We start from the raw sequence: 538,484 nt of genomic DNA, 5'->3' as shown, positions 1-538,484 counted from the left end.
TTCTTGGCAGTTCCGTATTGCTCTGTTCTCTGTCTTGTACAGGTAATCCCTGAAGAATGCTTTATTCCTCAGGTGGTAAAATCAAAATCTGACTTGGTCGACACAGAGATCACCAGGGCTGACAAAAGTTTGCATCTAAAACTTCAGTGCTAGGATGATGGGTGTGATCCAGGGATTGGAAGAAAGCAGGAGGCTGTTTGCTTTTACATCTCAGGTCGTTCAAAGTTTTGCCTATGGAGCCCTTCCCTTCTAGAAGCACATAAGACATTGTTGATGGAGGCAACATCCTTTTTTCACTGGCAGACTTACAACTTCTGTCATCCTGCTTCCTAAGGTGTATGTTTTCAGAAACATTTAAAAAATGTGACATGGGTTCCCAATTACCAAACTTGGCTGTAGAACTGCTGCTTCTCACAGAGGAAATTAGGAAGTCTTCCAGCACTGAGCTATCAGCTGCTGAATATAGCTAAAAGTTTTGGGTTTGATCTTGTTTTTTTTTTCTGTTGAACCCTAATGCTTCATGAAGCTTTCACCTTCTTAGACTTTCTTATTTATTGCAAAGTGAAAATTTGTGAAAAATATAGCAAAAAAACCCAACAGTTCTCCATTTAAATAAAGAAGTGATTGAACCAAATAAAGGTGGGGTTTTTTCCTCTTTTAAAATATCCCCTTCCCTCCAGAAAGAAGGAGGATGGTAGTCACATCCAGAATTTTGTGTTTGAATGTTGGCTTAGTGATTATACAGACAACTCTCCCTTTATAGAGAATCATATACTGCTTTTCCCACATAAACTACATGGACAAGACTTGAAGACTGCTATGAGGACATCTTTCCTGGTTTCACATTTTTAGGTCTTTCAAATCTTTATGGCTACTGCTACGCTGAGCAATAGTCCTGCTTGAGGATGTAGCCTAGGTTTGCCATATCTACAGGCTGAGGAAACTGGCCAGACTCGTGAAAGTAGGGAACAGTGTGTATGTAGGTCCGTGGGAAGATGGGTCTTCTTCCCAGCATAGGGGTAGGCTGAGCTTAGGGTGGGCAAATGAAGTAACAAATTAGGGCACATTTCCAGGTTAACAGTGTATAAAACCGAGTGCATTCTATAAAAATGAACTTGATCTTAATTTTGTGTAAAGCACCAGTAGACTGTTTTAGACGTAACCTCAGAATTTCTAGAATGCTCTGTAATTATTATTATTTTTAAACTCTTAGCAATCTGGGAGTTCAAACAGAGTTGGAATTTCCAGAAGGCTTCTTTGGGTCACTGCCTGAAACTAGAGGATTCAGCGATTTACCCAGCCACCCCCAACAGTGCTCATCTACGGGACTTTTCTGTCCCTCAAGAGTCACTGACCTGTGGCACATCCTTCGCTCAGAGCATCCACACGGGCAGTGACGTCCTGAAGTAGGCACCAGCTGTAATTCACATCACCAAGAGAGTTATTTTACTAGCTTTTCTGATAATCCCCATAGTCACCCTGTTTCCTCCCACACCAGAGTGGCAAGAGGTTCACTGAGGACATGGAGAACTGGTGCAGAGGGAGGGCATGGCTCCAAATGGGAACCCTCCTCCCAGGCCTTGGGGGTCTGCACATCCCTGGACTATGAGCATGCTTGACACCCCACAGCTACTTCCCATTTCTTCTCCCTGCCGCAGTGAGCACCAACACCAGGCTCAATGGGCTGCAAGAAAGACCTCTCATAGGCCCCTGTTAGTTGTACTCTAGGTGCTGTGCTCCTGCCCCATGAAGACCACATACTTTGGTCTGAAACCATGTACCCATCTAATGCCTACACTCAAATTCAGTGTAACGCATAAACTCTCTCGTCCGACTTATAGACCTCTATTGTGACATGTAACTGTCCCACTGTCTAACATTACTCCTCAGGGATAGGACTTGGCATTTCCCTTTGTTGAAGTTCATGAAGTTCCAGCCCGTCCATGTCCCTCTGGATGCCAGCACAACCCTCTGTATCAGCCACTCCTCCCTGTTTTGTATCATCTGCAAAGTTATGGAGGGTGTACTCTGCCTAATCTTCCAGACCATTAATCATAGAATCATAGTGTCACAGAGCAGTTTAGGTTGGAAGGAACCTTTGAAAATCATCTAGTTCCAACCCAGCACCCCACCATGGGTAGGGACATCTTTCACTATATCAGGTTGCTCAAAGCCCCGTCCAACCTGAGTTTGAACACTTCCAATGATGAGGCATCCACAACTCCTCTGGGCAAGCTGTTCCAGTGTCTCACCACCCTTAGCGTAAAACAATTTTTCTTATGTCCAGTCTGTATCTACCCTCTTTCAGTTTAAAACAGTTGCCTCTTGTCCTGTCACTACAGGCCCTGGTAAAAAGTCTCTCTCCATGTTTCTTACAAGCCCCCTTTATATATTGAAAGGCTGCAAAGAGGTGTCCCCTCTTCTCAGTAAGTTTCCCTCAGTAAGTTTGCAGACGACACCAAGCTGGGCGGGAGTGTTGATCTGCTGGAGGGTAGGAAGGCTCTGCAGAGGGACCTGGACAGGCTGGATCGATGCGCTGAGGCCAACTGTATGAGGTTCAACAAGGCCAAGTGCCGGGTCCTGCACTTCGGCCACAACAACCCCAGGCAACGCTACAGGCTTGGGGAAGAGTGGCTGGAAAGCTGCCCAGAGGAAAAGGACCTGGGGGTGCTGGTTGACAGCCGGCTGAACATGAGCCGGCAGTGTGCCCCGGTGGCCAAGAAGGCCAACGGCATCCTGGCCTGTATCAGAAATAGTGTGGCCAGCAGGAGCAGGGAGGTGATCGTGCCCCTGTACTCGGCACTGGTGAGGCCGCACCTCGAATCCTGTGTTCAGTTTTGGGCCCCTCACTACAAGAAGGACATGGAGGTGCTGGAGCGCGTCCAGAGGAGGGCAACGAAGCTGGTGAAGGGCCTGGAGCTCAAGTCTTATGAGGAGCGGCTGAGGGAACTGGGGTTGTTTAGCCTGGAGAAGAGGAGGCTGAGGGGAGACCTCATCACGCTCTACAACTACCTGAAGGGAGGTTGTAGCGAGGTGGGTGTTGGTCTCTTCTCCCAAGTAACTAGCGATAGGACAAGAGGAAATGGCCTCAAGTTGCGCCAAGGGAGGTTTAGATTGAACATTAAGAAAAATTTCTTTACTGAAAGAGTGGTCAGGCCTTGGAACAGGCTGCCCAGGGAAGTGGTGGAGTCACCATCCCTGGAGGTATTTAAAAGACGTGTAGATGAGGCCCTTAGGGACATGGTGTAGTGGGCACTGTGGTGTTGGGTTGACGGTTGGACACGATGATCTTAGAGGTCTTTTCCAACCTGTATGATTCTATGATTCTATGATTCTATGATTCTCCAAGCTGAAGAACCCCAACTCTCTCGGCTGCTCTTCATAGGAGAGGTGTTCCAGCCCTCTGACCATTTTTGTGGCCTTCCTCTGGACCCACTTTTGTCGAACAAAATTGGACCCACTACTGACCGCTGGTGTACACCATTCATGGCTGGCCTTCAGTTGGTCATTACGCCGCTGAACACAACCCTCTGAGCCCAGTCATTCAGTCAGTTTTCAGTATACCTCACTGTCCACTGATCTAACTCATACTTTATCAGTTTGTCTAGGACATTAAACCACAAAGAATGTTATACCACAGGACTCTCAAAATAATAAATTGTGTTTTTTTCTGTAGCACTTGCCTGTATATAGAGCTGACCACAGCCTCCTAAAACATGTGGATTCTTAAATAATGGGCAGATTCTTAAATATCAAACACTTTAAGTCTGGCATCTTTTTTCATGTTAGTTGCTGAAATAAATTTTTGTAGAACCGAGGAAAAATTTGGATTTGGAGAGTCATCTATTGAGTCTATTCCAACCTCCTGCTCAGAGGAGGCATGATTAGATCATGCTGCTCAGGGCCACGTCCAGCTAAGTCTTGAACATATCCAAGCTGGAGCTGCAGATTCCCCAAACGTTTTTTTGCAGAGAGGTAGAACATCCTTAGGTTCTACTGAAAATAGTGAAGACACAGCACTGTAAAAGTTAGCTGGTACATGCTATGCATCAGAATACTTGGATATCCACAGGCCTTTAGTGCTTGCTGCAGCAGCTGCCTCCAAAGCTTGTATGGTATGTGTAGTGAGAAGGAGACTAGTTATGACTCTGTGTAACAGTTATGGCTATAATCGTTGATGATATCAAGTACTTGAGGGGTACTGAGGCATCTAATGGTGGAAGTGACAATACACAGCTTGCATAATTACACTGAGTTAACTGCATAAGGAGAATTCCACAAACACCTTGGCTAGGTTTCAAAGATTTAAATGCATTCTGAGTGCCTATGTCTAAGGTTTGGTTTCTCAGAGTGCCCATTGAGTTGCCACTTAGCCCAGTGGTCATTACAGGCTTTGTAAAGTTCCTCAAGTGTCTGCATTTCTTACCCAGAAGCACTGAATCCTTGGCAAAACTCGTCTGTGACCCTTTGCAACAGATGATCTAGATAATCCTCCGCCAGTACTGCAAGCAGAACTCAGTCCAGTATGCAGTCATATTTTCTTAATTTATGTCAAGATCTGCTGGGTGGTTTGATCTTTAAAACCTGTCAGCAAAAACTGTAGCACTAACTCTAGCTGGGCAGTCCCAGACAAACGTTTTATATTCCCCATCCGCCTGGACCTTCCAGAGATCACGAGAACAGGAAGAAAACCAGAAGCTCCTGTAGCAATGTGGAAAGTATCATATGTCTAAAGCTTCAGCCCATGGATGGGCTTACATGATGAACAAGGCAACCTTAGAAAAGGCAGAAAGGATGTTCAATCTGCTAGTAGGAAGCTTCAGAGCCAGAACTATCCTCTCTCATTGCTGACTTTTCAGGTGGTGCTGGGAAATGAATACTTACTAAATCATGAGGGAACAGCAGAGTACTTAATAAGAAAAAAAGGAAGGAATTTTATTTATCTTCTTCTATTCTTCTAGAGATGGGACTTGTTTTTTTGGAATTTCTCTGATTTTAGCCTTTAAGTGAAATGTGAGCAGAGCTGTTTCTAAAACAAATACTGACATGAAGAGAAAAACAGAGTCATAAATAGAAAACCTTGCAAGCATACTTTACTCCTTCAGCGTGAGAGAAAGAGGTGGCTTCTAACAGTCCTTTTGCAGTAGCTTGTTAGCAAGTCACAGTTACTGTAATGCAAACTTGAACCATCAGGACACCATCAGTGGTGATGTCCAAAGGAAACTGCAGATGCATCACCTTCATCAATCCTACAGCTATCTTCTGATCTAATGTACCCAGTTCCCGTGTGATGAGTGAGGTAGAGGGAAGAGTAATGCTAAGGCAGCTGATCAGCTCCTGCAAGACCTGTACGCAGGTGCTTTAAAGCTTGCTCTTCAAAGAAGAGAATGAATTACAGATATAGAATAAATAGAAGGCAGCTGGACTGTTTATGCCATCATTTTAACACTTCTGAGAAGGAGGATAAAAAGCCTGGTACACCACATGAAAATAACTTAGATTCACGATATCCACTACAAAAGAGCAGCAGCTACTATGCTTAGCTGTGTGTAAAGCTGAGATAGCTGTTTCAAATGAGGAAGCTTCCAGAGGCATGGGACATTATAGATCATTTCACCATGTCCTCAACGTTCCTTCTCCCAGAAACTACTCCTTGCTTTTACTTTGGAGCATCATGAAGTTACTATTTACTTTGGCCTGGAAGTCTATCAGGGTCTCATGGGGTTCCCAAAGTCACTGAGGTCACATCATACCTGTTTCCAGATCTGTTTAAGGTCCTAGGATGAGACTGAGCATAGATTTGATTTCCAGTGCAGAGAATTGTTGCCAGAAACTGGGCAATGAATTTAGTTTTAATTCTCCAACTGTACAATAGGGCTGATAATAATTCCATGTTTCACAGAACTGTTGAGAATATATATTTATGTGCATAAAGCTCTCAGACTTTACACTGTAGACTTGACGAAAAATCTGTTTGCTTGTAAAAATATGTAAAATTATGATATTAATCCAGTGTCCTGGTTTCGGCTGGGATAGAGTTAAATTTTTCCCCAGTGCTGTGTTTTGGATTTAGTATGAGAAGAATGTTGATAACACGCTGACGTTTTTAGTCATTGCTCAGTACCCTACAGTCAAGGACTTTTCAGCTTCCCATGCTCTGCCAGGTGCACGAGAAGCTGGGAGGAAGCATAGCCAGGACAGCTGGCCCAACTGGCCAATGGGGTATTCCATACCATATGTTGTCATGGTCAGTACGTAAATAGGGGGCGTGGTCCAGTAAGTAGCAATCGTTTTTTGGGTATTGGTCATCAGGTGGTAAGAAATTGCATTGTGCATCACTCATTTTGTATATTCTACCATTATTATCATTATTATTATTTTCCCTTCCTTTTCTGTTCTATTGAACTGTCTTTATCTCAATCCACAAATTTTACTTTTTTTTCCTAATTCGCTCCCCCATCCCCCTGGGGGGGCGGGGAGGCGTGAGCGAGCGGGTGTTTGGCTGCCTACCGGGTTAAACCACAACATCCAGCCAAATCAAAATTTCTGCTTTTACCCAATGCCAAACTTTTGCTGGTTTAAGGATATTTACTAAGCATTAATACTTTAACCTTCAGTTGAGAGTCTGAAAATGGAATTAAGCTGGAGGTATCTTCCACTGAATACTGGGATCATGTTTGGCAACTAGAGGTATTAATATTAATGTGCTGCAATTTCATAGGTAGATATTTGGTGTCACAACTTCAGCACTTCACTAGGCTGTGAAGTTAACTGTAGATGTGCTCCTCCACACCCTCATGTCAGAGGGCCTATCAAGTACTACTGTAACCAGCATCAGTGGTTCTTTTTCTATTCTTCTTCTCAGCCTGCAAAAGTAATAAATAACCCCATTATCTTATATATTTTTCATTTCTTTACGTCTAAAAGAAGTTCATGGAATTCCAAAATTCCCTATAGCCCAAAAAAAGCTCTCACTTCCTGCTGCTCTCTGCAATATTGCAGTATGAAGAGGTATGAAGAAACAAGTCTGCTGATCTAGCTTGTAGCACTCTATGCACACTTCCAGAGATTACCAGGAGGCAAAACTGGCAGCACAGACAGGTGTTAAAATGTTCCTCCTTGTTGTAAAATACTGATTTAGGATCCTGCCGATTACGCCGATTTGTCATGAATGAATGGTTTTGAGGCCGCTTAAAAAATCACTGGCAAAGGTATCAGCAAAAAGTGATTTTAATAGAAATTGGTAAAAGCGCGACTTAACAGAATTCGATGGCAGGGTTCACTCTATTACTCATTACGTGGATTAAGTGTACACAGGGAAAATCATGTCAGAATTATGTTGGAATGATTTATAGAAAGACCAAGAACAAAAAGGGTAAGGAAGACCCTCCCGTTGAGTCACGAGGTTCAGAGTAGACGCCCTTGCTTTCTAAACTCCTTCTCAGAGAGGAGTCTGCGTGCAACTGGATCTACCCTTAGTCTCAGACCTGCTCACGGTTTATGTCTAAGGGGTTATATACGTTTAGCAGCAACCTAAAGTTCATGCACAGTTTTAAGGCAGACAATAAGATTTTGACAGCACTTAATCATTGACTAATTTGACAGTTACAAAGCAAGTTCACCGAGGCGAAGGGCTCCGGAGCGGAGGATCGCGCCGGGGGACCCTTCCTGAAGCGGCAAAACCGCGGCAAAAACCGCGAAGGCAAAAGCGCAGGGAGCGAGAGGGTGCCCCAGCCCCCCTCCCCCGAGCCGGAGGAGCGAGCTCCTGACGGGCGGCAGCTCTGACTCAGCGCGGGCGGGGACAGGAGGGACACCGGCCAAACCCCCTCAGGTACAAGAGCAGCCCCCAGGGAGCGCGAGCGACCCGGAGCGCGGCGACCCGGGCGGGCAAACAGGGCGTGGCGCGGCAGAAGGGCGCGGCAGTTCGCGCCGGCAGGGCGTGCGAGCAGGGCGCAGCCCCCTCCAGGCTCCAGAGGCTCGCTCAACTCGTGGTCGTCGCCTTCCCAGGACCTGGCCATGGTTTCCACTGGGCCGAAAGCCATCGCCAGGAGAAACGTGACGACCCAGACGGAGCCCCTACGCAAACACACATCTGTCCAGGCCTCCGGCTGGAGTGCCTGAGCCTCTCCCTTGTACGGGAGGGCAGCAGAGATGACGCCTGTGCGCGCTGTGACCAGGTGGATGATCTGCTCAGCCTGGTGGCAGAGCTGAAGGAGGAAGTGGAGAGGCTAAGGAGTATCAGGGAGTGTGAGAGGGAGATAGATTGGTGGAGCCGCACCCTACCATCCCTGAAGCAAGGGCAGCACATGGAGGCTCCACAAGAAGCGGAGGAACCCCTGCCCTCTTGCCACCAGGCAGAAGGAGGAGACCCAGGCGATGGAGGGGAATGGACACAGGTCCCTGCTCGGGGTGCCAGGCGAACCCCCGCCTGGCCTCCCTCACCTCAACCTTCCCAGTTGCCCCTTCACAACAGATACGGGGCTCTGGAACTTGAGTGCCAGACGAACGAGGATGCAGATGAAGGCCCATCCAGGGGGGTGCCCGAGGCGAGGCAGCCAGCCCCACAAATTATGACTGCCTCCGCTAAGAAAAAAAGGAGGGTAATTGTCACTGGTGATTCCCTTCTGAGGGAGACGGAGGGCCCAATTTGTCGGCCAGACCCATCCCACAGGGAAGTCTGCTGCCTCCCTGGGGCCCGGGTGAAGGACATTACTAGGAAGCTCCCTGGTCTCGTGCAGGCCTCCGATTACTGCCCGCTGCTGGTTATACAGGCTGGCAGTGAGGAGGTTGCAGAGAGAAGTCCCAAAGGGATCAAAAGGGACTTCAGGGCGCTGGGGCGACTGGTGGGAGGATCGGGAGAACAGGTAGTGTTTTCCTCGATCCCTTTAGTAGCAGGGCAGAACACCGATAGGAACAGGAAAACTCATCGGATCAACACGCAGCTCAGGGGCTGGTGCCATTGGCAGAATTTTGTCTTCTTTGACCACGAGGAGGTTTACACGGCACCGGGCCTGCTGGCGACGGACGGAGTTCAGCTGTCTCACAGGGGGAAAAGGATTCTCGCGTATGAGTTGGCAGGGCTCATCGAGAGGTTCGAAGGGGGAAGGGGATAAAACCAGGCTCACCAGAGAAGAGCCTAGGGACCGCACGTCAATGTCAGGGGAGAAATCGGCAGCCCAGCTCAAGTGCATCTATACCAATGCATGCAGCATGGGCGGCAAACAGGAGGAGCTGGAAGCTATTGTGCAGCGGGGTATCTATGACTTAGTCGCCATCACGGAAACATGGTGGGATGAGTCTCACGACTGGAGTGCTGCAATGGATGGCTATAAGCTCTTCAGAAGGGACAGGCGAGGAAGGAGAGGCAGTGGGGTAGCCCTGTATGTTAGGGAGTCCTTCGACTGTCTAGAGCTCAATGGTAGTGATGACGAGGTCGAGTGCTTGTGGGTAAGGATGAGGGGGAAGGCCAACAAGGCAGATATCCTACTGGGAGTCTGTTATAGACCACCTAGCCAGGATGAGGAGGCAGACAAAATATTCTACCAGAGGCTGGCAGAAGTCTCCCAGTAGTTAGCCCTTGTTCTCGTGGGGGACCAACTTTCCGGACGTCTGCTGGAAATACCACACGGCAGAGAGGAAACAGTCGAGGAGGTTCCTGGAGTGTGTGGAGGATAACTTCCTGACGCAGCTGGTAAGTGAGCTCACTAGGGGAGGTGCCTCGCTTGACCTGCTGTTCACGAACAGAGAAGGACTGGTGGGAGATGTGGTGGTTGGAGGCCAGCTTGGGCTTAGCGACCATGAAATGGTAGAATTCTCGATACTTGGTGAAGTAAGGAGGGGGGCCAGCAAAACCGCTACCATGGACTTTCGGGGGGCAGGCTTTGGCCTGCTCAGGACACTGGTCGAGAGGGTCCCTTGGGAGACAGTCCTGAAGGGCAAAGGGGTCCAGGAAGGCTGGACGTTCTTCAAGAAGGAAGTCTTAAAGGTGCAGGAGCGGGCTGTCCCCATGTGCCGCAAGAAGAACGGGCGGGGAAGGCGACCGGCCTGGCTCAACGGGGAGCTCTGGCTGGGACTCAGGAAAAAAAGGAGAGTTTATCACTTGTGGAAGAAGAGGCAGGCAACTCAGGAAGAGTACAGGGATCTCGTTAGGTCGTGCAGAGAGGAAATTAGAAAGGCAAAAGCCCGGCTAGAACTCAACCTGGCCACTGTCGTGAGAGACAACAAAAAATGCTTTTACAAGTATGTTAATGACAAAAGGAGAGCCAAGGAGAATCTCCATCCTCTATTGGATGCGGGGGGGTACGTTGCCACCAAGGATGAGGAAAAGGCTGAGGTACTCAACGCCTTCTTTGCCTCAGTCTTTAGTAGTCAGAGTGGTTATTCTCAGGGTACTCATCCCCCTGAGCTGGAAAACAGGGACGGCGAGCACGATAAACCCCCCATAATCCAAGAGGAAGCAGTTAACGACCTGCTACGCCACCTGGACGCTCACAAGTCTATGGGGCTGGATGGGATCCACCCGAGGTTACTGAGGGAGCTGGCGGAGGAGCTTGCTGAGCCGCCCTCCATCATTTACCATGGTTAACTGGGGAAGTCCCGGACGACTGGAGGCTCGCCAGTGTGACGCCAATCTATAAGAAGGGCCGGAAGGAGGATCCGGGGAACTACAGGCCAGTCAGCCTGACCTCGGTGCCGGGGAAGATCATGGAGCGGTTGGTTTTGAGGGTGCTCACGAGCCATGTCCGGGACAACCAGGGGATCAGGCCCAGCCAGCACGGGTTTATGGAAGGCAGGTCGTGCCTGACCAACCTGATCTCCTTCTATGACCTGGTGACCCACCTCGTGGATGAGGGAAAGGCAGTGGATGTGGTCTACCTGGACTGCAGTAAAGCCTTTGACACTGTCTCCCACAGCATTCTCCTAGAGAAGCTGGCGGCTTACGGCTTAGACAGGTGCACTCTTCGCTGGGTAAAAAACTGGCTGGACGGCCGAGTCCAGAGAGTTGTGGTGAATGGAGTTAAATCCAGTTGGCGGCCGGTCATGAACGGTGTTCCCCAGGGCTCAGTACTGGGGCCAGTCTTGTTCAATATCTCTATCAATGATCTGGACGAGGGGATCGAGTGCTCCCTCAGTAAGTTTGCAGATGACACCAAGCTGGGTGGGAGTGTTGATCTGCTGGAGGGTAGGAAGGCTCTGCAGAGAGACCTGGACAGGCTGGATCGATGGGCTGAGGCCAACTGTATGAGGTTCAACAAGGCCAAGTGCTGGGTCCTGCACGGTCCTCAACAACCCCATGTGACACTACAGGCTTGGGGAAGAGTGGCTGGAAAGCTGCCCGGAAGAAAAGGACCTGGGGGTGCTGATTGACAGCCGGCTGAACATGAGCCGGCAGTGTGCCCCGGTGGCCAAGAAGGCCAACAGCATCCTGGCCTGTATCAGAAATAGTGTGGCCAGCAGGAGCAGGGAGGTGATCGTGCCCCTGTACTCTGTGCACTGTTGAGGCCGCACCTCGGATCCTGTGTTCAGTTTTGGGCCCCTCACTACAAGAAGGACATGGAGGTGCTGGAGCGTGTCCAGAGGAGGGCAACGAAGCTGGTGAAGGGCCTGGAGCACAAGTCTTATGACGAGCGGCTGAGGGAACTGGGGTTGTTTAGTCTGGAGAAGAGAAGGCTGAGGGGAGACCTCATCGCGCTCTACAACTACCTGAAAGGGGGTTGTAGTGAGGTGGGTGTTGGTCTCTTCTGCCAAGTAACTAGCGATAGGATGAGAGGAAATGGCCTCAAGTTGTGCCAAGGGAGGTTTAGATTGGACATTAGGAGAAATTTCTTCACTGAAAGAGTGATCAGGCCTTGGAACAGGCTGCCCAGGGAAGTGGTTGAGTCACCATCCCTGGAAGTATTTAAAAGACGTGTAGATGAGGCACTGAGGGACATGGTTTAGTGGACATGGTGTGTTGGGTTGACGGTTGGACACGATGATCTTAGAGGTCTTTTCCAACCTGTATGATTCTATGATTCTATGATTCTAAGTTAATCAAGTTTACTACAATTACTAAATTACAGATTGTGCCTATTGTTAGTTATCTAAATCAATACACACACACACACACAATATAGATTTATTCACACACAAGGGCCCATAGCTAGATAAATTCATGAAGGACAAAGGCCTGTAGCTAGATAAAGATACCGGTTAAAAATTCCCCTCAAGTCTGTGAAATACTCAGGTTAGGCGTCTTGGCATTTCTCAACGGGCGAAGGGTTGAGCCCCGAGGACTGTCTCGTCTGTGGAGTGTTTCAGCCCAGATTCCGATGGTCCTCCGAATATCACAAACTTGAGAGTTCGTGAACTCTGAGAGGCGTCCCAGTCAGAGGGAGACTCTAAGCGCAGCCAGCTGCGGTCCAGGAGAACTCAAAGGGTCTTGCTTGGGATCGCCGTTTATAGGTTTGCAAGATGATCGGCTTTAGTCATCAGTAAATTTCCCTCTTGGCCACTCCGAGGGGATCCAGGGTAGTAATTATGGTACTGTTCCATGGTAACCATGGTATCGTTCCACTTGAGCTATGATCCAGGTAGGGAATGCTTCAGGGCTGTCAGAGATGACGGATTATCCCCTGCTGTTGTTCCCTACTTTGATAAGGTAGCCGGTGTTCCTCGTACGATCAGCGTAGCTCCCCACCTTAGCCATGCAAGAGTGCCTGGTAGAGTCAAGGGGTGCTCAACCGCCCAACTCGTTACACAATGGCTAAGGCCTAACAGGAGTTCCTGAGATTGTAGAGTGGCCCAGGGGAAGGGGGAAAATGCACCACTACACTCCTGTGTGGGAGACCTGTTGCTGAAGGTCAGCAATCACCTGCTGCCACCTCTGAGCAAGTATTTCCAGCTTTTGCAAGAAGCTTCTTACTTAATGTCTGAGGTGAAAAACTCCATCTTGATGGTGTGTGAATATCAGTCTTGTTTCTAAACTTAACACAGGCCAGCAGCCCACTTTTGTCATAGCTCCTGCGGGAAACTAGAGCAGGAAAGGACTGTGCAACAGCAGGAATTTCACAATCCCTGTTGAACATGTAGGCTCTGATGAGCTGTAGAAAATGTAACAGGGCATGCTTTGTTTCTATTTTCATACCCTGGAAAGCATTTTTTCAATTGATGGTGCATAACATTGCAGCCTCGTTGCTGCAATATGAATGTGGTTTGCTCTACGGTGCCGTCAGCAGCCACTGGAGGAGCCAGTCAATTTCTTCAAGCCACATACAGCGTATGTTGCCACCACCTTTTCAAGATGTGGGAGGGACCCAAATCTGTTTTTAACAAGTCCAGCATGTTTCAAATTAAATGCAGCTGGGAATCATCTCTTAGATTTTGGACCATGGTTCCTGCCGGGTTACAAATATTTGATTTTTGTTACTGTTTGGTATTAATACTGTGAGCCAGTAGAGGGCACCCTGGCATTTAATTTTAATATTATTAACTTTCAAAAAGATACGCTTTCTTTCTGAAATTTGAAGTTTTAAAGGATACTGTTAACAAACATAGAGATTCCTATAGATAATGGCTATCGTGCAAAGCTAATTGTGAAAACCTGCTTTTTCAATATCACCCAAACCTGAACATTAAAATTTTAAAAACCCCAAACCACCCAAAAGCCCACGTTGTGGAAATTGCTAAAGCTCACCCCACCTACTTTCATCTATCATATTTTCATAATGTAGGAAATTTTTTTTTTCATATGGATCTTCAGAATACATTAATAAAACACACCTAAATGTTGAAAAGTCCAGTAAAACAGTTGAATAGCACCCACATACTCGCATCACCCATCTGTCCTGAATAAAGTTATTTTTAGCTGTCTCCTAGCTACAGATCCTTCCAGCACAAAGCTTTATAATTTCAGTCAGACACACACATGCTTATATGCAGCTTTTTCTCCCCTCTCCTTGGTATAATAATAGAATTGCAGATGCTCACCTTCAGAAAACATAAAATAATAAAAAAAAAGTCAGAATAGCTTCTGAAATCATTCAAGCACAAACTATTCATCATGAAATACATCTGTCAGCCTTTAGCTGGAAGGAGAGTTATACTTACTTTGGGCCAAACTGTCTCAAGGAATATGAACATTTTGACAGTTCATAGCACCTTTCATCTGAAGTTACCCAAATACTTCTTGTATATTAATTGAGGTTCCTTCTTGTAGCAAAATCTTTTTCTTATACCCAGTTTACACATGGGCCCTGAGGCGTAAGTGATTAAGACCCAATTTTTCCAACCAGTGTCTGGTTGCTCTTTACTGTAAGATTAGGGTAATTTCAAATGTGTTTTGTTTTGTTTCTCTAAAAATGTATCAGGAGTAAGAGGAGGTGCGGGAACTAATGTCTAAGAATTTAACTAATCTGTAACTTGACTGTAAGAGATAAGTATGAGAATAAGGATCAAAAAATGTTTTCAGGAGTAAAGATGGGTTCTCCAGAGACATTCCAAAAGTTATTCGTATCGCTAAACAGCTAAGTGAAAGTGCCTGTACAAAGTGCTGAAAGAAGTACTCTTCATGTGAAATCTTAAAACCAACCTCAAAAACAGATTGTAAGAATATCAACCTACGCACATGGGCGAAAGGAGACAGTGTGTGGGGCAAGAGGATAATAACCTGAGGCTTATGGGCTTGGTATAGACAAGGCAGAGATGACTCAGGATGTCAAAGGTACAGGAGCAATGATAGCAAATCATTGCCATGTGTGCCCTGCGTGACACCACCAGAGAACTGGGCTGATGTCATCAGCAATGCCAGCGCTTTGTAAAATGTGTTTTTGCCCAGCAGCACAGAGACACCTTTTCCTGAGACTTTCACCATCCCTGCTATCATTTTGACCTTTTGGAATGAGTTAAAAAGAAAACAAAATAGTCTGACAAAAAAAACCCTAGGTCTTTTTTGGCCTCATTGGTATAGAAAAATAAGTAAAGCATGGGGATAGAGCTCCATGGATACAGACTTCTGCTTCCACCTCTACACCACTGTTGCAGGAAAGGCTTACAAGCTGTGCTGCAGGCACAACAACGTCAGCACATTCTTAGCAAGTTTCTTGAATGTGCAAAGAAGAAATGTTTTGTTGATGAGCTCTGGAAAATCCCTTCTAGCAACCAATCTTTGCTGTCTTTATTCCTGGGTCCTTTCAAAGCATCATTAGTGACAGCACTTGCTTCAGTACTTTGTTCTTAAAGACCTAAGGGAATTCCTTACAGTGAAACCCATTAGGATTACAAAACACAGGGTTTCCAAGGACTAGGGAGTCCCAACTCCAAATTATTTGGATATTCTGTGTTGTGATAGATTTCCAAAATTTCTGGACAGTACAGACGGCAAGATACCTTGTGACGGCTGAAAGCAAGTCCTTTTCATAGGATGTTTAAACTTTCATTCCTTTCCAAATATTTAATTTGGTATATTTGTCTCCAAAATCTTTTTATTTGCTGCAGGAGTATCACAACCTTTGCCCTGATCATATGTAAGCATAATTAGCCATGGCTGACAGGCAAGCAAGCAAGCAAGAACTGAGTGGGATGAGCCATGGTATGGACCATGGATCAACAAGTGCCAGGGGAAGAATACCTGAAACTGCTGGAAAAGCCTAGTGTGATATCATCGTGTATTGATTTGAGACAGCATCTGGCTATAAGCCCCCCCAGCAATAGAGTTTGGGAAATCTGGTGTGTGCACATCTGGCACCATGTAGGAGCAGAGGACCCGAGATGCAACAGTTAAAATATTGCCTGCCAAGCCCTCAGGTAGAGCCCACCTTGGCGCGGTTGGCTTTTTCTGCAGCCTCAATTTTCTGGCATGGGAACGGTGGGGGAATCAGGCACATAACTATATATTAACCCTCTGTTGTGTGTGTGCGCGCGCGTGCGCGCACACACGCGAGTGCGTGTGTGTGTGCAGGCATGCGTGTGTGTGCACAATCCTTTACCTGACACAGCCTATCCCACTTTTTTGGTCCACTTAATAGAGTCAACTCATCTAGGTCATGTTATCTGGTGTTCCTTTTTCCCCGTGACATTATATTATTATCAAAGAATAGAAGTTACCTTGCTTCAAAATATTTTCTCAGTTTTTGTGAGGGACTACAACTTCCTCTTACTTTCAAAATGTTTTCTGTAAATGTCTCAGCACTGGATAATTTTTTTTTGGTAAGTTCTTGCTTTTGACTCAATATTGAGAGTGAAAATGTTTAATGTTCTGCTCTCTGTTTTTAAGTGATACACTCTGAAGTAAAATGACTGCTATTTTCTCTCTCTTATACATTTTATATGTGACGTTTTACCCAGGTTTCAGTAGAAAAGAAAGCATTTAAAACAAAAAAAAAGAAAAAATATGGGAATATTTCTAGCTTTGAAAAAAGTATTTAAAACTTTTACTTTTACACTCTTCAGGTATTCTACTCTGAATTGGTATTCTAAGAAAAATGCCACTGGAAACAATTTGTAATTAAAAGTCATAACATTTTTTTCTGACAAAAATAAGCTTTGGCAAAGAATTTTCGATCAGCTCTTGAGTATCTCCATAATTCAGATATGTCACCTAGCTACAAGAAGACTTCTTAGGCCAAGATTAAGATATACTGGGTGTTATGTAAGATGGTATCTATATCTGCTTTAATATGCAAAATTACTGGACAACTTGCACCATGTCTTTGCCCCTATACTAGTTTTCCAGTCTACAGCCTCTTTTTTTTTTTCCTCCATGTTTATATGGAGGATAACTTTTGTTTATGTAGAGGATGCACACCTACTTGTTGAGAAATTTGTCCTGAAGGAGATAATTTTGATAAAGATAATACCAACTTCTGAATTTCTGTTTTCAAGATTATCCTCCTTACTTTCATTTTTTCCTGTTGTCGTGGTTTAAACCTGGCAGGCAGCCAAATACCACGCAGCCGCTCACTCACTCCCCCTCTCCCCCGCCTCGCAGTGGGACAGGGAGAGAATCGGAAGGGTAAGAGTGAGAAAACCTTGTGGGTTGAGATAAAGACAGTTTAATAGAATAGAAAAGGGAAAATAATAATGATAATGATAGAATATACAAAATGAGTGATGCACAATGCAATTGCTCACCACCCGCGCTGACCGATAACCAAGTAGCGATTGCTACTTCCTGGATCATGCCTACCATTCATATACTGAGCATCACGTCACATGGTATGGAATACCCCATTGGCCAGCTGGGCTGGTTGTCCTGGCTGTGTTCCCTCCTCCCAGTCTAGCTTGGTAGCAGAGGGTAGTTGTCCTTGACAAGATACTTAGCAACAACTGAAAACATCAGTGTGTTATCAACATTCTTCTCATACTGAATCCAAAACACAGCACTAGGAAGAAATTTAACTCTATCCCAGCTGAAACCAGGACACCTGTCATCACACCTTTCCTGTGTATTCACTGTAAACCCTGAGAATCTGCTCATGTTCCAGCAGAGACTGAAAATAGTTATTCCTTTTCACCTCTTCTGGCTACATATCAGAGTAGCCTCTGCAACTCTTTTGTATTTGGCCTTTGTCCTCATCTACTTAACATCCTGTAAAACTTCATGGAGTTTTTCTTATTTTTCTGTTGGATGCTTAGACAAAAGCACTTTTTAGAATCCCCTAAATTTGTAACTCCTGGCTGCACTTAGCAGTGCACTGCCACAGGCTGTGTGCATCTCCCTTATCTCTCAACTATTTTGGTCCTATGCCTTGGCAATTAGTTACTTGACTTTATTTCTACAGCACTTAGAATAGAAAGAGGGAAAAATTCTCCATGTTGTTTTTTTAATACTATACCTGCCATGGTGCAAGTTCTACAGTAATTTTGCATATCAATCCTTAGCAGCTATAGACACAATCCTACATAATACTCAGTATATCTTCATCTTGGCCTAATTAGGTTTTCTGTGTATTTTCTATAATAGTATATTATTCAGACTTGCTTTTAAAGATCTCCAGTACTAAGCTCAGTAATGACAATCTAGACAGTAAGGACAACCTTCAGATGCTGCTGCTTAAGTGCGCTTATAGAGACAGCAAGTAACAGGCGAAGCGTCTTGCATTAGCAACATTTAGGAACAGCTAACCCTGTGCAGTTGGTATCCGTGGGATTAGCACTCCTGGAAACTGGAAGCAGCTGGGGGCGTGTCTGCACACAGAGGGAGGTAGAAAGAGATGCTAAAGGTTAGGAGTCTGGTGAATAACTCTGGTGATAGGAAAGGGTAGTTAGAAATTCCTGGCTGGTTGGTATCAAGCAGGACGCCATCCAAGGTCCCTGATCAGCTTGACACAAAGGAATTACAAGAAGGAAGGAACTTCTGACTGAATGATCTTCTCTCAGAGTAGTAAGAGTAAAAGCATTGGGATACATTCTTCTCTTCCTATTAGGTCTGAAGACATTTTCTTGTGTGAACATCTCATAGTTTCTGCTTTTATTATTTCCAGTTAAGAGCAAGAAAGCTAAACCTTCCCACAAAACATCTTTCCAAAGTGTTGATTTACCAGTCAAAATATTTTGTGTAAGCTTCTATGTGACTATGCTTAACATAGTTTCTGACATCTTGAAAATGACTAAAGCATAGATAACCACATTGATGAGACATCACGGGTGGTTTTACTTTGTAAAACTTTATCTAAAGTTTTATCTAAACTTTATCTAAAAAAGAATGGCTACATTTTCTGACGAGTTTTTGTTATGTTATAGCTGCATAAATCCAGAAATCTTTCTTAATAATTCTGTGCAGGTGATCTGACATTTACAGGAATTAATACTGACAACCTATGATTGTTCTTTAAGAAGTTTCATTCCTCATACCTGCTTAGGCTATCAGAGAGGTCTGAAGATTTGTGAGGTTTTTCTTCCCCCATCTTTTGATGTCTATGCTCTTTCTTCACCTCTACGATCTGGTTGGAGCATGAACAGAGCCGAGGAGTTTGCCCCATTCAAAACTGGTTTTCGTTCTAGGCTGCTGTTAGAGGCTGATAAACAGAGATCGTAAAAATCAGTGTCAGGTGACAACATGGGTATCAGTACTGAGATATGGGCATAAAAACAAAGGTCACAAACCTTTACATAAGACAACATGGTGAGAAGCAGAATTGCTGTCAGCTGCAAAATCGTCATTAAGTATCATTGGGGAGAAGTGTTCAAAATAAAGCCTGGGCTGTAAATGCTAGTTTCTAATAGACGACATATTGACTTGTTGACATATTTGCTATGAATTTGCTACCTTTACAGCTGCTTCCAGCAATTCCATCCTAACAATGCCACTAACTTTCTGAAATAGGTAAATAGGGTAGTAATCAGTACATGTAGAGAGGCGATTTTTATGAAACTGATGCCAGAACTCTACATACAGCTCTAACATCAACACTTATAAAGAATTGAAAAATGGAAATGTGGGAAAATGCTTGCTGATCATTTGAAGGCTAGGGAAACGCCCTGCCAAGACCCAATCCTTGTTTAGCTTAGTAAGAAACAGAGATAACTTAATTTTCATAGAAAAATATGTTTATTGGTATGTAGGATAAAATAGAGAACATACATACTAGGTCTACTAAAGGTCATAAATATAGTAAAGAAAGGCTCTTGCCAAAATATGAAGGGAAGAGATGCATCCGCAGTCTGTTAGTGACTGGGTCCCTTCCAAAATGCAGAGTATAATAAGGTATAGTTTATAGGTGTAATTGCTAAGTGGCAATTGAATGAAATTCTTTGCTTGCATAAATTTGTCTATGTGTTTAATAGCCCCTACCAGTCTGAAAGACAAAAAGTTGATAGTGAAGAAACCAAGGGAATTGTAGAGTAGGGGAAGAAATGAACATGCCATCAAACAAGAAGGGGTAGATAACAGGAAGGTAGAGCAACATCACAGTAATGACTTTCCCTGGATTAAATGAACAGCACTGATGGTTTATTAATAAGAAATTTTGTTTGGAATATGTGAAGAATGTTTGAAGTGATCATTATTCAAGGCTTCCTCTCTAAATTCCTTTCTCTTTTCTTAGAAGGATGCTGAATGGGTCACTATCCCTGACTGCCAACAACTCAGACCAACAGTGTAGCCTCAGTTGAATGGGTTAATAAGATCTAAAACCCTCATATTTTATCCTTCTGGTAGGCTGTCAAAAAGCAGCTACATATCATAATCTTTCATTACGTTAGCTAACCTTTAATGGCGATGAAGTCCAGAGAAAATATGGTATATGGAAAGAACACACTATAGAACTTACAAAAATGTGACAATATTTAATGTATTACTGTAAATTGCAATTCCGTGTCAAAAAAGTGTCAGAAAAAACAGGCATGTAGTCAGTTTTTTAACTACATAGTTTCTCAGTATGATTTAGTATGACACAATTGCCTATGACCAGCAGTTTTTATTCAAGTGCTTCAAACAAGGGAAGAGCTTTGGAGAATGACTGAGATATTGTTAATGTTCAAGCTACATTTTCTTATGTCTGTGGTTCACAATAATTATGCAACATTCATGATCTGAAGGAACTTTGTTATGATTGAAATAAATAAAAAATTGAAAAAGAAAACCTTTTACACAAGATAAAATACTTGTAATTAGGCACTATTTTTCTTTGGAAATTTACAACCAGTTCCTCCTCACTCATACTTGGTCTTTTCAGTGTTCTTCAAAGCTAAGATTCACAATTGCATATTTTAAAAACAGAATATAACACAAGGATCTTTCTAACATGGACAGTAAATAATTTCATTTGGCATTATAGAGTCAAAACCTTCAGCACTTCTCCTCCATAATCCCTGTACTAAAAATTTACCTGGCTGCATCCATTTTAGTGTAATGGCATATGTATATTTCTATAGGACATGAAGAGCAAGGCAATTTATATTAATGATAGATGATTTTAAAGTTTTTAATGGATGCTTTAGCCCAAGCTAGAGCTGAAGAATGTTCTTCTACTGTATTTGGGTACTTGTAATTAACTGCATGCTAGAACTGCACAGTGCAGTAGAGGTGTTACCACATCTAAAATCTCTGCCTAGCTGTCATACTAGCTTTTTCTTTTCTATTTTCTGTTATGGAAAACATTCCTAATGTCAAGCATTATTAGCACACCTCTGGATTCCCTGCATATTTCCATTTTACAAAAGAAGCTGCATTGTCCTAGTTCTTTTTTGATGTAACTAGGGAAAGAAATGAATTCCTTGTACAGTAAAAAATACAATAATAATTGAGTAAACTTTGAAATATGTCAAACAACTTCTTCAGATAGCGTAAGTGGGTAAAGTATATCACGTAAGGCTCATCTTTTAGCTAGAGATACACAAGACAAGCTGATAGATGACAAGAACAAATCTTTTAACAAATTATCTGTGGGCTCTTTTTCATGCAAAACTAGGAAGGCTTTGTCTTACTTCCAGCTCTTCAACAACTTTAAGCAATTGGCACCAGACTAAGACAGAAAAAAATGGATGCCTGGAAGTACCTTTAATGCAGTGAGAAAGGGTTGCATACCATCCAGGCAAACTGAGAAGAATCTTGGTGATGAAGAGGGAAATGCTGTTTGCGTTTGGAAGTGTTAAATAGGTTGCTTCATTCTTTTGTTTGTTCTCAGAAATCACCTATTATGGAGTTTTGTTTACTTGATCGTTAACACATTGAACTCAGTGCTTCTCTTCCAAGCATCTCAAAAGTGGCTCATGAAAAGGTAAATTCATAAATGTTGGAGGTAGAGAGCCACTGATAGAGATGAGGAGGAAAATAATGTCCAGAATCTTGTCTGATTTAATGGCTGCACCAAACTCTCTCCTAGAACCTACATTACAGTATCTGGTATCTAATTATTCAAACTTACTTTATTGTCTATCTTTTTGAAAGACTTTTAAGTTTTCCCATGTATTTTATGCATCTTAAAATCAGAATTATTATTCAACTGCATGGATAGTAAACAGCAAATATCCAAATTTGATGGTATTTTTATGCTTTAAATTTTTTTTAAAGTAAAATCAATGTCTTCTTTACCTTAATCATTCTAGCACAGTTCACGGCTGCAAAGTACTGAACTTTGCCTTTCTCTTTGGCCCAATTATTTGATAACTTATGAGGTAGAAGATTTGCGATTTGTACTCAGATTTGGTATGATTCATGCTGTGCACCTGAGCAAAATGTGTACTCTCTGCATACCTCAATAGCGCTTGTCAATCAAATATCATTAATATTACCCAAACTGGTAAAAAGCTGCTGCCTATGTAGTAGTTACCACAGCATTTATTGACATCGCTTTAAGTACCAGTTTGCTGTGCTGTGAATGATTTTCGGTGGCTGCAAAACCACAGAATCTGTTACAGTGTGCACCAATTTATTCATTTGAATAATAAACAGTGAATTTGCACTATTTAAGGCAAATATGTATATATTTATACTGGCATCACCTAAACCGAAACCTAATGTAGCGTTCCAGTTGTTTCAATGGGCTTTGCATCAGGACCGAAATCCTGTAGTGACCGAATTGATGACCTCTTCCATCTCCAGAAGCTTTAACAGGAAGAATTGTGTACTGATAGTGAAGTCTTGAAACACACTTAAAAACACCTGAAAAATAATCTCCCAGAATTTGCCAGTCAAAATCCTCTGCAATCTGCTTATAGTCTTTCATCCTGATTAGGCACAAGCACAAATAAATGAAGTAAAATGCCACATGCTTCAGCCAACATAATGAGGAAAAAACTTTTTACTTTCTGTGTTTCTGTTCTGACCTGATAGAAAAATTCTTCCCGGTTGTTGTGTTTCAGTGATGATAGGTTATGAAGTTCTTTTAATATTTATTTCTGCTGCTTATCTTCAACCTAAGATTTTGCAACCCTCTGCAAGTAGTTTAGCTTGCAGATATTCTTCACTTCATTTTTGGTAAATTTGTCCTATCGTGTGTTGGATTAAGGAGTTTGCAGGAGCACACATGCCAAACAGAAAGGCAGGGGCAAAACTAGGCAATTTTAGCTGATGTCAGAATTACAGACTAGAAATGTATCTGATTATGTTAACAGTCATTTGCTATGTGAAAATGCCTTGAAATAATGCAGAATGAAATCCTGGGTTCTTGTAGTCCTCGTCTTACCAAGGTACTAGTATTTTTCTCCTATTTTTTCCCCTTCTCATCATTTCAAACTGCCTTTCAGCAAGGTTGTATAATAGCAGATAAATACATGGGTTGAGAGTCTTTTTTTTTTTCCTACCTTTTCCTTTGGCCTGGGAGGTACCTATGCAGAGATCACTGCTTTTCAGCTTTAGCTGAAAATGTTTTGAGACCTGAGGATGGAAAGTGCCACTTTACTAGCCTCAGCAAATGTGCTTGTTCCTACAGTGTGTACTATACCTAGTGTGTACCTACAGTGTGTACTACACCTAGTGGATGGGGTCACTTACTAATAATCTGGTTTTTTTGTTTCCCATGTCTCCACCGATATACATGAAAAATCCTTATTTTTGGAGGGTTGTGGGGTGTATAGGACAGTTTGAAAAAAACTAGGCAGGAACTGTACTTCAGATATTGCCCTGAGAAAGAAACTTAATTTGCAAGACTTTCCTGGAGTGAGACGCAGAAAGGTAAATGCGGGGAAGATAAGACAAACCAGACCGATACTAACAGTCTCAGTGCTCTAGTATGCTACTTCCTCTGGAAAAAAAAAAGGTCAGTTCATTCCAAAGACTTGCAGAAAAGCTCCTGAAATCAGTGGGGAGTGTTTCAATGAGGAGTATTGCATTTAGTGATGCAAAGGCTTGCAAAATATTTAAGGCAAATCTCACGCTTGTGTAGGTACTTCCCATGCTTTGTGCATGTGTGTATGTGTAAATATGTCTGGTGAATTTGTTTTTCACAAGTTATTAGGATACAACTGATTATTTTTTTGTATGACTTTACACACTTAGCTAATGTTAATGCGATGTTTCAAATCTTTTTAACCCACATCTAATATCAGGTCATCACCAAGTAAGAATTAGTGCATTTCAAATTAACACAGATTTTGGCAAACAGGAAATGTTCTTGATATGAATTCCTAGAGGCAAACACCTTTCACTAACCCTGGCTAGTAACAGTTAGAAAAATATCTCAACATGCTATAATTATTTCAGAAGTGATTATGAACTGCAGAGCACACGATAGGGTACAACTTTCTTTGGGGAATTCAGCAGCATGTTTACCAGACAGTTTTTAAACAATGGAATATAGATCTTAATACATGGTTCAATGAAAGGATCTCCTCAATTTGTTCCATAGTATAGTACTACAAGCAAAAGACAAACAGCTTTTATTTTATTCATAGAAAACTCTGTGTTGCTTACAGTCATGCTGAAAATGCCCTACCTTGTGAATTTTCTTGCGGATTTGAATAGAATTATTCAGAAAATAATATGCCACTCATTCACTTTAAAGACAGCAAAGTTCAGTCCCTAATAAGTTCTATTTCTATTTTACCTTCATATCCTCTGCAAATGAAGTGTTTTATTCTGCTCCTCTATTTTTTGGTTCCTATGTTCTTCCCTCAAATCTATCAAAATGTAAATGTTTTCAATGCTAGCACTCTTTCAGTCTGGATATTTTACATTTTTCACTTAGGATTTCTTTCACTCATCTAACAGCTGCCCAGTCGTGCTATCTCCCCAGGAGTCCCATATTCATTCAGGTGCATACCCGCACCCCACCAGACCATACGTGCCTAAATGTGGTAGGATTTCTGGTTCCCTGGTCTCCAAGAACCCACTGTTGGAGTCCAACTGCTCAAAAAACTTCGGAGTTCATAATATGTCCATTTCTCTTTCTCAGAGCACATTTGATTTTAACTCCTGGAAGGGCAGGAACAGAAAATCTACTGCAAAGAAATATTCCTTAGGATTCATTATCATCACTTCAGTCTGGAAATGACTTAGAAAGCCTACAAGGCTTCTTGCCAAGCTTCTGCCCCTTAGGCATTAGCTTCTGGGTTGATTCACTAAGGATGCATGAGAGATATCTGGGTCATTTTCGATACAGATACACTGTCAAGCTGTTTCCGAAATAAACAGATCAATTTCTAAGAAAGGTCTTGTTTAAAGATCTGCCAGTGGATATCCTACTGTTTGCCTCCTTTCCAACTCCTTTTCCATTTCAGGTTTTGAATTTTTTTTCTGCTTGCTCTGGAGTCTGCCTTTTTAAAATCATTAGGAGTTTGTGCCATGGGATGACATCTGTAAAACAGGAGGAACAGGACCTAACTTACTTACAAATTTGTAAAGTTCAAGGACAAACATATGTACAATCTTGCCAACCATTTCTTGAAAGAGTTCTTGCCCTATTCATCTATTACTGCACTTAAAAAGCTTTGTTCTTTTCCAGTTTATAGCATCCTCCAATTTGATCCAGCACTGTAAGTCAAAATAATGCTAGATTTGTGACACTGTGTTTGTTTCTATGGCAACGAAATGCTAAGTCACAAATACAGGATTATGGCTGTCACCAAAATTATTCTTATCCAAACACAAATACGTCAGATAATAAATAGCAAAGGAAATGTAGAAAATGGTGGGCCAACTAAGTTGTTCTGCACAGAAAGAAGCCTGAAGCGGCAAAACCGCGGCAAAAACCGCGAAGGCAAAAGCGCAGGGAGCAAGAGGGTGCCCCAGTCCACCCACCCCCCCCGCCCCCCGAGCCGGAGGAGCGAGCTCCTGACGAGCGGCAGCTCCGACTCAGCGCGGGCGGGGACAGGAGGGACGCCGGCCAAACTCCCTCGGGTACAAGGGCAGCCCACAGGGATTGCGAGCGACCCGGAGCGCGGCGAACAGGACGGGCAAACAGGGCGCGGCGCGGCAGTTTGCGCGGCGCTTTGCGCAGGCAGGGCCTGCGGGGAAGGCGAGAGGGCAGAGCGCAGCCCCCCCACCCCCCAGGCTCTAGAGGCTAGCTCAACTGGTCATCATCGCCCTCCCAGAAGAGGACCTAGCCATGGTTTCCACTCGGCCGAAAGCCCTCACCAGAAGGAATGTGGCGACCCAGACGGAGCCCCCGTGCAAACACACATCTGTCCAGGCCTCCGGCTGCAGGAGTGCCTGAGCCTCTTCCTTGTACGGGAGGGCAACAGAGGCAACGCCTGTGCGCGCTGTGACCAGGTGGATGATCTGCTCAGCCTGGTGGCAGAGCTGAAGGAGAAAGTGGAGAGGTTAAGGAGTATCAGGGAGTGTGAGAGGGAGATAGATTGGTGGAGCCGCACCCTACCATCCCTGAAGCAAGGGCAGCACATGGAGGCTCCACAAGAAGCGGAGGAACCCCTGCCCTCTTGCCACCAGGCAGAAGGAGGGGACCCAGGAGACGGGAGGGAGTGGACACAGGTCCCTGCTCGGGGCGCCAGGCGAACCCCCACCTGGCCTCCCTCACCTCAACCATCCCAGTTGCCCCTTCACAACAGATACGGGGCTCTGGATCTTGAGGGCCAGACAAATGAGGACGCAGATGAAGGCCCATCCAGGGGCTTGCCTAAGGCGAGGCAGTCAGCCCCACGCATTACAACTGCCTCCGCTAAGAAAAAAAGAAGGGTAATTGTCATAGGTGATTCCCTTCTGAGGGGGACAGAGGGCCCAATTTGCCGGCCAGACCCATCCCACAGGGAAGTCTGCTGCCTCCCTGGCGCCCAGGTTAAGGACATTACGAGGAAACTCCCTAGTCTGATACAGCCCCCCGATTACTGCCCGCTATCGGTTATACAGGCTGGCAGTGATCCCGAAGCGATCAAAAGGGACTTCGGGGCACTGGGGCGACTGGTGGAAGGATCGGGAGCACAGGTAGTGTTTTCCTCGATCCCTTCACTGTCAGGGAAGAATACTGAAGGGAGTAGGAAAACTCACCAGATCAACGCATGGCTCAGGGGCTGGTGCCATCGGCAGAATTTTGGCTTCTTTGACCACGGGGAGGTTTACATGGCACCGGGCCTGCTGGCGACGGACGGAGTTCAGCTGTCTCACAGGGGGAAAAAGATTCTCGCGTATGAGTTGGTGGGGCTCATCGAGAGGGCTTTAAACTAGGTTTGAAGGGGGAAGGGGATAAAACCAGGCTCACTAGAGAAGAGCCTAGGGACCGCACGCCAATGTCGGGGGAGAAATCGGCAGCCCAGCTCAAGTGCATCTACAGCAATGCACGCAGCATGGGCGGCAAACAGGAGGAGCTGGAAGCCATTGTGCAGCGGGGTAGCTATGACTTAGTCGCCATCACGGAAACGTGGTGGGATGAGTCTCACGATTGGAGTGCTGCAATGGATGGCTATAAGCTCTTCAGAAGGGACAGGCGAGGAAGGAGAGGCGGTGGGGTAGCCCTGTATGTTAGGGAGTCCTTCGACTGTCTAGAGCTCAAAGGTAGTGATGATGAGGTCGAGTGCTTGTGGGTAAGGATGAGGGGGAAGGCCAACAAGGCAGATATCCTACTGGGAGTCTGTTATAGACCACCCAACCAAAATGAGGAGGCAGACAAAATATTCTACCAGAGGCTGTCAGAAGTCTCGCAGTCGCTAGCCCTTGTTCTGGTGGGGGACTTCAACTTTCCGGACGTCTGTTGGAAATACCACACGGCAGAGAGGAAACAGTCAAGGAGGTTCCTGGAATGTGTGGAAAATAACTTCCTGATGTAAGCGAGCTCACTAGGGGAGGTGCCTTGCTTGGCCTGCTGCTCACAAACAGAGAAGGACTGGTGGGAGATGTGGTGGTCGGAGGCCGACGTGGGCTTAGCGACCATGAAATGATAGAATTCTCAATACTTGGTGAAGTAAAGAGGGGGGCCAGCAAAACAGCTACCATGGCCTTCCGGAGGGCGGACTTTGGCCTGCTCAGGACACTGGTCGAGAGGGTCCCTTGGGAGACAGTCCTGAAGGGCAAAGGGGTCCAGGAAGGCTGGACGTTCTTCAAGAAGGAAGTCTTAAAGGTGCAGGAGCGGGCTGTCCCCATGTGCCGTAAGAAGAACGGGTGGGGAAGACGTCCGGCCTGGCTGAACAGGATGCTCCGGCTGGGACTCAGGAAAAAAAGGAGAATTTAGCACCTTTGGAAGAAGAGGCAGGCAACTCAAGAAGAGTACAGGGATCTCGTTAGGTCGTGCAGAGAGGAAATTAGAAGGGCAAAAGCCCAGCTAGAACTCAACCTGGCCACTGTCATGAGAGACAACAAAAAATGTTTTTACAAGTATATTAATGACAAAAGGAGAGCCAAGGAGAATCTCCATCCTTCATTGGATGCGGGGGGGAATGTTGGCATCAAGGAGGAGGATAAGGCTGAGGTACTTAACGCCTTCTTTGCCTCAGTCTTTAATAGTCAGAGCAGTTATCCTCAGGGTACTCAGCCCCCTGAGCTGGAAGACAGGGATATACCCCCCATAATCCAAGAGGAAGCAGTTAACGACCTGCTACGCCACCTGGACGCTCACAAGTCTATGGGGCTGGACAGGATCCACCCGAGGGTATACAGAGGGAGCTGGCAGAGGAGCTTGCCAAGCCGCTCTCCATCATTTACCAGCAGTCCTGGTTAACAGGGGAGGTCCCAGACGACTGGAGGCTTGCCAATGGGATGCCCTTCTATAAGAAGGGCCAGAAGGAGGATCCGGGGAACTACAGGCCGGTCAGCCTGACCTCGGTGCTGGGGAAGATTATGGAGCGGTTCGTTTTGAGGGTGCTCACAAGCCATGTCCGGGACAACTAGGGGATCAGGCCCAGCCAGCACGGGTTCATGGAAGGCAGGTCCTGCTTGACCAACCTGATCTCCTTCTATGACCAGGTGACCCGCCTCGTGGATGAGGGAAAGGCTGTGGATGTGGTCTGCCTGGACTTCAGTAAAGCCTTTAACACTGTCTCCCACACCATTCTCCAAGAGAAGCTGGCAGCTCACGGCTTAGACAGGTGGACTCTTCGCTGGGTAAAAAACTGGCTGGACGGCCGAGTCCAGAGAGTTGTGGTCAATGGAGTTAAATCCAGTTGGCAGCCGGTCACGAGTGGTGTTCCCCAGGGCTCAGTACTGGGGCCAGTCCTGTTCAATATCTTTATCAATGATCTGGACGAGGGGATCGAGTGCTCCCTCAGTAAGTTTGCAGACGACACCAAGTTGGGTGGGAGTGTTGATCTGCTCGAGGGTAGGAAGGCTCTGCAGAGGGACCTGGACAGGCTGGATCGATGGGCCGAGGCCAACTGTATGAGGTTCAACAAGGCCAAGTGCCGGGTCCTGCACTTCGGCCACAACAACCCCAGGCAACGCTACAGGCCTGGGGAAGAGTGGCTGGAAAGCTGCCCAGAGGAAAAGGACCTGGGAATGCTGATTGACAGCTGGCTGAACATGAGCCGGCAGTGTGCCCAGGTGGCCAAGAAGGCCAACAGGATCCTGGCCTGTATCAGAAATAGTGTGGCCAGCAGGGAGGTGATCGTGCCCCTGTACACGGCACTGGTGAGGCCGCACCTCGAATCCTGTGTTCAGTTTTGGGCCCCTCACTACAAGAAGGACATGGAGGTGCTGGAGCGTGTCCAGAGGAGGGCAGCGAAGCTGGTGAAGGGCCTGGAGCACAAGTCTTACAAGGGCGGCTGAGGGAACTGGGGTTGTTTAGCCTGGAGAAGAGAAGGCTGAGGGGAGACCTCATCATGCTCTACAACTACCTGAAAGGAGGTTGTAGCGAGGTGGGGGTTAGTCTCTTCTGCCAAGTAACTAGCGATAGGATGAGAGGAAATGGCCTCAAGTTGTGCCAAGGGAGGTTTAGATTGGACATTAGGAGAAATTTCTTTACTGAAAGAGTGGTCAGGCCTTGGAACAGGCTGCCCAGGGAAGTGGTGGAGTCACCATCCCTGGAAGTGTTTAAAAGACGTGTAGATGGGGCGCTTAGGGAGATGGTTTAGTGGGCACGGTCGTGTTGGGTTGACGGTTGGACTCGATGATCTTAGAGGTCTTTTCCAACCTGTATGATTCTATGATTCTATGAAATATAAAAGAATCAGTCTTAAGAGGCTACTCGAGAGACCAGCAAATATTGGTTGCCTAGCGTTGGTTGTTTTAATTAGAGGTCAGATAAAATTGCATTACAAAATTTAGGGATGTTTTCAAGTGTCAGTAAAGGCAGGAAGTTTACTGCTGGAAATGGGATCCTTAGTACAAACGTTATTATTTTCTATTAAGGTGTCCTGGTGTGAAAAAGGCTTTAAAAGGAAAATTCCAGTGGGAATTTTCTGACTCTTCTTGACAAACAATTTGTCTCTTGATAGAATCATAGAATCATAGAATGCTTTGGGTTTGAAGGGATCTTTGAGGTCATCTAGTCCAACCCCCCTGCAATGAGCAGGGACATCTTGAACTAGATCAGGTTGCTCAAAGCCCCATCCAGCCAGATCTTGAACGTTTCCAGGGATGGGGCATCTACCACCTCCCTGGGCAACCTGTTCCAGTGTTTCACCACCCTCATTGAAAAAAATTTCTTCCTTGTATCTAGTCTGAATCTACCTTCTGTTATTTTAAAACCATTACCCCTTGTCCTATTGCAGCAGGCCCTGTCTGTCCTCATCTTTCTTATAAGCCCTCTTTAAGTATGGAAAGACCAGAGCCTTCTCTTGTCCAGGCTAAACAACCCCAACTGTCTCAGCCTTTCCTCATAGAATAGGTGTTCCGTCCCTCTGATCATTTTCGTGGCCCTCCTCTGGACCCGCTCCAACAGGTCCATGTCTTTCCTGTGCTGAGGACTCCAGAGCTGGGTGCAGCTGGACCCCAGGTGGGGTCTCACCAGAGGGGAGTAGAGGGGCAGAATTAATTCCCTCAACCTGCTGGCCGCACTTCTTTTGATACAGCCCAGGACACAGCTGGCTTTCTGGGCTGCGGGCACACATTGCTGGATCACGTCGAGCTTTTCATCCATCAGTACCTCCAAGTCCTTCTCGGCAAGGCTGCTCTCAATCCCTTCATCCCCCAGCCTGCATTGGTACTGGGGATTGCCCTGACCCAGGTGCAGGACCTTGCACTTAGCCTTGTTGACCCTCATGAGGTTCACATGGGCTTACGTCTCAAGCTTGTCCAGGTCCCTCTGAATGGCATCCTGTCCCTCAGGCATGTCAACTGCACCACTCAGCTTGGTGTCATCTGCACAACTTGCTGAGGGTGCACTCGATCCCACTGTCTATGTCATTGTTGAAGATATTAAACAGTACTGGTCCCAATATGGACCCCTGAGGGACACCACCCTTCACTGATCTCCATCTAGATATTGAGCCATTGAGTACTACTCTCTGGATGCCACCACCCAGCCAAGTCCTTATCCACCAAACAGTCCATCCATCAAATCCATATCTCTCCAATTTAGAGAGAAGGATGTTGTGGGGGATCATGTCAAAGACCTTACAGAAGTCAAGATAGATGACATCTGTAGCTCTTCCCATGTCCACTGATGTAGTCACTCCATCATAGAAGGCCATTAGTTGGTCAGGCAAGACTTGCCCTTGGTGAAGCCATGCTGGCTGTCTTGAATCACCTCCCTGTCCTCTATGTGCAAAGTCCATTTGGATGCCAGTAGCTAGCAGTGTACTCCAGGGGTCAATACTGGGTCCAGTCCTGTTTAACATCTTCATTAATGATCTGGATGATGGGGCAGAGTGTACCCAAAGGGTACACAAAACTGGGAAGAGTGGCAGATACAGCAGAAGGTCATGCTGCCATCCAGATAGATCTCAACAGGCTGGAGAAATGGGCTAACAGGAACCTTATGAAGTTCAACAATGAGAAGTGCACAGTGCACCAGGGCAGGAAAAGCCCCAGGCACCAACATATCCTGGGGGCCACCCAGTTGGAAAGCAGCTTGGCAGAAAAGGACTTAGGGGTCCTGCTGGACACCAACTTGACCATGAGCCAGCAATGTGACCTTGTGGTAAAGAAAACAAATGGCATCCTGGGCTGCATTAAACAAAGGATTGCCAGCAGGTGGAAGAAAGTGATCCTTCTCCTCTATTCAGCACCGGTGAAGCCACACCTGGAGTCCTATGTCCAGTTCTGGGGTCCTCAGCACAAGAGAGACATGGATGTACTGGAGAGAGTCCCACGAAGGGCCACAAAGATGATGAGGGGACTGGATCATCTCTCTTATGAGGAAAGGCTGAGAGGGACCGTTCAGGCTGGAGAAAAGCAGGCTCAGGGGGATCTTATTAATGTATATAAATATCCGAAGGGAGGGTGTAAAGAAGACAAAGCCAGGGTCTTCTCAGTGGTGCCCAGTGACAGGACCAGAGGCAATGGGTGCAAACTGAAACACAGAAGGTTCTCTCTGAACACCAGGAAACACTTTTTTACTGTGAGAGTGACTGAGCCCTAGCACAGGTTGCCCAGAGAGGTTGTAGAGTCTCCCACCTTGGAGATATTCAGAAGCTGTCCTGTAGCAGTCCTGAGCCACCAGCTCTGGGCAGCACTGCTTGAGCGTGGGTGTTGGACCAGATGACTTGCAGAGGTCCCTTCCGACCTCAGTCAATCTGATACTAAGCTTACTGCCATCCTCTTGCAGACACTTGAGCAGATGCTTTTCTTCCAAGCATTTCTGACAGTCTTCCATGGAAAATGAAGCTTGTACCAATGTGGTCTCATTTCCCCGCAATAGAGGACAGTAGCAGTGGAACTCTTGGGCAGTACCCCACCAACCTCTCCCACGCTGACCTGTGAATTGCTTGATGACAATGTAATTGTCCACCTGAACTTGCCTATTCCCACATTAAATTCAAAAGCACATGAGGAAAGCAACGTGGAAGGAGAGCAGAAGTCCCTAAGCTTTCCCCACAAAGCCGCACCCAGTGGAATGAGAAGGAGATTACACTGGTTTTCAGGCGTCCTTTACTTAGAAGAGTAGCAGGATCACAGTGACACCATTGGCTCTAGGCTTCGGAGTTTACATCAGTCTGAGATGAATAGGTGTTGGTCCATATTTGCGTACGTGCTGCTGAAGATGTAGAACGGACTGGGCAAATCTTCTGGTGACCAAGACAGATGTTTGTGTGTACAGCATTACGAGCTGACTGTTTTGGCATTTCAGGGCGGGGTAATGGTGGCTCCAGACTAACCAGACTAATGGTGGCTCCGCATCCCTCTGGTCTGTTTCTCCATTTTCCTCTCTAATTCTTATCGATGGAAGGTCTCCACATGTGTCTGGCTGATGGCATTCGTTCCCATGATCTTCCCATACACCTGCACTCGATAAATGCAGGTGTATTCTGTTTTTCCCCAGTTGCTCTGTATGATAATCTTTAAAAACCGAAAGGCTCTAGGGATCTTGTTCTGCAAAGAAACCATAGCAAAAAGCAGTGACACTCCTGGTGTGTAAAGAGTGACAGCAGGCTCCACTCGTCTTCCTCTGCCAGCCCGGCCCCTGCTCCAGGACCAGTTCCTGCCCTGGCTGAGGTGGCAGCTTCTCCCTCCTTCCCTTCTCCCACCCAGATGGCAAAGGACCCCTGTGCCCCTGCAGAGCAAACACCTGGCTTCAGAGAGCGTGATGGGCAAATGTGGAAACCTGAGGCTCACTGGTCCCTGGGAACTGGGGTCTGGGGAAAGTCTTGCTGCCAGGGCAAGGTGCTGGGCATCCTCCCTGCCACTGCCTGCCTGGCGGGTGCAGCCAGGCAGTTCTGGGGACCCAGATGGCTGTGGGGCCAACGTGGCCCTTGTTCTGCTTTTGCCACCCTGCCGGATGCCATTTTTCCTCATGATCCTGCCAATGTTTCTCTCAGCCATGGTTGGGCCCCTACCCTGGGAGGGACCGTCCACACTCCTTCTGCAAGCAACTTGCTGGCAAACTGGCATTTCTGCCCTGGTCTCTTGCCCGCATGCACTCACTGTACCTGCAGAGGGAAGGTCTGGGTTGGCTCTTTCTGCATGGCATAGGTGAATGTCCCGAGCAGAGTTTCGTCCTTGCCTTCCTCATCCAGTCCCTTGGAGATAAAGCACAGGGAGCAGGTCAGGCTCGATCTGACCACAAGGAAATGCTCATGCCAGATCTGGGCCTGTAATCCCCACCCAGCTCCCTCAGCTCCAGCACAGCCTGGTGCAGGATGAGGTGGGGCTGAGTCTCCTCCTTATGTGTTGCTCAGGGGCCCAGAGGTGCTGGGCCAAAACATGCTAAGCAAGTCTTAGGAGGGGTTACAGCATCCCACATGTCCCTTGAAATGTCCTCTCAGGGAAAAGCAGTGCTTGGGAGCACACAAATCTCGGCAGATGCGCAGAGAGCAGCAAGTCCCCATTACAGCTTTTCCCCGCAGCCAGGTCCCAACCCCCAGTGCGCCGCAGAGACTTACAGAGATGGTGAAATCTCGGGGGGCACGGCTGACAGTCCCCAGCGGAAAGGCTATCTTTGAGGTGTGCTGTACAGTGATGGACATTGGTTGTACTTGTGTGGGTAACCGGATTAACACCTCGCTCTGAGACCCTTGGAAAGGCCAGCAGTATCCTGGGGAAGCATCCGGCTGAAAGCAGAAGGCAAAAGCAATGAACACGAGGGTGTGATGGGGCCCGCTGCACTCCCGTGCAGCCAGAAGCACAGGTGGCACTGCGCCTGTGGGCTGGGCTTGTGCTCTAAATGAATGGTGTGTTGGGAAGCAGGCAGAAGCGCCCAGCCATCTTCCTGGCCCGGGAAAGAGGAAAATAGCCAGCCAGTGGGAAACATCTGATACTCTGCACCGGAGTCAGTCACCTCTCTTTTTGCCCAGCAGCTCTGCAGCCTCCTCCCACCCTCTACTGCCCCATTGGGAAAGGGACAATCAGAGCAGTGGCAGGGAAATGGCGTCCCGAAGGAGAAGCTCCTTCACCCAGCACTGACTGGGGATGGTGGGCAGGAAGCTCAGCTCAGCCCCCTTCTGAGGCAACTCAGGGAGTTTTGTAGGGAACCAAGCCCTGTGTGAGATCGCAGGTGTCAGCCACCAGACTGGTGCCATGGCCTTCAGCAATACCACTGGCTTGAGGGGATACGCCCCAGGGCTTGCCCCCAACTTTATAAGAGGCAAGAGAAGACAGTTTCTGCTACTCTACCTGCACAAAGGTATCCAGAAGCTGTGGAGCGCACAGGACCCAAAACACCCTGCAGAGCCATGCAGAGCTGCTGGACAATCTCTGCAGGTCGATGGCAGCTCCTGAAAGGAGAATAGGGCAGCTGACTGCAAGAGGCCCCAGGCTCAGAGGACCTGGTGTCTGCAGGCTATTTCTAAGGCTGCCTGCCAGCCCTGCATGCAGCACTGCACCCTCAGAGGTGCCCCAGGAAAAGGAGGGGATCCCTGTGCCCAGTGACAGTGTTTCTCTCCCAGCGACACAGAGAAGGTCTGCGGGTGCTGGGAGGCAGCAAGTCCCTATGGGAAGGGCAGCAGACCAAAGGCAACGTCCTGCTGCCTGGACAGCAAAAGATGACCTGGCCACTTGTTTTTGTTCCCCAGGAAAGCTCTGTGGAGTGGGAGAGGGCAGAAATGCTGTCAGGGGCATGCCAGGGACACCAGCATGGGGTCTGATGGCAGGTCCAGGGTGAGCCCAAGGGACCCGCTCAGCCACAGTCATGCTCTCAGGCCCCGTGGTTTCGTCCGATGTCCCTGTGCCTTGGAGAGCAGAGTCTGCTGCGCAGCCTCCTTTTGGGAGCGCTAAGCAGGAGCCCAGTGCGATGACAGCCCTGCCTGCCTGTGTCCATCCGTACCTGTGCTTTTCAGAGCCCACTCAGACATCTGTGTGGTTGCAGACATTGCCTCTCTCATTTGCTGAACTTCCTGGCAAAGACACAAATGAACAGGGGAAACAACCATGTCAGACCTGGCCAGGAGAAGGGGCTTTCCAGCGGAGAAGCTCAACCAGCAGCCCCTGGCAAGGGATGGGTATGAGCAAGAAAAGGGACCAGGGAGGGCCTTGTGTGGGGCTGAGCAGGAAAAGGGACCAGGACGGGTCCCTTGTGTGGGGCCCTGCTCATCCCAGTCCTCTTTCCCAAGTGCAGGATCACCTTCTTCATAGTGCCAATCTCTGCAGCCAGGCTTGATACCTCATGTCTCAACTGTTGCATCTCTTGTGATTGTTTCACCCACAGAGTGAGCGTGTTCCTGCAGTCATCAGGAAAGCAGATGTTGTCAGAGAGCTGCCCAGCCTCTCCTGGAGCCTCCAAGCTTGGGAGGAGCAGAGACAGAGGTGCTCGAGCCCCCTTTTCTTTCCCCGGTTTGCAAATGCTTCCCGTCCCCTCCAGGTTTAGCAAAAGGAGGAGGCAGGAGCGAAAGGCACAAGCCCTGGGTACTGTGCAAGTGAGTGCAAATAGCACAGGCTCATCTGCCACTACTCCACCAAATGTGCTGCAGGTCAGGAGAGAGGAGAGGGCTCTTACCGCAGGAACCTCAGGTCAGCTGCAGGCTGCCCCAGCAGCAGCTGAAAGGGAAAGGCTCTCCGTTTGAGTCCCAGAGCTGCCCGGGCTTTCCAGAGCCGGTGGCTCTAGGAAGGCAGGGCAGAAGCTGCTGCTGATTCTCTGGGTCACTTCCTAAAACTGGAGGGACTGGGCGACTTACCCATCCACCTCCAGCAGTGCTCCTTTGTGGGACTTTTCTGTCCCACAACAGCAGTCACTGACCTGTGGCTTGTCCTTTGTCCACAGCATCCACATCAGCATCAAGGTCCCGCAGCAGGCACCAGCTGTAATTCACATCACCGAGACAGACTTATTTTATTAGGGTTTCTAACGATCCCTATACTCACCCTGTCTCCTCCCACATCAGGGTGGCAAGAGGTTGGCTGAGGACATGGGGAAGGGGTGCAGAGAGAGGTTGCAGCTCCAAGCGGGGACCCTCTCTCCAGACCTCGGGGCTCTGCACAGCCCTGGTTCCCGGGCATGCTTGGCGCCCCACAGCTATGCCTCATTTCCCCTTCCTGCTGCGGTAAGCATCAACACCAGGCTCCTCGGGCTGCGCACTCATTTGCTCTGTTGGCTCTGGGGCTGGGTGGATTCTGTGTATAGTGAGCATCTTGGGAGCTCCCTGAGTTGCAGATGTGGGAGGTTGGAAGGGCCCCACCAGCACCTCTTCCTCAAGCTGAAGCTCGCACTCCATGCCTCCGTGCTGCCGCTGGCAGCCGGCAAATACTCACCGAAAGCACCTAGGCTCATCAAGAAGAGAATCGTAAAGAGCCTTTTCTTTTTCAAGGTCATGATGTCTTTCCTGAAAAAGAGGGAGTCCTGGTGTTAGCATGGGGAATTTTCTCTTACAAGCTGAGGAGCAGCAATTTTGGAGGAGCCAGGGTCTCCTGGTGGGGAGCAGCACCAGCCTTCCCCTACTTGCCCTGATCCACTGGCACCCCTCGTTTCTGTGTCCATACTGGACATGTGTTGTACTCACAAGATGGAGATACCCAGGCATCTCTGGAGCGAGACTGTGACCATCGGCACATTGAAGACCAACTCTGGGCAAAGAAACAGGAGAAAAGCCTGAGGACCCTTCTTGAGGACACCGGTCCAGTGCTTGCCAGATCCCTACGGGGAGGTGGGCGCAGGGGCAGGGCCGTGGTTCTGCTCTACAGAGGGGGGCAGCTAGGAGCGGGAGGTGGAGGGCTGGGCAGGATCCCCGGGCACTGACAGCGTGCTTGGGGAAGGAGGGTGGCATGAGTCCTGGGGCACCCAATAGTTACTAGAGTATCCCACAAAGACGTGGACATGGTAGCCAGCTCCATCATTGTCACGTAGGCGAGGTGGCCCCAGGCATCCCTTGGGGTGGGATGATGCTGGTTCTGCAGGGCTGTCGGGCCCGGACAAGCCAGGCAGGCTTGATGCAAGCACGGGGTGAAAGGCAGCGGTGAACTTACCTTCATTTTCTGCAGCAGTGCAGTGTGCAGGCCCTTGCAGTCTGGTGCCCTGGGCCTCCCGAGATCTGGCCGAGCTGCTCCTGGCTCCTCTCCTTGGCAGGGCAGCCCCTTCTGCTCTTGGAGGAGCCTTTCTCCTCCTCATCCTGGTGAGAAATGAACCTCTTCTGCAAGCTTATGTGCCCTCCTTCAGCCACAGGAGTGGGCTGCCTGTCCGGGCAGATCTCCTCCTGGAGATACCCAGGCGGAGAACACCTGCCACAGGCACACAGCCACCAGCACTCTGCGAGCTCCTTCCAGGCCCACAGCTTGTGGCCCAGAGTGCCTGACCTCACAGAGGCCTGGCCCCGCACAGGCTGTGACATCACAGACAGAGCTACAGGGGGGCAGGGGACCGGGTGGAGAGAGACCCCGCGGCCCTCTTGGAGCTGTGTTTTGCCTTTGTGATGAGTGTTGAAAACACAGCAGCGTTTTAGCTACTGCTGAAGAGTGCCTGCAGAGCGCCAAGGCTTCCTCTGTTTCCTTCTGTGTGTCCCCGAGCGAGTAGGCTGAGGCTGGGCAAGAGGCTGGGAGGGGACATAGCAGGGACAGACGACCCAAATTGACCAAAGGGGTACTCCGTGCCATGTAATGTCATGCTGCGCAATAAAGTCTGGGCCTTTGGTCTTTCGAAAGTAGCCATTGCCTGGAGACTGGCTGGGCATTGGTCTGCTTGGGTCAACCTACCACAGCCTGTTTAGAGAAAGGAGGGTGTTCGCTGCATGCTTTATAGTTTCCCAGTGGACCAGGAAGGTTCCTGTGTGAGGGTACAGGGTGCCCTGAGGGCACTGGGCATCTGGCGTGGCAGCATGGGGATATGGGGGGTACCAAGCATGGCCCCCTGCCTTTCCCCTGCCTGGGCAGGGCCAGCCCTGCCAAACACGGGCATCCTGTGGGGCAAGGAGGGGGCACTGGCTCTTGGTGACACAGGTTGGGGCTGCATGGGCTTTGGTCCACTCGGACCCTCTTGCTCCACATTGTCATAGGGAGCTTCAGCCACCAAAGTGGCCCCAGGCATGTGCCAAGGGGCTGCTGTGCGCCTCCATCCTCAAAAAGATGCACCAGCACCCAGGACACCGCAATGGCTCCTTCTGGGACAAGCCAGCTTGCAGGGCCTTGCCGGGTTGTGACGAGAGTGAGCACCTATAAAAGGATAAAGACGGAGCCCTGCTGTGCACTGTCTCCATGCCATGTGAGCGAAGAGAGGAGGAAGCAGCCGATGTAGAAGCCCTTGGAATGATGTCCCTGCCACAGCTCCTCCACCCGCCACAGTCCCTCCGCCTGTCCTTGCCCAGGCACCTGTGCTCTCCAGACACCCTTGCCTAGTGTATTGGAGTATTGGGTGTCCATGTCCAGGTGTTGGCAGCAGGGGGACTGCTGAGGGAGCCTCTGTGAGGAGAGGCTGTGGCTGCCCCGTGCCAGACATGGCCAGTCCCAGCCGCTTCCAGCGGACCCACCACAGAACACAGCTAAGCACATCCTGCGCCTTCCTGGAGCGAGATGTACCCCAGAGGTGAGCAGTGGGTCCAGTCTTGTTTAGCAGGACTCGTGCCACACGTGGAGTACTGTGTCCGGTTCTGGGCTCCCCAGTACAAGAGCAATGTGGAGCTACTGGAAAGAGTCCAGTGATGGGCCAGTAAGATGGTGAAGGGACTGGAGCATCTCTCATATGAGGAAAGGCTGAAAAAGCTGGACTGTTCAGCCTGGAGAAGAGAAGGTGCAGGGGGGATCTTACTAGTGTTTGTAAATGCCTGAAGGGAGGATGTAAGGAGGACAGAGCCAGGCTCTTTTCAGTAATGCTCAGTGACTGGACCAGACACCATGGGCACAAACTGCAACACCGGAGGCTCCGTCTGAACATCAGGAAACACTTTTTCACTGTGAGGGTGACTGAGCATGGGCACAGGTTGCCCAGAGACATTGTGGAGTTTCCATCCCTGGAAATATTCAAAAGCCTGGACATGGTCCTGGGCAACCAGCTCTAGGTGACTCTGCTTGACCAGGGTGTTGGACCAGATGACCTCCTAGAGGTCCTTTCCAACCTCAACCAGTCTGTGATTCCATGGTTTATTTGAAAGGCAGTTTTCTATTAGGAACTGTGTTTTAATATCTTTCTTCGTTTTCAACTTACAGCGTATGAACTAAGGTCACTATTTTAAAACACTGCAAAGTTTTATACCCAATCTTTAGGTCACCCAAGTTTCCACCCTTCTGAGCTGGTGTGGTAAAGAAGAGATCTTAATTAGCATACATGGGAATTTCTGTATCATGTGTTCCTCCTAGGTCAGTAACAAATGTCTACTAATTTCTCTACATCTAATGCCCCTTTTCACAGCAGCTAGCATAGGCATATGGCATAGGTTTTTATACTCTTGACTATGACCAATTGCTGAAGCTATCCGTTGAAGTGATAAACAACCTCAGACAAAGCCTAAAATTGTCTTTATTAACTCAGCAGGTTGAAAAAGCACTTTGGGGCACCTAGCTCTGGAATGCACACAGGCTGCATAAAGCCACCTTTTAGATTTTCGTGTACAATTTGGGTAGTGCTGCACAAGTGCGTTAAATAAATAAATAATAAATATTAAATATGATAATAAATATTTTGTACCAGCTTTGAACAATGCAACACTTGTATATCACATCTACCATGCTCCTCAGGTGCTACTGGGTGAACATGAAAGTCTAAGAGACTTTTACATGTTGTTTATACAGGTGCTTCTCCATTAGTCAAACTCCAATGGATTCCCAGAGAGAGAGCAGAGGTTCAGGTGGGGAGCTGGAAGTTCATTTTGGGGTTTGACTTACCAAAACTGTCAGCACTCTGGCGGAAGGGCAGAGACCAGAGCCTGATCTCCAAGCCCTACTCAGTCGAGCTCTATCATCAAGCTGACTGAAATACCTGAATGAGAGATGACCTTGGGTTTCTGTCTGGAATTGCGTTTTGATTTTTTTTTCATTCTTTTATGTTTGCTAGGGCGAATGTCTAACAACTGAGGGAGCGCTTGTGGTATTTGTCCTCCAGCATAGATTAGAAGATGTTACTTGCTTCTGTTGACAGCGATGAGAGTGGCATAGAATAGGATTTATTAGTGCAAGTGTATAACCATGGAATCAGATGCTAGAAATAATGGTATGATGTAAGTGGGAAACCCAATAACTGGAGACAGTTCAAGAAGAAAGTGATCACAGTGCTCTGGTCAACATGAACTTGCTGTTGAGAGGCCAATGTATCGTAGCTGCAAAAAACCTCACAATTCTATCAATAGATATTTTTATAAAGTCAGGTAAGCACCAGTAATATTTTATATCATACAGTTGTCATCACGTATGTTGAAGAAAGATGAACTGAAATTGGAACAGGTGCACAAAAGGACTACTATAAAGATTTGCAGAATAGAGTATCTAAGGAAGATAAAACTTTTTAAGTTAAAGGATAACAAGAGTGCATATTCAAATGGTTATACATTAGTTATGGAGAAACTAAATGTAACTGAACACTAAAATACTAACCCAAATACTATTACGATAGTATTTCCAACCATCTAAGGATAAGTCCTGTAATATTCTTTGAAATAAGATAAATGGTCAATAAATTCAAATTGTTTTAATATGAAGCTTGAAAAACTTAGGAGTAGGGTTTTATGTTTAAAATAATACAATTCCTAGGAGATCAGGAGTGAAGTTTTGGATATGTGAGTGTATCATACTCCAAAAGGAGTTTGAATAGAGCCTGGATTACTGTTTGTTTGCAGTCTGGCTTTGCTGTATTAATATGTGCTTTGAGTCTTCTGCTAGTTGCTATGGAGGCTTATTTTCTTGCCAAGGAAAGAAGACTCTCTTCACCTCCCTCCCACTCTTCCTCCCTCCCTTGCCCCCCTCAGTGAGCACTTAAAAGATCAGCTGCTGGACATTGTCATCATTCTCTGAAGTACTGGACTGAAAGTAAAGAAAATACAGATAAAGTCTGATTACTGATAGTAATTTTTATCACAGGTCTGACTGATGTGACCAATCAATATGCTCAGGATTTAACCAACTATTGAGTTTGGGATAAAGAAGTAATTTTCCTTTAGATCAAACTGGAAGAAAATTTAGAATTTTTTTCTTTCTCTTCAGTAATATAAGGCATGGTTTCCTGTTGAGGATCAGCTGGGAAGTTCATCAAAGGGCGTCCCCGCTAGATCAGGGAGCTATGAGATTTATGAGACCTTCTGTCCTTTCTGCTCACTTCCTATGTTTTTTTAGAGTTGTGGACTTTCTTCACTTGGCTTTAACTTTCCTGTAGGCTGTTGAGAAGTGCTGTGGGTTCTATGAAGCTGCTGAAGGGCCTGGAGCACAAGTCTTATGAGGAGCGGCTGAGGGAACTGGGGTTGTTTAGTCTGGAGAAGAGGAGGCTGAGGGGAGACCTCATCGCGCTCTACAACTACCTGAAAGGAGGTTGTGGCGAGGTGGGTATTGGTCTCTTCTGCCAAGTAACTAGCGATAGGACAAGAGGAAATGGCCTCAAGTTGTGCCAGGGGAGGTTTAGATTGGACATTAGGAGAAATTTCTTTACTGAAAGAGTGGTCAGGCCTTGGAACAGGCTGCCCAGGGAAGTGGTTGAGTCACCATCCCTGGAAATGTTTAAAAGACGTGTAGATGAGGTGCTTAGGGACATGGTGTAGTGGGTATGGTGGTGTTGCGTTGACGGTTGGACTCGATGATCTTAGAGGTCTTTTCCAACCTTAATGATTCTATGATTCTATGATGACACACAGAACAGAAATCCTGTAGACAGTTATCTAAGCTGAGCCTTTTTTACAGTACTTTTTTCATTGCAGAAACTGGACTTGGCTATCCCTCTGAACCTCTCCAATCTGATTTTTCTAAAACAGACATTACTGTCTTACTGACTTGCTGCCATCATGGACTCTAGAGTTATACTTAAGAGTATCATTAAATCCTCAGTAACTCATCTTAAATTTCCAGTAAGAGTGTTGATTAATTTTGATTGTTATAATAGCTTCGGAACAGCACTTTTGTTTAGCTATAGAAAGCACTGTATCTTATTACCCGGCCTGTGAGATTTGAGTCTTTCATTTGACATGAATTGAAGAATTTATTCCTGCTGCTTTCTTAAAGGTTTCCTGTGATTCATTTTAATAGCATTTATTCCTCTTGTAAATTAAATGGCTGCAGAAATGAGAGACGTTCACTCCCTCACCATCCTTCCCATGTCTCCCATGAAGCAAAGCTAGGTAGAACTGTAGGGCAATTTAATGGCTAGTTATAGCATGGTAACTATCTGTTTTACCTACTGCTTCAGTGGGCAAATGAGATGTGATCCCTGCCAGTGTAGATGCCTGCTGTCCTCTTACTTTGATCATGATTATTGATTATCTGGATTTCACTTATCTAACTAAAGCTTCAGAACAATAAGTGCAAGTGATGTCCCATTTCCATTTCAGTGTGGATATCACCCAGTCTCTTTGTGCTGACTGACTGAAAATCCTTGGAAGCTAAATAGCTAGTTCATTGCTCTTTCTTAAGTCCCAGGACTGCAATTCCATTTACTCACCTTGGCTCACACCAAAACTTCAGTCTGTATAAGAAGAAATCTGTATTCATACAGAATTCCTTAGTTCTGTTTTTAAATATAATTCACAAATGGGTGAGGAAGAATGTATAAAGATGGAGAAAGCAGTAGTGTGTTTTAGCATCTGATTTTGAATCACCGGTCAAGACTTGATCTCTGTGTAATTACTCTGATAGCAAACACAGAGGAGTGAAAACAAGAATTAAATTATATTCATGGCTCATTACATGGCATTGTTTTAGCTCTCTTGACCAGTGCAGTCAAAAAGTATTTACAACAACTTGAATCTAATGATTTTTAAGAACCTTCTATTTTTGAATGGCGTTGTGACTGTAATTTTCATGGTGTTAAAAGTACAGTTTGATACATGTCTCTCTGAAAAGTCATGAAAGACAAAAATATATCCTGAAAGAAATGGAAATTCTACTTCCCCAAATTCTCCAGAGAGAAAAAATTTGTGTTTCAAAAGTGATTTTGTTATCCTGCTGCTGTTTTAGCCTTCTGGGTGAAGAACTCTTAAACACAGGAGCTCTGGACTTTTAACTGCAGCTGACTAGTCTTTGCAATCGATCTTGTCAGTGAAGGTGCAATTCAGTCCCCTGCAGAGCAGTAGATAAAGGCGCAGTTTGATTTCTGTTTCTGCTAGGCTTTCAGGCATACTACTTCTGAAACCCAACTTCTGGCTGAGGTGAGGCGCTTGTACAGTGTGGGCGATACCTAAGGAAAGAGGACAAGGCCCCTGCCGCCCGGGGGAATACCAAGCATCTTCCACATACCAGAAGTACTTGGTAGATCTCCGGGTTTTGACAGATTTTTTTTCTCTACAGAGAGACTGAAGCAGGGAATGAATCAGGCAGATTTCTCTGGGGGGAGACAGGGAAGGAAAGAGGGAGAGAAACAGCAACTACTAGTATCAGCAGATGCTGAGCCCCTGTTTTGTGGCAAAAGCTTAACCTTTTCTCGTAACTGTGTGCATCTACAGGTACCACATTTATTATAGTGGGGCTTAGACTTTGTATATCTCTGGCTCGCAATAGTTATTCTCTGAAAAACTGCTGTCAGGTTCTTTTTGTCTAACTATTTCTATCTCACGTGATATATATGAAATAATTAAAATAACTATCTTTAAAAGCAATAGCGTTTGAAGAAGATAATTCATCTCTCTGTAGTACAAAATGAATTAATCTGTGTGATGGCAAACACGGAAATAAGGAAGTGTTATTTACTCATATTTCTATTCAAACAAAAAAAGCTTCTTATCTTGCAAGAGAAAATATTCTGGTGAATACCAAAGATCTTCAAGATTTCTAAATGACCTATGAAAAATGTTAAGAATTCTGACTGATATGTGAGAAACCATGCTATAAAGAAGTGAGCAGTTCAATAGATGGTGCTTTGTGCTTACCAAGCAAAGTAATACTGTATGCAACCAAACCCGATAAAAAGCTTTTAGTTGCCTCTTAAATGTCCAGTACTTCTGTGTAGCGTAAAAGGTGGAACTTATGGACACATAATGCATGTACATTCCATGGGACTAGTAGAGTGTGCACAGTTAAAATTTTACCTAAGTGAGTATGTGAATAAGTCCTAAAGAAGAAAATTTAAAAACAATTAATCCAGTTTCTTAATATGGTAAAGCATTTCAACATATATTTGAAAATGTTTTGGTTTTTTACAAAGCTCAATAATTTTAGTAGTTCAGAAACATCTAAAATGCATGTATTGTAACTGGGCCAGAGCTACAAACTAAGGTCCAAATCCAAACATCTTTAAAACTCAGATATGATCAGATCCAAGGTTTTGGTTCAGCTTGTTACAACACAGCTGCAAAATCTGGATTCTGATGCAACAGCTTCCTCAGGGTTTGCAGTGTCCAGATGTTTGGTGGGGAGTGTTGCTTTCTTGGGCCATTCTATCTGTTTGGTTTTTGTCTTACTTTTTAAAAATATTCTTACATTTTTATTTTCATCTTATATCTGATATATATCTTTTGAGACAGTAAGCTTTATGCTGACTGTATTTGGAACACTGAAATTCCTTTAATCCTGTTTTTTCTTAATGTGATAGAAACAGAGGATAAGCATGATACTGTATAGAGACTATTCTGCATTAATTCATTGTGGGATTCTACTACTGGCCACTATCTTGAATTCAGTTTTGCAGTGATCCAATGTATCACTTCAGGGGCTGGAAATCTTCAAGACATTGCTACTGCCTTGTGAGACCAGTTAAGCTAACCATTGCAAATTTAGCAAATGGAGCAAAAATATTTTTCAAATGTGAGTATTCAGTTGAAAGGTTTATCTCACTAACACAATTGTGTCATGTTCATACTCAGTTAAAAAGATGTCATTTGGATTAAAAAAACCAAGATAAGTTGCTTTCAAAACCAGAACCGTATAGATAATGAAGACCACACAGTTTGTAATACACTGGCAGATCTAGCATTTTCATTTATTGTTATGAAGTTTTTGTTCCTCCTTTTGGAATTGCTTAACTCCAACATGTCAGCTCCACTCCCCATTTGTTACTGATTTGTTGCTTCCTTTACACATGATAATCATTCCAATGAGTTGAAAAGTGCCATTGTTCTTGAATGACTGTACCTTCTCTGAACTGTTCATGGAAGTGAACCTGAAAGGGTAATTCTTTATGATTTAAGCTAATGATATCACCGAAGTAAGTACCTTAACCGTAGCAGACTACCCTTCAAGAAACTTTGTTTTGCTTTTTGATGAAATTAAGCCCAGATGCCAAAACCAGGGATGGACTTCTACGTCAGCTTACCTAATTTAGAAAACAAGTACACTGTGATGGTAAGTAGCTTTCACTAAAAGTAGTGAATATTCTACAGCCTACTGCGTACGAACAAAACCTTCATCTAGGAGGGGCTGTATTTGAAAATAATTTGTTCTGTAGCATATAGACAAAAAGAGAAAATGAATTCCCTGCCTCATAAACATACTCCTATTCTGCAGAAGTGTATTGCAGGTGGTGACCATCGGGAGGCAAAGCTGGGAGCACCTCTCAGCAGAGAGCTGGAAGATGTGACACTTCTGCATTCTCTCCCTGCTAGAAAGCCATGGGCTATAAAATGGTGTGTGTTGGGGCGGGGAGGGCAGGGCCATTCTTTGTGTGTCTCCCGTGCCCTACGATCAGTGTTCACTTGGAGCATGCTACGTTCAGTCAGTATGACTTCATTAACAGGGGACAGTTTCCACATGTGAGGCAAGGAGGAGCAGTGCCTTCTAAGTCACAGGGATGTTGACAAAGCTGAGCCTGAGCTGCACAGGAACAGCGTGCAGACAAATGTTTGGCATTAGAATTACACTTGGGCTCCAGCAGTTTAGCTGCTCAAGTCCGGTGAGGCTCCGCAGCCAAAATCACAATGCTCTGACTTCTTACTTTATAGAGACCAGTTTTGTATTAGGCATCAATCTCTGCTCAGTTTAACCTACTTCACGGTGTATTACGAGGAACTACTTGCAGCACCCTGCAAAGGTGTAAATATATACTTACAAAGACAGCATGAGATGTGTATTTTTGTTTGAAAAGGAATGACAAAATTACTGTATCAGGAGCTGAGCAGGACTTCCAGCTTCTGCAACTCAGGGTAGTCTGAAAGTATGTATACTGGCTAAACTCCTACTGAGCTGTCTAATAACAAGAATTTTAAAAAGAGGGCTCAGGGGCTATTTTGTGTGCCATCTTTACTGGCAATGGAGTACTCTTTTATTTCCTAAGTAACCTTATTGATCTCTGAGGGAATACTTGGGTGGTAAATTTCTGTTTAAAATATAGAAGAAAAGCAAAATTAGATCATGAAGCAGAGCTACCTTTACAGTCTTGGGGAATCCAAAGCAAGTGGCCTTACAGCGGGCCAAGGAATTGCTGGCCTTTTTTTAGAGCTCTGCTCATCTAATCCATCTCAACAAGCAGGGCTCAGTCTCTGGCATTTAACAACAGTGTCAGGGAGTGTACAGAGTGTACTTCCAGCACCAGAGGAGAAGTAGGAGGTTCCTCATTTGCTTTCTTTATGGTTCCCCGTTAAATAGTGCCTCTAGTGCATCTGGCAATCTCCATTCACCTACATGTAGGGGCAGAAGCATGTTGTACTTCTTCATGTACTTTTTCCTGGCAACCTGCTCAATAAGAATTTTTGTACTCCTTTTAGCACATGAGCAAGATCAAAGGTGACATTTTGCTCATTTCTTAAATTAACTTTTAATTCTTGTAGTAATAAATGTTTAACATTTTGCAGAACAATCAGATATGCATACGTTAGTGTTATGAAAAGAGGATCCTTCCTTTTCCTGAAACATGGTAGTTACGCACAAAAAATTGCTTTGGGTGGTACCATGGAGTAGAGCTGGGAGTACTGGAGTCAGATGGTAATAAAGAGAAATCAGCATAGGCTGAGCAATCAGAAAAAGTTCTTAATGAGTTAGCATCCCAAGAGGCATAGGGAAAACCCTGTCATATGGAATGCTTAACATTTCATGTTTAACGTTAGACTGCAAAATGCATTGAATGAGGGAATAATCCTGCTCTGGCAGAGGAAGGTACTTATAATGCAACTAATAATTTCAGGGCCAAATTCTCTGCTAGCATAAATAAGCCAAACTCTGCTGACGTCAAAGGAGACCCACCCTTTCATGCCAACAAAGGATATAGTCTTCCCTGCTACTTTGAATGTAGCACAGTTTTGAATGGGGATCGTTAATCCCCATGAAGCAGAGGCCTGTGTGAGTACTTGGCTTTCCAGGAGGGGTTTTTTTGTTGGGTTTTTTTTTTTTTTCTTCACTATGATGAAAGCCTGAATGAGAAAAAGCAAACTGTGGCATGCTTTCTTTAACCCCCAATGTGTGGTGTTTGTTGATGCTCATAGCAATCTTTGTCCTAGCTGTGTCTCATGAGGCTGTGTGATTTTTTTCAAATCAGGTACTGCCAAAGAGAATTGCATTGAACTAAATCTTTAATTTTTTAATAAATATGCTTGACGCAGCTAAGGGCATAAAAACAAGGAACCAGCATTCTAACTGCATGCACATTACTAAACTCCCTTTGGTTTTTTTTGTGTTTCTTCTCCCTTACTACTTATTACTTTGTTTAAACAGCTAAATCTCTCTTCCCTCTCTCTTTCTTCCCTCTGCTTCCACCAGCTTCATTCCAATAAATAATAGGCTCAAATGCGGGCTTAAGATGTATCCTGGGAGATCATCTAACCTCGCACTTTCAGACCTCCAAGTTTCACATGCCTAGCAGCAATTCACAATTTATTTGTTCTTCTTGCTAGCTCCTTTGCAAGGCTTGAGGGAATTATCAAGACTTACTAGCAATTGCAGTGGAGGACTTTTCAGCCAGGAATGAAAGTTGCTGTCATCAGGTAAACAAAATCTGATGCGATTTAGTCAGAAATAAAAAATTAAGCCAGCATAAACCTGCTGGACTGTGACCCCCATCTATTCACAATGCCCATAGGAATTTGGTTGAGTAGGCCCAGGCAGAACATTGCTTGAAACCCCAAAGGGAAAGAGCTACGTGTGATTTGGTGCATTATGCAGGCACAGGCAGCACACAATTTTTACAAGCGTATTAGAATATCTTTAACTCCAGGTTTGGGGTCTGAATGGGCTTGACTCTTCTGTCTGTTTCCTTTCAGTCTGGGCGGCATCACTGCATTTAAGAAATTAAGAGAAATCTTGCCACTGACACCAGTAGAAATAGGTGGAAGTGCCCTGCAGAGATAGTATCCTAGTTGATCTGGTCTGATCCTTATCCTGACTAGATGTATGCCTATGCCACTTCGCCATGACTAGCATTTATTTATTTATTATAGGAAAAAGTGTTTTGCTGGCTCTTCAGCAGGTTTAAGAAAATGTGTTTGCTTTTAGGGAGTGTGGGAAAGAAAGACAAATTGTAAGTCCATACCGCTTTCTATCTACCTTATATGCCAAAATTATGCAATGAATGCCAAAATGGTAATATATTGAAAGGACGCTTTGCTACAAAGCACTTTGCATCCATTCAACCTATCCAGAACCCACCCAGCCTACTAAACTAAAGCTTCCTTTCTGATTTCAGCGTGAGATGTGATAGACTGTAGGTTTTCCTCCAATTTGGATGAGGATGGAAATGCTTTATCCAGTGCTCTCTTTTCAGTAGGCACTGTTGTGATGTGTAGACTTAAATGGAGACATGCCTATTGTAGTCTCACAGGGAACAGGATTTTGAAGGACACGCTTTTACTACTCAGGCTTTTAATGAATCTGAAAACCTTTTTCAGCATGTGTAACTCCCCTTTAATGTATTCTGGGCAATTTCAGAAATGGCCTTTATCAGATCATCAGAGGCAGTGTGGAATATTGCTTTCCTCTGCCAGGGGGAGGACTCATCAACAGCTCCAGGAGCGACAGACACTGGGACATTGTGTTCCTAAGTCTGCACTGATAGCAATGCAAGATGTCAGTCCAGGTCCTCTCTATTCACTGTTGAACACCAGTCTTTTTTATTTTCAATGTGTAAAGAGCCAGCCACCTTGGCTGGAAAAGACCAGTTCTTAGCCTAAAAGCCTCTGGAGTAGAAGCATTTAAATCGGCAACTAGATACCCATATGATACCTATGTAACTTCTTCAAACATTTCTAAAAAGAACAGCGCCTTGCAGGATACATCTGCCTGGCTAGGGATGCAACCTGGAGGTTGTCTTTGGGATTCTCAAATAACACCATATTGTTTGTGTCCAGAGTGACTGTGCAGCTCTTTTTACTCTGGCAAAGACTTTCTGGACACTGAGATTCCTGTGATGCACATATTTAGTAAAAGCTTTCTCAGTTTCATTGCTCTTACAAGCAGAGTTCATCAAATCATTGATCACAACCGTATTTACTTTATTAGAGGGAAATAAATGGTTATCACTAAGACTATCACTAGGTCCTCCACAAATTTGATAAAAGAATACTTACAGAGCAGTTCCTGCCAACAACATTCAGACCACACATTATTCTAAGGTGTAACAGAGGTAGTGGTTGGCATTCTCCAAAAGACTTTTTACAAAATAGAATTTCCCACAGTTGCTACGCCGTGCCAGAATAGCAGAAGAGAGGTGCTTCCAGCACATGCGCATGATCAAAAACTGTAGGGGAGGCTTTTAAAATTTTGGTCAGTACTCTTTGTCATAGACTACCTTCTGCACCTTCTGAAGGATCCTGGTTTCTATTGCCCACTTCTCCTCATTCCTGATGATACAGCAGTGCTCTATCACGCTCTTTTTAAGGTCATCACTGGCTGGATTTATGATACAGTCCAACACAAGACCCCTCAGTGCCTCAAAATTGATATTGTCTCTGTTTCTTGCATTTAGAGTGGATAGCTTTAACCTTTAAACAACACTTGCCTCCAGACTGTCAGTAGCCATAGGATTTGGGGCCTGAGGACACAAATTCCATAATGTGCTCGTCTGGCGGCAGATTGCTTGTCAACTCACTTAAATAGCCCCTAAGCAGTGGCATCCAGTCTCCCAGATGACTCACAAATGTCACGGAGTCTGTGTCATGATAAAGGCAATGGTCTTGCAGGGCCATTGTAGGAGATCATAAAACTTGAGTCCTGGGTATGCCGTGGTGAAGGGCACTATGAAAATGTTAGCGTTACACTCCAGGGTCACACATCGTTTGGCATGCTTTCATGAGACAGTGGCTGCATCCTTATCAATACAATCACAGGAGGACACGTCGTAAACCAGAGAGAAGAGGTAATCCTATGTCGTGGTTTAAGCCCAGCTGGCAACTAAGCCCCATACAGCCGCTTGCTCACTCCCTCCCGGTGGGATGGCGGAGAGAATCGGAAGAGTAAAAGTGGGAAAACTCATGGGTTGAGATACAGACAGTCTAATAAGTAAAGCAAAAGCCGTGCACGCAAGCAAAGCAAAGCAAGGAATCCATTCACTACTTCCCATTGGCAGGCGGGTGTTCAGCCATCTCCAGGAAAGCAGGGCTCCATCACGCGTAACGGTTACTTGGGAGGACAAATGCCATGACTCCAAACTTTGCCCCTTTCCTTCTTCTTCCCCCAGATTTGTATGCTGACCATGACGTCATATGGTACGGGATGTCCCTTTGGTCAGTTGGGGTCAGCTGTCCCAGCCGTGTCCCCTCCCATCTTCTTGTGCACCCCCAGCCTCCTCACTGGTGGGGTGGGGTGAGAAGCAGAAAAGGCCTCGACTCTGTGTAAGCACTGCTCAGCAATAATGAAAACATCCCTGTGTTATCAACACTGTTTCAGCACAAATCCAAAACATAGCCTCACACTAGCTTCTATGAAGAAAATTAACTCTATCCCAGCCAAAACCATCACACCCTACAACTCATCTGGCGGGTGTTGGGTAGGTTGGATCTCTCTCTCAATTTTCCTCATAGGGAATTTAAAAATGGTTTTGCAATTTGGCATTTGGCAGGCAGGGTTTTTCTTAATATCTTCAGGCCACAAAATGACATCTCCTTTCTGCCCGTAATCTTCCACATATTAGTTTTTTTGACATCATCTCTGTATTACACTGGGTAGCCTGAAGCTTCCTGCTTCTGGCAGAGGTGGAGTTTTATATAATCCGGGGAAAGACTCCTACCCCCTGTTCAAAATGTCAAACCTCATAAATTTTGCAGACCCTGTAGCCCTTCTCCAGAGCTTTGTTCAGTTCCAGGGAATACCAGGTACCCACAAGGGCTCCTTCTTTGTTACTGTTGCTGCAGAGGGCCTGGCAGCTTTTTGCACAAGCGCAGCCCAAGGGAAACAGTAGCTTGCCATCTACCCTCATGAGAAGGACAGGGAGAAAGAGCCCATGAGGTGGGTAGACTTTTACTTTGAACATCCCAAAGTAGGCTGCCAGGGTGTCAAAACTCACAGAAATAACTCCAGGGTGTCCGAGAAGGTAATGTTTTGTTTTATTGATGAAGGGATAGAGGCTAGCAAAATCATACTAATGTATTTTTCTGTCAGTGGCTGGTTCGTAATACTCACAAATGGCATTTGTCCTGCCACCAAAAAGCACATCTCTGGGGACCAGCAGTGTGAGCAGTTTGCCTGCAAGCTCCATGTCTGATTTTGTCATAGTGACTCACTCATGCACCCATTTAGATCTGATGTTAAAACCCGCTCTCTTCAGGTGTCCATCTTTTGTTGTGTTGTGTAATACACATGTGCAAAGCTGGCCCCTGACAGAGGGCTCCAGTCATTTTCATGGTAGCATTCAATACAGCCATGGAAAAAGCACCCATTAAATTAAAAAGCCGTTGGCACCCTATCAATGACTGCATGGCCATCTAAGAAGTAGGATGCTACTTGATATTCACCATCTTTTAACACATGACAGATTTGACTATTTTCATTTTTGGCCACATACATAAGCCATTGAACAGAAGGAGTGAATATCTCTTTTTCCTCTGTTGATAGCTGTCTGGAGGGAGAAGTGTAACCATGCTAGGTTTAAGGAACATAAACTGGTACATGGACATGCAAGTAGAGACCAGCATAATGTACTGCAAGGGATCTCTACAGCAAAAAACCTTCACCTTTTCACTGTCCTTTTTGTCAGAATGTGTGATGGGTGATTGCTATAATCTCATTCTTGTATGATCTCAGGCCTCCCTCAACATTTTTAAATCTTGTTAGCAATAATAACTCTCTTTGTTTTGCAAGTCAAAAATCTCCTGATTAGCTTTGTGCCATGCCAAGAACTGTTTTTTTTTAGTTCAAGCATCATGCCGTCCACCCCATAATATTCCAATGGTGGAAGAGGGCCCACATAACTTTGATTTTCAGCAGTGTTGGAAAAAATGGGGGAAATAACTTTTGCAGATCTTGATACTGAAAGCTTGGGGAAGGCTGCTTCATGGGTAAAAAATTTAAAGAGTCTATGAAATGCATACTCAGGCTGAGTGCTTCTATGCATATGAGTTCACCACCTTGGCTGATTAATTGCATACACATTTTTTCGTTTAGAAGCTGACTAACAGCAAAGTAGCCATCATAACCTTTGGCATTATCTGCTAAGAAAGTGTGGCCCCAAAACTTTATGTCCATAAACAACTGAATGAAGTCCATGAGACATGTGTCTCCTTTAAACTCCCATTCTCCTTCCATTTTCCTTTCTGCCCCTTCTTCTTCATCCCAAGGGGCATCTGGTGATAACTCCATGGCAAAACTGTAGTTTGGGATATGTGTTGCAGTCTGCTGCATGCATTCCGTGTCATAGATAATACAACCTCAACATTCTGGATTTTTGATCTTGGGCATGAAACATTGGTGCTGGTTTACATTACAGGTAGCTGTAAGATCCCTCACAACACAGGTAAAGGGAGTTTCCCACCACTACTCATCCTCTCTCTGCGACACTGACCTTGAAATCCAGGTTGCGGTTCATGGGCCCATTGGCCAGTTCTTCTGGTTCACCTGGTCTTTCTTGGGATCCCCTTTGGATCTTTTCCGTATTGCCCCCACGTGCATTTTCTTCTGAAGTTGGCATTTTGCTCTGTTTTCCACTTTTGCAGCCAGCATTCCCTGTGTCTTGCAGCACCAAGCAATGCCCCGAGTTGCCCTGTGTGGCCATCCTGCTGGGCTGAGTGCAGGCGCAGGGGCCTCTTGGTCCGGCTCACAGGATCAGTCTCTACTTTGCACACAACAGGGTCTGCACCATGGGCCCCTTAGTGGGCCTCCTCGGAAGGGTCCATAGCCCTTGGGCATGTTCCCCTACCCTTGTGGCACCCCTCAGCCCTCTTGAAGTCATCCTCCCTCAACGTGTTGGGCTTGTTCTGCAGCCTGGTGAAGTGGGGGAGCCCAACCCAGCTCCAACTTCTGTTTAATTGCTTTCTATTCACATTTAAACTTTAATTAGTCATCTAATTAGCTCTTACTAAATAATGCTTTATCAATTTTATACCTATGCTTTCATGAATTATATATAATTCATTTCTATATTTTTAGAAATGCTTTTATGTATGTAATTTTTAATATATAGAATACTGTATCTATGCCTATATATATGTGTGTATATATATTTTTACACTCCTTTATACATATATATTTCTATATATGTGTATATTGGATATATATGTATATATTTTTATATCTGAGCTCTTCCTGGCCCAAAGGACACAGGCAGCCAATCACAGGGCTGCCTGAGAACATATGGCTATGACGGTGTCAAGAAATGGCCATCAGCCAATCCTAGTACAGTATGAAAATATGTGGGTTACTGTGTTTAACTAAAGGTGCCATAAAATGTATGAAAACACATTATTTTCCTGTAACTGTTCCGGTACTGTCAGGTCCCTTTACATTACGTGGTGTCCGTATCCCAGCTCCCTGAATTAGGTGTTGATTTTGTGGAACTTGCCAGATGCACAGATGTCCTCACCTTTTTTTTTTTTTTTTTTTTTTAATAATTTCTCTTTTCATTTGTTTTTTTAAGTTTGGAACAAGCAGAAAAAAAGGAGAGGAGTTGACCCGAACAAGCAAGTAACATCTCCCTCAAAGGGGGTGTAGAGGTTGAAACTGCCTCCAGGCAGCTTCAAGTTTTAGGATTGGCACTTACCTAACTGATCATACTAGGCCTTACTGAATTTGGCAGCCATGTAGGGGTTATGTTTTTCACATGGATGAACTGTTCTTGAACAATTTCTCCAATGTATTAAGCACAAACAGGCTTTTCTTCAACATCAAGCATGCAGGTCTCCTCTCTCTCTTTCTCACCCTTTCTTCCCCCCTCCTGTCCTCCTAACAACAAATGAAGTTATTGTGGCCACGGCGGCGGTGGAATGGATTCTGTCTAACAAAAAAAATATTTCTGATAGCATGGTGCCATTAAGAATGGGGAAATGGAGAGAAGTAAAATCACTTTGGGCTGGGTTGCACCCGCCCAATTGTGCCAGAGAGAGAATGTACAAGGATATTGCCCGTGCGCTCACACACGCTGCAGATCAGCAATAACCACAGTCCCTAAGGATTAGCAATGCTCCAGTACAAACCGCTGAAATCCCTGACAGGGCGGAGGGAATACCGCGGGGCCCCCGCCTGCTGTGCACCGCACCCGCCAGCAGAGAGCATGGAAACTGCCCGGGAGCGGGGGGACGCGCCGCCCTGCCCTGCCCCGCCCGGGAGCGGGGGGACGCGCCGCCCTGCCCTGCCCCGCCCGGGAGCGGGGGGACGCGCCGCCCTGCCCTGCCCTGCCCCGCCCGGGAGCGGGGGGACGTGTCGCCCTGCCCTCCCTGCGCAGCGGTGCGGTTCAAACCTTCAGAGAGGAAGGATAGAAAATCTTTCTTTTCCTTACATCCCAGGATCCGACAGGCACAGGAGAGGGGTGGTAAAATACCCCCGATGTGTTGTGAGTGGCTGTGTGTACTCGACCCACCTTTTGCCCACCTTTCGGGTTGTTTTCTAAGTAGTTTCTGTAGTTCTCACTATATGAGCAGCTCAGGGATAAACAAGAGCTTTCTGAAATTCTGAGAAGACAGAAACCATAATTATTGTTACAGTTTGAGAGAGGAATCTTTTGCTAAAAAATACGCTATATGGTTGTTGTAGGAGGAATAGGGAAACTGATACTTTCATTATCCAAAACAATGGCATCCAAATAAATATTCGTAGATGGAAATACATTTTTTTCATTTGAGATACTATCAGGAATACAGATCGGGAGAGCAATGATTTATAAGTTAGTCACTCTTTCTGAATTAGTTTGTGAGCTAATAAAAGCTAACAAACCCCATACATTATGTGAGAGTTAACACAAACAGTGAAAACCCGATAGCCGCACCTGGAATTTCCTCTCAGATTTTTTGATTCTATTGTTTCACTAACCAGGCATGCATGAATGAAATTTTGGACCTATGGATGTTTCATTTTGGTTATAGTCGATCTGATTTTTCTCATTTATTAAATTTTTATATTCCCTGCTAGATTTCTTATGACTGCTTTTGTTAACCTTATAGTTTAATATAACATCTATTTAAATGTGATGATTTTACTTCCTGCATTCGTGCTAACAGCAGTATTTAGTTTGAAGGCACATGTTGCCCATGCTTTCTGATTCTGGGAGATTAAGGCACCAAACTACTTCTTAACATATGGAGAATCTATTTTACTAAATATTGCAACTGTTTTACATGACTGACTCGTTTCTCGACCTCCCTAAAATGCTGGAGAATGGGGACTGCAACTGTTTATTAATTACAGATGACCTAGGAACTATCTGTGAGGGGGGACATAAATATTGCTGCAAGTCTTACAGCTTGCCATCTGCTATTCTAAAATTAGTCTCCAAACAGACCTTAAAGTGCTATAGGACCTGGCACATTCAAACCCCAGCCTGACTTGCCTTTAAACCTGCAGCTTAGCTTGTGTGCTACCACAAAGGTAGCCCAGTAGTAAACTGTATCTTCCAAGAAATCAATATTGTGCTTTAAATCTATGTACCAAATAATGGGACGCATTCAAAAAGTAACAGCATTGAAACAGTGGTGAATTAATTAGTTGATTATCAGAGATATAGGGCTATCCAAGCTACTTAAGCAAGAGCAGCAGGTGTTTCTGTACATTTGAAAATCAGACTATAAATGGGGAAGAAATGAAGCACAGCAGCTTTAAAGAACATCTGAATGCAAAATGAATGCAGGGAGACACTTCCTAAAAAAGCCCCGTGCAGTTGTGCTTAAATAAAACTGTTCCGTGTTGAATAGTGGATATTCCCCATAGGACATTCTAGCGGGATGATGTAAAGTAGTTCGGGTGTGGGAGGCCATACCATGAAGCACAGGAAATAGTTGAAATCTTTTGATATGTTTATAATGCTAAGTAAATGGGAAATGGCTACAGCTGAGGTTGTCAACCACTTCACAGTCATTTTTTCTGGCAGATGGTCACTTTTCACTGTCAACATTTCTCTCATGAAATTGCATACACAAGCAAGGTGTGTGGGCACGTTCTGCAGCTAGTGCAGCTATGCTCTTAAAGCAAGTTGCTTTCAATTTAAAAGTTTTCCTTTGTTATTCTTCATCTCCTCTGTAAGGCTCCTGAATACTCCACACCCACTTCAAATGTTTAAATACGGTGGCTTTTTCTTTTCACTGGTGGGCTTTGAAGGCTCTTTACCATACAGCACAAGCTTTTAAAACAGCCTGCAACACCAGCCATGACAATCTTGAAAGGCACTTCCCTTCCCTTTTTCTGCTATTGTAAAGCTGATTTCCAAACCACTGAAAACACAGCAGAAGATTTTTTTCTTTTCAGCCCTTTCTCCTTCCCTCTCTTCCTCACTCCCTCCCTCCTCATCTCCCTATTCCTTCCTTCCTTCCTTCCTCCCTTCCTCCCTTCCTTCAAATCATAGAATCATTTAGGTTGGAAAAGACCTTTAAGATCATTGAGTCCAACTGTTAACCTAACACTGCCAAGTCCACCACTACACCATGTCCCTAAGCGCCATGTCTACATGTCTTTTAAATACCTATAGGGATGGTCACTCAACCACTTCCCGGGGCAGTCTGTTCCAATTGACAACCCTTTCAGTGAAGAAATTTTTCCTAATATCCAATCTAAACCTCCCTTGGCACAACTTGAGGCCATTTCATCATATTGTTAGTTACTTGGGAGAAGAGACTAACCCCCACCTCGCTACAACCTCCTCTCAGGTAGTTGTAGAGCGCGATGAGGTCTCCCCTCAGCCTCCTCTTCTCCAGACTAAACAACCCCAGTTCCCTCAGCCGCTCCTCATAAGACTTGTGCTCCAGGCCCTTCACCAGCTTCGTTGCCCTTCTCTGGACACGCTCCAACACCTCCATGTCCTTCTTGTAGTGAGGGGCCCAAAACTGAACACAGTATTCGAGGTGCGGCCTCACCAGTGCCGAGTACAGGGGCACAATCACCTCCCTGCTCCTGCTGGCCACGCTATTTCTGATACAGGCCAGGATGCCGTTGGCCTTCTTGGCCACCTGGGCACACTGCCGGCTTATATTCAGGCGGCTGTCGACCAACAGCCCCAGGTTCTTCTCCTTCCTTCCTTTCTCCCTCCCTCCCTTCTTTCCTTCCTCCTTCCCTCCCTCCGTCCCTCCCTTCCTCCCTTCTTCCCTTCCTTCCTCTCTTTCTCTCTCCCCTTCTCTCCTTCTTTCTTTCTCTCTGTCTCTTCCTTTTTGCTTTTATTTTTCCTGTAAAAAGCCAGCATTCCCCTGTAGGATACCTCAGTGCAGGTAGGTTTGTGCCTACCGCTCCTGTATGGGTTGCCATTATGAGTCTGACAGTCTGGTTGCCAAAGAGGCTTTCTGGAGCTTTTGATAGGGAGAATAACTCAGAGTTGTTTAGAAAGGCTTAGGATGAGGGGACACTACAACAGAAAATTAAAAGCACTAAGACCCTAATCCAGGAAAATGTTTTCATTCAGCACACTCTCATTTACTCCTGAAACCAGTAAGCCTGAATCGAAAGCTTAAAGATAGGAGTTTAGAATTCACACTTCAAACTGAAGCAAGTTTAGTTTTTGGTTTTTTTTTTTCAAAGATCGCGTAATATCACCTCATTTTTGACTGATCATAAAGAGGAAAAAAAAAAAATCAAAAAGCACTGACCAAAAGGAAAGCCTGACCAAAAAGGAAGTTTTTTTGCACAGTTGCGTTTTTTCAGTTTCACTGTTAACACGTACTGTTTTCATATAGGGGACTGACAATTCCTATTCCTATTCCTGTACTGCATGGGTGGTGTGCTCCACAGTTCTGTTCCCCTGAGTCTCTGGAAGTGCAAAACAGCCCAGCTCCGGCTGCCCCTGCAGCCTTCTTTCTAAGGGAAATGAGGGCAAGCAGAGGGATGATACACATGCTGGTTTTAGCAGCAGCTGGGAAGTGGCCACAGTATGTATGTGGATCTAGGTGCCTTATTCATTGGTTTAGATGCATTTATTGAGCGCTCTTCAACCACTAGCCAGAACCCAGAGTATTAATACATAATGGACATTAAGAGAATTAATACATAATGTCCTAAGAGAATTAATACATAATGGACCTTAAGACAACTACATATAAAAAATGTAAATGCTAGGAACATATTTGATAAATGTTCGCTTGAGAGATCTTTTGCAACACACAATTTAAGCTTAAAGCTGATGTTGAATACACAGGAAGGGTTCTTAGGCTGAATGACATATGACTTCTTTCATATCAAACAAGTATTTTGATATTCCAAATTATCAATATCTGTAAAGGTCTCTGCTACCTTATCATCTTCCTTGTCCCGTCCTAAATTCAACTTACAAGTAAGCCACTCGTCATTGCTTCCAACAAACATGATTGTTGTGGTTGGGAGATCAAAATATGAAAGTTTTGTAAACAAGAGAAAGAAGTAGTCTATTCCATGATATTTCCTTTTTTAAACTTGAGAGACTTTAGACCTTGCTTAATCCTACAACAGATACAATACAAACAGCAGTACTGCAAGGTTCACCACAAGCATATCTGAGCCCTGAACTGAGGTTGTCCTCTATGTCCCTTCTGCTGTAACTACTATAAATGAGTGATTTATTCTAGTTTTGCTGTAGTTTTCATCCCATCAAAATTGAAAACCCGTTTAGCTTGGAACAAATTATTGGAAGTGGTAAGAATGTTTTCAGCACAATCAGAGCCTCGGTGCTACTCCATTCTGCCTGAGATTTTTATCTATAATACAACACCTGCTCATAGATAGACTGTGAGGAAAGGATACTACTTTGGGACTTTAAAATCCAGGAAAAATAGGTGGTTATTCAAAAAGTCTCATAGGAAACTGTAAAATGATATATATATCTCTATATCTTTAAATCTATGGTGAGTCTTTTTCAAGGCATTAAGGAAACGCTGCCCACAAAAGGTACATTCTTTGGCCCAAAAGCTAGACATGAAAATGTTCCATTTACTAGAAAAAGCAAACAACAAAACCCGCTTTTCTCCATTCAAGTAGTTTAATGTATGTGAATTTATAATCCCATCTAAGGTAGGGTAAGTGCCATATATATAATAGGAAATTCCATACAGAGCCTCTTATAACAAGAACATCTTTCTTGTCATAGAGCTCATAAAATGGCTGTAAGCTTGCCTGTAACACATAGCAGCCTTCAGTATGACTGTAGCAGACAGTCACCTATTTAGGCAATGAAGTTAATTCTTCATTTTGACTTCTATGGATTACTTACTACCAGTGACACTTTAAGGGGGAGATATAATTCATATCTCAATGATCATTATGTATCACACACATGTACTGAAATCTTAGGTGTACTTTAGGTGAAGGTAGTTCCAGTCCCAATTGACTACACATTATAGAAGGACTATTTATCTGAGAAAATGTACTTATGCTTTGGAAGAATGCATATTGCAGCTGAAACATACTTATAATGTGGCTTAAAAATGATTTTTTTTTTTAATAATTAATGTGACTTGCTGAAAAAAAAAACCAGAATAAAAATTTTAACTAGTTTACTATATTCTAAAACCACTGTTTCAAACTTTTAAAAATAGAATCCAGGCCCTCCAGAGGTAAAACTCGTGTGGTATTACTGGAATGAAAGCCTTGCAACAGACAGGATCTGGTCTTACAGGTAGCAGTGCTCCATTTTACACTGGCTGGTGTTTATTTTCTCTAAACCTATGTTGTGGTTTAACCCCAGCCAGCAACTAAACACCACACAGCTGCTTGCTCACTCCCCCCCACCTCTGGTGGGATGGGGGAGAGAATCGGGACAGTAAAAGTGAAAAAACTCAGGGGCTGAGATAAGAAGAGTTTAATAATTGAAATAAAGTAAAATAGTAGTAATAATAATGATACTACTACTACTAATAATAAAAGAATATACAAAGCAAGTGATGCAGGATGCAATTGCTCACCACTCGCTGACCGATGCCCAACCAGTCCCCGAGCAGTGATCGCTGCCCCCTGGCCAACTCCCCCCAGCTTATATACTGAGCATGATGTCATATGGTATGGAATACCCCTTTGGTCAGTTTGGGTCAGCTATCCTGGCTATGCTCCCTCCCAGCTTCTTGTGCAACTGGCAGAACCTGGGAAGCTGAAAAGACCTTGACTATGTAAACATTACTTAGCAACAACTAAAACATCAGTGTGTTATCAACATTATTCTCATACTAAATCTAAACCACAGCACTATACCAGCTACTAGGAAGAAAATAAACTCTATCCCAGGTGAAACGAGGACACCCTATTATTTGTGACAGTTTCCATGTTTTAAGCAGTTACCATATTTCTGTGTGCCTTTCTTTTCCAATCTGTGAAACAGAGATCTTTATATTTTGGTTTGCAAGGCATGTTGAAAATTACTAATGGAGGAACAGTGCCTAAAACAATATTTTGGTTTTGATCCATATGAATGCATTTTTCACACTTTTTTTTTTACAGCATCTGATTATTGCCAAATCACTATGAACAAATGCTTATCTTATTACCTGCTCTTTTTCTGCTTATTTTTGAAGGAAGGTTATGAATTTATTGGGTCAAGTTATTTTCCTTATCATAATATCAACAGCCAGACTTAAAGCAAGAATACTGAATACTGTTCATGGCAGGTGCCACTTCAAAAGCACTGGAAGATACCACGTCCACAGAGGAATGGGTAAAAGCAGTGCCTACATCATACAGTTCTTGAACCAAACCTGATCTACACGCACCAGCATCCTCAAAACAGCACATCTTGGCCTCTGTTCCTACTTAGTCTCTTCTAAGACTATCAAAGGGAGATGCTCATGTTAAACTTCTTTGTAATAGTGGACACTATTCTCTTAAAACTGTCCCAGGCTGTTTAAAAATGACCTACTGTGCAGCTGTGAATTGCTAATGTATTCCATGCTGGACAGATTTAAGCATGGTCTTCTGATGGTTCAGAAGTAGAGTCTGAATTCAGAGTAGCGTATTAGAATACTTCAGCTTCCTGGTATTATATCAGCGGTGAAATACTTGTATACTTTTCTGGAGTTAAACTGTTGAACAGTAAATAACAAAAAAAATTAAGATTTAACTATTATATCTATAGTCTTTTTTCTTCCCCCACGAGCCTAGCTTTGAATGAAAATTGACTAAAACTGGCTGTTACTGTGATAGTTCGAAATACTGTGTTCTGTGTTTCAGATGTATCTGGAAAATACTTCAGGAATAAACAGGATTGACTGCATTTTCCCCCTTTCTTCCAATTTTTTACTATTGGAAAAATCTTCTCAAGATTGTAAGAAATTCAAATTCCTGGGGATATCAAATGATTATTGGCGAATATGCAATACCCAATACAGCCCAAACATGTAAGACTCTCTTTGTCCCCTTACATGTGAAAAATAGAATTTCTGGCAAATAAGTTAGCCATAATTGATAAAGCCCAAAGAGAAAAACACAATTGAGGCTTTCAAATTGTTTTCATTAGACTGATGGGCTGTAGGCTCTTAATATATTTTGAAGTTAATATTGCTTGGCAATATAATTAAACATGTCTTTCTTGATTCACTCAGTTTGAATGCTAATTTTGATTTAGCCCTAGAGGGATCAGTTCAGGAATAAGTTATGCACCTTTTGCAATATTCGTAGCCTCTCTTAGGAAAGTGTGGAATGCTGCACAAACAAGTAGAGTCACAAAGACTCCTTATCTATTTATATTAACCCTCCAAGCTAACTCTGCTCTCATCTCCCCACCAATAAAATATGGAATTCACTTAAGGTGGATGATAGTTACATTGTAGTGAAGTGTGAAAAGCTTGTTTTAAGCATATGTTAGCTTTTGTGAATAAATGTAAATTTTCTGGGGTAAATTTTCTATGAAACAATTTTAATTTGCAAAGCTAACAGAATTTTGCAAATAAGGTTCAGTGTCCAGTTTCAGTACCTACCAATGTGTTCGCATACAAAAATTTATATCTTGTGCTGATGCACAGAATTTTACAGGGTAACTTTTGCAGATCCATTGCATGTGTCAATAAATTGTCCATGGCTTTTGTCTATATACATGAAGTTGCAGTTTTCTATATGGCATATTTGTGAACAGGAAGCTGCAAAGCATTGGCCAATTCCAGCTCTAGAAAGGGCGTGCCTTCCAAACACAACTCACATAGACGTTCTTTGGCAATTCTTCTTAGATAGCAGCAGTTAGATGGCAGCATTGTAGGTTGGAAGTGATATCACTAAGAGCAGAGGAAAGCAAAAAAGACCAAATCATTCATTGTCCTGTTTGTCCACTGTCTGAAAGTGCCCTAAATTTAGTATATAAAATCTCTACTTGTCATCCAAGAGTGTGAATTGGGGGCGGGGGGGGAAGAGGGAGGGATGTGTGTGGAGTTATTGAACGTGTGTAATTTTTTCTTTCTGCTTAAAAAAGACAAAGTTCCTATTTTCCCTACGTAAGGTCCATATGCACCCTTGCTTCACAAAGGAAGTCTGATGTGGGCATTGTGGAAGTCCACAGGTTATTTCTAAAGGCAAAGGAGCTAATTTATAATGTGGCAAAGGTTGAAATGCTCACGTGCCTTCAGTTATTCATGTTAACCTTAATGCTCTTATGACATGGATTCCTGGTGCAAATCTTGTTCCAAATGGGCAAATGTCCACATTAAAGAGTCTGGCACTATGAACAAATGATCTTAATCAAGAGGCAAAAGGCTACTTTCTTTCTCCAGCCGAAGGTATTTCTTACGTAAAACTGAATACTAGCAGTATCCATGCTTTACTTTACGGTTCAAATTATAAAGCAGTTTACTGCTGTATAAACAAAACAAAACAAAACAAAACCAACAAAAAAATCTCATGTAGGGATCAGGGTTATAGTATGTAACAGCTTTTTAGTGTTTGATAACACTTGCTGTTATTACTTAAAAGAATGAATATCATGTAGAATGCAAGGATGATGACATCTAATTTCTAGTGCAGAACTGATTAAAACTCTCCGTTAAGAAACTGGCAACGGCACTATGATGCAGTCTAACTTTGTCTGTGCTTCTGTCCTCCAGACAGGCATGATAAAGGAGTAGATAGCTGTGTATACACCACCTCAAAGGAGGGTGATAAGTTGTAATTATTAGATTTCTTTAAATTCCAATCAAATAAATTTATTTTTATTTGAAATTTTGAACAGGTTTTAAGACAGTTTTTAATTCTTCTGTGGAGCAGTATTCAAAACATACATACAGATCATTAAGTAAAGATTTTGTGTAACAAAATCAGGGATTTCCATTTTGGAATCTGATTTTCTGCAGTGTCAGATCTTTGAGTATTTACTTCAGTGAAAGTGGGAATGTTTCTTCCTTTGAGTGTTCTTTACAGTATTGTTCTTCATACTTTTTTTTCAGGAGGCAAAGTAGTTGGCATAAATCAGACCTATGCGCTTATGAACAGCTATTTTCAACGGTGTTCAGACGTCTGTGTCTGTGGAATGTGCTGTACCACAACCTGCAGATCGAGCATAGGCGGTGCCATAGTGCCCCACAACGTATTTTCACCTTGGCTTGGAAGGGAATGAAAGAGGAGTACACACTGCTGCTTAGTGTACTGATTCTTTGGTATTTTTATTGAGACTTTTAAACAGTGGCAGAGACAGCTTTTGTAATGTGAATCCTTTTAGGCTCAAAATGGCTCAAAATAGAGCTCTGAAAACTGGCAGCAATTTTATTTCATTAGTGATGTGTGAAGACTTTTTATAGTTAGTTATTCTTTCTCTCATTTTTTAACTGCAAGCTGGAAAAAAGGATAGAACCTGCAAAATGCAGATCTAAAGCCACACCTTCCCTAAACTGGGTAATTTGGTTTTATATTTTGATAGAGAATACAACAGACGCTAACACCTATGTTCAGGTCCACTAAAACTGAGTGCAAATCACTAAAATCTGGGAGTTCTTGGAAGCATGATTTTAGTCTGTAGTCAGCTGTGATTTGCGCCAAGGTAACCAGGATATATTTACCATAAACACTGGAGGTTCTTTCTTTTTTTTTCTCTTTTTTTTGTTTCAAACAAATATTTAACTTCTCATAGACATTTGATGCACTGGGTTATCCAAAGCTTGAAGGGTTTTATTAAAAGATGTAAAACTTAGTTAAACATTAATACAAAATGAAAAATCAGTAATCATTTTTCATGAGTAATCAGATTTGACTACTAGTAGCTCTTCATCTTTATTAAAAAATCTAGTTTGATAGCAGGTAGTAGCCAAAATCTATATTGGATTGTGTATTCCTCATGTTCTGCCCTTCTGCCCCTTTCCTCTCCGCTTTGTTACACATGGATGAACAAAAATCACCTGCGGAGCAATTTTGGAGTAACCGTTGATGCTCCTATTTGCATAACATCAAAGATGTCTTGAGACATTCTAAGGCAAAAGGCAAAATTCAAAATAGTATGTAATTGAAGTGCCTGGAAATGATTGTTAGGGCAGAGTATAGTTTGTAAAGTATAAGTCTTAAAAGGAACATATGTTCTAGAAATATCTTTTTCTTTTTTTTTTTTTCCTGGTCAAGAAAGGAAAAAAGTTGTGAAGCATTTATACACACAGCTAACAGTCTAGTTCTGTAGTTCTCATGAGAGCAGCAGGCTCTGCAGCCTGGAGAGTAGCTATCGATCCCTTAGGGAGTCCCTGGTGAGTTACGTAGTGGGCTGCAGAGCGTTGAAATCAGTGCCAAGAGTTTCGATGCTGTGCATGGGCATCTTCTACTTTATTTCAAAAAAGGCATAAGTAGGACTGGAAGGTGAGTTCTCACCTTCCTTCACACTGTGAGATCTTACCGTTACTGATAGGACTCCTGTAGCAAGAGGAGGAGGAAGCCGGGTCCACTGTATACTTTCTCCAGGGCAGGAATTAGTCTCCAGAGTTACTGGAATACAAATCTGCAGAGCCCTAGGAAAATCTACTGCTGAGCTCATCTTTCCTGCTCCTTGTTTTTAACTATTTATGCAGGAGCTGCCATACTAGGTGAAATCAGTAGCCTGCTTGGCTGAGGCTCCATCTGTCAGTGTTGGACAGGCTGCGGCCATGCATGCTAGAATTTAGTCAACTGTGTGCGAAGACAGTGCATGTTTCTCCCTAGTCCTCGTCAGATAGCTGGAGTCTGACACACGTAACCTGTCCCTGATACTTTCTGTATACCATGTTTTAGAACTACAGTTATTTTCCTTACAATATGTCTAGCCCACTTTGCCTCTAGTGATTTTTTATCCTCAGTGACATCTTGTGGCTGTAACATGTTCATCTTTCTATTTTCAAAAAGTACATTTTTTCATCTGGTAAGAGTTCCACTTCGAAAACTTTGTGAGAGAAGGTGAAGAGGAAAATTCTTAGTGATATGGAGCTGTAGACTTGCTCCCTGGGTATCAACAAATTGAATGAAAGTATTTAAATTAAAACATTATCTGGGGTTTTATAATGAGTTTTAGCCTGTGCTAAAATGGAATGAAACATGGTAAGAGATTTACACGGACATACACAAAAAACGAACACAAGCTAGGACTCATCACAGTTGGGCATGACTTTTTAAATCTCAGGTAAGAGGGTATTTCTGGCTTTCTCCTCAGGCTCTGATTACTTCCCCACCAGTAGGACTGAACTTCTCTCACTTCTGAAATGATATTTCAGAAGAGTGCATCTGATCCACAGCTTATCAACAGGCTTCAATGGCCATGGGATTAACCTGTTAACATTTGTCTTCCTATTTGTTTTCCATCTGAAACACATTTCTATTCAGTTCTACCAGTTGCTGGCTTTCCTGTCCCCATTTATGTCAATGTTGTACAGAAGCTGATTTAACTGCAGCAATAGTCTGTTCAAATGCCATCTCTTCCTAGGTGGGAGGACCCTCGCTTTAGGCTATATAGGGAAGGAGAATGCAAGCCAAAAGAAACAGCTGTCCTAAAAGCAAAGAAAGGCGAGCTTTTAAACTGTGATGTTTTAAAATACTTCACACTTCAATTACTTTTTCATGAAACAAAATATCGGATAAATGAGTACCAGTCAGTAGAAAGGGAGGTAGATTTGCTTTATGGCTAAGCTGCTGACCAAATGCCTGGTTCAGAGCTTGTTCTTCACTGAATCATCTCCAGATCACTGGTGTGGAGTTATTGTTGTTACTCTAAAAAGAAGAGATCATTTTTTTCCACTCATTGTTCCAGTAAGTCTAATGTGCACCTGCCGAGTTTCATAATGTTCTACTTCAAACTGTCAGGATGTAATGTGCATTATTGTTGGCTACTGCTTCCGTTTTGTACAGAATACGAAGTGATAACAGGATTTCTATTTTATTTTACCATTGCACTTTAACACTGAGATGTGACATGTTTCTTGGTGCCAAAGGAGAGGATATTTAAGACTGCTTAGACTTTTCAGGTTGCTTTGTCTTTATGAGCACATGTGCTGTTCTCTCATCGTTACTAGGAAGGAGAAAAGTTGGTTGGTTATCTGTGCATGCCACTGGTGAATGTAAATGTTTTTACTATGCATACACTGTATATGTTAGGTTAAAAGAAGATATTCTATGCTGGCAATTTTTCCATACAACAGTTGCCTGCCTTCCACATAGACAGCCTAGGCTCATCAAAGATTTTGGGCCTGATTCTGCTTTCACCCAAACTGCTCATCAAATGTAACTCTGCAAAAATTGGTCAAATTGTTCTGGCAGGATAGAATATTTGGGGTAATGAGTAGTTCTCATGGGCCCAATTTTCAAAAAAGTGGATTGTTTACGTGGCCTTTTAACTTGAGGAATTGTGTGTGGTCTCTTCCCCTATACCTCAGACTGATGTATGAAAGTGAATTCAGTATTGGGAGAGAACAAGTTAGAATAAAATGAAAAAAAATGCTGAAACTGGATGGTTTATGTCACTAAAACATCTTGGTTTTCAATAACTCTGTCAAAAGACCATGGTGCACTGAATACCATAGAGCTTACAAATAACTTCTGGGATTTTTGGAGGATACAAGAGGAAAAAGGTTAAGTTATCCTCTTGAAAAAATCTTCCTGTGCTGTAAGCAAATGAAGCCAGATTATGGCTATAAAGAGCTGATGAGGAATAAGGTAAATAGTTCTGCTTTTCTGGAAAATCGATCCATCTTCTGTAGGGAAGGAAGGAATATACAATGAAAAGAGGAACAACCCTTCCAAAAAGGCTGTTACTCTATCTACCCGAAGTCAACATGTCAGGAAGGAACTTGATCATTCAATAAAAACATGCAGATAACCCCAAAATGCTGGGGCTTATACTGATTTGATTTATATAATAATAGACTGTGATCATTCTGAGTAATAGAGAATGATTTGGACTTTTTGCTAAGTGGGGTAGATAGCAATGGACTGTGTGTATTTTGTTAAATCAAATGTGTTCCCCCCTGTAACTCCCAAAGAAACACAATTCATGTTATGGGACAGAAGACTCTACCTAGGAAACAGACACTCTGGAGAAGATTTGTAGGTTATAGTTGATACTGTGAGCCAGTGATACAGTGGCCAAAAGATTTTATGCAACCATTGGATGTGTAAAAAATAAAAAATAACTAGTGGTGAATAGCTGATATTACCAGTGTATTTAGCACAGATGCAAGTATTGCTGATTGTTTCCTTACACCCATAACTCATGCAGATGCTAAACTAGAGAAGGCTCTGAGAAGAGCCAAATGAATGATTAAGGGAAGACTCAGGGAATCAAATCTACGTAAGTTTGTCAGAGGATAAAATTGATAAGGCCATAGTTTGCATCAGTTCAGGAAGTCCTGTGGCCTGTTTTATACAGTAAGTCAGCGTAGGTGATCAAAATGGTGTCTTTTGCCTTTCAATCTGTGAAAATACAGTCTTAGAGCAGATCTTTAAATACAGAACTGCTTCAGGTTGCTAGCTTTCAGGTTGACACAGTGAAAGCGGCATGTGGTTCCAACCTGCAGTTTATCATCTGGCATGAAATACTTCAGTGCTTCACATTGAGAACTGCAAGTGACAGTGTTGTCCAGACAACTTACTGACTACGACATGTTTGGTGCTCTGTACCAAATGCTGAATGATACTAGCTCAGAAATATTTTTGGCTGGGAGAGTTAAGTGTTTGAAGTGATGCAGGAGCTGTTTGGATTCAAGTAAAACAGTAGATACTGTTCTAAAATTTCAGTAACATAGTGCTTTGGAAGGATAATCAGATGGCAATTTACCTGTATCCAAACAGTGCAAATGAAACAATTCTATGAAATTGCGTATGGATTTTTTTTTTTTTTAATCAAGCCTTTGGAATTCAAAGGGCTTGGATGTTTACTTCTTGCATTTTCATTGCCTGCTGTTTATATCTGTTAGATTGTATGTCACAAAAGACTGGATTTTGCTCTAAAATAGGGCCAAAGAAACAGGTTAATAGAAGCCATTGGCACATTTGGTATTGCAGAGGAGGTCTGTGGATGGCAATCTAATTTAAAGGGAGAAAATCTATTTTTATTTTTGTTACAATTAATCTCACCAAGGGTGAGAGCATCATGAGCAAAAGCTCACAGTACTGAAAAGTTCCTTAGGAGGCAAATAAGACTGCTTATTTTTATTATCAGGTAAGACTAATTAGAAATACTTAATAAACTCCAAAAGTCATATTGCTAAAACATTATGACAGAATGTAGGAATTGCTATTATTTGTTTTGGAATAAATACCAAACCTCAGGAGAGAGTTTTCCAGGTATGCTGTAAGTACACAAAAGTTACAAAAAATGCCCTGGTTCTATGCTAGGATGATGTTTTAATGAAGGGAAAAAAGCACCAAAATATGCAAACAAATACTTCAGCCATGTCAGAGAGTGCCATTCTACTGCAGCAGAAAATGGTTTCTGGGGCTGGAATGTGTAACTGCCTGACAGCTCCTATATCAACAAAGCGTTTCCCATGCCACTCCATCTTCCAGTAGGGGGTAAATGCACCGTGCTAAAATACTGAAGGCTACATCACAAATGGTCGTTTACAGGTCAACAAGAAGGTGAATCTCTTTTTCTACAGCTCCTTACATAGCATGTTCAAATGCTGATGACTGTATTCTGCTCCCATCCCCTTTTCTGAGTGATTAAATCGCTTGAGAAGAGTTGAGGAAGAGGAAGGCTGTGACAGAGTTTTGCTACCACCTGTGTCTTCCTCCAGCACTTGAGGGGAGACCAAGGATTGCAGTGCAGGATGAAGAACAGGATTCATCCTAAGAGAGAGAAGATTTTAAATAGATCTGGGAGAGGCTTCCTTCCCGGAGATGTTGCAGCACTTTTCCTGGGATGGATCGACCTTACCCTATGTAAAAGGATACTAGCAAGTAACTTTGAGACCTGCTGGATTCTGTCCACCAGTTTGGGTTTATATGCTATCTGACATCACCGACTGCATTCACATTTTTTTTTGCTATTGTCATTCCTTTTCCTAAATGACGATGGAGAACTGCTAGAGGAAGCTATCCTGGAACTGCCCTGAATTGATGCACTTCTTACTGTAGACAGGAACACATATTTTGGCAGCATTGTTGACTTCCACTGCTGGGGCTTCCTTATTTGGATAAAGGAAATATCTTAAAAAAACCACATAGATCCTTGAAAAGTCATAGTCCTACTAAATGTAGTCTGAAACTAAATTCAGTACATTATATGTGACTGTTTCTTGATTACATCGCAAACATAGAGACTTCTAAGCTACAGATGAAGTGCTAAGGGAATCAGAAATAACTTCTGCATCAGTCTGCCTCTTCCACAAATGTTACGTATCTTAGTATTTTAAGTATCTCCTGCATATCCTTGGGGAACAGCAGATGGTAAGTGATTTGGGAAGGTCTTTAAACACTCTATGACAATTTCAACAACTTTTTATTGTTATTAATCCTAGATCTTGTATAGCTAGTTAAGCCTCACCCAGAAAGCCTCACCCAACAGAGTTTATATGTATTATTATACTTTGGAATGTTAAGTGTTTTAGATGCAGTCTCTGCTGGGAGCTCTTATATGAAGAACAGGTTTTTTTCCATGAAACAAGCAAGTATTCAAAACACCCCCCCCCAAAAAAAAAAAAAAAAATCCTGAAGTTGTGCTATATTGTTTAACTTCTTAACAGTTTGTGATGTCATTTTTTAAGTTAAGAAAAACAAATGCTGTCACATTCTGAGTTTTGAACAAGCCAAAATCAAGAGATTAAGTGTTCCAAACACTTAAACACTTCATCCAATTAGTTAGTTCAGTCTGGCTTCTCTCTCTCTGAACTGCTTCCAATAAACTGTGGATTCCAATATAGAAAGATAAACCCATTGATAAGTTTCTACTACTGTACAGATATAATGTTGCTTTTCATACAAAGTAGTTATGATGTTTAAATTTGCATATGAATTCTTTGTTCTTTTTCTATGCTGATTCCTGAATTTCTGTGACTTTTTTTTACTAATTCACTATATTCTGTTATTCTGAAACTAATTCTGAAGGGGCCTGATTCTGAAGACTCTGAAGGACCACCTCTGGAATAATCGGATGTTTGCTGGCTGAGTGTCTCCAAAGACAGATCACAATGAGAAGTACAGCAGCTAGAGTTAAAAGGTGATTGTCTGCTCAGCTGCCAACAGGTGAAATCCAGTTGATGAACACCCATAGCCAATAAAATGCTAGCTTTGTTTGTTTTAGGAAATGGAAAATGGCAAAGGAAAAATGGAGAGGAGAGGAGAGGAGAGGAGAGGAGAGGAGAGGAGAGGAGAGGAGAGGAGAGGAGAGGAGAGGAGAGGAGAGGAGAGGAGATGGCAGGGGAGTGGAGTTGTAGATGTTCTGCTTCACTGTTCTTATCAGTAGTAAGGCATATTTATAGGGGTTGAATCCCCTTCAGCTTCACTGTCTGCGATGGACTTACACTATCAAAACTGCATGTTCTAAGGAAAATGATTAACTTTTCAAGAATGAGAATTTTAGCTCACTAACCAATTTAATATTTCAAACATTGCTGTTTTCTGCATAAAATACTTCCTCCACTGGTTATCATTTATTGAACTTCTAATGTTCAAGTCAAAGTCATGCCAGATATTAACTATATAGAAAAATTGTGTTTGCTACTTATTACTGATTTTGAATAATGTGTAGTTAAAAATGCAGAAGAAAAGGAATCTGAAGGTACTTACTCGTACGATGTACTTCATCCACCCTGTACCTGAGCTAACTCTACCTATGGAATGGAAACTGTGAAACAAGCTGAAAATCATTGTATCAGTGGCAAGCAGTGGAGGAAAAGAAGGGAGAACTGACCACGTGTTTTCTATATTCTTTGAAAAGTGCTGGGGCTCTTCACCACCTACACTGAGCAGCAGGTGACATACGTGAACAAAGGGCCTACCTACCCTGTGAGTCACCTGAGGGTTCCCACTTTCAGAACCCTCCAACCATCTAAGCAGGACCAAAGTATCACAACAACTTTCTACATTTATGAGAGGATTGTGTACTTACAACACAAGCTGTTGCTCACTGATGCATGTTCTATTTATGCAAGCACCTAAGTGGAAACTGTGAATATCTAAATGGAAATGCGGCCCCCTTCGTAGCTTCTGAGCTGCTGGAAAACCTGGAATTAATCCTGCAGAAATACTGAGAGCAGTGGAACATCACTATTGCAGTGCAGAAGAGCATTTTGGCCAAACATGCTGTGTAATTCTGAGAATGATGTAGGAAAATGCCTAAAGCCTCAGATGTTTAATTTAACCATGTATTATGCCTGCTCAGAGGCTCTACCTGAATTTAGAGCTGCAAGTCTGTGTTTAAAAATGCGTTGCCATTTCTGCAGGAAATAAAGAAGTTATATAGGAAACAGAAAGAGACACAGAACAATCCTATCTTGTAATAACAAGGCAAAGTTGCTGGGAGGAAAAAGCTAGATTTTCTCAGAGTGTACCCTGCCCGTGTTCTAAATGTGGAGAAAAGCATATCCTTGCTAAGCATATTATTTGCCGCCTTCTGGCTAATGCTAAAAATGACTTCAAAGTTGTTAACCCATCTCTTTTTCTGAACAAGGAGAGTCATTCCTTAGGAAATCTCCTTGTGTACATTCCCTCCCTACACATGAAGCCTTGATCTTTTCTTAGATCTTAAAAGATCTTAAATCTTCCTAAGTCTTCTCAGATCCCTGGGCTTATGACAGTGTAGATGTGGTATCTTGTGCCTGGCAATATTGTTGTGGGTCTCACAAAAGAATAAGAAACATATTTCTGTAAGTTCTGCTAAGTTCTTCTCTGGTTAAAAACAGTATTGTCAAATGTCTTCATATCCATTTAATTGGGAAGTCACTTTCAGAAAGCTCTTTTCCCCCCCCAATCATTAATGTGTAACTCTACTATTCTTCTAGCCACGACTGTAAGAAAATAACTTCTTTTTGGTACATCACTGTTAGACAACAATGGTACGCTTCCAATATCGAAAGAGTGTAAAATCACCTGTAGCTAGAAAGTCAGTGTGAGAATAGAGAAATCTTACATTTTATATGCTAATAACACAGAATTCATAAAGTAAATAGTAACAATTGTCAACAAAACATTTTCTGACAATTAACATATAGCTTGGTTTTACCTTGAACCCTCAGGCCCTTCAGACAGTTGTAAATGCCAGGAAATGTCCTCCTCATTTCTTAAAAGATAAGCGTAGTTTGCAACATGAAACTTGTAAACAGCTCATTCCTGACAAATTGGATGTCATGTTTTGCTCAGCCAAATTGTGTTTCTTGGATCATGCAGCATTTATGACATATTTTAGACCATACTACTCTATGCACACAGGAGCCTTAACCTCTATAATTACATGCTAATAAAAACAAGAACTGCAGAATGTTTACATCTTTGCCCAACTGTATGTCTTTAAAAAGAATACAAAAATTCCAGTTCATCTGTCATGCATATTCATAGACTACTCCTGGGTGTACTTGAATAAGCAAGCACTTTTCAATTTAAGCTACTGTGCTTTATGTAGCTGTACTTGAAAGAGCATTTCAAAAATGTTAACCATAGCACTTCTGTTTGTTGTATAAATAACAGGTTGTAGAGAGTTATCAGATGAAATAAGTTATAAATCTCAACGTAAAAGAGCTGTTATGATTTCACGTGCAGATCTGAGCCTTAAACCCAACATGCCTTCTCTGCACAGGGCAAAGACTTTCTCAACAATGGCTGACATAATCCATAAAAGATGAAGAGAAATGTGGCAGTCTTTAGCCCATGCACATGCTGCTTCATCAACATATATTTAGGATTCCTGTATGATTTATTTGGCTCTTCAATGAGGTGTGCATTTTCCGGGGGTAATCCAGGTATGTAAATACATGTGCCTAGACGCTATGGGAGCATTCAAATAGACTCATGGTAGGAGCTTTAGAAATTTATAACAATACATTTTCTTGTGGTTTTGCAAGAGCCTTATAGGAGCTGCCACGAACCTTTCACAAGCAGCCAACACAAATTTGGCCAGGTTGATGTTCTCATTTGATTGCCACAGCTTGTGTTTTGACTGTTCTACTAGCAGATGCTGGAGTTGCAGGTACTAGCCAACACCTTCAAGTGGAGGCTTGAAGGCAGCTGAGAGAGCTGTATGAAGGGGCTTTGCTCCCCAGGCCAAGCACCCGCAGCCTTTATCCCCAGGCAGACGTGAGCAGCAAGTGTCACAGCACCCCAGCATTTCAGCTTATGTGTCCTAGAAATGCTCGCAGGCTTAGTAGGTAGGCACATCAAAGAAAGCAGACCAGTGCACCGCGGCGAGAGGGGGCCCGTCCCTGGATCTGCACACCCCGTGCCGTCACGCCCGGCTATGCCTGCCTGCCTTGTGCTTGCCACTGCGTCCCACCCTTGCCAATATGCCCTGTTCCCCCTTTAACCATCCCTAGCTGCATGCCCCATCCCTGCCGGCACACATGTGCCCCACGTGTGTCTGCCTCAGCCTGGAAGGCCCATCCCTGCCTGCCTGTGTGCCCCGTACCTGCCTGCACGCCCCATTCCCGCCCCGGACACCGCATCCTTGCCTGCGCGCCGTCTCTGTCCGTGCGCCCCGTCGCTGCCTGCGCGCTCCATCCCTGCCCGTGCGCTCTCTCCTTGCTCGAGCGCCCTGTCCCTGCCCGTACCCTCGTCTGTGCGCGCTCCGCGCCTGCCTGAGCGCCGCGCACCCTCCGCGGTGCCCGCTCCGTCCGAGTCCGGGGGGAGCCTCGGGGGAGGCGGCGGCGGGCGGGGGCGGATCGGCAGCGGCGGCGGCTCCCCGCCTCCCTCCCCGCCGTCCGGCAGCGGGGGGCCGCGCCCCCGCGCACCTCCCTGCCCTGCGGGGCCCGGAGGCGCCGCGTACCCCGCGCCGCTCGCAGAGGCGCGCAGGGGCGGCCGCGAGGCAGGCGCGGAGCGGCGGAGCGGGCGGCCGCCGGTGCACCACGCCAGAGCGCCGCGGGAGGAGGATGGCCGCGGCGGCGGGGCAGCGCCGGGGCACTGCCGCCTCCCTGCTCGCCCTCGCCCTGGGGCTCCTCGCCGCCGCGCAGGTAAGGGGGGCTCGGGGGCTCGGCCGCCTCCCCGGGGCGCAGCGCCGGGCCGTGGCTCTCCCGCTCTGGGCGGGCGGCGGGAGCTCCGCGGGGCGCGGCGGCGCACTCCGCACCTGCGGCCTCCGGGATGCTCCCGGCCCCGGGCTGGGGGAGCGTTGCCCCGGCCGGCGGCGGGGCTCCTCATCAGCCGGCAGGTAGCTGCCGCGGCTGCCCGCAGCCCCTGCCCCGTAGGAAGGGCTGGCGGGAGGCTCTGCCTGCAGCTGTGTTTGCTGAGCGGACGTCTCCGGGAGTCTGCGCCAGGCTGGTTTTACAGCTCTCTGGAAGGGAGGATGGGAGTGTCTTTATTACAAAAGTTACGGTACTGCTGAGCTTCGCCGCCTGTCGAGGGTGAGGTTCTCAGCCTCCTTCGGGGGGGAAACGCTCCCCCAGACTTTGGGAGTCCCCCGCCTGCGTTTCTCAGACGGGTATTTCGTTCTCAAAGTAGAGCGCTGAGCTGGGCCGTGTCACTGCATTTCCCTTGGGTGTAATTTACATCCTTTAACATGCTCTACAGGTAGTTTGCTTTGGTGAGTCATCAATTTGCCATTGCCCAGCTTTTATGGCAGACTCTAGCCAAGGCAAAAAAAGAAAGAAAAAAAAAGAAAGAGAAAAAAAAGAAAAATAGCGTCTGTGATGATGCCCCAGTCAGCCCCCTGCAGAAAATAAATGAACTCACTTTCAGCTTTGTATGTGCCCTAAAGAAAAGCAAGTGTGAACATGGCTGTCCTAAATCATTCCCATTTGTTTTTGTTCTTAAATTTTGAAGATGAGTTCTAAATAAGTAGTAGCACATTTGCAGTAAAGATGATGATCTTTTGGTCTATAGGGCATTAGCTTAATTTAAGCCTCTCAAGAAAAAAAAAACTTAAGAATTAAAAAAAAAGTACAGGGTCACTTGATATAAACTTAGAAACATTATTTTCCATATAACTACAGGCTGCTGAATGGGATAGTTCTGGTCTCCTGCGCTCCTGACCATGTATTTTCTCGTCCCATGAACCTCTGTGGTAACTCTACATCCGTGAGCAGGTTAGCCTAGTGATCTGAGTAACGTTCTTATTTCTGATGGCGGAACCTTTATGTTAGATTACTTTCTCTTCTGTTGTTGCACCACTTCTGGATCCCACGTGAAGATGATGGGGGCCATGGGGGATGAGGTGTGACGCCAACCTACAACTGCAGGTGTGTGGTCAGGACTGGATCATGACTGTGTCACTGGAAAAGTTGTTGACAAAAGGCTGCAGGGTGCATTGGTAGCACTGGTGTGCCTCAGGAGCGCACAGACTGGCCCGTAGAGACCAATGTCTAATGGGATCTGGTATTTGTCTTTGATAAAGGCCACTACAGCCATAATAGCTGTGATCCTGCAATGGAAACCTCATCTGTCACACCCTTTAACCCTGCCACCAACTCTGTTCCCAGGGCTGAGACTGAGCTGATCCTCCCTGGCACTCAGCTCCGTCCCTGCTTATCCTGGCCCTGTGCATCTGCTTGCCCTTTTTCTTGCAAGCAGCTCCTCTTTGCGGGGAATTAAAATAGCTCCTTACTTCTTTTTTACATGCCAATACAGAATATTCAGGCTGACTTTTGAAAAACTGGAGCGAGTGAGGTGCGGTGGCCTGGGAACTGGAACAGACAGGCAGTGTAGTTTCCTTTGGCTCGTATGTTGGATACTCATTTACATTAATTTCATTTTACAGTTGCTGAGATAGTGTTATTCTTGAAATAGCAGAGTTTGGCACTGCCTCCTGCCTCTAGTCTCAAATTTACACAGTGATAGTGTGAATAAAATCAGTTGTCCTCATGGACAGCATTTCTTAGGGCCAAGAACATAATCAGCCCGGGAAGCCTCCTGTTGTTTTTCTAGCAATTGTAATGCAAGATAGTGGAATAAGTGGGGATTAAAGTTATGCTTTACTAAGCGGTCACAGGTATGTGCATGTATCACAAAGAAGGTATTAAAAATGACTGTAATGCTCTAACGCTGCATTGTATTAATCTAAATTTTAGATTAAATTAAGATGAAAAATGATTGTTCTCATGTACTAAGTATGATGATGAATTTAGGATTTGGATGATATTGCCATACCATATTATTATAAGAAGGAGCATACAAAGCCCTTTGCCATTTTTTGGAAGAAGTAAACTGAGTCTTCAAATTGTGTGTTGTTGTTATTACTATTTTATAAGTCCTTCAGGGACTAGACCAAATTTGATTTTTTAATTAGTAATAAATAGGATCTATTAATAATTATAGGTCTGAACTCTATTTTCAAGCTATATTTTGGAATTAAGTGCTAGTATGCTAGGGATAACGTGTTCCTACTGTTCCTCAGTTCAGTGTTCCTGTGGAATTTCAATTTCCTCTTCTTTTTGCATAGTTTTGTCAGGGAATGGCCATCACCATTTTTTATAATTTTTAAATAATTTTATAAATTTATAATTAAATTTATAGACCTTTGGGTCTATAAAACAATATATTGTGTTTAGGCAAACTTCTCAGAGTGATTCTTCTCACAGTGATTTTTTTTTTAAATTTGCTGTTGCAAAGAGATTATAGTAGATACCCAACAAAAGAACCTAAACTGTTTTTTTTTTAAATTTCATTATGACTTAATGGTAATTGTAGTAGATTCAGCTTTTAGCTCTGTTTAAGACTCTATGTATGAGCTTCGTGGATAAGTGCAGGCATTTTCACCTGTGTTTTATGGGATTGGATATGAGCAGGTTTAGGTCTGGAAGGGGTGTAGGGAAATGTAGACCATTGGTAAACTGAATTTTCATGCTTGCCATTGTACTCCTAACTTTTTGTGCCTCATATTTGCTATATCCTATTCTATTTTTATATTTAAATAGTGTGGTTGCTACAGTGTTCCCTTTTTTATGTCCGCGACATGTGTTATAGGCCGGGAGGGAGTCAAGTGGGGCTATTTTGTGTATTAGGAAATAGTTCATGTGGAGAAGAAAGCATCCTTCTAAAATACTTGCACGTAGCGACATAATAGTAAATTATATTAAACATCCACCTTTATCTTTTCTCCAGCAAAATACTTACCAAGGAAAAATCCACTGAGTGTTGTTCCACTGTCCAGAGAAGACTGTAACTTTCTCTTCTATTGAATAAAGTTGGAAACAAAGCTGGTCAAAGCTACTGAAAATAGGAATACACTCACAATCCCCACATTTGAAAAACTGACCATGTTACAGTTAGAAGGTCAAAATACTTCAGTCTGCAAGCATTTTAGATGAGACTATATAAAAAAAATGAGATGAGAATAAAATATTAGAATCCAAGTAGTAAATTTATATAATTGAAGTAGTCAGCCAGCACTGAAATATCACCATGCCCCTACTTGTAGAATCATCTTGAAAGCAGTTTGTACCCATCAAAATAATTTTGTAGTGTGTTTCTTATGGATCTTGGTAGTATTATGACCAAAATTATATTGATGAACACAATCATGGCTGGTAATGTTAAAGTTGAGCAAACTCAAAGAAATTTCACCTTATTGTGGAAGGCTTAAATAAACTTCTGCTACTTTAACGATTAGAGTTGTCTTTTGAGCTTTGCAGTAGATAAAATGGGTTCTTGGTTATATTGTCAGCTGAAGGCATGAAGCCGCAGGAAGGTATATTCTTTTTGCATCGTCATCTGTCATATCATTGAAGTTTGTGTTGTTTCAAATAATAAGACTCCCTCTCCCCTTCTAATTAGAATCACAGAATCATAGACTGGTTAAGGTCGGCAGGGAGCTCTGGAGGTCATCTTGCCCAAGCCCTCCTGCAAAGTCGCCTAAAGCCAGTTGCCCAGGACTATATCCAGACAGCTTTTGAATATCTTTAAGGATGGAGACTCCAGCATTTCTCTGAGCAACCTGTGCCAGTGCTCAGTCACCTCACAGGAAAGAAGTGTTTCCTGATGTTCAGAGGGAACGTCCTGTGTTTCAGTCTGCACCCATTGCCTCTAGTCCTGTTGCTGGGCACCACTGAGAAGAGCCTGGCTTTGTCTTCTTTGCACCCTCCCTTTGGATATTTATATACATTAATAAGATCCCCCTGAGCCTGCTTTTCTCCAGCCTGAACGGTCCCTCTCAGCCTTTCCTCATAAGATCCAGTCCCCTCATCCTCTTTATGGCCCTTTGTTGGACCCTCTCTAGTATGCCCACCTCTCTCCTGTACTTGGGAGCCCAGAGCTGGGCACAGGACTCCAGGTATGGCCTCATCAGTACTGAGTAGAGGGGAAGGATCACTTCTGTCGACCTGCTGGCAATACTTTGTCTAATGCAGGCCAGGATACCATTTGCCTTCTTTACCGCAAGGGCACATTATTGGCTCATGGTCAACTTTGTGTCTACCAGCTCTGCCCCTGCCCCATCCTTTTCTTTAGAGCTGCTGTTTACTTACAAATTTAGTGAAGAGAAGACTTTGCACTAGCTTTTTATCATGATGGGCACCTGACTTCAACCAAATGTTTTTAGGAAAGTTTCATGCAAAATTGTAGAGCAATTTCTGAGAATTCAGGTGTATGGGGAAAAATGTAATTTGAAGCAATTCTGATGACCTTTCTTTCATGAAAGCCTTGAGCCCCCTTAGTTTCTTTGTAAGAAGGGTTGAAAATTTAGCAAGAGGAAGGCCTTGCACTGGAGATGTCTGCTGCTAAAATTGTGAAAGTGAGGATAAATTTGCTTAAGTTACAGATCTCTGAGCATTCATAGCCTGCAGCTCACCAGAGATTCAGGCTGTCAGCATTTTCACACGTTTTCACAGGCCATATGTGAATATGTGCATATGTCAAGTAAAGAAGCTGTACTTCCTCTTCTCCTGTTGCACCAGGCAAAGTCAGATTATTCACAAACTGATATTACATCTGGATCCTAGAGTCATGTTTTCATCTGCACATGTTGTGCAAAGGTGGGGTGCATGAAGGATTTCTGAGATCCAAATGCAGATGAAACGAGAGCTACAGCAAGTCAAGAGATAAACACAGGGGATAGGAATATTTTAGCACTGGTCTGATTGTACAGCTTCTGACAAGTTATATGATCTCTTACAATGTTACTTTTTGCTCTCTTGTGTGACCACAATAAACAACTGTAATAGCTTTTGCCTCCTTAAGATGAAGGGAAAAGAGGGAATCAAAGTATACTTTTATGGTGTCTATCTGATTTGAAATTTTATCTCATTCCTCTTTTAGAGCTGTGTGCCAAATTTCATGGACTTAAAAATATTGCCCTGTTCCTGAGTATTTCCAGCAATAGTTGGGTTGATAATGCAATCATACAGTTCGGTACAGATTTGGAATACTCTGCTATCTTATCATTAATGAGTGATGGCATAATTGGTTGATGAATATATCCTTCAAAAAGTGGAGATACAAATTTTGATAAACTGGATTAGATTACTAGTATCATGTTACAGTCTCATGTCCCTGTAAGTTACTTCTCTTAATAACAATGTAACTTGTGCATTAAAATGCATCTCTATTCTTGGTGTAGAAGTTCACATTGTAGAAGTAGATACTGCTAGAGCTTTATGGAAACAGGAGAGGATGTAAATTATTGCTGCTAGGTGTCCCAGGGATTAAGGAATTCTGTGAGGCTATTAGATAAGCATGTGTTTTGTATTAGGAGTTTTGAAAATCTTGGTTGAAAAGGAATCTTTTCCTTAGACTTTGAGGTCACTTAACATGGCGGGGGAAGGGGCGGGGGGGAAGGAGCCCAGGTATGCTTTTAATCCCCTTTCACTACAAACCTTCAATACTTTTACTCTCTAGTGTCGTCTTCTAAATTTTTTTCCCTACAAAATATAATGAAGTATGCCTTGCCTGTGATCAAAAAGATGATCAAACATGATGAAGTCTGCTAATGGGATGATGTATGGTGAGTAGGCTAGAAAGTCATATTTAGCAACCACAGTATCCCCTCTATGCTTCTGCTCATGTATTTTAAATCTTTCCTTAACAGCTCAAGTACATGGGTAGATGTTACCATTGGGCACCTTAAGGCACATTGCGCCCTAAAAGTGTGGTTGTCTCCCAGCTGCAAACAAGATGTTTCTGTTTTAGTAAGCAATGTAACAGCAATGTAACATGTCATTTACAAGACTTGGTGAATAATGCCATGTGCATCTGAGTCACGCCCCTATTAAATTTAATTAAACTCTTTAGACCCTTCTCAGTCTTAAGGGTATGTATTTTGTATGCCTTTGAGAGAAATGTGCAGTCAGCATAATTGTTGAACATGTATGTGCAAGGAAAGTTACCAAGAGGGGGAGAAATGGAAAGAAAAGAGCCAATTCAAGGCCTTTGGGAAATACATTAAGTGGAGCTGCACTAGCTGCACCTTGGAATAAATTGTGGAATGAATAGATCACTAGTGTTGTTTGACACGCAGTTACATTTTCTACAAATAGGAGAAAAAAAGAAAGGAGACAAAAAAAGAAATTGCATAATTTGGACTGAACACACAGGGGAAATCAGATTATAACAACGAGTTCTGCTGGATAACGGAAAGCCTGGTTCTTTAAGGACGTTGTTCTACTGGGTGGACAAGGGCAGTACTATATGCGCTGCTTACACACCAGTTCAGGACTGATGTGGGAATGGAGTGGGTGATGTAGCAGGACTGTCCCATCTCATCCCATAATACCCATCAGAGGAATTAAACAAAGCCTATTCTTGCATCCATGTTTCAGTTTGTTCATAGTCCTATATGGCTAAGTGCCAGAAAGAATGACTGCATTACATCAGTCCCAGATATGGCTTGTGGAGTGTTGTTTGATACTGTTACTTTTGACTCAACCAAGTGTTTTCAGAATTTTCATCTGTACAAATATATTTTTTTTAAACTGACCCCATATATGTCAGTTCTTTCAATGAGGCATTTAATAATGGAAGAGTGGATTTATACAAAACTGCCAGTAATTGTTTCATTTAGTTTTGTTTTGACTTGCGGATTAAACAGGCATATGTATTGCATTGAACAGAAAGACCTGCTTGTGGATTTTGACATAATTGTAATAATACTGCCACTCTCCGTGTGGCTCAGGTGGGCTGCAGAAACCATTTTTTCTGTTGGCTGCACATGTCTTTTGATTCTAAGAAAAGCTGATATGAAGGAAAGACCTCACGTGTAAGAATGACACTACTATGTAATATAATAGCCAAAAACTAGTCCTGTGCAGCTGCATGTTTTGTTTTCTTTTATTTTATTTCTCTCAGTGCGTTTTTAGAGGAAATAGAGGGGAGCCAGACTCATCCTGACTTACACTAACTCTCGAAGAAATGATTGACCAACTGCTGCACTGGAAAACACCCCTTCCTTTTTGCCATGGCTGAGCTATGTCGTGGTAGAGAGGGTGAAATGGAAAAGGGAAGACTTTTTTAACAGATGAATGACATTTCAAGCTTTCCTTTCAATTTCAGAAATTTCAATATTTAAGTGTGTAAAATTTTTCAGCTGGCTGGAGAATTGAGGAGGCAGCAAAGGCCAGAGCTGAATGTCTCACTGATCGTTTTGCTTAACTAATGTTTGGAAAAACAGCACATTCGTAAAACTACTCTTTTTTTTCAAGGAAAGAATAACAGCATCATTGTAATAGGCAGTGTCAATAATTTCGTGGCAATTTACTATGGTAAACTGGTGCATAGAGTGGTGCATGGGACCATTTTGAAGTGAAAACAGTTTAATTTTTCTCCGAAGTTTTATTAGAAAATTCTCTTTTTGATATCTGACATTTTAAACATCTGTATGTTTCAATGAGAAAAAGCTGCCTTTGCAAAATCTCTCAAAGAAAAAAAGGTGTGCCAATGTAAAAGTCAGAAATTAATTTCCAAATATTTTTTCTCTTCTGTCCTTACTTCTACCTGGCTTTCTGAATCCTCTTGCTACAGCTGTGCTCCTGCTAAAAAGTGTATGTGTTGTGCGTTTGTAACTTCGGTTGTAAATGATCCCAGTGAAGCTAGGAAATCAGTCGTGATGATTCAACTTCTGTGTTTGCAGATTTGGAGACTGTGTCTGAACAGTCCTTAGAAAGGCAACAAGACCTCTACGTTTGGTATGTTCTCCCCCATTGCCTTTTATTTCTAACCTTTAACTCGCAGATAATGGCACCGGATATCGCATCCAAAGGCTTATTATGAGCACTGTTACTGAAGCATAATGTTTCACCTGTGATTTGTGCAGTGGCTTTTAAAATCCTGTTTAGTGGAAGACTGCTGTCAGGAGGTAAACTCTTGAAATCCACTTGGAGCTTAAATAAAGTACCCACAAGTTTCTGTGCTGTACTGCAATGATTAATTGAAGGCGGTGTTTATCCTGGAGGTGAGTGATTTTCAAACTTTGAATGAAACCTTTTTTTTTTTTTTTAAAGAGATGCTTTTCAGGTATATTTAATGACCTGTCTACAAATACGTTTTTGTAGAAACTGTCCTGTTTAGGGTTAAATTCTATGAGATGCTAACCAACCTTTGCTGAGTCTTTATGAGGGGTATTTCAGAAGATTAAAGAGCAGTTGCTAAATGGGTCAGAACCTTTGACTTTCATTGGAATATTTATGTTGGTGTTTAGGTTCCTACAGAAGTTCATTTTATGAGCAAGTGAGCCCTCTGTTTGCTTTCTAAATTCCATATTTTCACGTTGCATTGTTTATAAATGCTTAAACATTTTCATTTGCTAACAAAACATACACTTATCCTGTAGTCCTTTGCAAGAATAAGCTGTTATTACAGTCTTGCACCTATATACCTGCATATGCATATGTGGGGCAAAGGTAGAATTCATTAAAAAAAGATCCCTTCTACATCTGAAAGCTACTTGCCCTCATTACCTTAGCATTCAATCACAGAGGGTAGAGAGAAGATGTTTTAACAGGTGATTTTGAATATGAATTAAGCACTACCAAAAATGTGCTTACGTTGTAGTAAGCAAAACTAAGATACAGAACAAATACAAGATGCACACAGACAGGGAAGAACTCTGTTTTCCTTTTAACCTAGAATCTTGTGCTGTATTAACATTTTTATTAGAAAAATGTTTCTGTCCTCTCCGTTCTGTATTCAGTCTCTGATACTTTCGGCAACAGTGTCATAACATGTTATGATGTTTTGCATTTAAGAGTAAATGAGCATACTGAAACGAGGACTATGTAGTTTTGAGTTTTGAAACAAAGACCAGGAAATGGCTTTATCTTTGCATTGTTTTATTTATTCAATTTTCTTGATTTAAAACAGTTTGAAGCAGTGTGGTTGTAGAACGTACGCATCTTTAATGGCAAATTTTAAACATATCTGCCCTGGGTTAATCCTAGTGAGATTGTAGTGTAGAAAGGATTTATTATTTGATGACTGGCTTTTTCAAGGAGGTTGAGCATAGAGGTTACCTGACTGCCATTAACTTTTAATACAGTTTGGAAACCTAACTTAATCTTCTTATTTCAATAACTGAGGAATCTACTAGATCCTGAACAGCCACACAGTAAAGAATGTTTTTATCTGCTAAAAAAGACACATAGGGGAAAGAAACAGGAAAACTTGATGCTTCGTTGCTGTTCAGAGGGAGAAATACTCCAGGATTCATCAACAGGTGGTAGTTTCTGCACTTCCCTTGACTGACTGACCTGCAGCAGTGAGGAGACAGCAAGCTGAAAAGTGGTGTGCTTAACATTTCAGATAGATAATATAAAAGTGACTGCACCCTGATAGTGGGAAAATGACCTTACTAGATGCGTGTATGAATACAAACTCCACAAAATTATTAGACTTGTTGCTAAAAGACAATTTTGGGAAAGGATTTTAAAGCTATAGATGAACATTTTTTAAAGAAATATCTACCCATCAGAAGAAAATTCTTATTTTTTTTATTTGTATTATATTTGAAGTTAAAAAATTGGACTTTGTCAGGCTCAAAATTTTTTTTTTCTTTTGTAATTATCTGAAATGTTGTACTTCATACCTGGTCAAAGTGGACCACTCTGAAATTAGTTTAACTAGTGAAACCTGCAAGCTGTTCAGGGGGTTTTGGCAGGGGGTGGGTGGTGTTTGGCTGTTTGTTTTCTTTCCAGATTTATAAGATTTCTTGGGGGGTAGGGGTTCTGTTTGTGATTTTTTTTTTCTTCTGTTCTTTTTTCTTCTTAAACTGTAGCAAGAACATTTCTGATACCTCAAATTTCTGTAAGAGAGGAACATGGATTTCTTCTCAGGCTTAAAATACTAAAATTAGCTTGAACCATGTCCTTATTTCCCTCTCTCCTGAAATTAAGGTGATGGAGCAGTCTTTGAACATATTGATGTAAATTAAATTTTTGCATTGAATCTGAAATATTTTTCAAGAAATTGTAACAGGGATCTATTTTTTTGTTTTGGTGGCAGTGCTTTTAATTTTAATGTCCTTAAACTTAGACCTCAACTTTCAGGAGAAATTTTTACCTAGAACAAGTTTTATTCAGTATGTCAGTTGTAAAGCAGTAATCTGGGGAATATGAAAAGAGGCTTATATAGCATAAAAACTTATCTTGAACTGTAATGAATAACTGTACTTCCAGAGTCTTGCCACATGTCTAGCACTGGCATACTGCCATTAATTGGTGGCTGATGAAAAGGAAGGAGACATGATATTTTAACAGAATCCCTGAAACGTTCTAGGTTGCAGAACAACCCTTTTACTGGTCTTGGAGACTGCATGTTTTCATGTCAGATCACACATAAAGAATTCTGGATGTTGGAGTGCAGTTAAAATGAATATTTACTGGGTCCTTTTCAAACTGGTTTACTACCAAGAAAAATATTACAACTATAAGCTATGCCATTTATGTGATATCAGGTCTCCAACAAGGTGAGAATATAGAGGAAAACCCAAGAGTTCATTAAAATAATTTGGAACGTTTATATGAGAACAATGAAGGAAAGAACCTGTGCAGTAAAGGATGGGCTAGTTTTGTGTTAAAAGGAATATTCCTCTGTAGCTGATTCTATCCTTGATATTACTTGGCACTGTATTGAGACTATGTCAATACTAGGAGGAAAACAGGTGTATTTTTAAAAACTTGTTAAAACCCTTATATATGTACTTTAAGCTAGTGGTTTGGAATTAACTACTGCCTGTGTTGGATTTTACTGCTCATGTGATGTTGTGTTTTTGAAAGCTTACCTCTATCCTACCTATCCAAAGACAAAGTGGTCTGTTTCCGTATGAAACATTGGTTTGACTTAGATAGTTACATGCAGAGTTTCAGTGCTAGTCTGTGTCTGCTTTTGTGCAGAACAGATTCTGGCTTTGTGAACCCGAGAGCTTGGATCTTCCTAGGCCCCCTTAAAAATTCAAACCAAGATGAAAACATGGAAGAAGGCTAAGTATAAAGCTGCTCCCCAGGCTTTTTATAAAAGTATATTTAGAGCCTTGTCAGGCTTCTGTAATACCCTTATGGGATTTTAACTATAATAGAAAATGTTCTGAAACAGTGACTATAGCTGCAGAAGAAAGCTGACACATCACAGGGTCACTGTGGGCATGTAATATGATAAAATACAATCGTTCATCAACCTATTCAGAAAAAAAACATAGCTAAGTAGATTGCTCAGCAATCCATACAATCAAAAATATTTTATCATGTAATGACCATTATAAGATTGCAGCAGATATGATTATCTGACCCCAGTGGTTAATAAAAGTACAAGTACAGAAGTACTACTGGCATAGCTACTTACTGGCATAGCTACTGCTGTATTTTTTTGTTTGTTTGCTCTTTGTTTATTTGTTTGTTTCTTTTTTTTTAAAAAGAGCTCTTGGGATTAATGCATGAGCTAGAATATTTTTGCATCTTATGAAATCAACTTTAGGATTTTTGTGTTCCTGTGGTCACATTGCATCTAACATTCAGTGAATGAATTTCAGTTAAAGAAGAGGGGATGGAAAGGTATATTTTTGCATTTATTTTGTTATCTTTTACTCTCCGAAAGACTTTAATCTGTCCCACAGAAAAAAATAGGGATCTATTACATTTGGGGAAGCAATTTTGCAGAAATATAATTTTCAAAATACTTATATTTAATACCTTGTTATAAATATGTCCCTGTGATCATGCAGCTGAAAATTGAGGATTGTATATTTCATTCCTCTTGTAAGTTTTGCAGTCATGGCTTTCTACGACAGGGTTACAGCATTGGTGGATAAGGAAAGAGCGACTGACGTCATATACCTGGATTTGTGCAAAGCATTTGACAGTCCCACACAACATCCTTGTCTCTAAAATGGAGAGACATGGATTTGATGCATGGACCACTCGGTGGATAAGGAATTGGTTGGATGGCTGCACGCAAAGAGTTGCGGTCAATGGTTCAATGTCCAGGTGGAGACCAGTGACGAGTGGTGTCCCTCAGGTGTCTGTTTTGGGACCGGTATTATTTAACGTCTTTGTCAGGGACATAGACCGTGGGATTGAGTGCACCTTCAGCGTGTTTGCAGATGACACTAAGCTGAGTGGTGTGGTCAACACACTGGAGGGAAGGGTTGCCATCCAGAGGAGCCTTGACAGGCTTGAGAGGTGGGCCCGTGTGAGCCTCATGAAGCTGAACAAGGCCAAGTGTAAGGTCCTGCACATGGATCGGGGCAATCCAAACATGGATACAGGCTGGGCGATGAGCAGATTGAGAGCAGCTCTGCGGAGAAGGACTTGGGGATATTGGTGGATGCAAAACTGAATAAGAGCCAGCAATGTGGGCTCGCAGCCCAGAAAGCCAATTGTATCCCGTATCTAAAGAAGTGTGGGCAGCAGGTCGAGGGAGGTATTCTGCTCCTCTACTCTGCTCTGGTGAGACCCCACCTGGAGTACTGTGTTCAGCTCTGGGGCCCCCAGCATAAGAAAGACATGGACCTGCTCGAGCTGGTCCAGAGGAGGGCTACAAAGATGATCAGAGGGCTGGAGCACCTCTCATATGATAGGCTGAGAGAGTTGGGGTTGTTTAGCCTGGAGAAGAGAAGGCTCTGGAAAACCTTACAGCAGCCTTGCAGTACTTAAAGGGGGCCTACAGGAAAGATGGGGAGGCATTCTTTATCAGGAAATGTAGTGATGGGACAAGGGATAACAGTTTTAAACTGAAAGAGGGTAGATTTAGAGTAGGTATTAGGAAGAAATTCTTTAGGTGAGGGTGGTGAGACACTGGAACAGGTTGCCCAGAGAAGTGGATGTCCCCTCCCTGGAAGTGTTCAAGATCAAGCTGGATGGGGCTTTGAGCAACCTGATTTAGTGGCAGGTATCCCTGCCCACGGCAGGAGGGTTGGACTAGGTGATCTTTAAGGTCCTTTGCAACCCAAACATTCTATGATTCTATGGGAGCTGCCTGTTTAGTCCTTCTTGTCTGTGATTACTTGTGAAATGAAGACTGTTATACTTCGCTTCATCATTGGTAACTCAAATGGAAGTGCCTTAATAAGTGCTTTCAATCCTGCTGAGTGGTATTTTATTGTTTGTTTGTTTATTTAAATTATGTCTAACAGATTAAGTACTCCATTAAGGTAAAGTATTTTGTGCACTTATTTTTTATGCTCTCTGAGTGTGTTCAGATTTCAGTCTTGTTGGGGATTCACATGGAATTTTAGGGTGGTTTAAGGAAAAATAAGAAAGGGGAGGGAATCAGCACTCTAATTTCATGTGATCATTTTTTCATTTCCTGAATTTTAACCCTCTCCACTCTCGTAAGAGGCAAAACTCTCTGTTCTCCCACAGTATTGAATCCTAGTGTAGAAAAAGCTCACCTGACTTCTTAAGGGTAAGGATAGTAGAAAAGAAATGGTACGCCAGTTGTTCCAGTCTGTTTCCTTCCCAGACAATGTATTAAATAGAAGAGGGGGTAAAAGGTGTCCTGAATTTTTGCCTGTATGTAAGCAACTACAATGGTCTCCCAACACGCTTCATTCTGTCCTAATGTATTACACGAATTTTGGTGGTGGTTCTAAGAGGAAGACATTATTTTTTTGGACCTGTTCTGAAAAAAGAAGCAGATAGAGCTTCCCAAATCATACCTAATGAATCCATTGTTTGTCATCCATATAAATCTCTGCAGCATATACTCCTTTCTCAATGTTCCTTTCCTCTAGTAAATGACATATTGATTAGATTTAACGTGGATGGACGTGGTATATGGGTGCAAAACAGATTGAAAAGACGAGACTAAAACATTTCCAAATACTTGTTTCAACTTCTTCAGTTGTGAAGGTTGGATTAGGTGATAAGGACAGCGGGTAACGTAATAACGTAAAACCCTGTTTGGGTGGGATGAACTGCTTGAATGCATGTTCTGGAAGCCAACCTGACAGGCTTTTTTCCTGCACATCTTAATAATAGGAGAAAAAATGAACAGAAAACTTTTACTTTGTCCTAATGGTCCCATTCCCCTCCATTGGGTACAGTTATTGCTTTATTTCCTAGTAGAAAAGGTGTGACATTGCAGAAAACCTTCAGCCAGGTGTCACTTGTTTTTTCCTTAGCTTTTATCCCCTGGTGAGTGTTGACTTCAGCAGATTGGAAAAGTGACCCAGCTCCTCTCAGTGTAGGGGGAAGAGGCGTGGCTGTCTTTCGCCTTCCTGATACTCCAGTACAAATCTGACTCATATAGAGCACCAGATGCAATTATAATTTTTGCTTATGGAGAAGCACACAAAAAATTTTGCTAAACAGGTTTTTAAATATCTAAAATGCATTGAGAAATTTTGAGTTGAAAAATTTTAAGTGTTTGGCAAAATGTGTGTGAGTATATAAATATTATTTTTTGCATCAGGCTTATATGTGCATGAATAGAAACTTTCCAAATGTCCATACGTTCTTGGATGGAAATCACTTTCCTGCAGTTCAGAGAAAGGGACAATTGTATATTTAAATGGTAAAAATATCCAGGATTTTCAAATATTAATGAAAAACAAGAAACAGCAAAGCAGGTAAGCAAAGACGTTAGTGTAAATATGTTTGCTGGGCTGGAGGAAGCCTGTTCTTAAAATCAGATGTTTGAATGCTTTTTTTCAGATTGTGATACAGGAAGGAAATTACGTTTTCAGTCAGTGAGTTTTACCCAGCTATAAGTGCCCAAATTTACTATTTTGAAAGTCCTCTACACAGTTACCTGATTTTCTTTACCTTTTATTATGATATAGCCTAGATTTTAAGGGAGAGAAGATCATTTAATATAAATTAGCATTGCATCCTGTTAAATGTAACTTTGTTCAAGTTTTTATGTGTATTTTGTATTGTAAGAGTGGTGTTGACTGGCAGTTCATACTCCTACTACTTTAAAAAAATACACCTGTGAAAATAAAATTGTTTTTTGGACTTGAAAAATAATCAAACAATTTAGAATAAAATATCCAAAAGAAAAAGAATCATTCATATGGATGAATGGGTTTTGAACATGCAGACCCAGATGCTCTGGGCCAGGTACATACATGAACACTTAAAAATTGCATGCATGTAGCAATCTATAAACATAGCTGATGAATTGCTGTATGCTATGAACACAAGAAAAACAAGTAGGTTTTTCAGGGCTCCTTACAATTATTGTCTTTACAGAAAGAAAAAGAAAACCTCTAGAGGACACAGATATGAAACCTTCATTTTAGAGAGAAGCAACTGCTAAACAAAAGTTACCCAAAATTTATTCAAAACCTCTTTTTGTTTTTAAAAAGGGTCCATAGATAAAATTAAAGATAAAATGATAAAGCTCCATACAGAATTTTGTACATTTGTGGCCTGCAATTGAGCAATAGCAATACTCATAAACTGAAAGATTTGTAAGAGTTCCTGGCTCCCAAGGAAATGGCACGACAATACTAAGACGACAATTACAGCCAATAGAGGCTTTGTAATGAACCACTGCTTTAATTTTTTTTTCTTCTGTAAAGTGTAGAATAAAAATATGTCTTTGAAATGATAAGTAAAACTGAAAGTTACCTAAGAACTCTAGTTAACTCCACTTAGTTAACTAAGTCAATTCTGAAGGACTGGATTTAAAAACAAAGGTCCAAGTGGGAAGCAACTGAATGCAACTAATGAGCTGACCTAGGCTGATTCGCCAAGGCTAAGTCTAGGCTGGGTATCTAGTTTGGGCTCAGGTAAGTGGGACAGGAAGAACTGATTTCGTTAGCTGATCTCTGCGTTTGAGAGTTCAGGCAAAGGCTGGTTTGAGACCACATGTGCCTCTTTCTTTACTGCTCTATTGCCCAAGTGCCCTGGTCAAGCCAGGTCTCAAGTAGCAATTAGGTTTAGGGAAAATGGAGGTAACTGGGCTAATCTGATTCATAGGCTTTTTGCGGATGTAAGTGGAGACAGACAGATGGGGCTGCACTGGATGGAAGATGTTGGTGTGGAGTTCAGCAGCAGATAGAACTGACCAGATATCACTGGGTCTAGGTTTGTGTTTCAGAATGGCTCAAGAACAGGGAGGATTAAAAAGCTGATTTTGTGAGTGCTGTAGGAGTCTAGTGTGATTAATTCAGTATGTTGTTTGAAGGAAATTTTTTTTTTTTTAGGAAGGAAGCAATATATGTTGAAACAGGTAGAATGAACCACTGTTCATTCAGGAGAAGAGTGCTACTGCTGACACATCTTACTGCAGCTCAGTTCTGCACATCAGACCTCAAAAATATTTCTGAAAATATCACTGCAAGTGATTCATAATCAGTGAGGCTGCCAAAGTAGAAGAGAGAAACATTTTCCTTTTTTCACCTGTATGAATGCAATAGTGCAGTGTATGCAGATTTTGCTACAAGTTGGTTTTTTTTTTTTTCATTTTGTTTCAAGATTTCTTTTAAAGAAGCGAAGAGAACTGAGGTTGAGGAGATCTTTGAGTTTCTGAACTGACTTTTAATGATTTGACATGTTCCTTTCATCTACTGTTTGGTTTGTACAGGGTATCTGCTTTTCTTTTTCAAGTTATTTTCTGAAGATAGGTAATGGTGTAACATGAGAGCTTTATGAAACCAGGTTGCTTCATGATTAAGGGTCCATAGGTTTTGCCAAGTCAGATACGATAAGATGTAAATTGAAATCAGCTGTGGATAGATCAGGTATGTGTAAATAGATTACTTATAAAGTGATTTGTCCTGTTACAGGTTTGTTCTCTAACAGTTTGGGTGTATAGGTGTATAGGGATATAGCATGTGTAAAAATGCATTTCAATATATGTTACTTCTTTCCATCTGTTCTTTACAAGGCATATTTGTGTTTCTATACGTAGTGGATTCCCATTCAGTCTTTGGGACTCAAAGTTTTACAGATGGCATATCTTTTTGTGATAACATCTATTATCTACTACAACCGTATTTTATAGTAGGTATATTTATTGCTGATTTTTTCTTCATTGCAGTCAAGACCAATGTTTATTCAAGGGATGTTAATCCACCGCAGGTTATCATTTTCCTTTGAAGTCTATATGCCCTGTTCTATAAGGTAAGTCAAGTCATTCATCGGTATAAATTTACATGTCTCTGGCTGGTTCAGGGTTACCCCAGGAAAGGGTCCACTAAAATAAAACAGTAGGTCTATCAAAAAAAATGACAATGTGTGATCTGAGAAGGAAGGAATGACATTTATATGAAATTAAAATGCTGAATGCAATCTGCAGATTATATAGAGAGGAAGAGATAAAGTCCTGGTTATTTATGCGTTAAAGGACAGGTAATAGAGCTTGAATTCACTGCCAGCTTCAGCATAAAGCGCCGTGGCCTTTGGCTAGGCCATTTTAGGACTATGATTGTCTTATGATGATTATACTTAAACTACCTGGGGGAAAAAAAAGGTTAGGAGAATGAACAGATTTGTAAAACGTATTGGAAATGAAATGTCCTTTATTTTTAAATTCTCTTACTGTTAGAAATAAAAGACATTTTTGAAGGGCACATTTGAAGACTATTTTATCACAGAAGTGCCAGTGATTCAGCAGTGTTATGGAGATGAAGAGTTGGAGAGACCTGGGAGGATGGTACTGCCAGTGTTTCAAACACACTTGCTTCTTTCAGGTGGTGTACAGTTTTTCAGCCATTATTTCTCCCTTAATAAAGAAGATGTAATGAAAGGATGCTTATGCTGGCAATTACCTGGGGAGACAGGAATCCCAAACTGTTGATATAATTTGGATGTTTTTTCCTCTAATCAATTGTGAGGGCACAGATGAAATTAATTTCTTACTTTTCCTCCTAGAAACAAAGTTGTCCTGAAGCGCAGAGGTGCCTAGTTATTTTTAAACAAAATATAAGAGTTAACCGCAAAGACAGCACCAAGTTTCTAAATTATTATACTTACTGGCAATGTTGCTGAAACATAGACAAAATATTTTGAATAACAGTAAAATAAGTATGTAATAAAAATGGACTAATAAAATTTTGATATAGCTATTGCACAGTCAAGCTACAGAATAGACCTACTGGCTGCTATACCAGAAACAAACAGGTATGTAAGTTTCCAATTTAAGGCAAAATTCCCCTTGTATTATATAGATATATTAGTAAATTGTCTATTTAAAATTGTTCTTGAAAGGCCAGAGTTCAATGTTTTGCATGTGTGCCTGTGTTCGATAATGAGGATGGAGTGAGGCACACAGTTCGTATCATGTGTAGTAGGGGAAAGATGAATTTTCCATTTGAACTGGTTGTTTGAGTTTTTTGGGGGTGAGAAGAGATAGTCACTTGCAGAAAAATCTCATTCTCTGTTGTTTTCAGGCCAATGGAATAGGAGGTGAAGTGTCACTTCTTTGAGTGCTATATCCTGCAACAAGGAGACGGGGTTTGGACTATTTAGAAAAGGATACAAGCACCAAAACAAGTTGAATGTGGCTGAAAAGAGGAAACGGATTAGTGTTACCCTCGAGGAAAATAATATAAGGGAAAAGTAATCCAGTACGTGTATTTACCTCTCAAAGAAAAGAGGCAGGAATTTTTTTTTTGTTTTCATAAACTTAAACTCTGATATCACATTTAAGATTTTATCCTCAACTTCAAATGTTTATCTGTCTGTCTGATGAACAAGACAGTGTTCTTATAGTGCCCATTTCTGTGTCAGGAGGGGGAAACCCTTTTGACAGCAAGACAGGAAAAATGATTCCTGCTTGTCTTTTGCATACTCCTTAGATACTGGTGAATGGAGAAACGTGAGAATGCAAGAGTGATGTTGGACCTACATCTTACTGGTGTTTTCCTTTGGGCTGTGAATTGGAGCCTCTTAAAAACCTTTTACCTCCAGACTTTTCCTCCTGTCCCCATACAACTCTGCACTCAGAGGGTGATATTTTGTTCACGGATCCTGCCACAGGGTCAAGCAGAGGTCTTGAATTTCTAACATCTCTTAAGTACCCTATATTTTACACTCTTTATACAATTTTTCTAGTGGTAAACCAGAGATGAGAATTTATATTTTCTTGTGTCTTTTAGATTTTTGATTGGTTTCAAAGCAGGGATTTGTACGTCCTTTAGGCAGTGCACAGCACAACACAACCTAGTGCTTTGCAATGTTCTTCAGAAAACATTGAATTTAAATAACAACTGTGAAAACCACAGTCTTCAATGGCAGAACCTTTGTTAGCTACATTCTTGCTAGCTGAATGTTTTGGATTACAGGATTAACACCTGAAAATGATGTTTAAAGTAGTTGAAGTTACATTTTTGCACATGTCAGCTCTGAAATTCAGCTTAGGATCTACTGGGAGCATTTTTCTTACTTGTAATAACAAGATTACATGTCTCCTCCCCGAAGTCTGCATTGTGTAAAGAATCAGTCATGAGCACATATCCTTCAAACTCCTTCTCGGTGCTCTTTCCATCACTATCCCTGCTTTAGTCATGATATCCAGCTTTTTTCAGGATTACAGCTGCTGATAAATTTGTCTGTAATACTGGATAAAATCATGGTCTGGAACGCAATTTGTAAAACAGAATTAGGAAGAAATTTCTTCCTTTTTAATTATGTGCTTTAATGCTTTTGTCAACACTTTGTAGAATAGCTGAAATACAGGAGACAGAAGCCAAAGAACTGGCAGTACATCCTTTCCTCTGGAGATACCGCTTCCATGGAAAATTCCATCTACAGTTCTATATTGGTGTATGTGTCTAGCTGATTGTCTTTGTAATACAGAAACCTTATAGTAAGCAAAATTGGCAGTGGAGATATTGAACTTGACAGCTGTACTTCATTTCTTGAATATGAGTTTTTGGCACATTTGCAATTCTTGCAGTAGGCAGTGTTTGTCTGAACAGTGGCATCTATTATCAACTCAGAATTTAGAATAGATTCTTCATTGCATAAAAAGCACTGTCAAATATTCTAGGGCCAAAATAATGTTTGTGGCAATTACTTTTGTCTACTACATCCTATTTTAACAAAGTAGGAGGATTTTTTTTTTCTTTTTTACTTTTTAGGAGTACTTTGGAAAACACTTCATGGTGTTCATATTTGGTTTGTTTTATAGGGCTTTTACTTCTGTTTACTCTTTCTAAATATTCCAAAATGACCAAAATGGGTTTTTAAAATGACCTAAGTTAGAAAGAGATAGATGGTTCTATGAGATGAAGATAACATGGAACTTAATTCAACCTGATAGAAGTTTTCCCACTTAATCTGAGATCTAAAGCCTAGGGATCCAAAGATTCCTAGTTTCTTAAAAGCTCTGGGATGTATACTTGTAACTCTTAGAAGGACAAATAACTTATACTAGATTTTAAAAGTTAAGACATTTTAAATAATTTTCAGAGTGTGCTAGAATGACTAGAAGGAGTATATGGTCATGTGGCAACTTGGATATACTTTCCACGTCATTGGTAAGACGTGGTTTTGTGTGCCTTTAGTTTAAAAGGGTGGATTCTAAATTTGTCAAATTTTGAAAATGTTTTTTTTTGCTTCATGTTTAACAGCAGCTTCTTCACTTGATGCTAAGTTTTCAAAGTTGTGAAGGAGTTAGCAAGAGTCATCTGAAAGTGTCTTTTGAAGCTAGGAACTTAACTAGAGCTTTTTTTTCAGCGTTTCAGAGGTGAGCCTTGCCCTTATGTTCTCAGTATGACTTCTTTCTTAGTAATCGCAGATCAAGTTCAGAGATTCTAAGGATTCTCTTATAGCAATGAGGAGAGAATGAAATTACTGGGATTATAGCTTCAAATCACTTCAGATGGTTTCATGTCAGGGTTGTGGTTTTTTTTTTTTTTTTAAATAAAGGGGGGCAAACTATCTATGGAACATCAAACAGTAAATGTTTGGAACTGTGCCTTCCCAGTTCTGTCTGATTGGTTTAGATGAGCGTGTCACTGATCTTACTGAGGTCAACAACAGGTAGAAAATCTCTTTTAACTTTCTCATAGCTGAGCTGAAGGAACATGTCTTTCATCTTTTTAACTCAATGTGGAAAGTAGGAAATCACTGCAGGGCATTGAAAGCTGAGGGTTTACAGTGCGTTTGCTGTGGATTATTGGATGCAAGAATAAAAGTCATTGAATTACAAAAGAAGAAAGTATGAATTTTTAGGCAGAATTAATCTGAAAGTATTTTTAAATAATTAAGTACAATGTAGTCAAACAATATGAAATCTGAGATTGTGTTTTTCTTTAGTAGCAACAAGTAGTTTGACTTCTCAGGTTATAACAATTAATCATAAAATCACTATTTTTAAGTAGTTGGTCAAAAAGAATAGATTTGCCTTTGGAAAGCTTGTTTAGATAATTCACAGGACTAAATGAACATAGATAGTATGTGTTTATTATTCTTAACTGCAGTGGTAAACTACTTAACAAAACCAAAACAGCATTGTTCTTTTATGTTTGAACACTATGAGAACAAAGAAAGCAAACAAAATAGAAGTTATTCTATGCCATTTCCTCATTAGAGTGTGTAGCTACTGCTTTGAAACAGTTTCTTTAAATATGGTATCTTCTTCACATTATGCCATGATTTTTGTCATGCCACTACAAATCATATATGCTTGTAAAACCAGGGATCTAGCAAGGTTATCTTCAGACCGGAGTACTTTGGAAAATGGTGTTTTGTTTCCAAGAAAGAGAAAATTCTAAAAATGAAAAAAGAAATGGTTCAGAGGAAGTTATGAAAACAGAATGGAGGATGACCCAGGATTTTCACTTAATGAATTCCTCTAGCAACGTTCACGAGCAGGCACAGGAATCTCACTGGAAATGTTTTGAATAGTTATATGCAATAATACACTGCACATTGGAAAAGGGTTTAGAGCAAAGTATGGACAGAAACAATTAACTGAAAAGGTAACCAGAACTTCATTACGATAAACACTTAAATAACTCTTTCTGGTGTCCCTTAATCTTTTGGGGTAGGTATTTCCTTTTTTGAACAAGCCTTTAACTAAATATTTATTTATTCTGGTGCAGCCTTTAGACTTGGACTTCTCTTGGCTAACAGTTCATCCGTTAATTTTAGAAAGAAAGAGAGAAAGAGAGAAAGAAAGAAATAAAGAAAGAAAGAAAGAAAAGTGATTGGTTTAATGTTGGCAGTAGCTTATTTTCACGAAATTACTAAAACTGTTGCATTTTGTGTGGACTCATGGCTTTTCTCATGTTTCTTTCTCTTCTTCCTCTCCTACCTCTTCAAGCCTACGAGCAAAAATAAACAGTTTTCCCCACAATGACATACCATGTCTTGTTGAAAGCAAAGTTTAATACAAAGATTTAATGATAGTGTATCACAAGACCAGTGATAATAGAAACAGGACTTTGTTCCTTCTTAACCTTGAATAACAGGATGAGATGCTAGTTATCTCCAGAATCTTCGAAGAATTATTTACATCCTCTCCTCATGCAGATTATTTGTTTCTCCCTCCCCCTCTTCCCCCACCCACATTCCTCTGAAGCGCTGGATGTTTGCCATGGCTCGAAGGATGTTGAGCTGCATGTGCAAGTGTTGCTGTTTACTTGAAAAACTTCCCTGGTGCTTGGTTGTGTCATTTTGCTCACTCTTAAACCACTTGCCAGATTTTTAGGTCAGCATCCCTGTGCTTTTCTCAAGATCATCTGGGAAGTTTCATTTAACAAATTCTTTGTTGTAGGGGTGCCAACGATGTGTTCGATTTTTCCCTTCCTTGTGAAGTGCACCTATTTGTGACCTTAAGTACTTTGTACAAAAGAGATGTCTCTAACCGTCATTCCCAGGGGCGTTTGGTTGTATGTGTGTGGTAGGCATGCTATGGAGCTTTCTGAAATTAGTGACCCACGTGATTCTATCCAGCCCTGCTCTCATAGCCCTACAAAAAAAGTGCCCCCAAAGTGGGTCTCTTCTCTTTCTCAGGTAATTGCTTTTTGTAAATAATTCGTTATCAGCTTTTGTATTATTATCCATTGTCATGGACTCTCTAAACTGCCTGTCTTGATTAGTATGGTAAAAAAATTTCACACTGTGATTAATCCTGTTAATCAGTCTTTTTCATTTTCTCTAGAATGGTTTGGATACTTAGATCTGTGTTCTCTGTAGCTGTATTTTGTTCAATAGAAAGAAACATGACAAAAAGGTATTAACAGAAAGTTAAACTTTTTTGAATCTTCCATTAAACTTTTGTTTTCTAATCAAAGCAAATTGCAAGTGCATGCATTTATATTTGAAAAAATATTTTTGTTCTCTTCATCAGGAACTGTCATAGTGCTATGATTTCAGTGTTTTCTTACTATGTTAGAAGCTAGAAAATACAAAATATCTAAAGACAACTGGATTAATAATCATAACTTGGAATAAATTAATTGGCACTGAAGATCTAATAACCACATTTTCCTTGATTTATCAAGGTATGAATTCAGTGGCATTTTAATGCAATAATGCATAGGCACCGTTGAATTAAAAACTCAAACTCTGTAATGCTGATATTATTTTCTCTGCTGACTTTTTTCCTGTTCTTACCATCCCCACCCTCACCCCAAATCCTGCAGGTGCACTGGCACAATTTCATAGAAAATTTTAGGAGATGTTTGTTTTTTTTTTATACAGTGTCCTGCCCTTAACACCTAAAAATTAGAAGGTGGTGGCTTGTCTATCTTTGAAATCCTGTGACTAGAAGAGGAAAAAGAAGCATGTTGTGGATCAAAGTCACCAGCATGCAAGCAATAGCGAGGGAAACATAGATATATGCCTGTATATGAAAGAGCAGTGATGAGCAAATGTGATAGTAGAACAGAGTAGATACAGTAGAATGGCATGTAAGTGAGCCATAAACACAGAAAATCTAGAGGGACAGAAAAGAAGAGAGGCAAAAAATTATAAGCAAAATGATACTGAGTGACTAGTGGGGTTTTTGTGGGTTTTTTTTGCACGTCTGAGATAAAATAAATGAAAATTGTATTATACCAGTCAGAACTTAACATTCTTTTGTAGGCAATTGCTACATATAATGAAAATGGGACTCTCTAATTAGGAACCACGCTGGTTTTTTATTATCTTAGTCTCACCTTCTGCTTTATCTACACCATACAGTTTTACCCAAAGAATCTGTAGCTAGACAGTGGCTTGTGTTGAAATTTAAAAGTTAGCTATGCAAGATACCAATATATTGACTCAAAATTATTTATTTTTAATTACATAGTAATAGCATTGTTGGTCAAAACCAATACTATCTACCCCTTACAGAAAGCACAACATTTTGACATGGTACAAGAGATGGTTTTTGTTGTACAATAAGATTATTTGAACGGGGAGATGGAAGTGGCAGCCTCACTAACTCAGGGTTGTATGGTAAAACTCTTCTTGTAGCTATGAGCCACAAATACATCCCAGACACCTTGGTGAGTCAGAGACCCTGTCCTGGGAGAATGATGGGACGGGGACCCTGCTGGATCCTGGGATTTCTTTGCAGGTCCTTCCACCCTATCGGGGAATTTGAATTATATAGCAGCCCCCATGTTAGCCAAGGTCTTCTGCTGCTCACGTGAATTAGCTGGTAGCACTGCAAGAGAGTTGTTCATAAGCCACATGTGGCTAAAAACCACATGTTGATTGCTGATCCATTAGGTATGTGAGCATATAAGGAAAGTGCCATTTGTATGATGGTCTGTATCAGCAGGAGATAAATTTAAACACAGAGGGATACATTTGATAGAACTAATGAAGCACACATTCCAGAATACGGGCAATTAGCCAAAGATACATATTTTGACTCTGTAAGGTATATGTGATGCCATTTTAAGTAGGTGGGAAAGCAGAAAGGCAGGTTTGCACATGTTACTTCTGCTTGGGAACCATCCTGTATTGTATAGGAACATCGTTTAGATCAGCTCTTCTAGGAGATAAAAATATTTAGTAAGATCATCACTTCATTCAAGGAAATTGAGACTTTTGAATCCAGAATTACTCTTCTGTTTTTAGATGACATTGTGCGGCAAGAAATTGAAGAGCATTGAATAATTTGAACAGTAGTAGGCTAGATTAGACATGAAGTGAATATAACCACTATAAGAATTTATTATTTGCATTTTTTAGTTTTTTTTTAATGCTTTGAGCATGCTTAGTTTCATTTTTTGTGAAAAGGTTCTCTATTTATTGGAATGTTAGCTGGGAACAACGAATATTACCTTTGCTTTTCTAAGAGTTGACTGAGCCAACATACCAAAATCACCATGTATGGTATGGTGGGTATGTTCAGCTCCTGAGCAGCATGTACTGCATGTTCTGTGATCTTACTGGTTCAGAATTTAGCACAGATGCCTTTTTCAGGTAAAATAAATAAAACAAACTACATACCCCTCATAACAACACACTTTAAAGGAATGTGCATATATATATATATGTGTGTGTGTGTAAATGTATATGTATGTGTGTGATTACAAATTCAGATAAGGACAGTGAGTCTTAAAAATCTTTTTAATGTAATTTTATATATCTGATGTGCAAACTTAGAACTATCAATTTTATTTCTATCAAAAATAGCTTGATATTGAAGGACATGCAAAATAAAGCTTGATTATAAAAGGGAATAAGCATTTTTATTAATAATTTTTAGATACAACTTTTGCTTTCCTGCCTCTAGCTGGGGAAAAAATGATATAATTAATTGACCATTTAAAAATGTTAAACTAAGTCGTAATTTCAAAGTGTCAAAGTTGTCTAACACCGTATAAGTACTCATTTTAATACTAGTTAATAATATGGTGGCCAGCAGTCACTTTTTTGGAAGACTTATGGACTAAGGAAATACAAGTTTATTTGAAAACTGGTAAGCAGTGCTTTTAATCAGTCTGGCAGTTACAAATGTGATTCTGATATTTTCTTCTTCGGGACATCACCGAGACAATCTATAAAAATGTGTATCAAGGCTATTTATTTTTCATATATCGTATATTCCCAAAAGGATAGGGCTGCTAAAATAATGGTGGATAGAATAGTTCTTAGGAATAGAATAGTAATACCATATTTTAGAATATTAATAGGAATAGAATAGTAATACCATATTTTCCTGAATTTGTTCTACACATGCTCTGGACTCCTTTTTTTGAAGAATCCGAAAGGCCCTCCTGATCGTCATGTGAACTAAATGCTGTCTAAATACAAAATAGAAAGAAAATAGAATTATTTGTCCAATGCAAATAGGTAAAGGACATGTGACTAGAGTTGGCAGAAGGAAGGAATAATGGTTAAAAACTGCCAGACATCAGTTGAAAGTCACTATCCAGCTGAACATAAGGAGAGGTGAGTGAAGTGTGCTGTTGTCAATTGACCACATGTAAATTCTTTCCACGTATTTGTGGGGAGTTCAGTGAACCATAAGATAGCTTGATGAGGAATGCCTTTGGTGTAGATAAAATGGTGAAGAAGAGCTATTTTAATATCTTCAGGTTTGTGTTCAAGTCTGTCTCTTGACAAAGATGAATAGAAGGCTTTTCAATGAGATCTCCTCCATTGCTTTTCCAATGCAAGCAAACGATAATTCATTCTAGGTTGTCATAAAGATACAGTACAATAGATTTGTTCAAGGACCAGGTGTGGAAGAAGCACCACTATTTGACTTTTCCCTTTGACAGATGACTGGAATTGAAGACTTGTCTGGGGCAAACATTACCTCATAACATATTTGGCACCAGCACAACTGGAAAGATTATAAAAGAAAATAGTAACGTGCTAAAATATGAAAAGAAAAAGAATGTTGTTTCCTCCATCCAAAATTCACAATTTGTCCATTAATGCAGCATAGATTGTCTGTCTGAGAGTAGCTTATTTCACTATTTTGTGTATGGAAACAGGTGATGCTTGGTGCATAAGGTATTTCTGGACATCTCTAACCATTTGAATAAACAATTTCTTCTTATGCAATGATAGGCAGTTTTATTTATCACGCTTGAGGAAGATTAACAAGGTGGTCATGCTGTCATTTTGCATACTAGCATAACAAGCTGCTGCTTTCTTCCTGTTCTCTCAGGCCTCATTACCTGTGAGCTACTAGTGAGCTAGTAGCAAGCTACGTTTAGAGTAATTTCTGTAGTAACACGTGGTAAGAATGGGGCCTACCAGCTCCAGGATCCCTGGCAGTTGAGTCCACCCAGCAATCTGCTTTCAATTTTCTCACAAGCATTCCTGGTTTTGCTTTTCAGCCGTTGGGAACTTTATGGACCAGTTTTCCTTTTCCTCTCTGAAACAAATGTCAGCAGAGTCAAAATCCATAAACTCACTGTTGAAAAGTGAAAACAAAGTGCTGACTCAGCCACAGGGAGTTGGAACCAGGTTGCTCCCATAACAGGGAGCGTGGAAATAGCCGCTACGATGGTTGGGAGGGTCCTGTAACTGTTTTTTATTGACATATGGGCATCTGGCGTTGTGCTTTTGCATCATTACTTGAATTACACGGGCTGCACAAACTGTTTTGGGACACTGGAACGGTAACTCTTGTTGAGCCTGTTCACTTATTTGTGCGTTTTTGAATCTGTATTGTCTGGTGTTAATCACTGTGTTCCTTTGCTCTGAAATGTGGCGGTCTTCACTTCTGGCAACTGTGCTGATATAACTACGAACTGGCAGGTGCGGGCAAAGTGTGAGTGCTTTCTGGTTTGTATTTTATTTCTCCTGGTTACATTCTGAAGGTGAAATAAAAACTATTCTTTGCTTTTAAAGAGTTGTATCTTTGAATTAGGTAAGGTTTGCTCCCTTGAAGACATGCCATGTGCTGCTATCCATTTACATCATCTCTGCAGTGAGAAATAAATCTAGCAAACAAAACTGGTTTCATTAGCCTTAACTTTATAAATTTTCCACACTAGGCAGTTATCTAGTTAACATATGGATCGTACAATAGATGATCCCAATGTGACTATGCTGTAAGCCACTCGAGGGATTCTGCTGCTGTGATCAATCACAAGGGCATTTGCTCTAGGGCCATGTGTTATTATTTATAATATATACTGTTTATACTTCATAAAACTCCCTTATCACTCCTTATTTCATAAAATCAATTTATTGAAAGAAAGAGCCAAAAGATTCATCATTTTTATAATAAAATGTCTGACTTCACCTGCCAGAAGTAGCCAAATTGATTTTTAACGTCTGTTAATGATTTAACTTTCCCTTTTTACTGACGTCAATAAAAGGGTGTTACCACTCCCAGTCCTCAGTGAAAGGGTATTTTCAGTTTACAGAAAAATATACTGCTTGTCTCTGCATTTATATATGTATAATGTACGCTACACTTTAATTACTTACCTGTAAAATGTTGAAAATTTATGTAGAGCTTAGATAATAGGAAAACTAGAGACACTGAATGTGGTGCTGGGCAAGAAGGCATAGAGAGGGATTTCTTCATAATTCATTCTTACATTTACTCTTCTTCTTCTACGTATTACGAATACATAAAGAAAGACATCACTTTGATTTGCTTAATTACCAATACCCCTGGTTACCATTCAGAGGTCTTCAGTTCAAGTACTGATTAAGTTATGCCCCAAGGATGCGTGTGCACATGCGTTTTTAGAAAGAAAATCCATTTCAAAAGGAAATAAAGTCATTAATTTAATCAACGCTGTCTTATGCCTCATGGTGTATAACATAAACACGGATACTATTTTCCTTATTTCATAGTAAAAACCCTCTTCTTAAGGCTATTATTAGCATCATGTGCTGTGTAAGGCTAAGGTGAATTTCAGCCTTAATTGTGCTTGTGTGGTAGGTTTTCTTTGTTCAAATGGATTTTCCATCTTATTAAAAGACTGATATAGATGCCTAATCTTGATTATAAAGAGATGTGATTACTTTGTAGGTAAGATCTTATCACTTAAACAAAATATATCTTTCTTTACATATTCTTCCTAAAAATGAGTTAGACAGAGGTTCCTGTCTAACGTATTTTCAATTGTTGCCTAATGTTTTTTTGTCAAAATATTTCAATTTACCAAGACTTTTGTTCAGAGGGTTCCAGGATGGTTTTCTTGTTTCACAGTAAGGAAAAGAAAAAGAAGAGTACCCATTACAGAGTAGCCAAAGAGTAACACAGTGAGGGGTTTGAATCTGTTTCTCCCTTACTTCATTTGTAAGCTGTCACTGATAGTAATTATTGCAAAGTCTTATGGTACGGTTCTTTGTTGTTGAAGAAGGAAGCTGGGACGGAAAGGTCATTCACTCTGCTTAATTCTTAAACAGGTGAAAACTTTTTTAGGCTCCCTTTTTTGTCAAAAGCAGGCAGGTTTATGCACCTTCTGGAAGATGTGAATTGTTTTCTGAAAGTGCCTATTTTTCTCTCTTCAGTATATGGTAAGCTTAGGAAGACTGCCTTCCTAATTTAGCCCATGTAGGTTAACTTCTGGTATCTTGGTAATTAACCACTCTAAATCTGTGGCCCAGTGACAGTCTGGGAGGCCACACCCTGACGGAGAGGGCATTGAGCTGCTTTGTAAGAGTCACAGGCATCCTCTGAGTACTCATTCCCATGTGCTTTGTCTCAACTTGCTCTGCTTAAATTTCAAATGATTGTGTTTTGGGTTTTTTTCCTGATAGAAAAAAAAAATTCTGAAATTTTTGAGATAACTGTTGGCATGAGCTATAATCATGAATACATTTTACCTGTTGTCTTAATGCCTTAGAAGTAAAAGGTTCTTAACTCTCACTCCCTTTGAAGTCTCAAATCAGATCCAGTCATTAAAAAAGAAAAAAATTACTATGTCTATATTCTGAATAATAATCAGTTCTCACTAACTCTTATTTAAGATTGTATTTTTACCTGTTAAAATTATATTATCAAAAATATTAATTTTTAAAGGTCTGTCTGAAGAGCCTAGGCTTTTGGCTACTTTGCTCTGGACAACAGTGAAATGTTGCATTCTTCTTAAAATCCACTTGCTATGGCTTGAACAGTGGGTAAGCAGAACTGGGTCAAGATAATCTTGATATTTCAGATTCTTTTTTTTTTAGAAAAGTTATATTCAAAAGAAATGTGGACCTCTTCCTTTTCTTCTTTTTCTTTCCCCTCTCCACCCACTGAGAAGATCACTCTCCAAAGAGAAGAAATCAGTTTTAAGATCATCATCAGAAGACTGACCATTTCAGTAGTCCATTTACGTAGATGGATACCTGTGTTAATGCTCATACTCATTTTTCAGCCTCAGGAGGAGAAGACTATTCTTGTTTTCTCAAGATCTTGCTTACACTAAGGTTAGTAATAGCCGAAGTAGTTTGTTGCTTACTCTTAACAAGAGCATGGGTAATTATAGCTATATAATTGAATTTTAGTCTGATAGAAACCACATTCTGTGGGCTGAGTTATTTTGGACAACGCAGTATATGACTGAGCTTGTGTGTGCTGAGATTACTGACCATGGCAGGAGCTTAATTATACCAGAGGGAAAGAAATTCCAACTACAGTAGCAGTTTATAAAAACATGTCTCAGAGATGTCAAACTTGATGGAAGCACCAAAAGGTAATCAGAAGCCTCTAAGTGTGGAAATAGGTCTGACAGACATATGAAGATATTTTTCTGTTCATTAGCAAGTCAGCTAACTCTGGTAGGAATTAGAGGACAAGGGAAGCTTGGCAAAGACAGGTCACAGGCAGTTTAAATAATTATCAGGCTTTTCCAGTGCTTTGCAGGACACAATAAATTGCAGCAACTTCAGCTACTGGGTAGTTCAGTGTTACTGACTAAAACACTGTTTCTTCAGTGAGACACCCAGGAGCCAGTTAAGTGTTACCTGATATGAATGAAAGCGTAGTTCCCTCAGTTTTGTTACCGGTTTCCCGAGAGTAGCGTAGGTCTGTTAAATCTCTTCTCTGAAAAGTCTGGCTATGGCTGGGGACTATGTTTTGGCTTTATGTGGAGAAGCAGCTTCAAACTGGCAGGACAAATATCTCTTATGGTGATGAATGTATGGTTCAGTCAAATCAAATGCTAAAGTTTCCTTATCCCTTGGGATCTGTGCAGCTCCTTTTTGATTTCATAGCTAACATATGCCATTTCTCATCAAGAAGCATGATTGCGCATATGGTGAGCAAATCCATGCAATGTAACTGTATCACTCCGGACAATTAATTTCGAAGTTGTCTATAGGTGGGAGAAACACTTTGAAATTACGCTTGGGGGTCCACTGAAGTGCTGTTGTGAGTCTTGGCAATGTAGCAGCCTCTCCATTTGTTTACCTAATTGGATAAATATTCTTCCAGAAGACTGTAACACAACTGACAACAGGAAGCTTAGCATCATGGAAAAAAATTTCTGAGAAAAAGGACTCAGTTTAATCATTGACACAGGATTAACAATGCACATTTGACATTAGATCATAGTACAAAGCATGCACTGCAACAAGTTATCTGTGAAATAGTTGTATTTCGCTTACAGTAAGTTCTGTACATAAAATGGCTTTCGTAAAAGACGACTAAAATGTAATAATGGACGTGAGGAACTTAAGAATAAGGTTCTCAAAAAAGTTTTTTTTTTGACAAAAGAAAAAAAAAGCAAAGGACTGATAATACAAGCTGACAAAATTTGTGATTCAAATCAGAACTGTGCCCTCAGCTTTCTGCAAGTGCAAAACTGGGCCTAGAAAATAGACTGACTTGTGTTACTCTTTAATCGTTTAATTTAGTACTTGATTGAGAGTTCTTACTATATGAAGCATAAATAGTACTTATCACTGATAGTGGAAAAATAACTCACATGGCCTAGCCTTCTGTGGCATGTGAGGTGTACTGTGTGTTGCACTTCAAATGAACGGAGCATGTAATCTCCATTGGCAAAAGAGAGACAAGCCAGTACAAGCAGGAATCAGAAAGTTAAGAATGCAGTCATCTTTTAACAGAGAATAGTAATAATACATATTGTGTTTTCTTACCTGAGGTAATTAACCATTTGTTGCAATATTTTGACAGAAGTTCCAGTTGTCTTTTGTCGCATGCGTGTCTTTTGTTGAAAATGGAAGCAAAAGTTAAATTAAGCACAGATGTTTTACTTTTTTACACAGAAATTTTTTAATACCAATGTACAGACTGAAATCACAAAATAGCAATGTAAGAGTGTTTTTTACTCAGGGACTTGATCCAAGCTCTGAAGAAGCCTGACTGTTTTGAAGACCTAAATAGAATTTGACCTCCAACGTAAGTTCTGTAACAACCTACCTTACAAGCTGCAATTAATACCCCACACCAAGCAATGGGGTAAGACAGAATAGGCTTGGGATACATGGATAAGACAAAAACTTTGAAAAGATTAAAAATTTGCAAAATGTCAAAATTTTATTTTCAGAGGTGAAAATTTCTCACTAAGAATAAATGAGATCTGGGAGCATAGGTGTATGTGAGCATTTTACAAAACAACTTTTTGGTTAAGTTAAGGACTTTAAAGCAATATGGATAGGACTCTGAATCATTTATATAGTGCAAATATTTTTTTCAGGCTAATCCCACTTTTTTATTTTTTCTTTAGAAACTCATCAGTTATTCCATTGAATCATGCCAAAGTCCTTCTCAATCCAGCATTTCCCTAACTTTTCCTCATATTACACCCACCTTGTCCCATTCAGTTCAGTAGCTAACCAAAAATTGTGTGGCAAAGTGCTTACTGGCAATGGTAAGATGTGACTGTTTTGTTTTTTCTAACATAATCTACCAAAGTCATGAATGCCGCACTACTTACCATAAAAATAAAAGTATTTCCTTTTCAGTGGAGATAACTGCATTTTTAACTAAACTTCTTTGAATTTCAGATGCAAAGGAAAAGGACTTCCATTTATACAGGCAGTTTGCTTAACTTTGAGCTATTGATAGAGAGGTTCCCAGCACACTGCTGCATTCCACAAGTGCCTTTAGTTCCTAGTGAGTGTTAAAGGGTGTGGCGTGGCATGGATTTGTCCCAATCAGGTTGGAGTGTAACTCAAACTCAAATAGACATCACATTTAAATGATACTAGCCTGCCAAAAGCAAGCTCTTAATTAATTTCTCTTAATTGGCTGCATCTTATAAAAGTCTGATCTCTATTCTGTGTGACCTGAGTACTCTGCTTCAGTTCTTAAGCTCTATACCTCACTGTGGGCTTGTCAAACCCTGGTACTTACTCAAAAGGAAAGATGTGGTAGTTAATTTAGGGCAGTAGGCAGGACAATTCCCAGGTTGACATCTTGTTGTTTTGATGTATGTGTTTTCCTTTCCTTTTTGTTTTTATGCACCTTTGAATTTTCATCAAGATCTGTCTCCAGCTATGGAGTGAAAACACTATTAAGGTTATAGTTCAGAAACATTGTAGGCTTTGCAGGCTTGAATGTTTCTGGGTAAAACTGCTACCAAGCATGATAAAAAATGACTTTGATTTCCATCTCCCTGTTCTGGAGGTGAGGATCCTTACCTTTTGCAAAATAATTTATAGGAATGGAATAAGGAGAATAAAAAGTACTTGGGGACTGGGAAGGCATTACTGAGAGCATATTCTTCAACAGTCAGATGGGAGTGGATGGTTTGGCAATATCTCCTGTCTCGCTTCCTTTGTCCTCCTGCCTCTTGGGACACAGAGCAGTGGGATGTGCTATCTGTCAAACGCGGTAGGACAGAGCATGTATCCTACGAATTGAGCTTTCTTTCAGACCTTTACTTTGATAACATATGCAGAAAACTCTCCAGAATGAGAGAGTTTGGAACAAAGTCAGATAGTTTCTGGAAGCATTACAAACTTCATCAATTAGCTGTTTTGTGTTTGGTTTTTTTTGTAAGTAGTGACAGTGACAGGTTCATAAATTCCATGGGCTAATTTCCTTCACAAGACTTGAAAAAGACTATGTCTGAAGTATCAGCTAAAAAGGGACTTTGCTTGATTACCCATGTGGATCATGAAAATTGCAAAGAATGACTAACACAGAAACTAGGAAATGTAGTATGAAACAGAGGATCCTGCAAAGTTTTTATTTAAAAAGCTGAGTAATATTAACTCTGTTATTTTTCATATGAGAGCTGTGGATTTTCAGTGTTTTTTTTTAAAAAGTAGCTTTGTGATTTCTTCTTAGTCAGTGTTGTGACTAGTAACACTAGTGCCAAGATCTAGTCGTTATATGCTAATAAAGGGGCAAAGCTTAAAATACCATTGTGAAATAGGACTAAAAAATGAAACCTACGGCAAACAGAAGATATGTTTTCATGACAAACAAAAAAAGCAAGTCCTGTTTCTTATTCTTTTCCCCGTTCTTTTACAATTTTAAACTGTATCACACGCCCTGTTGATTAATTACGATATAATATTCCCATGCTTCAGGAGTAACCTTTCATCTTTCTCTGTCACCAAGAGAATCACATATGCTAGAGTTTTAAAAAAGGTAGCTCTCATTTCGTACCAGAATACATTGCGGATCGGACTGCATCTTTGCTCATTTCCAAGGAGCTCCTACATGAAAGGAGCTGGTCGGCATTCAAACAGTAACCTTGATTTTGCCAGTTCTGAACCCATTCTGTACCAGTGGAGTTTGCAGTATAAATCGCAGCAAGCTGCTGTGAAGCTGGCTGGCTGCCATTTGCTCCAGAGACCTAGTAAGGAATTTGGGGATGAGTAAAACATATGAAAGCCCTATCTGTACCACTTCTTGCCTGGTTACGCTCACTAGATCAGGAAGCAGGAGGACTATATTGTATTTGACATTACATTGGTTTTGCACCATTTGAAAACTTTACTTTCATGTTCCAACTCAAAACTGATCTGTACGCATTTTAGAGAGATGGATAACAATTCCAGAGGAAAAGATTAAAAATGACTAGACCGTAATAGGTATGGTGCCAGAGAACTGTCATTTACACATGTCCTGGTAGTATGTTCCTCAATAACTGGATTACACTCAAAATTAAAAAATCATGTAGGACATGTTAAAAAGTGGTCCATTTTACTAGCTGCAACAAGTACAGACAATCTTCGATGAAGCATTTGGTTTTAGATGTAGAGTACAGTTCTGATCAGCTCCATAATTTACTGTGTACAGCTAGTTCTCTACAACCAATAACAGCAGGGCTTTTTAAATTGAATTACACTTTTTGACCGAATAGTAATTGATAGTCATCTGGTGGTAAGAAATGGATTCTCCAGCTTCTAAATCAGTGCCTCCAAAATGTATGCATTTATTATGTCCTTCTAGTTAGCTAAAAATAAATTTGAAATTATATACAGCAATGAGATTTTAGCTTTTTTGAGAAGATTAATGTAAATGTAGGTAAGGAAAAGAATATCTCAACAGATTATTGAAAATGAGAATTTGTTCCTTTTCAGAATTTTTAAGACTAATTTAAAATTTGCTTTTAGAAAGGGTATACTAAGCAGCTAAATGAGCTATTTAAGATTTAGCCTTAGAATAATTTATAACATGGGCTGTCTTTAATAAAGGAGTATGGGGAAATGCTAATTCTAGTACTAGCATTTAAAAAAACAAATGCCATGACTATACATAAGGAATCCTGTCCCTTCATTATTATTATGGGCTTATTTTAGACTGCTCAGCAGAATGTTTAACACTTCCATTACCTCTAACCAGCTGCTGTTTAATGATTCCTCATCTGTAGAGATGATGCAGAGGAAAATGTATTAATTCAAGAACTGAGATGAAGTCCCTTGATTCATAATCTATTAATCTCAATTTTGAGACCATTTTTCCCTTATGGTTGAACCCATTTTAGAAATGACCTCTTGTTTTTGCATCCTTTAATGGTTCCTGTATCCAAATATAAATAAGGCCCTATGATGTCTACAGTATTTTCTTATATTTATACATATAAAATAAGTGAGTGAAAAGTGGTGAATTTATATTACATAAATATACAAACTGATACTGTAATTTTTTATATTTTCAATCTCCAGTGAACAATCTCCAGTAAAAATAAACATACTATCTTAGATTAAATTTTCTACCTTGTACGCACTACTATTAGCATTACTTTGGAATTAGATAAGCAGAGAAGAGAGTAAAAGAAATATTCTTTGCAGTTAATTGGCTTTGCTGCACATGTCTTAGCATGTCCATTTAAAACATCCAAATTCACATGTAATTATTTTATGGATTTTCCTTTGAACTGAGGCATACTTGTGCTTGAACAGCCCTAGTACTTTGGGAACAAATTGCTATCTTAAAATACGTTTTTTATTTTCTGATCATAAGTGTTTAAGAAAAGCTAATAGAACATGTGGCATTATCCTTGTTAAAACTTACGGTGAGAAAATAATGTATTTATGATCTATCATTATATATACTGCAGTAGTGCTCAGATGACACTTTATGCTTGACCTTTTTAAAGAAAAAAACCTTCAAATCTGAAGAGAATAGTAAAGTTTAATAGCCTTTCCCCCCCACAGTTTTTGCTTTACTGGACAGTGACTTCATGTTCATATTCCAGACTTTTTCTCTCAGGTAAATACGGAGGCCTAAAATTATCAAGTGCTTCAGTCAGGTGGCTGTATAAAGCTTCAGAGGTGGCAATGTTGTACCAACACAGCAACACCTCTCAACAGAAGTTTTGTGGAAGCATTTACTTGAGAAACAAGCAGTCCTTCAGTGAGACAAGCGGGGCCAGGAGGAACAATGGCTGAAGCAGGACGTAGAGGTGTGGATTCGGACATTGCTGTGCTGAGAAGAGCAATCTAACTCAGCGCAAAAGCGTGGGTGCCTAACCTCATTGAAGCCAGAGGTCTTATAATGTCCAATCTTTGAAATAAGATGTGAATATGGTGTTGTAACCATGTTGGAAGTAGACTGGTGCCCACTTTTTAGGAGTGGGTCTTACCTTAAAACTGCTAAAAGGCTGATGAAGTTGCACCTTTGTCTGCAGACCTGGCTGACCTTTGAAAACGTCTCTCTTGAGTAGGACCTGGCCCCTGGAAGTGCCACTGGGCTCAGGGTCCACCACCAAATGCTGCAGGGACCTTCTCCTCGCACTGTTGGGAATGGGTGACAGGGTAGAAAGGTTGGACTGTAAGTGCCCAGGAAAGGCTAGGCTAAAGTAATCTCCTGGTAACTCTGCTACTGGCAAAATTATAAGATTCAGTGACACAGGAGGACAGACTGAATGGATAGTAAAATTTGCTGACAAGAAGTAGATGTTTCACAGTAAACACTAGAGTGGGTGGATTTCTAAACTCTAAAGGTACCATCAAAGGACAGTTCCCAGATTGCAGAATGTAATCTTGATCACTAGATGGACTCAGTAAAAACACTTTGCCTGCAATACACAACTATACCACCACATGAAATGTGTTATAGGCCCCTTTCTATTTGTAAGAAATTCTGTATTTGCTTACTGTACTCCAACAGGCTTTGTCTATCTGGTATGTCAATTATACCTGTAAACATTTCTGTTCAAGCCTTTAAACCACAAGAAAATATTTTAAGTGAAACCTGTTTTCTTTGGTTATAGGTCGGGATTTTTCTATTAGCTCCCTGTAAGTTTCTATAATATTAATAGTTTGAGACTTTTGAACAACTATCTCTGGCTTCTCTTCACTTGTTAATTTAAAAGTTTGAGTTTGTTTTCTCAGTCCCGTGACTGGACAAATGAAACTAAGATTTAATTAAAAAAGGAAGCTCTGACCACAGAGAAGTCAAATTGATGTAAAAATGTTTCTACTTTCAGTTTTACCTGTGCTACCACTGCAATGTCTAGTGAGGCTGACACTGCTGCTGCTCAGGAGGTGCGGAATGTCATCCTGACAGCCCCTGTAGCCTCAATGGGGTTGTTGTGGTTTAACCCCAGCCGGCAACTAAGCCCTACACAGCTGCTCGCTCACTGCCCCCCGGTGGGATGGAGGAGAGAATCGGAGGACTAAAAGTGAGAAAACTCGTGGGTTGAGATAAAGACAGTCTAATAAATAAAGCAAAAGCCGTGCATGCGAGCAAAGCAAAGCAAGGAATTCATTCACTACTTCCCATCGGCAGGCGGGTGTTCAGCCATTTCCAGGAAAGAGGCCTCCATCACGTGTAGTGGTTACTTGGGAAGACAAAACACCTTAACTCCGAATGTCCATCCCTTCCTTCTTCTTCGCCCAGATTTATATGCTGAGCATGACGTCATACGGGATATCCCTTTGGTCAGTTGGGGTCACCTGTCCCCGCTGTGTCCCCTCCCAATTCCTTGTGCACCCCCAGCTTCCTCGCTAGTGGGGTGGTGTGAGAGCAGAAAAGGCCTCGACGCTGTGTAAGCACTGCTCAGCAATAATGAAAACATCTCTGTGTTATCAACACTGTTTTCAGCACAAATCCAAAACATAGCCTCATACTAGCTTCTGTGAAGAAAACTAGCTCTATCCCAGCCAAAACCAGCACAGGGGTTCATTTATCTCTTTTCCACTTTTTTTTTGCAAAGCTGGGTCTTACAGAAGGCCCTTCTTCTGCCCTATAATCCTATCATGAACAACAAGATTAATCTGAAATATTCTGAATGTCATTGCTGAAATACATCTCTCAGACATGCCATGAGACATCAAAGAAGGGTCACAAAGTGATATAACATTTGAAAGTGAGAGTCCCATCAGATGTGCTACCAGACACCTATTAAAAATTTATTTTCAAGGAACTAACTAACTACACTGACGTTCGATCTACATTCCCTGTGGACAGCTTTTCGGTTACCTTCTGAAGTGCTGAATTATAATCCAGCCGTAACTGAGATGTTGACGAGGGAGAACAATGGTGTGAACAAATAGACTATACACAGATCTGAAACACATTTCAAATCTGCTGATGTAGCTCACTCTTGCAACACAAAGCAAAGCGTATTTAGTCACTTCATATTCCTTTTACATACGTAATGACCTCTTTAAGGTAGAGAAATCTTACTGGGCTTTCCTCATAGCAATCATTAAAATTTCTGAAGTTGGATAGAGAAACTAGAAGCCATCTGTCAACCTGAAATTCCCCTGTAAAAATTAACGAGTGGGTTAGTAGCCCTGAAGAAGTAATTTTATCAGTTCATATACACTTGTCATCCTCTATGTATCTTTCAGAAAGTAGTTGACCATAGTCTTGCCTCCTGGTTTAGTTATAACCTCCAAGCATACTCCTCAAAAAGTTCTGTTAAGTATAAAACATAGAAATCTTTCCTCTTCAAGCAAAGCTGTTGAAAGCTCAATTTAAAAATTCTATATTTAATTCTAAAAACTTTTAATATTATGTCAAATCTATTCCACTGGTTACTGGTTTTGAGAAAACTGATTCTAGGGTGAATATGAGAGTATGAGCAGCTAGGTGATAATGGATAGCACATGTGGCAATTAAAACCAGACTCTGTAACTTACATGCTGGAATGCATTTCAGTATTAGCTCCACTGTTTTGGTACTCAGAATCGGGTCTCCACCAGATTTACTGAGTAGGAAAATCTAGTTCCTTGCTGAAAACAAATAAGCCCCGAGGGTTGGAACTTCTCTGTGAATCAATGGGTTCTCTTGTCTCCACTCTTCTTCCCAAGCGGCGCCTTTCACTTTAATATCTTGCCTCTGTAAGGTCCTCTGCTTTTTATAGCACAAGGCAGTGGTCTAGAAAGACTACATTTTAACAGTTTATTATTGCTGTCCAGAGTTATTCTGATCATATTCAGCTCTTTTCTGTGAAGAGGGAATTTTTATTTTCCTGTATGTTTATCAACAGCAATCCACCTACTAAGGTTGCTGTACCATTTTTGTGATAGCCTCATCCACAACAGTAAGACAGATTGTTTTAAATTGTGCTGACAGTGACTTTCTATATAAGGTCCATATTTCACTTTAAATTTGTTGAAAATTTGAGCAAAATGTGTGAAATATGCTAGTGATCAGGGATATTAGCAGATCTGAATCTTGATTTTTTAGAGATTTATCCCCTGGTAATGCCCACAGTCTTCTAAGCTCACTGTCATGTTTTCATTTGGTCACGTAGGTGTAAAGGCTAGTTACAGGCAAAGTTGCTTCTGGGGCTGTTTCTCAGTGTAGTGAATGAGGCCAGTATCTGTGGATAAGCACATAGTCTAACTAAAGACTGTGTCTTAATGAATGGTTGCAAAGTCACAGATTAAGAATGCATCAACAGTTCTGAGTGACCTGATTTCCTGATTCGTGGGACTGTGGCGACACAGTCTGTGCTGGGTCTTAGCTTATGACCAGAGAATTTCCTAGGCTAAGTACAGTGTGGCCCTTTGGTTTTGCAAAGTTTTCAGGAGAACATTAGTCAAAATGTATCCTACAAACGTAAAATATTAGTGCTGTCTTGAAATATTTCATCTTTGCAGTACAGTCCATCACAATTTAAACATCGTGTTTTTATTTTTGAATAATTACCACCAAGGTAGAGGCTTGCTGTCAAATCCCAATGTGAACACCAATACCATCTAAAAATAACATTTATGGGGAGTGCACAAAGGATAAAAAGAAGTAAGCTGTCATTTTCATGTGCTAATGTAGAGTTGAGCTAATCCTTTTATGCTGTGATGATATGATGGTAAATAATATGTGTGACAACATCTGCCAAGAAATTGATACTATCTTTGACTAACTCAACCGTAATTCTTGTCTCATTACGTGCAATGTCATGACATGGTTGAAGTCCCACTGTGCTTACCATATGTGCACACCATCCCTGTATTTCACATGTCACCTATGTAAAGTGTGGCGCGCCTGGACAGGCTGATGGTGTTATGTGAATAGGTGTCACTTTGTCTGTATAAGTGGTAGATTAAGTACACCTGTTGGCTGATAACCTGTTCAGGTTTCTTTGCAGCAGATGTTGATAACAAAGTCATCATATTAACGGCTACAGTTAGCCTACTAAGCTGTGGACTTCCTTGCTTGCCAGCCAGGAGGATACAAAAGCAGAAAGAAGCATTCAAGTACTTGAGAAGCAGGCTTTTTGAGAACACCAGCAATAGGCTGTCTTGAATCTTAGAGCCTTGCTTTGCATCTTCCTCAATTTAGCAACTATTAGTAAGATGAACTGCTGCAATATCTGAGATTGAATTGTAGATCACATTGTATTGATTTCATTTTTTCAACATCCTCATTCTGGAACGGGTTTGTTGGGTTTTTTTTAATTATTATTTTATTTTAATCTTATTTTAATACAATTTTCATCCAAGTAACTGAAATACTTAAACATGGGGAATTATCCCAATATCTAGGATTATTGTTACAGCTATTTTTCCTTTCAGTCCCACACCACTTCCCCCCATGCCAATTCAAAATATGTCTAGAATGAATTTAAAGTGTTCTGCTTCAGTGAGAAGTGTTAGAAAGTTGGCTAATTGTAACATTTCTGTGTCTGGGGTATGACACTTAAGTGTTCAAAGCTAAGTAGGCTTAATAGAAATGATATGGTATTCTTCTAAGCTATTGAGGAGTCTCACCTTCCATGGTTCGGACAGTGGAATTATATAAGTCGCATGACAAAATAGTGCATATTAATGAGCATCTTGGTTTTCAAAAATAGTAGTGACAGTTAGAATAATGATATTCTCAACTGTAAAGTTGGTAAGCCTGATGTGGTCCTTGAGGTAAAAACTTTGTGATGCCATTTTCACTGTCAAATTCAATGTTGTGTACTTCTAAAATACCAAAATACCAAGCATTATAGAATTCCTCATGTGTAAGGTCACCAGCCACACATTTTTTAAACTACCTGGTTTTGAAGAAAAAAAATAATGTTTTTGACATGAAGTACAGTTTCAGGGGGGATATAAAAGCCTTCTAAAATATATAAGCTGATATTAAAGGAAAGTATACAGGTGGAGATAGTGGTTTTACTGTTAAAAATCCTGGGATCAGAATGGAAATGAGAGTCCATTCTTATCTCTAACAGAGACTTTCCATGCAGCTTAGGCTTCTTTATCTTTCCCTTTGTTCTGCCATTTCTCCATCTTTAAAATCCAACCAAAAAGGTTGGTACTTAAAAAAGAGCTTGGCTTTCTGACTTCTACTGTGTGTATGTACAGTGGAAAGCGCAACAGAATCCTGATTGTATGAGAAGGTCACTATCTTGATGTAGTAATTCTCAAACTTGGAAATAACCATGAAAGAAAAAACACTTAAAAAAACCCATTAAAACTCAGAAGAATTTGTGCTGAGAGAAAGAAGAACCAATGGCTTCATCAGTTATGAATCACCCTTAAAACTGAATTATCTTAACAAAAAATTATAAATTGTGCATATGTTCTGGAACAACACATTTGAGATTCTAGTTTTCCCTTTTTTTGTGTGTTGTTTTTGACTGATTAGTTTGTGTGACATCCTGATCCTGTGAATATTTATGACAAAATCCTTAAAAATTTGAATAAGAGTAGACTTTCAGTCAGGGTGCCATCTCACTAGGACATAAGAATCTAAAGACTGGTAAAAAAACCAATCCATCAAACCCGGATCTCTGACATTGGGCAATAATGAGTGCCAAGAGATTTTAGGCATGCAATGCAAGTATACAATGAAATTCTTCACTATAAGGCTTCTAGCACTTTGTGGCTATGGATCTCCGTGTCCCTTACTGGTGAATTATCTTATGAATATGACTAACAATTCTTTGAATCTGTCTGTGTGTTTGACATCCATAGCATCTCTGCAGTGGTGGTAGCAGCATTTTTAGTTAAGGCTAAACTAAAAGCAAAATATATGTGCACGTGTATATATGTACATTTGTTTCTTGAGAATAGATGATCGCTGTAGTCAGCCTTCAGTGTGTAGTTCCCTTGCAAGCTTCCGAGATGTGTTAGAAACTCTGAAAATCATTCCTAGAAGCTTTACCTGGTCTGTAGCCAGCCTCCCTGCATTGCCCTCCAAAACAACCAGCACAGGAAGCGCTCCTCAAAACATGAACTGACTGAGCATCTTACACATGGCTCACACATACACAGGAACAAGCAATCACACCAAAGGTGTGGAGGGCCATTTATTATAAGTAATGCGTTGATCGTTTATAGTTTGTTCTGCATAAGGTTTTTAAAGAAAATTAGGGACATTTACCGGGAATTAAAGGCTAAAGAAGAAAGTGAGCTATATTCTTCTACACAGCTACACTGGGAGCAGAATTTGATCTCTTACTGAAATTGATTACCTTAGTGTTTCTTGCTTGCTCTGCCTGCAGTGTTGGTGTGTGGGAATGATATGTGACAATACTGGCAGAGGTGGATGAGACCTGTGAAATGAGAAGATTGAGGGATGGTGAAGTAATTGTCCACCCAAGCCATTAAGGGTTCTTAATTCTACCCAAGCACCACGGATATTTGGTTGTATGACTAACATAGAGGAATTTGATTCTTAAACCAGAAAATTAATTTTAAAAGTTACCTTTTCTTAAATCTTCGTGCAGTTTTATGGCTGCTGCCTTATATGTTATTATGTTATTTCATTGTTATTATATTATAGTTACACTTCAGTTGTAAGCATACCCACACAAATTTGCACCTCATCAACAGGGATAGTATCAAAGGTATGTTAACACATTTTTATCTGCACAGGTCAGAGTAAAGTGAGTGCTGGCAAGATGCCCAGTGTGGCAGTTTTGTTGCCATTGGCAATATAGACGTAGGTTGGGCTTGGCTGTAACTTCAAAATCATAGAATCATAGAATCATAGAATCATTACGGTTGGAAAAAACCTCTAAGATCATCGAGTCCAACCGTCAACCCAACACACCATGTCCACTAAACCATGTCCTTAAGCGCCTCATCTACACGTCTTTTAAATACTTCCAGGGATGGTGACTCCACCACTTCCCTGGGCAGCCTGTTCCAAGGCCTGACCACTCTTTCAGTAAAGAAATTTCTCCTAATGTCCAATCTAAACCTCCCTTGGCGCAACTTGAGGCCATTTCCTCTTGTCCTATCGCTAGTTCCTTGGGAGAAGAGACCAACACCCACCTCACTACAACCTCCCTTCAGGTAGTTGTAGAGCGCGATGAGGTCTCCCCTCAGCCTCCTCTTCTCCAGGCTAAACAACCCCAGTTCCCTCAGCCGCTCCTCATAAGACTTGTGCTCCAGGCCCTTCACCATCTTCGTTGCCCTCCTCTGGACACGCTCCAACATCTCCATGTCCTTCTTGTAGTGAGGGGCCCAAAACTGAACACAGGATTCGAGGTGCAATAGGAAGTTTTACAATAGAACTGGCAATTCTAGTTGGTTCTGGGCACAGAGATGCAGAAATGGAATTTACATATATCTTTGTCAGCTTTTTTGGAAGTGCTTTGAAGTTCCAGAAGGTGAAACCACAGTTTACATAATGTCTTCTGTATAAATAGCACATCCTGTTTATAGAAGTGCTCCTATTATTTCACATGTATGGGACCATGCATGGTCATACATGATGCTGTAGTTTAGGATTTTAAGAAAGCACAAGTTAAATGCGTAAACTTAAAGACTGTAGTGTGGTCTTTTATATATGAATATATATATATTAGGAAGCATAATTGAGATTGTAGGAGTCTTAGCTTTGGTACATCTCTGACTCTTGAAAGCTTGATAGCATAATTTTAATGTTTGTTTCATGTAGTTTTTTTCACGTGGGATAGATGGATCACTGGTAGTCTCCATGCAGTCCTCCCAGGAAGGAAAATAAAATGAGGTAATGGTATAAAAAAATGATAATGACCTCAGTGCAAGGCATTTGGAGAGGAAGGAACAACTAATGATTACATCATCTGCTAGTGATAATGCAGCATTAGTGAAAAGAATTATTGTTATTTATGGCATTATTACAGAATATCTTAGAAAACATCTCTGCTAATTCTCTGTCTGAAACTATGTGAATTTTGGTTTGTTTTTAGTTTATATGGATATGTTCTTTTAATGACCTCAAGGGCAGGATAGACACAAGCATTCAAAGCTTTGGAATTTTTCTTCTTCTTTTTATATAAGAAAGACATCATCTATCTGCTCTGTGAATAGCGGTATCTGTTTAACAGTATGTAGTCGTGATACTGCAAACAATAAGGAGGTAATCTGTCTTCCTGAAAATACAGCAGTATTGCCAGTTATCATGATTTTTGTCACAATTCTCTTGGGATTTGGTGTTCTTCTTTTCCAGTTTTGTTGTTTTTTTTTTTTTTAAGCTCCCCCTTGTGGAAGTGTGTGAATGTGAGATTCTCACCTTCCACTTGGAAAAAAATGGTTTCCGTTTGTTCTGATTATGGAGAAAATATTCAATATGTGAATTCCAGTGATTTCAACGAAGGTGAGCAAATAAAAAAAGTTTATAGTTTTAATTTTACATTATCATAATAATTTTACATTATCACTCCTGGAGACCTGGAATGTAATTTTGGAAGACTTGGGGTGCAGATACTGAGATCTGGTTCGTTGCATCTACCTACACTGGAAATTGAACAGGATGCTTCTGCTAACATTTACTTTTGTAAGAAGCATTACATCTGTAAAATATATGGGCAGATCTCTGCTATGTTTCATAGGCAGGATGGAAAACAGTCATAGGTAAGATAAGATAATGTTGAGGGGTTTTTGCATGAAATACCCAGAACGTATGGTGGACATCTAGAGACTGCATTTAAGTCTTTCTGAAAACTTTATGGCTATTCCAACTTGATTGGCTAGACTAAAGCTGTAATGACTGACTGTTAATCCATGGAACAAGGCTTTCTTCAGCTGGAGGCACAGCTCCAGACAGAGTGTTACCTCTTGTGTTAAAAGTATATGTCACCCAAGGCAATTCCTTCTCACTGGGCACTTCCTCTTCTTTGTCCATCAATTCTGTAGCAATTGTAAGAAGTAAAACCAGACTACTGTAATAGATTTCTGACACATTTGGATAAAATACTACAGAAGCCTGTCATTCAGATTTACTCACAGTTATGCTCTGATGTACACAACATATACATATTTTGCCTACCAGACAAAATAAGTTCTTCACATCCATAAGCAGTTGAAGGGATTTTGTTCTCTAGTTAAGAGATCCTATATATGTGATTTTGTCACTATCAGTATTACTTGTAAACTGTTAATGAGATGTTTGCAAACATACGTGCTCCTTGCCATTTTAAAAGTACTAGAAATACCAAATCCACCTTCCCCTGCTGGAGGATGTCTTAATAGAATCATAGAATCATAGAATCATTACAGTTGGAAAAGACCTCTAAGATCATCGAGTCCAACCGATAGTTTGGAGATGTGTTTGGTATCACTGAAAGCTGCTAGGGAGCTTTTCTGCACAAAGGCTGAATTTGTGCTGCAAGAAGGATATTTTTACTACAGCCAGGGAAGGGCCAAGGGGAATTTACAGAAGCTGCCATTAGAAATTAAGGGCTGAACAGAACACATGCATAGTGGCTGAATGGTCATTTTATCCTTGGCTCAACTGGCTTTTTGCATTTGTGGAAATTAATATGTATGGTTTATTTTTTTTATAGCTTGTTTTAATCAAAGGTCCCAGGAGTGAAAGCATAGATGAGTGTCAAAAAATGTTGCTATTCTCAAATCAACCTCAATAGCAAAGTCAGAGATGGCCTTGCTGCCTATGGGCAGAGACCCAGTACAAATGGTGGAACTAACTGCCAATCCTGAGCAAAAATCAGAAGACTATATTGTGCCTGAAAGGGACCGGGGAAAACAAAGACATATTTTCTCTTGCAGTGGTGCCAATAGGCAAAGGTATGCATTTTAAAAGTTATATTAAAAATTTTGACCTATCAGTTCATCCTACTATCTTATTAGCCCACTTCTCAAAATCTTTTCATTGGTTTAGATGCTGAGAATTAGATAGCATTATGATTTTTTTTTCCTCTTTAGCGGTATAGCAATGTGGTGGACCAAGATTCTCTTGCACTTCTCAATGTTTTTGCACAACGAGATGCTTCACAAGAGATGAGCTTTACTAGCCTAATACATAGGACTACATGAATACATCAATAACACCCTGAATGTTATTTGTATTTCATAGAATCTAGTAAACCACGTCCCTAAGCGCCTCATCTACACGTCTTTTAAATACTTCCAGGGATGGTGACTCCACCACTTCCCTGCGCAGCCTGTTCCAAGGCCTGACCACTCTTTCAGTAAAGAAATTTCTCCTAATGTCCAATCTAAACCTCCCTTGGCACAACTTGAGGCCATTTCCTCTCGTCCTATCGCTCGTTACTTGGGAGAAGAGACCAACACCCACCTCGCTACAACCTCCTTTCAGGTAGTTGTAGAGTACGATGAGGTCTCCCCTCAGCCTCCTCTTCTCCAGACTAAACAACCCCAGTTCCCTCAGCCCCTCCTCATAAGACTTGTGCTCCAGGCCCATCACCATCTTTGTTGCCCTTCTCTGGACATGCTCCAGCACCTCCATGTCCTTCTTGTAGTGAAGGGCCCAAAACTGAACACAGGATTCGAGGTGCGGCCTCACCAGTGCCGAGTACAGGGGCACGATCACCTCCCTGCTCCTGCTGGCCACACTATTTCTGATAGAGGCCAGGATGCCATTGGCCTTCTTGGCCACCTGGGCACACTGCCGGCTCATGTTCAGCCGGCTGTCAATCAGCATTCCCAGGTCCTTTTCCTCCGGGCAGCTTTCCAGCCACTCTTCCCCCAGCCTGTAGCGTTGCCTGGGGTTGTTGTGGCCGAAGTGCAGGACCCGGCACTTGGCCTTGTTGAACCTCATACAATTGGCCTTGGTCCATCGATCCAGCCTGTCCAGGTCCCTCTGCAGAGCCTTCCTACCCTCAAGCAGATCAACACTCCCACCCAACTTGGTGTCGTCTGCAAACTTACTGAGGAAGCACTCGATCCCCTCATCCCGATCATTGATAAAGATATTGAACAGGACTGGCCCCAATACTGAGCCCTGGGGAACACCGCTCATGACCAGCTGCCAACTGGATTTAACTCCATTGACCACAACTCTCTGGGCTTGGCTGTCCAGCTAGTTTTTTTACCCAATGAAGAGTGCACCTGTCTAAGCCGTGAGCTGCCAGTCGTTTTCTAGCATACACTGATGCATGGGGTTATTCCTCCCCAGATGTAGGTCTTTGCACTTCCGTTTGTTAAATTGCATGAAGTTCTTGTCAACCCATTTCTCCAATCTGGTCCCTCATTAATGAACCATAGCTAAACATAGGACATACTTTAACTAACTGTTAAATAAACAGTCAAAGTCCAGTTTACCTGTTCTTTAGTCCAAGTTTAGGGGTTTTTTTTTTGTTTTGTTTGTTTTGGTTTTGATTTTGGATTTTTAGTGCTATTTGTTTTCGGGGTTCATTTTGTAGGAAAGCTCCATCAACAGTATGACACAAATCGATAAATATGTCTTTTTTGTCTGTCTTATAGCATCTGTTCCTGACTTACCTGACTTTTCTTTAGATTTTCCTATACCCTCTGCATTAGGAAAAGAAGAAGTTGTATAGAATTTCTTCCCCTTCCTTTTGTGATTTCATCTTTGACCAAAATTTTTTCTTGGTCTTCTTACTGTGGTCTGCAAGGTATAACACATAAAAAACTAAACATGCTGGTCTGCGTTTCAGAGCCTAACAGTAGAATCACTGTCAATACATAGTTGCGGTGTGTGAATGAGTGTCAAGTGAATAATACTATTGTAGGGATCACAGCTGTTAAATTTTACAGAAAATAAGTCTTTGGATTTAACTCTCACAGTACTTGCAATCAGAGATAAGCTTGGGAGGACTTTCCTACGCAGAAGACAGGACTGGCAGGCACCCTTCTGGGAAGCATGTGTGTGTGTATATGGAATTACACTGTAGGAGGATGTGACCTGCGAATATTGAACAATCTGATTGAAAAAATATTTCTTACCTCAGCTGTTAGAGGTGGCATTACAGCATGTGGCATAAACATACACAGTTTATCTGAAACTTCTTCCATCAAAGACAACAGCTAGATTTCCACACATTTACTTGGTGTAAAATTGTCCTCTGAGTAGTAAATTTCTGTTAATTTATTAAAGAAGACGTATTTATTCTTATGTATTTTTATGTTACAGTTGGTACAATCATATCTCAGCAAATAGGACAAATGGTGATAAATGGCTAACCTGAAATATGGTTAGCCAATTCCAGATACGTGTCCTGGATAAAAGAAAGAACTGGAGACCGGGTTCTTACTTTTTGCAAAAACAAAATGAAAACTCTTACTTGATAATGTATGGGTTTGAGCCAAACTCAAATGTCCAAAGAAATTTTAAGCATATTCTGAAAATCTTTACTTTAAAGTATTTTTCTTTTTCTTTGAAATTTCAGTGGACAGTTTGTGACCAATCCTACTTAGATACCTTAAAAGACAATATAGCTTTGCATACAAATATTTTAATATTTTGTTCCAATTCTGTTCTGTGAAAAATAGAAGCTATGTACTAAAATCAGTCATTTACTCTCACTTGAATTCTTTCTCATCTTGGGGGTGGGGTGGGTGGGAAGAAATAAATAAATAATAGAGCTGGTAATAAAGACATTCGTGATAGGGAAATAACTTGAATTGGATACTATGCTACAACTGTGTCTGTGTCTTATTGCTGTTATTTTGATGACAATGTTAAGAGTGATATGGTGACCAAGACTATTTAGAACAACTGAGAAATACCAGAATTATGACAGCTACAGGAGGATCTCTCAAAGGAGGAAGCTGGAGGAGCTTCCCCTGACTGTCACTCTTACCTCCCCTTCAGGGAAAGGAAACTCAGCAATTTTTTTGCATATCCTACCAGCGGATACAGTTGGAGTATGTAATTTCCAACATTTTTCTACCTATATCACTCCATTATGGAAAACGCATTATTTAGGTTGGACATTAGGAAAAATTTCTTTACTGAAAGAGTGGTCAAGCCTTGAAACAGGCTGCCCAGGGAAGTGGTAGAGTCACCATCCCTGGAAGTATTTAAAAGACATGTAGATGAGGCGCTTAGGGACATGCTTTAGTGAGCATGGTGGTGTTGGGCTGACGGTTGGACTCAATGATCTTAGAGGTCTTTTCCAACCTTAATGATTCTATGATTCTATGATTCTATGATTTGTAGGATCAGGTATGCAACTGACAGAGAAAGAGATTCCTCTGCAAAATTTTATGTTCTGCTTGTAGTATACATAGGGCAAGGAATGGATTAAAAAAAAAAAAATTAAGTGAAGTTTAAATCACATGCCTTTTAGACTAATGAGCAGAGGAACTAGATCTGTTGTGACGGCACTTAGACTCCAGGACTGAGGCTTCACATTGATTTGCAATACGATCTAAGCAGTTCTATCATCTGTTCAGTGTACCTAAGAAATGGAAGTCAATGAGTTGGTATTGTGATGTCTTAATGATGAAATACATTAGGGAAATGATCTTGCATTCTTCAAGAAAAAAATAAGAAATGAAATAGTGTGTAGGGGTGTTGTTTCTATTTCATCTACAATTAAGATCGACAATTGAAGCCTTGTCCCTCTTTCTTCTCTAGTTAGTCCTAAATCCTGCTGAAATGCCTGCTGGGATCTACATTTGTGTGTTTTCAAGCTGGGCTATATGTGTAAGTTAAGAATATTTTTTTTCTAAAACTATATTAAAAACAGCTATTAAAATACTCTAAATCTGAGGCAGGCCCAAACATAAGTGGATGGAAATGCAGAGAACAACATATTTCTTCATACGAATGGTAGCAAGTCAATTTAAACAAAAATATGTAGTGCAAAGTGAGAGAATCTTGTTTTCAGAACTGCTGCTTGAACTATCTCTAGCACAGAGAAATCAGAGGAATTAAAGTCTCAGAGGGCATATAATTCTTAGAGAACCTAGAGAAGTATTTGTTGGCAAAGTATTTGTCTCACTGTGGAAAACAGTATTCAGCCGCTGCGGCTGGATGATGAGTGTTCTTCTCCAAATAAGTAAAAGGACAAGATGGCATGCTCACTCATCAGCTTCAGTTCTTTTCTCAAGCAAAATTTCCAGGCGTGGGATAAGTCTTTTCATTAAAAATACTAAGACTATCTACATTAAAAATGTAAAAAATCTGTCAATGAATTTGTGTTCCATGAGAGGGGAGATATGAAAAGGTATTTTAAATGAGATTAAATGGGAGCAAAGCAGTATGTGAAGTGATACACTCCACTCAAAAGGGGTCTACCATTGAATAATAATTACTGTATAGGCATGGTCATTTTGGACCATATAGGCACAATGGAAATCACCAGAGTGTTTTCTTCATGCTTGGATATAGTGTGACTCTTACATATGTATATGGTTAATACACAATAGTAAAGAAAAAACATACAGCAACATTTCATAGTCAATCATTTACAAGTTCTTTGTTTTGAGTCTTTTCTTCTGTTTTGCCATCTCCGTATGTCTTCTCTGACACTAAGGGTCCAGAAAGACAGATATTTAAAACACTGATTTATGTAAGTTCTTTGATACATGAAAACCTACAGCGTTTTTAAAAAATCACTTCTTTCCATTGATAGTTCAAACAATTTCAACAGATTTGTCCAAAAGTTGCATTCCTGCATTGGAAATATACAATAACTTTAAAGGGCAAAAATAAACAAATCTAATACATATCTTCGTAAAGAAGAAACAAGTCTATTGTATGTTGCTTAATTGTTCAGTTGAACAACTGCAAGTATAAAATACTCACCTTTCCAGTGAAGTCCTGCCCTTTGTGTCTTGACACCTTGTTCCCTACACAGCAAAAAATTGCTCTGAAAAGTAATTTGATTCTTGATGAAAAAGTGTATTTTTGTACACTTACACTTAATAACTATATATTTAACCAAAACTTTGCATAAATGAAAATGTTTAAGGCTATGGGTTAATACCATATGATTTCCCAGGATAATGAGTTCAGCAAATGCTTGATGAGGAAATGAAGAGTTAGGTATACGAGCACATAACTTTAACTCCGTTTTCTTGGAACTGGCAGAAGCCACTGGAAATTATCTGTAAGTGCTCCTGTTGCATTCATTATGTTCTTCTTGTGTCCTCCTACTGTAACTATGTTTTTCCAAAGTGAGGAACACGCTGCAGTGCAATTTGTAGTCCCAGCTTGGAAGCCACTTGTCCTTTCAGTTGGCTAACAGTTGCAAAGTATTCTTGTAGGGGATGCCTCTACATTCTCATTCTGCCTGACCACTCTGCATGTCCAGGCAAACATATAGATTGTTCTCAATAAGTCTAAGGCATCTGCTAATACTTATTGCTAATGCCTTCGCAGTATATTCTCTCAAAACGGTGTATAGTATTTTTAGATACCTACCTTTCTCACATCAGGCATAAATAAGCATGGCACAAGCGTACAACCTTGTGGCTATCCCATATTTGTGTGTGTGTGTGTGTGTGTGTGCCTGCTTTTGCAGGTTTTTCTAAGGAATACTATTTATATGAAGAATGTCTGACAGATTGTGGTGTCCCACTCTGCTGATAGATTTGGTTTGGAAGGCACATGGAATAATGAAAGAGAAAAGCTCTTGTGGTGTTATAAGGTAATCTGAAATCCTGATTCTCCTTTTCCTCAATGTTTAGAATGATCAAAAGGTACAGATAGCTTAAAATACCTGGCATACTTCTTAGTGCGACTGAAGATAATGTTTCATTTCATAAATAGAGATGTCTTAAAGTGAAGTAGAAAAAATTTTCAGGGAGCTAGCTCATTATCTTCATTCTGATTTTTTTCAGCTGAGTCAGAAAACACAATTTGAAAGGGAACCTCTGGGAAAGGTGGATGCCTTTATTCATTACAGTGTCTGTTCTCCTTCTTCTGACCTCTCCCTTCTTGTATCCCTGACTGAGAGCTTTGTATCCCTAACTGAGAGCTGGGATGTACATAAAGATGTCCCTTAACAATTCCTCAACACTGTGTGCTTTAGGTGTATACCCACCCTGGTACTTCTTAGCTCTTCATTCAGACAGAGGGCTGGCATTCCCTGTGTGTTCTTTCTGGTGGTTGACAGGGGAAAAAAATGACATGCAACCAAGTACACGTAGAGGGAAAAAGTGGAGGAGTTCACGAGAGCTCAACTCCTTTTGTCTTTGCTTCTAATAATTGCAAAGAGTAAGGTAGGGTGAGTAAGAAAGAAAGAGAGCCGGAGTAAGAAAAAGGTAAGAAAGCCACATCTGGAGGGGTAGAAACTTTTGGAAACCTGGGCTTCTGTGGTTTAAATTACCGATGCAGAAGAAAATGCATGAGAGAAGGGCACCTGGGATGGTGGTAAATTGCTGCTGTAATTGTAAAATGGGAAGAAACATGCTCATTAAGTCACTCCAAGTTGCGAGCTTTTGAGGGAGTATTGGCTATTCTGTGCACATGAATTGGTTTGTGATGCTAGCACCTGCCTGAAGAGGGATTTTGACTTTGTTGTTACAGCTTTTGGTTTTATTCTTCCCAATGAGAACTAAATGTCCTGCAGTATAAGATAACTGTCAAACGAGGCATGCAGATATAGCAAAATGACCAATCACAGTTTGTGCAATGAAAAACACCTATTAGAACCTATCAACCATTAAGTGGCAACACATTTTGGTTTTTTTTTTTGGTGAGGAGATGGGGACTTGTAGGTTGTATCTCTTCTCATTCCTCTGAGAGGCTGATGAAGTTGATGAAATTACTATCCCTTCCAATCCAAGAATTGGAGATCCTCAAATTACAGCAATAGATGTTAAAATAAAAGGAAAAAAAGGTCATATTTCTTCAAAATGTACATAATTAAGCCATAGGAAGGCACAGAATCAAAGAATTGATACCATAGCTGAGATGAAAGTAGGCTTATGCTCGCTTTGTTCTTATACTCTCTCTTAAGTGACTGCTTTGGCCATAGTGGAGGTGGGGCGCTGCTAGACATTTTCATTGAAATCCATGCAAATTCTCTATCTGAAAAAGAAAAATATGAATTTCTATTGAGAGGGAAAAATAAAAAAACCAAACCCTGCAGGCAAACATCTCCTTTCCTGATGGATCAATTTTAAATTAGCATAATCATAACCAGAAAACATTTCCTATAGCAATACTGGTCTTGCCTGACTGAGCCTTGTATGAATATTCTGAAATAATTATCTTAGATTGTGCACAGCACTTGTTTTTGAAAACAGTCTAGAATCACTAAGGAGAAAACTCATTTAACTGAAACATTAGTATTTACCAAAGTTGACTATATCTTAATTTTTAAAGAGCAAATTATGTACAGATGTTCATCTGTACACAAATAAATTTTAAAAAACCCAACCCAAGTAAACCTGAAACAGGTTTGCCTGTACATCTATGGTATTTGTAGTGTTTTGTTTTATGAATAAGTGAGGGAAGAAGGTTTGTATCTCATAATTTTTTTGCAAGAAAAACTCCAGCAGGAAAAATCACTGCCAGTCTTAAGTTTCTAACAAATTACTCTGCCAGTCCCATGTGAGCTTTGTAATTGAAAATCTCTGTTGCGCTGAAATTTAATGGGGGTGCCTGTGTTTTAGTTGTTTGGATTATTTGCTTGTCTTGGAATCAAAAGTTTTCAATTTTTGTTTTGCATTTCTGTACTTCTTCCTTTCATTTTGAGGATCACAATTTAAAATAACTCCTTTAAATGGATTTTTTCATGTCCCCCTCTTCTGTTACTCCAAATATAAAGTAGTCTTCACCCTTGCATTTCTATATTACTGTCAAATATAATTAAGTGTATCATGAAACCTACCTAAAAGGATTTGGCTTGCAAGCTCTACACTACATTAACCTGAAGGAAACAGTAGTCTAAATGGAATAATCCCAGTGTTAGCAAAACTTATGCATTCTTGGCAGAAATAGAGGGAGGGGAAAGAAAGATATCTCGCTGCTCTACAGAATAATCTCAGCTGTCTGAATCTCTTGATATTCTAAATCTCTCTCCTATCCTGCCTGCACATTCCACCATGGAAATCTTCTTTAGTAGCTGAATACCTAGATTAGGAGTTTGTGCAGTGGCTGCAGCCCTGCTTGTAAATCTCTGTCTGACATTTGAGCCCACTTACACTGCTGTTTCAGTGCTGACTATTCTTATGCAATTTTATTCACTGCTATTAAAAAAGATAGCATGTGTCTGCTGCTGTTTCTGGAATACATAAAGAATTGAGCAGAAACACTGATTTCCTTGGGTTGTGAAGGCTTCCAGACTCCCCCACACACATGTAGAGAGAATGCCTCTCCCCCCACCTCTTTGTCATAAAGTTCATGATCCCAATGTGGATCCTGAGTGGTTTCAACTGACGTTAAAGAAATTATTAGAAGTGTAACTGTGAAAGATGAATATGAATGTAAAATTTAGAGAAACTGTTAAAGCTGATACTTCAAATGTGCATAACTGAAGGATAGAGAGACGAACCACTGGCATTTTACCTGATCTCTCTGTAGATCTCTCCCTGCAGTTGAAAATAGTTGATATTAAAAGTTCACTAGTTTCAAAGTTAATCTCAATGACATTTAATTGCTAGCAATAAAGGTTTTGTATTCCTGGTTGTTGCCTTCAGTAACATTCGTGCAGTGCTGTTACATGGAATGTAATTATTTTTCCTCTAAGGGAAAATTAGCAAATTGTTTTCTTTCAGGATATGAAAGAGGCAAGAGTCTATTTCCTTTCCACCTTTTCAAGGCTAATGGGAGTAAACAGTAGTAAACAGACATTTGTGTGTTAGCTCAGGAGAGCTGACAAAGTGAGGTATCAACTGCACGTTAATATAACATTTGCCCAGAAAAGAGAAATATCACACTTCTTTGCTGTACTGTACTGAAGTACAGGGTTAATGTCTGATGTGTGATAGAAAATATTTTAATAGGTAGCTTTTCAGTGGAGGTATTACTGTAGAACTGTTGGGCCAAATCCTCAAAGACTACTTGTTGTTTCCACTGTTTTAATACCGCTGGAGAGCCTGGCAGGGTGTCATGTTAGTATTAACTAGCTCTAAGGACTTCTTTTAGCATCAGTTGTATCTAAGTACTGTTTTACAATTAATTTTGTGTTGTAATTTACTCATAGAAAGGGAAGACACTCTCTCTCTGCAGACTGTGTGCTGTAATCATCCATGTCTTTTGAGATGGTATACTTGTCTGTATACTTACCTGGTTATTTTACTTAGATTGTATGTATTTTTACCCCAACATAAACAAATTCGGGAAGGTGAGTGATTTTAATTTGTTTCATCTTTTATATACTTAAAATGAAATAAATTTTACTTTGGAAAATGCATGTTAATATTTTTAATTAAAACTGTTTTAATATCTCTAAAAGTTGTTTAGCCTCTTAGAGAACAGATACTTTGGAACCTTCTCCAGCATGTGCCCTTGTTTGAAAGCTGTTTTGCTGAAAAGCTTGGCTGTCACATAACATAAACTCCTCTTTTACAACATGCCTCTTGCTGTTAGGCGGATTGTTTGGCTGTTGTAAACCTCTTTTGTTGAGTGGGTGTTCTGAGTATGAGCCAGGCTCTACTCTAATTTCCGTCCAGGTTCTGAAAAGCGAAACCAAACTATTCGCATACACTTCTGTTACAGTATCTCCTGGATTTTAGCTTTTATTTGTTTGGGGTTTTTTGGTTTTTTTTCCCTGGTTTTTTGTTTGTTTGTTTGTTTATTTTTTAAAAATTATTTTTATTTTCCCAATATTGTTGGCTTTTTAAAAATAAAATGAGATAGGTATTATGTACAAGCACCACATTCGTGGTCAGTGTCTGGAAAAATACCCTTCTCCATTGTATGCTAGGCAAACCTAAAAAAAATGAAAATAGCTATATTGATCTCCATGTTCTTGGGACTGTGCAGCTGGATACAAAACTTTGTTTTCTTAAAAGCAAAGAGAAATGAGAAGAAAAGTGAACTGACTGCCACATTCTTTTCAAGAGGCAGATCTGTGGATCCTCATTTCATTGCAGACAACTTAACTCATCACAAGACAATCTCAATAGTCTTCATGGGTTTACAAGCCCTTTGTGAATTTGTTACTTTTAAGAAATTTCAGATGAGGTTTTGGATGATAACTGAGTCTGATTTGTTTGGTGATGCTGTTATGATACCACATATTATATCATTTTTATTGAAAAAAGCCCTCTTCTTGGGGAATAATAATTTTGGTGCGGTTCTAGCAATCTAACTCAAAGATTTACAATATTGTTCTTCATCCACCCCTGGTGAAGACTTTCTCATGAATGCTTTTATTCAGCATAAGAAAATAAGGTGAATTATCTTAGTGATTTCTGATCTGTACCAATACAGTAATATTTGTCCTCTGGGGACAATTACCATGTATAGTCTACTTCCATCTGCCCTTTCTGTACATGTGAGTGGTCATCCCACTTAATATTTCCTGTATTTTTAGCCCTTCTCTTTCTTTAGCAGTTAGAAGAAGCTGTGTGTTGCTCTAGGGAGACTTAAGGGCTTGTGGCCTTTGGCTGAAATTAGCTTCCATAAGGTATAAAGGTTACTACTAGTTGATGGGGGAGTCTTGTGGCTATGCTGAGCTGGCTTTGACTTTCACACCTGGCTTCACGAGTGAAATATAAACAATTTGTGCAGCAAGCATTCCTGTCGGAGAAAAAATGAAATATTATTAAATGTATTTGGAGTGGCTCAATACTTTGGTGAAGAAAGAAGGAATATTTCAAAACGGTACTTTTGAACAGCTGGAAAAGCAACTACGTGTAAAACTAACTTCCCAGTTTAATCCCCAAAAGGGAAGGTGCTGAATCATGCAGGCTGCACTCACAAATCTATTTTCCCTTTGAGCATGCTTTCTCTGCAAAACAGACCAGGAGCTTTCTCAGCTGTTATTTGAAGTATTATACTTTGCAGAAAAAATACCTTATTATTGCTTATCTCATTTTTCTGTAATAATCACTATGATAAACAAAGTGGACTTTATCCGTGAACTTGATTTAATCTGCTAAAACCAGTTTTCTTGCTGATTTGCATGTGTATGAGATCATCTTGTAGTAGTGGTAGCCTGGTGCTTTTACTTCTGCAGGTCAGTATCACAATTTACCCTCTGTGACTTGTGCATTTAAAAGACAGCATGTTGAAGGAAAAGTTTGTCTTGTCTGCTACATGCTTTAGCCAAGCAGGCCTTTGAAGATGGCAGCCAAGGGTGTGTTTTCCTCCTCTCTGTTTCACTAATCAATCTGGAGGAAGAGGCAGCCTCCTCAGTGCTAATTTTCATGTGTGAAATGGGAGCTGCAACAGAACTGGAGTTTGCTGCAGAGAAGTAATTTCCTAGGGTATTGTTGAAATGACACAGTTGAACAAGTTAATAGTTCTTCCACGTTAATGTTATATGACAGATAAATCCTTTGAGGATAAGTTCTTTTGGAACAAACAAGGATGGGTTAATTTACTTTAACACAGTTTTAGTGCTCTCTGTAAAACCAGAACAACAAGGGGGCAGAGTCCAGTGCTGAAGCACTCTAAGGGCTGGCTGGTGCCACCTTTTGTGTTTTGAGCTTCAAGGCTGAAAATTTAACCTTGACAGCTGAAACATCCCCTTATATCCCCTTACCATCCTAGGAGATGAGCGATGAAATTAAAATATCTCTGCATGCCCATAATCCCATTACAATTTAGAAAAAATGCTGCAAGGATGGCTGAAACTTTGTATTCTTTGGAATAGCAGAAAAAATAGAGTTTTGCCTTAGGTTAGTTTCCTAGAATATTTTCTATTCCTTACTAGTAAAGACATGTAAACTGCACATCTGGACTGAAAAATGAGTTTTGGGTATCTGACACAAATGTGGAGGTAGCACAACTGTCTGGTTATTGCTCATTAGACATTTCCTGCTCTTGTGATTACTTAAAATCTTTCTGCTTTGAACCCGCTTTTGGAACAGGTGGTTATCCCCAGCTGAGTAACAATTCTGCTGACACTTGGCAAGGCAGTTTGGCTCTGGACCCATGTTTCTGTGACCTTTGCTCGTGTCCAGTTTTACCCGAATGCTTTTTAAAATTATTTTCTTAAAGGGCTCAAAAGTTACTTTTAAAGCAGGTTTCCTTTTCAATGTTGTTGCAGTGGTTGCCATTAAAAGGTCATCTTTCACTCCCAGTTATTATTTACAGTGTTTGAAATAGGATTATCCAAGTTTAGAATAGGAAGTTAGTTCAGTTTTGTGTAGCAAATGCTCTAATATAGAAACCGGTGCAAAAGGAATTGGATCTGCAAGAAGGCACTTCCATATTTCAGAGAAGAAAGAGTGGAGAGATAGAAGTGAATGCTTTTAAGTAAATCAAAGATTGTATGCTTTGGCATTAAAAAAAAAGAATTAGGGGATTAGGTGGTATTTGGAAATGGAATATTTGCCTAGGATACTCTGTTGCAAACAGCTATTAGCTGTCTAATGAATTGTAACTGAGTCGTTCAACCTCTCCACTAACAGAGATTGACTTACTCTAGTTCAGCTTACTTTTGAGAGTCACAATTGTTTATGCCTTGATTAAAACATGCAACAAGTAAGAAATATAGAACTGAGGATTATAAAGTCCTCCTAATGGTACAGTTACAGCCAAACTCCTTCATCTTTATTCATGCCGATTTTTTTTCCCCCACAAGTAATCTCATCAATGGTACTATTCAGTTCAATAAGGGAAAACAGACCTTCAGAATCTCTTTTTATCAGATGTTGGTCTTCAGAAATGGATTTCTATGCAGCATTGTAATTCTTACTGCACTACTGATTTGGACTGTTCTCTTGATTTACTGGTAAAATACTCTTAATTGCACTCATATTGTTGAAGAACAGCCACTGTCATCCATGTGATCCATGTTGCTGTGGCTGTTTGGGCAGGGATTCCTTGAACAATTTTTATACAATGGCTTCCAACTACTTCCCCATTTCATATTTCTGTCTTTCAAAGTCTGGTGGGAATGTGGGAGAGTATGACCTGTTGAATACATGTAATGTATTCCACAGACATTGCTGAATCCTTTGAACTGGAAGCTTCATCTAGTGGCTTGAACACTGGAGTGAGAGGCAAAGATTATGTTTCTGTTCACCGTTTTACCAGAGAATTCTTGTGTAAGAAGGGAAAAAGGTGTAAATCTGGTGAGGCTCTTGTGACATAACACACTTGTGAAGTTGAAATGAATGTTCAGTTAGCTAAAATTGGTCTGAGTCTTTGACATCTTTAACAGAATTCTTGCAGAATTGACTCTGCACACATGTACTTTTCATGCCTTCGAACATCTTAACCACTCTTCAGTGAAGACATAAGAATGTTTTTGCTGTATGAAATTTGGTAAGTTTGGCTGATATCAGTTGTGAACTTAAACATATGGTCAAGCTCATTTGCTTTTCCTCAGGGGAGTTAGCAATTCTGAGCTCATCTGAAAACCAAACCAAACAAATTACAATAACCCCATTTGATTTTGATGACTATCTACAAGCAAAGAGCAGTTTTGTATTCATTAGTCACCTACAATCAGAGCTGCTGATTAACAGTTAGGTTTGCTGATGTATTGGAGTATGACACGGCAGAAGGCAGCTTTTAATGAAGAATATGCATTTTCATATAAACTACTGTTATGGTTATTTAGTTTGTCTTCTCACATGACAGGTCTGGAAAGGAGTTGTCTAGGCAATCTGTCTTTCATGGAGAAAGAAGGTGATAGAAGTTGTACATCTGCAAAATCATCTTAAGGGACATGACACAGGAGATCATAGAGTGGGTTCAGAAGTGAGAGACTGTAAGTCATAGACATACCTCCAAAAAACCCCACCCATTTGCAGGAGAGTTCCTGAAGTCCCCTGGAAGAGTTGTGCAGTCTTTGTGCCTTTCAGGTAGCAAAACCACAGCCCAGTCAAACCACATGCATTTTTAAAAGTAAGTTTCTCAGAACTCTTTCTAGTATAGTCTATTTTTGCAACAGTTTGCAGATGTTCGGTTCAGGCTTGCTCTAGAGATTTGTTCACTTAGTACTCTGGAACTGATGCAAGGGAAACTTAGATCATTTTAAATCGTCCCAAGTTTGTGTACATAATCTGTAATAAAAACTGAGAAAAAGGAGGAAAGAGAGAAGTCAGTTGGCAAACTAAAAAGTGGTTTGTTTTCTAATCTATAATTTTAGGAGTATAGAGTTTGGTTTTCATTATTATTTTTATTAGGATATTTTAAAATGAAGGAGCATACTGGTTTATGGGGGGACAATTAAATCTGTCATGTAACCAATTAGCTTGGCTGTTTGCAGATGTCGTGGAATTCTTTAGGGAAGGCATTAATGTATGAAGTAGTTGCTTTTTAAAATGTGTTGTCATGGCTTTTTTAGAAGAGTTTTCTACAACTCTAAGGAACCATGGGCTCAAAATCAGTTTAAAAATTTTTTTCATTGTAAAATAGCCTGAGATGAAGAAAATATAGTGTCTCTGAAACCTGTTGGAGTTCTTTGAGAGAACTCCGCTTTCTATCCAAGCACGTGGATACAGAATGTTTGGTTAATATCACAGAATCACAGAGTGGCTGAGGTTGGAAGGGACCTGGTCCAATGTCCCTGTCACCTAGAGCTGGTCACCCAGGACCATGTCCAGATGGCTTTAGAATATCTCCAGGAAAGGAGACTCCACAACCACTCTGGGCAACCTGTGCCACTGCTCAGTCACCCTCACAGTAAAAAGTGTCTCCTTACATTCAGAGGGATCCTCCTGTATTTCAGTTTGTGCCTTTTGCCTCTTGTCCTGTAACTGGGCATCACTAAAAAGAGCCTGGCTAAATCCTTTTTGCACCCTTCCTTCAGGTGTTTATATATACTGATGAGATCCCCCATGAGTCTTCTCCTCTCCAGGCTGAACAGTCCCAGCTCTCTCAGCCTTTCCTCACAGGAGAGATGCTCCAGTCCCTTCATCAACTTCGTGGCCCTTCTTTGGACTCTGTCCAGCATGTCCATGTCTCTCTTGTACTGCAGAGCCCAGAACTGGACTCGGGACTCCAGGCATGGCCTTACTAAGGCTGAGTAGAGATGTATCCTCTTTCATTTCCAGAAGTCATTTGACAAGATCCCTCACCACTGAGTATTTGAATATTAAAGAAGAGAGGTCCTGGAATAACCAGGTGGTTGGCTGAAAAATAAATAAAACAATGGCCAGATTAAATGGCCAGTTTTCACAGCATAGCAAGATCACCAATAGAGTTTGTCAGGGACTCTGCAACTCTCTGCAGATGCAGGCAGCTCTGTAGATGTACCAATGATCTGGAAAAGGAGTATGTATCATTAGATAACAAAGTATGTTGGCTATAGTATAGTTATTTCAGTTGGGGGCAGATATGAAGAACTGGAAAAACACTGTATGAAACTGAAAGACAGGACAATAAAATGGCAAATGAAGTTAAATATGGATAAATGTGAAGTGACATTTTATAGGAGGAAGGAGGTATTTTAGGACAGAGCCTGTAATTTTGTAAGTGAAGGAGCATCACCCAGGAATAATAACTGAAATAGGAGGTTCTATGGAAATGGTAATGCCTAATAGCAGTCAAAAAATGCCAAAAATTATTAGGAAAAGCATACAGAAAAAAATAGAGAGCATTATTATGGCCCTGTATAAATCTATATTATGACCCTGTGGTGCCTGTTATTTTGATTGATATGCATAGTACTGATCTAACCGATCTCAGAAAATAAAAAGAAGCAGCAACTGAAAAAGCTTCAGAGAAGGATGACAAGGGTAATCAAAAGTATGGATGGCTTCCCTCCCAGGAAGAATGAATAGCATACATTTATATCTATAAAACCACCAGTTACAAAGGGAGGATATATAGAAAATGGTTTCTTCTTTTTCCACCCAGTATAAGAACTGGGGGACATCAGATAAAATAGTCCATGGCAAAGCAAATCAAAAGACATTGTTCTTCACTCAGTGTGTAGCAAAGGTATGGAATTCATTTTGCAGGCTGATGCGGACACTAAAATTTTGTATGGATAGTCAAGATAACTGGATATTCTCACGGAAAAAGAAGACCAGTAGAAAACCCTGTAAAAATGCTATTTTGGGCCAAGGAAGTTCTTTCAGTACAAATTGTTGGAATCAGTGACAGTATTGTAGGGAAAAGCTGTGTTTTTACATTTTTCTAGGGGCATGCACTGTTGGAGACAAGATAGGAAGTGTGATTTCACTGAGTACAACTGCCCTCATGATTTTGTTGCCCCTTGTAGATTGTAAGTAACAGTGATATCTGCTCATCATTTTCCTGTGAACTTTTGGGTAAAATTAATACTTGCCAAGATTTGAACTTCAAGGAAATTAACTTTAAGCTGATGTCTTCATAGAAGCTAGTTCAAACAGCAGGTGTTTTGCAGAGGAAGCTTATGTACAGCTAAGGTATTCTATTGTTTCTAGGAAATTGGTCTTCACTGCTTTGCTTCTGCAAGACCAGATTGTTGGCACCTGAAGCTCTATAGTCACAGCTCCAGAGGCTCCTGCATCTGCATATGAGCTTATTTGTGTTGAGCATGGGAATGTTTGAGACAAGCAGAGTGAAAAAGAGGGAAAAAACTGTATAGAGTTCAGAGTGGTAATAGAACTGAAACAGTAATTTTAATGTCCTGGCACAAGCTCTTTGCATCAGGAATAATTTTCTTCTGAGATTCATTTTTTCAAATTGTTGTGGCATTAATAATCTTAAATGTGATTTTAAAAAAGGCAGTCAGGATCTGGGGAATGTGTATTGTTATTTTTTGTGCAAAATTTTAAAATCAATGATATAACTTCTTTAAAAAAAAGAAAAGTCTTCCCAGGCTAAGATATGAAGCCAATAGCAGGAAAAGTTTACTTCTGAGTTTGAAACAAGAATCGGTAATGAAAATGGGACATCCTGTGTTTTAACTATAACTTTCCACAAGGCCATCAAAATAAAAATACTGTATGTTATTCATAACTGATATAATAAATTACGTGTACTCACTCATAATCACTCATTGATCGCCAAATATTCAAGAGACTCTATGAAAACAAAAGTGGTTGGACACTATATTTTAGGGGGTAAAGCACTTTATCTTGAAAATACAGATATTGTTCCTTTCAGCATACTAGCTAGAATCAAATGTAAACAAAAGCATACATTAAAAGTTTGTTTTTGCAATACCCAAGCTAAAAAAAATGCATAACATATAAGGAAAAAAGACACAGACAACAACCCTTTTTAAAAAAATTTAAATTTAAAGTATTTCTAGTTTTTGCTATCTAGGTAACAATCACTAACATGCTGGATAACTTCATTTATATCAAAATTATGACTTTGTAAGAAAGAGGGAAGGAAATAAAGAAAATATCAAGAAACAAAGACTCTGTGCTTAAGAAAATAATAGTTGAACAGTCCTTTAGACTCAGTAGTCTTCATTGGTCCTATCCCTTTACTAGCTGACCTGGTTGGTGTGAACATTTTCCAGTGTGTCAGTCACTGAGCCAAAACCTAAAAATACAGGAAATCCCCCAGCTATTTTTATTCTCCCAGATTGTGCATAATTCCTTTCAGGTCACTGCTCAAATATATCAATAACATCCATCATGTGCTTATAATCAGTCTGTGATCGTGCTTTCCAACGAGTGTGCAGTGTATGGTTTCAAGTAAGCAGGGCTTCTATAGAACAGTTTGTCATGTGGAGCCTGTGTAACCTGTCCTCATCCTAGTTGTCATCTGGTCACTTCTAAGCCACAGAGTGAAAAGATTAAACCTACCAGCTGAATGCCATGGCAAGATAATAAATGCTGTCAGCTCAGCAGAGGGTCACCTATGCTGGGCTGAGTGTGGCTCATTCCAGGTAGTTGGTCTTCAACTAGTTATAATTACTGGACAGTTGTGGTATGTACTCAGGGCAGGAATGATGAAAAATTGTAGTTGTGGGATGGCTGAATTTTACTGTGGCAATGAACTAGCTGAAGCATTTATTATGAATAGTATTCACTGGGATACAGCTTTTGGTGCAACCCTTTGCTCTAGAATATGTAATTTAAAAAAAACCCAGCAAGTTGTCATTCAGTGCAGAGGCCTGCAGTTTTGAATTTGTTTAGCAGACCTCCACAAAATATGCTTGTTTAAGCGATGGGGTGACAAAAGCTAGAACCGTTGTTCACTGAAGACCTTGCCAATTGATCAGAATAACCCCAGTTTTGATTGGCAACTAGTTATAATTTTACCTGCTTGCATAAGGTACTTGGAATACCTGGGGGAAAAGGCCCACTTCAATAGAACTAGATTAACTAAAATAAAGCTCAATTCCTACTGTCTGGGGAAAAAAAAAAGTGATAAATATAGTGAAAGAAAGCAAAAATAAGACATCAAGAAATACATAAAACTAAGAGCTGGGAAAGTTGTTGTTACTAAATGATAAAGCAAGCTAACTCACTGCCAGAAAGCACTGCTAAATCCTTGTGATTGTTTTCCTCACCTTTTTATTAATCTTGCTGGAAGTTTAAAACTAGAAAAATAACATTTTTTCCTACTTGGCTACTAGTTGCTTAGTAACAGATTTAAAGCCTATTGAAGTTCTTAAAGAGGTTCCCAGTGCCTACTGTGAGACTTTGGTCTGAGTCTTATTTCTCAGTTTCATGTGGTCAAAAGCTCTTTAAACGCCTTTCGAGTCATGTAAAAACAGTCTTGATCTGTCAGTGAGTTCCATGCACATTCAGAGTTTAGTTTGTATTATGTCAAGGTTCACAGGGGCTTATGTTAGCAGTAGCAGTAGCAGAATTTCTGAACTTGCTTACGTGACTTAAAGTATATTTGCCATAGCAGCTGATATGTGAAATGAAGGTGCCTGAAATAACTAAGACTGTAAATTGTTAGGCTGGATCACTGTGCTGCCCTGGTTACCAGACCAGCTTGAGTGTGAATATAGCAGTGTAGTTGCCCTAAGGGTAATAGTTCACAGGTCTGAATTTCCTAAGTGATGTAAGCAGTTAAGAAACTTCTTGCTCTTCAACTTGGAATCTAGTAAGGAAAAGCTATTAAAGAAGTAATGTAGATTCTATACCTTTTCAGTTCCTTTGTCAGTTTTTGACACTTCTCATTAGTTTGCCTTATGTTAGAATAAGTATCCTTCAAATGGCAAGAAAAAAGAATGTGTTGAGGAACAAATATTGTCTGCAGTTTGCCCTCTCCTCTTTTGTATTTTTTTAGGTAGAGATTTTTTTTTTCCCTGAGGGGGGAAGAGCAACATAACACCACTGCAAATTTTTGGGACATGTAAGGTTGTTTTTTGCTTTCCTATGGAGTAATTTATAAAAGTCCTGTTTAATTTTAAGGGTTGCATAACCTATTCTATTTTAATTGTTTACTGTGATATTGTTGCAAACCTTTTAAAGTGGGGTCTGAATATTTTACTTCATGTTAATCTCACATTTTATCCAGCACACATAGGTATAAACATAGGTTGAAATAGTATGACCTATTTTTCAGGGTGTCAGATTACCCTGGTTACACTTTCTGGACTTACAATCAATTGATTTTTCTACTACCATTATAGAGAAGGAACTTTGTTTGCAACACTTGCATCCTTTTTAGCATTGAGAAAGACAAACCATGTTTATAGACCTAAATTATATTGAACAGGCACAAGCAGTTACTTTGATAAATTGAATATGGTATGTGTTCACCACTGGTCACCTGAATGAAAATTTGAACAGAGAATTGCACTTTAATAGCACTTTAGTAACACTCCCTGGTATCCAGTGACAGGATGAGTGGGAATGGTTCAAAGCTGCCTCAGGGGAGGTTCAGACTTGGCATTAGGAAGCATTTCTTTGCTGAAAGGGTGGTCAAACACTGGAACAGGCTTCCTAAAGAGGTGGTAGATGCCCCATGCTTGTCAGTGTTTAAGAGGCATTTGGACAATGTCCTTTATAACATGCTTTAAGTTTTGGTCAGTCCTGGAGTGGTCAGGCAGTTGGACTAGATTGTTGTATGTTCCTTCTAGCTGAAATATTCTATTCCATTCCATTCCATTCCATTCCGTTCCATTCCATTCTATTCTATTCTATTCTTCAATATATATTTGCCTACCTAACACTTGCCATCAGTAATTACTTGAACAGCACACCAGCCCTTTTTATCAATGTCACCAAACCACAAATGAATGTTGAGCTAAACTTTTCCCATGGCTAACTGTTTTCTGATCTTCCATTTGCAAAATGGTTGCTGCTCCTTGACCTGAAAAATGAAAATTCATGTTAGTCTGTCATTTTTAAATAATGTTAAAACATAAAGAATTTATATTAAACTTATCTATCACCTATAACTGTGATAAATATGTGATTTATCTAGAGACCAAGTTGTATTTTCATTAGGAGTAAAATGAACTTGAGTGACATTATGGAATCCCTTAAACTATACCTGAGTAATGAAGTCAAATCCGGCTTTAGTCTCATGTTTATCAGGAGAAAAGAACGTAAGTGTGGTGGGCTGACCTTGGCTAGCTGCCAGGTGCCCACCAAAGCGGTCTATCACTCCCCTTCTATCAACAGGACAGGGGGAGAAAATACGATGAAAAACTCATGGGTTGAGAAAAGGACAGGGAGATTACTTATCAATTACCACCATGGACAAAACAGACTCGACTTGGGGAAATTAATTTTATGTATTGCCAATTAATTGTAACAGAGTAGGATAGTGAGAAATAAGAACAAAACCAAAACCACTTTCCCCCCACCCCTCCTTTCTTCCCAGGCTCAACTTCACTCCTGACTTTTTGTTGTGGTTTAACCCAGCAGGCAGCCAAACACCACACAACCTCTTGCTCACTCCCCGCCCCCACAGCGGGATGGGGGAGAGAATCGGAAAACAAGAAAAGTAAAATTCATGGATTGAGATAAAGACAGTTTAATGGTACAGAAAAGAAAGGGGAAAATAACAACAACAACAACAACAATAATAATAATAATAGAATATACAAAATGAGTGATGCACAATGCAATTGCTCACCACCTGACGACCGATACCCAGAAAAACTGATCACTACTTCCTGGATCATGCCCCCTATTTACATACTGAGCATGACGTATGGTATGGAATACCCTGTTGGCCAGTTGGGCTAGCTGTTCTGGCTATGCTCCCTCCCAGCTTCTCGTCCACCTGGCAGAGAATGGGAAGCTGAAAAGTCCTTGACTAGCAGGGTACTTAGCAACAACTAAAAACTTTAGTTATCAACATTCTTCTCATACTAAATCCAAAACACAGCACTAGGAAGAAATTTAACTCTATCCCAGCTGAAACCAGGACAGTATCCATGCCTTATTCTATACCATCTCCGTCATTCCCAGGTCTCACATTTTCCAACACATTCCAATTAATCGCCACCACTTTTCCTGTCATGATATACACACACAAATATTATTCCCTTAGTCTATGGGCCATCCCTCTAAAACGTCCATTGAGTTCATTTACTCCATGACTTTGGGCTCCATCTGTCATAACAGTCTTTCAGGGCAGGAGAGATGGTGTGTGGTTGAATTATTGCAACCTGAAGCCAATTCTGGTTTTATTATTGCTGCACTTGTTCGGTTCTATCGTTGTTGCACTTTGTTCGGTTCCATCAAAGTTCATTCTTGATTAATCTGGGTGATTTTTACTGCAATACTGTTGATACGACATATAGCAACCACAGAAGTGATGCTATACAATATTATATAGCAATTAACATCATACAATTCAGTTCATTGGCTATTTTCTCCCAAAATCAAATCCACTTGAGGTACACATCAGAATTCCCCATCCTTTCGCATTACCTACCAAGTGCACCCAGGTCCTTGAGCAAAAGCAATCCCACGGGTGGGTTTTCCCTTGCCTGAGGCAGGAGTAACCCAGACTGTGTTCCCAGCGTATTTTTTAAGTGCACTGTAGGGACTTTATCTTCATCTACAGTATGCAAAAGTTTTGATTGGGCAAGGCCAGCTCGATTGAAAGATCCCCCGGTGTTGACTAACCAGGTAGCTTTTGCTAAATGTGTGTCCCAATGCTTGAATGTCCCACCACCCATTGCTCTCAGTGTAGTCTTTAGCAGTCCATTGTATCGTTCGATTTTCCCAGAGGCTGGTGCATGGTAGGGGATGTGATAGACCCACTCAATGCCGTGCTCTTTGGCCCAGATGTCTATGAGGGTGTTTCGGAAATGAGTCCTGTTGTCTGACTCAATTCTTTCTGGGGTGCCATGTCGCCATAGGACTTGCTTTTCAAGGCCCAGGGTGGTGTTCCGGGCAGTGGCATGGGGCACAGGATATGTTTCTAGCCATCTGGTGGTTGCTTCCACCATGGTGAGCACATAGCGCTTGCCGTGGCGGGTTTGTGGGAGTGTGATATAATCAATCTGCCAGGCCTCCCCATGTTTATATTTCAACCATCGTCCTCCATACCAAAGAGGCTTTACTCGCTTGGCTTGCTTGATTGCAGTGCATGTTTTACATTCGTGGATAACCTGTGCAATAGCGTCCATGGTTAAGTCACCCCTCGATCACAAGCCCATCTGTATGTTGCATCTCTTCCTTGATGACCTGAGGTGTTTTGGGTCCACTGAGCTATAAACAGTTCATCCTTATGTTGCCAGTCCAGATCCACCTGAGCCACTTCAATCTTAGCAGCCTGGTCCACCTGTTGCTTGTTTTGGTGTTCCTCAGTGGCCCGACTCTTGGGTACGTGAGCATCTACGTGACGTATTTTTACAGGCAGGTTCTCTACCCGGGCAGCAATATCTTGCCACAATATGACAGCCCAGATGGGTTTACCTCTGCGCTGCCAGTTGTTCTGCTTCCACTGCTGCAACGACCCTCACAGGGCATTTGCCACCATCCCTGCGTCAGTATAAAGATAAAGTACTGGCCATTTTTCTCTTTCAGCAATGTCCAAGGCCATCCAAGGATGGCTTTCACCTCTGCAAACTGGCTCGACTCACCTTTTCCTTCAGCAGTTTCTGCGACTTAGCATATAGGACTCCATACCGCAGCTTTCCATTTCCAATGCTTTCCCACAAGACGACAGAACCCATCAGTGAACAGGGCATATTGCTTCTCATTTTCGGGTAGTTTGTTATACAGTGGGGCCTCTTCAGCACACGTCACCTCCTCCTCTGGGGATATTCCGAAATCTTTGCCTTCCGGCCAGTTCGTGATCACTCCCAAGATTCCTGGGCGACTGGGGTTTCCTATTCGGGCTCGTTGTGTGATCAGTGCGACCCACTTACTCCACGTAGCATCGGTTGCATGATGTGTAGAGGGGACCCTCCCTTTGAACATCCAGCCCAGCACCGGCAGTCGGGGTGCCAGGAGGAGCTGGGCTTCAGCACCAACCACTTCTGAAGCAGCTCGAACCCCTTCCTATGCTGCCAATATCTCCTTCTCAGTTGGAGTGTAGCGGGCCTCGGATCCTCTGTATCCCCGACTCCAAAACCCCAGGGGTCGACCTCGAGTCTCCCCTGGTGCTTTCTGCCAGAGGCTCCAGGTAGGGCCATTCTCCCTGGCTGCGGTGTAGAGCACATTCTTTACATCTTGTCCTGCCCGGGCTGGCCCAAGGGCTACTGCATGAACTATCTCCTGTTTAATTTGCTCAAAGGCTTGTTGTTGCTCAGGGCCCCATTTGAAGTCGTTCTTCTTCCGAGTCACTTGATAGAGGGGGCTTACAATCAGGCTGTAATCTGGAATATGCATTCTCCAAAAGCCCACAACGCCTAAGAAAGCTTGTGTTTCCCTTTTGCTAGTTGGTGGGGACATGGCTGTTATTTTGTTGATTGCATCCATTGGGATCTGACGACGCCCATCGTGCCATTTTATTCCTATAAACTGGATCTCCTGTGCAGGTCCCTTGACCTTACTTTGTTTTATGGCAAAACCAGCCCACAGAAGAATTTGAATTATTTTCTTCCCTTTCTCAAAAACCTCTTCTGCAGTGCTGCCCCATAAATGATGTCAAAAATGTATTGCAGGTGTTCCGGAGCCTCACCCTGTTCCAGTGCGGTGTGGATCAGTCCATGGCAAATGGTAGGGCTGTGTTTCCACCCGTGGGGCAGTCGGTTCCAGGTGTACTGGACGCCCCTCCACGTGAAAGCAAACTGTGGCCTGCACTCTGCCAGTCAGCCTGACCTCAGTGCCGGGGAAGATTATGGAGCGGTTTGTTTTGAGGGCGCTCATGAGCCATGTCCAGGACAACCAGGGGATCAGGCCCAGCCAGCACGGGTTCATGGAAGGCAGGTCCTGCTTGACCAACCTGATCTCCTTCTATGACCAGGTGATATCTGCCTGGTGGATGACGGAAAGACTGTGGATGTGGTCTACCTGGACTTCAGTAAAGCCTTTGACACTGTCTCCCACAACATTCTCCTAGAGAAGCTGGTGGCTCACGGCTTAGACAGGTACACTCTTCGCTGGGTAAAAAACTGGCTGGATGGCTGAGCCCAGAGAGTGGTGGTGAACGGAGTTAAATCTGGTTGGCGACCAGTCATGAGCGGTGTTCCCCAGGGCTCAGTATTAGGGCCGGTCCTCTTCAATATCTCTATCAACGATCTGGATGAGGGGATCGAGTGCTTCCTCAGTAAGCTTCCTCAGATGACACGAAGTTGGGTGGGAGTGTTGATCTGCTGGAGGGTAGGAAGGCTCTGCAGAGGGACCTGGACAGGCAGGATCGATGGGCCAAGACCAACTGTATGAGGTTCAACAAGGCCAAGTGCTGAGTTCAGCCAAAACAATCCCATGCAACGCTACAGGCTTGGGGAAGAGTGGTTGGAAAGCTGCCCAGAGGAAAAGGACCTGGGGGTGCTGGTTGACAGCCGGCTGAACATGAGCCGGCAGTGTGCCCAGGTGGCCAAGAAGGCCAATGGCATCCTGGCCTGTATCAGAAATAGTGTGGCCAGCAGGAGCAGGGAGGTGATCGTGCCCCTGTACTCGGCACTGGTGAGGCCGCACCTTGAATCCTGTGTTCAGTTTTGGACCCCTCACTACAAGAAGGACATGGAGGTGCTGGAGCGTGTCCAGAGAAGGGCAACGAAGATGGTGATGGGCCTGGAGCACAAGTCTTATGAGGAGCGGCTGAGGGAACTGAGGTTGTTTAGTCTGGAGAAGAGGAGGCTGAGGGGAGACCTCATCGCACTCTACAACTACCTGAAAGGAGGTTGTAGCGAGGTGGGTGTTGGTCTCTTCTCCCAAGTAACTAGCGATAGGATGAGAGGAAATGGCCTTAAGTTGCACCAAGGGAGGTTTAGACTGGACATTAGGAAAAATTTCTTTACTGAAAGAGTGGTCAGGCCTTGGAACAGGCTGCCCAGGGAAGTGGTGGAGTCACCATCCCTGGAAGTATTTAAAAGACGTGTAGATGAGGCGCTTAGGGACATGGTTTAGTGGGCATGGTCGTATTGGGTTGACGGTTGGACTGGATGATCTTAGAGGTCTTTTCCAACCTTAATGATTCTATGATTCTATGATTCTATGATTCAATACAGTTAACTCTTGGGATCCTCCAGAAATACAGATCGGTTCTGCCCCTTTATAGCTTGATGGTGTTAGGGTACACTATGCACTGGAGTCTGCTGGAGCCTTATACTTCTGTGGATCTGATGTGCCAGGCCATCAAATTCATACAGTCCAGTAAACCCAGTTGTCTCTTTCCTCCACCTGGCTGGAGGCAGGGCCCCTCTAGTCCTGCTCATAGTACTTGTTACTCACTTCTTGTAGATGCAAATCAAAAATCCCTTTATTAAGATTGGAAGTAAAGTCAGGTCTTCTATTCTGTCTGGGGAACTGCTCATCGGAGACTGGCACAGTTGGTTCAGCTGCAGTGACTGTCCCTAGGGTTTGAGTAGCTGAAGTGTCTGTTGCCGGGATTGGAATAGCTGCAGTGCCTGTCGAGAGTGTTGGAGTAACTGCAGTGCCTGTCGTCGGGGTTTGAGTAGCTGCAATGCCTGTTGCAGGGGTTGGAGTACCCACAGTGCCTGTCGCGGGGGTTTGAGTAGCCACAGTGTCTGTTGCTGGGGTTGATCTCTGGATGGTATTCCTGAATAGTTGTTTAACCCTAAACAAGACCTGAACCACATTCAGGAGACATAGCAATATGAACCTGCTTGTTTGAACATCCCAAGGATTTTCAGAATTCTCAAGAACTGTTGTGGAGGGCTTCATGAAGAGGATAGAAGAAAAAGGAGTTTCTGGAAATGTGAAAGGGAAGGTGAAAGGGGGAGGAGGGAAGTGTCCCCCCCGTCTCCCCCATAAATTGGTTCTCCAAGGAGAATAAAGAGTGTAATTATTAATAGTTTCTGAGAGCTGGCTCCCGAGGTACAGAGGTGATGGCAGTGCTGAGTACAAATACCAGGGTAGACTCATGACTAATGATTTCATCATATCATAAAACAGTGTTACACAATGCAGCAAAATGATAACCTTGACCCAGTTCTGAGCAGTGATAAACAGCACAACAGGTAATACATACTGCAAGTAAGGCATTACATAACCCAACATTGAAAGCCAGCCCCACAACTTTGAGAGCCAATAAATCAACATTGTGACCAGCGACTATTAAACCAATATAATGAATGCTTATAACAAATTTTGCCTTAGCACGCTTTGGTCAGATCTGTTGTTATCTCAACCCTCCGGGCCCCAAGTTGGGCACCAAAAAGGACTGTTGTGGTTTAACTCAGCAGGCAGCCAAACACCACACAGCCGCTTGCTCACTCCCGCCCCACAGTGGGATGGAGTAGAGAATTGGAAAAAAAGAAAAGTAAAATTTGCGGATTGTGATAAAGACAGTTTAATAGAACAGAAAAGGAAGGGGAAAATAATAGTAATAGTAATAGTAATAGTAATAGTAATAGTAATAGTAATAGTAATAGTAATAGTAATAATATAATATACAAAATGAGTGATGCACAATGCAATTGCTCACCACCTGATGACCGATGCTCAAAAAAACCGATCACTACTTCCTGGATCACGCCCCCTATTTACATATTGAGCATGACGTTATATGGTATGGAATACCCCATTGGCCGATTGGGCTAGCTGTCCTGGCTATGCTCCCTCCCAGCTTCTTGTGCACCTGGCAGAGAATGGGAAGCTGAAAAGTCCTTGACTAGTAGAGTACTGAGCAACAACTGAAAACATCAGTGTGTTATCAACATTCTTCTCATACTAAATCCAAAACACAGCACTAGGAAGAAATTTAACTCTATCTCAGCCAAAACCAGGACACTTTTCTACATCTTCCCTCTGTGTGGTGCAGGGGGGTGGGGAATGGGAGTTGGGATCAGTTCATAATGCTTTATCTCTGCCAGTCCTTCCTTCTCATGTTCTTCCCCTTCTCCAGTGTGGGATCCCTCCCACAAGATACAATCCTTCATGATCTTCCACAATGTGGGTCCTTCCCAGCTGCTGCAGTTCTTCAAGAACTGCACCAGCATGGGTCCTTCCCATATGGTACAGTCCTTCAGAAACAGACTCCTCCAGTGTGGCTTCCCCACGGGCTCATAGGTCCTGTCAGAAAACATGCTCCTGTGTGGTTTCCTCTCCAAAAAGCCTTGGACAGAGATATGACTTTCTTAGAATCATGACTGCCTAAACTACAGTCTGATAATTGGCCATTTACTTTTCAGAAGAAAAGAACCTGACATATTTGGGTTTCATGACCTCATTTTCCCACTTTCTTCAGACAGTGGTCTACATTAATCTGTGAAACTCTATGAAAGTCGAAGCATGACTTGAAGGACTAATTTGTCCCAGGAATAAAAATGAATTGCATTGATATCTAAGAGTGACTCATCTGGAATTTTTATGCAACAAATGATAGTTTTAGAGTCTGTTATCCACAGCCCTTCATGACAATAATGTCATCCAATTCCCCATCATTACTGCATAAGGAAAATTATTGGATTCTCCTTACTAACTCTCTTCCTATAACTTCCAATTTGACAGTGGTGTTTTGGAAAAGAAGGTTTCTTACAAGTAATGTAAGAAGCTTTTCTTGGATACAACTAAGGTAGAGATTTCACCAGGGAAAATGCTTAGTTATGTAGCCTTTGATAGGAAGTCTAAGGGGATGGCACATGTACAGGCATTCCAGGACACATTTTATGAGGAGAAAAACATGTTTCAAGTTCAAGTGGAACTTGAAACATAGTTGTTGGAACTTGAAGATAATAGACCTGATAAAATTAAAACTTTTGCAGAATAAGCTGTTGCTCTCTAGAGGTGGATGTTGTTAGGCCAGCACTCTGTAAACCTCTTGAACACAGTGAGCCAGACGCTTGTCTGACCCCCTTTGCTATTTCTAAATTGCACAGATAAATTCAATTAAGTTTGACAGTTGCACAAGTGATTTAAAGTGTGAGGACCTAGCGAGCTCTGCTTTCAACATGTTTGGATGCCTCCTGGCAAACAGACAGAGCTCAGGCTTTTCGTTCATTCTTGACAGCAAATCTGTTGACTAATCCTGTGGATTTCAAAGGGAGCTGATTACCGTCCTGGAGCTGTTCAAGGTACTAACCTTCACCCTCTTTGATCACTTTGGCCCACCTGTGTTAATCCACCAATTTTAAGTACTGATTATTCCTATCAGCAGGAAAATGACGTAGGAAAGATATAGAGAAACAGGATTTCAAAATAAAAAAAAAAGTTACCTTTTGCTTAACCATTGCTCGATGGAAATGGATATATATTGTGTTCACATGCTGAGTTAAGACCTACTTATTTTGACCAGATGTAGTCAGTGCTGCTGTAAAAGGTGACTATTTGGCACAAACATCTGTTTCCTATTCTCTTAGGGCTGCACTGCCAGCTCCATACAGCAAAGATCTTGTCTTCCTGCTTTGGCTTGTGCTTAGTACTGAGGGTTTCTGTTCTTTGAGTGCCCTAAAATAATACTGAAATCCATGGAAACAGGAGCTTTGAAAGCAAGACTGAAGGAAGCATAGAAAGGAGAACTCAGGAAAAGAATAACTATCAAAGGGAGGCCAAAATTAATCCTGGAGAAGAGTCACCAATAATTCTAAAAGGAATGATTTCAGGGCTGCTAAAATAAAGGTGTTGTTATCACAACAGAAATCACAAAAATCAGCAGTTACATGCAAACTTAGAAACATAGATATAATCTTTTTTACAACATAGGAAGCATGCACTCTTTATTGTGTGTGATTTTGCTATGATCTCAGCTTCCAAAATAGTGGTGGAAGAGGAAATGCAAAGCTTTCAGTAGGTTATGTAGTGCTGCTAGCGGTGGTGAACGTGGACCTCCATGAAAGGAAATAAAAATGTCAGCTTCCTGTGAGGAAGGAAAGGTGGGTGGTTACTATCCAAGCAGAGCCCTCATTCAGCTGATGGGCTTTCCCGTAAGACTCCACAAGGGAAATGGAAGTTCATCCTGTGAGACGATGTGGGAACAAAAGATGGTAAAAGGTGATGAACTGAAGTGATCACCTTCTGTCTGAATTGGGTGAGGCATAAGAAAAGATGTTGCAAAAAGTGGAGTAGAGGCACATACCTGCTATAAAGCAAAGACCAGCCTATTCAAAAACAGAGTAAGAGGAAGCATACAGCACTGACATATGGTGATAATGAATGGACTGGTAATATTGACAAAGGCGTGAGAAAGACAACATGGAGAAAGTAGCAGTGCTTTAAAAATCTTCTCTGCTATAAGGGAAAGCAACTTTCATTGTTGAAGGTTCTGCATCTGGCGCCTCCAGAAAACGTGCCTTTTTTTCAGCTGCCTAACCTAGCTTTCATTTTTTTTTAGAGGTTCCAGATACAGAAAAGGGGTATCAAAACAGTTCAGCTATTCACCAGCAAGGCACAGCTGTCAATCCAGGAAGGAAAACACCTAGCATATTTTTGAAGATGTCATCACACTATAAATATATCACTTTAGATAAAGGTTGAATGTTTGGTGCTGTTTACTTCCATTGCCTTTGTTTTTAAATATTTTTTTTTTCCTTGTTGTCTTCCTTATGTGTTTCTCATTTAGATAAATTTAAATGGGATTTCCCCTGTAAATCACTGGTGACTGTCTGCTACTTTAGATTTTGGTTTTGTACTTGGTTATTTTCCAGGTGATATATATTTGATAGGAATATTTGCATTTGTAGAAATCTATAGGACAAATCTTCCCCATCCCAAAATACTCTCAGTTTGAGAGAGAGGTTGACCATAAGTCTCTAGCTCTTAGGTTCTGATGAAGCCTTAGGGTAACTGAGAGTACACAAGAGACCTGATAATTTAAGAAAGCCATTCAGAGTCCATAAGCACGCAGAAGCACTGGGAGCAAACACAGATGAGTTCCTCAGTGTCCTTTATAATGGATTTTTGTGGGGTGCGTGCTGGGAGAATAAAAATATCAGCTCCCTGATCTGAGAATTTTTCAGGTGTCTTGTTGGAAAAGAATGGAAATCTGTTTGAAATTTCAGGATAATAATACTGATATTGAAACCTTACTCTCTGATATATTTTGAACCACAAGATTTAAACACTACATACGTTGTCATGGTAGGGGATAATTTTTTCTGTCTTCTTTTTTATAAAAAAAATAGTTGATTTATAAATCTGGTATATTGGCTGTAGGTACTAGCTTTATACAGAATGAACACAGGGCTTGAATGAGGGCAAAAGTTTCATGCAATACAGGGAGTCACAGCTTGTGACATTTGGACAATAAAATTACTTCATTGAACTGTACTAATTGTAGGACAGGGTAAGTGTATTTATCCTGTGTATGGTATCTTCAGGCAAAAGGATCATTCCTGCACCATCCAGTTGAACAAGTGTTTCAAGGACATAATGTGGAAAAGCAAACTAATCTTAACTTCTGAGGAAGTAAAAGGCATGCCAGAGGTTTAAACATATCAGTCAAGATTTTGTCATCAGGGTAACAACCACCTAAAGTATTTCTGGGAAAGGTTCCTGTTTCAGCCTGAACTAGAGACATTATAGACATTATCTTTGTACAAATTAACATTTTGCTTGATGGTAGTTCAATGGATTATTGATCCTAAATTCCATATACAGACTGAATTTCCAAGATGTTACCCATTTAGTTCAGGCCTTTATGGAGTATTCCCATTAAAACTTTCACTACAGAATTATAGTGAATGTTTGAAGCACAACTTTTTGATGTTCAATATACTTTCCTTTTTCTATCAGCAGGAATTTCTATTTGCAGAGGCTGAAACACAAGTATGGCAATAGTCCTAATTTAATTCTAAATTGTTTGTAAACTACCTAAAAAGCCTAATTGGAAAATCTTTGCAGCTGTTTTTTTGTCAAGGATTTCTACTGAAATGCCTAACTGGGCAACCCCACCCCTGGAATACTCACAGCAACATATGCATGCAATTAAGTAGAGTGGACAGGATTGTCTTGTCCATACCTGCTGAAAATCATCTGAACATGCTGGTGGTTCTTTGTGGATCAGTCAGACACACAACATAAAATGACAATGTTTAACATATGCAGAACTAGGAAGGTGGGCTTTTTTGGATTTAAAAAGTTGTTCTTGCAAGGATGAGCAAAACATTAAGGGTATAAATATCAGTCAGACAGCGGTCTGCATCCCAGTAAGATGTTCAGAAATGTTGAGTGATTTGTATTTTCATTTTTAGCATTTGTATCTTTCCTTGAGAGAAAGAGTGAGTCAGGCTCAAACATGGGATATTTAAGTAAGTCCTTGTCATTGTGTCCACTGCCTTCTGTTACTCTCACTTCATAAAATATTCTCAATCTTTAGAAGCAGTTAACAAGCCTACAACTGACATTATATATCATGGCGCTCCAAAGTCCTATTAAATATTTAACAAGTCTTACAAAAATTGCATGCAGGTGTATTATGGTGAAAGATCTTTAAAATACAGTGTATTTTATATTGTGATATGTTGCATGCCATTCCTTCATGATCACTTGTAATAACTAATATCACCAAGATCAAGAAGAAAGTGCAAGAAGTTTGAGTGTGTCTTTTCTCACCTAATTCTTAGATCTTGATAAAAGATAAAAGAATATGGGAATCCTCAGACATAAGCTGTCTTTGAATAATTTTCTATTTATTCAGCTTTTTGAAATCCTTTACAGAGAACACTAGCAGTCTTTACAGCAAGCTTTACAGCAAGCTGTGCTTCTGATTGAGAAAAAAATTCTAACCTGTAAAACAAATGCTTGTAGTTTTTGAATACACAGATCCACCTTCTGAATTGTAAATGCTATGGTGTGTAATTCCTTACACAGTCAAATTTTTTAAAAAATCCTTTATTAGTCAAGGAAAATGCTAAAGCAGAAGCAACCAGGGCTAGTTGAAGACTATGAAACTAATGCTGGCAAGTCCTTTCAGCTGACTATTTGTTTTGGTTCTGTAGAGCGCTAATCTGCTATTAGTGTGTTAGCAATCCTTCCTTCTGGTTTTCAGAAAATGCTAATTATTTCCAGTAGACTACCACTGTACCATTGCAGTGTATTTGTAAAATTTATGTTGGATAGATTTTTCTTGTTTACAGCAGCAGCACAGCTATTCTGATACAAGTGAAGAAGAGGGTGAGAGAATTGAAAGTGGCTTTAGATACACCATGGTCACTTCCCTGCTCCCACCCACACATTAGATGACTCTTACTGCTAATTAGCTTAGGGACGTCGTTTAGTGGGCATGGTAGTGTTGGGTTGGACTCGATGATCTTAGAGGTCTTTTCCAACCTTAATGGTTCTATGATTCTATGATTAAGTTACACTGATGAATTCATGTTAGCAGGAAGCAATCTGTATACTGTCTCCATTGTATCACCAGTCAAATGTGGACTCTGAAAGCATAGATCTTACAGTACGTCTCTGTCCTGCTTGTCTAAATTATCAGTAGTATATTCTCTTTTTTTTTGCTTACGTTTTTTTATTTTGTACAAAACTGGGTTTCCTATTTAGCTCCATCTGCCACAGCTTGGTCCCAAAATTGTTGTTGTAAAAACTGTGTGGCGTCCCCAGCAAACTGACTACAAATGACTAAAGTTTAGAAGCGTATTTTATGGGATGTAAACAGAGTCTCTGACATACAGAAGATAGTTGGAGATTAGTGGGAAAAGGTGGTTAGGAATACCATATTAAATTTCAGGAAGGAATTGTCTTTCAAGGAGGAGTCTCAGAGAATTCCTCTCCATTTTCAGTCTCACTATTTGCATCTTGTTCTTTAGTGTCCTGAAATGAATCTGTGCAGTGCAATTGGTCATGGACCTAGTGTGTCAGAAGCATAGTAGGTAGAGTCAGTATCCTTCTTATAGTCTATCTTGACAAGGAAAAACATGTGAAAACATTAATGCTCAAATGGATTAGACCAGCTCTGGTAACAGTGGTCTGTCTCCAGCAAAGGGAAAAGCAGATGCTGCTTCAGGAGAGTGCACAAACCTAACAGTTTCTTCAGTCTGATCCCCTTGTGCTCCTCCAGCCTCTGGAAGAGGAGAGCACAAGGTGGCAGCGGACAACCCTCCTTACTTCTCTTCAGTAGCTGCTTACAGATTTCCTGCCCATACATCCATCTGACCCCTTTTTGTACCCACTGACACTGCCTGCCTCCACAGCCTGATGGAAGCAAATTCAAGAAGTTTACGAGCCGCATGACACCGTACATGGCTTTATTTGTTTTAACCTGATCTCCTGTTACTTTCAGCAAGTGACCCTTATGCTCATACATGGCATATGGTGAGGTGCAGTCTCACATTCAGCTTACCTGCTGCCTTCAGGAATTTAAAATTCTCAGTCATAGCCCTCTTCAGCCTTTTCCTTTCCAAACTGAAGAAATACTCAGCCTTTTAAACCTCTGCTTGTAAGGCAGCCAATTCACCTCCTGGATCATTTTAGCTGCTTTTCTTTTTATGTTCTCTAATTCTCCTACCTTCCCTTTGAGATGCAAAGACTGGCGTGACATACAGCACTCAAGATCATCAATGTCTGTTACAGGAACAAACAAATGACCTTGTCCTCAGTGACCTTCCCAATGTAGTCAAATATTTTTTTGGCTTCTCAGATGCCCTTGCTCTCTGAGCTGATGATTTTGGAGACCTGCCAATGTTGACCCCGAGGTCTTGTTCCTGAATGAAACTGCCAGTTCTGCGTTGTTTCTCCTCAGCATGACCTTACACTGATGCTCACCTACCGCAGCCCTGAGACCTTTCTACAGTTCCTTGCCATGGGCACAGCATTTGACTACCCATAAAGAGCTCAGTATCGCCTGCAAGCTTGGAGGTTTCACAGTTGCCTCACTGAAAAGGAGGTGAAATAAAACTGTTCCCAGCACCAATCCATGAGGGAGGGACCCTGCTCTTGGCATTTTTCCATCCTGAAAGTGACACCTAAGCACTACTTTTTGTTTCTTCTCCTTTAACTGGCTTTCCTGTTGCTAAAAGGACCTCTTCTCCAATCTTGCAGCAATGGAATTTCTTTATAACATTTCATGTGGAGCCTTGTCAAAAGCCGACTGAAAATCCAGGTCAGATTTTATCCGCATGGTTATTGTTACACTTCTGCAATTCCAACAGGTTAATGAAGCAGGATTTCCCTTTACAGAAGCCACACTGATGCCTTCCCAACAAAACTATGTTCATCTGTGTGTGTATTAAGTAATCTTTTCTTTCTCTCCCCCCCCTTTTTTTTTCTTTTCTTTTTTTCTTTTTTAAAGACAGATTGCCATCTTCCCATGCATGGGAACAGTCAGACTTACTGGTCTGTAGTTTGCAGGATTTGTTCTGGAGCCCTTTTTGTACATGGGAGCTATAATGGCAACTTGCCAGTCCACTGACGCAGTGGTTGTTTATAATGTTAGGTTACATACATTGGCCAGCAGTTCTGTAATTTCACATTTGAATGCTGAAGGAACTCTCCAAATTCACCTCAAAGAAGTAGGAAAGCTGTCTTTTCCTTCTCAATTTTAATGTAAAACCACTTAATCCTTTCGTTAGTACAATGATTTGCTACAGAGAAGGGAAGGAGTCATTGTATTTCACACTTTGCCAGATTGTTTTGTTTAGTCATGCATTTGATATGTTGGACTTAAACCAAAGTTCCCCAAAATTCCAAAAATCCCCTTCAAATTATGTTTTTTAATTTTGATATGAGTGTATGGACTTGGTTTGCAAAGAGCTACTTAAAAAGGGTTGTAAGTAAAAACATTTACAAATAAAGAATTGAAACTAAGAACTTTGCACTATTATTTTTAGTGATTTTTTTTCAGGTAACACACAGTAGACTGTTACAATTCATAGTGTATTTGAAGATTTTGGATACTTTACAGACATCAAATTGACATGTGAAATTCACAAGTGAGATAAGTGTTTCTTTTTTGGGATGGAGTGCATAGGAAATCTCTGGCAGAACTTATGTATGTTGACACTCAGCTGTGTGCTTTATTGTTAAAGATTTCTTCTTTGGATAAATAATGTTTTTGGAATTTATTACATTTGTCGAAGAAAAAAAAATCTCTCTCAAATACAGTCATGCAGGAGATTCAAGGAGACTAGATTCACAAATCTTAAACTTCAGTTTTAGGATAAAATGCGCTGAGTTTCGTGGAGGTTAAGTCCTCCTTGGACGAACATGGCTATGACAAGATACTGTAGGTGCTTTCCTTTTGCACACCTCAGAAGGGATCTTTTAACCAGCAGACTTTTTTTCTCTATGCAGCCATCCTGAGTTGTATTGCTTCACAGGTGTAGGAATAGTATGAATCTCTGGAAATTTTGGAGGTGGAAGGTTGAGAGAGAGTAAGATGTTGATGACTGTGAGAAAATCTTCTCCCCATGGAGAGACTTCAAGGTATGTCATGGGGCTTCCAACAACTTTATTCCTATATTTCATGGATTAGGGTACATCATGTATCCCCTTCCTTACACCCGTGCAAACACACATGATCTGCCCTATACACATCTACCTGTTTCTTATTTGGGAAGCAGTCTCCTTGTGCGTCAAGTAATTGACTATGATTTATGCATTGAACATGCTTTTCAGCTTTAAAATCACAGATTTTTGTGCACTGTAGGAGACTTAGTGAGATTAAAGATAGATGCTAACTAGACTGGTAACTGAAGGATCTTAGTTAAAATGACCACAGAACTTTTAAAAGGCTATGAAGAGGTGGAAGGAACCCTATGAAGAGATTGAAGGAACCCTGTACCCAATACGTGACCTAACATTTATTCCCACTATTAGCATGAGAAAAAAGTCATCTGTCTTGTGGGTTTTCTAACACTCTTTTTGATCCTTGGATAAAGGAATAAAAGTTTTCAACCTTTTACTTTGAAGTAACGCGAACTTCTGTTTCTGTGTGACCTTGCAGCTGCTTAGGTACTTGCAAATCCATGCTCTAGGGTGATCCTTGTAGTGATTAGCTCATCTGCTACAGCTTCCTTGCTGGAGCTGGTGCTGCCTCCCACCAGGATAGTCTAGTCAGGATACTTTTGGGCCACCAGCAGAATAGGGAGTTGCCAAAATAAATGTTTTCCAGCAAGATTTCACACTCATGCCTAATGAAATAGACATTTTTCTAACTGTTGCTTTAAAGCTTAGATTTTCTTCAAGGTTTGTAATGAAAATATTTCATGACCTGTTGACATATTCATATGGTGATTTTCAAAAGAGAGATTTCGTTTACAAAATGGTCTTGGCAACAGGCTGGAATATCTGGGAAGTTGAACAAGACTGTTGACAGGCAAAATTAGGGCTGAATCACAACTGACATTAACTTTGCAGCTGAGCCATTTTTAAAACTGACCAATAGGGTTTGCTTTGGTGTTTTTGAGAGTACAAAAGTGAGATGGGTAATGAGCGTATACTCACAGGAGTAATTTTGGTTGTGGAGATAGTTACATGAATGGCAGGTTTTGACAGAATTGGCTAGCTCTTAACTCCTATGGCTGTGCACACTACAAGAATGGCACAGAGAAAATGCTTGGCTTTTAAGAAATAACTCATGGTGAGAAAAAATCTTTTTACATTGCCAGTAAAACAATAAATAAAACAAAACCTTTAGGTTCCCCTTTTTTGTATGTTTTTCCTTTGTATCCTACATTTATTTTCTTATCACTATGGAGCAATTCCAGGTCTTGTCTTATTGTCCAGACTCCCAAGTGCATCAGGAGTTGGTGATTCCTGTCTGCTGGATGAAGTTTGCAAATACCCCAGTAATTCTTCATATTTATTCAAGAAATGAGCACAATGGTTTGTAAATTCACTCCTGTCATGTTTTTGTGTGATGCATAAATTCTGAGGTTTTGGGTATAGTTGCAGTCATTCAACATAATATAAATGCAGCCTTTTTCTTTTAAGAGGCACATCATTCATTGCAAGAGGGTGAACAATGTTCTTTATAGTGGTGGAAACAATAGTTCAGCCTTTTAACAGTATCACTCTCGGGGAAGCTGCATATTCCATGCACGTAGTTGCAATGTGAAACTTAGGAATCTATTGATGAATATGATGCTAATCACTGCAGTAATTTTTTTTTTTTTAATTGGAGTATTTCACAGAAGTGTGATAACCTTAAACATACACTTTGATGTAAATTTGAAAACACAGGTAACTTTTGGGTGACAATTCAGGACAAAAATGTTGATCCAATACAGTATAATTTTGATTGTTCTAAGATTTAATATAGGTTGTAAATTAATTTTACTGACTCAGTGCAAAATAGAGAGTCATATTTGTGGCAAACAGGGAATTTACAAATGATATCTAATGTAACTGAGCAATTGCTAGGCCTTAAATCTGAATACTTCCTTCAGATGATATAATGACACTTTGATAGTACCGTCAGGGTAATTGAGGATGGCTGTAAAGTAGACTTGATAGAAATGGTAGAATTTATAGAAATGAATAGCAGTTTCATGTACTAAACATTTTAAATACATATGCATACACATGAATAGAAATTAAATTATAACCACGTATTTTAATTTTTTGAGGAAGTTTTAAATTTGCAAAAGTAAACTCTTCTAACTAAATATAATGCTATGCTCTGGCAAAGTTCATTTTACTTCACTGCATGTAGTACCTCTGATAAATAAAAGCTAAATGTTTGGGTTTGCATTTAATAAAGGGTAAGAACAGAAAATATTTGGCATAGTAAGTATAATATGCATATAGAAGAAATGCCAGCCATCTTTTACATCATCCAGATTTTTCAAAAAGCAGAGTAGGATATTGGTTTATAAGGTCCACCTCAAAAAAAATTTTAGCAAATAAAGAAAGTCATATTTAATGGAGAACCTTGACTTTGCACAGATGTAGAGCTTCACTGCTTAACATTTTATTGCTGTGTTTTGTGGTTGCAGCACTTGCCCAAATCTTCTAAACAATAGGCTGTGAAGCAAAGATATTTTAATAAGATTTTCTACTAGTGAAGCATGCTATAATGATTTGCTAAAAAAAAAACCCAACTGGTGTGATGGATAAGGAGAAAACCATAATGAACCTTAAAAACCATACTCTTCAACTTTCCTTCAAACTCTTAAGGAGATGTCCTGGTTTTGGCTGGGGTAGAGTTAAATTTCTTCCTAGTGCTGTGTTTTAGATTTAGTATGAGAAGAATGTTGAGAACACACTGAAGTTTTCAGTTGTTGCTAAGTACCCTGCTAGTCAAGGACATTCAGCTTAAAAACAAAACAAAACAAAACAAAAACAAACAACCCCCCCCAAAAAAACATTGGGAGGGAGCATAGCCAGGACAGCTAGGCCAGCTGGCCAACGGGGTATTCCATGCCATGTGATGTCATGCTCAGTATACGAATGGTAGGCGTGTTCCAGGAAGTAGCAATCGCTACTTGGTTATCAGTCAGCATGGGTGGTGAGCAATTGCATTATGCATCACTCATTTTGTATATTATATCATCATTTATTATTATTTTTTTTTTCCCTTTTCTGTTCTATTAAACTGTCTTTATGTCAACCCAGAAGTTTTTCTCACTCTTACCCTCTTACCCTTCCGATTCTCTCCCCGTCCCACGGGGGGTGGTGGTGGAGTGAGAGAGCGGCTTCATGGTATTTGACTGCCTGCCAGGTTAAACCATGACAGGAGAGAATTGTCCATGTGAGTGCTAGACTGGTGGAATAGTAAGAGGAGGACATGATGTTACTCCACTGTTGACTTTTAAAACATTTTTTCTTGTACCTGGTCTACCTGTTTGTCAGTCTCTGTTATGACAGGTAATTATCTTTCTCTGAGAAATATTGAACCTTAATGTGAGATTTTTCCTACAAAACCAGCTACTAGGAAGAAAATTAACTCTATCCCAGCTGAAACCAGGACACCTACTCCATTTTGTATTTGGTGAAAGAGGCACTTCTGGTCAAAATGACACAACCATCTACAACAGTTTTTTGAGTGCTCCAGGAAGAATGATGTGGTATTAATGTGAATTATTTTTTAATAAGAAAATTAAACCCAGTGAGTATTGAATAAATTGGTCTTCTCTTAAAAAAAACATTCAGGTTTTACCTGGTTTAAAAGAGAAAAGACCCCTTGTAAGCTCTACAATAAATTTATATTGATAGAATCAGTGACATTGTGAAGGGTTTTCTTTGTTGATTATTTTTTAAGTTTCAGTTGTTCAGTAAACAGGAAGATATCTAATGGTTGACAAAAACTAAATTTTGAATTGTCGGAAACTCCTGAACAGATTTCACTCTGTTTAAAGACATTAGAACGCTTTTTTTTTTTTTTTTTTTTTTTAATTTCAGCTGGAGTTCTGGTTATTCATGAAGCCTTATCTGATATATTTTTTGCATTATTTCAGTGGTATTTTAAACTGATGTCAAGGTGAAGAAATGTACATTAAAGCTTACTTGGCTGTGTTTTGAAGTCCTGGAAAGCATCCAACTGTTTTGCTTTAGGCAGTCTCTTGTCATCAAAACAAGAAGATGCTATACCACTATAATATGGATATAGAATGAACTCAGAGAACACTATTTTTTCTCGTATTTACTGATCCCAAAGTATTTTCAAATAACTCCTTTTTTTTTTTAAAGCATATCATCAGTAAGGGATGATGGAAAGAGAGGAATTATGATTACATGAGATTATAATGTAGCATATGTAAAACAGGTTTTTGGATTCAACCCGTTTCACAGCAAACAGGTGTGTCTATTACAAAAACAACATTCCTACATCTAATTCTAATTGAAACCCATGTTGCTGGGTGTTTAAGAACAAATGCCAAGGATTAAGCTGGCATGAAGCCTAAAGTAACCTTTCCCTCTGTAATAGGTGCATACAAAATGCTGTTCCAAAAAGAGCTGAATTTATTCTTTATAATAATACTTTTTGAAGTATTATATTTATGTGCACACAGAAAGCAAAACAAGAAGCCTAAGTAAATAATTACTTCTCATGTTTTCTGTAAATTCAAGTGTAGGACTAAAATGCAACTAAAGCTTAGCAGTGCTTTTTAAAATGTGTTAACTTGTTGTTTTGGAAAATAATTTTCATTTTACATATAGAAAATGAATTTAGCTGCATTAGATGATCATGAAGCCTTTATGTTGGCCCATGCACACATACCTAAAGGTTTTTAAGGCATGTCTTTTGTAGAAAATAGATGGAAATAATTTTGATTATATAAAATGCAGAGCAGAGAAAGTATTGTTTGAGGTGATTGAAGCTGTCCTTTTCCCTGATTAAAGAAAATAAAAAACATCTATTTCTTCCATAAAAGTGAGAAAGAACAGGACCAATGAAGAAACAATTAAATGGCAGCAATGAGATGTGAATTCAGTGAGAGCTTTGATGTGGATGTGCTTGAATTTTCTCCTATAATGAATTCCCCAAAAGGCTTTTTAAACTTTAAAAAAGCAATTAAAAATAAAACCAATAAATTGAGCTTTTAAAAGAAAAAGACAACTTAGTATGAAATACTTCAGTAAGAGCAGAAACAAGCAGAAGATTTATAATAGCAGTTCTTTCTCTGTTATTTTAGTCTTTACAAGTCTTACTTGCTTCCAGCCAACTCAGTGGTAGCAAACTCATACATTTCTCCCTGGTTCCAAGGAAATGTTTCTTTCTACCACCTCAGAGATACCATGCCATCTCTTGAACTTTCTTCTCTTTTGGCATACTTAGCCTTTCTCCATGTGAAAGAGAAATAATAATTTTTCCTCTGGGGGATCTTCCTTACTTTTTCTTTTCAAAATAATATAAGCTTAGAAAGAGCTTCAAGTGGACATGGATGAAACAGAGGTACTCAGTGTCGTCTTTGCCTCAGTCTTCTCCAATATGGTCTGCCTGATACACTTGACTGCCTTTTATGAAAGATAAAAAGGCTGGATTTGTGAATAATGTGAGGGCATTGATTGTCATTTACATTGTCTCTAGCAAAGCTTTGGACGTTGTCTAGCACAATATTCTTGTATTCATTTTAGGACAATGAAGCTTGGGTAGGTGGATGAGTAAAATGCTGTTTGGATGGTCATGTTGAAAGGCTTATACTCTTCCTGGAGGCCAGTAACAAGGGGGCATTCAACAGGATCTGTCTTGGGATCTGTTCTGGTTCACATCTCTCTCAGTAATTGGGATGAGGGGATGGAGGGTACGCTTGTCAGGTTTGCAGATGACTCCAAACTGTGGTGACCACTCCTCCATCAAATTCTCTGTGTTTCCCAGGATATTTCTCATAATTTTTGAAAGGCATATAAGTGAAGAATAGAAAGTAGCAATGTTCGTGTGCTCAAAGTGAAGAATAGAAAGTAGCAATGTTCGTGTGCTCAAAATGCCACCACATCTATTTCTTAACTGCTTCTAATTCAGGGATATAGGTTAGAATATCAAAAATGAAGATGAGTAAGTTGGTAATACAAAACACATAATGTTTAGCTTAGTGTGTTTACCTTGGCTTCATCCATTCAGTTTGTGAACTTGTGAGCTACAGCCATCTTAAGTGAAAATTCAGAAAAGCAAGTTGCCTATTGTTTTTGCCCTGATTAATTTGTATGTGTTTTTTTTATTTCTTCTCCACCCCCCGCCCTCAACTCCTTTTGTCAGGCTAGTGTAAAGCAGTGATGTTATTTTGCCATTGCTTCACATATTGATTAACTCATTCCTTGGGAAACTTTCTTGCCTGCCCCAGAGGAGTGTTTTGAGGAGAATTCAATATTTTTTAATCCTAAGCATGCTAGGATTAAGTTGATTTTAAAATTAATAGCCTTATTGTTTCTGGTAATTTGAGAAATCTCATAAACTTGGACCATCTTGGAACTTTCTTCTGGTACTATAATGCTGCTACTTGTTGTTCTTGTTGAAGCTGGAATGAAAGAGCAAGAGGGGTTATCAAACCAGCTAGCAGCTATTATTGAGAACAAAGACAGTGTAAAATGGTTAAAACACTCTCTTTGGAGATGTGCGTTGGAAATCTAGGACACAGTGTTAAATATATTTCTATTTTTGCTTAAGAATGTTTTAGCAATAAACAGTGTCTTGTGCTAATAACTTTCCAAGGAGACTTGCCTAACATTAGCCTACCTTGTTTTAACATTCAGTGAACAGACATATGGCAGTTGGACAGGGTCCCGTTGTTAGGAACACCCCTAAATGAAATGCCCCTCATTACTCATGATCCAAGTGGTATGTGTAAAAAGGCAAAGCAGCCAACTCTCAATCTGGATCACCTTTAATGGGGGCAAAGGGGGATACTCTGGAGCCACGGAAGTCGAAAACAGAGACAAACATAGAAACAGCATGGTCAGGGGCTGGTTTAGTCACATAATGGGGACATGATGATTTGATCCAGCTACACTCAACACTTACGAATAGATGGGGCTTCTGAAAACTGAGTATATTCCAAAATGTAATAGTTTCAGGTTCAAATGAGTTGGACTGCCTTCAACTGAATAATCAAATATCTTTCTTTCATTTTTGTGTATTTATTACTCAGATAAAAGAAAGAGTTGAACAGCAAATTATCACAGGCTGCCTTCTAACTATAGTACAAACTATGCTAATAGAGAGAGCTGCAGAAGTTGGTACTACTGTATTTTGGGGATAGAATCTGCATCCTTCTGCAGTGATAATTAGATGGCATAGATTTAGCATTAGATGTTCCACAGTCTTGCAAAGAGAGGAGGAATAAATAGTCCTTGTCTGCTGCTTAGCTACTGTTTTCAGAAAACAGAAACAAAATGTCTTCCAAAGTCTTGAACTCACTTTGCTCTTATTTTTGTGGTAGCACTAGTGCAGCCATATCTTGAGGGCGTCCTTTTAAAAATAATTTATTTTTTAGCAGTGTCTTTTCTGGTGGTGAATAGCTCATAATTCTAATGTGAGATGATTAGAAGTAAAATCCTTTTTCCTATTCAATGCTACCTGCTGTTATTAAAAGAATGAGTAACTTCCATAAATTCCTTAGATGTTATTAGAGATTCAGATCTAAATTTCTGATATAATCACCATGAATTTGTGAAATATTAAATTTATTGTGAATATAGGCATACATCTGTGCTGTCCTTTCAAGGGTTGTATGCTCAGAGAAGGATGCCTGTTCTATTTCTACTCTTCCCGAAGTGGCTGCTAGTGGCCACTGTTTTAGACTACCAACTGGACCACATAAAGCTTTGACCTGACATAATATAGTTTTTCTTATGTGTATACCACTGTAAAGGAGAACATTTCAGGTTTTATATGCTGCATTGTTGTAGCTTGAATTGCCTATCTTCGATTTATGTACTTTTTAACTGACTTGAAGCTGAGATAAGGTAGTTTGAGCGAAATACCATATTAGCAGTGAGCCTGGTCCAGATGTCAGCAGAGTCTCCACTGGTACAGTTTGCTCAGGAAGCTACGCTTCTGACCAAGTAGAAGCATGAAAGGTCAGGATGAAATGTGTAGTTTTACACACTCTGAAAATGTGACTTTAAATCTCAGTTCTCATTAGTTTGAAGATAATCTTCAGAATAGGAACTGTGTTTAGGCAAGTCTGATTGCTTCTAGATGAAGCCTTAAAAAGCAGCGTTAGGAACCTGGCAGCAACCTGATTTCCTCTGAAGACTTAAAAATTCTCTTCTACTAGGTACCATAGTGTTTTGATTTGCCATGTAATGCTGAGTTTCCTACATGATTGTTTTCAGCATAATAAACACCTAGGGCTTGAGCTGAGAGGGTTGAGTATTGAGCTGAGATAGTGAAGAGAGTGTCAACATACTTTAAAGTAACCTTAACTCTAAGGAATGTATGAAGAGAGTTTCCTGTGAAAGTAAAATTTCTTCTTACACTTGGCATTAATTAGTATTTGAATAAACCGTTATTCTCACTACAGTTTTATCACTCTCATTCATTGTAAATGTAAGTTTGAAAGATGAGGAATGCTTCGTTTTGCACTATTTTTACTTCCTGGTTTGATTTCAGTGCACTAGAGATTCTCAGCCTTGACTCACAACATTTGAGTGGATGTTTTGGTCTCCCTGCCCATCCTCATGGGAATTACAAGACAGAGACAGAGGTGGCCCTAGTTTTACAAAATATAAATAAATATGTATAGCTGTAGGAACTAAAGAATGATGGTTTTGATAACGGGTTAATAAATGAATATAATATTTTGTTGGTTGTTAATTACATATACCTAGTGTTTCTACGTTTCTCATATCTAATGGAACCAGCTATGTGCATGAATCACCAGGTTTGGGGCTTCTTTAATATTTACCCAACATGCTGCTGATTTTTATTATTAAGCAATGGAACTAGTAAAACTTATCTGTGGGAGAAGGAACTTGACAAAATGGAGTGCAGCTAGTTTGAAATGCTACCATGACTGCCGAATTAAATACACTGAAACTTTGAGCTAATAACACGTAGCTTCAGCTACGTTTTTCAAGTAGATGCTCCAACCAATACATTTGATCTACAAAATGCATTGGTATTATGACAACTAAATATTTTGTATGTTTTTAAAAAGTGATTTTCCTGTAAAATCTGGGCCATTACCTCCTCTATGGGATAATCTGAAGGTGCGCTAGAGTATAAGCACATCCACGTAGCCAGTGGCAGATGTCCTGGTTACACAGCTGTCAGCTGATACTGCTTAGGCTCAGCTGAAGTTGCTGCTCAGCATTTCCCTTAGTTGGCCTGCAGTATGTAGATGATTTTAAGCAACGTGCTGGTCTGACAAAACAACACCAAGAAGTAGAATGAAGGTTTGAGTAAATTTAAATCTTAAAAAATCTATTTTAACACACCACTGGTAAAAGTGGCCTGAAATACCAAGGAATACTCTAATGATTGGTCAAATGGTGTCTATATAAATGTTTGTCTTATTTGCACAATTTCAATAACCGAGTAATTAAATCTACGTGAATGGGTGTTGTGCTTGTAATTCACAAGCCTGGCTTGGGGTGGGGGAGGAGTGGGGTGGGGAAGGGGAACCTGAGGCTGAAGGTCTTTAGTGCTTTGGAGTTTGTTATAGCCGTGTTTTGAAAAGATGTTGGGAGTTCCCAAAGAAGGTGGTTGGTTTTTAGTGTTCGTTAATACCTCTGTTGCCAGACAAGGGGGCAGGGCTGGTCTCCCAAACTGTCTGTCATCCTCGTAGAATGTGGGGAGTGGAGACTTGAGGAGCGCAAAATGAAATTTCATCGTGTAACCAGGGACTCATTGTTAACACCGTCAAGCATATGGCACAGCTGTGAAATTTTTGTGCCAGGCCTGGTGAGCTAGTGGGAAAGCTCGCAAAGCCAAACAAGCCATTTGGACTGATGGCGTTGTTAGTAGGAAGAAGCAGATGATAAAACAATTTTATTTAAAAGCTTAGAAAAATAGTCCTGTGATTTATTACCTAAGCCACCAGATGTACTGTACTATACTGTACTACATCATTGAGACAGCATTCTCTGATGTAATAAAGATATAAAATGTGTGTGGGTGTGTGGGGGAGAAAGGAGTAGTGGAATTGAGGGCAGGTTGCATAAACTGTCAGAGATTTGTTGTTGGCTTTTTTTTTCTCTCATTGCAGAGTGTAAAATCCTAATATGCCCCATAACCAAAAGGCTCTTAAAAATAATGGTAGGCTCAGAAGGGCTGATTTTTGCCACAGATCAAATCCCTGGCAAGCCGTTCCCTGTGTATGGAAAGATGATTTAGATTTTGTCATTCTTTTTCAGAGAGTCGTTGTTGTCAGTGCTGGGAAGGTTAGTGACCTAGGGATTGGGTGTGGAGAGGGGAGAGGTTTGAGCTACTTTGGCAGACTTCAGATTATTAGCAGGAAGCAGCCAGGAGGAAACGTGCTGTTTCTGGAGCCCTGTTCAATGTTCCTAGATCAACGAGAAACATGCAGGGTTTTTGGTAGCACAAATGGCCATGCTGGGCACGGAGTTTGTGCTCTGCTCACATGGTTCCTTCAGATCACAAGATTTTTATGTTGCCTCCCAGCCACAGTTTGAGAAGTCCTCCATAGTTGTATGTGAAAGGCATTGCCTAGATGATGGGGCTAGGAATACAGGTCAGCTGAGAAAGCAGGAAGGGAAGAGAGGTGGTCAGTGCTGGCAGATACCCACCATATCAGAAATACATTTGAAACCTGCTAAATGTTAGTTGAATGCTGTAGATGTCACCTGCTTTGCATCATAATTGCACAAGAATCAAAAGCCTTGCAAGAACTCTGACAAAAGCAATTTAGTTTGTAAAACTGAAAAGCTATGTGAGATACCAGTTTTAAAAAAGAAATCAGAATACTTCAGTGCTGTGCTAAATGTGTTGTTTTCATAGCAGGGATTCAGGTAGTAGAGATAAAAAGGAAGGGATGAAGGGAGAATCAGTGTCTGTATAATTTCTGTGAACCTTCACCCAGACAAGTTTTTCTAGACCTAAATTTCTGGATGTCATATGTGTCTTTTTATAACAGAGCTAGCAATATACAGGTGCAGAGAATTTTTTGTCTTCAAAGAAGATAAACTATGAAACCAGCAAAAAAGGTAAAGTTATAAGTGAATAACAATTCAGTAAGGGAAGAAATGAAGCTATTTCCCTACTCTCCCCTCAGCTCAGAAACTAAGAAGTATAAGAAATTGTAAGATATACCTGGGCAAATTTCTTGCAAAAATGTGGTTTTGACTGAAAATAAGCAAATTCTTGCATAGGGGAAGTGTTGATTTTGCTGGAATTTTTATTTAAACACAAATTCAGACTTTCTAAAAATACGTTACATTCAAATATTTAATTCTGAATAAAGGAATAGTTTGATAAAGCAGAATTTGCTGTTAAAAAATATATTTGTTCCAGCACATTTGTTCCATGATTTGGGGCAAAAGCTTGTAAGTGAAAAGCACAGATGTGTGTATGAAGACAGATACAAATCTCTCTTAAGGAAGGGGTGGCAGAGCCTTTATCTGAGCAGCAAGAAGGCAAGTATGGATGTGGGCATTTGAGACTGGAATTTAGGTCTTGTAATGTAGCAGAGGCAAAAAGGCTATTTTTTAGCCCTAAAAAGTTACTCTGATCGATTGGACTCATATGTTGATATTTCAGGTTCTGACTTGTGCAAGTATTATTACCATTTATTGGTTTCAAGTCAGTTTGACACTTCTCCTTCCTAAAATTACGTCCTAAAATTCCTTTTTGACGTCTGATTTCTTCTGTAAATTAGAATTCCTTGATGGACCAAGTCTCAATAAATGTCTGAAGTGCATGAGGCAATGTGGGACATGTAGTCTGTAAAGTGACTCAATTATTACAGAAGAATGGAGGCTAGAGGTTGTTTTAAGACATACGAGTCATTTTAAAATACTTAATTTCAATTATATTTGTAACTGGAAATGTCAAAACATATCAGAATTTTTCTCTTTGTTTGTTTCCCAGTACTTTGATTTTTTTTACTGTATTCTTAACATGAGACAAAAGGAAATGTTGAAATTCCAATTTTCCAGTCAGGCCTAACAATATTAAAAACCATTATAGAGCCTGTGGAAGAAATTAGTATTGACATTTCCTGGTACTGGCAGATTTTAAATTCTTTTAAGTTTTATTTTCATTGTGTTAAATTTAGGCCATTATCACATGTGATGCCTTAGAATCATAGAATCATAGAATCATTAAGGTTGGAAAAGACCTCTAAGATCATCGTGTCCAACCGTCAACCCAACACACCATGCCCACTACACCATGTCCCTAAGGGCCTCATCTGCACGTCTTTTAAATACTTCCAGGGATGGTGACTCCACCACTTCCCTGGGCAGCCTGTTCCAAGTCCTGACCACTCTTTCAGTAAAGAAATTTCTCCTAATATCCAATCTAAACCTCCCTTGGCGCAACTTGAGGCCATTTCCTCTTGTCCTATCGCTGGTTACTTGGCAGAAGAGACCAACACCCAACTGCCTTCTTTAATTTTGCAAGAAGAAGTACATACCATAAAAAGAAGGTGGCTTACATTAGTGACTGATGAAGTAATAATTTCATTCTATTTATGTCACAAAAGACAGTTTTGTAAAAAGGACATCTTACACAGTTTGCTCAAAAAAATCTTTTCAGAAGATGGATTGTTTTATTTTCATCTTGTATACATACAAAATGTCTGTTTGTATTCTAAAATATTTTTGTCTCTTTGAAATGATAGAATATTCTCATAAATCACATTAAATTTGGCATGGCAAAAGACGCTTTCTTGCTTACATTATTAATCTTAACTAAATGAAGTGAAATAATTTTCATCATGTCAGGGAAATGGGACATCCTGTCCATCAGCACATGCTCTCTCTTTTGTGACAACCTGAAGAGAAAGACTGCATGATGTTGTTATGCGTCTAACCTTTGAGGAAATTTTCTAGAATATTTTGGCAAAGGAATTTTTGTGCAACTGAGCTACAGGAATTATAGTTTTACTGTGAACCTTTCAATATTTTGGTGGCTGGCCTTTCTTTAAAATTCTCATATATTTCTGATTTATGCATTTTTTGAAATGTTGCCCTAAATCAAAATGAGTCCTACCTCCCTACTCTTTTCAGTAAAGACTCCTTTTTAGTAAAGACATCCAGGAGCTGTGCATGGACCTCCTCATCTACTTATCTTTACCAAAGCAACCAATCTCTATCTCTGAAGAATTATTATCTGACTTTTTCTATGGAAAGAAAGAGACTGGAGACTGCAGTGATTCCTGCAAAAAGGACTATGTTACATGCCCAAAATTTTCAGTCAGCATGCTTTTCAATCACCAAGGGGGTGCCATGATCTTTCCCTATCCTGAGACTTTACACATTGTGCAGTAACATTTGCCTTGTCTCCCAGGGACCTGTGCTGAGCGTACTTTTGCATGTTGCAGCCTATATTACCGACTTTCAGGTGCTGAGGGGTGAGAGCTTTGCATTTTTTTGCATGAGATTTGTTAGGCCTGAAAAGTGGGGAAAACTCCTGAAGAGTAGGACACACATTTGTTTCTACTGACAAAAAAAGATGAGGTGATAGAAGACTATGGAAGAAATGGGAGAGAAAAAATGAGTAGAGCATGAAGCAAGAGCATGAGCTGAAGTTGTTGCATATCTCGTGTAGGTGAAGTGTCAAATCAGCAAAGAAAGGTCTTCATCTCTTTTCCACAGAGCTGTTTTATATATAGTGTTAGTTACTGTACTGAGTATAGGGTTAATCAGAAGCTGAATTCAGTGTGAAGTATGTAGAAAACTACACTAAAGCTTATTTTTCAGGTTTCAATGAAATGGAATTTTTTTTAGCCAGCCCTAGGTTTTTGCCGTAGCATGCTTGCAAATTGGACTGGGAGAGAGCAGTTGCCCCGGAGTAACAATATAAAAATATCTGAGAAGTTAAATGAAAACAAACCTGATGGTTTTTTATTGCACTTCTGTAGCTCATGATTTTTAAACCAGTCATCAGTGTTTTGGGCCTGATTTAAAGCTCTTGGGCTTTGAAGGTGTCTCAGGATAAGAAGTATCCAATTTAAATATCCCTTTTCTACTGTATCTATGAAGTCTAGGGTTCTGTATAAGCTCTTTTCTTTGTAGGATCGGAAGTTCTCATAAATAGGATTCTACGCTGTGAATTTTGTGGAATAGGATACCTGTGTGTGATTTTCACTTCATACTACCAATGTAATTTCTTTTCTATCCCTTTGTTTCTCAGGGTCACATAATGCTTCTTTGTGTTGACAATATGTCATCATCACATTTTGCTTTTTGTGCCAAAGTCATGAATAAAATATCAAAAAATATTGAGTATGAGGCCCTTAGAAGCCTGCTCAGATTCCTGTCCTCTTTCATCCTCTCTTAATTTGCTGTTTTTTTCACCATTTGATGCAAAAGAACTATTAAATGCCAGACATTTGATGTGATAAATACCAGCTTGTTCCTTTCTTCACATGGAGCTTATTTACTGTCTCTTCCCTTCCTTACCTTCCTGTTATAATATTGTAAGTTTTTGAATTGTATTTCAACATTTGCTATGGCAGTTACATTTACATGTTCTTACTTCATAATACTCATTCTATGCCTTTGCCCATATAGTCAATGCAACTAATCTTGTTTAAAAACTTCATGTGTTTTTCTAGGCTGAAATTCCCTATCTTCGAGCTTTATTCCAGTTTAACCCAGTAGCATTCCTCCTTTTTTCCCATCTCATCATCTTTATTATTTTCTTCCTCGGGCTTATATCCAGTTTGGTTTTTAGTGAATGTTGTTTTATCCTCACAGTGCTAAATCCCAGCTTTCTTTGAAGTTCATTCTCTTCTTTTTTTCTTCATTTTTTTGCAGGCACACATATTATTACTGATATCCCTTTATATACAATGATTCATTACATTAGTTTGGATGCTTTTCTTACTTGTTTGGGGTTTCTGTTCCGAGTAGGGCTTTTATGTAGTTTTGACTTGGGGAAATCTAAGCCTCTATACTGTTTGAGACTTTGAGCTCTTTAGTTTGACTGAATTTGTTTACCGGAGGCCTTAATTCTTCACAGACTGACATTTTTGCAGTAAAAACCTATTCTACCAATTTATTTTTTATCTTTCTATCTGTTTATTTAAGTAAATAAACATACGGCTACTTCATCCAAGTATATTTTCCTTTATTTCATTCCTGCTTACCAAAACTAGGTCTACAGTAATTCCTTTTTTAATTTATTTTTGTTAGTTGATTAAATGTTTTTCATTTATTTTTCAAGTTATATCTTAGCTACTGCATCTAGAAATTACTGGGCCTACCATTGTTAGTAGTCCTTTCTTTTCCAAAGTATGTTTGGGGTATTAGTTTTCCATAATGACACAATTCTTGCCAGTAGTTTCCTCTCCAATAATAATATTGAGATCTTTGCCTATATCCAAATGGGACTGTAGTTGTGATTGGCAGATTTATTCTACAGTCCCCTTAGAATACTTTTTTTTAATAATTATTTCCCAAAAAAATTTTCTCCCTGATCATTTTTAAATACATGAATGCTTACCCAACAGTTGTATTTCCACTCTTCTTGAGCAATTCTTTTCTCACAGTACCTGTATTCAGAAGTTTTTGGTTTTTTCACACTTAGCTTTATGTCTTACACATGTCACTCTAGTTTGTTCAGTCTGTTGAGCAGCCTTCTTGCGTAATTCCATGAAAATCTTGCTTATTTCTCATTGACTTTATCTGTTTTCCAAGCCAAGCTTGTCAGCTTTTTCACCTCTGCATTTCCTTTATTTGTGCTCTCCACTTATTGATGTTTTCTCTCATTTTTGTGTTGTTGCTAACTTCTCTGTGGATTTTAAAAATCTATTTCTGGATTCTATTTTACCCAATTTTCTATGTTCTGTGACTTAGAGTTATGAAAACAAGCTTTTCTTCTCTCTCTGTTTAACTCCCTTCAGCCTCCCACTGGCCCTGACTTAAGAAAGCTATTATTATACATTTTTGCACTACATACATTCAGAGTCCTTTTTCCATTTCTGCCTTCTGACAGCTAAAGGCAGTCTACAGCACCAGTTCTTGACTTCTGTCATTATGTAATTCAGTTTTTTTAATAAGCAAAAGAATTCCACTACAAGTCACTTGAATGTCTGTTTCTGTGAAACTTCTTCCCCAACATGGCAGATTTATAATTTCCCTGGAAATATCCTTTTACAAGGATGGCTTAGGTTGATCAGTGACAATCTCCCACCACCACCACCACTTTAGGATACTTTTAAACATTTAGAGTAACTTTGTAGCATTATTTTGGCAGATAGATGGATATTCTGCCTTTGGTCTCTTTCGTATCAAGCATGGACCCTCTTTGCAAAGGCCCTGAGTTATCTAGTTATTTAGGCAGTTGGACTAGATGATCATTGTAGGTCCCTTCCAACTGAACTATTCTATTCTAATTCTATTCTATTATTCTATTCTACTCTAACTACGTGTTCTTTTTTTTTTTTTTGTTACCGATTTGAAAGTCAGATCTTTCCCTTTCTTTTGCACATGAAATATATATATTTGTGAAATACATTTCATGTATTTCTGTTCTCCAGAACCTTGCTTCTTGTATTGCCTCTGATTGTGGCTATATACTTCAATGGTCACTTTCTTCAGCTAGTGTCCTGCTATTGCACAGATACTCATAGACAGAAATTTTGTTTAAAAAAAAAGTCCCAATTTATTGGGATTGTGGCATAGAATAGAGCTCTCATAAATTCTTTCAGACAGGATGATCGGTTACTCTCCAAATAGTGATAGCAAGGGTACTTCCTGTCTTCAGCAGGATCAGGTGAAACTCTCTGAACTACTTTTTATGCTCAGCTGGTCCTGCATGACCACTCCAGAATATGCATGATCCTTCATGTGGTTTAGGCATGATGTTCATGTAGACGTGATGCTTAGGGACATGGTTTAGTGGTGGACTTGGCAGTGCTAGGTTAACAGTAGGACTTGATGATCTTAAAGGTCTTTTCGAACCTAAGCGGTTCTGTGATTCTATGATTCCATGATTCATTATTGGTTGACTTGGATGACATATGAAATACCTCCTAACCATATTAACCATGTACAAAGGACTGTTGTAAGTGACCATGTCTGCATCTGCAGGAAGAGTTTCTACTGACTGTTTGTAACTGTCATATTTGTGCACTCTTTATTCTGCAGAGGAAACTCCTAAGGACTATCTGTAAGGAAGGGTGGGATTTCTCCACCCAGGATGTTAGTCACCATATTGAAACATACAAACTGGTCAATGCATTTTGACCACCTTTCAGGGGGCATCTTCAAGACAGTCCGAAATTCCCACCCTGGCACTCCTGGACCAAGCAGTCAGACACTTTGTTCTAAAAATGGCTAGGATTTCAGTAAATCACCTTTGCTGTAGTCAACTCATTGTTTCAAATCAAACTATTTTCTCACCTATGCAGATGGCTGTCTGGGGAGTTCCTGGATCATGCAGGGAATTCATGACTTAAGTTCACTGGGTGCACACACAGGCACATTCCTAATACTAGACTAGACCACATTTATGGTTATAGGACAAACTTGAATTTCATCCTTATGTCTCAGCTATTAACTAAGATTTCTAGCTCTTGCTACACTACCCTTGTATTGTGCAGGTTTCTGAAATCTCATTTTCTGTGCAGCTTCCTCTATCCTATCTTCAAATTCACTGGGTTTCCTACTGTATTTCTTGTCAGCTGCCATTTTTTTCATGAGTTCATTTTGGAAAGAACTCAGACATAATTAACTTCTAGCAGATAACCATTCAAAGAAGAGAGAGCTTTGCATCTAATAAGGAAACTTTTCTGCAAGCTGAAGTTTACAACTGAGCGAGAATTTGTGGAAGCTATATTACTATTACACCATTGAAGAAGAGGAAAAAATATGCCAACTTTTGCAAGGCTTTTAGCAGTCCTGGGTTTCAGAATGTCTTGCCTTTTCATTTCCAGATGAACTGAAAGGATACGGAAAACATTAGAATCGAAGATAAGGATCTGCATCTATGAGAGTCAGAGAAATAAGAGGCACAGGTGGTTGCATTGCATAAAAAGTCATCACTATGTTAACCTTCAGAGTGGGGATACAAAGATGTAGGAGAAGTACAGTCTTAAATTCAGAGGGAGAAAGAAATGAAAAGGAGTGATTAAGTCTGAGATGAAAGGAAACATGAGTTTATATTTTCCTTTTAAATATAATTGACTTTTCCTTAGTTTATTTTTGTTCTTGAAAAAATCCTCAGTTTGATCTTCACTAGAATGTCCCTCAGGAGAATGAGAGACAAAGGGCATACATTGAAATAAGAAATCCACTGGCTTTCCTATGAAATGAGCAGAACTAGCCAGCAATTTCCTAACATTATTTTTCCCGCATCTTTTCCACTTATTTGTAATATCTTGTTTTTCTGAATTGCTAGCCCCTTCTTCTGAAAGACTAACGTTGCCCTTTTTTTCAGACTTCATGCTTGATTTACAGTGTAATCTGTATCACTGCTCAGAAAATAGCTTGGTACCTGGAAGCTGGATTCTTTGAACAGCATTTTCAAATATTTTGCTTGTTTTAGCACTCATATTCCTTAAGTTTTCACCTGCATGTCTTAATACTTTGGGATTACTTTGTTTAATGGCCCTTGTCTCATTGAGGCTGGATGTCAGCCACACCAGTGACCTATTGTGGTTCTCTGTAATCTCCTTCTTTCCTGTGTCTTCTTTGGGGAAGATAGAAGTAACAGCTACGGGATGCTTTCATACATGTGGCCAATCTTCTCCCGAGTAAAAGCTATAGATTGCACAGCTGCAATTCCTTAGTGGAAGCGGATGAACCGTGACCTACTGCCGATGGCCACTTTGGGTTACATCATCCCACTAGTCACCACCCACTGCTGCAGACAGCCAGCCAGAGGGACGCAGCGAACAGGCGGCCTTTCATTGACGCTTCATGAATTAACGGCTAGGGGCTGCTCAAGAGGAGCACAGCTGGCATCTCTTCCTCCTTGGAGACCCAGTGTTTGAGATCCCTATGGCAGAAATTCAGGGAAAAGAGGATGGATTACAACAAGCGTCTACATGCTGTTTTAGAATTGTGTTGTCCTTTTGGCAACAGTGGTTTTTTGTTTGGGTTTTTTTCTTCTGTGCTACTAGGTTAGTGTATTACCTAAAAAGATAACCCTCTTCATGCAGAAATCTTGAGGGAAAGTGCTGAAGATGAATTCCCATTCTTCTTGCATGACATCCTTTTGGTTCTTATTAAAAGATGACTGCATGTCTCTGTTTCTTATCATCAATGTTTTATACTCAAAAGGAGTGCTGTGCACTGTGGTGAGCAAACACTTCCTCTCTCTGTCTTGCTGATTTGAGACCGGCTCCTATGATATGATCTGTCAGGCTGCCCTCAGTTAGAATGTGGTTTTACTTTCAGATTAGAAATTGAATGACGGATCAAACAAAAAGTAGCTAAACAATGGCTTGCTGTTAGATGTCAGACCAGGAGAAACTACTTGTTGATTCCCTGCAATTAAAATAGTATTCAGGATAGTGAGAAAATAGCTGTTGAAAAGTCAAGCCACTTTTGAGTGGCATTTATCTGCAATCACAGCTAATCTGATGTAATGACTTCTTAATATGGAAGCAAAGAAATTCTCCAGGGCAAAAGATTTTTTTAACCTGAAGCAGGGTCTCTCAAAATTCTTCAGCATGAATGAACGATCTAGAGTGAAAAGTAAAGAAGAGGTGTTAGGCAGGCAGGATAATTACATATAATTGGTAGCCTGATCCTAGTTACTAGTATATAGTTTTGCATAAATTACTTTATACAGATGATTTTTCATGTCAGTAAAACTGCATTTAATATTTGAATCCAACTTTGCGATTTTCTATTCCACAGAGATATTTATGACTGTGAAAAGAAAACAGAAGCTTTGAAAATTCAAAATGTACTGAAAGGCATCAAATCTGACATGTTCTTATTTGAAAGATAACTAATAGCAGCTGCATCTATGTTGTGTTTTAAAAAAGTGATGCAAGTATTTAATAATCTGTGCTCATTTGTTTTGAAGTATATTAGACAAAGATCTATCTACCTACTTTACTTTTGAAAATGGCTACTGAACTGGACATTTACAAATTTTTATCTGGTAATAACTGCTTCTATGACTTCATTTCCTTATTTATTTTGGTAGAATTATATCTGAAAATGAAATGGGGAAAGGAAATCCATGGATCAGTAGAATTTTTTTCAAAATTCAAATGTGCTTCAAGCAAAGTAAAACATGAAAGGTGATAGCTTGAAATAAAATAAATGGTTTTAGTTTATATTGGCTTCAGTTTATTTTTGTGCAGCCACATTCATAGCAGTTTTCTGTATGATATTAGACAGTCTTAGACAGAAGTTAATTAAATAAGCCTATTTCTAAAAGATAATTAAACTAATACTGGAGATAAAATTAATGCAGCCTCTGTCTGTATTTTATCTAGGAAGTTAATTCTACAAAGAGCTGCATGCTCCTCATTCAATGAGCCCTGGCTGGGTATGTTTATATGGGTAAGGAGAAAATCTTGGAAGATAGGGATTCTAGATTTAGTTTGCCTAAGTCCCTTAAAGATTTCTAAAATTTATCTCAAATTTTGTCTGAGCCACCAGATTTTGAGTTTTTTTTTCTCAGCCAATTTTCAAAATTGCTTGAAAATTTACAGTAAGACTGCTAGTATTTCCTTCCCCTTCTTGATCTGGGATGGCTGTAAGAGCAGTTGGTCTGTCTTAATGGAGTTTTAGCACTTTTCTCTCCTGGGAGAAATGAAACTGATGGGAAAAACAGGAAACCAAATATCTGAGCAACTTCAAAACCATTTGTAATTTTGGTTTTAGAAATATGAAGTTTTTGTAGGTGGAGGTACACATTTATTTTTCTGAAGCAATTTACAAGCGCATAAAAAGTTCATCAAACCAATGACCGTTAGTTGCTCCCTTCTTATCCACACATTGTGGTGTTTAGATTATGTTTAGATTATATAAGTGCTACAGTAATATAGATAAAAATGATTTGAATAAAACTGAAGTGATCCATTTTCTTGAGAACTAAACATTAAGCAAACAGTTGAACAATCTTTAAAACTTTTCCTGCTGTCACATGAATAAATATAACAGCTCTGGAACTGGGTCACTCTCAGGCAAGAGAGTAGGGAAATCCATTTAATGGAACAGTGCAACTGGGAACTGAGTTCTTATTGGAAAACACCTGTTTCTTCCATTATTTCAATAATATGAATATACTCTAGTGATCACATTTCCCATTTTGTAAAATTAAAGTTATAGGAAGAGAGACCTGTTTAGTTCTGCTAAATCCTGGAAGAACGCTCACAGATGGCTGCGTGTGTGTAATAGCTGAGAAAACACATACTGTAGAGAGGACTTATGATTACCTGAGATGAGTCAAGTGATGATTTCCCTAGTTCATGATATCCTGTAAATTCCTGCTATAGTTTAGATAAAAATACTTCATAGGAACGCATTTTAGGGATTATAAGGAGGTACCGTTAATATTCATGTGGTGGGTAAGATGCCTGAAGCATGCCAAGATTTTTTTTTTTTTAAATTATCCTTAAATAATCCTTTTCTAAAGTTTGCCAAAATGTTTTCTGAGTTTAGTCCTGTTCTTCAAAATGAATAATAAAGGAAATCTATAATAAACTGTACTGAAGTGACTTCGCTTGTTCTGATTAAAACTTTTACCTGAAGAAGAAAAAAGTATATCTGAACCAAGGCAATTTTGAGGCCTCGTGTCTAGTAAAAGACAGAGTGTTTTGCCCTTTTTTTCTCAAGTAAATGTGGTTTATGTGCTGAGGAGAAGGAAGTGCCCCAGAATAGGTGTTGAAAAATAAACAATTTTTTTTCTGCTGTGTGACTCAACTTTCCTACATATGAAAATAGAACTAAAAGGAGTTTCCAGGATCATTTAGTCCCATCACCAACATTGTACACACCTTCATTTTTTTACAGGCTGATTTTTGGGTTCCATTTTGTAATTTTTTTTTTTTTCCACCAGTACTCACATAAAGAAGCTGTTTCAGAATACTCCCCATCTGATACTAAAATAGGAGTGTAAAACATAACTTCATGTGTCAAGACAAGAATTGTTTTTTAAATTCCCTGATTTTCTACTGGAATGAAATTAGTTTCTATCTTTATGCAACATACACTCAAATGAGACAGAAGCAAGTATCAATAGATTGTGCATTGTGTTGCACAAAGTATGAAAAACTTTGAGAAGTAAGAAATATCCCAATACCTAATGTGTGTAATGGAAGGTAATAATACATAGAAATAAAAGAGAAGAGGGCAATTGAAATCTAGGGTACATATTAATTTCCATATCATGTCTGGATTTTCTTTTTGGGCAGATGTATTTATGTACTGAATAGACAGCTTGAAATAACTTAGCATGATCACTTTTCTACTTAATCTTGTATTAATGAAGTTTCAGTGTAAAACCCAAACTCCTCATAATTTGCAATTATAGTCATAAGAGCAAAGGTGGATTTATTTTATAATAGTTAAAAATGCAAAATAATGAGGTCTAATACTACTATACTCATTCAAATATCTCCTTCATCTGTGATTCAGAGAAGTATCTAAACAAATGGGCTATGTGATGGAGTACTGCTCTATCTCTAGTCCCACTTAGCCTTACTCACCAGTGAACCAAATATGAAGGTAATTTTTATGATCAGTACCCCTGTTTTTTAGAAATTGCAGTGAGACAATTAGTTCATTTTACACAAGCTGCTTAATTGTGTTTTAGAAGGTGTCATTGCTGAGCAAGTTTTTGTGCAGCAAATGATTCATTAAATCTGCTTAGCTGTCTGTTTGCAGGTTATCCATATGCAGATCTGTTCACAGAACATCATCCAGCTTTTTAGTTGTTCCCTGTGTCACCACAGAGTCCCATGCTTGGTGATTTTGTCTCTTTATTTACTGATTTATAAGGTATTGAGGAACAAGACTGAATTCAAGGTTTGACTGATCTATATTTACAGATTGTTAAAGATTGTTAACAGATTGTTAAACCGAAGTTGAACTTACTTGGAAGAAGAAAGCAAAGGCTCATACATGGCCACTGGAAGTTTATAGAGAGGCTTTTCTTAATTAACTTTAAACAACAATAAAGCACCACTATGAATGCTGGTAGAGTTAGAATAAACAGGATTGTGAGGATATAAAATCAAATTGGCCAAATTTGTTTTATGGAATATATTTTGAGTGTTTGCGCAGATGTTATAACTACCGCTATAACTGCATTTCAATAGGCAATGTAAAAGTGAAATTTTTATCAGCCCTTTGAGTCAGTCAGTAACTTTCATATAAATTAAGTTTTGCACTGGGTTTCATTAAGGGGGAAAAAATGGTTTTTCTATTAAATGAGCAGATGAGTAAAAACTGGGAGCAATTTTGAACTTAGTGAGAGGTCTCTTGTAAATTCTTTGCCTACTCTGTGCTTTATCTACAGCTTTTATGATAAGCATTTGTGCAGAATATTAATTAAAGATATTTTTAGCATAGCACCAGTTTGGGTGGGAGGCAGCTGTGCGTACCTCGTGGCAGATGGCTTTGTTTCTTTTAAGTTTACAGACAAAGAAGAAGCCATAAACATGTAAAAAAGTAAGATGATTTCAAACTGGGAAATCAGCAACAGAGCATAAAGAGATGATATACTTTTAAACAAGTAATATTGTGTGTAGCATTCAGGCCAAATGGGAAAAACAATGTGGTATATTAGACTTTTAAAGGACTTTTTTCCTATGTCATCAAGACAGTGAATCAAAATTTTTAATTAACACTACCTGTTACTCATTTTCTACCGCTGAAATATACTGTTACGTTTAATTCAGTGTGATGCACGTTGTATTCTTCTTTTCCAAATCTATTGACTGTAACAATATCCTCTAATAATACTATGTTTACTTCCTCTTGCTGCCGTCCTGTCCCTCTTTTTTTTATTCTCTCAATATATGGCACCTATGTCATAAAGTAAATACTATTTTTCTGAGTACATAGGTTCTATTTATCTTTTTTGTGTTTGAAAAAATTGTAGAACTGTACTGTAGATACTTGCAGTAACTTCATTTTAATTTGTTGGATTTTCTGACTTCTGATCTGTTTCAAAAGCTCTGGATTCTGAGACCAGAAGAGGAGTAAGCTTCTCAACTCCTGTGGGAATCGCTTATCCATGTGTTCTCATCCATCATTTCTACTACCATTGTGTGAGAGTTAATTTTTCCTGCTTTCCTTGCTTCTGTGTGTTACCAGAGTGCCAAGGAGATGGATGATAGTGGCATTAGACTAAGGAAGTAGTGAGAGCTCTTTGGCAGCTATTATGCATAGTGTCTCAATTTGCTGCTCTAAGATTTGGAGTATATTAGCTCTTACAAAATTTTTCATTGCCATTCATGACATCAGCTGCCTTTTTCTGGAGTGTAAATGTAGTAGCACAAAACTTCTTTATCCCAGGAATTACTTACATTATTTAAAATCCTTCATCAACATGTACCTGTGAATGAAATCACTACAGAAGATACTCCTAAAATTCTTTTGGAAGCATTTCAGTTTTCTGTGGATGTAGACATTCAAGATGACCATAATAGTTTTCTCCCTAGACTTGAAGACTATGAGAAGGGTGTAAGAAATGGTCCTGTTTCCATTCTTGAGATGTGAGGAGAATTGTAGAAAAAAGTAAGTTCAGATCAGAGGGTTTGCTTTGCTACTAAAGGTATCAGGGCAGGTGATAAATCATATTTCAGCCTGTCAACCGACTCTAAAGTTAGTTTTAAATAATCTTACTGATTGTTAACAAAAAATAGATTCCTACATTGTTTCTTGGAAACCGTAGCTTGATGCTGTCTTCCAGGATCATGATGGCTTGGCATGATTAAATCCAGTGGTGTAAAGCATGTGACATTTAAAGATATTTTTGTTCTTTTTATCATGGTGGCTGTTTCACAGCTGTTGAAACAGTACCTCATTTTTCTTTCCAACCTTTCTTTGAATACACTGTGACTCAATGCACTCGGTTGGAGATTTGGGAGAGAGAATCACTCCCTATAATGGCCTGCATCTGGACAGGAGGGAATGTCATGTTTTGTATACTGTTATTTGTGCCCGATATTCTACTACAAATTGGCACTGAATGTTGATATGCATCTGCAACATTTAAGTTCTTTGATAGCTATTTCGGGAGGTCTACAGCTGAGTGTGAATAAACAAATATGGAAAAGAATGTACTCCGCCTGTTAATAGACAACATTCTTCCACTTTAAAAGTCAAATTTGAAAATCCATGAGCTCTTAACTTCATGGCTTTCTCCACTTCTGCTTAGTGATGGAGACTTCTAGACCTTCATTATGAAGATCATGAATACATCACTTCATTGTATTCTTAAAAGAAGATATTTTATATAAAAACTTATTTCTGAATAAACTCAGTCTAGTTTATGTTTCCTTGTTTTGCTACTATAATTGTAAAACTTACAGATTAAAACCCAAAAAATTATCTGCTTGAGGTTCAGAACTTCTTGTTCATGTACCAGCTGGTTGTGGAGAGACAAATAAGTTTCTTTTTAAGAAATACGTCACTTTTATGTGAAACAAGGTCCAGCCAATAGACTAAATAGAAATAATAAGTTCTGACTTAGAAAAGTACACAATAAAGTCTCTAGAATGTATTGCAACAGGAATATCAGATATCATCAAAACCTTATTTTCTAGTATGCTAGCACTGACATCCTGAATCAGACTGGTGTTCATCTGATCCTGTGGTACGTATCCAGCTTGAGAAATTAGCAACTTCAGTCAAAAGTACAGGCACAGTCAGCAGACATATTATAATCTGCCTTTTTCAAATGGAGCATATAGAGGTCTCTGATTCTCTTGTTCCCTGAACCCTAACAGGTACTACACATTCCAGCGTTATCATAACCCCGTATTCTCTCCATTTTAACTTACATGCCTGGGTCTGCTCTAATCTATTTCAATTTCAATCCTACTATATTCAGTTCATCCTTTGCTAATAAGTTTCACAGCTCAGTTATCTTTGGTGAGTGTGATCATGACACCACCCTGTTTCAGCTGTACAGCTTCTGGGCAGCTCGGAGGATTGGACAGTGGCATGTGAATTCTAGGTTGACAGACCCACAGTATCAATGAAATGAGACACTACGTTTGGCAGGATGCTCACTTACCTGCGTACTAGTGGGATATTCCCTTAAACTAGTAAAAAATCCAGAATTAACATATTAAGAAAGTGGTTTGTCTAAAAAGTGCAACAGTAAGGACTGTTAGTGAAAGCTACCAAGAGGTTTAGATCAATTGGAAGATTCTTTCCACTTGGATTTTTGATGCGTTGTGGGCTTTTTATCTGGAAACTCCTGTGCATCTTTTGTTTCTTTTAGACTTAATCCCTGTAAGAAGTGCTGCATTTTACTCTGAGTTGTGATAAACAGGAAAAAGTTGAAAGTAAAAAATTATCTTTTAGAATCCCAGATCAAGGTATTTTACTCTGGGATACAAATCAAGCTCTGAACAGACAGGATAAATCTTTCTGTTTTACATGGATGCCATATCAATGCCAGTAGCTTCAGACTGGGAAAGAGTCAATTTCAAATTCCTTGGAACCAAGCAGGCCCTCAGAGCAGCCTCATGGCATGCATTTGGGAGCTTACTGAGAGGTTGTTTGGTTCTCTGCTCTGCCTCTGTGCAGACTCTCTTGGCTGCTGGATTCTGCCTCAAACTTAAATACATGCAGTAATCTTCTAGCAGCTCTGAATAATTGCTGGATGTTATACTTTCTGTAGTTGGTATTTCTTTTACTCGCATATTGGTATTTCTTTTACTCGCATATTAGTATTTCTTTCACTCGCATATACCATGATTGTTTTTTTAGTTAAGCTGAACCATGTTTTAAACAGAGAGATGTGACAAACTGCACTGAAAAGCATTTTAGAAGGGAATTCAGGTGTAATGACTCTCTCTCTTGTACAATGTTCTTATGCTAGTACAGGATATTATTTCATGCTCTCTAATCGTCAAATGATGAGATGCATTTTGAGACTGGATGCTTCTTCTAAAAGATGTATTTTCCTTCATCCAAAAGTTATTGATGAGTAATGCAGAGTACATTGATGGCTTAATGCAGGAATTATATGTCTGAAACTGTATAGCTTGATAATGGATGTGGCCTCTGGCCTTCAATACTGTGAAACTCTGAAAATGCTGTGAAACACCATCTGATGAGACTAAGAGGTGAGGTGAGACTATCTAACGTAAAACAAGCGTCAGATAACTCTGTCACAAAAGGATGTGACCCGTGTTGTAGGAAATTATCTCATTACTGAATGTAGGAACAGAACAGAGTGTAAAAGGGGTACTCTGTTGTATGCACAGATAGGGAGACACCCTGAATACAGGTGGTGAAGGGGACCTCGGGAGAGGCAGTGGGGTTTATCGTGAGCTGGGAAGGGTGTGGGGAAGAGGTTCTCTGGCTGGATGCACCAGCTCATAGCCTTGGGCAGCTGCTGCATCACTGCCCACCGCGCTCGGACAACAAGGACTCAAATATTCTGAAAAGTCAATTAGAGATATAGTATCTTGCTAAACAGTACAGCCAGAAAGATGTATGGAAAGATGAATAAATAATTAGAAAGTCCTGCTGCGATTTAAAAAAGAAAGTATTTTTGTTAAAGCAGGTATAATTCTTCAGCTGGTATAAATCAATAGCTTAAATGAAGCTGTGCTAATTTACTCCAGCTGGATATCTGGTCTGTTACTTGCTAGTTTGTGTCAAATACCCAGCCCTGCTATCATCATCTCCAGAAACCATTCAGCTCCTTGTTTGGAGCATAAAGATCTGAAAGAAGTTAGCAAATTGCAAGAGTCTGACCCAACTGACTTCATTGATAACACATGTGACAGAGGTTTGGTATACTAAATATGGAGAGATAAAAAAGGAAACCTCTAAGCCTATAAAGACAAAGCTGCTTTTTTTTTTTTTTTCCTACCAAGGGGAAAAAAAAAAAGCCCAACTCCTATATCTACATACTGTTCAGAATTAAAAGGACTCTAAAGTTATTAAAACCAGTCTTACCATTGGCAGAAACCATTACAAATCTCATCAAATGTATTTTTAAACTAAAATACAGGACATAAAATCCAACGTGAAGAAAAAGATTCCTCAGAGTCTATGAATCAAGTCTTCTAATACAAGGACAATCAGAGTGGAAAGGTTTACACAAAATCTTATGCCATGAAGCTACTTATTCTGATACTTTTGTTACCAGTGTCTTAGTATTTCACAAGCATGAGAAAATCCTGGCTTCTATATCAGCATTGTGCAAGCTGTAACAAAAGCTTATGAATCTAATCTCAAAATACAAACAAAGCCAATCATTGTATGATGGAAACAATGGTAGCTTAGTCACCTAGCCAAGAAAAACCATACTTACCTGGACTGAATAGAATTTGCAATGTTTTATTATGAAGAAATGAGGTAACTGAAACCTATCTGACTGAATTGCAGGTCATAAAGGTAGTGTTACTACTGTTTTCTAATGTCTATGTTGGCTATTTGAAGTATCTAGCTTACTGTAAACACTATGATTTGATTAGCAGAAAATAGTATAAATGTAATAAATACCCATCAGTGGTCTGCCAGGACATTCCTGAAATTCTAGTCCCTAATAAATCAGAGAGATGGTTATAGACCTAACAATATGACAAGATTGTAATGAGCAAACTATGGTTTGCATCAAGAACCCCACCTTGTGAAGAATTATGTTGTGATAATTGCTTTATTTTACATTAATATGATAGAGATACAATAAAATGAACAGGATCTTCCACCACCAGTACTTGAACTCTGCGTAACTAGCGTTTGAGACAAAGTCCATAATGTCAGCTCAATGAATTTTCTACAGAGTTCATTATTATGCAATATAATAAAGTTTAACAGTAAAAAAGAAGCAGAATGAGTAGTTCCGTTTCTTTGCTTAAAAGTTCTTTGGTGTTCATTGGTCCTGGGTCACAAAAGCCCAAGACTCAAGTACTGAAGAAAATGTGAAGATTATCATTGTGAAATTTTATTTTCATGAGGAAAATATTGTGCTCAGAGTGCCCCGGAAGATTGATGAAGCATTTCTGGAGAACTTGCCAGTTTCCTCTTCCAAAACTCAGTCAAAATTGAAGAAGGAAGCCTAGAGGATTCTGTAGTAGTTCAGCTGAAATAAAAAACTTCTGAGCAATGGGATTCAGTGAAGAAGAAATACAACTTCTTTAAACCTTTTGGTCTCTAGATTAAATTAGATTATCTAATTTAATTATTTTCCTGAATGCACATTTGTCCTTTGTAATTTCCAACAGGAAAGTTGTATTAGTAGCATTTTTTTTTAACATGCGCAAAAATACTAAGTGCAATAAATTGTGATAGCGCAAGTACAGCTAATTATCATACATGTTGCAAAACAAGTCTTGTTTTCTGCTTTCTTTCAGGCTAATAATAATTTGAAATCAGGTAGTGCTGATTAGATAACTTTTGGAAGTGGCTGATCGTGCTAATCCCAGATGGTTATTTGTTCATGCAATTTGGCATAGTTTGTTGTCTATTCTGGCCTTTAGGAGGATATTGCAAGTCAGCGACAACGTGCATTGATAAATGAACAGACTGAAGCTTGCAGAATGATTTCTAAAGCTGTTACTTGCTCTGCTTTCTTACATGGCACATACTGATTCTGGCCATTTTAAAACATTCATCTTTTGAAAAATGACAGTGGAGTTAACCATTCCTTACCTGCTGATGGTCAACCAAGTGAAGCAATGAAACAAGTAGTAGAAAATGAGTTCTCCAGGCTGTATGTCTTGGTTTCTTTTAATTGTGTGTCACACAGCAATCCGTGTGTCTGCTTTCAAGTATTTTGAACAACAATATTTGTTTGGTGTGTTTTGGAAAGCAAATCTGGCTTGAATTCAGACACAATCTTGCTCAAACCACAGTAGTTTTTCTGATTTTTTAAAAAATAACTTGCTTGAGGAACACAAGTCATACCCATCTAAATATCTTTTGTGTATCCAGTAAATGAGAAACTAGATAATGTTCTCAAATATACTTCCAGCTCTTGTTCATTAAGTTTTCTAATGTCTGTGCATTTTGTGTTAACGACAGGTAGAAAGAAGGTTTTAATTAGCGGGATTTAAAAGGAATTGTATAACTTTGATTTCTTTGCTTCTATGTGGCTTCACTTTTTTTCCCCACAGTCTGCTCTTCTTTTTTTTTTCTCCCTTTTTTCTTGTTCTTTCTCCACTTCCCGCCTCCCGCCTTCTTTTTTGGCCAAAGTTGCTTGGCAGCAGGAGAATTGCTATGTTTTTGTGCATTCTGCATTTTTGCCACTCCATTTAATGGGGCCATATTGGCTTTCTCCCTTGTTGGTACACTGTGGGTCAAGTGTAGGCGTGTGCATGCTTTACAAATTTATCCCCATCATTGCTAATGTCTGTCCAAGATGTTAGTAGCGGGTGGTTTTGTTTGAGGGACACTTCATGCTGTAATTCTTGAGTGCAAATCACTTTTTGTTTCTTTTGTTCATTTATAATGAGAGACTGAAATGGAGCTTAAATAATTTCTTCAATGAATACATTAACCAGACTCTTCTATTGTGGCTGTTTAAGAACTGAAAATAATTAGCACAAAGCCACATTTTCTTCACAGAGCTTTAAAGGAAGTCAGGGCATTACCATTAAGATAATAATGAATTCAGTCTCTGTGGAAAGGCAGGGAGGAAAGAAAAAAAGATTAAATATATTTCAAGACAAGCAAAAAGATTTCTGGTGGGAACATTTCACCGTTGAATAAAACATTCCCTTGGGAAATAAATTGCTATTTGGGTTTGTATTTTGAGGCACTTTGTGAGTACCTTCAGAGAAGCCAAATAAGAACTTCTTTTTCTCTTTAAAAATTCTGAACATACAAAACCACTACAAACAGTAGCCAGTTTCCTAAGAGACAGGCTGTTAATTCAGAAACAATAACATCATCACTGTTTGGAAAGACTGGAATCAGAAAGCAATATTGTTGATATTCAAGTCTCGGGAAAAATTTGTTTTCCACAGAGGTAATGATTTGTTTGTTCATTTGTTTGTTTCTGTCATATAACTTATCCTTCCCAGGACATGTAATCTTATTTTGAGACGTCCGAAGAAGATACTGCAGTAGTGAAAAATGCTAGTTTAGGATTGATTTAATTTGTAAATCTAGACAACCCTTTCTTCCATTTAAAAGAAAGTTAACAACCTGAGAATCAAAGCCATAAAATGTGAGGGCTGTAAGGCAAGAAATAGCTACTAACTATCCATGCCAAGGAAAGCTGGGAATCTAACCTCTAAGATTACCTTCAAAAAAATTTCTGCATGAACAAAGAGAACTCCCTTTCAAACCAGACTAAAAGGAAAAATAGGAAGGAATCCTGCTGATAGCAGTTAGCTTAGACGTGGAACAGTCTCTTCTACCTTCAGGAGAGATGCTGAACTTCTTCCAAGGGTAATAAAGAATTGAAGGTGAGAGGAAAACACAGAGAACATCCCAAGAATCTGACTACTTTCCTATAAGCTTCTACTTGCTGTGACTGCATGAGAGTCGTGTGTACAATCACCTGGGTTTTCTCCTGCCTTTTCACATGGTCTTAAATATTTTCTGTATAATGACACCACTTCAGTAGGTGACTGTCCAGCATGCCAGTAATGGAGATGCTCATGTGAAAGCTATCTACACCCACATGAGCACATTTACCTTTGGGCTATGGGGTCACTGGGAACTTAACCTTGTCACCCGTGGCAGATTTATTACAATAGCCCAGTTTCCTTTTTTGTTACGGTGGCCTAGAAATGACACAAATCATCTTGTGCGACTTTACAAAAATGAACGAAAAAAAGGTTTTTTTGTTTTGTTCTTGTTGTTGTTTTGGTAAGAAAACCATTTATTTGTACTGAATCCAAACAGAATTAAATTTTATAGAAGGGAAGGGAGTTTTCATGGAGAGAACAGTCATCTTCACAGCCCTAGTTCAATTTGTGAGAACACAATAGTAAATGAGAAAGAAAAATCTAAGCTGGAGGTATTGCTACCTCTGCCCCAAAAAGAGATTTTTTGTTTTGGAGTCTATCTTAGCTCTCAATTCACACTAGACATGGATTCTTCTAGACTTTGGTTTAAAGCAAGAGCTGACTTCATGATGGTAAAGGCTTCAAATTGTCAACCCTATTACAAATGTACTGACACAGCTTCTCTGATTACCTGGGCCTGCGTATTTCCCTACGGGAACCTAGAAAATCTGTTTGGAAAATTTTGAGCATTTCTGAAGTACCGGTGTATTAATGGGTAATACAGAAACACAGCATTTGGAGAGTGATGACCTTAAATAAATAGGGTAGTATCTCCTTTTGCATGTATTCTCTGAAAAACATAGTGTGCTCATACCCAAGAAATTCCCAGAAGGAGACATACAGAATAGATTTTAAATTGTGCATAGCTTTCTGGCTCTCCATGGAGGAATGAAAAGTATCCAGAATGATTAACAGTGGCAGAATCAGGCTGTAAAATCTCTGCGTATTTTCAGTTCTTACATGGACTTTAGTAAAGACAAACAGTTTCAGAATTCAGATTTGGAGTCAGACTATAATCTTTTCTAAATTTGGGACCTGGTATTGGGCTTGTACCCCTCTCTACTCATCCTAATTCCATTTTGGAGAATAAAGAAAAAGAAAATTTGGATCAAAACTGCAGCACAAAACCATGGAATATTAAAGGCAACAATAATAATTTTCTTATTTCAGAACTCCCTATGAGATTTTGTTAAACATTTGCTTGAGGCACCAGTGGTGCTAATGAAGTTCATTTGGCACCTAACAGCTGCTTAGACACATCTGTGAGCCTTCTAGGATGCCTTTCCTTCTTACATGATTGTGTCTTGCAGAGCTAAGGGATGCAGTGAAGCTCTTGTCACCCATTTAAAAGTGTGGCACTCTTTCACTTGGAAGTGTGCAGGCAATGAGTGGAATGTTGTTGTTAGCTTTCATTGAGAGCAATTAAGAGTTGGAATACATGCATAAGTTGCTATGCTACTTAGACTGGAGTTTAAACCAAAAAGGGTGTTGCACAATAACTTGGCTTATCAAAAGCCTGCATTCCTCATCCCTCACTATAAACGTCATTGCTACCTTTCTGGTATTTAATACCTTAATTTCTGTCATATGCTTCATGTTCTAATTTGTTTCTGTCATAAAATCCAAGAGATTCATAACTAAGAATACTACTAATAAGGAAAAGTAATCCTCTTATCATTGTCAAGAAACTCTAGGCCTCTCAAAAAAACCAGTAAGCTTAAAAAACCTGATTTTTAAAATAATTTTGTCAGATGAAACATTTTTAATAAACCAGTATATATTTTTTTGCCTCAAGTTTTGATGTTAGTAATAATTTTCTGGGTCCTTTGGGCTTTGAATATCCAAAATAAGAAAAGCTTCAACTGACCAACTGTCACCTTAAAACTACTCCTGGGATGTGCCAAAGTAGTTAATTATAAATATTTGAGGCCACATTTCATATTTCTGCTTTGTGAGTGAGATACTTTGGAATCCCTTGGCCTCTGTGCTGAGAAAGGTATTATCAAAAGTACCATGCTTATTTGCATCAGATTCCTGGCCTGTATTGTTATTCCCGTGCCTTTTGAATTCAACAAAGTATCACCCGGGAACAAAGAATTATTAGTAGTTTACTTTATTGCTGGTCACAGCAAAATTGGTGAAGATACTTCCACAGTGGGACAGTACTCAAGTGCAAGAAAACTTAGATGCATCCTTCCACCTTCTGGTTTGTGTTAGGTCTTTTATTTTCTAGTTCTGTATTGTCTGCCTGACTCCTCAAAGATTTCTGCTCACACCACTGGATCCAATGGAACAACTCATTTTTTATACTGATCTAAGAGAGAGGAACTGAGCTAAAATGAGAAAAACATTATTGCTTAGATATTTGCTGGAATTTTGTCTCACCTCAATTTCATAAAAGTCATCTTTGTAATCTCAGTTGGGCATCTGAATACCCAGATAGTTTCCTCATACTGAGAAACTTTGGTGCTATGCTGTTGATCTTCATGTATGCATTAGTGAAACAACATTTCCAATGTTGTTTGCAAGTTCTTGAAAAGCCGCATATTGCTGAAGATGATTGGTGCTGCTAAGGGTCAGATTTGTGCCAGGCCACTCCTTCTTATGCTTTGCTCACTGCTTAAGAAGGGTTCAGTTGCCTTATTTTTGGAGACTGTTTTCTAAGCTCATCTGGTCATAAACTGAAGGAACAGAGATGAGAGATGTGGTGGCTGTGTTACAACGATAATAGGTTTACTGAGAGAATGAAATGTTGATATATATGTAGCCAAGACTTTAAGGAAACTTGAAAAATGGAAACCAGTCTTTCCAGATATTAATCCAATTTACTGACAATCATCTTAAATGGATTGATTCCAGCTCTCTCAGTAGGGATGGCCATACTCTACTAGGACTATGTTTCATCAGCAGAATAAATTACAGTGAACCAAGGAGGAGCTATTGCTCAAAGCAGAAAAGTGTACAATATAAATCAAGAGGAGAATAACCTGTTTTAGATGACTGCGTGCTTTTCAGTTCTCTCCTTTTTTCAAGACTTTATCATTCAGATTTGCTGAGTAAAAAAAAAATACTCATGCTTTCATTACTGTTTTTCTTGGTTTTTGTTTCCCATCTTCTTCATTCATCCTCAGTTTCCCAATGTCTTTTTTCAGCTCTCTTGGTCTGTCTATTCTTCCTGAATAGTGCTTCTGGCATATACTTCCCTCCTGTGTAATTATCAACAGTTAAAACATTAATATTGATATGGTAAATAGTTAAGTTTTAAAGGTTAGCAATACTTTATTGAGATTATTGATATTGCAAATGCATTCTTTGAGATTACTGATACTGCAAATGCATTCTTTATGAAGTCTTTATTTTAACTATTGGTAGTTTAGGAAGATAACAGTACTTCAGTAGTTTGGTTTCTTTTTGAAAACCAGTTAGAAACTGCAATAACAGGAAGCTGACTGCTCCTATAAGGAAAAGATTTTGCAGAATCTGGGTATATTTGTATAGGGGCAAAATAAGTGAAGTAGGGTAGTGACTCATTGGTGAGGAAGCTACTTTTTTGGACTCTAATTTGACTTCTGAAATTAGAAGCACAATATTGTAAGAAAACCTAATTAATCATAATTTTATCATTACATTTGCTGACCATAAATGCTTAAAGTCACAAGTAGAGACCGTTACTTAAAAGTAAAATAAAACTACAGATTTTGTTTCTCGAAATAACTTTTATTGTTGAATATTTTTTGCCACTCCTTGGATGAAACATTTTTATGAAATATGAGCTATTTCAGGGACATTTTTATTTGTAAGGTAACGATTTGTCCACAATTTTTATTACAAAAAGAATACGTATCAATAGCAGGGCTTCTTTTTCTTTTGGACACATGCATGTTTCTTCCTTGACACCCCTGAAGATTCTTCATTGCCATGACTTAATAATACAAGAGTAATATCAGTGGGTGTATCTCTCAATGTTATCACAAGATGGGAAGCTAAGTATAAATTTTAAAACCCCACACTTGTAAAATTCTTTTCCTTTTATGGAAAATGTTCTCTTTTTTTCCCCCCTTTTTTTTTTTAACTTAAAATTTACAACAGTGTAGCTCAAAGCAACCAAAAGAATTAGGTGCCCTGTATTTTACTGCTAGAGACAAGAGGCTTACGTCAAAGAAAAAGTCTGTTGTGTTAACCAGTATAGAGTTTGGATTCAGGGACTCTTTCTTCTTCCCATTACCCACTTCATATTATGATATTCCCATCCCTCACTTTAATTTTATTAACTCATCTCCTTCTAGCCACCCCATTATGGCTGCACTAGCTTTGCAGCAGCTCTGATCTCACTTCCCAGCTGGCAGGGACAACTGCCTCCTCCCAAACAGCAATACCAACTCACTTGTAGGGAGTGGCAATGCAAATCTATACTTCATCCTCCCCCTGGACACTACACATCATATTCATGATACTCCCAGGCCCTTCTTTTTCTCTGAACTTCTCAGCTAGGATAAGAAGAAACAGGATAACTGTGGCATCTGGCTATGCAGAAGTATGAATACAAGAAATAATCATAATAAAAGCAGCAGAGCATGGACTTTCTTCTTAGTAAAAAAAATTTAGTAACACAGCACTTCTGAGTAATAACCACAGTCTATTTATAAATCCTGTGCTTATCTTAATTACGTGAGGAAATACCGTATCTACTGTTCCTGATTATAGTATCTTGTTCTTCAGATGGAGAAACAGAAAAATATAACCAGAAGCTCCAAACTCCACAATTACCATTCACGTGTATCTCACATACCTTTATAGGAAGATAAATCACTATCTCATATAAATAAATTATTTATAATTGTTACACTTGCCTAATTCATAATAGAGTTGCAGTCTCTGTTTTCAAATACTAAAGTACAAAATATTCTTACTTAGCCGTTTTGATAAAACATACTATTGTCTCAGGCTAAGTCACTGTCAAAATGTGTTGTGAAGTGCTGAAAACTGAAAAATCTACTAGATTTCCAGATGATAATATACTCCCTATTTCTGGTTGTTAACAACCTTTATGGATATTTCACCCGCAGTGGAATTCTTTATAGTCAGTTTAATGAAAAACAACATATTCCATCAATATGTAAAAAACCCTCCCTAATATTTGACCAGTTCCCAACATCTAAAATTTACTTTATACCTAAAAAAAAATTATTCTTTGGCTTGGATAACCAAAGAAAAAAAGAATGTGGGAGCATGAAGAATGATATGGATTTGTTTTCATTATTTATTTCCAAAAACTGTAACAATGCCATAATAGTACCTAGGACATTTTGATAGGTATTGTTTAGACACTGACTGAAGAAACAACCTCTTTCTCAAGTAGCTTATATATCTTCCTAAACTTGAAAACAATAGCTGTAAAGTTAGTTTAAATGATTTTGAATGCATGTGCATATTTAAGTTTGCTAGCCAAAGTACCTATATATAAATCTTTTCTGGTCCTCAGAAGTTTTAAGTCTAACTTCTTATGATAGAGCAGTCAAAATGCTGGACAAATATGATCAATTCCAAAAAGTAAAAACACACTAAATATTAATTCATTTCACAAAAGAGGTTTTAGCTGTTAAGTGCCTTATAGACCAAAGCTGTAAGTAACAACATAGAAACTTATTTCACAACAGAATCTCATGTCAGTGGCAGTCATTCATTAACTTACTGACTCTCTTTAAATGCATAGTTTTGTTTTCATTAATGGCAATGCTGACCAGTTAGAACGAGTTTAGTAATGGAAGGTAACGCACAGTTAACAGACATTTTAATCTTCCAGACTGGTTTATCTGGATATTATGATTGTGTCTATGACAGTATTAAAATTTTGTTATTCCTAATATTCCTTCTAGGTTTGTGGAGACCAAAATCAAGGAGCAGTTTTCCTACGTGAATTTACATTGATTCGGAGAGAAAGTCTTCATGATGATTTCCTATCTGATTTGCTGAATAACCACAAAACAGAAGATCCGGTAGGAATCTTATATTATTCTAAAATATTTGCTCAGAAATGCTTGCAGAAATACAGATTTTTGTGATAGGTCTTTCATTATGCTTCATCAATTTATGGAAAGTTACAAAATTATATTTGCTACATAAAAATGTCACCCTAAAAATATTGGAAATTCCATGTAAATAAAAGAGTTGTTCATAAGATGGGTGTCAAATACATACGAAGTTTCGTTATTTTAAGGACAGATTTTTTCAGAAGAAGCACAGATTGGTCTTTTGCTTTCTAATGAAAATTTTTCTCATTCAGAATTTTGGTAGTCTAATTTGCTACCGTTGTTTGATTTGCATATGCAAAGGGAGTTTATTTTTTATTAAATATGAATGAATGAAGTTAAATTCATAGGTTATGTAAAAAATAAATAATGCTTTGAAAAGAATAATTTATAAAATGCACCAAGGAATGTAACAAACAGGGAAAACAGTTTTATGAAAAATATATTTCCACTGTCTTCTATATATGCCTGGCAAGATATTTGTTTCATGTCTGAAGGATTTCATGTCTGTCTAGCAGCTAATTCTCTGATGTTTTTGAAAAAAAGAATGTGGAAGTCCTGGGAGTCATGCTTAATCATGCTTTAATATGAACTAAACTGCAGTAGATTTATAGGTCTGATATTTTCAGGGGCTGATATATTATGATGTCCAACACACTGTGGTTTAACAGAAAAGGTGATGCATTAGCTTCTGGTATTACCATGAATTGGTGAGGTATTTTAGGGCTATAGGATAGGAAAAGAAAAGGAAAGTGATTCTAAAATAATTAAGTGTTGGCACAGCCATGCTTACCACCTTTTTAGTCAACTTTTTCTCACAGCCTGATAGGGCAATGCCTAAAATTACCTTTCTTAGTGCATGAGTGAATGTTAGCCAATTATCATTCATGGGAGTATGTAGAGCTAGGACTTTGGAAGGATAGGGTGAATGTCTTTTGATAAGTTTTGTTGCTCAGGTCAAAGAATCCAGTTAACAAAAGGAGTGAAGGCATTAAACAATCCACTCTGTTTGTGCTAATCCATCTACTCTCAGACAAGTTATCCTCAGTGCTTTACAACTGCTAAAAGAGATTTCAGATCAGGCAAAACCAACACTTTTTTCTATCACTGGGAGTAATTTTATGGCAGTTCAGGATTGTATCAAGCAACCGCTTTACTGCCAGGACAATAAAGATTCATTGAACAGAGAGTGCCAGTCTTCCTCTACCCCGATTCACTCATCAAAGAGGTATGGCTTAAATTGTTATTCATTAAAACCATTTATTCTCTGTGATCCAGAGAAGTGAGCAGCATTTAATTACCGTTTTGTCGGTATCAGTGAACTAATCTGTTGTTTTTCTGAGGTGTGCTGGTCTTATGCCTGTTTATAAGTGTATCATGATTGTGTTCACACAAGCAGCAAATATGCTGCAAATTATTAATAGATTTGACTTCAAGGTACTGTTCTTTTTTTATTATTATTTCACAAGGATGCTGTGTCATTCTTTTGATCTTCTTTCTTGCAACCATGTATGTATGAAAACACAGCTACACTGAAAGAGTACCGCACAGAAAATATGACTTTGCAATCTTCATTTAGGTATGACTTAAGGAACTTTTATTCCAGTCTAATCTCTTTGTGATACCATCTTCAACTACAGAAGCACATACTGTTTTCTCTGCATGACTGATTCAATAGGGAACAGGTAGTATGGAAGAGCTTGAAGTAACTTTTCTGTATTTTGCCTGAAATACTTTAAATGTATGTGTGGTCTCATGACTTGTTTACTGTGTGCTACGCAGACTTTATTTCAAAGACAAGGATTAATTTCAACAAGGGCTTTTCTCTGCCACTTATTTTAAATTTCTCTTTCTTAAATATTAGTGAATTTGTTTTCCTAAATTTCTGTGACATAGGCAGGATATTGTTCCTATTTTATGGATGTAGACTCAAAGGCTCACAGATATTAACATCAAAAGCATCTACTTTTCTTGAGTGCTCTGTCTGAGACACAAGGATCCATTTTTTTCAATTCACCTCTCATGACATAGCAATAAGTTCAGAGGGGAACTATTGACCTCAGATGCAATCATGAGTGCTTAGCATCTTTGTATATGAAGCTGAAGAAAACAGGTAAGGCATCTACAAGAACAAAGAGTACATGATTACTAACATATCAGAAAAAAAGCTACAAGTGGCTTGGCTGGAGTGATACAAAAACTGTTGCAGAGGCAGAGATATGGAATATAGTTTTCCAGAACAGAAAGCACAAGCTATACTTCAGGACTAATCTTTCTCAAGTCGACCAACCCTTTTTTTCCCTGTAATTTCCACTGTGATCGTGGTGTATCTAATAACAAAATGTACTGCAAAGATGTTTTTCTAACAAATGAGACGCAGAGAAAACAGCCTCTTTATCATACTTCCCCAATAATGTCCCACTTCAGTTCTTTTTAGAGGTCCTGTGACTAACATTGGCAGGCTTATCTGTTTGCAACTTTTCAAAATCAGTGTGCACACAGAGCCTCAATGAAAGCTGTGCAGCTAGTGTCTTAATTATAACTGATAAAAATCTTTAACCTTTTTCTTGTCCCCCGTTGATGACATGAGCTGATTTGATGCTTTCTGGGAAAATTCAGGCTGGTGATCTAAATTTAGAAGTTACTGACTGAAGAATGTGTCTTCACTCTTCAAAAAAAGACCATGTATGACTATTTCTGTGGGTAGCTGAGAGCATCCGAAAAGGTTGATTCGCTTCTGATGTTGAAAAGTAATATCCCTAAAAGTCCATAACCATTTGGGAGAAGACGTGCATTTCCAGAGGTGCCAGATAAGTCTCTTATGGTATAAATGAGAGAAGGGCCACAGACAGCGAGCAGATGTGTATAGCTTTCTAGGCTTTTGCCTTAAAGTTGTTAGCAATGGTGTCATAATAATACCTTGCAATTCCCAGCAAAAGTTAGAGAGATCAAAAGAGCCTTTGTTTTTTGTAACCGGTTACTACAGCAAATATGTTTAATGAGGAAATAGTCACACAACCTGCTTGCGAGGCAGTTTTAAGCAATTGCTTGAAAGCTTGTGTGTTAAGAAGTATAAGTTAGCCCAAATGTCTTAGCTTGTGATAGTCAATGTCCAATGAAGAATACAGAACAATATGTCACCTTTTTTGCTGTACCATAATGGATGCCCTGTTTCTACAATCTGTGGCTTTATCTTGGTCATTGAAATGGCTTACAGAGATGCTTTCGTTATCTTTCAATTATATTTCCATCCTTGCAAATAATGTGATTTAGCCTCTTAACTCTGTAGCCATTAGGTCTTACAGTTTCTATTTCAATATAAGCACTAAACCCCAAGTCTATTGGTGTAGTTCTACCATCATTAACTTCAGGGCGGGAAATTACTAGAATCCAGAGGAAGATTTATATTTTTATCATTTTCTGTCTTGTGCAAAGCCAATAGCTGAGATTACACTAACAAAATTATTCAAAGGAAGCCACTGAGGTATAAAACTCTTAATTCCTAAATTATGTTGTTTTTCTTTCTTTTTCTGGAAAAAATATTGAAAATAATTTAAGAACTAGGGCAAAATAATTAAAATATAATGGAGCACATGGATTTAGAATGTTTAGTGGAAACAAAAGTCAGGGTTAAGGAAATTCCTAATTTAAAGATTATTTTCCTACAATTTTCTGAAAGTTCCTGAAAGTTAGGGATAATACTATCTGAGATTCATAAATCCCTGAGGCAACTCTATAAGAAGAAACTGTTGTACTGAGAAATTATTTAAAAACTTAGATAAAAATCCAAAGTTTTCTGTGCTGAGGTCTGATTCTGAGATAAAGTTATTGACTAGAATTTCCCTACATCATTATGAAGTAAGAATGCAAGCAAACCTTGTATACAGTGAAGAAAATCTAAGATGGGTGTCTAAACTTTGTTTTTTTCCTGTGTAACAGTTGATTCTGGTATTTACAATGTTTTGCTTATGCATTTCAGATGGAGGGGACAATTTTCAGAATTTAAATATCACGAACTTTTCATTTATGCTATTTTTTGAGCCATATTTTTTTTTCCTTTGTACTCTGAATTATTTGATGTGTAACAATAGAAGATGCTCAGCCCTTTGACTAAGGGATTTCCAAGCTTCTCAGCTCAAGATCACATATTTCTAAATGGTTATAAAATGGTGCTGCAGAATCTGCCTTTGATCTCCTTAGGTATGGGAAATCACCAGACAGCAGGAATTACAGGGCCTGCCCCATGCAACTGCTCACATGACAGAGAAAGAAAAATTCTTTGGTGATAGGAGGGACTCTCCTCTGACTAGCCATACCTTGTATTTGCTCTTTGTAGAGAGCAGATCTCCCTGCATGTTAAGATCATAGAATCATAGAATCATAGAATCATTAAGGTTGGAAAAGACCTCTAAGATCATTGAGTTCCAACAACCCAACACCATCATGCCCACTACACCATGTCCCTAAGTGCCACATCTACACGTCTTTTAAACACTTCCAGAGATGGTGATTCAACCACTTCCCTGGGCAGCCTGTTCCAAGGCCTGATCACTCTTTCAGTAAAAAAATTTTTCCTAATGTCCAATCTAAACCTCCCTTGGCGCAACTTGAGGCCATTTCCTCCTATCGCTAGTTACTTGGGAGAAGAGACCAACCTCCACCTCATCTCCCTTCAGGTAGTTGTAGAGCGCAATGAGGTCTGCCCTCAGCCTCCTCTTCTCCAGACTAAACAGTCCCAGTTCCCTCAGCTGCTCCTCATAAGATTTGTTCTCCAGACGGTCCTACATATGTTGCTGCCAACTATTTGAAAATCTTGAGTCTGTCCTGGCAAACCATGAGATTGACCTCAGTATTTTGTGGTGTAAAGCAGAGCTGCCTGAATTTCTACTTGCACCCAGAGACCAGGAATTGTTTCAGAGTTCTCTGGAAAATAGTGCCCTCAGAGAGATACAAATCAAACTGAAGCTTTGTCTGGGGTGGTAAGGAAAGCAGTGGGAAGCAATTAGGGCACAGACTTCTCACAGGCCACCTATAGCAGCTACATGGCATGACAGAACATGGTTTGTGAAGCTCACTTTCATGCTATAACCACTTGGTTTCTTTAGAACAACAGGATGCCCCTCCACACATAATTGCTGTGGGAGAATCTCATATCTTTAGAGGTGAGAACAGCCTTTTCAGTTTGTTCAGTGAAATGGAAGCTTGACTGCAGATAGTGGGATTCTCTTCTTCCATATAACCTGGCTCAGCTGTTTCATCAGTTCAGAAAATCACTTGGCCATCGGTTGATAAATTGTATTCTGATTTTACTGAGTAACATCATCCTTTGTGTTGCCTTCTCACAACTGATAATTGTCAAATTCTTTAATATATCATAATAATCTTTAAAAAAATTATTTTGTTAAACTTCTGTTTCATGATTCACCCACGTTCATGATTGTTCCTTATCAACTTGCTGTTTGAGCATGGACTGTTTTCAGTGAAAAATGTTTTGAAATGTTTTTCAGTCTATACTTTAAACATTTGTTACTTGTTTCTTCCAGACTAAATTGCTCTAAGCTGATCAAGGTTTTTATCTTAAAGGTTCACCTGCTTTGAAAAGGGAAAGTATTAAATATGTTTAAAGATCTGTGGATCATCAAAAACAAAAAATAGGATGGACCGTTGGCATTTCCTACTTGCCTTAATTCTAAATGTCTACAGGTACTCAGATACCAAAAGGTTCTAGTGCTTTCTTGTCCATTTTTCTGGCTGCCTCTTAATAATATTATTTACATCCCTTTAAAAATAGAAGCATGACCACTGAATATTTTGGATCCCTAACTGTTCCTACATTTTTCTTTTTCTGTTAGAAAGCCAATCAGGACACTACTGCTCAGAAAAAAAAAAAAAAGATTACATTCCAAAGCTTTGAATCCAGGTCCCACAGCTGCCAAAACTGTTCCGTGGCTCTATCTAGTGCTGGAGTTGACGCAGGAGGAAAGGAGGCTGTTTTTAGAAAGACTGAATTATTAGCCTTGTCCACATTAGGAAAATGAAAAATTGAAACACAACTAAGCCATTGTTTGTGTAATGATATACAACACTGTTTGGTCTACCACAGTACTTAAAGAGAGTTAAATTTATTCATATCTGGTCCAGATACCTCCTCCCTACAACTGAAAATTTCCCTAGTTTCCATCAGATTAAGTAGCTTTTCTGTTTGCTTCACTGAAGTACTGGAAACTCTTTTTTCGTTACACTCTTTCCACTCTATATGAGGTTAATTCCAATAACTAGTAGCTTATTTTGCACTAAGACAATATGGGGATGCTCTTTATGTGTGCAAGTCTTGCTTCTGTGCCTTTTAATAAAAGTCTTTTAAAACTGTAAATTGCAACTGTAGTGTAAATAGTTCATGAAGGAAATTAGTTAAAAAGTATTATCACACTCAAATTATGTATAGTTCTAGATTTTCAAAGCAAACACTGAACATCACTGTTGTATAAGGTCTTACTTCATTAAAATGAGCAATCCCTCTGTTTTATACCATTGACAAAATTTATATAATAATTTTTATGGAATTTATTAATTAGTGTACAATGAGTGAAGGGTAAACATCAAGTAGATGAAAGAATAATATAAAAGGTCTCTAGCAAAGAAGACAGGATACTTACCTGAGGTATTTCAAACTTCCTCCTCTACCTGAGGTCATGAGTTTCACCTGGAATTGTTCTATGGAAGGCAAAGCATGAGTGAAAAGAACAACTAGTGATGAGGAAATGAGTAGCTCATTTAAATGTTTTGGAGGAAAGTGCTTTTTTTTTGTTAGACTTAGATTACATTATTGACTAAGAATATTTTTTTCTGCTGCTAGGCAAATCTTTGCTGATTTTTTGTTTTATAAATATTAACTGATCACACTAGTAAAAAATGTGATTGCATAGCTTTAGCTGCTCGCAAGTTTATCATTCCTCATACCTTCATATTTTTGTGTTAGGCTGGTATACTTTTGAAGTTCTGTTAGTTTTCTTTCTGTCTTTGTATATGTATATATAATACATGTATGCTATATATAGCTAATTGCAGCTATAAGTAGGCACACCCTTTATAATGCGCATATGCCTATCTAGATGCCATGTTTGCAACATGAGTCTCAGAAGTCTGAGGTAATGTAGACATTTTAGCTAATGCTCACTACTAAGTTGTCTGAAACAGACTAGAAGAACGAGTCACAGTTTATTCTTTCTGTTTTGTTTTTCCAGTAGTTGTAAAGAGACTTCTGAACTATGGCCTGTGGTGCTTTAGGACCACAGGCTTTTTAAGAACGCTTCTCTTGCTTCCCAGTTGTACAGAGCTTTCTTAGCTGCACTGAATATAGGCACAGAGACTTTGGGATCAACACTGCCTCTTACAGTCAGTAGAGACTCTGTTGCAGTCCTACACCCTTGGTCAATGCCTCTCAGCATCACTGCAAATAAAAGGGGGATTATTTTTTTCCATTCCCTGTTCACACAGGCCCAGGCTGCCTCTTGAGGATGAGGGCTGAAGAATCCAGCCTAGGAAGCTTTGACTATCTAAGGGAGAGGTAGCACATTGGAGGGATTAGAGAATGTTAGAAATGCTTAAACTTTTTTCCTTTTTGGGTCACACTAACCTATGCCAGGGCATTATTCCTAGAAAAATTATACTACTGAAAAATCACTGGCAGGGTTCAGAGTCTAAATTTAGTTTTCTGACCTAAAAGTAAGTCTGTATGTCTACATATTTCCTAGCTGTCATGTGTGCCATTGTATCCTGGCCTGGTTTATTGAGTTGCCTCTAGTCTAGGACACTGATGAAGGGTTTTGGAAACTCCTGTTCCTGGACTGTGTTAAGTAGGACACTGCCAATTTCAGTATCAGCAAAAAGCACTGGTGTATGAGTATATAGTTTACACCAACAATCAGACGGCTTGGGTTCTAACACCTTCACTGACAGTGTCAGAAAGTTTGTTTCCCTTTTCCTATGTCTCTTTCCTTTTCTTTTTTTTTTTTTTTTCTTTTTAAGGATGTTAATGTGATCCTCATCTCAAGGTTGCCATAAAGCTTACAGTGATGGCATTCAAGAGCATAAACTTTTAGAAGTGACTTTGTATAAGCATACCTGTAGACAAAATTCATATGTTTCCATGTTCAGATAAAGAAATCGGCAAGTAGGTTTGTAGACGTGGCTAAAGCCTGTACATGGTCAGAATCAAGTGGCTGCTCACAGAACAGTTTTGTAGCATTTACTCTGCTCCTAATATCTAGATTTAGAATGGCAATTATTTGAAAAGCTATGAATGGATGACCACAGAATCAGAATAAATCCTAAATTGCTCAACCTCAATTGCAGTACCATTAAGCACAATGTGGCTTCAATAATCACTTACCACATACTGAATTGTCAAATCATGATGAATGTGTTTAATCTGTTGGCATTTTTAATTAACATTGCATAATTGTCTTATTAAGTCCTTATTTGAAGATTACATTCAAGTCAGCTTCATTTTTATTCTTGTATGCTTTCCACGGCTTCTCTTCCTTACTTGTAGCTTTCAGATTAACAGTGCAGGCCTGTGTCCAAGTATGTTGGCTGTACTCCATTATGCCTTATAACAAGATGTTTCTCAGTCTGATCATACCAGATTTTTTGCAGACTTTTGGGAAAGCAAGCAGCAAAAGATTATTGGTAGAGTCTAAACAGTGGGTTTATGAGAAAAATTTTGCTACAAGATATAGGACATATAATATCTAGCCTTGAAATGACAATCCACTGTAATACTTTTTCTGCTACACAGAGACTGTTGCTGGAGTGTGCTTTCAAAATAAATGTATTGAATTTTTGCATTGTCTCATACAACCTTTTATGCCTACAGTGTCTTATCCAAAGAGTATTAGTTAGTTATCATTCTACAGAGAGATTACTATGTGAACGGGAAGCTTATTTCTGTTCCACGTAGGTTTTTGCTCTGTGTCATTCTTACCTGATCTCCTTCAGTAGCAACGATATTTGTTCTTCCCTCTTCCTCATATGGAATAGCATGGGCACTGGAACAATCTTCTTTTTTGAATATGAATGTACTATGATAGGTATTTATTATCATTCCTATTGATGATGAAGATAGGAATGAATCTGCATTAGGACCAGAGGTAGTGAGGTTTGGACAAAAAGGAAGGGTGGGGTATCATCCCTCCAGGAATTCATTTTTCAGTATAGTACTCACCCCTGAGAAAGTTCTTTTTGTGAAGAGGTGAGTTTTCCCTATGATGTAATGGATCACAGAAATAAATCTGTTGACGACTCCCTGTGTACTGAATTAGTTTTCAGATGCTGTGTACCTTGCCCATCATGCAGCTTCTGGATTAAGACTTGGACCAAGAATATTACTGAGAATTTATGGGGAGCAAAAGAGGGGTTTGATGTGGTCAAAGTACTCAGAGCCAATTCCTTCACTTGCCACTGAAAATTCTAGATGCAATCTTCTACATGATAAGAAGTTTTACTTCCTTCCCATCCTGTGGAAAAAAAATTCTGTTGCATTTTTGTGTTGCAGGAAAGGTATGATGTGGCTTTTGTTCCTGCATGCATTGCTAATCAGTTGTCTTATCTTCATCAGAGATAAACTTCTTTTTTCCTTCAGTTCTCTACGGTTTAAACCGGAATTGTAATAAAATAGGTTGTAGAAGGATTTTTCACCTTTTTATATTAATCTTTATGAAGCAATCTGGCTTCCATATATGCATCTAAAGCAATCAGATAGATTATTTTAAAAATATATTAAGAAATGTGCCTCAGGACTTGCAAGGTATAATGGATACTGTGTGTTTATTTAGAAACTAGAGTGGTTGGTGTATAGTGAAGTTGGATCCACAGAGTTTGGAATATGTGTGTATGAATTTTTCTCTCTTTGGTTTTAACGTGTAGAGAAGACAATATGGGAGTGATTTATTCCAGAAGCAGCTCTATGAGCTTTTTATTTCTTCATTCCCCTTCCCCCCGCAAAAGAAAAATTCAGCCTACTTCAACTCTTTGTCTTAAGCTGGTGGATTTGTTGGAAGCCTGATATCCGAAATAGAACTTAGGTATAGTATTGTCAGTAATAGTGAGTGAATTTTTAATGATTAATTCAAAACCACTTGCTTTTCGTGGTTTCAAAATCCAACAAGATTACTTAGTGTCTGCTTTGATGAAATTGCTTGAAAAGGAGCAATGAAGGGAGAGAAAAAGCAAAATTGTAAAGACAAAATACTGTGTATTGGGCAGGTATTTGTTCTGTCCCCTTGTTTCTGAACTGATAGTCTGCTAAGCTTAGTGCATAGCATAGGCTTTTTCGAACTTCAGAAAAAAGAACTGCATTTTAATTTAAATTGCTACTTGAACAAAAATTATTAATTTAAAGTATAGGAATATATCTTCGCTGACTTATGCAGACATTTAGTTCTTTTTTTCCAAAAAACTATTTTAATTGTGTTAACAAATGTGTTTGCTGGGTGTTGTATGTAACCAAATCCACATTTCAACATACTGCTGGCAATTCCCACTATTATCGTATGCAGATATAGCTCAGTCATTTGGTTTCCTTCAGTATCTCGGTGTGCTTAAACGTCCATGAGAAAATATGCAAAATAATGTTAGCAAAATTATTTTGTACTATATCCTTTGTATCAGCCTTGGCAGATACGGAAGAAAAATCACTTTAGCAAGCTCCACTGACTTTGCACAATTTATAGCATAGGGAAAATTGTGTGGTTTAATCCTTATAGACTGTTTCATGAGTGTAAAATTAACTTTATGATAATTCGTGGTTGCTCAATTTGCCTTCAGTTCGTGGTGTAGATATGAATAATGATATATTAGCAATTGACTTCATGTTCAGGTCTCTTTGGCAGCATCTTCTGAGTCTTCATTTTCTATGTTTTCCTCAGTCTTTGTGATGATATATGGGCATTATATGGAAATCAGGTAGTCACAGGAAATAAGAAAAAGAGAGAGGAGATTGGGAAGGTGTAGGCAACAGGCAATGTTTTTTGTAATAGGAAACAATAAACAAGGCATAAATTGATTGAACTGATGAACTGATGAATGGAAAGGCATTAAGGATTGAGCAGAAAGAGGCAGTGAGTCTGATACTACAAAAAAGACAGATGAGCATATGAGGATTTGGGGCAGACACTTGCATCAAAGCAAATTCTGCGGCATGAGGAAAGTGGACAAGTACCTCAGGAAAGATACAGAGCGGCAGGATTACTCTAATTCTAGGTGCTATAAACCAACGCAAAGTAAGCTTAATCAGTGTTTGTTCTCACCAAGAATCACAGACCCATGTACTCGCACAGGTTGGCAGGGACATGGGGACGTCTCCAGTCCCACCCTCTGCCCACAGCAGGCTTAGCCAGGGGGGTGGTCAAACCAGGCTGCTCAGGGCTTTACACAGTCGGGGCATGAAACTCCGCAGGCAGGAGACATCCCAATTGCCCTGGGCCCCAGCTCTACCGCTGGACTGTCCTCCTGAGGAAAAGGCTTCTTCTTATCTCTAGCCTGAGCCCCTCCTCCTTCAGCTTGTGCCGCTGCCTCTCACCCTCCCTCCATGCACTGCTGTGAAGAGCCCGGCTGCACCTCTCTCCTCCACACCGGAGGTACCCCTGAAGACATGCCTGCTCCCTGCTGAACCAGCCCTGGTCCCGCAACCTCTCCTCATAAGGCAAGGGCTCCAGCCCCTCTACCTTGGTGGCTTCCTCTCAGCTCCAGCCAGTTTGCTGATGTCTTTCCTGCATGCAGGGTGATATTCCTGATGTGGTCTGATGAATGCAGTGCGGAGGGGACGATCCCTTCCCTGGCTCTTGGGGCTGTCTTGTGCTCATATCCCCAGGCAATGTTGTCCCTCGTTGCTGCCCCGGTGCATGGGTGGCCCCTGCTCAGCTCACTCTCTGCCAGGGCCATCCCCCAGAGCTGGTCCTTGGCCCTGCTGGCCCCAGCCTGCACCCCGCAGGGTTCTGCCTTCCCAGGGAAGATGTTCCTGTTGGTGAATTTCTGTCAAGGTCCCCCTGGATGGCAGCCATGTCCTCAAGAATATATGCTGTTCAAAGAAAATAGTTTTGGAATGTGAAAAACAGTGTCCAAGGTAGTCATATGAGTATAACTTTGCTGTCCACAGAAGGTGCAATAGGAACAGGGGTAAAAGTATAAGCAGGAATAACGATAATTAATTGTCTAGTTATAAATTTCTTAAAATCACAAGATTGCATCATGGATTTAGTCAGTCTCAAAGGTTGTCATTCTGTATTCATCAACAGCTACAACTGAGGACTTCAGTATATGAGTATTTTAGGAGAGTTGCAATATAAGCAAAAGGAATCACTGGCGATGGTTCCATACTAACTTACTGGTAGAAGTGCTAACACCTATTGCATGGGGAAATTACAAGTACACGTAAAGCAGGGACTCCAGAATCAGGGAGCAAAGGGTTTAGATAAAGAGATATTTTAATCATGAATATGCGTAAGCCCAGGGAACATTACATTGTCATCAACACTAAATATGTATCTTCTTATATTAATGGATCATTAAAAGAACAGCTAATTAACAAATGTGACCTTCTCCTGCATTGCTGTTTTCTATACAGAAACTGGACTTTCTTTTTCATTTCTATTTCCTTGTTTAGGCCCCAATGGTGGTGTTATTTATGTGTTTTTTTTTTCTTTTTTTACTTGGATTTGCTCTAAAATTTGTTGTGAGAAAGATTTCTGGTTTTACTTCTGGTATTGAGGTCTTTGTCTGGCAGTAATTTTTCTACTGTATAATGTAATCTGTAGGCTAAATCAGAGCATACTAAATTCCAACAAATTGCCTTATAGAATTAATACAAAATACACATTGGGCTGCCAAGGATTGCAGAAGTACAGGCACATGCTGAAACATTTTATTGCTTTTAGCTTTGAAGATAAGGGATGGTGTTTCTTAGTGACAAGAACTACACATCACTAGGGAAGATGTGCCATTGCTCTTAATTAGAAAATACTAGAAGATAGTGCTGACATCTAAAGGCATATTCCCAATTTCAAGTTTAAATGTAATTTGATCGTTATGGTTCATATCTTTCTGTCTTCGGTTCCACACAGATAACCTCCTATGTAGCTGTGTGGTCATAGCCTTCTGTTTAAACAGATAGAGGTATGTTGGTTTTTTTTTAATAGAAAAAGATGAGAGTTAGAAGAGGAATATTTCTATCTACTTAACCATGCACATTTCTTTGAGATATGTAATACAAATACATGCTAGTTTAACCCTAGCCAGCAACTAAACACCACACCACCACTCGCTCACTCCCCCCACCTCCAGTGGGATAGGAAAGAGAATTGGGAGGGTAAAAATGAGAGAACTCATGGATTGAGATAAAAACAGTTTAATACTTGAAATAAAATAAAGTAAAATAGTAGCAGTAACAATAACAACAACAACAACAACAACAACAACAACAACAACAACAACAATAATAATAGTATAGAATATTCAAAGCAAGTGATGCACAATGCAATTGCTCACCACCCTCCGACCGATGCCCCACCAGTGTCTGAGCTGCGATCACTGCTTCCCGGACCATGCCTCCTAGTTTATATACTGAGCATGACGCGTATGGTATGGAATACCCCATTGGCCAGTTGGGTTAGCGGTGCTGGCTACGCTCCCTCCCAGCTTCTTGTGCACTTGGCAGAGCATGGGAAGCTGAAAAGTCCTTGACTTACTGTAAACACTACTTAGCAACAACTAAAACATCAGTGTGTTATCAACATTATTCTCATACTAAATCCAAAACACAGCAGTATACCAGCTACTGGAAAGAAAATTAAGTCTATCCCAGCTGAAACCAGGACACATGCTCTTAATTGTTCTTAGTTCTTTCGTTGATTTTATTGTTCTTCATACAGTTAATGTTGGTTATAATAAATTTACAAAGAACAGAGTAATTTTAAATTTCCTAAATGGTTAAACTAAGATAATAGATAGCTATATAAATAGTCATATTTATATTTGTTGATTTTAAGTATCTCTATATAGACATAAATTTATATAGCAGTAAATATGTGTTTATAGTGCTAGACACAAATGTAATATAAAGATGAATATTATAATTATCTATCCCTAATCTGTGTTTTCAGATAAATTTTACTGTAGTTATCTTTCAGCCACAGAAAAAATAATATGGAGTTAGAACATGCTAGTGGCTTAGTGAAGTGAACGTCAAATTAAAAAAAAATTACAAAAGCACATGTCTATTACATTAAGCAAAGAATAGATGTCCTGAAACCTACCATTATGGATTCTACAGTACCCCAATTATTTAAAAAAAAAAAAAAAAAGAGTTTTTTTTTAAAACATGGATTAAGATCTGCAGTGGAAAATGGCCTCACATATCAGTAAAGATTAGCCACCTGCAACATTTTTTTTCTCTCATTAACCAACTAAAGATCAGAAGATTAGCATTAACAGTAATATTTATGGGCAATCTTTTGCTTTCTTTTTGTTGTAATTTTTATAGATGTAGTTAAGCAGCTTGTGGATCTTTGATATTACTGAAAGACATGGCTTATGATAACAAGAAGTGCTTTTGATATTGTTCTCATTTAGGCCTACAGTAAAATACATTGTCCATTGGCTGGTAAAGGTTACAGAGCACCATCAGGTTGACACCATTCCAGTTAAAAGATATGTTTGAGGAGGAGGAATTTGTCCTTGAATTTTACCTGAGTTCTGCAGAAAATAAAAGCTCTTTTATTCTCTTGTGAAATTCTATATAAATGTATGGTTATGAACATATTGTTCCTAATCATTACATGAATAATGATACTAAAGTATTGTCAATACAGATAGAAATTATCCCCTCTTGATTTTTTATATTGGTATTTGTTAGAAACAGGTAGAAATAAATAAACAATAAAGAAAAACAGGCATTTTATTATGATTTACCTCTCTATCAATCATTTCTTCTTCCTTATTTTACCCCAATTCTTAAGTGCTTCTTAAAAAATTCAAATTATTTTATATTTCTTTTTCCTCTGGGTACGCTTGTACTCTCCTTGTCTGCTATTTCTTCTCTTTCCCTTCTTAAGAGATCGTCTAGTTCTGTGGAATATAAATAAAATGGGATCTGTGTTAACCAAGTCTTGCCAGTTTCCACATCTGTTTTTTTCAATCATTTCTGTATTGAATTTTATTTCCTAAATGCCAATCCTATAGTTCATCTCTGAAAACTCTGTATTAGGACCCAAATAAAGTTAAGGATATTTGATTCTCTTTTGTGAGGCTTTGGCATGCCAAAAGTTCCTTTCACCGCCTTTTGAGCAAACTATCTTCAAATTTAGTGCGTGAAGATAACAAGGGGGAAAGACAAAAAGAAATATAGGAATGGAATATACCCCCTTTGGCAGGAAACATCATCCTATAATTCTGTTTATAAACCTCTCAGGACTCATCAGAATTCTACTTATCTTACAAAAGAAATCTGATAAGACTACCCTGCCAGTTTTGGATTTTTTTTATAATTTTTAAACTTTTTGATGTTGTGGGATGGATGGATACCTTTCTGCCTTCTGACTTGAATGCCTTAAACTACTGACTTCTTCCTTACGTGGTTGCTTTCCTTTCCATGTCATGAGTCCTGTTTCCAGTTTTAACTTTGTCCTTATATTCTGTATCACCTTTCTTTATGGGAAAAAAAATCTTTACATGATTTCCCAGCTGCATATAAACATTCTTTCACCTCAATTACCCCCTCACTGCAGAACTGTCCTTTTTTTTTTTTACCTTGTCTATTTCATTGTATTTATCACATTATTATATTTATTAGTTAGTGACTCATTGGTGAAGAACTCTCTGAGCTGCTGCATCCAGAAATCTCAGTATCCTGTTGTTAGTAACTATCCATGTTTGGAAAGATAACCTCCTATAGTGAGACAATTCATGTTAATATCAATTCCTCCAGTAACATTGCAGAACTCCATATCCAAAACCAATCCCTGATTGTCCCTACCTGAGAACATTTTGATTTGAGCGAATGTCTTTTTTAAGACATTATGTCCCTTCTTATTCTTTTACAGGCTATCTTGACCAAGTGATGTTATGGGTGAACAATTTTAACCAATTTAACAAATTTTAGCACAGGAAGTGTTCCAGGGTAAGATTTGTAGATGACAGTGACCTGAAAGTGGGAGAAGGCAGTTTGATATCATTGATATATTGTGTACACACCTTTGCGTTTGTTCTTGTCTTTGCAGCATGTATAATACTTTTCAGCAGCTATATTCTAGTCATAATTGCAGGTCCACAGCGTGGGAACCTCCAATTTTAGGGATTCCTCCACCTTAAAAGTCTGTTTTCTTGTGCATCAGAAATTATATCCTATCTATTGTGCTGCCTGGGATCCTTGCTCAAGTGCATGTTTCCATATCCAGGCTAGTCTTATGTGATTGTGTGACTTCTGCTCCCACCTGTATTTGTATATTTTTATTCCTTGTTATTTTTGTCCCTTATTGTGTTGCCATTTGTTTATTTCCTTTATCCTCCTCTGTATGTCAGGTGAGGAACATGTGTGTCAAATGTCCCATGTCATCATAGAGCTTATCCCTAGATCTGATGGCTGGTTTGCCTTGTAATGAGGACAAAAATAGCGTGACCAACACTATATATCAGTCCAACACACGGATTCTATCTCTACAGTGGAAATGCTTGGCGTAATGGAAGTAGCAGAAATCAGAAAGCAGAAAAAAATCCTGAAGACTTAGTTTAACCTCTAAAAACAAGAGTATGGTGATCCAGTTCTGGGTAACTATGGTTGTTTTTCCACATGTGTCATCTTTAGGACAAACAATGCAGTAAAATCAACCTAGTTCATGTTGTTCGCAGTGTTTATTACAATAATTTGTCAGGTGATTTTATAAAAAAGAGAGTGAACAGCACGACATTCATAATTGAAATATCAATTCAAGTGCATAATTTCTTAAACAATAGCACCTATCAATTGCCATCTGCAAAGTTCAATAGTTTTTTTCAGAAAATACAAAACAAAAGATCAAAAAGTACAGTTTCTATTGTCTAGAAGACATTGTCTTTACAATTATCAATAGTGCATGCATTTTTCCTAATAAGTAATGTTATACATAAAATGATGGAAGATATTTAACATTAAAGATTCAATGGAGAAGCAAGTTTGGGGGTTGCAGAACCATGCTTGAAAAAAGTTTTAGAGTAATCTTGAAAAGAAAAGAAAATTATAATTTTTTCAAAGTTTCAAAACTATAAAATGACAAGTCCATTTAACATCAGGTATCTTTTTAAAAGATTATATGACACTGGTTTTGTTTTCAACTGTAATTTTATTATCTTTGTTGAGGTTTTTTGTTCATTTTATATTAAAAAAATATGCATTTGTGAATACAGTCTGTACAAAGAAGTCTGACTCCTAGATATTGGATTTACTGTCTGGTCGTTGTTATATTCAGGAAGGGCTACAAGTGAAAATCTCACTGCAGGAATCTTTTTCCCTTTCCTCTTCTCCTGGGAAATGCAATGTCATGACTGACTGTGTGAAATGATATATGGTGTGAATTGCCCTCTGAGCTGCAGAGGAGCTGAGTGCTTTAGAGACATATAACTGGATAATAATGGAGATTAATGAAGATAGATGCAGTAAAAAAACTGCTGCTAATAAAAGTATTCTAAAAATGTGCCATCAAACTGAGAAATTAATAGTCTTAAAAAGAAAAAAAAAAGAAAAGAAAAAAATCGAGCAATGCTGAGAAGCAGCTGCCTAAGGAATGATTTTTTTAAAGCACTAGTGATCAAGAAACTATGGATATTGGACAGGGAGATGCTACATTAGATTATCTTGTCAATCCCACTTCCACGGCAGGAAATTAAATTCTTTAGTGCTTTATTCAGCATACCGTCAAATGTTTTACCCAGCCTAGTTTTAAATGGCTTAAGCAGTGGATATGGGAAATTCCTTGATATTTTCCTGGCTGATTTATGTGGAACTGAAGCACAAATGACGAAATTCCAAAAGGTGGTCAATGCCCTGAAGGAATACCTGGATAAGGAGCCATGAACACTGTGTAAATGTGCCTAATGATTAGGCTGGTGATAAAGGAGTGTGAACATGCTAATGCATGAAATCAGACCCCTCAGTAATGAATTTAAAAGCCAGCAGAGAATGTTATTACATTTGCAACCTGCAGTTCAGAAGGCAGCCCAGATAAAGGAGTCTTGATGGAACTTGAATCCTCAGTCTTGGGGATCACATGCGTGCTTGTGCGATTGTGTCCTCAGCCTGCAGAAATAAGAATCACTCCCAGAATGCGCCTCTGTGAAGAAACCTCAGAGTGAGAACCACCTGCTTTTATGGACTAGAATAATTTCAGGATAAACAAAGAAAAAGGTGGCATGTATTCTACATATCCAATATATGACCTTGTACGGAAAGACCATATCAAAAATGTTAGCAGCTCTTTTTTTTGTGCCCTATCTCATTCTTTGTGAAAAGGACAAGAGCAATCTCTCCCATGGTAACTCCTCACTGTATTGAGTTTTCCATTTTCAGAGCTGAGAGAACAGTGATTCCAGTGGAGCCAGCTGGCGAGATAACCTCTTGCACAAATACACTGACCACCTAGCTATACTGTGGCCCATCATTTAGGAACAGATTTTCCAGAAGAATTGCTTGAAGGTAACAAGAATGGGTCTAAATGGTTTGAGATCTAGAGGTTTCTTTAATTTAGTAGACCAAAGTAGCATGACCCAGAGCTTTCACATTCTGCATCATCTATAAATTTGTAATCCTTGAAAAAGACCATTTACATGCGCACAGAAATGATCTGCTTAACTCTTGTAAAATAACACAGTGTCATAAAAGTGTCATAACACTTTTTTTTGTTGGAACGGGACCATGACATCTGCAGCAAAGGTATTTTACAGACTTATTTATTCAGATACAGACTTTTTTTCCCCTCTACAATAAAGATAACCAGATACCTTTTTTTTCCTCCTGCATTTGCCTTTGCAGTCTTCTTTTTTGCAGTACTCTTAGACAAGCTGATTTATGTTTTACTTGTACAAGACATTGAAGACTAGCTGGTATAAAACATCTTAAACATTTTTTTTTGCCCTCAAGTGCATGATAAGTGGAGGAGAAAGTAATTAAAAGTATATACATTTGGGTCTTACCCAGAAGTATCATCATATACCATGACTGAGCCTAGCTACCAGGTTTCATCCCAAATAGCTCACTGCTGTTTCACCTAGAGTACTGGATGCTCATTGAACTTTTTCTCCTACCATCTCAGTTGTTTTCTCAAGAAATACCTTTTTTGTTTTCTTTGGATCATGGCATTGGAAAACCCCTTTTGCAACCTCTGATGACATCGAGAAATAGCATCTTCCCCATAAGCATCTTAATCACCATTCTTCAACTTTTAATTATTTCTGCATATTTGTTTTGACTATTTAATTTTCCATTAATTGTCCAAGAAATTCCATTTGATTTATCTTGATGTAATCAGCTGGAGTCTACACAGTAAACAGAGGTAGTTTGAATATTATCCTTGTTCTCTAAAGACACAATACACAAAATTTCTCATTAGCAAAATTACAATAGGTTGTGGCATCTGTTGGTGTCATTGTCTGTAGAAGTAAATTTTGATTTCTTAAGTTTTGTGCTTAAGAATAAAAATACATGGTTGAAATATTAGGTTTACTTATAGATAGGAAAAGATGATATTATGAACAGTTCAAGGATTTCTTTTTACTCTTTTTACTAGATAATGTGAGTTTTGCAAACTTTAGAGAATATTATCTTCTTTTCCTTTCTCTTCTCTTTCTTTGATTTATTTTGCTACCATTGATTTTATTTGGATAGGTTATCTTGTCCTTCTGGCTTTGTTTCAGCTTTGTTTTCTTTGTCCCCATCTGCACAGCACAGAATATTTGCTCACAATATTTTTGCAAGTGTCTGGAACCCATCCATAACTGTGTGTTTATACTATTCACCAATACACAACTGATAAACTATCAGTTGACCTATCCGATTTTCTAATGAGCTGCTAAGAGTCTTGATTACTACATTAACTTATATGGTGAAAAAATCCAATGGTGTGCAAATAATACTCTCAGGAACTTTACAAGTTTTATGTATTTTATATTTTCAATTTTATATAGTTATGAATAATTTGCAGGTTGTTTGTGGGAAGGTCATATCCGACTGATGGCAGTGCTTAAAATGGAACTGTTGAAACAGATTATGGTACATTGCAGGACTCAGTTTGAAATCCAACTCCAAGTAAGAAGAAAGAGTATTGTCATAGTTTGAACACCACATGCTATGCTTAATATTTTATTGCATTTATATTCAAAGTCCTGCTTAAAAATGTGTCAGATTCCATGAAAACTGGTTATTTCATATGACTTTTTTTGGTATGTCTGTCTTCAAGCTTATCCTCCTTGTTCTTCACCTAGCATCTGCTAATGATGGAAATATCTTTCTGAACAAATAACAAATCAACAGCTTGTGAAATAATGCAGCAGTTGAGCCACTCTCTCTGCTACTGAAACCCCAAGGATGTGGTAGTTCCTTTTTGTGGAGTACCTTTGCCTTTGGCCTTGGTCATGCATGAGTTCACTGGTTTTCCTACCACCCACCCATACTTCAGCCACCAATCCAGTTGCTGAAAGGAGTTCTGTGGCAGATAGACACTGCAAATGAGTTTTTCTTCATTTTCTGGCTTAACAGAGTCAGAACTATTTTTCTATGATAGCTAAAGTTACCTGTCGCTGTCACTGAAAGGCAAAACTTTCTCTTTTTAGATTTTTAAGCAGTGATACAGAGGTGGTGTATGTTTTTTGACTTATTTCACAAGTTGCTTGTCAAAATGTACAAATGTGCATTTTGGAATTGGTTTAAACAACTGTTTTCTACATATAGGCTTTTGTTTCTAAGCATAGTAAAACAAGTGCACATTTTTCAGGTAACAAATCTGTATTTCCTAATAGGTGTGTTCATTCTCAAGGTGCATAACAAGAAATTTCTCCAAGACAGACAACTTAACAACATGTTCCAAACTATTAAAAAATTATGGCACAGATTTGAAAAAGTAGCTTTCTATCTTCTTGGGTTACAGATGTACTGCTAAGTGGCTTGTAGTGGCTATTCCTAATTATCTCTTAGCTTGTCTAATTCTCTAGTGAGTTTTAATGTGTCATATTCATGTTATGTCATACCTCAGCCCAAACATCTTTAAACCCTTGAATGCTTTACATTTCTGTAAGTAAGTGGATTTGCTTCAGGTGCATATGGTATTGTCTACACAGCCCACCCATGAGCCTGTGTTGATTTTTTCTGGTGGGCAGGAAGTACACTGTCAGGAAAAAGCAACTTTTGAATGTTTTTGTTATAAAGATTTTAAAATAAATAAATAAATAAACCAATACCCCGGTGGAAAAAAGATGGTATGGGTTTTCTGTGAAATTATCCGTTGAATGCCAAGTTGAATTCCTTATCCGAGATGTGTGCTAAACATTTATTGTGTGAGCTAAATACTTTTTGTAACATTTGGTTACCTATATGTTTTACTGCCAGGCACTTTAAACGTATTGCAGATTAATGTGGGTCTATTCAATTTTTTTTGTGTGATAAGGTCACCTTTTCTTGTATGATCTAGTGTATCTATTCATACCAATGAAATTAAATTGTGCGTGGTTAAGTGGTTAGTTGTGGAGTTAAATTAGCCTTTAAATCTAGAAGGAGTGCATAGAATTTTTTTTGGTAAATTATTAATCCTCTTATTAAAAATAATTACTATTGTTGGGATTGAAAAAAATTGAAGTAGCTTAATATGGCTTGGGTTTGGGAAGTGTCAGAAAGCCTCGATGCATTCAACCCCTGATGCTTCTTTGCGTTCAACCCTCAGTTATTAAGTTAACAGAAATCAAGGAAGGGAATAGAAATTGATCCTAGTATCAAAATTATTTTCCCCTGAATGCTGAATTGGATACTTGGGTGGAGGTCAACTCTAATATATTCTAGATCAAGAAGCTTCATACTTCTTTGAGGACTCTGTACATGCTATGTGAAACAGAACTAACTTTTCCAATTTTTTGTTCCCTAAACTGGCATAAGTTAAAGTGGCTTGTGTATATTAGTACAGCTATTAATGGTGAAAAATTGGTTAAATGCATCCCTCTGGTTACTCTGAGAAAAACTGTCTTCTGCATATCACGTGATTCTGAAAAAAACAACAATTTTTAATGTTGTTTGCCTAAAACACTGAAGGCCACATAACAGTGGGTGATCAGGCTTGTGGTTAGTTTATGGGATTAGGGAACATTATCTACAAGCAGTGTCATTTGCCACACATCTCAATTGTAACTAGTATAGCTGTTGGTTATTCATGAAAAACTTTTTTAAGCTAGTTTGGTTTTCCACTGTATGTGAATTTTCTCTCACGAATTTCAAACCGTGTCCAGCTTCTGGGCTTTTAAGAAGGCTGTACTTAGCTTCATGAGATAAGTGTGCCTCTGGAGTGAGTCCTCTGTGCCAAGATCCTCCAAGACTGAGAGCCACTTGAGTTTTCAGATGGCATTTTTTCTTCTCACTTTCAACCACAAAAACTATGTTTTCTCATAATGTTCTCTCAGTTTGGCTTATTCGATAGTGGCAACAGCAGTACCATTAGTAGTAGGATTAGTAAAAAGTCTTTTAACTGACTTCCAGGCCCCTAAATCTTTAGTCATGAGATTTGGCAGTAGACTTGCATGTGGTACAACAATGCTTATATACAAGTCACCTATACTATGTGGCTAAAAAATGCACCTTTTTCTCTCTCCCTTTCTACTTAATTTATCAGGATGAGACAGCTTTTTCAAGTTTGGAAAGAGAGTTCATGGGATAGGATACCTCTGACTTTTTTTGTAGAAGCCTTGTTACACCAGCGTGTCTTCCTGCTCAATGTTGTGGTGGGATATATTACCAACTCCTTTGTCTCACTTCCCTTGAAATTTCCCTGTATAGCTTTCCTTTGCCCTTTTTTTGCCTTTTTTTTTTCTTCCTGGGAGTTCCAGGGAAAAGGGAATTTATGTGCGTCTGCCAGCACATGTTCTGCACAATGATCTGTAACTGGACCATTTCTTCCAGGTCATTGTATACTGCTCAGTACACTAAACATCCAAACCTGAATGAAGTCCGAGAGGAAGTGAGAAAAAGTGAAAAAGAAATAACATGATACTGGTTTCACAGCAATGCCAATTCTCATGAGATTTTTTTAAAGTCTTAATCTTTTAAGGTTTTCCTTTTACACTGCTCATGAAATATAGCTGTCCCATTGGAAGTTAATCTAGTGTTTGTTTTCTTTTTTTTTCCCAAAACCACAGGTGTAGGAACAGTGGATCACAGAGTAGCAAGGCTCTGTCTCCATGTTATAGGGTCCCTGACTTCTAAAGTTTCGCTGGCAGATTGAGTGATGTGTTAACAGCAAAAAAAGCTGTGATAATCATAAGGTCTTCTATTGTCCTTTCTGTTTAAGTCCTTATAGGAGCTTTTGCACTGCTTGTGATTAAAAAATGCTTAGTGTGGTGTTTACTTCACATTTTTCATCAAAGATGGCTTCAACACAGATATTACCTGAAACAATTCCCAGACATTTCAACATGGTCTACATGATTTTGTATTTACCTGAAATACCCATCAAATACATCTCTATAAATCTGTCATACCTGCTAATGCTTACCCATAATTCTGTAACATTTACCTAAGACTGGACTTTTGTCTTGCCATCTTTTTCTCCAGACAATGTAGAATATTTGAGATTTATATCCAGCTGCAGATAGCATTTGAATTTCTGGAGAAAGAGGAAGAGTTGTTATACTGCTTATGTTTTCAGGGAGACTGTGAAAAGGGAGGGAGTGATTTGCCTCTTCGAAATTCCTAACCAAGATTTGGGAAAACAATTAGCAAAATGGCCAAGAACTAGTGGAAATTAGGAGGACGTGCAAGTTTGTAAAACTGATGTTACTCATTAGAAATTGAATTAAGTTTTTGGTTACAGACACACCTGTAAATACATAACATAACCTAAACACTTCAGCTAAGCCTAAAACTGCTCTGTGCTAGCAACTGTTTACATGCACAGAAATCAAAGACAGTCCTCGCCTCAGGGAGCTGGCAATCCAAAGTAAATCAGAAATAGGAATATTGATGCAGTGAGTTGAAAGACACCTCAGATCAGACAGAGCTGAGAACAGAACTTCTGTTTTCCAACTGAGCCCATAAAGGAGCCTGAAGCCTAACGTGATCTAAATAAGTTCCTGTAAATATATATAAATGTAAATATAAATATAAATATAAATGCTCAAAGAAGTTTTGCTATACCTTGTGTTTTTCATCATGGTGCTAGCATCCATCTACTGCTACCACTAGAGACTGTTTCAGGCTTGTGAAGAGGAAACAAATATACTTGTTTACTGCAGTGGTCATGAAGTCCTTCAAATGCTCTCCCCATTACTTGCCAAATGATTGCACTATCATCTCTCAAAAAGTACACTGACTTCAGTGTTATTAGGATTAGTTTGCTCAGATGCTTCTTTATTTGTATCCTCTGACCTGTCTTCTGCCAAAAATCTTTAGGAAGTCTTGTCTCTCCAAACATGTCCCCAAGGTCAAGTAGAGTATTTCAAGATAATATGAGATGACGAAAATGGGGGTATTCTCACCAGCAGAAATAAATACTGGGATTTTTTCCCCTTTGTGGTACTTTTTAGCATTGTGTTGAAAAGCATACTTGTATTAACAACTACATTTAAAATCTTTTGTTCTAATACAAACCCCTCCAAATTTTCACTTTTTATTCTAAGCATAGATAGATATTTGTTTAATCTGACATCGAATAAAACTGTTTGCAAATTGCAGTGTACTGGACCAGTCTGATTTCAATTTGTGATTTCTAAACCTTGTTTCCTATAAATGAATAATGGCTATAATATGAAAACAAATCTTGGTTTCTTAAGTCCAGCTTAGAATTTCATTTTGGATTGAACTGAATTTGAGCAACCTGCTGAAAGCAAAATAAAATGGTCTTCTTCCTCAAGTCCCTTCTGTCATGCATGAGAAAAAGAATTTTTTAATGGTTCTGTGCCATGTCCTCATTTCACTCCGTAATTTTATTCTCCCTTGGACTTCAACAAAACACAGCTGAAATTTAATTGTAAAGCAGAGGATGTTGGCTTAAAAAGATAATTAACTAGAAGGATTTCCAACAAAAAAGCATTAACCTGGTAGTTAACAAACATTAATGAAAGTTATGAAGTGCTTATAAGAAAGAACATACTACATCTCCAAAAGTTAGTGAGAAGAGTTCTAACCAGACTGTAAGAGTGCAAATCCATTTGGTAAATCACAGAGTTCTTGGCTCTGGTAACCTCCTCCAGGGCTAAAATCTCTACATACATCTTGCTCTGAAAACCTTATCCACATTTAATCCCATCATTTAGGAATACTGTGTATTATATTATGAGTCATCCTAACTTCTTAATTAGAACATACTTTGACTTTTGTTAGCTGTAGGGCAATGGGTATTTCTGCCTACCGTTTGGTATGCTTTACCTGCAGAGAACAAAAGTCACCTTTTAAAAATCATGGGACACGCAAACTAAACAATAAGTAAAAGTGCTTACAAGTTACAGGATGTGAAACAACTTTAAATTGATTGTTCAGATAAAATAACTGATTTATTCATGTCTATCCTACAAAATGTTGTACTTTGATTCAGAGCCTGAAACAAGTTGAGGCACAGTTAAAAGACTTATGCCCTGAAGACTCTCCTTTTCCTATTTTATTTTTCTATTCCTTTTCCCTTTATTTCTTGTGTAGGTGCTTTGCAACATATTTTTTTAAAACAGGTGGGTGTAGGGCTAGGATAATGAGATGCTGGATGCTGAAGAAGACAGGCTTATCTTCTCTTTTTGTTTTTTAAGGTTACAATTATTGCTATCTACAAGATGAAGTCTGGTATAGAACAGTATCAGACTGTGTTATTTCTCTTTCATTTATGTGTTTCTGTATCTTTTCTCATTAAAGTAGTGTGCTATTTGGAAATATTTTTGGTTTTGACTCCAGAAAACTCAGCAGAGATACTTACTGGGCTATTCTCAAAATATTCTCCTGTGTCTCAAAAAGTACAATTTAGAAAAGTTGTTCTGTATCTGAAAGAAGAAATTTCTTTTGGTAGGAGAGAAGAAGTACAAAAAGGAAAATATCACATCTACTTTGCATCAGTTGATTTCTGGATCTAGTTATATTTGCATGGAAAATTGCTATGTGCAGAAAGGTAATTTTGGTTAAAGATTTAATCTACGGCTAAAAGTAATGTTCCAATAAAAAAAGGACAGTCTTTAAGACATGTCTTTCCGTTGTCTCCAAATACATCTATAACTGATATTTTCACTGAAGTTTTCCATGTATCAGTTTTTGAAGGAGGTCTGAGCCATTGAATATTTGCTTTTCTCTATTCCTTATGTTTTATATGTGAATACAAAAGTTAACATAAAATAAGACTTTTTCTGTTGAGAAGATTCTTTAAATTTAAAATTAGTTTGATGACTGCCTTTTTAAAGAGCATAGAAATACCAAGGAGGTATTCCTGATTTCTAGCTGAAAAGACTTCTAAAAATTTAGATAGATGACTACTGTTCAGGGTTTTTTTGAGTTTCTGCTTTTCTAACTTAGTTCAGTTGCATCTTTGTTGTTTTCATTTCTCTCCACACTCTTATCTCTTTTACCAATATAACACACAAATTCAGGCAATTACAGTTTCTTCATTCTCAGCTTCGGAGCAGCAAAATCATTAAGAAAGCCAACTAATCTCTTTCTTTTAGAGAGATATCCCCTAAACCTCTGCCTTCAGAAAGCAGTGGGAAAGAGTGACTCTTTCTTCAGCCTGAGCCTTTAAACCTTTTGATGGGTTGTCTGAACAAAAGACTTCATTCAGAAATATCCAGGGTTTTTTTTTAACCATATATTTTTCCACCCCAAAGGCAGAAAAGGAACTCAGAATCTTCCTTTGGTCAATTTGGGTCAGCTGTCCCAGCCATGTCCCCTCCCAACCTTTGACTCACCCCCAGTCTACTGGCCTTTGGGGATGCAGGTGGTTGGAGAGAAATCCTTGATGCTGTGCGAGCATTGCACAGCCATAGCAAAAACATTGATGTGTTATCAACACTGTTTTATCCACAAATGCAAAGCACAGAACCATGTGAGCTGCTGTGAAGAAAGTTAACTCCATCCCAGCCGGACTCAATACAATAAGGAAATTGATCAGCCTGTCGATGTATTGACTGTTTTATTAAAATGCTCATAGAGAGGCTATAGGTGCATCTGCAGGCTGAAAAGCACAAAGGCACAAGTCAACAGCTTCTTCACAGAGAAAGAGAGAGATCATGTGTTCACAACTGGAATTTAAAGAAATCTGAACCAATTTCACTCATTCGGTCGGAGAGTTAGTTGTGTAAGGGTGATTATGTTCTACTTACTCAAATTAATTTTCAACTATGTGAAGCATTTACTTCCTGCCCTAAGCTCTTTCATTAAATTTCCAACTGGTATTAAGCATGACTGTGTATCAGTGGAATTGTTCGGTGCTACATGAAGTAGCTGTGTGGGGAAAATTAAATGACAGTATTCTGCTTAATTAACAATTGTATATCTGAAGGGAATTGTACAATGCTTTATCTAATTAGACAGTTGCATTAATCCATTTAACCACAAATGTTGATGCCAAGTATTAGACTGATTACAGATCACCAATCAGGATTCCCAACGTGTTATAAATAAATAAACTTTTCCTTTTGCACTGTATAAACATGCTCCCACAGCTCTTTTGAAATGCATTGTATGTCTTAGATTACAACCTCAGACTATACCATGTGAACTGAACTGACTGGGTTTTTTCATATGACAGTCCTTCTTCCTTGATGAGAGGCATGTCAGTGTAAAGAAGGCCATCCTTTGGCTGTTTCCCTTCCATACCAGATTTTTCCAGACTTGGGTAATAATAACTGAGACCACTCTGAATAACTTCTGTGCCTATGACAAAAGCCTTTTTGACGAGAAGTGAGAAAAACACTTCTGTCCTTAAGAGCAAACACTTTTCAGCTCTTCAGCAAGTTTTGCAAGAATCATCCAGGTTTGGGTACCTCACTAAAACAAAAATAATGTGGAACAGCTCTTACTGCTTCTCTTCACAGCAACCAAAGTGGGCAAAACCCGCAGACCAGGTCCCAGCAGCATCCGGGTGCCCGACAGCTCAGCAAAACCCACAGGCAGTAAAAAGGAGAGAAGCCAGCACACACCTTCATGTTTTTCCACAGCTAGACAGCTTCTGTGTCTGAATGACAGAGCCGAGAGCTGTTGTGACTACCCGTTTGCCAGTCTGCAGGGTATTCAGGCTCTGAGAGGTACAAAAACATTGGACACAAAGGGAGAGCTCCTTTCTTCCCCTTGGACCCACCTACCTGAGACATCTACTTGCTCCCCCATTTCACAAGATCGACTAATCAGCAAGTTTTGCAGTATTCCGGATGAGTTTTTCATCTCTCTTCCTGAACTTGTTTCACCTTGTACAAAAGTATACCGTCACAGGAACAGAGAAATACTACCTGACCGTCCCACATTTTACAGAGCTATCTTAATGCAGAATCAGTTTCCCTTTTCCTGGACAAAGAAATATTTATTTGCTTAATGTAAGGAGGAGCAACTTCAAAAAGGAAGACACAGAGAGAGAATTTTCTCTTCTCCAGGGACCTAATGGGTTTTGGTGCCTTGTTAAGGTACAACAACCAGAGTTCAAGTTCTTGCTGTCAATCAGGCAGAACAGAGATTCAGCGGGCATCCAAAGTGGACTTCCCCAAAACACCCTGTTTCCATGCTTGTTCTCCTCTCCCAAAAAAAGAGATTCTGGGAAAATGTCTAGCTTTAAGAATGCCACTGGTGTTTAGTAGGAAGATCTTGGGATTATAGATTTATTAGATTTACTTAAATTCATATATTTTGATGAAATATTGTTTTAAAACACTGCTGTATATTCTGGTAGTGAAAAAATCCCGAGAAATATGGGTGGAATCATAAGCCAGAGGTATTCATAAATCTGAATGTAGGTTTTAAATACATTGAGAATCTGTGTGTAACAATACGAGAAAGCAGTGACTCACCTCGAGCTCAGCAGTGGGGCGCAAGGCCAGTTTTACTTAGCACCTGAGGCAAGCAGTTATCTTTTAATAACCTTTCATGTTGTTTTACAGATAGAAGAGAGATTATTAAATTAAACTGAAACACAATTAAACAATTGTTGGTTGTCAAATGTCTACCTCTTCTAGAGCACGTTTTATCAGTAGATTGCAAAGGAATATAAAAGGAGTTGGAGTATATATTTAATTATATGACTTCAGTTTAATCCATTTACAATTTGATTTTGGAAAATGTTATTGAGTCCTGGATCCTAAAATCTCCAAAGTCAACTTCAGTCCTAGCCGCTGTGTCTGCACTTTGAAGCCTTTTGAAGTAGCTTTGGATTGGACCAAAGCTGACGGGTAAGTCAAAACTTGGCTGTAAGCAGAAGATTTTTTTCTCCTTCAAACCACTGGTTCCTCCCTTGAGTTGCTGAGGGCAGTGTCAGCCCAATCTGTAGATACTTCAAAGGCTTCAAACAGCAGACATCGTGGCTGGGGCTGAAGCTGAAACAGGCGGTTTGAGGGAACTAAAGGACCGCGGGACCTCCCGGTGCTTTTCAGTGCATTTTAAAGTAGATTAAAATTGCTATAAAATGGAAAGAAAAGTGTATAAGGCTTTCTCCCTTTTTCTTTGTGTGTGATCTAAATTTTACAGGGAAGAACGTCTGTCTACCTTCAGATCTAAGTGAAGTTCTTCCCCGTAAAAAGAATGAAAAAATCTTCAGCCAATCAGCTTTACAAAGCCAAATATCCAGTCCTACTGCATACTTTGCCAATTTTAGTGGTTTACTATTCAAGTTTCTGGTGATGGTGGAGAGCTGTTCACTTGAAGGCTGAAGGATTTAAGCAAAAGAAACTGAAAAATACTCTGCACATGAAAGGAAAAAAATATACAACAAAATAATTATTGTATTTATACCTTATATTTCATAACTTCCACCCACAATCAATTAAAATATTTAAAAATTATTTTCAATGTCTATTTCTGTTTCCTACTCAGATATGGGATGAGGTTGATGGTAGCTGGAAATCAAACTCGGCCTGGAAAATGTTGTGAATTCTAGTTATTGGGCTTTCTCTTCTAATACCTATAAACTGTAACACCTATACACTTTAGGCTTTATTTCAAAGTATTACTTCTTGCTTACATCTTATAAAGAGGATATGCTGTTTAGTCCTAGCTGTGTGAATTTACCTGCACTTACTTATATAGAGTAAAAGCTGATTTACATGTTAGTGAAGTTGCATGTTTATCATAATATAAACCTTGACTGAAAAATAACTAGGTGGATATAAAAGAATAATAAGAAAAATATGAGACTGATCTGCTTGGTACAGAGAGTCTTCTGTTTTAGCTGATTTCTTTAGATACCACAACATCTTTCAAAGTGAATAACTTTTCACCTTCATTAAATGAGTCTGTAGTCACATTGTTAAGCTATAGGTGAAAATCTCAGCAAGTCATTAGCAATACCATGAATTATTTAGTTCTGTGGTAAGTATTAGTGCAGTTAATTTGAAAATGAGGTTTACTTTTTGAATAGATATGTTTATTAAAGCTGGTTTTGACCTTTCTTAAGCTTACTCCTGCAGGCCAGGTAAGTCATTCACACAATGGATGCAAGAGCGTGCTTTATTCAAGTGCTCTGTCCATAATAGTCCCACTAACACAGGACCTCAAGTTGCAGACCTTTGCCAGTAAGAACGGTCTTTATTCAAAATAAATGTGTCCAGGATCAAGACAGGGGAGTTTCTCACCTCAGTCCTTGGCAACTTTATATCCACATTTTCGAGCAATGACTTTCAGTCCCAAGGATTCTGGAGGGCAGGTCTCATGGCATCCCTGCAGAATGTCTGGAAGTGCCCTGGACCCTGGGCTTAGTGGTGTGAGAACCCAGGTCTGCCCTCCATGGCAGGGCAGCTCCAGGAGGAAAACCTTCCCTCCAGGGAACAGGCGTAAATGCAACAGTGCCCAGCCCAGAAGGAACAACATGCTAGGCTCTGGACGGTGCTTGGCAGGTGCTGTGCTGATGTGAACTGAACGTAAGTGACAGAAGGTAAGGCACTGAAACTCGCTGAGGGAAGTATAACAACAGGGGCACTGGTAGCCTCCAGATCCCTCCATGTCTCGCAGCAGGAATACAGCAAGAGGGAGCACTAGGTCACTCCCTGGGCAGTGCTCCCTGTCCTCTGCTGCTCCAGTGGTGGCTCCTGCAAGCAGTACCAGCTCATTTCATTAGGCATGACAAAGTGCCATCAAAAGGGTTGTATTTGTCTGCCTGGAAATTGTACCGTTATTACCTTCCAAAGGCCTGATGCACGGCACCTGGTATTTTCCATTGACGTCAGTCATCTCTACATTAAACCCTTGTTGCCTGCCAGGCATGGGGATTTCTTACTTGCTGATTGAACTCTTTGTGTCATCATGAGTGGATTACCTCAGGCCTGAAAACGATACAGTACACGTTATAAAATACAACAGATTCATTGTACAGGAGGGAGTGTATGCAAAGGTGACTTTTCTCAGTTTTATGTGTAGACAGCTGAACAGTGCCTTCACAGTGCCTGAAACAACACAGTTCTGGACAAACAGGAGCAGAGAGACCTTCTTCTTTAGGAGTTCACAAACCTAGAAGAAAAGATTACCCTTGTAGTTTAACATGTAAATTAGGGGGCTTACTAAATAAAACATGCCATATATTCTTAAACTTGTGTTTTTACTCACTCCTCTCTTTTATTGCCAAGGACTAGACACATCATAGTAGAAAATCATTCTTTTGCTGAATAATCCTAGCAATGCAAATAGACATTTGCTCATCAAAGAGCCAAAATATAGGTTTACCTAAGTTGCTTAATTTTAAAATAAATTTCATAAGAACAACTGACTGTTCATTATCCAGAGTGCATGAATCAATACAGACAAACATCTTGATAGATGAAAAGTTAAATTAATTTTCTTAAATGATTCTGCACTGATACTCTGGAGTGCTGGAAGTAGCTCAAGTTTGTGGGAAAAAAATGTTAACTAAATTTGTTAGCTAGATCTTCAGTGCATTGAATTATAGTATTATGATACCTTGATACCAAAGAAATTAAAAATGTTGTTAATTGCATGTATCACATCTTTGGGCAGGCATGACAATAGGCCAAGTAGAGTTGGAAGAACGAAGAGAAAGAAGTACATTCAGAATGTAAGCTTAGATAAGGAATAGGCAGATTCAGACATCTGCAAATGATAATTTAGATCTTTTACTGTTTATTTTTTATACCTTTTGTAGCAAAGTGTCTGCTCTGCGTAGTCACCAGAATGTTGAGATTTTGTTATAGTGAAATCTTTTTGATTCTTGATAAAGAACAGCCTTTTGAAATAGCAACTAGGTGTGGCTTAGATGATAATGTAAAACTTGACCACTGAAAAGGTTTCCAGATGTAACTGGATGTCAGATGTACTGGCAAAGACTTTGCACTGGGGAGAAATGCATTGAAAGGTATGACTAGAGGCAAAAATTCCACATTAAAAAGGCTTCTATCTACATGCTGTATTCTCTCATTTTTCTCAGCTTCTGGGTTGGATCAACATTCAAGAAAGAAACATGTTTTTGGGCAAGGAGAGGTCTTTTCCTTTTAATCTCGGTTAAAAAGCTACAGGAAATAATTTCTTAATAGGCTGTCATGGCATAGATACTGGATATGCTTCACTTTGCAAAGACAGTAGTATTGCCGATCAGCAGGCTTAAATCATAGTAACTGGTTGGTGTCACAGACAATGGTGGTCAGACCTGCTTTCTACAAAATTTGTGGTGAGGTCATCCTGCTTATATGGCTTCTAAGCTCCATGGACAAACAAAAACAGAGAACACGAGAGTCATCAGCATCATTTTATGGTTGAAAAAGGCAGATTACATTCTTTCATGTGGGTCCCTGGTTGTTTAGTCACAAAACCAAACCCAAACACTCTTGAGATGCTTATTTCTCTGTCTTTTTTTTTTTTTTTTTTTAATAAAGGCATGGGGATTTATTTTCAAAGAACAGTACTGCAAAAGGATGCAGGTTATCTGTGTCGAGAGTCATGTGGGTGAAATTATAGTAAGTGACTTGCCCAAGGCCACCAGGTCTGTCTCAGGCATGAGGAGGAACTGAATTCCAGGCTTTGTTTTTGTCTGGGACTAAGATAAAATGCCACATTTCTCACGTCCAAGTCACTCTTCCATACTTCACAGATCACATTTATGTCCAGCTGTGAGTTCCTCTGAGCTGAGGAAAAGCAAACATGGTTGGTGTGAGTCTCTTGGGAAGGGCAGCAGGCTGAAGTGGCCTGGAGGTAGCAGGGCTGTGTGTCCATCCTCCTGGTCTGGTTTTCCACATTTGAGGAGCTGCAAGGAAGAGGATTCATTGCTATTTTCCCTGGGGTGCCAGTAACCACACCTCTGCTCCATGTAACTATGCTAGCACTGAGCAACAGCAGCCAGTGACCCATCCGTTGTGAAGCGGCGATGCAAGAGGAAATTATTCTGGTTTCAGTGAAGCTCAGGGTTAGTTTGCTTTGTTGTGGTTTGACTGGATTCAGCACCAGTGAATGGTGCTCACAGTCATTTTTGGGGATAGGCTTGATTCCAGGTTACCAGATCACCTCAGGACATGATCCTCAGTCTGGAACTAGTAGAGGAAACAATGGGTGGTGGAAATTTTGATTGTGCTGACACTGCCAATTTAACCCTTTTCATTAGTCCAAGTTGCCACCTTTTTCCTTTTCCTGAAACAAGAAATAGCTGAATTAGCAGGTGTGGTTCCTGTGTACTAATGTTTCCTGAGGACAAGATAAATATCTTTTTCTCTTCTCACTAGTTGTTACTAAGAATTTCCACAGATAAAGCTATTAAGTAGAAAAGCAACGATTATGAAAATTACATGGCTGCACTGAATGGTGTGGAGGAAGGGTTTCAATAAGTAGAGTTGCAGAATTATGCAATGAAAAGGCACAGAAATAAGGAGAAGGCAGCAATACTGCCCCTGTGTGGGTGATGAGAGGTGAACTTTTCCCCACTTGCTAATAGCAAAAAATATAAACCTTAAAAAAAAAAAAAAGAAAAAAAAAAAAGAAAGTTTGCACTTCTACTCCTTAATAGACCCTAGAGAAACAGCTGGTTTTTGGTGTCTCCCCTTTGCACTGCGTTACAAGTTTGTTTCACAGCAAACCCTGTAGTGAGCAGTGACATTAAATTTTAGTGAGATTAGTAACAGATAGAATAACGAATGTTTAACCCAAGTGTTCTGAATTTTCCTGTTCCCAGGTTGATTTTCTAAGAAAACACATATGTAGCAGAAAAAGACCCAATTACTGTCCTTACTCAACAAAAGTCTGCAGGTTGGACTGACGTGTTATTAGTCACCAGAGAAACCACATAGGAAAGTCCTAGTTTGAACTATCCCTACCATGGGAAGAGGATGGGGCAATATTCAGCCCTCATTCAATTCCAAGGGACTCACCAAGACACGAAAGGATACTAGAGACCAAGCTGCAATCAATTACACAGAAGATTAATAGGGTACTCCTTGGTCTGGGAGTGAGATATCTGAAGACCTGTATACCTTCAGGTAGTCTATATTCCTTTAGAAAAGTGAAGAAACAAATGACAGTGTTAAGAGAGTTAGAATATATATAAATTATGTGTGTTATTTTCGGCAAAATATGGGCATATGTGTTTTCACTGGGCATTACTTCTCATGTGGACATCCACCATGCAGGTATTCATATGATTGCAACTTTAATAAGCAGTAAACAAATTAAATAGTGTTTAACAGTTTGGCCTGGGTGATGTGTTGGTGCATGAAAGAGAACTGACCACCCTTCTGCTAACCCGTGTGCAGCCTGAAAAAGGGCAAACCTTTTCTCCTCTTGTTCCAGTGCCGCAGGCTGGATGGGAAGCATCTGTCCTCTGCTGAGGTGAGAGATGGATTTTATCTTCTTCTAAAGGCTTTTATCGAGCTCTTAACCTTGTTGAGAAAAAAGCTGTAAAGACAGCAAAACATAATGTGGGGGTTTTTTGAAATTACAATTCCCGGCAGAATTAAGATGAAAGTATAGTTAAGCTCCTCACTCAGGGACCTTAGTATTTACAGCTATCAGATTAGAAGAATATTTTACCGAGTGTTACAAATATTATGGGAGAGCTCCATCAATGGCAGATGACTGCTAGGGTTAGCAAATAATGACTATATTTGAACGTGAATCTTAAATAACAGCATTAAAATGTTTGAGTCTGTTTTAGTTCCCTTATTTGGTCCTGTGGTTCTTTGCCTTCCTGACCAAACTGTCTGCTAGGCCTAATGCATGAGGTGTTTGGCTTTGCAGCGGACAGTCGTGGTACGAGCTGCGTTTGTGGCTGATGTTTTATTTCTAGGCAGATATTCGAATGACTGTCACTTTCTGAATACCAGAGAGAGGAATTCTTCCCTTTCCGCCATGCTGTACTGCTCATGCTACTCATCCCTCCTGTCTTTCAAAGTCTGTCATCATTACTGCTAATAGTGGTTGCAGAGAGTAATTTTCAAAGCCTGTCCATGTTAGTATGGCTTTTGGCAGACATGGTCAGAGTGCTCCTTTGGATACAATACTCCTTAGCCCACTGACTCATAAACATCTGGTGGTGGGAGGAGGGTCAAGATCTATAAGAGAAATCCAGTAAACTACTTATTACTATCAAGTAATATCACAATATCACCCTTAGATATTGTCAGGCAACACAATTAACTTGATAAATCTTGTACTGCATTTTTGCAGTGTGATACTATAGGCCTTCTGAATACTCTTGTCACATCCTGACAACTAAATTACCTGAAGTACAGTATTAGTAGCAGTCATGGTATTCTGTAAAAGCCACAGACTGACAGTTCTTTTGGTTATGCCTCAGTAATTTGCTAGAAGTTAGAAATGAACACTGAGTACGACTGGCTCCAGCCAGCAGCGCATTGCTTAACCCCATTTGTTTGACCTTGTTGTAGCTACATTGCCCTGCCACTATTGCTGAGGATTCTTGGATAGGGGAACCAAATGCAGTTAACCCTTTTCTGATTTGAAGCAATCCTGGATTTTCTCTTTTGCCTTTATACTAATCTTATTCACAAGGAATGAAGTTGTAAAGTACATGTTGCGATAGCGCTGCCTTCCTTTCTCCTATTCACTGAAATATTCCTAGCAGCATTTGGTTTTGACCAGAAATTACCTCTTTTCTGAATCAACTTATTTTCCCCAGGTGAAATTTACTCTGTCCTGACTGACATCTGAGGGAACACTGCCTGCCCACTTGGGCATGAACTCTCCCATGGAAGCACTGACCTAAGCGTAGGTTGCTAAGATCCCACTGTCCATGTTGCACTGGCAGCTGATGTCCCACACCCTCCCTGGCCAGCACAGGGCTCTCCTGAGGCCAGGGTAAGCTGATTCAGGCAGCTGTGCTGGGCAGACACTTGTCTTGCCTGGAGTGTTATTGCAGGGTCAGAAAAGTGCCAGCATCAGCACAAGGAAAGGGGCACGCTTTCATAAAATGCGATGCGTAGGAATTATTCACACTTCTCCAGCGAAAGTCCATTGGCCATTTGTTTGACAAGTTCGATAAGTTGGTAAGACTTGACAAGTTGTGTTACTATGAAGTCAACTTAGAATTACATTTAAAGGAAAACAAAAAGATTGCAGATACCTCTGCCTTAAGAAAAGAAGTTAACTTTCTGTTAAATGCAATTATTTTTTCATGTATGCTGTTTTCCCAATAAGTAATTTTTTGCTGCCTTTCATCAGATGGTGCTAGATAAATTTGCATAAACTGGTGGCAAAGATAAATCAATAAATACTCGTGTTCTTAAATATTTGTGCTAATAGCTATTATTACATTTAAGAGTTTTTTGGTTTTTTTTTATTTAGTCTAGTGTCTCAAGTATTCATCTTGTATAAATGTATGTTTTGTATAAATATATGCTATGAGTTCTGAGGGGAATTTAATGTCTGTGCTATATGTTTCAAAAGTGAGAATACAGTTTGCCAATTATATGCAGTACTTAAGGAGTTTTGTCAAATAATAGGAGTATATTGAAATCTCAAGGATTACCTGATACATCCTGATGGATAAATTAAATCTTTGCTAATTAGGGTTTAAAAAGCCTGTAATTACAGAACACCAACTTAATGTGATTTTTGCGGAAGATACCTTAACTCTATTTGTAAAGTGGGAGAAATGTGTGTTGTACACACATTGTATGTTGTTCATTTTATACTTTGTCCCTACTGCAAGACCAGAAGAAACAGTCATGTGTCTACCTGAATTGCTGGGGGGGTGTGAAAAAAGCATGTCTGATTAACTGTTCATTGTGAGAATGGTGTGAACCACATTTCTACTTGTCTTTATTCCTGAACTCAGCTGACAAAATGACATTTGCAACTCAGTCAAACCCAACAAACAGTACGTTCATGCTTTAAACAAACAAACAAACAAACAAACAAACAAACAAAGCAGGCCAGCATTAAATTCCCCATTAAAACATGCAGTCTATAACGAAGGCCACCTTGTTCACGGCATTAAGAGCAGCCTCCATGAGGGAGAAGAGTGGGGCTGAGACGTGCCTCTGAGTCATAGGGCTGACTTTAACTGCTCTCTCACTCAATAAAATAAAACCTTTAATGCAGATTACCAACCTACAACTAAAATCAAATGTTTAATACAATTTAAAAAAATAATTTTAAAAAATAGCACTTTTTGAAGTCCTTACAGGTATGCTTTCATTAGTGCTCATGTCACATTGGACTTTTTCCAAAGCCTAGCTTAAATGGACTTCATTGTTCGGTTGTGGAATTTGGGGGGTAGTTGTTCTGATTATTGACTAAGTTAAGTTTTAGCACTTCAGAGATGAGGAGGGCTTTGGAGAAACAAGTGTATAATTTACTAGAGGGATTCACCCTGCAGAAGAGCAGGTGATGTTATTGCCCCCTGGATTTCCTTGTTATTTTGATGGGCTTGGAAAGTTCCCGTTGTCACTGGGAGGTGTGAAGGAGTCTCTCCACAGATGTCTGCTGGATGGGTGTGATGGATAATAATCATTAGTGTACAGCCTTTCATCTGCCCACTTCAGAGCACTTCACAGTGGTTGAGTTACATCACATGTAACTTTATCTTTACTTATTCTTTATCACATGGTGAGCTGGTGGCAAATTTGGGAGGAAAAAAAGCATCATTTTCAGCTTGCTAGCCCATACTGTTTCTGTCACTGTCCGGTGTGCCTTAGTTGAATCCTCCCTCAAAAATATGCTGCACGTTTTTGTAGTCTGTGCTAGCCTACAGGCCGCTTTTATTTTTCTCTTTTGGGGACTAAATCAATACAAATTTGGGATAACATCAGTGGTTAGTAGCAAGAAAATTTCTTGTGTGTTCTTTGAGCTGTGAAGAACAGAAGCTTCACCTACTTACTGCAATTTATCTACCAGATTTTGTTAAGTGTAATTGTCTTACATTTGTAGTGATTTCTTCGTGACAAGGAAAAAAGAGCATGAAATGTAAAGGGATTTGACACAAATAAGTCTGCAGCTAATATACATCAGTTCTTGAGCATTAACAACATAAACATATGCCTCTGACAAGTGAGGCCCTAGAGCTACTGGAAAGAAATCCTTCAATTTCTGCAGTTGCAGGTTACAGGTTATATAATTAATCCAGGTGTACAGCAGCAACATGTTGGCTTCATCTTGCTTTGACAGTATAGCATGCCATTAGGTATTTCTTTCTCTAAAAGCAAACATTTTTCCTTCCTCTGGTCTCCATCTTTTCTCCCCTCCTTTTCTGTCTTCAGACATGGAGTAAATGTTGAACAACTTCCAAAACATTTTTCCCTCCCTCTTCTCCCATTAGATCTGTCCCTTGTCATAGCCAGGAGTGAGATTTTGATTTTCTAAGAGACAGATTTTTCTCATGGCTGAGATTGTACATGGGCGCGTGAGAAATGCCTCAATTGCATTCCCCATCTATCAACAGTTCCCGTGATTTGTGGCTGCGTCACCATTTTAAGCAGAGCTGAAAACATTGGAAGTTTAGACATCATGTGTCACAGTGATGATATGTTGCAATGGGGAATATAATTCATATGGTGTTGCATCCTGCTTTATTATTAGGTTTCACTCCTAATGCTACAGGCGTTCATTCGAATATTCCCTGATTGTTAATCAAGACTCCCAGCTAGAGGTTGCCATTGGGTTTTGTATCTTTCTGCTAGATTTTTCACTTTCTGCTGAGAGCAGCATGGATTACTCTTACCCCAAGAAGTAAGATTTGCACAGAGCATGTTGATTTTATCTCAGTGCTACAACATACACTATGACTGTTGAATGCTAAAGAGAATTTTATTTCCTATCACAAGTGATGGAAACTGAAGTGTACTCAGCATGAGATCTGACCCCGCTCTTCAGTATGTGCAGTTCCGTTAAATCCATGGAGATCTGGGGTCATCCACCAACTTTTAGGGCCTGTTCTCTCTAGGTAGCCCTATTAACACTCGCCTGCCTTGATTTTTCCACTTCTTTCATAACATTTACACCATATGCTGCTATCTCTCTATTTGCAGAAGATGAAAAAGGAGAGGAGAAGTTTTGTCGGCTACATTTATTTGCTGCTCTCATTCTATGCAGTCTTTCAATGAGAAATGTGTATTGAAATGGTTACAGTTGTCTTTTCTTCTAGTCCGCAGGTCAGTAGGCTTTTGACCCCCCAGCTAGGAGCAGGACTGGCCTCAAAATGAACCACAGAATTTGTGTAAGTTTTCATTAGTCGTCTTAATAGCTCTAGATTTAATTAAGCTCAATGAAACAGAATCCTTCTGTTGCTGTTAGGCAGTTGGCAGAATATGGTGTTGTTATAGCATGACTCTCTTGTCTTGGCACCTTCCACATATGATGAGCAGAGTGCCTGCACAATCTTTCAGATATTTTCACCAAGCAGTCTCACAAACAAGAAAGAATGAACACCTTACTACTTGCTTTTCATTCTGCTAGCACGCAGCTTTTACCATTCTCCATCTAAACAGCTGCTTGGGAATTTGATTTTTGTTTGCTTTGCTTGCCCTTTACTGGGTTATTACCATCCCTGTCAGGATGCTCAATAACAGCTGGTCATTTGGAAAATTCTACAGCTTATGGTAGCAGGAACAGAGATAAGACAAGACCTTTATTTTCTTACCTATCTGATATTTTCAAATAGCCTTGAACATCTAGGGGGGAATTCAGCACTTGACAAATCTTCCTAAAGTCTCTTCTGAGTTTTGGAGGAAATGGGATCATCTGGATTGCCTTTCTGGTATAGGAGCAGGGCCTCACTATCACATTTGTAGATCATGTTTGCAATGGGGCTAGAGAGGATTGGATAGTCCAGACCTCCCCAACACCTGTGTAGGTCACCCACCAAGCAGTCCTTAGTATGATATCGGTGTCCACGGTCCAACTGCCTACAACCCCATTCAAAGAGTGATTAGTCCCCACGGTTTTCCCACGGTTGATGCCTGTCTCTCCACATGACACTCCCAGTTTTTTTGTGTTACAGACATCACGGAGCCATTTCATATTTTTGTGTGTGACCAAGTGCAGAACTGCAGTATTTTCTTCCCAAGTAGCAGTGAAACAAAGAGTCAGGAAAACTCTTTAAAAGAACTTCTTAAACAGCTGTTCTTTGCTGGCAAGCAAAATATGAAAGAAAGATGTGTGGAAAAGTTGCAAAATACTGTACAGAAAACTCTCTCTGCAAGAGTCCTGTTCTGCTCCCCAGATACTTCCTTTTTTGCCCTCTTACCTAGTCTTGCCTTCTTCTCTCCTTTCTTCTGTCAAAAAGATGGGAATAGAGTTTTCTTGACATAAATTTCAGCTTGCCTCTGTCAGTTGACTCCTGTCAATGACTTCATAGAGTAGTTTGCGCTCACTGTAATTATGAAACAAAATGAAATTGTGGTTGGATTCAGACATGCACCAGCATTTGCCTGACTCAGTAGGCCATTAGCAACATCATTTTTTCCTTGTGAGAAAGAAAGTAGAATAATTGGACAGCTCTACACAGTATAACTGAATTGGTAAAATCTTGTCAAGATAAGGGATCCTGTTAGTCGTAATGGTGGCAGGAGCTGAATGTGATGTTTTCTAGGACTGTGGGAAAATAACAACACTTCCACAGGGATCCTTTTCCCATTCAGAGCCTGCTGTTTGTCATCTCTCTTGTGTAATACTGGCATTTTAATGATATCCATTCTCCTCCAAGAAAGTAAAATTAATGGGACACATATTTTATCCTGGGTATCTTGTAACAGTATTAGGCAGGATGACTCAATCATAACACTTTCAAAAATCAAATAGAGTAGCTGAATTAGCAAATAGAATAAGCAAGCTGGACTTTATTCTTATATTTAATTTCAAAATAAAAGCTTAATTACGGCAAGCAAGTGGGAGATCTATTGTCTCTGTTAAGAAGACTTTCAAAGTGTATCTGAGAAGACTTAAAATTAATGAAAGAGGGGAAAAAAAGAAATAAACTCATTATATTCCCTTGATCTTTCCTCTCTATTTCTCAAGTGCTGCACTGAATAAAGGGAAGCATACAAATTTAAATGTACTCTTATTGACTCAGAGAAGCATCGTCCAACTATTTGATGGTGAGCTAAACAGCCCTTTTTCTGTGTTGTCCCTTCAGTTCCATCTCAGACAAATCCTTCAGTGAGTTTAATGAAAGGTTTGCTTTCAGTAGAGCCGCATTATACTGGCCTCCTTTTTCTCCTTATTTCACCACCACCTCCCCCCTTTTTTTATTGTCAGAAAGAGGAAGAAAAAGTACTCCTGATGGGACACAGATTTGTTGGAAGAGAGTATGTTGCAATTAGAGCAGGACAGTACACTTAGAATTAGATAAACAGATATTATATAGAAAATTTCTTCTGTGCCCTCTGTGATTGGCAGAAAGCACCACCCAGTAAAAGGTGGCCCTCAGGCTGCGGGGTGGAGGGCAGGTAAAGAAGTCTGTTACTGCCCACTATTGGAAATTATATCTGACTGATGCTTACAGTTTTTTTAAGCAAGTCTCAGACTGTGTGTTCATAAGAAGATAAAGAAAAGGGTACATGGTCTTTAAATTTGTAAACAACTGCTGTAGAAACGGGGAGAATAGTTTGTATTCTGTGTCCATAAGACAAGAAGTAGTGGGTTTAAATTACAGCAAAGAAGATCCAAACTGCATACCAAGGAAAAAATCATTCCAATAAGGACAGAGAAGTAGTTGATACATCTGGTGAGTCTGTGAAATCTGTATCACAGAATGTTTTCATGAATATGTTAGACAAAGGTGTGTCAAAAATGTTAAAATTATAATTGTTCCATGTGAAAAAGGTGAAAAGAATGGAAGACATCTTTTAGTCTTTTCCAGTTTTATGATTCTACCATTTTGGCTATAGTCAGTAAAGTTCACTTTTACAGGGCTTAGTCAACTATTGATGGTTTGAAATGTAGAAAGATAGAGAGAACCACGAGGCTTCATTGGGGTGGCAATTTCTAAATGTTGACTGAAAAATAGCTGAGAAAGCCAGTGACAGCATACATTTTGGTCACATTACACCTGGAGAATTTTTCTGAAATAGAACTATAAATTCTTGATATATAAATACTAAGGAATCAGAGTTTTGTTATTATTTTTACTTATGTTGTTATACAAGTACCATAAAATCTTGGATATTTTGTGCAGGTATCGATGCTTTTCATTGATTTTTAAAGTACTTTAATTTTTGAAATATTCAAAATGCTTTCTATAGTGATTGTATATATTATGAAATATTTTTGTAATACTCTAGTTTATCTGTTTTTTACTTTGCGTAATGCTTTTACAAAGAGGAATTAAAAGCTCTGGCTTCTCTTTCAGTGATGATTTAAGCAACTGATCTTTAAAGAACTGGAGAGTAAATGATACTAGTGCATCACTTGCTGTTACAAAAATGTCAGCAGAGTCAGATTCTGGGTGACATATATGTTGCTGGTAATTCTCTCGATTGTGAACAGTCTTTCTGATTTCTTTATTGTACTTTCATTAGTTGAATATGATTAAGAGAAAAATACTGAATTTTATGTATTGCTATTTGCTACTCTTTTGCCCTGATAACTAATATGTATCTAGGTTTCTCTGTAAAACTCGAAAACCAAAATGAGCAGATTAGATAATGTTTTTGAAAAAGTCTAAACAGCCTTCTGAAAACTGATGTTCTCCTTAAAAACATTGAAGATTTCATAGAACTATTTTTTTCTCAAATTAATCTTTTTACTCAGTTGAAACTTTCAGTGAAGTGGAAATTTATAAATTATGGTCTGGCTGGGAAAGCTGGAGAGGGCTCTTTGCCCTCCATTTGCCCCCTTATACAATCACTTGCTGTGCCACCAGCAGCTCTTCACTCTTGGCTGTGGCTCAGAGCTACACGTCTCCTCTCCCGGTTCCTCCAAAACCAGCTAACGACCTGTCTCATTCCCATCTTGCAGCAGCCCTGCAAAGCATGGGATGTATTCCTAGCCCTGACTTCCCATATCATCTGCGTGTCAGGCTGCATTTGCTCCTCTTGCATTGCAAAAAGTGCTAAACCCAGCAAAACCACAGCTCCAAAATTCTTTCATTCCTCACTTCCAAATGAAAAGCTGAATTCATTCAAAAACCCCTGTTAAGCCCAAAAGCTTTTGTTAAGACTGGAGCACCTCCTGCCTTAAGAGGCTAAACTTTGCACAAAAGGCTGAGAATGAGACATGAGAAGATTCCAAAAAATGCCTGTAATAATAAGGAAAATTGATTAGCCATTTTTGGTTGTCCACAGATGAGTAGTCATTCTCATACAGTATGGTACATAATTCAGGTTTAATTCCCTTACAGGTTTGCAGCACGCAAGGCATATGTCAAAAACCACATCTTGGTTCTTGATTACAACCTGTCCTGGATATCTATTCTGGCCTATCTTGAGTCAGGTTTATTTTGATTTTACTTCATAGTCAAAGTTCTAAATTTAAATATTATCATCTGCCTTTTTCTCAGCTACTCTCTCTGTCCTGCTCATGGTATCAAACCTAAGACATTAAAAGATAAAGGTATTTATCCAGAGTTTTAAAATAAATATTGCAGTTATGTTTGCATGAATGAGGTATTACATATACTCTGAACATGTGGTCGGCACTCTGTCCCAGACAAATGTCACCATAGAGCCATCTGGTGCATTTTTCTTGCAACTCCACTGAAAAAGTACTGATGCTGCACAAAATCAAGAATCCATTACAAAAAAAAATATGAATTTTTCACTGCAATGAATAGAGTAGAAAACAGCTACTTCATGTTGTTGTGGTTAGATGATGAAAGAGAAAAAGTCAAAATTATTTACCGGCTTTTAGATTTTAAGAAAAAAGATATCAAGAATCCTTGCTCCAAAAAGTCTGACCTATGATTTTTCCCACACATTTCTCAGCTTTTGCAGCCATTGCTGTTCTTAGGGGTTTGGGAGCTAATTCAGCTAGTACCACACATTTGTAAGAATTCATGACACAGGAAGTGTATAATTCAAGTGGTGGTTGTTTTGTTTTGGTTTTTTTTTTTTTTTTTAATAGAGCACTTGGTGATGAGTGGGGTTGCTTGTGTATTGGGAAGGCAGGAGAAGGCAATATGAGCACAGAGATTAATACAAAGTACTGGCATCAATGTCAGCAATTCTTCCTGCCTATTAGTTTCTTTTCGGGGTTGTAATTTGTTGTAAATTAGGTCACTGTCTTGAGGAAAAGAGTAGTGCACAGAAACAAAACTACAAGGGTCAGAGATTCAGAAAACACATAAATCATACAAGCAGTTGTGCAGATGATCCACAAAGTTATTGCAGAGCCAGCGTCACTTGTACTATTTCCCTAAATCCACAGAGAGAATGAAATCAGAAAATACTGGCAAAAAAATACATGCTAGAGAAGAGGGGCTGTCAAGGGAAAAGCAGAAAGAAAGATTTTTGTGTCATTAACAATGTTTTTTGTTTAAGGCTCTGGTTTCAGTGTAAGATTATGGAAAGAGTATGTTTCTTCTATTACTGTCAGATACCAGCTCTGGACAATTTTGTTACCATAACAAAAGGAGGGATGTTTCCCTTTAGTCTAATTGGAGTCGGCTGCTGCTGTGCTCAGCTTTAGGAAGTTCATGCCATTCGCTATGAACCTCTTTTGCCATCTGCTGAAAATACTGGAGAAGATCAGTTGCCTGCAGTTTATTTTTGGATAGGTCATGTTAGGCAAACAGGCTGATGCTCCTTGTGTGCCAAGGAATCAGTGTTATCCAAAAAATAGGACAGGGGAATGGGAAGAGTATACCAAAATAACGCAGCCCTCATTGTTTGAGCACTGTGCAATGAAACAAAGCCATTTGGGCAATGCCTTGTGCTACGCTACTTCACTGGCAGGGCTGCGGCAGCTAACATGCCATATCTGGATTTCAGGTTTTTGTGCGTTTATTCTGATATTGGCTGAAGGACACTTGTGACTTATCTGTGACAAAAGTGTTGTTACTGTACTTGAACAATACGGAATGGCAACTGATGTCACTGCATACACCTTTTCTTTAGTTTTTAACAGAGGCTGGAAAGCAAATAATATGTTTTCCACTTATACTGTACATTCCTCTCCTTTCAAAGATGAATATAAACTCAATTCAGCTTAACCTTACCTTTCATAACCTTCTCAGGGACAGGTGAATAATGAGTAACTTGGCATCCGAAACAGTGGCCAGCACATTTACCTCTTTAAAATTTCCTGGATTTTCCACTGACAGGATATTTCCCTGTCAGTTCCTCCAACACTGTCAATCTCAGAGCTTTCGGAATTTAAAATCATGATTTAAGAAAGTGAGTAGGGATATTTACATGCTTACAACAACAATTTTCAAATGCCCAGTTTTCAGAGAGAGATCAAATATCTTTATCAGTTCGGTCTTTTTTCATTGCATTTAAGGTTGGACACTCAAAGTCAGTCATCACTTTTGAAAATCCAGCCAGTAGTATAGAAAATTATCTTAAAGCATAAAAGCTGGAAATAATCAGAAGGCTCTAAGTAACCTGGGAATGTAACTCTCATTTAAAAATTAGTCCAGGCACTTTAGAGAGAAGGATTCACTACTGGGCTAACGGCCCAAGTGTGACTGGGGGCTATAGTTCCTAAATTACTTTTCAGATGTGGGATTTGCATCCCTAATTCACATACTTATGAGAGATTTACATAACTAGAAAAGTGGACTTTTTGTTACCTCCAGCTTCAATTATTTGTCTACTTAAGCACCATAAACATCATTATTATTATTATTATTATTATTATTATTATTATTATTATTGATGTTGTTGTTATTATTTTCTTTTTTCTTTTTAGTATTTTTCCCTTTTGAAAATTTCCATATAGCTTATGAATTAAAAGGCATTGGAGAGCTTGTAATAGACTGCAGATGTGATTGTAGCAACATATTGTTAAGGATCAGCATGATTTCTGTTGGCATATATTTTTAAAATAAGTTTAATATTTGTGTCAGATTAACAAACATAAAATGTGAAGTATCCTTATTATCCATGAAAGTGATGCAGTGTGAACAGCAGCAGTGCAAGCGTCTTCACACCTGCCTGCCAATACTCCTCAGTCCTGAACTGGACACCCCTCCAGGAGGGGAGGACAGGTGGCCAATTCATTTATGATCATTTATGATATGGGCCATGCATGAGGGGTGTAATATCCCCTGTAGTAGTGCCTTCTTCCTGGCTAAGTAACACGTGTGACAGTTGTGGAATGCTATTCCTCACATCTAGTTCTCTTTGCTTTCTGAAAAGGAGCAAGCAGCTGAGTAGAGGAACCTCACAGGTTAAGCATAGTTAGGAGACCTGCCCAACTTAACACAAGCATAAATTCTGCAAAGACCTTATCCAATCTTCACAAAGGACAGGAAGACCAGAGCAGTATCAATAAATCCTTTTGACATTAAGCATTGGAAATTCTGATGAAGAAATAATTGGTCAGTGCTATGCTGGACTAGATTTTAGTTGTCGATCTCCAGATGAAAGGCTAGCTAATCTTAAGAAGTATTCAAGTATAGGGAATATTCATGTACACTGCTGGATGGACTTTCTTTTCTTCCCCCCTTTTAAAGGAGCTACTTGAAAGTTAACAGAATGATTAAATTTCTTGTTTCCATTGTCTTTGTGCAAACAGAAATGCAAACTAGAGGTGTGCTGTAGCTTTCTGTAGGATTAATCCCTCTGGGAGAAGAAGCACAAGTGCAGAAGTAAAGTTTAAGAAATGAAATCTTGATGCTGAGCAACCAAGAAGCAGAAAAATTATTCCACACCTTGTTTAAACAGACCTTAAGTATTGAATTTGACTCTTTTACTTGGCAATCCTTATCCAAATTGATTTTAGGATAGGTTTGGTTATTTTCTTTTTTTTTTTCCTTTCTTTTTTTTTTTCTTTCTGAGTTTGGATTAGGTGACTCAGTTTGTGACTGAAAATCATCAGATGAATTCCACATTGTATCATCTCTTATTTCTCCATTTCCCACTTTCCGTACTTCACTCATCTTTGGAAATTGATTTTAATCAATTAAACAAGACTCTTCTCTAGATGTATTGGTAATGCAGTAGACGAAGTACCAACTTACATGCTTTCAGCTGTGGAATGAAAAACCATGCTCTGTGACACAGTATTGCTAAAGGACAAAACAGCATCTTCTTTCAGTAAAAAGACCCCAAATATGGTAGTGAGAAGCACTGGCTAAACTGGCATGAAAGTTTATTTTTCATGACCTCTCTTTGGCAATCTCAGAGAAATGACAAATTCTGCACGTTTTCATTCTTCATATTTCTTGATGAAGATTCGTGTTGCTAGAAGATATTACTCAAATCATTAATTTCAGAGATTTGAACAAGTTTTTGTCAAAAAGCACCTAGAATACTGAAGACCTGATGATAGAAAAAGAAGGGAAGGAGAAGGAGAACTTGTAGAAGATATGTGGTGCTTGATCTTTTTATGTTATTGAGGGAGTTATAAGTGTAGAATTAGAGAGAAGCTTCATTTTTGTTGCAGGTTTATGATCCAAATATATATATTCTGCAACCTGGAGAAAGCCCTGTATTGTTCTCCAACTATAAAATGGAACAATTTCTGAAGTAAAAATTTCCAGGAAGTATGGGGAAAAAACTGCTGCAGATAATGCATACTCTCTAACAGCAGTGATTATGTGAGACTGTAAAAACATTCAGGCACAAAAAGGCAATATTTCACGTCTTCCCTATCCATCAGATGCCACTGCCAGCTTTTGGACAATGCCAGGATCTTTCAATCTATTGTGATTTCAGTAATGGGACCTATTAGCAAAATAATATCTTTTGATAGGATCCAGAAAACACTCAATGAAGAATAAATTTTAAGAAAGTGTGAAGTTATTCTTTTGTAAAAGTAGGAATGTAATCCAAGTCACACATTCTGTTGCAATAATTTTCTACACGTATTGCAAAAAAGACTGATGTGTTTTTGCAAGAATTGTGAAAAGAACACATCAGTCACTTCTTAGCATCTCAAGGTATGCTCATGCCAGTCCCCTTAAACTCATTTACACCACTATTCCAAAATGCTGAGAAATCCAATAAGCTGAGGCACACAGTATGTAGTATTGGTCCCCCAGGCTTGAAGGAAGCTTTACTCCAGATACAAATTTGGCACCATCATCGTATCTCTGAACATACCTTATTATGGCAAGACCTAGGAAGTGGATTTTGTGTCATCTAGTTATTAAGTGCTTGCATTCAACTTTAGGTGTTTATTCCTGCTAAAAGTTGTGTGAACTTGCTAACAAGAAGATGAGAGTCGGATGGTGGTTTGCTGTAGGTGCTTAGATTGCTTCCTCAAGTATTTTCCAGATTTCATTTATCGACGTGTAAGATTTATAAGATAGCAAAACCACCACACACTGTACTAAATGTATAGTTGTTTTGAAAACCTAATGAAATCTTAAAAAATCCAGCTATTTATAATCTTTTTCCATGAACTTGTGTGCCAAGAAATTCTGCCAGAAAAATTTGTACTCTGGAAAATTCTTAGCTATACTACTGCAGATCACAAGATCCTCCATTAGAGGGTCCCATAACACCAGTTTAAGCAGAATATGGTACCACTGGTAAAATTGTGAAAATGACCATTAAAATGCAGGTTAAGTATCTGGGATAAACATTGGTATTTTGGTTCTAATATGTACGAGCAGATGTGAAGAAACACACACACATTAGAGAGCAATGCAACAAAATGACACAACACAGGTCTAAATTCAAAGTAGTCATGGATAACCATAAATTATGAAATTTTTCCTTTGTTTTAGTGTAGTTGTTTACTTCCTTCTAGCACAAGTTATTGTTCAGCATGTCTTTGAGTCTGTAAACTTCATATCACATCTCCATATTAATGTCATATCTTTATGGTCCTTTCTTTGAGTCTTATCATCTGTATTTCAACATTTATTTCAGGCCCTGGAATGCCGTCCTCCTCATTATGTTATATAATGTTGAGTTTTTGGAAAACAGCACTCTTTACACACCTGGTGATCACTCATTCTTTATAACATACTTGTTTCCTTTGGGAATGCTAATCTGGTATTATAAAATGTTTCTGCAATGACTTAAAAATTTATTCCATTTTTGCAATCCAAGGACAGCAGAATTCACATAATGCAAGGTAAATTTATACAATATAGATATATTTTTGATTTGTTTCGTGGTTTCACTAAAAAGTAGACTATTGTCAAGCAATTCATAGTATTCAAATTAGTTCTTACTTTCTCTGTGTTTAGAAGAATTGTGCTACTTAAGAGAGGTTCAGTAAGAAATTATTGTTCTTATAACTTGTAACTAGATAATTTTACATATTATTAGTAAAACAAAAGCCTTTTCTAAGAGTTACACTCTAATGACTGTAACGTCTATGTTTCAGCAGGGAGAATTTGAATCAGGATAAATATTTTATCCAGAAAACTACTTCAATGAAAACTTTAACCTGGAAGGTGTCTTGGAAATAATCTGAGGATTAGGTGATTTTATTTTCTTTTAGCTTGATGCAAAGACTGCTGTGAATAGGATTCTGCTAGCTAACTGCAATAAGCTTTGTTCAAGCCCCATAATTCTTAAGGTACTTAGAGTATTACATCACTTTTCCTGTGAAAAGGCAAAATTCCATTTTTATTACTTTTTACGGTCTATAATGCAGCTCTAGGACTTATACTTGCTCAATTGTCCGTATCTTTTAGAAGTGCCATTGTAACTGAATATTGATTATATGAAGAAAATTTTTTTGTTTGATTTGTGAATTTAGTTCTTGTAAAGTAAGCAATTATCATTTAGTTGCCAAAACTTTCAGACACTGAAGTGGGAGAGAAGATACTGTAAAGCCTGCAAAATTTAGAAACGGAATTTCTTGAAAGAAAGGAAATGGGAAATTATTGTCTATAACTTGAAATTTCCATTGGTCAGGATACAATGTTCCTACCGGAAGACTTAGTAAGGATTTTTCACTGAAGGTTTTTCAGTAAAACTGGCTGAAAAATGAAAAAGCTCTTTCAAAATACATAGGAACCTAATGTTTTACACTAAATCTAAGTTTCACATGCAAAACCTTAGCAGCAGAATCTCAAAGCCTCAAACCATCAAATTCAAGGGTGTAACTCCTCTCTGTTAAGATAAAATCTGTAAATTTTGTCTGCTCAGGAGTATAAGCATACTAATAGACAATCTGCAGTCTATATGTGATAAGGACAGTCTTGTATCATCTAGTTCAATTTTCAGCATTCTTTCATCACCATTCTTTGTCTTCAGGTGTGCTTCCAATTTCAGGCTATATATACTATACTGTTTTCCTATTGTTCTCTAAGTTTGAGAAATAAACATTTGAAATAAAGAATTTTTCTTCCTTGAAACTTCTATAGCATCCGTTGTTCATTATCACGGTACTGATCAGATGTTAATCTCTGGAAATACTGGTAAATGAAGCTTTTAAAATCACTATTACACTATATTTCATACATATTTTTAAAAAGATGAATTAAACAGGATTATAGAGGGCTCTTAAGGGTTCCAGCTTGCCCTATATATTTTCAGGTGCAAAAAAGATGCACAGATGACAGTATACTGCATCTATAAATCTTTGTATCTAGTGTATAAGTCATTTAACTACTGAAGTATCAGTGAATAAGGTACGTGGAGTTGCCTCATTTTAGCAATGTTACCTGCCTGAATTGCGAGGCAGGAAAGCACATACATAATTATTTATAGTTTCAAATTGCTAATGGAAGTATAACAAATAGCCTGAAAGCTTGGTCCATGTAAGATTAAAAAAAATCCACACAATAGTAAAGTGAAGACAGTGGAGGATAATGGATAGCCAGCACTTCTGAAAATTCGGTCAAAATTCTAGATGATCCATGATACAGGTTTACAGGTATAACTTTATGTATCTATCATTGAATGCCTTAGTGTACAGGTACAAGTTACGACTGTTGCTTGAGGACCTTTAGCTATCAGTCAGCTGTAACCTGGGGTCCTCCCCATTAGTGTTCATGGAAAATGTGGGCATGTGCTTTCAGTGATTTGGTGATCACAGCTTTCGTCATATTTTCTCTAGCTTTTTTACATCAATTCAAAATTAATTAATTTTTAAGGAACTCAGTAAATCAAACTGAAAAGACTAAATTTGAAGGCTTAGGACATTTCCTGTTTATCTAATAGTTTGTCAAGTAAGGGCGGGGGGAGATCAACATGTCAAAACACATTTGGCAAAGTTTAGCATTAGTAAAGTTTGTGAACTCTGCTGCCAACAAATGCTGTCTTTGATTTTCATTAAATGAATTTTTACATCTGGTGGTGGCGACAAATAGTAGGAGGGAATGCTAAGTGTAATAAGAGAATGTAATTTATCCCTGGTCTCAATTTGATACTTCTGAAAACATTAAATATGGTCTTTTTATGAAAAAAAAAAAAGAACAAAACCAAAACAAACCCCAGAAATATCAGCCAAGATGGGCTGTTTCTGCAGTTAGCTATTATTATCTGGTGTTTTTCTGTATACATTTTAGCTGAAAGCTATGGTAGAATAAAGGTTAGCTCTTAGAATTGGAAGCTCGTGAAACCATTTCCTACGTAACAAAGAGCCCAGCATGCTTCCTTCTCAACATAATCGTATGGATGCTGGGAAAGTGTTTAATGAGATTTTTAAATTCTCATCCTGATGTGTTCTTCTAGCCTCTCTGTTGCTCGTCCTAGTTGATGCATTTTGTTCAGTTTGGACAAAGAGATAGACACTTTCATGTGCATCTGTGGGTTACTGTCATGCTTGGGCTGCAATGGCTTGCTGCTGTTTAGGGTGGGACCAACCAGAGTGGCATGATAGCAAAATCAGAACTTCCTTTTCAGGCTATACAATACCTATTCACGTTCCTTAATTTCCTCGTAGTTCTGTTTCCGTTCCCTACTGCATAAATTTTACCTTCAGTGGCCTAAAGAAGATGCTGAAGAAGTAAGTTTTAAGTGTAATATTTTTAAGATCTAGATTAACAGTTAATGTTAGCACATGGTTTGTGTATCTTAAGTGCTCTGTTCAAAAGGTATATGCTAGGAGTGTCGGAGGCCCAGTGGCCTCGAAGACACATTGTGGAGAAGCCCCTGGGAAGGGAACATTTGCCAATAGATAGGCAACAAATTTTTGTGTTGGATGTTTCACAGTTTTGACCATTAGAGAAATCAGATAGCAATTCTGCTCACAAACTCTGTTTTGTGCAAGTTATTCCTGCATTTATATGTTCCTTTGGCCTAGTCTTACTGCACTAATTCTGACACACTTCTCTTATTCTCAGGAAAAAGCATTTGACTGGAATTTTCTATGCTTTAGGTTTGCAGCCTACATTTATGAAAAGATCCTGTTTTAAAAAATGACCTTGTTTGTTAGCCCCCAATAACCAGAATTCAGGAAAGGTCCTTGAAAATCTTCTTCTTCATGTTTGTAAGCTTATTTTTGACACTTTGTTGCCTCTTATGTTCGCTAACTATTAAATTAAATATTTTTTTCTGACCATAAATTAGTCTGAAAAGATCTAAATCTTGATCTTCAAAAACGAAGGTATCATTTGCCAATCTGATATTCTTGCTGAGGGCAAAGGAAGCTGATTTTATTCACCATTTTGAGAATCCAGCTCATAGAAAATAAAGTCATCTGCTAACTGAGCATCAGGAACATACTTAAAACTGATGTTCATATGCTAAGATATGGTCTTTCTACCATCCCTTTTCAGGAAGTAGTCCACAAATAGGTGGAGCTTCTCTGAGAGAAGTTTTCTTTGATGTTAACCTAAATTGTAAGAAAAGAAACTTCACCATCATCTATCTCCTTTGAGAATCTGTTACATTTTCCTGTGTTACTACCATCCTTTATATAGTCCAATTGTATTTTTCTTAACATTTTATAGACAACAGCACTATTTTTTGTGTGTTATGTAGGTCTAGTACGTATAGTTGGAAAGTTTGTCCTTTCCTAGTATTTTTCGTATGGTAGCATTGATTTTAAAGAAAGTCTGTTTTCAAAGGCTTTGATAAATTCAAAGCTGTTCATTTTTTAATGTTTCTCTTTTTAAATGGTTTTGGTGCAACTGATCCAACTGGACACTAAGGGGTGCTGTCTCATATTCTTTGTGTGCAATCTGTCTCTCGCCTGCGCACACACATGCTGCTGCACTTATGCTAATTTAGCGTCTCTACAAGTTTATCTGCATGTTAAAAAAGACAATGTGAAGTACAATCAGATAAACTTTTTGGATCTCATATGTAAAACCTGATTAGCACAGAGTGAGGAAAATTATCATTGCTTTCAGCTGTGCAAGAGAGTCATGGTAGTGATGAAGGTGTTCAGCAAACAAAAAAGGCTAAATAGAGCATAGAGATGAAGGGGTTGTGCTCACACTAGAAATCCAAAACTGCCTGTATATAATGACAGGGCAAAAGTATTTGAAATGGGGATAGCCGATCTAAATTCACTTTAGAAACAACCAACTAAACAGGCCATGGAGGAAAACTTTGATCATCAATACCTAAAACCTACGTAGAATCAGGTCTGTTAAAATATGTGTCAGATTGTGGTGGAGCATGTGATTGGAGTGGTTATAGCTAACTTAAATACACTTAAAAAACTTCAGTTAACTAAAAAAGATTATCCCTCATGTACATTAAGTACTTCTGTTAAATCGTGGGAGAAAACTATATCGACGATTTTTGTCAGAAATAATATGACAATATCTTTTTCTTGAAAAATAGCATTGCCAAATATTTTTTGTATTTTGCACAGCTCCAACAATCATTAAGATAAATGCATAAACCTGTGACTAACAGGATTAGTCAGGTGAGATAATCTACAGTACAGGAATTTGGTATGAATGTTAGGTATTGGATACATTTTAGTAGAAGCAGCACATCTTTTGTGTTTCCTATTTATGTGCTAAAGCTCAAAAAGGTACGTTTTCCCTATTTTGACGTTCTTTACATTAATCACATTCCCTAGCTAACAACACATCATGGGCTTTTGGCTTCACCCGAAGTGAGCCAGGTTTTGTTCTGCAGAACCATTCTTGGTTTTGAATTTACCACCTCTCTGAAAAGGGAATGCTGTGGTACAAGTATGTAGTAATTTATCATCGGAGCATTCTTACTGCCTCCTCCTTTTCTACCCCTTCATGAAATCCTGGCCCTGATTCTGAAACTGACGGTGAATCACAAATTACATATAGCTTTTCCAGCTTGCATCTGACTTGGAGTTCTCTAAAATAAATATGTATTGCCACTCCTTTGAACTTAAATAACCATTCATGTGATTAACTCAGAATTTCAAACTGACATCCACTTTCTGTGCCAGTTTTAAAAAGGAAAAATTGTGCGTTTGTACCAAGGAATGATTTAACAAGATACTGAAGGCCAGTCTGATGACCTCACAGCTCCAGTCTGGTTCTGCTCTTGTATTTTACCTCTCCCACAAAGTTTTGCAGTGATGAGCATGGGACTTCCAGCCAAAGGAAACAAAGCTTCTGAAGGCATTCTGTACTGCAGGTGTGCTCATCGAATTGCCACATATGACAAGCTGGACAGTATAGAAGAAAGTAGGTCTTACCAGCCAATAATTGTGGCCAGAGGGAAGAGTGATTTCATTGGCAGTTTCAGAGGTGACTAGTGCCTGACTAAATATTCAGGTTTTGTTTGCTCAACTTTAAGACAATGGTTTTTCTGTTTGGGCTCATGTTTAATTTTCTCCTTGAGGAGTCTGGATTTACTGTCTGAAAATCAAGTTTTTTCAAGGCATCTTAAGTAATGCCCTCAAAAACTTTAGTGAAGTTAGAAAAACTTTAGCAGAAAAATGTATGTTCTAGTTGCTGTACATCTTTTAAAGCCAACTAAAGATCCACCTTTGAAGAAAAGAATGGATTATTGGGATGACAAAGATGTCACTGTGAAGGATGAAGTGGAAAAAACTGTTAGTAAGCATATAATTTAGGATGAGAGCTTATTCACAGAGATAGCACATGAATAAAAATTTGCCCAGTAAAGTACAGTCTGGAAACATGCATATAAATGCTACCTTTATAGGACAGAAACAAATAAATTAACTGTACATCTTGCAGTCTTCCTAGACTTTATTTGCCTACCTATGGAATATACTCCTGCAACATTCTCTTGCAGCCCTGTTCACACTGATATTTCAGCTTTCTTTTAGAAAAGATTAAGAATGTCTTATTCTGCAGTAGTCATTCCCAGCAGTGGGACAAGATATCTTATATTCACCAGAATTCTATGCTCTTTAAATGAAAGATGAAAACTATATCGAACCTGCGTTAACAGGTCTGTACCTGAATGCACCTAGATGGTGCGTGCCATGGTGGTAACTGGTGGTATCCAAAAAAGTTGGATGTAGTAGCAAAAAAACATTGCACAATTCTTTCATTCAGCATCAGTCAGAAAGAATGACAGCAGTTTACTGATGGGTCTCCACCATGTTCACATAATCACAGAACCGTACAGTGGCTGAAGTTGGCAGGCACATCTGGAGGTGTCCTAGTCCCCCTCAAGCAGGGGCAGCTGCAGCAGGTTGCTCAGCAGATTGCTCAGGGTCATGAACAGGCTGGTTTCAGTATCTCCAAGGAGGGAGACTCCACAGTCTCTCTGGGCAACCTGTGCCAGTGTTTGATCACACTCACAGTAGGAATGTTGGGGGTTTTTTCCTTATGTTTAAATGGAATTTCCAGTGTTTCAATCTGTGCCCATTGCCTGCTATCCTGCAGCTGGGCACCACTGAGAAGAGTCTGCCTCTGTCTTCTTTCCACACATGCCCATATGATATTAATAAACACTGGTAAAGTCCCTCTGAGCCTTCTTTTCTTGAGACCAAACACTCCCAGCACTTTCACCCTCTCCTTTTATGAGGATGCTCCAAGCCCTTCATCATCTTCACGGCCCTTTGCCCTTTGTCTAGTAGTCCTGTCCAGTATGTCCATGCGTCTCCTGTACTGGGGAGCCCAGTACTGGACCCAGCAGCCATGTGGGTCTCACCAGTGCTGAGTGGAGGGGAAGGATTACCTCTCTCAGCCTGCTGGCAATGCTCTGCATAATGCAGCCCAGGAGACTGTTGGTCTCCTTTACCACAGGAGAACTTTGCTGGTTCGTGGTCAGCTTGGATCCCCAGAACATGTTCTAACAAGGTGCTCTCCAGCCAGTCAGGCTCCAGCCTGTGCTGGTGGATGGGCTTATTCCTCCCCAGAAGAAAGGTTTCCCAATTCCCTTCTGTTCAACTTCTTGAAGTTCCTGGTGGCCAATCACTCCAGCCTGTCCAGGTCCCTCTGGATAGCAGCAAATCTATCATCTGGTATATCCACCATTTCTCCCAATTTTGTATCACTTGCAAACTTGCTGAGAGTGCACTCTGGCCCACCATCTAGGTCATTCAGGAAGATATCAAGTACTGTTGGCCCCAGTATCCACTGGGTACTGCACTGCAGACTCCAGACTCCAGCTGGACTTTGTGGTGCTGATCACAACCCTTTGAGCCCAGCAATTTAGTAGTTTTCCATTCAACTCACTGTCCACTTATCTAGCCCATAGTTCATAATTTTTTTCTATGAGGATGTTCCAGGAGAAGAATGTGACTGAATTAAAGAGAGACTTCATGCTGCTGGTAGTGATGGGTTTTGCTTTAGGCTTGATGAGACTGTCATCTATTTTAGCACTATCTTCTGAAACATGGAGGCTAGAAACAATTACTTTGTTATTTAAACTCTGAATCTGCTAATATGGCAATCCAGTTTCTGTACTAGCCAAGAAATTGACATTCCCACGTTCTTTGATATAAAAAATATGTAAAAGATGACCAGTTAAGTTTGGATAAATTTTCAGTTTCCAACAAAGTTAAGATATAAAAGCTTTTGGTCCTTCTTAACCACTTGTTTCATCAACAATTGTTCATTTAATTTTCTTAAATTATTGGACTGAAACAGCAAGCCAACAGAAGAGTAAGAAAACTCACACTGAAATGGGAAAAGCAGTATTTTAAAACAGATGTTTATGGAAGCCACAGTGCCTGTAGGCTCCAGAGATATCTGCAACAAAGAAATCTGGCCTACAGCACAGTTTATCACATGGCACAAGGGAAAATGCTTAAAATATGACTTGTTTGGCAACCAGTGAGATGAAAAGAGGATTCCATGTATGGCAAAATAGCTTCCAGGATACAGACTGAATAGACATAAAAATCCATACTCTGCCTTATGTTTCACATGCAGAGATGTTTCGCACAGCTGTCTTAGGTTTCAATGAACACTGTAAAAATATTATTTTCAAGATGTAGAAGTGTGTATAAACCTCCTATCACGTTTGTTATGTTGGTGCTAGGGGAGGAGGTCATCCATGCTCAAAATGCTTCCCTCTGTTATCTGATCGCTACTTTACTTTGTCCCATCTGCTGGTCGCTGGGCCCACCTCTCCTGTGGACAGATGAGCCATTTCAGATGCCTGCCTTCTTTTTGCCAAGGCCAAGCGCTGGCATGGTCTGATTGCCAGTCTGGTTGCTTTCTTGTTGCCTTTGGAAGGCTGTGCTTTCGCTGCGGCTTTTGTGGTTGTTTCCATCAGGCAGTGTGGTCCCTCTCAGAGGCACAAGTATGCCAGACCAGCCTTTTTGAATCGGTGCCAGCCCTCTTACTTGGGAGGTGAAGCCAAATATCATATATTTAAAAAAGTAATGCTTTGCTTGTCCACCTAGCTCCTGTCTCCTAAAGTCATTAGTTGTGGTTTTACTTCACTGTTAAAATACTCTTCAGTTTTTTCCCTCTCAGCTCTAGCTATTTTCAACTCTCTGTTTAGCAAGCTGTGCATAGGTAAAATGGAGAGATTCTGCTGTTCTACTTAAGACTTTTTATTTTTTATTCTTTTTGTGTCCTAAAGAAGTAGAATGTGTTTCTTATTAAATGTGAAACACTGTTTAAATAATATTTAGGAGCTGTCTTAAATCAACTAAAGCCAGACTACTTAAACTTATTTTTGACATTCTATCTCTAGCAAGTGACTATACACCACAGTAGACAATGAAAGCTAAACAGTGCTGGTTAAGATATTTCTTCATATGTTAAATTAATGTTCCTTTCAAGATTTTGATGCTAATTTGCATACAGTGTCTCCCTAACAATGTACACGTCTCAACAATGGGTGATCAGGGAAGGCATGGCTTTCCCAACATCAAAACTCGTTGTGTGAGACCAGAGTTCTGACTCTCAGCACCCATGCTCTAAATCCCCCCAAAGTGCTAGATTCTCATTTACATAGCTTGCTCTATCAAGAGATATTCAGACTCATCATTAAATACCTAGTCAGTTAAAGGTCTTGTTCTTGCAATTCAAGATTCACAGTCATAAAGGCTAAGTCATCTTCTCACATGACAGGTATAAAATACTCATGGTCAGGTGAGGACAACTCAGTTTGCTCTTTCTGCTCAGCTTGCAATAAATTGTCAGTCAGACCGCAGTGAGGCATTTCTGTTAATTGACAGCAAACCACAGAAAGATAGATTTATACTGGTCTGATATAGCATGCTAGATATCCAGCACAAATAGACTTTAGTCTAATTTAACTCCAAATATGGTTACTAAAGTAACCTTGATTTTCAAGACTGAAATATTGAAACAGCCACAGCAGAAGGAATGCCTTCAGTTACAATGTATCAACATTGTTTCTTGTAATACTGTGAAATTATTTTATTTCAGCAAGTCTGGTTGTAGGACAAGAAATGAAATCTCTTACAATATTCTCAAATCTTCTGGTTATCTTCACAAGGAAATCTGAGATGAGCAAATAATTTAACATATTTATGTAATAGGTTAATCAGAATAATTTATTTCTGTTTGTCTTTTGAATGCATATGTAATGGATTTTTTTTGTTTGTTTTTTTTTTGTGTTTTTTTTTCCTTACATATTCACATGTTGAATAAAAGGGAACAGGCTTTTATGATGCTGTACTAAGTGTGACACAGCTGCGTAATACCAAATAGTGTCATGATCCATTATCTGACTTTGTTGGTCATAAAGAACTCTGGCAGAAAAACTGTGTACCAGCAGCACTCTTGGATATTTCATAATATTTGGGCCGAGCTTAATTTATTTTTTCAATTAACAATGGCTTCCTTATTCTAACAAATAAAAATTATTCACCTACAGTATCTAGGTATTCCCATATATGCCATGTACTCTTGTAGTAAACTACCATGATAAATGAAAACTTATTGAGACACTCAATAGACACAGAAGTAAGACTATTGAAGGGGTCAAGAAAAAGTTAGCATAGTGTGTTGATAAAATCCATTATATGGGATTTATGATTCCCCATTGGAGAATACACAGAGGTCCAGTATCAAGATAGCAAAGTCACCAATCCTGCACTTTTATCAGCATTGAAAAATTTAAAATAAGAGAAATGGATGAAGAATAGTCTGTGACTAGGACTGCTGTTAAACTAGCGGTGATCAGAAAAGGAAAAAAGAAAGTACTAAATTAACCTCAAATAATTGTTATTGAAAAAATAATGGTGGACAAATCTGGTGCACAGAATGTCATCAGTGCTATATAATTCAAGACTTAGATGTAGTTTACTCCTTTTATCTTATGTTTAATGATTGATAAATTTCTGCTTAAAAGGAAGCTAGATTTTTGAGTCCTTCCAAAATAGGACCTGGAATTGCTTTTCTTGTTTTCAAATCTGGACTAAGACAAAAATCATGGACATTTTAAAAGATAAATATTTTCCTAACTACTAGAATTACATGACTTTTGAAAACTCCAGAACAGTATTATGTTATAAGGAGTTTATTTTTACTTGGAGGTTTGATTTATACTAGAAATTTATTATATTTTTCTCTTCCATAACAAAATAAAAATAATAAACTATTTGTTATAAAACACATTTTGTTATTGTTCAGCAAACTTTTTGTTAGGAAGCTGAGACATTACAACCTCAAGTCTGTAATTTCTGTCCTTTTTATCTTCCTCACTATGTTCTTGGCCCTCACCTGTCTCTCATTCAATTCAGAAACCTGAGAGATCTAGAAATTTTATAAGACTTATAGGCTGTTTTTTATATAATGAAATCTCTCTAATTCAATGAGTTTGTGAGAGACTGATTCTTCCAATGATGTCAGAATTAGATAGAGAGCAAGGGAAAGCAAGACAGTAATAAGCTGCAAACTAAAAAGACATGCTTTTTTAACCTAGGAAAAGTAATAAGCTGTCAGGTTTGTGATAAAATTTACTATGTTAGAAAATTTTACTACATTTAGTGTGATAGTGGCATCCACTGTGAACTGAATACTGACTAAATGGTATGCCAAATGGATCAGTGATGGCTGCAGTTTTGAAAGATGACAGCAACAAATAGGTGATAGGAACTTCAAGAGCAACACAGGTTAAGAAAAAGTGTCCATTAGACAATTGAAAAATTAACATTCTGGAAGAAGATGTCTCAGACTATTCACATTTTACAGACTTATAGATTATGTGTTACAAGAAGAAAAATAAGACCAAGACAGTTCCAGCAAAAAGTTGTGAGTCCGAACCAATGAAGAAAACCAAGAGAAAACAGCTGATGTATGAAGTACGACTTTCTTATCAGCTCCCATTTCCTCAAATTCGTTCTTTCCGCAGCTACACATCTAAATCAATGAAGATTTGTTCCTCTAACAAATTAGTTTCTACTGCTTTTAGGTAGCAACAGGAGAGAGAGATACAGGGCTGAGATGCAGTTTGCCTACCAATGACTCCTTAAAACATAGCAAAGACATGTGGTAATGCATAACCCTACTCCTTAGTAACTTTAGCCCAGCTAATCTCTAAAGAACAACCATTATGAATTGTCTAAGTGAGCTGGAACTTATCATCAAATTAATTTTACATGTATGAATAAAAAGTCATTATTCATTCTACATTTCCTTTTGAGCAAGGGACTGGCTGGTTTATTCTAAGCTAAATGCTTTTTCTGTACCTATGACCTAAGCTATGAAGCTTGTAAATTACTTTGTTTAGGATACATACTGCTGTTAATACTAACAGCACTTTGAAATCATTAAGATAATAAGTTAAGAATGTTGAGATCAGAAAAAATTAATGATGCTATTTCAGCATAGTGTTATTTTATAGTGAACAGTTAAAGCTATAGGAGAAATTTTGCTTTGAACATACAGATCTCACTTTGATTAATGGTATCATATAGCATTTGCTTATTCTCAAAGAAGAAAAAAAAGCCTTGAACTGACAGACAATAAGATAAAGGATTTACTATTGTATTTACTTTTATTAAGGAAATTCTATTTCAAAGAGCTGAAGGGCTTAGTTATATCGGTTGCATTCCTTTTGGAGGAAGTGTATAACTCTTCTCTAATCAGTCTTCCACACTGTCTATTTGAGCAATCAAATTGTTTCATGTATTGATTTACTCTTAATTTTTCCTAGTTTTCATATGGTTGAATTGGTATTTTAAAAGAAAAAATTCTTTTCAACTTTATGGCCTGGAACAAAGCTAACATGTGTTTTCAACTTTATTAATTTTTCTCCTCCTGACATCTGGTTTGAAGGCCTTACGTTTAGTGAATCTTTACACTGTCCTTCCATTTTCTCTTCCTTCTCTCTTAGTATGAGAACTGTTTTTTACTGATGTTGTACATGAAAAAAGAGGAGAAGAAGATAGCTGCAGAGCTGTATTACTTTGTATTACTTCAAAAGCATTTTTTTCCTAATAATTGGTACTCTTGGCCCCTGATTATCAAACATCTGCACAGTGTTTACATTAAATTGTTAGTCTGTATTAGTTTGTATTAAACTTTTAATGTGTCTATGGGAAATAAGTGAAAGCTAAGGTATGTCACTATGCTTAGGTGATCTGGTGTACCTCTGAAAAGGCAAGGACTTTATTTTGAAACTCAATGTAGCCTTGTAACCAGTGGAGTATTTATGCCCATTCCAACTTTAAGGAGTCCTCTTTGCTATCTTACACTCTTATGAACCTATATTCTGAGCAGAGGACTCAGCTTAAGGACACTGACTTATACATGGAAATTTACCTTAGTTTATATACTTTTTATAAGGCAGTTGTATATCTACCCAGCTGGATGTTAAGCACTTATATTGTGATGCTCAGTGAAAAACCTTATTGAAGATTAGGAAAGTACTTCAATGATAAAAATAATACATGGTATATTAAACTCTATGGCAAAATACCCTAGTCAAGTGGTTAGCATCCTTGTGGCTAAGATTTTCTTTCCTGGGGCTATTTACCATCCTATTTGAACGTGTTTCTCATCTTGTCTTATCCATGTAGTGATGCTCTTATGGATACCTGACTTGCAAGAACACCAATGCCAAATGTGTTTTTTATTGCATTCATATCAGAGGGCAACCACAGGTCTGAGAGGTCAGACCACCTGCACAACTCATTTTGGGATTTTCTGTATATGTCTTTCATATACAGTTTGGGTAAGAAATAGAGGCTCTGGCACTGGGGGATCATGTTTCAGTACTAGTCAGGTGTATTTAAGACCATTGGATCCTCCAGGGTGTGGAGAGCAGGCGGAAAATTACCGGAGGACACTGATGCCTCTCTGAGGCCAATGTGTAGATTATAGTCAAGACTATGTTAAAACCAAAGTGTTCCAGTCTATAAAGACAAAAGAGACGCATGAACACACATGTGCTTCATTTATCAAATAGTCCCTCCATGTTTGGGACTAAAGTCCACCAGCCTTTACTGCCTGATAAGAACTTACTTCATGGTCAGTTGTGTTAGACAGAGGCTTCTACAGATTGCCACATGCCTTCTTCCTCAAAGAACCTGTATTTGCTCATTTATGTAGCCAGGGAGAAAGAAGGCAAACACACCTGTCCGTTATAAAGGCTAGTTTTGTCTGTAAACAGAAAGACTTCTTGATGTCAATCATCAATATCTTGCAAACTACTATAATTTTTCATGGTGACCGTATTGGACCACGTTGGCCTCCTCTGTACAATGGATGCAGAGCCTGCATATTTCCCAATTTTCAGAAGCTCTATAATTTTATCCACTGTACTAACCCTGTCCTCCTTTGACTTTGAGTTTACTTCTGTAGTTTCCAGTTTCCTTTAAGTTACTGGAAACTCTGTCCTCTGCCTTCCAAGACTCAGCTCATGTGTTTTCTTGGCTTTCAGGTTTTCCATGCTTCTATACAGGGTAATTTCAAAGACACAGGATAATGAGACTTCTAATGAGTCTTTGCCCTTCACATAAGGTTTGTAATTCAATTGTATGTGTTTGGCTGCTTAATCTGTAATGAGCACATTAGTCAGTCTCTCTGAGTGCTCTAGTTGTATTAATATTTATTATTTTTTCTTCTGAGAATGCTAAGGATATCAGGTTCCCATTGTCAAAGGCCCTATAATATTTCAAAATGACCACAGAAATATTTTCTTCCTTTAAATTGCAATGTGAGATTTACCCTTGCAATTATCGTAATACGTGGATTGAGTTAACCTAAATTACCTTTAGAATTGCAACATTTGCATATTAAAATGCTCTTTAAAGGTCTGTAAGGAAGGGTTAGAATTCTTATATTTCAAGCCTTTTGAGTAACATATTGAATTTGATATTAGAAACATAGCAATATGCAAAATAATGTCACTGATTCTTATTTGATAAATTCTAAACTATTATTTTCCTGTGTAACATGTCTTGTAAAGAACAAATGGTAGCAGTGCATAAAGATTTTATTGTTGCTTCTTTGGGATCACCTGCACAGTCAGCTCGTGACTCGACTCTTGGGGGTTCTTGTGGGCTTTTCCAACTCATGCTGTGCCATCATGTGCCTCTCTGTAATATTTATTTTTGGTATTTTATACTCTTGCATAATTAACCTGCCAAAGAAAATCTGACTCTTTGCTTTATGTGGTTGCCTAACTGCCATGAATTAGTGTCAATAGCTTCTCCAGGGAGAGCTATCTAACGTTGATGAACTTGAAGCATTAGCTCAGAACGTGCTTCTGATCTCATCCAGTGTGAACTTTCTGTTATCTGATGTCCCAGCTGCTCTTCAGTCTCTTGCATGCTGACCTGAGCTGAGCTGTAAGAATTTCGAGTGTAGCTCTTATGCAAGCCTTCCATCAGGTGTGTTTTCATGACCTTGTGGGTAATTCTAGGTCTGAGGCATTCCCGCAGGACTTTGCTTTTCCTCAGTTTATGGTGTGCTGTAAACTGGCGGATCACTGAACACAGTTTCAAGCGTGTCCTCCTTCATTGGCATTGATCCTTAGAGGCCTCAAATGCTCAGAAGACAGGTTTGTAAACTGAGTGAATAAAATTCGTATTGCTGTACTGCCAGCTTCTTATTAGAAATGCACATGCCATCAGTAAAAGCAAGGCAAACATCAGGGAATTTTAAAAGCAAGGTTTTTCCGTGCTTAAGTGCGTGACTTGCAAAATCTCAGTCTCTTTAAACCCAGAGGGGTTCCTGCTTAGGAGCCAAATTTGCTTTCCAACCCCAAAACCAAACCTTCAAGGTTGAAAATACTTTTCTCAAGGCATTGGAGGTCTCTATCCCATCTGAATGAATGCTTTGCTTAACTAAAAAACCAATGGTAATTGTAGCAGGGCATTGGGAAATAGTATTAAGTAGACAGCATTGTTTCAGTATAGATGTAGTAATCTATTTTTTAACTTTTCCAGAAGGCACAAAAACATTTTAAAATCTTGCTGAATTATTCAGTCCTTTTTCTGCCCAAAAGCTGAGGAAGACAGGGAGGAAGATGGACAATTTTGTTTGAATAATGACATCTTTCTGTTAACTCACTATCTTTCTCCCACCCTGCCTGAGTAACATAACTCATGTTTGCGGCTTTACTGCTATGATCTGCTCATGCTCCTGGGAAGGCTTGTCAGTTGCCTGGCATCTTATATGTGTTTCAGAGAACAGCTTACCTAGGTAGGAGGGTGTGAGTAGCACAAAGCTGTCTAGCCTGGTGCCTTAAGGCATGCCCTGGTCCATGGGCAGCAGCCCTTTTCCAGGCAGTTCACATGCAATGTGCAAAGTCAAGTCTCTTGCAACAGCTTATTGAGAACCAGCCAGGCCTGCCTTTCTCTGGCATTTTATCCTCTTCCCTTGGTAAAGCCTTTTGTGCCTAGGAAGGTTAATTCTTGCATCTAGTCCAGGGTCCTGTCATCTGTAGAGTCAGACTGCTTGGAACAGGGTCACAGGGGCCTGTCAACAGCAGCTACATGCCAGGCAAGATATCATAACTAAAATCCTGTCTTGTAGGTGCAGATGACAGGAGCATAATTATGTTTGACATGCTACTAAAAGAGGAGGGAGGCAAGCCACAGAACACTACTTTCCCTTCTCTCAGTGCTTTATTCACCCCCTCACTGCTGCCAACGTGTTCTGTTAACTGATCATTTTAGGTTGCCGACATAATGGGAGCCCTGGGGAATTAGTCTGCATGAGATGTAAGAAGCCGCTTCTTGGTAATGTATTAGTCATTTCAAAACACTTTAAGGAGGAAGCAGAAAAAAATGACAAGCTAATTCTCTGATATATTTCAGAGGTATTCAGGCCACTGTGAGAACAATACCTCTATTCATGCCTCAGCACTGTTGGGATTTCGTTTTTCCTTCATTTGAGAGAGTGGCCTGACCAGAAACAAAGAGAAAGAGGCAACATGCTCTTCCCTAAGCCATGATTTCTGCAACTATCAGAGTGAATGACTGGCAATATTCATTGACTGTGTTAGGAGAGAAAGCCCGAGGATGCATTACCTTTACAAAGTATTCTGCATGCAGTCTTTCCTCTAGAAATCTCCCTTGCCTTGAGGTAGTGCATGCAGGAATTGGGCAAATCTGATAGCTTGCTTTCTTCTGATACCTACATTTTCATATGTAGGGCAGTAAGTTTATGAGGACTGTATAACATTTGATTTATTGGGAAAGTGTGCATAAACCAGCATCATCTAGCTGCCCATTCTACGAAGGAAATGGCAGTCAAATGAAACAAGCTAAATAATGTGATAGCATGCTATGGGGATAAGGGTTGGCTGTTTTCCCAGTGCTGTGTTAGCTTGTTCAACTCTAATGGGTATAGGTAAAGGCAATCATCGCGTGATGGAATAGGGCATGATAAATAGAACTGTGAGTAGATTGGCATTAATTCATTAGAATGGTAGCCAGTTTCAAAATTCGGTGTTGTGACTTGCTGGTAAAAAATTGTGGGACTGTTACAATACTTTGTTTCAGTGTATATGATTATTGAACGATGGGACTGCAATTTTCATCTTCAGCCAGTTGTACCCTTGTACAAACCTATTTCAGTTTACAACCAATCAGCTTCAAAGAGTAATAAGCTGTATAAACACCATCTTTATGAATAACGGTATAGACAAGGCTCTGGAAATTTGGGTTGGGCTTCCTTCAAAACCCAGGCCCTCTAAACCTTTCCCAGAACTTGAAATAAGCTCAATTGTTACCACAAACCAAAGTAGGAAACTCCACTGAGAGATAATTTCCTCTTTTTCTTAGTCTTTTATTATGCAACCCAACTATATATTTACCTCATTCTATTTTCACATGCTCTGTGTTACATCCCTATCTTGTGACTTGGGAAACTCTTTTGCAAGTGGCAGAGACATTGCAGAGTATGCTTTATTGCTTAGAGTTATGCCTCTTCTGGATGCTACTTCCAAGTTTTGCAAATCAAGGAAGTTAATGGAGTTATTAAAAGCTATAGCTATGTCTTCCCCAGAATTTTGTCAAAGTGATTCAACAAAGTATTCAAGCAGTTATCACCAAAAATAAGTGTTCAAATGCTTTGGTAAGTGTGGATAAAAAAACTTCTTGAACTGAATCTTCTCCATGACATAGAAAACTTGCCTGAGAAAATAAGTGTTAATAAGAAAGCCTAGTAAAATGCACATATTCTCTAAACAGTTTTAAATCAGCAGCTATAAATAATTAAAATTATATTTCTGAAGACCAAATAATTCAGTGAGTGTTAATGAATTGTGTGAAGAATAGCAGAATCTTTTTCTAGTGACACAGCAAGCGTGGCAGGAACAACAACAGCATAAAACTTACTTGGTGTTAACCGAATGTGTTTCCTTAGAGAAATGACGCATAAGTGTGACTTTTGTGATACATGCTAGCAGTGATGTGGTTTCTTTGCACAAACACGTTCCTAATGAGAAGAAAAGAAAATGGAAGAAGCAGGGCCAGGTGACCTGGGAGGATTATAGAGACACCCTTTGGGCGTGCAGGGATGGGGCTAGGAAAGCCAAATCGCACATAGAGTTGGATCTAGTGAGAGAGGTGAAGGACAATAAGAAAGGTTTCTACAAGTACATCAACTGCAAAAGGAAGACTAAGAAAAATTGGACCTGGTGCTGAATAGGGCAGGGGCCCTGGTGGGCCCCTCAGAAGGGCAAGGTACTCAATGCCTTCTTCACATCGGTCTTTACTTTACACCAGCTTCCAGGAACCCTCGATGCCCTGATACCACTGTGAAAGTTTGAAGCAAGGAAGAGTTACACTCACTGGTGGAGGATCAGGTTAGGAAATATTTAAACAAATTGGATACAGCCAGATCCATTGGGCCTGATGGGATACACCCATAAGCGCTGAGCGAGCTGGCCCACATCATTGTGAAGCTACTCTTGGTTAACTTTGAGTGGTTGTAGCAACTGAGACAGCAAATGTCATTCCTATCTTGAAGAAGTGCAAAAAGGAGATCTGGAAAACTAGAGGCAGATCAGCCTCACCTCAGTCCCTGAGAAGGTGACAGAGCAAATAATCCTGGAAACCATTTCCTAAGACATACAGGATAGGAAGGTGACTGGGAGTAGACATGGATCTACAAAGTGTGAAGTCAGGCCTGACCATATGATAGCCTTCTACGATGAAACAACTGACTCAATGGATGAGGGGAGAACAATAGATGTTGTTAGGTCAACTTTAGTAAGGCTTTGCACACTGTCTCTCATTTACAAGCTGATGAAGTACGTCCGAGATAATTGGTCAGTGAGTCAGACTGAGAATTGGTTGATTTACTGAGCTCAAAGGGTTGTGATCAGCACCACAAAGTCCAGCTGGAGGCCAGTAGGCAGTGCAGTACCCCAGGGGTGGATACTGGGGCCAACAGTATTTAATATCTTCCTGAATGACCTAGATTGTGGGCCAGAGTGCACTCTCAGCAAGTTTGCAAGTGATACAAAATTGGGAGAAGTGGTGGATACACGAGATGATAGATTTGCTGCCATCCAGAGGGACCTGGACAGGCTGGAGTGATTGGCCACCAGGAACTTCAAGAAGTTGAACAGAAGGGAATTGGGAAACCTTTCTTCTGGGGAGGAATAAGCCCATCCACCAGCACAGGCTGGGGCTGACCAGCTAGAAAGCAGTATGTGAGAAAATGCCCTGGGGATCCTGGTGGACACCATGTTGACCATAAGCCAGTCACGTGGCCTTGTGGCAAAGAATGCCAACAACCTCCTGGGCTGCATTAGGCAGAGTTCTTAACATAAAGAAGAGAAGGCTCAGAGGGACTTTACCAGTGTTTGTTAATATCATATGGGGGTGTGTGGAAAGAAGACAAAGGCAGACCTTTCTCGGTTATGCCCAGCTGCAGTACAGTAGGCAATGGGCACAGATTGAAATTCTGGAAATTCCCCTTAAACATAAGGAAAAAGAACCCCCAACATTCTTACTGTGAGTGTGATCAAACACTGGCACAGGTTGCCCAGAGAGGCTGTGGAGTCTCCCTCCTTGGAGATACTGAAACCAGCCAGGTCATGGCCCTGAGCAACCTGCTGCAGCTGACCCTGTTTGAGCAGGGAAGGGACAGGCCGATCTCTGGAGATGCTGATCAGCTTCAGCCACCCTGAGGTTGTGTGATTCAATAATTTGGTGAGAATACTGATATATTGCACTCAGTACATGGAAAACCTGTGGGATGTAAAACACATTTGGTGGCCCTTAAGTTGGACTGATGATACGTTGCAACATGAAATATGAAAGCCTTTAGTTATTTAATTGTTCAGTAATGGATCTCATGCTTTTGCATATGCAATGTTAGGTGTTATTGCTACATAGAAATCATAGTAGAGCAAGCATTAAAATGTCACATGATTTTTACAAACCAAAATGCCATATTGGAGGGGTCATGTACTGAATTAGATTTGCAGAGCTGTTTACTCATTCATTACAACACGTGGTACAGAGCAGAGCACGCATCTGTAGTGGCTTTGTTTCTGCAGTTTCAAGGTGTTTACATGATGCTGTGGTAGTGGAAGTTACAGTAGAGTGAGAACTGACAGAACCAACTTCTAGTTATAACCCCAGAGCTGAAAAATAAGGAAAGATAAAGGTTTTCTTGTAACAACAAAAGCTCAGAAGAATAGGCCAATTTCTATTTCAAATGGCATTTTTGTGGTAAAGAATCAGAATTTATATATAATTTATTTTGATAATTTTCTGTCATGGAACTTTGGAATTTAAAACAGGCAAGTGTGAAAGGCTATGTATATGGAAATAGTAAACGTGCATTTAATTCAGAATTATTTCAGAAGTAGAATCCAGTAGATTTCTGTAATGAATGGTGCCCACGGTGATCCTTTTCTTTTGATAGTCTTATCTCATGTGCAATTTCATGGTTTGTTTTTTTAAAATTGTCTTTTATGTTTTGGTGTTTATTTAGGATCTGAAGCAATATTGACTTTGTTGTTATAACTAGAAGAAATTAATATTCAAAAGATTTTTGACTTTTTCCATGCATATCATTACTTTCTTGCTTTCTTACTGAAAAAACTGAAGATGTTGCTGGTTTCCTCAACTATGCTTTCTGAGATGTGAAGCATCTAAACATCTTTTCCAGCAATGCATGTTGAGTCAGTTCTTTCCTAGAGTATGTCTCTAACTATTTTGGTATTGTATAGGACCCAGAATGTTAACATTTAAATTGCACTATCTGAAATATTTGCCACTATTTATTTAAAACATTCTCACCTCAACCTGTGTGAGACATGCCATTCTGCAGGTATGCAAAAGGCACAGAGAGACTGTAAACCAGATCCAACAAAGGACACTGGATTCTCTTGCCTTTTAAACAGAATCTTAAATTACAGAGTTGCACTGCCTACCCTCTACCTGAAAGATCCATCTGGGATCCAAATATTATGAATTTAACAACCAAAGGCATAGGCATGCCCTAGGCTAAAGGCTTAAAATTAACATGTTTGGAATATCTGTTACTAACCACATACAATGACAAAAGGGTATGTCTTCAATCTTGCCTCCATGACAGGCTACTATGAGAAACAATGGCTACTATGTCCATTCAAGACACAGTTTGTATATCCCATTCCTAAAGACAAGTGCCTATGGCCTTCTTTTAAGGAGCTGAGGAAGACCTAGGTTTTTTCTTTTGTAACTGGGAAATTTAAAGGAATTTGAGCCTCTGTTGCCTGCCACCTGAATGAACATTACAAACATTGAAGTGCCACCTGTTCAGAGTAGAGACACTTTCAACTTCTGTTGTGTTTCAGTGCAGAAAATGGGGATAGGGCTCCTTACCACTAATTTAGCACAGAGGGAAGCTGGAGTCTTCCTCCAAGGAATACTTCAATTTTTTTCTCTAGGGACTTCAGAACCTAAAAGTCTGGATAGTTTAAGAGGAGACACTGAGCTCCTAGGTCGCAAGGTTGCGGTGCTGTATGGTATGTTCAGTGCCCGCCTTTCCAGCAGCAATTCTGTCCTCACACACAGTTGGTTTCAGACCCATTCTTTCTGTCCAGTGTGAGGATGTCTGGCTGATACAAATATGGTCCTCATGCAGCAGAGGTAATTATACTTGACTTCAGACAACCTTTTTTTCTCATGACTCCACTGGCAGTTTTCATTTTAAAGCAGAAGACACTGAGCACAGACAGGTAATTTTCATCCCTCCCTTTGTACTGAATTTGATGACATTCATACAGAACCCTTGTTTTTGCCAGTTTCTTTTAAATGGACACACATTGATTCTCCAATGTAAGGTATTTTGCCTTTCTTGATGTTTCTTTTTCTCCTGTTCTTTAAACAATATGATGCTGGCCTGCAGAGATGTAGGCATTGCAAGAGGGAGAAATGAAGGAGTAAGCAAGGAAAGGGGGAGAGAGAGAAGACGGCAGTTCATCCAGGATCACAGAGCAATTTTAATCCAAAGGTGAGAAGAAAAAGGTAGCACCATTCCCATAAAGCATTTATTTTTAAAAAGCATCAGGGATTTGAGTGCCTGTGCTTGAAGAGATGAAATTCAGTTAATTTTGCCTGTTACCTGATCTGCGTGTCAAGATTTCATTTTCAGTCCTGTTTGACAAACTCATTTCTACAGTGGACAAGTCAGTGAAGCACGTATCATAAAAACTAAAATCTGAGACTTTTTCCCTCCCTCTGACAGGGTTTTTCTGTTAAATACTCTCGTGGAATACTTAAGAGTATTTAAGTCCTGGTGCTAATAAGTAGTAATAAAAACTATGTTAGTGAGCTCATCCTTATAATGAACAGAATATATGCATCTCCAACTCAAAATATGTTCTGAAGAAAGCAGCGCTGTACAGACATAAGGCCCAAGTGTGATTTTGCTCCTGTGGGATGAACTGTGAAGTAAAATGTTAAAAAAGTGATGTAAAATTAGTGCAAGAGAAACCAGGGTCAGATTTTGTCCAATGAAGAAATGAGAAGCTAAAAGTGACTAGTTTGATAAGGATTTTGACTGTTTATTCGCATTCCTATTTCTTTCACATTAATCCTGAGAAACTCCAGAAAAGTTATCTTAGAAATGGAGACTAGATGTTTAATAAGTGAAATATTTTTTAAAAAATGGAGAAAGATTAAAAGGAATTTCTAGTGCTTTGCAGATAATTTCTCTCAACGAGGAAAGTTTCTGTAAATTATCTGTGCAAAGCCCGTAAAATATTGGAGAAGGATTTTCAAACAGAGGCATTCTATAATCGGGTGGAGTTATTGAGACCTAAAAGAAATTGGTGTTTTCTACTGTCCTAAATAATTTCTAAATTTCATGTGCAGTCAGCAATTTTTTTGGAACAATGAGACTTCTTATATGAAGTTTACTAACAATGACAATAATTGTTACCCATTCTAAGACCAGTGTTTGAAGAACTATACTGATGTGTCTCAAACATTGTGGCTTTCTTTTAGGCTTGGACCATTTTATGTGCTATATACTAATATAGCATCACAGTGAAATTATAACTTTTTTCCATTGAAGCATATTATAACACGTAGGAATCATATTTTTTTGATATTACACAGGTATATTTTTAGATGCAGGCAAGAAATACTGTGTTTGGACTAGAAAGTTAAATTGCTTTAAATAAATGTCTCTGTGTTGTATCTCTCTGTGGTCCTGAAATCTTGTTAAACATTTCAGAAACACGGTAGTGTAAATTCTGTGCTGAGTAAAATTGTTGGCCAAAGGCTTTACTGATAGTAGGAAGTTTGCCTTTGCTTGCACTGCATATAAATATGGAACTGTACTTGTTTATTGCGAAGAGTTATTTCTCAATGTGTTTATGCTTTGACCTTTTATTTTATACTTGGTAATGTTGTGTTTACTGAATAATTAATTAAATAAGTTAAATTTTAATGTAAACCCCAATTCTACTGTTGTAGGAGCTGGTTTTGCTCATTTCACTGGAAGTAAATCAGACATTACCTGTCAGGAAGAAAAACTGAAGTTTTATCTTAATGAAAGCTGTTGTTCTTTGAAGAACTTTATACAGACTTTTACAAAACTAAAAAAATGAAAGCCCATGAAGACTGCTATCCTGAGACTATAAGTGTCTGAACACTATTCTAGGGAACTTGACCTTTAAAGACAGTTAAAACATCTGTTTTTAAATAGTGGAAGGATACTAAAACGCCAAAATTGCTTTAATTAAGCAGATAAATTTTGGAGTAATTTTTAAAAAATTACTGAAGAAAGAAATTAATTCAATGAACCATTTCTTATGTAATGTGATGTGCTGCATGAAAATACCAATTACATAATTTTATTTAGAGTTTGTGAGATATTCTGCACTTCAGAAAACCACAAAGCATGTGTATTTGCACACTGGTGATGGGTTTTCTCCAAGTGAGTTAAAGCAATGTGAGAGAAAATGACATTCTCAAAATTTCATAGTTTCAGAATTCCCATGGATTCACAATTCCCTCTGTGCTCACTTGTCATTAATGCTTCATAATACCTATGTATGCTCAATAAACCAGTTTAAATTGCTTGCTGTGACTTTCTTATCGGAACAACGAGAGCTGCAAAACGCCATGAATCTGGTGAGATCTATAGCATAGATGTTGGGCAGAATCCTTATAGTCCTTCAGCAATGCTGTATGCTTTTCTGCTTTGCCCAAGGACTGTTTCAGTGAATTACAAAATACTAGTTACCAGAAACAATCAGAAGAACCATAATTTTGTTACTTTGATAGTTACAAAATTATGCATTAAAAATGAAGAGATAAGTTAAAAGGCATGTGAAGTTTTTCTTTCCAGTAACTTAGATTATCTAGATCTATTTTATGTGTGCACTTACTCTTTGAGGTATGAAACTCAGTTCCTGCTGAATTGTTTGAAATACAGAAAGCAATAGAAACTTTTTAAAATTTTAAAACAGAGGGTTTGCTATTTGTGAAGTATGTAAAATTCTACTTAAAATACTTCTGTTATTTAGGGAAAGTGATGTTATTTCAAGAGTTGCATGTTATCAATTGCTATGCAAGGTTCTGCATACTCATATAATTTCATTTAAAAATATTTATTTCCTCATAATGACTCAATGGTGAAACAGGAAGTAAAGAAAGCAACTTTTAGAAATAATCTTAATAAAGTTCTGCGCAGCATTCTGCCTATAACACGCTATGCTACTGTGTATATACACACATGCAACATCTGTTACTTTGTGCTTATTCACAAACACATTCTCAACAATTATTTACCTTTTTAAGGTGTTTTGCTGAAAACTGTAGTAACTCAGAAATTAATCAGTAACACTGGGTAGTGTTATGACTCAACATTGCTGCAAATCTGTGATGATAAAGTAAATAAATAAATGCATGTCAAAAAAACTATTCTAGTTTGTTTTTACAGTCCTATTCATCTATAATCATGCATGCAGAGCTATCTGTCTCTGTCAGCTGCTCTCTATGAGGCCTTCTTCTGTCAATAAAACCCCCTACATTTGTTAATACCGTTCATGTCTGTATTAAATCAGGTTGTATGAGGGATTTTGGTTTTCCATCTGAAGCTCCTGAAAGTTGGCTTTAAGTTCTTTCAAATGAGAACGAAGTGTTCTCATTTGAAAAATGCAAACCATAAGTCAAAATAAGCTGCATTTGGGGCTTTTTGGTTTTCTTTGTTTTATCAGGTTTCAGACGTTAACTCCAGTATGAAGTCCTTTTATATGTTTTGATTCAAATAATTGTAATGTCCAATCAGATACAGTCTTTCTGGTTTTTTAAAACTACCTCTGCATATTCCTGGTGTAGCAAGTTTGGCCTAATGCTTCATGAGAGATTTTTTTCACTGACATTTCTGTGGTATTCACTGACAAAGTATTTGATGTTTTGTGGTGCCCTGTTCAGAGGGTGTGCTGCACTACAGTTGACTTTACGTAAAGGTGCATATTGAGACAAAGTGAAATAAGTGATTTACCAAAAGCTGCATGGACAGGAAGAGGGACTCCGATGTGAGGATTCTCAGCCCTGTGGTTTAAGCGTATACCCATATTACTCCTATAAATCATACAATCATAGAATCATTAAGGTTGGAAAAGACCTCTAAGATCATCGAGTCCAACCATCAACCTAACACCACCATGCCCACTACACCATGTCCCTAAGTGCCACATCTACACGTCTTTTAAATACTTCCAGGGATGGTGACTCAACCACTTCCCTGGGCAGCCTGTTCCAAGGCCTGACCACTCTTTCAGTAAAGAAATTTTTCCTAATGTCCAGTCTAAACCTCCCTTGGCGCAACTTGAGGCCATTTCCTCTCATCCTATCACTAGTTACTTGGGAGAAGAGACCAACACCCACCTCACTACAACCTCCTTTCAGGTAGTTGTAGAGCGCGATGAGGTCTCCCCTCAGCCTCTGTTTCTCCAGACTAAACAACCCCAGTTCCCTCAGCCACTCCTCATAAGACTTGTGCTCCAGGCCCTTCACCATCTTCGTTGCCCTTCTCTGGACATGCTCCAGCACCTCCATGTCCTTCTTGTAGTGAGGGGCCCAAAACCGAACACTGTGTTCGAGGTGCAGCCTCACCAGTGCCGAGTACAGGGGCACAATCACCTCCCTGCTCCTGCTGGCCACACTATTACTGATACAGGCCAGGATGCTGTTGGCCTTCTTGGTCACCTGGGCACACTGCTGGCTCATGTTCAGCTGGCTATCAACCAACATCCCCAGGTCCTTTTCCTCTGGGCAGCTTTCCAGCCACTCTTCCCCAAGCCTGTAGCGTTGCATGGGGCTGTTGTGACCCAAGTGCAGGACCTGGCACTTGGCCTTGTTGAACCTCATACACTTGGCCTTGGCCCATCGATCCAGCCTGTCCAGGTCCCTCTGCAGAGTCTTCCTACCCTCAAGCAGATCAACTCTCCCGCCCAACTTGGTGTCATCTGCAAACTTACTGAGGAAGCACTCAATCCCCTCATCCATGGTCTATCCAAATGATCCATGCCTAGCATAGATAACAAGGAATTGTCTGTGCTTCAGTTTAGCTGAAGAAGAAAAGAAGAGAGACTGCTGGAAGACGGAAGCCGATGTTCTCAAGAATTTGAAAAATGTAATTCTTTTTTATTAGGGTCATGAGTAATGATGAGCCCTTTTCTGAATAAGAATATATCAAATATTGAAAGGATATCCACCTGTGTATGCAATTTTCTTCATAAATCAGGTTTTCAAAAAATAATTTTTATAAGTTGTTTTTCAAATTTTACTGTGCAATTGGTTACCAATAGTCTTCCACACCTTAATTTTCATACACTTTTTACTCTGCTCTTTGTCATCTTAACTAAGAAAATAAAAGGCTTAGAATAACTTTTTCAGAAGTTAATGGCCTCAAAGATCGTCTTGACAATTTACCACAGAATAGTATATATAAGTGTCCTTTTGAAGACTGGAGAATCAAGTAACAGCTAAGTGAATCATAACAAAATATAATTCTGTGGTACATTCCTTCCATAAAGAAGTCAACGTTGAATTTCTTATAAATAGACTCCAAATAGTGTCAATACGGTTTTATATTTCAAGCAGGATAAGTATTAAGAGATGTGACAGTGGATACAAAGAACTCTACTAGCCCATGCATCTTTGTTATTTAGGAATTTGATTTTGGAGTAAGCTAAAAGAGCCCTATAAAGTGCAGTTCAGCCCAAATTAACATGTATCTGGATTACTATGCTAATTTGTTTATGAGACCTGGAAGCCTAAACTGAGTACTGGAGCCTTAACGCTAAAAACAATGGGTTTGTACTCAGCTAGATGTGTTGTATAATGGAACTGACACCCACATCAATTTAGAAATCAAGAAGAAATGATAAGATTTATTCCAACCAAGACATCTGTAGTAAGCTGGCAACTAGGAGTTACTGTGGAGTTAATGGTTAAAGGGAACAAGTACAAATTAATGTAAATGTTTTTTTTTACAAAAGTTCTTTTCTTTGTTAGCTCTAGGCCTAAAGCAGTAATCTCTGGCTAGAGCACTATGTTACGTTTGCAATGTGAGGGTATTTACTGCATAAGAAGTAATTGCTTGCTCATGCTGTGAGGCACTTTTTGGTAATGTACCCCCTACTATCACAGAAGAGGTGAGATGAATAGAGTACGTGTTTAGTTTTATGCTTATTAACAATGGTATAGCCTGTGCATTTTATTCATGGGACTCATTTTACCATTAAATTTCATAGCAACTTTATATTTGCTAACCCCATATTTTAATAGCCAGGTTCAACCCAAGCGTACTGTATAAGGTGCTAGAAATGTTTCACAACATCAATAGAGGAAGAAATCCAGGATGTCTTAACTCAGTTTTTCCTTTCATGTATTTTTCTCTTGTACTGTAAGTTATAGGGTAAGACAAATGACTTGAATCTGGTTACCCCTTGTCTGAGCTGTTGATTTTCCTCCCCTTCTTTCCCTTATTTTGTGCTGTATTGCCCTCTGGGTAACGGAGAAAAGGGCAGGCTGTAATACTGTGAGCAAGAAGGAGAAGAGAGAATGAGAAATTCCTGCTCCTGTAGGGGTGGAGTAAATATAGGGATGACAGTTATTATGAAAAGTTAGAAGGGAAATATGATCTGGACCAGCTCTTTGGAAAATATTGCTGTATCTTTGAAAAAAGTCCCCTTTTCCTACGCCTCCTCAGTTATATTTTCTCTTCTCTTCCGATTGTTCTTAATTTCTAACCCATGAACCCTTCCTGAGAAATCTCAAGAGCAGCCCAATGTGCTCCCCTCACACTTCTGCTGTTCTAAAGCACTTACTGCCCATCGTAGTGGTATTTGAATGCCTGACAGAGTCACAGGCATCATTAATAATTGCCGTAATCAAAATAGTTTCCTTTCCACACTTCGTCTGTTCAGTGTTTCCTCATTTTGTAGAGCATACACTCAGGGGAAAGACTTGCTTTCCAACAGCTCCTCAGCTGTTCTGGATGGCTGAGCAGGCCCCAAGAATTTTCAATAAATTTTTAAGTAGTCAAGTAGCATTGAATACACAGTAATTTAAAAAGAAAACTTTGCAAAACAGTTTATTTCTTCCATTTTCTTTAATTCCATCTTATATCTTTTCATCTGAAATCTGAATGATTATCAGCAGTTATACTCCACTGTACAGAACACTGCAATTTCTATGATAAATACGTCTTTTTCTCTTCTAAATTCTTTCAAGTCTTTCCTTTCTTCACGTTCCAAATCATGAACTTTCACTTAGTACCTACAAAATAGAGCTGCCTGTCACTTTGTAAACAAAATATGATCTCATTTTTTCATCTTTTATAAATTTTATGATTTTCTTCTCTATTAAGCAAATGCCACTGTGTTGAATATATGGCATGGCACTGCTGGTCTGAAGTGAGCCCTGAAGGAAGAACTGTTGAGTAAAAGGAAATGTGAGATTCCTAGCATTTCCTACCACTGGAGGAAACAATGGAAGCACAATAGAAAAGGACATGTGGAAGAAAATTTACTTCTCCATATGCCTCCTCCTTGCTGCCGCTTCTGTTACCATACAAGAAATACTGGTAAAAAAACCAGATTATGCACATACCATGCAGAGATCTTTAAGATTTTAAATCTGAATAGTGTGGGCTTGAATGATCACAAAGAGCAAAAAAATAGATTAAGGATGAGACAATAGAATAGAATGGCATTATCCAACAGGCTTGGTTTAAAGAATGATCTTAGTAAGACTCCAGTTCGATCCTTCTTAGCACTTTTGTCCCTGGATTGAGAATGGCTCCAACAGAGAAATTCAGAATGGAGTGTTCATTCTCAGCTGACAGAAACAACACAGGGCTGTCAGGGTAGTGGCAATGATAGGTAAAAAACCTGCTCAATAAAGGCAATTTCTGGTCATACTCACACTATAAACCATGCTCTATTCCCCATTGCCAAGTTTATTACACAGTTAAATAATTTGGCTTCTAGAACTCAGGAGGGTTTCGTAATTGTGAAACTGAAAAAGTATCCTTTTCACCCATCAAATTTGCACACATATGCTGCTGGAAAGAAAAATACTTGAGAAGCATTTGGGCTTTGCCCAAATTTATCTAGTAATAGGTGAGATGTAAACATACTTTTTACAAGTTGAATTGTTTGGAAAAGTTAAAGAATGGAAGGAGAGGCAACAGCAAGAGAGTTTAGTTTAAATTGAGCATAATAAATCCTGGACCATACACTTCATGCTCTGAATAAAATAGAAGTCATTCAGCTGTGAGTCAGCAATTTCATGTCAATGTCCTGGTGCCTGCATAAACTGTTTGAATGTGATTCTTGCGGGTTATGGAGGCATCAGAATCCTGAAATGATATTACAGCACTGTAATTCATATCTGTCTTTTGTTCATTTTCTCTGTATATAGAGTTACATCATTTATTTCTTTTACTTAAACTGTGCTGTAAAATGTAAAGCAAACGTAGAAATCATTTGGCAATGTGATTTCCTCTACTGCACTGGACATTGAATGATTACAAATGAAAACCACTCAAAAATCTAATGCAAGCATGACTATCATCAGCTTTAGATGTGAAACAAGAAAAGTGGTGTGTGTACTTAACTTCAACATAGATGAGTTCTAGCATCATAGGTGAAATAATAGATAACACAGTGAGTGTAATGCAACTGTGAGCCGATGTCAGATTGGCTTTTGCAGCAAACCAGTGAGACAACTGAGCCATATTAATGGAAACAGTACTATTGAGGTCTATTCCCTCCTTATTATGTGTTTACAATTTCCATTGCAAGTAATCAGAGATGCAACTGTTGATGGGAAGATGGGGTGCCATTACCTACGGCAGAGCCATTATTTCTGCAAGTTCCCCAAAAATTTTAGTAAATATTTCCTTTGCATGTTTGCTTATAGATTTCAGGAACATACAAATGTGTTTATGGCAACACTGCATATCTTTTAATAGAGATGAAATATTTCCTTTTCATATTTGAATATGAAGGGATAAAGGTCTCTCCTTGCCTCTAGAAATACTGGGATGGAAGACAGGAGCTATGATATCAAAGGGCTGTAATATTCCTACACTCCTTGGAAAGCCCTTGGTAAATGACAATACCAGCTTAACAAGCTACAAGCAAGTACACACAGAGACACACATTCAATTCTGTCATTATTTACAAGAAATGTGCCCAGTTGTCTCCTTTGTAGAAATCACGTACTTCTGAGTGAGGACTTCACATCCAGAACCACTGATTAAAGTTTTAAGAAACATAAAGACATGTGCATATCTGCAAATGTTGAACAGTGAAACCAGGGAAGGAAATAGGGAAATATTCTTACTTTACACAGTATTTCAAGACTAGCAGTAATGCAATTGTTTTGATCATCTGCTTCATACCTGCAAAGAAAGGCTGTAAAAAATACTGTAGACTTTTTTGACTGTTATAATTCTTTATAGTACCTTGCAACTAGAAGAAAGTGGTTTTTTTTTACCTTAGAACAAGATCAGTATAAAACTATCTTTCAACTGGTCTTGAAGTAGTCATGGGACCTGCTTTTAGTTGTACTTCTCTCCACTGTAGTTCCCAGTTCACACCCCATACACCTTCAGCTGTTAGAATTGGACCTTTACACATGGTTGCACCTGAAATAATTTTACCAATGCTATAGCAAAAGCATAGTTAAATCACAGTAGCTGCTGGGTGTTTTCTTACATTACAGCCATTAATAGGGGTATTTAATAAGAGTATTGGACTGTATCTATGCATCTTGTAGAAAAAGACTATTATAGACTCCAGCTACCAAAATATGTCAAGTGCTAATGCCCCTTTGTATGTACATAATACAGATAATATATAATATAAAGCACGAGGAGCACAATGTATCTCTCCTGTGAGGAAAGGCTGAGAGAGCTGGGACTGTTCAGACTGGAGAAAAGCAGGCTCAGGGGGATCTTATCAATGTATATAAATACCTGAAGGGAGGGTGCAAAAAGGAGCCAGGCTCTTTTCAGTGGTGCCCAGTGACAGGACAAGAGGCAATGGGCACAAACTGAAACACAGGAGGCTTCGTCTGAACATCAGGAAACCCTTTTTCACTGTGAGAGTGACTAAGCACTGGCACAGGTTTTTCCAGGGAGGATGTGGAGTCTCCATCCTTGGAGCAACCAGCTCTAGATGACCCTGCTTGAACAGGAGACTTGGACAAGATGACCTCCAGAGGTCCCCTGCAACAATTAATCACACTGTGAAATTGTTTATGATCAGTTATGGCTTTCATGGGAAATGGAATTAAAATCTTTTTATAGACACATTTTGAATTGATCACTACTGAGCCTTGCAACACAAATAGGTGGAGGAAGAAGGAAATGCCAAGGCAAAATTAACTGCAGAGCCTCTGTAGCTGTCCTATGTAACAGGTTTGTGACAAAACCAGCATCCTTTACAGGACATTTTAGTTCATTAGCTGTATAAAATATACAACTAAATAGTACTAAATCAGCTGGCTTTGTGCTAAAGCAGCTGAGTGCCAGTTGCCCCAGCATCACCTGGAGCCTTCAGAAATTCACCAGTTGAACTGAAATGAAAATAAGATTAAAGATTTTGTATCTCATAACACTTTTATTATATTAGTTGCCTAGACAGAAGGGGAGTGTATAGTAACATCAACTTGCAATAGTCTCGCCTATAATTATATTTTTTATAAGACATTGGCAAGCAGCCCAACAAAATATTGATGTGAAATCTAATCTGCCAGCACTGTGGAATTTCTTCTGTGTTGGAATTGAGATGGGAGGTTTGAAAGTGTTTGACAGCTGTTGTAAATTCAGGAGCTGGAGGCAAGGAACAATTCCTCTAGAGTAAACCAGAAGTTAATATATTATATGGCTTTACAAACTGTGCTATCTTCTGCATATGCATGCATGTATGACAAGTATCTTTTCCTCACTGATTCAGACACGCATTCATTTCATTTTGCTACCTTAAGTCAATAAAATTCACCTTTCTTCTGTTAATTTTTAATGAGACTTTGCAGTGATGACATTTAATATCCCAAGATAAAATCATCCACTAAGAAGAATTGTACTGTTAAATCCAATTATTCACCACTCCTCCCAAAGAAACATACGAGCACAGAGAGATTTACCGTATGTTGTAGTCATTAACACCTTCAGTCTCTAGCAAATCACTGGAATATATAACTTACAAAACATGGGAGGCATCTCTGCAGTACTCTGCCAACAGCTTCTTTTTCAGCAAGAGGAACAGTTAGCTGATGTGGTTCATCTGATCTCAACTGTTGTGTTATCATGTGGAAGAATGACCTCTGAAGCAAAGAGTTCTCAAAATGTACAACTTCCGAAGTTGTAAAGCTTGTATCCTCACTTGCTGAAGGCAGTGCTTACCCTTCAGAAGTCTATAGCATGTTGTCTGCAAGAGCCATTCCGTAGGACACAAGTTGCAAGAGCATTGAACACTACATTTATTTAAAAGGACCCTAAATAAAAGATTGCGTACAGAAGAAGTTCAGTCATCCATCAGCACTTGAAGAGATCTCCCCAAAATTAAAAAAAGTCACCTGACTCCATTAAATGCAGTCCATACTGCCTGAGAGCGGGTAGCATCTGTACAGTCTAATGCCATTAATCATTGTCTACATAACATACTAGACACCAGAATCTAGTAGACATAAGTTAGGACCAGCGCAACTATCTATATAGCCTTTTGTAGTGTAAAGGAAGATTTGAGGTGGGGCAACACATGGTAATACTATCTATGCTCAAGTTAAAAGCTTAGCAATTGCTTCCTTATGGAAAGCGGGAACATCGCTTTCCTAGAAAGGGACATGAGATTTTCATCCAGGCACCAACAAGATACCAACTATCATGTATTCCTCCAGTCACCTAAAAAGCCCTGTTTTTTAGTCCGAGCAGTTTTTGGCCTAGTGTTCAGAAAAAATTATTTGTTACTTGAAGGGTTTATCAGCAGGCCTTTATGTAGGTGGGGTTTGCACTAAAACTCTGCTTTGATTTCTGAAGAAGTATCAATTAAAATTTCAATAATAATAATATAGGAGGGAAACTACTGATGTTTAATCACCACCTGCTCAGTGGGATTGCATGCTTACAATCAGTGAAACCATCACTAAAATGTAGAAATATTTGCAGACAAAAAGCAAAGATTTCTTTGTTGTGCTTCTTTCTTTTCTTTTTCCCCATATTTTCTGGAGTTCATTTACATTGGAAGCACTACGATTGATCTGGGTGGCAATGAGTGATGTTTGTACGTTCAGTGAAGTCTTATAATGTGCTATGAATTACCAGCAAGAATTGTAATATCTGGATAATGGACACTTAAAGATACGCATTTAATTGCTTGGGGTTCTGGATAAAAAGTATGTTGATCAATAATTTCAGTGTAGAAAGGCAGTACTTTCATTTTTCTGATAATAACCAAGTATATTCAGCTTGTAAGCATGAAAAATTAAAGTTAAATGAATTGCATTAGAATAACAATAGGACAAGAGGAAATGGCCTCAAGTTGTGCCAAGGGAGGTTTAGATTGGACATTAGGAAAAATTTCTGTACTGAAAGAGTGGTCAGGCCTTGGAACAGGCTGCCCAGGGAAGTGGTTGAGGCACCATCCCTGGAAGTATTTAAAAGATGTGCAGATATGGCTCTTAGGGACATGGTTTAACGGGCATGGTGGTGTTAGGTTGATGGTTGGACTTGATGATCTTAGAGGTCTTTTCCAACCTTAATGATTCTATGATTAAGTTACACTGATGAATTCATGTTAACAGGAAGTAGTCTGTATACTGTCTCCATTGTATCACCAGTTAAATGTGGACTCTGAAAGCATAGATCTTACAGTACGTCTCTGTCCTGCTTGTCTAAATTATCAGTAGTATATTCTCTTTTTTTTTGCTTACGTTTTTTTATTTTGTACAAAACTGGGTTTCCTATTTAGCTCCATCTGCCACAGCTTGGTCCCAAAATTGTTGTTGTAAAAACTGTGTGGCCTCCCCAGCAAACTGACCAAATCCTTATTACAACACATTTGCGAATTAGTGACTGAAGATACGCACCTGAATCTTCATCTAAGTAACATAAGAAAGTTTAATTATGATTTTCAGCACATCTGACATTTAGGTTACCTATTAAAATTTTCTTGATGCAGCTTGTCCATTCAGATTCAATCAGAAGTGTAACCTAGCTCATTTTCTTTATATGAATGAGGGTATGCTGGTATGCATGTGCTATATTCCAATGGTAGGCCAAATGGTATAAGACATATGCAAACCTGCAGAACCGTGGCCATGGTGGGGATTGGACTGGTATAACTACTTCAAAAAATCTCATAACTGTAGGTCTAACAGCACTCTTGTTTTAAAAAGCATTTTAAGAATCTGAGTGTGCACATAGTGCAAGGCAGATAAATGTGGATTTCATTTGTCAAAGCAGAGTGCTTGAAAAGTTGCTTGCACGCCCTGAGATTGCCTTGTGATGAACAGACTATGAATGTTTTGCCATTGGATTTAGCTTGGTTAAGCAACAAAATTCTCAGATTCCTGTCTCCAAACTATTATTCAAACAATCAACAGATTTTTGATTAAATAAGTACAGAATGGCAACTACACTTTTCACCTTAGACTCTTACCTGGCATGACATGTAGCACCAGAGCATTTTCAGGAGTCTAGTAGAGTTTAGACACATTTCTAGAATCTGTTTGTGGGCAGCCTGCACAGCAATAATCCAAGTTCTGTCTCACGTGTATGTCAGCATATTTTGCTGCAGCAGCAGGATGCCTCTTATTCCAAAGCTGTTCTGTAATATTAAAGTTTTTTGCCTCTTACCCTAGCCAAAACTAGGAACTGCAGAAGCGTTCCTAAGTAATGAAACACGAACAAAGTGTTTAGGATTTTTGAAGAAGTTTGTTTGGCTTAATCTTTGAACAAAACTTTTGGGTGTTATTTCCCTTTTAGCCAAGATTTGTGAGTGGATAAGCATTTTTTATAGGAAAGTACCAAAGCTTTCTATGTGTTTAACATAGATAGTTGTATATGAATATCCATTTGACTGATCTGTAGTTTCTTCAAGTTAAGCATCTTATAGCATGACTTTACAATTTCATGCACCATGGCCCAAGCCAATTCGGATGATTGTTTAAATGTTATGTAGCTCTTATCTTGAATCAGGAGTGAGCTAACAATTTCCATACATCCCTTACTTCAAGTACATCTTTTTCTTATCTACATTCACATCCTGTAGATGAGTTTATGGTTCTTAGCACATAAGGTAATATATACTATTGCACTGAATGACAGGACCAATTGTTATTTGATAGGGATAAGCAATTAGACTATAGAAACTGTCCTTTGTTCACTGTTCCATGGGTAAGCCCATGTAGAGAGCAGTTCAGTCACTTGCAAAATGTAAATCTGAGTTTTGTTTTCGTTTTCATATCAAATGGTGAACATGATGTTTAAAAAAAAAAAAAGCTATGAAAAAATTGTTGCTGTGTTGAGTCTCTGCAGGAAGTTGCACTTACCTTGGAAGCTTTAAGACATGGAAGAAGACACCTGTCACATCCCAGAAATTAAAAAGTGAAAGACATCTTTGTTGTCCTGACATTAATTAGGAAGTGAAACAAAAGGAACACAAATCTTTAGTATACAAATATGAAGCTAGTTCTGTTACAAAAAGTAGCAACTGAGGATATAGTATTATGAAAGGAATTCAGGCATGAATCAGTGATAACCTCAGAGTTTACCTGTCAAGTGATCTGAACGGGTAACAACTGAGATGCTACAAAGTACTGTTGGATTAAGACTTCTGTAAGGCAGTATTTCAGGAAATCAAATCCAAATGTAGCAAAAAAGCCCAAAGCGAAGCCTTCAAGGAATTGCAGGGGACAGGTGATCAAAAATGTCTTGGTGAGGAAGTCATGAAGAAATGTGGTATGATCTAAAGACCTATTAGCTACAGAAAGATGAAGCCAAACATTAAGCCAAAGACAGAAGTGAATACATTAACATTATACTTTGAATTTAGGTAGTTATTAACCTGCATGGTTTCCAATAGTTCATATTAACCCTAGAAGGGCTAATCTGATGCTGGAATTATAAATTTGTTTTATGAAAAAGTAAGTAATAACCACAAATAACCTCCTGCTTGTTTTCTCCTTAAAAAGTGGCCTTGCTGTGGATGAAGAAAGGAGAAAAGCATACAAGCAAGACTGTTTAATTTAATCGTGGAATAAATCATAAGTGGTATAAAACAGAAATAAGCACAGAGACAAGAATAATATTCAAATTGACAGATATAGAACCAAGACTGTAGTTTGAAGTTTCTCAAATAAAGTCTTTCAATTTGGTATACTGAGCAAGCAACAGGTTGGAAGTACAAATTGCTTTAGAGGGCTTAGGTTCAGCTTAATATCCAGCATGAATGCATCTTTTGGAGTCTTATTCTATTCCAATCCCCTTTCCCTAAGTTATTTTGTTAGATTTAAGAACCATTCTTCTCTCACTACCCTTAATTTGCTTTCTCCCCTGCCCCCAATTACATTACTCGAAATGATATTTCCTTTTCCTAGATCCTTGCCTAAGCAGTGATAAATGAAGTGAGCATTAATTGTAAGTTGTAGCCCAACAGGAGCCAGTTTGGCTTCAAGTCAACCTCCCTTGGCAAACCAGGGAAATATATAATCCTGACTGATTACTCCCAGAGAATATTTTTGTCATTTTCAGTGCATGTGTTTGAATTTCAGCTGTTCATTTTCCCCCAAGGTTTTCTCCCTTAATGTTACAAAAGGGAGAGAAAAAGAGGTAGAGATGAAACCTTGGGCTGTAGTCATGTGCAGCAATAGGAAGACACCACCATCTAGGCTGTGATGGAGCTGAGCCTAGCTTTTGTTTTATATAGAGTATTAAGCTGTGATGGATGTCACATGGCAACTTGGCTAAAAGCATTTATGCTTTTTATGCACCAGTTTTTATGCATCTTTCTCTTTGGGAAGAAGATGCTGTTTACTAAATAGCCAATGAGAAAGTGCTTCAGGTACTGGCAAAACTAGAGTTCTTTAGGGTCACTGTTCTCTCAGCAAGGAAGAATGAATTTTCATCTTGTAAAAGGACATAAATTCTATCAGTTAATGTACTCCTATTTAGTAATTATATTAATATTACATTATATTCTATATAATCCCATATATGACTAGAACCGTATGTAGCTAATAACATAACACAACACAGTGTAATATAATGTAATATTATAATATAAAATAATTAATACAATACAATATAATATAATAGCTATTAATTAAAATAATTCTACCCAAAAGGCCAGACTGGCTGCTCTGCAACCTGGGGAGCCTGCACAGCACAAGTGCCTCACAAGCAGCAGTGGTGCCAACAGCAATACTAGACTTCAGCCCTTGAATTTGACATACTGCTGCTGACATCTAGTATTTAGGTAAAGAACCGTGTTAAAGGAGTCCTTTTACAATTCAGCTAGAGCAAGAGCTAAACACAAGGACTGGGTCTGAGTATGATCCCCCTCAAAGCTGAGGCCTGTGCTGCAAAGTTCAGGTGAAGGCAATCCCTGTGCAATTTTAAAGTGTCATTAACAAGCATTTGTGCTGATCCCTCAGCTAAAAATTAGAAAACCAAGAGCATGATTATAAGCAGAATTGGTCTGTGTTTCTTCACGAAATTAAGAAACCCTCGTGCTTACTTTCTTCCAAATATGGATGAATATTAACGAAGTCAGTGAAGTTAGTCAGAGGAAGGTTAATGCATGACTCTAGAAGCGCTGTTGTCTTTGCATTCTTTCCACAAAATCTTTCCTAGCTGCTTTCCCACTATAGGACTTGAAGAAATCTGCCCAGATCCAGATATTTTCCTAAGTAGGAAATGATCCTTTCTTATATTTTTCTCTGTTCTTTTACACAGTTCTAGGATAAAATGCTTCAGAAAAATAAATTAAATACTACAAAACTGAGGATGGAGCAAAAAGCTAGAAATATTTACAAATACTGTTGATTTGTGCGAGGAGAAAGGAGAAAAGAGTACAGGAGAAGTACTCCAGAATACGCTTTCTTTAAAATAAAAGTCACTTTTTTACCACTGTCCTGTGCAATTTATATCTTCTGCTGGAGCCAGGTGATCATCATCTGCCTACTCTGAAGCTAATGACATGCCTCAGAAGCCCTCCACAGTTCTTCTCAACATGGAAGCATTTGACCTCATATAAGAGTTATTCATTCAGGTACTTTGTAAGTTCTACCAAAAAAAACCCCATGGCTGACTAGTAAATTAACCATTCTTTGCAAATCTCTTATGCTACTACCTGTATTTAAAAGGGCGAAAAAGATAAAAACAATATTTATTTTCTTTATTTTTGCCTCTTATTTAGTCATTGTGACAGAACATAAACAAGACACTTGACATATCGATGCTTTCTGACATTTTTAATAAGGACATTTCGGCCTTTTGATTCACTGTAGTCTGTTAAGTACTTTTATTTAAGGGGGGAAAAAGGAAAATATGCATTAAAATCTCAGCAACTGTACTTTTTACTTCTGACTGTCCATTGCACTTTAAGTAAGAAAATTATTTTTGTTATTATTCAAAATATACTTTTAGGGGAATGTGTGCTTGAAACAATACCATACTATTCCGTTGTCACAGAGCGTTTTCAGTATTTTATTCACACCTTTCTTTTATGTCTTTGAAGAGTTTTTCATATGTTTTTGGCTTTCCACATGGTTCTTTGACAAGAGATGTTGCAGGAATTCTTTTTGTGTTTTGTTTTTTTTTGCCAGGACTACTCTATACAATTTTATTTAGCAGTCATATTGCCCATGCATATAACTGAACACGGGCTCCTCTCTGTGCAGATGGGCATGTGAGCTCCAGACTGTCAATCTATCTTTCTTATAGAAAGGCAAAAATGTTAGCTGTATTAAAAACTTGATCCCTAACTTTTGTTACTGAAGTAACAGTACTGTTCTGTTTCTGAATCCTGGCAGATGCCCAGCACAAGGCAGTGCACCCTTCCCTAAAAATGGGCAAACCAGTTGTTGGAAAGCAGCTTATGCACTCTACATTCACATTATGGTTTGCTACCTAATAAACTCATCTGGCAGACAAAACCCAGAGCTGTTGGTGGCAGAACGACTTATTCTGTGAAAAGGTCATTTATCATTCAGTGTCACATGACTGTAGCAAGTGAAGGCTTTATCTGTTTTCAGCAGAGTAATTGCTTGCATCATCATTTTACTTTCCCCCCTTTCTTCCATACCTCATAATGATTTGGAAAAAGGGTCAAAAGACAAGGTGTGCTGACCACCTCCTAAAGGGTTGAATGTTGTTGGAGTTCATTGTCATGCTGTAAAGAGAACAGTATACGTTTCTTAGTGGTATGGGTGGCTTTTAATATAAAATACTTCTTTTCAGTATGGGTGGACTTCCCTGGACACACTTACACAGTTCCACTGGCAGTATCTTCTGCCACAGGATGTTACCTGTAGACATTTTCATCTTGGTTTTAACATGTATTGTAAAAATGAGAAAGTTCATTTGTTCTTTTTATTTTTTTTTCCTCATGACGTATAAAAGACCACAGAAAGTGGGGAGTCCCTTTAAGAAGTCACTATTCTCATTCAGGTCTTTAGTTACTAGTCATGTAAGCTGAATATGTGTAGTGGAAAAGCCAAAACAAGGGTTTGGCTGTGAAATCAATTAAAAGCCCAGGGACAGTGCACGCTTTCATTCTCACTGAGTCCCAACCATCAGGAGCAAAACTCTGGCCTGCTGGAAGCTGCTGGGAAAACTCTTACTGACCTCGTCAGGGCCAGAATTTAATCTTTTGGGGCAGTCTTGTTAACATATAGACTTTATCCACTGAAAGCTGTGGTAGCTTTGCATGAGTAGGCTGGTTTTTGCCTGCAGAAAGGCTAGGCAACATTAGCAAATGTTTTCCTTCTGCAGATCACAAAGCACTTTCCAAAAAAACGAAGTATTATTTAGGCGTAGACCAGTTAAGTGACTGTTCCGTGTTCACAAAACAGGTAACCTGAAAGAACCAGAAAAAACGTCTTCTGCTACAGTTGTTCTAAGTGAAAAACCAAACCAAACCAAAGCAAACCAAACCAAAACAAAAAACCCGACCCCAAGAAAACCCAATTTCCTCATTGAACCTGTATTTTGTTTCTGCTGAGTCATGCCATCAATTCTGGTGTTTTGGGGTTGCCAACCTTTCATCATTCTTAAGTACTTTTAATAAATATGTTTGGAAGGGTGGGGGGACAAAAAGAAAAGTAGTATTAATAAAATTGAAATGAAGGACCCAAAGCAGCTTTAGAATTCTTAATTGTAACATATCTGGCATAACCGTAATTCTCTGGATATTGTTATCCAATTCACAAGGTATTTCTGACTACAGAAGGGCTTGCTGCAGAAAAGATGAGTCATTGATATAGCAGTATTCACATTCATCTCGTATACCCCTTGGACTCCAAGACAGATGCATTATAGCATGAAATAAGGTGCCCAATGAAACTGACTCTTGTGCTTTGTGGAGCAAATGTGGTTGGAACCTGTCCTTGAAGAGACTTAGAAACAAGGTTTGTCTGTCTTTTCTTTAAGGATTAGCAAGGGGACAAGGGGACGACGGGAAGAGAAAAAGGAACAGCCTTCCCAGCCTGTTTGTTGTCATCAGCATGATTCTGTATTTTTTTATGTAAAAGAATCTTGTATTTTCTTTTCTGTCTTTGCAGTTTTTAATTGACTGTACTTGTAATTTTTAATTGCTTATGCTGCTGAATCGACTTGAGGGAGGAAGCCTAGAAGTTCATATAAATGGGTATTTTGAATTGTCTTTATAACAGGTAAAGAAGAAACTCGCAGTAAATACCACAAACGTAACATATATGATTCAAGGTTTTAGCAGGTTACACTGGAGTTACATATGGTTTCTGAAAGGACTTTTTTTTTCCTATTCCATATTGTATTTTGCTTTGTGTCTTCTTTTATTCTTTAACTCACAAGAACAACTTAGGAAACTTTAGTTTGTCAAAACCTTCTCCTTTGGGTTTTTTTGGTTGGTTGGTTTTGGTTTTGGTTTGTTTTCCCCAGCCACCTCCTGATTCATTTGCAGGCTATTTCCAGGTGATCGGTTCACTGCTGTCAGCATCAGTTCTCTGTGTGGCTCAAGGTGTGGGACAGTAGTCTCTGTGGCTCAGATCAGGATCAGACACTTGTGTAAATATTCTCTGCAAAGTAAACTTAGGCTTCAGATTTAGTCTTTTCTACTGAGAGTATCAGCTACCTTTTGGTTTTGTTTAAAAATAAGAACTAGCATATGGAGACTGGTAATGCTGGAAGTTCCAGTTTTCATTTTTAGAATTTGTCTGGGGAAAAAATATGTTAGAAGAAAGCTTAACAGAGTTGCTTCTGATTTAGTATCACTGCTATTCCTAGCACTGAAGCAGTCACAAAGGAAGGTACATGCCCCAGAGTTTATGCAGTTTCAGGATCCAGTTTTAGAGTTTGGTTTAAGCATTATACTGAGACAATATATGACTGGGGACTTTGTGCCCTTGCAGAGTCAAGAAAGGCCTGGGACTTTTGCAAAAAGTGGATAGAGTGCTGACCAGTTGCTCTCTCAGCAGGATTTAATAAAGCAGTGCTACTTTTCTCCCAGGACTGAAGTACAGGCGCTGAGGGCAGTAGAAGGTTTTTGCCTGCATCCCACAGAGCCTCGGGCAAGCTGAGGTCATGTCTCTCAATCCTGGTGGATCTGAGCTGCTTTTTCCCATGTTTGTGCCCTCTGAAGTGTCGTGGCCTGCATTATTTACTGGGCCAAATAGAGGGGGAAGGAAACAGCCAGCGCCAGGGCAGAAAGGGAGCCTTTTTACCTGGTTTTGCCATCAGATCATGACAAGCATTGGACTCTGGCTCTGAAACATGAGTCCATGGCAAAGCAGTGTAAAGGCTTTCAGCAACTGTAGTAAGTCCCAGGAGGTCTGGGGAAATTCTGTGTGTTAATCTAGATGTGTTACGTGCCTGCACCAGCAGTAACCCTCCTCCCACCTCCTCATCACCAGTCAGTGCCTCAGAATAGAGGATGTGTTAATCCTTTCTTAACAGATTGATATTTCCATTAAAAACCTGACTAACATTTTCTCACCCGCCCTCGTATTCCTTGCTGCCCTATTCACGGCCTCGCTGTTTTTGTGATACTCAGTAATTCCCGTTGCATGATCTCAGAAAGAGCTATGCACCCTAGGCAATCTGGTTGTTGCTGTATCTAATAACTTCAGAGAAACTTACCAAGACTGCTAGTGCTCCAGAATGCAAATGGGTCAGAGGTATCAAAGAATCAAAGGCTAACCTTGCAGACTTGGGCAGTTACCCTACAAAACAAGTAGATGAAGAGAAACATAACATAAGGAGGCCAAATGGGTATTGGAAAAAAATACTTTACATTTGAACAACCTTCAACCTGAAGTCTTGCTGTTTAGGTGCTTGTTGTTTCTTTTCTGATAGAAATCTAGTTGAATCATCCTGTAGTTCTATTTTCTGTGATGTAGCTTTGAGTATAAATGAAGCAAAAATAAAATGAGAATTAAAAAGAAAGTGTTTTTTTTTCCCCCAGGACTTTTTCCTAAACAAAAATTTATCAATTGCATAATAATTGCTAGTGTGGCATGAAGATAAAGGGAAAAAGAAACACAGGTCTGTAATTATTGTTGGATTAAGTAATAGGTTATTTTGTTTTTCTTTCTTCTTCAAAACAGTTTTAGAGATCTGTAGCAATTCATGTTAGCCAGACAGGTGATGGTGTGATATTACAAAACCTTGTCCCACTGAGTGCCCCAAATGGGAGGGACAAAGCAAGAAGCATAAAACTGATTCCATTCATTGTGTGGTAGGTTCTGGTTTGGGATTCAGATATTTTGAGAGTGGGGGGGGGGAAAAATCTCCAAAGAGTTTGTAGTTTAGTGAGTAAAGTACTGGACACAAGCCAAACCAAACTTAAATAAGTATGGTGGTCTCAGCTGAGTTCCTAGCAAACTCTAGCCTGCACTGCAAATTCATCATGAACAATTATATGTAATTGCCGGCTTCTGCTTAGAGGTCTTTTATAGTACGCTACAGAAGAGACTGAATTACTTCCCATAACTAATGGGAGCATTACTCCTTGCTCAAGCGTGTATCATGAATACAGGCACTGCTGTCAAATCCTCACTGAGCAAATACCAACCCGTATGCTGGACCATGGGCAGAAAGTCTGTGCTGATATTCAAGAATCAGAGTAGGTTCCTCACAGCAGGCACATGTTCTTGACTTTGATGGCTGGCTGTAATGCCCAGATGCAGTCCTAAGAGCTTATGTTTAAGATGTGTGCATATATATACATTGTCCTTCAAATCTTGGAGTTTCTAGAGGAGCAAAGGGCAATTAGGTGTCTAAATGTCAATGAAAATCCATTAGGCTCTTAGCCTTAATGTTTAAAACTACCCATGTGGCAGCCACAATAAAGTGAGGTTAAAGTTGGCAGTGGTTGTCATTCCCTGGGAAGACCAGGACTTAGGGAACTTTAAGGCTTTGGAAAGATATAAGTATATAATTCTTTCTGCAACATAAATGTGATATTATCCCAGGAAGCTGGGTTTACTCAGCTGAAACAGAATTTCAACTTTACTTCTTTGAACATTAAGTTCTTATTTTATGAATGGAGGATGTCTTGTGAAGTCTGTCCTCTGAGGACATTTAGTGCTGTATAAATGTAATAAGCTTTAAGAGGTAAGACTAAGAATAAGTTCCTGAGTGAAATAAGTTGACTGAATTTTGAATAATCCTTTCAGAGAAGGTAAGGCCACAAATTTGAGGCTTATGTGTAGCCTGGTTCTTGCTAAGTCATTTTCTATGCTTTTTTAGCTGGACTGCTATTCTATGCAGGTTAATTGTATTTTGTTCAATCTTTACATTGTTACTCCTTAAAATCCAGGGTACTCTTCTCTGGTTACCTGCAGAGCTGCAGGTAGCAGCAGGCTTGGAAAACTACAGCCTGTTTACACATTTACAGTTATGCCCACAAGGAAAAGAGAGGATGGTAAACTTGCAATCAGATCTTCAAGCTACTGTGTATTTCAAGAATTAACAGTGTGATGTAGATATGCAAAACATGAATATAAATATTAACAAGTTCCTCTTCAGAATTTATGATACATGTAGATATGAGAAAAGTATGTTGAAATATATTAACCATGAGTGCATTTATTACTTACAAAAGCACTAAAAGATTCTGCATACTTTGGGACCCAGACTGCCTCATTTCTCGTGTTTCTACTTTGTTTTTTACTGCAACACCTCTAAGGATGAGAAGGATTTGTTCTAAGAAACATAAAATGCATCTTTAAGGTGCCCTGGGCTGACCATGCTGTCAACCCAAACGTGCTATCACATCCTGGCTGAAAAAATGCTTCTGCAGTCTCCCCGTGGTATCTTTCACTGCACCAATAAAAAATGTCTCCATGTCATGAATTAACAGGCTAGATCACTGTACTAGGATCTCCTTTGTATCCTACTCTTCTCTTTTCTGCAGCTTTAAATTATTGGCTGCCTCTCAGTTACTTGAAGGAATGTATGTAGTTGTAGTGCCCTAGTAGATGTGGTTGTCAAAGGAACTAGGAATTCCTGTGTCACAAAACTATAAGATGTCTCAGAAGTTTATGTTTTTCTGTCCCTGAATAGGCTTTTTGATATGGCATGCTTGTTTAATTTCTTTATTTTCGCTCTGTGCTATATCTCACATGATCTGTACTTGTCTACCTTCTGTGTATGCAGTCCAGTGCATTCTTCTCTCCTGAATGTGTTAGGTCTGCTTAGTATTTAGAAAGTGCACTGCTCTGCCCAACAGGATTAGGAGGTCTGAAAGCAGATAAATGTAAGAGCATCAGAAACACATGATGACAGATCACAGAGGAATAGCAAGACTTATATAATGAGACCAAAGAAATTTGAACTGTTTAATGTTGTAGCAGAAAAATTACAGAGGAAGTGGAAAAAGGCTATAAGGTGGCTGCCATAAAAATATGCTGAAGAAAGTAGATTAGGTTAATTTAACATTTCTTACTAGACTTTCAAATAAAACCCTATCACTTGTAGATATGTTTCAAGGCTCTAGTAAATACTTCTTTTCCATGGCATGTAATTAGCAACAGAAATGTGCTGTGATAAGGCATAAATATGAATAGACAGTGTCAGAAATCAGCAAGCAGTTCTCCCATGAGGGAATCTGAGCTGGGAGTTGATGGCGATTCTAGTACAGGCCATGCTTACATTGACAGGTACAGTCCTGCAGGGTCTGACCACAGTAGGTAGCTGGGTGCTGGTAACAGGGTCCATCAACATCCCAGGCATGGCAAGGGGATGAATCAAGGCCAGGGTACAACCAGAGGCTCCTAGATGTAGCACAGCTACAAGTCTTAAATAGCAGTTTTGATGTTGCTATACTGCTAAGTTCAACTCCTGACAGGTAGTGGGAGACCTTGCGATAGCTTGTGATAGGCTTACAAGTGTCAGTAATATTTCTGAGTCCTATAAAGATGTATGTAGCACGTATGTGCTGTGGCCACTTCTGCATTGCCATTTGAGCAAACTCATTTCATTGCTCCACTCAAGCTCCTTCAAGCTCATTTTCATGTTGAGCCACCACAAAAATCCATTTGGAGGGAATTTGAGAAAATAGTTGTTGGAACAGGACAGTCCATAACATGCCTGATCTAGAAGAAGACGGACGGCAGAGGCTTCAAACGTCAAGCCAACAAAAGGCAAGAGGCACTGTGCACTAGCTTATGATGCAACAAGATCAAAGGAACAATGTGACGTTACCTCAAGTATAGCTGGAAGAATCAATGGAAGCTGTGGCAGAAAGGAGGAGGACTCCGGCAGGTTAGGCTCCAGTCTCCTAGCACTCCAGTGGCTTGCAGACCTGCAAAATTATTGTTGGTGGGTTGGGAAAAAACCAACTGCAAAATTATTGTTGGTGGGTTGGGAAAGACCGTCAGTGTGAGGGTTTGGCAGAATTCTGCTTCCGCCAGCTGCATTGCCATGAAGCATTGACACTGCTTTCCAGATTGTGACTGATGTCTGCACATACATAAAAAGTGATGGTGATATTCTTTGTACATGATTAATGTTAATTTGCCATTGTCATTACAAATAAAAATTTCTCAATAGAGGAAGAAATGTATTCCAACAGTGAATCTGACCAGTTACGTGCAGTAAAAGCCAATAACTGCAGACTAAATATGCCTCTTCAATGTTTCTACTCTGAGCCAAAACTGGGCGTTCAAGCCAGAACTATTTGGCAACACCAGCCATAAGAAAGAGACAAACTAAGCCCCTGTCATTTGTTTTCATGTAACTAATACTGAAGATCATTGCAAACAATTATCTCTTATTTTGTGGGTATTGTTTGGGTTTTATTTTAAATCACACATAATTATTTAATAAAACATGGTGAAGTAAGGCAGAAAGCTGAACAATGTACATTTAATATTCTATCAAGTAAATGCTTTAGATCTGCCCATTCAATCACTTTAGAGCCTTTTCTTTCTATGAGGGTTTAATATTCTTTATTATATCTAGAGGATGTGCTTGTAATTCTAAACTTAATTAATTTTAATTTAACTTCATTAAACATGCACTGCCTGTTAAATCATACCCTTTAAAAATCATAAAAAATCATACCCTTTATGAAGGAAATCAACACAACTTTGCAAAAGCCAGGTTCAGCCTTGCACAGCAGGTCTGCCTGACAAAGCTTCTGGTAAAATCTCTGAGGAATGTGGTCTGCAGTGAGATGACATATCTATTTTTAATACAGGAAGAACATTAAAAGGTAGATAAGAATTGACAGGCTATGCATGAGCAGGAAACCTGAGCTGCCCAAAAGAAAAAAAAAAACCTTTTGTCAACTCAAGAGGTACAAAGAGATAGATTAAATTTACCAAATTATCCTTTACTTTGGGTTTGTTAAAGTGAGGGAGTTCGAATAACCATGGGGTAACAGAAAGTTGTCTAATGATCTAATAAATGTTGTCTAATGAGTAACACGAATGTGAGCAAACACTTTGTGAGCAGTTTATTTGCTGCTTGTTTTTCCATTGGCTGAGCTGTAATGACGTGATTTGGCCAAGTGTCCAGTTTTTGGGATACAGCACAACACACTAGCATCCTATTAAAAGAAATTCCATTTTCAGATTTTTTTCAGGTTTTTCTTTTCTTCTCCTGTTTTTGAGTGTGCAGTTACTACTATGCCAAGCATAACTTTTCTGTGCCGTCTTGCCTTCTACTGAATAACAAGGCAAGACTCTCAAAATCCTTGACCAGGTTCCCATGCCCAGTTAGGCTTTTAAAATAATGAGTCAGATCCTTAGGTTCTGTTTTATTTTGGCTTTGACATTTATGTTGTATTCATCTTACTGGCTCAGGCTTATAGCATTGGATAAGTAAGAGAGTAAGGAAAGATGCAAGGGCTGCTGTTGAAGTACTACAGCCATTTTCCATTCCCCCACATAATTTTGGTATCCGTTATTTGTGCAGCCATTAGCATTTGGGCTGGTGCCCTTCCGTTGAAGGGAGGGGAAAGTCTCTTCTGAACTGCTGAAACATGGGACTCGTGGCCCAGTGTCAAGGAGGGTGCAGATGAATTTAATGGTTTTGGGCCTCCTGATTCTGGGTCATGAGTGGACTGATGAAACTTTGTTAGCTATGCGTGTCCTGCAGTCTCTCTCCCAGGATGATCTCCAATTTATGCAGCACACCCCTTGTGTAAAAGATAATAAAAAACTTTTAGGCTATTCCTGATGTTGAAACTGGGAGCAATCTTTCCTGGCCAAACCCAGAGCTTTTAAATGCCCCTTATCTGGCTTTATCCTATGTGAAACATTCGTAAAACATGAGAAGACTTCATGAGTGCATATAATATGTTGAAAAACTATATTGTAATCAGTATGCTGATTCTTTGAGAATTGCAACTAGTATCCTGTTCTGTCTTCAGTAATAACGCTGGCCCTTTGCTTCTTGCATATTTCATGGAGTTTGGTATTACTTTGCCATCTCATCTCATACTTTCATGGTATATCCAGCACAGTAAAAAATGTAGAGTTTCTGCCTTAGTGTGTTGTTTGTGTACTAAAAGCAATAATTTTTCTTTTTATTCAGGCAGTTTTTGATTTGACTGATACACTTGGCTCTTACCTTAATAAAAACATATTACTGTATAAAAATAAGCTCCTTATTTATGTAGTATGGTTTGTTGTTGACTTAAGCATATTTTAAGAGATGTTTGCAATTTGGGGGTGAGAAGTGTTGCTTCTTTGATCCATGACCAGCCCCAGTTTGAGCTGTGATGTTTTCTCTCTTGCTTTGAAACTGATAGATTTTAGGGATGAAGAAAATAATCTTCTAGCATTTTATATTCTCCCCTGTAAATTTTGAAGCCAGAGTTAACCTTGGCTCCAGAATTTAAATGAAATGTTTTAGATGTTTTCTAAAGCAGGAGCAGCTTTGGTCCAAAGACACATCAGTTTCAAAGTGAACAGAGATATATTGCAGATCAGGTAAGGCCAAGGGGAGGATCAAAAGACCGAGTTTAACTTCACTTCTTCTGTATGCAATCTCTTCTTGAAAGAAGAATGAATTCACTCTGACTACTGTAATTTGCTACATTATTTATTGTTGCTCCCAGTGATCGATTAACAATACTATTGACAAATTATAAAATCGTAACAAAACAGAACAGCAGTAAATTCATTCACTGTGCATGAGATCAGAAGCAAGAAAATACTCTTCAAAAGCTTACAACTTTCCTATTCCACAGCTATCCTAAGGAACACCCAGTTTGGTACAAACCTGTGGTCAAACTTGATGTACTGGGAGTTCATAACAGCTTTTGGCTGACTTGTACCTCATTAGCATTGGAGATTTTCACTTCCCTTCTCCATGTTTTGGCCAGTTGGTGGGAAAATACACCTCTTGGTATATGTCAAGCCCTAAACCCAGCTATGTATTCAGTGCAGTAAACATTACAATGTGATTAGGCAGTCAATAAGTTCATGTATTGCAGGAGAAGAGTGAAAGGAGATTGCCAGATGCAAGGACAAGGATTTCTCCATGAGAATGCCATGCTGTCAACCCCTTTCGTCTCTACTGAAAGGAGCCATGATATGAGCATGTAAAGGCTGTGGGCTGTTGGGGAAGAGTTTATCACATGTGTCAATATCAAAGAACTTAACTTTTAAATAAACATAATGAAATACTAGGAAATAGTCTCCTGAAAATTACATGCTAATAATAAGAAAACAGAATTTGTTTTCTGAGTGGACGCAAACTGCATTGCTGCCGGGTAGTCTGAATAGCTAAAACATGGCTGTTTCTGTCCAGAGAAAGACGGTCATATGCTGTTGCTGTAAAAAATTGATCGATTTTCTTCAGTGGCTGATAATCTATCTAGTTTGAAATCTTTTCACAAATAATAGGTGTGGGAAAACCTTGTAGGGTATCAGGTTTTGAGGATTCCCTCACACACTGTAATAATATCAACCTGGCTTCAGCCATATTGCTGACAACTGTGTCCTTGTATTGGCCAGTCTTTGGACTGGGCAAGTCTCTAATATGCAGTGAAGACAGGAGAACCCAGAACAAGTGAAACACAGCAGTTTTCCAGAACTGCTTGTTGGCTTTTTGCACAAAAAAAGACATGATCACGTATCTCCTAGCATGTGAAGCCACACTATGCATGACATCTGCCAAAATTCAGATTGGTGTTAGACTGCTCTGCTGAGTCCTGTCTTTCCCATAAGGTAGCTTAGAATCATAATCATAGAATCATTAAGGTTGGAAAAGACCTCTAAGATCATCGAGTCCAGCCGTCAACCCAACACCACCATGGCCACTAAACCATGTCCCTAAGAGCCTCATCTACACGACTTTTAAATACTTCCATGATGGTGACTCAACCACTTCCCTGGGCAGCCTGTTCCAAGGCTTGACCACTTTTCAGTAAAGAAATGTCTCCTAATGTCCAGTCTAAACCTCCCTTGGCGTAACTTCAGGCCATTTCCTCTCGTCCTATCGCTAGTTACTTGGCAGAAGAGACCAACACCCACCTCGCTACAACGTCCCTTCAGGTAGTTGTAGAGCGCGATGAGGTCTCCCCTCAGCCTCCTCTTCTCCAGACTAAACAACCCCAGTTCCCTCAGCCGCTCCTCATAAGACTTGTTCTCCAGGCCCTTCACCATCTTCGTTGCCCTTCTCTGGACACGCTCCAGCACCTCCATGTCCTTCTTGTAGTGAGGGGCCCAAAACTGAACACAGTATTCGAGGTGCGGCCTCACCAGTGCAGAGTACAGGGGCACGATCACCTCCCTGCTCCTGCTGGCCACACTATTTCTAATACGGGCCAGGATGCCATTGGCCTTCTTGGCCACGTGGGCACACTGCCGGCTCATGTTCAGCCGGCTGTCAATCAGCACCCCCAGGTTCTTTTCCTCCAGGCGGCTTTCCAGCCACTCTTCCCCAAGCCTGTAGCATTGCCTGGGGTTGTTGTGGCCGAAGTGCAGGACCCGGCACTTGGCCTTGTTGAACCTCATACACTTGGCCTTGGCCCATCGATCCAGCCTGTCCAGATCCCTCGAACAGGTCAACACTCCCACCCAACTTGGTGTCGTCTGCAAACTTACTGAGGGAGCACTCAATCCCCTCATCCAGATCATTGATAAAGATATTGAACAGGACCGGCCCCAAAACTGAGCCCTGGGGAACACCGCTTGTGACCGGCCGCCAACTGGATTTAACTCTGTTCACCCCAACTTTCTAGGCTCGGCCGTCCAGACAGTTTTTTACCCAGCGAAGAGTGTACCTGTCTAAGCCGTGAGCCGCCAGCTTCCCTAGGAGAATGCCGTGGGAGACAGTGTTAAAGGCTTTACTGAATTCCAGGCAGACCACATCCACAGCCTTTCCCTCATCCACGAGGCGGGTCACCTGGTCATAGAAGGAGATCAGGTTGGTCAGGCAGGACCTGCCTTCCATGAACCCGTGCTGGCTGGGCCTGATCCCCAGGTTGTCCCACACATGGCTCGTGAGCGCCCTCAAAACGAACCGCTCCATGATCTTCCCCGGCACCGAGGTCAGGCTGACCGGCCTGTAGTTCCCCGGATCCTCCTTCCGGCCCTTCTTGTAGATGGGCGTCACATTGGCAGGCCTCCAGTCGTCCGGGACCTCCCCAGTTAACCAGGACTGCTGGTAAATGATGGAGAGCGGCTCGGCAAGCTCCTCCGCCAGCTCCCTCAGTACCCTCAGGTGGATCCCATCCGGCCCCATAGACTTGTGAACGCAGGTGGCATAGCAGGTCATTAACTTCTTCCTCTTGGATTATGGGGGGTTTATCCTGCTCGCCGTCCCTGTCTTCCAGTTCAGGGGGCTGAGTACCCTGAGGATAACTGCTCTAACTATTAAAGACTGAGGCAAAGAAGGCGTTAAGTACCTCAGCCTTATCCTCCTCCTTGGTGGCAACGTTCCCCCCTGCATCCAATAAAGGATGGAGATTCTCCTTGGCTCTCCTTTTGTCATTAATATACTTGTAAAAGCACTTTTTGTTGTCTCTCATGACAGTGGTCAGGTTGAGTTCTAGCTGGGCTTTTGCCTTTCTAATTTCCTCTCTGCACAACCTAATGAGATCCCTGTACTCTTCTTGAGTTGCCTGCCCCTTCTTCCACAAGTGATAAACTCTCCTTTTTTTCCTGAGTCCCAGCCAGAGCTCCCCATTCAGCCAGGCCAGACGTCTTCCCCGCCCATTCTTCTTATGGCATATGGGGACAGCCCGCTCCTGCGCCTTTAAGACTTCCTTCCTGAAGAATGTCCAGCCTTCCTGGATCCCTTTGCCCTTCAGGACTGTCTCCCAAGGGACCCTCTCGACCAGTGTCCTGAGCAGGCCAAAGTCCACCCTCCGGAAGTCCATGGTAGCGGTTTTGCTGGTCCCCCTCTTTACTTCACCAAGTATTGAGAATTCTATCATTTCATGGTTGCTAAGCCCATGTCGGCCTCCGACCAACACATCTCCCACCAGTCCTTCTCTGTTTGTGAGCAGCAGGCCAAGCAAGGCACCTCCCCTAGTGAGCTCGCTTACATCAGGAAGTTATTTTCCACACATTCCAGGAACCTCCTTGACTGTTTCCTCTCTGCCGTGTGGTATTTCCAACAGACGTCCGGAAAGTTGAAGTCCCCCACCAGAACAAGGGCTAGCGACTGCGAGACTTCTGACAGCCTCTGGTAGAATATTTTGTCTGCCTCCTCATTTTGGTTGGGTGGTCTATAACAGACTCCCAGTAGGATATCTGCCTTGTTGGCCTTCCCCCTCATCCTTACCCACAAGCACTCGACCTCATCATCACTACCTTTGAGCTCTAGACAGTCGAAGGACTCCCTAACATACAGGGCTACCCCACCGCCTCTCCTTCCTCGCCTGTCCCTTCTGAAGAGCTTATAGCCATCCATTGCAGCACTCCAATCGTGAGACTCATCCCACCACGTTTCCGTGATGGCGACTAAGTCATAGCTACCCCGCTGCACAATGGCTTCCAGCTCCTCCTGTTTGCCGCCCATGCTGCGTGCATTGGTGTAGATGCACTTGAGCTGGGCTGCCGATTTCTCCCCCGACATTGGCGTGCGGTCCCTAGGCTCTTCTCTAGTGAGCCTGGTTTTATCCCCTTCACCTTTCGAACCTAGTTTAAAGCCCTCTCGATGAGCCCAGCCAACTCACACGCGAGAATCCTTTTCCCCCTGCGAGACAGCTGAACTCTGTCTGTCGTCAGCAGGCCCGGTGCCATGTAAACCTCCCCGTGGTCAAAGAAGCCAAAATTCTGCCAATGGCACCAGCCCCTGAGCCACGTGTTGATCCGATGAGTTTTCCTGTTTCCTTCAGTATTCCTCCCTGCCACTAAAGGGATCGAGGTAAACACTACCTGTGCTCCCGATCCTTCCACCAGTCACCCCAGTCTTTAAACTCATCATAATAACTTGATTTTTTTACCTGACATATATCAACTGAAAAGAGTTCAGATATAATGGCTTGTCATTGCCTAACCGTGTCCAAGTTTCAAAACAGATTATCTATTTGCCTTGTTTACAACCCATGGAAAAAACTTCTTTACTAATGTTTGCTACTTAGGAGTGTAAGACCACGTACTTCCTTCTTGCTTCATCTGTTATGGGTTATTTTATGGGTTATCTGGATACTTCCTACCATTTTAATAGTTTCTGGCTTGCACAGTATCTCCTCCGCGGCTGGACAAATCTAGGAAAATGGTGAGTTTGTACTATTCAAAATTTTTCCTTTCTGTGTTGCATCATTTTGGTACGTGCTGAATTCAGCTTTCTCTGGCTATTTCTGCAATGCTTATTTATGCTCTGAGATACCTGATTCTGTGATGGAAGACAGGCTGAAACAGAGTTTCTTAACAAAATCAGACAAGATTGGATCTGTACATGAGTGTGCAGTAATTTTCATAAATTCATGTCTATTGTGATGAACTATGATTTTTATTTTTAATACTACTAAAGCTAAGGAAATAGAAGGATTGGATATTTTGTTAAGAAATTTCTAAAAAGATGGAAAATCCATAATCTGGAAGATTTGGGGGTTTTCGGTTATTTTTAAAAATAATAACATTCTTATCATTCTGTACTCAATTCTTTTCAGTTTTCAAATAAAGCTCAGGCTAATTGTTTGTATAATCTCTTATACTGTTCCTTCATTGTGAAGCAGTTTCTGTTGGAGTATGCTGTTCGGTGTAAAGCTCCAGTGCACCTATCATACATACCATCATTAGAAAAATATAGCTCAAAAATGCCTGTTTCCTGAAGCTGGTGTTTTAACAAGGGTGGTGTGCATCTGTAATTTATATCACGTTGCAAACAACTTATTACACCAAATGTTAAATGCAAACTACAGCTACTAGACAGTTTATTTTGTAACAGAAATGGGTATTTTAGTTGTTCAGTGAACTTAGATTTGTTTTGTATTTTTTTATTAGTATACACTTCTTAAAACAAAGTATTCTTGATGTGAGTGTTTCAACAAATCTGCAAATTAAATCTGTGCTTGGATACAAAACAATAAATAAGAACAGAATACACAGAAGTTTTTATACATCATGGTTAAGATCAACAATCTGAAATTTATTATTCTTTACTATATGTCAGATTCAAGATTACAGAAGTCCATGCTAATTTGTGATAAAAATTTGCTTATCACAGATGAAGAAAACATCCTTTTTTGTTTGAGATATATTTGTTGAAACAGATTTGCTTAGCATCAAGACTGAATTTATCAGTGAAATAAATGTAGGGAGAACATCAGATGAGAATTTACTGCTCAACCAATTCACCAAGCCAGAAGTATAACGTAGGATTATTTTAGTAAAAACATGTGCAGCCTCCCATGCATGGAATCACACTCAATACAGTTGTGTTGTATCAGGGGCTGTGCAGCAGAAATTACACTTCTTACAGTATTTGTTATTCAACTGCTGCTTTTCAGTGTGGATTTGTTTGAGAGACAAGTTCCAGGTCTCTACCTCTTTTGTCCTTTGCTCCACAAAAGAAGGAAAATCAAGTGAAACCAAGGATATAACATCAAAGCAATGATAAGAAGTATGTGGCACAGGGGCCTAGTGGGAATTACAAATTGTTTCTTCCCCAGGCTCTGTGTGTATGTAGTCAAAGACAATGTTTTGCACACTGTTGGAAGCTGTATAAAGATTTCCTTTCTATTTCAAACAGTTTTTAATGCATTGACAGTCCTGCTCTGCCATCCTTCGGGATTAATAGAAGTTGCCTGATCAGATTTTTACAGGAGTGGGGATTGGTGTGTAGAGCATTGTATCTTATGGAAATCAGCAGTGAAGACAGAATTCCATATGTACAATTTTTTATATTATCATTTGCATTATTTTAAAGCCTACTTTTTGCTGAAGATCCTGTATTATAAACAGATACAGCAAGAACCTGTATGGGGCACATTGTAGAGAGAATGTCATGTTTTAAACATCTCTATTTTGTGGATAAGTCAGAACATCCTTCAGAGATGATAGTTCAATCTCTTTCTCTCCACTTTGGCTTTGATACTTTGCTGTCAAGACACCAATGGTGCTTATAAGCTGATTATTTAGTATCACTGTTCACTGGTCTTTTATGGAATACATTGGGCTGGGAGAGCATTGTATATGTAGCCTTAGCAAATCTCAGCTACCTGTGATTGTGGTCTGAGTACCTCCAGCTTGATAGGTTAACTTCGCTAGAGAAGACTGCGGAAGGCGATTTAATAGGACTTTGCGACAGGGATAGAACAGGTGAAGTTTTGTAGCAAAAATAAGGGGACAGAAGAGAAATTATTTTTCACACTACTTCTATAAATTTGCTAGTGACTGAAACATAGCAAAGGTTTCATCTTGCTCTGACAGATGGGAATGCTCAAATGTCGTCCATATATTGTCCCGTTCTTTGAAGCATTTTCGCCTTTCAAACCAAAACAGGAATAAGGTTTCTGGCTGATTTTAACCCATTTGTTCTCTGTGGAGCTGACCTTCTCTCAGCTTTCTGACAACTGTATGATGCCTTTGCCAATTGCAATGATGCTGTTATAGGCTCTATCCCCTCAGCAATTAGTCATATGTTATATATGATAATAAAGTGTGGCTTATTTTACTATTTTTTGGTAGCATGTACACCTCCTTTCTCCACCTTTTTCTTTTCTTTAAATCCTAATGTGGGTAATTGCTGATAGCGAACTCCCAGCTTTCTTCACTGTTGGCAGGTGTCAAAGAGTTCATTCTTCACCACAGGAGTGAGTGGGGGTTATTGAAAAGTCCGGCATTCAGCAGCTCTGTTTGCTGCCAAGCTGATCAGTGCTACTTTAAAAGCCACAGGATCTGTTGTGGCTATGGGAATGTTTTCTAGGTTATCGCAGATGTAAAGAAGGGCCAGTGATTAGAAGCATGTGAATGCTTAAAGGCTGAATAAAGAAAACAATCGCCCTGAACTATGAGGTAGTAACATTTCCATTTGGCAAACCCATCTCTACACACTGCATCAAACATACGCTCCTTTCATTGCCCTCCCCCCAATTCTGTTCAAGATTAGTATCAATTTGGAAATTTAAATTCCAGCTTATGAGTGGGGGTGGAATGGGATCTGAACCCAAATTCACACCAGATCTGAATTATTCTATCTTTACTTACTCCTGGACACTTACAGCCCCACTGTCCCTTTACTAAAACAGATTCAACATATTTCTTTTTTTTTTTTTTTTTTAAAGTCAACACAAACATATTAGGCAGGTGTTTCTGTGTTTGTTTGCAGGAGGAGAAGGCTCGTTTCTAAATGCAAGCCTGGCTTTTTGTTTTCACTCACACAGAAAAAAATGAATCAGAATATGTATAAAAATAAGAGACAATCTACAGCACATGTGGAGCCTTTACAGTACTGTAATCAATGACAACTGTTTCACTGATTTGAATGGATGCAAGATGAAGGCCCAGGGCAAATGACCCATCTTTTATGTCATAGGACCAGTAATTTTCTTTGATCAATATATCTTGTGGAATAAAAGGGTAATTTATGGCACTTCTGAATCAATGTTTCAGTGAGAACAGTTTTGCTTCATATTTATGAAAATGTTTTGAGTTCAAAAATTCTTGTACTGTATGTATCTATTATGGAATTAAGATCAAGAAGAACAGTTTAAAATGGAAATTAGAATAAATAAGTGTTCTCATATCAAGTTCAAACTTACGATATATTTTCAACAGATGAACAACATAAACAATTTCAGTAAAATGAAACAGAATTAATAAACCTGAAATTTTTTTAATCTCTTTTTCTCCTTGTATGAGTTTCTCTTGCTCTTCTGCTTTTTTTTTTTTAATTTACCTTTTTGTTTAGGCATGGATAATATAGGATCTCTTAAAAAAATCAGTGTCTGACATCATCTAAGTAGCAATGATTGGGAAGGAGTATTTGAACGAATACCCAGGAGGAAGGACCTTACAGTGTAACAGAGCACATCTTGTTCTGTGGTTCTGATTATGCAAGAACAGTATCATGTTATGTTAAGCAAAAGCAGAATTTCATTGATTGAATGGGGTTATTGAAACTAATTTTTTAAGAAGTACCATAGGGAAATTTTAAAATTTGTTTTTATTTCTGTTTGTTTGGAAGGCAATTTCAAGTAGTGTTTTGAAATGGTGTTTTGAGTAACTTTCATGCTGACCTGTATTTGTAAAGCACAGAATATTTCTGCATTTATTCTATGTGTTTGTAATTGTCATTATTGTTATATCCCATGCTTGTCAAGGTCCAAGCATGCAACTTAGACACAGTTTTTTTACCACCTGATTTTGTCATAGTGTATTTCATGCACACTATACCGGGTTTTAAATATTGCAGAAAATAGCAGACACAATTTTTAGAGGCCTTTAAGTTCACTTGGAGAGTTTGATCTTGCATTATGTAAAGAACATGATGTTTTTTGGGCCCCTCACTACAAGAAGGACATTGAGGGCTGGAGCAAGTCCAGAGAAGGGCAACGAAGCTGGTGAAGGGTCTAGAGAACAAGTCTTATGAGGATTGGCTGAGGGATTGTTTAGTCTGAGAGGAGGCTCAGGGGAAACCTTGTCATGCTCTACAACTACCTGAAAGGAGGTTGTAGTGAGGTGGGTGTTGGTCTCTCCTCCCAGGTAACTAGCGATAGGACGAGAGGAAATGGCCTCAAGTTGCACCAAGGGAGGTTTAGATTGGACATTAGGAAAAATTTCTTTACTGAAAAAGTGGTCAAACATTGGAACAGGGAAGTGGTTGAGTCACCATCCCTGGAAGTATTTAAAAGATGTGTAGATCAGGCGCTTAGGGACATGGTTTAGTGGGCATGGTGTGTTGGGTTGACGGTTGGACTGGATGATCTTAGAGGTCTTTTCCAACCTTAATGATTCTATGAGTCATCTGTTAAAGTTTTAACAGAATTAAGTCATTCAATCCTTTAAACCCAGGATTCGATTCCTGATCGTCTTAATGAAATTAATAGGTGTTGCATAAGCCATATCCAGAAAACAAGTCTCTTGTGGATGGCAGGAGCAATTTTGCCTGCGTAAAAGCAAAATGTTAGCCCTTATAGACTTTGCTCCATTTTTAGTATAATAAAAGAGAGACATAGTACCATTCTGTATGTATAACATCTTCTTTACTGAAGAACCTCAGGATACTTCAGAAGCAAAGAGGAATTGCTAACAAATGATTGTAATGAAAACGCATCTAGGGTTATCAGTCCTTTTAAAAAATCATAACTTCTTTTAAGTCACTGGCTGCAGTTCTTGCAGTAAGCAGAAAACTATTAATTACATATAAAACAAACAAATAAACAAAAAAATGTTCCTAGCTTCTAAGACTGCCATTTTGGCTCTTGTTTTGACTTTACCACTAAGCAGAACTTGGCTGACATTTCGCTTTTTCTGATGCTTGCCACATTCATAGCTGCTAACTAGCAACACATGGCATGAGAGAGCAGTCCTAAGAAAACAGTGGCAGGGCTTTTGTCTTAATGATTTGGGAACGTCTGTCATTTCACTTACCTTTGACCTTAATGTTTTCTGTTAGTCCTCCCACATCTTCCTCTCTCGCATAAATGAGCATACTCCTGTGCTGAAATAAAGGCACTCGTATTCCCTGATGACTTACAAACCCATGTACTTGCATAAAATACCGGAGCACTAAGGTAATGCCCGATTCTTAATGAGGTAATCGACCTGTTTCCTAGTCCAGGGGAGAACAGATACCTATATGAAGCCCCACCTCATATGGACATGGTGGATCTGAATCAATCTGATTGCAGTGCTGGGACTAATGAGAATGAACCCTGAATGAAGGACTGCAATATCAGACTGAAGACATTATCATTAATCCTACAGATTCAGATATGTTGGATATGCCTTTGCTTTAAAAAAGTAGTTTTATCATAATTTCAGTACTGCTGTCACCTCTTTGCTGTAGTTCTGTCTTCTTCTAAGTTTTGACAGGAATTTATTATCAGCATGGTAAATATACCACACAGTTATTCTTAGACATTATTTTTCTTAGCTGTGCTGGAGGGACAATGCACAGATTTGGGATGACTAAATGTTAGACAGGAGATGAGTGTGTAGTTACTGTGCGTTACTTTGGCTAAAGAAGGCATTCATCAAGTTCCTGTCCTTCAGACTCCTTTTGCAAGATGAAAAACTAAATACTTTCCTGGAGTATGTCAGCCTTTCAGTAAATACGAGAAAACATTTTTGCAGTAAATCCTCTAAAGGGTTCTACCACATTTCCCTCAGAGGTGTGTGTTGAACTGCAGTTGTTCCCAGGAACCTTGACTGGGTGACACCTGATGTGGTACCAGTTAAGTCAGAAGAGGTTTCCCTATTGGTGGAGTGTAAAAATACATTTTCTATTTAAGACACGACATGTTTTCTTCGACATGGTCAGTTACTCTAGGATTGGTTGCTACTAAATACTAGTTCCTTCTGTTACAAGTTGGAGGCAAAGGAAGTTCAATCTTGAGGTGATCAAAATATATAATGTACCAATTATTCCTACTTAACCCGTTTTTTAAAACCAGACACTGACCCAGGTAGCATCATGAGAATGAAGAGCACCAACTCATTTTTAAAGTTATATTCACAATGGCAGTAATGATTCTCAAACTTTGTTTTTTTTCCTTGTTTTGTTTACATTGTTAGTATTGTTGAAATACAAAACAAAATATTATACTAAAAAATCTTTGAAATATAGCTTTAGTTACACACAAATCCATGTTCTCAAAATGAGAATACATCATGCCCTATTTTGAAGTTGACATGGTAGAAGGTAAGGGATAACTAGTTATATAACTTTTTGACTTTATAGGCAAACTGATCTTCACTTTTGCCACTCAGAGGTTAGCCATGCTACCTATTTTTTTGGATTCCAAAACCAGTAAATCTCTGTGTAAAAGTTGGTTCAGTGAATGTACAGATTACATGGAAGTCAGAATTCCAGTGTTGCAGGATTTCTGGAGTTTGTTAAATCAGGCAGAGAAGGAGTGGTCAGTAAATATTACTTGATGTAAGGTGCTGTAGTGCACTGTATCGTATTGTGTGTTAGAGCAGGATTCATTGCATGAGGATGAAGGAGAGGCAAGAAAATCTACATGTGTGGGTCTGTACTTGTGTGCATGTGTTTGCTTGCTGTGTGGCAAGAAAGTGTAGTGGAACAGGGAAATATTTCTGATTTACTTGTGCATTCACGACTCTCATTTCTGTCAGCAATCTATACGCTATTGTGAATGAATACAGAAAACTGACAAATTCATCCCCTCCCCAACTAATTTAAGCTAATGACAGGTTCTCTTGTCTTATGCAGAAGGGAAGAAGGAGCTGGAGGTAAGTGGGAATATGAGAAGGAAAACTTCCCATGAAATGCAAGAATCAGAGGATTTCCAGCCTGAACGAACTTTCCATCAGAAAGTCATGTTCCTTTTACTAGTAAAAGGCTCTGAAGTTTAGGTAAACCTGAAATCAAGCACCTGCTTCTTCTGCTGTTCCCATCTGAGATTCTTTTAGCTTGAACTTTCATGAATCTTTATTTCAGTGGTCAGTGAAGATAAAGGAACGTTTTAAAAGAGCTATGCTGTCCCCAGTGTTAGGGGCTGGATGGAGAGCTTTGGCCTCCATTTTCTTCACATTGCTACTGCTGAGCATTCCTGGACAGACAAATAACAGGCCTCTCTGAGCTCATTGACTTAGCAGTTCTCAATTGCTGGGCTGATGCCAAGGCACAGGCTTTTTGTGTGGTTATTCTGTAAATAGAGTACCTTGCTGTGATAATGCTAAGACATAAACCCCTTTTAAATTCTTGGCTCAGAAATGCCCTCTTGTTTGTCTGAGGTCAATGTCCAAGTTTGAATGTCTCTGAGCCAATGTCTCTGTCTTGTCGGTTTGACACCAAGGCACAGGATATTCTTTACAAACTTTTGGCTAAGTAATTCCTAACTGGCTGGTGTCACAACGCCTTTCACTCATTGGGTCATCAGAGCCTCTTTTTTAGTAGTTTGATGTCAAGGGACAGGTCGTATAAGCATGGGAACTGGTTTTGCACTGGTATGCTGCTTTGGTGTCAATGGCCAGACTGCTATACAGGTTCCCGTCTCAAAAATGAGCTTAGTGAAATGCTATCAGAGCACTTCTGTCGTTTTTTTTTTTCCTTTCTTTTTCTTTAGGGGGGCGTGTGTGTGTCTTGGGCGGGGGGATTACTGCCTAGTCTGCTCAAGCTGCCTGGTTTTGTGTGAGAGCCCAGACTGCGGTGGTGTTACTGGCTCAACATTTCCAGCATGTCACTTTGATTTCTATGCCCCAGCCTCTCTTTGTAGGATTACTGGCGCAGTAACTTCATTTTATTCAGCTGGTGTCAAGATCTAGTAAACAAGAAAACTCAGTTGCCCCTGACATGGCAGAGCTTGTGTCAAGGCACAAGTTTCTCAGGAACAATTTGCTCAACACTTCCAGATAACTTTGGTTGCCTTTTCCAAATTATGTACAGTGTTTGATGTGCTAGGTTAGCACACTTGGACACAGCCATCTTCAGCTGCACAGGACAAGAATCCTATAGTTCACCTGTTACAGAGAGCTTATGAGCTCCTGAGGGTGAAATTTGTCCTTCTGGTTCTCACTGGTTCGCTTTTCACAACGTCTCCAGCACCTCTCTGTAACTCTGTTACAACGCTGACAGACAACTATGTATTTGGAATAAAGCCAATAGTTTTCAGTTTCAATACCAATAGATGGACCCTGTACCTAGAGTTAGATCCTTCTTCTGTATTTTCATGATTTCACATTTTTTGTGACTCTGCAACATAAAATTCAGTGTTCAAATGGATCTACATGCTCTGACACTAGCTGTACCCACACTGCATCATATGAGGATGAAATTATGCGTGATATCTGGATGTTGATTCAGGTATCTCAGGCTCTCAGTCACCTTGGTCTTTGTTTTCTTGGCTACATTCTGTGGAGGCAGACATGGGTTTCAAAAGAAATTTAATTTAAAACAGTGTGATTACTGTGGCAGTGGTTTCTGGGAAATAGGCGATGGTAAAGCTGGAAAAAGACAGCAGGTAAGATGTTTGGCTCTTACAATATTAATGACCGAAAGGCTTACCTCAGTGTAGTGTAATTACATTATGCAATTTGATTCAATACAGGTTGTAGATGTACAAACAAAAGAGTTGACAGAACTCCATTTGGTCAGAAAAGAAACAGGGGCCTTGTTTGAAGAAAGCATTCTTTGCATCATGTTATTAAATGGAACACTTAATCAGCTTCTTTGCCAAAAGAAAGCTTCCCATTATACTTGTTATAAAAACTACAATAGAAGAAAAACATAAAGGGAAACTGAAGTGTTGTAATGCTGAATATACTCTCCATGGTTCTTCTGTATGCTAGTCTAAGGTACAAAGAGCTGACTGAATGTTAATATTAGAAAATCTAGGTTAGCTAGAGCTATATGTGCTGGGAGGTTTGAGTTTCAGATTTTGTAAACAGCTCAAGCAATTCCCTGAACGGTCTTGTCAGTCGGTTTTCTCCCTTACTCTTTTTCTGAGCTTTTTCCAGGTTTAGTATTATTTCATCCAAAATAAATTACATCACGGAAAATAAGAAATACTGTCCTGTGAAGCTGGTTTCAGATGATAGTTCACATTAAGTCCACATGAATTTACATAGAATTAACATAAATCTGTTCTAGATCTTACCATATAAGTTTGTTTGGACGTTCCCAAGTCTGCTTTGCTCCAAGAAGGCTGAATGAGTGGGAAAATTGTATATCAGTCTGGTTGGAGCCAACATTTGCCTTCAGAGACTCACACAGATAATGAAGTACTGCATGTTATCCTTTGTTTTACCCAAAAGTGCTTCTACTGTAGTATTATTTTGATATACTTACGCTGAGCAAAAAGTGTGCTTGATTTTCTATGGCAATCAAATGATAACAAGACAAACCTTCAGCAGTATTAACTGGCATAATTTTGATAAGTTAGTGGAACTTACTACTGATTTACCCCAGCTGAGGATCTGACCTTTGGCACCTTGCTACAGGCTTCATGCACTAAAGAGAAAACATTCAGGCCATGAGAGGTCTGGACCAAAATACCATCAAAAACAAATGGCTAAAGCTGTGAAGATTACCCTCTTTCTGACTGCTGTGGCATACGCTTCTTTGCATAGTGTCTCTCCATTTTGTAACTCATCTTTTAAGAGGAGAACTGTCTCCCTAAAAACACATCTGTGAAGTCTGTTGTAGCCTTGGAGTAGAAATGCACAAGAATTTGGAGTGAATTTGCTAAAATGATCAATGCTTCTACATAATCAGAGAGTGTATGATCATCCTGGCATGGCATGCTGTAACAGAGGTGAGAGGAACCATAAATACAAACCTTGAAATAGCTAATGAAATTATTTTTACTGAAGCAGTGATATCACATCATTTCAGTATAGGTAAAAGAAGTAGTATTTATGTCTAATGTTTCAAATAAATATATGTTTTTAATGTTTATAAATTTTCAGATGTTACCTTTTAGGCATTCTATAAGCACAACGTGTTAGCATCCGGCATCAAAGGAAATTGTACAGCAATATCTACACGTGTAAAACACAATCTTCCCCTCCCTTTCCCACAGGAATTAAAGAAACCAATGTTATTCCTCACATATGCAAGCTATTAGTGTATTTATGGGTACCCTGTGGGCACACCTTTATGGTCATAAAATCAATCACACTGAGATGGTGTAGTAAGCCAGTGAACTTGTACAGAGCTCAGTCCTTGTGACTGAGTACATTGAATGAGTACCTCTGCCTGCTGGGAGTTCATGACAGTTTGGTGCCTAGCATACGATAGGATTGGTTTGCTTTGACTGTGGTGAAAGGAACAAAGCAAGCAGAGGAAGTAAGCATCTTGCATTTTAAAAAGAGCAGTTACAACTTACGCCTAGTAAGACAGATATCTTGATGTAGAAGGAAAAAGACATTTGCCAAAACCCAGAAAATTCTTGTTCAGCAGTAGATTGCTCAAAACTTTGCGTAGTGTCCATAGATTTACATGTAAGGTGCTATAAAGTACCTAATCTCATGTATCCCCCCATATATATATGCGGAACACACACACACAAATCTTTTTTTTTGTTTTGGAAAGCTCTTAAAGGATCCTGGTCATAATGGGACTTTGTTCACATGCTTCAAATAAAAGGAATCACACTTCAAATCAAACACTCAAGGGCACGTAAAGAATTACTCCTGCATTGCTGTTACAACAGGTTTTTCTTTTCTTTCCCAATTATTCTTTTTCCTAAAACTAGTAACCAACATCCCTATATTTTAAGTGAGTAAAAAAAAAAAGGAATTCAGGAATAACTGAAAACTTGTAAGAAAGGCAGTATCTGTTAAACATTATTTGATTCAACAGAAATAATCTTTCCGGTTCTTACAGTATACATGTTATGGTTGAATGCTTTCCTTCAGGCCAGGCAGTGTGGATGCTGGCTCAATTTTTTTTTTTTTCCCTCATCTTGGATATTCAAAACATAGAGTTAGTGCACATTTGGAACAGGCTCTAGGATAATCACTGGAGTTGCCAGTCTCATCCCGTGTAATTGTAAGCAACTGAGCAGAAGTTATCTAATGAAAAAAGATCCACACAACAGCCATGTGCTAGAAAACATCAGGCAGAAGCACCCTTCCAGCAGAGAGTGCTGACCTCATTTCCTCTGTCCTTATCTCTCCAGTCTTAAATAACTTACATCTCTAGTTCCTTTACATGTCTACTGTTTCATCTTGCCTCACGTTCTCTTCTAATATATTCTTTCTGTTCTGTATGAGAATTTAAGTATTTGTTATCTGTATTTGTTACTCGGGACACTTGAATTGATAGACAAGTATTTTAGCTTCTCACAAAAGATGATGCGTAACTCTATTACTGTTTGTAAAAAGAGAAGCTGAAGAGACATTATTTGATGGAGTCATTATATGGTTTGATGCAATGTATCATCTGAAAAGTCAGGAATGCTACCTTTTTCTTCAGATTAGAGGCTTAGTGCCTTCACACTGCTTATACTAGTCTGCATGTTATAATTTATGTAATATTAAACTTGATCTATGTTTCTGATCATCCTTGAGGAAAATACCTTTTCATATTTGGAGAAAAGTCAAAGAACATAACTAGGCAAACAAGAGCACTCATGTGCTTCATTTCTGAGATTTAAGAGGATAATTATGAGTTCAAGATTGTTCAGTCTCTAGTCTTGCTGATGGTTGGAGGTATCATTACCCATTAACTACTAGTGACATCACACATCATCAAATTTCAGCCACCATGAGTCTTCTGACTTTCCAGTGGAGGAGTTACCACTGATTTTGATCACATTCTTTAATGTTATCATCCAAAAGTTGGTTGTTGGCACATCTCTTTTTCTCATAAACTCCCTGCATTTTATGTAAGAGTTCTTATTCCCTGTTCCTGAGACTGAAAGATGCATTTGTATTCCATTTGGCTGGCAACTTTTCTGTAATACAGGAAGATTTTTGGACAAGTTGGAATCGTCTTGATTTCTTTCAGTGATGGCCTTTTTTGGTCATGTTAACATTTAGAAGCTACTGTTACTTTTACCTAAGTTTCTTTCATTTTCCCCAAATTTAGACAATGGTCACAATTGTTCAGATCCTATATAAATCAAACCAAAGAACCTTATGTTACTCCCCCTACACACAGAATTCACTTTGAATGTATTCCAAAATTGATATATTCTTAACTAGTACAATAAACTCAATGTGATGCATGCTAGAGCCTTTAAAAGGCATCCGACATCTTAAACACTGACTGAAAATGACTGAAAAATGCTGAAAATGATATTATGATTTGCATCCATTTGGTCAATGGGCTATCTGCATCCTACATTTGTTCCCCAAAATCCTGGTGTGCCCTTCATTCTAAACATGGAATTAACAAGGAAATGTGAGGATTATTACTGTGTTAGCGAGTGGAGTACTCTACCTCTCAGATACAGGGTGAAAACTGGTTATAGAACCTTGGACTCAATAGAGTGTGTATGGAACAATGATCCTGTTTAATTAAATGCAATAAATTACAGAAGAGGATTAAAGATTTACGCAACTAATTATTGACTAATAGTGGTTAAAAGTCATTATCATCTATAGAAGTTCCGTGTCTCATTAAAAGCAAGTTGATGATGGCCTTCCACTACAAAATGCTAAGAAGAAAATGAAAAATATAAAATGAAAGGCATTACACTAGTGGGTTTCAACAGAATTTATATCTTAATTATTCAATAAGGAATGAATTCAGTCTGTAATTTGACTGAGCTTTCATTTAGAATTCTTCCTCAAATATAAAACAGAATTTTTTTTAAAAGATAGGGAAAAAAAAGTATTTTCCATGCCATATTATGGATTGTTTCTACATATGCAAGTAGTTCTTAGTGAAGTTAAAATGAGATTTGAAATCAGTCAGCATCCTTGAAGGTAGTCTACACAAAAAGGCCAACAACCAACAAGTTTAACTGCAGCCCAACATGCAATGAAATCCTACAGGCAATGAAGTCAGTGGCATTTTTTGTTTGGGGTTAAGAAGGCAAGACTTGATCCATCCTCTCTTCAAGTGAAAGCTATATGGCAGAGAAGAATATCTTTATACTCGTGCCATATTTGTTTTATATTCACAGAACTTTGGTGCCCTGGCTTGTGAATGTGTTACTGTTCAGTGATACTGAATTATTTTTAAAAATGAGGACAGAAACCTTGTAATACACAGATTTTGAGAGACAAGCAATGATACTTCAAGAAATAGCAAATCTTCTGATTATTGAGAAGTATTTTTGTAATTGCTAACAAACTTCTAATTGAAAAGACTAACAGAAACCCTCTCACCTTCTATCTGTCTTTGAAACTGGCTGGTACTCATTTTCTAACCACTGTGTTTCATGCTTGAAATATGCAGCTTGGACTTGAAAATATGAGAGTTTCTGCAGCTACTGTTTGCCCTCTGAATTTTGGAGGTAACTCTCAGTGGGTTTTTTTGGCATGCAAATTGGCATTGGTATGGGCATCTCAACTGACTAAATCCTCAGGGGTTTCATTGATAGGTAGGATTCATTGGTCACCAAACTATACTGAAGCACATTGTAGATTAATATGTCATATAAAAGCAGAAAAGGACTTCAGAAAAGGGAGCATGAAATTGCTGCCACTGTAAATTTAACAATGCTGCTGCATAACCTGGGCTACCCAAAAGTCTCAAGTCATTTTGGCACCTAACAGCATATCCCACTCAGAGCTGATGGACATTAGTTACCCATGTTTTGAAAGGAAGATTTATGTCTTGGAGTAAGGTGGATTTAATATTAGTATGGTGTGACTTGACTAAGTGTTAAACTTCTTGCTTGCACTCTATAATGATGTGCGCCTGTCAGTGTAAGCAAAGACCAGTTGATCTGTGTACTCTGTGGTTAATAAAAATGCTGTACTTTGTCTCCTAACAAGCCTGCATCACAGGTAACTTTGTCTTTTGGAGCACACAGTAATTAAGGATCAAGAATGAGAGCCAATATTCAGGTGGTGTAATCCTGCATCCGTCTGCAGAGCAACTGATTTACGTCAACTGAGAGTCGGGCCTTGAGGTTTTCTTTTACACTTACGTTGTTTGAGCTCCAGGCCACCTAAAACACAATCTACTACTTTTCCCCTAAAACTTAACTATAGCTCAGCCCTTAGATAGACAGGTTTGCAGCTGTCATTTAGGAGTTGCTTCCCCTTATGAGTAAAGATATATGGTGTTTAGAAACTTTCAGCTCTTTGCTTTATGCTGAGAATAAAATCTGCATTACTTTCATAAACCGCATCCGTAGGAACTATATTAAAATGGGATGACGCTGTCAAACATCTAATTAAATGTCTAATTTAAAATGTGCACGTTCTATTTTGTGTTTATTTCAGCTTTTGCATTTGTGAATAATTACTGGCATTTGCATAGGCACTTTGAGAAGTCTTCTGGATTGTAACATCTGAAGGAATAAATTAAAAATATAGAGAAGCAGAGAGCAGAATATCAAATGCAAAATGTCAGGAAATTCTGATTCAAAAACAAACTAAATGAGTTGGTCATGTCTATAGAAGATATGTTCAAACTGGAAAATATTCTGGTTTTTGCTGTCTCTTCAAAAAGTCTCAAATTTGAGTCTTCCAGCAAGCTCTGCATTTGTTCTCTAGATCAGATCTGGTCTGGAAAAGTGACTGCTTAAACATATTTTTAGTCTCTTTTAATTTTGTGTTGCTGAGGACAATAAGGAAAATTAAATTATAGATGAAAAATTGAAATACTGATACTCATAATCAGTATTGAATCAGTACTCATATCATGCTTGGGTAAAGAATCCATACATTTGTTCCTGTGTTTATCCTCCTTTCTAGACATGAGCTACTGGCCACTTTTGGAGGTAGGACAGTGAAGAAGACCTTTGTTCTGACCCAGAACATCTTTTAATATGTTCCTACAGGAACAAATCTGCTGAGAAAATACTGTATGTCTGAGCAGACTTTTTTTTTTTTTAATTTGGCAATCATATTTGGAAGGTAAACAGAGGCAGACAAATGCACATGCACATGTGTGTGTATTATCGCATTGCAAATGGACTGATGACTTGTTATTCTGCATGATTAAATTCAGACAAAATACCCTCAAGAGTTCTGAACTGTTTTAGAACATAAACAGAGAACTGCAACTCATAGTTTGTAACTCTACTATGTTCATCTCTAACATACTGTAAGTGATGTTTTATTATTATAGCCTAAATAAAGCACAACCTCTCAAAGCTCCTATGCATTCATGTACTTCTTTTTATTTGTTCAAGGCAAAGATCTGTTTTGACTTTTGATTTATAAACTATCTTAAATTAGTCATAGTTAAAATTAATTTTTTCAGTTACTAGTGAGTAACTGGAAGAGTACAATTATTTACTGATATTAAAAAGGAAAAAAAGTGTTATCCCAGATACTAGTCTGTGTAAAGTGAAAGGGAGCATCAACTGTGATATATGTAACATGTACCCATGGCTAGTTTTCTATGTGTCACACTTCCCAGAAAGGGAAAATATTACTGGCAGACAAATAAATATTTTGTAAATTACTGTCCTTCTCTACTGAAAGGAAATACCCCTGTACAATATATGTTATTATTACAAAATTATTGATTTGCCTGCTCAAACATAGCATCTAATCTCCTTACCCACTGCTACTCTCACATTTCAGTAACTAGAGTAAGACTATTCTTTACATAAAATAAAGTTACAGGAAATAAATAACATTATATAATATTGTTATAGATAAAATGTACATATAAAAACCAATTTGAAATAAGTACCCTTTGTATTGGAGAACTATTTTGACCCTTAAATATTTTGAAGTCTTACCCATACAGAAGGGAAAAGAGGGCGTACCAGAATCCAGTAGTATTTAATAGTTTCTGGTTACAATCTGACTCACAGAAAATACAGTGATTTGCAAAAATGAGCGGCTTCATTTTTTTATTGTTGGTAAAGTAATTTTAATGTTTCCTTTGAGAAAAGACAGGAGGCATTTTAGGGGAAGAAAGCTGTGCTGAAGGATAAGCAGAAGTTATGCTAGCTGTCACCTGGTTACACTACTGCTTGTATGGTATAAGGGTTAATGAACTATCCAGCCTTTGTGCCGGACTCCAGCGTGTTATACCTGTAAGATCCTTATACATGAACTCTCTTTCTTATTTGGTGGTGGTGAACTGTATCAGCTCCAAAGTTCTTCCTGGAACCCGCTTTTATCAATTTTTCCAGGGTGTTACACTGGTGTCCTGAAGGCCCACAGGGGTTTCATGTTGTGGAAAAAATCTGGCTACATGCCCAATTCTCATGGTGTTTTTATTGCTTCATAGAGAGAAATTACTTTCTGCTCAATTTAAACAGGAATTCACATTTCTGCTTGGGTTCTGGAGAAGAAAGATTAATAACAGAGAAAGAAAAGCTTTTAAATAGCAACCGAAGTGGAGTCAGTGACATGCTTCTCTGGTCTTATCCTCCCTTTTAGTCTGACCTTTTTCTTTAGCAGCCCCTAGCCTGGGGATGCTCTTCCTCCGCTTTGGAGAAGGGTGATCGGGATGTCAAGGCAAGATTACAGGCGAGGCAAAGAGACAAAAGTTTTCAAATTGGGTCATCTTGGTCCTTTTGGGGTAATTTTGATTCACCTTTCTTCACATACTTATCTGTCATTTGATGAGGCGTGTTGGTGTGACGTCAGAAAAATGCAGGGCTTTGCTTCCTTCTTCAAGCTCTGTATCCATCACTCTCTCTCCATGGACCCCTATTAACTGTCCTGCTTTTAGCTGCCTCTCTGAATAGAACAGTGATTTTCCCAGTAAAATGTGGATTGCAGTCTCCCTGTACAACCAGTATCATCTTAGCTGGTCTATGTAAGTGTCAAGAGCCTCCAGCTCTTGTGTTTCCACTGCCTCCAGCTTAATGACAGTGATAATCCACAACTGAAGAGCTTCCTTAAAGTAACATTTCTTAAAAGCAGAAAGCAGTTCCAAAAGAAGTCACAGTCAAAAAAAAAAGAAAAAAAAAAAAGATAGTACTATGTGTGCATGCCTGACTTCCAGGAGAAAACCATCCTCTTCACAGGCAGCCTGAATATAACTCCACAAGATCCTCAGGAGCAGTAAAGGTGACATGGTGGTGGGGATATAGAATCATAGAATCATTAAGGTTGGAAAATACCTCTAAGATCATTGAGTCCAACCATCAACTCAACACCACCATGCCCACTAAACCATGTCCCTAAGCGCCTCATCTACACGTCTTTTAAATACTTCCAGGGATGGTGACTCAACCACTTCCCTGGGCAGCCTTTTTCAAGTCCTGACCACTCTCTCAGTAAAGAAATTTTTCCTAATGTCCAATCTAAACCTCCCGTGACACAACTGGAGGCCATTTCCTCTCATCCCTAGTTACTTGGCAGAAGATACCAACCCCCACCTCGCTACAACCTCCTTGAAGGTAGCTGTAGAGCGCAATGAGGTCTGCCCTCAACCTCCTCTTCTCCAGGCTAAACAGCCCCAGTTCCCTCAGCCACTCCTCATAAGATTTGTTCTCCAGACTCTTCACCAGCTTCATTGCCCTTCTCTGGACATGCTCCAGCACCTCAATGTCCTTCTTGTAGTGAGGGGCCCAAAACTGAACACAGTATTCGAGGTGCAGCCTCACCAGTGCCGAGTACAGGGGCACGATCACCTCTCTACTCCTGCTGGCCACACTATTTCTGATACAAGCCAGGATGCCATTGGCCTTCTTGGCCACCTGAGCACACTGCCGGCTCATGTTCAGCTGGCTGTCAACCAACACCCCCAGGTCCTTTTCCTGTGGGCAGCTTTCCAGCCACTCTTCCCCAGGCCTGTAGCGTTGCCTGGGGTTGTTGTGACCCAAGTGCAGGACCCAGCACTTGGCCTTGTTGAATCTCATATGCTCATATGCTATGGACCTCTTGGCTGGGGTGAGGAATTCAGAAAAATCTTCTTGAAGTAACCTGAGGAAGTCTGCAGGTCACAGACTGCAGGCGAGGCGAGCCCATGAGGGTGACCAGAATTTGCTGCCCAAGAACACAGCTGAAGATGTGCAGGAGTGTGATGTGGCTTTGGTTGCAGCAGACATGAAGGAGTGGATCCCACAATGGGTGAGGAAGGCGGGTAGCAAGATATATGGATCCTGCACTAGAGAGGAGCAGATCTGGACTTACACTGGAAGCAAGTCCAGATGTTGGTTCCCACGGAAAGCAGCTCTGAAGGGCAGGGGAGCTCAGGAAAGCTAGCAAGCACAAGAACATTCTGTCACAGTACGCAGATGTGTCAGGAGACAACTTGGCTGAGGAGGGAACTTGTGGCAGAGCTGCAATACCAAAATGTAGTGTACAGGTAGCACCTGTGGGGAAAAGCTACAGAAGAGGGGTGGCAAAGCATTGCCTAGGCATGCAACTTACCAGTTGGCTTTGCTGGGGAATGGCCAGCTCCACAGGAAAAGGCTTCATAGCCTGTGAAGGGACAACATTTGGGATCTCTGAAGCAACTCAATGCACTGCTGTATTGTGCTATCTGTGTAACTATTCCATACTTGTACAGTCATCATATAATTTGTGACTTTAATCTTTCTACAGTTTCCTGCTATCCTACCTAGCGGTTTAATAAAATTTTGTAATTTAGGGTTTAGGACACTCCTATAGCATCTTCTCAGGGAAGAGCAGCTGGAAAGCCGCTGGAAAAGAACCTGAGGGTGTTGGTTGACAGCTGGCTGCATACGAGCCGGCAGTGTGCCCAGGTGGCCAAGAAGGCCAACGGCATCCTGGCCTGTATCAGAAATAGTGTGGCCAGCAGGAGCAGGGAGGTGATTGTGCCCCTGTACTTGGCACTGGTGAGGCCGCACCTCGAATACTGTGTTCAGTTTTGGGCCCCTCACTACAAGAAGGACATTGAGGTGCTGGAGCATGTCCAGAGAAGGGCAACAAAGCTGGTGAAGGGCCTGGAGCACAAATCTTATGAGGAGCGGCTGAGGGAACTGGGGTTGTTTAGCCTGGAGAAGAGGAGGCTGAGGGGGGACCTCATCGCGCTCTACAACTACCTGGAAGGAGGTTGTAGCGAGGTGGGCGTCCGGCCTCTTCTCCCAAGTAACTAGGAAGTGGCCTGAAGTTGTGCCGGGGGAAGTTTAGATTGGATATTAGGAAAAATTTCTTCACTGAAAGGGTTATCAAGCCTTGGAACAGGCTGCCCAGGGAAGTGGTTGAGTCACCATCCCTGGAAGCATTTAAAAAACCTGTAGAGGTGCCGCTTAGGGACATGGTTTAGTGGTGGTCTTGGCACTGTTAGGTTTATGGTTGGACTAAATGATCTTAAGGGTCTTTTCCAACTTAAATGATTCTATGGTTCTACGATTCTCTTCTCTTACAGATAAACAACGAGATAAAATTTTGTAATTTTACTAAAACCTGTGGATCCCCTGGCTGCCAAGGACTAATCCTTGTTGCCCTGTTTTATTAAGTCTCCCTTACATTGCATGTAGCATTCGAGTCTCCTCTGAGTACATCATTGTTCTTTCTAACTTTTTCTTCTAGAATTGGTGAGAAATAGAGGGTAACAAGAAATCTACATTAGTCTAAGCTGTTTCAGAAATTTTGGGCCCAGTTCAGAAGGTTTCAGTAGTATCATGTTTAACCAACGACAAGTGATGTTCAGAATCACACAACACTTCTCTGTGAGTTGCTTTTTAGTATTTGGGGCTGTGGAAACTGTATGCATCTATAATATGTAAGCACAAACCTACTGTGCTTTTCAGGTACAGTATGCTAATTTTAAAATTGTTTTGCCTATGCAGCTGAGTTATTTTTAAATATGCAGTGAATGAACATATCTTAAAGAAAAAAGTTTGGGTACATAAGACTGACATTTTAAAGTAAATATTGTAACTGTTGCAGAATCAGGTAGGCATTTATGACTTCAGGGAACCACAAAAAAACAAAAGGAACACTAACATTGGAATGCAGAGAAATGAAATTAATTTAGTTTCTTCAGAAAGAAGTGGATAACAGTCTTTTGTCAGGATAACATTTGCTTCTTTTTCTTCTTATAGGTAGATGATTGGATATACAATATCATGCTTTTATGTGGTTTCCCACTATCCTGCATCTCAATGATGTTCATATCAGTGGAGTTTCAGGTCAGGATGGGCAAGGATTACTAAAGTAGATGGGACTAGTATGGAAGAAAGCACATCAAACTTCATTATAGTGTTTGTAAGAGAAAACATGATCTCAAATTAATGGCTGAACTAATATAAATGTGAAAAAATAACCTGAATTAATCAGCTTATATGTATATAAGAGGCAGCTATTTGTCTTTTCACATCTGCGAGCTGAATCAGGGGACCAAACATAAAAAACAGCATGCAGAAGCATTATCTGGGTTTGTGACGCTCCTCGGAGGACTTTAGACCTATGAATGTGAACGGATTACCTGGAGACATGAATATAGCATTTTCCTCTGTGACAGATATAACTTGGTCTTATTATGTCAAAGAAAACTAACCTCATTTTCCTCAAAAGACAAACATTTCTGTATTTCAAGCAATAAAAGGCACTTCAACGCAGACATAAACTAAGAAATATTCTTGATGTTTAATCTCTCATAATCTTTTAAAGCTTTCAGGAAGAGCAGAATGGGTGCTGTTTTCTATTTATGGTTCTACAGCACCATGTGTGGGCAAAAAATGTAGAAAGGGATTTACTTATTGAAAGCAGGAGATGAATTTCCCAAATGTTATGGCATGTCTTGCATGTAACCTCCATATTAGTGATGATATATCACAATGAAGTAAGCGGCATCCACAAAATTGTATATCAAGGGAGAATAATTTGCCAAAATCATTAGGCAATAGTCTTCCCTCAGCACCACATGTTTGAGTTCATTGCTGTTCAGAATTACATGATGAGGTAGTGATAACATCCTCAGGAAACTCTAAATTTTTTACCTAACTTTTTTGTTACCCTGGTCTGCTGGGGCTGCTGGCGCACAGGTAGAAGCCTGCAGGCCACTCTGGGACAGGCGAGAAGTGCCCATCGGGGGCAGCATGCATGGTAGGGCTGCCCTGGGTGTCAGGTTTTCACAAACCTTGAGCACAAATCTTCAGTGCTCAAGTCTGGATGTCTGGACTCTCTCTATGGCAAAATTTTAGGATTCCAAGCTCCTGACCAGTCCATGAGATATGCTGGCAGAACCAAAGTTTCAGCTGGCTGTTATTGGAATGACACATTCCACATTTCTGGTGAAGATACATTTCATTGATATATTCCTGTTTTCTTACTGATACATTTCCATATATCAGTATATGCATTTCTCCCCATCTCAGCATCATAGGGTCCTTTATAACAGCATGTCATTTTATATTATGTTATGCTGAATTATATTTAGATCTGTTTTCTTGGACTTAGGAGTGGCATATAACATGTGAAATCTCACTGTGTCTGCTCTAAGTCCTCCAAATACATAGCTACATTAGTTCAAAGAATTCATAGTTCAGCTACTGCTTTTCTCTTTTAGCTCTGTAAAATGCATTTCTTTGAGTCTTAAAACTCTGTCACAATATATCAAAAGCAATGTACTGATTTTAATGGTCTGCAAATATTTTTTTCCCTGGAATATGTTGCACATCCAGTTCTGATCTTGTAAAATTGCATAGAAGTTTACTGAAAGAAATTTTCCGTATGCATATAAGTAAATAAATTTTGTGTCCATTCCTGCTAGAGTACCAGAACTATTTTGGGCAATATTACACAACTGTGCTTGGAATTCAGAAGTTTAGACTTTCTAAATTTGACTTAATGTCTTTTGCAGCTTCCACCACATACTATATTACTTTTTGCAAAAACTTTGTTTTCCTTGCTTAATAAATGACTGCATTGTGGTATAATGGAAATCTCTACCATCTTCAGAAAAGCACTTTAGATTCTTCCTTGGGAGGAATTTTTATGTAGTGGGGGTAGGAAAAATGAATGTTGGATGAGGGGTGCTGTATTTAAATTAAATGACATTTCTGCTTTCCTAGTTCTCTAGCCACTATTTTGATTAAAGTTGAATCACAGTTACAGAAGCCTTCAGGGTAGCTCTTTCTGTTCTGTGAAGTAAGCTAAATGCTTCAGGTTTCACATTAAAAAAAACATCTTTACTGCTTTTACATATCCTTTTGGATTTGCTTCTGCAAGCCTTTCATAAACTGAACTCCAACTGATGTGGATGGAAATTCCACATATGGAGGGCCTGGAGAGTCAAACCCCTTGCTTTTCACATGTTTTTCCCTCCCTTTCAAATATGCAGGAATGTGTGCATTGTACTAGTGTTTTATAAATTTTATGACTATTTCCAGAGCCAGCTTCAGACTGCTCCACAGTGAAAGCAAAACCCTACCTTCCCTCCCCCTATCCGTCACAGATAAAGGCAGAATGACTTTATTCTCATTCTTAGGTCAGCAAAATTTGATTATTTTATGGCAGCTGAGTGGTTTCTGGAAGAGGCAAGAGGAGGAGGAGAGCCAGCCTGGGTCAGTCAGGACCAAGGGGCTGCGAAGGGTCAGTGGGTCCAGTCATGCCTTCCTGTCTTCCTTTTTCTCTCTCCTCCTCACACTCTCCCCCAGCTGCAACTCTCCTCCCTCTCAAACCCCGTGAGAAATACCCTGCTGTATTTGAAAAAAATTGATAACTTGAGACACAGTAAAATGTGTAAGGAAAGTAAAGTCATAAGAAAACATCTAATGATAAACAGATAAATTTATTAAATAACAAAATTTTTCTCTTTTTTAAATTTTTTTTTTCAGAAGATCAGTGAGGGAATCTGTGAAACTGTGTCAAAGGGGAAAAAATATGGAGAATCTAGTTTTGGACATTTCTTTTGAATAGTCACAAAAGGGGAAAACCTGCAGGCATTGAGAAAGGATATATTAAAATCTGTATTCAAACTAAAATATTGGAGTTACAATTTCATAGTGCTGATGTGTAGCAGTCATAAATCGATACTATTGATGACTTGCATATCACTGAAGTCACGGACAGTTAATTTTTTAACCTTTTGTCTGGATGGTATTTCCACATTTTTTCTCACACTGTTCAATGCCAAATTGTTTAGACAGTCAGTATACATGTCCCTTGTTTGCTTTTATTAAATACATGTCTTGCAATGATGACTCTGTAACTGACATTTTCAGACTTTTAGGAAGATTCCTACAAAATTTTCTCCTAAATATGCCATCAAGCAGAATTTTCCTTTAGAAGGGGAGAGGCATTAAATTATGAATATTCCTTAAGGTGTATATCATGCCAGTTCAACATGTCTATTGTCATTTAAAATAAACCTGAAACTATAGGATGTGAGCAGTCATGAGTTAGGAAAGTTCATTTAAAGAGGCTATGCGTACTCTAATTCCCAGCAGAACTCCAGAGCAAGACTATAGCAAACTGGCTTCTGAATGGCACTGCCAACTTTTAACTCCGTTGAAGGGGGCAATACGTCACCAACAGATGTCTTTGAAACAGCTGGAGAGTACTAGGATTGAAAAGAATTGCATTCATGCAGAAGCATGAAAAAAATGGCTTACCTGTCTCTCCACTCTAAGTTTTAAATCTTTTCCTCCTCGTTCCTTTTCTTTTTTCCTTCCTTGGGCTCCACAGGAAGAAAAAATGAAAATCTGGAGAAATGTGACAATCGGTTTGGAGAGATCTGCTGCTTTGGTTAACACCTGAGTAATAATCTGTAAAGTATTTTCAGCTAACTTGGAACCGGTGGGTTCCAGGGATTATAGTGTCTAGACTATTAAATGAATGTTAATCTAACAGAGGCATAAGAACATCCCATTGTCCCTACCTGTTACCAGCCACTCTGGTAAGGTTAACATTTATCCATCATGACAGATGGTGAATTTCATTTTTGCACTTTCCTCATAGTTGTAAAGAGCAGAAGAACCTCATATATTATTTTATAGAATAGGTAGGTTTGGACCGCCACTGTTGTGTGGTATACACTGAAAGCACAATAAATAAGAGGCACATTCCATAAACCAATATTTTGTAGACTTCAAAATGAAGAATACACCCAGGATTTGCAGATCCTGTGGCAATAAACATCTCATTTCTATGAAAACCAGTTGCATACTGCAAACAGGATCTCATTTCCTAAGCGCATACTCTTGGAGCTCCATTCTGCCAGCCGGTGAGCAGCACCAGTTCCCCAGGCTCCCATTGGATTCTGCATGAGCCAATGACTTTTTGTCAATGTCAGCCAAGAGGATAACCAGGGTCTTTCCTTGAGGGTCTCATGAGCTTAAAAAAATATGCAGAAATGTAGAATAATATTTGCAATAAATTTATACTACTTATTTCTTTTTTTAGAATCTCTGCTTTGATCTAAGTAGCAACAGCAGGCAAACCATCTGTATCTAGCTATCCAGTTATGGAAAACTGAGGGATGTCCTGTCAGTTTCCCATATTTTTGTGGTGATTTTTTTAGTCATTAATTTTTCATTGCCAAGTATTGTTTTCTCTGGGACTTCAGCTGAGTTTTCTGTAGCAGCATGACCATTAAAAACCATTAGAAACTAGGTAGGAGACCCTTGGCCTCTGGTTGCTGCTTACAAAAATCATTGTAACCTTTGCCTTTAGACTGGAGCCTCAGGCCTCCTGCTTTGTGCTGTAATTCCCATTTTGCCTGCTGCTCAGTCTCTGGTTTTTAATATTTATCAGCCGAATTTTCTTTGAGTGTGAGAGGCCAACCTTCTTCACTGCAGGCTGTTTTATCTTCTATGGAGAGGTCTTGCAGTGGAGACTTCTTTCTAGTCCTCTCCAGCCAGATGATGGTCTCTGGTGTTCACTGGGACTCCTTGCGGCATCACTTCCAGCTTGCATATCTGTCTAGAGGGCAGTGAGGAAGAGTGAAAAGCCAGTTCAAGTGGTATCAATTTGTTGAAACAGCCAGACTAGGCAAAGTCCTATCATGTGAAAATTTTACTTACCATCATTTGCTTGCCAACAGATGACCTACATTTGCAAAGAATTAAGGTACTAGAAATGCCTTTGACCTCTCATTCTGAGGTCTGGGGTTTTTGGTTTTTACTTTATTGCTTGTGTTATTTGGAAACATGCGAGGTAGCTATTCTGTGAATCTGCCTGGTTTGAACCTGTGACAGGTCTCCAACTATTATGCAACATTGGATTCTGGTGACGCAGATGAACCAATATCATGCTCTTGTTTCTGTCTTGTATCCCTGGCTTTCTTCTGTTCTGTGTCTTTGGAGGAAAAGGAGGAAAAAAAGCAGAAAAGAAGAGGAGAATTGCAAGGAAGACTGAAAAAGTTGAAGCGTGCAAAGAAAGACTCGACGAAAAAGCAAGGCATAAGAAAATCTATTTAGCAATAGAGAAAAGGGATATGACTCTTCAAAGAATGCAAGCCGTGTTCTTCTTCCTACCAGTAAAAGAAATAAGCAGTAGCTAATATGCTGTTTCGCGAGAATAGATTCACCTTCTAAAGATACTGGACCATGACAGCCAAAAATGTCCTTCAATGTCTTTGACAGGCACCATCCTTTGGATTTTATACTTTAAAAAAGTAGTGTGAGTAGTGTGACACAGCCATTTTGCTGAACATAATATTACAGAGAAGCATGAGAATCTCCTACATGTGTATACTTCAGTACTTTGGTAGCTGAAATTCTTTTAGTCAACTTTTTAGACCAGAGACTCCAGCCTAGTTCCCAAAGCTAACACAGATTTGTGTACTCAATATCTAGGGACCAAGTATGTCTTCTATGGTCTCTGACACTGGTGAGGATCTTGTTTCTGTCTAGGGACATTGAAAGAGTTCAGCTTGCCATGTTGTATTGAAATGATTCTATCGCAGAAGTGGTCTGAGATGATGACAGGAGGTAGAGTTGTGCTGAGATGCTGAAGCAAATTTTACTGTGCTTGTGAAAAAAAAACATAAAATGTGAAATCTCCAGCATGGGTGTTATGGGAATATTATGCAATGCAATATTTGTAAAACATGGCAAACTGATCCGTAAAAACACTAAAACCTATAAAGCATGCACATGTGTTCTACTGCAAGCTAGCAAACAAAAATAGGAAAAATAAAAATAATAAATGGCAATTTAAACTTTATCTTAGTTTTCTTTTGGCTGTAATTTAATATCATTGGCAACATCACAAAAGATGATCTTCGGAAATCTTTTTTCCTCCCCCAAAAGGCATGAGGTTCCTCTTCATTTAGAGATAACGAGAAGTAGTTATATCATTGACTATATGTCATCATGGAAAACCTTGTGAGTTTGGACTATTGATTCCAGGATATTTTGATGAAATGGGAACCGTTTTGTTTCTGCAGAACTACTACCTTGTATGAATTAATTTTAAAATTACTAATTCTTTAAGTAGTTTCTGATTTTCACCACATAGCTACATATTGAACAATTCTTAGTCACTTATGTACACAGCAAAAGTCGTTTTGAATCCATTGCCTGTATTGTAAGTTTAAAAGGCACTAAATTAAAATAAAATTATTTTTCCCATCTGACCTTTTGATTTGAACTGAGGTTATATTCTGAAAAAATATATAAGACTAAAACTATAGAAAGGATTTCTTCTTTCAGAAAAAGAGTATACACAGCATTATTTTTCTATTTCTTACTACCATTTTGTCTATTGTTTCTAACTTGTCACTAGAGAATTAAAATGTGAGTGACTCTCCTCTCCTGCTTTTCCTCCTTCTTTCAACAAAAAAGCAAAGGGCATTACAGAATTTCTGATCTGGTTTGTGAGTATAAAAAATTCTAAGCATTAAACACAATAGCAGAAATAATTAAGAAAGAGGGAGTAAGACTTAAAGACAAGAATTTTCATGGTTAAAAATGGGCATTTCCAGTAACTTTCAAAAAAATTTTTGTCATTATTCACACACTTTCTGTACAAACATTATCAAGTTAAATTTTCAATGTATTTATTTTCGTAGTTCTGTTATGTCTAATTGATCATTTAGTATCACATGAAGTTTTAGTTTGTTCAAATTATAAAGATGATATAATAAATAAAATAAAATATAAAAGTAAGCACTATAAAATCTGAGATGCAAAATGTCTTTTCTCTCCAGATAATAAGTCAATCAAGCTGGTGCTTATGGTTCAGATTTGATTTGGTCTCAGGAATTGTTAGGATAAACACTAAAATATGTTTATAACTTAGGTATCAAAACAAGGGTTGTACTCAACAGAAAAAGAGATTGTAGATGGCATCTGCTGTGGGATTTTGCAGATCTAGATAAGGTGTGTGACCCCTGTGGCTGAAAAATGGGGCAAAGGAGAATATAATCGTGCTGGTGGAAACAGAGGGGCCCTGTCGAAGCCATGGTTTTGGCAGTGCTCCCCTTGCCCCTTGCCGGTGCCATCTCTGTGCACGCAGGGGTGAGTTTCCTCTCAGTCCTCATCAGTTTCTTCTACCTACCTGCCTGTCACCCACGTGTGTACTGCGTGGTCCTGAAGGCCATTAGAAACCAACCTAGTAAAAATTACTCTCTCTACACTATCAACACTAACAACACATGACAAGAATGGCTTATCCGCATCTGTTGTACGATAAAAGAAAAACGGTGTTATTTTAGTTGATCACTGTCACAAGACCTTTGTCTTCTGCTGTGCAGATGAACATCACTGTCCTACTACAACACTAATCAAACAGCAGGAAACCATTATCTTACAACAATATTCCTGCACATTGGCTTTATTTCATAATTAGCTGTGATTTTTTTTTCCTTGAGCTGACAGGGTTGTACTGAATTTTCTGTTTACATTTATTTTAGGTTTGTTTTTTCGTTTTGTTCTTCTGAGCAAGGAAAAGAAAAAGCATAAGAGAAAGCAAAAGACTTAGTTGAACTTTCAAACAAAACTATATCAGTATAATTACGGCTTGCAGTTAATGCCTACAATCTGTAAACTTGCTGTCTGTGTGCTTGGCATTGCAGGCAGAGAACAAAATGTGCTCTGCTCCAGAGAGCTTTTGAAACGCAGTGCCTCAGCTCTCAAGTGAATTGCAGTATGTAAGTCATCAGAGTTGACAAAATGTCTGTGAGAAAGGTTTTTCTTGCTTCTACAACCATTTTCAAACTCTTAGGTCTTCCACAAAGGAGGGTGTCTAAGCAGGAAAACCACTTCTTTTGACTAGGACAAAATCTGTGTGTAGGGTCCCTATGTTTATTGACTTCATTTGGGTTCATCTGAAGGCAAAATCTGGCCCATTACAGCATTAAATAGCATTATGTTGCTGAAGACTGAGAGTTTTAATATCTCTCCTATACAGCCTTTGAATAAATTTAAAGGACAGCTAAATAAGTTCTTTCACTTGTGTTGATATGACTTTGTGCATGCTTATTCAGTTTTTAAAAGCAAACTGAATTCAAGTATCATCCATTGAATACATGTAATCAGTAGGGCTATACTGAGAATCTGACCTAGTTATTTTTTCCCTGGATGCTGACAAGTTTTGTGAACAAAAGTGAATAGCTTATGTTGAAATGTTAGTAAGGTGGCACATCATAGTATTATTTCTCATTGTTATTCACAGAAGCAATCTTTTAATTAGAAACACAGCCACCGACCTAACAATGCAATGAGAGGCATGTTAATAAATACCAGAGGACCATGTGACATTTCTGTTGCTCAGTGCTGCTTAGAAAGCAGCAGCCATGTGAAACACAGGCTAATCTGAGCACTGAAAATTGCCATTGAAAATGACATGCTCCCAGCTGTTATTTTCCCTACTCTGTCAGAGAAGGGGACAGATGTCATTTCCAGGGTACTTCGCTACCTCTTCTGCGTTCTTGAATTGTTTAAGAAAGGACAAGGATGGGAGAAAAGGGCTCATTAAGGAGCCCATTATAACAGTTTTACTGTCCACTTTGTAACTTGAGTACTTTTGCTGTTTTCACCTGGGGAAACAAATGTACTAACCTTACAGAGAAAGCCACCTGGGCTAGGACAGCAGCTTGCTACTCATTTCAAACAGCTGGGACTAAACCAGTTGAGTAAAATTAAATTAATACAGCTATTTTCACATTCTTGATGGTGGGGATACTTTAATCTACTGCCTGTTGTCTTTCTGCTCTCTAATCTGGAGGAGATCTCGTTTTCACTCTGTGACGACCCTGGCCCTTCCTGGGGTACCAAGGGGATGTTTCAGGGTAGTGGTGGAGCTTGGCTGCCAACGTGCCTGGGGGTGCACCCCTTCGCAGGGTCTTTCTTTCTGCCCAGTGGGACTTTGGGGGTTCATTCTTGGCTGCTGCTTTAGTTTTAGACCCTGCCGTCCTCTCCAGGTTGTTTCCCGTCTTGCTGCTGTTCTCTGCCTGATCTTTTCGGCATACCCTAGAGGGGGCTGCCGCACTGCTGGCCTCTCTGCAGCGGTCGGCTGCTAATCTGGGTACTGAACCACTCCATCAGCATCGCCAGACTCTTGCTCTTTCCTCTGGCACACACTTCATATGTACACCTGCACACAGAGGTGCAGTATTCATCCCTGGCTGACTTCTAGTGGCCCATTTCGGGACCATTTGGGGAATGAGGGGGTGTAAGACAAAGCATAGTGACTTCATCATTCAAAATTTACACAGATAAACTGCTCCTTATAAACCAGTGATCATGCCTAAAAGCGTGTGCAGTCTGTGTGAGAAAACATGCATTAACATTACATGGGGCTCCAGCAGTATTTCCTAGCCAACAAATGGAACAAATACTGTAAAAAGTATGAAAGCAATCGCCATGGTGACTCCTTGCTGCAACTCTGCCCCATGCTCTGGGCCCCTCACTGTCAATGAGGAATGTTGTTTCTTACAGGCATGCCGTTAAATATTCTTTCTGTGTTTAAACAGTTCTGCCCACAGAACTTAATATGCAGACCTGGTGGCACTAAAAATACCGATGATTTGGTTTGCAGATTACTCGTTGTGGTTGTAAATCTGTTGTCATGCAAATGTCTAGTTTATCCTGTTTATGAAAGCAGCTACTTTTTCATTAATCTCTGGGTCTGTATTTTGAAGATGAGGCATTCTTTCCGAAGAAACTTATAACTGGAAATACTTAGCAGGGGTATAGCAAACATATAAAACCTCAGAAGAGTTTGGTATGTCATATACAGGCTTTCAGGCAGGCATGTCAGGTCAATGTAAAGAACAAACTATGCAAACACAGGCCACCATCTCTTAAAAAATCCACTTACTGCAAAAACACTCCAATGCCAATGAATATACCTTTGCAAATCCTCTGGGTTAGAAACCAACACGTGTCATTAGTTACATGAGTGCCTGATATCTTTAGGTCAGGACCTTTTTGGGGAATATGGCTTATTATGTTCCCTGAAATATATTAATTGCTCCAGTCATGATACACAGGAAGGAAGCAGGATAAATCACAGCAAGAGATGACATATACACATTGAGGGAGCATGTATTCATGTGCTTTCAAAAAAAAAAAAGAAAAGTTTCTAGTCACACAAGGCACTTCAAAAATCTTGTGATGTAGAAACCAGTAACTGTGTGTCTAATGCTGGAAAATCTGGCACTATTTATTCCAAGATGCATTGTTTTATAGTTGCCAAGTAGATGCAACTGAATCCTCAGTATAATGCTGTATATGACTCCTGTGTCGTTTTCATGAGACTAGTGAGATCAAGAACAGGTCAGTCAACATTACTTGAACTCCTGTTTTCAGTTGATTATCCTTGACATAGAGTCTTACGTCTTGTTCTTACTAAGGATCAAGAAATGATTCTCTGAAATGCAATCAACCATCCATGTTCCTGAACCACAGATTCAGTGAGAACTGCTGTTTGGAAAATGCTCGTTGTAATGGAAACAGAAAGAAATTTTAAGAGATGGGAAATAAAAGTATTAAAACTTTATGCAAAATATTATTTGAAATCCAAATATATGCTGTTTAATTAAACTCATAATTATTTCTCCCTAATGAAGCTTCACTTTAATTGCTTTCCCTTCTGGCAATAGCCTTGAACAACACGTAAGATTTTTTCAAGTGCGGTGCAGGAGTATATAAACTGGGGAAATGGCAAGCTCTAGTCTCTGCAGGTCCAGCCCAGTGTTTTGTGGAACAGTACAGTCTACATGTTACATGGTGATGCCGTAGTAAAACATTTAGACTCAGTGTTTCCCAGAAGAATAAAAGAAAACATACAATGAGCGGAAGAAAAATATAGGTGGAAAAGGATGTCTTTTCCCTCAAGTACTGAATCTCAGCTACAGAGTTTGACTCTGCCCTGACCAACACTCACTCCATTCTTACTGGAATCACTGGCTATTTGTCAGGCCAGAGTGAGCCGCTATTTTTTATTATGCAGTAAAAAGTACTTCTTTTTCTTTTTTAACTCTTTTTAAAGCATTAAAATGCAGAGGGGAGCCTTAACTCTGCTCTGTCTCTCCCACAACTTAAGTGGTGAAGCTACTGCTATATTCATGCTTCAGGAGAGAAAAATAAAGCCAAAGCTGAGAAAATTTGAATCAGTAACTTAACTAGTGTTTTATCAAATGCTGTCCTTGGATGGGTGCACCACCTTCCTAAAGGGAGCTCTGGGTACCCCTTCAACAGCAAAAACTGCATCTTGATTGCATATTACACACATTTAAAATTAATTTGTTTTATTTTATCCCACCCCACCCAATCATTGCAGAGGGTAGAATGGTGGATTTTACCTTTCTGGGTGTCAGATAATAGATAATCAAAGATACTGTTTAATTCAAGTAGCCTTGAGCAGCATTACTTCAAACACAAAGCACATGACATCTGGGTATATGCTTAAAAGAATTTTCTTTATTTACCACTAAGCCAATTAGGCAGAGAGTGGTTTGGTGATCATTGACCAGGATCTTGACACTTCTAGGGAATCTTCATGTGATTTTAAGCATACCATGCACCTTACTTGCCTGTAGCTCATATTCTCACATCTGAATGTGGAAAATAAAAGATACTTCTGAATCACATGGTGGTAACTATGCTAATGAATAGGCATGTCTATAAATTGCAAAACCTCTGTTTAGTGTGACTCACACTGAAGAAACTGGCTAATTTTATAGTTTGTTAGACACTTGGCACAGTGATCCTAAAAAATGCATTATATTCACCAGGTAAGCCTCACTTCTATGTCGCATCTTTTTCATTGAGGTGGATGTTTCTTTGGAAGGGCTGCCCCTAACCATGAATATTAGTGGGGCAGTGGGATTAATGGCATACAGTTCGCTTCTCAGCCTGCATTTTAAAGACTCCAAGAAAAGACTGCCCATCAGTTAATGGAAACAAAGCTCTATTGGACAGAAAAGCCTTAGTAATGTAAAGCCTAATGATTATAGATGGCACTGTAGGAGATGTATTAAAGACATGTAAAACTCCTGGTGTTGTAGCTTCTGCTGCTAAGTGGTACTACAAAACTACAATTCTTCAACCTTACCCATTGCTTTTGTACAGCATTTCTGAGCAGTTTTCCCCTTCCCACCAGATAGAGGTTTTTAGTTAGCATGTATCTTTCTGAATGCCCAGTTACATGTAGGTTTTAGAAAGCTGAGCCTTTATACAGATAAAGAAATATATATTATAGTATGCTCTTTTAGGCGTATAGTGCTGTATTGCTGTGTCAGTATGAAAGCTGTTATTTCATCTCTTCTAGCTTTATCCAGCTTACCTGCATTAGCTTTTCAACTGATGATGGCATTGCAGGAAGTTATTGATAAGCTGACAGTATTTTATGATGCACCGACATGTCATTTACTCTCTCTCTTTCTGTGTAGTGAAGGTCTGTACTCATAAATGTTAAAGAATTACCAACAAAAGAAACCAACCCCTCTCGCAATTCACAAGGAAGATACAATGCAGACCTGCAATACAAACGTGTCTGTTCTGCTTTATCTTTTACTCTGAACTTTGACAGAAGAACAAGTCCATGCATGTGTGGTCAAAGCCAGGAGGGGAGAGGGGAGAAGGCAGAAGTAACACATAGTGGGGAAATGTAAATCTTTACATATAAATGATGCTATAAACCCACAGTAAGCAATTAGGATTGCCTAGGTAGTCTACTCCATAGTCTTTCATGATTTAGATACAGTTCTTTCTTACTACATCAAAGCGTTTGCAGAAGAATGACTTTTAGCCAGTAGTCCTGTTATACTCTTTTGCTGAACAAAGACATACTCCAGCACAAGAATATTTCTTATCAACTCCAATGCTGCTGTGCAGGCAAATAAAATTACAAACCTAAGTGGTCAGAACAATTGTTAATGTCAAAGATGCATAAAAGCAAATTTTATAAATCAGGACTCAAATAAAAGAAAGAAGATAAAGCCAAAAACTACATTAAGATAACTCCATAAAAGTCTTTATAAGTTAAATGTAGAACAGCTTATGTGGTGCATCACAAAGAAGTAGCTTTTGGAAACAAGTATGCATGAAATACAATATCCATTTGACTGGATAAACTCCTTAAATAAAGCAAATGGCACTTGGTGACAGAAAAATTATAATGATGGTTCCAAGAGGTTTTTTTCCAAGAAACTTTTTTTTTTTTTTTATAGCTATGACTTCAGGTAAGATGCTAGATGTTGCAAAAATAAAGGCCAGTCTGTCATAGACTGTCATATGAAATAGCTAAAAAGACACAGTAAAAAGCTCTCAGAGAGTCTGTGACATACAAAGATGATGGGACTACAAGGTTCTCTTGCACAGATAAAGTAAGTCCTTTCGTTCTCTTACATTTCTCATAATTATTTTGTGCTTCAGGATTAAGACATGCATGATCCAACAAGATACCTGACAATAGTAGATTCTCATGAGAATTCATGTGGTAATTGGCCTTTGAGGTTAAAGCGCTGAATTATAGTAGGATGCAGGGCTCAGTCTTATGTTCTTTTCCCATGAAAAAATGTTGGCACATCAGGCTTTGAACCATTGAGTATGTGAATAAATGATGGTTCTAAATAATCTAGTTCTGAAATTCAGTTAAAGAACAATTGTTCCCTTATTTGCTGACAAAGTTACTGGAAATCAGAAGTGCAATAGAACCAAATCATTTGGCTTCTCACTCTGAGTAACTCCAGCCAACCAGATCCTGTGTACTTACCCATGCAGCTGCTCTCCTCTTAAAGTGTCCTTTAATATGTTTTGATAATATATATTGACCAGTTTGATCAAAACAGACTGCGCATGGAGTTTAGGTGCAGATATTACGTTCTTGTATGACCGAGGGGTTTAGTTTTTACTGATTAAAGCTAGTGAGGTTTATTTGTGAATGGTCCTTATCTTCCATTGCTCAGAAATTTGTGTCTAGTGCAGTAATTGATTTGATTGGAGAATCACATCATTCTCATTTGAGGGGAAGGTTTAATGCTCTTAGTCAAGATAGTTTTCTTCAGTTCCTCAGTGAGTATTTGTCACACTTAGTGCCATGATCATCTTTATCTTTGATTGCCACATGAAGCCTTTTATTTTTGAAATTCAGATTATATGAGCATACGTTGAATTACATGATAAAACAAATTATAATGCAGATTAAATGTCATACAAATTAAGATTTTGCTCCAAGTTTCACTAGTTTTAGTTTGTAAAAGACCCTTCTGAGTTCACTTTCATTATTCCTGATTTCTTCCGTGAATGAGAGAAGGATTAGGCTCCTTAAGATTATATCATCTAACCACATGACTGGCTCAGTGCAAGCTACTCATATATTTACCAGCCACAATCGGTCTTTAAATGTTTTTAAAAAGAGCCTTTTCTGTGAAGATTCAGTTCACGTATGGATTTTAATTTTGAGTTGCCAGCCTTCATGAATTCAAACTTGAAAGTCAGTAGATCCCACCGATGTAAATACAGGAAATAAAAATGATTTGATTTTTTCACCTGTATTTTCTGCTTAGCTTGAAAGGAGAATACTATCTGTCTTGTTTCACTGCTTCCTGTATTTCTACCATTTTGAAACTGTTTAATCCATCAAGAAGAAACTGCTGCTCTTTGCATAGTGAGCTGCAGTGCTGAGAAATTTAATATGGAACACGATAGTCTCCTAGTTATTAACATTATAATTTCTTCCAGTATTTTACTGGTTGCTTATAAATACATTTTTGTTACAACATAATAGTGCATTCATGCTCACGATTGTATACAGGTAGGAGTTGTTCACTTTTCCCAAATATTTGCAAGAAACATAAACAAAAACCATATGTTTCAAATATTTCACTGAATACCTTTTTCCACTTCTGTGCGTGTGTTGCAGCCATTTGAGCCCTGTGCTGTTTCAAAATCCCACCACTTACCCTCATGTTTTATGACATATTCTTTATCTTTCTGTATTTTTAAATGTGCTTTGTGCTTTAAACCAAAGATTTTTTCCTCAACACTGACTCTCCGTTCTTCTCGATCTCTGTGATTTTCACAAGAACAATATCGATTCCAGCTTTTAAACAGATTAGGTGTTTTTGTGCTATAATCCTTGCTGTTTGTCTGCATTGTTATCTTTGTTAACTTGGCCAACTTGGGGTAAGTACTCTGTTTCTTTTCCATGGAGAACCCCGTTGTAGCTGAGTGGGTGTTCCATCCACATGGCATCTTCACTAGTGTTTTGATATTCAAAACTCTCTTGCTAAGAAAGAAGGGTTTCTCCACTGCTTAAATATCTTGCTGGCTCAACGTTTCAAAGTATGCTTTGTGCTGTCCAGGCATTCTCATTAATTGCTAGCACAAGAGATGGGCCAAAACCCAAAAACTTTGAATCCAACTCCTCTCCTTCCTCCACACCCCTCGTCTTTTGGAAACGTTGGAAAGCTGAATCCAGACACAGAGCCGAGTATTGCAAATTGGCCAAACCCCAATCCCACCTCCCCCACCTTAGGGATTTTCCAAATCCTGATCCAAAATGTACTCCCTAATCTTCTTTTCTTCCTTGTTTCTTTGTGAGATTCTTAAAACTTCCATATTCTTTCCTTGATGATACTTTGGCAGTTTCACCTGATTAATTTTAGGTGTGCTCATGATGGTCTAAGCCTGGTCTAAGGTGTAGAATCTGAATTTTGATAAGAAGTGGAATCGAACCCCATTTGCATTACAAAAGCTAAATGCCATATAAAGAATTACCTATACTCTACTGCCGTAGCAGGAAAATAAGACAAGAAAAAAGCCTTGTAAATTAGAGATCCAAAGAGATTAAAAAGTGTGTGAGGTTTTTTGTTTGGTTTGGTTTGGTTTCTTCAGTAAAGTAATTTATAAATCATAAAGCTCTAACTGACTTCCAGCTGGGGTGGTTTACAAAAATATAGGCTCTGTTCCTGCAATATTCAAAAGCAATATCATCAACCCCACGTGTTGCTGTGTAATATCTCTAAAATAACAATCTTAATAGCTCTAATGATGAGATTTCCAATAATTGCATGCAAACTTGTTTGTATCTGCTGGCGGTATCTGAGCCTTTAAAGATCATGTTTTCTGGTTATTTTTTGCCAACAGTGAGCCTAGAAACTTTTATGAAAAGTAAAACTCACGTATTGACCTGACATCTGAAGTTGGACCAGTGCATTAAAAACTCAGTAATACTATGAAACTGGTCATGGATTTGCAAGAGTTGTCAGCATAGAACAGGTCTCTTATCTGCTTGAAGTTCATTGCAAGATCTGGATGTGTTCTGTAAGGTGGTGGAAGTGCTCTACAGTTAATGTCAATTTACTGACATACTGCTCACAGTGTATTTCTTATTGCCATACATAGTTAAATGAGATTTACTTTAATGTGATTTCTCATGGAACTAACTAACATATCAGTCCGTGTACCTAAGGCTGCTAGTTTGCATCTGCAGAGATCTTGTACAATTCTGTGCTCTGTCAGTGACTTCATGTAAAATCATGGGCAAGTTAGTTAATCTCCCTGTACCTAGAATGCCCTATTTGTAAAACATAAAAACAGTATTTCCTGTATTTTGTGGGCTGTTCAGAGGGTATGGCATGTAACCAATTGTTAGAGCAGGCTGGGATACAGTGCTAGCTGGGAGACAAGAGACATGGAAAGACTGGAGATAAATAAATTGCACAGGCTTCTGAAAGTAGGCTTGAAAAGGAGTATGCAGCAGTGCAACAATAGGGGAAAAAAAATTGGAAGGTAGAGGCTCACTTTCCAGAAGGAGAGTGTAAGTGGCCCAGACTCGTGTGTGAGTCTACCCGCAGACAGGCACTGGGATGTCTCTAAAAACAGGAATCCATTTTAGTCTGCCCACAAGGAGCACATCCAAAAGTTGAGGAGACATATTAAGGATATGTAAGTGGCACCCTGGGAAAGGAATAAGCCTGAGAGAGAAACAATGTTGGAAGAATGACGGATATATGCTTGTCTGTCTTACTTGGGATTCTCCATCAAAACAGGAGGAGGAAGCAATTTTGCATCTGCTGTTGCAGAATTCCCCTATTCTGCTGTTGTAATTCAGATCTCAAGCATGTCAGTTCGAGATGCTTGGCTCATCTGCTAAATTACCACACCCTTCCAATGAAAAAATGTGAATACAGTGTTAAATTGTTGTGAAAAACACTGCAAGAGTTTATAAACTTTTAGATATTTTGGTGAGATTTTGGTTTAGATTTTTCTGCTGCCAAAGGTTAAGGGCTGTTATTGAAGCACAACAAGTATCTTAATTCATACGGTAAATGGTGACAGTCTAACATGGGAAGGGAGTGAGGTCTTTGTAGCTCATCACTTTAACAAGTGCAGTTAAATTTCTAGAAAGAAGTAGTGCTCACATATGAATTCACCCCATCTGTTCCCACAATTCCCACGGAGGAAGCAAGTGTTAGCTTCAATGTCGAAAGCTCAAAATGTTTCATGTGAAAGCATCTCACCAGTCTGATTTCTGTCCAGTTAAACAAAATGGATTAAGCAGTGTTACATATCACCTCTTTCTCGAGACTTCGCCTCACATTAGATGTAGAGGTTCTTGTGGGTGTCAAAGACAGAGAGCACACAGGTTCCGAGCTGATCTCATTGCACCCCAGTGCTCATGGTAATCAGACTCACATACGGGGCAAAGACCGGATGAGTCTGAAGGCTGAACTATCTATGTATTGCCCTGCTACGTGTGAGTGAGGATGTTTATACTCCTCAGAGCTATATTGTTCCTGCTATTGTATGTTTGAATTTTATCTCAAGTTGGAGATCTAGGTAGAGGTTTTGTACGCATCAGCACCTTAACCTTTGAGGAAAATGCTTTCATAATCACAGGTCTTGTACATCTGGGTGAGCTTCACCTAGTTAGTCCAGAACATTGCAGTCCTTATAACGTTCTAGTTTCTTTCACATCTACTGAAGGCACACACATGCACATGCACATGTAAATGCAAATCCTATCTAAAGCTCCTTATAAAGCACTGGCTCCCTCCCGCTTTTCACTTTCCATACTTGTGCAAGCTTCCAGGTTCCCAGAAATCAATCCAGGCTTATAAGAGAAAAACTCTAAGAATAACTGTTAACTGAAAAAGTAAAAAGAATTAAAAAATCCTGGTTGCTACAGACCTGATGGCAAAAAAGAGGTCCAACCTCCAGGAAGAGACAGGTGGCTTCTGAGTGAAAATGGTAACATATTCTCCCCAGGGAGATCAGCTCCAAAGCTGAGTTCACTCTTTCCTGCTATAAAGCATATTGATGTTAACAGCTTTCTTCTGCCTGCATGTGTGTTTTTCAAATTAGGTATTGTTAAATCTGTAAAGCTTAAAATATTGCTTCAGACACCCTATTTTGCTTCTACTTCCATTTCATACAATCTGCCATAGGTGTACAGTGCCGATAACCACTTCTGCTTCTCAGAAACAGATGCAAACCAATTTAATTTAAACACCTGGCAGAGGTAAAGGAGAACTGGAAGTAATGACCAGTTTGGAAAGTGGAAGGGGTAATTTTCAGGACATGGAATATTGTGTATTCGTGCATTCCTCTCCCCTAAAATGGTGAAGGGCTTATGTTTGTAATATCAGGGTTTGGAGGTGACATATTTGCATATGTATACTCAGAAAGCAATACTGAATGCAATCCTGGACTCACCAATCTCCAGTATCGATTTTGCTAATGATCTTAAAGGACTCAGGATTTCATCTGTAGCATTAAAATTTTGCTGAGAAGAACCTCTGTCTTACTGGTGAAATCCCTTGAGGTTTTGGCTATTACTTCTGCTGCAGGTAGAAGACTTTTATTGCTTTGAGTTCTTGCGTTCATTTGGGGTGCATGACAGAGAGAGTTTGGAGATAAACAGAGCCTGAGGATTTGCACCTTTCAGGCAATGTTACCTTGTTCAGGGTATATTTTCCTTCTTACTATAGGCTTTATTTTTGAGTACATATGCAACCCAAAAAGAAATACTCCCACCCCCAAACTAGTGTTCCATATCTAGAATCACCTTTCAGCAAGATAAATAGCTGAACTCCATACAAATGCATATATGCAGTATGACAGAACCCTGGACCTGAAGAGCAGGATATGGAGATGTTCAGCTCCAGAACACTTCCAGGCACTTCATACCTTAAAGTAATTTTTCAGTAAACCTATACTTCTTTTTCAGTTCATTTTTTTTCAGTTAGGAATAATTCAAGTGAGCCTTTAGGATGCAACACTGCTCTGTAGAAATTGGCAGATATTGGGCATGACTCCTCATTAAAGATGTATGCAAGAATTTGAGTAGACCTTTCCTTTGGACTTGATTCATGTGAGTTTCCATTCCTTGAATTTCACTTTGATTTCTAGGTTCAAATATGTGCGGAAAACTGAAAGCCAAACTGTTTGGAAGTATGATATTCATGTGGTTTCATGAAAAAATTATGGGGTTTGCATGAGTTTGTTGTGAAAACAAAATTCAAGCTGCATTTTAGAATCTGGTCTGAATTTTAAATGTGCAACAAAATATCAGGTCTGGTGAATTTCATACAACTTACAATGCTATTATAAACATCTTGCTACTCTGCTACTTATTAAACACATATCATAGAATCATAGAATGGTTTGGGTTGGAAGGGACCTTAAAGATCATCTAGTCCAACCTCTCTACCATGGGCAGGGACACCTTCCACTAGATCAGGTTGCTCAAAGCCCCGTCCAGCCTGGCCTTGGACACTTCCAGGGATGGGGCATCCACAACTTCTCTGGGCAACCTGTTCCAGTGCCTCACCACCTTCACAGTGAAGAATTTCTTTCTTGTATCTAATCTAAATCTACCCTATTCCAGTTTAAAGCCATTAACCCTTGTCCTACCACTACATGCCCTTCTAAAAAGTCCCTCTCCAGCTTTCTTGTAGGCCCTCTTCAGGTACTGGAAGGCTGCTATAAGGTCTCCCCAGAGCCTTCTCTCCTCCAGGGTGAACAACCCCAACTCATGTCATATAGGAGGTGCTCCAGCCTTCTGATCATCTTCGTGGCCCTCCTCTGGACCAGCTTGGGCAGGTCCATGTCTTTCTTATGCTGGGGGCCCCAGAGCTGAACACAGTACTCCAGATGGGTTCTCACCAGAGCAGAATGACCTCCCTCAATCTGCTGGCCACACTTCTTTTGATGCATGCCAGGATACAGTTAGCTTTCCGGGCTGCAGGTGCACATTGCTGGGTCACATTTAACTTCTCATCAACCAACACCCCCAAGTCCTTCTCCTCAGGGCTGCTCTCAATCCATTCTCCGCCCAGCCTGTATTTATGCTTGGGATTGCCCTGACCCATGTGCAGGACCTTGCACTTGGCCTTGTTGAACTTCATAAATTTCGCACAGGCCCATGTCTCAAGCTTGTCCAGGTCCCTCTGGATGGCATCCCTTCCCTCCAGCATGTCGACCACACCACACAGCTTGGCGGTGTTGGCAAATTTGCTGATGGTGCGCTCAATGCCACTGTCTATGTCCCCGACAAAGACATTAAATAATACTGGTCCCAATACGGACCCCTGAGGGACACCACTCATCACTGGTCTCCACTCGGACACTGAGCCATTGAGGCACGATTTGCCCTTAGTGAAGCCATGTTGGCTGTCACCAGCAGGCTGTCACCTCCTTATTTTCCATGTGCCTTGGCATGGAAATATGTGCCTTAGCATGAAAATATCTTTAATAAACAAAGCTCTTCATAGCTAAATCTCCTTTTCAACATATCTAAACATGGCAGGCCACATAATTTGGTAACATTACTACAAGATCTTCAACTCACTACAAGAAGGACATTGAGGTGCTGGAGTGTGTCCAGAGAAGGGCAACGGAGCTGGTGAAGGGTCTGGAGAACAAGTCTTATGAGGAGCTGCTGAGGGAACTGGGGTTGTTTAGTCTGGAGAAACAGAGGCTGAGGAGAGACCTCATCACGCTCTACAACTACCTGAAAGGAGGTTGTAGCGAGGTGGGTGTTGCTCTCTTCTCCCAAGTAGCAATTGACAGGGTGAGAGGAAATGGCCTCAAGTTGTGCCAGGAGAGGTTTAGATTGGATATTAGGAAAAATTTCTTCACCGAAAGGGTTGTCAAGCCTTCGAACAGGCTGCCCAGGGAAGTGGTTGAGTCACCATCTCTGGAGGTGTTTAAAAGACCTGTAGATGTGGTGCTTAGGGACATGGTTTCATGTTGGACTTGGCAGTGTTAGATTAACGGTTGGACTCAATGGTCTTAAGGATTTTTTCCAACCTAAATAATTCTATGATTCTATGATTCTATTCTATGATTAACTTCTTTCTCGTGCCATCATTCTCCACACAAAATTCCCATCAGCTGCAATGGGAGGCCCATGATCAGAACAATGACAGGATACATGGAATCCAAGTATAATTTAGTTATTCCAGCTTGGATGTTCTAGTTGCCTATTGAGACTTCTGTACTGATAATAAGAATGTCCAAAACTTCCTTTCAAATCCCCACCTTTTCTAAAGCTGAACAAGAAACATCCAGAATCAGGAATCCTGAAATGGGCTTATGTAGTGTTAGTACAACATCTCCAATTTAAAGTTGGGTTAAGAGAAAGAAAAAAAAAAGAAAAAGAAAAGCGTATGGTTATGAAAACATCCTTCTCAGTTGTTTCATCCATTGTAAGCTATGTAATAATAATTGCAGCAGTTTGGTTCTTAAAAATAAAGCAGTCAGCATTTCATCTATTCAATATTACAAACCTTGCTCTTTACCACAAAAATTTGATAATTTCGTGTATAGGAATTCCAGCAGCTATCTGTAAGTACTTCTGCTATGATGTTAGTCTCCTTGGGGCAAAGGAACAGAGTATGGGAGAAAACAGACAGTAGTGGCCAGGAGATGTATGGAAAAAATCCTTTTGTGCAACTCTCAGGTGTGTGTTGACACTGCTGGTGAAGCAAAGGGTTTGAGGGCTTTGTGTGATGGTGGTGGTGGTATTATTTATAAAAGGTACACTAGACTTTTAGTAGATTTATACGTTTAGTTTCCTGAGTTTTCAAGGGCAATATGAGAAGTTGTAAATTCTGCCATGGTGTCACCCGACAGTGGTTTCCGCACTTCTGAGCCAGTGGGTGGTGCAAAGTGGTCCATCCCTCCCCTCTCCTCCAGGAAGTGGTCTCTGAAGTTGCTGTCTGAGGGGATTTGGACACATAAAGGACTCACTGGTGGTAGAGAAATCTTACTATCCATTTTAAGCCTTTTCTCACCCCTGTTATGTTCACTCCACCTAGCTGGTTTTCCATTGTAGCCCCTTCACACTGAGCCTTTTCAGTCTTCCTGGCCCTGTTTCCTTGCCCGCCAAGTCCAAAGGTCCCCAGCCAAGCTACTGCTGGCCAGTGCAAGCTGACATTTATTTCTCCCACTGTTCCCAGTTACTTTCCTCTCTTGTTCCAAATTTCTCTCTTCAGCCTTATTTCCCAAGCCCGGCTCTGTCTAGTTTATCTCTTTTCTATTTTGGCCTTTAGATGTCTTCAGAGTTTATGTTCCTGTTTCCTGTTATGCCAAGCCAGACCCTCTTCTTTCCTCCTATCTGACTTCTCAACATCTGTAACTCTTTTTTTTCTCCTCAGTTCCTTCCCTTTTGCAAACTGTGTATCACTCTCCATCTGGTTGTCCAGCTTTTCCTCCAGGCTGTTTTTCATTTCTACTGATGTGCAGTTCTCTTAAATGGTCTGTGATCTACACTTGCTTCTTTTTCCTTTCTGTCCCCAGTCCTGGTGCCCTTGGCAGAGTTTCCCTTTCCTCTGCTAATTTTTGACTTCAGTCACTTTTCAGGCTCATTGCTAGCGTACTGTTCTCCACCCCTAATACACATCTACCTTCCTTTTCTCCTTCATTGTCTGAGCTTACTGCGGTACCGCAGTCAAGAGCTTAGGGAAGACAGGGCTTTCTACATGCCCATCTGGATGTAGCATGCCCTGCAGCACCATAATGTTGTGACTGCAAGAGATGTCCAGCTCAGCCCCATGTGGGAGAATGCCTACTGTGTTGAGAAAGAGTTCTTGGACCCAGTTTTCAATTTCTGCTTCAGAAAATAAAACAACCAGTCAGACAAAAAAAAAAAAAGAGCTGGAGATTTCAGGCAATGCAGGGGGCATGCAAACTGGATGAATCCTGAACAGAGTGCGAGCAGGATTTGAAACTCCTCTCTGTCAAATTAGTACTTAAAAGGCAGAGTTTCCGGCTTTCCTGAGGTCTGTAGATCTTTGCCTTTCTATGTAAAATTCTTCCTCCCATAAACTCACTTCCCTTCTAATGCAGAATAGGGTCGTTTTTAAATTTCCCCCCAAAAGAAAAAAGTAGTGACAGAAAGACTGTCACTCAGTCCTGTTAGAAACATTCCTGCTTTACAATTTGGGAGCAGTCAGGCTCCTTTATTGCTGAACAAATGGTGTAAAAGGGTTCCAGAGAGCATTTTTCTGTGGAGAATATAAGGCTTTAGTAAAACATACATTCTCCCTGGAGGATTTCAGCATTTTCCGATTGGTGCCTTTTATGGCATACGTTATGTATTGACAGAGATTAAGTTTCCCTCCTGTCTGGAACAATGCACGCTCAGGAGGAGAGCTACTGACCTAGCAATAAGCGTGAACAGCTCATGGCAAGTGGTGGAGCAGAGCTCCTGGAGGACGGCTAGCTGAAGGCAGAGCAATCCCTTCAGCTGTGCCATTCTGCCTCTCTCCTCCTCCTTCTCCTCCTCTCTCTCTCTCTTTTTTCTTCCCCTCTGTCTTTCACTGTACGCTTTCCCTAGACCCCTTGGCTTTGTTGTGCTGCACGACTGACTAGCAGGAGGGGGATTGGCTGCTCACTGGCTCAGGGAGCGCTTCCCCGCAGCTCACCCCAACCCACCCACCCACGCCTGGGTCAGGAAATGTGAGCAGGGCTGATGGAGGCGGAGAAGCAGGGCTGAAGGTTCGCACCAGCGCTGGATGTGACAGCAGGCAGCCGAGCGCTTCACAACTTGCACAGTGTCCGACCCCAGGTCCGGCACGGACCCAACCATGGAGGGCTGCCGCTGGACAACTGCTGGCACCCTGCTTCTGGCTTCCCTCATCCTGGTAAATGCCATTGCTTTCCTGCAAATATGTATCGTTTGTAGCTGATATTGTATCTGTGTGTATATATGCGGGTGGGTATGTTTTTAATCTTTAACATTGCAGTTAGAGTTTGTTTGGAACAAATACCTAAATCTTATCCTCTCTAAAGTACTGCAGGCTTGGAGCCTGATATTGTGGGTTGCTGCAGGTAGAACCAAGAAGCTGATGTTGGCATCATTTTTATAAACTTGGAGAGCAATGACCTGTGAATGGTGATTTAACTATTTGGGATTTAGAGAAAAGGTGTCGCTCCCCTCTTTAAATCAAACTATATCACGCTGTAATGTTCCTGGAATTTTCTTCCTTCCTAAAAAAACAGAAAAAAAAATATTTTTCAGTTGCGCATATGCAGAGAAACCAGGTACAGCATGTACTGAACTTTTTCATGCAGCCAACTTAAATGAGCTCTCATTACTGCTGTAACTCATTAAAGAGACAAGTTTATACCAACTTTTGGAAGATATGTTATGTGATATCTGGTATACTTCAGGGCTGTAAAGCTGATCATGACTATATGATTTTCTTGCATATTTCCCCTGATTATCCTAATAGGATGCTCTACAGCTGAGCTCTGTAGCTCTGCGGCTTGATTGAGATTAAATGTTCCATTTTGACTCATACTTAATTTTATAAGTATGAACTCTATGTTTGCTATCAGAAAATCTGCAGTAAAAATATTAATATGCACACACTTTTGATACCATAGGAATCTTGACATACATAAATGTTGTCTTTTTCCGAAGATTTGACTGAATGTAGTCATTCAGATAGCAAAGAATCTTAAAGAAATGTATGAACTTTATAGCAGCTTGCATCTTCTTGTTTATCTCAACAATCTATGGTAATCATTGTAAACTAATCTCAACACATTTTTTAGTAGCCACATGGGGACATAAACAGTGGGATAACCCTATTTGAAATGCTTATTAAAAATTATTGGATGATTGTTAAAAAAAGCTTTTTGGATATAGAATCACTAAATACTAATTAATCACTAGAAATAAGAATGTTATCTGGACTGATTTAAAAGTCTTATCTTGTTTAAAGGTCTATTTTCCATTTAAAATACTGAATTCACACAAACAGCATAAAGTCAGGATAGATTCTCTTTCCTTTATGAAAACGAGAAGTTTATAACCTGATGAGTGTGACATATTATTAGCCAATCCTGCAGCACTAATTTAGGGAAGATCAACAGGAGATGTAACTCAACAAGACTGTGTAAGGATTGTAGGATTTGGCCCCATGTTAAGCTCATACTCACAACATTTGTACGTCACTCTGCTGCTTGTGAATTAAGTTCTCAGTCCCTAATTCATGAAAATAAATAGTGCATTCTGCTGCCAACTATTATGCATTATATTCCATACCATACTAGTTTGTATTTGTATGACTTACCCTGCCTCAAGAGATTTCCCCCCCACCTCCCACCAAATCTCTTTGTGCCTTAAGAATAGTGATGTGAAGCAAGCTTAACTTTCTTTTTTGAATCAGGCCATTCTTTTGCTCCTTCCATACTCAGGAAAATCCCTCACTTGATTTCAGCAGGAGATTAGGTAAACATGCAAGAATTTGACTTATAGCTTGGATAGAGATAGAGATAAGTTGTAGGATACCTTGGTACACCTTACTACTGTAGTTTATCGCAGCATGAGTTCACACAGGGCATGGTAGAAAGTTCATGGATATTTCTGAGAAAAAAAAGAGCCATTGGATCAGGCCTCTGACCCGGCTATTAGCCTCATAGGTATTAGCCTTTAGTCAAGAAGGTGGAATGAGTTTGAAAACTATGACAATCAGCATTTGGATTTATGTGTTTCACCTTGTATCTCTTTAAAACAGGGGTCTTGCCCACACTGAGCAACACGAGCAGCCTCTAGTCATCCAGCACTCTAGTAACATCAGCAGAAGTTCACAGTTGTAAGCACTAATGCTAGGTAACAAATGCTTGTAGGATTAGTTTTACAGTAATTTATCACATGTTCCTACATTTTCAGTAAGAGACTGTAGAGCGAAGTAGCACTTAAAGTCTTTGTCTGACATCTTTGCCTCAGTAAGGAGGTTGCATAGCCCAGACACATGCACAGCCCATGCGCACATGGTGCTAAGGATATGGACAAGCCCATATACAGTATCAGCAATAACTTCTCTTGTTCCCTTCGTTAGCCAGCAGATATAGTCTACTTCAGGGCAGCCCACCTGGAGTGGTGTAGTCGTGAGTGTAACTCACTACTCCATCAGGGTTCTTAACATTCTTCAGAAGAAATTGTATTCATTTTCATTTGAGTGGTGCTTAAGTAAGGTCTGTGGGGGTCAGCAGTTTATTTGTTAACTGCCCTAGAACTTGCTCCGTACTCAGACATCCAGTTTCCCTGGCATAAATGGAAGTTAGGTACTTTCATAGATACTTTTCAGAATCTGAGCCTTAACACTAGATGCCTGTCTTGAAAAAGTAATTTCTGACTGAAAGTAACTTGAAAAGACAGTTTCTCTTTTTCCAGACTAAGACCAGGTATTTGGAGAATTTTGCTCATTGTTCTGTGAACTTTTGCATGCTAAGGAAATATTAGCACACCACTTTTAAGAGAAACAAAGGAAAGCAGGCATTCGTTCCAAAGATTTCCCTTTCTATTGGTTTAAAAATAAAAGCCTAACACAAGTTGGGCTAAATCACAGTTGTCTGACTCAAAGGAAAGTGGCCAAAACCATAACCAGCCATTAACATGTGTTCATCCGAACTTGAAGTCAAATCACTTCAAGTCAGAAGGGCATTTAATCACATTTGCATTTGTTGTTTGCATCTTTTCAACAGCTTTTTTTAGCTCTCTTTGTTGCTGTTGTGGTACTTACAGAAGTAACACTAGGAACTGTAATAAAGTACATGTGTTTTTCTGCAGGATTTCTTTCTTTTGCTGTGCTAATTTGTACATGGAAAATAGTCAAATACAATAGTCCATTCCTTCCAGGCTCTTTGGCATTACATTCCCCTATTATCTAACTGGGTCTGTCTTGGATGACCACAAGCACAATTAGCCCGTGGAATGAATATAAAGTTTCTTGTTTACATCTGAATGTACAAAGCTTGACAGGTTTTCCTTTCATGTGTAGATAGGTCTACCTACTGCTGCATGTCTGCTCCTCTGTTTCCACAATTGTAGCTGCATAGAGAGGGATTTTTCCAGTACAGGGTCCAAAAAGCGCACATATATTTTCATGCATAGTGATGTATATGTACAGACTGGCATTTGATCACACCAGTTGAGTAAGGATGTGCTATACAAAGAGTTCAGCTATACAAAGCTGAGATTTATTCATGTGAAGGGGTGCAATATTTCTTACCATTGTGGTTTGTGGCCAGTGCTGCTGCACTCGAAATGTCTCATGTCTATAAAACAAAACAATTTCTTATGTGAAGGACTAGATGCTACTAAGTATGTATACTCATCACTTTCTTCCTACTTCACTCTAGAATTTTGTCTTTTGACTTATTTTATTGACCTCTTCCTTCCTATACTTTTTTTGAAGTATATAATTTATTTACTCTTTTTCTACCAAGTGCAAAGGCTTGCATGGGCTGAACTAAGGTTGTGTGATGGAATTTTTTTCTTTTGGACTTTAGTGAATGCGACTCAGTACTTAACGTAGGCTGTTTAGCTGTTGGTCTGCTTCACCAGTGTCAGTAAAGTTAAACACGTTTTGTTTTAATGACTTTTGCTAGATTCATAGGTCTGGCAAAGAACAATAAAAGAAATTGAAATACTGTGGAGAGTCTGAAGATTGGAATACGGTCACCTGTAGTCATGGATGTGTCAGCTGGACAAACTCATATGCTCAGAAGGTTCATGAGTTAATGTAAAGCCTGAGTAGTCCACATGCCCAGACAAATAATTCTTTAGGAGAGGGCTATCAATTTCTCCATGACTGAATTTTCAGTAAAGCAAACAAAAATGGAATCCTTCATAACTGTGTTGTTAGCCATCCAAATATAACCTCACGGTTTCTGTTACAGTGTTGTCTTGTCAAAACTGCAAACAGCACCGTTGTTTCTATTGCTTTTTGTAGCTATTTTCTCAAGCTCGTAAGAAAAGTCAGAGCTGTATGGGTAACAATTTCATGGGAAAAAATGGGAAATTGCAGTCTTTTGTGACAGAGGCCTGTGTTCTCTTGTATGAGGAAGGAAAACATAATAATAAGATCATCCTTATAGAAACAACCAGAAAGCTGAAGGTAGTGAAAAACCAGTGAACACACGTCAACCACCAGATGCTATGGTATCAGGACCAGGGGAGCAGGAAAAGGAGAAAGAAATTACTTGTTCCAGCCCAAACCAAGGACAGTTATGAAAAAAGTCTTCTCATGTGGTGGACAGCAACTAATCAAAAGCTGGCCTGAAATGTTGAATTCCATCAGTATATCATACTCTGGTATGAACCACAACTTCTTCCTGACTGATGTACAGAAATGACTAACTTTTGCTTTTGGCATCTCCATCTTTTCATATCAGCAGATGGACAGTGGGCTTGTCTTAACAGGTGGCTGACCAGCTTTGGGTATTCAAGGTCTTATAACATCCCCTAGCCCTTAAATGTATGTTCAGGCAAAATGGGGGAAATAAGCAAGAGATATACATTTCATGGAGTGATGCAAAATCTTCTCTAGTTCCTTAACCTGTGTAGTGTTGAACACAGACCAATAATAGTCAATTCTTAGTGCAATCTGATCATTTAGATGTCCTCTATCTCAGGGAATGTAAAACGTTTCATCACAGGTCTGAGATTTGCTATCATCCACTCTAAGACTCACTGTACATGTTCAGAGCTATTTTTTTAATCAGCCAAAATTTTTCTGTGTGCAAAAGCGATAAAGAGAGAGGATTGTCTATTGGGGATTATAGATACTAGAAAGAGTTAAAGGTTGGTATCATGATTTTAAAGATGCCATTCTCAAATGTTTAATTTGTTTTTCAAAATAATTGTATGCAGTATCTTATCCGTCTCTGTTCAAATCTTTCCCACAATTGGATAGGGTCATCAGCCTTTAAAGTTTTTGCCCTTCTTTTTGGAAGTGGCAAATACCATTCTCAGAATACTAACTCTTAATACAAATTTAATGGTTCATAAGCATAGCATTAGCTGAGATTTGAGAGCAAACTTCTCATCTATATAAATTGATTTACCTCTGTTAACTGTAATAGAGCTATATTGAATTCCAGCTGCTTAGTTTGTGCTAAAGCCTTTTCATTTAATAACTGCTCTTATTTTGAGCTTTCACATGTGGTATTTAGATGTCATGTACAGGAGCAATTAAAATACCTCGAAAAAGCATTTGTCATTAATATCTTCTCGTGAAACCCCTGAGTGGTCAATTTATCTTATTTTCAACAGAACACCTTTGCTGGGTGTTGTGCCTTTGTTATGGCCTGAATCTGAGTGTGCGCATTGAAGACTATGGTAGGCCAGGACCTTCTCTCTCTTTCACCAACAGTGAGATGTTACCATGTCAGAGATTACTAACTCTAGGTGCATTTCCAGCTTTTTCCTTTTTTTCTCCCTTTAAGTACCCTGATTAGAATTTCATTTCACATATGAGCATTTTTTTTTCTTTTTGCTGCCAGAACCCAACTTTTCCAAATTTCTTATAAAAGTAGCTAAAGTTGTGGTGAAATTGGAAGGCAATATAGACAGGTGACTTGGGGAGGGAAAACAGCATATGCACTTGTGAGATTTAATCTGCTTCCAAGGCAAGCATTTGTAGAAATCTTAATAGTTTTGCCACCTGTGAATTATTTGAACACTGCTTATAGGAGCAGTCCTTCTTCTAGTTGTGTAGAGAAATAAGTGGTATGTTCACTGATTCTACAGTACATTAATTTTCACATTGTTTCCATTTTTGTCTTCACTGCCTTTGTGGAATTTCTTCCAAAGCTTCAACCCTTTAGAGGTTGCCCTGGGATTTCTGCCTTTCAGGCAGAGCAAGTGCCTTCTTGCAGAGCAAGTTCAGCAGAGAGGGTGTCAGTGTGGAGGGAAGGGGTTGTGTGATAACGTAGGACATCCTGAAATAAATTCCAAGAGTGCTCAAGAAATGAGACAGGAAATTATATGCAACTTATAATAAATTCAAACTGTCCCATAAAATACATATAACTCATTTTGTTTCCATATGAATGTACTGTAGGGGTGTCGAATTTCCCCTTCTAGCTTTGTTGGATATAATCTCAGTCCCTGTTTGAAGTTCGCTCGTGTATTGTTCAGATCCTGCACTGTATCAACAGACCCAGAAATGAAAGGGAATAAAGGAAGCAATAAGGTCTCCTACTGTTCTGGTGCTGGCATCAGATTGGTGGTTTATTTATTTACTTACTTACTTACTGGCTTATTTAAATCCCCGTATTTCTTTCAGCCTGGACTGTTAAAAGCATCTGTTGTTGAGGGCAAATATAACTGCCCTTAACAAGCCCAGGGCTGTCTTTTCTTTTTTCATTTTGGTACGTGGATGGATTATGATTGTAAATGTGTTTTGGATATGACATTTTCATAGTTTCTGTAACTTTTAAAAAGAAGAGTGGGGGATTTTCATGTTACTGTGATATCGCCAATATGTTCCTTAAAGGTCTAGCCAGGGCCATGTTTTAAAGATGAAAGACCTGAATTAGCTAAAAGGGAGAGGGAAGTAATTCAATAGAAATCTCTGAAACTAAAAACTTGAGCTGCCACAGCTTGAATTGTAAGACTCTGCTGTGCTAATCCAAACTTCAGCAGTCTCATCATTCTCTGATAGGCTCAGCCACCCGACAGTGCTGGTGAGCACCAGGGCAAGTGGCAGTCCACTGTCACATCTTACCAGAGTTGAAGACTGGCAGAGAGAGGAATGCATACCCTTTCTGTGCAGCACACTGTCTCCAAAGTGTGGATGTGTCTTTTCTTTTATTTGGTGAGAGCAATGGAAACACAAATATTTTCATAATGTGTGATATTAGAGGGCAGCATGAGAGTAGCAGCAGCTTATATCCTGACAGTGTTTAGGTCCTTCCATCTTTGTAATTCAATGTAAAATCATGAAAAAAAAATCTGGTACCCCTAGAAAACTCCTTCACCTTGATACTGCAAACTCTCAACAATTGAGTGTATCTTCCTCTAAAGAAATATATTCATTAATTTGAGATCAATTACCTGGTGATTAAGAGGGGGGGATAAATATGTTAGATAAACTCTGAGGTTTACAGCTAATTCCTAAGAGTCCCATGAACATTTTTTTCCTGTCTTCCCTTTATTTTTTGTTATGGCATGGGATTTTGAGCTTTCTCCATAATTTCTTTCTTTCTTTACTTCTCTGTCTTCCTCTTTTCCTCCTTCTTCCTCCCCCTTTCTTCCTTCCTTTCTTTCTTCCTTCCTTCCTTCCTCCCTTTCTCTCTTCCTCTCTTTCCCTCTTTCTCTCTATTTCCCCCCTATTTTTTTACATAAATATTTCCCTTTCAGTTTTCCTGCCTCCATCGACGTTTAATGTTTCAACGCTTTATACAGCCACTTGTTGTTAAAATAAACACATACCATGTGTACCTCCATGAGGTAACCAAGGGAGATGGCAGACCATCAGAAGAATAGGAGGCTTCATTTATTTTGAATAAACCTCATGACTGCAAATGTTTATCTGAAATTACACAAATCTTTGGAGAGCTCTCCTCCCTTCTCTGAAATGCCTCCTGACCAGAGAGGGCCATCTTCCTGCTGCAACCTATGGCACCTTGTCTTAATGCTCTGACCTGCTCCAGAGGAGGTTGAGCCATCCTAGGGCTGATGAGTCCATTAAAATCTATGCTGATGTGACAAGGTCTTCTAGCTCAGACTTTCAGAACCAGAGTTTCTAAATCCAGTCCACATGGGGTTTGGTGCACATGAGAGGACTCACTGTTGGATGTCATGACCTGTATGGAGAGTTAGGCTGGGTGAATATCTGAAGCTTAAGGTCAGTTTACTAAAGCAAGGGAAAATGGCTAATATATACTTCTTCAGAGTGTTACCCTGCCTCTTTGGGGGAGACAGTGATTAACCTGTGGAGCTGGGATTGTCAGCCATATGTTGGCCATTTTTTCTTGAAGCTGACGAGCACAGCCCAGCCAGCACACAGCTTTCACTTCTTGCCACTTAGAAAACACTTGGCATGCAATAGGCCTTGTCACAGATAACAATTTTACTTTTCTTTCTTTTCCTTTCTGTGTGCCTCTGCGGGCTCTTTCCCTGCCCGCAGTTCTTGCTACGTGGAAGGTAAACCCGAAGTCCTCGAGTGCAAGATGTACTTTTGGACCTATGCTGTTGTGTGGGTTCTGAATTCTGGAAAGTGATTTCACCCATCCTGCATCTGAACCAGTCCTAGCCTCGAAAACCAGTCAATTAGGCGACAAGTCTAAGGCTAAGCCAGCCCGGACCTGCTCTGTATTGGATCACGCATGCCTGGTGTTTACACCAGCACAGCAGGATTCATATACAACAGGGTGTTGTAACTTGGGTCTGTGAGAGCAAGAAAGCAAGCTCTTGTATTCACATTGCTCTCCTGGTGTATATTTTCATATGGGAAGTGAAGTGAGAGATAGGACTGGTCTGAGTTTTATAAGGCACTGTTATAAAATGTTATAGGGAACACAGCGTGCAGCGTGTTGAAGTGATATGGTGTCAGCTCCATCCTCTGCCAGCAAACCCCCCAGCCCCCCCAGCTGGCTGCTGCCCTTTTAGGAGAAGAAATGAGCTCACATTTGGCACATTTCTCCTGGGATATAACTTCCAGTCCAGGTTTGGGAATGGCTGTTTAGCTCCTAAAGTCCTGAGATGGCTGTTTATAATTTCTTCCTGTTTTGTTGCGGACTAGAAGCTGTGTACTCCCTATTATAAGTTTTAAGAGACCGCATATATACAGCTATATAACTTGCTTCAGGGCGGGAAGAATTCCATGGGACTGTCGGGACAGCACTGGCAATGTTTTTATCCTTCAGAGAGCACCTGATGTGTGGAGCTAATGACTGTCAGAGGGTGCAAATGTATGCAACACTGAGACTACGGACATTCTGTTTTCAGAACAGAGTTCTGTGTAATACTTTGTCCTTATTACTTGTGCTATAACCATATCAGGACATATATGGCTAGGAAGGGAGGAGGGGTTGTTTCCCCCTCGATGAACCTTTGCTTTCCTGTGCAAAAGGAAAAGATGCCATAATTTCCCTTTTTCTGTTCCCTTAGTAATGAGCCTGTCTTGCATGACTGTGCTGTTAAGAGTTAAAGAAGACAAAAAGGAACGCAGCACTGAAAAGGACTACCACAGCAAATTTTTACTTATGTCCCTGGGAACTGAGCTAGCTATATGTGTATCAGGTGTCTTTTTTCAGGGTAAAGAAAAATTGTCCACCTATTGCTTTTCCTCTTTTCTGTGTTCACAGTAGCAGAATAAGCATTGAAAAACTGCAAGAGGATCTCAGTGAGATTTCCTCTTCTCTCCTTCTCATCAAGGTGTCTTCCCCTCTTTCTTCTAAGTGATGGATGATTTTGATCCTGAAGAAAGAGTAAATTAAAAACTACCCAGAAGCAGATTTGGACTTTTTTTTTTTTTCTTTTTAAGAGGCTGAAATGAGAAAATAAATCCTGGCCTGTTTATGTGCACTAGCAAATCTGAGCATAAAGTAATTACTCAAAGTATAGCATATACCCTCACACATTGTGCTCCGGTGCCAGTGCCTTCCTTGGCACGTGAGACACTCTGATCAAGGGTTCCCTGTGCCAGGGGTTTTCCATAGGAAATACTCTCTTGATGCCCTCGCAGGCCTTTTGCCTGGTCTTGCAAGTGCAAAGGAGGCAAAAATTCCTCAGTTAATTTCCAAGACTGTGGAAGCCTGGGGCAAGTGGGCTGGTACTGTTCATCTCACAGCCTCACACCCAGTAGGAGGGAGCTGCTGCCCTCCAGGGATCAGGGGAGCCAGTGTACAAGGAATAGCCACTTCCACCTGAAGACGTCCGATGCTCATTGCCGCTACTTTTCTTTCCAGGTTGTTTTCCAGAGAAAACAGTGTTTTAGCAGTAGTTTGAACAGTTCTATAGGCATCCTTTCGATTTGGTCATATGGAACAGCATGCAGTTAATCATGGGAGCAATTGCATCTGTGGTTGCTCAGCATCTCAGATGCAGTAAACAGCTCTAGTAGCTTGGGCACAAGGGCATTTTCTCTCTTCATCTCCTAACTTCTGTGAGAGCAGAACTCCCGTCACTTTGATAAGAATGCCAGGTAGGAAGATTTTTCTGGTATGGTCCTTCTGGAGGGTTGCTGGGTGGCAGGTCTGGTGAAGTCCTCTCTTCGTCTTTACATGGGATACAGTCAGGATAATGGGAAGACAAGCTATCTACCACACCAGCTAAACAGTGTTCATCCATCGTGACCTTGAAGCTAGACCCCTTGGGAAAAGAAAACAGGTCAGCCTTCATTCCCATTAAGTCCTTGCATATATTGCTAAGGCTGGCTTGAGGACCTCTGCTTTCATGAGGTGCATGAAATGGGCAGATATCTGTTTGGAGCTGGATGACAACTATTGTCATGGGGAATCCAGTGCTTCCAGGGAATTATGCTTCTCACAAGGATCAGGCTTACTTTAATAAGCCCATTCTTCAGCATGGTACGGTTATTCTGGAAGAGTGGATGTGCTTTGGTCATATAGCACTGTTTAAAATGATGTGTAACTCTTTGCCTAGACACATTAAACATATTTTTTCTGCATTGCAAACTGGACATGTCAGAATATTTTACTTACGATGTTTCCAAGATATTTGCTCTGAAAAGTTTCAACAGCTAGTCAAGAATGCCTTGCATGTTAACATTTTGTTTGACAGTAATTACCAATATTAATTCAACTGCCTGTGATTTTGTTCTACCTTGCCTTCCTTCAAAAGCCAGAGATTTCCAAGCAGTTTCCCATCTGAGCTGTAATCCAGCTGATACCTTGGATGGAATGCAACAAAGATACACAACATTGTGCAAATGAAATCTTATAAACCATATATTTACATTGGTTGAAGTTCTGAAATATATGTTTCTTAAAAAAGATGAGGTCACTGGCCTTGTCTCCTGCTGTTACACACCTAGATAAGTGCTGCAGTTTCTTCCTGGTTCACTACAGACAGCATTTCAGTACTGTGTGAAGTATATATTTGACCTCAGTGACAAACTAACATCAAAGGATGATCAAGGATTACTCAAAGAGGGAGAATGTATGGCTTGGCAAAAATTCATGTAGGGATGCGCTTGGACGTATCTCAAAAGGGAGGGCAGAAAGACCATATAATAAGGAAAAATACTGGTTTTCTGCTCCTAATATCATTTTCACAGTAGCAAAAGACAAGTTTAGACAATGGCCTCAGAGGAGCCTTGCTTATTGTCACTGACAGTTCATCATACCCTTAAACAGTGGGGATATGATAAGAACCAGATGATTTAAATTTCTTAACCAAACCCAGCAGTGCATATCATCTGGGAAATAACTGTGGCTTAAAGTCTGTATCAGTGCCTTAGTCCAACAAGAGGTTAACTGCATTTTTCACTATCTATATTGCTGTTTAAACTAGGGAACACACTGGGTGTTTGAAAAATATTACTTCAGCAGCATTTTACTAAAGGAGGAGGAAGACTGGAACCCTTGGAAACTGAGGAGCAATTAAACAACATGATCTGCATTTATACACGCTCCTTTCTGTGTGACACTGACAAATAGTTGGATTCTGTAGGGATAATGCAGTTCCAAACAAAATTTTAAATTCAATTCCAGTATGCAACTAAGATTTATTTTCTTAAGGCTGAACTCTTTTTATAGGTCTCAAGATATGAACAGAGGTCTTGCTACTTTTCATGTTTCTCCCTCTGTGCACCCACACACATGTGTACACACATGCTCTGAGAAGAAACATGGTTCTCTCATCAGGGATGCAGCTCCTGGATGGCCAGGCAGCTGTTGTGATTTAAGGATGTGTTACACTTGTGTTTTTTACATACTATTCCAGGTAGTTTAAATTGTTTCTGTGTCCTGTCTGTTAGTGGAGAGGGTAGGAAAGACCTGTTATTCATCTCATAGTCTGAATATAACATGAATACCTGACAACTCTTTAATAGATTCAGAAATTACTGTTAAACACTGAAGCTGGATTTTTTTTTTTAAGCATAAAATTGGATACCCAGCTCTTTTAGTCTTACTTGATTATGTCAGATTATTTTTGTTTATATTATTAGAAGTCCTTTGTTCAGCTCATAGTTTAAAGACTTTTTTTTTCTTTTGTAAGCATCTTCACCTGAGTGCCCTATCCGCTGACAATTATTTTATTTTGTACATGTGATCCTTCTTGCTTTCTTCTTCAAAAGCACAAGGTGTTCCTTCTCTTTCTCATTAGAGAAATCTTTGGGAGTCCTCATGCCCATTTCCTCTGGAGCTGCTGTGTTGGGTGATAGCTGCAGGATCACCCTCAAGTTAAATGTATATTAGGGTAATGAGGGATAAAGAAAGAGCTGATTTTGATTAGTGCTAACAGACTGACGTAGGTTACTGATAAGCAAATTGCTTGCAGGTGACATTTCTGCTATTGATGCTGTAGACGTCAGGGCATCATGACTTCTGTGTGGACAAAGCAGTGGGTGTTTCCTGGGAAGCTCAGACTGAGATCCACCTAGAATGGACAGAAGGGGGAAGGAAGCTCTTCTGATACCAGCAGCAGGGCATACTGAGCCTTGATGACTGTCTGCATATTGCTTCTTTGATGCTTCTCAAAATGCAGTGTATGCCAACCTGGGGTACTTCTGGCAGACATAAAAGACTTTTTCTATGAGGGAAGTGTTACTTAAAGGAAGCTTTAAGTGGTGTCAGCTTTACTCCTTGCAGCTTTAAAGGCATGTACCCCCGGTGCTTTTTTTCTCTTTTTTTGTTTTTTTTTTTTCACTTTTTTTTTTCCTATTTACTCTTTATGGCAGGAACTTTAGGGCTTTAAAGGAGTACTGTAGGAGTTCTTGTATTGCATAATACTGAAATGTTCTTGGCTGTTATCAGGAGTGTCTTAGTGTAGGTTCTTCATTACTTCATTTTGTTGAAAGTGGGTAGAAATTATTAATTAGTGGTATAAGTTACTTTTGAAAAATCTGTGCTAAACAATGAGTTCTTAGCTAGTGATGGTATATATCCTTTGAAGCTGCAATAGACCTTCAACAGACAATCTTCTTTAGATTTAAAATGGCTTTTCAGGCATTGCTAGAATTTCAAGCTCAATCTTAACTGTGTGGTTCACAGGAGGGAAAACTGCTCTACTTTCTTTAATATTAAACATGGATGGAGTTGAAATGAATTATGTTTATTCCACTTGTTAAAAGAAAACTTGGAGCCCGTTCCAGCCTGAGATCACATGCTTTCTGGGAATATATAGGTCTTATAACAAATCTTGGAATGCAAATAACAGGCACATGGCTCTCCTCTGGGTGGGAATACAATTTATTTCAGAAAAATTTGGACCCTTAGAATGTCTAGCTGTGCTGACACTTATAATTTCTGATGAGGTAAGAGTACTTGGTTCACATGACTTTACCTTGCAACCCATTTTAATTATGTCTTTGGGCTTTCAACCAGTGATGAATGATCAGCAGAAGCACCCATTTGCAGTTTGAAGATATTTGTTTCCTTGTAAACCAAAAGCATGGACACACATTTTCTTTTTAGCAGACTGAAAGTGCAAACACATATATTCATTTTATAAAAAATACCCTTCAGAAAGCAGAGCTGAAATAATCTCAGTAAATTGGCATATCTCTCCTCGTATCCCATGTATAAATACTAATGAGGTTGTATCTAGAGGGTGGATCACATCTGGCCATAATCAGAATTTGATCACTTATGTTACTTTAATTTTTACATTTACCTTTGTAATTATTGCATTGAAATTAAATCCTTTTGCATTTTAATAAAGATAAGATAAACCGAGAATGTCAAATAATTGTTATACACTCATTAGGCAAATCCAGTATCACCTCTCACAGACTAAGTTAATTTACCTTTTTTTCCCCATCAGTAGATCCAAACCAAAATTACATCATACTAAGTGTTACTGCAACAAAAAACCGATTCAGTTACCCATCTGAACTATCTTCCAAAAGTTGTTTTGCAGAAGGAAGTGCTACATGTGTTTAAAATGCCATTACAAACTGTGCACCATGAAGCAAATTGAAAATGGAGGTTGAACACACCATAGAATAATCATTTTATTGGGCATAGCTGGCAACCTCCACTTGGCAAATGTGTTAAGATAGGGCAGCAGAATCAGAGTGGAGGTGCTTCAGCAGAGCTGTTTGAAGAAAGCTTGCCTTCTGCCTGCTTGGTTTAGCTTCCTTCTCACTCACAAGACTTATTTGATTCATTAAAAAAAAAAATCTTTACAAATTGTGTTGGCTCCCCTTTTCAACCTTTTTTTAATATTCTGCTACTGAACCCCCTTAATTTGAGTTTTCATTTGACCTCAGCATGCTTTGGACCAGATCCTAAAGGTCTTTCAAAAGGGTTGGCCTTCTTTGTGTCAGAAGGCCAAATAGACTCAACTCTATTTAAGTGGCATTTGTGGATTTGCCTTTTAAAATAGTCTGGTTTAAAAAAAGCAGCACTCGTGCCCTTGAAGGGTCCATGAGCAACAGCATGAGGAATGCAGCAGGCAACCATTGTAAATGCCAGGGAGCCACATCTGGTGTGTTGCTTGCGCTGGTCCTGCACCTGACCCTTGCCACTCACTGAGCTCTTCCTTTCAAAAGAAATAACCATATCTGGTGTGTTTGCAGAGAGGAAATCCTTTCTTTTTTAACTCATTCTGCCCAAACAAATGTAATCGTTCTTCAAGAGCAAGTTTGGACTGTACCTTGATAAAAGCAATAATGGGAAGAGAGCGAAAGAAGAGACAGGTGTCCTGCAAATCTTAATTTTTTTTCTTTAAACAATATCTCCATAGAAGTTTGCCAATTTGGCATACAGTCTGAGCTTGCTTAAGCAGGTTTAACATTATCAATTTTCATTTAGTTACCACTAATTTATTGTGCCAGTGTATCTCAGAGTAGTATCAGGCTTTTGGAAGAAATATAACAATACAATTACTCTGTCAACCTGAGTAAGCTAAGTACTGATCCATGAGCTAATGACTCGCTTCAGGGCAGGAAGAGTCCTATGGGACCATGGGAACAGCACTGGCAATGTTTTCATCCTTCATATGCATGGAGCTAATGACTGTCAGAGGGTGCAAGTGTGTACAACACTGAGATTACGGGCTTTCTGTTTCAGGAGAACAGAGTTCAGTGCTAGACTTTGGCCTTATTACTGGGCTGAGTATAGAGACAGCCAATAAAAGACATGGGCTTTCACTTCAGCTAATCTTACGCCTGGCTGTTTATGCAGCATCATAGACAATACTAGTGGGTGAACTGCAATCCCTTGCAGAATTTTATAGGACTAAATGGTTTCCATATTGGAAAATTCTATTATTATTAATGGTTAGCATATATAATGCATTCCTGGCTCCTTAAAGCATACTGAATAGTTAACCTCTTACCTTGATAAACCCCAATTAACTCCCATTTCATATCTTAACACACCAGACTTAGTCCTTTGCTCTACAGACACAGACTGTTCAGTTTAGGATCTCGGTTATGTGTGACAAATTCAGTATCTCCCTTAAACAGATGTATACTGAAACTGTTCACAGCCCTAAATGATTGCCAACATTTTGGTTTTTGCCATTTTGTATATTTCACCAGGTTTCAGATTTTATGACAAAACTTTTACACAGCTTCACTGAAGATAAAATTATTTCAGTGTTGAGCTATCTCTGTGTCTCAAATAATTGCTTAGTGCTGAAAGCTAAAGTTGATTCCTCTATAACATGGGTTAGCAATGATGCTTGCTGATGTTTCTCCATTGGAGGTGTACCATCAAAGTCTCCCTCATAGTTGTCTTGCCTTCTCATTTATTCCAAATACAGTTAGAAATGCTATTCACCAGGTTTGGTCCACAACACAAGCCAAGATCTGAAGGAGAATACTACCTGGTCTCCATCAGACACAGGCATTTTCCATGCACCTGTGCATGCTTCTGTAGGTTGTTCTTCCAGCAAAACCACATCATTCATAAGGGAAAATATCTATCTAAATGATTAGATTATTGTGGCCCTACAGATCTATGTTTCTGAGGTGCATTTGCATGAATGAAAATGAAATGCTGGATACGTGCACGACTGCATTATTTGAGACAGGTATTGCTGTACATTTATGAGTTAATCCTAGAAAGGCTGAGCATTTCTGAGTCCATCAGTGCTGCTTCTCTGTAAAGTTATTTGCACCCAACCACTGGCATTAACAATAGCACTGCCTGGGTCTGTGCCTGGCGTTGGAGAACTCAGCTCTTCAGGTAGTGTGCACTTTCTTTTTTAAGTTAACAAATAGTAGGGACAAAACAGTTAGGGAATCTTTGTCCAGAAAAATTTTATAGGAGATCTTTGGACAGAGAAAAACTTAATGATAGTTCCAGTTCCTTATGGTGAGCGCATGAAAGTTGTTATGTTGAATGTCTTTGTGTCACGTTAATTCACTATATTGTGATTCTTTTTTTCCTCAAAAGCATCTTGGAAGGCACTTTTTAATACGCCCTTTCATAGTTTCTAACACAACAACAAAACTGCAAAGCACAATTTCTAAGGTCTGCAATACTCCACCTCAGCCTTTTAATCAGGAGAAATCCCTTGCCCCACTGTTGTCCAAAGTGCTCTTTTATAATAATCATCAAATTGAGAAAGAGTATTATACTCAAAGGACGAAAGCAAGTTCATACAGCAACCCCCACTACAAGAACTGGCTGCCAACCAGTAGGAATGTCAGAGAATAACAGATCTTTGCAGTGCTTTCAATGACCAAGACGATATCCAGTAAAAAGAAAGGTTAAGCTAGCAACAATATTTTTTGTCCTTTAAATGATTTTTCCTGATTTTTTTCCTTCTCCCTTTCCTTAGAGCTCCAGAACAGCTCGCTCGGAAGAAGACCGAGACTCACTGTGGGATGCCTGGGGCTCGTGGAGCGAATGTTCACGGACTTGTGGAGGGGGGGCTTCGTATTCACTGAGACGCTGCCTGAGCAGCAAGTAAGTGGGTGAACGCTTTTTACTTTACTGATGGGAGGATTCAACCTACTCATATGTGTCAGACCATAAGAAGTAATCAGTAGAGATCTTGAACTATGCTGAAATTTCCAACTAAGTGTCAAAAAATTATGGTTGTGTGTTTTTTAATTCAGGCAAGCAGCCAATGTTTGATAAGGCAACACCCTTTTAAAATATAGTGAGAACCTATGCAGATACAAAAGTTGCCCGGACAGCTTGCAAGGCTGCCAGCTACTGAAAAGTGAAACCTCCCTACACTTTCACCATTTAAGGAGTGAGACTTTTCACACACTTGTACCAGACTACAGCTAATTCACTAGGTTTAGTGCTCCACAGTTTCAGCCACACTGAGACTATAAAAGCATCATGTTGACTCAACGTGGCATCCTGAGCTATATAAGAAAGAATGATAATTCTGCTGAGGGTATCTGATGAATTAAATTTCAGCTAGGAAGTCTTCCACTCCAGCAAACCCTCCCCAACAGGCAGAAGTAGAATGGCCCAGTGCAAAAATGAAGTCAGGCATCTGAGATTTTATTCCTCCCCAGTTACTAGCTTGGAATGGAACATGGACAAGTCATCTGACATCATTTCCACTCTATAGTATATGTAAGTTTTACCTGCAAAATATTTCTAGCAAGTATTATTTCTATCTACTTTAGAAAAATATTTACCTTCAGTAAACATGGTATATGTGATAAATATTAACAGATTTCTGACAAAGGATATGAAGGAAAACTCCAGACCCAAGCTTTATGCCTTACTGCCACCTCTGATACCTTATATATTGTAGTATAAAAAATGTAATAGAATTTTCATCCTGCAAATGTTTCTTTTGTATTTTCTTTCATGTGCTTATAAAACAGATGTTAATAAAACAACCTGTGACAATACCCTCCGAATTGTTTCCTACATCTGACAATTTAATACATAATGCTGTTTAGTGAGGACAAGACATAGCACACGGCATTGAACCATAAGATTAGAACGTATTTTAGCTTTATCTGTGGACAGTTTGGTCTCCTAGTTCCAGCAACTATTGAGTTGACAGTGTGCAAAAGTCTGCTGGAAGGAGAAAAGATAGGCAAAGGCATCTACTGAAACCAATGGAAAGACAATACGTTTCTATTCCATTCCCATGGAAAAAAAATTAGAATACTTTGGGTCTTAAACCCAATTCTCATCTGTTAGTTCCATACCAAATAGTCATTCTGCAAACACCTTGAAATCAGGAATTGCAGAGACAGGAACTTATTTTGAATCACAGTGTATCCTTTTCAGACATAGGAAAATAAATGATCTTCTATACGTTCCTTTAATGTAAACATGAATCCAGCATATCAAGAGATCTGAGGAATCTGAGTAATACAAGGGCTTGCTGACTACACCTCTGCTCTCTCACTGAGAACTGCCTGAGTTTCTAGAGAGGAAAAGTCTTGGAGCTCCATGACAGAAGGGGTAGTAGTCATAGTGTTCTGTAGTATGTGAGTATAAACCACTCCTTCTGGACAGGCTCTCCCCGTCTGCTTCTCTTTGATTCTTGTACTATTCGGGATGTCCCTGAAGCTAGCCCAGTGGAACAGGGAATAAACTCATAAATCACACAGTACTTGTTTTTCATATAATACCTTACTACTGTCCCGTCAGTACATAAGCGATTCTTCCCGCCTTAAGAAACCAACTGCAAACTTTGGCCCATTCAGATGTGGAAGCTCCCTGTTTCCAGGATAGGATGCAGGAGTTTAATTATGTGCACAACTTTTGCTAGCCAGTAGCAATAAATCATAAATAATAAAATTTGACCTGGAATTAGCACAGTATCAAATGTGTGGTAGTTTTCCTTTTTCCTGGTCTGTGTGTAACTGCTAATGAAATAAAGGGTTTAAATGATTAATTTTTGTGCTAGGCAAGCATTTTAAGTTGCTAAGAAAAAGGCAGAGAAGGAGCAGGGGAAAGAAACTCATCCAGACTTTGAAGGTTTGGAAATAAGCCTGTGCACATGAGTATTTCAAACCTGGCAAGGCTAGAAGAAAATGTCCACCTCTCTGGGACAATTTCTTGGTTGGTGCAGTTTATCTCATGTATTTACTGTGTATAATTTCATGGCAGCATGAAGGAAGATGCTAGATACTTCTGGCAAATGAAAACTGGCAACGCATTTAGATGTTTTGGAACAAATTAATCCTGAATATTTCTCATCCTGGGAGGAATGTTCATAATGCCTTATGAACATTTAGTTCTGTATGAGGTGACTTTCAGAGCATTACATGAAAAGAGAGAGCCCAGTGCATCTGCTTTGAAGAAATGCAAAGACTAATTGCCCATTCCTAAACACCGTATAGTATATGCAGCTAAATAAAGGAAACCAGTTTTCTTCCCAGCTTTTGTTTGCCAAAGTTATGTTAGTGCTTTTGTTGTTTGTTTTGGGAACATGTTTTGTGTTAGGCCTTTGCAGCTGTGATGAAAGAATGGAAAGTGTTAGTGAGAAATTCTATTTTCTAGTGTTTTAGATGGCAAACGTTTCAGGGTAGGGGCTGTTTAACAGTACATTTCATTAGAACAACCGGTCCTGATTATGATAAGGACATTTAGTATGATAGTGATACAAATAAATATGCCAGTCACACAAGCAAACAGGAGTTGTCAGCCCAAGTCAACCAGGCATCCTGGTATCCTGCGCTGACAGCGAGCAGCACTGGGTCACTCTGGTGGCAGAGTAAGCCCCAAGAAAATAACATTTTGATAGTTAGTAGTTAAAGACCAGGCTAAACCTCAAAGCATGACCTTTTTCATGCTTTTTGTTGGCATTAACTCTTTATAAATTCAGATATTCTTGTTATTTGCACAAAATGACAGACCCCCTTTAAATGTTACAGTTGTTTGCCTCAACTCACTTGAAAGTGAACCTCCCAGCCTAATTATGCATTGGGTGAAGAAGTATTTATTTTTATCATCCCAGAGTGTTTTGCCCTTCAGTTTCAGTATCTCTTTTTTTTGTTTGTTTGTTTGTTTGATACAAAGCTCAGGAAAGAGAAAGTCCTCATCTTCTCCTCTCCATCATGAACTGTCAGGCAGCACTGCTGGTCAAAACCTGTAGAGAGGAGAACCACAGACCACTCCTGTTTTTCTTGAGGGCCAAACTATCAACGGTTATGCTTCTGCAGAGAATGGAGTTTCATTAGCTATTGGATACTTTAGCTACAGGGACACTGTAAATACCTAGGCAGAGCAGGTGGAGAGGCACTGTAGTATGGCCTTTGCCCTCTTCCTCGGAATCTGGTTATTATTTGTTGTGGTCTGGCTATTCCACAGCACAGCTGGAGTTTGTCATCCAGCATATCGATTGGTAATATTCACACACCTTCAACCCAGGTGTTAATAAGTGTTCATGTTGATTCAAGCAAACTCAAACAGAGTAATAAATGGCTGAATGTTCTTTAGATATGTGAAATTCATGTGCATTTATTTAATTTCCTTGTATTGGAATATATTTTCAAATCGTAGAAGAAATTATAAATTCTCTTATGCTAAGTTCACCCATCCTGGTCCTAAAAATATTCTGTGTGTTCTGGAATTGTACTTTACATATTGACAAGTACTGCAGTAATATCAATAGTGTTTTACTGTTTCTAAGCTTGACAGGAAGATAATTGTGATTTTTTTCCCTATCGTCTTCCAAATTCATCATCACTTTCTAGTAAAGTAAGGTTGTAGATAGCCCCAAGCAATAGATTGTACATGAGAAAGCATGAGCATTTCAGTGGAGCTGGGCTAACACACATGATTCAGACCCAGGTTCAAACTTCCTCAAAGCATGGGGAACTTGGGTTCCTGTTCAACACATTTGTTTTGTGAAGACCACCTGCAAAACTTGGATCCAGATCTGAGCTCAGGCATGTTCAGATTTGGGGTGTTAGTACTTTTGGGCCTGCAATATGTTCTAGAGGCTACCTTTGTGATACAGGAGACCAGGTGAGATTTAGTATTGTATTTTCCTTCCACTTGGACTGTGAAGAGACCTTTTGCCATTGTTTTGCTGAAAGGCACTTCTTTAATTTTTGCTTTTTTCTTGCTTTCTTGGCTAGTGAGCAACTGAAAAACGTTTGTAACTGTAATTGCTTTCTGTATATCTGCAATATGTGTTGTATGTGCAAATCCAAAGCTAAAGACACTTTTTAAAGATTCTTAAGAAAATAAAAAATACTGCAGTGACCAAAAAATGTGAGAGACTAAATGCAAGAAAATAAACAGTAGTCTGAAAGCACTCTGACAAATTTTTCTCCTTCTTTTCCTTTATTTTTCTCAAATTTGATTTTTGTTATTTTAATTGGAGTAGCCAGTCATATTTTACTGAGAGTTTAGGCAGTGTCATTTAATGCCAGCTGTTACTTAGAAAATAACATTCAGTGGCTCTGAATAATCCAAAGCAGAATTTGAAAGTAAAAATTGGAATAAACTCTATTCTGTTCAGCAATTTGTACTGCAAAAGTCCAAGGTATGCCTTTCTTTTGAGTAAATATAATGCCAACCTTAAACTCCAAGCCACCTAGATTAAGAGCTTAGACTGAGTTGGAGCACTGCTGGAGCTGCAGCTGATGATTATCTGTATAATGTTCCCAACAAAATTCTCAAATCTGAACTGTTCCCCTCATCAAACTTCCAGAATTTAAAATGAAATTGTGACACGAGCCTAACCGTACCTTTAGAAGGAAAAGCTTATCTCTGTGAGACGAATAGATGTATTAGCTTTCTCTGGGCTCTATGCTATTTTGGCTAGACTGCTAGAAGTAGCCAGCTTGGTATATCAGTAGCTGGGCTAGCCACCTTTAGGTCAGTTTGGTTATTTCTTGCATTATAGCCTACAGTATAAACAAAACTTCAGAAGAGATTGAATGGCATTCTGTAGGGAGCATTCAACACAACCTCAACAACATCGGGTACCCAGAAACAAGTAGTTGTTTTGTACTAATATCACCATGAAAGTAACTTCGTCTTTGAGAAACACTACTTAACTTGTCCTTCAAATTTGTAAACAGTCAGTCAGGTTTTGGTTCAGGCTAAGTATTAAATAAAGGCACTTTTCCCTTTTTTCTTTTTTTCTAACACCATCTCTTTGATATAAAGTATTGTTATATTCTGTATGTGTACAGCCATATTCCTTTCTTTTGATTCCAGTGAATTTACTCTAGATACACAGCAGAATTTCACAGAGTAAAGCCCAGGATGATGGCTTTTTTGTTAGTTCCATACTCATCCCCTTCACATACATGAAGGTCAATGTTTATTTAATCATAGAATCATAGAATTGTTTGGGTTGGAAGGGACCTTTAAAAGATCATCTAGTCCAACCCCCCTGCCATGGGCAGGGACACCTTCCACTAGATCAGGTTGCTCAAAGCCCCGTCCAGCCTGGCCTTGGACACTTCCAGGGATGGGGCATCCACAACTTCTCTGGACAACCTGTTCCAGTGTCTCACCACCTGCATTACAAAAGAATTCTTCCTTTTGTCCAACCTATATCAATCCTCTGTCAGTTTAAAATAATTGCTCCTTGTCCTGTCAGTATAGGCCTTGATAAAAAGTCTTTCTCCATCTTTCATATAAGCCCCCCTTAAATATGAAAAGGCTGCAGTAAGATCCCCTGGAGCTTTTTTTCTCCGGGCCGAACATAGAATCATAGAATCACAGGATAGCTCCAGTTGGAAAGGATCCATAAGGATCATCGAGTCCAACTCCCTGCTCCTCGCAGGACTACCTAAAACTAAACCATATGACTAGAGCATTGGTCCAGACACGCCTTGAACTCTGACAGGCTTGGTGCTGTGGCCACTTCCCTGGGGACCCTGTTCCAGTGACTGACCACCCTCTCAGTGAAGAACCTTTTCCTAATGTCCAATCTGAACGTCCCCTGGGGCAGCTTCATTCCATTTCCTTGTGTCCTATCTCTGGTTCCCAGAGGGAGGAGATCAGCACCTCCCCCTCTGTTGCCCCCCTTGAGGAAGTTGTAGACTGCAATGAGGTCACCTCTCAGCCTTCTCTTCTCCAAGGTGAACAAACCACTCCTCATAAGTCTTGCCCCCAAGACCTTTCACCATCTTGGTCACCCTTCTCTGTACACACTCTAATAGTTTGATGTCCTTCTTGAGGCACCCACAACTGCACGCAGTACTCAAGGTGGGGCTGCACCAGTGTAGTGTAGAGTGGGACAATCACCTCCCTCAACCAGCTAGCTATGCTGTGCTTGATACACCCCAAGACATGGTTGGCCCTTTTGGCTGCCAGGGCACACTGTTGACTTGTATTCAACTTGCCATCAACCCAAACCCCCAGATCTCTTTCCATGGGGCTGCTCACCAGCTTCTTGTCTCCCAATTTGTATGTATAGCAAGGATTACCCTTTCCCAGGTGGAGAATCTTGCACTTGCTCTTGTTAAATGTCGTACGGTTGATGATACCCTGCTCTCTAGTCTGTCCAGATATCTTTGTAAGGCCTCTCTACCCTCGAGGGAGGACTTTCCCCTCATGAACCCATCTTCAACCCCAACTCTCTCAGCCTTTCTTCATAGGAGAGGTGTTCCAGCCCTCTGATCATTTTCGTGGCCCTCCTCTGGACCTGCTCTAACAGATCATGTCTGTCTTGTACTGGGGACCCCAGAGCTAGATGAGGTACTCCAGGTGGGATCTCACCAGAGTGGAGAAGAGGGGGAGAATCACCTCCCTTGCCCTGCTGGCCATGCTTCTTTTTATGCAGCCCAGGATACAGTTGGCTTTCTGGGCTGCAAGTGCATATTGCCAGCTCATATCTAATTTTTCATCCACCAGTATCCCCAAGTCCTCCTCTGCAGGGCTGCTCTCAGTCGATTCATCACTCAGTCTGTATTGATATTGGGGATCAATCCCGACCCAGGTGCAGGACCTTGCACTTGGCTTTGTTGAACTTCATGAGGTTCACATGGACCCATTTATGCTAAGTATGGTACATTATTTAGATCAGAATAATTGATTCCTTAATAACAAGATTGTGGAAAACAATATTTATGCAAAAAGTAGGCCTTTGGTGGCCACAGATCAGCACCTATGTTTTTATATGCTTAGCCAGCTTCCTGTGTATAGTGACTCAAGTTGGGATTTTGCTTCCTGGTTGCTTATTTTTTTACTCCTGCAGAAAGAATATTCATAAGATCTGTAACTAAATTTGCCAGGGAAAGTTGGCTTGTCTATCCATGCCCACTTTTCTTGTCTCAAAGTCAACTATTTCTGTAACATTTCTGGTATTTCACTATTTCAACAAGGTGCAGAAGTCTGTGGGAGACAGTCTCCTAAACATAAAAATGAAAGATTTTTGCAGTTGCAACGCCAAGCTGCATGGCAAAACATACCAGCTCATCTGCACAACCCATTGTGGCAGGCAAGGTGCTTATTAACAAAAGGATATGGAAAAATTTTGACACATCTTTTCAATTCATTGTCAGTTGAGTGATTTGGACATGAAGTTGGTCAGACCCGACCAGGCAGTTTGAAAAAGTGAACTCATGAAGTCAATGCAGTCCCGATGCCTCTTGCCTTTTCATAACAATTTGGTGTCCATGGCCTTCCTTCAATTTTATGGGAAAAAGGGTATGCTGAAAGAATGAAAGAGACTCTCTTTTCCCCAGAGAAGCACAAACACAGAAATTGTATTGAGGATGAGAGCGGGTCAAAACACCGTGCAACATTTGGGAAAGAGGTAAAAGCAATAGCGTGAGGAAAGAGAGAAGCAAGATGGTGTTACTGTGCGTGTAGCACAGCCTCATGCCTGCTGGCACCAGGGGGAGGGCAGGGCTGATGCAGCCTGCCTAAGATCTCATGGGAGGAGAAAGACCCACAGCATACTTTTCTCACAGGTACAGTGCAGAAACCAGAATCTGTCCCAGAAGAGTGGTTATCAAGGGCGGTGAAAATAAAGGAGAGTGAAGATTGTCCAACATTACATCAACTTCCAAACCCCTGTAGTGAACAGTTGCATCAAAATTCACATCCACAAAAATAACCTACCTCTGGCTCATAGTTGCTTGCTTATGTGGAGACTTGTTTCTTAAGAAAAGCATTTCAAACTTTGATGACTGCTGAGAGTGGCAGGAGTTGATGAGGTCCTCCTCTGCAAATCTCTTTCATCGTCTTTGGTAATTACAGATAAAGGCAATTTTGGCATGGCATTGCTATTCTTTCTGGCATGGATTATTGCAAGGCTTCTAACTCTAGCTGAGCACAAATACACAATTACTTTAGACCTTTGAAGGGGGGACTTGAACTAAGTCCCTCTACAAACTGGAGCCTGGAGAAATAAATACCAGTGTTTCCAGTTGTTTACATAAGAGAAGTGAATATTTTAATATATTAAAAGTTGTTAACCTTTTTCAGAAACTTTACTGGAAACAAGTGACTAGGTTTGAAGAATGAAACATGATTCCCAATAGCTTGCTTTTCTTTCATATTCACATGATAATAATTGCCTGTCAAGCCAAACCCTCAGCTACCTTCTTCCTCTGCAAAATCCCCTGCAGTGCATAAATAACAGAGAAGACTGTAGAAGAACTTCTCACTGCTCCCACTCTTTGTGTGCTCTCCCAGACAAACTTGCCATTTTGGGTGACTTCTCACTTTTCCAAGTGGCTGTGCGTATTCCTGTGTTGATGTGAGTTCTCATTTATAGCCTGCAGAGGTCAGAGGGTGTATGGTGAGTGTATCTCATAACACGGTCTCACTAATCTGCTGTTGTCTTTCCTTGCATGTTAAATGCTCTGTCCTGTGGCATGCTGCAAACCATCCCCGCTGAGATATGGGTCCCGTACCATTAATTTGAACCTTGCCTGGAGGAGAAAACCTAGTCTGGCCTGGTGTCATGCAAGATGCTGTGTATTTTACTCTAGCAGGATTAAGTTCTCTAGATGGTATCAGCTTCCCTATTTTAAGCATAGACAGGGTCAGAAACAAAATTTAGTTTTAAAAATCAAAATTTATGCCCCCGAAAAGCTGCTATTTAATTTTTTTTTCAGAGTCTTTTTAACCATCTATTTTTTTTCTACAAATCCTATGATTTTGAATCCAAAAGTAGATACTTGAGTTTAAGAGAAAATACTGTCCTGAAGCAGCGTAGATCTGAAACACAAATTATTCTTCAGATCTATTGTGATCTATTTGCAAATCTATTCAGCTCAGGCTGAAAGCAATTTGCCTGTTTTTGGTTGACGGGTGATAACTGGGAAACTAATGAGCTTATACAATAAAACCCCAAAGTTTGGTCTTGCAGAGGGGACAAAGTGAGTTTTGCAAGAGTGGTTCCTACTGTTCATGAATCATCGCAGCACTAGTTACATCCAGAATTGCACATTTTTTCTGAACAACCCTGGCCATTAGCCAAAGGAGGGAAGTTGGAAGAAAAATCTGAATGGTTCTGTGGCGTATGTCTAATGAAAGAACAAATTCTTTTCCCTAATGCAAAGAATAAGTGAAAAATAAGTGGTTTTTCATTTCATAATAGAAAATATGAAGAAACTGTGAAAAGAAGAAGAAGAAACTGTGAGGCAGCTGATAGAAAGGAAGTTTAAATTTCTCTGGCAGTTCAATGGTTCTGAGGTTAATAAATTACGGTAATTTAAATTGTCATAACAGCAGGTCTGTCTGAAGCAAAGAGATGTCTGATGGGTTGTATGGCATTTCTGAGACACAGATGGGGCAGGTATCAAGCTTGCTGAACAAGCTATTCAGTGTGATGTACAAGGCCTGCCAGTAGGACTGCCTGCATGCCGCATAATACACTTTTTTGTTTGCTACCTATTGGTGTAAATGAAAAGTACCTCTATTGAATGTAGTGCAGTGTAAACAGGTTTGGCCTGCACCACAGTATCTCTACCAGCTTGTCTATGTTGCTCAGGAATAACTGGGATAGTGGAGGGGGTTGCTTGGGTTTTTTTGGTTTTTTTTTTTTTTTACTTCATAGCCTATTGTGAATATAATTTTTATTATTGTATTGCTAAAACAGTTTTTTCTAGTGCTAGATACTCTGTGCACAGTTTTCATTTCTGTGCATGCTTGGAATGATCAAAATTTACTTGAATTAATTATATAACATTAAAAAAGCATTGAATTAGTGATATTTCTATTATGCTTTTAACAGAATCTTTTATATGCCAAATGCTACACACCAGAATATGTTATCCTTCTGTTTACATTTCTTCTGAAAAAGTGATAGTGTTTATTTACTTGTTTATCTTCTCTTGGGATCATTTACACCACTGTGATATGTTTGCAAAACTGTTTTGCCCTGATTTTGTATTTGCGTAAGTGTAAATGACTACTGGCGGAATTTCACAATTAAGTCTTGCGGAGAAAGGTGGGAGGAAGGATGACTTCAATAATTTAAAGGAAATCTGTTCAGTTTATTTTAGAGTTAACTCAGTATGGAAAAAGTTTTTCTTTTTTGAAAAAAATTAAGGAAAAAAGAACGACACAAATGCATGCAGATGCTGTCCTTTCTCTTATAGTTCAAAATGGTTTGGATTTAAAACTTCAGTCTTGGCAGGCATTTAGTTTTCAAGGAATGTGTGCTTGTTAAATCCTGGCCAAAAAAAAAAAGAAAGGGGGGAAAAAAAGTTGTGAAACTAAGAAATTAAAAATGTAAGGAATTCTATTCTGTTGAAGGATAATCTTTAAAAACCAAACCCTGCATTCTGATTTGTACAGAGGACCTCCACAGAGTATGCTGTCTAAACTCATAAAACACATGAATCTTCACCTAAGGTCAAATACCCACAATACACGCTTCTGAGTGCTAAAAAGATATCTGGGTGTTGACCTTTCTTCTGGGAGCCCTGCCAGCATCGGGGCTGGTATGGGTCTGCTATGGGGGAAAAGAAGGAGAGCCATGGAGAGCACACGTCAGGGCACGTGCTCTCCTTGACCTCTGTTGGGCCCAGCTGCTCTTGGGATGCTGTTCTGCAGCAGGGATCTGGGAGTAGCAAGGGGCTGGTGGATCGGGGGGGAAGTTTTATGCTCTCCTTCTCCCCTCATATCAAATCGGGAAAAAGCCCTGCCCTGCTAGCTTGTCATTTCATGCCGCTGCAGGCATGTTTCCTTCCTCTCAGTGCACAGGTTATTCTCCAGCAGACAAAGCGCAGCTACTCAGACTATGCCCATGCCAAGGTGTGTGCCTGGGTAGACACAGAGCTGTGCCCTTGTGAAATCATTGTGGATAGCTGGGAGACACAGGGCATTATTAATGTGGTTGAGATGTTGATTTCCAGCTAAGTTCTGTACTCTGACCCCCAACCTCATTTATAATCTGATGTCACCTTCAGGAAACTAATTTTTAAAGTAAAGGTAGGACACTGAGGAGTTGTAGAATTCATACCTCAATACCCGTATAGAGACACAAAGCCCTTTACTTTGGGGAAGAGGGTTGGTGGGGGATTAGGCAAATAGAGATCTTTGTAGGAAAGATGCTAACACAGTAAACATTATGTGTTTGCTTTTTATATTCAGCTATTAATGTTTTGGGGTTTGTTTTTAATTTTTGGACACAGGACCTGTGAAGGGCGAAACATCCGGTACAGGACGTGCAGCAATGTGGTAAGTGAAGTATAGCTTTGATACGTTATAAATCATCATATGACAGTCACGTCCATATTACATAAAATAATTTGGTAATGTGATAGTGAGAATACTGTAGCTATCTAAACTGCCTTCATACCACAGGACCACGGGCAAACCTTTGTCAGTTTCTTGAAAAGCTGGAGAGATTATGGCATAGCATGATGTTAAAACTATTTGGAAGAGATTGCAGTCACAACCTTTCCAAATAGAGTGTCAGTGAAACTTCAGAGTTGCTCTTTACAACCTCCCTGGCAGAATCAAGACCACTCGTGTTCCCAGTATTACTTTGGTAACCAGCCGATTTGCATTGGGCAGTCTGTCAGGCTGGAGGATTAAGCTGTTAAGGATTGAAGACAAGTTAGTAAGAGATATATGTTTCTGTTCACCTGTGCCCTCCCAGCATTGGAATTCTGTTGCGTGTCTTAGAAAAGCAGTTTTAGATAGCCTGCACCAGTGTTCTGGCCTTTCCAAAGGCTCTTGCTTGTTTTTTATATATGGTGAATATAGTTTTTGATACAATAAAATAAGAAATTTCAAATTCTGTGCTCACCAAAGTGAAAGTGTGTTTTCACTGGTGAAAATGGAAATAAAGACTCTCATACAGAAAGTTTTATTGGGTGCCAAGAATAGTAAAAGCTCTCAAATTACATGGAGAAATGTCAGTTTTACCAGTAAAGATGGAAAATGAAATCAAATGTGCACTGGACCAAGCTTTCTCATGCCTGATAGGGACATATTCAGAAGCCTTTCAATAGGTGCTTTGTCTAAAAAAGTTTAAAAGTTTAAGTTAAAAAAATGAATACATTCCCTCATATTTAGCTTATACTTTCTTCAATAGACCACAGTTCATAATGAAAGAAACTGCTTCTATCTGAGTTGTAGTCTCTGATGCAGTAAGATTTCTCACACTTCTTCCTCTGAAATTTGTTCTGATTGTATCCTTTGCGTTCCTGAAATCTCTCATCTAGACAGTCTAGGCATCTGCCTCATTAACTGACAACTAGAGTAGTCAGTGTATAGGTCTGCTGGCTGATTAACAATCCAATTTCCATCTCTGAGGCACTTAGGCTACACCACGACCATGGAGGGAATGGAAAGGTTGATTTGTGCCAGTCAAGTATGTTGTAGCTCTGTGGAATATGACGCGAAGGAAAAAAAAACAAAAAGAGAGATACTGTTAAAGGCTAATTGGACTACAATTAGACTCATCAGTTTTGGTTTAGTTTGTGAATGCATGCACATTGTGATAGTCCCCTTCCCCTTCTAACCTGCCCTTGTGTATGCTAAGAGCAGTGAGACAAACTAACATCCTGCTCTGCTGCCATTAGCTGTTCCTTGATCACTCTGATGAGAGGCTGGAGTTTTAGCCATGTTGCAACCCTTATTTTGGAATCATTGAGCTTAACTTTCCAAGATAAGGAATAATTTTTTAAATGTTATTTTTAGCTTAGGTTCTGTTTTGGAAATGTGCACCTGAACAGTTTTCCTTCAAAATAAAACCTTGCATAGTTTTGTCAGGCAATTCCTTTACATACCTTGTATTTGGGAATACTGGCTCCAGACTTTCTAAGATAGCAGTGAGGCATGCAGCTGCAGAACTCACTCAATTATTTCACACTAAATAATCCAAACTGAAACTTTCAAAGTGCTTTACTGTGCTGAAATCAGTGACAGTTTTACCACTGAATTATGAAGACCCAGGACTGCATTTATGATTTTAACCCCTTTTTTCGGAGTGGGTACAGAATGGATTGTGCTACATTGCTCTTTTCCTTAATAAAAGTATTAAAGGAGTTTTCATTTGTTTGGTTTTGGTAAACTTGCAAAAATAGTAATAAATGAAATGATTCCCAAGCTTCTGACTGCATCATACTTTGACCAGGCCCTCCAAATACGGCTTTGTGTCATACGGAAAGTGCCTGGCTGTTTTCAATTTGCAGACATTTGATTTCAGGGTAAAGTACTTTCTATTTTTAAAATATGTCGAGTCTTTGATTCAGATGTTATGCCCTTCCACTTATCTCTACTAATCTGAGTTACTGTGCACCAGTATTCACAACATCAATCATTGCAAGGGCACTGCCACCATGATCAGCATCAGAACTTGTGGTAGGATTCTGCCACAGCCGAGGTGGTCCTCAGCCCCGTGTTTCTGGGGCTAGGTACCACTTTGTGCAGCACCAGTGGAAACCTAAAGCAGTTTGGGAACCCCAGACATACATCTCTGGGCTCCATTGTGTTACTGAATTGTGTAACTGTACCACTAAAATACCATTTGTCTCTTTCGGAACAGTAAAAAAAACCCATATATTTTCTCTTCAAAGAAGTCTACTGTCTTTTTCTCCAAAATCCAAGGATACATACACACAAATTGGGTCCTGGAAACAAGTCACTAACTCCATGGCTTGTCGTGGTATTCTGCACTGGAAAAGGCATTGTGTGGAAAAGATATTGTGTGTATTTTTGTTCACTCAGGCTTTGCTTTTTAAGATTTCATGAACAAAGACACTGAAAATCGGGAGAATGGAACTTCCAGGCTCAATGAGACTTACATTTTCATCTGTTAGATGACAGGCTGTTGCTTTAAAGGAAAATGAGAGCAAATCCCCCCATTCCACTCCTGCAAATGAAGCTAGCTATCATGCATAGTGGAAAATTTCTTTTTGATTCTTGTGGAAATCAGTGAGGCCTGAAATACAAGCTTTCATTGCCATTAGCTTGTGCATAACTTGAGGACTGATGATATTGTTCATAAAATAACCAGTCTTTTTATTTTCTGCAAACTGTCTTTCTGTGAAGTGACATGTTATTGTTTATATGGCTGTCTTCTTACAGGAAAGGATGGGTAGTCACATATACTAAAAGCAAACTCTTTATTTCAAAAGTGAAATTGGAGAATGGGAAGAATACTTCTTGGAGTCTGGCAATGAACACGTTTTCATAGGCACTATCATTTGCAAGATTTTGCTACAGCTGGTTTTAATTCATTCTGAAATTAAATTACGGGGGAAAAAAAAGAATGAGATAAAGAAAAAGAGAGGCAAGGGGAGACAGTGGCGCATTTGTTTCTTCAGTGACCTGTATTATTCTAGGGATTCTGAACCATTTTGCATAGTATAGGCTATAAGAGAGATTGATACTGCTGTCTATAAAGCTTCTGAGCAGTCCTTAAAAGAACAAATCCAGTCCGGTATGTTCACCACTTGCATTGCCTGGTGTTGATCACAAACGGGAAAGATATGGATATGAAGCCACATGTGTAAATAGTAAAAGAAGGAATGAGGGAATCTGAAGATGATTTAGGGTTGAATTGCATCCGCTTTTTTTCTTCTTACTATTCATATCGACTCCAAGTATGTTTCCAGCCATTTTAGAGTATAATCATGGGGGTAGAGAGGGAGTCATTTGTTTTTCTTTAGAAAATTACTCTGAATGCAATGAAAACATGTTTTTGAGTCTAGCTGGGTTGTTATACTAAACATTATGCAAAATAAACAAAAATATTTCCAAATTCCGAGTAGGATTTTTTTACTAGTTCTTTATTCTTTTTCAAGCTAGCATGCTCTCTGCTCCTTCTTCTAGGCACATGCTTAGTTGCCAGGTTCTCTCCAACTTTTGTACCAGGCCATCATGCCACCTCATTTGCCCTTTCTCTTTTTTGGTCCTTCTGCCACTTTTGCTTTCTCTCCCCCCATTTACATGAAAATCTATCTGAAGGAAGTTTGTTGGAATGTGTGCTGTGTTCATGCTTTCTCTCTTCATTCTCCTCAATTATCAAACCCCTTTTTGTCATTGAAAACATTTTTATCTTCCCTGATATTTTTCCTTTTATTGCACTGAATCAGACCAGGAAAAAAATGAGATGCATGGGACTGGCACTTCATTCCCAAAAGACTTTGCTTTTCAGATTTACTTGCTTATACCTGCCAGCGTGATGATGAACACCACATATAAAGCTGCTCTTAAGATTTTGTTGTTTGACATGAAAATAGATGATGCTGGAAGCTGCGCAATGTTACTAGCTCTTTCAACAAGGTTTAGAGCAGTTCTGTTAAGCCTAAGATAAAATTTGTAGATGGTAGATCCCATTAATGAGACCACCAAAACTTGTAAATACCACCTGCAGCTCTTTTTTATATACACCTCACTTTCTTCACTTGGCTGAAATACCAACTGTAATGACATGCCCCATTTTTTGGCTTGCATTCAGAGAAGCTACTTCCATCCCTGTTTCTTGTCAGCTCATGCTGCATTTTGTATACACCAACATCGATGTTGCCCATCTTACTTTTGACAAAATGACACTATCTTCTTTCCATACACCAAAGCCCAGCATGTTGGAAAGTGTCAGACCTAAACTTCCATACAAGTGCATAATTCTCAGAAGACTTGGCTTGTGTGTATGAGAAGCATCATCACCAAGCAGAATTTTTTCAGAGCTACAAAAATAATTAGCAGGATTTAATTTTTCTACCCTCTGGTGGCTAGAAATGCCATGTGAAGCCTTTTGGAATCAAACCTCCCAGTTTGCATTTTGCAGTAAAATAAAAACCAATTTAGAAAAAGTATAAGCACTACACATATCTCCCTTACTAACACCAGATTTACTTAATGTCAGTTTACTTGTTAAGTGGAAATTCTTCCAAACTCAGATCATTTATTGTGACTATAGTCTGTTCAAAATGCTGGATTTTAATCTTATTTCTTAATGGGTGCATTTTAAAATCTCGGTGTGTTGTCTAGGAATTATTTCTTTGTACTTGGAAAGAAGTGCTTTTAGTATGTTGCTTAATGGTAGCAGCTTTGACTTCTGGATTTGCTATCTTCTCAGCAAGCAGACCTGTGAATCTTTGACTATTAAAAGATAGAACAAAAAAAAAACCCACAAAACCCATTGCTGCCGTTCTATGTAAATGCATCAAGAATCTTTGTAGACCAAACAACCTGGATCACTTCTATGACAGTGACATTTCAGGACTCTATTCAGGACTCTTCAGGATTCTGGATGACTCATAGATTTAAATTCAATAGTTCTGATAATAATTTTTTTTTTATTTAAATATCTCTTTTTGATCTGCCACTGTGGCATCCATGGTGTTTTCAGGAAAGTGTACTCTAATATTATGTACTTGAATTAGTTCTTGACTGAAATATTTGGAAGTTTTTCAAGCTGAAATACAAGTTAGTGTACCTAATTTAAACACTTGACTTTAATATTTAAAAGGTATGAACAAACAATTTTAAAATGGCATGAAAAGCTGCATATTGAATTGTTTGCCAAAAAAGGGAACATAAATCAAAAAAAAAGATTTTTTTTTGTCAAAACATGATTTTATAAATATTTTTAATGACAAATATTCATGGAGGTTTAGATTTATACTTCACTGACTGTTTCAGCCCTCATCTCCACTCCATGCTTATTTAATGCAGAGTAGAAGTGTCTGCTGATATTCCCCCCTTTTCTTTGTTCATATTATTTCTCTCATGCTTCTCTCTGTCTGCAGTGTCTTGGGGTTGTCAGAGAAAGCTATAGTTTGAGCCCCTCTTGATCTAAGCAGCTAAGCATGATCCTAACCTATTCAGAAGTTCACAGGAGTAGACTAGTGAAAAATCTGGCTGCAAGAAACTTAATTCAAGCAGGGCACTCAACAAGGCTTCAAGGCTGAGTGGAGTTTCCGTTAAATCCCTAGATCTCTTAAGTTTTTGTACATTTATCTAAAGTTCTTATTTAGTCTTGGGCAACCCCCTACTTAAGGACCTCAGGCTTTCTTTCTCAGGAAGGAAATCGGTGCGGCTGAAACGCCATGTGTACTTCATGGAACTGGTTCAATAAGCTGTTCTGTCAGATGCTGCACAGAGTAGTACAGTTGTTAGTAATTTTTTTGCACAGAGGAAAAGCTCCAGGTATAGTAAATCATTCCTGGCCTCTGCAAATATACAAGCACATATACTGTAAACTGTTTTAAGGTTCCTCGACTGTTTCCACCTATCGCAGCTTAGATATGATCTTCCACATTTCACCCACTAAGTAAACTTTTAAAAGCCTGACCCTCTTTCGTCCCATGAAATCTGATCTACCTATCACCATCAAGCGACATCTGGGATTCATCTTATCTTTTCCACTGGTTTGTTGATTAATAGAAATTGTTTTGAATGGGATTCAAACATGGCAAAACTCCATGGACCTTATGAATTACAATAGGGTCAAATAGGAGGTCAAGTTAAAAAAAAAATTTGGATATGAGGAAGTGAATGAAGCCGTAATAATATGGCCAGCATTAGGTGCCTAAGAGGTGAAGATGAAACTCCTGTGTTTATTTTAAAATAGGTTTCATACATCAAAGGGGTTTCTGATCATCTTTAAAATGATATATATTTTCATTGCAGTGGAGGAAATCTTGACCTGATAGGATGAACAGAGATTATAGGTATCCAGCACAGGCTCAGTGTTTCAGGAATATCTCATGAGCCTTCACTAGCTAAAGGTCATGAAACAGCCATCTAGGACTCACAGAGTTAGTGGGTGAACAGTTGTTTCCTATTCACTGGAAATTTTCTTCCCTAAAAAGTCTTAATGAATAGGAAGCTTGAAGATAAATGGACTTAGATGAGACTTTCAAGTTTATTAGTTCTTTCTGATTCTTCAAGGAGTGCAATGGCAGCGGTTCCTCATGTCTGCAGTGGCCCACAGATAATTTCCAAAAGAAAACAAAATGGGTAAGATTTGAATATAGCACCAAAGCTGGAGAAACCTGAAGCAGGACTGTAATGCTTTTGTGGCCAGATAGCAGTGCTGCTGCATGGTCCAAGCCAAACACAGGCCATGCGGATGTGGTTAGCAAAATACTTTGCAGAACTACATAACCCATGCAAAGATATGCTACCTTGGGTTCACTGCTACACTGACTTGGCCCATGACTTCTGGCTGTCTCAAAGTGTGGGCACACCCTTCTCTGTCAATCTGTTGTGGAGGCAGACAAACTGCATACTGTTAGATAGCTTCCAGGATCAGACCCTCAGGTGGAGTAGAATGTAACTTCACTCAGGCCAATGAAGCAATGCTAGTTGGCAGGTGTAGAGGATCCCCTTTTACCAAGCCCCCATGCACATACCGAAAGCAGGCTGATTTTTTTAAAAGGGGAGAAGACTTTGTAGAGTCAGAGTCTATAGTTTCTCCTGTCCAAGAGCCAGCACTGCAGAAATGAGGCACAGGAAGACTGCCTCAAAACAACAAACGCTCTTATCGAAAGGTGTGCAAAGTGTTTAGAAGGAAAAAAGCAATTTACTGCTTGAACAAACACGCAACAAATACTGGCTTTGCCTTATCTGTTATTTCAGCAACTAGAATACTCATTTATAGGCTTATATCTGTCTTTCATTATATGATTGCACAGAGCCCAGCACGAAGAGGCTCTGATCCCCACTGACATATAATACAAATAATAAATAGTAAGTTTAAAAAGCAAAAAAAAAAAAAACATGGACAAGAGATTAATAAGCAGTGCCAAGTTCTGTAGAGTTCCTACTTTTCCGTCTCAGTGAACTCTGTCTAATGATGGGTAATATTCGGACCACTGCTTTTCTTAACATTGTCTGTTTTGGTATAACAAAAACATTACACAGGTTATGCAGGCATTATGTGTGTAAGTGCAAGTATATGTGCTTTCCTAACTGGAAGGAAAGTTCCCCCCTGAGGGAAAGGGATCTTCAAGGTAGATTTAGGATTCAGGATTTCAGCAGGAGAAAAGTGGTGGGCCAGACTGTGACCATTTTTCATATCTGTGTGCCAAGATAAGTATGCATGTCCGCGTTTCTGACTGCTTGAATGTATTCTTTGAATGGCTTCAAGTTTCACATGAAAAACTTTTTAAACACAAGCTTTACTATTTAAATCCATTGTTCTATTTTGATCATGATATCAAAGACTGGAAGTATTTAACATCAGTCCTGGTCACCTGCCGTGTCCTGAAAGCTTTTTATGTTGACTGTACATTTTTTCTTTCTTTGATTTAAAAATAAAATCCAACACAACATAGTATTGAATACTGTAGAAAGCAAGATTATGAACTCTGCATGTCATGTACTTTATTGGGCCTTTCTGTCTTCGTAAAAATAAAGCTATTGCAAGCCAGGAAGTTTCGAAGGTAGAGCCAAGCTTGAACCAAACAAGAGAGTTGGCTTGGATCTCTGCAACAAGCCTAAGACAAGCCAATATTCATTTATGGACAGAAAAATTCAGAGAAGGGTATGCACCAGAAGATTTTGTGGCAGGAAATAAGGCCACAGTGTTCCTCTTTACTTGTCTCTTCTCTATTTGCAAATAGAGCTAAACCAGATCTTGGTCAAGCTGTAACTGTCTTGTTCATCCTCTGTTTAAAAGCAGAACCACTTTTTTTCTAATTACACAGCTACAAAAGAATGATGAACTTCCCACATATTTTTCTGCTCTCTTTACTCTGTGCTGCTGTCCAAACTTTGTCCTGTATCAATAGATTGCCCAGATCACGAAAAGGGCCTGATTGCCTCTAAGTTTTTCTGGAGATTTTAAAATCAAACTGAAATACTTCCAATATTTTACTTCTTAAAAAAATGTTCCATAATGTATGGAAATACATTATACGGAATAGAAAAACTGTTTGCTGTCTAAGTCCTCCAGCAGTAAAATTCCAGTTACGAGCTTGGACTTTCAACCTCCAAAAGGATGAATGAGCTCTGGATTATTGCTCTTTGATACATATTTTTCTAGAGCAAGATTTAGCCCAAATCTTTTTTTTCTCTTACGTCTTAATCCATTTAACCTTTTGTAGCAGGAACATTATTCCCTCGTACTTAGAGAGCAGAACTTTTGACTGGGGCTTGACCCATTACTTTTAGGCTTCATCACACTCAAATACAAAGCAAATTAACTGAAAATTTGCTCTCACAGTACACAGCAAATTAGCTGAAGATCTATGGCCTAAGACGATGGCTTGTGTGTGTATAGTTCACTATAAGAAATGTTTGGAGTGGTGTGATCCAACATCATACAACAACTTTCAAACAAAATGGGCATAACCACATTGCCACTACACAGTGAATGAGAGGCCAGATTGGTTATCCTGGGTTTGAGCCAAAGGTATACAAATGACAAATTTATAGCCAAGATTCTGCCAATTTGCTTCAAGAGGAGATTTGAAAGCTTGATTTTTAAGACAGGTTTTATTTTAGACCTTAATACTAAACAATGATCCTTTAATGTCATAAAGTGACATGCAGCCCTCATGCCATTCGTATTGAAATGGGCTGTAATAATCTGCCCTATTTAAAAGAAGCAGAAAAGTGTTAGTGAACGAAGGTGTAGAAAAAGGTCTGAGAAACAGAGGTGATTATTTAAACCTCAGAAGAGAGATTTTGCCTCAACAGCAGCAAGAGTTTCCTAGCTGGGAGGATAAGTCGTCTGTGAATAAGGTTGTCATTAATGATACTTGAATTTCTATAGGATGAAGTAGTTTGAGGACAAAGAATACAGGCATCTGATAAGGATATTGTCTAGTTATGTGGTTGTATATACATCAAAATCCTTCCCTATCAAGTCTATAATCGACATTTATGATTCTCTATAGAAAAATGTTACAGCCCTCAAGCAAAAGGGTATAAGAGGTATTCATTTCACCTGGTATTTGACCAGGTATCATTGAGGACCAGATTTTCTACAGCAGCAAGGTGGAGGATTATGGGACCTTAATAATCTGAGGCAGCTGTATTGTCAACATTTGTTTTTTTGTCACAGTTCTCATGATGTTTAATGTTTTTCCTAAAGCTTAGCTCCTGTATTCCCGTAATTATGTAAGAAATTCAGGTTACTTCTAAAAAAAACAATGAACCTCTAGCCTTTGTGGTTGCTTGCACAGGAAATCTTGAAATATCATTCTTCAAGGATCAAAACCTGGAAAGGAATTAAAAAGAACTCATGTTTATTTTGCCTAAAGTCTCATGATTTTGAAGCTTTTCTTGCTCTCTTGAGAACTTTATTCATGGTTTTCAGTGCTAAATGATGGCAAGAAAGTGTATGTGGGTAAGAAAAGCCTCACATTCTCATCAACAAAAGACATTAAGTAGTATGAGTGGTCTTTCTTTTTTATATCAGGTGTACTGGGTTCAAAGGAGGGTTTATATGTCTCATAAACCTCCTGAAGGATTAACAAAGGGGCTTTTTAAAGGTCTTCCCAGTAAAATGACAGTAACTCACAAATTATACGAGTTATGAAATCTTACGTTAAAGAAATGCAAATATGTATCACATTTTTCTGATTCTTGTTGCCTTACCAACAGATTTAGGTCACTGAGGCGAAAAAAAGCTAGCGTGGGGAGCTTAAGTAATCAAAAAATTAAACCATGTAATTGTTTTTTCTTTCTTTTCAACCAAAGAGGAAAATTTGGCTGGAAGAGAGCGGCTGTGACACACACTTCTCCACATACGTGCACAAGTGGAAAGAGATGCAGCAAAAGCATTTCAGGGCTGTGGTTAAGACACGTACAGTGTATTTCTTATGTCCCAAGCATATTTACACGTGGTCTTGATGTTCTTTCAATACTTTTGCAGAAAGAAGAAAGAAAAGTATAATTATCCAGTTGAATTATGTGTAGCTGTAGCTATTTCGATCAGTCTTCTTTGTCTAAACAGAAAAACTCTTTACATCTGGCAGCTGTGGAGATCAGCCGGCTGCATGGTACTGTGACTGGCTGTCCCGAATAGACCTGCTGACCTTTTCCTCTTTCTTTTCTGCAGGACTGCCCGCCAGAAGCAGGTGATTTTCGTGCTCAGCAGTGCTCTGCTCACAACGACGTCAAGTACCAGGGACAGTTTTACGAGTGGCTTCCTGTCTCTAACGACCCAGACAACCCATGCTCACTGAAGTGCCAGGCCAGAGGAGCGGCTCTGGTTGTGGAGCTGGCACCGAAGGTTCTGGATGGGACCCGGTGCTACACTGAATCCCTGGACATGTGCATCAGTGGCTTGTGCCAAGTAAGGAGAGAAGCCCTACCCTAACGCCTTTTCTCATGACTCCTCCCCTCAGATCTCTCTCAAGCGTTCAGTCTCTCTCCTCCTCCATACTTGTATCATTTTAGGATCTTCATTTTAATCATCTGTTTTCATTCTCTTAAGTTGACTTCTACCTTGTTTGGAAGAGGTGTACAAATTCAAAGGTTATTTTCTCTCTTTATGATGTTTTCTTGGAGGTTTTTTTGAGGAATATATTCTCAGTTTTTGAACTGTTTTGTATAGTTAGCTGCAGTAGCAGATCTCATTTGAAAGCACCATAAGAAAATAATGTTTTAGCTTTTTATTTGGATGTACCAAGGTTTTCCAAGCCCATGAAATTACATTATCTTTGAGGATTATTGCTCCCTGTAAGTCGCAAACCACATAGCAGTAGATGAGGTACTAAACTGGAAAATCTGCCATTGATTTGCCACAGGACTAAGCAAGCTGCTACACCTCCTTGGGCCTCAGTTTCCCTGTTTGTTAAAAGCGAGATACGGGGACTTTCACTTCACAGTGCATGGACATCTATTGATCATTCAACCAATTTATTGGCATCCTGATTTGTTTTTATATTAGCCCTCTGCTTTTACTTATATATTGCTGCTCTTTTGAATCTATCTACATCAGACTTTAGTCTCCTGAACTCCATGTAGGCTACAGGTTGAAGGATGGGAGAACATTTGCGCCATCTCTGTTAAGTACTGAACACACCTGAATCTCAGAAAAGGTTGAGTCTAGATTCATGTTTCAGAGCCCAGTCTCCTTCAAATCTATGTAGACTTGATGTGTTTTTGGCTTTCTAGTGTATATTCAGCCACTTTATGTGCCTTTGGGAGCTTTCCTCCCTGTTTCCTTTCTCTTTGATTTTCTGTTCTGAGCCAGCAGCAGTCCTGCAATAAATGAAACAGAGTAGGCAGTTATTGGGCTAATCTCATTTGTGATCTGAAGGCGGCAATCATCTAGACCGCTTGACCTCAGCCAAGTGCACAAATTTCTCAAAGTTCCAGATTGCCTAATGAGATAGACTAATTTCAGTCTTCTTTTGTGTTTTTTAATCTTTTAAAAACTTAACTGGAGACATAGGAATCTGGATGGGAAAATGATTCAAAGTATTCTGCCTATAGTGGCCTGGAAATTCGGAGCAGTGCATTCAGGCCCAGTGTCAGGCTGATTTCTGTTATGAAGCATACCTTTCCAAGAATACCTTCCCCTAGGAACAGAGCTCATAAGCATCCACTACTAAAACAAACTCATTTGCCTTCTCATGACACTTCTTACTCCTGGAAGGCTGAAGGTAGCTGCACTATTACAACTACGAAAACTGTCTCTGTGGCTGAGGTAAGTATTTTGAAAATAGACAAGTACACTAGCACTAATGTCCCTGGGGGATTTCAGTTAAACTAACCCTTTCCTTATATACCCTGGAATGATAGAACAATTTTTAATGCATAAACACAATGACTGTGTATTTTCCATGATCTTCAGCATTCAGTTTCTTCATTAATATTTTCCATATACTTTACAATTACTGCATCATTTTTGAGGATGGCCAAAAAAAGATGTTAAAATACAAATGCTCACGCTGAATTTCTTACAGTCGATAATTTTGTATTTTTGGGTGTGTTAAATTTAAAGCAACTCAAAGTATTCTTGACACAGTGCATCCCTGCTAGCCAGTCATATCTTTATGACAGCAGAGGTACTGGATTAGAAAGTTCATAACTAGACTTGCCCTAATTGTATACTTTAGGACAGCAGCTGCTTTACTATCTATCACACCAATAGCTGATACTACCTAAGCAGTCCAGAAAGGTAAACAGTATGAAATTTGTCAGAATTAATGGTGAACATTCTTTGAAAGCAATGTTCTTCTATGGTCTCTGTAAAGGGTCCTTTAAAAGAATGGGAAACCTTAGTATTATGGAAAAACCAAGTGGAGCATTCTTGCTTTGTAACATTTACGTGAATAAGCTTTCTTCTGTAAGCATAGTGAATGCATGTAAATTTCAGAGGAGACAAAATAAGATCTTAGAAGTTATTTCTATGCATTTGCTGCAGGCTGCAGGCTACCACTTACCTAAAATGGTTAACACACTCCAACATAACAATAACAGGTCTCAGTAGTTTGAGAGTTCATAATGATCCTGGGGGTTCAACAACATTTTCATGAGATGTCTCTGGAACGCCGTGATTTGGGGCAGTGCAGCAGACAGCTGTAATAATATGAAGGCATAGTTTGTCACAACTGCAAAAAATGCAGTCCTCTGAGGTTTGTATTCAGTCTAACATCCTGAAGATTAAAAAGTGGAATTATGTTTGTTAACAGGTTCTTTACAAGAAGTAATTACACTTTCTTGGGAACGAAGAGATATATTTTCTGCATTGTTCAGAGTAAAACTACTGAAAGCAACTTTAAGTTTGCCATCCTAGTGGGCTTGCATTGATCCAAGTATTACTTGACTGGGTCTTTATTACAGAGAAGTATGTGGACTTTCACAGCATGTTCTGATTACACCCCCAGGTATGATTTTTTTACACTGTATTTGGCAACCGAGAAGGAATTGAAGGTCGTTCAGCTAGAATATTTAATAAAACATATAAACATGCCTATTCAATTACTGTCTGTGGAAGAATCCTGAATTAGTAAAAGTGATGTTAAGATCAGTGTATGCTTACGTAAACATAGTGCATTTTTCCTAGCGGATCAAATAATTGTGTCAGCTCTCTGAACTAACCAAAGGGATATTTCTTAGCATGTGAGATTTGGGCCAGCCCTTGGCCTGTTGTGTGCTCACAGGCTGTTCCTGAGGTTACTAATGGCAGGAATGAAGAGCTAGTTTTATTGCCTTCTGTGTTCCTTGGTACTCTTTCCTGATTAAAAGGTGCTGGGTTTCACTCTCGTTGGGAAATATGGATTTGTTCATAAGCTGCAACATTTGGAAATTACAAGATCCCTGTCTCATATTTATCCCTTCATTTTCCATGTTGTTTGGAGGTTTAGAATGACCAGTAGCTTAGTGGCATATTTATGAGTCTTTGTATAATTACTAGTTATTGAACTGAAGTCTTTGTTTTACGTGCTGGTCACCTACCGGTTAAACTTAAACTCAGAAGAGACATCTGATTGCATTCAGGACAAGCAAAGCCACATTTTTCCCTTTCTTTCTTCCTTCCTTCCTTTCTTTCTTTCCTTCCTTCCTTCTTTCTTTCTTTCTTTCTCTCTCTCTTTCTTTCCTTCTCTCTCTCTCTCCCCCTTTCTTCCTTTCCTTCTCTCCTTTTTCCTCTCCATTTTGCTCTTTTTCTTTCTCTTTTTCTTTCCTTCTTTCTTCTTAGTTAGCTTGAAAAAGTGCATTTTTGTCCGGTCCTTTTGTCCTGTCCTATCTCTCTTCTTCATTTTTTGCAGATTCAAAAGGCGTTGGGTTTTTCCTTTTTTTCTTGTGTGAGAAGGCTGCAGAAGCAGAAGGAAGCAGCTGGCTCTTCAGAAAGAATGAAAATTGCTGTCACATGCTGACAGGAACTAAACTGAGTAGCAGTAGATTTTCCCCCCTCTAACTTCTTTCCATTCTAATAAACTCTACTAAAACTCCCAGCAAGTTTAGAATAAAGTAGGTATTTTCAGGCAAAAATGTGAGAGTTAAATTGAATGCCCTTGCTTCTAACAAGGCTTCGGTCTAATTTCTGGAGCACCCATTTCTTAGTCACCTGAGGGGTCAGACAGACAGGCAGCTGCCACCACCCTCTGTTTTCCAAGGGGCTCCTGCTCCAGAGGGGTTATTCCAGACCACAGTACTATCAGTGGACTGTTGGAAACTCACCTGAAGAAAATTTCTGTCATATTTCATTCATTTCATTACACAACATTCTGATGAAAAACCAGCCTTATATGGTGCTCACCAAAATCATACAGTAATTTGGTAAATGCATGGACTTCTCCATTTCTGTGATTGCCTATTCATCTGCTTTGTTCTCTGTCACCACATATTTTTAATCCTTTCTCACCTGATGACTTCACTTTCCTGACATGTCCCGTCAACTGCCTGACATATCTCTAACTGGGTGCTCTCCCTCGCTTGTTCACTCAAGCAGCCACCTGTTAGCGCAGCTCTTTCTTCCCTCACACTTTCACACTTTGGGTTCTAGACAAATGCTGGCGAGGTTGCAGCACTGGGTAGAGGAGCATGGGCCCCCATGCTCTGAAAGGCCTGTGCCCCAAACACCAATAGTCCATGAAACCTACTGGGACTTTTACTAATGAAAACAAAATCTCCTTCCTGTTACCCAGTTTTCCTGCCACAGTAAAAAAATCTTGGATTTCTCTCCCTGTTTCTGCTGAAGGGAAAATATTCTGTTTTCATTTTTGGCTTTTTCTATTTTCCTTATCCCTTTCACCTGTTCTTCCTGTTATCATAGTCTTCATACTTGGTTCTCTCTCAATTTAATTTTTGTCTTCTGCTTGTGTGAATTCCACAAATGTTCCTTTTGTTAACTCTGGCAAGGAAGAACAAGAAAATCAGTCTTTGCTTTCTCAGATGGGTGATCAAGGATTATCCATGGCTTCTTCTACCCCCAGTACTAATGGCAGAACCTGCATGTTGCTGTATAGCACCAGATCAGGATTTTTTTTTTAAGTAACTATTAAGTTTTTTATTAAATATGTGGCCAGACAGTAAGATGCTGCACATTTTTTCCAAAAAGCGTGTCCCATCAATATCATAGCCAAATCCTCACCTGATGTAAATGAGTATTTCCTCCCTGAAGAAATTCATGGATGAGATGCTTGCAGTCTGGGCAGTCTCTTGTACTTACACATGTGGAATGGCCCTCCTCTTCTGCTATCCTTTCCTCCTACACAACCCAGGCATCCCGGCTTCACAGGAACCAGGAAAGTGAAAATATAGGAGTTTCCCTGTCCACACAGAATCGCTGCCTCCCCTCCGTTCTCACAGGCATTTAGTCTTTTCACATACCTTTTTTTTTTTTTTTTTTTTTTTTTGGCCTGCAATACAAGCCACAGCGAAGTGTATAATTTGGGGTCTTGCTTTAAACGTTTCAGCCACAGCACAGGACAACAGGAGTCCTTCTCTGTGAAAAATCATGACAACCTCTACAAAGCTCATGTCATTTTTATATCGAAAGGTTAGGCATTTAAAATGTCCATAACCAGAACACTCCCTTTTAGCTAACAGCTGAAAGGGTGCAACTATGTAAGGTCTCCCATCAAAGGCAAAAACTGTAGCCACCGTCTCTGAAAGATAATATAAATTTTTTTGCAAAAACCTGAAAAAAAGAATGATACTACAATTAATAGCAACATTTAGTTGAATGGTGCCTATTAAAGAGTCAAAACATTCTTACTAGCCCAAGAAATTGATGAGGTATGTGTCTGGGATGTGTTAAACACTGATTGGTTTCTTATATATGCAAGTGTATAAGACCTATTGACTCCTTTAAATTTCTCCAAAGAATCAAGATAAAAGAGATCTACTTTTGTTTTCTGTTATTTTGACATAAACCTGGAATAATTTTACAGCAATCTCAGACTGTGCTGCTGTTGAAAAAACAACTCTGATCCTAATTGCATGAGTATTATTATTATTGTTATTGTTGTTATAATAATTATTATTATTATTATTACTACTACTACTATTATTGTCATTGTTTTCTTTTATTAAAGACCATGAAATCATTTCATCTATATGGTGGAATAACAGAATGAATCGTATTGTAGCTCTAATAGCAGGATTAGATCCAATGATAAAAAAGCTGGTAATTTCTAAGGCCTTTAAGTAAGCTTGTTACTACAAAAAGGTTGTTCAGGATTGGAGAAAGCACTTTTGTTTCGTCTCCTAAAACTGCCGGTCTTTCTCCATTACATTGTTTCAATTTTACAGGTTGTTAGTTAAAGAGAGCTGTATCCCAGAAATGCTTATCTTAATGTCTACTATTTATGATAGTATTAAATTGTTCTTTACCGGTTTACTACCAAATACTACTAGAGGTAGTTTTTAACTTTTCTGATTTATTGATTCCTAAGACTTTTTCCGGCTGAGCTGCATAGTGAATTCAAGTCAGCTGACAACAGCTAGTTTCCTTAGCTACCTTTCACAGACAGTGAAAAGTACCTGTAACAAAAGTGGACGCTAGTACTAGGGTCTACGGACCTTAGTATACTATGGGCACAAGCTGAAAACCACTGATTTTAAAAAAACATTAGAAAAGATGATTTAATAAAGTGCAATGGCTTGCTACAGCTTGTTTATTTTTGAAGTTAGTATTGCAATAGAATTGTAGCCAACAAAACTCAGTTGAATTTCCAAAGCTATCGTTCATCTCAAACTGAGGCAGTGAATGCACTGGGCTAAGAATGTTTTGCCAGAAGTGTACTAAGAACAGTTTCATGCAGCGTCTTCACAAATAAAACATATTTGTTTCAAATATTAGCATAAAGTACTCTTGCTTACTATTTCATTGTTACTTATTTGCTGTTATGTTTCTGTGATAGGTGAAGAAATAGATTGTGAATTGAGATTCACCAATTCTAAAAATATTTTTAATGCTAGGGAAAAATTACCAACTGGATGGTCATATGCTGCTTTCTTCAGTAAGGTTTGGAGATTTAAAAGGTGAAATAATAACATATAAATCCAAAAATGTGGTAAATGGGAACATCTGTCATTATACAGGGGTTTGAAACTTATACACCTGATCTTTTCCCATATCCTACTTCACAGACTTTTTTGCAGAACTTTCTGCAGTGAAGATATATTTTGGTAAATAGTTTTTCCCACTGTATAGTTACCAAATTATTATGTTCTATATATACACATACTTAAATGGCTATATATACATGTTTGTGCTTCTAATTTTTTTCATCAGAGACAGAGGCTACGCTGGCTGGTGCATAATGTCAGAAAAGTGGAAAAACCTGCTCTCCTTTAAATAAATGACTGTGCTATATTGCCTGTCTGTCATGACTTCAGGATGGACAGTTTCTCTTTCTACCTTCCACCCACAAATTGTTGTTGCATGGATCCTTTCGTGTTTCCAGCTCAGCCCAAAATATAGAGCTAATCAGGATAACAGTGTCGCTTAACACTGTTCGGTGTGTTTGCTGTGTGGATACTGTTCTCACTGGCACAGTAAACCTGCTTGACACAGGTAAAATGCAGATTTTAAAGAACATAGATTAGGTGGTCACCTCAGCAGGCTCTTGAAGGCTCATGAAACTGCCTCGGGCCCCGACTGCCCTTGTGGGATGTGCCTGGGGCACTGCTGCAGAAATTGGCACCTGGGCCCCTGGCCATTCCTAGTCATTCCTTAGCTTGGGACCTGGTTTCTTTGCATGCCCTCAGACCCTTCAAGTCAACTCCAGTTTTGAGGAAGGAGAAGGCCAGGACGCTTTCCCATCCTGTCGGAAGCCCTGGAAGAAAATGGCCTGCGTTTTTCCACCCTGCAACACTCATTGCTCTAATATTAGAGACTATTCTCATCTGGTAACACTGGGGATCATGTGCTTATTTTGACAAGATCCCATTTTTCTGCACTTTAATTTGGCATATTATCTAACTGCAAAAACTCTGAAGGACAATAATTTCCAGAAGCAGATTTTTACCTGTGTTGCTGTTTTATATTCACACAAGAGGACTGAAAGTGTCTGTCATTTGCCCATTTGATGGCAAAGTAGAGAAATGAATGACCTTTGTTCCATTAATTCTTTACAAACAGGCATCGTTTGTGTTTCTACCAGTGTGTATTCATTTTTAGAGGCATTCAGTCCCCCATGGCAGCTTCCAGTAATGATCTTTTTCTTTTGCCAAGGCTATGACAGAAGTCAGGTTAAAACAAAGGAAAGCATTGGGAAAAAAAAAAGTTTAGGTATTTACATGTTGCTGGGATTTCAGTCTCCTGTAGTTCAGCTATTTCTGGCTCCTGTTTGTAGCTGTTTTTTTTTTTTTTTTTGCCTTTCTGAACTATAAAACACTAGAAAAAAAATGCAAAAGGTGTAACAATAATTGTGTTATTTAAGCAAGAGGATGGTTATTTTTCCTCAGACATGTAGAAGGCATTATAACAGGATCAGTTCTAAGCTGTTTTTCAATTTAGCCCTGCCTTTTGGCATGATGATGATAACGGCTTTTCAGTTTCTGATGTCTGCACCAAGTTCCGGGGCCTAAATGCTCAAAATGAATCCATCTTTTTCTAGAGTGTATTGAAACGCAGATGCCTTCTGGGGAGTTAACATTTCAGAAAGTACTGAATTCTGATGGTCAGGTGCTTTTGAACTGAGTCAGGCTGAACAGCTGAACCACTGTTTGAACTTTTTGTCTAACACTCTCCATCCTCATCTACCTCACATTCTGTGGATAACAAATCTTAAATTTGTTTTTTTGTTGATGAGTATTATTGTTCTGAGATGAAAGGAGTAGTTTTTACCCCAGCATGACATCTTTCCAGCACACAGAAAGGAGTGGGGTGGAGAACCTAATGACTCATAGTGTAATAGCCAAATACTTAAATTGCTATCATTGTGCCAGGTAACAACATTTTTGTGGCAGAGAGTGGCAAGGAAGTGGGGATATGTTTATTTTGTGAAAGAATCTGTATTTGCATTATTAGAACTACACTCCCCTGCCCTGAGCTATCAGTTTTCCACTTTATGGTCCAACAGAGATTGGCACCACTGCAGAGATATTTTGTTCTAGTCTTACAGCAGAAACAATACCTGCTGTTACTCCCAAGTAGACAAACTGTCTGCTGTGGGTATGTCTTTGACCAGCAGCACACAGAGCACCTCCCTTTGCTGCAGGGGGAAGCACATGGTAATTGGGGGCTTAGTGAAAGGAAGAAATTCAAAAGAGCAGTGTGGAGACTCCTACGAGTTCTGTTACAGTTGCCAGGAAGTCATCTGTGTCCATGTAGTTCCTTAGCACACCTAAAAACCTGAGATGTGTGCAGTGGCACAGAGGGTTTAGTGCTGTGTGAAGATGGCAAGATGTCCGCACTAGCTGGGCAGTTTTGAGAGTCCCCACCAAAACAGAAGCGTGGTTCTCACTGAAGACTGTGGCAAGGCTTCTAATTACTGTGAAGATCCAGGACAGGGGGGCTGCAGGCATTTTAGCTAGTTTCCTGTGTCATCCCAAGAGTCTTCTCATAGAGCCTGCATGCACTCTTACACATTGAGCAGCAGGTTGGATTACCACATAGACTAAGCAGTTTCAGCAGTGGTTTGGGGACATGCAGTCTCTCTCCACTATTTGAACTGTGGGTAAAGTTTGTTCCTGGATAACACAGATTATGTGACTGCCTGAAGCACCAGAAAGTCTGTGCTGGCACTGCTAGTAGCAAGGCACTACATCTGGATCCTCATTGATCCAGCTGACAGAGGACCAGCTCCTGTCAACAAGAAGCCTGCCTGAGAGAAGGAAGCTTGTACACCCAACAGAAGAGAGGTCTGAGTGGCAATATCAAGCATGTCATGAAGTCACCAGAGCCAACAAAGGATCACAGCCAAATGTAATGTGTCACAAGTGCCAATTAAATACTTTTACAGTTTAGTGCTTCATAGCATAGGAGAAGAGGGTAAGTCCAGAGGGCAGACTTCGTTGAATTTACTTTTGTTTTTTCAAGCACATTGTTCTGAAGAAGCTGAAGGAGAGCTGCCTTGATGAGTTTTGATTTATAATGGCCTTTGCAATCACCTTCTGTTGTAGTATTTTCATATTCTACAAAACCTGTCAGTCCTTTCCCCTGGAAATCCTAAATAAGCTATCTATCCAGACAATATGTGCAATTCTTCTGGAGAAAAACAAGCATTTCAATAACGACCTGCTATAGAGCACTGACTAAAAAAACTTAGGGTTTTTGTTCTCCTCCATCAATAAGAGCACAAGCATGAAAGAATAAAGCAGAAACTCATTCTTACTCTGGCAGAATATGGACATGTGAACCCAAATCCAGCCAAAAACAAAGAAAAGTGTGAATTAAATGGATAAGTGAACATGAATAATCACAAAAGCCTCTTTTCTTTCTCTTGTCATCTGTTTATAAACTCTTGGAACTTAATTCTGTTTAAATGTTGCTCCTTACAGAACAGCACCCCTGGATTTCTGTATCATCAGAGAATGAACTAGATAGGGCTTCCTTTCCACATCTGTGCGCTCTCCTATGTTGAACCACACAATAAATTGGTTGGTTACGTGTGACTGAACCTGAAAAATTCAATCTTTTTTATGTAGTAAGATTCCTTCTAATGAAATTTGCATATAAGGATAGGAATTGCCTTTTTCCCACATCCAAGATTTTAATGCCTCTATAAATCCTGATTTAGAAGTTGTAGCTTTTAAATTGATTTAATTGCTTCTTCTTAAATCAAGGGTGGTTTCATAATGAGGTTACATTTATTCTTTTCCCTGAGGGAAACCTGAGAAATAGGAATTTCTCTTGAGTTCCTTCTGTTGCTGAGTGTTTGCTGTTTGCTTCTAGAGCTTTGGCTGAATGACTGATTCTCAATGTATTGTGTCTGCCGTGCTGGTCGGGTGAGGCTCCATGAGGGTCTTGGTTTAAAAATAGTAATAGCAGAGAAACCTGGCTAGCTGGGAATGCTAGGCTGATGGGGCAGAAACCAAGCAGGATCTGCAAATTGGTTCCAAAGGATCAGTGGTAGGTAAGGCAACAAGCAACAACAAATCACTGAGCAGGCCAGCCACATGCTTAGTGTATTGGAAGGTGGATCTCAGTCACTCCAGTGGTTATATTTAAAAATTTGTCTACTGATCAGTGACTGAGGTTTGTTTACACTGCCTGAACAGTTGCAAGTTGTGTTTGGCTCAAGTGCCAAGTGCGTACCTTGATTGCACATATCACTGGGCCTACTGTTACCAGCACAGTTACAAATTGCCTCGCCATTGTGAAAATCGTCTTACGGTCTTCAATCATAGTTGCTGATTGTGGTGTGCTTGCACCTAAATTCCTGGGGACATAGGAGGATCCTGCCTGGTGCTTGGTGCTGCACAAGACTGCCTGTCACAGGATAACGTCAGCAGGCTGTGCCAGAAAGACGCTGAGGCTGCGAACTATCATCATAAGGTGGCAGTGAACTGAAGGGCAGATATCATTTCAGCAGGGGTTGCGAGTCCCTGTATCACAGATACCAGTCCAGTTCCAGTTTGCTGTACAGCTTGGAGCTTGTTCTCTCCACAATAATTCAAAGAGTACAACAGCTCTTCATCCTGATTGTAAAACAGAATTTTGGACCCAGTTGAAACAGTGGCTCTGATCCAAAACTTTCTTCAGCTGAGCAGTCACAATCAACACAAGTCCCAGACTGAGCCCCACATCAGTATCCATGTGAAGGGCAACTTTGTTTTTCTCGGATTCTCAGAACTACTTGTATTTGAACTGCAGACATGCCCTTTGAAAAACAGAGAGATTTATTTATAATTGCCTAGATTTGCAAGCTTGCTTTATTACATTATTTCCTGCCCAGAGTTTCTTAATACTGAATAGAAATTATTATGAAAACTTCTTTCTTCAGGGCATTTCCAGGCTAGCAGCACTGAAGCAGAACCTGTCATTGCTGGTCCAGTTTTATTTCTGGAAAAATCTGCTAAACTGAACCAGAGTTCAAGTCCACAAGGGGAACACATACACACATAACATTCGTGCACGCACTCAGTGAGTTAGTTCCAACTCCTGTTGTGGGACTTTCAGCCTGGTGCCTTTAAATACATGAGCAGTTGCTTTGCTAACTTGATGACCATCTTTTTTCTTGCAGTGTCCTGTAAAATTTATTTTGTGTATGTATCTCAGAGTCAGGAATATCCCTATTTTTCTGTTTTGCCAATTCACTGGCTGTCAGTTGAGTAAAAGTGGGAGTGGGGGGGAGAATCAAACTCAGCATGAAGTATGGGACTTCAGCCTAAAACGTAATATGGAATCTTTACCTCTGAGCAGAACTGTAGAATCTTATGCCAGAAAACAATACAGGCTCATCCAACTAGGGATTAGCTGTTATTATTCTGGCTTTTTGTTGCTAAGTTTTTAATGCTAAACCCATAAGGAGAATAAAAAATCAGCTCACTTTAGAGGTGGTAAAGAACTGGGCAGGGAGTTGGTACTCACCTGTAATCTCCTCGCTCTGGTACTGCATGGCTGACATCTTCCATATACTGAGAGACCTCCAGAGCTCTGCATAATCTGCCTTTACTGCTATAAGGGCATTTAACCACAATAGCAATGAGCTTCATAGGAACACCTTTAGCAATATGCAAGAGCTTCACCTAAAGACTCTTGAACTTGTAAGCGCATTTTCTTGATTTTAATGGGGTTTGGATTAGATTGTCAGGGAACTGAATAGAGCTGTTTCTGACATTTTGTGTGGTAACAATCTGCAGTTCAAGCCTCTGACCGCACTTCAGCAATTTGAAACTCAAAAGATTTCAGTGCGGAAAGTCTGTGCTTCATTATCCTGCTTTAAGGGGAGGAAGCTTAACATGTAGTAGAAATGAGTACGAAAACTGCTTACTTCAGAACATTTCCAGGCACAACTTGTTGCAGTAATCCATTTTCGTTGCTGGTGGGGGCTCCCTTCCCAGACCTTTATGGATTGAAAAAGACTTCATGTCCCTAAGCCCCCCAGGATATATTAAGGTCAGGACTAGAATGCATTGGAGAAGGAAGTTTCCATCCCACAAAAACTTCAGAATTTCAACATTGGTTCTGGTTTCAAACCAAAATGAGGAATTGACATTTCAAAGCTTTTCAGAGAGTGAAATATTCCCCAGACCTCTGATTCAAAAATGTCAGTATTTTGTTTCAAACTGTGTCCACCAAATCATTACTCTGAGCTGTACATTAGAGGTACAATGTCCCTATTCGCTTCTTTGCCTACCAAGCTGATCAAGCAGTATCTTCTGTGATGCTTATTTTCATGACGAGTCCTCAACCACCCCTAGTCAGATGAATATGCCCATAGGTCAGTGTCTCGGTAGGCTTTTCTAGCTCTGCAGCCTAAGTGAATTTACTTTTCCTGATAGCTGGGTCTCTCCTAGTGTGTTGCATCTTTGGCATTCCTGATAAGAGCCATTGCAAAACCTCCCCTCTGTGTTTTGTTCATGTTATGGGTGGATGCTGAAACAAAAAATTCTGCCTTCCTGTTCCTTGCTGAATCTCCTCAGATTTCTGGGGGGATGGTGACATGTTTTCACCCATACCTTCATCTTTTGCAGTGAGTTCTCTGCAGCCTTGACAGAGACTGAAAATAATGTTATGGAAATAACATATTCTCAACTCAGCCAAACCTATGCTTCTTCTGCTCATAGAGACAAAAGTTATTATTCTCATGAACTGTGTATTTTTTCAGGAGCACTTTAATATTTCCTTGTCTGATCTTTTGCTTTCATAAGAGTCCAACTTATATAATTTTTTCACGTAAGAGCTACTAAAAAGTAATATAAGAGATCTGGAGTAGTGTTTTTCATTTTAAAGTATTGGTAACTCCATTGCAAACACTACCAACCTTTTTACTTAATGTAATTACCTCCAAAATATTTCCCTAGGAGGTGAAGGGGGAAAAAAAAGAAAAAAGCCGTGAATTTGAGAACATTTTTTATTTCAGGCATTTGTTAATCACTCATAAGGGTTTTTAATGGAAATTTCATACATATTCACAGAGCTCTGGATATCTATTAAGACAGATAGTCTAACAGAGTAAGGCAAAATCTCTGCAGAAAGCTTGGAGAGAAATATGAAATTTATTTAATTTCATCAAAATTTCTAATAGCATAAAATTATCTGAAAGACTATCAAGTACAGGAAGATTAAAACGTATTTTGTACATACCACATAAGTTTTGGTGTTCACAAGAGGTCTACATTTTGCTCATACTTCCATTTGAAATACAGCATTTCAGCAAAAGAATTATTTTTATGCTACACACTGGCAATGGCTGTCCATCTCAAACAGAGCAATGAACCTTAATATAACATCCTTTCACATCTGAGATTTTCCTGGTGGTTTCCTCTACAAGTTGTGACCTAGCTCCAAATTGCTCAGTTTATAAATTAACTTTAATCAGAGACAGCCCATGGCAACGTGTGAGCTGATGATTCATAAAGCTAAAAAGGCTTTACAGTAGTAAAGACTGATTCTGAAATTGGTTGCCTCATACCTGGATTTAAGATCCAGCCCTTTTCACATCCAGGCAGTTCACATGTTCTTTTCAAAATAGGCGAAGGCATGCAGATTTGGATACCACTCTAGACTGAACTGTTGAGTGAATATAAAGTGTGTTATGAGCAGATATGAAAGGGAATTCTGGCCTTTCCGCTGATACCTGGGTTCCTCAGCATGACCCTTCTCACTGTGGGTGCTAGTGAGCTGTAATGTGCTTGAAGGAAATTCATCTGCTTTGCAGGCATTACGTCATACAGCTTTCAGATCGTGCAAGTGAATTTTTTTCACATCTTGTCTATACAAAGACATTCATGAAAGTTAAAGCGTGTATATCAAAGGTGGTTCAGTTCCTGTAAGGATATTCTTATTCAGAAAAAAATAGACCTAAATCTTACATGGTATCACTGATATCATTTATGTATCTGTACTTGGAAGCTCTGTAAGGAGTAGTCACAGTCAAGGTAATCTTAACTTTGCTTCAGCTATCTAACCACTATTTGTCCTGGTGTTTCTAATGTGATAAAATATCTCTTGCAGTCTTGGTATGACTAAGTTTTCAGGGCAATGTATCATTTATGCTTGACTGTTACTCGATTAGCCCTCATTAATTCCCCTGGAGACATCATAATATAATGCAGAAGCATGGGAGACTGACCCAGTTCTGACCCAGCAGAAGTGAGTAAAGTCAAAGAAATTTGATGATAGTTTTCATCAAGTGTGAATCTAAACCTATAATGATTTAAATTAAATTAATTATACTATTAATATGACAGATAACCACGGAAACTGCTATTGTGCCACTAGTAAAATAATGATGTTAGAAATGGGAATTGAATTGCTAAAAGTAAATACTGGATATTAATCAAAGCCTGCATTTTCACAGGTAAGTGAAGAGAAAGTGTCAAATCCAGAAGTACATCTCACCCTAGCAGAGATCTGCAATTCTGCACACATAGGTTTGCACAAATAAGGAATATTAGTCTGAATGTTTAAGTGGTCAAGTTACACATGGAGCTTTTATGAGCCTAGATGTTAAGTGCCCTATTTGTTCTTATCAGTTTCTAGGATCCAGCTCCCTGATTTAACTGAAACTCACAGACGCAGGAAAATATAAAGCTGAAATAAGCACTTTATTTAAAATTCCCAGTGTTTATATGTACTCTCTGTTTGGCTAAGAGTCTTAGCACAAACTCTTTAGAAGCAGAATTCATAGACAAATATTTTTTCATTGCTTACTTTTCACACCAGAATGCTAGAAGGCCTTCCATTTTCTAGAATGCATAAAGTTAATTATAACACTGTATGGACTTGCTTAATTTCTTGGATTTCAATTATTTATGTGCAAAATTCATAATTCAGATGCAGAATTCAAAGTTCAAACAAAAGGCCTACATTAGCACTGTGCTAAATAAATTTATATTCCCTTTATTTAATTTTAAATGTATTTAATTATAAATTTATATTTGATTCTCCTGGGAACTATAGTTTTTTGCAAACTAAGAAGCCTAGTTTATCTATTTAAGTTTTAAAATTTTGAACCAAACAATTTGCACATAAGCATAAAACCAGTTTCAGAGCAACTAATTGCATTTCTGACTCTGAGTTCTTTTGTTTTAACCATTCCTTCTTTATCAGATCTGTAACAATGTCTGAACACAGGTATTGATAGTGTGGAATGGGATTATTGTCAAACATAATTAAAACCACATGGATTTCCCAACTACGTAGCAGGTAAAATTTCACTGAGATCTCAGCCATGTTACTATTTATCTGTGCTGCTCTTTACTTTTATCTACCTGTCTGCTTCCTATCTGTCTTCTTCTCTATTTCAGGTATTTTTCTTCATGAAACTCTAAGAAGTGTAATTTCTGATAGGACTCTGACCAAGAAATGTTCACAGTGCCCTAAAAACCCAACCTCCAACAATACTCTTTTCTTTCTCTGGACTGCAAAAGCCATTGAGTACTAACCTGCTCACTATCTCACGTCTGAATTCAGTTTAAACTCCCAGCCAGATTTGCTCAGCCTCTTTCATTGCTAAGGTACTTTATGGCCCTCTAGAGATGCTGAGAGAGAAATTTGGTGGTAATTAGTTGCAGAGATGGATCGAGCAGTCAGTCAGTAGGTGCTCACATTGAACTGCACATCTTTCTTTCTTGCCAGATCGTTGGCTGTGACCGCCAGCTGGGAAGTGCTGTCAAGGAAGATAACTGTGGGGTCTGCAATGGCGATGGGTCCACCTGCCGGCTGGTTCGAGGCCAGTATAAGTCCCAGCTCTCAGCAAATAAACGTAAGCTGTCCCTTCTGGTAAAGTGCCATCTTCCTCTCTTAGTGAAATATGCATTTCTTGCAAGCTCGATTTCACCCCTCTTTCTCAGGCAGTTGAATGATCATAGTCAGTCTGGTTGTCCCCACAGTTTCTTTCCTCTTGGGTTAAATCAGACTTGTCCAGACTACAGCTCTGGCTCTGGGGGTGGGCAGGGGATTGTGGAAAGGTGTCACCAGTATATTCCCCATCTCAGCTAGCCAGTTGCGTGGGAGGAGCGGGAGAACGAGAAGAGCTAGCTCTACCCACACTGCTCTGGCTGCATTAGCTGGCTAGGCATAGGACTCAGTCCACCCTGCTCTGAACTGAGTGGTTTATGCTGCTCTACAGCAGAGGGGAACCTTGGGGGGATGGTGGTGTCAACCTGGCACGGTGCTCCCTCTCAGACCTACGCCTGCAGCATGTCTGCCTGCATGCTGAGCATGGTGACTCAGCCCTTGGATGGACTGAGATGCCTAAGTCATCAGGAGGTGCCTACATGGATGGGTATGGAGGCAGACTTTTCAATCTGGTTACAGCACCATAGATGGAGCTATAAAAGTTTTGGGATGAGAGATAGGGTGTGTCTGGTCAGTTTGAAGGAAGCGTAAAAATGTGGGTGCACTGTTATGCCTATGTAGACACACCTAAGGAATCATGTGTGCTAGCCTGCAAAGCACAGGCCCCACTCAGTGGCATTAAGAGTTTAATCAGACCAGCTCTACCATTCTGGAGTGTTTTTTTCCAGTGCTGAATAACACATGACCTAAAAGATTCAAATAGCACTGTAATATCTGCTGAAGACTGTATGTGTACACTTGTGGATTCCTATACAGATGCCATTCAGTTTCTGTGAAGGGCAGTGAGATGTGCTTTTTACAAAAGCTTCTCTCTGTCAGAGGATAACTGCTTGGGTATGGAGCACAGCACACAGAGCAACAGTTAGCACAGTACACCTCTGGGTCTGTGTTTGCTAACTGAGAGGGAGACAGTGGGAGAAAGAAAAAGAGAGCCAAGGAAGGAAGAAAGGAAGGAAGGAAGGAAGGAGAGAGAAAGGGAGAAAGAGAGAAAGGGAGAAAGAGAGAGAGAGAAAGAAAGAATGAAAGAATGAAAGAATGAAAGGAAGGAAGGAAGGAAGAAAGAAAGAAAGAAAGAGAAGGAAAGAAATGAAGAAAAAAACCTATTTTGTATGAAGGAAGGAAAGCAATAATCCTCATAAGAGTTCCATTGCTGAGGCAGAACTGCACATTAGAGGGCAAAGAAAATAATTCACAAAGATTTAGGAATGGAATTTCACCTCATTGTTACTGTTTCTGCAATGTGCATGAACAGATTCAGAAATCTTCAGGCTGCTTGAGACATGATAGTATTTGTGAACTTTTTTGGCAAAAGTCTTTTCCTGTAGGAATAATTCATTGTTTTTCAGTTGCTTTGTGGTAAAAAGTTGTTCCTCTCTTTTCTACTGAGGATAAAGACACTAATATATTATGCACAGTACTAAAATGTTAATAAAATAGAGTCCCTACTCCCAATGGTTTGCTATTAAATATAAAGAACGCTATATAGCTAGAAGAGCAGATGGCAGAAAGCATAGTCTTAGAGGGAGATAACTGTGAAAAAAATGTTAGAGAATGGACTCTTCAGACACATCTGCATGCAAATAATTGTTAGATAGAATTGAAGTAGATAATCAGATTTTGTATGCACTCTGTATAAACCATGTGGCATTATTCTCTCCCCTGCTGTAGACATACATGTTGTTATGCAACACAATATGAATATCGAATATATCAAAAGTAAGTGCTCCTTTAAATTGGCTTTTTACAATTGTAAAGGCACACTTACGACTCTTTACATGTGTGAATTAATATGAATTCTTTTTGAGGTTTGCTTCCAAACGGTTTACGTACAAACTGTGAAAATTTTAGCTTTTAAATGTGAAAAGCTTTTAAAAATCTACTCTGTGTTTATTTTCTGCATTTATCCTCCTCAGCTCTGATTAAATACCTGTCAGTTTGGCACTTTGTATCAGCATCTTGCTTATTTGTCACTGTAAACCTATCTACATAAGCCTATCTGGGATCAGGGCCTGATTTGTTTGCTGGAATGACTAGATTACATTGGGTTAGTCAATAGCTTAATTCCAAATTATCTGTATGAAATAATTCTTGTTTCTCAGGAATTAAGTCTATTTTGTCCGTGGTATGAACAAGGTATTAAAAGCCTATGTGAGCCAGACTGCCATGCAACATAAGAAAAATCTGAAGGGGCATGTGCAGCAGTGACCAGATATCAGCAGAGGTGTTCTGTGGGCTCACTTGGGATTTTTATTTGCCTAGCAGAGCATAGCATTCAATATTGAGGACTGTGCTAGGGAAATTGGACAGTGACCTTTATTCCAGCACTGTTCCAATAGTTTCTGAAGTTGTTTATATCTCAAAACCACCCCAGACACAGTCTTGAGCTCATCATACTGAATTCATTTTCTCTTGGTGCTCATATCCAGTTCCCTTCTCCATGCTGTTTACCTCATGCAAAGTCATAGGAGAAGGATATTACTGGAAAGAAATTCATAGAGCTTTTAAACACTTAGCACTTGCTACAGGAACAGCTTCCCCAGTATTCATAGGGGTAGTATACATCTCCCAGTGGCCTCAGAAACAGAAGCATAGCAGGGCAGGAGGCAATGTGACATTGAATTCTCTTTTACATTTTTGTGAAAAAGAAAGCACCTGTGTCTATGCTTTTTTTCCTATTTAAAAAAAAAAAAAAGCTACAAAATACTTCGTTCATTCCAGAAATATCCTTTTATCTTAGTCCTAAGCTTGGGTAGTTCAATCTTTCTAAGTCTGCAGAAAGTGAATCTTTCCTTTTTTTTATAATACCTCCTTTTGGAAAGAATGTATGTATCTTCCTATGGACATGAGCTCTATTTAAGCAGGCTTCTTTGTATTCACCAACGAGCTAGAGTGTTGCTCCCGCAAGTGGTGGGTGAATTCTGCTGATCACCTTGTGAAAAGTTAGTATTTCTCTAAAAAAGAATTGACATCTACTAGTGAAGCAGATTACTTCTAAAAGAGAATTGTAGAAATTGTTATGCTGAGGGAGAATAGATATTTATCTGATTACTCTTGCCATGGTTGTCAAAAATAGATGCAGTCCCAGATTTCTGTTGAATATCAATAGTAATGGGGAAATAGAAACAACTCCATTTTTCATCATGAGAACTAACAGTTAGACCATTTGTACAAAATCCAAATTCAAACAGAAGAAACTGCTCTCTCACGGGAACCTGATGTATGTACCTGACATATAACCTTTGCCTAAATCCTTGCACTTTCTTCACAGCCCTGGGCCACTGTCCTCTCAGTTATCTGGGACTTTCCCTTGCCTCCCTATGCATCTCCTCTGGAGGAAACCAACCACCCATAACACACTGCTTCAGGGTGCTCCACATGGCTGCTCCACAATCTGCCTCTCTGATTATTGTTGGAGGGAGCTGTGACTAAATATTACCATGCTTATTTTAATATGTCTCTTCACAGGAAATGTCTCCTTCTTATCGCTGTTAACCTCAGGAAATTATTCTTCAGTCCCTACTGCTTCTGCTTTGTGAAAGCAGGAAGCACTGTGATAAGCATAAATCCCACTGAGCTTTGCATTTCACATGAAGTGTGCTAGGATTTCAAATAGAGAGCAATGACAAGATCAGGTGAAATATAGTCCTAGCGATACCCTGGGGCAGAAGAGACATGCTAAGAATATATGATATATAAGCTTGCATGATCTTTAAACTGTCTGATTTTTCTGTGACATATCAGTGAGTTGTTAACTCTCCAGCACAGAGCTCATAACTGACAGACAGTCAAATATAATAATGACATGGGATGGTCTTTAAATAAGACTTGTAAAAAGACCATTAATATTTTTTGAAAAATTGAAGTTATTGTTTTCCCAGACTCATTCCAATAAATGTGATATATATACAGCAAAATGATATGTCATACTCATGGATTTTGTTCTCCAAAATGGATACAATACATTTGGGTATCTTGAATATGAGTGCCAGAATGCCACCAATAAAATAAGCATTAGAATATCAGTATTTAATGAATTTTGTAAGACTTGAATATTTGTATTTTCAAATAGAAAATCTGAATTCTGTATAGAAATGAAAGGTGTCTATCTTTGCTAATTAATGTGATATCAGAGAGGTGTATGAGCAGAGTGTGTGTTGAACAGAGTTTAACCCCAGTGTTACACAAGTCTTAGAAGACACTGAAATTTCTGGATAGATTGAGGAAACATATCAAGTCAGATTTTGAAAATGGAGACAAGGTTCAGAAGAGCCTGGGCACAGGCTGGAACAGTTTTCCCAGTTTGACCTGGTCAGAAACTTAAGGCCCTAGCTCATATATTTGGATGAAAGATAATATGCTTTTATTGGCTGAGTTAGCCTTACCTGACAAAGCAACACATTGCTTTGAGAGCAGAGCTATGGTTCTTGTTAGTGGGCATTACATGACACAGATACGAGCAGTTGTAATGAACAAATAGTGAAAGGGACTTCGTTCTGTTTTTCCAGGGGCTTTCCATTAGTGTTGTGGAAAGGGAAGCAAAAGTATAACACTCCTAGTCATTAAAATAAAAGGTGTGAAAGGGAAGGCATGCCTGAGGGCAGTGGGACATCATCACATAGCATGGGCAGGGTCATGGAGAAGCTGTAGGATTCAGCTGGGAAAGAGTCAAGTGAAGGAATGGGCTGTTCTGGTTAAACATGAGAATAGGCTTGTGCTTCTCTACTTCACCACAAACACCAATTCAAAAGACTTGGAACGGGTTTAAGTGGAGTCGTGGTGAAATAGAAAGCTGTTAGTTACTCTTGAAATCCAGACATGGTTGTGAAGGAATTGTGAATAAAGAAAATCAACAGGTTTGGGTTCTTCTAAGTAGAAGGTTCTTACCACATTTTCAGTTCTTTTTCAGATTTTTAATGTTCTCTTCATAGGGTTGTTTAATTGGTCCAAAATCTTTTCTTTTGACTGCCTTGTAAGCACCTATTTCACTCTTTATTTGAAAACAGATGGGAATTTCTTTGCTTATTTACTGCATGCATTTTTACCTTCCTGCAGTGGATGATACAGTGGTTGCTATTCCTTATGGAAGCAGGCAAATTCGGCTCGTGCTGAAAGGACCCGATCATTTATGTAAGTAGAAAAAGTTAGTGTACATTTGTTTAAGAAAGCCTTGCTAACCCGCAGTGCTCTGTTTACACTGTGGTGTCTGGTTTCCCTCTCTCTCAGATCACTAATTTCAACACAGGGATGAGTCTTGCCCTCAGAAGCTCTCCTCGGACCCAGTGACATCAGTGGTACACACTCAGAGCTGAGCTCTGCCAACATTACAGAATCCTTTGCCCCTCCATAATTCTTCAGTCCTTTTCTGTTTGCTTATCCTTTGGCTGGCTTGCTTGGTGCCAAGTGCTTTTGTTTAAAATTAATAAAATATATCCCACTGAGTGAAGAAATACTGAGGACAGTAAAGCATAATCTTCCCTACAGCTGAGCTTAGCCATCAAGCTGCTCATGACTTTAACAAGTTTCTGTTATGATAATCTCTCTCACTCCCATAGATGCACACACACAAGTGCGTGCACGCACACACACACAAAATCACAGTCTAAAGATCAGAAACAGCATGCACAAGTCAAACCATGATCCTTAGTAGTGATATTGCTCCAAGGAGTTAAACCCATTGAGTGCTGCTAGCCTGTCACTTGGTGGCTATAACACTTCCCTGCTTCGTCTGACAGGGAGCTATGTATCCCAGCAGCCGTGTATCACTCTCCTCTGGGAGAAGAGTCTCAAGATTTGAGAATATGCTGGAAGAGCTGAAGGCAAATCCATTTCTTTCATGAATAGAAACTCCTTACATCCCTCTTTCTTACCATCCAATGCAGTAGCTACTCACAAGCTGCTCCTGTTTTCATCAGCAGCAAATGAACAGTAAAGTGTTGGTGAATGGGATTTACTGTCAGAAAAAACACAAACTGTACTCAGAAGCACAAATAATTGTAAGATAAGTAGGGCTCCCCTTCTTCTTTTTCAAAAGGTAATAGGACTTCCCTGCAGCACCGCCCAGGTAGAGTCCTCTATGCTTGTCAGTGTAAATACAAATATTAGTGTCAGCAAGGAGGTGAAACACCAAATCATTCCCACTCTCCAGATTTCTTTCGCGTGAAGAACTTATACTGACTTGCAAAATAAGGGGTGGTTTATCAGTCCTGTTCTGTAGCTCACTGCTTGTGTTAAGAAAGCAGTGAGCATGCTATAACCTTTTAATGGTTCTTTAGATTTAGAGCTGTGAATAAAGACAGCAAATTACAGGTTATAAACTAAGGAAAAGATATATTATGTTTTTCTTAAAAGTTCAAATGCTGCCTGTACTTCAGTTTTAAGTGGCCCTTTGGGTATTCCTGAGCTCCTCCAGTATGGTTATTATAACTTTCCCAATAAATGATTTGCACTCTTCCATTCTCTTCTGTCTTCTTTCCCATTATAGATGTTCTCTTCCAAGGTAGAAAAATTTCGTACTTTTATTATTTTTTCAATGAAATTGAGCTATAAGACAGCTTAGGGAGAAATGAGATTTTAGCAGGAGAGATTGATCTAAAGCTGTCTTCACTCAGGCCATATCACATTTCAGCACAAAAAGATTTGAATCAGCGAGGTCTGCCTGAGTCACTGGTTGAGATTTAGATTAACTGCTCTGTGTAAACATGAATAAGTCCAAATATATCTCTTTCTTGTTTCAGATGTCTCCATGAATCTTTCTGTTCACCCATCAAAGGATTTGATATATGTATGAGCTACAGTCAGTTGGGGGGGAGGGAGTATTTTGCCCTGTGAACTTTGGTTGTGGGAGAAGTCAACAGGAGGCCATTATATATACACAAGTCTTAAAACCATCTTTATCCCTAATGCATGCAGCCTTGTCCAGAAATAAATATATGGCCGAGTGCATCACAAAGGAAGAGACTAGTCTCACTGAAAACCAAGGAATTCATTAATACAGAGCAAATTCTTAGTGTCCTGCCTCAGCAACTTCCTTCATGAATTAATTCCCATGACCCATCCTGAAAAGCAGTCTAATTACTGCAATTATCTTTTTTCTCCTAATTAACAACTTAATACATGCTAATAAAAACATTTCTCCCATTTACTGTCTCCAAAAATATGATTCCATCACAGAGTAATAGTATGTCCCCATCTAATTCAGATTTTGCCTTAGCTGCCTCTCTGTGTGGGAGAAGGTTTTGTGCATAATTTCACAAATATATGTGAAAGGATTACAGCTTTGCAGTCCTTCATGATGAAATGCATTGTCATTTTGAAATAACTGCAAGAAACAGTTTACTGGTGAACATGCTGTAAAGCATAATCTGGAGTTGGTAGGGAGGCTAACTAGATGATGGAACAGATCTACCTTCTGACTGTTGATTTCCATTTAAAAATGATTAATATATTTATTATGATTTGCCAATCAGAAGTAACTGCTACCAAACAGTATCTGAATTAATGCCCACTTTTTGGGAGCTGTGAATGCAGACAGAGCCAGAGGGAGAGCTCAGGAGGGTTCAGCACTCGCCTTCCCTTTCTACTCCACTGGAATGAATCAGACCATTTCTGGAAAAGAGGCAGGTTTTTTGTCATACTGATCTTTCTTTCCTGGACATCTTGCTTTCAGTTAATTGTCTACCTCAGCAACATGTGGCTAGTGACCCACCTTTGAACTGAAAGAGGGAACAACAACTTTTTAACAAAGCCAGCACTCACAGGGGAAGGTCTGAGTCATGCTCCGCATAGGAGCGTGACTTACTGAGAGTAAGTTAAACAACAGCAAATATGCCTAACTAGGAATGGATTAATATGTCTGGAAGAGAGTAAAAACATGACCTATAGGTGAGGGGGTGAATGCGGCGCTAGAAATCTAAGGGTTGAACAAAGCCAAAAAGCAGATGAAGGAGAAAAAATAAAAGGAACTTATGTGAATAAACTGTGGAAAGGACAAAAAAGTTGCATTATCACTAATTTAGGAGGCAAATCTGCACCACCACTGTTTTGTGTTTTTTTGTCTCACTTACTCTTACTTCGCATTATAATGCTCAAGTTTCCCACTCATTTGTTTGTATTTGTCAGATTTGGAAACCAAGACTCTCCAAGGTGTGAAGAGTGAAAATGGCCTCAGCTCCACAGGCTCCTTCCTCGTGGACAATTCTAGCATTGACTTCCAGAAGTTTCCTGACAAGGAGATATTAAGAATATCTGGACCTCTCACTGCAGACTTCACTATCAAGGTGAGGGTCATTGGTCATTGACCTCTTAAAGCAACATAAAGTAAGACAAGATCCATGAGAAAGATGAGAGAGATTTTTCTAGATCTTAATTTTCTGGTAGACATTTACCACAAAGCCTAGTCCAGGCTAGCTCTTGAACTCTATATGAAATTCTTCATAGTTAAACATCTGATGGAAGCCTCATTGGACACTCCTTGGGAAAGAGACTGAGTTTATGCCAAGAAAGGCATACCCAATATGTGCCCTAAAGAGAAAAGATGAACTCATTACAAGAAAAGCCAATTACTTTCTTTATGTGCTGCTGAGGTACATACCAATCAAGGACATGCAGCTTGCTTCGTCTGTGACAAGCAAAAAGAAAGTAAGTCTGTATCTTTGGCCCATAATTTGTGGGGTTTATACTAGTGTAATTGCACAGAAGACTGTAAGGGAGTGGAGAATGAGGTCGCCATCTCTGAAATAAATGGGATGACTTTGCTTGAGCAGTCATGGTGTCATTTTCAAGTTCTGCTTTGTGTTGCCCTGGCAATAAGAATAAAATTGTTTCCTCCCATTAGAGCATTTCTATTCTTCCAGGTAATATAAAACACATTGCTGGAAGCAATGCACACATTTTGTAGGAAAACACACATACAAAAATGAACATTTGGGAAATACAATAAAATAAATCCTTTTCCAGTAGGTCCAAGGAACTTGAAGGATTTCAGCTGTAAAACTGTAAAACCTGTATCATGTCCAGGACCACATAAATTTTTCACCATGGGCCCCAGAGGCAGATGACATTTGCTTTAACCTAGAGCTGATGGCAGCTAAAAGTTTGAACAATGAACTGGAAAATGCGATAAGTGATTGGGTTGGGTTAAGCTGGGCTGAGCTAGAATGGGTTAGAAGCAGAGCCCTGTAGACTGTCCCCTCCCCATCTCGGTATGTTAGTGACACAAAAAGCAAGCTGAAATCATCAGGACCGGTTCACAAGGAGAAGCCTGACCTGAAGAATGCATTCCTTTCCCTTTGAAGGTCAGAATGAAAATGCCTTAATAGAACAGATGCTGGTCAATTCAAAATGTCTAAAATACCTTTACCTGTGTTACAGATGATATCCAGATGATGAACATCAGTGCGATGTAAACAGTATTGCTCACTTTGCATTGTTTGTGCTACGGATTTAAGGCAGCCTGGTTAGTTAGAACATACCTGTTGGGGACAGCTGTAGACCATGTAGACCAATGGCCCTGAAATGGTAACAGGAGGGTTGGACTGTGTTCCTGGTATTTTCACTGTTACCTTTTGTGACAGGGAAAATACCTTTATCCCTTGGTGCTTGCATTTCCTTCTCTATCAAAGCAAGGTAAGAAGCACTGGTTAAATCAATGGCAGTACCCTACTTGTATGATGACTGAATGGCCAATATGAGTGTACAAGCTGGCTAGGCATGGGCAGAACAGACACTGCTGAGTTCAGATTAAACTATTTTAATAGTTCTGCTATGTGTTTGCACCTTTTGAAAGTCAGAGCAGCATGGCTCAGCAGGTGTTAATTTATTGACAAATCTGTTGTCTTAAGTGGATGTAGAAAAATCCACAAACAAAACCCCTGTTGACAGTTGTAGGATCTTTTCTAAGGTTAGCATTAGATTTTGCCTTGGATGAGGCACTAAAAATTCATTGCATTTGAATCACAGTAAGTTTTTTAATAAACAGCTATAGAAGATACTTCAGATATTACTTCATGCAACAAGGATATTACTCTATACTATTTAATTATTTTTCTAACAAAATTTTTTAGCTTCTGGGTATTTCATTTGTTATATTTTGTTGGATATAGGAGTGTACATGCAAGTAAGGCTAATACAGGAGTACCAAAATGCATGCATACCTCCCAGTTATGTCAGACTTGGCAACTGCTTTCCGTACTTACTATAGCCATGACTATTTTGCCTTCAGCTTGTGAGGGTAAAGCAGTTTAAAAAATCAGGTGAAAGACATCTCTGTGGTATTAGCAAGTTTTCCTTACAAAGTGGGATGTCTTTGGGTGTCAAGATTTACTTTCCTGCAACAAAGCAGTTTTTACGCAAATAGATCTAAATGAATTTGTAGATGTAGCAGAACTCTAGTTTTAGGATAATTGTCTCCAGAATGACTGTTATAATCCTTTTCAATTGACCCTGAATGCTCTTATTCAGAGAGGTCAAGTTAGACACCTGGTTATAATTCAAAAGGAGAAACTCAATGTGAGAGTTGACATTTAAGCTTCTTTATTGGTGACATGGAGTGCTTTAAAATTGGAAGAAGAAACCTCATGCTGTTTCTGTAGGAGCTGAATTGTATAATTGCTAGATTTCTTGACTTCATGATAGTCAGTGGACATCCCTTGTGTGCTAAAGTCTTTTCACAATCTTTTCACAAGATATGTAAATGGTAAGGATAATTCAGTAAAACAGCTCTCTTTTTAAAAAATAAAGGTGTTCCCACAAAATGGGAGAAGAACTGGAGTTTTTCATGTTCTTATTTTTTATACTCATAGTTTGAGAATTATAAATCTCCATTATAAACTTTTAATGTTTGAAAAGCAGAAGACCTGGAAAAGGTGCCAGCAAACTTAAATTCCACTTGAATTTTGCTCCTAAATTCTGAGGATTTCCCTGTTTTGATGTTTTTAATACAAAATTCTTATTCACGTGAATAGAAATGCCTTTTTCGTAAACAAAAGAAGTGTCATGTTTGATAAAATCGTGGTGAAATGAAGGTCAGTTTCACTTGGAAGTCTTTCTGGCTGACACTGTGATCTAGAGAATAAAGCAGTAATATCACACAGGCGGACTTGTCCTGTGTTGGCAGAGCTGCCACTGGTCTGCTGTGTTGCCAAGGTCACTGTCCTGGTTCCAGCTGGGACAGGGTTAACTTTCTTCCCAGTAGCCTGGGGGGTGTGCTGTGTTTTGGGTTCGGTGTGAAAGGTGCGTTGATGGCCCATTGATGCTTTGGCTGTTGCTGGGTGATGCTTGCACCGGGAGGGGGGAGCACAGCCGGGGTGGTGGACCCAGCTGGCCAATGGGGTATTCTATACCATGTGACATCATGCTCAGTATAAAAACCGGGGGGGGGGGGGGGGGGGGGGGGGGCTCGCCCCCCGTTCGTGACACGCGGTCGGCGGTCGGTGAGCGGTTGTGTTGTGCATTGCCTGCTTTGTGTATTCTGTTATTGTTGTTGTTCTCACTGTTATTATTACTGTTCTACTTAGTTTTATTTCAATTATTAAACTGTTTTTATCTCAACCCGGGAGCTTTCCTACTTGTGCCCTCCCAATTCTCTCCCCCATCCCACCGCGGGGGGGAGGTGATCGAGCGGCTGCGTGGCGTTTATTTTTGCTGGCTGGGGTTAAACCACGACAGTCACACATTCACCTGTCTGTGCTAAAAAGTCTCCTCTGTCGATATTGTCCATTTCAGACACAAAGTAGAGAAACTTGGAGTGACTATTTCATGTCATACATCTGCACTCCTTTGAGCAGGATGAATTAATACTGTCAGATGGGATCTACAGCTGATAATGTCGTGCTAACAGTCATCACTGGTCGACTAAAGCAATCAGCACTGTAAATATGAACCACCTGACTTATAGGCTTCCTGAAACAGCCATTAGGGATTGCCAGGGAAGGGTTAGGGCTGGCAAAGCACAGCCTTTGTTTTACAGGCTGTGTGTTTTGCATAGCGAGGCCCCTAGCCCTGTGGCCCAGGTGTGAGGCAGCAAAGAGCAATGTCTTTAAAACGAGATCTAGTAAAGGGTGTTGTCCAGGCTTGGGGCTGGTTTGGAGGAGAAACCACTGTTGGCCTACATCTAGACTGGATTAGGTTTATGTTGGTTTTCAATCCCTGGTATCAAGATGAAGGTTTTTTCAGAGGGCCTGCATGGACCAACAGCTTTGCATCAGGGATGTAGAGGGTTGGATCGGGTAAATATTTGTCTGGAGGCTGTCAGAGGTATTTGGATTAGGATTGGATTTGTATTGATGCTGTCTTTTGTAGTGCTAGGGCTGACAAGCTTTGGTTAAGGGCTGCTGCCAGAAGAGACTGCCTGGTTATTTTTTTGTGCTGGTGGCTGGGGATACTGCTGGCTGATTTAGAAATGGTGCGGACTGGGTTCCCTTGAGCAAAGTTACTGCTGAGATTAGGATTTTGGCCACCAATTACCCCAAAAGGCATAAGATAGAGCTCAAAACTGGATGCTGAGTTGCGCAGAGTACTAGAGCTAGCCAGACAATTCTTATCTCAGTTGTGATCTAGCACTGGCAGAAATTGCTGGTGAGAAAAATGCATTTGATTAGAATCCAGGTTAACAAAAGAAAATAAGGTTGGGGCTTAGCCTAGACTTCCCGGGCCTTGCAAGGGCATGCAGGAGATAATGCATGTACAGGCAGCCAGCTGGCAGAAAGGTTGATGGACCTTGTCACGCTAGGGCCAGGACTGGATTAAATAACCACTTTTGAACTAGGACCATACAGTGATGTACCTTGTGGAATGAAATAAAAGATTATTTCAATACTCACTTTAGGGCAGAGGCCAAAAGATGTAAATCTGCTCTAGCAGCAAGGACCTACTGTTTATGGCTGGCTTATTGTTGGATTTTAGATATTACCATATGAGGATTGGGGGTGATGACAGTAAGGGTCTTCTGTGTACTTGAGTTCTGATGCTGGCAAAGGTTTCCAGAGGAGATTTTGCCTCATGTTTGGGAGAAGGCTGCAGGTCAGGCAGGAAGTGGTAAAGGATCTAGTGTTGGAAGCACTGGTAGATCAGGGTTAGGATGGTGCTCCTGGAAGTAGATGAGTTAGAGTTAAGGTTGAGTGTACAGAAATAGTAAGAGTTAAACTTTAGTTGTGACTGAGTCAAGTTTTATGTTATCAAGGTCAAATAACCAAAACGCTTTGCTTAATTTAGAAGAGACCATTGGAATATAGTCCCTTCATCATAAAACAGTACTACCTCTTGAGATGTATGTCTTCCTGAGGCCACTTCTGCAGATTGGACCTAGCTGGAAGCAATTCTGTAACATGGACTGTGTCACTGGCTTTTGTCAACCTATGTTTGCATTCAATACTTTTTTTTAAACAATAGTCATAAAAATCACACATTCTGATTTCCTGATTTCCAAAAAATATACAATTGCTGTAATAATTTCTAGGTCAAGCTCACAAGTAATAGCCAGCCTGAAAAGAGATCTAATCATTATTTATCTTGACTAGATCTCATGACAAGTTCAGAAAAATTCTACCCTTTTTCTCCTATTTTGCCAAATGTTGTAAAATTTTTGGAAAGCCATACAGTGTCTTTTTGAAAACAATGTACAGATTCTACTTCACATCTACCTTTTTTTTCTGTTCAACATAAATTATTTCAATTAATAATTCTTAGAACATGATCATTCTCCTAATCAACATATTCCATATATAAGTACATTGGAACTGCCATACTAGACCGAGCAAAAAGTCTGCTTCACTCATGTTTCTGTTTCAGAGAGGAACTGGTTTCAGATACTGAAAGAAAAGAGTGCCAGAAACAGATCAAGGTTACCCTCTGCTTGTAGACCCTCCTTCTTGACCCTCATGTTGCATTTGGACTATTGTGTCTAATGACTCAAATGAGCCAATCTTCAGGAATTTCTTTAGGCACTTTTGTGCTATATTTGCGTTCTGACAACATTTAGCTCGTTGGGATGAGTTCCACAACGAACTGTGTAAAATAAGAAATACATCTCATTTTTAAACCCTTGGTGCAATATTTTCACTGATTCCTTCTGGTTCTCCCACTCTGAGAAACAGGAAATTACTACTACTGTTTACCCCCTTTCTCCATTACTTCTATATCTGAGATCTCTGTCATCATCATTTGCCTCTTTCCTAGCGCCGTACTCTATTTAATCTTTACTTTTATTAAAGATGGTCCATAGAAGCGTTACACTTATTTCCCTTCTCTGTCCTTTTTCTGGTTCCACTGTGGTTATATATTCATAATTTTTTATAACATACATAAATATGTAATTTGTGACTAATATTTAAATATATGAATGTCTATTTTGGAAATATCTCTTTCCTATAAATAAATGTGTAGTTTAATAGAATGTAATAAAATTATTTAATATTTCTTTAATATACATAGATTAACTATATGATATATAAATATATATGTTGAGAAAGAGTAAACGACACATAATGATGAGGACACAAATGTATTCTACTTGGCTGTGTAATGTTCTCTTCTTTTTTCTTCCTCTCTGTAATATTCCGTTAATCTTTTTAGCTGTTGCTGCACACTGAGCTGATATTTTCAGAGGAATGCCTATAACAACCCTACTACCATTCTGAATAGTAGTAGCTAATGTGGAGGACATTTTCATGTATAATTAGCATAAATAATTAATTGTATTCTCCTATAGGCATTATTTCTTTTTTACTGAACTTGAATTTAGTCTGCCAAAGCTTTGAGTGCTTTCACAGTTTCATTTTTAGCTACCATTCATAATTTTTTTCATTAGCAAACTTGGTCAGCTCATGGTTGATCCTTTATCTTGTTCATCTGGGAGTCTGGCTAATGACTCATGTCTTAGCATTTGCCATGAACTGGTCCAGACTGAACTGGAAGAGGGTGAGGCTCTGGAACACCTGCAGTACATTGATGACATGATTGTATGGGGCAACACAGCAGAAGTTGTCTTTGAGAAAGGGAAGAAAATAGTCCAAATCCTTCTGAAGGCCGGTTTTGCCATAAAACAAAGTAAGGTCAAGGGACCTGCGCAGGAGATCCAGTTTTTAGAAATAAAATGACAAGGTGGATATCGTCAGATCCCAATGGATGTGATCAACAAAATAACAGCCATGTCCCCACCAACGAGCAAAAAGGAAACACAAGCTTTCTTAGGCGTTGTAGGTTTTTGGAGAATGCATATTCCAAATTACAGTCTGATTGTAAGCCCTCTCTATCAAGTGACCCTGAAAAAGGACAATTTCAAAGGGGGCCCTGAGCAACAACAAGCCTTTGAACAAATTAAATGGGAGGCAAGAACAAGTTAGAGGATCGTTCTCTGTTACCCAGTCATCAGCCCGTGGGAGGTTCTTCTCCTTCTCTTCTCCTTCTTCACTCATGTGGATTTTGTCTATGACCTTTGGTGAGGGACCTAGAAGAAAACCGGTACCCTCATGAGGGCTGAGGTGCCTTTATCAGCCCTCACGAATCTTTGGCAAAGCAAACCACAATGCTCAGAGAGCATGTTCTTTCTCAGTCATCCATCTTTGAGCTGTGTTCTTTATTTTCATTCTACCTACTGACCCCATAACAGAGGTAAAGATTATTGGTCTGCAGTTTCATGTATTACTCATTCTAAAAAATGTTGTCACAATTTTCTATCTATTTTCCTGTGGTGTAAACAATAATTTGTTCATTAAAATAGGCTAAATGTGGTCATGCATGATTTGCATTCCTGTGCTCTTCAAAGAGTACATGACTGGATCTGGAGATATGTTATTGTTAATCTTACATACTTCTTTAAAGTAATGTTGATCTGAAATCTACTGTCAGGTTTTAATTTGAGGCAATAGAGACAATTCTTAGACATGTTATTTTCTATTCCTCTGACAAATTTTTCTTTGTAATTTTTCCTTTTCTTATTCTGTAACTTTTTTTTTTGGTATCGTGTAAATTTCCCAAGTCTATCTATTTCAAAAATCAGTCAGTTTTAAGTACTATGAAGCTTTGGTGCCAACCTTGTTCAGTTTTCATCATTTTAACAAATTTTTTTGTGGCAAACATTGTCTCTTTATTTTGTTAATTTTATTTTTATACAGTATCTACCACAATAGGATCCTAATTTTTTACATTAATTTCTTAGGTATTGCCATGATTAAATTAAGGTTAATAAATATTCTGCAATGGGGATTAAGGTGGCTTGCTCAGAGGTGAATTCTCTTACCCTGGGAGCATGCTGGTGGTGGTGAAATGGTCTTTCCATAGATGAGTGGGGTCTTATGGGTGGTATCCCCAAAAGAGATGCAACAGGGCTGGTTTTGGTGTATTTGGGGTTGCCCTTGGTTCTGTGCAAGAACTTTGGTCTTCTCATTTGAGAAGCTTCTGCTTTTGTTGCACTTAGTAGTGGATTCTGTACAGATTATCATGGCTGTTAGAGCTGATACAGCAGGCTCCGTTGCTGCCAGCTATGCTAGCCAGTCCATTGCACTGATTTTCTATTTTGTTCTTCCTTTGGGGAGAATAATGGAATTTGAGAAAAGATTTGAACCTTCTAGCTTTCTGTTTTGGCTTTGTGAGAGATTTAGCCTAAAGGATTTTTAACAGTCTTCCTAATCACCTAAAGGAACACAGCTTAATCCAACATCAGGGCATGGTGGGCAAGTTCAATGCTTGTAAAGCATGTAAATTGGTGATAATGTAATTTCACAGTGATTTCTCTGGCTGATTTGGAGGCTGAATTGAGAAGCCATAGAGGGAGCTGTCTTCTGTATAAAGACAACCCCCAAAACAAGCTGATCTAACACAGGACTATCACAATCAAGAGACATGAATATAGAAGTGGACAGTAGACATGTTCCCTGGAGCTCAAAGGCAGAGCTCCCTTCAGCATTCCAAGGGAATTAAAAAGCAAGTTCAGAGGAGTCATGGTGCAGTTCTGTGTTAGACAGTATGCTTGAAAGCCGTCAGCATCTCTGATGATTTACATTTTTTGTACTTTTTGTGTTATTTTAAACAAGCTTGTAAAACTATTTTCCCATGACAATGCCTGGCTCCTATTTCTGCTTCATGAACAAATTACGAACAGTAACAAATCTCTTACGTATCCTCCTCCTTTTTCCATGTAAGATATCACTACATACAAACAGGTCTATTAAAGCAGTCTAAGTAAAGAAAGGAAAGCATCATACAAAAATTTTGTTTTTACTGACATGAAAAGCCCAAAATTACGTATGCCACATGAGGATAGTTCTCCACACCCTCATCCCCGCTTTCTTTGTATGTTACTTAGAAGACTTCAACACTGAACTTCTCATTAATAAATCAAACCCGATGATTTGGGATTTGGCACTGCAGAAAACATTTGTAATAATAATGTGGAAAAATCCATCTGAACTTTTTTAATAAGCATGGTGGCATGGAGCTAGATCATAATCTACCAGATCAAATTTCATAAGACAAAAGATGGTATGCAATAATAATTCCCTTTTCCTGTCCCCAGTTTGGGACACACACACACACACACAAAAGAAATGGTGTCTTTCCTCCTCCGCCAACACACACAATTTCATAAAATGACAACATCTTATTGAATACACTTTTCATGATTTAACCCTACAATTAACATTGATGATTGCTTGGTTATCACTGCTGGTTATAAACTGCTGATTAAATCTCACAACCCCCCAAGTAAACCTAGTGCAGTTTTGTAGGCCAGGCCCTGTGTTCTTCAGTGAACACAAACAAACCATTCAGGCATATGCTGCCAGAATCAAGCATGAAAAGTTGGACTTTGCTTGTTTGTCTGGTTTTATGCGAACTAATCAAATTTGGGGGCTATAGGAAAAACAACACAAGACAAAGGTGAAGTCAGATATTGCAGTCTTTTGGTCACAGATCAGAATAATTCAAAAAGATTATGGTGGTTTTGCACTCAAATTATGAAGTCTGTTGTTTTCATTTAACTTTCTGCGGATATCCCCAAAATCAGTACTGCATTTTATCACTCCCAAATCTCAGCAACAACTTGTGCCACTGTTGCACCATGCCAGACAGTCATTTACAAAATCAATTTAAAAAAGCAGGGTACAAGTGATGATTTTTTTTCAAGGTCTTTCTACAAGAAAAAAAGATATCTCTGTTGGTAGTGACTGTGGGCTAGACAGTTAATTTTTGGTGGATAGTCTGAGGACTCTAATTTTAACCAACTCTTTATAAGACTGGTGATATCCTCTTAGGTCTTACACAGTAGCGAGGGCTGCTCTGATATTCAGAATACTCCAAACTCCCCTGAAACGTAAAGGAAGTCAAGGATGATCTCTAGGAGGTTTCAATGCACAAATGCAGGGCTGAGTGCTTTGCAAGATCTGAGTACTTCTGCTATTAATACATTTAGATAGGATTTTATTTGCAAACATAATGAACAATTGTAATTTTTTCTGGTTCAGTGACATAAGGATGTAAAACTCACTGTTAGAGGACTAACTAAAGATTCACAGGTATTGACTATCTCTTTTTGAAGCTCTGGTATTTCTCATAGCTAGCAGGTTGTTGCAAATAGTGCAAAGGTAAAAAATTTCACCATACTCCAGAGTTGAGTATTTCAATGTGTGGAAGTTAGCCCTGTGCAGCAAAACCGGGACATTTCTTAAAGCATTTTAGCTATCAAGTCTTACTTTGAGTTTTGCAAAGCTCAAGCAGCCACTGATGTTTTCTCCTGGATGAAGATCTTAGCTTTAACAAACTGTCAAACAAAATTAATAAGAAATTTTTGCTGTTTGGAATCACCATATATTGTTCCTCTTCTGCTTACAGCACTCCTTAAAAAAATAAACAACACTGTGCCTGCTTCTTTCATTTGCTTGTTTTCTATCATTTTAGCTCATGGCTGTGGCTCATTGTAATTCTTCCCCATCCATGTTGTTATCATGGCTGTATGAGTGATACAGCCACGTTAGGCTGGAAAAGATGTACATCTGTCTTTTCTCTGTGTCAAAACAGACAGATAATTCTGCAGACATGCAGAAATAGTCTGCAGGGAGAGGAACTCTTCTGTCTTCCTGATTTTTTTTTTTTTTAATGTGAACTCTTTTTCCTCCCCTTTCTTTTATAGTAGGCTCTGTATGAGCTCTTGGTCTGTTCTTCTGTTCACTGAAGACTGTACTGCTGAGTAGACCTTCTGAGGTTAAGAATCACTGATTATCCTTAAAAAACAAAGAGTAAGAGCAGAATTCTCCCCAGTGAACGCTTTTTCTGCACATTCAGATCAGAGACCTCCCCGAATGGCTTCCAGCACAATAGAACATTTTTCCCAGGAGTGCATGAGGCTTTCATAAGCCTAGAAAGACCCTTCTGAAGAGTGTGATTAATGCACCGTCCCCGCACAAGGAATTAGATATCCTGTTTCTGACACACAGACTCAAACGATATTAATCCGTGCAAGAGGCCTCCCATTTGCTGAAGAAGCTGTATTGCTACAGCTGTATTTTTTTTTCCTGTTGGGAGTTTACGTCACTGTTTACTCTAATTAGAAAAGGGCAGCCTTAGTCTCGGTGGGCCAGATCTCTTACAGCCTTCAACATATCCTGCAGTATTTTTGCCTTCCTCCTTCTCTTCAAGAATACTTTGATTTGTAATCATGTTTCTGTCCATCTACAGGGGAAAACAAAACAAACAACCCAGATTAAGCTGTTCAGCTAAAGTTGTCAGATTTTTGCTTCTGTTTCACAGTCTGCTCTTTGACGGTGTCTCTTGGTGTTTGGAAAGAGAGAAAAGGAAAGGCAGATTGAAAAATGGTATTTCCAAAACAGGGCAACTTGTTCAAAATATGGGAAAAGAAAAAGGAGGCAGTGCTGAAACATTTTAAGCTGTCTGAAAAAAAGAACAGGGAGGATTGCTCCTGAGAGCAGGAGTACTGACTTGAAGAAGGGTCCATCTTGCCTGGTTGTGATTTGGCAGTTTTCTCTCCTGTGACAACATCATGCCACTGATGCAGAGATGCAGAGAATACATTATGTCCTAGGACAAATAATGAACTTGGAGAGGCTTTTAGTAGCAGCATTGTTGTTCTTCCCTTGCCAGCAGTTCATCAAAGGCTTAGAGGTAAGGACAAGGGATGCCCTGCAGAGATTTTGAAGTCCCTGTAACTGTATTAATCAGCACAGCTATCAAACAGGAAGGATTTTTTCCTGGGCCAGGTGCAAGTGGTGCTACATTAGCAGTGTGAAGGTCTCTTTTCTTATTGCAATCCTTGCACTACAAACTCCTGTTTACATGGCAAATCCATTCAGCACACAAAGTACTGGAAGCATAGTGAAGCTCAGGTGGCTTAAAAGTTGGCAGTACTGGTAGGCTCTAAAGAGTGTTTTCCGAACATGCACTCAACTCCAGGCAAAAGTCCACGCCTATGACTGAAAGGAGCATTTTTGCAGCCAAAATAAAGTAAGCAGAAGGACAGCCATATAATAATGACAGTACCACAAAAAGAGAACGAAAAAGAGACCTGTCGTGGTTTAACCTGGCAGGCAGCCAAATACCACGCAGCCGCTCACTCACTCCCCCCACCCCCAGCAGGACGGGGAGAGAATCGGAAGGGTAAGAGTGAGAAAAACTCGTGGGTTGAGATAAAGACAGTTTAATAGAACAGAGGGAAAAAAAGGGAAAATAATAATGATAATGATAAAATATACAAAATGAGTGATGCACAATGCAATTGCTCACCACCCGCGCTGACCGATAACCAAGTAGCGATCGGTACTTCCTGGATCACGCCTACCCTTCATGTACTGAGCATGACGTCACATGGTATGGAATACCCCATTAGCCAGCTGGGCTGGCTGTCCTGATTATGTTCCCTCCCATCTTGTGTACCTAGCTCAGTCAGTAGGGACGGGAGCTGTCCTTGGACTAGGAGGGCACTTAGCAACAACTGAAAACATCAGTGTGTTATCAACATTCTCCTCATACTAAATCCCAAACACAGCACTAGGAAGAAATTTAACCCTATCCCAGCCGAAACCAGGACAAGACCTCACCTCAGAAACAAAAAACCCTTGAATTAGAATTTTTATGCTTTTGTATTTCTCACAGCACAGCCTCCCATCTTTTATTCTGAACTATCTAATATAGTATACATGGTCTCAAAAGATTTAAACTAAAGGTCTAAAATTCGTATCAATGTGGCAGGCAAAGCAGGTAGTGGTAGGTGGTTTTCTGATGGAATAAAGGTCAGTCCATATCCTCTGTCCCCATACAATTATTCAGTAGCACTAACCATGCATTTACTATGCATGCATTATTTCAGAATATGGTCTTTAAATGGTCAGAAATGCCACTGATTATGCCCGGAAATTTATTTGACTGTGTTTTGCGGCCAAAATTTTGCCACCAATCTACTCTCTGTTTTGTGCATTTCATTTTCTTATTGCAAAGTATCTCTTGTATTTCATGTAGCTGCAAGATGTCTCAAGGCTATGGCAGAATGCTTCTTCCTGGTGTGTATGTCAGGTTCACTCTTTGGCATTACTTTTTTTTCAGATCCGCTATGCTGGTGCTGCTGACAGTTCAGTTCAGTTTATCTTCTATCAACCTATTATTCACCGATGGAGGGAAACTGATTTTTTTCCTTGTTCAGCATCCTGTGGAGGAGGTAATTAATTACCAGTATTCTAGAAAAGTTGTCTGCATACAGGATCTGTCCCAACTGCTTCACTGAGATTTGGACCTTTAAAATGGGCAAAATCTGAAAATGAAAGTGGTTACATCTAAATGAAGGGTGGGCTGTAGCAACAGTGGTAGTGGCCTGTAGATGTTTTAGCATCATACTAGGCTCTGTACATAAAGTACATTTTGATATCCACATGACTGCATTTAAAGCTACAGCTCTCAAACATAAGGGCTGATGGGATTTGGGCCCGCTTTGGAATCACAAGATGGCTCCGTTTACCCCCATGCCCACCAGCAGCTTCATCCTCTGAACTGAAACTGAGTGTATTAGTCTTGGTGACCAAGGAAGCTCAGCCTTTGTTTGTTCTTTTTGCTCTAGGCTTCTGAATTTTTTTTTGACCATACTGGTTATCTTTTGTTTCCTACTACATGTGATTTAAGTTGTTGTTTTCAATCATCTGTAAAACAGCAGCTGTTATACCAAAAAGTGATGATATTTTCCCTTTGCTTTTTACCAAACCAGAACTTAGATGCACTTCAGAGAGAGATAGGAAGAACACCACATCACATGTTATTTCTTCCACTATGTATTGCAGGTTATCAGCTGACATCTGCTGAATGTTTTGATCTGAGAAGCAACCGGATAGTAGCAGATCAATACTGTCACTATTATCCTGAAAATATCAAGCCAAAGCCAAAACTTCAAGAATGTAATCTGGATCCTTGTCCTGCAAGGTCAGTCAGCTCTAATTTTAAAAAAGACTGCGCTCTAAAGCAGTAAAATAAAGTAAGAAAATATTCTGTTGCTATTGCTTATAGTGTCATTTAGCCTGCGTAATTCAACCTCTTTCTCATCCTGAGGATGTACTGTGTAGAAAAAGGCTTCTGTTTAGTACCTCCACAGTGCAAGGACTGATTTGAAATGGTTGTTTCTTCCCCTCAGATTGTGTTTTGCCCCATTAAAATTTATAAAGTGTGAGAAAACAAATTGTCCATGATACCATCCCATGATCAATACATGTCTCTTAAGTGTTAGTGAGATGGGAAAAAAAGTCTTGGGGTAAAAATATTGTTGAAAATTGGTTGTTACCACAATTAGAGGCATTATTTTAATGGTTTTTTACATTTTCTCCTTAACAAAAAGCTTACTTGCAGTCATGGCAGCTTGTAAGAATGTAACGTGAGAATTTGTTCTAATTGTCAATACCTTTTGGCCCCCCACAACAGATTCTTCTCTGGTCCCCTGCCAAGCATTCTTCCTCAGACGATTAATAGTAAAAATAGTAAGACCACAGAGTCAGATTTCCTGTGTATAAGAAAAGGAACAAAACCACAAAAAGGATCAGTCCTTTGTTGCACTGATTCCCCTGAATTTCAGTGGAAGTTAGTCTGCAGCCGCTCATAAGCTGCAAGCATTTATTTGTGTAATCTAAAACTTTTGGTCCTCTTTTGTGGCTTTGCTAAAAGATGGTTAAGTGCAGCTCAGCAGGCATGCATGCAAGGATACCCTAAAGCCATTTATTTACCTGCTCCTTTCCCTCTAGGCTAGTTTTGTGCCAAGTTTGATAAAGTGAGTTCAAGCAAGTGTCACCTGAAAAGTTGCTATGACCCTTCAGATTACTGGAGGTTGCCACAGGAAAAAAGATGTCCTAGCCAGGAGAAGAAGGATGTTTTAGGGACCTATGGGATTATGTATCCACCTGACTGAGGACGATTGATTGCTTCCCAAACCAGGTATACCAGCTTTAGACTAGCTAGGTATTATCAGAGCAGAACAAATCACTCCAAGCCCAAGATAGTTTTTACCTCTTCTAGAAAGTTTTCATTAAAGTTCATTGACTTTTCATAACTGGAGTTAACACTCAGGTTTCTTTGTCACTGAAGGCACATTTACCTAGAGTGTATGGCAGTTAATATTCCTTTGTTCTAAAAAACACGTTTTTAATGGTAATTCTGTTTGTAAATAATTGAAAGCCAGAAACATTCTCATACAGTTTTAAATTTAAAGTGAAAATCTCCCAGAATTACAAAGTGGAAATATCAGATCTCGAAATCCAACATTATCTCAGCTGTATTTTACATTCTTTAAGTTACATACTTTATCATGTATTTCATTATGATGTATTAAAGATATAATATTAAGAAAACAGCTTCACTACGGCTTTGTGAAAAGTATTTCATGTTGAGCATATACTCAGAAGTGATTTTTCAACTTAGAGATTGTTTTCCCACAATGCAACAAGATCATTTTTCCTTTAACAATATTCTGTCAAGTTCAGTATCTGGCTTCTCTTGTCCTATTACTTTCCACCAAAAAAAAAAAGTTTAATTTCTCATGTTACTTAAATATATTAGCAGTTGCAACTAGAAACCTTACTATAATAAGGTTCTTGTATTTTTTCCTCAGTGATTTTCACAGGTCAAAAGCTGTTTCTTTGAATTCTCCTTTTAATAGTTTGAGACAAATGTCAGTAAAGTAGAAGTCAGGTATGATCAGGTAAGAGACCTAAATATGAACATCTCAGAAAAAGGATTGCTGAAAGGTATGAATCGATATGGAACCTGTCTTTTAGATTCACCTCTCACAGTACCAATGAGAAAGTAATTTTATGTAGCTGCTTTTTTTTTTTTTAAAGCCTAAGCTGTTATTTTTTTAAAAATACAGTTCTGAGTTAAATATGTAATTTGCCTCTGGAATTTGTACTATGGATGTTTTCCATACTTTTCCCGATAATTTTAAATGACATATTCTCAAGTGGTAAGACAGATGACTGCATGGTACATGGGATGAAAGAAAGAAAAAAATAACAGCTGGGCAGATGTCAGGAAGCAATTTTTGTTTTATATAAGACATAACAAGGCAAAGTTGTTGATATAAAGACCCTGAGGGGAGGGAGAGTCATTTAGAAGTACAGCTATGCTGTCCCAGGGTACAGGCAGTAACAGAGAGGAACTGGCTTTTTGGAAACATCCTCACGGAATGCCAAATTGCAAATTATTATTTTCAAAAGTGCCTTTGTAAAGAATTCAAGAATCAACAACCCAGACAGAAAACCAGAGGAAATCTGTGGTAACTTCTGGAATCCCGATGCTGTCTTACGGTCAGGAAGAGGGTAGGTGAAGCAGAACAACGGGGTCAGGAGTGTGAGCGAGGAAGATGTCTTGGCTCTGCAGTGTCTTTGCTGTGTGGGAGCCACTCTGCTCTGCCGGTATAAAATGAAGATGTTAATTTTTCCTGGCAAACCCAGTTCCAGTGAGGCATAGCTGATTAGTGGTTGCTGACTGTTCCTATGGTGTGTCAATGAATGCCACAGAAAATAATCGTGGAAGACCACAGTGGTGCTGAATAAAGCAACTGAGAGGGGTTACTGTAAGAGAGCTTACATTAAAATTTTCAGCAAAGGGAAGGCTGAAAGAAAAGTTTAAATGAATACCAGGAGTATCGTGTGAGCCTGCAATTAGTTGCCTCTTTAGGCTTAGTACATAGAAATGTTTTACTTTATTGTGCTTATTATGGCAATAATTACCAGTATTGCTGGCATCATGAGTAGCAAAAAAAGCTTAGACTGAACGAATGTGGAAAATGAATTAAATTTTCTTTCTGCAACCCCAGTTTCTCACATACTCAGAGGAGCAGCAGTGTGTGGAAGGTTATTTATCAAACAGACATAATTTATACATGTTCCTTTTCCAGGTTAAGTAAAGGTGGCTCAACCTCGCAACACCAGTAATTAGTGTCTTGCGGGATAGATGACCCGTGTCCTTTTTTGTCCCTGCATACTATCAATGCCCTATCCAGCCTGTCTCATCAACCCTCTTTGGGATCCGGCTCCCGCCTTAGAAAGATAGAAAGAAAAGATCTGTTTATTTACAGTCCATTAAGATTTTACAACAGTTCATACCTGACTGGCAAATATATGCATAATGTCTACTGATGTAAATAGTGCTCAGTTCGATCTAGTCCTCTCCCTTCTATGTGGCAAAATCCAGCATTAAAATTTCACTTATTTAATTAATTGCAAATCTTTTAATGATCCAAGACTTCACAGACTGGAAGGTTTAGGGTAGGTTTTTTAACTATTATCAGTATCCTTCTGGTATCCTCTAATGAAAGGTGAATGGAATTTTTTTCTAATTGAGAAAAAGTCTGTTTAGATTTGACTTAACTGGGTGTGCTAAACACTTACCTAGGACAATTCTGAGGTGCTATAAGCTGAACACACCATTTCTTTCATAATTCAAAGACATTCTTCCAAAAAGCAATTTTTACAAATATGAAAAAGGCTTTTACCCTAGTCATCATTCACCTACTCACCAGGATACCCTCTGGAGCGACATCAGTGCTCCTTCTAGATTTCATCTTCAGCTTTTAAGTAGCATTCCCAGCTGCACTGCTCTGCATTTTTACCAATCATCTCCTCTATTTTTTGCCTATCTCTGCTGCATGTTAATGTGCGGGTTTCTGAGTCACAAAAGCTCTACTGGTGCTTTTACCAGGAGATTTCAATGGTGTATAAATTTTTCTAAAGGCATCTTCAGGAAAGATTCTAACTTCATGCAGCAATTGTCTCAAAATTTCATATTAGCAATCCTCTAACATGTGGGCTTCTTTTTATCACTTTGCCAATAATGCCAGTCCGATCTGCACAGGCAAAAATCTTGGAATTTGCCTACAGCATTATCTGTAAGCCTGCCACCAGAAATAATGTTAGTACCTGTGCAAAGACTTTCAACACTCAGAGACCTGAAGGAATACTCAGCCATCCACAGTTTATGGTGTTCTCCAGCAAAATTGCAAACTCTTCTTCCTACTCATCAAAGTATTTCCTTTGACATTCTCACTTAACTATCCATACTGGGTGGTGGTAGAGGCAGGCATCAGCAAGAAAAAACTTAAATTTAAATAAAATTGTACTTTTTAATTGTTAATTTTTAGCTAATCTACAAGAGCAATGAAGTAAAAGCACACAAAAGACTGCTAGGATATTATGGCCATTCAGAGTAACCTTGAGTAGTGAGAAGTCCTCAATACACTCAGTGATGTGAAAGTGTATGCAATTTCCTAGGCAACAGTGCAAGACATGATCACTTCTATATATTTCCTTCAAAAGAAAAGGAGGTAGTAAGGAGTAAATATGTTTGATTAAAAGGGCAACATAGAGTATCCTCTTAATCAGTAACAGAGGTCTCCTCACTTCATTACAAATTGCAGCTGAAGCAGGAAATTGCCGAACACGTACTTTTTTGCTTGTTATCAGCTTCCCTAAAGGTATTATATTAGGTAGCAATTATAAGCAAAGTATCACAGCAGTGTAGTGTTCCATTTTCACTACATTGTTTCTGGAAGATGAACAAAACTGAAGTGCTGGTATGTTCCTGAAAAGAGAGGCTGCACTTTCTGATTTACGCAGTAGTAGCTATAGATTTGCAGATCTGAGACACAATGACTCATTTATTTTTATTGCCCTCGACTGGGACATATGATAGATTTAAACTTTGTTTTGAATACTCTTTCATATAAAACATCCCATAGTTACCGCAGATACTGGGCTTTCTGACAACACCCCAGCTTCTTGCATGGATATGGGACACTGGTCATGACAATGCCCTTTCCTGATCTCTGCCTCAGGCAAATGATCATTTCTGTGGATTTGCATTTTTACTTCGGTTCTCAATTTGTTACAGGGGGATTGAGAAAGCCTTTCTGCCTTGCAGTGCTCTCTGAACCTTGGTTGCCTCTGATTGCTGGGTCTGGTCTCAACTTCCACAGCCAATTATATGCATATGAATGATCCTAAAGAAAGCAAGAGGTAGCCATTCCAGGAGAAGATGAGATACGAAAGTTTTAGCTGTCAAAGCAGAAGGGAGAATAAGACTTTTCCACCAACATGGTTAAAGTTACATGTGCTGGAAAAGTGAGACTGGTATTAGCAAAAAGTACGCTGCCTGCAAATGAGAGAGCACAGTCAACAAACATGAGTCATTCCATATTTATGGAGGGTGATTTTTGAACAGTTCAGAATTTACTGAGGAACTACCAAGGTTGCTGGAGAAATGAGGTAAAATGATGCATTATGCATGAAAAAAAAGGGGGGGAGAAGTTTAGGAGGCTAAAAACAATTCAGAGCAGCAGGAAAGGAACCACTAGGTAAGTTTTCAGGAAGGCTGGATTGGAAATAGTGATACATTCACTAAAAATGGCAGTACAGATACAGGAGTTGTAGATGGAGAAGGAGCTGATAGCAGTGGCGATGTTCTGGAAGTAATAATCAGGGTCACCTGAGTTCAAGAGTAGGATAAAGATGAGCTGCAGATACTCCTAATGCTTAAAGAGGCAATTTTCTTCTCAAGACAAATAAAAAAAACTTGAATTTTTTGGGGCAGGGTAAAAGGCATTTAAATTAAGCTAGAAAATTATTTTGTCAGAACAGGCAGGGAGGGTGGGCCAGGAAGCATTCATCAAAGTGTTAAAAGATGTGAATAGCAGAGCAAATTCAGCTCTAAGGAGACAGACAGAAAGAAAGGCAGAAAAGAGCTGTCAAGACGCATCAGATAACTGTAAGGTGGGAAAGTAGTTCTTGCACTGCTATGAGCATCAAATACAGATATCTGTCTGCCCAAGATGAAGTTATGGGAAATGTAGTCTATTTAAGTCCTAGAAGAGACCAAAACTGCAGTAAGTAGTAAGATGGTCACTTACAGAGATTTTCACTGGATATTCAGTTGTTAACATTTAGTAGTGGAAAATAACAACAAATTTCATCTTTGTATCAAACACTGCTTATCCAAACCACCATAAAATATTAAACTGAATAGAAAAGGGAGAAGATTTTTAGAAGCATTACAGTCATGCTACAGGAAGGAGCAAAATACTTTTGCTGCTTCCAATTAATGACACCCATTTCAAGCCCTGTAAAGAGATTAGTTTTTAGCAGTCTATGGCAATGATAACTAAACCATATGTTTCTTAGAATTTGAAATCTGTACACCATGAAGAAATCATTTATTATAAAGATGAGATACTGTTGTGCTGAACAGACATGCTGTCTAAAGTATGCAATTTTTCTGGAGGCTGACACAGAAGGATAGCTTTTTAAAGCATTTTTAAGTAGGTTATTTAAGTATCCTCTGACATTCCATTCAAAAATATTTAGGTAGGGGACATTGGCTTTTACCAATCCATAAAGTACTAAGACCATATAAAAGAATATGTAAATTCAAAATACATGGTAGTTCTTCAAGTTCCACACTGATAGAGTGTAATGTGATAAGATGATCACAATACTATCTATATCTCAGGATTAAGCATGGTGGTCCAAAATCCAGAAATGTAATTGTCGTGGTTTAACCCGGCAGGCAGCCAAACACCACACAGCTGCTCGCTCACTCCCACCCCCAGCCCAGTGGGACAGGGAGACCATCGGAAGGGTAAGAGTGAGAAAACTCGTGGGTTGAGATTAAGACAGTTTAAAAGAACAGAAAAGGAAGGGAAAATAGTAATAGTAATAGTAATAGTAATAGTAATGATAGAACATACAAAATGAGTGTACCCACTGAGCAATGCCCAAAAACCAGCAATCGCTACTTCCTGGACACGCTTACCATTCACATACTGAGCATGACGTCACATGGTATGGAATACCCCATTGGCCAGCTGGGCCAGCTGTCCTGGCTATGCTCCCTCCCAGCCTCTTGTGCACAGGCAGCTGAGAAGTCCTTGACTAGCAGGATCCTTAGCCGCAACTAAAAATACCAATGTGTTATCAACATTCTTCTCATACTAAATCCAAAACACAGCACTAGGAAGAAATTTAACTCTACCCCAGCTGAAATCAGGACAGTAACTCATACTGGTAGCATAACTGAGAATTACGACACTCTTTACCTGCAAAAGCAGGCATTCAAAAGCCAATGTTGCCTGTACCTGTAGTGTTACTGTAGATGTTACCTACCCCAGCTTTGAACTGAAATAGTGATCTTTTTACAGAGTAACACTTGGCAAACCTTAACAGAAACAGTCTATTTGAGGGCCTCGATACCTGTTTCTAGGGCAGAAAGCCTTCTTGTAGCACGAAGTGATAATGTCACACTGTGGCATCTCCACAGGGCACTGTGAGGGGAGAGTGCAGTATCACACACTGCCTTAGTCTCAGGATTTGTAGTGTTAAAATGGAGACCTTTTCACAAGCCTGTCGTCTATCCGGTGGTAATCGTGGCTCTCAGGGAGGTGCTGGCTCAGATGCTAAACTCATGTCTTTTGTGATGAACTTTTTCAGGTCTTCCAAGTGTTTCCTTTCATGTAATGAATTAGCTGTCCACAGCCAACTTAAGCTGCTTCAACTTTTTATAATTATTTGCCGACTGCTATTAATATCTTAGACATACTTTGGACCATTGCTTAGATAGCATAGTCCCCACCACGCAGATCATTTACTCTCAGTTCAAACAGATTTCAGCGAAGGCCTAAATTTTTGCTGTGCGCATTCCCATCAGGAAAGACATGTAACAGCTCCAGCTACCCGGGAGTGTGGGCAGCCCTGCGGCTGCAGCACTGCTGGTAGGAAACCCCCAAGAAAACAGAGACCTGCAGAAGTGAAGGCTGTGAGCCGGAGGCGTGCGAGCGTCCTGCAGAGGCTGGGCACTGGCACGGCAGGCTGCGGGAGCACCAGCGCAGGAGCAGCAGGTGCCTCTACCCGCGCCCAGCCTCGGCACATCGTCCCCATGAAGGATCACACCACCCTGAGGCATCTTGGTGGGAGATGCCCTTTCTCTCTGATGGCTTTTCTCCCAGCTCAAGCTCCCATGCCCCTGCTTGGCTCAGCAGGTGCCTGATCCAAGACCCGTGGGCATGCAGGAGAGGGAGGCGGGAAGTGCACCTTGCCGGAGAGTCATCAGGAAGCTACAGGAGAAAGGCATTCGTGCCTGCCAGCTGTGCTAAGAGGGTAGCTTAGGAGGAAAAGGAGCTACTGGGGAAGACGACGCCAAACGTGACTTTCAAGGAACACAGCTACGGGAACCCGTCCCAGGGGAAAGCCAAAGGTTTGCAGAGATGGCAGACCTGGGTGCGGGACACGTGCAGCTCCTGCTCCAGCTGGACATGTGCCTTGGAAAAGCAACTGTGCTGAAGCTGTCAGCACTCAGGAGGAAAACAAACCAATCTGGAGAGTATGTGACAAAACTTGTTGGTCTGAAAGGCAGGGGAGATTTCAGACATATGAGACACAACACATCTTCAAAATAATTTGCTTTGTGCTCCTGCTCCTGGCAAAGCAGGAGGTATTGTGTGAATGAGTTCTGTTAGCTACTCCCACATCACCCAGAAATCTCAGTGTAGTGGAGGAATTGTTATTTGCTCTCTTCATTTAGCACACCATCCCCTTTGCATCATCTGAGTAATGTACAGTGAACAAAGCCCATAAACTAGATCTCTTCCATCTTTTTATAGCAGTATGGTGGACTGATAGATTCATGGAATTTAAACCAATTTGTCCAGTCAAAAAGTACAGAATTCACCAAAGTAATCTCTAAGATGTTTCTTTAATAGTTCACCTAGGCTTGGTATTTTTGTGAAACACACACAAAAAAAAACCCCATACAAAACTAGCTAGGAAAGATGCAGTTGCCATTAATGGTACAATGACCATCTGCTGTTCTGTTGTATCTTCAAGCCAATTTTTAAAGTCATAAATTAAGCCATTGTGTATTATTGTGGAGATCTTTTTCCTCACTGTGTCCTTGGGATTTACGTTGCTGCGGATCATTATCTTGCAGTAACAGAATGAGAGCCCTTGGCAGCCCCTCACATATGTGCAAAGACAGTGCCAGTGATTCTGTGGAGCTCTATACCATTTACAGAAATGCAATTTACGTATGCAAAATTCTTTGAGGGTCAAACCTTTCCAATGACAATATTAATCTAGTGCTTTGTAAATGTTATTTAATCTTCATAACAGTGTTTGGATGTGGTATGGTTATTTCCATTGGAATGGCTTTGGATATTATGCATTCTAATGCATGTAGACCTGGATTATGCGTACAGACCATGTTTATTAGAAAGAAAACATTTCTCACTGCAATGGGTGAGAAATGTTTTGAAATCTGCTTCTTTCTTAGGCAGTAGATGCTTTTATAGTATAATTATTTCATTTCTGAACTCGGTATATTAATCCTTTTTCCAACCACTCCTCAGCAAGCTGATGAGCTGCAAAGTGCAAAAACCTTCAGAGTAGAACTTCAGCAGCAGTGGTAGAAGAGTCAGGAAAACAGCAGAGATCCCCAAAAGCATGAACAAAAAAATTCAGAGAAAGTCCCCATCCATCTTAAAATATTGGTACAGAATTTCTCAAACTTGTCCAGGCATTTACCCATCAAGCTAAGTCTGAAAAGACTTGTTCATTGGCCATAATCTAAATGACCCATTTGTCTTTTCCAAAGTTTCCCAGTGCCAGAACTGCCTCTCCTGGATGTTTAGATTTTTGTGGAGACAGGCAGCTCTCCGAAGATGCAAATATGCATGCTCACGCAGAGGGCTCTTGTGACTGTAGAGACTGCTAATCTTAGAGGGAGCTGTCTAGTCCCATCACACACTCCCAGGGCTCCAGCGTCTTCCCGAGCTTTAGCTGGAAAATTCCAGCACGCTGACCTGGTGCTGACTCCTCGCTGTGAAAACACAATGGGATCCATTCTCCTATCATGGACAAGTTATGCACATAAAAACCCTGTTGACTGAAAGGAGAATAGACCCCTTTAGCCTCAGCATGACAAGACTCCTTTGAATGCTTGCAGCATTTTTCAGCGAACTGTGTTGAGGATGGAAAATACTTTCTCTCTTCCCCCTTCTTCGTTCCTTCCCCCTTGCAGAAGTCAGTAGCAGCATACCTAGCACCTCTTATCTGTATAAAGCTCTCAAAACCTACCTTCATTCTGTTCAGTCAGTTTCCTCTCTCCATAACTCAGGTAGGGACACACTTATCAGTTTAATGCAACTGGCATTCACCCTTTGATGGTTCTGCCTACCTGCCCCATCCAAGTCCCCTGTTGCACAGTGGCTTTGATGAAACTGATAGATGAGGTGCTCTGGGATCATCTACTTGACGTTAATAGATATGCCTGATAATTGGGAGACAACATGGGTAGAGTTACTCTGAGTCAGAATCTATAAAAAGCGTAGCCAAAAGATGAAATTCCAAACTAGTAATTCAGTGAGACCCCGTAGTTGCCAGCAAATCAACTGACATCCATCTCACACATATCTGGCATGATAATGGTTCAGATAATTATTAATTTTGATCTACACTATTGCCTTCTATAACCTTTAGATGTTATATTATTTAGATGTTATATCAATAACAACAACACCAAAAACAAACAAACAAACAAACAACCTGACATGTTACTCTTCTCCCCAGCTCCTTCTTTTTTCCCAGAAAAACCCAAATAAAGAGGCAGGTTCTGAAGATGAATGAAATTGGACTGATTTAAGGTGGAGAGACAAGAATTGCAGATTTGAATTCTTGCACTGGGATTCCCCGAATTTCTAATCCTAGCCCTTGTAAAAGCAGACATTTTATCTGAAGGGCAGAAACAACCATATAATAGTTTAAAAAAGGGTTTGATCTAGAGCTCTCTGAAGAAGATAGAAGTTCCCCTATTGTCTTCAGTGACTTTGGATCCAAGCTCTAAGAAAGTATTAAGTGTAGAATTTTTTTTTTAATGACAGTAACTTCATAAATTTAAATAATATTTGGACAACTCATTTGGATCACTTGTGGTAATGGATTGCTTCTTAGTCAAACAGTAATATATTCATAAGAATAAAGTAGTAATCCGTGGTTTATTCTTTGAAGGACTCAGAAAGAGTAAGATGGGATCATAAGTTTTGTTTTAAATGGGATAGCAACTTAGGTAAAATATCTTGTTTGTTTGGGGTTTTTTGATAATATTGTGTTAAAAAAGTTATATAATGTAATCATTTAGTGTTTATTTTATTATGTGTACCTTCTACTCAGAGGGTTGGCATTATTGTTCCTAACAGTGATGGATACAAGCAGATCATGCCCTATGACCTCTACCATCCCCTTCCTCGGTACGTACAACAGTCAACCAGATGCTAGGATTAACAAATACATTTACTTCTTTTTTTCTCTTCTCTGCATTTCTGCTTTGCTCTCAAATTAGGTTAACAGATGGTGCTTTTCTCTTGCTGTGAACTCCTGCATATTAATCTAGACATGTTCAAGTGCTGACCCGTTGTTATAAATTCTGTTGATGCAGAACTTAAATGATATTCTAGCTGAAACAGCAATGCAGACTTATTAAGTGTCTGGTCCTTTTCTTTCTCTCTTTCCTCATCCCTCACTCCCACCTTCCCTTTTGTCTCACACCTTTCCTTTTTCTTCCCTTTACTCATCTCTGAACAGGATTATAACCTGTGGCTTTGTAATGAACCATCAGACTTTCTATCTCTCTCAGGTGGTGTTACTTCTTACATGCTTATAAATGGTGAGATTTTGGGTTTATACAGCATTAGTGTGGTGTTCTGTTTCTGCAAACCCATGCTAATGCCTTCCCCAGGGGCATTAGTCCATTGGCTTTTCTAAGAGATCGAGGCAGGAATAGGATCAAGGCCTGATTTGTGTTATTAATTATCTCACAATTAAAATGTCTTTAATGTAAGACTTGAGATTCTCATGGAAATAATCACATGAGTAATTACTCTTGAAGCAGTGACTGGTGCTGATAAAAATATTTGGTAGCTGAAGTATAATAACCTTTTGGTTTTGAAATACTGCGTGGACATGCAATAGTTTTGTTCTGTGTTTCCTTCTTCATTGATTTATTGTGTCACAGAGTATGAAATCACAGAAAGAACTCTCTAGGCAACTTGTTAGTCTCATCCTGGTGAGGAAACAACCTCCCTCAAACCATGGTGAGGCCTAATGCAGAGAGCTTTCGGCATCTGTGTGCAAGCACAATGTATTCACGTCCAACCAAATCTCCAGCCAAATCATGGACCCACCCCAAACTGTGAGTGAGAAGACAAAGAGGAGAACCGCTTACTTGTCAAACATTGTGTCTGCCATTCATGCTGACACCCTTATCAATGATCTGTGTCATTTGGATTAGACTTTTCTCTTCCTAGCTAAGTGCTTATGGTTGTGTACACACAATCATTATCACCAAATATTTGTGAGATATACTTATAAAATATATCCCTGTGTCTAATTCCTTTTTTCTGGAAAACACTTTTCTCTCTTCTTTTTTTTTAAAAAACCCACATACATACCTCCTAACCTCAAAAATTAAACCTCTGTTTTAATGAGGAACGCAGCTAGAATATTAATACAGGGTTTAATACTCAGGCTTTGAATAAAACAGATTTTATTTCAATTGTGTACAACGGGCACGTACGTTGACAAAAGAAGGAGAACAATTTTACATCAGAGGATGATTCAGCAGTACTTAACAGTGGAGGGGACTATATTTAAGGAAAAAGCTTCCTGAGCTGGCAGCTAGGCAGAGGCTTTTTTACTGCTGAAGAAAATCCAAAATGAAGGATCAAAACACCCTGAGGTATTTGGATTTCAGTTACACTGAAAGCAAAAAAAGAAAAATCATTCCCTGAAAATGATCAAAAGCTGAGACTGTTTCTCAAGCTGTTCTGGATTATGGTCTCACCCCGTAACAGTCCCTTTATATCCACTCTCCCAGCCACACTATTCTCCTTTGACCCTCTGCATTGATTGCTCAGGCTGCAACTGCTGGCCGGGACCTCTGTCTCCCTTTTTCCTCTGCTCTTTTGCTGCTGCTTCCCCTCTTCTTCCTCTCCCCAACTCCCACATGTGCTCCTATGAGCCCATGAACAGGGCTCAGGTCTTCCTCTCTTGCCCCAAGAGGGAAGATACAGTCACATGTCTTTTCTCCAAACCTCAGAGGCAGCAGAAACTGGAAGGACCACGAGGCTGGCATGAGACAGGGCCAAGTCAGGGGGATAAAAAATGTCTTTCCTCTGAATTTGCAAAGTTTAGGTAAAAAAATCCCAAACCAAAAAAACCTCACCAAGCCAGAGAGACCCTGGTTGCATTATCTGTCTGAGACTGGCACCTAATACCAGGGACAGAGAAAAGAAACAAACACTCCAGGAGAAGCGGAGAGCAAATTGGGAAGGCATCTTTGCAAGATTTCCCTACTGCAATCTCTCAGTCTAGAATTTTTTCACTAAGAGGGAAAGGTATGGTTCAGCGGATATAGTACTTACTTTTAATGCACCACCGTTTCCTTTTACAAGTTCTCGGTCAATGTTGCACCCTTTGTGCATCGAAAGGAGCTGTGACACCACCTTTAAGAGCTGTGCAACAGAGAAACTTCAGCTTCCTATCTTACACTCATACAAAAGCTGAGGACTGAACTGCTTGCCTAGATTTAAGCTGCTTGGCATTGCTGAGGTTGCCTAAAACATCTGGAAACTTGTCCCAAAGTCTCCAGGGAATTCCCTGGTGTCTCATCGCTTTTATGCCTGGGAAAAGCTGGCTCAGGCTGGCTGCAGCAGCTTCTGCTGTTTGTGAATTTCAATTTGAGGCCTCTTCACTTAGATTTGTGGTAGTGAGAAACCTTAGCTGTATGCTGGAAAACTTGTTCCAGCAGAGCCACAGGTAACACATTTGAACTAAAAACATTGCTAAAATTACCCGTTCGTGACATATGTGGCCTATGCTGAGTACACCATGATGGATATGGCACGGTGTAAACATTGTTTCACCACTTCTCAGTGATAAGTCATAGAATTAATCAGTGGCTTTACCATTCATAAACAGCTATTAACAGAAGCCATTTCACATTGAGTTTTATGGTACTTTCAGCCAGTAGCCGAGTGTGGGTAGTGTTTACGTGTATTGGAGCTGATGAGAAAAAGATGGGTCGATATGATGGAAACTCAGAGGGAAAGATAAACATTTTTCATATTGCTTAACAATCTTGGTGATCCTGTAATTGTTAGTTAATAAAAATAACTCCTTTGTTTTAAGTGGGAGGAAAAAATCCTCACTTTTCACTTTTTTTCCTTCTTGCCAGGAAACAGGAGGGTTTTTTTGCTACAAAAACAATTTTTTTGAAGTCAAAAAATGAAAACCTATGACCAAAATAATTGTTTCAAACGCTGTTTCTAATGTCGTTATCACAAGGACATTTGCCTTAAAAAGAAAAAAAAAAAAAAAGATTTTGTGAAATGTTTCCAGGTAGATAGAACATGCACGCTTTTATACCATCAGGCATGCACAGGATTATAAAGGAATACCCACACTGAATCATGACAACAGTCCCATATCCTGTCTGTGACAATGGCTTAAATATAAGAGAGGAAATACCAGGCTATTTTATGTGGCCAGACATGTACACATATAAAACAATACATACATTATTGTATATGCATCGCTGTAAAAAAAGGATTATTCTCATAAGTATGCATAGCTTTTCAGAACATACATATTGTTCTGTGGATTTGTCATTACATTCTCAAATGGCACCTGTAGGAAAAAATGGTTTCTCAGTTCCTCTCACTGTCTCAACTGCAAAGAAACAAGGCCCATGTGGTTTATCCATCAGAGGCCACATACCCCATCAGTATAGTCACGTAATTTCCTCCCATCTTCTTTTTTTTCCTCAACTCAGTTGTTTCCCTGGAAAGAAACATTACTATTCTTGCAAAAGGAGTATCAGCTTCAGAGCACACTGAGCTTCCAGTGATTTGTGCCAAAGATTCCTCACAACATGACAAATTGTGATGATATAATAATCCCATCAATTAAATAAAAGGAATTAAGTTAAAAGTATTTAGAGTTTCTGTGGTAGTAGTCACTGGGTTAGTGGGAGAGAGGAGATTTCATATTACTAATCTGTGACTTAAAGACAGCAGCCATGAGAGTGCTTTGCTGTTATGGCCATTAATGAAAATATATATATGATTAATTTTTACTGACATTAATCAGAAAAAAAACCTGCCTGCACATAGCAGCTTATGCATTTGGGGGTGCGGGTGGGGGTGGGGGCAGCAGGGATTCCTTTTCCTGATGTCTCTGTTTTGTTTTTTTTTTTCCCAGATGGGAAAGTACACCGTGGACTGCCTGTTCCTCATCCTGTGGAGGGGGCATTCAAAGCCGCAGCGTCTCATGTGTGGAAGAAGACATTCAGGGGCATATCAGCCCCGTGGAAGAATGGAAATGCATGTATACTCCAAAGATGCCTGTTGTCCAGCCTTGCAACATATTTGACTGCCCAAAGTGGCTTGCTCAGGAATGGTCTCCGGTAATCAGCTTAGCTTTGTTGGTTTCGTGTTTACCGCACTAGGAATATATGTTAAATTGTAGCTTAGTGAGCTTGTGGAAGTAGGAACATTCACTATTTTCTTTCCCTATTACCATGAACTCTGTTTTAAATTACACTGTTTGTCTAACTGCAAAGTAAATACTCAAGAATAATGTATTAATAAGATTAACATGATTAAGGAGAATGATAGAAAAATAAATCAGATCTGTAATGTTAATTAGTGACCGTCTACTAATAATAGACTGGGAACATAAATGAAATGCACAAAACAAAACCAGTAAGCATGTAATGGTATATTTTTATTACAACTTTTCAACCATAAATTGAATATCATGAATTGCTGAGAATTTTCTAGAAATATGTAAAGCCATAAATGACTCGGCTCTTTGATGCTTGTGGTTGTCTGCTCGTGACTCACCTTTCCTTCTGTACGAGTGTCTTTGAAATGTCTTTCTACAAAAATAGAAAAGTACTTTGATTTTGTACATAAAGACTTAATCTTGAATGTAGTTTCTCACCACTCCAGTTTCTCAACAAGTAAAATGGCTTTTAGAAGCTAAGCTAGCTCACTCACGGGTGAGGTGTTCTTGACTGATTGCAAAGTGTTTAGTGATTTCCAGATGAAAGCTGCTATCCAGGAGCAAAGTAATGTCGGTAGTACCCATGGCCCTCCCCACTGGTTGGTAGTTTTGCTAGTCTCCCATGCAACCACTTCTGAAACAATCTCTCCAGGGGGAAAAATTGATGTACCTTACCAAAAATAAATGAAAAAAGACTTAAGAAAGTGTCTGAGGGAAGAAAGCCCAAATAGTTTCCCATTCTGTTTGATGTTCCAATGTTCCAAAATAGCCGAGTGTCACCCCTGTTAACCCATAAGCCCCAGTACTTTGTCCAAGAAAAGCAGAGTGGCTCCGGATGAAACTGACAGGGTGTGACCAAGCATATCCAATATGGGACGGGTGGCCACAAACCAAGTAGCCAACACTGAGAGAGTGACACTGCAAGAGAAAGCCAGTGGCAAAATGTCCAAACCAAGTAAATGTGCAGAGCAAAAAGGCAAAAATTTCTGTTAATTATATATACTTCACCCATAACTACCAAATATTCTGAGTAATTTATGTTCAGGGTTGGGGGTTCCTGCTCTCTGATGTACTCCTCTGATGTATCACATGCACCTTTTTCTTTCTTTTTTTCTTTTTTTCCCCAGTGCACTGTGACCTGTGGACAAGGACTCAGATACCGTGTGGTCCTTTGCATTGATCACAGGGGGATGCATACAGGAGGCTGCAGTCCTAAAACAAAGCCACACATAAAAGAAGAATGCATCGTACCCACTCCTTGCTACAAACCCAAAGGTAATAAGGCAGAAGGATTCTCGTAAATTTTTAAGAGCTCTCTCATGTTGTTCCATGTCTTCGTTTTGGTTTGTTGCTGGTAGCACTGTTTTCATCTGCACTGAGTTGTGAATTAAATATAAAAATAACATTTATAGTAGATAAATGTAACCATAATTTTAAAGTGCCTGTTCATAACCTGGAGCTTGAAGTAGGTCAGAAGCAAGCATTGTGTATCCCAGCATGAAGTTCCTCTTAGTAGCAAGGCTGCAAAATTTTGCAGACTGTTAGACTTGAAGCATCTTATAGCAAGGAATACTCACAATTTGTTTAGAAACGTTCCTTGGCTTGGGCCTCAGACAGAGAGTAATACTGGGGTAAATCTCCCACATTTTGTTGAGAGAAGGTGAAAATATTTCTGCAGCTCTTTGGAGGTTCTTATGGGGTGGGAATGTTAGAAGAAGTCCTGGAGACTGGATTGGATTAATGGGCAGTGGCCAGGTGCAGTAGTCACAGGTATTTGACCGTTTCCACAGGTACATGAGCGTGCACATCTTTGTGCATGTATACAGATCTATCGTTACAACCTCTGTGTCTCTATGCTGACTAACTTATGGAAACTTCTGGGCTACAGCAATGCAGATTAATTTACCTAAACTGGAGACTTAAACCCCACCACAAGAAGAAATCAATACCTTTTAAAAATTAACTGCTATCCTGATACACATTAAGAGCATTTATTATGAAGCCCCGTGAAATAAGAATGACTTGTGACCTTGTGCTTATCCAAGATGGAACAGTGAAATTTTCAGTTTTAATTTCTGCACTCAGTGGTCGGTGATGGGCGCACTTGCCAGGTTTCAAGATTCCAGTTTATCTGGACCATGCGAATTCACTGTGTCTGCCAGCCACCAAAGTGAAACCCAGACACAAAGCCTCTGGGGAGCAACAAGTATGTTTGCACTATATTTTGCTGGCCAACATGAGCTCACTCCATCCACCTTCCAAGGTCCTGTGACTTTGTTAGCATGACTCTGAGCCACATACGGAGATTCAGTGGGTTTGGGCTCAGTTTGGGCTTTATCTGTTTATGGTGTTCAGAGCACAGGTGAAGCAAGACCCTGTCTGCCTGCAGCACACAGTGTAAGCAAAATGCAGTAAGACACTAAAAAATAAGGTGTTGCAAACCACCCATAACTGACTTCTGTCTAGGGAACCTGAGAAGGGTGCAAGACCAGCTAGGAAAGTTTTGCTAGCCTGCATTTGTCACGAAGTCTCTTCCAATAGGACTTGTTTGGGACCAAAGTAAATTGCTGCTTGCTGGAAGCCCACCTTTGCAACAGAGTGGCATCTTTACTTTGGATAAACTCTTATGGTGCCTTTTGAAGTACATACCTGATTAATTTCCGATTGTAGGCAGTTATTTCTGTCTTCTATTTTCTCCCATGGGATGGAGAGTCCTATGTGAAACATACTGGTTTGCTTGGGTTTAATTTAACTCCTCATCTTGGTTCTGCAACGCTCTCACAGTTCTCCCTCCATAATGCAAGTGGTAATGTTTGAAGATCCATGTACCTGAAGACCGAATCGTGCTTTCAGAAGAGAGTTGGACAAGGTGATGTCCAGAGGTCTCTTCCAACCCAAATTATTCTGTTTATGTGCTGGAAGTTTGTCCTTTTTATTTCACAAATCTGGAGTTAGAAATACAGAGCAGTAGGGGTAGCAAAATACCTCTCCTCTATTGAATGTTTTAGTCTTAGTCTGCTTTTTCCTTCTGGAGCTGGATTAACATAAAGCAGAAAAACAATCTTCCTAGCTGACTGAACCAGCTAGACAAAAAATGTGGAATTCCCTCTTCTTTTAACACACTGTGCTAAACAGAAATAGAATGCAAATAGTTCATGTAATTTATTTCATTTTAGTTTATTCAAGCACTGAGGCACTTTATCTTGCACCAATAATGGGAAAAAATAGGATATCCCTGGATTAAGTAATGATTTTCATTTTTAATAGAGAAGGTGTATTCATCTAATACAACTTTCTGTATAATATAGGATTTAAGTGTTATTACAGGAACTGTTTTATAAAAGGAGACATTTTACTTTAATCTCCAAAGGTAAAAATTCCTCCTTAGCTTATGTTAGGAGTGCTTTTTAGTCTTTTTTTTGTCAAAGCACACTGTAAACCATCAACATTTCTAATCCTCTAACTCATTTTATAGTCTAGATGATAATTAACTACACCTCTAAAAAAGAAAAGTTATTAAAAAAGTCACATAAGAGGCAATGGTACACAAAAGCTTTTGCTTTTTACAAGCACTTGCATCCAAGCAAAAAAGCACAGAAGTAAGATGTGGCTTTCCAAAACCCATAAAACAAGCTGCAGAACCTATAAATAGAAATATCTCCTACATATTTTGGATAACATATGTGGAAAATATAGATTAAACTAAGAGCTGTGCTGGCAAATATTCATCCTTAAATGGCACTAATAAATATGTTAGAGTAAGAGCTTGGCAAGCTATTTCTAAGAGAGAGGCATAGTAATTCTATTACTGTCCCTTTTTTCCTCAGTTAATACCTTGCTCCAAGGAAATTTGCTTGACTAAAGTTGCAGTAGCTGTGAAATCAAATTCTAAGTCGTTGTTACTCTATGATACAACTGACAGATGGGAAATTTCGTGTGTGTATGTGAAAGGTTCACTGTTGTGCACAACGGAGTCACAGAAAATTCCCAACTATCCTGAATGACACTAACCTGCTCCCGTTGCCGAGTACAAATCCGTGCATTATATAAACCTGAAAGGCTTAGGTGATTTGTGAGTGGCAAATAGGTCTGGCCCTGGTTCTCCTCAGTGGTCTGAGTCTCACTCCCTTTTATTTGTGGTTTTTCCCCTGATCCTAGCCCAGAACATTTTGTTGAAATGCAGAGCTCCTTCTCAAATTATAATGCTAAATTTACTCTTGCTTTATACCCCTGTAGAGCTAAAGCAGCTCCACCACCTTCAGCTCAAATACTCCACTTTGACACTGCATGAAAGCAGAGTTTGGCTCGCGAAGCGGCATGGCCCTGCTCTCCCCAGAGTAGAGCAGCTCATTATGCTGTGCGCACATCCTGGAGGGGAAGAAAAGCAGCTCTGCTGTCTTCCATCAGAAATGACAGAAAAAGTATCAAGCTCCTTTTTTTAAATCCACATAGCTGATGAACTGATAAACTTCAAGTTGAAAAGTATAGCTGGGCCATTTTATTACAGATTCTCTGGTTTTCTGTGGTATCACTCATCAAATCTGGATTTTCTTCCTTTTTGTAATCTATCAAAAACAAGCTTAATGTGTCTTCTGAAGTTCTAAAATTTCAGGGTAAACACAGGGATTTTATACATTTTGCCTTTGCAGTGTCAATGGAGGCCTGTTACACTTGCAAGACGCCCTCCAAAAAGTACTTTCCAAAGTGCCTACTTTTACAGCCCAGTTGCATAGTCTGGAAAGTGACTTAATTTGTCTTTCTGGAGTTAGAATGCCATAGCCCTTCTAGCTGCAACAGCGAACTATCTGGCCATATAACCTTGTAAGCGTTATAGTCCAGGTGATGAAGGAGTTTCTTTCTCTCTCTCCTGCTCTCCTTTCTCTCTCTTTCTTCTTCGTGCTCAGCCTCCATGTGGGTGAAGACACACGTGCATCACAGGCATGCTCTGCGAGAGAGGGGAGGCTGACACACGTAGCAGCGTTACTGCATGCTTCCTATTTTCACATGCTTCTGTTTGTTCCGTAGAGAAACTTCCCATGGAAGCAAAGTTGCCATGGTATAAGCAGGCTCAAGAGCTGGAGGAAGGAGCGGTGGTGTCTGAAGAACCGTCGTAAGTCTTAAAAATTTGCTTACAACAAATTTGCATACAAATTTGCATGTTCTTATGATGTGCGGACCCGAGGCTTGCACCGAACTAACAGAGTCTCTTGAAATTGTATTCGGCTCTCATTAGAGCGTGAAGGCTAACCCCAACCCTGTGGAAATCAATGGGCTTAAGGCTGTGTCAAACTTAGGTATGAAGAGACAGAACCCAAGAGGGCAAATGAAGATTTAATTTGAACAAATATATACATGTTTTATTTAAGGTCATTTACAATAATATTACAGTGAGAGTCTGTCTACCTCAGTAGTTATGTGTTCCCCACTACCACTGTGTCTCCGCAGCTCAGCACCTTTATTTATTCTCACAATATTCTCACAAAATACAGTGAGGATTCCCCCTCACCTCTCTCCTCAGGAAGAGTGTAGTAACAGCAAATAATACGAATTAACTTTAGCAGAAAATAAACTAGAAACCTCAGCCCTGTGGTTTGGATTGCCTTATCATCACTTACCTTTCCATTTCAGGGATTTTCCCCTCCCTGCTTTTCTAGCCACTTCATGGTCTTTTGCCCAGCCACCTTTGCAGGATGGATCTGTCAGCACCTTGTACTCCGTTAGTAGCTCTTTCTCCTGCTGCAGACCTTCTTGGATGGCAGGTTGGCCTACCTACATACATTGACAGTCCCCTTGCATTAGGGCTGCCTGAAACGATGGAAACAGTACATTTTCCTCCTAAAGACATAAAATTAACTCATTATGTCCCTTAACTGTAACTTTTTCTTTTTTCTTTTCCTATCTGTTTGTCTTTTGTTTTGTGGAAAAAATTGCCATTGAGTTAGAAAGAGGTGGAGGGCGTAAAATAGTTAGAGGTAACGCTGAAGGAAAAAATTTTACAACAAAAAGCTGGAAAAGAACACTTCCACATAGGGTTGATACCTTCCTTTTTAATATATCAATAGGAAAATCTGACTGTATGAATCTCACCTGGTTATAGCCAGATTCTTCACACAGTGCTATTGAAAATACAGTTTAGCAGTTTCTGCATGTGCTCTGTTTCATTAATAGCAGGACTGCAGAAGAAGTTAGAAAAATTAAGTGGTTTAAAAAACACTCAGAATTTCATTCAGAATTGAGTTTTATTGTCATTTATGGATAATTAATCTTCCTTAGCCCAATAAAACTGCAATGAAAAGGAAGCTGCAGTAAAACTGGTGTACATATAAACCTTTAGCAATGAGGCTGACAAATTAAAAATAGTTATGATTGTGGTTTGGATTTTTTATTCTGGAACTGTGATAAATGTATGCTATAATTGTAACCTCTGTACACAGCTTTAATCAGTATCCAGTTCCTTGTGGCTGAGCACATGACATTTTTTATTGCAATTGCAGCTGTGTATTAGACTAAAAAACATTGTTCATTATGCAATATAATTGCAGTTTTGGCATGGTTAATGTGAATAGAAGTAATTTGAAACTGGAACATTGAAATAGTTAGAGACATATATAATAAAGCCCTCAAAATAAAAATCGTTTTAATCCAGCTGCCATATGTATACATAAATACCTACATATACAGACATACATGTATACACACAAACATTTATACACACATATACAAACGGACATATTCATATGTATGTATATATATTAGTAGCAGCTATCACAAGTAATATAATGACATCTTTAACTATTTCCAGAGTTTCATAGACTTTGTAGTTTGATTAATTCAGCGTCAAATTCTAGAAAACTCAATATTTGTGAACGTACTAATTTTTCATTTCTAAAGTGCAGTTTATTTTCTTGTGACTTTTCTTGTGACTGTACTAAACCACTTAACTAAATGTGCATTTATTAAACTGTAAATAACGCCTGGAAGTATACATAAAAAAATATGTATTATCAGGAAGTTTATCAAAGGAATCATACTGATAGGTGGTCATATCTGGAAAAATTTGCTACACTAAGAAATTTTTTAGATAAATTTTGTGAACAATGTTAATACTGTAGAAAAAGAGTGTAGTAATATACATATGAGTATATGTAACTTTAAATATTAACAAAAAGCGGTTTGTAGAGAATAGGCATAAGGAAAGATGAAGAGGTTTTTGTTTATCATGACATGTATTTTAATAAAATATTCTGGAAGACCTTATGGATATATTACCTGTGATATTAAAACAGAGCTTGAGAGATATAAAGGGAAAGGAGTTTAAGAACTTTAAAATGTTTTAAGCACAGCTGTGACACCTCCTTACTTTATAATTTCACTGCTCTGCTGCAATAAAGGCCCTGTTCTGCAAAGACGTACTGATCTTCTTACCCCATCTCATGCAACACTTCAGTGCTACCAGTGGGATACTAACACACCAATACATTGGGGCACAGTCCAGACTAAGTTCATTCTGCATGGGGTGGCATTTTGTACATTTTTTTCTTCCTGCAAAGCACAACACTGGGAGCATGTATAATCTTTATTTTAGGCTGATGGGAAATCAACATGACATTAAATTAAATTCAAGTGTAGATTTTTATATGTGTTGACTAACAGCTAAAATAAAGGGCACAAAGTCAGGGTCTTTATGCAGACTTTCCCAAAGCTTGGAGATATCCATACCTTGTGTTTAGTTTGAAATGTTTTTTGGTGATAAGGCATGAGACAGAAAGACCAAATGAAAACTTAGAGAACTTGTGCCATCCATGCAATCCCAGTCTGTAAACTGTAAAAACCACCTGCATATTGTTCCAGAACAGCCAGCCCGTATTGTTCCAGAACAGACCCAGCCAGCACAGGTTCATGGAAGGCAGATCCTGCTTGACCAACCTGATCTCCTTCTATGACCAGGTGACCCACCTCGTGGATGAGGGAAAGGCTGTGGATGTGGTCTGCCTGGACTTCAGTAAAGCCTTTGACACTGTCTGCCACGGCATTCTCCTAGAGAAGCTGGCGGCTCACAGCTTAGACAGGTACACTCTTCGCTGGGTAAAAAACTGGCTGGACGGCCGAGCCCAGAGAGTGGTGGTGAATGGAGTTAAATCCAGTTGGCGGCTGGTCACGAGTGGTGTTCCCCAGGGCTCAGGATTGGGCCCAGTCTTGGTCAATATCTTGATCAATGATCTGGACGAGGGGATCGAGTGCTCCCTCAGTAAGTTTGCAGACGACACCAAGCTGGGTGGGAGTGTTGATCTGCTGGAGGGTAGGAAGGCTCTGCAGAGGGACCTGGACAGGCTGGATCGATGGGCTGAGGCCAACTGTATGAGGTTCAACAAGGCCAAGTGCCGGGTCCTGCACTTGGGTCACAACAACCCGGTGCAACGCTACAGGCTTGGGGAAGAGTGGCTGGAAAGCTGCCCAGAGCAAAAGGACCTGGGGGTGCTGATTGACAGCCGGCTGAACATGAGCCGGCAGTGTGCCTACATGGCCAAGAAGGCCAACGGCATCCTGGCCTGTATCAGAAATAATGTGGCCAGCAGGAATAGGGAGGTGATTGTGCCCCTGTACTCGGCACTGGTGAGGCCGCACCTCGAATCCTGTGTTCAGTTTTGGGCCCCTCACTACAAGAAGGACATGGAGGTGCTGGAGTGTGTCCAGAGAAGTGCAACGAAGCTGGTGAGGGGCCTGGAGCACAAGTCTTATGAGGAGCGGCTGAGGGAACTGGGGTTGTTTAACCTGGAGAAGAGGAGGCTGATGGGAGACCTCATCGCGCTCTACAACTACCTGAAGGGAGGTTGTAGCGAGGTGGATGTTGGTCTCTTCTCCAAGTAACTAGTGATAGGACGAGAGGAAATGGTCTCAAGTTGTGCCAAGGGAGGTTTAGATTGGACATTAGGAAAAATTTCTCTACTGAAAGAGTGGTCAAGCTTTGGAACAGGCTGCCCAGGGAAGTGGTTGAGTCACCATCCCTGGAAGTATTTAAAAGCCGTGTAGATGAGGCGCTTAGGGACATGGTGTAGTGAATATGGTGGTATTGGGTTGATGGTTGGACTCGATGATCTTAGAGGTCTTTTCCAACCGTAATGATTCTATGATTCTATGAATATCTAATATGTTCACAGTGACCTTGAGCGGTGAACTTCCACATAGAATTGGTTTGGGTGTCTCACTATTAATAGTGGGTTTTAATTAATGTCTAACTTTAAACAGTTATTCATTTTAAGTCCTGGTTATTAGATTGAAAAACTGTATGTAATGACATAAAAAAAGAGACAAAACTTCCAGAACTCATCAAGATACAATCAACAATCAACATTGATGCCAGTTTTATAGCATCACTTGTCCTCATTCAGCTGTGTAGGGATTTCAAATACACCAACTAGTTGAAAAGCAAGGTGTATTACATGATAATGCAACTTTTGGCATGTGTTTCTGCAGCTATGCAGAGACACAATATAATACTCCATGGTCTACCATGCTGACAGATGTCAAGCTATCACCCACATATTTTGGCAGATGAATGATCAGTCCGGAGTGTAGGTGCATGCTAATTTGAGGGTTGGAGCGGTCGAGAGTTTTTAAATATTGGATCAAGCACTAGCTGGTGTAAGACAGCATGTGATGTGGCCAGCTATTTTGCTGACTGTGAATTTAAGTAACTAACTAAACTAGAACATGACCATCAATTTCTTACTGTCTTACGCCTAAGTGTGTTGTGGTGTGTCACATTGCTGTAAAGGTTTTCAGAAAAATGCCAGGGGTTGTAAAAAACAATTGTAATTGCTTGCTTCCCCTCCTCTGAGGAAGCCATTTCTTTTCTCAGATTCAGTAGAGCGATGCTGGCTGAACAGGGTTTGAGGGTGGGAGTTGAGCTGGGCAGCCAGGATGGGCTTTCTTTAAGACCCCACTCCTCCGCTCAGCAGGGAGGGAATGATGGGCAGAGGAGAGGCAGCGCGGAGGGCAAGGGGGGCAGCCATAGAGCAGGAGGAACAGCAGAAGGCCTCCAGTGGCACTGTAAGCCACATGCTGAAAAGGCAGCGTTGTCTGTTCATGAGCGTATTTGCTTGAAGTTGGAGTAATGGAAGTTTCTTCAGACAAGCTACGCTTATGTGATTTTCCTATTCGCTCTGTATTGGTGCCATAAGTACTAATTTCACGACTGCAGTTGGGCAGATGTCAGCAAGGACTAATTCTTTTCCTACACTTCATCTGAGGCTCTTCCCGAGCATTCTTACGCCACCAAGTCTCTGCCCCCATTCTCCTCTACAGATAGCGTCATTCTTTGTAGCCAGAAGACTGTTCTTCCCCTACCACTGTCACCCTTCTTCCTTATCATTCTTCAGGCAGAGGAAGTAAACCCCATCTACAAGCAGTCTGTTGTCCTTCTCAAAGTTTATTTTTGACTGGAAGTTCAAAAGCTAAAGCTGAAAATTTTCAGCATATTTCTTCTATGCATTGGGTTCTCGTATTTGTGAATCTCTGTATTGCTCTCTTGTAACTTTTGTGGCTTTTTATTGAATACAATTTTTATTATGAAATTGCATACTATGAGTTATAAAGTTAGACTTTTTTTTTTTACATTGTCCTTCCACTTGTAATTTGTGATCATTCTCTAACATGCTGCTAGAGCAGCAGACGCCTCATTTTTATTCCATCTGCGTGTAGTGCCTTCCATTATTTATTTCTTCAGGAATTTCTAAAGGAAGCAAGTCTTACAGTTTAATTTTGTCTGTATATGTCTATCTGTCAGTTGCCTTCCTCTTCTTTCAGTAATGTCTGAATCTATTCTTATTAACTGAATTTAACAGAGGTATAAAGTTATCACAGAGAATTTTACCCCTCTGTCAAATTTGGTTGATATTCACCAGGAAATTTAGTGGTAGTATTTTCCACGTTTCACTGAACTAAATGCGTAGGTAGAAAACTGACACCCTATAATTCCCCAGTTGAAGGAAAGGTTTCTAAAGGAGTTTGGTCCTTAAGAGATACCAGAGAATCCACTTGGGCACTCAGCCTTCAAATATAAATCCATGTTAAATTGGTCTCCATCAGTTCTGCTGCTCAAAGAATTAATCATAACCAGTTCAGCCACTTGAAGGCTAGAGGGGACAGTTATGTTTGTGTTGTCTGACCTGCTGCACCCTTAGATGGGGTCAATTAAATATTAATTGCTGACATGACTACTATGAAATACTCTAGGTTGGTAAGAAAGTATTGTAATCTTTGTTAGGACAAAGGTTTAAGGTGAGAAGCCCTTGCTGTCCTGTGTTGTCATAAATATTGTTCTGCTATTGCTGTCCATCTCTGAAGTGACCATTCCCCAGGCCTTAGAAATATGTTATCTGAGGGAGAAGCCACAGTATCTTTCTGTCTGACCTCTTTCACTGGAGCTCATTACACCAGCACAGCATGACAGCCGGAGTCAGAAAGAGCAGCAGTCATGATTAAAAAAGCATGGGTTTTTCTATGTATAATGAGATTGGTTTTATGGGTGGTGGAGGGGTTGTTTCAAAGATTCCTGCCTCTAACTCTTGAAAAATGCTTTTGTATGTTAACACCATACCCAGCTTTTAACATACTGCCATAAATAACCCTGGTGCTAGCTATAAAAAGAAGTGTGGGGGGGAGAGGGCAAACAATAATATCTGGATGCCAGATGGCACCATCGTAGTGATGGGGCCAGTTCAGTAAAAAACAAAAGGAAATTCCTGACATGCATCAGTGGGGTGGACAAAGCCTTCAGGGGACTGGAGATGGACAGAGAGGCCAGTGTTGCAGAGTCACCCAATATCTCTTTCTTACTTTTCAGTAGGTATTTATGTTTCCAAAGACACGTAAGCTATTTTATTTCAGGTTTCCCTGTTAAATAGTTTCCATCATGATGTTTGTACCTGATTCACAGGTTAATAAGTAATTTTAAAACTTCCTACAAATGTTTTATTTTAAAAATAAAGCATGTTATGATTATTGGATTGCCAAAAAAAGTAGTGAGGGCATACACAGATGCTATCAACTGCTAAGTTGTTGCTTGTCCACTTCAGTGTCATGCAGTGAAGAGGAAGAAGGAAGTTTAGGGAAACTTCTCTATATTAAGATCTAGTGGCAATAAAATTAAACTATGTATGTGGTCAGTCAGAAGGAAGATCAGCAGTACAGCAGCCTAACATTCGATAATGACTTCTACCTATTCATTCAAGGAACCCCTTTAGACAGTCACCACTACTTAGGATTTATGTGTAATATCTATACAGGACAGAAGAAGTTATCTTTCCCTGGGGAGAAAGGCAGCGGTTAATTTATGGAGAGCACCAACAGTATAGAATGATTTGACACAAAGCTGAAGGAAAAGGTCACATTCAAACTAAGCTGAAGAGAAGCTATAGAGGGACAGATTGTAATCACTCAGGTTGGAATTGGACCTAGGCAGCTGGCTCTGGTGCCATTAGTCTTACAGATGGAGCCCTGAGATTTTATTGACGAGTGGTCATGACCTCTGTTTCACTTCTCTGAACAATGGCACCAGTAGCTACCCAGTGCTGTGTGTGAGCATCCTGTAGTGTTATCCACACCCTAAAACCTATGGAAAGGTGGCCTCTCATGGAGAAAAAGGACAGGTTTGCATTTCAGCTCAAGACAAGGAGTCTGGAAGTCTGAGATCAGTTCCCGGTTCTATCACAGAAAATTTCTAAGCCTTTGAACAAGCCACTGAGCTTTTCATTTCACCAGAAGTATCTGATTTTAGGTGCCTTAATAGATGGGTGTCCGTGCCTTCAAACACTCAGTCTTACTGGTATGTGCAGTTCTCCAAACCTCAGACTTTGTCTGAACCATGGATTTACCCAATGATGCATTAAAAAAAAAAAAAGCATTAAGCAATAGAAATTAAGGGCAATATGTAATTAAGTAGCAGTGAAGAAAATAAGATCTTTTTCTCCATAGCTCAAAGGACTTCAGTCTATATACACACTTCTTTTTTATTTCATAACACACACTGTAGGAACCCAAGTCCTAGACAGAAGAGGCTGTGGCTATGCACATCAAGTGTTCTGGAGATCTTCACAAAACTCGGCAGGGCTCTCCATGGGTCTCACCCTAAACCCACTATGATCTGCTGTGGAATGTCTCCCATTACTGAGCATTGATTCTGTCTTTGTGTTTCTCCTCTTCTGACTTCCCCAGTTACGTATATGTTGCTATATAGAAGGGAACATACACCAGTCCTTAGCTGTGCCCGGAGTTTGAGGGAAAAAATACCATTATCCCAAGACTAAGTACTGCCATTGTCATCGCTGTTCGCAACTTGAATTTTGACATCACTTTTGCTGCCTTTATATGCAAGTGATCATTGCGTAGCCCATTTTAGTCTACAAAAGCTGGATTTTTAAATACATTCCCCTTATATAATTTAAAGAAAGGATTCTTTTTTTTTAACGCTATACAGGCTTTTGTATGAAAGGGGCATTCTCATGTGTGAATGTGAATAATAATTTCTACAAATGCAAATAGTCCTTGCAAAATTGAGCTGGGCAAGTGTTCATGTGTGGATGAAATTCTGTGGACAACTGCAGTTCACTTGTACTTGCAGGTCCATTGGATATGCAGTCTGAAGGCTGGACTGCTGTGCATTTCACAATTTGACCAATATTTTGTATAAGTGCTTTACATACAGACACGGTAAGTTGGTTTTGCTGTCATAATAAAATTTCTTTAAAATATATTTTCAGTGATTGTAGTACACTACAAAAGCAATGACCCAAAATCAGCTCAGTGCCACGCCTGAATGACTCCTGCAGAAGTCCATCAATGCCAGTCGCATTACATTTCTTTTCCTCCGTTCCTAGAACACATTATGCAGCGCAGTGTAGGCTAATGTGCATATGACAAATGGTGCAACAACAGTCCCTTCAGCTGAACACAATCTTGTGCAAATTGTGAAACGTCAACAGCTAACAAAAAACGCAGAAAAATATAATGCCTCTTTTAAATCCAGAACTCGCTATTTTGCAAGGGTGTTCATATAATCGGAAAAGGTTGCTGGTCTATCACCGTAAAAGTGCCCACAGGTCAAGAAAACAAATATACATATTTGTGTACAAGCACCATCCATTTTTAAACCCCAGTTTTCTTTGGAGAGTATCCTACCTTTCATTCCAAACCTTTTCCTTTTTCAGCTTGAGAGCACTGCTGCCCACGGAGATGCCCCTTTAGGAGGGGATGACGGGCAGAGTGACCCTTCAGCCGTCCCACAGCTAGGTGCTGTAATGTAGCCAGCACTCCAGCAGTTGAGTAGCAACAGACACGGTTAAGTCAGTCGTAACAACGCAAGGTCATGATTTTCCCTCCTTCCAGCTTTCACTTCTCCACCTAGTAGTGATCTCTCTAAAATATTCATCAGAGCTCTCAGAACACACTTACTGCTGTATTTTTCCCTTGGGAAGAAACATTGTCATGTCTGCTGTGCAGAGGAATGAAAGAAGATGATCTTTGATGCAATGGCAACATGCTAATCACTGAAAAGTATGCTAAGAGCTATGAAATACAGTGGAAGGTACACTAGATGCAGAACAAATAACTTCAAACCCATGGAACTGACTGCTTATTATTCCCATGTTTTGTGCTCACCATTTGGCAACATTTATCATTAGATATTTGAAAGCCTGGTTTTATGATGTTGGAAAATTCAGAACCATTGTATATTTATACTATACATTCACATTACATAAATGTTCAGTATCTAATGACAAGTCTTATATGGAGATTTTTTTTGCAGGGTTTTCTTGTTTTTTCCCCCCTCTTTTCCTGCTTTTTCCAAACTCTTGATTCTACCAGTTCCCTCTTTAGCAGCCAACAGTTATATTAGAATTAAATTACACTTCCAAATTTATCACTTAAAATGTAGAAATTGAGCCTAGAAAGCTGAATAAAATATAATTTCCTAAGGGTATTTCAGTGTTTTCATTATGAGTTGCTGACTAGGGTAAAATAATATAATATGTGGCATTTATAGATCAAGCCTCATTTGAAAAAGGATCCAGTCTGCTTTAATAATATTATTACTTCCCTTTTGTGTCCTCTCTCTTTTGTTCTTGTGTTTGTATGTGTGATATATATCATGTGTAAATATTCTGAGTATATGAAGTATATCTCTGCTTTTCTAAATGAGTAATTTTAATACCTGGCAAAATATCATCCCTTTTGTTTTGGAATACAGCAGCTCTTCAACAAAGCAAAGTTACACAACAATTCACAATGTCAAAAAATATAAGGAAGACAGCTTCTGATGAAGACCAGTGACTTTTTTTTGTAATCTGATTAAGATTTCTACCTTTTAGTTTGTCAGGTCAAGAAGCTATACATTTAAACTAATCAACTAGTCACAGTGGCTGACATGGACTGTTTAATCCGTGACAGGAGATTTTCCACATCAAAATAGTGTTATAGCAGTTGCACAGTCTTAGAGAAAACAAGATGAGTGGGCCACCTGTACTGTGAAAGACTATAATCCTTTCAAAATGAAGAATATAATTTTTGAAACAAGACCGATATTTTAAGATTAAATGTCTCAGAGTAGGGAAATGGAATCACTTTGCATCATTATTTTCTCAAAGGTTTTGCTCCAGAAAGAAATCTTGCAGTCTTTGTGGTGGCATTATAAAGAGTTTCAAATGTTCCAATAATATATACAATCCATTTCTTTTTTTTTCTATTACTTCCTGTGTATAGTGCTAGCAGTGGATATCAGATTTATAACAAGATGTTATAAATACCCACAAAAAGTGGGTAAAGAGATGCACACTCTCTGCTCTAGGATAATATGCTGTTCCAGTCAGCATAACATGCTCTTCCCTGCTGTACCAGGGATCCTGGTACAAGCTGCAGGGGCACCAGGTTCCTTTCTTGGTTTTGGATTCATTTTTTTAATCCCAGAGTGAAGGGAAAGTCCTTTTGTCAACTAGAGAAAAGCAGTGGATGAAAAAGAGAAGTGCGTAAAAATACTTTCAAAGATGCTGATCACAAAACTAAATTTCCTTTTTCTTCCTATCAGACTGTTCCTGGGATTCGGAAGGTGAGAAATGAGTTTCCTATAGCCCCGAGTAGCCCTAGACCATAAAAGAGGCAGACATGTGCATTGCCTTCAGCCCTGGGTAAAGCTGTCCAAGTCTGGTGTGGTCTACCTAAATAAAGACCAAAAGGAGAGGAATGTTGTTAGTAACAGCCATGTTTTAATCAAAAATGCATCCCATAAACTCTGATTTATTTGACAAATTTAGCTAATGCATATGATTAGGTGCTGAAAGACCTAAATTTCTGTCAGGCAGTTAACCCTATCACAAAAAGCTTTCGGTTCACTAGCTTAGCACTCAAAAATATCAGTAAAAAAAACTTGCTGAGTTTGAAGGAGCTGACAGATCCCAAACACTTACTGTTAATGGGAGAGCATTATCAACAGGGGCTGCTCCTGTGAGATTCTTAAGGGATCAGTGCCAGATCCAACTACTTGCTCTTTTGTTCCAGCCTTCGAAGTATATCTACAACCACTTAGAATTTGCCCATGGGAGAATGTTTGGCAGAATGGCCAATAGAGAAGACAAGACAGTCAGACAAAGCTATCTGAATCACCCTGTAATCTGGATTCATTACTGCAGTGCTTTAATACCACCAACATCAGGTATCTAAGCATAAGTAATGCAGGTCATGGAGTTGTTTCCAGAAAGGTTTAGGAATCAGCATAGATCAGCATGAGCTCAGCAAAACAACGTGTGTTACATTTAAACAAGCTGTTAATGATGTGGTATGGAGTAGACTGTGACCCTTCTGCTTGATGTTACTTTGAGTAAAATGCTAGGCCAATTTCCAGCACTGTTTTTTTTTTTTAAGATGTTGAAAAAGTGGTGACAACACAGAAAAATTGAGAAATTATTCCATTGATGAGGAAAAAAAAGAAAAATGGAATTCAGTCTGTTTTGCTTATTGTAATGATGGCTGCAAGGTGCTTTTTAAAGTATGTATGCACTTTCAGAGGCAAAAATTGGGAACATCTAAGGGTTCCTAATCCGTAAGACAAGAGCAAGAGCCAAAGAAATCCAGACCAGAAATGGAACACTGTTTTTGTAATGAGAAGGGAAATTAAATGTGCTGGGGGGGAGGGGAGGGAAGCAGCTAAAGAAATGCCGGGTTCTTTATCTTTTTTATGGCTTCAGCAATCTGTTTAATACTTATAGTGACATAATTGTGATATCAACTAAGGCAAAGGTGATCCGGGTTGAATACTAGCAAAAAGTATCTAGTGGGATCATAATGCACATTGGGAGATTGTAGGGTTGCCTTGCACCGGATGTTTTAAGATCAAGGCAGGTGCTCTAAGCACACATCTTTCTTCCTGGATATAAGGAGACACTCCACATAAGCACTTGAGAGCCATTCCACTATTGCCATTGAGTTGTCAACAATATGTCATGGCTCTTATGCGTATTTCGTAATAGCCCTGTGATGAGGTGAAGCATTTGTTTCTCATTAAAGAGAATTTGGCCTGGACAGGACTATACTGCTTTTGCTTGCCTGGCTGCTTGTGGACATAACTTGCCTTGCTCTGTTCCTCTCACAGGTTTATTCCTGAGGCTTGGTCCACCTGTAGTGTCACCTGTGGAGTGGGCAGCCAGGTGCGGCTTGTGAAATGTCAAGTGCTCCTCTCTTTCTCCCAGTCTGTGGCTGACTTGCCCATTGATGAATGTGAAGGTCCCAAACCTGTGTCTCAGAGAGCCTGTTACAGTGGTCCCTGCAGTGGGGAGGCAACCGAATATACTCCAGAGGAAACTGAGCTGCTGTATAGCAGCTTGCAGGAGTTCGATGAGCTCTATGACTGGGAATATGAGGGATTTACAGAGTGTTCAGAGTCCTGTGGAGGAGGTAAGTGCAAAATGTTTCTGTGCTTGATTTGCTTTCCCTCTTCAAGCGTGTGCTTTGCAGTAAACACCCATGGACATGCTGTTTTGCTATAGCTATTTAGAATCATAGAATCATTTAGTTTGGAAAAGACCTTTAAGATCATCGAGTCCAACCATAAGATCATTAAGTCCAACTGTATTTAAAAGGCATGGATGAAAACTGTGAAAATACACATGTGCACAGCATATTTTAGCCCAGGACTTTCAGGCTCAATGCTCATGCTGTCACCAAGAGTGATCAATGCATCACGTATTTCTGTTTCCTTGTATCAGCTGATCACTCAAAAGGCACTTACGCAAAAAAGCTGAATGTTGAAGTGGTCTGGTGATACAGGCTAAGAATCATGTGTCACTTTTAGTTTTTATCTCTTGGTTTGTACTGTGCAAGTATAAACATGTGGAAGTAAATTGTCCTCCCATAGCAGACGCATTAAATTATTGATATTCTGAAGGCTCAGCAGGTTCCCTAACTCCTATCACTGAGTGACATTAGCTCCGATTCCAGTGCAAAAGAAAACATATGGTAAAAAAGCACTAATGGTGTGATTGTCTGAAGCTAACAGGCTTGGTACTTGGAGTTTCTCAAAGTCAATCAAGGTTTCAGGTTCCACATGTTATTAATGCACAGTTCTCTGCTACCCTTTTTTTCCCATCATTTTGTCTAGCTAGTTCTGAGAAATATGTCTACTCCAGTATTTTTTAAATTAAACCTAGACTTCTCCAGCTGCTGTCTTTTTACATTACAAGCTTCAGGCTATTTAAAAAAAGATTATTATAGATAAGTACAGAATAAATACTGTAGAACTGGAAACCACTCTGTGCTTTATGAATGGTTAATAGTGTGATCTGTACAGATTCACCAGTAATCAGTTACAAACTTAAAAACCACAGTTAGTAGAAAATATTGCAAAGGTTTTCTATGGTTACTTTCAGCTTGCTGACGGTAGTCAGTATTTAGAGCAGCTCACAGAGAGCTGTCAGACCGTTGCCACTATTGCTTTGTTTCCTACACAAAAAATATGAAGTAGTGTATGCTAAGTCGTGACAAACACTGATTTTATGGGAGTATCTGTCATATATAGTGAGCAGTAACAATTTGTCACACTTACATTATGAATACTGAAACCTGAATAGCTTCTAGAAATATCCTCTTGAAATGAATTCTTTTGTTTGACTATAGTGACTATCTGTGTATTTTTCAAATATAACTCACAGAGACAAATATGACAGAGACATTTTGCTTTACAAATTTAATATCTTCCAATTGTCAGCAAAAATTTTTAGCAGAGTTTTCTTTTTGTCTGACGTCAACTCCAAATTTTCCAGATTAGCAGATGCTAAGTCAGATATTTTTGTAGCCATAGGTGCAAGACCAGTCAAACTAATTTTATTGGTTTTGGAGTCTCAAGAGAAGAAATTGGATAGATGCAGAAGTAACCTTTCACCTCCCAGAAGTAGCAACCAGAAGGAATTAGTTAGTCATTTAGTCTGCTGTTAGTGGCTGCATTTCCCAGAGCTGTCATCAAATATCATGTAACAATTATTCTATTCTGGTGGATATAAACACAGAAAATCTCATTTGATGGTATTTTGCAAGTGAACTTAAACAGTCTAGATTCATGTCCCACCCTTACACCCTTTTATATTGTAATTTCCTATTGAGAACTGATTTCTTTTTTTCAGGGAAAACAATTTTAAAGCAGACAGCTTTTTGTTCTGGTAATATTGTGCAGTAAATAATGTTTACTTCCTGAAGTTCATATATATTTTTTAATTATCTCTGTAACGTGGAACTTCTGATGGATAATCAAAGGTCTTTATATTCTCTATATATTCAATGATCCATCCTTGATTTAAAGCTTATAACCATTTGCTGCATTGACCTATCATCAAAAACAGAGAGACAGGTGTTATCAGCATGCTAAGCCACACTCAGTGTGAGACTTAAGGAGAAAATGAAGAAAGAGGAGAAATTGAAACTGAGGAAGTACACTCAGTTTACAAAATTTTGGTCTAAAAAGAAAAACATCCAGCACATACAGATGATGAGTGTGCTGTATCCCCAGAAAACAGAATGACGGCACCAGCATGTGGCAGAACTCAGTGGTTTCTTTCCACAGAGTTAAGAAGAGTACTTTTGCAGTTTCCCTAAGTCTGGATTAACAGTCCTTCTCTCCTGCCTTCATCAGATTGGGCTTGCTGTCCGGCCTGCACAAGTGATCAATGCAAAGTAGAGACCAGCAACTTGAACACAGTGTCATTTCCCATCAGGTAGAGAACTACCTCTGTTCTGCAGCCAGCAGCAGTCTGTCCTGGGGAGTCCATATGCCTCTGTTTGCTGTACACAATATGATAACTTGCTCCACAGAAAAATGATTGAGCTGGAAAGATACTGAACATGGCAAGGTAGACCACATACTGTTTAGGTATAGAAATTTCATTGGTTTCCTTCCCTAGAAATAAATCACTACCATTTGTTTTATTCTTTCAACGGGCTATTCTTTTTACAATTTTTTAAAGTCTTTTAGGAGATTACTTGAATAGCAAAACGGCTCAAAAATATGGGGCCACCTTGTGAAAAAGGAAACTCACAAGAATGTTGGCTGACTTCAGGGATTTTGGTGATTTTGCTGTTGATGTCCATGTCCAAAAATGTCAAATTTTCTTTCTTCTCTTCAACACCTTGAGTACAGTGGAGATACTGCCTATCCTTGAGGCATAGGCATGCCCTGAATAGGCTTGCACATGTCGGAGCCAATAAATTGCTCAACATGCCACTTTGCTGTAGGCCTCTCCTCAGCCTGTACTGAGAATAAGGGGAATGAATCCATGAATAATTGCAGGAGTACAGGAACTGTGATGAGTTGCAGCACTTCGGTCCTGTTGAATAATATGATATCATTGTTTGCCTAATGACATGTGCTCTGGCATTAGAAACAGCAAAAGATATTGTCAGTTCTGTTACACTGCTCTTGGAGCTGTTCAAGCTCTTCCAACACTGTTTTTTTTTTAAACATTGGTGTCTTCAAAAGATATGAGATATTTTGGAAAACTAATTGTTGGTTTTGGGAAGATGATGCAATTGTTATGAGCTCAGATAATCTTTTCCTAACTCAAGAAGTAAGGATGAATGTAAAAAGCATAATTCCACTCTGCTTGCACCACTGTGGATTAGATTTTTAGGAACTTCAGGCCAATTGTTATCCTCAGACCCCCTGGGGAAGAAGTAAAACCTCTCTCACTAAGTACTCTTTCCTATGGCATGTAGTGTTGCAATCCCTGATTTTCTAGCTTCCTAAACTTGTGATCCAAAAAACCCTGTAATATTCCTGCCTTACTCATAGGAAAAGAGAGACAGGGTAACTAGTATGCCCAAGAGTACATAAGGAATTTGGTACCACCAAGGATTTCCTGAGTTAAAACATAATCGTCAAATCTTCCAGCTTCTCTCTTAGTCCCAACAGCTACCCTTGTTCTGTCCCAGCTCTCAGATACACCCTGCAGGTTTGCATCTTCAGTGTAAGTGCAGGTCTGTGGATGCAGAAAAGTAACTGAGAGCAGCTGAATTGTCTGACCTTGTTTTACTTTACTTTTGCACGTGTAGCAAACATACCGTTGCTTAAAATATAGCATGCCAAAGTCAAGGCCATCTTTACACCTCAGCCTGCTTGACTGACAAATAAACAGCCTCATTGCACTCATAGTGAAAGGATGAGTCACTAGAAAGCACTGGAGAATCTTTTGTTCAGGAAAGGTAAGTGGTGAATGAACCTAGGGACTTTTCACTGCAATCAAGACACCGAGTGAGATTGAAATCCAGGGCAAGTAAAAGCCCAGCATCCCACATGGTGTTTTGATCAGGTCATCTCCCAGCTGACTGGGGAACAGGATACAAAAGGTGCAGTAAGCATTGTGTGACTGTGTCTGGAAAATTGCAAAAGTTACAAATGAAGGCTTTTCCCAACAGAAGGGAGAAAAGGAACTGCAATTTCCCCTACTCAGTCAGGTATGCTGTGCCAAGAAACATCGCCCTTTGGTAGACATTCATACCATACTCCTCCAAGACCATCAGGCAAGAGCACTTGGATGAGGAGAGCAAAGACCCCACTGACGTGCGGGAAGCAGCCTCCTCGCTCTCTGCAGCTGGGGCTGCAGCCCTGAGCTGGCAGCCCTGGCTGTGAGGCTGTGCTTCCCCACACGCAGCAGAGCCAACGCAGTCCCGCTGGCTCCACTGGGCTCGAGTCTGCCCTCAGCTGCCCCTCCGGGTACGGAGAGCTGGCTGTGACCATGCGTTGTTGTGTGCAGGTGTCCAGGAGGCTGTGGTGACCTGCCTGAACAAGCAAACCAGGGAGACTGCGGACGAGACACTGTGTGTAACCAGTCGCCGTCCTCCACAGCTGCTGAAAGCCTGTAGCCTGGACCCCTGCCCCCCAAGGTAGGCTTCTTATATCTTATCAGCAGGCCTACATTTTTTTCCAGATTTAAGAGAGATGTGATCACTGATGAAGTTGAGAAACTGATCTTCAAGCTCCCCATGAATCGGAGGTGCTTGGGGCCAGGGATGCTTGGATCTGGGCATTACTGAAATGACTCCTGAAGTACAAGACTAAAACACTCGGACGAGAACCTAAGATGGCTCCCCAGGTTGCAGTACCATAGACTCAGCTGTCTGGCCTCAGCAGATCTGTGTCACTCCCCCCAGGACTCCTTTTAACTGATGTGAAGTGAGCAGAGGTGACGTGAGTGAGTAGAGCTCTGCTGCTGCCTAAGGTAGCGGATCGGCGCAGCCGGGTGGGTCTTGTTATCGCAGGTGAGGATACCTAGGCCAGGGCTCTTCAGTCTTGTCCAGACATCATTTAATGGATTTTGAGGAATCCATGACAAAAGCAAAACAAATACACAAGTGTGGGTGATTGTAGGCCAGTATGTTGCCCAGAGCCATTTAAACAACACTAGCGGTATGAAAAAAGGAATTTTAAATAACTTGTGACCACAGACTCAATGGCCTTTCGGTCTGGAGGCACGCACTGCCTCACACATGCTCTTTCTCAAGCTGCAGGGCCTTACAGCCTCTTCACACCACTGACCGGGAAGGGCAAAGCGGTGCTAAAACCAACGGGCAAACTTCAGACCACTTGCCTATTCAGGTCCTACAGGCAGCCAATTTATGGATTAGCTTAACTTTACCCAGAGTTGTGTCAAGTTTAAGGAGACTTCTTCAACATCCCCGCTCACAAATGGTTTTGCAGAACCTGTTCCTCCCTGGCCTCAGGCAACTTCCACAATCCTGACCCTAAAAATAGCAGATCTTTGTCTGCAGAGATTCACACCGGTACCCTCTATGACAGAAAATAGCTGTCGTGAGGTTCCTGTGGTTTATTTAAATAGACCTGGGCCTGTCAATTCTTCAAGATGTTCTATATACATATTGTCTTTATTCCCAGCTGTACACAGCTGCATTTATTCTCTTCTGATAGTGCGGTAGATTTGAAATACATTGATTTATAACTTTCGACTATTTAAAACAGTCAGTGCTGTCCAGGTGGTAGATATTCCTTAGAGTGCATATTGGTAGTTGTAGGTACGCTTTACATGACAGCAGGCTATACAGAGGTATATCGTTATGAATAGTAGTAGATTTTGGGTACACAGAGAAGTTTCACATTAAAAATCATATATCGCTCTAAATATGGCCAGCATCCAAGAATGATAACGACAGAAATAACAGTTTGATTGGATGATCAGGATTTTGAGTCTGTGATAAACAGAGCCAAATAGGCTGACACATTTTACCAATTGCTTATGAGGATATTGCTACCCTGACTTTGTTAAATTGTCTGTATTGCTGGCAATAACACACAAATATTATATTAATGCTTGAAAAGAACTTTGTAGGGGAAATCTCGCTGTAATTGATAGGTAGCAGCATTCCTGGAGCTGAGAGTGCATGGTAGGAGATTGATCACCTATAGATTCTGACACAGAAAATAAACATGCACTGGTTAAGAAAAAATAAGGCACACTCATATAGGTCAGTATTTATGTGAGTTCTGTTGCAAAAACAGTCTGAGAAATTGGGTGAATACTAATACTTGCATTAGTCTGCGTGATAATCCATACCACTGTGGTAACCTTGCTACCAGAGCGAAGCTAGTTTAAACCAACCTTGGGCATGTAGTCCACCCATGGATTACAAGATGACTGTACTGTAGGTGAGAATCAGGCCATGAAGCAGAGGTGAAAGGGAATTGAGGTGGCGGGGGGAGAATAAGAATCTTTCATCCACCCTGAGGGCTGTAATAGAAAAAAGGGGAAATTACTCCCTTCCCTGTATATACATCTCCTCTCCCTCTGGCCCTCTCAGTCTGGAGGAAATTGCTTGTCTGCAGAGATTTAAGTGGCACAGGATGAAGAACAGCACGTGTTGCAAAATGGCTTCTCTGGTAAGAGCAAAAAGGCCTAAAACTCAAGGCTGCAGACAGCAGACAGCTTGGCTAACGGAAAGACAGGCAAGAAGGAAAGGATGTGTCTCCCACACAGGCTGTGGTAGGATAACTTCCTTATTTCCTGCAAGCTTCTGAAGTGCTACCAATGCCACTGTATTAAATACGATGGTATATTAACTAAACTGATAGTATTTAGTGTATAAAGAGTATTGCTTTATAATCATTAATTACAACAGTATTAAGACTTCCAAAAAGAACACATGAAAAAGAAGAAAAAAAAATAAAGGTTTTAGGGTTTTCTCTTTGTTTTAATCCTAAGATGTTTCAGGATTCTAATTCAAGAAATCTTGATCCAGGAACCTGATGGAAATTTAGGCTAAAATTCTGTCCTTGTGAATGCTGATGAAGACATTGCTATTGAGTGACAAGTCCACAGTAATACACTGTGGCTGTGAACTTAGATCCCTGTTACAGAAGTTCTCAAAATGCAATCTGTGAACCACTGATACTTCCCAGAGCTTCCACTGACGGCTTATAGAGAGAGCTGGCTGGTCTCATAGTGTTGGCTCTTCTCTCTATTTTCCAGCTGCTAAAGTGCATTAACAGAAGCTAAAAATATAAAAAACACTTTCCTAAAATGTCCTTGATGTGTAAGTGACTGTTGGAGCATGCAGTTGTGGTAGAGGAGGCAGCCTGCTGAAAAGGCAACTGAGACGGTGACGAATGTCTAAGTAGAAAAGGGAATGTTGTCCACAGCATGAAGAAAAAGCTGAGAAGTCTTGCCCAAGAGAACAAAAATTCCCTCCTAATATATTCAGAGAAATTGTTCCAGTGATGTTTCTTGATCCAAAACAGCCCAGCATGCTTAGAATTTAATGTGTATGTCTAGAATTTAATACAGTTCAAGATCTTGTTTAACTTAAGAGGGAGAACATTTAGAAATTAGAACTTCCAAGCTTAACATTGCTTCTGCTGCAGGCACTTTTGGTTACATGTGGCATTCTCCATAGCCTCTTAAAGGGTTAGTCATGTAAGCCTCTCCTGGTCCACAATTGGTTTAGCTGGTTTAATACAGATTTAAAAAAAGCATTGAACCACAGAATCTACTCAGCCTTTCTGGAGGGTCAGAAGGCATACACCTCAAGACAGATACTGTAGGAGTAGTCATTGAAGAGTAATTTCATTCCAGTTTTGTTTCATCATTCTTTTTGGACACTTAAGTAGAATGATGCTAAAGGCATCTTCACTGTTGCTGTTCTTTTTGCTCTTTACTGGGAATAAATGTGGATAGACTAGAAGATTTCACTTAATGCTTGAGCTTGAAATTAGTCTATGGTATCATCACCCTCTTCAATTCCTAGTTGCTCTGGTCTCTCCTGGAACAAAATATGGTAAAAGCTAGAATATAGTGGCAATACTTCAGATTTATGAAAACACTGAAAGGTGATGGTGCTTGTATAACAGCTGAGAGACCTTTATAATTTCCATTGAAATTCTGCTTAATATCTTGGTGCGTTACTATTCTGAGTCCATTGAAGAGAGACAGAAAAACTAAACCACAGAAATCTGTCTTCAAATATTCACAGCTGTACGGAGTCAGCAAAATCTCATGTTTAAAATTCTTACAGAAGAAAGAAGAAGAACCAGGAAGAGTTGCACACAAAAATTGGAAGATTTCATCCATATTCAAATCCCAAAGTAGCTGAGTTTCCTGTGGTTTCAGACTTTGTTGAGAGTTTTTTTACTTACTGCTTCAAGAACAATAGCAGAAAGAGTCCGGTCCCTTTTCCCCTGGAAAACAGTATAACAAAATTTCCCATTTTGCACTGAGCTAAGAAATGATGAAATACTGTGGAGCTAATCGCTAAGTTGAGAGCTAACAGCTGATTTTCAGCACAGTAGGTACAGAGTAAAATTTTGTGTCATTAACTTGGTATGCCCTTGTTTGACATTTCTATAAAAAGCCTGTTTTGATGCACTGGGAGACCCAGCATGCTTTCTCCAGGAAAGAGAGGAATGAAGACCATGACCATTTTAATTGAGTCATTCAGTTACCTAATTTGTGTCAATCAAGCTCTACCACTTCCAGAATTACATAACAGTACTTGAGCAGAGTGCAGTCTTCCCAGAAGTAAATGTAGAATAGCTGTTCAATGTCTAGAAGTTTCTTCTCTAAGCTCAAAAAACAAAAGGGCAGATCACTCAGTTTTGCTAATTGCTATGTTTGTGTTCTAAATTACTCCAAAAACAATCAGAAAAACCCTGTTGCAATGTTGGCTTTACTGTTTTCAACAACAAAATGACTTACATCCAAAATGTGTCTTTTCTTCAGCCTCCACAACCCAAAATACAGAGGCAGTCATCATCTAATCAGAGATAATTGCTCTTGTTTATAACAGCAACAGCATGAGCACCTCGTGGTGAGCCAAAGGGGTGAAAGAGAATGTTGTAACTGTGTTATTAATTATAACTGCTCAATAGCTTGGTCAATGCGTGTTGAAAAGATTTGGTAAATACGTATGGAGGAGTGGAGAAAGAAGCAAAACAATGAAAGCCAGATGGCTGAAAATGGAGGAAATTCCAGGCAATTTCTACAGCTTTGTTCTTGCATATTTTCAAAACTGAACTTTTATTCCTGTACAACAAAGAACAGCTGAATGCTACAAAACCAGAAAAAACAATGAAGAAAAAGCAGACAGTTCTAGGAATAGCACATGATTTCACCCCAACACTCTCCCTTTACTCCTTCAAGCCTCTGTTGTTAGCAAGAAAAGACAGGAAACCATCTGAGTGGTGCTAATACCTGACTGAAGGGTCAAGATAGCCTGAGTTAGGCTGGGCTTTAGCTTATTGCACAGTACCTGCTTTTTTTCTTCTTTTTCTTCTTTTTTTTCCCCTGCATCTGCTTGTTTTGTGTTTGTGCAATAAATTACATGTTATTATTTTAATATTTGGTGAATGCAGTATTGCCCATCTGTTTTGCTCTATTTCATTTCCCAGATGAAGTCAAACTATAAAGGAGAACAAAATCAACATGTTTTTTGATGCATTTGGAGATGTGAGGCATTAGGTTGCTGGTAGGTCAGACTTAGTTTAAGATGTGCTCCCATCGACAATCTGAAATGAATTCAATATGTGTGGAAGGGCCAGAGCTTTCTCTAATCCATTAAAGGTGACCTCTCTGTGTAGGAGGGTGTCAATGCATATGTGTTTTGCATCGCTCAGGAGAAATATTAGAGCATCTCTGTCTAGTTCATGAAAAAGGTTAAAAGATTTGCAAGTCATTATGTCTACAGATACTGCAGTATAGCCTTACTGGCAGGAGATACCACTTCTTGTTTTGTTGCAGTCTTTTCTTAGAAGTGTAAATTAGAATTAGCTCTAATGAAGCAATGATGATGTTACTGTCTCTTTGTGCCACAGGAAGATTTTCCACCCCTTACAAATCCCTGATTTTTTTTTTTAAAGTGGGATATATTTAAGTCTATTTTGAAGTGAAGAGCATTGAGAATGTCTTTGACAGCCTCTTAAGATGTAGCCCACAGAGCCTCCTGGGATCACAGGCCACAGTTTGAACCGTTGATGGAGTAGGTTGGAGAATCAGACATTAGAAGGAATATGCTGTCAGACAGGGTAGATTCACCCTCATTTGAAGCCTTTAGGTTGAGAAACAGCTTAAAGAGGAGTCATGGGCTCAGCAAGAGAATCATGATCCTATTTTTTGTCTAGGCTTACTTTGCTAAAGACTGGTCTGTACAAAGACATCTAAACAGGCAGCCATCCTTAGGCGGCTGTTATGCTGTACCTACATTACCTGCATGCCTACCCTGCACTACTGTAATACCAGCGTGGCCTTAATCTGTGACCTAAAAACATTTATCTTTCTCTCCCCTTTTTTATAATGTAATCTCCCCCTTTGTACCTTCCCCAGTTGTTAAGAGATTGTCCAAGACGTGTCTGATAGCCCACCTTTCCCCTTTCTCGCTGGATGCATTGCCTGTGGTGGAACAGTAACTGCATGCTCCTCGGTATCTCTTACTCAACAGCAGTTACAATGAAGTCGCCAAGGTGACCCATAGGGAGTGGTTCTTTTCAGCCATGTGCATCGTATCTAAATGTGAAGCAAAGCAGCTTGCAAGTTGCCAGGGTCAGTGGAGCAGCTCTGGAGTCTCCGTAACAGTCTGCCTCTAGCTCTTCTACTTTAAAATTTCAAACCTCTTTCCCAGCCATTTTGCTTTTTAAAATAATATAATGGTACCTTCATTAGATAGGATTTCACTCACAGACATTTTCCTCCATTTCAGCTTATATTCCATTCAGACTACTACGTTCATAAAATATTAGCGCACAATAGTAAATAATTTTTTTAATAACTTACACCGTATTTCCTTCTTTCTTCAAAGAATGGTAGATCACAATTCTTATTCAGAATCCTATATACCTACATAGATTATTTTTCTCTACACAAATCTCCAAGTCACAAGTTTCACCAAGTGAGTACACTCTTGTGTTGAAACAATCTCACCATGCCCTACCACAGGTTTTTTATAGCTTGGTTTGTGATGAATATGAGCATAAAGTCACGGTAGAGACTTAGCCAGTCCCTCTGCAGAGGACAATTGCTCTTCTTTTTTTCCTGGCACTGTTATTTTCCTGGTTTTAGTCACCTTAATACAGTCCACTTCTCTCCACCCTTCTGTTCTCTAATGCCTGTGCTAACCAGAACTTTATATTAACTGCCACTTGATATTTTTCAATATTTTGAGCAAATATGCTCTCACTTCAGCATTTCATATATTAACTTCTAATTCTTAGTTTTTTCTCTAAATTTATTCTCAATTTTCTTGAGTATTAATTTACTGCCTCAACAGCAGGATTTCACTCCCAAAAGAAAGCTTTCCCAACGGTGACGATAAAGAGCATGTCTTTGCTCTTGTGCCAAATATGAAGTTAAGTCAAATATTTTGTAGTATAACGGCCATAACTTTTTCACTGCAGCATTAACCTATGAAATAAGCTACAAGGTCTTATAAATGGCTGATTTTACTATGCGTCATCACTTCCTTCAAAAAGGGGTGAAATGAAGACTATCATTATATCTTCCATTTACAGAACTGCTGAAGCAACTTATTATATCAGTAGTCTGAGAAATACCCAATACTTTCAAACCAATAAACCTTTATGGATGAAAAGATAAGGTATGTAAAAAGAGAATAAAAATATGGCCCTAACTGCTGAAAATGTACTGAAAATGTACCATAACTACACATCAGAAAGATTAACACATGAAATAAATGGAGGAGGCAACTTCATTTCCATTCAATTTGGAGTGAATTAAGTACCTATGGAAGCAGCCAGACTGATTAAACAAAGCAGGTTGTATGGGCCAAGTAGGTCTGTCACATCTGCAGAAGCACAGCAAGCCCTCCTATTTGTGTCCATGAAAATTTCCATCTTCAGTTATTTGATCTCCATTCCTCTGGCCTCTCTGCTAACATTGTTAAGCATTGAAGGTCTCACGGATGGAGTAGAGTTTGTGGTGTGCAGTTACCCATTAAAAATGTGACTAAACTGACGTATTCTACACTGTAACCAGCTGTTAGTAGATCTTAATCATTTACAGCCTTGGGAAAGTCTTGAACCACTCACACAGAGGTGAACAGCAATGCATTTAATTACCACCCAATGGATCCACAGATTTGTATTGTTATAACTATATTGGATGGAGGTTTGTTTCTGGGTTTTTTTTTTATTTGTTTTTTTTTTTTTTTTAATTATAATAGTTACACTGTCGTGGTTCCTGACCTGAACAAAGGTGTTCAGATAAGTCCGCCAGACAACTTCATTCCCCTTCCTATAAGGAAGCAAACAGTACTGTCTAAAGTCATTATTTTCTCCAAGTTCTAAGAAGCCAGTTTCTCATTCGGGGAAAGTTAAGGGAGAAGTGTATTAAGTTGCCATTCTGTAGCCTGTGGATTCTGCACACAAACCTATATTGATCTAAGTATTTGGATGGAGATACGAAGTGTTTTAGTACAAGTTTGCCTATATACATAGTAAGTTTTCTGACACTATCACTTTGAATAGAATAACTTTTCCTTCCATGCATTTTTTGAGTCGGAATCAGATCTTGGTTGAGACTTCCACGAATCTGAATACTTTACCATGGTTGTTTTGGTAATTAATGAATGTAACACGAGTTTAAAGCCTCCTCACTCTGTGTGCAGAGCTTCTGCATGTTTGGATCTCTGCATGTCAATGTGAGGAAAAACATCTTTCATTGCAGAAGAGTAAATGAGTTACTAAATAGATTATCAGTCACAGTTTCAGGATCTCAAAGGGGAAAGTAAAAAGGAAATGTTGGCTCTGGATGTGCCCTTGGAACAAAATTCTTGCACTGCCTTACTAATGGTATGTTGCAAGAAGGGCACTGAAGGGAACTCAAACATAAGCAGGCATTGGGAGTTTCCCAAGTTCAGTCACAGCACCATACAGATACATATACTTAAGTTCAACTGTTCTCCCCTCCCCCTACTAAAAAACCAGAGAAAAATCTTGTATGCTTGATTTTGAGAGACAGGCTGCTTGTACCTTCTGCACTGGTGAAATAGTTCAGGAACAGTTCATCCTAATGAAAATATTATCCCTGTAATGCTGCCAGCCAGGTCAGCAAGAAACTCATGTTATCTGCTGTTTTTGTGGCAGTACTGCTTGTAAAACTTGGACTTGCTAGAGAATCACTTAAGCCCACTTGCTGTTATCTGAACACTGTTTCATTCATGAATCTGCTTTCTTTGTCCATTCAGTCAAGTGACATCTCCTTTACTTCTTTTTTGCCCTGATCATTTCAGCAAAGGCATGCTTAGATTTTAGGAGAGTCTTGTTACTCTGTGGGACAAAATCACATATTTATGAATACTGATTTTACAGGTTGTGAAGTCTGGCTTCTTGTACATTCTTTCCGTGACATCTACATGCATTTTCAACTATCTCATTTTTAAAATGCTTCATTTTAGATGGTATTTCAGATTACAAATAATCAGTTCATTGCACATCTTTCTGACTGCTGAGCTTTTTCTTTCTTTGCCTTCTGGTGTCTGTAAGCTTGTTGATTTCTCCTTCAGGAACAGCTGTTTTTTAACATTTTCCATATGGCATGAAGTTAGGCCTAAGAAAAGGTGTTGGCTTATAAGACAGTCCAGCATGGAGAGCACCAGTGTACAAAGAGTCAAGGAGTCTTTGACATAAAGCAGTTCTGTCATGGGCAGCAGGGTGTTAAACTGTCCCTCTGCTTCTTTGCAGAAGAAGCTAAGTCTTGGTTCATAGACCGATGTGTACAATTTATTTCATAAATTAGCAGTTCTTGTGTTTTTGCATTACTTTTATGTAGGTGTAGGGCAAGGGGTGTTATGCTGCTCCGCTGTAGTTCCCAAACTGTGTGTTCCTCCCTGCACTCCTCATTTAGTTTCAGCCATCTGCCATTACAAGTGCAATTCGTGCAATTTCTGTCCTATTCCTCAAGCCTCCCTATATTACTTCTTAACCAGCTTAACACCTTTACATTAATTTACTCTGTTCCTCAACTGTTTCCTATCTTCATTTTTGAAAGGGGCTACCAAAGACATATTTTCATTTTATCTTGCATAAAATATTGAACAACTTCCTTGTAAGAAGATGTTGCTTTAAGCATGAGCCCAAATTTAAACTTGAGACAAAAACTGATACTCATTTTCTATCAAGCCTAATCTGATCTGTGTAGCTATATCAAAGACAGCCATTGCTATTATTTATCTCAATGCCACAGTTATCATACAGAGTAAAAGTCTCTTCTGAGGTACTTTCAGTAGCCAGTATGCCTGCTAATCTCTCAAATCAGTTCTCTGCCAAACTAGTTCACTTACCTGAAGTTGTCTTTTCATGTTCCTCTGTGGTTCACGCATTCTGTATCTGCAGTAGTCCCCTGGACGACCCACTAGACAACCTCCCACTGTTCAAAGTGTTGGCAGAGAAACACAAACCCTCTTTTCTGACCTGTTCTAATGGTTGATGTTCTCTGCCTTCAACTCAAGGGACAGCAAGCCTTTTTTTTACAGTAAGAAACTTTCCATATATTGCTTGAAGCATGTCAGAAGGTTACTCCAGCAACCAAAACTGCCATTTGTAGAGCTGTTTGCGTACTCCATTTACCATCTGTTCTTCTCTGACTTTTGAGTTCCTCCTCGATTTTCCTCTATTGGGCTCTGTTATATAAATATTGGCTCCCCGCCGTGTTCAGCTATAATGAGCTGCAATGTTCATTGATACCGATAAGTCTACAGAGTGAAGGCAGGCCCCTTCTGTCAGCTCCCAGAGCGCTCTCATTGAGCCTTTGATCTGCTTGCATGTGTTGGCTGCGTAGGCATCTCTTTAATGGATTCCCTTCACTTGTAAGGAAGATGCTTTTAGAAGAAAAGCACCTCACTCTCCCTTGTGCATAACGATCCCCTGAAACCTTCCCTCCCTGTTCAGCTCCCTTGTCACGCTGGTGATATTGAACAAGATTTTGTCAGGCTGGCACTGAACAACAATGAAGCATGAATTATTTTTCTGTTGCTGCTGCTGCTAATTTAAAAGGACTTTGCCTTTTCATTTTTATTTCTTAATCGAGTATCAACTTTTTCAAAGCTTAGTTAAATCTCAGTTTTCCTCTGAGGTGTGTGTATACTGTACGTATATCTGTAATGTTCTCTCTAACACAAACTGAACCGTAACATTAGGGAGATCACTTCCTAGAGACTCAGATCCATGTTTAAACACCTGGGTGGAGGTCTTAGCTCTCACACTTCATTTCAAAGGAGCAGTCTGTGAGTGATTTACTGTAAGTGATTTAACAGCTGAATGAAAAATTAGTTGTAGTTAAATTCTTACCTTTTATGCCCCTTTCTTTGAGACTAGTTTGATTATAAAGCCAGGAACTGACCTGGGACTCCTTATCTCAATCCTGTAGCTTCACTGCAGGAAAGTATGCTACCAAAACAGGATTGTCTCTTTCTGCTGTCCAAAGTTTAAGATCACATTCTGGAAGGTATTTAAGACCTGACACTGAGGATACTGACTCAACCCAAGATAAGTCTGCTAAAGGAGCCTCAAGAAAGCCTTCCACACCTATGAAACAGGAAGATTTGCCACAAACACAGCTCCAGATCGATAACAGAAAAGGAAGGGAGGAGATGTATGAGCTCCGAATAGACTTCTCAATCTGCAGGGTCCAATGGAGGACACACAGGTTGACAGAGGACAAGAGGAAGCCAGTATTGACATAGTATGTGATTTACTCAGTCTGTTGCATGCGCATATACACAGCTGCCACCCAGCCCTTGTGCACTGAGGAACGTCTCTATGCAGGCAGGTGTCAGATGTTAAGTAAGATGCTTCCAGGCAAACCTCTCCACACTGATGAATGTTTATTTTAGAAATAAGAAGGGTTCTTTTGTATCACTTTCATATGGTTTAACCACATAAAAATGACAATAATTTCATTTTTTTAGAACTAGTTTGGGAGGTCTTTGTGTAGAAGGGTGTTTACTTTTCCTGTGCAGTGTTCAATTTTCTTGGCAGTGCTTGAAGGGATTCTGTCAGGATGAAATCATATATCTCTCGAAAGTATTCTTTACTTATAACACCTAACAGCTTAGAATGCTTTGGTTTTTACCATATATACCCTGCATATAGAGACTGATCCGAAGCTGTTGGCTCCTTAGTGCTTTGGCTAAAGACTATAATTTTTCAAGTTCTACCTACATAATTTACTTTTTCCAGACTTACTATGGGGGTGCAAGAGTGCTTTGTTCTGAAGGCTCGTGGCTCCACTGGGGCAACAACTCTAATTCTAGCAACTTCTCTTGCCGTGAGTAGCTGCTTACTAGCTGGTGCCACTTTCTGGTCTGCCTAGCTAGCAGAATTCTTATATGAGCTCCAGTTCTTGTAACAATGAGAGGGACATTTCAAAACTGAGACAACAGTGCATTATTATCCCTGTTGTTATTCGTAACACGTTAATGCCTAGAGGTTCCTGTCAAGCTGAGAGTCTCATTGTGCTAGGCAGTTGATAAAGACAGAGTAAGAGATTATCCTTGCTGTAGGACCACAAACTAAGCAGACAACATGGATGAAGCTCAAGAGAAGAAAAAGTATTGTTACAATTTGACAAATGTGAAGTTGAGACACGTGTGGGAGAAGAGTATGATCCAGTCCAGCGCTTGAGTCTTCCCATTGGACTCAAAGGGTATATTCACATACTCACAGGCTAGCCCATGTTTCAGCAGTTCTGGTCTCCATCACTTCTGGAGTTCAGTGAAGAGCCAGGAACAAGTTTGGGCTTACTTGATCCTTCAGTTCTTTACCTGAACTGCTTGGGCACAATATGGCATTGATACTTTTTGTCCTGTCACAAGAAAGAAGAAAAGTTTATTTCTAATTAAAATTAAATGTATAGAACTATTTATAAGTTCATGCTCCTTTTATGTGTTAGAAGCTTTTTTTCTTTTCCTTTTAAACAACTTGAAGTTGATCACAAATGTCCAAGCTATATTCTAGTTGAACATATGGGCCCTCACAAAACTTGAAACTCATTAAAGTAAAACATGATAAAGTTTAATTTAGGGTTCACAGGCTAGATTTTTGTTAATTCTATCAAGCTAATTTCCCTTATTAGAAATAATATGGTTAAGCTGTTTTTTGAGAGCATCTCTAATGTCTTTAGACTTATATTAATAATACCGAATAATTGTGCTGTGATTGAAATCAAGATTTTCAGATTATTGGGCCTTTTTTGGCAACTGGAGCTTCAGAGTTCTCTTTCTTTTATTCAAGGGAGCTGTCAATATTCACATATTAAAACATACTGACCATGATTAATTTTCGAAACTGCTTGGTTACCTGAAGTTAAGCACATGCATAAGCACTGCTTAGTCAAGTCTAATTTATTTAATAAGAATATTCCAGAAAATTACAGTTTCCTTTCTAAATTAGCATTTCAATTTGTAAAATTAATAGTATATTACAGATTATTAGTCTAATTCATAACTGACTGTTAGATTTCCTAACTGGTGTTTTTCTGTTCATAAAATCTGTGAATTACTAATTCACTTTGTTAGTGAGTTTTATAGTTCCTGGAAGTGCAAGAAATTAGTGCTCCAGTTGGTTGGGCTTTTCATGAATTTATGTCCAGTATTTAGACCACACCATTAGCATTGTGTATAAGAAAATCTAAAGGAAAACCATTGCCTTGAGCAGTCAGATCAGGTTCACTACTTAGTTTGCTTATCTTCATGTGCATTGTATGTCTCCATATACTTCACCAACTCTAAAAAAACTCCTAAGGCATCACAACAGGAAGATTGTTCATTTGGAAAGTGAAAACTTTCTGTGATGAGTTTTGTATTTTGAATTTGTGATGGTACTTGAAATAAGCTGTATTTTGGGACCATCCTCTGCTCCCTATGCATTTCCAGTGGAAACTTGTTTTCATTTATGTTCATTTGAAAAACCTGCTATATGTGTATTCTAATACATGTTTCACTAATACACACACACCCATTTCAACACATCCAGCCCTATGAATTGCCTTTTTCCTGTTACATTCCTCTGTTAGCCATCTCTAAATGTCTCTGTGGTTTTGTAGTAACATGGTTTTCCTTCAATCAGTTCAAATATTCAATGTATCATATGTCTGTCAGCCTCTGAAGAGGATGAAAACCTTTTGAATTCTGGTTTTTGTGTAGTACAGTAGTTGAAATATTTTTAAAAGTCCAGTTTGTGCTTAAATACATAACCACTACTTAGGTACTTAGGAGATGGAGACAGACAACTGATGAACTGATAGACCTAGGACAAGCCAGGGGTTTAGGGTACAGATGTGCTAAAGTCCTGCCGTAAAAAAAGGCTAAAAAGATATTGTTTCTCTGTTGCTACACATTAGTGTAGCTTTGGGCACTAGTGGAGGAGAAAGAAGGAGGGATAAAAAGAATGTTTTGGACCAAAACCATGTAATCTCTTCACCAGGCTCTGGGAAGCAATACAGGAAGTGCCAAACCGATGACTTTCAGCTAGGCTATAAACTAGCAAGGGTGCAGATTTTTCCTAAAATCTGTACCTTAACAACAACCATGATCAGCTCACAAAGATGCCAATTCCACTTGTTAAGGTTCCTTTAGCTTGATCCTGTAACTACTATATTCACCTTTTTAAGTAGAGGATTATTTCCTACTTGAATTTTAATTTTGCTGTTGTCATAAGCATGCAGGACATGATGGCATTATTTTTTTTGTATGCCATACGCATTGGAAGAGTGAGTTCAGTATGGCCAAAACACACAAAAGAAAAAAGAGACAGAGAAATGCACAAATAAGGACCATATGAAATAAAACATATAAGGAATTATGTCAGTTAGCATCACATAACACTCTACAGTAAGGGTAAAAGTGTTTTACTACAGAAAAGCAGTATTTAAAAAAAAAAGGATTATTATCTCCAACAGTACAAGTAGTTTAAAAACTACATTGTAAATTTAGTAGGATAATATTAGTTCAAAGTGTTGCAAGCACCTTTAGCTATTATAAAATAATTCTACAACCCTGTGATTCTATTCTATAAGGTTATCGCTGATCTTCTCTGTGGTTTTTAGGAACTTTGAAATTCTGCCAATCATATATATCATCTATGGTTTTGGTTACTTATGCATCCCTACTCACTTTGCACATCTCTGCTCTACTCTACATTCTTTACTTTGTATCTATGAAAGCCTGTAAAAGTCACTGGAGACTATGAAAGTACAAGGGTAAGAGAGAATTTGACCTCGTATTTCCTGAGCACCTCTAAAGAATCTCCTGTTTAAAGCAGCTGGAAAGAATTGTGAACAAACCAATGTTATGGGTAGGGCAACGGATGCAACCTACAACAGAAATTTCAAAACTGGAAAAACAAATCCTTTCTCTTTACTGAAACACAGCATTTTTTTCTGGGAGAAGAAACAGACACTGACTTCTGCAGAAGCCAAGATCTCCAAAGAGTTTACGTGGCCTGCTAGCCACCCAGATGTGAATTGCCAACAGAAACATTGTGCACTTATACCAATAACAAACAATGAGTTGCTGGAGGCAACAGCTATTACCATCACTTGAATAAAAAAATCCTTGGCAACTAACCATGTATCAAAATAGATTCTGAAATAAGAAAATACCTTCTTTTCAGCACCTACTCAAATATCTTATTTTAGATTGTGCCAAAACTGAAGGGTAGCTGATATCCACATTAATTCTGACTGACAATTTTATGGGAAAATCTGGAAAGACCTCTCCCACCAAGTTCATTCGTATAGAGAACATACTCGAGATTAGCTTAACTGGCTGCCAAATGTCACTCCTATTTCACTGCTAAATAGCTCCTGGTACACATATCAGGCTTCAGTGACCTTCAGTGGTTTACTACCTGGAAAGTGACCATGGCAACTTCTAACTCAGTATGCAAGATATGTTCATTGTTTGAAAGGGTTAAACACGTTTTTGTCATTGCTACTAGCAGAATCAAGGCTGTTGTCTAAAAGCAAACTGCAGTGTTGTTAGTGCTTATGGTGATGCTCAGGACATATCCTGTGCTGTTACAAAATCAGAGAATGTCATCAGCAGATGGAGCATAGAAGGGGAGCAATGTGGCTTTTTGGTCCATCAGCATTATCATCTAAGGAGGAAAAATATTTATTTACTAGCTGTTCAAATTCGTTATGGGTGTGACTGAGAGGGAGGAAACAAATGCTCAAGACAACATTATAGAATAAATAGATAAGTTAGAGTTGTTCTGTGACTGTAGGATGGCACAACTTTGAATGATTATTTCCATAATGTCTTTACTAACATGATGCATTTTAAACGTGCTGAGCAGTTTCCATTGACTGCTGATCTCAGACTGTCAGAGTGTTTTTCCTCTGCTTCTTCCACAAATTCTGCTTCATGCTGCTGACGTGTTTCATAACTTTCCTTCATTGTCTGCCTCCATCCTGCTTGGAGCCTGAGGGTGTCTTTATTCATAATCAGTCTCTTTAGTTTCTGCCTGGCTTTGCTTTCTTCAAGGGCAGGTTCTCTGAGCCTTCCTTGTCCTGAATGTTTAATTTACTCTCCCAGCAATATTTCAGTAGCGTCATGCAGGAAAGGAAGCTATTCTTCAGGATTAGAAAAAGTGGCAGTATTTGGCCCTCATACTTTCATTTTGGATGTGGGAGTATATCCAGGTCAGTGTAGTGTTTTGCATAAAGTTGATGGGAAGACTATTTTCTTATATTCTCATTCTGAATATAGGACTTTTTTGTGTACACGTTTCTGCAATCTCTGAAGTACCTTCTAGTAGAGTACAAGAGTGGAAGACCTAATATTTTAAGCAATTTTCTGTGTATGGCTGACAGAATTAGGGGATGTTTTCAGTACAGCTCAAAGAGCAGAAATTTTAATGTGATGAACACTGAAATTCCGTTATCAACAATCCTGTTGATGCAGGATTTATGTAGCTAGTGCAGAGAAGGGCTGGCTCAGTGACAGGTGTTCACCCAGGGGTTGAAGAGGATCTCCGTGCTCTCCCGTTGCATCTCTCATGGCCTTAGCACTCCCTACCTCCACAACAAGGAAAAGTCAGTCAGAAACACCACAACTGGATCTTCTGGAAGAAATTCCTGCTCAGCTATTCACTGATACATTCCTTTGATGGGCTTTGTTAATATCTTCTTTTGTTTTTTTTGTTAAAGAGAGAAAAAAAGCCAGCTAATTAAATCCATTCAGTCTTGAATTATATTGGCCAGGCTCCTGCACACCAAAAACTTTTAATTTAGGACACAAAACTGTTCCTATGATATTGCAGGAGTCCCAAAGACTCGAAACCCAAGAGCTTTTGACAGGAACTGAAAATGCAGAGAAACAGTAGATATTCTTCTTAGCCTCATTCCTGCAGCTACAAAGAAGGGTGACAATGATCAGAGAAGGAGAATTCCCTTTCATTTACTGCTTCTTCACTCCTTCTGTCATTATAAAAAAAAGAAAAATTAAGGTGACTCTGTCCTGTGCTTAAGGTTTTCTCTCCTGACCCCTTTCACAGATGGGAGATTGGGAAATGGAGCACCTGCAGTCTTACCTGTGGGGTTGGATTGCAGACACGAGATGTCGTCTGTTCTCATCTACTATCAAGAGAGACTAACGAGACCGTGATTTTGGCAGATGAATTGTGCTATAAACCTAAGCCATCCCTCGTGCAAGCCTGTAATCGCTTTGACTGCCCACCCTCCTGGTATCCTACAGAATGGCAAGAGGTAAGAATGTATGTGTAATCTCATTTTATGATTGCTAAAAGTAGACACTGCATGTATTATCGATGCATCATTTTACTTTAGCCCATCAAGAGGATTCATTAATCATTCCAATGAGCCATTAAAAAACTGAAGAAGTGTGCCTTTTTGCTCTTTAAAAAAAATGCATCAATGTTTTCAGAGGTAAATAATGACTATAGCTACTTCTAATGCAAAGTTACTGGAAATTCTTAACAGCTGGCTATAGATTCTAGACAAAAATATCTGGAATATGATCGTCAACTACAGTGAGTGGATTTGGGTTAGCAATGCCAAGGTTTCTAGGAATAAATAGCTATAAGGATCAAGGAGGAGAGAATCTCTAAAGAGTGTTGGGTCTTCCTTATATCCTCAAATAATAATTTAGTTTAGGACAAGAAGCACTCCTCATCCTTCAGAGTCACAAATGAGTGTTAGGCACTTCCCTTTGGGAGATGGATGCCTTATTACACTAAAACTGAAAACTGCTGTCTACACAATGGATCTGTACAAAGCTGTCCGTCTTTGGAAAGTAACCTGAAATTAGTTTATTTGCTGCCATCTGGTTGCAAATGAAAACACTTGTGCAATTCAAAACACTTAAAGATGCTTTTGTTGGATATAATACTGCACAGGAAGAAAGGATCGTGTCCTATTGTCAAGAATAAAGGAAAAATTTGCTGTGTGGTGGAGGTGCAAACAAAAGGCCTGTTTAAATCTTCACTTCTGCTGGGTGCAAGGATTCATTCCATCCTATGAGAAAACTATGAGCACTTGGCACGGTGCTTACATACGTCTACCCAGTCTCCATCTATAAAATCTGCTCTTTACTTAACAGCCAGGGAGATGTTAATGTACTCACCAAATGAAGTTGATAAGTCTGTGAAGCTGTACTTCATGGGAGAGCTCTGGGTTTGGGCAGCCATCCCAGTAACAAAAATTTATGCCAGCCTGACATTCTGTCAAAGCTAGATAACTAGCCTATGGCATTAGTCCTATGTTTAAAACCATTCAGTGATATTTCGTGCTTTAATTTGTCTATTGATATTCACATACACATATTTGCTTCGTTGTACTTTTGAATATTTCTAGGCTACAGTCATACATAAATGTTATACTTGTAAATAGCAAATAGTATTCTACTAGCACATAACATAATAAAGTCAAGCATTGCAAAGTTAGGATATGCTAGAAGGAGTGCCTATGCTCGGTAAAATCCTATAATTGGCCACAGTCCTTACAAAAAGCAATTTTCAGTAAGTTTATTTGAACAGTCGGACGAGACATACATTACAGCATGCTGAAAAATTTCCTTTCTGCTAACAATGACCATTAGCTATAGGCCACCCTAGAATGGTTTCCGCTAGAGCAATTTCCAAACAGATTTTTTTCAAGATTTGAACATCTTTCTCAACAGTGTAAACACGCTTATTTCCACCTGTCTAAACTAATGTTTTAGCCATTTTTGTATCTGCTCAGAGGCTTTCAAATATGCTGTCTTTTTGAAAGGTATAGGAGATCTTAGGGAGGAGGGAGCTTGATTAAGTATAAAGGCTGTAACAGTTATATTAATCAGGAATTAAATCAAACCGCTCAGTTCACACCTTTTGTGTTAGCTGCTGCCTTCTCTGGGCTGGGTGGAGAGAGAGAGCCTGTGCTGCAATTCATTGCTGCAGCTTAACGAAGGTCATGTTATAGCTCTTCTGTGCTTACTTCCATAGGCTTTGCAGGCTGGCCAGTGGTGTACATAGCTCCTCACTACATGGGCACTGACTATTTCCTGTGCTTACCTTTCACAAGGAGAAAACACTATAAAAATTGTATTTCTCGACCTACTGTCTTCTGCCTCTGTTTAGATGAGTATAGTACAAGAAAAAAAAGCCTAATCCATCAAAATTAATTTCCATTCTCTCACTTTTTAAAGACATCTGTCTTCCTTCTTTGCACCACCAACCTCTGTACAGTTATTTCCACCCTGTACGAAAGCCAAGGCCTCACAGTTCAGTCTCACACAGGTTTCCCATGGATGACCTCCATGTGAAAACCTGCACATCAGGCCAGTGTGTTGCACTTAGGGATTATTACAGCTGTTGGCTCCTGGGATGTGTGAGGGAAAAGACCATTTGAGCAGGATGTGAGTGGCTGAGACTTCTCCTGAAGGTGAGCTCTAGCCATGCAGCAGAGCTGCCATGGAGCCCTCCAGCAGAAAAAAACCTGCAGGAGGATTTCTTTCTTTACATGAAGGGACCCACAACACCCCTTCCTCTGCCCAAATCCCTAAGAGGGTTCGCCACATATAGGGAGATGGAGGGCCCTGTGGGAAGGTGCCTTCCTCGTGCTAAGGAAGGTCCTTTAGAGCTTCACCACACTAGAGGGTAACATCTGTTCTCCACACAGCCTGGTTTGAAGCCATTTCTTTGGTCTCATCTGTGGAGTTCGTCATGCTTTTCAGAGCGCTGTCTCACAATAGTTTCAAGCAAACAAACAAACAAAAGATTTAAACTTCAATGAGCAATGTTTTCTTTTCTAAGGCCTTTTATGCTTGTTAAGGAGGGGTTGTGTGAGTTAAATGCTGTTAGAAGCCCCAGTGTTCCTGGCAGATAAACACACGATAATTATCAGTGTTGTAACATTTGAAGTGATTTTTTAAATATCTCTTTACAGATTCAAGACTATTTATTTTTAAATAGCTCTGTTTCTTACCTAAATCCATTAGGATATTTATCTTGTTTTCAGTAGCGTGTTTCTGGGGGAAAGTGGATATGAGCTTTCATTTTTACAAGGCCCTATAAATATCTACTCTGCAGACCTCAAATGGGACACATCCATTAGTAAATCTTCTTCCTCTTTTGTTTTATTACTGAATAAGTGCCATAGTCTCAGTCCCAGCATTCTTTTTTAGCTGCTCGGTGCTGTCCTTCCTCCAAAGATAATTAGAACAAGGGCTTGACAACAGAGTCAGCATGGGAGAACTTGTAACGCTTTCAGATATTTTCCTAGCTATTTTTTCTCCATAATGTAAAAAGTCCTTTCTAAAGCTTCAAGTGTTAGGCCTTAGAAAGCAGCTGAAAGATCTGCTGAGAGAAAAATGTTTACTCCCTTTGCGGATGCTTTACCTTACTGTAGCGTCATAGCAGAGAATTCATTTTTGAGAGTACGGCCAAAACTGTAAGTACAGTGTACTGCTGTAGTCCCACCACCTTGAGCAGAAGGCAGTGCAAAACTAAACCACATAGGAGACCTAAGATCAACCCCTTCCTCAACTGTTCCTGTAAGCAGGACTGACCATAAAATGACATCCTTTCAAACTTTAAGCTACTGCCCCAAACTGGTAACAGTTATGATGCTGAGTGACTGTTGCCTAGCCCTTTATTTTTCATTAATATCTTCCTTTTTTCCACAAGTTTGAAAGGAGACCAGCTTCCCTGCATCCCAAACAATGGAAATGGTGGTTTTGCCTGAATCCTGTGCATTGTATGCATGTGCGTAGATGCTCATAGGCATGTGCTGAGGCAGAGAGACGGTCTGCTTTCCCTCTCTGCTTTCAACGGTGACCATCAATTCTTTGTGTTAATTATCTTTTACAGATTGTTGTATGAGCAGAACAGATAGCAAAGCAATGACTGCTGTGAGAGAGGCCAAAGCCACAGTTCCACCAGCAGTTTAGGATGACATATGCCAGCACTTCTACCAAAGGAGAAAATAGCTGCAGAGGGGATCTCTTTCTTGCCCTTATAGCACCCACTCCCTCATATCTCCAGAAGTGATGTGCAATCATGCAGTGGTCCTTGCCTAATGGCTGGTTAAAGCTAGCCAGAAATATAATTAGCTTTAGCCTAGACTAATTTTCCAATCTGATTCACTATGCAGCCACACAAATGCTTACACCAGCACATAGGAAAAGGCAGCACAAAAACAGGAATAACTGGCTGTCAGAATTGGATGTATAGATTGTCTTCTTTGGTGTCAGCCTTGCCTCACATTTGCTTAAGCTAATTGTTGAACTAGGCATAACCGGGCAACAATGTGGGTAGATGCCACTCTGTGACCCAGGCAAAGTCCCAAATCCCCTGTAAAGGAATGTCAGGGGATATCGGGCTTGGCTCTGCTCAGAAGCTGTGGGGAGCAAGAACATCAGGAGGCAGTTCAAACAGCCATGCTTTACCTACTTGTGTGAGTGAGGTGAAATCACGCTGTGTGACAAGTGCCCTTCTCTGTTGTAACGGTGCTGTGAGATCTTTCTGGACAGCAAAGACAGATAGCACATTATTCAGATGGGATGTGTCCGAATGAGGATCTTCTAAAAACTACTGTTTCATATTGCCTATAAACACAAGCATATGTTGCTGTCATTGATTACCCCCTTTCTTGGAAAAATGTGAGGGCTGGAAGCTTCCACTAGAGAAAATTCAGCAAAGATTCCAGGGTAGTGAAGGCTCCATAGGTGAAATACAGGTATAGGCACAGCTCCAGTACAGTAATCCAGGACTGTCCTAGAAGAGCATTCCCATGGACAAGGAGGAATCTCATTACTGCGTTTGGCTCTCTCTGGCACTTAGCAATAGAGCTTGGTGTGGAGTAGCAAGTTATTCCTCACAGGACGAAGCTATGTAAGTGACTGCAGGGCAAGAAGTAAGAAAAGATCTGTTTTGTCTTACTCTTTTATATGCTGGTGATGTAAGGGCAGGGGCACTTCCTGGGATTTGACTGATTGACAGAAGGAACATGGTTTGTTGTATTCATACAGTGCCTAACCCATTTTGGCTCTAGTATACAATGACAGTCCTTAAGCAATCTTGAAATAATACTTTTAATAATATTTTTCTTGATTTACTCTCTCCTCAGGAATGAATTGTCCTCAAATGAAAGGTTGATAAATGTTTGCTTTTGTTGAAAACTAAAGTATTGTTTTACTTGTTTAATTTTTTTTAAGACTCTGAGCTTTGTAGCATTCTAAGTAAGTAGGACAAAAGCTATTTTTACTCATTAGAGAGCAAACCAAACTGAATATAAATATGGCTTTCTGCACTTCCTTTCTGTCTTTCAGGGAAAATGTATATCCTAAATAATCAGGCTAGCATTAAAGTTTATGCAGCTTGCCCTGTCTAAAAGAGAAGGGCCTTTCACAACTGCAAGATTTTCTAAAACAGTTCCTTTTTAACTGCTTGAGTATAAGTTTTAATACTTCTTCGCATGGTTTTCTGCTTCTCAGGCATAATTTCCATGTTGCAAGCTATAAGCAACTCCTAGTCATGTCAGTGTAGTGCAAGCTCCCCCTTCTTCTTTGCTAGGAGAAGGGAGAAAAGTACTTGCGCTGGCTGGACTGCGCGGAAGAACTGGGAGCATGTTACCAGCCTCAGGAAAAAGATCCTCATGAAAAAGGGCTGAGCAACCAAGTTTACAAAAAAGACTCAGGAAAGTTATTAAATCTGCTTGTTCAAAATTTCCTGCCTTGCTTGGGTAGAAGATGGATACAGAGAGGGATATTTATATTGAAAAGAGAGGGGAGGTGGGTTCTCTGAATATTAATCATTCCAATTTACTTTGACTCAGATAAACCTTCCTCCTTACCTTTTGGAAAGAGTACACACTGCTGGCACGACAGCCATAAATATAAAAGGGCTGCATGGATATTTAATGGTTTATTATATTAATCTTACAAACCAATTACTGAAACTAATAGCAGTTTGCAGTTGATATACAGCTTTCGCATGAATTAAAAATCAGAGAAATGCCATAATGCAGGAAGTCTTCAAGGACAGGAATTCTGAGCTGGACAGTTAAGTTTTGAGCTGCACTAGCAATAGACCTTATGCAGGTCAGAAATGAGAAATGAGAAAATTACAAAAGGAAGGAAAAACAAAGTGATAAACTGGGGAAATTTTTATTTATCACATTCTCAAATTTCCATTTGTTTTTTTTTTTGCTAATACAAACCCTTTTTTAACAAGCTAAATTTGAATATTTAGTTCAAGCTAACTATTTAGTTCATAGCTACTGTTATCTAACATGTATAATCAAATCCTGGAAATGAAGGTCTTGAATCACCTACTGCTGGAGAAGACTTTTCCACTCTCTCTGGCACTGTTGGTAGCGCAGTCAGAGCTCAGGCAGAGACATTAGATCTTCCACATCATGTGCAAGTGTCTCATCTTCCAGTTGGTGGTTACAGGAGAGGACAGCCTCCATACTGCAATTCTGACCCATTGTTTCCACGTCTTTTGTACAAATGCCTGAAAATGGAAAGTTTCAGAAACACTGAAGCAGTTTATCTAAACATTAGCAAAGTAAGCTGCTTCCACTTTCCAAAATATTTTTGACATTTTAAAAAATGTTCTGAAATTTTTTTAATATTTTCTATTTGGCCAAAACTAAGTGTTGATTTCTACCCAAATTCACAAGTAATTTTTGCTGCAAGTTGCTATGGTGCAAGTGTGATACAAGGTGGCTGACTCTCATCTCCCACAGTGTTCGCAGACATGTGGTGGTGGTGTCCAGAAGCGAGATACACTTTGTAAGCAGCGCCTGGCAGATGGAAGCCTATTAGAGCTGCCAGAAACCTTCTGCTCCATGCCAAGGCCAGTTACCCAACAAGGTTGCAAAAACGAGGATTGTCCCAACGAGTGGCTTCTCTCTGACTGGACACAGGTATGTTATTTGTATGCACGAGTATTGTGCTGGTTTTGGCGATGAAGTTCCTCGGTCACTTGGGATAAAGGAGCCCAATGAGCTCAGACTGCACAAAGTATGTTACGCCCAGTTTTGTCCTGTAATCTGTCCTTACCATCCTGGTAGGGGATGTGATCACTAGCTCAATATTCCTCTTTGGAGATTGCCTCCACAGATGTGGTTTAGCCATCCAGCCAAACCATTAAGACCTCCCTTCTGGCATAAACACAAGCCATGCTCAAAACAACAAATCCCTGCCTCTGTCCATGCCTATGCTTATGTTCATCCAAGGCATCAACAAAAACAATCTTTACTCCCCCAAGATAAATGCTTTTTCTTCCCAAAGCCTGGCTGTTCTGATGTGAATAGTCTTTTCCTCTTGGGTCTTCTCCAACCTTTCCCTATGATGAAGAGAAGGGAGGGATTCCTGCAGTCTGCTGTAGGCACATCGTTACAGACACCAAGCCTCTTTCATTCTAGGACACTGCTTTTGTAATGATAGCTAGCTACTTCCTTCCTTCAATTTAGGGATGGCAAAACAAACTCACTCTACTGAAGTCTCTTGCACTTCCCCAGGTTCCCTTTCTGGCCCTATATGGCTTAAGAAAAATTCCCTTTATATTTATGATAGTATAACTGAAAATATAATTTGAACTTTTAATGCCAGTAAGCATGAAAATCATTCCCCATCTTGCAATCTCTGCCACCGCTTTCCCAGTTCTTTTTCATGGAAGGAAGTGGAAATTGTCTTAATCGTGAAAGAAACACCTGTCACCTCACAGAGCTGTCCCACCTGCACCCTTCATATGTTGATCTATCTTGACATTTTACTCAAATAATCGGATGTTCTCATGAAGTCAGCTGCCAGGAGACACATTTGGCAGTGAAAATAGTAATTCCGTACCCAATCTGTCCTCCTTCACAAGAAGTTGCTACATGGTTTATGTTGACATCTGTACAACTCACATTTTGGCATATTAGCACTTATTAAAATCAAATTCATGCTCTGACTTTACACTCTCCTCCGCATTTCACTTGAAGGCTGCCATGTTTTTGCGTTTCTTACCTTTAGTGTGTTTTTTCCCCCGCACTTAATCTCTAATTCCCATTACCACATGTGTGCACCTACATGTAACAGAAGTGCATGTGTACCTTTGTGCTACCAACTTTACAGCACTTAACCCACTTACCAGCACCTTTACAGACTGCTGCCTGGGTCCCAGTGCAATGGCACTGCCTCTATTCTCACTTTCTGTGATGCCGTATACATTAATATGAAATAAAATAGGCATGCTGAACTCCATCGAACAATGCCCACCTGTGTATCGAGCACCACAGTCTGGTATTAGAGGATTTATACTCTTATGTATAAGCCATGTGTGGTAATTATGAGGCTGAGGTTGCTCATTGGTATTTGAAACACTCATCCATTTATTATTTCTAACAGATCTGCAACAGTGAAGCTCAAAGATTATGTTTAGTCCAGATTTCAGCAGAACAGGATGTAACTGTGAAGTGCAACTCAATGTGGTTTGCTCTTGGCTATGAATAGAAGTTTTTCCAGCCAGGCAGACACAGACGTATAGAAACAAAGAGCAGACAAACTTTGTACTGTAGCATTACAGGGACAAAAAAGTGCTAAAGGGAGCGTGGGAAGATTCAAAGCCTCAGAGGACAGAAAATACCTGATATTTCATCTCGCTACTGTGCGTGCACTGTTTGTAACTGAATGGCCAGGTGCTGCTTTGCTTTATTCCACTGCAATATATTGAAAGCTGTACCACGGTATGAGTATGCAATGTGGATATGGGAGGTGAGGGGGTGTGTGTGACAAGGAGCACCCTTTTGCTTTTAATACACCTTCTTCCTAATGTTTCTCATTCTGTTCCTAGTGTTCAGTGAGCTGTGGAGAGGGCACCCAGAGTCGAAATGCCATTTGCAGAAAGATTACGAAAACTGGGGGTTCTGTCATCATCAATTCCTCACTATGCCCACCTTTGCCATTCTCATCCTTGATCAGGCCCTGTGCACTAGGCACCTGTGCAAGTAAGTGGAAAAGATGCTTGGGAGTGTCTGGGGAAAGGGGGCTTGGATGTCTATCACTAAGAAATCCATGCTGTTCCATAACCTTCTCTTGCGCTAGTGTTACTCGGTCCTGCAGAGTGGCTGCTGCTGCTGAGTTTTTCTGTCTGTGAACAAGTATGTTTTGTTTAACAATAAGGCAAGTCAGTGAATGAGGGCTATAAATTTTACTGTTGGAACTGGGTCTGAGCCAATGTGCTGGAAGGGAGCTACTAGTTTCAGGAAGAACTGGCTCAAAATTCTGACCCAAATCTAGATCTAAATTTCACAACTGGAATGTAGAGGCTCAGAGATACAGCACAGCAGCCTGAGGGCAGCTGCAAAGAAACTCTCTGCCAGAACAACTGCAAAGAAAATGGTTGGTAAGTGATTTTGCTGAAGATCGTTTAAAAACATATTATTTCATCATGTCACCCCTTTTGCCCTGGGATTTCTAATGAACCATGCAACATAAGTTGGATGTATTTTATGTTGGTATTTCATGCATTAATTGTTGCCCTTCACAAGAGCAGTAGTCTCTCTGTATGCCCTTCCCTCTCTTGCAGTAAGCCAACTGGATATCCAAAAGTTTGAAAGTCAGCCTAGCTTCGGCTTAAAGCTGACTATGAACTCTGAAACCGCTAAATGTTGGGTATGTCAGGGAGAAAAGAAGATCTGACATTGAGAACCAAAGCTGGAACCAAATGTTGCGTGGTATTTACTAATAATATACCTATGCTGCTTTATTTAGTGCTTCATGACAAAGATATCTGTCATAGAGAGCTGGAAACTGGAAGGACACACTGAACTAGTGCACTTTAATAGTATTTACCATGTTTTTAAGCCTAGTTTTGTTCTGGTCAGCGTTACTCCCTGAAGCAGCAGCACTTTCACTTTCCTTACCTCTGTGAGCTGCAAGATCATGTTGCCTTTGAGGGTTTGGATGGTAAACACTTGTCTTTTCAATATATTTATTAAGCAACAATCTTCATTTAAATACTTTAACAACAAGAACTACATTTCCACTCAAGTTTTCTCCCTCCCACAAAGCTTTTGTCCCTGGCTCTTTGGTTTCTGCATGTGCCCTGGGCAGGACTACTTTTGCATTCCTAAAGTGCCTCTTGTTATTCCACTTATTTTGATTGCTTCAACTTAATGTTCAGCAGCTGGTGGCCAGTTTCTCCTATTACTATCTAATGGGTCACATGCTGCCAGCACAAAAGTAAACTATTTGGTTTTTTTAATGGTATCACATACTAATAGTATTAATGATATTTCAGGGCACAACAGGCCGGCTTATAAGCAAAGCCCTCTCATTATGGCCGTAAAGAAAGTTTACATCCAGACAAGGAAGCAGAAGAAGCTACACTTTATTGTGGGTGGGTATGCCTATCTGCTGCCCAAAACCTCTGTTATTCTCCGATGCCCTACAAGGAGGTTCCGGAAATCAATGATCACTTGGGAGAAGGATGACAAGAGGCTCATCAGCTCAGCTCACATCACCATTGCGTCCTACGGGTACATGAAAATCCATCGTTTGAAGCCTTCAGACACGGGGACATACACCTGCACAGCAGGGCCAGTCCAGGAGCATTTTGTAATTAAACTAATTGGAAGCAACAAGAAGATCATTGCTGGGCAGCCAACTGGAATTAGGGAGGAAGAGGCCATGAGAAAAGCCAGCTTAAATGAAGCCTTGCGAACACAGGAGAAACACATCAATGGGATTCTCTTCAATGGGAGCAAGGCTGAAAAGCGAGGGCACCTTGCTGACCCCAGCAGCTGGTATGACGATATTGTCTCAAGGCTGCTACAGCACAGGGGCTGGCCAGGGGAAAATCTGGAGTCCTGGGAAGTCCAGGAGTCCACAGAGAGAAACGCATCCTCAGAGGAGGACCAGAGCCGGGAGTATAGCCTGCCATTAACTATGGTCACAGAGCAGAAACGTTTGGATGATATTATAAGGAACTTGTCTCAACAGCCTGAGGAGCTTAAAGATGTCTACACTGAGCAGCTGGTTGTGCATCTTGCTCATGAGGTTTTCAAGAGCCACTTGGAGCATCAGGAATCTGTCCTCAAAGCGTCAAGGCGAAGAGTAGATTCAACCTCGGTGGAGTACCCTCTCCACAGACACGTTTCTGGATTTACCAGCTCTCTGAGGACATCATCTGCTGAAGCATTCCTTCCCACCTCTGTAGATGTGGCAAATGGCTTGCGCAGACCTCATCAAAAGCCTGCCATCCTCCGAAAGATTTCAGCAGCACAACAGCTTTCCGCTTCAGAGGTTGTTACCCACCTGGGACAGACGGTGGTCCTAGCCAGTGGTACACTGAGCGTGCTGCTTCACTGTGAAGCGGTGGGAAATCCAAAGCCCACGATCAGCTGGGCTAAGAATGGAAAGGAGGTGAAATACAATGATAGGTAAAATATATTATTTAACTTTTAAGAAAATAATTGCTATTTTGACTCTTCAGTTTCTATGTTTTACTGCCTGTCAGTCCCATGGACAAAACCATATTTTGCTGTAGTCTGATTTCATAGCAGAAAGAAGGGCTAACACATGTGAAGTGGTAAACAGAGCACTGTAACTCTTCAGCAAGGTCTGGATGCTGGATCAGTGTGGTGTGGCAAACAGGAGCTTTACTTCTGTTTCAGTAAGTAAAAAGAAGAGTTTCTAAAGTACTACGGTAGGTAAGTGCTTAATGCAGTCAACAGAACACTCCACATCGGGAGGCTGGGACCTTAGTGTATTTTACCATCAGAAGGTGCAGGTTGCTGCTATGAAGATTGGTTTTCGGATACACACATTGATTATTGATTATTACTATTATTATTATCCTCTGGAGATTTGAATTGCATTTCTCACAGTGCTCCAGCAGGGTCTGTCTGACATGGTTGTGGTAGCAGAAGATGGAGGAAGTGAGGCTTCTGCCTTCCACATTTGTATTTGTGTGTAAAACTGCCCCAGGATAAACCTCAGGTGGTATTACAATCACCAGTCCCTGTGTATGTTCTGATAGAGGCTGGAAACTGTGGAACCATACTTCATGGCTATTTGCAACCATGGTGTCATCTCAATACACTGATCTCTAACCATTAGTCTTCTGATGTGAATTGGTGCATCCTCGTCTGTTCAAACTCCAGTGTGTTGGCCCCCTGTGTAGCCTGAGAATGTGAGTAACGCTTAAAATGCTTTTATCAGTGTACCACAGAAATGATGCTGTTTTTCCTTCGGGTAGCCTTTACCTGGCTATCACTCCATGTTATTCGTTTGTGTGCAAGAGCACGCAAAAAGAGATTATTGTCAATGTTAGTTATATGCTTAGCTGTGTTGATAACATACATTTTTCTCATGTGTATGCTTGAGATTTTATGTTTTGATTCTGTTCTGTGAGAAAGTGGTATATAAGGATAGGCAGAGAGTGTAAGAGGCAGTTATATTAACCAACATAGTACAACAAAGCAGTCCAGGGATCCGCTAGCAGCTCTTTCTGCACAAGATACTGACCTTAGTCAAGACATCTGAATTTAGTCATAAGGTCAGCTTGGAAAATGAGAAAAGATGGAGTCAAGGCAAAAATTAATTTCCAGTGTGGTGCCTGTGGATCATCCAGTAAAGTCTTGATTTAGGTACAATTGCTCCTTCTGCATAATTACACAACTAGTTTATTAGGTCCTTTCTCACTTTGGCAACAGAATCACTCCAAAATCGTTGTTTTCTGTAATGTACTGGATTTGCTGGGTTTTGTCTCTCTTTATGTGTCTGAAGGCTAGTAAGTATATTAGGTTTCACACAAAAAATGGTAGCTTTTGCAGGGGAAGGGGACACCAAGAACAGGAATGTCTCTCTTGTGGAAATGACATGCAGTCTTAATCAATACTTGGGCCTATAGTATCCCTTTATTTGGCCATATTCCTGTGAAAATATCTTCATGGCCCCCCAAGAGTTTCATATGTAGATTTTCATTGCCAGTGGTTACATCCTGATGGAATTGTGCCATTAAGGGTTTTTTTTTCTCTACTTGAAATGACTGTAATATCTGTGGCATGCTTCAAAGGGAACGGAGGTTGCATAAAGTCCACATGTGGTTAATGCTGGACACTATACTCATGAGAAAATTACAAGTTGATCTCACACTGTATAAGCAGCCATGGTGTAGCGACAGGCAGATTCATCTAGCTGACAATAAAATAGTCTTCCGATTTCTGAAATTTTAGTTTGGGCTTCTTTTTTTTCAATTTTACTATGTCTTTCAACCTTTTTTTTTCCCTTCAGTTTGGCTGAAATAGTATTAAATGCTGTGTTGTATTTCTGAATTATCAGGCAGCTATGTGAGCTCAGAATTTCTACCGGAAAGACTCAGGGAAGTACAGTTCATTTGCCAGTTAGTAGCGTTAATCACTGACAAGTCTTCTTTAAAGGTTGAGGCAGTTTCCACTTTATGAACTTCCTCCTGTACTCATCACTTACGGTTCCTCCAGGTTGGAGGGTGGGGGAGGAAGTGAGCAGTGCTCTGGGCTTCAGAGATACTCAGCATCTGTAACTTTGGAGTTAATGGAAGTTTAAAAATCATGGTGCATATAAAAATTGAGTTGTGGATGTTTTGCTGGGTTCTTAAAAGCAGTATTCTGGTTTTGGCTCAGAATGCTCTTGCTGGCTGCCAGTCAGCTGTGTAAATGAAAGATGCAGTTTAAGCACTCTCACAGTGTACTGCTGTAAACTGCAAGGCCATCTGCATGCAGTGTTTGGTGTGCTTGAGCTCTTTCAGCTCTGCATCTTGTCTTCTTCATATTCCGCCAGTCACTGAATGGAGAAGAGAAACCCGTTTTCCAGCCTACCTCTGTCTTAATGGGAATAAGAAAATTAATATAGATGGGCCTTCCTCTACCAGTTTCAAAGAGAGATACTTCTGGTGAGGAAGGTCAGAGAGTTGTGCTGAAATCCCTCAGCTCATGCCTTACTGAGTATACTGAGATACCAGTTGTACCTGGTTTGTATTGTGTTTTTTAGAGTGGGGGCTGCTGGTTTTAAGTTGGGTGATAGCTATCTGTATTGTATACCAAATACTGAGATAAAGGCACTCTCTTTCATGCATTGCGGCTGTGGATTTTGTCTGGACCAGTGACGTAGCAATAAATGGGTTTATTCCCATTGCCTCCTTCCATGAACTGTGCCATCCACCTAAAAATATTTATGACTCCTATTACATAGCTCCACTTGCAAAAATTAATTTCTTTAGCTTTAGTCTAGGTACTGTCACAAAAAGATGTAACACAGGCCTCAAAAAAGTGTTGGTTTTCAGTTACTCAATAGAATGAAAACATATGACACAAAAAGCTGCAGCAATTGAAAATATCTGTGTGGTTCCAGTAAAAGAACCTTGATTTGAGTCTGTATATTCAGCCTGAGTGCATATTTAACATGAGTGTCCATACTCTCTTCTAAGGTTAACACCAGCATGGGTTCTGAGTGCAGTTTCAGAGCCTGCTGGTATCTACACCAAAGTCTGGAGACTTCTGTAAATGATGGAAAATGTTTTATTTCAAAGAAAATTCAGATTAACTTCCTTAGGAATCAATTTTAAAAGTGAAAAATCTTCGAGGGATTTATGCATTGTTTAGTAAGCCTTCCAAGTATGCTGTAATTTCCATCACTGGGAACCCATTGGTACTTGATAATTCAACTTTTCTAAAACAGAAACGTATTTCATAAATGGACGTGAAGCAGAATGTAAACAGTAGGTGTTTGCAAGGTGCCATCTGAATTAGTCACTGATATAGGTCCTGTACAACACATTTTTGTCTTGGAGACAATGCAGTGTGGAGCAACTGAGATGAGACTGATTAAACATTAAGCTGTATTATTTTAAGTCCATAAACAAGATTCTGAAGACATGCTGCTGGCAGAAAGAATTGCTACAGCTGGTATTTTTTTCACCACTGACAAACAACTCAATACCTAACAAAAATAGCAATCTACGAGCAAATAGGGATTCCAGCCAAAATCATTTTATACAAAGAGAGATAATAAAAGATCTGCTTTCAAGAAAAACTTCTATGCCAAATTGTGACACACAAATAACAGAAAGAATTATAGAAAAGAAGAGGGCATTAGTGTTGTTTCTATAGAAGGACGTTAAAAATTGTGTTGAAAAAATAGGAAGATGGAGCTGTGTTGGAGTTTTTCTTTTTAAAGACAGGTACTTACCTGGCCTATTTCTATTTCTAAAAATATTTGTGCTGGATCTTGAGGTGACTTAAACTGACAAAGAGAGATTTACATCAGCAGAGTTGATTAATGTCAAACAAATATGATTCCTTGTGTTCTACAAGGTGCAGTACTAAGCAAGCTCTTTCCTCAACCTGAAGGTGACAGAAACATTTCTAAAAAAAATTTTTAGGGGGTTGTAGGTATTAGTTTGATGTAGGACTGACTGATCAGCCTACATACTGTATTTGCACACAGGGAGGCAGAACACACAACTTTTAACCGTTATACGCTGGTATAACTTGGGACAAATTCTGAAGCTCTCATGAATTCCGTGTAGAGATTGAACCAGTCAGTGTTAAACTAAAAAATTTACGTGTGAGATGCTGATGCATGCTAACACTAGTTTTGTAAGTAATGAAATTTGTTAGTTGTTGGCACTGTTAGCAGTGGCTAACTAGAAGTCTGCCCTGTTTATGACTAAGTGGTAAGAAAGAAAAGATCCTTGAAAGCAGAAGTGAGGAGGGAATTCTTTCAACGATTGGGGATTTTTGCTGTGCAAGCAAAGATGTAACTTAAAAATGATTAATGTTTGTTTTGCAAAGGTGCATTTTTCTAGGTACTTACAAAACTTGGTTGACAAAAGGCAGCTCTTTCCTTTTATTAATAATTATTACTATTATTACTCAAAAAAGGGTCAAAAAAGAGTTTTAACTCTGGATTTTTTCCTATAATAGATTTTGATGGGTGGCCCTAATCTGGTTTGTTTTAGAGATCTACCACCCACAGTGTTGTGCAAGATCAAGTATCTGCTGCTTTTTGGTCCATGAGACAACAGTTTTCACTGGGGGGTGGGAGTGGAAAGAAACTCATCAATTCCAGGATCTGTGAGCAGACTTTTATTGCATGTGTTTTACAGGCGTATCCCTCCCCCACTTTCACCCTTGTCACTGTCAATCACAGCCTCAACTAAGAGTTTACAGAAAACAGCTGCTGAAAGTTGCTGATGAGAAACGTAATTTATCATTAGATTTTATCAACAGTTTCAGCTAAAAAATTAAGAGAAAGGAACAATAATCATGAAATCCACTATGCTGAAAATAAGGGAACATAAGCATTGACAAGAATCCATGGACTGAATTCTTGCTTAAACAGGTATATATCAGGACCTGATGCAGTTATACCACTGCAAAACCAGACTGTGAAAAGAAGCAGTTTATGAGAGCTCTAAGGCCATATTCATCCCATTTAATCATGGGTAGTACACTGAGATCATGGCAGGCTCCTCTTACTGGCAGAGGAAAGAAACAGTTGGTTCAGCCCAAGGAGGAGCTGAGTATTCCCTTCTGTCTTCACTGACTATTAGGGGAGCAACCAGACTGCTGAGTTTGTACAAACTGCCAGCAATCAAAGAATTTGGAGCCTATTTCAGGCTTTACACTGAGCCTGTGGTTCACTTCACTTCTTTCTGCCTAGTTCCAGCAGGTTTCATGATTTTTCCCTTGCAATAATTTGGCTCTTTCTTCACTATTGCTACTCCTACTTTGCAGAACTGGGAGACAGGGAGGCTAGGCAACTCATTCAACATCATACAGGAAGTGACACCGCAGAGGAGGAGGTTCACAAACCATGGGCAGAAGTACTCAGCAACCTTTCTCTAATACACAAATCAGCAGTAGAAGTCTTATTCTCTGGGAATGAAACTAAAATTTAAGTAATCACAGCTCACAGTCTCAATATAAGACTTTAAATTTCTTAATAGATATTTAAACATAACCTAAAGGCCTGAACTGTAAAAAAATTACCTAAACCTGAAAAAATCCCAGTAAACATATTCACGCTCACATAAACTAAGAGACTATTACATCTTTCTGCTTAACTCCAGGATGTTACTTCAGCCTGATGACTCCTTGCAGATTCTAGCGCCTGTGGAAGCTGATGTGGGTTTCTACGCTTGCAATGCGTCCAATGCCCTGGGATCTGACTCTGTCTCCATTGCTGTCACTCTAGCAGGTAATAGGTCACTGTCTGTGATTGCAGGATGGTCCCTGCCACTTGTGTGATTCTGGACAGAAATGGTTTATGGGGGAACAGACGGCTGTGGGTGCTGGGTGGGCAAGGTGGGTCAACAGAGGTACACTGGTGAACACTGTGAACTCTGGAAAAACCTGAGGCATAGTCCAACTTTCACAGAGAGTTCATGAGATTTGTGGATTTCTCAAGAGATCAATGCTTTTCCTCACTGCATCTGACGTGTTCTCAAGACAGTGCTCATCCTGATTAATCACAGCCTCTATGCGTAGGGCAGTCCAAGCCTCCCAATATGTATGCTTCATTTTAAACCTACCGCTGATCTCTTCAAGTCTAACAGACTGATTGAAGGACTTATTCAGGTGTACGTTAGGCATGCCTGAAAAATACCAGAGCTGAAGAGCTAGCCCCTTGCAGGATCAAGCCCTGTATCATATTCGATCCATTTTGGCACAAGCATGGCTGACACGGTTTCAATTGCTGGCAAATAGAGCTTCACAAAAAATTAACTTCTACGTTTATATTTCCCCAGTAACGGTTGAGTTCTAAAGCAGACTAAATATCCCTTGTTACTTTAGATTTCAGTTCTAAAGAAAACTCACCCAAATAAAAACCAAGGGAAATGGGAGGTAGTGCATGAATCCAACTTCTTCAAGGTTCGTTGGTAGGCAATGTCAGCAGGCTCACAACCACGTCAGGACTAGTAGAGGACAGAGCAGCAAACGTGAATGAGGAGATGTTGAGTAAAATGGAGGGACAAAGAGACAGCTAAGGACTGTGACAAGGCAGAGAGGTCTTAGAGAAGGAGGATCCTATTTATCACAAAGGCAAAAGGAAACATATTAGGAATGCTAGAAAGCTTCTTGATTTTTCAGACCTCTCCATTTCACTGCTCCAGAATGTGGAAGCATTTGGAGGCCTCCAATGTGCAGGCAGTGACCATCAGCTGCCAATGTATCCATGTATGATAAGAGGAAGGAATAGCTGTTAATGAGCTTGAGTTTTTTAAACAAACACAGAGAAAATTTCAGGTAAGAGGACCATAAAGAAAATCTAAGAATGCAGCTATGGCCAGCAGTGAAGCTCTGATGATCTGTAAACCAACAGTAAAGAGAGCTTGTCTGTCCCTTAGAAGGAGAACAGCTGAATCACCCAGGGTGGAAAAGGAAGATCTGCATCAGAGCTACATATTACATGTAGGCAAAAACAAAGAGACTAGTCCTTTTTACACTACTGCAGATCAGGAATATCTTTGCTGAATCCTGGGCAGCAGGGCAGTGGTGTTGCTGCTAAGACAGTATAGTATTTTATAAAGAGCAACTCCTCAGTAAATCTCTTGTGTTGCACCAGCAAGAAGCTGAACATGAGGTTAAAAAATCATCAGTCAAAACTGCTATTCTGTCCATATTGCTCCAGTGAGTTTAAAAACCATAGTCTTTGTACAATGTAATCTATGGAGACAATTTTGTGTGAAGCTATAGAAAAATAAACTGAGCATTAGATATACATGTGGCACAGGAAGGCTATTAGATTTTTTATTACAATTAATTATAATTATAGTAGTTTAGGCTGTAGTTTAACCTTTTTAGATGAATGCATCCCAGACTCAAGCTGAACTCTGCTTAGGAACTGGTATACATTTCCATCTCACATCCAAGGCAAAGAACTGAACATCTTATAAAATGAGGCCATAAATATCAAAATAAGATACTGAGCAGTTTTTGGAACAAAGCAACAACTTTTTTGGCATAATGGAAGTACTTTCTCCAAAAAAACTGGAAAGCTGAGACCTTCTTTAGAGGGACCAAGAGTGGGGCTGAAAGCTTATTTCATTGAAGAATTTTCTGATTAGTTTAACACATGCATGGAAGAAAAGTGGAGTATGCTTCCATTTTTCTCAATGGTTTGCTACTCATTTATGGGTTTAACAGCTAATAGATTTTTAATCTTTTGATGAGATTGTGAAAAACAATCAGGAAAATAAAAGGCTGATGGATAGCTCAAGAATTTTTCTTTCTTTTCTTTAGGCTTTGCCACAAAGCATCAAAATTTTTGGAGATATTTCAACAATGAAATGTAATATTTTACTTTGCTATTCTTAGGCATTAAAAGCACCAAAAGAAAAATTAAAAAAAAATACCAAAAAAGCCCCAAACTGATATGACAGGAATTCCAGATGAAAGGCATCTTTTAAAAGCGCTGGAAATATAGCTATATGGAGCAATTTATAGTTAGAGCTGAATTAAATTTTCAGGACTCTCCCTGAGCTCAATGAAACCAAATCGTTTTTCTCAGCTCCATCTTTTCTTCCTTGGTCACCTCCAGATTAACACACAAATGAAGCCAGGGGTAGACATTGGCTTAAAACTGCAGCTTGTGGAGGCAAATGATGATATCTGAACTTGTTTTGTATCTGACCATTTATTTAAAGCAGAAAAAACATGTGTTTATAGATTTTTGGATAAAGATGAGTTTGAAAATACAACACTGAGTCAAAAACACCCAAGTCCCATACCATTTAAAGCGATGTTGTCATATTCTGCCCCTCCTGCCAACATCCTGCCTGCAGAGCATTTTGGCTGGGACAGGGGGCTATCTTAACCCAGCTCTATCAGCTCTCCTGCTTCACTCCCCTCTCTCAGAGCTAAGCCCGAGTATCTCTGAACTCTTTTATTTCATGTAGGCATGCCTTTACAACGCCCTTACAGAAGGAGTTGCAAAAGGCTCCTCGAGCCCCCAGTGGTGGATAACTGCATAGCTAATCCCACATAGCACAACAGCAGGGGAACACCTTGACCCACTTGCTCACTGTCACAGATGTTGGAAGCACACTGAAAACAATTGGAAAAGTTTGTTGCAGGCAAAGCAGGTATCTTCCTTAGAGATAAACAATATTAATGCATAACACTGTTACTACAGGCTTTAGATAAACCAAAACAGGTTATCTGACAGAAAGAAACTTTTTTATGTCCCTCATCTTCTTACGCTAGCCATTATGAGAAACCTTTCTGGTTATGGTCTGGTCTTCCCAATCCCAGTGTTTCCACTGTAGGTTAAAGAAAACATGATCGATGTGTAGAAACATCTCGCATGTTGTTCTAAAACTCCTGCACTATTAATGTGCCTATAGCCATCACTCAGGCTTCTTTTTCCTATGTCTGGTCTTCAGCAAAGGGTGGTATTTTGGTTGCAGTACCAAGCAAACATCTTGCTGCAGCTCCAACTCTGCTGGTGTTTATTGATTCAGCTGGTTCTCATTTGTGTCTGTATGGCTTTAATGCTATTCTGCCTCTGCTCTAAGTATGCTTTTTCTTTTTCCAAGACAGCTTTTCCCATGGAATTTGGTGACACTGTAATACTATAAAGAACAGGTGGACTCATACTTCAACATTTTCCCTTACTCGCCTGTCCTGTGTAGATGTTTTCACACAGAGTGTCCCAGGCCATTTATCCCATGCGAGTCCAGTGTGCTGGGTCTGATAAACTGTGGTGCTTCTCTTATACAGGAAAGCCACTGATAAAGGCATCAAGAGCTACTGTGATCAACACTGAATCACCTGCTGTCACTGTTGATATTGGAAGCACAGTGAAAACAATCCAGAGCGCAAATGTTACCATTAGCTGCCAGGTCGCAGGTGAGAAATTACTTCGTCTCCCATGCAGGTGCCTTCGGCTATAAATTTCTGTGGGGTTCTTTGTTAAGTTGGTGTCTCTAGGTGCAGCTGGGTGAAACGTCAAGGTTTTCCTAGGACTCAGGCAAACTTCCTTATTTCCATTAATTCTTAATGTAGAAATGTTCTCCTTTTATCAATTTCAAGAAAAAAGTGTAGTGGCTTAAGAAAATCGGTCTGGGTCAATACCACAAGCATCTTTGTTAGAGATACACAGTATGATGTGGGTACAATGAAACTAATACACATTCCTACCTCTTGGGGATGTTTGGTGAGAGTATGCAAGCATGGACTGACTCGTTTCCTCACTGATGAGGTTTTCAAAATCCACTCTGGTTAGTTCCTTCTTTTCCTGCCAAACTTTGTTTTTTCAAATTAAGGGCATGTTAGGACACTCTTTTTCTGATTTGTCTTTTTTCATCTTGGGAGTGCAGGAATTCAGAGGAATTGTGCTAAAAGAGGGTTCTACCTGAAACTGTTTTCCAGCCAGAGACTGAATGTCCCTCAGTCTTACAACAGCAGTTTGCCTTTTTCCAATGGTGACCAAAAGAGGCTGACCTTATCTGTGTGTTGCAGTCCGATGGCTGTTGGTGTGAATGGTGTTGGTCTGGGGAGGAGGGGTGGGGGATGAGAGCTGGGAAATCTCTAAAGACCCAGGGCCAGACCTTTGATTCATTACACTTTCATGCATAGTATGAGGGGGAACAGGAGGGGAAGGGAACAGCTTATAAAACACAAAGTGAGCCATGCTGAGTATTTTATCTGCCATGGAGACTTGTATGAGGTCCCTTAGACCCTTGCTTTAGCTTCTTGTCCCTAGCAGCTACTTCGGATGACTCTAAATAAGCATCTGCACTGCAAATATACTGCACTGCAAACGTCCTGCTTTTTTTACACTTTCTGCTCACTTTCAGCACTTAGTGGTTGTCAGTTTTCCTTCTTCAAGTGCTGCCAACCACACCCCTATGCAAATTCTTAAGTAAAAAGAGTATTTGGCTCAAGTGCTCAAGTTTCACTATTTGGTCATCTGTCCTTTAGCAAAGCATGCACAATAGCTGTGCAAACGCTAGGGTGGGATCCCAATTTATTAATTACTCTCAGTGGGTTAATGGAAGAAAAAGAAACATCATTTTTCCTAGTGGTTCATGAAGGAGTAAATTCAGTAACTCTGTTGCTCCCCCACATGGACACTAGACACTCCCTTGCAATCAGACTGATGTCCAGTGTCTTTCAAGGAAGAAGATGAAAGCTGTACTCTTTTTCCCCAGACCCCTGCATATCCACCTGCACTGACAGTGTGTGAAAAAGACTAAGTATTACATGAACATAAATTATTTTGGATTTCTCTCTCTGGGTTCTTTCAGCTGCAGATGGGGAGGCCCCACAGGTGTAGACAGTGATTGCTGATTTAAGAAGTGCAGCCATTTCCTTTCAGTATAAAGACATCATGAAAAAAACAGGACGTGGCTGAGCAAAGTTGCCATAGTTCTTATGGCATCAGAAGACTACAAGAGGGGAGCACAGCATAGTCAGGGTCACAGATTCAGTGCCTTTTCTGAGAAGAAAATAGTTTCTAGCAATTTTATGAAGCCTACCTACTATGACAATGTACATCCAGAATGGAAAATTTTAGCAGTGTCACAGCAGAATCACTGTCTTCTCTTCAAGAATAAAGGTTATTGCTATCTAGTAGCATTACTGTATATTGGATTCTTCTGTGATACAGAAGAAATTTGCTTAAATCATAATTTTCTTCATGGGTGTTTGTCTTCTGCTACTGCTTCCACAGAAAATGTCAACTACATTTGACACCAGAGATTAATACTGTTGAAATTATTACAAAGTCATAAACCAAAAGATGTGATGTTACACAGGGAATAAGAGAGTGAGTAATGAGGGCAGAAATATTTTATAGGCACTAGAATCCTATTTTCATACAGATAGTGTTAGTAATTCAACAGCAATTAAAAAAAAGCTACATATGGGAAATGATCCAGGACAGAGTGATTTCTGTCAGCTGTCTCACCTTTGCCTGGAAAATATACCATCTCATAAAACCTGTTAAAGAATATGACAATAAATATAATTTTCCTTCTAATGTAAGCACAAATTTTTTTTTAGCATCAGGGTTGTGATTATCCAACCTTTTAATATATTTTTGATCATTCTACTTAGAACGATCAACTCTGAGGAGAGTAACATGCACTATTGCTTCAGTCAGCAAACGTGTCGTATGCCAGTGACTTCTTCAGAGTAGATGAACTTTACAGCTATGTAATTTGCCAAAGTTCCCCAGAAGGCATTAACAATGAAATGGTCATCAAATCATAGTAAGTTAATGTGCAATGGTTAATGCAATATCATCTGATAATAAAAAAGAAATTAGAGTGTGAGAATGAAATGAACATAATTAGAAACAAAACTAACATATCCAGAAATTATGTAGAGATTTATCTAGAAGAAAAAACTCTTCACACAGCTTTGTGAAGCTATAGTCTCTTTTCTTCTAGTACTTTCCTTCTGGTCATTTCAGGATGCCCTGAGCCAGCGCAGCAATGGAGAGTTGTTCCAGATCAGAATTTGGTTCCTGTTAATCTCATCATTATAAGCTGTGTTGCTATTACTGTGCTATGTAGTCTGTAGTATAGGACCAGGCATGTATTATATCTTGATGTCTTGACTCATATAGGGACATGTCTTTACTTAGAGTCAGCAGGACAGCAGAATAAATATTTATAAGAGAAATATTAAGTATGAGGATCAGTTATGACATTTTCTAAAGCTGCTCTTGCTGTCAAGAGACAGAAATATACAGTTGCTGCTGACAGGTGTTGATAAGCCTGGGAAGGTTTCTTAAAAGCAAGAGGTAAGAGATAAAAGAACATTACCAGAATCTCAGAGGTAATTTTATATTGCTCTTTAACTTCTTATGAAAGGCATAAACACTGTCAAAATCTGTGTTCCGAGCTGAAATCTATAGATATTAGCTGTAAGACCAAGGGAAAACAAAACCATCCTGGATGCATTAGAGTTTAATTGGCCCCTGATATGAATTATGTCAGGATGAAGCTCTGTTTTGGTTATACCACAAAGATGGTGGTGTGGTTTTGTTCAAGCTTGAAAATCAGCCTTATTTCACTTGACATAACTTTGCCACTTTGTCTATAGAGGTGAAAGAATATTTTTTAAACATAGATAGGTGATTGTGGTCAATCCCAGACTTCTCCAAAACTAATCCTAAGGGAATCCCACACAAAAGTCACTCAGGAGTCTTGCAGATGCCTGTGACTTCCAGGTGGAAGATTTTCTCCACGACTCAGAAAGCCAGCAGCATTTCTGGTGTGGGCAACTTGATTGCTGTGGGCAATTTCACTTCCAAATGGGATGTGGGAGCGGTTTGGATCACATCAGTATCACTAGGAAGCTTTCTGTTGACTTCAGTACTTAAATTGTGCAGATATTCTTTCAGATACCAGAAACCTCAGTCAATCTGGCCTAAGCTCTTATTGAAAATACAGCTGGACATGAAAGGAGGAACCAATTTTAAAAATCTAGTTCTTAGGGCATTTCTCCATGGTATCCTTCAGTCCATAAGACTTCTAGAAGAGGCACCTGCCTGCAAAGTGTCATGTACCATTAGTCACTGTTGAGTCAGAACAGGTTTGGAAGAGTGACTTAAAATATATTACCATCCTGCCCCGTATATCCTTCTCTCTCTGATGTTTCAGCGTACAGCTTTTTCAACTCTCCTAAACATTCCTTTCCTCTGTATTTCATCTATATGCTGGAGTTCATATTTTTCTAGTTCTTACCTTGCTTTCTGTCCCATATTTATTCATTAGCTATACCAGATTCTGACATGCAAGTCACTGTTTCAAGAACATTGTGGCATTGGAAACAAGTCACCACTGCTAGATCTTTGTATTACTCTGCTTCCTTTCCCCAAAAGCTCCTGGTTTAGCAAAATTATCTTGATTGTTACGCACATTTCTGCTTGCTACGTATCCCAGGTAGCCTTTTTGTGCTGGATACATGCACAATGATGGAGAGGAAAGCTGAAGAAGGATAGACTTGGGTAACTGTTCACCACCTAAAATCTTGCCTGCCCAGCAAAGTGAGTTTTGTTTCCAGCTGGCACCTCTTAGACTTTCAGTCTCTGTGATTGTTTCTGCAAGGCAAACACACTCAGCCCTCTGTCCTCTGTCATTCACCGTTACCCAACAAAACTGATTGAAATGCTCTTGCTACCCCTTGTGGCAATGTTGTGCAATGATGTGTTTGCTCGTCCCTGTTCTGGCTGCCTCCTATTCCTGTCTTTAGGCTGGTATGTGTCACTAAAGGTGGAAGCACAAAGGAAAATGAAGCTGCTGCTCACTGACGTATACTGCTTATCTTCCCTAAACCAAACTGTAGGTACAGTTGTACAGGTTAGTTTTAAATAAGCTCTTGTTAGTGTGGAAACTTCACATTAAAGACAGAGGAAGAACACACTTTTTAGAGTCAGAAAAAGGTTTTTGTAGAGCTGCCGGACATTTTGTAGGTAAAGTGAACCTTTCCTAGACTCAACAGTAATACCTCAACAGTAAGGGGTCTTACCTTTAACCCCTTGTTGCTTTTTCTGCTAGTAGACTATCTGAGCAGCTGTCTGCAAGAAGCAAATTAGTTTTCTCTGCCTCTCTGTATTTATTTATTTAGTTTAGTTCCTGCTCTTGAGAACTGTGGTCATATGAAATCCTCATTGTCCCTTTCCCTTCTTTTTCACTCTTCTCAGCGCTTCTCATCCCTTCTTCTTGTCCCACTATTTGCACTTATCTTCCTATATTTTCAAGAAAAACTTGAAAGCTCTACCCAATTTTAGTCTTCAAAACAAAAAAAAGAAGATGAGTCCTGGTGGGAATTGGAGAAAGCTTTATAATTTTATAATCTTGTGATTGTTTATTTCTGAGGTACATTTCTTGATACTTCCATGCCTAAATTCTGCAATAGCTATAATGTGAAAACCTGTGCACTCTAAGTAGCTTAGACTGCAAAAGAGAGTGGATCACCCCTTCACTAGGGTGGCATTGGGAGGACAAGTGCTGAGATGTGAGTGTTTTTCCATCTCAGGGACTGCAGAACTGGAAAAGTCTCCATTTTCTCTCCTTTGCTCTCCAGAGCTCAACTCTCAAACTTCCTTTCCCTGCGATGGAAACACAATAAACACGCAGGCTTGAATAAACTGAAGGGTTGGGGTTGTTTGCTATCCGGCGGTTGTCTGAACTCTCCAGAGGACTCTGCCTGGATGCTCTGGAAAAAATCAGAGTGAGGTTTTAAGTGGTGGTCGGCCCACCCATGCCACATAGGTCAAAGAGTAGCAGCCAGACGGAGAGCTGTGTACTCGTCCTAACCTGGGGCAGGGGGGCGGGCAGAAACAGGTCAACAGCCCATAATTTTAAAAAAGCTGAGTTGTAGCAACACAAACAAGGGTAAGCCTTTGGAAAACAGCATCATAGACAAGAATGATTAGTTCTCTGGGTATGTCATGAAAGGTCCAGATTAGAATATGCTATTTACCCTCAGACAAAGGTGAGAAAAACCTTGCAGTCTTTTACAGCCTGCTTCCTGCTACTTTCTGAATGTGGACGAGACCCTCTGTCCTTTCAGGGCTTCAGCTTTCCTTCCTGCCTGCCAAGCTCAGACATACTCATTCCAGATGTCTTGGCAAAGTCACCAGGTGATTCTGGGAGAGGTGGAAAAAAACCACAATGCTTTGATGTGGAAAAAATAGGGAAAATCTCCCTTTCCCACTTCCATCTGCACATGCTTAGCGAGGCACTGCAATCAGGCGGTCACTACAAATACAGACAAATGGGTGGTCGTGCTCAGTGAGCACAGCCCGAGTGAGGTATTTCTGATGCCAGGGCCACAGAATTGACAAACAGAGTGGGTTTTGTTTTTTGACGTGGAGGCATAACCAGAAAGGTACTGGCAATGGGCAGAGTAATATGTTGCTGTGACATGAGGCAGGGGCAGGATTTAGGTGGTTAGCAGATACTTAAGAATAACTGCCTGTACGCATGCCCTTAATCTACAGTAGACACAAGGAAACTGCATGTTCATGTGAAAGAGATTAACTGCCTCCCACACACAGAGGGTACCGCAAATGGGAGAGCATGCACTCCAGCAGTTACCATGATTAGCGATGTGCTAGTCCTTACAGCCATGGGTCCACACAGTATCATTTCCTCCCAGGCTCAGCTCCATGGGTCTATCCCATCTATTGAGACTTCCAATACCATTTCATATAAACCAATTATTTAGTAGTCAGTGACACTAAATTGCCTGATCTGGCATGGATTTAAACCGAGGTAGAAATCCCTATGCCAAGGAAATACTATCCACTGCAAGACCAGAGGTCTTGCCAACTACTTATCAGAACCCACTCCTACAAGAGGGTACCCAACAGAGATAGCTGGACCTCAGATCCAAGCACACAAAGGGAGGCGATTCTTCCTATAGTGGGTTATGAATCTGTAACAATCTTTGTCTGAAGACTCCTGATGAGACCAGTGAAACTGCTTTTCTGAAGATGTAAATGCTAATTGTTTGCATAATTTCAAAAAGGAAGATTGGATTGATTAATAGAAGATAAGTCCATGGAGGACTCATAACTGCACAGAAACTACTCCTGGCTCAGAAAGTTCCTGACCTGAAACTAGCGGGAGGCTGGGAGAGGCACCAGCTTGTGCCTTCTTCCAGAGACAGGATACTTGGCTAGATTAACCTTTGTTTTGATCCAATAGAGATTTTCTTTTGAGTGATGAGTTCAGAGTTCACTTGTACAATTCTGGGACACTACAAGGGAAGACTTCAATTTGGTTTTAACTCTTCTGCTCCATCTTAGAGGGATTTAAGAAACATAAAAGCAGGCAATGTGAGAGAGTTGACTAAACACTTCTGAACTGCACAAAATGTCACTTGGAAGTCATATTAAAATCTTTTTTTAATTGTTCTATCTTAACAATTTTGTCTTTAGCAACCATAACACAGTTTAGCAACCACTATATCTTACTTGTGTTATGTTTTGTCAATGTTTTTCCAGGTGTTCCTGAAGCAGAAGTTACTTGGTTTAAGAACAAGGTCAAGCTGTCCTCTGCTCACCATCTGCATGATGGGTTGCTGTTAATTGCAAATGTTTCTCTGTCAGATGAGGGTTTGTACTCCTGCAAGGCAGCCAATCTTCGTGGGGAGGTAACTGAAAGCTCCCAGCTGTTGGTCCTTGGTAAGTCCAGGGTATTTTTTACTTGCAGCAACAGTAATGTGGCTGCTGGCACACCTAGCCTGCAGAACTAATCAGAGGATGTGGAAAGAGGGAATGGCATACAGGCAGGCCTGTTCTAAGAAACAAATCAGTCCACACTTTTTCTCTGGGTAGCATCACCTGAAACAAGGTGGTGGAAAAAGGAAGATGGATAAGGAGAAAATGTCTAAGCACAGGGGCTGCACTTTCCAGTCCTGAGGTATTCAGTTTCACTCTTTCAGTCTTAAGAGCTAAGAAAAACATTTATTAACCATTTCTTAAAGTGCTTTTCTTGAAATGAGAATGATGCCACTTTTACCCTGTGAAGTGCTCTGCCTCTGCTGAGCAGCCTTTCTGTACATGGCTGTGTGACACTGACCCATTTCACACATAACAGTTGCATAACCCAGTCCTCTTTTAAAAAGCACTTCCCAAGTTCAGTGAAGGGCGAAGTTTACTTTTTCTTGGGTTTCTAAACAACAGACAGAAAGCCCCGCTGGGTGATTTGAAAAGACAATGTCAGCTGTGAAGTATGGGTGGAAGTATTACCTGGTGGTAACTGGATGTGTGGGAAAGGGGTTTCCTTTCCTAGTAACTCATCTTCTTTTATTTCTCCATGCCTGGCAGATGAATGATCCAGCCAGACTTTGTAAGTGCTTCTGTACATTTGATAGTGAAGTGTCAAATTTTGAAACCTAGTCACTGTTATTGGTGCAACACCATTAAAGCATCCATTACAGCTCTTATCTTTCATGACTAGAAGACCACAGGTCCTATAGATGATGCAGCTTCCAGAGGAAGTTTTAAAGTGAGATTTCTCAGTTTCACAGGCAAGACTAAAACCCATTTATGAACATTCACACGATTCCCCTGTGAATCCAGATTAGCTATAGAAACTCTATCTAAAAAAATCTGAAAAAAAAAAAACCCAAACAACTGGATTTCAGCCTATAAATAAAATCTCCCACATGATCTTTAAATCATTTTCTGATCTTTATAAATGGCTTAGTCTGTAAAGATGGAAAGTTACTGTGAGTTATGCAAGCTGCTTATGTTTGTAGGCAAATCACTTTTTTAGTTCCTTGATGGAAAGAAACAGTTCAAGCAGCCATGACTCGTACTTCACTGAATGTGATCAGCAATAGAAAACTTCTTATGTGTGCCATGAACTAATTGAAACGGGATGAAGCCACCATTCACTTAAATCAAATATCCCATCGTTTCCATGACGAACAGAATTGGGAATACAATTGATTTTTAAAATAACACTATGGTTAGTAAAGAACTAAATCCAGCAGTTCTCAGTATAGACTGATCCTCTTGAGCTCTGAACTTAGTCCTTTGGAGCTCTGCCTAGGTATACCACAGGATTTGGCAGGGTTATAATCGTATTTAATCAGGGCTTGATCCAGGTTGTAACAGACATTAAAAAGTTTTCCACTGACTGCTATGGACATTTGATTCGGCTTCTATGCTGTATAAATCTGCTTTTTCATCCAAGCTGCTGTATCTCCTGATACCATGTACCTTTGTCACATATGAAGAGGGTCAACCAGAATGCCATGGTAGCCTTCAGACAGAATTTCTTTTATTTTGTGGTCATACTGATAGAGATATGATTTTAATAATTTCTCTAGCGCCTTACCTAAAATGAGGCAAAGCACACCTTTAATAGCTGCCCAAAATTGCTTAGACTGCCCCTCTGAAATTTTAATATTGCAGCACAGCAAATAATGCACCAATAGCTGGTGGTGGTTTTTTTGATGTCCCCAAGATGTTTTGTGCTGTAGTGTTGCTCATCACTTCAGTCTCCCAATCTGTTACCAGAGCCTCCACGACCTCTTCCTTACCTAGAAGACTTGACAGCAGTGCTTTCCAGTGCTGGGACCAGCACTCATTCAGTACTGACCTCTCCTTCAGGAACAAAAATGACCGTCAGTCCAGGGAGCTCTGCTCTCATAGGTAAGTGCTTTAAGATTTTTTTAGATTTAGAAGGGTTTAGAGTTTAGATTACAGATATGCATCCAGTTATCCATTACAGTTATGCATCCAGTTATCCAGCCATGGAGCACTAGGTCAAAAGACATCACGCCGACAGTGCATTGTCAGTCATAATCACTGCCAAAGTGTTCTCAGAACTCAGAAACTCATTTTAAAAAAGAGGTCCTCTTATTAGTGTAATGCCGCAAAGCTGTATGAAGAATAAGGGCTCCATTGTGCCACACTTTATAACATCCCGTAAGAAGCAGTCCCTGCTCTGAGGGGTTGGCAAACTCATTCAATGCAAGACACGGCGAACTGGTGTGCCAGTTGATCTAAAAGAAGAAACACTTGTGGTTCTGTTTTCCTTTTTATTCTGCATTTGGGTACTAGTCTTCCCATATGTCTGCTATTCATATTGTACATCCTCCTTCTTCAGAGCCTTTTCTAGAGTTTTGCCTATCTCTGTAGACATGTTTTTTTCCTGCAAGCTCTCTGTTTCATTCTGTTCATTTTATTCCTCTTTGTTACATCACGCACCATGTCTGCACAAAGCCATATAAGGAAATAATCCCCAATGAAATACTTTTCTGCTTTTCATTCTTTTCTGCCTTCCATATAGCTTTCTCCTCTTTACACTGCAAGTTCTGTTATATGTTGTAAACTCCTTTCAGATCTGTGGACATGATTTGTTTGCAAAGAGAATCTCATCCTTTTCTGAAGTTCAGGGTATGTGTACTTTAAAATTTAATTTCTCACGTTGATCTTGAGCCTCTACTAACTGTCAGGCTCAGATAGGCAAACAGCTTCTGTAATGGCCTTGTTACTACCTTCCAAAACATTCTTTGTTTACACTTAGTAGCAATTTTAAAATTTTATTTTCACAGTGGAGGCTTTCTATTTATGTTTTTAGTTTTGTATGGTTTACTTTTCCCCAGTGCTGACATCTGCATACATTTACAATGGCTTTTAGCATGCAGCTCTGGATTACATTTCTGCTTGCACAAAACCTGCACTGAAATAGTCCTTGGTGGGGGAATATCTGAAGGTATTTTTTAGCATTGAATAAATCATTTTGAGTATGCTTTTATTGTACTCACTGTTTCATCCATCTCCTCTCAGGTTTCCAAAAAGAGGTCTTTAGTAGTTGTAGGGATTTTTTATTGTTTGAAAGCAGTAATTGAACCACAAAGGTTGTTCTGCACTCTGTGTATATAACCACCTCTAAATTAATTTCATTTGGCCATGTCACCCCATACCCTTCTTCAGGGGCAAAGAAACTCCATGAATCTTAATAGCAAAATAGCAAATCAGTTTCATTCTTGAGGCAATTCCCTCAACTTCACTGAAGTTTTACTGACCTGAATTTGAGGCTTGTATTATTAAAACCTAAAGAAACCTCCTGAGAGATTTTTTCTAATGAAAAATCAGCGTGGAATGGGCTAACCAATCAATTAGAAAGCTGCAGCCCAGTGTGCTGCATCATGTTTTATCACTGAAACAAATACTCAAAGCATTAGTCTTCCATGTACGTTACTTAAATATACTGTCTGTAGTTGTACCAAAGAATTTGGATTCATCCACTATAAGAATACCTATTACTGAAAAAAAAAAAAAGGACTCCTCTCTCAGATTTTTTTTAAATCTACATCTAGTTTACTCCGTACACTACTATCAGTATGGATTACAATCCAAGACTCTATAGTTACTCCCAAATTTAGTCTCCCCACAGTCTTCCAGTGCAGTGGCTAAGTTTATCATGGACTACAGTAATACCTTCATAATCAACCTTTGCTTGAAATATGGCTACATGGGAAAGAAAATCTGCATATATTTCTAAGCACCAGCTGCAAACACCAATTTTGGAACAACCTGTGAACTTGTAAACCTGTGACCCAAGTCTGTGACTCCCTGTCCACAACATCCCCTATAAGCTGTCCACTAATTCTTTCTATTCTGTCACCCAGCCAATTGACTTTATTTCTTTCATCATTGATTATGTTGTGGTTTTTGCTCTACATGCTCTGGATACCCCATATAAGACCTTTAGGTATATAAATTACTATGTATAGGGTCCCTTGTCTATGCTACTGCTGACAGGCATGGGCATCTCTTGGGTCTCAGAAAGCATTGAATTAGACTTGATATTTGGAAATCTAAGGATATGAGAATTTGTTGAGTAGAGAAGGAACAGTGTGAAATGTGAAGAAAAGGAGTGGTAAGTAAGCTTTGGGGAAACTTTCTTTTTTAAAGGAATTAAAAGACAGCAAAGGTGAAAAAATATGTTAAAAACCTGGATAAATTCAGGTATGGGCTTGCCAGGGTTTAAGAAAAAGGGGAATCAAAACTTCATTAAATGCTGGTTTTGTGCCTTGAAAAAAAAATCAGAAAATATTAGCACAGCAACAGAAGATTAAAGTTGCAAATGAGAACTTATTTGGAAATTAACAACTGTATAAAATATAACAACAATTAACAAGCTGAGTTGAAAGGAGAGAACGGGAGCCTCCAGATTATTATACATGCACTTTCTTTTACAAAGTGGAATTGTGCAGTGCTTCCACCATCATTTCAACCATTTGAAATGGTGAACTTGCTCTCTGGAGTCAGATTCTATCGGTTTCTTCCACATAAATTTCAGGGGGTTTGCAGAAGGGAAAGATCAGGGCCATAACACAAATATCTGGTTTGGAGGTCTTTCTTCTCATTGTTAGGAGTCATTCAGTGGTCATTTGTGTGCCTTCATTATAGAAGTAGAGGAAAAGATCCGTTAAAAACCCATGCCCTGCCCAATGGAGTCAGCAACCCTCCCCTTAAGATCTAATGTAAAATAACCTTTTGCATCAGCTTATAGGAACATTTTTTTCTTACATACTTCTTACTTTTACTTCTCAAGGGTTGGGCTTTCGAGGCCCAACTCATCATCCAGTTAGAGAGCATGATGTAGATAGTGGCTTACACAGACTGATAGTTATCCTGCTGCCTCACAACTGTTGGAAGTATGTGTAGAGTAATGCAGTCCTCCCCAGCCCTCACATTCATTGGCAGGTTGTGTAGTAGACATTTCTGTGTTATCTATAGCTCACACATCTGAAGGACAGGACTCCCCTCAAAGCAGAAGCTAGAGCACCCATGAGCTTGGGAATATTTCTGGGTTTTACAGTAGCACAAACTGACAATCAGTGATGAGCAACAGACTGTCACAGACTTTTTGATTTCCTTGGTTCATGGCAGGCATACAAGAAGACCTTATATCATACAAAACATAGAACACACAGTAAACTTCTGAAGTGACATCAATTTATATTTCTTTGGAAAACTTTCACGTTAGGTCTTAATCTCATTAAAGTTTCTGTCTTTGAGACTTTTTTAAATTTTGAATACAGTTTTCCTGAATGTTGGTAATGAAAGTATTATAAGAAACTCTGCCCTTTTCCTCAGAAAGAAATTCCTTTGTTTGTCACCTGATAAGATCTTTGGGGTTTTAACAATATTCATGACCATTTGACTTCTATAAGGTCTGATTACTTTGTGAAATTATCTTTTTGAATTAAAGGAACATCCTAAGTTCATGTATTTCCAGTAGAGTATTCTTATCTATGCTACCAGTATCACTGATTTTTTTTACACAACTCCCTTGACCCATTTACATGGGTCTTGAGCTTTTTAAATGTAAATTTTGGCAAAATGAAGTTGTAGGATGTGGTGTTTCTGACTTCTAACACTCCTGCAGAAAAGGCTTTAGGCCGATGAAGAATATTTGTTTTCATTTGGGTTCAAACTTGTTTCCTGTATTTGAAGACATTTCAGTGAGAAAGTCTGAGAATCTTACAAATCCTGGTGGGGATTCACTACAATTTCTCAAATTTATTGTGACCTTATTGGAAACGTCAGCAGACTTGTCAAAAGATACAAAATATGATATTAAAATGTCTCCTTATCTTAGCATAGAAGAATACTGTATTTATTGCAGTTATGTGGCATAATGAAAGCTGAAGTTTTAATGACTGACTTATATATGTGAATTATATTTAAGTGAGGATTCTTGCAGGAACATTGGAAGAAAGGTCAGAAATGAATACTTCTAGGAATATAGAAATATAGGAGTACCTATAAAATGTCACAGTGAAGGAAAAAAGGTTGAAGGAGAATGTACTTTGACTGCTTATAACAGCACAGTGTTTCTTGGCATATGTTGTTTTGTTTAAATATTTTGTTGCAGATGAACTCTTTGCGTTGCACAGAAAATGTCTGTGAACACATTTGATAAATTTTTCCCCAAAGCTTCAGGTTCATGTCCCACATGTTTTTGCCGAAATCTTCATCATGTGTGATGATTTCTGAAAACATCTGAGGATATGCATATTGAAGGAAGGGGGATTGCCACATTGCACATTGTTTATAATTAAATGAAGGTTTTGGACTGCATTTATTAGGCATCTTTATTTTGGAAGGCAGCACAGGCTCATGAATTTAAAGAGGAATGGGAGCATAAACAGTTAAGATAGCTACAGTTAAGACCTGAAATGAACAGAAAATCTAGCTCTTACTTGGCACAGTGCAAGACTTAAGCAACATCTTTAGAAAGAGAAGACATCCAAGAAAAATTAAATATTGAGATAATGGTAGCTAGTCTATCTGTTGTGTACAGCTGCAATGTATATTTTTAAGGTTTATTGTATCCTGATGAAATGTTCACATTTTGGGAAAAAAAAAAAACAGCAATTTTTTTTGATCGAAAGAGGAGATGCCATCATTATGCAAATTCTTGGCCTTTATTCTGTTTTTATTCTTTGGATGAAATGAACGCAATGCAAATCCTGGAGCATAATGGTTATTCTAGGGAATCTGAAGATATGAGTGAATCTGTAGGAAAAAGCCTAGGCAATTATTTCGAATCTAGTTCCCATCCCCTTTTATCTCTCAAACTACATATTCTCCAGTTTGTTCACTGGGAACCTGCTGTCATCCCCGACTTAGGACATCTACCCAATTTTGTATATTTAGCAAAAAAGTCCCTATTTGTAGGAGATACTGAAAATAACTGTAAAGTTAGATGATAAAGTGTACTTTTTAATGACCAGAAAAGTACAGGCAATTGCAAAAAAAGGAAATACGGTTGCTCTATATTTATTGTGTTCTCCCTGATGATTTCCATATCAAATTTACTCAGTTCACAAATCAGAATACGATTTTACTAACTGCCAGCACTGCAAACACAGGCCTAGAAAGCAGATTTCTTTCTGTTTTTATACTTTATCCTCAATGACCATAGAGTTAGAGCAGCTTAGCTGCCAATTTCACTGCTGCTTCAGAACATAAAGAGCTGGGCTACAAATTCCTGTTCTGCAAACACCTATGCTATTTAGTGATGAAGCTGTTTTTAAAACAAAGTAATAACAAAAACTTTTCACTTAAAAGATGCAAAGGATTCCCCTTACCAAAACCAGTATTTCCCTCTCATTTTTCTTTTACTGGCAATAGTATATACCCCTCATTTTCTAGTAGAGTCACTTAGATGCCCAGAAGAGGCCCCAGGAAGTAGAATGGAAAAATATAATTATGGCAGCCACCTTGCTTGCAATGGCCATACTTGCTTGCAATGGCCAGTATGAATAAATTACTTATTCTGAAGGGACCAACTGCATTAGAGCCAAGGCCCAAAGTTCAAGAGGGTTTTCAGTCTTTTTTTTTTTTTCAGAGAGGATCACTTCAAGTTGGTGGCTAGTATTTGCCTACCTGCAGATTTAAGGATTACCTAGATGTGGCACTGAACAGAAAAATTAATCTAGAACTTTTTGAATATTCTGGGGTGCATTGTAGTGAGTCAAATGCTGTGCCACTGACTACTTCAGGAGAAGAAACAGTCATATAGATAGACTGATGCTATGATCAGGACCAAACCCTTTCAGCAGAATCAGAGAAGTTAGTGCTGCAATTGCTTGCTATGTATCTTGCTTTTGAGCCATAACATCTGTAAACACAGGACTGATACTTGTTCAAAATCAGTGTGAAAAGCAATAAATGATCCAGATGAACACAACTGATCTGATCAATACAAATGTCTTGCAATGTTTAGTAATATACTCAAGAACAAGTGTATATCTTCTTGAAACATAAGACGTTTTCCTTTACTCCCTTTTGCCTTTCCCCTCTCTATCATGAGCCTGCTCTAAATTTTCCTAGGTTTTGGGAATTACTGCTGCATTAAAATTGGAAGCAGAAATACAAAATACAAAATAATTTACAATCTTCACAGAGTCGGCAAAGAGAAAACTCATGAGTAATTATGATTAAACCAGTGTCTCTGTTCCCTTAAAGAAAAAGACAACTGCAGAAGTTGTGCAGTAAGAGCCAGATAAAATCATGACTGGTGATAAAATTTTTTCAGCAACTTTATTTTACACCGAGAATACTTTCACTGTGATGAGGATAAAGCACCAGGTGCATTCATGGGAGAATCTGTCCTGTTAATTGAGTTTTCCCTTCCATTTTTGCCTAGGTGAAAATTCTGCCTTGTCACACTATTTATAAGAATTCCCATGTAAATGACATTTCTATAAAGATAAGAATTAAAATTAATATTAAGTGTATGCCATTATCATTGCAATTAATTCCCCAATCAGACTCTATCACATTGATTACATTCTAAATATTGTGTAAAGTTCATACAGTATTGCAATATCTTCCTTCTACATCAGACTACACCGCAGCATTTCACTGAAATGTGTGGCTTTTCATTTGCATACGAATACTATGTACATTTCAGTGTACATGGCACATGATGATATCTCTGCTTGGTTGAACATTTTGACCACACTGATATAGTGTTTGTTTTTCAGGCAATAGGACACTAGTCCTGCTGCTGCCAAGCTCTGAAAGCAGAGTCAAAAGAGCAAAGTCCTCGAGGTAATCTGTTGCCTTGGGGTTTTTTTCCTCCCTGCTGTTTGGTGCCATGAATAAACTAATCTGAGAATCACTCATCTACAGCAGTGGTCCAAAATGCTGCCACATAAAATAGTATCACTGGCCTCTGGGGCAACATTTGTTTAATTTTGGTTTTGTGGTAAGAGCTGCAGCCCTTGAACTTGTGTCTCTAAGCTTTTCCTGGATCACTGGCCTACATTCTGTTCTAACAGATATAAATGATGCAGAGCTCCACTGAGGCAAGTTCTGGTGAAAAACTAGGGGTATCAGACTTGCCACAGGTATCCCAGTCTGGAGATAGCTCCTTCACATAAAAGATCTTTAGCCTCTTGCACAACTAAAGCTTTGCTCTAGAGTAAATGTTAAGGGAGTTTTCAAATGCTGTGGGATTTCTGACCTATTGAATAAAGGACTTACCCATTCTAAGTTTTGAAGCATCCTCTTCCTCCGTATTGGTTGTCAAAATCTCTCCCAAATGGCTAAAGCACTTTGTTAATAAGACAGAAGTTACAGCCTCTCTGGAGCACTGGTTTTCCTGCACCTTTCTGCCCTCCACCTCCTCTGCTCTGCATTTGTTATTTTCTTTGCATGACAGGAAGTTTCCTGAGCTGTTGATGTCTCAGGCTGTAGCAAGTTTATATCAGCTTAAGAAATACAGAAAGGCTTCTACAGCAGCACTGGCCTTCACAACTTGGGCTGGTAATCACGTTATGCACTGGCTCTTGCTCTGTCTTTTGTCGAACTGCTTGTGCTGTACTGTTGTTCAGTGCTTTCTCCACGAGCCTCTTTTGAGTGTTATTTTTGCCCCATAAATGTGCCTGTACAGTTAACCTGGAGCTGTAGCAATGGTGCAGAAGTTTATACTGAAGGGTACTCCTTTTCTGTCTTTGTCATGCACTGAATAAACCCATCAGGGTTAGCTCAGGAGGTCATTTCAGCATGCTGTATCCGTTCTCATAGGCTTTGGTTTCATGATTTGCCACTGCTCATTGTTTTCAGCCCAATCCTTATTAATACAGGATTCTCAGTGTGTAGGATTCCCGTTGTCAGAGTCACTTTTAGAAAACAGTATTACTACCAGAGCTTGAAAATTCCCGTGCTTTTTTAATGGGCCCAACTTGTGGCTGTATATTTGGGAACATTTTTTACAACCTCTGTGGAGCAGGGAATGGGCCTGATTCAATTTTTGTTGAATACGGTGTAAATTTACAATGTTAATGTAAATGATATCTAATAACAACAACATGTGTGGCATTGGATAACCAGTTTAGAGAACTGTTTAAAAGCTATGTCATATGTTTAGTATGGTAAGTTTCAACTGCTCCTTTGGAGCCATAAATAGTTATTTAAAATACCTTCTTTTTTTTTAAAATGCTACTGTCATCAGCTGAATCGGCCTATTTCAAGAGTTCCTAAATACATAGCTTTCCTTCTCTAGCATAAATTCATGTTCATTTGACCTCCTTTAAACTGTTAAAAATAAAGGTTATACTTACATTAACATTAATTCTTTCTTTAGGGGATTTTCAGGATCACATTACCTTTTTTAAGTTTTATTTCATTCAGTGTATGAAAGCACTGAGAAGTAATTTGCATAACATCCTGAGTTAAGTGTCTGTTTAAATTTACACTTTGTACTACATTGAAAAATCTTTCCCCACAAGACAAACTGTAAAGACTTGTCTCTCAGTTTTGCCACCTTCATTTGGTTTGGTAACATTTTAAAAAGTTGAATAAATCCTGTCAAATTTTCTTCCTTATCTTAGATACAGGACAGAATTAAATTTAACTCCATTTTAGGTTTAACATGCATTTCTCATTTCAGTCATCTAAGGAGAAAATCAGGTATGACAGGAAATTGGGGAAGTATTTCTCTGTGCCTGTCTGATCTCACCTACATAGTGACAACACAGTAGTACAGTGTGAACTACAACATAGTAGTTCAGCACCAAGCTTGTATCTCTTCAGATTGATCTGTGGCTTCTCTACATTTTGTTCCAAGCACTTCGTTCTTCATTTCATCCTTAAACTTCTTTCTGTTTTGAAAGTATACTTTAACTCTTTGAATGTAGAGATTGGAGTGGAAATACTGTCAGATTTCAAATCCTGTGCATTACATTTATTGCTTTAACACAATGTGTTGTGATCTACCACACTTTTCTGCCAGAGTTCAGTAAAATATGTACAGAATCACAGAATTATTTTTTAGCATGCTTTATTTCAGTTTTAATATAATTAATAATTCTGCTGCCAAATCCATTTTTTCCTCCTTTGCCAGGCATTTCAAATAGTAGTCAGTAATCATCTTTCATCTTGCAATTTTATGTTTGGATGGGTACATGTCTGTGACTTGCAGAGGCAGGGGCATAGACCTTCTGGTTTGTAAGTCTAACTAAAGTTTTCTGTGAACTTTCTGTGCTACATTCATCGTACTTTGTGATGTCCTGCAACATGCAGTCCCTAACCAATTGGGATGCTTTTCTTTTTCAAATTCATCCGTTTTTTTGTTGATTCAAAGTATTTTGAACTAATGCAGCACAAACATTTGACTATTTTGCAAGGAGTGATCACTGATGAATAGCAAGGGTGTAAAACTGAGCTTTAAGGTACAAGCATGTAGTTAAACATTAATACCAAAAGATCCAAACTGCATGCCACAGTGTGTGTTTATATCCAGGCTATGCCACCCAGACCTATCTCTTAAATAGGAAATAATTTCCAAAGATGAAAGTGTTGGCCTGAGACTAAGAAGGCAAGAGTTTGATTTCCAGCTCTACTGCTGGCACATGGCTTGGCCTCAGGTAAGACAGCATGAACCTCCATGTGCCTTGGTTAGCTGCCAGGAGAACGGAAAAGGTGAACTTACTTCCCACGGCACAGCAGCTTCAGGGCTGCAGTTGGAAAGCTAAGTAGTTTGTTGAGCTCAGACTGTAAGACTATTTTGTTTAAAGAAATTTCAAAGAAGCTGCCTCATCTTGACCTGAAGTCTTCACTCAGATTCTATCTTTAATAAATATTAGAAAGATTGCCTGGGATTAATCAGCAGGTCAATAGTAAATTAGAGAGCCATTTGTTAGACAAATGACTGCATGAAAATAATCTATATTTTAAGACTAGATATCTTTTTTAAAGGCAATGCTGTATTTTTTTTTTTACTTGTATTACAAACTGTATTTAGTACTTGCAAAATTTGTTTGACATTTTCACCATTGCTTTCCATACAGTTCTGCTGATTTAAGGTATCAGGCTGCTAAAAAAGGAATCCTAAAATCAACAGCCTTTGCACTTGTTTTTTTCTGTCGTTCAAGTCTGCAAGTGAAAGAGTGATGCATGCTTCATATTTTGTTCTCTTAGCACTAGCACAGTAGCCCAGAGTCTTTCTGCAGCTGCAGTCATACAGAAAGTGTTGCAGAGGTATAATGGGGAGCTGAATTTGGCCTGCACTGTGCATTTATTCTTCCCTCTCAAGAAATTATTAGCATTGTTGTGAAACATTTGTCTTCCCTTTCCAAATACCCCCTTGAAATCCTTGAAATATTAACATTTTCCCTATTAAAAGATGTAATTTGTATTAGATTTTTGTTTGTATCTCCAGCTTTTGCACATCCATGACTCATTCTGGCTTTGAATGAATTCAGAGTCACAGTAGACTTTGGAAGGGATGCTGAAGGCAGTATTTTCTTTCTCTACTTAAGAAGGATTGAAGAAAGCTCTCATGCCAGAGCTTTCACTGCTAAGAAACAGTCCCCCCAAAATGTACCCTCCTTGCCTTACCAAGGGTTCTGATGCACTAAACCTCTGCAATAGCTGTGCTGTCTGGCAACAAATCCAGTTTTTCATTCTCAGGTGTTATGGGGACAGGTGCTGAACTTTGGAAGGATAAAACAGTCAATGTCCACAGAGATGGGAGGAAACAGAGAATAGGTGTTGGTAATCTGCATTAAATGGTATTAAAATTATTCCTGGGAGACTGGAAGGGGATATTAATGGAACATGGTTTTTTATTGTACTCTGGTTTTCTCTTAATATGCATAAAACTTTATCCCACAGCTTATACATCCATACACATGGGAAACATATAGGAAATGTCATTTGTGAAATGTGATTGATGCTTGTTCTGCATATGAGGAGTATCCATTACATATAAGTCTCATAGGTGTTAGTAAAGTTTTATTGTTAAATGACAAAAAAAGTAATAATTACTCACTGGTAGAACATATCTAGGGAATAGCATTTGGGGTTTCTCCCCATATTATTGATTACTGGCTGTTCCTTTAGCTAATATTTTATATATACATTTTGGAAGAAGAAATAATATATAAGGTAAGTAAAATAACCTATTTTACTTACTAGGAAGACTACATTGTTTTGCCTGACTATAAAATTTTTAAAGAAAAACAGAACTAGGACCATTTGCACACTGAAGTCAGTTTCAGTTCCTCTGTATTTAACATCAAACTGACACTTCTGCTTTCTTCATTTATCCTGTGCAGATTGTTTGCATTTGCAAACAGTAAAACTGAGCTCACAGCATGTCTTTTTCAGTTATCGTGGCTATATGCTGACCTGCAATTATCTCAAAAGATAAGCAAACTATAAAGAATTAGAATACTGTAGGTAAAAATCATACAACCACTTACTGTTAAGTTTGTCCATTTCCTATATATTCCTTTGTTTTCCATTGGTTTTAACTTAGGCAGCCTTAAACCTGTGAGGCTGAAATCTTTCACATCACTCATTTACTTGAGAATCAGTATCTTGGAAATCAGATAAGCTGTTTTTCAGCACAAGAGTAGGAAAAACCATGTCAGTACTCAGGACAAAAGGAATAACGTAAAATGAAGCATAGCAGGAATAAATAGAGCTTACAGAAATAGGAAAAAAGACTGAGCTTCAAAGAAAGCTGTGTCTTTGTGGTCAGGAAGTGAGCATTGCGGAGAGAACTGCCAAGGGTAAAACTGCATTAGACCTTGCCAAAGAAGTTAAAACAAATAGCTTTACTCTCATAAATAAAAGTGGGAAAAGGGAAGAGGGGAGACCAATGTGAGCAGTGTGCACTCTCTCTTTCTGTCTTTTTCTTCCCTTTTTTCCTTCTTTTTTAATATTTAGCTGCATTATCTAGTTCTTTGCCAGCGAAACATTGTCATTGCAACTGCAGAGCCTGCTGTGCGTGTCACTCGCCTTCTGCTGGGGAGCTCTTGCTCTCTGTAATACCTATTTCACACAGAGTGAACCAGCCCCAAAGGGCAGCTTTATCCAGCCCACACCCTTTCCCAGTCGGGGGGGGGAGGGCTTGGCTTGCCAGCAACAGGGAACACAGCAAAGACCCCTGTAGCCATTGCACCAGTGGGAGGCCCAGTATTTATCCTCCCGAGCTGCAGATGGGGTCTTCCCAGTGCCTGGATTTACCTCTCAGCATGAAAATGGGTGGGACGTGCCACGGATTACCACTGGCATTTTCCATCTCGTATGAGTTCTTCTGCTTTGTATGAGCAAGAAAGCTTCAATTCTCATGGGCAAGGCAGCATCTTCTGCCATAGGAATAGTGTAATAGTAATGATTAGTGGCAAAAGGCAGACAAGTAAAGACTACAGTAGCCAGTCCATAGTGTTAGTTTAGGGGTATGACCAAAGTCAAAAGAAGGTTCAGCAAGGTTCCTAAAGAAACTAATATGCTCCTCAAGTCTCAAAAGATTTGATCTTGACAATGGTTGGAAGTCAAACTGTTCAGCCTTCCTGGGTAGATTAATGAAAATGGTGCTTTTATTCTTGCAGTGATAGGCACCTCAGTAAGGTATAGATAAATTCTTAAGGAAAAAATGTATATTTAAATAAAATCTTGATTGCAGCAACTATAAGTCTTCTTACCTCTCTCGTAGGACCAATACTTGCTCAGTATATGTCAGCTGAGGATCTCCTCAGGTGGACAGACAAGAATGAAAGGAAGAACAGTAACAAAAATGTCACATTGCAGTGTCTGTTCTTTGTGTAATGCAGCTACAAAGGCATCATATTCACATCCTTATTTGTCTCAGTGAATAATAAATAATAATCAAATAACATGGAGATGACAATGAAGAAATATCAGCCCATGGGATTATTCCTTAATCTTAGAACAGTCTTCCATCTTTTAGTATTTTACATTTGTACTCTTCTTTTTTTATCCTGTTCCTTTTGAACAGTGCTAGTGTGAATGTTCATGTGTATATGTTACGTTTGTTTATATAGTACACTTCTTTCAGAAGGAATTTTGTATACAATAAAGTCATTCATTACACATACATACTAATATAAACAAAACAGTGTAAAGCTGCAGTATAACAAACTAACAATCAGTATAGATCTCATTCACAGAAACTTAGCCAGACCTTTCATGTATCAGTGAGATGCATGGAAGTGCAGGACTAGCCTAAGCCACAAGCAGTCCAAGTAATATATGCCATCCCTTGCGCATGGCTTTTCTGGCTCCCCACCGCTGCAATTGGTGCGGATGCATTGCACCATGGAAATTGCCTCATTTTTTCTTTTTCCCCAGGAAATATGTAAGGCAACTTAGCTATCTTTCCCAGTCTCTCAAATCTTCTGCAATTTGCCATGAAACTGGCAAAGTGTGCGCTGGTATGACAATCACAGGAAATAGTATCTTACAGATACTCTCCCTCAGCTCAACAGGCAAAGCACTCACTGTGAACGTAAACGTCATCAGCTGTGCTGACGATCCATAGGCATACCCATATAATGCTTCAGAACAGCATGGTTTTTTTCAGTTGCTGGTTTTGGTTGGTTGTTGCTTGAAGAATTGCCCATCGCTGTGACAAAAAACCTCTAAATCTTAATTTTATCTCTTTGTTTTTTCAACAGTTTTTGTGTAACAAAAATTTTTGTAAACTTTTGTGTAACAAAAACTTCTGGTTTTTAATATAAAAAACAAGAGCGAATGGCGGCCCTGTGGAGGTTGGATACCAAGTTCTGTTTTTTCATGTCCCTGTTCTTTAGGTTGTGCTGTGGATGGTCATCCAACCCCGAACATCACCTGGCTTTACTCTGGCAAGCCTCTCAGTCTGCGGCATCGCCTCCTGGCAGTGGGCCGGATTCTTCAGATACTCAACGTCAATGATGCTCCTGATGGTGAATTCAGCTGCCTTGCTCAGAATGAGGCTGGCTCGCTCACGCAAAAAACGTCCCTGGCTATACAAGGTAACTTTCCAGTTTCAGTCCTGCTGCTCTGTGAATCTCTTGCCATGGACTTCCCTGCACCGACTTTCTCATCCTGGATTTCTCCTCTATGAAGCCAGGACTGTCATGCACAGCAGGAAATAGATGTTTTGATGTTTCACTGCCATGGATATAGATTTGCAGGACTACCGGGTACCTTGCAGTGTCTTAGGTTTTACTTCACCAAAACAACACCTGATATTTCTGGCCTGCTGAGCATAAAACACACCTTACTGATTCAAGCTATACTTATGTTTGTTGAGTCTGGACAGTTTTCTTGTCCAGAAATTCAAGACAGAGGTATCACAGTTTGAATCCCTAAAATTAGAAGCCCCTCTGCTAATCTGCTAAAGTCAGTGTTTCACAGTCTCTTCTTCCTTGAAATAAAAACCCTAGAAATAAGCTGAAGGTGATAAAGCCACAGAACAGAGCAGTGCGGATGGGTTGGAACAGAATATGCAGCTTTCATTGCTCCAATTGTCAGGGATAGAGTGGAGAAAAATTTAACTTTTCCTTAAATTTTTTGTCATAAAATTTTAAGTGTGTTGCAACTCCTCCATTCACCTGCAGGATGGATGATGTGTATGATCTACCTGGTGAGAAGGACACTGTTGTAAGATCATAGAATCATAGATACTGCTGGTAACTGCAGTTAACCATATCTTCACTAAATCACACCCCTTTAAAAATATAGATGCAATGTCCTGTATCACTGGCATCTGGCTTCACTTAACTGCTCTACCATGTAATTTGCTTTCCGTGCCTGATGCTTCTAAGCACCAAAAAATTGGGTTTGTTACACCAAGGACAATCAGTGGCTTACATCAACTGGAATCCTGTTCCTTTGTTCAATGCCTGGTGCCTTGTAGGCATAGGTAGCTCCCCTTCACATGAGACACCGAGTCCAAATATTTCATCCTGGAGAACATCTCTGACTCCTTCTTTTCTAAGGGTCTCGTGCTGGCAGTTTTTGAGTGTTTACGTGTCTCTTCCACACTTTTTGGCAGAATACCGATGGTCAGTGGACAAGCTGATGGCTTGTTCAGCTTCTTGTGGCCACAAAGGGGTGCAGCTGCCCCAGCTGAGGTGCTTACTGGATGGGGCTGAAGTCAACATATCCCATTGCAAAGAGAAGCCCAAGCCAGCCCTGCAGCCCATCGCATGCAACAGGAGAGACTGCCCTTCACGGTTCGTCTGTTTCATGTTAAAATGTCATACATGCTTTTAAGATGTGCTTGAAGAGTTCTTTGCACCGACATCATGCCATTGCAGCCTCTGTCGTGCCTGTCTGGAGAAAAGTCATGGCTAAAAGGGAATTTATGAGTGCTTAACCTAGACAGTTGGGAATTTGTAGCAAGATTTCTGGAAAACATTGACCATACATAGTAGAAAGAGAGTTTACTCCTTCAGTAATTAGGTTAGAAAATAATAGAGAGGCTATTAACTACTCTTTATTAGCAAAGTTCACACTTGAGTTGTCTTGAGTGATTCCAGCCTCACCTTATGTTGGATGTAAATATCATACCTGTTCTGAGCTCTGTACATATGGAAATTTTGTCACATAAGAACTGTAGGGTCTTACCTCTTTTTTGTTCCACATGGCTTCATACTAGTTAACCCCAACAATATAACAGACAAGAAGCAAGGTTTAGCAGCTGTTTGGGGGTTTTATTTCTGTGTTGCCTGAACATCAATATGGGCAGGACTGTAGCTGCAGCTGCAGAGAATTCCCTTAGCAGAGTAGAAATGTCTTTTGTAAAATGGGCACATCCCATCAGATCTAGTGGGCACGAAGGGGGGTCAAACTGAGTTCTGCCTCCTTTTGGAGATTGCCTGCTTGTGGTTTCCTTGGGATTGTAACTCTCTGCCCCTGTAATCCCCTGTTTTTCAGTTACTGTTAAACACAATGCAGTCAGGATAGCTTGAAAGACTTCTAACTACACTTAGGTCTTCCTCGGCTGCTTCCTCCCCTCGCAAAGCACTTTCCTTCTTTGACACCCTTTGGTGCAAAGAAGAATACATCCTTAGTGCCTACCCAGAGAGTCAGCGTAGTGTTATACTCCCTATATGTTAAAAATATTCTACTTCTGCAATTCAGTAGTTCCTTAGCTGAGATGTATAAACGTGCTTTTCCATATTTTTCTGGGTTTTTATTCCCCCCTCTCCCTTATTTCCACAGTGGACATGGTGTGTTTCCGTATACAAGCACTTAAAAGTAGTCAGGATCTCAAGGGAAATTTAGTGCACCTTCTCTCATTCAACAGTGATTTGGGACTTGTATTAAAAAAGAGAGTCTAAGCTGAGGCAAGGAGAGGTGCTAAGCAACCTGATGAGAAGTAAGCAGCCAGATTTACCACTCTTGCTGTGTCTTGGGTATATGGCAAGGTTCTGTTTAATTACCTTTTAAAATATATACCTACCCCTCTTTGCAGGCAAATGTTTTCTGAATTGCCAGCTGAGTCATAAGAAGGAAACCAAAAGAGATTTGGTGAAATATGAAACACGCTCATTAGCAGCCGTTTTCCTTGGTGATGGCAGTAAATTCCTTGGGAATGGTTTATGTCTTTTTATACCTTCTCTGAATTGTAACGCAGCCCACAATCCTCCCTCAGCTCCTGAGAAACTGCTGAGATGTAAGCTTGCAAATAAAAGTTGATTGAAATGCAGAGCAGAGCTTTACGAGGGGTGTGGAAACTTCAGATTCAACCTCACCAAACTGCATGAAAAAAAGTAGCAGTGTTTTTGTTTTCCATGTTGGGAGTGTGTTTGTTTATATAGTTGCTTCTGTGACCACAGGAGTTAATCACCCACAGAAGACTGAGGAATAGCAATGCATGCCTCTCCATGGGACTGGAGAACACCTATTGCCTATTTTGTAAAGTAATCATAAACACTGCTGGTGAGGGACAGGATAGGCTCTATTTTCCTCCCAATGACACACAAATCCTGCCGAGTATTCTGAAACTTAATGAATCAAACTGCTGACTTGACCATAAAACTCTTCAGGAAACTAGTAATCAGTCCCATCCTTCCTGTTCCTACCTACTTCCTTCCCAAATCCGACTGTACAAGTGTTTCACTTAATGATCCTTAAAAAGACAAAATGTGTTGTCCATCTTAGTAAGAGTTTGGACCTGGACTATTATTTTCTGTTGTTACAGGCTTTTTAATACTTAGGGTGGATTTTTTAAACACCAGCACATAGGGGTTCAGAGCCTCAGCCTCAGCTGGCAAATACATGGTCTGAGCTCAAGAGGAAAGTAGAAAGGTGTCCTTTATCCCTGGGCTGACTATGCACTGGCCCCATCCCTGAAGAATCTTCAGGCTTTTCTGGATTTTCCCAGCTGTCAGGGACATAACAGAGCAGGCAGACACCAGCAGGACCCAGCAGGCTTTTGGCTATTCTGTCAGCTGCGAGTTCAAAGTGGCCTGTGAGCTACTCCAGCAACTTTATGGAGACAGTGTAAATGGGCTAGTCGTTGCTGGCATCATGACTCTAGCCTGTGACCGAGGCCTCCGTGGTGCAGTGGAAAGAAGTAGAAAAGTAGAAAGCTAATTTCATGAAAAATGTGCTCTTTTCTCAGCTTTCATCATCTGAGCAGTTTTCAGTGACTACTATGGGAGGCTGAGGCACTCAGCACCTTCCAGGATCGCATCGTAAATGGACCAAGCCATCGTTGCCTTTCCTTGGTCCAATACATAAAGACCTGTTGACACCAATGATCCTGCAGATCATAGTGGCACGTATCTACTCCCTGATCTGTTCACCTTTCTGTCACAGATGGATGGTAACATCATGGTCTCCTTGCACACGGAGCTGCGGTGGAGGCATCCAGATGCGGCGAGTGACGTGTCAGCGTCTGACAGCGAAAGGCAGCTCGGTCCCAATGTCGAATGAGGCTTGTGCCCAGGTGTCCAAGCGCCCTGTGGACACACAGAACTGTAACAGGCAGCCCTGTGTTGAGTGGGTGTCCTCCTCCTGGGGCCAGGTAAGGAACAAGCCAGCAGTCCAAGGACAGTCTCATAGTGTGGGCTAGAAAAAAGTGACAGAAAATGAGAGGAGTGATTTTGCACCCTGGTATCTTTAGGTTATGGTCTGCAGGCTTTTGAGGAGGCAACTAATTTGCTCAGCTGTTTCAACTCCATAATTGATGCACTGCATGCTTGGATTTCTGTAGCTTCTCACAATCCCTATAAATGCTACTTGTGACCCCTCTATCGTCCCCAGTGGAAAGGTCTGCAGCTCAGCTTTATGGTGACAGGTGACACATCTGGGAAACAGCCTTCTCCAGGCCTTAATTCCCCTTACAACCCAGTGAGTGTGTGTCAGTTTTGGCTGGCAGGAGTCAGGACTGATAGGTTTGGATCAGGGGGTTGTACAATAAACCAGTTTTCCAAAGTTGCTGATGTTGCCTGAGAACACCAAAAAGTGGGAGCTGTCTTGAATTGCTTCATGACAAAAAGCAGAATGGGGGCTAAAAGCATTTTCAGACTACTTCATGCTATTTTGCAGATCTTTAAATTTTCTCCTTGCAGCTTCATACAAAGATCAGGTGTTAAAAAGCTTCACTCCATAAACACCAAATGTTCCGAGTATTTAGAGTTAAATTGCTTTATTGTAGAAATCCACAGAAGAGTTTTGGTTTTGTCTTTCTGTGAGCTATGAGGTTTCCTGAAAAGACACTTGTCAATATGTAGTCAATTATAACCTGGGACCAGTCATTACTATGTGCTTTCCTCCCTTTTTTCTCCATTCCAGCTTGACTGAGCCATATGTGAAAGTTGCTGAGTCCACTACAGTCCAGACTTAGGGGTAGAAACTCACAGATTTAGCCCAAAGACCTCCAGAGTGGTGATTCACATGGGAGTATAACATTCCAGGGTGAATGAGAGACAGGATTAAAACCACAGAAGCCAATTGCTAGAGGTTAAAGCCAGATACAAATACTACTTTAACATTACTTTTGGTGAAATAAACATTTTCAAAGGGAAGAAGAAAGAGCAGTTTGACAAAACCAAAGTAGTCATACATCTAATTGAAATAATGAGTCAGGTAAAGGTATAGAAGTGAGGCTTTTTACCATGCAAGAAGAGGTGAAGAAAACAATTACCGAGAGTAATAACTATCAGTCTTGACATATAGTGAGCTATCATGAAATATTTTGCCTCCTTTTCTAATTAGCGTGTAGTAAGTCAGTTTGAAAACAATGGCAAATGCTATCTCATTGTATTAAAGGTTAGAGTAATACGATAGTTTGTTACTAGTAACCACATGCATTCTGTATTTGCTTGGGGTAATATGCACAATACATTGCGCTGCATCAAGGGTTTTTATGATGTTGTTAGTAAAAAGTGTCTCCAGGAACTAGAACTTGTTGAAAACAACTTCATTTAACCTTTGCCTGTGTATTTTGGAAATCTCTCCCATGAAAGGTGATTGTGTTATTGTATTACATTTATGAGTAAAGCTTGGAATTATCGTTTCATATGAAAGAAGCAAATTTTCACTCTCTGTGGAATTCCAAGTAAGGACTGGATTATCCTTGCAAAAAGCCAATTACCTCATCCTTATTTTGTAGATCATTATGGGCTATATTGTTCCCCATGACATCATACTCAGCTGATACAATCAAAGAGATCTGAATTAATTTGTTAGACCTAACCTCTGTGTGTTATAATATAATATTTCTTCTACTTAGCTTAAAAAAAAAAAATCAAGTCCACATGATTTTATACAGCGCAGTCTCCACGCCAGAAGACTGTTGTCTAATTACAGTTACGAACATATCACTGGCTCAGTGGCTCAGTGGATCAATTACTTTCTCGGTAGTATCATGGGGTATCAGATCCCTGTTGCCCAGGTCTAGTGACCAACTTTCCCAACTCACAGGGAAAATAAACAGACTACCTGCTCTACCCTCACCTCTGGAATGAATTCCGTTCCTTCATTTAATGTTACTGGCATTTTGATCTCCACTGTGTAATCCCATGGTATTTTAAAACTAGTGACTCAGGCTTCCTGAGTCCTCAGGTGATGAGGACTGCTAGACCCTGCAGATATCACAGAAGTGCTCCACATACTCCAGTGAACGACATTTCCATCCACCTTGCTCAATGAGGGCGTTGACTGGGAGCAATGAGAAACCTGGCAGTCACTGCTTCTCTCTCCCAGTTGGCAGGAAGAGAAAAATTAGCGGCAGGAAGGGAGTGTTATGTGAGGAGTGCATGGTAGTGTGAAATAGGGCTCCTACTAATGGGGGGATGGAGAGGGCAGAGGGATTAGTCAGCAGCCCTCCCCTGGCAAAAATTCCTCCCTCACACTAAGGTCCCTTTTTGCAACCCTCAGTCTATTCTTGAATATAATTTCCAGATACTTAGAAAAACAAACTGTTTCCTAACAGTTGATATAATTTTAAAAGAACACAAATACATGTTTCATACCTATAGCTAATTATGATTTAGTCAAAGGAGACGATTAGAAGAGTTAAACAGTAAGCATATGATTGGTAAGCTTGAATAGGTTAGAATAACCTCAGTATTGAAGCAAGCTTGCAGATCTGCTGTGTTCGTCATGCTTGCTGCTTTTGTTTATTGTCCTGCAATGCTTTTATTAAACAGAGTGGAATATGTTCTTGGTTCAGTGTGTTCTTGGTTATTAACAATTTGCCCATAAATTGTGATAGTACAAGCTGCAAAATGCACAATAAAAGGAATGTATTGAAATTTGCTGTATGGATCATAGGCTCTTGGCTAATGACATGAGAGCATTTTATTTGCCTTAACAGATGTATTTAAGATTAAACTATTGAAGAGGAGAGGTAATGAATCTACAAAGCAGATACAGAAATGAAGTTTTAATGCTTCTGGAGGAGAGTGAGGTAGGGCAGAAGATGACTGCATGCTTAGCCTTCAAATTCTGCAGAGCTGCAGGAAGTACTCAAAAGCCCAACAGTCACTGCACAGCAGTATGCACTTTACTTCACCAGCAGTCTTATAAAAGGGGAACATGTCCTGCCTGTTACACCCCTTAAGTGATTTTTCTGTGTTCACAGTGTAACGGTCCTTGCATTGGACCACGACTGGCTGTACAGCACAGACAGATATTTTGCCAGACCAAAGATGGGACTTCTGTGTCATCGGATCAATGCAGTGCCCTACCAAGGTAGGACAGGAGTCTCTTCTGTCTGAAATCACTACCCTTTGCAGAGATGTTGAATGGACTAGTGACCTAACTGAGAACTTTTGGGTTTCCCCTGTATAACAAACGGGTCATGCTGCAACCCATGCAGTTATGTGGTACAAATCTCACCAGGCTTAAACCCAGGCATCACTATTTGTTCCTTTAAGCCCCAGAAAAAAACACTAGTGGGTCAACAACTGGAAAGTCTTCTAGGCATGCCAAATCCTGACTGAAAGGCTGTACTATCGCTTTGTAAACTGCCAGTCTTCTTCTCTCTTATTTAAACACAAGCTCTAACTGGGGAAAAAAAGGGACTCCACAGCTTTTGTTTTCCTGCAGATAAACTCCACTGTCAACACTGTAAAGATGTATTTACTTTACATGAGACTTAGGTATGTAAATCATGCCTGATCGTGACTGAAAATTAATATAACTGGCTCTTTGGCTCCCACTCATGTATTTTCATTATATGTGTGACAAATAGATGGGAACCAAGAGTGCCTATGCATTGTCTGTAAGACTGCATTAAAGGAAGAAGGAGGGTTTCAGAGAGTCAGTTTTGTTCCCATTGGCTGGAAAGCCATTAAAAAGTTGCAAAGCCCTGCTGTGTCATGAGTTACCACTTCACTCATTGCATTCTTTTCAGTGGACCTCTGGTTTGGCACTTCGTGGAGAGGACATTTCGGCCAAATCCTCAAATGGTTCAAACAGTCATTTAGCTCCAGTAGTGCTATACCAGTGTGCGCCCACTGAGGGTCTGGTCCTTGAGTGCAGTTACAAACTGCCTTTCAGTACACTGGAGTTACCCCCACTTGCACCCGTTGAAGACCTGACCCATATGTTGCTCTGAGCAAATTACATTTGGGATATGCAAGCCTTGCTGTCCCTGGAGCTTCCATGAGATCCAAAGTGGTATGCGCTTGCTCCCTGAGCAGCATGGTGATGGGTCACCCCTCCCTCCCTCCTGCCCGCAGGCCTTTGAGCACCCAGAATTGCTGGACCGACGTCTGCGGCGTGCACTGGAGGGTCAGCCTGTGGACTGTCTGCACGGCTACATGCGGAAACTACGGCTTCCAGTCCCGGCGCGTGGACTGCGTGCACGTCCGCACCAACAAGCCCGTGCTGGAGCATCACTGCTCCTGGAGGCCACGGCCCGCGAACTGGCAGCGCTGCAACATCACACCCTGTGAAAACGGTATGTTGCTGAGAGAAGGGGAGGCAGTGCGGTACGGGGGGAGGAAAGAAGGCAGAGCCACCTCTCAGAAATGCAGCACTGGACCTTGCAGCTGGGTCCTGGGGAACCTCCAGCCTGAACATGTGCAAATTGTGGTGTCCAAAACTCAGCACCCCAGGAGGGAATGGCGCCCATTGCAGTTTGTTGGCGATGGTGTTAGAGCTGGGATTGTGTCCCCTTGCTAATAGCATGTGAAATGGCTGATGCAGTCTTAACTTTCCGTAAATGGTACAAACAGAAAGAAAAACACGAATCACAGGCTGCTGGTTATAGTTAAAATACAGTAAATCTAAATCCAGTAGGGAAGGTTGATGATGGGAATTCCTGGAGTGGAGGCTGCTTGCTTTCGGGTGACAAGCAACTAATTGGTCCTGCCAAAGGACTAAAAAAGTCACAAATATTTAAAAAAACAAAAAAGAACAGATTATGTTCCTCTTTGGAAACGATGCCCTGCGATGGCAATGTCCGCTTGGGAAACACCAGGCAGCACTGGTTTAAATCACTATCTTTCTTTTTATTTGGCCCAGCTCGCGTTTCACATGCTGATTTTGATGGGTAGATCTAGCATGCAAGCCAGTTGTTGTGCAATCATCGCAGAAGCAGCAGCAGAAACTGCCTGTGCTTGCCTACGACCACACCAGCTCTGACACTCTCTCTAAGTAGAGGCAAAGCAAACTTCATAGGTCCAAACCCGTGAGCTGAGTTTTGGGTGCCCTAATGGAAGTGGAAGGGCTGAGGGAGCTTACCTGTACCAAGCAAGGCCTTTACTGTCCCTCCAGCCTCTTCCTGCTACACATCTAGACAACAGTGGAGTTATTTGGCACAGACATCACTGGAGAGGGCTGTACAATTGCTCTCTGATGATCCCCTTTCCAGCCTTAGCATGGAAAGTGGAAGTCCCTCAGGCAACAACACACCCAAGGTCTTGCAGGGATACTGGACATTTTCCAATCTGGAGCTCAAAAGCAGGAGGCTGCGGGCCGTAAAAACTGTCCAAATGATACCAGGACCTAAGTCCTAGGGGGAGTTCAAAAAGCATCTTAACATCTTCACCCCAGGCTGTGTTCTGCAACACACATGTGAGAAGCATAACACAACACCCAGTTAGCTGGGGTGGCACTCCCACACACTGTCCTTTCAAATGCAAAAGGTTGGCCAAAGTGCCTTTGAGTTACTCTGTTAAAATAAGTTTCCAGTTTTATTTATTTACTTCATCTTTGGTTTAACAACTGTTATGAAACTCCTAAAGCCTCCCTAAAATGTTGGTAGATGACAAACTGACAGTGTTGGAGCAGCCTCAGAAGACCTCCCCTCAGGCTCTGAAAGCAAAGGCTGTCCACCACGTTCTCTTTTGAGCCTTTGGCTGCTTGAAGTCCCCGCTCAGTCTTTGAAGCAAGTCAAGCTCACGCTCATAGTGAGACCTCCCAACGCAAAGCTGTCTTGGTCCCCCTCTCAGCCACCCCATGAAATGTTCTCAGGTAAGAAATCCTTCTTTCATTGCTTCATCACCATTTCTCCTGTTTGTTTCCCCTTCGGCAGTGGAGTGCAGAGACACCACAAGGTACTGTGAGAAAGTGAAGCAACTCAAACTTTGCCAGCTCACCCAGTTCAAGTCACGCTGCTGTGGGACTTGTGGAAAAGCTTGAAGACAAAAGCAACGAAAATGGAGGAACAAGGGGATCACAGCCTTTGCTTCAATGAGGCAAGGACTTTTACAGAAAATATAAATGGAATGGAATTCTTTTTTTCATTTTATTTATTTATTTCCCTTTTTAAAAAAAAAGAAAGCCTTTTACCAAATCATTGTTGTAAAGGGACTTGACAAGTTTTCCCTTCTATGAATCTGGGAGACAGAATGCAGCAAAACACGGTCATGAGGGTAGACCACAAAGAGTCAGTGAGCCTCACACCACCAGACATGGGCCTGAGTGGAGTGGAGCTGCCCCATGTATGTGCATAGGGATACATCAACAGACAGATAGGGAAGTGGATCAGAGTAAAAACCTAGCATCACATTGGGCCACCACAATATGAAACAAGTAATCAAACAGCTTGACAGGTCATGGGGTAGTGGAGAAAAAAAAAAAGGCTAAACTAAACATTCAGCTATGCAGTATCAGATACTTCATCTATCTTAGACTACTTTGAGAATACAAGCATATGATTTCACTTTATAAATCTATTTGTTACATCCAAGATTGGATTCGATTTTTTTCTTTCTAAATCCATCTCTCCTTCTCATGCCAGGCCTTCAAATTATTTCAGTGGAAGATCCTCAAGATATTTGAGGATATGGTGTCTGGGGAAGTTGAACAACGGTGTGTAACATGAGTGAGTCTAAAACACACCTGAAAATGTTCCCAGGTTGTGCTTGTGAGGGAGGTTTGGGGATAGGAGGGTTGCCCTCAGCACAGAGGTGAGGTGATGGATGTTAATTATTATCCAGGAGAAGGAGAGAAAGTATGATCTGCTATTGACAGACTGTAGTACAAACCTGCAAATGCTGTCCTGTAGAGAGCACAGGCAGGAAAGATAGCAATTGTCTGTGGTAACAGGAGCTACTTCACATACTCCATCCTACTAACACTTATTTGGAAAAAAGAGGAGTACCAGTTCCCAGAGTTCAGGTGCTTTCATACCTGGGGTTTTGGAAAGCAACTTGAGGAAGTGGGTTTTCCTATCCTGCTAACATGAAATTTCTCTCTCCTGGCAGCCAAGCCTTTTGGGCAAGTAGTAGAAAAGAGTTGTATTCTGATTTCTTGTGGTTATTCCTACTCAGTAGAAACAGAATGGATTCAGCATCAGCCCCAGAGGACTAGTGCCAATAATTTTTAACAAACTTGCTCCTTTCCAGCTGCCTCCCACAACAAAACAGGTGCTATAAAGCAGCACATTTTTAAGCCCATGTATAACACCCTGAAGATATGATCTAAAACGTGAGGCTCAAACATCACACCCACAGCACGACTTTGCATGTTGTTTGTGAGTCTTTCCCTCTGGCCAGCTGCAGTGGTTATTCAGCCAGTGAAGTGCTTCATCCTCTTAGTTCCTGGGCAGTTTCTGCTCTGCTCAGAATAGGGCTCTAAAGTTAGGAAATCTGCAAAGTAGGATGTTTGAGCATCATGAAACTGTAAAGAAGAGAGGAGAACTATCTGGATCTGAGGCTTTGGTTCAAGACCATCTCTAAATTAAAGGCTTGGTTGTGCCTCTCCTGTCACCCCCCGTGGGGCTCATGCCTTGTTATACGTTAATGAAATGCTGTTCAAAGACTGCTGTGTTACGGCTTCCATGACATGTGGATTTTTCAGCAAAACTTTTGAGGTCAGTGCCAGGCTCATGACATTAAACTGTCTCAAGTTGGGTTACTTCAAAACACATCTGGCAGTGAATGCTCTTACTACAAATGGGTCTTCAAGAAATAATGTTGCTAAGCATCAGTGTAACTTTTTATTTAAAAAAAGAAGAATGTCTTTCTATGTATGTAAATGTATATCTTTTCTGTATATTTATTAGGATTTCTTGTACAAAAAGTGCAATATTAATAATTGTACATTATTTTGTCCAGATAAAACTATTTTGGGGTTTTTTTTAAATCTCCCCAGAATTTTTTTCCTCTAAAATCAACAGTAATAGTGTATTTCTCTTAATTTTAATAGCATTTGCATTTAATTGGGGATCTGCTTCACTGTGCACAGAGTGCTTTATAAACTATGACATGAGGGAGGGATGATGGTTTTAACTTGTGAAATTATAATTATGCATGGAATGAAGGACAATTCCTTAACAACAATAATAATAACGATAATGATGACGATGTGGTGGATATTTCTAGTACAGTAGTTAACAAAAAGCAGTACAGAGAAGTATTTTCATTTGTTTAATAGCAAAACATTCAGATGATCACATGTTGAATAGTAGCTGTGTAACTGTGCATAGGATAAACACGAAGGATCAGATCTGGAGGGGCCACTGTGTTGTCTCTGCACAGTGTGGATTTAATTTCACATGTCTGTCCTCTGAATTGTGACTTGGCAGCATCCCAGTTAAAATAAGGATTGCTGGATATTTTATGAAAGGACGCTTTCCTTCTCTAAAAAGAAAACAAAACAACAAACTTGTATTTATATAACTTTTTGTACAAGTAATGCAGGTTCCTTATTTATCTACTGCTGTCTGACGTGTTGTTAATCTTAAAAACAAAAGCCAAACAAAGTAGCAAAGGTGTTGGAGTACTCTGTCCTTATTCTGTATTATGATAACAGCACACAACACAAAGTACACATGATCTACCTGCCTTGGGGAAAGAGGATGTCTTAACTTGTTTTTAAAAGTCTCCAGCCATTAAGATTCTGCACTCTGTCTTGGAGATCTGTTTTAATTCTTCATTTGCCCTGCTTTATTCTTTTTTGCTAATGTCTTGCCTCTATTACTCTTGCAGAAGTACAAAGCCACCACTGCTGGTCCTAGGATCATGGAAATCAGTAAAAGTATACTCCTTTTGTTCTATGCAGCAATGCTTAAAGACATCTTGTGACTTTCCTCAGCAACCTATGGCATGAAGCAACCCCTATTACTTCAGTGTTTCCTTATAGGTCGCTGCTGCCTTCAGTAATGGAGCTTGCAACTCCTTGAAGCATCAACTGTATACATAGAAGGAATCCTGGTAATGATGAGAATTACAGGGGAGAGGGGAAATAAGAAAAAAAATTAATAAAGCGAAAGCATTTTCTCTTAACAAAGACAAAATCAAGTTTTGAAAAGTAAGCTGGTTCTGCTGTTGCCCTTTTACAACAAATGATATGATGTCTTTTCTAAAAGGGAACAGTGATTTTGCTCTGATTTACTGAAAATTTCCCTAGTATGATGTTTCTGTATATGCTTTTTAGACACCTACACTGCAGGTAAATAATACCTCACATACATAAACATACACAGAGATGCAAGCCAAAGACCAGACCTAAGACTTCCAAGCAACAGTACTGAAGACAATGGGAATTCAGTCATTCATTTTCAGTAAAACAAGAATAGAAGCTGGTGTTGATGTAAAATGAAGAGCAGGCCAGCATAGGTTCTCAAGAGAATAACTAGTCTCTTTTTATGCATATGTCTGTAGTTACCAGTCAAGTCAAAAAGCCTTCAAAACCTTTGAAGCAAGCTTCCAGTTTTGATCTCCCTACTGATTTTCCTCAAGGAAGCAAAACAGTTCTGCAACAAGCAGAAAAATGCGGTGCCGAAGCGTTCCCCACAGGAGACCACTATTATGTGGCAAGGTAAGCAGAGCTGAACTACTTCAGGCATGTATGTCTGCATACATGCTCTTAAAGCCATAGAGGCATAGGCAGAGTTTTCTAATGTAACCTTTAGCTGGAATTTTTTTTCCTACTATCTGGCCATAGTCATACGGACTGCAATTGAAGATTTTTTTCTTTTTAAGTTATGATCCTTTTTGCAAGTTACCCTATCAAACAAAAAGCCAATGATCATCTTACTATCTGTTTGGTATCCAAACACTGATTCATAAATAAATTTGATTATTCTATATCACCATAAGCTGACACCTCTATTTGTAGAAAAAGGTGAATCAAGTGCTTACTCTCTTCCAGATTTTCAGGACCGTAGAAGTCCTCATAAGTTCTTAATGACAGCTGTCAGCAAGTCACTGATCATTTCAGCCAGTAATTGAATGAATTAACTTCATTTATTCAATTATCTGATTTTTAACACAGAGTCTTTCAAACTGTTTCAAATGTCAAACTTTCTCACAGACTACCAGTGTACACAGATGGGAAGCACAGATCTGCTAATGCTAACTATGACTCTGCATATTAGCTGCAGACCACAGTTTGGGAATGATCGATTTAACCATTCCCTCCATCCTCTTGTTTAAAGGTGTACATATCTTTATCAATAGTGTTATGTATTAACTGTCACACTCGGCTTTATTTGTGGAAACTAAACCAAAGAAGATGTCAAACACTTTAGTTTGCAAAAAACTGAGGGAAGGGACAATCAGACATCCTTTTTCTACTGATCTTACACGTCTCTCACACTAAAAGCATATTGTCACCTACA

General features: G+C 39.6%; 2 protein-coding genes across 2 annotated transcripts; one reads left to right on the top strand and one right to left on the bottom strand.

Annotated features, from left to right (window-relative positions):
* Positions 1 to 32,273: 32,273 nt before the first annotated feature.
* Positions 32,274 to 54,008, bottom strand: LOC142075823 (sperm-associated antigen 4 protein-like). Its single transcript, XM_075137805.1, has 7 exons — positions 53,799 to 54,008; positions 37,082 to 37,152; positions 36,570 to 36,631; positions 35,012 to 35,112; positions 34,282 to 34,449; positions 33,829 to 33,918; positions 32,274 to 33,271 (listed from the first exon to the last, which is right to left on the bottom strand). Exons 1-7 carry the CDS (start codon positions 54,006 to 54,008, stop codon positions 33,116 to 33,118), a joined length of 858 nt encoding a protein of 285 aa, XP_074993906.1. The 3' UTR covers positions 32,274 to 33,115.
* Positions 54,009 to 75,294: 21,286 nt separating this feature from the next.
* On the top strand, positions 75,295 to 537,289 carry ADAMTSL1 (ADAMTS like 1). The gene is made up of 30 exons (XM_075137804.1): positions 75,295 to 75,900; positions 196,604 to 196,723; positions 362,757 to 362,884; positions 374,464 to 374,509; positions 385,302 to 385,538; positions 401,895 to 402,021; positions 407,169 to 407,243; positions 410,235 to 410,392; positions 423,660 to 423,771; positions 424,385 to 424,523; positions 435,823 to 435,873; positions 439,883 to 440,087; positions 441,316 to 441,463; positions 445,214 to 445,298; positions 457,830 to 458,131; positions 462,475 to 462,604; positions 479,733 to 479,943; positions 486,427 to 486,606; positions 488,520 to 488,673; positions 489,969 to 491,109; positions 496,782 to 496,909; positions 500,434 to 500,562; positions 507,680 to 507,859; positions 509,705 to 509,839; positions 523,780 to 523,980; positions 525,006 to 525,186; positions 527,780 to 527,987; positions 531,051 to 531,160; positions 532,153 to 532,373; positions 533,952 to 537,289. Exons 1-30 carry the CDS (start codon positions 75,295 to 75,297, stop codon positions 534,056 to 534,058), a joined length of 5,955 nt encoding a protein of 1,984 aa, XP_074993905.1. The 3' UTR covers positions 534,059 to 537,289.
* Positions 537,290 to 538,484: the final 1,195 nt, after the last annotated feature.

The sequence above is a fragment of the Calonectris borealis genome, chromosome Z (genome assembly GCF_964195595.1).
Source record: "Calonectris borealis chromosome Z, bCalBor7.hap1.2, whole genome shotgun sequence".
NCBI classification, from domain to species: Eukaryota; Metazoa; Chordata; class Aves; order Procellariiformes; family Procellariidae; genus Calonectris; species Calonectris borealis.
The sequence above is the reverse complement of the archived record's forward strand: the minus strand, read 5'-3'. Positions and strand labels throughout refer to the sequence as shown.

Excerpts from the sequence above, each read along its gene's own strand:
- ADAMTSL1 (XM_075137804.1), top strand. The coding sequence starts at position 75,295 with ATGTGCCCCACGTGTGTCTGCCTCAGCCTGGAAGGCCCATCCCTGCCT. Across the intron at positions 486,607-488,519 it reads TTCTCTCTGACTGGACACAG|TGTTCAGTGAGCTGTGGAGA; the intron begins GTATGTTATTTG and ends TTCTGTTCCTAG. Across the intron at positions 507,860-509,704 it reads CTCCCAGCTGTTGGTCCTTG|AGCCTCCACGACCTCTTCCT; the intron begins GTAAGTCCAGGG and ends ATCTGTTACCAG.
- LOC142075823 (XM_075137805.1), bottom strand. The coding sequence starts at position 54,008 with ATGGCCACACAGGGCAACTCGGGGCATTGCTTGGTGCTGCAAGACACA. Across the intron at positions 35,113-36,569 it reads GGACAAAGGACAAGCCACAG|GAGCTGCCATCGACCTGCAG; the intron begins GTCAGTGACTGC and ends TTCTCCTTTCAG. Across the intron at positions 33,919-34,281 it reads CCCGAGATTTCACCATCTCT|GGACTGGATGAGGAAGGCAA; the intron begins GTAAGTCTCTGC and ends TTTATCTCCAAG.